This window comes from Phyllobates terribilis, unplaced genomic scaffold (genome assembly GCF_046119375.1).
Source record: "Phyllobates terribilis strain yellow unplaced genomic scaffold, ASM4611937v1 Scaffold_2__4_contigs__length_985480577, whole genome shotgun sequence".
NCBI lineage: Eukaryota > Metazoa > Chordata > Amphibia > Anura > Dendrobatidae > Phyllobates > Phyllobates terribilis.
The window spans coordinates 207,616,519-208,193,234 of NW_027362762.1; positions in this window are offsets into that span (position 1 = coordinate 207,616,519).

Below are 576,716 nucleotides of genomic sequence, written 5' to 3' on the forward strand. Positions count from 1 at the left end.
CGGCCAGTCCGCTCCTGCCCGTGCCACCTCCGTGTCGCCGGGTTTGTGCCAGAGCCGCGGTGAACCCTGACGGCCAGCCCCCCTCTCCCAATACTGGTGCCTGTCCGCTGGTGGGTTGAGCGAGCCCCCCTGTGGTGGAGGCAGCTCTAAGCTTTTTAATTTAAATTGTCTCTCTAATTTGAATGAATACACTTTAAATCCATTTACAAGGATCTATTGGAGGGCAAGTCTCATGCCAGCAGCCGCGGTAATTCCAGCTCCAGTAGCGTCCACTAAAGCTGCTGCAGTTAAAAAGCTTTTATAAGGATCGAGCTCGGCTGTCCACCGCAAGGCATCCTACTGCCAGTCCCAGCCCCTATGCCTTGGGGTGCCTCCTGATGCTCTTCACTAAGTATCCCATGGTCCCGAAGCATTTCCTTTGAAAAAATTAAGTGTCTAAACTACAGGTGGTGCAGCTTGCTTAACAGCCGGGATAATCCGCTGACTAGCAGACACTGCTACTAGGCACAAAGTATTTCCTGGGCTAGATGCAGTTAAAAATTTGTAATTAGATACTCTCGTTGGATGCTGAGAAAGCATTCCATAGAGTCTCCTGGCACGCCATATATGATTCTCTTAAAAAGCTTGGGGTAGGGGTCTAGGGGACCCTTTTATAGCCAAAATCACGGCCCTGTATCGCAATACGTCATCTAGGCTGAAGATAAATGGAACTGTAGCACCCTGAGGGCTCGGTTGCTACAGACGTATTGCACCTCACCCAGAGGTGTGATATCTCACTCTCAGGTAAGGATGGAGTGTGGATCAGGACCCGACACCTGCATGCATTACACCACATTGCCGTGGGGCAGGGCGACCAATATGCCCCTGAGATGGGCACGACAGTCCCTGTCCCTGGCTGGAGTGGGGGGAGGGAACACTGAGGAAGGGGAACCCTGTAGTGCAGGAGCAGGGAGGAAGCAGTTCCTGGGTGCATTGAGAAGGGAGTATAAAAGGTGGGCACCATCTTAGTTCAGTGCAGAGAAGTCTGAGCAGAAGTGGCAGGGAGCAGGGGCTCTGCATGAGCTCTGCTCCGGAGGCGGGCCTAGTAACAGAGGCCCAGGCCTGGAAGAGGGAGAAGGAAGGAAGAGGAGCGGAGAAGGCTCCAGGAACGAGGAATGAAGGGATCCCAGGGGTGCGGACGGGCGAGTCGCCACCGCACGCCCGAATCCACCTGCGTGGAGGGGTCAGGCCAAAGGGGGAGAACGGTCCCCGAACTAGTGGAGGCAGGAAACGACCCTCAGCTAGAAACCGGAGGCTCTGACATTTTATGTGGCGCAGCCCCTCGCTACACCCGCTAGGAAGGCACCACATAGGGTCAGGGAAACTGGCGCCAAGTTTACCAAGAGGAGGCCCGAGTCAGCCGGACAGAAGTGTTGGTAAGAAAGGCCAGACAAAGGACACACAAAGGGGGTCCTGTGAAGTGCTCCAAAGTTATCTGGGAGTTGTCTGAGCCCCTCACCTGGTGAGCACAGTACGACGTGGGCAGCCGTTACCTGCAGACGTGGTCTGGATAATAAGAACTGTGAGTAAAGGCCCTGAACTGCATCACTGACTCCGTGTCGTTACTGCTGCTGCCCTGCACCATCACCCCCATCCTCCGCATACACTGCCCTGAGGCTATACTCCTCCCGTGGGGAGTTATGCTACGCTCTGCTGCACCCACAATACCAGCCTCAGCGGTCTGCCCTGTAGCGGCGGTTCACTCTGACCGCAATCCACGGGTGGCGTAGTCGGACATTTAAACATCAAAACCACATAAATAGTTCCGCCACTGGTTTGACCGCCCTGAGCCACGGAACCGGGTCGCCGCCACGAAGACTACAACCACCAGCATCCACCAAAAAGGGTCCGGCTCCGGGTGTCCCAAGGCCCAGGGGGTGCGTCAGAACATTTTCATCACCTTTCACAATCACCAATGGGACAAGGCAGTGATGTCCTCTGTCCCCTCTCTTATACATCCTAGTGACGGAGCACCTGCTCTCATCAATTCGCCATAACCCCAATATTAGGTGGATTGAGGTGGGAGGCACCGAGTACAAGTGCTCTCTATTTGCTGATGATGTCCTAGTATATATCACTCAATCACATATATCCATCCATGCTGTTATGGCTGAAATAGATCACTTTGTTACATGGTAAAATTTTAAAATCAATGCAGCGAAGTCTGAGGCCCTCGATGTCTCCCTCCCCAAATCCATATAGGATTCCATCCAGTCCAACTTTCCCTTTGCCTGGCCCTCACAGGGTATCAAATACTTAGGAATTCCTATTCATAGAGACCTCTCCCATCTATGTTATCTTAATTTTGGGCCCTTTATTGAACAACTCCATACAGACCACGGTTGGCAAGTTAGAACTGTAAGATTCACTACGTGAACCACTGGTGTTTTGTGGAAAAGCACATGTACACTGCGTTCCAAATTATTATGCAAAAAGTGTTTAGGAGTGATAAGGGAAGAATTTGTTTGTTTGTCAGTTAAACTCATTGATGGTGATGTGTGTCAGGGCTCTTTATATCACTGTAAGCAATTGCAGACACCTGTGCTAATTAGTTTGGCAGGTGTGTCCAATGAAAGGCAAGACTACTTAAGAAGGCTCTCTCACATTATTAAGCAGCCTACATTTTCTGCCAAAATGGGAAAGAAAAAGGATGTGTCGGCTGCTGAGAAGCAACAAATTGTGGAGTGTTTAGGTCAAGGCATGACTACAATCAACATTGTGCGATGATCAGGATGAAGTGTCTTGGCAATCAAGAAGTATGTAGCTGATTCACAGTACACACGTGTGCGTGCTGATAAGGGCAAATTGAGGACTCTTTCCTACAGGAAATTACGTCAGGTTGAAAGAGCAGCGGCAAAAAAGCCTTGTCATAGCAGCAGACAAGTTTTTGAAGCTGCTTGTGCCTCCAACGTCCCCCGAACAACAAGATGCAGGGTCCTTCAGAGGTTTGCAGCTGTGCATGCGCCATCCTGTCGACCTCCTCTATCCACTTCACACAAGCAGAAACGGCTCCAGTGGGCCAAACATTACATGAAGACTGATTTCAAAACTGTTTTGTTCACGGATGAGTGCCGTGCAGCGCTCGATGGTCCAGATGGATGGAGTGGAGGATGGCTGGTTGATGGACACCCCACGCAAACACGGCTACAGCGCCAACAAGGAGGAGGTGGAGTAATGTTTTGGGCTGGAATCATGGGGAGAGAGATTGTCGGCCCCTTTAGGATCCCTGAAGGCGCTAAAGATGAACTCCATAATGTATGTGGATTTTCTCAAACAGCACTTCCTGCCATGGTTCAAGAAGAAGAACCGTGTATTTCACAGCAAGATCATTTTTCTGCATGATAATGCACCATCTCATGCTGCACATAAAACATCTGCATCTCTGGCTGATATGGGCATAAAAGGGGACAAACTTATGGTGTGACCCCCATGCTCCCCTGACCTCTACCCCATTCAGAACCTTTGGAGCATCATTAAAAGGAGTGTCTATGATGGCGGGAGGCAGTTCACATCTAAGCAACAGCTCTGGGAGGGTATTCTGTCCTCATGCAAAACAATTGAAGCAGAAACCATCCAAAACCTGACAAATTCAATGGACGAGAGAGTTCAGAAGCTCCTTTCGAACAAGGGGTCCTATGTGAAAATGTAACATCACCTAGAATAAAGTTTTGAGTTGAAAACTGTTTGATTTCAGTTTCTAACAACCTGCTAATGCTTATAATTTCAAAAATGACCATTTTTTTGGTCTTTATCAAAATGAAAAGGTTGATCGAAAAGTTTGGGGGATCTAAGAGTGTGGCAACCCAGTAGTCATGATTACTTCGAATTCTGACAATATGAGGGTCATGCTGCAGGTAGTGCAGCAAGAAGGCACTTATGTGCCTTGCGCATCTCGGAGCCCCAAAATTATTTTCCGGGCTAGATGCAGCTAAAAATTATTTTTAATTTTAAATCTGGTGAAGCTTTAGTATAGATGGCCTAATAGGATCAGTGCTGCACACTGCTACAAAGCCCAAATTATTTTCCAGTCAAGATACAGATAAACATGATTAGTAATTTGAAAGCTTAAAACGGTTGGTAGGGTGATTTTAACCAATCATCAAGCTTTTACTCTCCCCAGGATGACACAGGGGTAGAAAAGTCGTTTCGGATCCATGATTTGTTCATCTTTATGAACGTGAGTCTGTCTACATTATCAGTGGAGAGCCGCGTGCGCTTATCTGTCAGCACACCACCAGCAGCGCTGAACACACGTTCAGACAGAACGCTGGCTGCGGGGCATGACAAGATCTCCAAGGCGTAAGTGGCTAGCTCCGGCCATTTATCCAGATTGGAAGCCCAAAAAGAGCAAGGGTCCAGTGACACAGTCGTGGCTTCAATGTTTACTTGGAGATACTCCTGTACCATCGTCTCTAGGCGTTGACTATGTGTCAGACTTCTTGTCTCCTGTGGCCTTGCAAAGGATGGGCTAAAAAAGTGGTGAAATGATTCCGAAAAATTGATGTTACCAGCAGATACTGTGGTTCTGTTACGGTTTGAGTGCTGAACACTTGACGGTCCCACGGTTGGCAAGTTGGAACTGTGAGATTCAGTACGTGCACCACTGGTATTTTGTGGAAAAGCACATGTAAGATTCTGCAACAGTCTCTGCTGATACTCCTGCATGCGTGCATCCCTTTCTATGGCAGGAATAATTTCTGCAAATTTACTTTTGTACCGGGGATCTAACAGTGTGGCAACCCAGTAGTCAGGATTATTTCTAATTCTCACAATTGGAGGGTCATGTTGCAGGTAGTGCAGCAAGAAGGCACTCATGTGTGTTGCGCATCCAGGAGCACCAAGTCCCTGTTGTGTTGGTGGCGAGGTAACAATCATGCTTCCTTCCTCTGTCCTCTCCCCCCAACCTCGCACAACAGAAATGTGATCAAGGTCTCCCTCATCTGATGAGTCTTCCATCAGTTCGTCCTCCACTTCTTCCTGGGCTCCTGCACCTTCCTCACTAGTTTGGCTGCTACCATGCGCCCTGGTAAAACCATCTCCCCCACCCTCACATGCCTGCCGCCTTGGTGCTGCCGACCGTCTGGACCTTGCAGATGTTAGCCCTTCCGCATACAACTCCTCCTCCTCTACTTCCTCCACCTCCTCTTGTGCCACCACCTGACTCCGAATTCTGTTTAACATGTGCTCCAGCATGTAAATCACCGGAATAGTCATGCTGATAATGGCATCGTCAGCACTAAACATCTTCGTCGCCATTTCAAAACTGTGCAGAAGGGTGCATAGGTCCCTGATCTGAGACCACTCCTCCAGCGTGATTTGCCCCACCTCTGAATCTCGTTGGCCCAGGCTATACGTCAGAACGTATTGCACCAGGGCTTGTCGGTGCTGCCACAGTCGCTGCAACATGTGCAGAGTTGAATTCCACCGGGTAGGCACATCGCATTTTAGCCGGTGAAGTGGCAGGCCCAACGACTTCTGTAGAGATGTAAGTCGCTGAGCTGCGGGATGCGAACGGCGGAAGTGAGCACACAGCGACCGTGCCCTCTGCAGAAGGCCATCTAGTCTGGGATAGTGGGCTAAAAATTGCTGGACAACCAGGTTCAACACGTGAGCCATACAAGGCACGTGTGTGACATTGCCCCGGCGAAGGGCCGCACCCAGGTTTGCAGCATTGTCGCACACGGCCTTCCCTGGTTTCAGGTCCAGTGGAGACAACCATTCATGAAATTGGTTCTCCAGAGCTGACCACAACTCCTCAGCTGTGTGACTCACATTTCCCAGACATTTCAATGTAAAAACCGCCTGATGACGTTGAGCCCTACTGCCAGCATAGTAAGGAGGTGTGCAGGATCCCTTCTGCGCAGTTAGAAAGCTTGTGGCATGACCAGACAGGCTTTGGGTGCAGGTGGAAGACCGAGAGGAGGTTGAGGAGGCAGAAGCAGTGGAGGAACTTTGACATAAAGAGGATTGACGCACAACTCGTGGGGACGGCAAGACTTGGACAGCAGCCCCTTGTCCTGCTGTCACCATAGTTACCCAGTGCCCAGTCAGCGACATGTAACGCCCCTGTCCATGCCTACTCGTCCAAGTGTCTGTGGTGAAATGCACCCTGTCACACACAGAGTTTCTCAAAGAAGCGGTGATGTTATGTGCGACATGCTGGTGGAGCGCAGGCACACCTTTCTTTGAGAAGTAGTGCCGACTGGGCATCTGGTACTGGGGCACTGCGACGGACATAAGGTCTCGAAAATCCTCTGTGTCCACCAGGCGGAAAGGCAGCATTTCTGTAGCCAAGAGCTTGCAGATGGTGAAATTCAACCTCTTAGCTTTCTCATGGCTAGGAGGAAATGGTCTTTTACTTGTCCACATCTGAGGGACCGAGGGCTGGCTATTGTGCTTAGACGGGGTTGATAAGGGTGTCCCCGGCAAACTGCCGGTCTGTGAGGAAGATGCAGGCGGACATGTTAGGTTGCCTTGATCCAAAGGTGGTGCTATCGATGTCGGACAGCGCTCAACACCAGCTGGTGTTACCACCTCCAAAGAAAATGATGACCTGCCAATCACGCTGGCTGTTGCGGGTAAAGAGGTGGCAGGTCTGCGCCCCAAAACAGGTGTGACTGCTGTCCCCCCAGTCACAGAGGATGAAGAGGCCGCGGATGCACAAGATATGGCAGACGGTGGTTGGCCCGGCCGGCTAGGCCGCATTGTAGCACACTGAGCTTCCCACTGCAACTTATGCTTCATGTCCATGTGCCGGTTCATGCATGAAGTACTCAAACTATGTATTTTTTGGCCTCTACTTAGCTTTTGCTGACAAATGTTACAGATAACACGAGTTGGGTCATCTTTATCGATCTGAAAAAATGCCCAGGCTATGCAAGGCTTAGCACCCATGTGACCTGAAGAGCCACCACGACTTGTGGTGAGAGGCAGAGTTGTGTTTGAGGATGCAGTTGTTGACGTGCTTCCAGTACTACGTCTCTGTCCAGGAAGGCGCAACCTGACCTCGTCGTCACTAGCATCTTCCTCCACCTCCTCTGCTGACCTCATCTCTTGGCTGACTGTGGGTTGACAGTAAGTGGGATCTCCGACCTCATCATCATCACCCTGTGCGTTATCACACCCGTCGTCCTCAGAGCCAACCTGTTCCTGCCCTGACAAAAAACTAAAGTTGTCGCTCCAATCAGGTATTTGAGTCTTATCATCATCTTCCTCATTGTCTCCACCAACAGGAGTTACAGTTTGGGAATGAGGGTCTACATTATGGTCAGAACCTTCTGCGTCTGGTCCTGGATCCGACTCATAAAGATTCTGGGCATCAGTGCAGATCATTTCCTCGTCTGGATTCACAGAAGCGCTGGAGTCGACCTCTGATTCCCAGGCTATAGTATGAGTAAACAGCTCTGCAGACTCAACCATCTGTTCTACCTCATACTCAGACGGGCAGCTGGAGATTTGGGAGCTGTGAGGAAGCAAGTGCGATTTGGGTGACACCTTTGAGGACTGGAGTATTTGTGATGTTGAAGTTGATGTGGAGGGGAGCCCACTTAAAGGAGCACTTGATATCCATTGAAGCACCTGCTGTTTTTGTGCCTCATCTGGAATTTGTAGCGATTGGCGTGGCCGTAAGAAAGGGATCTTATCACATTGTCCGCTAAAAGAAGTAGACATTTTAGTTTGGCTGGAAGATGGTCTTTCTTCTGAAGATGTTACTGTTGCTTTAACACCTACCCCACGGACACAACCTTTTTTCCCCTTCCCAACACGCCTATTCCCCTTTCCACCAGCAGCAGGCCTTTTTCCACTCATTTTGGTGGTTAACTAATTCACAACTCTGGAGTTGTTTGCACAAAAAAACAATGGATGGTAACCGAGCAGAGCTGAGTGGCCAAACTGTGGTATTAGGCCAAAACTATTGGCTGGGTTAGATGCAGAAAAAAATTATTTTGAATTTGCAACCTGATGGAGGTCAGTATAGATGGATTAATAGAACAAGACCCACACACAGCTAGAAGCCCAATATTTTTTCAGAGGTAGATGCAGGAAAAAAATATATTCAGTTTGCAACCTGATGGAGGTCAGTATAGATGGACTAATACAACAAGTCCCACACACAGCTAGAAGCCCAAATATTTTTTCAGAGGTACTGTAGATGCAGATAAAAATTAGTTTTAATTTGCAACCTGATGGAGGTCAGTATAGATGGACTAATAGAGAAAGTCCGACACACTACTAGAAGGCCAAATATTTTTTCAGAGCTAGATGCAGAAAAAAATTATATTCAGTTTGCAACCTGATGGAGGTCAGTATAGATGGACTAATAGAGAAAGTCCGACACACTACTAGAAGGCCAAATATTTTTTCAGAGCTAGATGCAGAAAAAAAATATATTCAGTTTGCAACCTGATGGAGGTCAGTATAGATGGATTAATAGAACAAGACCCACACACAGCTAGAAGCCCAATATTTTTTCAGAGGTAGATGCAGGAAAAAAATATATTCAGTTTGCAACCTGATGGAGGTCAGTATAGATGGACTAATACAACAAGTCCCACACACAGGTAGAAGCCCAAATATTTTTTCAGAGGTACTGTAGATGCAGATAAATATTAGTTTTAATTTGCAACCTGATGGAGGTCAGTATAGATGGACTAATAGAATGATGCTATGCCCAAAAGATTTTACTTCACTAGGTGCAGTAAAAAAATTGGTATTCTATACACAGGTGGTATATCTTGCAATACAGATAGGCTACTCCACTGACTAACACACTCTGCAATAGGCCAAAAAGGATTAGCTTTGCTAGATTCAGCCAAATGCTGTGAAAAAAACTTGCACAGCACTGGCACAGACCTGCCTGGCAAAAACTGATAGGAACTGATGTAACCTAGTCCTGAAAAGGACTCCAATTACAATTAGTCTTTACTCCCACAACCTATCTATTTAAGAGCACAGACCTCCCTGATAAAAGTCGTAGGAAATGCTGTAACCTAGTCCTTAAAAGGACTGCAATCACAACTATTCCCTACTCCCAAGCTATCTGTATATTTGTGCGAAAATTGGCTTGAAATTAACAAGGTATAGCGCACACAGCAACAGCGGTGCCGTCTAACACGCAGCTGCAGCAGTGAGAAAATGGTGGCGACGGGGAAAATGGCTTGGTCTTATAGGGCAAGGACATGTGACATGCACTGCCAATGACACATGCCCTTGCTTGTGTGAAAAAAAGCACTTCGCTCCGTGTGTGCGCTGCTGATAGACTGACAGATTGCACCTCCCCACTGCAAATGCGGGAAAGAGAAAAAAAAATGGAGATCTTCATTGTTCCTGCAGAGATCCATCCCCTGCCCCTCCCCCCACCCCGCTGTACACTCAAACTGCGTATTAACATTAATTTTCATCATTACTGAGAAAAAATCCAGTTATGATTTTGGTGCACGAACAGTTATCGAACATAACCTCGAACAGCCGAATTTTTCTCAAATTGTTCGTGTTCGCCGAACGGCTCGAACACCGCCCAAAACAGCTCGAATTTGAGATTGGCGAACAGTTCGAGTAGAACAACGCTCATCTCTACTCTCCATTACAAAAAAAATGTTTTAAAAGAAAAAAGTTTCTCCTTACCTTGCCACGATCCAGCAGCGCCTGGCTTACCCATCATCCGAGGCACGGTCGCCGGCATGAAGGGGGGAGGCACAGGGTCGGTAACAACACACTGTAGGCCAGAACTGAGTTCTCTTCTGCCTGTGTCCCCTCTTCTATTAAGGACTGAGAGTGGGGTGTATTGTGTGATGGAGGATTTTCTTTACTTACTGTTACATTGTCCATGGGATTGGAACCGACTTCAAATAAGATAGGAGATCGTAGATCTGGATTAACAAACTCACTTTTACTGTGCAATTCTTCTACACACGGCTGCAGCATACAGATTAACACATGGTCTTTTGTTAGTGAAGTACTCTTGGTTATGTGCCTTTCCAGTGTTCGTCCCCATCCTGTCCTGAGACCCACGATCTTCTACTTCTTCTGCGACCCAGCTGAGATTCTCCCCATGAGGGATACAGAGGCCTGCTTCTCAGTACCTCTTGTAGGCTTTTAGCCCAGGACTGTGCTGGCATCCAGATCAAGCATTAAACGTGTCCTCTGTTCAAAAAACTTGCGCTGATAAAACACTTTCTCCACAGCTGTATCTGTTTTGCTGGAACCTGTCTTCCTGTCTGTACAGCCTTCCTTCTGCACTCCACTCTCTTGTATAGGACCTGCACCGGTCCTGTTCTATAAGGGTTGTGGACCCAAAACTAGGGTGGAGAGCTAACTAACTGCCTGAAAATAACATATAACATAACACATTTAACCCACTTGTTGCCATGGTGTCTTCATCAGCCCACCACTCTTTTTCACAAGAACCCTAGGGATAAATCACACAACTTATAACTACACAGCACACACATTCAACATATTATTTTAACTCTGTCAACCCACTTTTTGCCATGGTGTCTTCATCAGCCCGCCACCCTCCTTCGGGCGCATGATAGTGACGTCATATGCCAATGACATGCGTGCTGATGTCAGCTGCTGGCCTGTGATTGGCTGGCCGCTGTTAACTATTGCCATGCGGGAAGCTTCGATAGATTTCAAGCGAACTGAAACGGCAGTTACCCTGCTGGTGCCCGGGGAGAAAATGAATGGGGGCCCGACTGGGCCCCTCTGCCTGCCAGGCCCCATACGCCAGTAAGGGCAGTAATGCCCTGTTGGCGGCCCTGGAAATGTTATGATGGTCACACAATGGTTAAGAATAATTTATCATGCTACGTGGTGGGAACCAGGATATATACAGGTGCATCTAACTAAATTAGAATATCATCAAAAAGTTAATTTATTTCAGTTCTTCAATACAAAAAGTGAAACTCATATATTATATAGAGTCATTACAAACAGAGTGATCTATTTCAAGTGTTTATTTCTGTTAATAATTGTGGAGACTACTGAAACAGACTAAGGACCTTTTTAAATGCTTAGGAAGGCTTTGCGGGTGTTTGTTAATTATTTTAAATTACTGAGATAATGACTTTTGTGTTTTCATTGGCTGTAAGCCATAATCATCAACATTAACAGAAATAAACACTTGAAATAGATCACTGTTTGTAATGACTCTATATAAGTTTCACTTTTTGTATTGAAGAACTGAAATAAATTAACTTTTTGATGATATTCTAATTTATTGAGAAGCACCTGTATATGTTAATCTTTTCACTTATTCATTTATCAAATTTATCCTGTTTTTTTTAACCCTTTCTTTATTTTTTCTGTGTTTTCATTTTTTTCTTTCTCCTCCTTCTTCCCCCCTTTCTTTCTTTGGCTCCATTGTCCATTTCTTTCCCCATGTCTCTATGTACTCCGCTTTATATTCCATGTGACCATACACCTATCATTTTATTTCTTTTGTCACACCACATCTCTTAATATGTTTGTTTTTTCCTTTGTTTTCTTTTGTCTTCAATTATACTCTTTTTTTTTTTTCTTTTTCTCGATTTTTACTTTTCTCTTTTACTTATATATGACTCCCCCTTTTTATGTCTTGTTTCATCATGGTATTACATTTGATTTGTTTTCATTATTCTCTCCTTTTTTTGTTTTTCTTTATTTTTTTATTTTTCAATAAATCATGTGTGGTACACAGAGATCACTGTGAGTCTGCAGAACGGTGACATTACTAAGAAGAGGGGAAGAACAGCGCTGGATACGGGACAGAGCAGCGCTAGGTAGGGCTGCATTTGGAGTATCTGCTGCCCTAGGCACTGTCAGTGGTCGCCGCCCCCGTCACGTCCCCCCCACGTCGTGCCCCCCTCACATCCAATATCTTCCCCCCCCGTCTCGGTCGTTTCCCCAAGTTTCATGTAGCTCCCCCCCCCCCATTCCATGTAGCACATATAAAAGATTGGGGTGGGGGGGGAGCAGTCCACACAGACCACAGGACTGCAGCATTGCATATGGGGGTGGGGAGGGATGGGAGAGGCCCACACAGACCACAGGGCTGCAGCATTGCATATGGGGGTGGGGGGATGGGAGCGGCCCACACACACCACAGGGCTGCAGCATTGCATATGGGGGTGAGGGGGATGGGAGCGGCCCACACAGACCACAGGGCTGCAGCATTGTATATGGAGGTTGGGGGGGGATGGGAGCGGTCCACACAGACCACAGGGCTGCAGCATTATATATGGAGGTGGGGGGGAAGGGAGCGGCCCACACAGACCACAGGGCTGCAGCATTGTTTATGGGGGGGGGTGGGAGCGGCTCACACAGACCACAGGGCTGCAGCACTGTATATGGGGGTGGGGGGGATGGGAGCGGCCCACACAGAACTGGGCTGCAGCAGGCACTGCAGCATTGCATATGGCCCATGAGCAGACAGCTGTAGATGGTGATAGCACTTTGGCAAGACTTTTGGCTAGGTAATGATAAATGGAGATACATTAGCTTAATTTTATTCAGCAGTCTGAATATGATGGCAGCGTCTGACTATTAGGTTCGATCCAATGTACCAGTTGAAGTTTTTCATTCATACATGAAATTTGTAGACAAGGACCACATTTTAGTGGAAATTGCAAAGGTTAAACAGTCATATATAAAATTCACTAACTTTGCACAAAAATCAGCTAAATTTGTCTCTATGTTACAAAAAAGAAAGGTGAGATAAGGAGCATGATCACCCTGCAAATGTACGTTTACTCGAACATATCAAAGGCAAAAGGTTAAAAAAGGCATATATTAGTGACATAAAGGTAGGCCTGCTCTGTTCTGCTCATAGGTGGCATAAAATTAAAATTCAACCAGACAATTTTAAAGAAGCTCTCCCATATAAAAATATATATATATATATATTATTATATGTGTATATATTCATGTAATGTAGCGTGAGTTTATTAATATACTCACCTACTGCAGATCTCTCCTGTGTCCAGCGCTGTTCTCCTTCGTTTCTAAGTGAAGTCACCGTAATTGCAACTAGCCGGTTCTTTCTATGCTCTTTGCGTGAGCTGGAAGTATCTTTTATAACAAAAGCCTATGGAGCCTTGTTCTGACATTCCATGGACTTACATTGTAAAAGCCACTTCCAGGTCACACAGAGCTCAGTAGAAATAATCAGGGCTGTCCAGGAATTTCAGGGCCCCATACTGTCAGAATTTTTGTGCCCCTTAACACTCCGCCCGGGCTCCGCCTCTACCCTTTTAACCTTCCACAGTCCCACCATCCACTCTTGGATAAACTCCACTGCACCACGTCCTCACCAATCACACATTAACAGTTCCCATCGAACACCATATCACATACATAGCCAGCAGCTTTTGTTTTGACCAAAAGATTTTTTAAGCCTGCCAACCACGACAAGGTAGACTCTTTTGGCAGGGCCCTACACTACTCTAACCTATTTAACATATCTCTTTTTAGCTATATTTTAATTTATTTTTCTTTAAGGAAATGTGTCACATACATTTTTTAAACTAATTGAAACCAGATTGTGATTATTTTTTTTTATAATCTGTATTTCTGATTGCAGATTATTGCATTCTGTTTCCTGTACATTTATGGAAGCTGCTCTCTTTCATGTTTTGAGATATGGACATTGAACATATGCATGTATATATATCACAAGACATTAAGTGCCTTTTAATAATCTCACAAACGCATTGGTTAACAATAACCAGAGAGTAGTGAATGCCCTTAGCATAAAAGCTTTGTAACACATTCCCACTATATATTTTGGTAACTAAATCTATTTTTCATAAGAGTCATTTAGTTAAATCCTTTGGTCAATTATGTAAACTGCAAAATTATCAGTTAACTACAGTGTTGTTATGCACCTGGTGTGCGGTGTCCCTAATATGTTGCCCCTGGGGCCCGGTGAGCAGAAGCAAAAAGGGGATGGGCCTGGACTGCCAGCGTATCAGAACTCCCCCACTTTGCTTGTGCTCACTGGGCCCCATATACTAGTAAGGGCAATAATGCCTTGATGGCGGCCCTGTTCCTGCCTCTCGTGAAATGACACTTGTTGACAGCCCATACTACATGAAGTATGCAGCTAGTCTGCATAGATCATGGGATGACAGACATCCATTGCTGGCTACCTTATAGTTGCCATTTCATGTAAGCATTCATTCAATCTTTATGAAAGCATACATACAGATATATTAATTATTGTCTATCTAATAGGATGATGACAGCTGTCCAGATATGCACTAACTAAGTTCCTGCCTATCGTGAAATGACCTCCGTTGACAGCCCATAGTTCATGAAGTATGCAGCTAGTCTGCATAGATCATGGGATGACGACAACTGTCCAGACCTGCATCCCACCACAAGAACCACCCTGGAGAATGAAATAATTTTAAGTTCTCAAACTGTTGGGGTGCAGCTGTGGGACCCTACTTTCAAAGATGATGTCCTCCACCCAAGTCTCAAAAGGCTGAAAGGGTCTTCAGGAGAAGTTGGTAGTCGAGCTAGTCTAGGCTATTAGATGGTCACCTCTGTAGCTGTACTGTCATCCTTCCTATGGTTCCAATCAGGGGCAGACGTGTTATTGGTGCAACTTGTGTGACTGCACACGGACCAAGAGGTAAGGGGGCCCATTCTACCTCCAAAGCGATGGAATTGTGCATTATGATGATCTATTGGGCTGCAAAGGGCTCATATATTGTACTTGCACAGGGGCACTCTTCTGTCTGTGTCCACCAGTGGCTCCAATGTAAAACTAATTTTCTGCAATGAGAAACACATCACATTAATAATTTCCAGGCAATCAAGATCAATACAATCAATCCTATCACTACCACTATGGGCTTTAGCAAAGTTGAGAGTATATTGTTTAACCAAACTCAGATAGACCCCATCCCTCCTTGGATATATCTCTAGCTTTTTGTTGCAGCTCCTTTATCTTATCCATGTTTCTCTCAATTGAATCATATGCATCTTCAATCTATGAGCAGCATTCCTCACCCATAACAGCACAAGTTCCACCTTCAATTGCTAACAGGTAGTCAAGAGCCATTCTGTTCTTTAGGGCAACCTTCCACATGCGGTGACATCACAAGCTAATGGGGCCGAAACCAAGAGCCAAAACATTCGGTGACATCACAAGTAGAAGCTAATGGGGGCGAAACCAAGAACCAAAACACTCGGTGACATCACAAGTAGAAGCTAATGGGGGCGAAACCAAGAACCAAAACATTCGGTGACATCACAAGTAGTAGCATATGGGGGCGGAACCAACAACCATAACATTCCGTGACATCACAAGTGGTAGCTTATGGGGCCAGAACCAACAACCATAACATTCCGTGACATCATATGAAGCATGAAAACCAGAGCAAATAGGTATAGGAGGTCCTAAACAAGTAAACAAAAGCAAGAAATAAATCCTAATAAATATTCTTTATTATAATACTCGTTAAAATTTGGAAAATTTAACAACTAGTATAAACTTACAAAAACGTGAAGATATATCAAGCAGGATGACTGGTATTAAATTCTAAAGTCCCTCATAGAACCATGTGTTCACCCCTACCTATAGCGGAGGTTGGCACCCTAAACTATAAGCGATATGGCGCCCCCGCTCACTGTAGACTAACCCTATTGGTCCCTATATGACCCTATTCTTCAATTGAGCACCAACCAAATATCAAAAGACACCTTAAACACTAAAATATCCCAATAGTGCTACTACACCAGGTATGCCCATATATATGTAGGATAATACAATAAAAGATGCCTAACAAAGATATCAAACAGGGTGAGGGAGTATTAAATATATTTTCTCTCTAAAGTCCCTACTAGGACACCATTTTCACCCCTAATTAACGAGGAGGATGGCGTCCCCCGCTCTCTGTAGACTGACCCTATGACTGACCCTATTAGTCCCTATATAACCCTATTCTAAAATTGAGCACCAACCAAATATCAAAAACATCTTAAACATTGAAATACCCCAGTAATGCAGTAATGCCAAATATACACATATGTGTATGCAGATTATAAAACCATGAACAACATCTAAATATACTCCAGATACAATAATCCTAATGCATGCCCAATTTTTAAGTAAAAAACCTAGAGAATTAGACTCAATCCCTCTAATAAACAATGGTCATAACAGCTCTTCATAGGATACAATATCCCCAAAATATCACTTGATGTGCAATGACATTCATAGAAAATATCTACTTATCGGAATACTGCATATGAACCAAGTTCCGATACGTTTCCCCCTTCTCTATTTTAGGGGTTCATCAGGTGATAGTGGTAAGATGCAATGGTGCCTGCAGTAGAGGACCAAATAAAACGCTAGGGATATTGTATCCTATGAAGAGCTATTATGACCATTGTTTATTAGAGGGATTGAGTCATTCCATGACCTTACAAGTGTTGGCTGTTACTGTCGGCTTCCATTGAAGTGCATTGCCCAATATACTGGAGATCAAACAATATGAATCCAACCAATGTGGGGAATATTTGAATAGTTTCACTCTATATGGAGCTAATATGTACAGTTGTGCTCAAAAGTTTACATTGTTATGTTCTGCTACCAGAGCTAAGGAAAGAGAGGAGATCTGTCCCTACGATAGAACTCAGCTTGATCCCTACGATGTAACAGGGAACCTGATCCTGCGATCAGACCTGCTAAAGTCCTCAGCTAGTCTGTACGGAGACCTATAGATGTGGGGAAGGAATCCCTACAAGTACTAGGGACTGGGAGCAAAATGGACACCTCCTAACAGAAATAGTAGCAGACAGACGAACAAACAATATATATAGAACACAGAGATCCGGAGACCAAGCAAACTAACAGAGTTAGATACTGAGCACAGGCTAGCTAAAGTGTAGTAATACAATGAAGTCCAGCAAAGCCAGAAGGGCGGAGCAGGACTAAATAGGCCAAACAAGGTCATGTGACCAGCAATAGAAAAAACCTAAGAGCAAGGTTCTAACAGTACCCCCTCTTCTAAGAGGATCCTCCGGATCCCCTAGGACCAGGCTTATCAGGAAATCTCCTGTGAAACGCTCTGATAAGTCTGGACGCAGAAACATCATCCGACCTCACCCATGAGTTATCCTCGGGTCCGAAACCTTTCCAGGCCACGAGATACTGCAAACTACCTCTATACCGTCTAGAATTAAGGATGCGAGAAATTTCATATTCCCCGTCCTCCACCACCGGAGGAACAGAGGCAGAGGCGTCACCATCCGACACAACAGCTTTTTTTAACAGAGAGACATGAAACACCGGATTAATTCTCCAGGAGGTAGGAACCTCCAACCTAACAGCAGATTGATTGACAACCTGAAGCACCTTAAAGGGCCCTACAAACTTGGGACCCAATTTCTTAGAAGGAATCCTCAACCCCAGATTCCTAGAGGACAACCAAACCATGTCACCAACAGCGAACAAAACCTCCTGTCGTTTCCTATCAAAGTAATCTTTAGATTTTCTGTTAGCCTGCTGAAGATTACTACGCACATCCGTCCAAACTCTCTCCAAATTGCCGGAAAAATTCTCCTCCTCAGGCACGGCAGATACCAACTTGGAGAACGACCCAAACAACGGATGTCTCCCAGAACAACAAAAAAAAGGCGAACAACCAGCAGAAGAAGATGTATGATTGTTCAGAGCAAATTCAGCAAGTGGCAGAAACTCAGACCACCCCTCTTGATTGTCTGTCACAAAACAACGCAAGAACTGCTCAACATCCTGGTTTTTCCTTTCTGTCTGGCCATTAGATTCAGGATGATATCCGGATGAGAACGACAAATGAACTCCTAACCTGTCACAAAAGGCGCGCCAAAAACGAGCCACGAACTGAGGTCCCCTATCAGAAACAATGTCAGTAGGAACGCCATGTAGTCTGACTATTTCTTTGACAAAGGCCTTAGCGAGAGTCTTAGCGCAGGGCAGTTTGACGAAGGGAACCAAGTGACACATCTTGCTAAAACGGTCCACGACCACCCAGATGACAGTGAAACCCTCAGAGGGGGGAAGGTCAGTTATAAAGTCCATAGCCAAATGTGTCCAAGGAGCACTGGGAACCTCCAGAGGGCAAAGCAACCCCGCAGCAGGAGTATGTGAGGACTTAGATCTAGCACATATAGTACATTGACGCACCCACTTAATGACTTCCTTCTGCCATCCAGGCCACCAAAAACTGCGACCCACCAGTCTCTTGGTCTCAGAGATTCCAGGATGACCTGCCAACCGAGATTCGTGACACTCAACAAACAAATCTCTCCTAAAGGTCCCAGGCACAAACAACCTCCCATGGGGAGTGTTAGATGGGGCATTCTCCTGTGCTTTAAGAATCTCATCTTCCAAAACGGAGTCCAAAGCAGCTATCACAACACCTTCTTGTAAAATGTTCTCCTCTTTCTCAGCACAGACTATGGGAGAAAAGCTGCGAGACAAGGCATCCGCCTTAACATTCTTAGTACCTGGGATGTAAGTAACGGAAAAATTAAACCGCGAGAAAAACAGTGCCCACCTAGCCTGACGGGCATTCAGGCGCTTGGCAGCATCAAGATATATCAGATTTTTATGATCCGTAAAAACCTGAACGGGAAATTCAGCACCTTCCAAGAGGTGGCGCCAGTGTTCAAATGCGAGTTTAATAGCCAATAATTCCCGATTACCCATATCGTAATTCAGTTCAGTCTCCGAATTTTTTTTTGAAAAAAAGGCACAGGGATGTACTCCATCCCCGTTATCCTGAGATAATACTGCGCCAACCCCCACAGAGGAAGCATCAACCTCAACCAAAAACGGCTTAGTCACATCAGGCTGCATAAGAATGGGAGCAGAGGTGAACCTCTCCTTGAGATACACAAAAGCTTCAATGGCCTCAGCCGTCCACTGAACCGCATCAGCACCCTTCCTGGTGAGATCGGTCAGAGGTTTGACAATAATAGAAAAATTTTTAATGAATTTTCTATCATAATTGGCGAAACCCAAAAACCTCTGTATCGATTTCAAACCAATAGGCCTAGGCCATTCCTGCACAGCTTGAACTTTCACCGGGTCCATCTCAAAACCTTCGCTGGAGATAATGTAGCCCAAAAAACTAATTCTCTGTACAGCGAACTCACATTTCTCCAGCTTAGCAAAAAGCGAATTGTCAACCAATAACTGCAATACCTCACGTACGCTCCGCCAATGAGACTCCAGATCCGGCGAATAAATCAAAATGTCATCCAAATACACAACCACATTTTTGCCGATCAAAGGTCTAAGGATGTCATTAATAAGATTCTGAAAAAATGCAGGAGCATTAGTAAGACCAAAAGGCATAACCAAATTCTCAAAATGACCCACAGGAGTGTTAAAAGCAGTCTTCCATTCGTCACCCTCCTTCATGCGCAACAGATTGTATGCCCCCCGAAGGTCAATTTTAGAGAACCACTTGGCCCCCACTAGCTGGTTAAACAGATCAGGAATCAATGGCAGTGGGTAAGGATTGCGTACAGTAATTTTGTTAATCTCACGAAAATCCAGACAAGGACGTAAACCGCCGTCCTTTTTTTTTTACAAAAAAAAATCCTACCGCCACAGGAGACTTAGAAGGCCTAATGTGACCGGCGGCCAAACTTGTCTGTATGTATTCCTCCAAAGCCTTTCTCTCAGGAATAGTAAGGTTAAATAAACGACTTTTAGGAAGAGTCGCTCCAGGGACAAATTCAATAGTACAATCATAGTCTCTATGGGGAGGCAAAACCTGCGATTCCTTCTCAGAAAAAACTCTCCAAAAATCCTGAATAGGTACAGGCAATTCTCCCCTATCCACAGCTGCAACACGCCCGTTACAACACTTGTCATAACATTTATGGCTCCAGGATTTAATTTCATTGGTAGACCAATCCAGTACAGGATTGTGCAATTTTAACCAGGGCAATCCCAACACCACCGGAGAAGGCAAGTTATTCAAAACTACCAAATCCAAATTCTCATGGTGAACACCATTAATAGTGAGGGGAAATTCACAGACCTTGAGAGTAACATTCTTCAAAGGGGAACCATCCACAGAAACCACAGCAATGGGGGATGACAAAGGTTCGGGTTTTAAATTGAGTTTTTTCAAGAATCCCCCATCAATTACATTCAGAGTAGACCCACAATCGACAAACACCCGAAATTCCATTAATTTTTCCTGAGCAATAGTGGAAGCAGCTAAAAATACACCCTTGGAATTTAAACAGGCAATACGGGCATGACTGACCATTTTTTTTTCTTTCTTCATACGAAGCACACAGTTTTTAATGAAATGACCAGAATTTCCGCAATAGAAACACAAACCTTCAGAAAATCTGCGGTCCTTTTCTTGAGAGCGAGGTGCCATCGCTCCAATTTCCATCGGCTCTCCACTGTCAGTACACACATTCACATGACTAGAAACTGACATAGCAGAGGATTTGCTCTCATTAACCCTTGCACGCAGTCTCCTATCCACCCGTATAGCTAATTGCATAGCCTGTTGCAAATCTTCAGTTGTGGGATAAGCAATTAGAAGGTCTTTAACCCTTTCACTAAGCCCTGCCAGAAACAGACTCTTCAGAGCAGAATCGTTCCACCCAATTTGAGTAGACCACCTACGGAAATGAGTACAATATTTTTCCACATTACCTGATCCCTGTCTCAAACATCTCAACTCAGTCTCAGCAGATGAGATACGGTCAGGATCATCATATAATAGCCCCAAAGCAGAAAAAAAACTATCCACTGATCTAAAGCATGTATCACTAGGTTGCAAAGAAAAGGCCCACTACTGAGGCTCTTTGCGCAAAAGTGACATTATGAACCCTATGCGCTGGGATTCATCCCCAGAGGACCTGGGTCTCAAACGAAAATACAATAAGCAAGCATTTTTAAATGAAAAAAATTCTTGGTGTTCACCAAAAAATAAATCAGGCAAACGTACCTTAGGCTCCAAGAAATGTGCTCCAGGACAGTTACTCACGTGCTGACGGAGCTCAGTCACCTCCAGAGAGAGTCCCTGCAGGCGTTTAGCCAAATCCAGAACCGACACCATGATGGAACAGAAAAATCTTTCCTTAGAGAATTTGCAGGCTGTACTTACTGTTATGTTCTGCTACCAGAGCTAAGGAAAGAGAGGAGATCTGTCCCTACGATAGAACTCAGCTTGATCCCTATGAAGTAACAGGGAACCTGATCCTGCGATCAGACCTGCTAAAGTCCTCAGCTAGTCTGTACGGAGACCTATAGATGTGGGGAAGGAATCCCTACAAGTACTAGGGACTGGGAGCAAAATGGACACCTCCTAACAGAAATAGTAGCAGACAGACGAACAAACAATATATATAGAACACAGAGATCCGGAGACCAAGCAAACTAACAGAGTTAGATACTGAGCACAGGCTAGCTAAAGTGTAGTAATACAATGAAGTCCAGCAAAGCCAGAAGGGCGGAGCAGGACTAAATAGGCCAAACAAGGTCATGTGACCAGCAATAGAAAAAACCTAAGAGCAAGGTTCTAACATACATACCCCGGCAGAAGTTTCTTGGTCTTGTTTCAGAGAATATGAATGATAACCCAAAAAATTTCTCCACTCATGGTTATTGGTTGGGTGAAGACATTTATTGTCAAACTACTGTGTTTTCACTTTTTAAATCTTAATGACAACCAAAAACATCCAAATGACCCTGATCAAAAGTTCAAATACCCCAGTTCTTAATACCGTGCATTGCCCCGTCTAACATCAATGACAGCTTGAATTCTTTTGTGGTAGTTGTGGATGAGGTTCTCTATTTTCTCAGATGGTAAAGCTGCCCCATTCTTCTTGGTAAAATGCCTCCAGGTCCTGTAAATTCCTGGGCTGTCTAGCATGAACTGCGCGCTTGAGATCTCCCCAGAGTGGCTCAATGATGTGAGGTCAGGAGACTGAGATGGCCACTCCAGAACCTTCACTTTGTTCTGCTGTAGCCAATGACAGGTCGACTTGGCCTTGAGTTTTGGATCGTTGTCATATTGGAACGTCCAACTACATCCCATGCGCAGCTTCCGGGCTGATGACTGCAAATTCGCCTCCATTTGCTGAAAATGTGCTGCATTCATATTTCCTTCAGCTTTTACCAAGTTTCCTGTGCCTTTGTAGCTCACACATTCCCAAAACATCTGCGATTCACCTCCGTGTTTTACAGAAGGAATGGTATTCCTTTCATCATAGGCCTTGTTGACCTCTCTCCAAATGTAACGTTTATGGTTGTGTCTCATCACTCCAAATTACCTTGTTCCAGAAGTTTTGAGGCTTGTCTCCGTGCTGTTTGGCGTATTTGTAAGCGAGATAATTTGTGGCATTTGCGCAGTAAATACTGGCGACTTGACCATGCAGCCCATTTTTCTGCATAAAACCATTGACAATTCTTTTGCTTACCCCATGACTCACAATCCAGAAATGTCAGTGGCTGGATGAAAGATGCAAGAGTCTGTATGGATCCCAGAAACTCACTCAGCTTTTATGCACACACACTGATTACACGCAAACAGGTCACAGGTGAGAATGTTACATTTAGTAGCCATTTCAACCCATTTGTGTCAAATTCTGTGCATGTTATCAGGCCAAAATCCCAGGGTATGTGAACTTTTGATCAGGGTCATTTGTTTTTGGTTGTCATTAAGATTTAAAAAGAGAAAACTCAGTAGTTTGACAATAAATGGCTTCACCCAACCAATAACCATGAGTGGAAAAAAAGTTTTTTGTTATTATTCATATTCTCTGAAACAAGGCCAAGAAAGCAAAAATTCTGCTGGGGTATGTAAACTTTTGAGCACAACTGTATATACATTGGTGTGGTACAAGGATTTCCCAATATTGGTTGGATTTATAATTTTGATCTGGACTATATATTACTATATGGCTCAATTACACCTGACAATTACATAATTATCTCCAGATTACATGTGTTCTCTTTACAGGATATAACTTTAATCTCCCAGATGTGGATGATTCTAAAGCAATACATGGCCCAAAAATCGAGAAGTCGTCATGTTCCAGTTATGGCTGAGGGGATTTTCTCAATTAGAACTATTCTATGGATCTGATGAGCAAGAAAGTCAGAAAATAATAAAATGTGATGGATAATCGGTAAATCATTGTCATTTCTGTACTTGGAGATAAATCCTGTCACAGCCTATATATCCCTTTACTATTGGAAGAAGTGCTGTAAAACATGGGCATCACCTAATCTGAGGAGTTCACTATTTGTTTTGGGCTTGCTTGTATTATATAGAATAAAGACTCCTTAATGAATAAAAAATAAATGAGAAATAGATGATAGAAGAGAATGAAGGACACAACAAGGTGTGACATAGAGCCGACTTACCTCTCTCCACGATCTGCAAGCCTCAAATGGAATGTTGGCTCTGCAGCTCCTACTATAATGTGTGTGATGTCATAATGATGTCATAATGCAAGGGGGTGGAGCCAGAAACCGCAACATTCCGTGACATCATCAGCAGGAGCAGCAGCTGTTATTTAAATGGATCAGACCAGGCCATGAAATCAATTCATTACCATATAGATTAAATAGACTCTAATATACACCTTGGCCTCTGAAACCTTTTACAAAATGCCACAATGTCACTATTGCCATACAATGTAATTCCGGAGTAGTTTCTACTAATTTGAATAGTGATAAATCCACAATAATAACCCATATATCCCAGTAATACAGCAGATTAGATTATATGGATGGTTGGATGGGGAGGTGGATATACTACTGTAGATTAAATGGCCAGTAAATAGGAGAGGACACTATAGACAATGTTACTATATACCAGGGATGGGCAATTAATTTTCCCGAGGGGCTACATCGTTGTGGGGGGCTGAACCAATAGGCGGAAACAAATTCTTCTCAATATTAATATTAACATATGAATTACAATTATTATTTTATATTAATAATAATTGTATCACTTAACATTAAGCAGTTTGTTGTACTGTCATCTATTACATAGGTACTGTTGTCAGGGATGCCACCAGGAATTAGTGCCGCTCTGCACAGTAACAGGATCCCCATCCTCACTGAAACCAGAATCCTCAAAAATAAAATATATAACAGCAGTAATAATATCCCTTAATTAGCCCCTACAATAATAATGTCCCACATCCTGGCCCCATGTCTCCATCCTGCCCCCATGTCTCCATTTGTCTCCATCCTGCCCCTATTGTCTCCATCCTGCCCCCATTGTCTCCATCTGTCTCCATTCTGCCCCCAATGTCTCCATTCTGCCCCATGTCTCCAACTTGCCTCCAATGTCTTCATCCAGCCCCCATGCCTTTCCATCAAGCCCCCATGTCTCTCCATCCAGACCCCATGTCTCTCCGTTGATCCCTTATGTCTCTCTGTTGTGTCCCCATGCCTCTCTGTTGTGTCCCCATGTCTCTCCATTACAAAAAAAATGTTTTAAAAGAAAAAAGTTTCTCCTTACCTTGCCACGATCCAGCAGCGCCTGGCTTACCCATCATCCGAGGCACGGTCGCCGGCATGAAGGGGGGAGGCACAGGGTCAGTAACAACACACTGTAGGCCAGAACTGAGTTCTCTTCTGCCTGTGTCCCCTCTTCTATTAAGGACTGAGAGTGGGGTGTATTGTGTGATGGAGGATTTTCTTTACTTACTGTTACATTGTTCATGGGATTGGAACCGACTTCAAATAAGATAGGAGATCGTAGATCTGGATTAACAAACTCACTTTTACTGTGCAATTCTTCTACACACGGCTGCAGCATACAGATTAACACAAGGTCTTTTGTTAGTGAAGTACTCTTGGTTATGTGCCTTTCCAGTGTTCGTCCCCATCCTGTCCTGAGACCCACGATCTTCCACTTCTTCTGCGACCCAGCTGAGATTCTCCCCATGAGGGATACAGAGGCCTGCTTCTCAGTACCTCTTGTAGGCTTTTAGCCCAGGACTGTGCTGGCATCCAGATCAAGCATTAAACGTGTCCTCTGTTCAGAAAACTTGCGCTGATAAAACACTTTCTCCACCGCTGTATTTGCTTGCTGGAACCTGTCTTCCTGTCTGTACAGCCTTCCTTCTGCACTCCACTCTCTTGTATAGGACCTGCACCGGTCCTGTTCTATAAGGGTTGTGGACCCAAAACTAGGGTGGCCAGCTAACTAACTGCCTGAAAATAACATATAACATAACACATTTAACCCACTTGTTGCCATGGTGTCTTCATCAGCCCGCCACTCTTTTTCACAAGAACAATATATTGACCCTAGGGATAAATCACACAACTTATAACTACACAGCACAAACATTCAACATATTATTTTAACTCTGTCAACCCACTTTTTGCCATGGTGTCTTCATCAGCCCGCCACCCTCCTTCGGGCGCATCATAGTGACGTCATATGCAAATGCTGATGTCAGCTGCTGGCCTGTGATTGACTGGCCGCTGTTAACTATTGCCATGCGGGAAGCTTCGATAGATTTCAAGCGAACTGAAACGGCAGTTACCCTGCTGGTGCCCGGGGAGAAAATGAATGGGGGCCCGACTGGGCCCCTCTGCCTGCCAGGCCCCATACGCCAGTAAGGGCAGTAATGCCCTGTTGGCGGCCCTGGAAATGTTATGATGGTCACACAATGGTTAAGAATAATTTATCATGCTACGTGGTGGGAACCAGGATATATACAGGTGCATCTAACTAAATTAGAATATCATCAAAAAGTTAATTTATTTCAGTTCTTCAATACAAAAAGTGAAACTCATATATTATATAGAGTCATTACAAACAGAGTGATCTATTTCAAGTGTTTATTTCTGTTAATAATTGTGGAGACTACTGAAACAGACTAAGGACCTTTTTAAATGCTTAGGAAGGCTTTGCAGGTGTTTGTTAATTATTTTAAATTACTGAGATAATGACTTTTGTGTTTTCATTGGCTGTAAGCCATAATCATCAACATTAACAGAAATAAACACTTGAAATAGATCACTGTTTGTGATGACTCTATATAAGTTTCACTTTTTGTATTGAAGAACTGAAATAAATTAACTTTTTGATGATATTCTAATTTATTGAGAAGCACCTGTATATGTTAATCTTTTCACTTATTCATTTATCAAATTTTTATTGTTTTTTTAACCCTTTCTTTATTTTTTCTGTGTTTTCATTTTTTTCTTTCTCCTCCTTCTTCCCCCCTTTCTTTCTTTGGCTCCATTGTCCTTTTCTTTCCCCATGTCTCTATGTACTCCGCTTTATATTCCATGTGACCATACACCTATCATTTTATTTCTTTTGTCACACCACATCTCTTAATATGTTTGTTTTTTCCTTTGTTTTCTTTTGTTTTCAATTATACTCTTTTTTTTTTTTTCTTTTTCTCGTTTTTTTCTTTTCTCTTTTACTTATATATGACTCCCCCTTTTTATGTCTTGTTTCATCATGGTATTACATTTGATTTGTTTTCATTATTCTCTCCTTTTTTTGTTTTTCTTTATTTTTTTATTTTTCAATAAATCATGTGTGGTACACAGAGATCACTGTGAGTCTGCAGAACGGTGACATTACTAAGAAGAGGGGAAGAACAGCGCTGGACACGGGAGAGAGCAGCGCTAGGTAGGGCCGTATTTGGAGTATCTGCTGCCCTAGGCACTGTCAGTGGTCGCCCCCCCCGTCACGTCCCCCCCCAAGTCGTGCCCCCCTCACATCCAATATCTTCTCCCCCCGTCTCGGTCGTTTCCCCAAGTTTCATGTAGCTCCCCCCCCCCATTCCATGTAGCACATATAAAAGATTGGGGTGGGGGGGGAGCGGCCCACACAGACCACAGGACTGCAGCATTGCATATGGGGGTGGGGAGGGATGGGAGAGGCCCACACAGACCACAGGGCTGCAGCATTGCATATGGGGGTGGGGGGATGGGAGCGGCCCACACAGACCACAGGGCTGCAGCATTGCATATGGGGGTGGGGGGGATGGGAGCAGCCCACACAGACCACAGGGCTGCAGCATTGTATATGGAGGTTGGGGGGGGATTGGAGCGGTCCACACAGACCACAGGGCTGCAACATTGCATATGGGGGTGGGGAGGGATGGGAGAGGCCCACACAGACCACAGGGCTGCAGCATTGCATATGGGGGTGGGGGGATGGGAGCGGCCCACACAGACCACAGGGCTGCAGCATTGCCTATGGGGGTGGGGGGGATGGGAGCGGCCCACACAGACCACAGGTATGCAGCATTGTATATGGAGGTTGGGGGGGGGATTGGAGCGGTCCACACAGACCACAGGGCTGCAGCATTATATATGGAGGTGGGGGGGAAGGGAGCGGCCCACACAGACCACACGGCTGCAGCACTGTATATGGGGGGGGTGGGAGCGGCCCACACAGACGACAGGGCTGCAGCACTGTATATGGGGGTGGGGGGGATGGGAGCGGCCCACACAGAATTGGGCTGCAGCAGGCACTGCAGCATTGCATATGGCCCATCAGCAGACAGCTGTAGATGGTGATAGCACTTTGGCAAGACTTTTGGCTAGGTAATGATAAATGGAGAAACATTAGCTTAATTTTATTCAGCAGTCTGAATATGATGGCATCGTCTGACTATTAGGTTCGATCCAATGTACCAGTTGAAGTTTTTCATTCATACATGAAATTTGTAGACAAGGACCACATTTTAGTGGAAATTGCAAAGGTTAAACAGTCATATATAAAATTCACTAACTTTGCACAAAAATCAGCTAAATTTGTCTCTATGTTCCAAAAAAGAAAGGTGAGATAAGGAGCATGATCACCCTGCAAATGTACGTTTACTCGAACATATCAAAGGCAAAAGGTTAAAAACGGCATATATTAGTGACATAAAGGTAGGCCTGCTCTGTTCTGCTCATAGGTGGCATAAAATTAAAATTCAAACAGACAATTTTAAAGAAGCTCTCCCATATAAAAATATATATATATATATATATTATTAAATGTGTGTATATATTCATGTAATGTAGTGTGTTTATTAATATACTCACCTACTGCAGATCTCTCCTGTGTCCAGCGCTGTTCTCCTTCGTTTCTAAGTGAAGTCACCGTAATTGCTACTAGCCGGTTCTTTCTATGCTCTTTGCGTGAGCTGGAAATGTCTTTTATAACAAAAGCCTATGGAGTCTTGTTCTGACATTCCATGGACTTACATTGTAAAAGCCACTTCCAGGTCACACAGAGCTCAGTAGAAATAATCAGGGCTGTCCAGGAATTTCAGGGCCCCATACTGTCAGAATTTTTGGGCCCCTTAACACTCCGCCCGGGCTCCGCCTCTACCCTTTTAACCTTCCACAGTCCCACCATCCACTCTTGGATAAACTCCACTGCACCACGTCCTCACCAATCACACATTAACAGTTCCCATCGAACACCATATCACATACATAGCCAGCAGCTTTTGTTTTGACCAAAAGATTTTTTAAGCCTGCCAACCACGACAAGGTAGACTTTTTTGGCAGGGCACTACACTACTCTAACCTATTTAACATATCTCTTTTTAGCTATATTTTAATTTATTTTTCTTTAAGGAAATGTGTCACATACATTTTTTAAACTAATTGAAACCAGATTGTGATCATTTTTTTTTTATAATCTGTATTTCTGATTGCAGATTATTGTATTCTGTTTCCTGTACATTTATGGAAGCTGCTCTCTTTCATGTTTTGAGATATGGACATTGAACATATGCATGTATATATATCACAAGACATTAAGTACCTTTTAATAATCTCACAAACGCATTGGTTAACAATAACCAGAGAGTAGTGAATGCCCTTAACATAAAAGCTTCGTAACACATTCCCACTATATATTTTGGTAACTAAATCTATTTTTCATAAGAGTCATTTAGTTAAATCCTTTGGTCAATTATGTAAACTGCAAAATTATCAATTAACTACAGTGTTGTTATGCACCTGGTGTGCGGTGGCCCTAATCTGTTGCCCCTGGGGCCCGGTGAGCAGAAGCAAAAAAGGGATGGGCCTGGACTGCCAGCATATCAGAACTCCCCCGCTTTGCTTGTGCTCACTGGGCCCCATATACTAGTAAGGGCAATAATGCCTTGATGGCGGCCCTGTTCCTGCCTATCGTGAAATGACACTTGTTGACAGCCCATACTACATGAAGTATGCAGCTAGTCTGCATAAATCATGGGATGACAGACATCCATTGCTGGCTACCTTATAGTTGCCATTTCATGTAAGCATTCATTCAATCTTTATGAAAGCATACATACAGATATATTAATTATTGTCTATCTAATAGGATGATGACAGCTGTCCAGATATGCACTAACTAAGTTCCTGCCTATCGTGAAATGACCTCCGTTGACAGCCCATAGTTCATGAAGTTTGCAGCTAGTCTGCATAGATCATGGGATGACGACAACTGTCCAGACCTGCATCCCACCACAAGAACCACCCTGGAGAATGAAATAATTTTCAGTTCTCAAACTGTTGGGGTGCAGCTGTGGGACCCTACTTTCAAAGATGATGTCCTCCACCCAAGTCTCAAAAGGCTGAAAGGGTCTTCAGGAGAAGTGGGTAGTCGAGCTAGTCTAGGCTATCAGACGGTCACCTCTGTAGCTGTACTGTCATCCTTCCTATGGTTCCAATCAGGGGCAGACGTGTTATTGGTGCAACTTGTGTGACTGCACACGGACCAAGAGGTAAGGGGGCCCATTCTACCTCCAAAGCGATGGAATTGTGCATTATGATGATCTATTGGGCTGCAAAGGGCTCATATATTGTACTTGCACAGGGGCACTCTTCTGTCTGTGTCCACCAGTGGCTCCAATGTAAAACTAATTTTCTGCAATGAGAAACACATCACATTAATAATTTCCAGGCAATCAAGATCAATACAATCAATCCTATCACTACCACTATGGGCTTTAGCAAAGTTGAGAGTATATTGTTTAACCAAACTCAGATAGACCCCATCCCTCCTTGGATATATCTCTAGCTTTTTGTTGCAGCTCCTTTATCTTATCAATGTTTCTCTCAATTGAATCATGTGCATCTTCAATCTATGAGCAGCATTCCTCACCCATAACAGCACAAGTTCCACCTTCAATTGCTAACAGGTAGTCAAGAGCCATTCTGTTCTTTAGGGCAACCTTCCACATTCGGTGACATCACAAGCTAATGGGGCCGAAACCAAGAGCCAAAACATTCGGTGACATCACAAGTAGAAGCTAATGGGGGCGAAACCAAGAACCAAAACACTCGGTGACATCACAAGTAGAAGCTAATGGGGGCGAAACCAAGAACCAAAACATTCGGTGACATCACAAGTAGTAGCATATGGGGGCGGAACCAACAACCATAACATTCCGTGACATCACAAGTGGTAGCTTATGGGGCCAGAACCAACAACCATAACATTCCGTGACATCATATGAAGCATGAAAACCAGAGCAAATAGGTATAGGAGGTCCTAAACAAGTAAACAAAAGCAAGAAAAAAATCCTAAAAAATATTCTTTATTATAATACTCGTTAAAATTTGGAAAATTTAACAACTAGTATAAACTTACAAAAACCTGAAGATATATCAAGCAGGATGACGGGTATTAAATTCTAAAGTCCCTCATAGAACCATGTGTTCACCCCTACCTATAGCGGAGGTTGGCACCCTAAACTATAAAAGATATAGCGCCCCCGCTCACTGTAGACTAACCCTATTGGTCCCTATATGACCTTATTCTTCAATTGAGCACCAACCAAATATCAAAAGACACCTTAAACACTAAAATATCCCAATAGTGCTACTACACCAGGTATGCCCATATATATGTAGGATAATACAATAAAAGATGCCTAACAAAGATATCAAACAGGGTGAGGGAGTATTAAATATATTTTCTCTCTAAAGTCCCTACTAGGACACCATTTTCACCCCTACTTAACGAGGAGGATGGAGTCCCCCGCTCTCTGTAGACTGACCCTATGACTGACCCTATTAGTCCCTATATAACCCTATTCTAAAATTGAGCACCAACCAAATATCAAAAACATCTTAAACATTGAAATACCCCAGTAATGCAGTAATGCCAAATATACACATATGTGTATGCAGATTATAAAACCATGAACAACATCTAAATATACTCCAGATACAATAATCCTAATGCATGCCCAATTTTTAAGTAAAAAACCTAGAGAATTAGACTCAATCCCTCTAATAAACAATGGTCATAACAGCTCTTCATAGGATACAATATCCCCAAAATATCACTTGATGTGCAATGACATTCATAGAAAATATCTACTTATCGGAATACTGCATATGAACCAAGTCCCGATACGTTTCCCCCTTCTCTATTTTAGGGGTTCATCAGGGGATAGTGGTAAGATGCAATGGTGCCTGCAGTAGAGGACCAAATAAAACGCTAGGGATATTGTATCCTATGAAGAGCTGTAGCATACCTGGCGGCGTTCTTGCATGGTGTTCCATCTCTCATCATGCAAGATCGCAAACTTCATCTCCCGCCCAGCTTCCTGGTCTGGCTTCTTTCCTTGTGCTCTGCTCTGCTCCACTTTGGCTGCATAGGGCGACGCCCGCTGAACTTCCTGTTTCTTGTACCTGCTGCGGACACGCCCCTGTTGCACCTTCAGCCTATTGCTGTCCATCTTTGGGTATTTATACCACCTTCTTCCTCAAGATGGCGCCTGAGCATTGTTTCTTGTCAGTTGGCTTTTTGTCTCTGACATGCCAGGTCCTATCCTGTTTTCCTGCCTGTTTTCCAGTTCTGTGTCTGAACTGTGGTCTGTTCTTGTGAACACACTTCTTGCCTGTTCTTTCGCCTTCTAGGGGCCGTATTCCTAGATCTGCCTGTCTGTGCCTTGCGGTATCTGTTCCCGTCTGAACAGAGTCCTGTTTGTGTCCCTGCCTTGCGGTATCTGTTCCCGTCTGAACAGAGTCCTGTTTGTGTTCCTGCCTTGCGGTATCTGTTCCCGTCTGAACAGAGTCCTGTTTGTGTTCCTGCCTTGCTGTCTCTATTCCCGTTCCTCTGTTCCCTGTTGTCTGTGCCTCGTTTCTACTTTAACCTTGTCTCCCTTTTCCCTCTATGTCTGTTTTCTGCGTCTTTCTGCAGAGTCTGAACCCGCTCCTAAATTCCTTCTCGTCGTCTCTGTACCTCTGTTGTGAATTTAGTGTACGCTCGCTACTTCTATGTAAGTACTGTGCGTGCTTCTGGTTCTGCCTTTCCTTCTCCGTCTGTTCTTTGTGAACAGAGTCCTATCCCCTTGCCTGGTTTACCGCTCTGCGGTGTCCGCTCTGCTCCTGCTTAGCTTGCCGCTCTTGCAGTTTCTGCTCTGCTCCTGCCTTGTTTACCGCTCTGCGGTGTCCGCTCTGCTCCTGCTTAGCTTGCCGCTCTTGCGGTTTCTGCTCTGCTCCTGCCTTGCTTACTGCTCTGCGGTGTCCGCTCTGCTCCTGCTTAGCTTGCCGCTCTTGCGGTTTCTGCTCTGCTCCTGCCTTGTTTACCGCTCTGCGGTGTCCGCTCTGCTCCTGCTTAGCTTGCCGCTCTTGCGGTTTCTACTCTGCTCCTGCCTTGTTTACCGCTCTGCGGTGTCCGCTCTGCTCCTGCTTAGCTTGCCGCTCTTGCGGTTTCTGCTCTGCTCCTGCCTTGTTTACCGCTCTGCGGTGTCCGCTCTGCTCCTGCTTAGCTTGCCGCTCTTGCGGTTTTCACTCTGCTCTTGCCTTGCTTGCCGCTCCTGCGGTTTCTGCTCTGCTCTTATCTTGCTTACTGCTTCTGCGGTTTCCGCCCTGCCCTGCTTCTGCCCGCTGCTCCGGCAGTCCTGTCCTGCCCTGCTTGTGCTCGCTGCTCCTGCAGCACCGTCCTGCTCTGTTCTTGCCCACCGCTTCGGGCGTTCCCTCTCTGCTGTGGTTGTCTACCGCATCTGCGGTTCTGTGACCCAGTCTGTACTGGGTCTTAACCTCTCTGTGCTCCAGCCCGTCCTTTCGGCCAGTACCTCCCTGCCTGCATACTCGCCTGTATCCACCCATCTGCATACCTGCCGTGTTTGCTTACATCCACCAGTCTGTGCCAGCCTAACCTGCCTGTTCCAGTAATCCCAGTGTGGGTCAACCCCCTTGTCCGGAGTTTGACCTGGAGTAGAACCTGGTCCCTCTGCCCGGTTTCTCCCTGGTGCACTGGCGTCGTATGCCGTCGTGCCACCTTGGTCGGATCGGCCAGATACTTAGTCACGCCCCTCCAGGCACTCTCCGGTCCATGGTCCAGTGGAACCACAACACCCGCACACGCCAGTCAGTCCGGGCGTGTGCATAACAGCATGCTCAGGCCATGGTTCCCGTTGAGCCCCACGGCCTTCGCTCTCTGAGACGTTTTCCAGCTAATACGTGCATTAAAAATAAATAAATAATTTTTTTTTTTTTTTTTGTCTAGCTGAGTTCCAGGCTAATTTCGCACCCGTCCAGATGGAGCTTTCTGCACCCGTTCCTGTGGATCCGCCCCAGTACTATGGGGATCCAAAACAAAGTCGTGCATTTGTGGAGCAATGCATGCTGCACTTCAAGTTCTACCCTCTTTCTTTTCCTTCTGATTGGTCTAAAGTGGCATTTATAATTGACTACCTAGCGGGGGATGCCTTGAAGTGGGTCACCCCCCTATGGGAAGCTTGGGATCCTATCGTCCTTGACCTGCAGGCCTTCCTGGTGGCCTTCCTAATGGTCTTCGATGACCCCAACCCTGGAGTCCCTGCTGAAGCTGCACCTGCTCCCGCGGATCCACCACGGTACTACGGGGATCCAAAACAATGCCGTGCGTTTGTGTGGCAATGCTTGCTGCAGTTCCGGTTCTATGCTAATGCTTATTCTTCTGATCGGGTTAAGGTGGGATTTATAATGTCCAACCTAGTGGGTGATGCCTTGGAATGGATCAACCCCCTATGGGAAGCACAGGATCCTATCGTTCTTGACCTACAGGCCTTTCTGGTGGCCTTCCTTTTGGCTTTCGATGATCCTAACCCTGAAGCCCCTGCTGAAGCTTCACTTCCCTGTATCCCGGAGCAGCCCCGACGGGTAATGTGCATAGGTAGCGCACAAGTTCTCCTGCCCGAAAAGACTGTTGCTTGCCCTGAATCCACTCAGGATGACTACACTCTCCGGAATACTGCTCCCAACCTCAAGAGGCAGTCCAGACGTGCTAGACGCAGAGGCAAGCCGTCACGCCAGGGTCTGTCCTCCCTGAGACCTCCTGACCCCAACCTTGAAGTCCCTACTGAAGCTTCATCTTCCTGTATCCCGGAGAAGCCCCAGCGGGTGATGTGCGTGGGTGGTGCACCAGTTCTCCAGCCAGAAGAGACTGCTACCCATCCAGAGTCCACACAGGAGAGCTTCCTGCACCTGGCATCAGATTCTACACCCACTTTAACCAGTGTGCATGTCCAAGGATGCTCCGAAGCTGTGTTTACCTCCGAGTCTGTACACCTCTACTACCTGGCGGAGGACCCCTTGTTGCCTCCTGAATCCTCCGGGATACCACTCGATGACAATTGGAGAGAGACTTCCCTACACCCGGTACCCGATACTTCGTCCGCTCAGTCCTGTGGGCCTGACAATGGGTGCCTCAAAGTGGTAGTTACTCCCGAGTCTCTACACCCCTCTGACCAGGCGGAGGACCTCCAGTTGTCTCCAGAACCCTTTGGGGTGCTACCTGGTAGCGAAAGGACAGAGACTCTCCTATTCTCTGTACCTGATACCTCGCCCGCTTCTTCCAGTGAGTCCGACCTAGTGTACTCCGAAGCAGAGGTTACCCCCGAGTCTCTACACCCCTCCGACCAGGCGGAGGACCTCCAGTCGTCTCCTGAACCCTCCGGGGTGCTACCTGATAGCGAATGGACAGAGACTCTCCTTTACTCGGTACCTGATACCTCGCCCGCTTCTTCCAGTGAGTCTGACCTTGTGTACTCCAAAGCAGAGGTTACCCTCGAGTCTCGGTATCCCTCCAACCTGGCGGAGGACCCCCAGTTGTTTCCTTAATCCTCCGGGGTACCACCACATAACAAAGAGGCAGTGTCTTCTCTACACCTTGTACCTGATACTTTGCCCATTTCATCCTGTGAGCTTGACAAGATGTACCCCGAAGCAGAGGCTACCCCCGAGTCTCTGCACCCCTCCAACCCGGCAGAGGACCTCCAGTTGTCTCCTGAACTTTTTGGGGTGCTGCCTAAAAATAAATGTAGAGAGACTTTTTTGTGTGCTGTTTCTGGTACTTCACCCGTTTCATCTGTTGCTGAAGATGGCTGGATGGGAAGTCGCATCCTAGCCATCCAGATTATGAGACCAGTTTTGTCTCCTCCTGTGGACAATAGAAGTAATCTCCTTGAAGAGAGGGATTGGCCCCCAAATTCCCTGCGGAAGATCCTTGCAGGCCTGAAGAAGAGGGGGCGTAAGGGGGGGGGGTACTGTAGCATACCTGGCGGCGTTCTTGCATGGTGTTCCATCTCTCATCATGCAAGATCGCAAACTTCATCTCCCGCCCAGCTTCCTGGTCTGGCTTCTTTCCTTGTGCTCTGCTCTGCTCCACTTTGGCTGCATAGGGCGACGCCCGCTGAACTTCCTGTTTCTTGTACCTGCTGCAGACACGCCCCTGTTGCACCTTCAGCCTATTGCTGTCCATCTTTGGGTATTTATACCACCTTCTTCCTCAAGATGGCGCCTGAGCATTGTTTCTTGTCAGTTGGCTTTTTGTCTCTGACATGCCAGGTCCTATCCTGTTTTCCTGCCTGTTTTCCAGTTCTGTGTCTGAACTGTGGTCTGTTCTTGTGAACACGCTTCTTGCCTGTTCTTTAGCCTTCTAGGGGCCGTATTCCTAGATCTGCCTGTCTGTGCCTTGCGGTATCTGTTCCCGTCTGAACAGAGTCCTGTTTGTGTCCCTGCCTTGCGGTATCTGTTCCCGTCTGAACAGAGTCCTGTTTGTGTTCCTGCCTTGCGGTATCTGTTCCCGTCTGAACAGAGTCCTGTTTGTGTTCCTGCCTTGCTGTCTCTATTCCCGTTCCTCTGTTCCCTGTTGTCTGTGCCTCGTTTCTACTTTAACCTTGTCTCCCTTTTCCCTCTATGTCTGTTTTCTGCGTCTTTCTGCAGAGTCTGAACCTGCTCCTAAATTCCTTCTCGTCGTCTCTGTACCTCTGTTGTGAATTTAGTGTACGCTCGCTACTTCTATGTAAGTACTGTGCGTGCTTCTGGTTCTGCCTTTCCTTCTCCATCTGTTCTTTGTGAACAGAGTCCTATCCCCTTGCCTGGTTTACCGCTCTGCGGTGTCCGCTCTGCTCCTGCTTAGCTTGCCGCTCTTGCGGTTTCTGCTCTGCTCCTGCCTTGTTTACCGCTCTGCGGTGTCCGCTCTGCTCCTGCTTAGCTTGCCGCTCTTGCGGTTTCTGCTCTGCTCCTGCCTTGTTTACTGCTCTGCGGTGTCCGCTCTGCTCCTGCTTAGCTTGCCGCTCTTGCGGTTTCTGCTCTGCTCCTGCCTTGTTTACCGCTCTGCGGTGTCCGCTCTGCTCCTGCTTAGCTTGCCGCTCTTGCGGTTTCTACTCTGCTCCTGCCTTGTTTACCGCTCTGCGGTGTCCGCTCTGCTCCTGCTTAGCTTGCCGCTCTTGCGGTTTCTGCTCTGCTCCTGCCTTGTTTACCGCTCTGCGGTGTCCGCTCTGCTCCTGCTTAGCTTGCCGCTCTTGCGGTTTTCACTCTGCTCTTGCCTTGCTTGCCGCTCCTGCGGTTTCTGCTCTGCTCTTATCTTGCTTACTGCTTCTGCGGTTTCCGCCCTGCCCTGCTTCTGCCCGCTGCTCCGGCAGTCCTGTCCTGCCCTGCTTTTGCTCGCTGCTCCTGCAGCCCCGTCCTGCTCTGTTCTTGCCCACCGCTTCGGGCGTTCCCTCTCTGCTGTGGTTGTCTACCGCATCTGCGGTTCTGTGACCCAGTCTGTACTGGGTCTTAACCTCTCTGTGCTCCAGCCCGTCCTTTCGGCCAGTACCTCCCTGCCTGCATACTCGCCTGTATCCACCCATCTGCATACCTGCCGTGTTTGCTTACATCCACCAGTCTGTGCCAGCCTAACCTGCCTGTTCCAGTAATCCCAGTGTGGGTCAACCCCCGTGTCCGGAGTTTGACCTGGAGTAGCACCTGGTCCCTCTGCCCGGTTTCTCCCTGGTGCACTGGCGTCGTATGCCGTCGTGCCACCTTGGTCGGATCGGCCAGATACTTAGTCACGCCCCTCCAGGCACTCTCCGGTCCATGGTCCAGTGGAACCACAACACCCGCACACGCCAGTCAGTCCGGGCGTGTGCATAACAAGAGCTATTATGACCATTGTTTATTAGAGGGATTGAGTCATTCCATGACCTTACAAGTGTTGGCTGTTACTGTCGGCTTCCATTGAAATGCATTGCCCAATATACTGGAGATCAAACAATATGAATCCAACCAATGTGGGGAATATTTGAATAGTTTCACTCTATATGGAGCTAATATGTACAGTTGTGCTCAAAAGTTTACATACCCCGGCAGAAGTTTCTTGGTCTTGTTTCAGAGAATATGAATGATAACCAAAAAAATTTCTCCACTCATGGTTATTGGTTGGGTGAAGACATTTATTGTCAAACTACTGTGTTTTCACTTTTTAAATCTTAATGACAACCAAAAACATCCAAATGACCCTGATCAAAAGTTCAAATACCCCAGTTCTTAATACCGTGCATTGCCCCGTCTAACATCAATGACAGCTTGAATTCTTTTGTGGTAGTTGTGGATGAGGTTCTCTATTTTCTCAGATGGTAAAGCTGCCCCATTCTTCTTGGTAAAAAGCCTCCAGATCCTGTAAATTCCTGGGCTGTCTAGCATGAACTGCGCGCTTGAGATCTCCCCAGAGTGGCTCAATGATGTGAGGTCAGGAGACTGAGATGGCCACTCCAGAACCTTCACTTTGTTCTGCTGTAGCCAATGACAGGTCGACTTGGCCTTGAGTTTTGGATCGTTGTCATATTGGAACGTCCAACTACATCCCATGCGCAGCTTCTGGGCTGATGACTGCAAATTCGCCTCCATTTACTGAAAATGTGCTGCATTCATATTTCCTTCAGCTTTTACCAAGTTTCCTGTGCCTTTGTAGCTCACACATTCCCAAAACATCTGCGATTCACCTCCGTGTTTTACAGAAGGAATGGTATTCCTTTCATCATAGGCCTTGTTGACCTCTCTCCAAATGTAACGTTTATGGTTGTGTCCAAAAAGTTACATTTTGTCTCATCACTCCAAATTACCTTGTTCCAGAAGTTTTGAGGCTTGTCTCCGTGCTGTTTGGCGTATTTGTAGGCGAGATAATTTGTGGCATTTGCGCAGTAAATACTGGCGACTTGACCATGCAGCCCATTTTTCTGCATAGAGCCATTGACAATTCTTTTGCTTACCCCATGACTCACAATCCAGAAATGTCAGTGGCTGGATGAAAGATGCAAGAGTCTGTATGGATCCCAGAAACTCACTCAGCTTTTATGCACACACACTGATTACAGGCAAACAGGTCACAGGTGAGAATGTTACATTTAGTAGCCATTTCAACCCATTTGTGTCAAATTCTGTGCATGTTATCAGGCCAAAATCCCAGGGTATGTGAACTTTTGATCAGGGTCATTTGTTTTTGGTTGTCATTAAGATTTAAAAAGAGAAAACACAGTAGTTTGACAATAAATGGCTTCACCCAACCAATAACCATGAGTGGAAAAAAAGTTTTTTGTTATTATTCATATTCTCTGAAACAAGGCCAAGAAAGCGAAAATTCTGCTGGGGTATGTAAACTTTTGAGCACAACTGTATATACATTGGTGTGGTACAAGGATTTCCCAATATTGGTTGGATTTATAATTTTGATCTGGACTATATATTACTATATGGCTCAATAACACCTGACAATTACATAATTATCTCCAGATTACATGTGTTCTCTTTACAGGATATAACTTTAATCTCCCAGATTTGGATGATTCTAAAGCAATACATGGCCCAAAAATCGAGAAGTTGTCATGTTCCAGTTATGGCTGAGGGGATTTTCTCAATTAGAACTATTCTATGGATCTGATGAGCAAGAAAGTCAGAAAATAATAAAATGTGATGGATAATCGGTAAATCATTGTCATTTCTGTACTTGGAGATAAATCCTGTCACAGCCTATATATCCCTTTACTATTGGAAGAAGTGCTGTAAAACATGGGCATCACCTAATCTGAGGAGTTCACTATTTGTTTTGGGCTTGCTTGTATTATATAGAATAAAGACTCCTTAATGAATAAAAAATAAATGAGAAATAGATGATAGAAGAGAATGAAGGACACAACAAGGTGTGACATAGAGCCGACTTACCTCTCTCCATGATCTGCAAGCCTCAAATGGAATGTTGGCTCTGCAGCTCCTACTATAATGTGTGTGATGTCATAATGATGTCATAATGCAAGGGGGTGGAGCCAGAAACCGCAACATTCCGTGACATCATCAGCAGGAGCAGCTGTTATTTAAATGGATCAGACCAGGCCATGAAATCAATTCATTACCATATAGATTAAATAGACTCTAATATACACCTTGGCCTCTGAAACCTTTTACAAAATGCCACAATGTCACTATTGCCATACAATGTAATTCCGGAGTAGTTTCTACTAATTTGAATAGTGATAAATCCACAATAATAACAAATATATCCCAGTAATACAGCAGATTAGATTATATGGATGGTTGGATGGGGAGGTGGATATACTACTGTAGATTAAATGGCCAGTAAATAGGAGAGGACACTATAGACAATGTTACTATATACCAGGGATGGGCAATTAATTTTCCCGAGGGGCTACATCGTTGTGGGGGGCTGAACCAATAGGCGGAAACAAATTCTTCTCAATATTAATATTAACATATGAATTACAATTATTATTTTATATTAATAATAATTGTATCACTTAACATTAAGCAGTTTGTTGTACTGTCATCTATTACATAGGTACTGTTGTCAGGGATGCCACCAGGAATTAGTGCCGCTCTGCACAGTAACAGGATCCCCATCCTCACTGAAACCAGAATCCTCAAAAATAAAATACATAACAGCAGTAATAATATCCCTTAATTAGCCCCTACAATAATAATGTCCCACATCCTGGCCCCATGTCTCCATCCTGCCCCCATGTCTCCATTTGTCTCCATCCTGCCCCTATTGTCTCCATCCTGCCCCCATTGTCTCCATCTGTCTCCATTCTGCCCCCAATGTCTCCATTCTGCCCCATGTCTCCAACTTGCCTCCAATGTCTTCATCCAGCCCCCATGCCTTTCCATCAAGCCCCCATGTCTCTCCATCCAGACCCCATGTCTCTCCCTTGATCCCTTATGTCTCTCTGTTGTGCCCCCATGCCTCTCTGTTGTGTCCCCATGTCTCTCCATTACAAAAAAAAATGTTTTAAAAGAAAAAAGTTTCTCCTTACCTTGCCACGATCCAGCAGCGCCTGGCTTACCCATCATCCGAGGCACGGTCGCCGGCATGAAGGGGGGAGGCACAGGTTCGGTAACAACACACTGTAGGCCAGAACTGAGTTCTCTTCTGCCTGTGTCCCCTCTTCTATTAAGGACTGAGAGTGGGGTGTATTGTGTGATGGAGGATTTTCTTTACTTACTGTTACATTGTCCATGGGATTGGAACCGACTTCAAATAAGATAGGAGATCGTAGATCTGGATTAACAAACTCACTTTTACTGTGCAATTCTTCTACACACGGCTGCAGCATACAGATTAACACATGGTCTTTTGTTAGTGAAGTACTCTTGGTTATGTGCCTTTCCAGTGTTCGTCCCCATCCTGTCCTGAGACCCACGATCTTCCACTTCTTCTGCGACCCAGCTGAGATTCTCCCCATGAGGGATACAGAGGCCTGCTTCTCAGTACCTCTTGTAGGCTTTTAGTCCAGGACTGTGCTGGCATCCAGATCAAGCATTAAACGTGTCCTCTGTTCAGAAAACTTACGCTGATAAAACACTTTCTCCACCGCTGTATCTGCTTGCTGGAACCTGTCTTCCTGTCTGTACAGCCTTCCTTCTGCACTCCACTCTCTTGTATAGGACCTGCACCGGTCCTGTTCTATAAGGGTTGTGGATCCAAAACTAGGGTGGCCAGCTAACTAACTGTCTGAAAATAACATATAACATAACACATTTAACCAACTTGTTGCCATGGTGTCTTCATCAGCCCGCCACTCTTTTTCACAAGAACAATATATTGACCCTAGGGATAAATCACACAACTTATAACTACACAGTACACACATTCAACATATTATTTTAACTCTGTCAACCCACTTTTTGCCATGGTGTCTTCATCAGCCCGCCACCCTCCTTCGGGCGCATGATAGTGACGTCATATGCAAATGCTGATGTCAGCTGCTGGCCTGTGATTGGCTGGCCGCTGTTAACTATTGCCATGCGGGAAGCTTCGATAGATTTCAAGCGAACTGAAACGGCAGTTACCCTGCTGGTGCCCGGGGAGAAAATGAATGGGGGCCCGACTGGGCCCCTCTGCCTGCCAGGCCCCATATGCCTGTAAGGGCAGTAATGCCCTGTTGGAGGCCCTGGAAATGTTATGATGGTCACACAATGGTTAAGAATAATTTATCATGCTACGTGGTGGGAACCAGGATATATACAGGTGCATCTAACTAAATTAGAATATCATCAAAAAGTTAATTTATTTCAGTTCTTCAATACAAAAAGTGAAACTCATATATTATATAGAGTCATTACAAACAGAGTGATCTATTTCAAGTGTTTATTTCTGTTAATAATTGTGGAGAATACTGAAACAGACTAAGGACCTTTTTAAATGCTTAGGAAGGCTTTGCAGGTGTTTGTTAATTATTTTAAATTACTGAGATAATGACTTTTGTGTTTTCATTGGCTGTAAGCCATAATCATCAACATTAACAGAAATAAACACTTGAAATAGATTACTGTTTGTAATGACTCTATATAAGTTTCACTTTTTGTATTGAAGAACTGAAATAAATTAACTTTTTGATGATATTCTAATTTATTGAGAAGCACCTCTATATGTTAATCTTTTCACTTTTCATTTATCAAATTTTTCCTGTTTTTTTAACCTTTTCTTTATTTTTTCTGTGTTTTCATTTTTTCTTTCTCCTCCTTCTTCCCCCCTTTCTTTCTTTGGCTCCATTGTCCTTTTCTTTCCCCATGTCTCTATGTACTCCGCTTTATATTCCATGTGACCATACACCTATCATTTTATTTCTTTTGTCACACCACATCTCTTAATATGTTTGTTTTTTCCTTTGTTTTCTTTTGTCTTCAATTATACTCTTTTTTTTTTTTTCTTTTTCTCGTTTTTTTCTTTTCTCTTTTACTTATATATGACTCCCCCTTTTTATGTCTTGTTTCATCATGGTATTACATTTGATTTGTTTTCATTATTCTCTCCTTTTTTTGTTTTTCTTTATTTTTTTATTTTTCAATAAATCATGTGTGGTACACAGAGATCACTGTGAGTCTGCAGAACGGTGACATTACTAAGAAGAGGGGAAGAACAGCGCTGGACACGGGAGAGAGCAGCGCTAGGTAGGGCCGTATTTGGAGTATCTGCTGCCCTAGGCACTGTCAGTGGTCGCCCCCCCATCACGTCCCCCCCCACGTCGTGCCCCCCTCGCATCCAATATCTCCCCCCCCCGTCTCGGTCGTTTCCCCAAGTTTCATGTAGCTTCCCCCCCCCCCATTCCATGTAGCACATATAAAAGATTGGGGGGGGGGAGCGGCCCACACAGACCACAGGACTGCAGCATTGCATATGGGGGTGGGGAGGGATGGGAGAGGCCCACACAGACCACAGGGCTGCAGCATTGCATATGGGGGTGGGGGGATGGGAGCGGCCCACACAGACCACAGGGCTGCAGCATTGCATATGGGGGTGGGGGGGATGGGAGCGGCCCACACAGACCACAGGGCTGCAGCATTGTATATGGAGGTTGGGGGGGGGTGGGAGCGGTCCACACAGACCACAGGGCTGCACCATTATATATGGAGGTGGGGGGGAAGGGAGCGGCCCACACAGACCACAGGGCTGCAGCATTGTATATGGGGGGGGTGGGAGCGGCCCACACAGACCACAGGGCTGCAGCACTGTATATGGGGGTGGGGGGATGGAAGCGGCCCACACAGAACTGGGCTGCAGCAGGCACTGCAGCATTGCATATGGCCCATCAGCAGACAGCTGTAGATGGTGATAGCACTTTGGCAAGACTTTTGGCTAGGTAATGATAAATGGAGATACATTAGCTTAATTTTATTCAGCAGTCTGAATATGATGGCAGCGTCTGACTATTAGGTTCGATCCAATGTACCAGTTGAAGTTTTTCATTCATACATGAAATTTGTAGACAAGGACCACATTTTAGTGGAAATTGCAAAGGTTAAACAGTCATATATAAAATTCACTAACTTTGCACAAAAATCAGCTAAATTTGTCTCTATGTTCCAAAAAAGAAAGGTGAGATAAGGAGCATGATCACCCTGCAAATGTACGTTTACTCGAACATATCAAAGGCAAAAGGTTAAAAAAGGCATATATTAGTGACATAAAGGTAGGCCTGCTCTGTTCTGCTCATAGGTGGCATAAAATTAAAATTCAAACAGACAATTTTAAAGAAGCTCTCCCATATAAAATATATATATATATATATATATATATATATATATATATATATATAATGTAGTGTGAGTTTATTAATATACTCACCTACTGCAGATCTCTCCTGTGTCCAGCGCTGTTCTCCTTCGTTTCTAAGTGAAGTCACCGTAATTGCAACTAGCCGGTTCTTTCTATGCTCTTTGCGTGAGCTGGAAGTATCTTTCATAACAAAAGCCTATGGAGCCTTGTTCTGACATTCCATGGACTTACATTGTAAAAGCCACTTCCAGGTCACACAGAGCTCAGTAGAAATAATCAGGGCTGTCCAGGAATTTCAGGGCCCCATACTGTCAGAATTTTTGGGCCCCTTAACACTCCGCCCGGGCTCCGCCTCTACCCTTTTAACCTTCCACAGTCCCACCATCCACTCTTGGATAAACTCCACTGCACCACGTCCTCACCAATCACACATTAACAGTTCCCATCGAACACCATATCACATACATAGCCAGCAGCTTTTGTTTTGACCAAAAGATTTTTTAAGCCTGCCAACCACGACAAGGTAGACTCTTTTGGCAGGGCCCTACACTACTCTAACCTATTTAACATATCTCTTTTTAGCTATATTTTAATTTATTTTTCTTTAAGGAAATGTGTCACATACATTTTTTAAACTAATTGAAACCAGATTGTGATCATTTTTTTTTATAATCTGTATTTCTGATTGCAGATTATTGTATTCTGTTTCCTGTACATTTATGGAAGCTGCTCTCTTTCATGTTTTGAGATATGGACATTGAACATATGCATGTATATATATCACAAGACATTAAGCGCCTTTTAATAATCTCACAAACGCATTGTTTAACAATAACCAGAGAGTAGTGAATGCCCTTAACATAAAAGCTTCGTAACACATTCCCACTATATATTTTGGTAACTAAATCTATTTTTCATAAGAGTCATTTAGTTAAATCCTTTGGTCAATTATGTAAACTGCAAAATTATCAGCTAACTACAGTGTTGTTATGCACCTGGTGTGCGGTGGCCCTAATCTGTTGCCCCTGGGGCCCGGTGAGCAGAAGCAAAAAGGGGATGGGCCTGGACTGCCAGCGTATCAGAACTCCCCCGCTTTGCTTGTGTTCACTGGGCCCCATATACTAGTAAGGGCAATAATGCCTTGATGGCGGCTCTGTTCCTGCCTATCGTGAAATGACACTTGTTGACAGCCCATACTACATGAAGTATGCAGCTAGTCTGCATAGATCATGGGATGACAGACATCGATTGCTGGCTACCTTATAGTTGCCATTTCATGTAAGCATTCATTCAATCTTTATGAAAGCATACATACAGATATATTAATTATTGTCTATCTAATAGGATGATGACGGCTGTCCAGATATGCACTAACTAAGTTCCTGCCTATCGTGAAATGACCTCCGTTGACAGCCCATAGTTCATGAAGTATGCAGCTAGTCTGCATAGATCATGGGATGACGACAACTGTCCAGACCTGCATCCCACCACAAGAACCACCCTGGAGAATGAAATAATTTTAAGTTCTCAAACTGTTGGGGTGCAGCTGTGGGACCCTACTTTCAAAGATGATGTCCTCCACCCAAGTCTCAAAAGGCTGAAAGGGTCTTCAGGAGAAGTGGGTAGTCGAGCTAGTCTAGGCTATCAGACGGTCACCTCTGTAGCTGTACTGTCATCCTTCCTATGGTTCCAATCAGGGGCAGACGTGTTATTGGTGCAACTTGTGTGACTGCACACGGACCAAGAGGTAAGGGGGCCCATTCTACCTCCAAAGCGATGGAATTGTGCATTATGATGATCTATTGGGCTGCAAAGGGCTCATATATTGTACTTGCACAGGGGCACTCTTCTGTCTGTGTCCACCAGTGGCTCCAATGTAAAACTAATTTTCTGCAATGAGAAACACATCACATTAATAATTTCCAGGCAATCAAGATCAATACAATCAATCCTATCACTACCACTATGGGCTTTAGCAAAGTTGAGAGTATATTGTTTAACCAAACTCAGATAGACCCCATCCCTCCTTGGATATATCTCTAGCTTTTTGTTGCAGCTCCTTTATCTTATCCATGTTTCTCTCAATTGAATCATGTGCATCTTCAATCTATGAGCAGCATTCCTCACCCATAACAGCACAAGTTCCACCTTCAATTGCTAACAGGTAGTCAAGAGCCATTCTGTTCTTTAGGGCAACCTTCCACATTCGGTGACATCACATGCTAATGGGGCCGAAACCAAGAGCCAAAACATTCGGTGACATCACAAGTAGAAGCTAATGGGGGCGAAACCAAGAACCAAAACACTCGGTGACATCACAAGTAGAAGCTAATGGAGGCGAAACCAAGAACCAAAACATTCGGTGACATCACAAGTAGTAGCATATGGGGGCGGAACCAACAACCATAACATTCCGTGACATCACAAGTGGTAGCGTATGGGGCCAGAACCAACAACCATAACATTCCGTGACATCATATGAAGCATGAAAACCAGAGCAAATAGGTATAGGAGGTCCTAAACAAGTAAACAAAAGCAAGAAATAAATCCTAAAAAATATTCTTTATTATAATACTCGTTAAAATTTGGAAAATTTAACAACTAGTATAAACTTACAAAAACCTGAAGATATATCAAGCAGGATGATGGGTATTAAATTCTAAAGTCCCTCATAGAACCATGTGTTCACCCCTACCTATAGCGGAGGTTGGCACCCTAAACTATAAGCGATATGGCGCCCCCGCTCACTGTAGACTAACCCTATTGGTCCCTATATGACCCTATTCTTCAATTGAGCACCAACCAAATATTAAAAGACACCTTAAACACTAAAATATCCCAATAGTGCTACTACACCAGGTATGCCCATATATATGTAGGATAATACAATAAAAGATGCCTAACAAAGATATCAAACAGGGTGAGGGAGTATTAAATATATTTTCTCTCTAAAGTCCCTACTAGGACACCATTTTCACCCCTACTTAACGAGGAGGATGGCGTCCCCCGCTCTCTGTAGACTGACCCTATGACTGACCCTATTAGTCCCTATAAAACCCTATTCTAAAATTGAGCACCAACCAAATATCAAAAACATCTTAAACATTGAAATACCCCAGTAATGCAGTAATGCCAAATATACACATATGTGTATGCAGATTATAAAACCATGAACAACATCTAAATATACTCCAGATACAATAATCCTAATGCATGCCCAATTTTTAAGTAAAAAACCTAGAGAATTAGACTCAATCCCTCTAATAAACAACGGTCATAACAGCTCTTCATAGGATACAATATCCCCAAAATATCACTTGATGTGCAATGACATTCATAGAAAATATCTACTTATCGGAATACTGCATATGAACCAAGTCCCGATACGTTTCCCCCTTCTCTATTTTAGGGGTTCATCAGGGGATAGTGGTAAGATGCAATGGTGCCTGCAGTAGAGGACCAAATAAAACGCTAGGGATATTGTATCCTATGAAGAGCTATTATGACCATTGTTTATTAGAGGGATTGAGTCATTCCATGACCTTACAAGTGTTGGCTGTTACTGTCGGCTTCCATTGAAGTGCATTGCCCAATATACTGGAGATCAAACAATATGAATCCAACCAATGTGGGGAATATTTGAATAGTTTCACTCTATATGGAGCTAATATGTACAGTTGTGCTCAAAAGTTTACATACCCCGGCAGAAGTTTCTTGGTCTTGTTTCAGAGAATATGAATGATAACCAAAAAAATTTCTCCACTCATGGTTATTGGTTGGGTGAAGACATTTATTGTCAAACTACTGTGTTTTCACTTTTTAAATCTTAATGACAACCAAAAACATCCAAATGACCCTGATCAAAAGTTCAAATACCCCAGTTCTTAATACCGTGCATTGCCCCATCTAACATCAATGACAGCTTGAATTCTTTTGTGGTAGTTGTGGATGAGGTTCTCTATTTTCTCAGATGGTAAAGCTGCCCCATTCTTCTTGGTAAAAAGCCTCCAGATCCTGTAATTTCCTGGGCTGTCTAGCATGATCTGCGCTCTTGCGATCTCCCCAGAGTGGCTCAATGATGTGAGGTCAGGAGACTGAGATGGCCACTCCAGAACCTTCACTTTGTTCTGCTGTAGCCAATGACTGGTCGACTTGGCCTTGAGTTTTGGATCGTTGTCATATTGGAACGTCCAACTACATCCCATGAGCAGCTTCCGGGCTGATGACTGCAAATTCGCCTCCATTTGCTGAAAATGTGCTGCATTCATATTTCCTTCAGCTTTTACCAAGTTTCCTGTGCCTTTGTAGCTCACACATTCCCAAAACATCTGCGATTCACCTCCGTGTTTTACAGAAGGAATGGTATTCCTTTCATCATAGGCCTTGTTGACCTCTCTCCAAATGTAACGTTTATGGTTGTGTATCATCACTCCAAATTACCTTGTCCAGAAGTTTTCAGGCTTGTCTCCGTGCTGTTTGGCGTATTTGTAGGCGAGATAATTTGTGGCATTTGCGCAGTAAATACTGGCGACTTGACCATGCAGCCCATTTTTCTGCATAGAGAAATAGACAATTCTTTTGCTTACCCCATGACTCACAATCCAGAAATGTCAGTGGCTGGATGAAAGATGCAAGAGTCTGTATGGATCCCAGAAACTCACTCAGCTTTTATGCACACACACTGATTACAGGCAAACAGGTCACAGGTGAGAATGTTACATTTAGTAGCCATTTCAACCCATTTGTGTCAAATTCTGTGCATGTTATCAGGCCAAAATCCCAGGGTATGTGAACTTTTGATCAGGGTCATTTGTTTTTGGTTGTCATTAAGATTTAAAAAGAGAAAACACAGTAGTTTGACAATAAATGGCTTCACCCAACCAATAACCATGAGTGGAAAAAAAGTTTTTTGTTATTATTCATATTCTCTGAAACAAGGCCAAGAAAGCGAAAATTCTGCTGGGGTATGTAAACTTTTGAGCACAACTGTATATACATTGGTGTGGTACAAGGATTTCCCAATATTGGTTGGATTTATAATTTTGATCTGGACTATATATTACTATATGGCTCAATAACACCTGACAATTACATAATTATCTCCAGATTACATGTGTTCTCTTTACAGGATATAACTTTAATCTCCCAGATTTGGATGATTCTAAAGCAATACATGGCCCAAAAATCGAGAAGTCGTCATGTTCCAGTTATGGCTGAGGGGATTTTCTCAATTAGAACTATTCTATGGATCTGATGAGCAAGAAAGTCAGAAAATAATAAAATGTGATGGATAATCGGTAAATCATTGTCATTTCTGTACTTGGAGATAAATCCTGTCACAGCCTATATATCCCTTTACTATTGGAAGAAGTGCTGTAAAACGTGGGCATCACCTAATCTGAGGAGTTCACTATTTGTTTTGGGCTTGCTTGTATTATATAGAATAAAGACTCCTTAATGAATAAAAAATAAATGAGAAATAGATGATAGAAGAGAATGAAGGACACAACAAGGTGTGACATAGAGCCGACTTACCTCTCTCCACGATCTGCAAGCCTCAAATGGAATGTTGGCTCTGCAGCTCCTACTATAATGTGTGTGATGTCATAATGATGTCATAATGCAAGGGGGTGGAGCCAGAAACCGCAACATTCCGTGACATCATCAGCAGGAGCAGCAGCTGTTATTTAAATGGATCAGACCAGGCCATGAAATCAATTCATTACCATATAGATTAAATAGACTCTAATATACACCTTGGCCTCTGAAACCTTTTACAAAATGCCACAATGTCACTATTGCCATACAATGTAATTCCGGAGTAGTTTCTACTAATTTGAATAGTGATAAATCCACAATAATAACCCATATATCCCAGTAATACAGATTAGATTATATGGATGGTTGGATGGGGAGGTGGATATACTACTGTAGATTAAATGGCCAGTAAATAGGAGAGGACACTATAGACAATGTTACTATATACGAGGGATGGGCAATTAATTTTCCCGAGGGGCTACATCGTTGTGGGGGGCTGAACCAATAGGCGGAAACAAATTCTTCTCAATATTAATATTAACATATGAATTACAATTATTATTTTATATTAATAATAATTGTATCACTTAACATTAAGCAGTTTGTTGTACTGTCATCTATTACATAGGTACTGTTGTCAGGGATGCCACCAGGAATTAGTGCCGCTCTGCACAGTAACAGGATCCCCATCCTCACTGAAACCAGAATCCTCAAAAATAAAATACATAACAGCAGTAATAATATCCCTTAATTAGCCCCTACAATAATAATGTCCCACATCCTGGCCCCATGTCTCCATCCTGCCCCCATGTCTCCATTTGTCTCCATCCTGCCCCTATTGTCTCCATCCTGCCCCCATTGTCTCCATCTGTCTCCATTCTGCCCCCAATGTCTCCATTCTGCCCCATGTCTCCAACTTGCCTCCAATGTCTTCATCCAGCCCCCATGCCTTTCCATCAAGCCCCCATGTCTCTCCATCCAGACCCCATGTCTCCCCGTTGATCCCTTATGTCTCTCTGTTGTGCCCCCATGCCTCTCTGTTGTGTCCCCATGTCTCTCCATTACAAAAAAAATGTTCTAAAAGAAAAAAGTTTCTCCTTACCTTGCCACGATCCAGCAGCGCCTGGCTTACCAATCATCCGAGGCACGGTCGCCGGCATGAAGGGGGGAGGCACAGGGTCGGTAGCAACACACTGTAGGCCAGAACTGAGTTCTCTTCTGCCTGTGTCCCCTTTTCTATTAAGGACTGAGAGTGGGGTGTATTGTGTGATGGAGGATTTTCTTTACTTACATTGTCCATGGGATTGGAACCGACTTCAAATAAGATAGGAGATCGTAGATCTGGATTAACAAACTCACTTTTACTGTGCAATTCTTCTACACACGGCTGCAGCATACAGATTAACACAAGGTCTTTTGTTAGTGAACTACTCTTGGTTATGTGCCTTTCCAGTGTTCGTCCCCATCCTATCCTGAGACCCACGATCTTCCACTTCTTCTGCGACCCAGCTGAGATTCTCCCCATGAGGGATACAGAGGCCTGCTTCTCAGTACCTCTTGTAGGCTTTTAGCCCAGGACTGTGCTGGCATCCAGATCAAGCATTAAACGTGTCCTCTGTTCAGAAAACTTGCGCTGATAAAACACTTTCTCCACCGCTGTATCTGCTTGCTGGAACCTGTCTTCCTGTCTGTACAGCCTTCCTTCTGCACTCCACTCTCTTGTATAGGACCTGCACCGGTCCTGTTCTATAACGGTTGTGGACCCAAAACTAGGGTGGCCAGCTAACTAACTGCCTGAAAATAACATAAACACATTTAACCCACTTGTTGCCATGGTGTTTTCATCAGCCCGCCACTCTTTTTCACAAGAACAATATATTGACCCTAGGGATAAATCACACAAGTTATAACTACACAGCACACACATTCAACATATTATTTTAACTCTGTCAACCCACTTTTTGCCATGGTGTCTTCATCAGCCCGCCACCCTCCTTCGGGCGCATGATAGTGACGTCATATGCCAATGACATGCGTGCTGATGTCAGCTGCTGGCCTGTGATTGGCTGGCCGCTGTTAACTATTGCCATGTGGGAAGCTTCGATAGATTTCAAGTGAACTGAAACGGCAGTTACCCTGCTGGTGCCCGGGGAGAAAATGAATGGGGGCCCGACTGGGCCCCTCTGCCTGCCAGGCCCCATACGCCAGTAAGGGCAGTAATGCCCTGTTGGCAGCCCTGGAAATGTTATGATGGTCACACAATGGTTAAGAATAATTTATCATGCTACGTGGTGGGAACCAGGATATATACAGGTGCATCTAACTAAATTAGAATATCATCAAAAAGTTAATTTATTTCAGTTCTTCAATACAAAAAGTGAAACTCATATATTATATAGAGTCATTACAAACAGAGTGATCTATTTCAAGTGTTTATTTCTGTTAATAATTGTGGAGACTACTGAAACAGACTAAGGACCTTATTAAATGCTTAGGAAGGCTTTGCAGGTGTTTGTTAATTATTTTAAATTACTGAGATAATGACTTTTGTGTTTTCATTGGCTGTAAGCCATAATCATCAACATTAACAGAAATAAACACTTGAAATAGATCACTGTTTGTAATGACTCTATATAAGTTTCACTTTTTGTATTGAAGAACTGAAATAAATTAACTTTTTGATGATATTCTAATTTATTGAGAAGCACCTGTATATGTTAATCTTTTCACTTATTCATTTATCAAATTTTTACTGTTTTTTTAACCCTTTCTTTATTTTTTCTGTGTTTTCATTTTTTTCTTTCTCCTCCTTCTTCCCCCCTTTCTTTCTTTGGCTCCATTGTCCTTTTCTTTCCCCATGTCTCTATGTACTCAGCTTTATATTCCATGTGACCATACACCTATCATTTTATTTCTTTTGTCACACCACATCTCTTAATATGTTTGTTTTTTCCTTTGTTTTCTTTTGTCTTCAATTATACTCTTTTTTTTTTTTTTCTTTTTCTCGTTTTTTTCTTTTCGCTTTTACTTATATATGACTCCCCCTTTTTATGTCTTGTTTCATCATGGTATTACATTTGATTTGTTTTCATTATTCTCTCCTTTTTTTGTTTTTCTTTATTTTTCAATAAATCATGTGTGGTACACAGAGATCACTGTGAGTCTGCAGAACGGTGACATTACTAAGAAGAGGGGAAGAACAGCGCTGGACATGGGAGACAGCAGCGCTAGGTAGGGCCGTATTTGGAGTATCTGCTGCCCTAGGCACTGTCAGTGGTCGCCCCCCCCGTCACGTCCCCCCCCACGTCGTGCCCCCCTCGCATCCAATATCTCCCCCCCCCCGTCTCGGCCGTTTCCCCAAGTTTCATGTAGCCCCCCCCCCCCCATTCCATGTAGCACATATAAAAGATTGGGGGGGGGGGAGCGGCCCACACAGACCACAGGACTGCAGCATTGCATATGGGGGTGGGGAGGGATGGGAGAGGCCCACACAGACCACAGGGCTGCAGCATTGCATATGGGGGTGGGGGGATGGGAGCGGCCCACACAGACCACAGGGCTGCAGCATTGCATATGGGGGTGGGGGGGATGGGAGCGGCCCACACAGACCACAGGGCTGCAGCATTGTATATGGAGGTTGGCGGGGGATGGGAGCGGCCCACACAGACCACAGGGCTGCAGCATTATATATGGAGGTTGGGGGGAAGGGAGCGGCCCACACAGACCACAGGGCTGCAGCATTGTATATGGGGGTGTGGGGGGGGTGGGAGCGGCCCACACAGACCACAGGTCTGCAGCACTGTATATGGGGGTGGGGGGGATGGGAGCGGCCCACACAGAACTGGGCTGCAGCAGGCACTGCAGCATTGCATATGGCCCATATGCAATGCTGCAGCGCCTGATGCAGCCCATGTCTGGGATTCAGACCCCACTGTGTCCCTCCCTGCTGCAGCCTGCCATCATGTCTGACCTGTGACAGCAGTCACAGACTAGTCAGATTCCTCAGAGTCTGAGACTAGTCAGAGACACAGGCAGTCTGGGCTCTGTCAGGCTGGCACTGCTGCTCGCTGGCTGTACTGTCTGTGCACAGCACAGAACACAGTACCGGCGGCAGCTGCTGACTGCGCCTAAACTATGATCCCATCGCCCGCCTCGCCGCCTGCCATCATCAATTATGCTGCAGAGCAGACTGTCTGCAGAAGCAGCAGCTCCTCAGCCAGCATCATGCACCGGCACCACGGCCCGGGTGGCAGTGCCGGCGCAATGGCTCATCACAACAGGACACAATTACCGGTGCTGCCTGCTGAGATGAGCCGCCACCAGCGATGTGCTGCCCGGGCCTCCGCGGGAACTTCAAGTGCACGGGCTCCTCCTCTTCTTTCCAGATAGCAGCAGAGCAGACTAGAGGTGAGGTGGGTGGGCGTGACCGGAGGGCGAGAGGGCGCGATTTTTTTTAGGCTGTGTGCCCACTATGCATTTTTTAAGCAATTCCACTGCAGAAACGCTTAAACGTTTGGTAGAAGGTCTGCCATGTTCCCCAATGATAATCCGCATGTGCTGTGCACATGCTGCAGAAATTTCCGCTGCGGATTATCATTGTGGAAAAATCCACAGCACTACCAATTATTTTGCGGAAGCTCGGCGTTTTCGCCGCCATTGACTTGCATTGGAACGCATGTAATCCGCATCACTGCCTCTGTACATGCAGAATCCATGCGTTTCAATGTGCGGATGGTACCCGGGTTTGGAGAAGAGGAGACTCTCCTCCAGACCCGGGTACCATAGTACCTGTAAGAAAAAAGAATAAAATAAAAAATAAATATCATAATTACCTTCTGATGGCCCCCGGTGTCTTTATCCGATGCGTCCTCGCTTGCTGGCAGCTCACGAAGGTCTGAAAAGGATCTGCAGCGACGTCATTTAGTCATGTGACGGGTCACGCGACCACTGACGTTGGCAAGCCATCAGAAGGTAATTATATATTTATTTTTTATTTTTTACCTTTCTTTTACGGTCACACTATATAAATCCATGCCGGTTGCATAGATTTATATAGTGTGACCAGGTTGTCAAGCACTTTCCAAGTGATGCTAAAATCGCTTGTCAACCCACATGCGGAATTGCAAGTGAAGAACGCTTCACATCTGCATTTCCATGGCATGAAAAACGCATGTAAAATCCGCATGCGTTTTGTTCTGCCAGGGAGATGCAGAAACGCTCAAAAAAATTCCGAAGCATTTCTGCATCGTGGGCACATAGACTTACATTAATTGTATGACTCAATATTGAGCACACGTAGCCATCTATACACGGCGGGAGGCCACACGGCGCCACCTATACACGGCGAGAGGCCGCACGGCGGCATCTATACACAGCGGGAGGCCGCACGGTGCCATCTACATACAGCAGGAGGCCACATGTAGCCATTTATACACAGCAGGAAGCCGCACGGCGCCATCTACACACAGCAGGGGGCCACATGTAGCCATCTATACACAGCAGGAGGCCGCACAGCGCCATCTATACACAGCAGGAGGCCGCACAGCGCCATCTATACACAGCAGGAGGCCGCACAGCGCCATCTATACACAGCAGGAGGCCGCATGGCGCCCCCTCAGAGACAGCGGGAGGTTGCACGCAGTCACGTACACACAAACATATACAGACATATACATACACGCATACACACATTTGAAACACAAAAATACATAAAACAGACATCACACAATGATATCTGCCTGCACACACACACACTCAATCACACATACACACACTCAAGCACACATACACACACTCACTCTCACACATACACACTCTCTCATACACTCACTCTCTCATACACACACACACTCTCACACACACAGACTCACCATCCCCCGGCTCGGCTCCAGTCCTCTCCGGAGCAGCACGGCAGGCAGGGCACGCACTGCGTGACGTCACAGCTAGGAGACACGGCCGCGCACAGGGCCGTGTCTCCTAGCAGTGACGCAGCCGGGCCAGCACACAGGGAAGTTAACTGCTGCAGTGCTGGCCTGGCCTGAGAAGAAGCAGCGGCCGTGCGCCGCTGCTGGGGGAGCGGTCCGGGGGCCCCCCTCCACTGTCTGCCAGTATGTGCCGCAGCGCCGCACATATAATGAGGGCAATCCGGCCATAGACACCTCGGATTGCCCTCATTACAATCCGCCTATGGGCGCAATGACCGGGGGGGTGGAGCCACCCGGCCGGCTCGGGGCACGAACCAAAAAAAAAAAACTACAAGAAAAAAAACACACGCTCAGGCGCCTCCCTCCCCGAATTCTGGCACCCTAGGCACGTGGATACAAGTGCCTAAGGGCAAATACGGCCCTGTCTGTAGATATTAATCAAGACCCTAATCTTTGGAAGGGGATGGCCCAACATATTTCTGAAGGTGCCCAAATGGTTATTGGGCAACAATTTACCAGTGATGTTCCTCAAAATGCAAGGAGAGGAAGGTTGCAAAAAAGTGCAGCGTGTATTACAAAAGAGGAATACGAAGGGACATCAATTGGCAGTCCCACACATGCGCCTAAAAAACTAGCCTGTGCATAAGAGACTGTTTCAAAATGCACTCAGCCATGGATTGCTAAATGTATTTCTGATTTACTTAATTTAATGGGCCACTTTATTATACCCTGATGTAGCCTTAACAACTTACATAAGCCACAACATTGTAAATTCAAATATCTGTAAAACCCTTTAAAAATATTTCTCAATACAACCCTAGATCAATTCTAAAGTGGGGTCACTTTTGGGGGATTTTTCCTGTTTTGGCATGTCAGGGGCTCTACATATGTGACATGATGTTTGCTATTTTTTCCAGCCAAATTTGTGCTCCAATTTTCATTTCCTTCTCAGCCCACTCCCCACGACATAAGGTGTATCAGCATACTTGGGAGATTTTAGAGAAACAAATTATGCAGTCTTCTTTCTCATGTTATCCTTGTAAAATAGGAAAATTTGGGACTAAGCCAACATTTTTGGGAAGTAAGCATAATTTTTCATTTTCACGGTCCACTGTTATAAAATTTTATGAGGCACATGTGAATTCAAGATGCTCACTACACCTCTAGATGCATTCTTTGAGTGGTGTAATTTCCAAAATAGTGGAAATTGAGGGGGGATTCTGCTGTTTTGGCACCCTGGGGGCTCTGTAGATGTGACATGACATCCACAATCTATTCTAACCAAATTTGTGATCCAAAATTAAAATAGTACTCCTTCCCTTTCAAGCCCTGCTGTGGGCCAAAACCGTAGTTTCCCATCACATATGGGGTATCGGCATACTCAGGAGAAATTTTACAACAAATTGTGGGGTCCATTTTTTCCTGCTACCCTTGTAAAAATGAAAAAATTGGGATAAAAGCAACATTTTTGTTGGAAAAATGAAAATTTTCATTTTCACTGTCTGTTATAAAATTCCATGAAATACCAATAAGTTTAAGATACTTTCCACACATCTAAATAAATTCCTTGACTTTGGGTTTAGTTTCCAAATGGTGTGACTTGTGGGAGATTTCTGCTGTTTTGGTATAACAGGGGCTCTGCAAATGCAACATGGAGTCTCTTCCAGTCAAATTTGCACTCTAAATATCATAAAGCACTCCTTCCCTTCAGAGCCCTGCCGTGTGCCTAAACAGTAATTTCACAGTGGTTAGTGAGTATCATGTATGGTGGAACTGAAAACCTGTCATTGGAGATTTGGTCTGAATCAGGGGTGAACATATAATTGGTGTAACCCATGCAACCACACAGGAACCCAAAAGGTAAAAAAGGTAAGCGGGCCCACTTCTACCTCCAAAAAAGGTTAAATTGTGCCTTATGATGAACTATTGGGCTTGAAAGGGCCCATATATTGTTCTTGCACACGGGTCCTCTCCTGTCTCTGTCCACCAATGGTCTGATTAAGAGCATAGTATTCTCAAAGAGATGATCTTTTGAAGAGGTTTTTTGTATCTTTTCTGTGAAACTGTTACATTGTCTCAAATCTCCATTAGTGGAGATAGAAACCATATTCTGATTCCATATTGAGTGACTGTGCAATTTAGAGGGGTCTTTTCTGAAAGGTAATAAACAGATACTGCAAAGTAAAGAATATGTCAGCTGGATATAAGATCTGTATTTGCTTTGAGGCAGCATTGCTGCTGCTGAGAGCTGTGGAAAGGGTGAAGAAAATCTTGATGAAGCAAAAGTAACAATACGACAGTTGTAGCAGTAGGGTGGGAAATATTGGGTTGCATAATATTGCAAGTAGTACGTGACTTAAGATCTGACATAGTATATTCAAGACTGACGGTTCAGCAGACAGCTGTAGATGGTGATAGCACTTTGGCAAGACTTTGGGCTAGGTAATGATAAATGGAGATACATTAGCTTAATTTTATTCAGCACTCTGAATATGATGGCAGCGTCTGACTATTAGGTTCGATCCAATGTACCAGTTGAAGTTTTTCATTCATACATGAAATTTGTAGACAAGGACCACATTTTAGTGGAAATTGCAAAGGTTAAACAGTCATATATAAAATTCACTAACTTTGCACAAAAATCAGCTAAATTTGTCTCTATGTTCCAAAAAAGAAAGGTGAGATAAGGAGCATGATCACCCTGCAAATGTACGTTTACTCGAACATATCAAAGGCAAAAGGTTAAAAAAGGCATATATTAGTGACATAAAGGTAGGCCTGCTCTGTTCTGCTCATAGGTGGCATAAAATTAAAATTCAAACAGACAATTTTAAAGAAGCTCTCCCATATAAAAAAAAAAATATATATATATATATATATATTATTAAATGTGTGTATATATTCATGTAATGTAGTGTGAGTTTATTAATATACTCACCTACTGCAGATCTCTCCTGTGTCCAGCGCTGTTCTCCTTCGTTTCTAAGTGAAGTCACCGTAATTGCAACTAGCCGGTTCTTTCTATGCTCTTTGCGTGAGCTGGAAGTATCTTTTATAACAAAAGCCTATGGAGCCTTATTCTGACATTCCATGGACTTACATTGTAAAAGCCACTTCCAGGTCACACAGAGCTCAGTAGAAATAATCAGGGCTGTCCAGGAATTTCAGGGCCCCATACTGTCAGAATTTTTGGGCCCCTTAACACTCCGCCCGGGCTCCGCCTCTACCCTTTTAACCTTCCACAGTCCCACTATCCACTCTTGGATAAACTCCACTGCACCACGTCCTCACCAATCACGCATTAACAGTTCCCATCGAACACCATATCACATACATAGCCAGCAGCTTTTGTTTTGACCAAAAGATTTTTTAAGCCTGCCAACCACGACAAGGTAGACTCTTTTGGCAGGGCCCTACACTACTCTAACCTATTTAACATATCTCTTTTTAGTTATATTTTAATTTATTTTTCTTTAAGGAAATGTGTCACATACATTTTTTAAACTAATTGAAACCAGATTGTGATCATTTTTTTTTATAATCTATATTTCTGATTGCAGATTATTGTATTCTGTTTCCTGTACATTTATGGAAGCTGCTCTCTTTCATGTTTTGAGATATTGACATTGGGCATATGCATGTATATATATCACAAGACATTAAGTGCCTTTTAATAATCTCACAAACGCATTGGTTAACAATAACCAGAGAGTAGTGAATGCCCTTAACATAAAAGCTTCGTAACATATTCCCACTATATATTTTGGTAACTAAATCTATTTTTCATAAGAGTCATTTAGTTAAATCCTTTGGTCAATTATGTAAACTGCAAAATTATCATCTAACTACAGTGTTGTTATGCACCTGGTGTGCGGTGGCCCTAATCTGTTGCCCCTGGGGCCCGGTGAGCAGAAGCAAAAAGGGGATGGGCCTGGACTGCCAGCGTATCAGAACTCCCCCGCTTTGCTTGTGCTCACTGGGCCCCATATACTAGTAAGGGCAATAATGCCTTGATGGCGGCCCTGTTCCTGCCTATCGTGAAATGACACTTGTTGACAGCCCATACTACATTAAGTATGCAGCTAGTCTGCATAGATCATGGGATGACAGACATCCATTGCTGGCTACCTTATAGTTGCCATTTCATGTAAGCATTCATTCAATCTTTATGAAAGCATACATACAGATATATTAATTATTGTCTATCTAATAGGATGATGACAGCTGTCCAGATATGCACTAACTAAGTTCCTGCCTATCGTGAAATGACCTCCGTTGACAGCCCATAGTTCATGAAGTATGCAGCTAGTCTGCATAGATCATGGTATGACGACAACTGTCCAGACCTGCATCCCACCACAAGAACCACCCTGGAGAATGAAATAATTTTCAGTTCTCAAACTGTTGGGGTGCAGCTGTGGGACCCTACTTTCAAAGATGATGTCCTCCACCCAAGTCTCAAAAGGCTGAAAGGGTCTTCAGGAGAAGTGGGTAGTCGAGCTAGTCTAGGCTATCAGACGGTCACCTCTGTAGCTGTACTGTCATCCTTCCTATGGTTCCAATCAGGGGCAGACGTGTTATTGGTGCAACTTGTGTGACTGCACACGGACCAAGAGGTAAGGGGGCCCATTCTACCTCCAAAGCGATGGAATTGTGCATTATGATGATCTATTGGGCTGCAAAGGGCTCATATATTGTACTTGCACAGGGGCACTCTTCTGTCTGTGTCCACCAGTGGCTCCAATGTAAAACTAATTTTCTGCAATGAGAAACACATCACATTAATAATTTCCAGGCAATCAAGATCAATACAATCAATCCTATCACTACCACTATGGGCTTTAGCAAAGTTGAGAGTATATTGTTTAACCAAACTCAGATAGACCCCATCTCTCCTTGGATATATCTCTAGCTTTTGGTTGCAGCTCCTTTATCTTATCCATATTTCTCTCAATTGAATCATGTGCATCTTCAATCTATGAGCAGCATTCCTCACCCATAACAGCACAAGTTCCACCTTCAATTGCTAACAGGTAGTCAAGAGCCATTCTGTTCTTTAGGGCAACCTTCCACATTCGGTGACATCACAAGCTAATGGGGCCGAAACCAAGAGCCAAAACATTCGGTGACATCACAAGTAGAAGCTAATGGGGGCGAAACCAAGAACCAAAACACTCGGTGACATCACAAGTAGAAGCTAATGGGGGCGAAACCAAGAACCAAAACATTCGTTGACATCACAAGTAGTAGCATATGGGGGCGGAACCAACAACCATAACATTCCGTGACATCACAAGTGGTAGCTTATGGGGCCAGAACCAACAACCATAACATTCCGTGACATCATATGAAGCATGAAAACCAGAGCAAATAGGTATTGGAGGTCCTAAACAAGTAAACAAAAGCAAGAAATAAATCCTAAAAAATATTCTTTATTATAATACTCGTTAAAATTTGGAAAATTTAACAACTAGTATAAACTTACAAAAACCTGAAGATATATCAAGCAGGATGACGGGTATTAAATTCTAAAGTCCCTCATAGAACCATGTGTTCACCCCTACCTATAGCGGAGGTTGGCACCCTAAACTATAAGCGATATGGCGCCCCCGCTCACTGTAGACTAACCCTATTGGTCCCTATATGACCTTATTCTTCAATTGAGCACCAACCAAATATCAAAAGACACCTTAAACACTAAAATATCCCAATAGTGCTACTACACCAGGTATGCCCATATATATGTAGGATAATACAATAAAAGATGCCTAACAAAGATATCAAACAGGGTGAGGGAGTATTAAATATATTTTCTCTCTAAAGTCCCTACTAGGACACCATTTTCACCCCTACTTAACGAGGAGGATGGCGTCCCCCGCTCTCTGTAGACTGACCCTATGACTGACCCTATTAGTCCCTATATAACCCTATTCTAAAATTGAGCACCAACCAAATATCAAAAACATCTTAAACATTGAAATACCCCAGTAATGCAGTAATGCCAAATATACACATATGTGTATGCAGATTATAAAACCATGAACAACATCTAAATATACTCCAGATACAATAATCCTAATGCATGCCCAATTTTTAAGTAAAAAACCTAGAGAATTAGACTCAATCCCTCTAATAAACAATGGTCATAACAGCTCTTCATAGGATACAATATCCCCAAAATATCACTTGATGTGCAATGACATTCATAGAAAATATCTACTTATCGGAATACTGCATATGAACCAAGTCCCGATACGTTTCCCCCTTCTCTATTTTAGGGGTTCATCAGGGGATAGTGGTAAGATGCAATGGTGCCTGCAGTAGAGGACCAAATAAAACGCTAGGGATATTGTATCCTATGAAGAGCTATTATGACCATTGTTTATTAGAGGGATTGAGTCATTCCATGACCTTACAAGTGTTGGCTGTTACTGTCGGCTTCCATTGAAGTGCATTGCCCAATATACTGGAGATCAAACAATATGAATCCAACCAATGTGGGGAATATTTGAATAGCTTCACTCTATATGGAGCTAATATGTACAGTTGTGCTCAAAAGTTTACATACCCCGGCAGAAGATTCTTGGTCTTGTTTCAGAGAATATGAATGATAACCAAAAAAAATTCTCCACTCATGGTTATTGGTTGGGTGAAGACATTTATTGTCAAACTACTGTGTTTTCACTTTTTAAATCTTAATGACAACCAAAAACATCCAAATGACCCTGATCAAAAGTTCAAATACCCCAGTTCTTAATACCGTGCATTGCCCCATCTAACATCAATGACAGCTTGAATTCTTTTGTGGTAGTTGTGGATGAGGTTCTCTATTTTCTCAGATGGTAAAGCTGCCCCATTCTTCTTGGTAAAAAGCCTCCAGATCCTGTAAATTCCTGGGCTGTCTAGCATGAACTGCGCGCTTGAGATCTCCCCAGAATGGCTCAATGATGTGAGGTCAGGAGACTGAGATGGCCACTCCAGAACCTTCACTTTGTTCTGCTGTAGCCAATGACAGGTCAACTTGGCCTTGAGTTTTGGATCGTTGTCATATTGGAACGTCCAACTACATCCCATGCGCAGCTTCCGGGCTGATGACTGCAAATTCGCCTCCATTTGCTGAAAATGTGCTGCATTCATATTTCCTTCAGCTTTTACCAAGTTTAATGTGCCTTTGTAGCTCACACATTCCCAAAACATCTGCGATTCACCTCCGTGTTTTACAGAAGGAATGGTATTCCTTTCATCATAGGCCTTGTTGACCTCTCTCCAAATGTAACGTTTATGGTTGTGTCCAAAAAGTTAAATTTTGGTCTCATCACTCCAAATTACCTTGTTCCAGAAGTTTTGAGGCTTGTCTCCGTGCTGTTTGGCGTATTTGTAGGCGAGATAATTTGTGGCATTTGCGCAGTAAATACTGGCGACTTGATCATGCAGCCCATTTTTCTGCATAGAGCCATTGACAATTCTTTTGCTTACCCCATGACTCACAATCCAGAAATCTCAGTGGCTGGATGAAAGATGCAATAGTCTGTATGGATCCCAGAAACTCACTCAGCTTTTATGCACACACACTGATTACAGGCAAACAGGTCACAGGTGAGAATGTTACATTTAGTAGCCATTTCAACCCATTTGTGTCAAATTCTGTGCATGTTATCAGGCCAAAATCCCAGGGTATGTGAACTTTTGATCAGGGTCATTTGTTTTTGGTTGTCATTAAGATTTAAAAAGAGAAAACACAGTAGTTTGACAATAAATGGCTTCACCCAACCAATAACCATGAGTGGAAAAAAAGTTTTTTGTTATTATTCATATTCTCTGAAACAAGGCCAAGAAAGCGAAAATTCTGCTGGGGTATGTAAACTTTTGAGATCAACTGTATATACATTGGTGTGGTACAAGGATTTCCCAATATTGGTTGGATTTATAATTTTGATCTGGACTATATATTACTATATGGCTCAATAACACCTGACAATTACATAATTATCTCCAGATTACATGTGTTCTCTTTACAGGATATAACTTTAATCTCCCAGATTTGGATGATTCTAAAGCAATACATGGCCCAAAAATCGAGAAGGCGTCATGTTCCAGTTATGGCTGAGGGGATTTTCTCAATTAGAACTATTCTATGGATCTGATGAGCAAGAAAGTCAGAAAATAATAAAATGTGATGGATAATCGGTAAATCATTGTCATTTCTGTACTTGGAGATAAATCCTGTCACAGCCTATATATCCCTTTACTATTGGAAGAAGTGCTGTAAAACATGGGCATCACCTAATCTGAGGAGTTCACTATTTGTTTTGGGCTTGCTTGTATTATATAGAATAAACACTCCTTAATGAATAAAAAATAAATGAGAAATAGAAGATATAAGAGAATGAAGGAAACAACAAGGTGTGACATAGAGCCGACTTACCTCTCTCCACGATCTGCAAGCCTCAAATGGAATGTTGGCTCTGCAGCTCCTACTATAATGTGTGTGATGTCATAATGATGTCATAATGCAAGGGGGTGGAGCCAGAAACCGCAACATTCCGTGACATCATCAGCAGGAGCAGCAGCTGTTATTTAAATGGATCAGACCAGGCCATGAAATCAATTCATTACCATATAGATTAAATAGACTCTAATATACACCTTGGCCTCTGAAACCTTTTACAAAATGCCACAATGTCACTATTGCCATACAATGTAATTCCGGAGTAGTTTCTACTAATTTGAATAGTGATAAATCCACAATAATAACCCATATATCCCAGTAATACAGCAGATTAGATTATATGGATGGTTGGATGGGGAGGTGGATATACTACTGTAGATTAAATGGCCAGTAAATAGGAGAGGACACTATAGACAATGTTACTATATACCAGGGATGGGCAGTTAATTTTCCCGAGGGGCTACATCGTTGTGGGGGGCTGAACCAATAGGCGGAAACAAATTCTTCTCAATATTAATATTAACATATGAATTACAATTATTATTTTATATTAATAATAATTGTATCACTTAACATTAAGCAGTTTGTTGTACTGTCATCTATTACATAGGTACTGTTGTCAGGGATGCCACCAGGAATTAGTGCCGCTCTCTGCACAGTAACAGGATCCCCATCCTCACTGAAACCAGAATCCTCAAAAATAAAATACATAACAGCAGTAATAATATCCCTTAATTAGCCCCTACAATAATAATGTCCCACATCCTGGCCCCATGTCTCCATCCTGCCCCCATGTCTCCATTTGTCTCCATCCTGCCCCTATTGTCTCCATCCTGCCCCCATTGTCTCCATCTGTCTCCATTCTGCCCCCAATGTCTCCATTCTGCCCCATGTCTCCAACTTGCCTCCAATGTCTTCATCCAGCCCCCATGCCTTTCCATCAAACCCCCATGTCTCTCCATCCAGACCCCATGTCTCTCCGTTGATCCCTTATGTCTCTCTGTTGTGCCCCCATGCCTCTCTGTTGTGTCCCCATGTCTCTCCATTACAAAAAAAATGTTTTAAAAGAAAAAAGTTTCTCCTTACCTTGCCACGATCCAGCAGCGCCTGGCTTACCCATCATCCGAGGCACGGTCGCCGGCATGAAGGGGGGAGGCACAGGGTCGGTAACAACACACTGTAGCCCAGAACTGAGTTCTCTTCTGCCTGTGTCCCCTCTTCTATTAAGGACTGAGAGTGGGGTGTATTGTGTGATGGAGGATTTTCTTTACTTACTGTTACATTGTCCATGGGATTGGAACCGACTTCAAATAAGATAGGAGATCGTAGATCTGGATTAACAAACTCACTTTTACTGTGCAATTCTTCTACACACGGCTGCAGCATACAGATTAACACATGGTCTTTTCTTAGTGAAGTACTCTTGGTTATGTGCCTTTCCAGTGTTCGTCCCCATCCTGTCCTGAGACCCACGATCTTCCACTTCTTCTGCGACCCAGCTGAGATTCTCCCCATGAGGGATACAGAGGCCTGCTTCTCAGTACCTATTGTAGGCTTTTAGCCCAGGACTGTGCTGGCATCCAGATCAAGCATTAAACGTGTCCTCTGTTCAGAAAACTTGCGCTGATAAAACACTTTCTCCACCGCTGTATCTGCTTGCTGGAACCTGTCTTCCTGTCTGAACAGCCTTCCTTCTGCACTCCACTCTCTTGTATAGGACCTGCACCGGTCCTGTTCTATAAGGGTTGTGGACCCAAAACTAGGGTGGCCAGCTAACTAACTGCCTGAAAATAACATATAACATAACACATTTAACCCACTTGTTGCCATGGTGTCTTCATCAGCCCGCCACTCTTTTTCACAAGAACAATATATTGACCCTAGGGATAAATCACACAACTTATAACTACACAGCACACACATTCAACATATTATTTTAACTCTGTCAACCCACTTTTTGCCATGGTGTCTTCATCAGCCCGCCACCCTCCTTCGGGCGCATGATAGTGACGTCATATGCCAATGACATGCGTGCTGATGTCAGCTGCTGGCCTGTGATTGGCTGGCCGCTGTTAACTATTGCCATGCGGGAAGCTTCGATAGATTTCAAGCGAACTGAAACGGCAGTTACCCTGCTGGTGCCCGGGGAGAAAATGAATGGGGGCCCGACTGGGCCCCTCTGCCTGCCAGGCCCCATACGCCAGTAAGGGCAGTAATGCCCTGTTGGCGGCCCTGGAAATGTTATGATGGTCACACAATGGTTAAGAATAATTTATCATGCTACGTGGTGGGAACCAGGATTTATACAGGTGCATCTAACTAAATTAGAATATCATCAAAAAGTTAATTTATTTCAGTTCTTCAATACAAAAAGTGAAACTCATATATTATATAGAGTCAATACAAACAGAGTGATCTATTTCAAGTGTTTATTTCTGTTAATAATTGTGGAGACTACTGAAACAGACTAAGGACCTTTTTAAATGCTTAGGAAGGCTTTGCAGGTGTTTGTTAATTATTTTAAATTACTGAGATAATGACTTTTGTGTTTTCATTGGCTGTAAGCCATAATCATCAACATTAACAGAAATAAACACTTGAAATAGATCACTGTTTGTAATGACTCTATATAAGTTTAACTTTTTGTATTGAAGAACTGAAATAAATTAACTTTTTGATGATATTCTAATTTATTGAGAAGCACCTGTATATGTTAATCTTTTCACTTATTCATTTATCAAATTTTTCCTGTTTTTTTAACCCTTTCTTTATTTTTTCTGTGTTTTCATTTTTTTCTTTCTCCTCATTCTTCCCCCCTTTCTTTCTTTGGCTCCATTGTCCTTTTCTTTCCCCATGTCTCTATGTACTCCGCTTTATATTCCATGTGACCATACACCTATCATTTTATTTCTTTTGTCACACCACATCTCTTAATATGTTTGTTTTTTCCTTTGTTTTCTTTTGTCTTCAATTATACTCTTTTTTTTTTTTTCTATTTCTCGTTTTTTTCTTTTCTCTTTTACTTATATATGACTCCCCCTTTTTATGTCTTGTTTCATCATGGTATTACATTTGATTTGTTTTCATTATTCTCTCCTTTTTTTGTTTTTCTTTATTTTTTTATTTTTCAATAAATCATGTGTGGTACACAGAGATCACTGTGAGTCTGCAGAACGGTGACATTACTAAGAAGAGGGGAAGAACAGCGCTGGACACGGGAGAGAGCAGCGCTAGGTAGGGCCGTGTTTGGAGTATCTGCTGCCCTAGGCACTGTCAGTGGTCGCCCCCCCCCCGTCATGTCCCCCCCCACGTGGTGCCCCCCTCGCATCCAATATCTCCCCCCCCCCATCTCGGCCGTTTCCCCAAGTTTCAAGTAGCTCCCCCCCCCCCATTCCATGTAGCACATATAAAAGATTGGGTTGGGGGGGGAGCAGCCCACACAGACCACAGGACTGCAGCATTGCATATGGGGGTGGGGAGGGATGGGAGAGGCCCACACAGACCACAGGGCTGCAGCATTGCATATGGGGATGGGGGGATGGGAGCGGCCCACACAGACCACAGGGCTGCAGCATTGTATATGGAGGTTGGGGGGGGATGGGAGCGGTCCACACAGACCACAGGGCTGCAGCATTATACATGGAGGTGGGGGGGAAGGGAGCGGCCCACACAGACCACAGGGCTGCAGCATTGCATATGGGGGTGGGGGGATGGGAGCGGCCTACACAGACCACAGGGCTGCAGCATTGCATATGGGGGTGGGGGGGATGGGAGCGGTCCACACAGACCACAGGGCTGCAGCATTGTATATGGAGGTGGGGGGGAAGGGAGCGGCCCACACAGACCACAGGGCTGCAGCATTGTATATGGGGGGGGGTGGGAGCGGCCCACACAGAACACAGGGCTGCAGCACTGTATATAGGGGTGGGGGGGATGGGAGCGGCCCACACAGAACTGGGCTGCAGCAGGCACTGCAGCATTGCATATGGCCCATCAGCAGACAGCTGTAGATGGTGATAGCACTTTGGCAAGACTTTTGGCTAGGTAATGATAAATGGAGATACATTAGCTTAATTTTATTCAGCAGTCTGAATATGATGGCAGCGTCTGACTATTAGGTTCGATCCAATGTACCAGTTGAAGTTTTTCATTCATACATGAAATTTGTAGACAAGGACCACATTTTAGTGGAAATTGCAAAGGTTAAACAGTCATATATAAAATTCACTAACTGCACAGAAATCAGCTAAATTTGTCTCTATGTTCCAAAAAAGAAAGGTGAGATAAGGAGCATGATCACCCTGCAAATGTACGTTTACTCGAACATATCAAAGGCAAAAGGTTAAAAAAGGCATATATTAGTGACATAAAGGTAGGCCTGCTCTGTTCTGCTCATAGGTGGCATAAAATTAAAATTCAAACAGACAATTTTAAAGAAGCTCTCCCATATAAAATATATATATATATATATATATATTATTAAATGTGTGTATATATTCATGTAATGTAGTGTGAGTTTATTAATATACTCACCTACTGCAGATCTCTCCTGTGTCCAGCGCTGTTCTCCTTCGTTTCTAAGTGAAGTCACCGTAATTGCAACTAGCCGGTTCTTTCTATGCTCTTTGCGTGAGCTGGAAGTATCTTTTATAACAAAAGCCTATGGAGCCTTGTTCTGACATTCCATGGACTTACATTGTAAAAGCCACTTCCAGGTCACACAGAGCTCAGTAGAAATAATCAGGGCTGTCCAGGAATTTCAGGGCCCCATACTATCAGAATTTTTGGGCCCCTTAACACTCCGCCCGGGCTCCGCCTCTACCCTTTTAACCTTCCACAGTCCCACCATCCACTCTTGGATAAACTCCACTGCACCACGTCCTCACCAATCACACATTAACAGTTCCCATCGAACACCATATCACATACATAGCCAGCAGCTTTTGTTTTGACCAAAAGATTTTTTAAGCCTGCCAACCACGACAAGGTAGACTCTTTTGGCAGGGCCCTACACTACTCTAACCTATTTAACATATCTCTTTTTAGCTATATTTTAATTTATTTTTCTTTAAGGAAATGTGTCACATACATTTTTTAAACTAATTGAAACCAGATTGTGATCATTTTTTTTTATAATCTGTATTTCTAATTGCAGATTATTGTATTCTGTTTCCTGTACATTTATGGAAGCTGCTCTCTTTCATGTTTTGAGATATTGACATTGGGCATATGCATGTATATATATCACAAGACATTAAGTGCCTTTTAATAATCTCACAAACGCATTGGTTAACAATAACCAGAGAGTAGTGAATGCCCTTAACATAAAAGCTTCGTAACACATTCCCGCTATATATTTTGGTAACTAAATCTATTTTTCATAAGAGTCATTTAGTTAAATCCTTTGGTCAATTATGTAAACTGCAAAATTATCAGCTAACTACAGTGTTGTTATGCACCTGGTGTGCGGTGGCCCTAATCTGTTGCCCCTGGGGCCCGGTGAGCAGAAGCAAAAAGGGGATGGGCCTGGACTGCCAGCGTATCAGAACTAGTGTTGAGCCACCCCCGTAGTGTTCGAGTTCGGTTCGGTTTGTCGAACACCCGTGTGTTCGCCGAACTGTTCGTCGAACTGTTCGTCGAACACCTTCGAACACCGTTAAAACCAATGGCAGGCAAACAAAAACACATAGAAACACATAGAAAACACCTTCAAAGGTGTCCAAAAGCTGACAAACTGCTCAGAAGACACAACTAACACATGGAAAAGTGACAAGTACATATAGTCATGCGAAAAGAAAAGAGGTGGAGGAGTAAAAGGAGGGGGAGACACAGATATAGGCATGTCATGCCCTTCTAAAATCCAAAAAGTGAGAAGCCGAGACGGCCAGTCCGCTCCTGCCCGTGCCACCTCCGTGTCGCCGGGTTTGTGCCAGAGCCGCGGTGAACCCTGACGGCCAGCCCCCCTCTCCCAATACTGGTGCCTGTCCGCTGGTGGGTCGAGAGAGCCCCCCTGTGGTGGAGGCAGCTCTAAGCTTTTTAATTTAAATTGTCCCTCTAATTTGAATGAATACACTTTAAATCCATTTACAAGGATCTATTGGAGGGCAAGTCTCATGCCAGCAGCCGCGTAATTCCAGCTCCAGTAGCGTCCACTAAAGCTGCTGCAGTTAAAAAGCTTTTATAAGGATCGAGCTCGGCTGTCCACCGCAAGGCATCCTAGTGCCAGTCCCAGCCCCTATGCCTTGGGGTGCCTCCTGATGCTCTTCACTAAGTATCCCGTGGTCCCGAAGCATTTCCTTTGAAAAAATTAAGTGTCCAAACTACAGGTGGTGTAGCTTGCTTAACAGCCGGGATAATCCGCTGACTAGCAGACACTGCTACTAGGCACAAAGTATTTCCTGGGCTAGATGCAGTTAAAAATTTGTAAGTAGATACTCTCGTTGGATGCTGAGAAAGCATTCCATAGAGTCTCCTGGCACGCCATATATGATTCTCTTAAAAAGCTTGGGGTAGGGGTCTAGGGGACCCTTTTATAGCCAAAATCACGGCCCTGTATCACAATACGTCACCTAGGCTGAAGATAAATGGAACTGTAGCACCGAGGGCTCGGTTGCTACAGACGTATTGCACCTCACCCAGAGGTGTGATATCTCACTCTCAGATAAGGATGGAGTGTGGATCAGGACCCGACACCTGCATGCATTACACCACATTGCCGTGGGGAAGGGCGACCAATATGCCCCTGAGATGGGCACGACAGTCCCTGTCCCTGGCTGGAGTGGGGGGAGGGAACACTGAGGAAGGGGAACCCTGCAGTGCAGGAGCAGGGAAGAAGCAGTTCCTGGGTGCAATGAGAAGGGAGTATAAAAGGTGGGCACCATCTTAGTTCAGTGCAGAGAAGTCTGAGCAGAAGTGGCAGGGAGCAGGGGCTCTGCATGAGCTCTGCTCCGGAGGCGGGCCTAGTAACAGAGGCCCAGGCCTGCAAGAGGGAAAAGGAAGGAAGAGGAGCGGAGAAGGCTCCAGGAACGAGGAATGAAGGGATCCCAGGGGTGCGGACGGGCGAGTCGCCACCGCACGCCCGAATCCACCTGCGTGGAGGGGTCAGGCCAAAGGGGGAGACCGGTCCCCGAACTAGTGGAGGCAGGAAACAACCCTCAGCTAGAAACCGGAGGCTCTGACATTTTATGTGGCGCAGCCCCTTGCTCCACCCGCTAGGAAGGCACCACATAGGGTCAGGGAAACTGGCGCCAAGTTTACCAAGAGGAGGCCCGAGGCAGCCGGACAGAAGTGTTGGTAAGAAAGGCCAGACAAAGGACACACAAAGGGGGTCCTGTGAAGCGCTCCAAAGTTATCTGGGAGTTGTCTGAGCCCCTCACCTGGTGAGCACAGTACGACGTGGGCAGCCGTTACCTGCAGACGTGGTCTGGATAATAAGAACTGTGAGTAAAGGCCCTGAACTGCATCACTGACTCCGTGTCGTTACTGCTGCTGCCCTGCACCATCACCCCCATCCTCCGCATACACTGCCCTGAGGCTATACTCCTCCCGTGGGGAGTTATGCTACGCTCTGCTGCACCCACAACACCAGCCTTAGCGGTCTGCCCTGTAGCGGCGGTTCACTCTGACCGCAATCCACGGGTGGCGTAGTCGGACATTTAAACATCAAAACCACATAAATAGTTCCGCCACTGGTTTGACCGCCCTGAGCCACGGAACCGGATCGCCGCCACGAAGACTACAACCAACAGCATCCACCAAAAAGGGTCCGGCTCCGGGTGTCCCAAGGCCCAGGGGGTGCGTCAGAACATTTTCATCACCTTTCACAATCACCAATGGGACAAGGCAGGGATGTCCTCTGTCCCCTCTCTTATACATCCTAGTGACGGAGCACCTGCTCTCATCAATTCGCCATAACCCCAATATTAGGTGGATTGAGGTGGGAGGCACCGAGTACAAGTGCTCTCTATTTGCTGATGATGTCCTAGTATATATCACTCAATCACATATATCCATCCCTGCTGTTATGGCTGAAATAGATCACTTTGTTACATGGTAAAATTTTAAAATCAATGCAGCGAAGTCTGAGGCCCTCGATGTCTCCCTCCCTAAATCCATATAGGATTCCATCCAGTCCAACTTTCCCTTTGCCTGGCCCTCACAGGGTATCAAATACTTAGGAATTCCTATTCATAGAGACCTCTCCCATCTATGTTATCTTAATTTTGGGCCCTTTATTGAACAATTCCATACAGACCACGGTTGGCAAGTTAGAACTGTAAGATTCACTACGTGAACCACTGGTGTTTTGTGGAAAAGCACATGTACACCGCGTTCCAAATTATTATGCAAAAAGTGTTTAGGAGTGATAAGGGAAGAATTTGTTTGTTTGTCAGTTAAACTCATTGATGGTGATGTGTGTCAGGGCTCTTTATATCACTGTAAGCAATTGCAGACACCTGTGCTAATTAGTTTGGCAGGTGTGTCCAATGAAAGGCAAGACTACTTAAGAAGGTTCTCTCACATTATTAAGCAGCCTACATTTTCTGCCAAAATGGGAAAGAAAAAGGATGTGTCGGCTGCTGAGAAGCAACAAATTGTGGAGTGTTTAGGTCTAGGCATGACTACAATCAACATTGTGCGATGATCAGGATGAAGTGTCTTGGCAATCAAGAAGTATGTAGCTGATTCACAGTACACACATGTGCGTGCTGATAAGGGCAAATTGAGGACTCTTTCCTACAGGCAATTACGTCAGGTTGAAAGAGCAGCGGCAAAAAAGCCTTGTCATAGCAGCAGACAAGTTTTTGAAGCTGCTTGTGCCTCCAACGTCCCCCGAACAACAAGATGCAGGGTCCTTCAGAGGTTTGCAGCTGTGCATACGCCATCCTGTCGACCTCCTCTATCCACTTCACACAAGCAGAAACGGCTCCAGTGGGCCAAACATTACATGAAGACTGATTTCAAAACTGTTTTGTTCACGGATGAGTGCCGTGCAGCGCTCGATGGTCCAGATGAATGGAGTGGAGGATGGCTGGTTGATGGACACCCCACGCAAACACAGCTACAGCGCCAACAAGGAGGAGGTGGAGTAATGTTTTGGGCTGGAATCATGGGGAGAGAGATTGTCGGCCCCTTTAGGATCCCTGAAGGCGCTAAAGATGAACTCCATAATGCATGTGGATTTTCTCAAACAGCACTTCCTGCCATGGTTCAAGAAGAAGAACCGTGTATTTCACAGCAAGATCATTTTTCTGCATGATAATGCACCATCTCATGCTGCACATAAAACATCTGCATCTCTGGCTGATATGGGCATAAAAGGGGACAAACTTATGGTGTGACCCCCATGCTCCCCTGACCTCTACCCCATTCAGAACCTTTGGAGCATCATTAAAAGGAGTGTCTATGATGGCGGGAGGCAGTTCACATCTAAGCAACAGCTCTGGGAGGGTATTCTGTCCTCATGCAAAACAATTGAAGCAGAAACCATCCAAAACCTGACAAATTCAATGGACGAGAGAGTTCAGAAGCTCCTTTAGAACAAGGGGTCCTATGTGAAAATGTAACATCACCTAGAATAAAGTTTTGAGTTGAAAACTGTTTGATTTCAGTTTCTAACAACCTGCTAATGCTTATAATTTCAAAAATGACCATTTTTTTGGTCTTTATTAAAATGAAAAGGTTGATCGAAAAGTTTGGGGGATCTAAGAGTGTGGCAACCCAGTAGTCATGATTACTTCGAATTCTGACAATATGAGGGTCATGCTGCAGGTAGTGCAGCAAGAAGGCACTTATGTGTCTTGCGCATCTCGGAGCCCCAAAATTATTTTCCGGGCTAGATGCAGCTAAAAATTATTTTTAATTTTAAATCTGGTGAAGCTTATTATAGATGGCCTAATAGGATCAGTGCTGCACACTGCTACAAAGCCCAAATTATTTTCCAGTCAAGATACAGATAAACATGATTAGTAATTTGAAAGCTTAAAACGGTTGGTAGGGTGATTTTAACCAATCATCAAGCTTTTACTCTCCCCAGGATGACACAGGGGTAGAAAAGTCGTTTCGGATCCATGATTTGTTCATCTTAATGAACGTGAGTCTGTCTACATTATCAGTGGAGAGCCACGTGCGCTTATCTGTCAACACACCACCAGCAGCGCTGAACACACGTTCAGACAGAACGCTGGCTGCGGGGCATGACAAGATCTCCAAGGCGTAAGTGGCTAGCTCCGGCCATTTATCCAGATTGGAAGCCCAAAAAGAGCAAGGGTCCAGTGACACAGTCGTGGCTTCAATGTTTACTTGGAGATACTCCTGTACCATCGTCTCTAGGCGTTGACTATGTGTCAGACTTCTTGTCTCCTGTGGCCTTGCAAAGGATGGGCTAAAAAAGTGGTGAAATGATTGCGCAAAATTGATGTTACCAGCAGATACTGTGGTTCTGTTACGGTTTGAGTGCTGAACACTTGACGGTCCCACGGTTGGCAAGTTGGAACTGTGAGATTCACTACGTGCACCACTGGTATTTTGTGGAAAAGCACATGTAAGATTCTGCAACAGTCTCTGCTGATACTCCTGCATGCGTGCATCCCTTTCTATGGCAGGAATAATTTCTGCAAATTTACTTTTGTACCGGGGATCTAACAGTGTGGCAACCCAGTAGTCAGGATTATTTCTAATTCTCACAATTCGAGGGTCATGTTGCAGGTAGTGCAGCAAGAAGGCACTCATGTGTGTTGCGCATCCAGGAGCACCAAGTCCCTGTTGTGTTGGTGGCGAGGTAACAATCATGCTTCCTTCCTCTGTCCTCTCCCCCCAACCTCGCACAACAGAAATGTGATCAAGGTCTCCCTCATCTGATGAGTCTTCCATCAGTTCGTCCTCCACTTCTTCCTGGGCTCCTGCACCTTCCTCACTAGTTTGGCTGCTACCATGCGCCCTGGTAAAATCATCTCCCCCACCCTCACATGCCTGCCGCCCTGGTGCTGCCGACCGTCTGGACCTTGCAGATGTTAGCCCTTCCGCATACAACTCCTCCTCCTCTACTTCCTCCACCTCCTCTTGTGCCACCACCTGACTCCGAATTCTGTTTAACATGTGCTCCAGCATGTAAATCACCGGAATAGTCATGCTGATAATGGCATCGTCAGCACTAAACATCTTCGTCGCCATTTCAAAACTGTGCAGAAGGGTGCATAGGTCCCTGATCTGAGACCACTCCTCCAGCGTGATTTGCCCCACCTCTGAATCTCGTTGGCCCAGGCTATACGTCAGAACGTATTGCACCAGGGCTTGTCGGTGCTGCCACAGTCGCTGCAACATGTGCAGAGTTGAATTCCACCGGGTAGGCACATCGCATTTTAGCCGGTGAAGTGGCAGGCCCAACGACTTCTGTAGAGATGTAAGTCGCTGAGCTGCGGGATGCGAACGGCGGAAGTGAGCACACAGCGACCGTGCCCTCTGCAGAAGGCCATCTAGTCTGGGATAGTGGGCTAAAAATTGCTGGACAACCAGGTTCAACACGTGAGCCATACAAGGCACGTGTGTGACATTGCCCCGGCGAAGGGCCGCACCCAGGTTTGCAGCATTGTCGCACACGGCCTTCCCTGGTTTCAGGTCCAGTGGAGACAACCATTCATGAAATTGGTTCTCCAGAGCTGACCACAACTCCTCAGCTGTGTGACTCACATTTCCCAGACATTTCAATGTAAAAACCGCCTGATGACGTTGAGCCCTACTGCCAGCATAGTAAGGAGGTGTGCAGGATCCCTTCTGCGCAGTTAGAAAGCTTGTGGCATGACCAGACAGGCTTTGGGTGCAGGTGGAAGTCCGAGAGGAGGTTGAGGAGGCAGAAGCAGTGGAGGAAAAATGACATAAAGAGGATTGACGCACAACTCGTGGGGACGGCAAGACTTGGACAGCAGCCCCTTGTCCTGCTGTCACCATAGTTACCCAGTGCCCAGTCAGCGACATATAACGCCCCTGTCCATGCCTACTCGTCCAAGTGTCTGTGGTGAAATGCACCCTGTCACACACAGAGTTTCTCAAAGAAGCGGTGATGTTGTGTGCGACATGCTGGTGGAGCGCAGGCACACCTTTCTTTGAGAAGTAGTGCCGACTGGGCATCTGGTACTGGGGCACTGCGACGGACATAAGGTCTCGAAAATCCTCTGTGTCCACCAGGCGGAAAGGCAGCATTTCTGTAGCCAAGAGCTTGCAGATGGTGAAATTCAACCTCTTAGCTTTCTCATGGCTAGGAGGAAATGGTCTTTTACTTGTCCACATCTGAGGGACCGAGGGCTGGCTATTGTGCTTAGACGGGGTTGATAAGGGTGTCCCCGGCAAACTGCCGGTCTGTGAGGAAGATGCAGGCGGACATGTTAGGTTGCCTTGATCCAAAGGTGGTGCTATCGATGTCGGACAGCGCTCAAGACCAGCTGGTGTTACCACCTCCAAAGAAAATGATGACCTGCCAATCACGCTGGCTGTTGCGGGTAAAGAGGTGGCAGGTCTGCGCCCCAAAACAGGTGTGACTGCTGTCCCCCCAGTCACAGAGGATGAAGAGGCCGCGGATGCACAAGATATGGCAGACGGTGGTTGGCCCGGCCGGCTAGACCGCATTGTAGCACACTGAGCTTCCCACTGCAATTTATGCTTCATGTCCATGTGCCGGTTCATGCATGAAGTACTCAAACTATGTATTTTTTGGCCTCTACTTAGCTTTTGCTGACAAATGTTACAGATAACACGAGTTGGGTCATCTTTATCGATCTGAAAAAATGCCCAGGCTATGCAAGGCTTAGCACCCATGCGACCTGAAGAGCCACCACGACTTGTGGTGAGAGGCAGAGTTGTGTTTGAGGATGCAGTTGTTGACGTGCTTCCAGTACTACGTCTCTGTCCAGGAAGGCGCAACCTGACCTCGTCGTCACTAGCATCTTCCTCCACCTCCTCTGCTGACCTCATCTCTTGGCTGACTGTGGGTTGACAGTAAGTGGGATCACCGACCTCATCATCATCACCCTGTGCGTTATCACACCCGTCGTCCTCAGAGCCAACCTGTTCCTGCCCTGACAAAAAACTAAAGTTGTCGCTCCAATCAGGTATTTGAGTCTTATCATCGTCTTCCTCATTGTCTCCACCAACAGGAGTTACAGTTTGGGAATGAGGGTCTACATTATGGTCAGAACCTTCTGCGTCTGGTCCTGGATCCGACTCATAAAGATTCTGGGCATCAGTGCAGATCATTTCCTCGTCTGGATTCACAGAAGCGCTGGAGTCGACCTCTGATTCCCAGGCTATAGTATGAGTAAACAGCTCTGCAGACTCAACCATCTGTTCTACCTCATACTCAGACGGGCAGCTGGAGATTTGGGAGCTGTGAGGAAGCAAGTGCGATTTGGGTGACACCTTTGAGGACTGGAGTATTTGTGATGTTGAAGTTGATGTGGAGGAGAGCCCACTTAAAGAAGCACTTGATATCCGTTGAAGCACCTGCTGTTTTTGTGCCTCATCTGGAATTTGTAGCGATTGGCGTGGCCGTAAGAAAGGGATCTTATCACATTGTCCGCTAAAAGAAGTAGACATTTTAGTTTGGCTGGAAGATGGTCTTTCTTCTGCACCTACCCCACGGACACAACCTTTTTTCCCCTTCCCAACACGCCTATTCCCCTTTCCACCAGCAGCAGGCCTTTTTCCACTCATTTTGGTGGTTAACTAATTCACAACTCTGGAGTTGTTTGCACAAAAAAACAATGGATGGTAACCGAGCAGAGCTGAGTGGCCAAACTGTGGTATTAGGCCAAAACTATTGGCTGGGTTAGATGCAGAAAAAAATTATTTTTAATTTGCAACCTGATGGAGGTCAGTATAGATGGACTAATAGACCAAGTCCCACACACCGCTAGAAGCCCAAATATTTTTTCAGAGCTAGATGCAGAAAATTTTTTTATTCAATTTGCAACCTGATGGAGGTCAGTATAGATGGACTAATAGACCAAGTCCCACACACTGCTAGAAGCCCAAATATTTTTTCAGAGCTAGATGCAGAAAAAAATTATTTTTAATTTGCAACCTGATGGAGGTCAGTATAGATGGACTAATAGACCAAGTCCCACACACTGCTAGAAGCCCAAATATTTTTTCAGAGCTAGATGCAGAAAAAAATTATTTTTAATTTGCAACCTGATGGAGGTCAGTATAGATGGACTAATAGAACAAGTCCCACACGCTGCTAGAAGCCCAAATATTTTTTCAGAGATAAATGAAGAAAAAAATTATTTTTAATTTGCAACCTGATGGAGGTCAGTATAGATGGACTAATAGACCAAGTCCCACACACTGCTAGAAGCCCAAATATTTTTTCAGAGCTAGATGCAGAAAAAAATTATTTTTAATTTGCAACCTGATGGAGGTCAGTATAGATGGACTAATAGACCAAGTCCCACACACCGCTAGAAGCCCAAATATTTTTTCAGAGCTAGATGCAGAAAAAAATTATATTCAATTTGCAACCTGCTGGAGGTCAGTATAGAAGGACTAATAGAACAAGTCCCACACACTGCTAGAAGCCCAAATATTTTTTCAGAGCTAAATGAAGAAAAAAATTATTTTTAATTTGCAACCTGATGGAGGTCAGTATAGATGGACTAATAGACCAAGTCCCACACACTGCTAGAAGCCCAAATATTTTTTCAGAGCTAGATGCAGAAAAAAATTATATTCAGTTTGCAACCTGATGGAGGTCAGTATAGATGGACTAATAGAATGATGCTATGCCCAAAAGATTTTACTTCACTAGGTGCAGTAAAAAAATTGGTATTCTATACACAGGTGGTATATCTTGCAACACAGATAGGCTACTCCACTGACTAACACACTCTGCAATAGGCCAAAAAGGATTAGCTTTGCTAGATTCAGCCAAATGCTGTGAAAAAAACTTGCACAGCACTGGCACAGACCTGCCTGGCAATAACTGATAGGAACTGATGTAACCTAGTCCTGAAAAGGACTCCAATTACAATTAGTCTTTACTCCCACAATCTATCTATTTAAGAGCACAGACCTGCCTGATAAAAGTCGTAGGAAATGCTGTAACCTAGTCCTTAAAAGGACTGCAATCACAACTATTCCATACTCCCAAGCTATCTGTATATTTGTGCGAAAATTGGCTGGAAATTAACAAGGTATAGCGCACACAGCAACAGCGGTGCCGTCTAACACGCAGCTGCAGCAGTGAGAAAATGGTGGCGACGGGGAAAATGGCTTGGTCTTATAGGGCAAGGACATGTGACATACACTGCCAATCACACATGCCCTTGCTTGTGTGAAAAAAAGCACTTCGCTCCGTGTGTGCGCTGCTGATAGGCTGACAGATTGCACCTCCCCACTGCAAATGCGGGAAAGAGAAAAAAAAATGGAGATCTTCATTATTCCTGCAGAGATCCATCCCCTGCCCCTCCCCCCGCCCCGCTGTACACTCAAACTGCGTATTAACATTAATTTTCATCATTACTGAGAAAAAATCCAGTTATGATTTTGGTGCACGAACAGTTATCGAACATAACCTCGAACAGCCGAATTTTTCTCAAATTGTTCGTGTTCGCCGACCGGCTCGAACACCGCCCAAAACAGCTCGAATTTGAGATTGGCGAACAGTTCGAGTAGAACAACGCTCATCTCTAATCAGAACTCCCCCGCTTTGCTTGTGCTCACTGGGCCCCATATACTAGTAAGGGCAATAATGCCTTGATGGCGGCCCTGTTCCTGCCTATCGTGAAATGACACTTGTTGACAGCCCATACTACATGAAGTATGCAGCTAGTCTGCATAGATCATGGGATGACAGACATCCATTGCTGGCTACCTTATACTTGCCATTTCATGTAAGCATTCATTCAATCTTTATGAAAGCATACATACAGATATATTAATTATTGTCTATCTAATAGGATGATGACAGCTGTCCAGATATGCACTAACTAAGTTCCTGCCTGTCGTGAAATGACCTCCGTTGACAGCCCATAGTTCATGAAGTATGCAGCTAGTTTGCATAGATCATGGGATGAAGACAACTGTCCAGACCTGCATCCCACCACAAGAACCACCCTGGAGAATGAAATAATTTTCAGTTCTCAAACTGTTGGGGTGCAACTGTGGGACCCTACTTTCAAAGATGATGTCCTCCACCCAAGTCTCAAAAGGCTGAAAGGGTCTTCAGGAGAAGTGGGTAGTCGAGCTAGTCTAGGCTATCAGACGGTCACCTCTGTAGCTGTACTGTCATCCTTCCTATGGTTCCAATCAGGGGCAGACGTGTTATTGGTGCAACTTGTGTGACTGCACACGGACCAAGAGGTAAGGGGGCCCATTCTACCTCCAAATCGATGGAATTGTGCATTATGATGATCTATTTGGCTGCAAAGGGCTCATATATTGTACTTGCACAGGGGCACTCTTCTGTCTGTGTCCACCAGTGGCTCCAATGTAAAACTAATTTTCTGCAATGAGAAACACATCACATTAATAATTTCCAGGCAATCAAGATCAATACAATCAATCCTATCACTACCACTATGGGCTTTAGCAAAGTTGAGAGTATATTGTTTAACCAAACTCAGATAGACCCCATCCCTCCTTGGATATATCTCTAGCTTTTTGTTGCAGCTCCTTTATCTTATCCATGTTTCTCTCAATTGAATCATGTGCATCTTCAATCTATGAGCAGCATTCCTCACCCATAACAGCACAAGTTCCACCTTCAATTGCTAACAGGTAGTCAAGAGCCATTCTGTTCTTTAGGGCAACCTTCCACATTCGGTGACATCACAAGCTAATGGGGCCGAAACCAAGAGCAAAAAGATTCGGTGACATCACAAGTAGAAGCTAATGGGGGCGAAACCAAGAACCAAAACACTCGGTGACATCACAAGTAGAAGCTAATGGGGGCGAAACCAAGAACCAAAACATTCGGTGACATCACAAGTAGTAGCATATGGGGGCGGAACCAACAACCATAACATTCCGTGACATCACAAGTGGTAGCTTATGGGGCCAGAACCAACAACCATAACATTCCGTGACATCATATGAAGCATGAAAACCAGAGCAAATAGGTATAGGAGGTCCTAAACAAGTAAACAAAAGCAAGAAATAAATCCTAAAAAATATTCTTTATTATAATACTCGTTAAAATTTGGAAAATTTAACAACTAGTATAAACTTACAAAAACCTGAAGATATATCAAGCAGGATGACGGGTATTAAATTCTAAAGTCCCTCATAGAACCATGTGTTCACCCCTACCTATAGCGGAAGTTGGCACCCTAAACTATAAGCGATATGGCGCCCCCGCTCACTGTAGACTAACCCTATTGGTCCCTATATGACCCTATTCTTCAATTGAGCACCAACCAAATATCAAAAGACACCTTAAACACTAAAATATCCCAATAGTGCTACTACACCAGGTATGCCCATATATATGTAGGATAATACAATAAAAGATGCCTAACAAAGATATCAAACAGGGTGAGGGAGTATTAAATATATTTTCTCTCTAAAGTCCCTACTAGGACACCATTTTCACCCCTACTTAACGAGGAGGATGGCGTCCCCCGCTCTCTGTAGACTGACCCTATGACTGACCCTATTAGTACCTATATAACCCTATTCTAAAATTGAGCACCAACCAAATATCAAAAACATCTTAAACATTGAAATACCCCAGTAATGCAGTAATGCCAAATATACACATATGTGTATGCAGATTATAAAACCATGAACAACATCTAAATATACTCCAGATACAATAATCCTAATGCATGCCCAATTTTTAAGTAAAAAACCTAGAGAATTAGACTCAATCCCTCTAATAAACAATGGTCATTACAGCTCTTCATAGGATACAATATCCCCAAAATATCACTTGATGTGCAATGACATTCATAGAAAATATCTACTTATCGGAATACTGCATATGAACCAAGTCCCGATACGTTTCCCCCTTCTCTATTTTAGGGGTTCATCAGGGGATAGTGGTAAGATGCAATGGTGCCTGCAGTAGAGGACCAAATAAAACGCTAGGGATATTGTATCCTATGAAGAGCTATTATGACCATTGTTTATTAGAGGGATTGAGTCATTCCATGACCTTACAAGTGTTGGCTGTTACTGTCGGCTTCCATTGAAGTGCATTGCCCAATATACTGGAGATCAAACAATATGAATCCAACCAATGTGGGGAATATTTGAATAGTTTCACTCTATATGGAGCTAATATGTACAGTTGTGCTCAAAAGTTTACATACCCCGGCAGAAGTTTCTTGGTCTTGTTTCAGAGAATATGAATGATAACCAAAAAAATTTCTCCACTCATGGTTATTGGTTGGGTGAAGACATTTATTGTCAAACTACTGTGTTTTCACTTTTTAAATCTTAATGACAACCAAAAACATCCAAATGACCCTGATCAAAAGTTCAAATACCCCAGTTCTTAATACCGTGCATTGCCCCATCTAACATCAATGACAGCTTGAATTCTTTTGTGGTAGTTGTGGATGAGGTTCTCTATTTTCTCAGATGGTAAAGCTGCCCCATTCTTCTTGGTAAAAAGCCTCCAGATCCTGTAAATTCCTGGGCTGTCTAGCATGAACTGCGCGCTTGAGATCTCCCCAGAGTGGCTCAATGATGTGAGGTCAGGAGACTGAGATGGCCACTCCAGAACCTTCACTTTGTTCTGCTGTAGCCAATGACAGGTCGACTTGGCCTTGAGTTTTGGATCGTTGTCATATTGGAACGTCCAACTACATCCCATGCGCAGCTTCCGGGCTGATGTCTGCAAATTCGCCTCCATTTGCTGAAAATGTGCTGCATTCATATTTCCTTCAGCTTTTACCAAGTTTCCTGTGCCTTTGTAGCTCACACATTCCCAAAACATCTGCGATTCACCTCCGTGTTTTACAGAAGGAATTGTATTCCTTTCATCATAGGCCTTGTTGACCTCTCTCCAAATGTAACGTTTATGGTTGTTTCTCATCACTCCAAATTACCTTGTTCCAGAAGTTTTGAGGCTTGTCTCCGTGCTGTTTGGCGTATTTGTAGGCGAGATAATTTGTGGCATTTGCGCAGTAAATACTGGCGACTTGACCATGCAGCCCATTTTTCTGCATAGAGCCATTGACAATTCTTTTGCTTACCCCATGACTCACAATCCAGAAATGTCAGTGGCTGGATGAAAGATGCAAGAGTCTGTATGGATCCCAGAAACTCACTCAGCTTTTATGCACACACACTGATTACAGGCAAACAGGTCACAGGTGAGAATGTTACATTTAGTAGCCATTTCAACCCATTTGTGTCAAATTCTGTGCATGTTATCAGGCCAAAATCCCAGGGTATGTGAACTTTTGATCAGGGTCATTTGTTTTTGGTTGTCATTAAGATTTAAAAAGAGAAAACACAGTAGTTTGACAATAAATGGCTTCACCCAACCAATAACCATGAGTGGAAAAAAAGTTTTTTGTTATTATTCATATTCTCTGAAACAAGGCCAAGAAAGCGAAAATTCTGCTGGGGTATGTAAACTTTTGAGCACAACTGTATATACATTGGTGTGGTACAAGGATTTCCCAATATTGGTTGGATTTATAATTTTGATCTGGACTATATATTACTATATGGCTCAATAACACCTGACAATTACATAATTATCTCCAGATTACATGTGTTCTCTTTACAGGATATAACTTTAATCTCCCAGATTTGGATGATTCTAAAGCAATACATGGCCCAAAAATCGAGAAGTCGTCATGTTCCAGTTATGGCTGAGGGGATTTTCTCAATTAGAACTATTCTATGGATCTGATGAGCAAGAAAGTCAGAAAATAATAAAATGTGATGGATAATCGGTAAATCATTGTCATTTCTGTACTTGGAGATAAATCCTGTCACAGCCTATATATCCCTTTACTATTGGAAGAAGTGCTGTAAAACATGGGCATCACCTAATCTGAGGAGTTCACTATTTGTTTTGGGCTTGCTTGTATTATATAGAATAAAGACTCCTTAATGAATAAAAAATAAATGACAAATAGATGATAGAAGAGAATGAAGGGCACAACAAGGTGTGACATAGAGACGACTTACCTCTCTCCACGATCTGCAAGCCTCAAATGGAATGTTGGCTCTGCAGCTCCTACTTTAATGTGTGTGATGTCATAATGATGTCATAATGCAAGGGGGTGGAGCCAGAAACCGCAACATTCCGTGACATCATCAGCAGGAGCAGCAGCTGTTATTTAAATGGATCAGACCAGGCCATGAAATCAATTCATTACCATATAGATTAAATAGACTCTAATATACACCTTGGCCTCTGAAACCTTTTACAAAATGCCACAATGTCACTATTGCCATACAATGTAATTCCGGAGTAGTTTCTACTAATTTGAATAGTGATAAATCCACAATAATAACCCATATATCCCAGTAATACAGATTAGATTATATGGATGGTTGGATGGGGAGGTGGATATACTACTGTAGATTAAATGGCCAGTAAATAGGAGAGGACACTATAGACAATGTTACTATATACCAGGGATGGGCAATTAATTTTCCCGAGGGGCTACATCGTTGTGGGGGGCTGAACCAATAGGCGGAAACAAATTCTTCACAATATTAATATTAACACATGAATTACAATTATTATTTTATATTAATAATAATTGTATCACTTAACATTAAGCAGTTTGTTGTACTGTCATCTATTACACAGGTACTGTTGTCAGGGATGCCACCAGGAATTAGTGCCGCTCTGCACAGTAACAGGATCCCCATCCTCACTGAAACCAGAATCCTCAAAAATAAAATACATAACAGCAGTAATAATATCCCTTAATTAGCCCCTACAATAATAATGTCCCACATCCTGGCCCCATGTCTCCATCCTGCCCCCATGTCTCCATTTGTCTCCATCCTGCCCCTATTGTCTCCATCCTGCCCCCATTGTCTCCATCTGTCTCCATTCTGCCCCCAATGTCTCCATTCTGCCCCATGTCTCCAACTTGCCTCCAATGTCTTCATCCAGCCCCCATGCCTTTCCATCAAGCCCCCATGTCTCTCCATCCAGACCCCATGTCTCTCCGTTGATCCCTTATGTCTCTCTGTTGTGCCCCCATGCCTCTCTGTTGTGTCCCCATGTCTCTCCATTACAAAAAAAATGTTTTAAAAGAAAAAAGTTTCTCCTTACCTTGCCACGATCCAGCAGCGCCTGGCTTACCAATCATCCGAGGCACGGTCGCCGGCATGAAGGGGGGAGGCACAGGGTCGGTAACAACACACTGTAGGCCAGAACTGAGTTCTCTTCTGCCTGTGTCCCCTCTTCTATTAAGGACTGAGAGTGGGGTGTATTGTGTGATGGAGGATTTTTTTACTTACTGTTACATTGTCCATGGGATTGGAACCGACTTCAAATAAGATAGGAGATCGTAGATCTGGATTAACAAACTCACTTTTACTGTGCAATTCTTCTACACACGGCTGCAGCATACAGATTAACACATGGTCTTTTGTTAGTGAAGTACTCTTGGTTATGTGCCTTTCCAGTGTTCGTCCCCATCCTGTCCTGAGACCCACGATCTTCCACTTCTTCTGCGACCCAGCTGAGATTCTCCCCATGAGGGATACAGAGGCCTGCTTCTCAGTACCTCTTGTAGGCTTTTAGCCCAGGACTGTGCTGGCATCCAGATCAAGCATTAAACGTGTCCTCTGTTCAGAAAACTTGCGCTGATAAAACACTTTCTCCACCGCTGTATCTGCTTGCTGGAACCTGTCTTCCTGTCTGTACAGCCTTCCTTCTGCACTCCACTCTCTTGTATAGGACCTGCACCGGTCCTGTTCTATAAGGGTTGTGGACCCAAAACTAGGGTGGCCAGCTAACTAACTGCCTGAAAATAACATATAACATAACACATTTAACCCACTTGTTGCCATGGTGTCTTCATCAGCCCACCACTCTTTTTCACAAGAACAATATATTCAACCTAGGGATAAATCACACAACTTATAACTACACAGCACACACATTCAACATATTATTTTAACTCTGTCAACCCACTTTTTGCCATGGTGTCTTCATCAGCCCGCCACCCTCCTTCGGGCGCATGATAGTGACGTCATATGCCAATGACATGCGTGCTGATGTCAGCTGCTGGCCTGTGATTGGCTGGCCGCTGTTAACTATTGCCATGCGGGAAGCTTCGATAGATTTCAAGCGAACTGAAACGGCAGTTACCCTGCTGGTGCCCGGGGAGAAAATGAATGGGGGCCCGACTGGGCCCCTCTGCCTGCCAGGCCCCATACGCCAGTAAGGGCAGTAATGCCCTGTTGGCGGCCCTGGAAATGTTATGATGGTCACACAATGGTTAAGAATAATTTATCATGCTACGTGGTGGGAACCAGGATATATACAGGTGCATCTAACTAAATTAGTATATCATCAAAAAGTTAATTTATTTCAGTTCTTCAATACAAAAAGTGAAACTCATATATTATATAGAGTCATTACAAACAGAGTGATCTATTTCAAGTGTTTATTTCTGTTAATAATTGTGGAGACTACTGAAACAGACTAAGGACCTTTTTAAATGCTTAGGAAGGCTTTGCAGGTGTTTGTTAATTATTTTAAATTACTGAGATAATGACTTTTGTGTTTTCATTGGCTGTAAGCCATAATCATCAACATTAACAGAAATAAACACTTGAAATAGATCACTGTTTGTAATGACTCTATATAAGTTTCACTTTTTGTATTGAAGAACTGAATTAAATTAACTTTTTGATGATATTCTAATTTATTGAGAAGCACCTCTATATGTTAATCTTTTCACTTATTCATTTATCAAATTTTTCCTGTTTTTTTAACCCTTTCTTTATTTTTTCTGTGTTTTCATTTTTTTCTTTCTCCTCCTTCTTCCCCCCTTTCTTTCTTTGGCTCCATTGTCCTTTTCTTTCCCCATGTCTCTATGTACTCCGCTTTATATTCCATGTGACCATACACCTATCATTTTATTTCTTTTGTTACACCACATCTCTTAATATGTTTGTTTTTTCCTTTGTTTTCTTTTGTCTTCAATTATACTCTTTTTTTTTTTTTCCTTTTCTCTTTTACTTATATATGACTCCCCCTTTTTATGTCTTGTTTCATCATGGTATTACATTTGATTTGTTTTCATTATTCTCTCCTTTTTTTGTTTTTCTTTATTTTTTTATTTTTCAATAAATCATGTGTGGTACACAGAGATCACTGTGAGTCTGCAGAACGGTGACATTACTAAGAAGAGGGGAAGAACAGCGCTGGACATGGGAGAGAGCAGCGCTAGGTAGGGCCGTATTTGGAGTATCTGCTGCCCTAGGCACTGTAAGTGGTCGCCCCCCCCGTCACGTCCCCCCCACGTCGTGCCCCCCTCACATCCAATATCTCCCCCCCCGTCTCGGCCGTTTCCCCAAGTTTCATGTAGCTTCTCCCCCCCCATTCCATGTAGCACATATAAAAGATTGGGGGGGGGAGCGGCCCACACAGACCACAGGACTGCAGCATTGCATATGGGGGTGGGGAGGGATGGGAGAGGCCCACACAGACCACAGGGCTGCAGCATTGCATATGGGGGTGGGGGGATGGGAGCGGCCCACACAGACCACAGGGCTGCAGCATTGCATATGGGGGTGGGGGGGATGGGAGCGGCCCACACAGACCACAGGGCTGCAGCATTGTATATGGAGGTTGGCGGGGGATGGGAGCGGCCCACACAGACCACAGGGCTGCAGCATTATACATGGAGGTGGGGGGGAAGGGAGCGGCCCACACAGACCACAGGGCTGCAGCATTGTATGTGGGGGTGGGGGGGTGGGAGCGGCCCACAAAGACCACAGGGCTGCAGCACTGTATATGGGGGTGGGGGGGATGGGAGCGGCCCACACAGAACTGGGCTGCAGCAGGCGCTGCAGCATTGCATATGGCCCATATGCAATGCTGCAGCGCCTGATGCAGCCCATGTCTGGGATTCAGACCCCACTGTGTCCCTCCCTGCTGCAGCCTGCCATCATGTCTGACCAGTGACAACAGTCACAGACTAGTCAGATTCCTCAGAGTCTGAGACTAGTCAGAGACTCAGGCAGTCTGGGCTCTGTCAGGCTGTCACTGCTGCTCGCTGGCTGTACTGTCTGTGCACAGCACAGAACACAGTACCGGCGGCAGCTGCTGACTGCGCCTAAACTATGATCCCACCGCCCGCCTCGCCGCCTGCCATGATCAATTATGCTGCAGAGCAGACTGTCTGCAGAAGCAGCAGCTCCTCAGCCAGCATCATGCACCGGCACCACGGCCCGGGTGGCAGTGCCGGCGCAATGGCTCATCACAACAGGACACAATTACCGGTGCTGCCTGCTGAGATGAGCCGCCGCCAGCGATGTGCTGCCCGGGCCTCCGCAGGAACTTCAAGTGCACGGGCTCCTCCTCTTCTTTCCAGATAGCAGCAGAGCAGACTAGAGAGGTGAGGTGGGTGGGCGTGACCGGAGGGCGAGAGGGCGCGATATTTTTTAGGCTGTGTGCCCACTATGCATTTTTTAAGCAATTCCACTGCAGAAACGCTTAAACGTTTGGTAGAAGGTCTGCCATGTTCCCCAATGATAATCTGCATGTGCTGTGCACATGCTGCAGAAATTTCCGCTGCGGATTATCATTGTGGAAAAATCCACAGCACTACCAATTATTTTGCGGAAGCTCGGCGTTTTCGCCGCCATTGACTTGCATTGGAACGCTTGTAATCCGCATCACTGCCTCTGTACATGCAGAATCCATGCGTTTCAATGTGCGCATGGTACCCGGGTTTGGAGAAGAGGAGACTCTCCTCCAGACCCGGGTACCATAGTACCTGTAAGAAAAAAGAATAAAATAAAAAATAAATATCATAATTACCTTCTGATGGCCCCCGGTGTCTTTATCCGATGCGTCCTGGCTTGCTGGCAGCTCACGAAGGTCTGAAAAGGATCTGCAGCGACGTCATTTAGTCATGTGACGGGTCACGCGACCACTGACGTTGGCAGGCCATCAGAAGGTAATTATATATTTATTTTTTATTTTTTACCATTCTTTTACGGTCACACTATATAAATCCATGCCGGTTGCATAGATTTATATAGTGTGACCAGGTTTTCAAGCAGTTTCCAAGTGATGCTAAAATCGCTTGTCAACCCACATGCGGAACTGCAAGTGAAGAACGCTTCACATCTGCATTTCCATGGCATGAAAAACGCATGTAAAATCCGCATGCGTTTTGTTCTGCCAGGGAGATGCAGAAACGCTCAAAAAAATTCCGAAGCATTTCTGCATCGTGGGCACATAGCCTTACATTAATTGTATGACTCAATATTGAGCACACGTAGCCATCTATACACGGCGGGAGGCCGCACGGCGCCACCTATACACGGCGAGAGGCCGCACGGCGGCATCTATGCACAGCGGGAGGCCACACGGCGCCATCTACACACAGCAGGGGGCCACATGTAGCCATCTATACACAGCAGGAGGCCGCACAGCGCCATCTATACACAGCAGGAGGCCGCACAGCGCCATCTATACACAGCAGGAGGCCGCATGGCGCCCCCTCAGAGACAGCGGGAGGTTGCACGCAGTCACGTACACACAAACATATACAGACATATACATACGCGCATACACACATTTGAAACACAAAAATACATAAAACAGACATCACACAATGATATCTGCCTGCACACACACACACACACACTCAATCACACATACACACACACTCAATCACACATACACACACTCACTCTCACACATACACACTCTCTCATACACTCACTCTCTCATACACACACACACTCTCACACACACAGACTCATCATCCCCCGACTCGGCTCCAGTCCTCTCCGGAGCAGCACGGCAGGCAGGGCACGCACTGCGTGACGTCACAGCTAGGAGACACGGCCGCGCACAGGGCCGTGTCTCCTAGCAGTGACACAGCCGGGCCAGCACACAGGGAAGTTAACTGCTGCAGTGCTGGCCTGGCCTGAGAAGAAGCAGCGGCCGTGCGCCGCTGCTGGGGGAGCGGTCCGGGGGCCCCCCTCCACTGTCTGCCAGTATGTGCCGCAGCGCCGCACATATAATGAGGGCAATCCGGCCATAGACACCTCGGATTGCCCTCATTACAATCCGCCTATGGGCTCAATGACCGGGGGGGCGGAGCCACCCGGCCGGCTCGGGGCACGAACCAAAAAAAAAAAAACTACAAGAAAAAAAACACACGCTCAGGCACCTCCCTCCCCGAATTCCGGCACCCTAGGCACGTGGACACAAGTGCCTAAGGGCAAATACGGCCCTGTTTGTAGATAGTAATCAAGACCCTAATCTTTGGAAGGGGATGGCCCAACATATTTCTGAAGGTGCCCAAATGGTTATTGGGCAACAATTTACCAGTGATGTTCCTCAAAATGCAAGGAGAGGAAGGTTGCAAAAAAGTGCAGCGTGTATTACAAAAGAGGAATACGAAGGGACATCAATTGGCAGTCCCACACATGTGCCTAAAAAACTAGCCTGTGCATAAGAGACTGTTTCAAAATGCACTCAGCCATGGATTGCTAAATGTATTTCTGATTTACTTAATTTAATGGGCCACTTTATTATACCCTGATGTAGCCTTAACAACTTACATAAGCCACAACATTATAAATTCAAATATCTGTAAAACCCTTTAAAAATATTTCTCAATACAACCCTAGATCAATTCTAAAGTGGGGTCACTTTTGGGGGATTTTTCCTGTTTTGGCATGTCAGGGGCTCTACATATGTGACATGATGTTTGCTATTTTTTCCAGCCAAATTTGTGCTCCAATTTTCATTTCCTTCTCAGCCCACTCCCCACGACCTAAGGTGTATCAGCATACTTGGGAGATTTTAGAGAAACAAATTATGCAGTCTTCTTTCTCATGTTATCCTTGTAAAATAGGAAAATTTGGGACTAAGCCAACATTTTTGGGAAGTAAGCATAATTTTTAATTTTCACGGTCCACTGTTATAAAATTTTATGAGGCACATGTGAATTCAAGATGCTCACTACACCTCTAGATGCATTCTTTGAGTGGTGTAATTTCCAATGGAAATTGAGGGGGGATTCTGCTGTTTTGGCACCCTGGGGGCTCTGTAGATGTGACATGACATCCACAATCTATTCTAACCAAATTTGTGATCCAAAATTAAAATAGTACTCCTTCCCTTTTAAGCCCTGCTGTGGGCCAAAACCGTAGTTTCCCATCACATATGGGGTATCGGCATACTCAGGAGAAATTTTACAACAAATTGTGGGGTCCATTTTTTCCTGCTACCCTTGTAAAAATGAAAAAATTGGGATAAAACCAACATTTTTGTTGGAAAAATGAAAATTTTCATTTTCACTGTCTGTTATAAAATTCCATGAAATACCAATAAGTTTAAGATACTTTCCACACATCTAAATAAATTCCTTGACTTTGGGTTTAGTTTCCAAATGGTGTGACTTGTGGGAGATTTCTGCTGTTTTGGTATAACAGGGGCTCTGCAAATGCAACATGGAGTCTCTTCCAGTCAAATTTGCACTCTAAATATCATAAAGCACTCCTTCCCTTCAGAGCCCTGCCGTGTGCCTAAACAGTAATTTCACAGTGGTTAGTGAGTATCATGTATGGTGGAACTGAAAACCTGTCATTGGAGATTTGGTCTGAATCAGGGGTGAACATATAATTGGTGTAACCCATGCAACCACACAGGAACCCAAAAGGTAAAAAAGGTAAGCGGGCCCACTTCTACCTCCAAAAAAGGTTAAATTGTGCCTTATGATGAACTATTGGGCTTGAAAGGGCCCATATATTGTTCTTGCACACGGGTCCTCTCCTGTCTCTGTCCACCAATGGTCTGATTAAGAGCATAGTATTCTCAAAGAGATGATCTTTTGAAGAGGTTTTTTGTATCTTTTCTGTGAAACTGTTACATTGTCTCAAATCTCCATTAGTGGAGATAGAAACCATATTCCGATTCCATATTGAGTGACTGTGCAATTTAGAGGGGTCTTTTCTGAAAGGTAATAAACAGATACTGCAAAGTAAAGAATATGTCAGCTGGATATAAGATCTGTATTTGCTTTGAGGCAGCATTGCTGCTGCTGAGAGCTGTGGAAAGGGTGAAGAAAATCTTGATGAAGCAAAAGTAACACTACGACAGTTGTAGCAGTAGGGTGGGAAATATTGGGTTGCATAATATTGCAGGTAGTACGTGACTTAATATCTGACATAGTATAGTCAAGACTGACGGTTCAGCAGACAGCTGTAGATGGTGATAGCACTTTGGCAAGACTTTGGGCTAGGTAATGATAAATGGAGATACATTAGCTTAATTTTATTCAGCAGTCTGAATATGATGGCAGCGTCTGACTATTAGGTTCGATCCAATGTACCAGTTGAAGTTTTTCATTCATACATGAAATTTGTAGACAAGGACCACATTTTAGTGGAAATTGCAAAGGTTAAACAGTCATATCTAAATTCACTATCTTTGCACAAAAATCAGCTAAATTTGTCTCTATGTTCCAAAAAAGAAAGGTGAGATAAGGAGCATGATCACCGTGCAAATGTACGTTTACTCGAACATATCAAAGGCAAAAGGTTAAAAAAGGCATATATTAGTGACATAAAGGTAGGCCTGCTCTGTTCTGCTCAAAGGTGGCATAAAATTAAAATTCAAACAGACAATTTTAAAGAAGCTCTAACATATAAAAAAAAAATATATATATTACTAAATGTGTGTATATATTCATGTAATGTAGTGTGAGTTTATTAATATACTCACCTACTGCAGATCTCTCCTGTGTCCAGCGCTGTTCTCCTTCGTTTCTAAGTGAAGTCACCGTAATTGCAACTAGCCGGTTCTTTCTATGCTCTTTGCGTGAGCTGGAAGTATCTTTTATAACAAAAGCCTATGGAGCCTTGTTCTGACCTTCCATGGACTTACATTGTAAAAGCCACTTCCAGGTCCCACAGAGCTCAGTAGAAATAATCAGGGCTGTCCAGGAATTTCAGGGCCCCATACTGTCAGAATTTTTGGGCCCCTTAACACTCCGCCCGGGCTCCGCCTCTACCCTTTTAACCTTCCACAGTCCCACCATCCACTCTTGGATAAACTCCACTGCACCATGTCCTCACCAATCACACATTAACAGTTCCCATCGAACACCATATCACATACATAGCCAGCAGCTTTTGTTTTGACCAAAAGATTTTTTAAGCCTGCCAACCACGACAAGGTAGACTCTTTTGGCAGGGCCCTACACTACTCTAACCTATTTAACATATCTCTTTTTAGCTATATTTTAATTTATTTTTCTTTAAGGAAATGTGTCACATACATTTTTTAAACTAATTGAAACCAGATTGTGATCATTTTTTTTTATAATCTGTATTTCTGATTGCAGATTATTGTATTCTGTTTCCTGTACATTTATGGAAGCTGCTCTCTTTCATGCTTTGAGATATTGACATTGGGCATATGCATGTATATATATCACAAGATATTAAGTGCCTTTTAATAATCTCACAAACGCATTGGTTAACAATAACCAGAGAGTAGTGAATGCCCTTAACATAAAAGCTTCGTAACACATTCCCACTATATATTTTGGTAACTGAATCTATTTTTCATAAGAGTCATTTAGTTAAATCCTTTGGTCAATTATGTAAACTGCAAAATTATCATCTAACTACAGTGTTGTTATGCACCTGGTGTGCGGTGGCCCTAATCTGTTGCCCCTGGGGCCCGGTGAGCAGAAGCAAAAAGGGGATGGGCCTGGACTGCCAGCGTATCAGAACTCCCCCGCTTTGCTTGTGCTTACTGGGCCCCATATACTAGTAAGGGCAATAATGCCTTGATGGCGGCCCTGTTCCTGCCTATCGTGAAATGACACTTGTTGACAGCCCATACTACATGAAGTATGCAGCTAGTCTGCATAGATCATGGGATGACAGACATCCATTGCTGGCTACCTTATAGTTGCCATTTCATGTAAGCATTCATTCAGTCTTTATGAAAGCATACATACAGATATATTAATTATTGTCTATCTAATAGGATGATGACAGATGTCCAGATATGCACTAACTAAGTTCCTGCCTATCGTGAAATGACCTCCGTTGACAGCCCATAGTTCATGAAGTATGCAGCTAGTCTGCATAGATCATGGGATGACGACAACTGTCCAGACCTGCATCCCACCACAAGAACCACCCTGGAGAATGAAATAATTCTCAGTTCTCAAACTGTTGGGGTGCAGCTGTGGGACCCTACTTTCAAAGATGATGTCCTCCACCCAAGTCTCAAAAGGCTGAAAGGGTCTTCAGGAGAAGTGGGTAGTTGAGCTAGTCTAGGCTATCAGACGGTCACCTCTGTAGCTGTACTGTCATCCTTCCTATGGTTCCAATCAGGGGCAGACGTGTTATTGGTGCAACTTGTGTGACTGCACATGGACCAAGAGGTAAGGGGGCCCATTCTACCTCCAAAGCGAAGGAATTGTGCATTATGATGATCTATTGGGCTGCAAAGGGCTCATATATTGTACTTGCACAGGGGCACTCTTCTGTCTGTGTCCACCAGTGGCTCCAATGTAAAACTAATTTCCTGCAATGAGAAACACATCACATTAATAATTTCCAGGCAATCAAGATCAATACAATCAATCCTATCACTACCACTATGGGCTTTAGCAAAGTTGAGAGTATATTGTTTAACCAAACTCAGATAGACCCCATCCCTCCTTGGATATATCTCTAGCTTTTTGTTGCAGCTCCTTTATCTTATCCATGTTTCTCTCAATTGAATCATGTGCATCTTCAATCTATGAGCAGCATTCCTCACCCATAACAGCACAAGTTCCACCTTCAATTGCTAACAGGTAGTCAAGAGCCATTCTGTTCTTTAGGGCAACCTTCCACATTCGGTGACATCACAAACTAATGGGGCCGAATCCAAGAGCCAAAACATTCGGTGACATCACAAGTAGAAGCTAATGGGGGCGAAACCAAGAACCAAAACACTCGGTGACATCACAAGTAGAAGCTAATGGGGGCGAAACCAAGACAAAACATTCGGTGACATCACAAGTAGTAGCATATGGGGGCGGAATCAACAACCATAACATTCCGTGACAACACAAGTAGTAGCTTATGGGGGCAGAACCAACAACCATAGCATTCCGTGACATCATATGAAGCATGAAAACCAGAGCAAATAGGTATAGGAGGTCCTAAACAAGTAAACAAAAGCAAGAAATAAATCCTAAAAAATATTCTTTATTATAATACTCGTTAAAATTTGGAAAATTTAACAACTAGTATAAACTTACAAAAACCTGAAGATATATCAAGCAGGATGACGGGTATTAAATTCTAAAGTCCCTCATAGAACCATGTGTTCACCCCTACCTATCGCGGAGGTTGGCACCCTAAACTATAAGCGATATGGCGCCCCCGCTCACTGTAGACTAACCCTTTTGGTCCCTATATGACCCTATTCTTCAATTGAGCACCAACCAAATATCAAAAGACACCTTAAACACTAAAATATCCCAATAGTGCTACTACACCAGGTATGCCCATATATATGTAGGATAATACAATAAAAGATGCCTAACAAAGATATCAAACAGGGTGAGGGAGTATTAAATATATTTTCTCTCTAAAGTCCCTACTAGGACACCATTTCCACCCCTACTTAACGAGGAGGATGGCGTCCCCCGCTCTCTGTAGACTGACCCTATGACTGACCCTATTAGTCCCTATATAACCCTATTCTAAGATTGTGCACCAACCAAATATCAAAAACATCTTAAACATTGAAATACCCCAGTAATGCTGTAATGCCAAATATACACATATGTGTATGCAGATTATAAAACCATGAACAACATCTAAATATACTCCAGATACAATAATCCTAATGCATGCCCAATTTTTAAGTAAAAAACCTAGAGAATTAGACTCAATCCCTCTAATAAACAATGGTCATAACAGCTCTTCATAGGATACAATGTCCCCAAAATATCACTTGATGTGCAATGACATTCATAGAAAATATCTACTTATCGGAATACTGCATATGAACCAAGTCCCGATACGTTTCCCCCTTCTCTATTTTAGGTGTTCATCAGGGTATAGTGGTAAGATGCAATGGTGCCTGCAGTAGAGGACCAAATAAAACGCTAGGGATATTGTATCCTATGAAGAGCTATTATGACCATCGTTTATTAGAGGGATTGAGTAATTCCATGACCTTACAAGTGTTGGCTGTTACTGTCGGCTTCCATTGAAGTGCATTGCCCAATATACTGGAGATCAAACAATATGAATCCAACCAATGTGGGGAATATTTGAATAGTTTCACTCTATATGGAGCTAATATGTACAGTTGTGCTCAAAAGTTTACATACCCCGGCAGAAGTTTCTTGGTCTTGTTTCAGAGAATATGAATGATAACCAAAAAAATTTCTCCACTCATGGTTATTGGTTGGGTGAAGACATTTATTGTCAAACTACTGTGTTTTCACTTTTTAAATCTTAATGACAACCAAAAACATCCAAATAACTCTGAACAAAAGTTCAAATACCCCAGTTCTTAACACCGTGCATTGACCCGTCTAACATCAATGACAGCTTGAATTCTTTTGTGGTAATTGTGGATGAGGTTCTCTATTTTCTCAGATGGTAAAGCTGCCCCATTCTTCTTGGTAAAAAGCCTCCAGATCCTGTAAATTCCTGGGCTGTCTAGCATGAACTGCGCGCTTGAGATCTCCCCAGAGTGGCTCAATGATGTGAGGTCAGGAGACTGAGATGGCCACTCCAGAACCTTCACTTTGTTCTGCTGTAGCCAATGACAGGTCGACTTGGCCTTGAGTTTTGGATCGTTGTCATATTGGAACGTCCAACTACATCCCATGCGCAGCTTCCGGGCTGATGACTGCAAATTCGCCTCCATTTGCTGAAAATGTGCTGCATTCATATTTCCTTCAGCTTTTACCAAGTTTCCTGTGCCTTTGTAGCTCACACATCCCCAAAACATCTGCGATTCACCTCTGTGTTTTACAGAAGGAATGGTATTCCTTTCATCATAGGCCTTGTTGACCTCTCTCCAAATGTAACGTTTATGGTTGTGTCCAAAAAGTTAAATTTTGGTCTCATCACTCCAAATTACCTTGTTCCAGAAGTTTTGAGGCTTGTCTCTGTGCTGTTTGGCGTATTTGTAGGCGAGATAATTTGTGGCATTTGCACAGTAAATACTGGCGACTTGACCATGCAGCCCATTTTTCTGCATAGAGCCATTGACAATTCTTTTGCTTACCCCATGACTCACAATCCAGAAATGTCAGTGGCTGGATGAAAGATGCAAGAGTCTGTATGGATCCCAGAAACTCACTCAGCTTTTATGCACACACACTGATTACAGGCAAACAGGTCACAGGTGAGAATGTTACATTTAGAAGCCATTTCAACCCATTTGTGTCAAATTCTGTGCATGTTATCAGGCCAAAATCCCAGGGTATGTGAACTTTTGATCAGGGTCATTTGTTTTTGGTTGTCATTAAGATTTAAAAAGAGAAAACACAGTAGTTTGACAATAAATGGCTTCACCCAACCAATAACCATGAGTGGAAAAAAAGTTTTTTGTTATTATTCATATTCTCTGAAACAAGGCCAAGAAAGCGAAAATTCTGCTGGGGTATGTAAACTTTTGAGCACAACTGTATATACATTGGTGTGGTACAAGGATTTCCCAATATTGGTTGGATTTATAATTTTGATCTGGACTATATATTACTATATGGCTCAATAACACCTGACAATTACATAATTATCTCCAGGTTACATGTGTTCTCTTTACAGGATATAACTTTAATCTCCCAGATTTGGATGATTCTAAAGCAATACATGGCCCAAAAATCGAGAAGTCGTCATGTTCCAGTTATGGCTGAGGGGATTTTCTCAATTAGAACTATTCTATGGATCTGATGAGCAAGAAAGTCAGAAAATAATAAAATGTGATGGATAATCGGTAAATCATTGTCATTTCTGTACTTGGAGATAAATCCTGTCACAGCCTATATATCCCTTTACTATTGGAAGAAGTGCTGTAAAACATGGGCATCACCTAATCTGAGGAGTTCACTATTTGTTTTGGGCTTGCTTGTATTATATAGAATAAAGACTCCTTAATGAATAAAAAATAAATGAGAAATAGATGATAGAAGAGAATGAAGGACACAACAAGGTGTGACATAGAGCCGACTGACCTCTCTCCACGATCTGCAAGCCTCAAATGGAATGTTGGCTCTGCAGCTCCTACTATAATGTGTGTGATGTCATAATGATGTCATAATGCAAGGGGGTGGAGCCAGAAACCGCAACATTCCGTGACATCATCAGCAGGAGCAGCAGCTGTTATTTAAATGGATCAGACCAGGCCATGAAATCAATTCATTACCATATAGATTAAATAAACTCTAATATACACCTTGGATTAAATGGCAAGTAAATAGGAGAGGACACTATAGACAATGTTACTATATACCAGGGATGGGCAATTAATTTTCCCGAGGGGCTACATAATTGTGGGGGGCTGAACCAATAGGCGGAAACAAATTCTTCTCAATATTAATATTAACATATGAATTACAATTATTATTTTATATTAATAATAATTGTATCACTTAACATTAAGCAGTTTGTTGTACTGTCATCTATTACATTGGTACTGTTGTCAGGGATGCCACCAGGAATTAGTGCCGCTCTGCACAGTAACAGGATCCCCATCCTCACTGAAACCAGAATCCTCAAAAATAAAATACATAACAGCAGTAATAATATCCCTTAATTAGCCCCTACAATAAAAATGTCCCACATCCTGGCCCCATGTCTCCATCCTGCCCCCATGTCTCCATTTGTCTCCATCCTGCCCCTATTGTCTCCATCCTGCCCCCATTGTCTCCATCTGTCTCCATTCTGCCCCCAATGTCGCCATTCTGCCCCATGTCTCCAACTTGCCTCCAATGTCTTCATCCAGTCCGCATGCCTTTCCATCAAGCCCCCATGTCTCTCCATCCAGACCCCATGTCTCTCCGTTGATCCCTTATGTCTCTCTGTTGTGCCCCCATGCCTCTCTGTTGTGTCCCCATGTCTCTCCATTACAAAAAAAATGTTATAAAAAAAAAAAAGTTTCTCCTTACCTTGCCACGATCCAGCAGCGCCTGGCTTACCCATCATCCGAGGCACGGTCGCCGGCATGAAGGGGGAGGCACAAGGTCGGTAACAACACACTGTAGGCCAGAACTGAGTTCTCTTCTGCCTGTGTCCCCTCTTCTATTAAGGACTGAGAGTGGGGTGTATTGTGTGATGGAGGATTTTCTTTACTTACTGTTACATTGTCCATGGGATTGGAACCGACTTCAAATAAGATAGGAGATCGTAGATCTGGATTAACAAACTCACTTTTACTGTACAATTCTTCTACACACGGCTGCAGCATACAGATTAACACATGGTCTTTTGTTAGTGAAGTACTCTTGGTTATGTGCCTTTCCAGTGTTCGTCCCCATCCTGTCCTGAGACCCATGAACTTCCACTTCTTCTGCGACCCAGCTGAGATTCTCCCCATGAGGGATACAGAGGCCTGCTTCTCAGTACCTCTTGTAGGCTTTTAGCTCAGGACTGTGCTGGCATCCAGATCAAGCATTAAACGTGTCCTCTGTTCAGAAAACTTGCGCTGATAAAACACTTTCTCCACCGCTGTATCTGCTTGCTGGAACCTGTCTTCCTGTCTGTACAGCCTTCCTTCTGCACTCCACTCTCTTGTATAGGACCTGCACCGGTCCTCTTCTATAAGAGTTGTGGACCCAAAACTAGGGTGGCCAGCTAACTAACTGCCTGAAAATAACATAAACACATTTAACCCACTTGTTGCCATGGTGTCTTCATCAGCCCGCCACTCTTTTTCACAAGAACAATATATTGACCCTAGGGATAAATCACACAACTTATAACTACACAGCACACACATTCAACATATTATTTTAACTCTGTCAACCCACTTTTTGCCATGGTGTCTTCATCAGCCCGCCACCCTCCTTCGGGCGCATGATAGTGACGTCATATGCCAATGACATGCGTGCTGATGTCAGCTGCTGGCCTGTGATTGGCTGGCCGCTGTTAACTATTGCCATGCGGGAAGCTTCGATAGATTTCAAGCGAACTGAAACGGCAGTTACCCTGCTGGTGCCCGGGGAGAAAATGAATGGGGGCCTGACTGGGCCCCTCTGCCTGCCAGGCCCCATACGCCAGTAAGGGCAGTAATGCCCTGTTGGCGGCCCTGGAATTGTTATGATGGTCACATAATGGTTAAGAATAATTTATCATGCTACGTGGTGGGAACCAGGATATATACAGGTGCATCTAACTAAATTAGAATATCATCAAAAAGTTAATTTATTTCAGTTCTTCAATACAAAAAGTGAAACTCATATATTATATAGAGTCATTACAAACAGAGTGATCTATTTCAAGTGTTTATTTCTGTTAATAATTGTGGAGACTACTGAAACAGACTAAGGACCTTTTTAAATGCTTAGGAAGGCTTTGCAGGTGTTTGTTAATTATTTTAAATTACTGATATAATGACTTTTGTGTTTTCATTGGCTGTAAGCCATAATCATCAACATTAACAGAAATAAACACTTGAAATAGATCACTGTTTGTAATGACTCTATATAAGTTTCACTTGTTGTATTGAAGAACTGAAATAAATTAACTTTTTGATGATATTCTAATTTATTGAGAAGCACCTGTATATGTTAATCTTTTCACTTATTCATTTATCAAATTTTTCCTGTTTTTTTAACCCTTTCTTTATTTTTTCTGTGTTTTCATTTTTTTCTTTCTCCTCCTTCTTCCCCCCTTTCTTTCTTTGGCTCCATTGTCCTTTTCTTTCCCCATGTCTCTATGTACTCCGCTTTATATTCCATGTGACCATACACCTATCATTTTATTTCTTTTGTCACACCACATCTCTTAATATGTTTGTTTTTTCCTTTGTTTTCTATTGTCTTCAATTATACTCTTTTTTTTTTTCTTTTTCTGTTTTTTTCTTTTCTCTTTTACTTATATATGACTCCCCCTTTTTATGTCTTGTTTTATAATGGTATTACATTTGATTTGTTTTCATTATTCTCTCCTTTTTTTGTTTTTCTTTATTTTTTTATTTTTCAATAAATCATGTGTGGTACACAGAGATCACTGTGAGTCTGCAGAACGGTGACATTACTAAGAAGAGGGGAAGAACAGCGCTGGACACGGGAGAGAGCAGCCCTAGGTAGGGCCATATTTGGAGTATCTGCTGCCCTAGGCACTGTCAGTGTTCGCCCCCCCCGTCACGTCCCCCCCCCCACGTCGTGCCCCCCTCGCATCCAATATCTCTCCCCCCCCCCCCGTCTCGGTCGTTTCCCCAAGTTTCATGTAGCTTCCCCCCCCCCATTCCATGTAGCACATATAAAAGATTGGGGTGGGGGGGGAGCGGCCCACACAGACCACAGGACTTCAGCATTGCATATGGGGGTGGGGAGGGATGGGAGAGGCCCACACAGACCACAGGGCTGCAGCATTGCATATGGGGGTGGTCAGGGATGGGAGAGGCCCACACAGACCACAGGGCTGCAGCATTGCATATGGGGGTGGGGGGATGGGAGCGGCCCACGCAGACCACAGGGCTGCAGCATTGCATATGGGGGTGGGGGGGATGGGAGCGGCCCACACAGACCACAGGGCTGCAGCATTGTATATGGTGGTTGGGGGGGGATTGGTGCGGTCCACACAGACCACAGGGCTGCAGCATTATATATGGAGGTGGGGGGGAAGGGAGCGGCCCACACAGACCACAGGGCTGCAGCATTGTATATGGGGGGGGTGGGAGCGGCCCACACAGAGCACAGGGCTGCAGCACTGTATATGGGGGTGGGGGGGATGGGAGCGGCCCACACAGAACTGGGCTGCAGCAGTCACTGCAGCATTGCATATGGCCCATCAGCAGACAGCTGTAGATGGTGTTAGCACTTTGGCAAGACTTTTGGCTAGGTAATGATAAATGGAGATACATTAGCTTAATTTTATTCAACAGTCTGAATATGATGGCAGCGTCTGACTATTAGGTTCGATCCAATGTACCAGTTGAAGTTTTTCATTCATACATGAAATTTGTAGACAAGGACCACATTTTAGTGGAAATTGCAAAGGTTAAACAGTCATATATAAAATTCACTAACTTTGCACAAAAATCAGCTAAATTTGTCTCTATGTTCCAAAAAAGAAAGGTGAGATAAGGAGCATGATCACCCTGCAAATGTACGTTTACTCGAACATATCAAAGGCAAAAGGTTAAAAAAGGCATATATTAGTGACATAAAGGTAGTCCTGCTCTGTTCTGCTCATAGGTGGCATAAAATTAAAATTCAAACAGACAATTTTAAAGAAGCTCTCCCATATAAAAATATATATATATATATATATATATAGATAGATAGATATATATATATATATTATTAAATGTGTGTATATATTCATGTAATGTAGTGTGAGTTTATTAATATACTCACCTACTGCAGATCTCTCCTGTGTCCAGCGCTGTTCTCCTTCGTTTCTAAGTGAAGTCACCGTAATTGCAACTAGCCGGTTCTTTCTATGCTCTTTGCGTGAGCTGGAAGTATCTTTTATAACAAAAGCCTATGGAGCCTTGTTCTGACATTCCATGGACTTACATTGTAAAAGCCACTTCCATGTCACACAGAGCTCAGTAGAAATAATCAGGGCTGTCCAGGAATTTCAGGGCCCAATACTGTCAGAATTTTTGGGCCCCTTAACACTCCGCCCGGGCTCCGCCTCTACCCTTTTAACCTTCCACAGTCCCACCATCCACTCTTGGATAAACTCCACTGCACCACGTCCTCACCAATCACACATTAACAGTTCCCATCGAACACCATATCACATACATAGCCAGCAGCTTTTGTTTTGACCAAAAGATTTTTTAAGCCTGCCAACCACGACAAGGTAGACTCTTTGGCAGGGCCCTACACTACTCTAACCTATTTAACATATCTCTTTTTAGCTATATTTTAATTTATTTTTCTTTAAGGAAATGTGTCACATACATTTTTTAAACTAATTGAAACCAGATTGTGATCATTTTTTTTTATAATCTGTATTTCTGATTGCAGATTATTGTATTCTGTTTCCTGTACATTTTTGGAAGCTGCTCTCTTTCATGTTTTGAGATATTGACATTGGGCATATGCATGTATATATATCACAAGACATTAAGTGCCTTTTAATAATCTCACAAACGCATTGTTTAACAATAACCAGAGAGTAGTGAATGCCCTTAACATAAAAGCTTCGTAACACATTCCCACTATATATTTTGGTAACTTAATCTATTTTTCATAAGAGTCATTTAGTTAAATCCTTTGGTCAATTATGTAAACTGCAAAATTATCAGCTAACTACAGTGTTGTTATGCACCTGGTGTGCGGTGGCCCTAATCTGTTGCCCCTGGGGCCCGGTGAGCAGAAGCAAAAAGGGGATGGGCCTGGACTGCCAGTCTATCAGAACTCCCCCGCTTTGCTTGTGCTCACTGGGCCCCATATACTAGTAAGGGCAATAATGCCTTGATGGCGGCCCTGTTCCTGCCTATCGTGAAATGACACTTGTTGACAGCCCATACTACATGAAGTATGCAGCTAGTCTGCATAGATCATGGGATGACAGACATCCATTGCTGGCTACCTTATAGTTGCCATTTCATGTAAGCATTCATTCAATCTTTATGAAAGCATACATACAGATATATTAATTATTGTCTATCTAATAGGATGATGACAGCTGTCCAGATATGCACTAACTAAGTTCCTGCCTATCGTGAAATGACCTCCGTTGACAGCCCATAGTTCATGAAGTATTCAGCTAGTCTGCATAGATCATGGGATGACGACAACTGTCCAGACCTGCATCCCACCACAAGAACCACCCTGGAGAATGAAATAATTTTCAGTTCTCAAACTGTTGGGGTGCAGCTGTGGGACCCTACTTTCAAAGATGATGTCCTCCACCCAAGTCTCAAAAGGCTGAAAGGGTCTTCAGGAGAAGTGGGTAGTCGAGCTAGTCTAGGCTATCAGACGGTCACCTCTGTAGCTGTACTGTCATCCTTCCTATGGTTCCAATCAGGGGCAGACGTGTTATTGATGCAACTTGTGTGACTGCACACGGACCAAGAGGTAAGGGGGCCCATTCTACCTCCAAAGCGATGGAATTGTGCATTATGATGATCTATTGGGCTGCAAAGGGCTCATATATTGTACTTGCACAGGGGCACTCTTCTGTCTGTGTCCACCAGTGGCTCCAATGTAAAACAAATTTTCTGCAATGAGAAACACATCACATTAATAATTTCCAGGCAATCAAGATCAATACAATCAATCCTATCACTACCACTATGGGCTTTAGCAAAGTTGAGAGTATATTGTTTAACCAAACTCAGATAGACCCCATCCCTCCTTGGATATATCTCTAGCTTTTTGTTGCAGCTCCTTTATCTTATCCATGTTTCTCTCAATTGAATCATGTGCATCTTCAATCTATGAGCAGCATTCCTCACCCATAACAGCACAAGTTCCACCTTCAATTGCTAACAGGTAGTCAAGAGCCATTCTGTTCTTTAGGGCAACCTTCCACATTCGGTGAGATCACAAGCTAATGGGGCCGAAACCAAGAGCCAAAACATTCGGTGACATCACAAGTAGAAGCTAATGGGGGCGAAACCAAGAACCAAAACACTCGGTGACATCACAAGTAGAAGCTAATGGGGGCGAAACCAAGAACCAAAACATTCGGTGACATCACAAGTAGTAGCATATGGGGGCGGAACCAACAACCATAACATTCCGTGACATCACAAGTGGTAGCTTATGGGGCCAGAACCAACAACCATAACATTCCGTGACATCATATGAAGCATGAAAACCAGAGCAAATAGGTATAGGAGGTCCTAAACAAGTAAACAAAAGCAAGAAATAAATCCTAAAAAACATTCTTTATTATAATACTCGTTAAAATTTGGAAAATGTAACAACTAGTATAAACTTACAAAAACCTGAAGATATATCAAGCAGGATGACGGGTATTAAATTCTAAAGTCCCTCATAGAACCATGTGTTCACCCCTACCTATAGCGGAGGTTGGCACCCTAAACTATAAGCGATATGGCGCCCCCGCTCACTGTAGACTAACCCTATTGGTCCCTATATGACCCTATTCTTCAATTGAGCACCAACCAAATATCAAAAGACACCTTAAACACTAAAATATCCCAATAGTGCTACTACACCAGGTATGCCCATATATATGTAGGATAATACAATAAAAGATGCCTAACAAAGATATCAAACAGGGTGAGGGAGTATTAAATATATTTTCTCTCTAAAGTCCCTACTAGGACACCATTTTCACCCCTACTTAACGAGGAGGATGGCGTCCCCCGCTCTCTGTAGACTGACCCTATGACTGACCCTATTAGTCCCTATATAACCCTATTCTAAAATTGAGCACCAACCAAATATCAAAAACATCTTAAACATTGAAATACCCCAGTAATGCAGTAATGCCAAATATACACATATGTGTATGCAGATTATAAAACCATGAACAACATCTAAATATACTCCAGATACAATAATCCTAATGCATGCCCAATTTTTAAGTAAAAAACCTAGAGAATTAGACTCAATCCCTCTAATAAACAATGGTCATAACAGCTCTTCATAGGATAAAATATCCCCAAAATATCACTTGATGTGCAATGACATTCATAGAAAATATCTACTTATCGGAATACTGCATATGAACCAAGTCCCGATACGTTTCCCCCTTCTCTATTTTAGGGGTTCATCAGGGGATAGTGGTAAGATGCAATGGTGCCTGCAGTAGAGGACCAAATAAAATGCTAGGGATATTGTATCCTATGAAGAGCTATTATGACCATTGTTTATTAGAGGGATTGAGTCATTCCATGACCTTACAAGTGTTGGCTGTTACTGTCGGCTTCCATTGAAGTGCATTGCCCAATATACTGGAGATCAAACAATATGAATCCAACCAATGTGGGGAATATTTGAATAGTTTCTCTCTATATGGAGCTAATATGTACAGTTGTGCTCAAAAGTTTACATACCCCGGCAGAAGTTTCTTGGTCTTGTTTCAGAGAATATGAATGATAACCAAAAAAATTTCTCCACTCATGGTTATTGGTTGGGTGAAGACATTTATTGTCAAACTACTGTGTTTTCACTTTTTAAATCTTAATGACAACCAAAAACATTCAAATGACCCTGATCAAAAGTTCAAATACCCCAGTTCTTAATACCGTGCATTTCCCCGTCTAACATCAATGACAGCTTGAATTCTTTTGTGGTAGTTGTGGATGAGGTTCTCTATTTTCTCAGATGGTAAAGCTGCCCCATTCTTCTTGGTAAAAAGCCTCCAGATCCTGTAAATTCCTGGGCTGTCTAGCATGAACTGTGCGCTTGAGATCTCCCCAGAGTGGCTCAATGATGTGAGGTCAGGAGACTGAGATGGCCACTCCAGAACCTTCACTTTGTTCTGCTGTAGCCAATGACAGGTCGACTTGGCCTTGAGTTTTGGATCGTTGTCATATTGGAACGTCCAACTACATCCCATGCGCAGCTTCCGGGCTGATGACTGCAAATTCGCCTCCATTTGCTGAAAATGTGCTGCATTCATATTTCCTTCAGCTTTTACCAAGTTTCCTGTGCCTTTGTAGCTCACACATTCCCAAAACATCTGCGATTCACCTCCGTGTTTTACAGAAGGAATGGTATTCCTTTCATCATAGGCCTTGTTGACCTCTCTCCAAATGTAACGTTTATGGTTGTGTCTCATCACTCCAAATTACCTTGTTCCAGAAGTTTTGAGGCTTGTCTCCGTGCTGTTTGGCGTATTTGTAGGCGAGATAATTTGTGGCATTTGCGCAGTAAATACTGGCGACTTGACCATGCAGCCCATTTTTCTGCATAGAGCCATTGACAATTCTTTTGCTTACCCCATGACTCACAATCCAGAAATGTCAGTGGCTGGATGAAAGATGCAAGAGTCTGTATGGATCCCAGAAACTCACTCAGCTTTTATGCACACACACTGATTACAGGCAAACAGGTCACAGGTGAGAATGTTACATTTAGTAGCCATTTCAACCCATTTGTGTCAAATTCTGTGCATGTTATCAGGCCAAAATCCCAGGGTATGTGAACTTTTGATCAGGGTCATTTGTTTTTGGTTGTCATTAAGATTTAAAAAGAGAAAACACAGTAGTTTGACAATAAATGGCTTCACCCAACCAATAACCATGAGTGGAAAAAAAGTTTTTTGTTATTATTCATATTCTCTGAAACAAGGCCAAGAAAGCGAAAATTCTGCTGGGGTATGTAAACTTTTGAGCACAACTGTATATACATTGGTGTGGTACAAGGATTTCCCAATATTGGTTGGATTTATAATTTTGATCTGGACTATATATTACTATATGGCTCAATAACACCTGACAATTACATAATTATCTCCAGATTACATGTGTTCTCTTTACAGGATATAACTTTAATCTCCCAGATTTGGATGATTCTAAAGCAATACATGGCCCAAAAATCGAGAAGTCGTCATGTTCCAGTTATGGCTGAGGGGATTTTCTCAATTAGAACTATTCTATGGATCTGATGAGCAAGAAAGTCAGAAAATAATAAAATGTGATGGATAATCGGTAAATCATTGTCATTTCTGTACTTGGAGATAAATCCTGTCACAGCCTATATATCCCTTTACTATTGGAAGAAGTGCTGTAAAACATGGGCATCACCTAATCTGAGGAGTTCACTATTTGTTTTGGGCTTGCTTGTATTATATAGAATAAAGACTCCTTAATGAATAAAAAATAAATGAGAAATAGATGATAGAAGAGAATGAAGGACACAACAAGGTGTGACATAGAGTCGACTTACCTCTCTCCACGATCTGCAAGCCTCAAATGGAATGTTGGCTCTGCAGCTCCTACTATAATGTGTGTGATGTCATAATGATGTCATAATGCAAGGGGGTGGAGCCAGAAACCGCAACATTCCGTGACATCATCAGCAGGAGCAGCAGCTGTTATTTAAATGGATCAGACCAGGCCATGAAATCAATTCATTACCATATAGATTAAATAGACTCTAATATACACCTTGGCCTCTGAAACCTTTTACAAAATGCCACAATGTCACTATTGCCATACAATGTAATTCCGGAGTAGTTTCTACTAATTTGAATAGTGATAAATCCACAATAATAACCCATATATCCCAGTAATACAGATTAGATTATATGGATGATTGGATGGGGAGGTGGATATACTACTGTAGATTAAATGGCCAGTAAATAGGAGAGGACACTATAGACAATGTTACTATATACCAGGGATGGGCAATTAATTTTCCCGAGGGGCTACATCGTTGTGGGGGGCTGAACCAATAGGCGGAAACAAATTCTTCTCAATATTAATATTAACATATGAATTACAATTATTATTTTATATTAATAATAATTGTATCACTTAACATTAAGCAGTTTGTTGTACTGTCATCTATTACATAGGTACTGTTGTCAGGGATGCCACCAGGAATTAGTGCCGCTCTGCACAGTAACAGGATCCCCATCCTCACTGAAACCAGAATCCTCAAAAATAAAATACATAACAGCAGTAATAATATCCCTTAATTAGCCCCTACAATAATAATGTCCCACATCCTGGCCCCATGTCTCCATCCTGCCCCCATGTCTCCATTTGTCTCCATCCTGCCCCTATTGTCTCCATCCTGCCCCCATTGTCTCCATCTGTCTCCATTCTGCCCCCAATGTCTCCATTCTGCCCCATGTCTCCAACTTGCCTCCAATGTCTTCATCCAGCCCCCATGCCTTTCCATCAAGCCTCCATGTCTCTCCATCCAGACCCCATGTCTCTCCGTTGATCCCTTATGTCTCTCTGTTGTGCCCCCATGCCTCTCTGTTGTGTCCCCATGTCTCTCCATTACAAAAAAAATGTTTTAAAAGAAAAAAGTTTCTCCTTACCTTGCCACGATCCAGCAGCGCCTGGCTTACCCATCATCCGAGGCACGGTCGCCGTCATGAAGGGGGTAGGCACAGGGTCGGTAACAACACACTGTAGGCTGTAACGGGTCTGGGAGGTGGAACCTCTGAGCTACTATACAAGGGGGCGGTCCTTGTAAGGGAGCGGGTGGCGACCAGGGTAGACGGGCAGGCAGTCACAGCAGGTGACTGGGACAGTCTCTGAATGAACGGACAGGAGGTCACGGCAAGTGACCGGGGCAGTCTCTGGATGAACGGGCAGGAGGTCACGGCAAGTGACCGGGGCAGTCTCTGGATGAACGGGCAGGAGGTCACGGCAAGTGACCGGGGCAGTCTCTGGATGAACGGGCAGGAGGTCACGGCAAGTGACCGGGGCAGTCTCTGGATGAACGGGCAGGATGTCACGGCAAGTGACCGGGGCAGGCTCTGGGTAAAGGGTTGGTACGACCTGTGGCGGCTGGTGGTAGACGTGAGCTCCCAGGTGAGCAGGCGAGAGTCTCTGGATAAACGGGTGGTCACAGCATGTGACGGCGGAGCCTCCAGGAAGACCAACAGACAGGCGGCAGATGAGCGCTCCCAGGTGAGCGGGCAGAAGTCTCTGGACAGGCGGGTGGTCACAGCATGTGACGGCAGAGCCTCCAGGTAGGCTAGCAGACAGGCAGCAGATGAGCGCTCCCAGGTGAGTGGGCAAGCTGGTCCATAGACAGACTGACAAGAGTTGGAAGGCAGACCGTCGGACCTCAGGCAAGCAGGCAGGTAGTTGATGTGCGCTCCCAGGTGAGCGGGCAAGCTGGTCCTTAGACAGACTGACAGGAGTAGTAAGGCAGACCGTCGGACCTCAGGCTAGCAGGCAGGTAGCAGGAATATCAGGCAGGAAACAGACAGCAAACTGGCAGGACTCTGGCAGGAATCAGGCAGTTAACTGGCAACGGGACCTGAGGGCTGAAGCAGAGTAGTGAACAGTGCAACAACATTGCTCGGGCACCTCCATTTTGGAGGAGGTGCCTTATATATGGTGAAGTCCTCCGGCCATTGGCCGGGGACTCCTTAGGACGGCGCGCGCGGCCCCTTTAAGAGGGAGGAAGCGCGCGCGCCCTAAGCACAGTGGCCGGGAAGGAGTGCGCGCTGCCAGCAGAGCGGGAGGAGGACGCCGTGCTAGGAGCAGAGAGGTGAGGGGAACAGCGTCCCTGCCTAGCAGAGGGCAGGGACGCCGACGCTACAGTACCCCCCCCTTTAGGCCCCCCCTTTTTTAGGCCAGACAGAAATTTAGCTAGAATGAGAGGGGCATGGATGTTCTCCCGGGGCGCCCACGTTCTCTCCTCAGGACCAAACCCCTTCCAATCTACTAGAAAAAAGGTCTTTCCTCTTACCCTTTTGGTGGCAAGAATGTTCTCTACCTCAAACTCGGCCTCAGCAGAAACCGGAGCAGGAGGCGTACCTGTAGACTTGGAAAAAGAGTTAAGTACCACAGGTTTGAGGAGAGATACATGGAAGGAGTTAGGGATCCGTAAGTTGGCCGGGAGTTTCAATTTATAGGCCACCGGGTAGATCTGACTGATGACCTCCAGAGGACCGATGAACCGAGGCCCTAACTTATAGGAAGGAATCTTGAGCCGGACATACTTGGACAAGAGCCAGACCTTATCCCCTGGACAGAATTGAGGAGGATCCAGACGTTTTTTGTCGGCATGTCTTTTCATACGCTCGGATGACAGAAGGAGTGCGGACCGGGTACTTTCCCATGTGGAGGAAAATTTGTTAACAAGAGATTCCGCAGCCGGATTGTCCACCGAGGTGGAGACGGGAAACGGGATCCGAGGATGCTGACCGAAGACTGCAAAAAACGGGGATTTGGAGGAAGATTCGCTCTCGTGATTGTTGTACGAGAATTCGGCCCATGGCAGGAGATCCACCCAGTCAGAATGGTGGGCATTAACGAAGTGCCGGAGGTAACAGGTCAGGATCTGATTGATCCGCTCCACTTGACCATTAGACTGTGGATGGTAAGCGGAGGAGAAGTCCAGGGTGACGTCTAGCAATTTACAAGTGGCTCTCCAGAAACGAGAAGTGAACTGTACCCCACGATCCGACACGATGTGACGGGGCAGGCCATGAAGACGGAAGATGTGGCGGATAAAGTCTTTAGCCAGCTCGGGTGCAGACGGGAGGCCTGGCACGGGAATGAAGTGAGCCATCTTGGAAAAGCGGTCAGCGACCACCCAAATGACCGTACAACCGGCAGAGACGGGAAGATCAGTTATGAAGTCCATTGCTATATGCTGCCAGGGGGCAGCAGGTACTGGCAGAGGAAGAAGGCGACCGGCTGGCGGGTGTCTCGGAACTTTGTTGCGGGCACAGGACACACAGGCAGAAACAAAGTCTATTACATCCTTGCGCAGGTTAGGCCACCAGTAGTGCCGGGAAATAAGCTGTAGGGTCTTTTTCTGACCGGCGTGGCCAGCTAGTTTAGACGAATGACCCCAGTGTAGGATCTTCTCCCGATCAGGTACCGATACGAACGTCTTACCGGGAGGGAGACGATTTAGACTCACGGGAGCCACCTGCATTACTCTGGCGGGATCGATGATATGTTTAGGTTCTTCCTCGAGATCAGATACCAGAAAGGATCGGGACAAGGCGTCTGCTTTGATGTTCTTGTCAGCCGGGCGAAAATGTAGAACAAAATCAAAGCGAGCAAAAAACAAGGACCACCGGGCTTGGCGCGGATTAAGTCTCTGGGCATGCTGGAGATAAGCCAAGTTCTTGTGGTCAGTGTAAATTATTACCAGATGAAGAGCCCCCTCGAGTAGGTAACGCCACTCCTCCAATGCCAGCTTGATGGCCAATAACTCTCGGTCTCCTATGGAATAATTGCGCTCAGAAGAGGAGAAGAGTTTGGAGAAGAAGCCGCAAGTTACCATCCTCCCGGAAGAAGATTTTTGAGTAAGTACAGCTCCGGCTCCAGAGGAGGAGGCGTCAACCTCCAGAAAGAACTGCTTGTTGCCGTCCGGACGATGCAGCACCGGGGCGGAAGAGAAGGCCTGTTTTAAGGAAAGAAAGGCCTCCTCTGCTTCGGGCGGCCACTCTTTGGGATTAGTACCCTTTCGGGTGAGCGCGGAAATTGGGGCAGTCCGGGAAGAGAAGTGCGGTATGAAGAGGCGGTAGTAGTTGGCGAAGCCCAGGAACCGCTGAATGGCCTTCAACCCCTCTGGTCGGGGCCATTTCTCGATGGCAGACAATTTCTCTGGATCCATTCGTAGGCCGGTCTGAGAAATAATGTAGCCCAAAAACGGAAGCGAGGTCTGCTCAAAGAGGCACTTCTCATATTTAGCGAAGAGGTGGTTCTGCCTGAGCCTGAGCAGGACCTGACGAACGTCCCTCCGGTGAGTCTGGAGATCCGGAGAGAAGACCAAGATGTCGTCCAGGTACACCACAACGCAGGAGTAGAGAAGGTCCCGGAAGATGTCATTGACCAACTCTTGAAAGACGGCAGGAGCGTTACAGAGACCAAAGGGCATTACCAGATATTCATAGTGGCCGTCCCGGGTGTTGAATGCAGTCTTCCATTCATCCCCTTGACGGATACGGACCAGGTTGTACGCCCCACGGAGGTCCAGTTTGGTGAAGACTCTAGCCCCCCTCAGGCGATCAAATAATTCTGGAATGAGCGGAAGGGGGTACTTATTCTTCACCGTGATCTGGTTAAGGCCTCTATAGTCTATACAGGGACGGAGAGAGCCGTCCTTCTTTTTTACGAAGAAGAAACCTGCTCCCGCCGGGGAGGTAGAATTCCGGATGAATCCCCTGGCCAAATTCTCCTCAATATATTCGGACATCGACCGGGTCTAAGCAGCGGACAATGGGTAAATACGCCCACGGGGAGGAGTAGTACCGGGTAACAGGTCGATAGGACAGTCGTATGGTCTATGAGGGGGTAATGTCTCTGCCTCTTTTTTATTAAAGACATCAGCAAATGACCAATAGGGAATCGGAAGTCCAGGTAGATTAGTTGGGGTAGGAGAAGGACGAACGGGATGTACAGGAACCAAACAAGTCTTATGACAGTCCTGTCCCCAGCGAAGGACTTCTCCGGTCTGCCAGTCAAGCACGGGTGCATGTCTCTGGAGCCAAGGTAGACCTAGTAAGAGGGCGTGAGAGAGTCCAGGCAGAACATGAAAAGAGATGTTCTCAGAATGCAGCATTCCCACCTGCAGAGTTACGGATTCGGTGATGAGTTGGATGGGACGTGGTAAGAGGCCCCCATCCACAGCAGCGACAGATAATGGTACAGCCAGAGGTTTGGTGGGAATGCGGTATTTTTCTACCAGGGACTGTGAGATAAGATTCCCGGCCGCTCCAGAGTCAAGTTGGGCTAGTTCGAAATAACGATTCTCCCCGCAGATAATAGAGACTGACAGTAGCAGAGATGGAGAGGATTTATTCTTGTCTAGGTTGACCTCTCTGAGCGAACCTAGACACAGGCGTTTCCCGACCTCTCCGGGCAGGTACGGATCCGGTGCTCCTTACTGCCACAGTAGAAGCAGCTCCCTTCGGCACGGCGTAAGTCCTGACGGGTTTTGACCATCTTGGTCTGGTCGACCTGCATAGGCTCAGGAGAGTGTACGTGGGGAGAGACGGATTTCTGAAAAGTAGGAGCTAGACGTGGAAACCTCCTCTCACGGGTGACCTCTTTGGCACGCTCCTGGAACCGTAGGTCAATCCGGGTGGCAAGAGTTATTAGGTCATCGATAGTGGTAGGAATGTCCCGACCGGCAAGTTCGTCTTTAATACATCCGGACAGACCCTCCCAGAAGACGGATACCAGAGCGTCGTTATCCCAGGCCAGCTCCGAGGCAAGGGTACGGAACCGTATGGCATATTGGCCCACGGTGAGACTTCCCTGACGAAGGCGTAGCAGAGATGATGCGGATGAGGTCTTCCGTCCGGGTTCGTCGAAGACTTTCCGGAAAGCCGTGAGAAAGGCAGGCAAGTCGGACACCAGGGGGTCTCCTCTCTCCCATAGAGGATTTAGCCAGGCCAGGGCCTCCCCGGTGAGATGGGACATGATGAAGGCAATTTTGGCCCGGTCGGAGTTAAACTGGTGGGACAGAAGTTCAAAGTGCAAGGTGCACTGATTTATGAAGCCCCGAGCCTGGGCGGAGTCGCCTCCGAAGCGAGGAGGTGCAGAAAGCCGGGGTCCGGGGTAGGATACCATGGTATTGGTGGGCAGCTGAGCTGCCGGGTTGCGAGTCATGGCACTGGCGGTGGTTGCTGGTGGAGCAGTCAGAGTGTCCAGGTGAGTATTGACATTCCGCAGGTGACCCAGGATGGACTCCTGTTGGGACCTCTGACGGGACAGTTCATGACAGAGGTCCGAGAGCGAGGGAGCTTGGGTGCCACCGGGTTCCAGGGCCCGAGCAAACTGTAACGGGTCTGGGAGGCGGAACCTCTGAGCTACTATACAAGGGGGCGGTCATTGTAAGGGAGCGGGTGGCGACCAGGGTAGACGGGCAGGCAGTCACAGCAGGTGACCGGGACAGTCTCTGAATGAACGGACAGGAGGTCACGGCAAGTGACCGGGGCAGTCTCTGGATGAACGGGCAGGAGGTCACGGCAAGTGACCGGGGCAGTCTCTGGATGAACGGGCAGGAGGTCACGGCAAGTGACCGGGGCAGTCTCTGGATGAACGGGCAGGAGGTCACGGCAAGTGACCGGGGCAGTCTCTGGATGAACGGGCAGGAGGTCACGGCAAGTGACCGGGGCAGTCTCTGGGTAAAGGGTTGGTACGACCTGTGGCGGCTGATGGTAGACGTGAGCTCCCAGGTGAACAGGCGAGAGTCTCTGGATAAACGGGTGGTCACAGCATGTGACGGCGGAGCCTCCAGGAAGACCAACAGACAGGCAGCAGATGAGCGCTCCCAGGTGAGCGGGCAGAAGTCTCTGGACAGGCGGGTGGTCACAGCACGTGACGGCAGAGCCTCCAGGTAGGCTAGCAGACAGGCAGCAGATGAGCGCTCCCAGGTGAGCGGGCAGGAGTCACTGGACAGGCAGGTGGTCACAGCACGTGACGGCAGAGCCTCCAGGTAGGCTAGCAGGCAGGTAGCAGATGTGCGCTCCCAGGTGAGCGGGCAAGCTGGTCCATAGACAGACTGACAAGAGTTGGAAGGCAGACCGCCGGACCTCAGGCAAGCAGGCAGGTAGTTGATGTGCGCTCCCAGGTGAGCGGGCAAGCTGGTCCTTAGACAGACTGACAGGAGTAGTAATGCAGACCGTCGGACCTCAGGCTAGCAGGCAGGTAGCAGGAATATCAGGCAGGAAACAGACAGCAAACTGGCAGGACTCTGGCAGGAATCAGGCAGGTAACTGGCAACGGGACCTGAGGGCTGAAGCAGAGTACTGAACAGTGCAACAACATTGCTCGGGCACCTCCATTTTGGAGGAGGTGCCTTATATTTGGTGAAGTCCTCCGGCCATTGGCCGGGGACTCCTTAGGACGGCGCTCGCGGCCCCTTTAAGAGGGAGGAAGCGCGCGCGCGCCCTAAGCACAGTGGCCGGGAAGGAGCGCGCGCTGCCAGCAGAGCGGGAGGAGGACGCCGGGCTAGGAGCAGAGAGGTGAGGGGAACAGCGTCCCTGCCTAGCAGAGGGCAGGGACGCCGACGCTACATAGGCCAGAACTGAGTTCTCTTCTGCCTGTGTCCCCTCTTCTATTAAGGACTGAGAGTGGGGTGTATTGTGTGATGGAGGATTTTCTTTACTTACTGTTACATTGTCCATGAGATTGGAACCGACTTCAAATAAGATAGGAGATCGTAGATCTGGATTAACAAACTCACTTTTACTGTGCAATTCTTCTACACACGGCTGCAGCATACAGATTAACACATGGTCTTTTGTTAGTGAAGTACTCTTGGTTATGTGCCTTTCCAGTGTTCGTCCCCATCCTGTCCTGAGACCCACGATCTTCCACTTCTTCTGAGACCCAGCTGAGATTCTCCCCATGAGGGATACAGAGGCCTGCTTCTCAGTACCTCTTGTAGGCTTTTAGCCCAGGACTGTGCTGGCATCCAGATCAAGCATTAAACGTGTCCTCTGTTCAGAAAACTTGCGCTGATAAAACACTTTCTCCACCGCTGTATCTGCTTGCTGGAACCTGTCTTCCTGTCTGTACAGCCTTCCTTCTGCACTCCACTCTCTTGTATAGGACCTGCACCGGTCCTGTTCTATAAGGGTTGTGGACCCAAAACTAGGGTGGCCAGCTAACTAACTGCCTGAAAATAACATATAACATAACACATTTAGCCCACTTGTTGCCATGGTGTCTTCATCAGCCCGCCACTCTTTTTCACAAGAACAATATATTGACCCTAGGGATAAATCACACAACTTATAACTACACAGCACACACATTCAACATATTATTTTAACTCTGTCAACCCACTTTTTGCCATGGTGTCTTCATCAGCCCGCCAGCCTCCTTCGGGCGCATGATAGTGACGTCATATGCCAATGACATGCGTGCTGATGTCAGCTGCTGGCCTGTGATTGGCTGGCCGCTGTTAACTATTGCCATGCGGGAAGCTTCGATAGATTTCAAGCGAACTGAAACGGCAGTTACCCTGCTGGTGCCCGGGGAGAAAATGAATGGGGGCCCGACTGGGCCCCCCTGCCTGCCAGGCCCCATACGCCAGTAAGGGCAGTAATGCCCTGTTGGCGGCCCTGGAAATGTTATGATGGTCACACAATGGTTAACAATAATTTATCATGCTACGTGGTGGGAACCAGGATATATACAGGTGCATCTAACTAAATTTGAATATCATCAAAAAGTTAATTTATTTCAGTTCTTCAATACAAAAAGTGAAACTCATATATTATATAGAGTCATTACAAACAGAGTGATCTATTTCAAGTGTTTATTTCTGTTAACCACTTCGCGCCAGAGCCTGTTTTTGCCTTCGTGACCAGGCCAATTTTTTCAATTCTGACCACTGCCAGTTTATGAAGTAATTACCCTGGAACGCTTCAACGTATTCCCCTGATTCTGAGTTTGTTTTTTCGTGACATATTGTACTTCATGATAGTGGTAAAATTTCTTCGATATCACTTGCGTTTATTTGTGAAAAAATCGGAAATTTGGCAAAAATTTTGAAAATTTTGCAATTTTCAAACTTTGAATTTTCATGCCCTTAAATCAGAGAGATATGTCACACAAAGTAGTTAATAAATAACATTTCCCACATGTCTACTTTACATCAGCACAATTTTGGAACCCAAATTTTTTTTTGTTAGGGAGCTATAAGGGTTAAAAGTTGACCAGCGATTTCTCATTTTTCCAACAAAATTTACAAAAACATTTTTTTAGGGACCACATCATATTTGAAGTCACTTTGAGGGGTCTTTATGACAGAAAATACCCAAAAGTGACACCATTCTAAAAACTGCACCCCTCAAGGTGCTCAAAACCACATTCAAGAACTTTATTAACCCTTCAGGTGCTTCACAGGAATTTTTGGAATGTGGAAGAAAAAAATTAACATTTAACTTTTTTCACAAAAATGTTACTTTAGACCCAATTTTTTTATTTTCACAGGGGTAACATGAAAAAATGGACCCCAAATTTTTTTGTGCAATTTCTCTTGAGCGTGCTGATACCCCATATGTGAGGGATAACCACTGTTTGGGTGCACGGCAGGGTTCGGAAGGGAAGGAGCGCCATTAGACTTTTTGAATGTAAAATTTGTCTGAATAATTAGCGGACGCCATGTTGCGTTTGGAGAGCTCCTGATGTGCCTAAACAGTGGAAACCCCCCACAAGTGACACCATTTTGGAAACTAGACCCCTTAGGGAACTTATCTAGATGTGTGGTGAGCACCTTGAACCCCAAGGTGCTTCACAGAAGTTTATAATATTGAGCTGTAAAAATAAAATTTTCACATTTTTCCCACAAAACCGTTTTTCATCCCTTAATTTTGCATTATCATAAGGGTAATAGGATAAATTGCACCATGAAATTTGTTATGCAATTTCTCCTGAACACGCTGATACCCCATATGTGGAGGCAAATTACTGTTTGGGCACATGGCAGGGTTTGAAAGGGAAGGAGCGCCATTTGACTTTTTGAATGTAAAATTTGTTTGAATAATTAGCGGACGCCATGTCACATTTGGGGAGCCCCTAATGTGCCTAAACAGTGGAAACCCCCCACAAGTGCCACCATTTTGGAAACTAGACCCCTTAGGGAACTTATCTAGATGTGTGGTGAGCACCTTGCACCCCCAGCTGCTTCACAGAAGTTTATAATATTGAGCCGTAAAAATAAAATTTTCACATTTTTCCCTCAAAAAATGTTTTTCATTCCCTAATTTTGTATTATCATAAGGGTAACAGGATAAATTGCACCATGAAATTTGTTGTGCAATTTCTCCTGAACACGCCGATACCCCATATGTGGAGGCAAATTACTGTTTGGGCACATGGCAGGGTTTGAAAGGGAAGGAGCGCCATTTGACTTTTTGAATGTAAAATTTGTTTGAATAATTAGCGGACGCCATGTCACATTTGGGGAGCCCCTAATGTGCCTAAACAGTGGAAACCCCCCACAAGTGCCACCATTTTGGAAACTAGACCCCTTAGGGAACTTATCTAGATGTGTGGTGAGCACCTTGCACCCCCAGCTGCTTCACAGAAGTTTATAATATTGAGCCGTAAAAATAAAATTTTCACATTTTTCCCTCAAAAAATGTTTTTCATTCCCTAATTTTGTATTATCATAAGGGTAACAGGATAAATTGCACCATGAAATTTGTTGTGCAATTTCTCCTGAACACGCCGATACCCCATATGTGGAGGCAAATTACTGTTTGGGCACATGGCAGGGTTTGAAAGGGAAGGAGCGCCATTTGACTTTTTGAATGTAAAATTTGTTTGAATAATTAGCGGACGCCATGTCACATTTGGGGAGCCCCTAATGTGCCTAAACAGTGGAAACCCCCCACAAGTACCACCATTTTGGAAACTATACCCCTTAGGGAACTTATCTAGATGTGTGGTGAGCACCTTGCACCCCCAGCTGCTTCACAGAAGTTTATAATATTGAGCCGTAAAAATAAAATTTTCACATTTTTCCCATAAAAAATGTTTTTCATTCCCTAATTTTGCATTATCATAAGGGTAACAGGATAAATTGCACCATGAAATTTGTTGTACAATTTCTCCTGAGTACGCCGATACCCCATATGTGGGGGAAAACCACTGCTTTGGTGTACGGCAGGGTTCGGAAGAGAAAGAAGCGCTATGTTGGCTGGGATAGGCAGCAGACACCATGTCACATTTGAAGAGTCGCTGACATGCCAAAACAGCAGAAACCCCCACAAGTGACCCCATTTTGTAAACTACACCTCTCAAGGAATTCATCTAGGGAAGTAGTGAGCATTTTTTAATTTTTAAATTTATACCATTGGGCAGTGAAAAAAGCATAATTATATTTTTACCACAAAAAAATGTTTTACCCTCAGATTTTACATTTTCACACAGGGCAATGGGTAAAAATGGTGCCGAAATGTGTCACACAATTTCTTCTAAAAGTGTCAATACCCCATATGTGGCTGTATCGTACCACTTAGCCATACGGTGAGATTTGAGGGGGAAGGAGCGCTATTTGACAATTGGAGAACAAATTATTGTAGAATAGGCATTTGGATTTGGGAGCACAAAATTTTCTGAATTTCTTTTGGGGGGCAAGGACCATTTTGCTTTTCCAGAGCCTTTCTGCTACCAGTAACTTGGAAGTCCCTTATATTTTTAACAGATGACGGACCTGAGTGGGGACTAGCTTTTTTTGAGGACTGAGTTGAAGCTTTTATTGAGAACATTTTACGTAACATTTATCCGGCGCTCTAGGCTGAGCACTTACATCGGGGTTTCCATCTAATTTTCCAAGTGATGTAATTCAGATGAAACCCCTGCAGGATCCATTCACTGTAATGAGGCAGCAGAGTTACTTTGGACTCCGTCTGGCCTCTGTTTAGTGGTGTCCTTTTTTTCAGAAGTGCACAAAACTGTGGCCAACCGCACTTTTATGCACGCCTAAAACAAATGACACCGTGGGATCCCAGGCTAGACGGCATCCACAGTGGCCTATATCTGCCTCATTACAGGGAATCTTCCATCATGGGTTCTGGCTGAATCACGTATTTCAGAGATTTACATGGAAACTCTGGTGTAAGTGCTCAGCGCAGAGCACAGGATAAATGTGAGCAGAGCCTTACTGGGATCTTTGGGAGACATAATAAACAAATCAGTAGCAGGTGAATAATATTTGTTTTATTTATTTTTTATGCCGTTCCTAGTGTGATATAACTGATTAGATTACTTTATTCTTCGGGTCGGTGCGATTACAGAGATACCAGATTTATATCGGGTTTTTATGACTGACAGCTGTCACACACTAAAATACGCTTTTTTTGCAAAATCTAGTTTTTGCATCACCATATTTTGAGAGCTATAATTTTTCCATATTTCGGCCGATAGAGTCATGTGACGGCTTGTTTTTTGCGGGACGAGTTGAAATTTTTATTGGAACCATTTTTGCGCACGTGACATTTTTTGATCGCTTTCTATTCCGTTTTTTGGGAGGTAAAGTTAACAAAAACAAACACTTCAGGAATTGTTTTTTGAGGTTTTTTTTATGCCGTTCTGCATGTGGTAAAAGTGATCAGGCAGCGTTATTCTTCGGGTCAGTACGTTTACAGCGATACTACACTTACTGTATTTTTTTTATGTTTTGGCGCTTTTACACAATAAAACAATTTTATAGAAAAAAAAATATTTTTTTTGCATTGCTTTATTCTGAGCGCTATAACTTTTTTATTTTTTGGCTGATGGAGCTGTATGGCGGCTTTTTTTTGTGGAACAAGATGACGTTTTCAGTGGTACCATTTTTATTTCTATTCTGCTTTTTGATCGCATTTTTTTCCACTTTTTGTTTGGCGATATGATGAAAAAGCATATTTTTTTGCTCCGTTTTTTATTTATTTTTATTACGGTGTGCACAGAAGGAGTTAATTAGTGTGACAGTTTTATAGCTCGGGTTGTTTCGGACGCGGCGATACCAAATATGTGTACTTTTTTTGGTTTTGTAATAATTTACGGATTTATTGGTTTAATATTTTATTTATTTATTTTTATTTATTTTGTGATTTTTTTTTTTAATAGTTTAAAAACTTTTTTTTTACTTTTTTTTACATTTTTACTTAGTCCCTGTATGGGACATTAATTTTTATTTTTCTGATCACTGATCTCATGTAATGTAATACACATATATTACATTATATGAGATCTTCACTGACTGTTTCAGTCAGAGTCTCCTGTCTGACTTCAGCTACATACAGGCTGAAGTCAGACAGGAAGGACACCATATATGGCAGAGCTGGAGGCGGTCATGTGACCTCCAGCTGCCATAGCAACCCCAGGTCCTCAAACGAAACGGAGGTCTTCGGAGGTAAGTAAGACGACCCCCTCTCTTCCTGCTGTCTCCTATATGCCGCGATCACTATAGATCACAGCATATAGAAGACAGCAAAGGGTTAACATCACTGGGACCTGATCTAATCAGGTCCCGATGATGTACCCTGTCAGAGCTAACGCTCTGCACCGGAATCGCAGTGCTTGCAGGACCCTGGGGGTCCTGAGCACTGCGAGACCACCCACCGTTTTTAAACGTCGGCACTGCACAGAGCCCGGCAAGCGCTGACGTTTATCTACAGTGGGCGGTCGGGAACCAGTTAATAATTGTGGAGACTACTGAAACAGACTAAGGACCTTTTTAAATGCTTAGGAAGGCTTTGCAGGTGTTTGTTAATTATTTTAAGTTACTGAGATAATGACTTTTGTGTTTTCATTGGCTGTAAGCCATAATCATCAACATTAACAGAAATAAACACTTGAAATAGATCACTGTTTGTAATGACTCTATATAAGTTTCACTTTTTGTATTGAAGAACTGAAATAAATTAACTTTTTGATGATATTCTAATTTATTGAGAAGCACCTGTATATGTTAATCTTTTCACTTATTCATTTATCAAATTTTTCCTGTTTTTTTAACCCTTTCTTTATTTTTTCTGTGTTTTCATTTTTTTCTTTCTCCTCCTTCTTCCCCCCTTTCTTTCTTTGGCTCCATTGTCCTTTTCTTTCCCCATGTCTCTATGTACTCCGCTTTATATTCCATGTGACCATACACCTATCATTTTATTTCTTTTGTCACACCACATCTCTTAATATGTTTGTTTTTTCCTTTGTTTTCTTTTGTCTTCAATTATACTCTTTTTTTTTTTTTCTTTTTCTCGTTTTTTCTTTTCTCTTTTACTTATATATGACTCCCCCTTTTTATGTCTTGTTTCATCATGGTATTACATTTGATTTGTTTTCATTATTGTCTCCTTTTTTTGTTTTTCTTTATTTTTTTATTTTTCAATAGATCATGTGTGGTACACAGAGATCACTGTGAGTCTGCAGAACGGTGACATTACTAAGAAGAGGGGAAGAACAGCGCTGGACACGGGAGAGAGCAGCGCTAGGTAGGGCCGTATTTGGAGTATCTGCTGCCCTAGGCACTGTCAGTGGTCACCCCCCCCCCCCGTCACATCCCCCCCCACGTGGTGCACCCCTCGCATCCAATATCTTCCCCCCCTGTCTCGGCCGTTTCCCAAAGTTTCATGTAGCTTCCCCCCCCCATTCCATGTAGCACATATAAAAGATTAGGGTGGGGGGGGAGCGGCCCACACAGACCACAGGACTGCAGCATTGCATATGGGGGTGGGGAGGGATGGGAGAGGCCCACACAGACCACAGGGCTGCAGCATTGCATATGGGGGTGGGGGGATGGGAGCAGCCCACACAGACCACAGGACTGCAGCATTGCATATGGGGGTGGGGAGGGATGGGAGAGGCCCACACAGACCACAGGGCTGCAGCATTGCATATGGGGGTGGGGGGGATGGGAGCGGCCCACACAGACCACAGGGCTGCAGCATTGTATATGGAGGTTGGGGGGGGATGGGAGCGGTCCACACAGACCACAGGGCTGTAGCATTATACATGGAGGTGGGGGGGAAGGGAGCGGCCCACACAGACCACAGGGCTGCAGCACTGTATATGGGGGTGGGGGGGATGGGAGCGGCCCACACAGAACTGGGCTGCAGCAGGCACTGAAGCATTGCATATGGCCCATCAGCAGACAGCTGTAGATGGTGATAGCACTTTGGCAAGACTTTTGGCTAGGTAATGATAAATGGAGATACATTAGCTTAATTTTATTCAGCAGTCTGAATATGATGGCAACGTCTGACTATTAGGTTCGATCCAATGTACCAGTTGAAGTTTTTCATTCATACATGAAATTTGTAGACAAGGACCACATTTTAGTGGAAATTGCAAAGGTTAAACAGTTATATATAAAATTCACTATCTTTGCACAAAAATCAGCTAAATTTGTCTCTATGTTCCAAAAAAGAAAGGTGAGATAAGGAGCATGATCACCCTGCAAATGTACGTTTACTCGAACATATCAAAGGCAAAAGGTTAAAAAAGGCATATATTAGTGACATAAAGGTAGGCCTGCTCTGTTCTGCTCATAGGTGGCATAAAATTAAAATTCAAACAGACAATTTTAAAGAAGCTCTTCCATATAAAAAAAAAAAAAAAATAATATATATATATATTATTAAATGTGTGTATATATTCATGTAATGTAGTGTGAGTTTATTAATATACTCACCTACTGCAGATCTCTTCTGTGTCCAGCGCTGTTCTCCTTCGTTTCTAAGTGAAGTCACCGTAATTGCAACTAGCCGGTTCTTTCTATGCTCTTTGCGTGAGCTGGAAGTATCTTTATAACAAAAGCCTATGGAGCCTTGTTCTGACATTCCATGGACTTACATTGTAAAAGCCACTTCCAGGTCACACAGAGCTCAGTAGAAATAATCAGGGCTGTCCAGGAATTTCAGGGCCCCATACTGTCAGAATTTTTGGGCCCCTTAACACTCCGCCCGGGCTCCGCCTCTACCCTTTTAACCTTCCACAGTCCCACCATCCACTCTTGGATAAACTCCACTGCACCACGTCCTCACCAATCACACATTAACAGTTCCCATCGAACACCATATCACATACATAGCCAGCAGCTTTTGTTTTGACCAAAAGATTTTTTAAGCCTGCCAACCACGACAAGGTAGACTCTTTTGGCAGGGCCCTACACTACTCTAACCTATTTAACATATCTCTTTTTAGCTATATTTTAATTTATTTTTCTTTAAAGAAATGTTTCACATACATTTTTTAAACTAATTGAAACCAGATTGTGATCATTTTTTTTTATAATCTATATTTCTGATTGCAGATTATTGTATTCTGTTTCCTGTACATTTATGGAAGCTGCTCTCTTTCATGTTTTGAGATATTGACATTGGGCATATGCATGTATATATATCACAAGACATTAAGTGCCTTTTAATAATCTCACAAACGCATTGGTTAACAATAACCAGAGAGTAGTGAATGCCCTTAACATAAAAGCTTCGTAACACATTCCCACTATATATTTTGGTAACTAAATCTATTTTTCATAAGAGTCATTTAGTTAAATCCTTTGGTCAATTATGTAAACTGCAAAATTATCATCTAACTACAGTGTTGTTATGCACCTGGTGTGTGGTGGCCCTAATCTGTTGCCCCTGGGGCCCGGTGAGCAGAAGCAAAAAGGGGATGGGCCTGGACTGCCAGCGTATCAGAACTCCCCCGCTTTGCTTGTGCTCACTGGGCCCCATATACTAGTAAGGGCAATAATGCCTTGATGGCGGCCCTGTTCCTGCCTATCGTGAAATGACACTTGTTGACAGCCCATACTACATTACGTATGCAGCTAGTCTGCATAGATCATGGGATGACAGACATCCATTGCTGGCTACCTTTTAGTTGCCATTTCATGTAAGCATTCATTCAATCTTTATGAAAGCATACATACAGATATATTAATTATTGTCTATCTAATAGGATGATGACAGCTGTCCAGATATGCACTAAGTTCCTGCCTATCGTGAAATGACCTCCGTTGACAGCCCATAGTTCATGAAGTATGCAGCTAGTCTGCATAGATCATGGGATGACGACAACTGTCCAGACCTGCATCCCACCACAAGAACCACCCTGGAGAATGAAATAATTTTCAGTTCTCAAACTGTTGGGGTGCAGCTGTGGGACCCTACTTTCAAAGATGATGTCCTCCACCCAAGTCTCAAAAGGGTGAAAGGGTCTTCAGGAGAAGTGGGTAGTCGAGCTAGTCTAGGCTATCAGACGGTCACCTCTGTAGCTGTACTGTCATCCTTCCTATGGTTCCAATCAGGGGCAGACGTGTTATTGGTGCAACTTGTGTGACTGCACACGGACCAAGAGGTAAGGGGGCCCATTCTACCTCCAAAGCGATGGAATTGTGCATTATGATGATCTATTGGGCTGCAAAGGGCTCATATATTGTACTTGCACAGGGGCACTCTTCTGTCTGTGTCCACCAGTGGCTCCAATGTAAAACTAATTTTCTGCAATGAGAAACACATCACATTAATAATTTCCAGGCAATCAAGATCAATACAATCAATCCTATCACTACCACTATGGGCTTTAGCAAAGTTGAGAGTATATTGTTTAACCAAACTCAGATAGACCCCATCCCTCCTTGGATATATCTCTAGCTTTTTGTTGCAGCTCCTTTATCTTATCCATGTTTCTCTCAATTGAATCATGTGCATCTTCAATCTATGAGCAGCATTCCTCACCCATAACAGCACAAGTTCCACCTTCAATTGCTAACAGGTAGTCAAGAGCCATTCTGTTCTTTAGGGCAACCTTCCACATTCGGTGACATCACAAGCTAATGGGGCCGAAACCAAGAGCCAAAACATTCGGTGACATCACAAGTAGAAGCTAATGGGGGCGAAACCAAGAACCAAAACACTCGGTGACATCACAAGTAGAAGCTAATGGGGGCGAAACCAAGAACCAAAACATTCGTTGACATCACAAGTAGTAGCATATGGGGGCGGAACCAACAACCATAACATTCCGTGACATCACAAGTGGTAGCTTATGGGGCCAGAACCAACAACCATAACATTCCGTGACATCATATGAAGCATGAAAACCAGAGCAAATAGGTATAGGAGGTCCTAAACAAGTAAACAAAAGCAAGAAATAAATCCTAAAAAATATTCTTTATTATAATACTCGTTAAAATTTGGAAAATTTAACAACTAGTATAAACTTACAAAAACCTGAAGATATATCAAGCAGGATGACGGGTATTAAATAGAGATGAGCGGTGTTCGACTAGAACTGTTCGCCAATCTCAAATTCGAGCTGTTTTGGGCGGTGTTCGAGTTGTTCGACGAACCCGAACGATTTGCAAAAAATTCGGCTGTTCGAGGTTATGTTCGATAACTGTTCGTGCACCAAAAGCGTGTCCTGCATGTCTGGCGCTATTTAGAGCACCAATCATGCAGGGATTGTCTGCCACTCACTGTAATGCCACAGCCATGGTGGTTGTGGCATTACAGTGATTGCCCAAATCGATGGGAACTGTGCTCACAGTGAAACACGAAAAGCCGGCAATTCAGCAGCGGCATACACCGGTACCCGACAATTTAGAACCGAAAGAATAGAGCTTCACACATAGATTAGATAGATATAAACATGTCAGTCACATATATATGAAGTACAGTGAAAGTGCTGATTACTGTACTTGTCATTTAGCGTAAAGGATTTATCAAAAAAAATAATAGTGTTTTCATGCACCGTCTCTTTAAAAAAGCCGGCCGGCAATTCAGCAGCGGTACCCGACAATTTATAACAGACAGAATAGAGCTTCACACATAGATTAGATAGATAGAAACATGTCAGTCACATATATATGAAGTACAGTGACAGTGTTGATTACTGTACTTGTCATTTAGTGTAAAGGATTTATTAAAAAAAATAATAGTGTTTTCATGCACCGTCTCTTTAAGAAAGCCGGCCGGCAATTCAGCATCTGTACCCGACAATTTATAACAGACAGAATAGAGCTTCACACATAGATTAGATAGATAGAAACATGTCAGTCACATATATATGAAGTACAGTGATAGTGTTGGTTACTGTACTTGTCATTTAGTATTAAAATAAAGGATTTATTATTAAAAAAATTGGCGTGGGGTTCCCCTTAATTTTAGGCTCTAGCGGAGGTTAAGCAGACAGCTGGGGCAGATTTTTGAAGCCTGGGAAGGGGGTAATACCCACGGAGCTTCCCAGGCTACTAATATCAGCCCCCAGCTGAATACATAGCCTTTACTAGCTATTAAAATGGGGGACCCCCCCAAAAAAATGACGTGGGGTCCCCCCTAATTTAATAGCTAGCAAAGGCTAGGCAGACAGCTGGGGGCTGATATTAATAGCCCAGGAAGGGAGCCATGAATATTGGCCCCCTCCCAGGCTAGAAACACCAGCCGTCAGCCGCCCCAGAAATGGCGCATTCATAGGATGTGCCAATTCTGGCACTTAGCCTCGCTCTTCCACGCTGCCCTGTAGCGGTGGCAGTGGGGTAATAGGGCTGGGGTTGATGTCAGCTTATAATGACAGCTGACATCAAGCCCAGGTTAGTAATGGAGAGGCGTCTATAAGACACCCCCATTACTAACCCCATAGTCAAAGTTAAAAAAAACACAAACACCCAGAATAAAGTCCTTTAATTGAAATAAAGACACAATTCTTTATTGTTCTAAATTAAACCATACTTACCATCACACCCATTCCAGCTGAAGCCAACGATCTCCTGTAATAAAAATAAAATAATAAAGCAACCTCATCCTTACCTTTTCATGGTTCCCACGACAGCTTCAGCTCTGCTACATCGAGATGACAGGCTGGACCGCAGCAGAACGCCGCCATCCAGCCTGTCATCCCGCAGACACTGAGAAGAGCAGGCTTGCTTGCGCTCCACATTGTCTCTCTGTGACGGCATAAAGATGAGCCGAGGTCATGTCCAATGAACTCGGCTCACCTCATGCACGTCACTTACAGCGTGGGAGAATTCTCACGCTGAAGCGCTGAGTGCAGGAGAATTTTCCCACGCTGTCAGTGAGGTGCATGAGGTGAGCTGAGTTCATTGGACATGAGCTCACCTCATGCACGTCACTGACAGCGTGGGAGAATTCTCCTGCACTCAGCACTTCAGCGTGAGAATTTTCCCACGCTGTCAGTGACGTGCATGAGGCGAGCCGAGTTCATTGGACATGACCTCGGCTCATCTGGATGCCGTGACAGCGAGACACTGAGGAGCGCAAGCATGCCTGCTCTTCTCAGTGTCTGCGGCATGACAGGCTGGATGGCAGCGTTCTGCTGCGGTCCAGCCTGTCATCTCGATGTAGCAGAGCTGAAGCTGTCGTGGGAACCATGGAAAGGTAAGGATGAGGTTGGTTTATTATTTTTCTTTTATTGCAGGAGATCGTGCAGGAGGTGAGCTGAGTTCATTGGACATGAGCTCACCTCATGCACGTCACTGACAGCGTGGGAGAATTCTCCTGCACTCAGCGCTTCAGCGTGAGAATTTTCCCACGCTGTCAGTGACGTACATGAGGTGCGCCGAGTTCATTGGACATGAACTCGTCTCATCTTTATGCCGTCACAGCCAGACACTGCAGAGCGCAAGCATGCCTGCGCTTCTCAGTGTCTGCGGGATGACAGGCTGGATGGCGGCGTTCTGCTGCGGTCCAGCCTGTCATCTCGATGTAGCAGAGCTGAAGCTGTCGTGGGAACCATGGAAAGGTAAGGATGAGGTTGCTTTATTATTTTTCTTTTATTGCAGGAGATCGTTGGCTTCAGCTGGAATGTGTGTGATGGTAAGTATGGTTTAATTTAGAACAATAAAGGATTGTGTCTTTATTTCAATTAAAGGACTTTATTCTGGGTGTTTGTGTTTTCTTTTAACTTTGACTATGGGGTTAGTAATGGGGGTGTCATATAGACGCCTCTCCATTACTAACCTGGGCTTGATGTCAGCTGGCATTATAAGCTGACATCAACCCCAGCCCTATTACCCCCTGCCACCGCTACAGGGCAGCGTGGAAGAGCGAGGCTAAGTGCCAGAATTGGCGCATCCTATGAATGCGCCATTTCTGGGGCGGCTGACGGCTGGTGTTTCTAGCCTGGGAGGGGGCCAATATTCATGGCTCCCTTCCTGGGCTATTAATATCAGCCCCCAGCTGTCTGCCTAGCCTTTGCTAGCTATTAAATTAGGGGGGACCCCACGTCATTTTTTGGGGGGAGTCCCCCATTTTAATAGCTAGTAAAGGCTATGTATTCAGCTGGGGGCTCATATTAGTAGCCTGGGAAGCTCCGTGGGTATTACCCCCTTCCCAGGCTTCAAACATCTGCCCCAGCTGTCTGCTTAACCTCAGCTAGAGACTAAAATTAAGGGGAACCCCACGCCAATTTTTTTTAATAATAAATCCTTTATTTTAATGCTAAATGACAAGTACAGTAACCAACACTATCACTGTACTTCATATATATGTGACTGACATGTTTCTATCTATCTAATCTATGTGTGAAGCTCTATTCTGTCTGTTGTAAATTGTCGGGTACAGATGCTGAATTGCCGGCCGGCTTTTTTAAAGAGACGGTGCATGAAAACACTATTATTTTTTTTAATAAATCCTTTACACTAAATGACAAGTACAGTAAGCAACATTGTCACTGTACTTCATATATATGTGACTGACATGTTTCTATCTATCTAATCTATGTGTGAAGCTCTATTCTGTCTGTTATAAATTGTCGGGTACAGATGCTGAATTGCCGGCCGGCTTTTTTAAAGAGACGGTGCATGAAAACACTATTATATTTTTTAATAAATCCTTTACGCTAAATGACAAGTACAGTAAGCAACACTGTCACTGTACTTCATATATATGTGACTGACATGTTTCTATCTATCTAATCTATGTGTGAGGCTCTATTCCTTCTTGTCTAAATTGTCGGGTACCGGTGTATGCCGCTGCTGAATTGCCGGCCGGCTTTTTTAAAGAAAGCGTCTTCTGAGCAGTTTGTCAGCTTTTGGACACCTTTGAAGGTGTTTTCTATATGTTTCTATGTGTTTTTGTTTGCCTGCCATTGGTTTTAACGGTGTTCGACGGTGTTCTAAGGTCTTCGACGAACAGTTCGACGAACAGTTCCTCGAACATCCCGGTGTTCGACGAACCGAACCGAACCCGAACACTACGGGGGTGGCTCAACACTAGTATTAAATTCTAAAGTCCCTCATAGAACCATGTGTTCACCGCTACCTATAGCGGAGGTTGGCACCCTAAACTATAAGCGATATGGCGCACCCGCTCACTGTAGACTAACCCTATTGGTCCCTATATGACCTTATTCTTCAATTGAGCACCAACCAAATATCAAAAGACACCTTAAACACTAAAATATCCCAATAGTGCTACTACACCAGGTATGCCCATATATATGTAGGATAATACAATAAAAGATGCCTAACAAAGATATCAAACAGGGTGAGGGAGTATTAAATATATTTTCTCTCTAAAGTCCCTACTAGGACACCATTTTCACCCCTACTTAACGAGGAGGATGGCGTCCCCCGCTCTCTGTAGACTGACCCTATGACTGACCCTATTAGTCCCTATATAACCCTATTCTAAAATTGAGCACCAACCAAATATCAAAAACATCTTAAACATTGAAATACCCCAGCAATGCAGTAATGCCAAATATACACATATGTGTATGCAGATTATAAAACCATGAACAACATCTAAATATACTCCAGATACAATAATCCTAATGCATGCCCAATTTTTAAGTAAAAAACCTAGAGAATTAGACTCAATCCCTCTAATAAACAATGGTCATAACAGCTCTTCATAGGATACAATATCCCCAAAATATCACTTGATGTGCAATGACATTCATAGAAAATATCTACTTATCGGTATACTGCATATGAACCAAGTCCCGATACGTTTCCCCCTTCTCTATTTTAGGGGTTCATCAGGGGATAGTGGTAAGATGCAATGGTGCCTGCAGTAGAGGACCAAATAAAACGCTAGGGATATTGTATCCTATGAAGAGCTATTATGACCATTGTTTATTAGAGGGATTGAGTCATTCCATGACCTTACAAGTGTTGGCTGTTACTGTCGGCTTCCATTGAAGTGCATTGCCCAATATACTGGAGATCAAACAATATGAATCCAACCAATTTGGGGAATATTTGAATAGTTTCACTCTATATGGAGCTAATATGTACAGTTGTGCTCAAAAGTTTACATACCCCGGCAGAAGTTTCTTGGTCTTGTTTCAGAGAATATGAATGATAACCAAAAAAATTTCTCCACTCATGGTTATTGGTTGGGTGAAGACATTTATTGTCAAACTACTGTGTTTTCACTTTTTAAATCTTAATGACAACCAAAAACATCCAAATGACCCTGATCAAAAGTTCAAATACCCCAGTTCATAATACCGTGCATTGCCCCGTCTAACATCAATGACAGCTTGAATTCTTTTGTGGTAGTTGTGGATGAGGTTCTCTATTTTCTCAGATGGTAAAGCTGCCCCATTCTTCTTGGTAAAAAGCCTCCAGATCCTGTAAATTCCTGGGCTGTCTAGCATGAACTGCGCGCTTGAGATCTCCCCAGAGTGGCTCAATGATGTGAGGTCAGGAGACTGAGATGGCCACTCCAGAACCTTCACTTTGTTCTGCTGTAGCCAATGACAGGTCGACTTGGCCTTGAGTTTTGGATCGTTTTCATATTGGAACGTCCAACTACATCCCATGCCCAGCTTCCGGGCTGATGACTGCAAATTCGCCTCCATTTGCTGAAAATGAGCTGCATTCATATTTCCTTCAGCTTTTACCAAGTTTCCTGTGCCTTTGTAGCTCACACATTCCCAAAACATCTGCGATTCACCTCCGTGTTTTACAGAAGGAATGGTATTCCTTTCATCATAGGCCTTGTTGACCTCTCTCCAAATGTAACGTTTATGGTTGTGTCCAAAAAGTTAAATTTTGGTCTCATCACTCCAAATTACCTTGTTCCAGAAGTTTTGAGGCTTGTCTCCGTGCTGTTTGGCGTATTTGTAGGCGAGATAATTTGTGGCATTTGCGCAGTAAATACTGGCGACTTGACCATGCAGCCCATTTTTCTGCATAGAGCCATTGACAATTCTTTTGCTTACCCCATGACTCACAATCCAGAAATGTCAGTGGCTGGATGAAAGATGCAAGAGTCTGTATGGATCCCAGAAACTCACTCAGCTTTTATGCACACACACTGATTACAGGCAAACAGGTCACAGGTGAGAATGTTACATTTAGTAGCCATTTCAACCCATTTATGTCAAATTCTGTGCATGTTATCAGGCCAAAATCCCAGGGTATGTGAACTTTTGATCTGGGTCATTTGTTTTTGGTTGTCATTAAGATTTAAAAAGAGAAAACACAGTAGTTTGACAATAAATGGCTTCACCCAACCAATAACCATGAGTGGAAAAAAAGTTTTTTGTTATTATTCATATTCTCTGAAACAAGGCCAAGAAAGCGAAAATTCTGCTGGGGTATGTAAACTTTTGAGCACAACTGTATATACATTGGTGTGGTACAAGGATTTCCCAATATTGGTTGGATTTATAATTTTGATCTGGACTATATATTACTATATGGCTCAATAACACCTGACAATTACATAATTATCTCCAGATTACATGTGTTCTCTTTACAGGATATAACTTTAATCTCCCAGATTTGGATGATTCTAAAGCAATACATGGCCCAAAAATCGAGAAGTGGTCATGTTCCAGTTATGGCTGAGGGGATTTTCTCAATTAGAACTATTCTATGGATCTGATGAGCAAGAAAGTCAGAAAATAATAAAATGTGATGGATAATCGGTAAATCATTGTCATTTCTGTACTTGGAGATAAATCCTGTCACAGCCTATATATCCCTTTACTATTGGAAGAAGTGCTGTAAAACATGGGCATCACCTAATCTGAGGAGTTCACTATTTGTTTTGGGCTTGCTTGTATTATATAGAATAAAGACTCCTTAATGAATAAAAAATAAATGAGAAATAGATGATAGAAGAGAATGAAGGACACAACAAGGTGTGACATAGAGCCGACTTACCTCTCTCCACGATCTGCAAGCCTCAAATGGAATGTTGGCTCTGCAGCTCCTACTATAATGTGTGTGATGTCATAATGATGTCATAATGCAAGGGGGTGGAGCCAGAAACCGCAACATTCCGTGACATCATAAGCAGGAGCAGCAGCTGTTATTTAAATGGATCAGACCAGGCCATGAAATCAATTCATTACCATATAGATTAAATAGACTCTAATATACACCTTGGCCTCTGAAACCTTTTACAAAATGCCACAATGTCACTATTGCCATACAATGTAATTCCGGAGTAGTTTCTACTAATTTGAATAGTGATAAATCCACAATAATAACCCATATATCCCAGTAATACAGCAGATTAGATTATATGGATGGTTGGATGGGGAGGTGGATATACTACTGTAGATTAAATGGCCAGTAAATAGGAGAGGACACTATAGACAATGTTACTATATACCAGGGATGGGCAATTAATTTTCCCGAGGGGCTACATCGTTGTGGGGGGCTGAACCAATAGGCGGAAACAAATTCTTCTCAATATTAATATTAACATATGAATTACAATTATTATTTTATATTAATAATAATTGTATCACTTAACATTAAGCAGTTTGTTGTACTGTCATCTATTACATAGGTACTGTTGTCAGGGATGCCACCAGGAATTAGTGCCGCTCTGCACAGTAACAGGATCCCCATCCTCACTGAAACCAGGATCCTCAAAAATAAAATACATAACAGCAGTAATAATATCCCTTAATTAGCCCCTACAATAATAATGTCCCACATCCTGGCCCCATGTCTCCATCCTGCCCCCATGTCTCCATTTGTCTCCATCCTGCCCCTATTGTCTCCATCCTGCCCCCATTGTCTCCATCTGTCTCCATTCTGCCCCCAATGTCTCCATTCTGCCCCATGTCTCCAACTTGCCTCCAATGTCTTCATCCAGCCCCCATGCCTTTCCATCAAGCCCCCATGTCTCTCCATCCAGACCCCATGTCTCTCCGTTGATCCCTTATGTCTCTCTGTTGTGCCCCCATGCCTCTCTGTTGTGTCCCCATTACAAAAAAAATGTTTTAAAAGAAAAAAGTTTCTCCTTACCTTGCCACGATCCAGCAGCGCCTGGCTTACCCATCATCCGAGGCACGGTCGCCGGCATGAAGGGGGGAGGCACAGGGTCGGTAACAACACACTGTAGGCCAGAACTGAGTTCTCTTCTGCCTGTGTCCCCTCTTCTATTAAGGACTGAGAGTGGGGTGTATTGTGTGATGGAGGATTTTCTTTACTTACTGTTACATTGTCCATGGGATTGGAACCGACTTCAAATAAGATAGGAAATCGTAGATCTGGATTAACAAACTCACTTTTACTGTGCAATTCTTCTACACACGGCTGCAGCATACAGATTAACACATGGTCTTTTGTTAGTGAAGTACTCTTGGTTATGTGCCTTTCCAGTGTTCGTCCCCATCTTGTCCTGAGACCCACGATCTTCCACTTCTTCTGCGACCCAGCTGAGATTCTCCCCATGAGGGATACAGAGGCCTGCTTCTCAGTACCTCTTGTAGGCTTTTAGCCCAGGACTGTGCTGGCATCCAGATCAAGCATTAAACGTGTCCTCTGTTCAGAAAACTTGCGCAGATAAAACACTTTTTCCACCGCTGTATCTGCTTGCTGGAACCTGTCTTCCTGTCTGTACAGCCTTCCTTCTGCACTCCACTCTCTTGTATAGGACCTGCATCGGTCCTGTTCTATAAGGGTTGTGGACCCAAAACCAGGGTGGCCAGCTAACTAACTGCCTGAAAATAACATATAACATAACACATTTAACCCACTTGTTGCCATGGTGTCTTCATCAGCCCGCCACTCTTTTTCACAAGAACAATATATTGACCCTAGGGATAAATCACACAACTTATAACTACACAGCACACACATTCAACATATTATTTTAACTCTGTCAACCCACCTTTTGCCATGGTGTCTTCATCAGCCCGCCACCCTCCTTCGGGCGCATGATAGTGACGTCATATGCCAATGACATGCGTGCTGATGTCAGCTGCTGGCCTGTGATTGGCTGGCCGCTGTTAACTATTGCCATGCGGGAAGCTTCGATAGATTTCAAGCGAACTGAAACGGCAGTTACCCTGCTGGTGCCCGGGGAGAAAATGAATGGGGGCCCGACTGGGCCCCTCTGCCTGCCAGGCCCCATACGCCAGTAAGGGCAGTAATGCCCTGTTGGCGGCCCTGGAAATGTTATGATGGTCACACAATGGTTAAGAATAATTTATCATGCTACGTGGTGGGAACCAGGATATATACAGGTGCATCTAACTAAATTAGAATATCATCAAAAAGTTAATTTATTTCAGTTCTTCAATACAAAAAGTGAAACTCATATATTATATAGAGTCATTACAAACAGAGTGATCTATTTCAAGTGTTTATTTCTGTTAATAATTGTGGAGACTACTGAAACAGACTAAGGACCTTTTTAAATGCTTAGGAAGGCTTTGCAGGTGTTTGTTAATTATTTTAAATTACTGAGATAATGACTTTTGTGTTTTCATTGGCTGTAAGCCATAATCATCAACATTAACAGAAATAAACACTTGAAATAGATCAATGTTTGTAATGACTCTATATAAGTTTCACTTTTTGTATTGAAGAACTGAAATAAATTAACTTTTTGATGATATTCTAATTTATTGAGAAGCACCTGTATATGTTAATCTTTTCACTTATTCATTTATCAAATTTTTCCTGTTTTTTTAACCCTTTCTTTATTTTTTCTGTGTTTTCATTTTTTTCTTTCTCCTCCTTCTTCCCCCCTTTCTTTCTTTGGCTCCATTGTCCTTTTCTTTCCCCATGTCTCTATGTACTCCGCTTTATATTCCATGTGACCATACACCTATCATTTTATTTCTTTTGTCACACCACATCTCTTAATATGTTTGTTTTTTCCTTTGTTTTCTTTTGTCTTCAATTATACTCTTTTTTTTTTTTCTTTTTCTCGTTTTTTTTCTTTTTTCTTTTACTTATATATGACTCCCCCTTTTTATGTCTTGTTTCATCATGGTATTACATTTGATTTGTTTTCATTATTCTCTCCTTTTTTTGTTTTTCTTTATTTTTTTATTTTTCAATAAATCATGTGTGGTACACAGAGATCACTGTAAGTCTGCAGAACGGTGACATTACTAAGAAGAGGGGAAGAACAGCGCTGGACACGGGAGAGAGCAGCGCTAGGTAGGGCCGTATTTGGAGTATCTGCTGCCCTAGGAACTGTCAGTGGTCGCCCCCCCCGTCACGTCCCCCCCCACGTGGTGCCCCCCTCGCATCCAATATCTCCCACCCCCCATCTCGGCCGTTTCCCCAAGTTTCATGTAGCTCCCCCCCCCCCATTCCATGTAGCACATATAAAAGATTGGGTTGGGGGGGGGGCAGCCCACACAGACCACAGGACTGCAGCATTGCATATGGGGGTGGGGAGGGATGGGAGAGGCCCACACAGACCACAGGGCTGCAGCATTGCATATGGGGGTGGGGGGATGGGAGCGGCCCACACAGAACACAGGGCTGCAGCATTGCATATGGGGGTTGGGGGGGTGGGAGCGGTCCACACAGACCACAGGGCTGCAGCATTGTAAATGGAGGTGGGGGGGGAGGGAGCGGCCCACACAGACCACAGGGCTGCAGCATTGTATATGGGGGGGGTGGGAGCGGCCCACACAGACCACAGGGCTGCAGCATTGTAAATGGAGGTGGGGGGGGAGGGAGCGGCCCACACAGACCACAGGACTGCAGCATTGCATATGGGGGTGGGGAGGGATGGGAGAGGCCCACACAGACCACAGGGCTGCAGCATTGCATATGGGGGTGGGGGGATGGGAGCGGCCCACACAGACCACAGGGCTGCAGCATTGCATATGGGGGTGGGGGGTTGGGAGCGGCCCACACAGACCACAGGGCTGCAGCATTGTATATGGAGGTTGGGGGGGGATGGGAGCGGTCCACACAGACCACAGGGCTGCAACATTGTATATGGAGGTTGGGGGGGGATGGGAGCGGTCCACACAGACCACAGGGCTGCAGCATTATATATGGAGGTGGGGGGGAAGGGAGCGGCCCACACAGACCACAGGGCTGCAGCATTGTATATGGGGGGGGGTGGGAGCGGCCCACACAGACCACAGGGCTGCAGCACTGTATATGGGGGTGGGGGGGATGGGAGCGGCCCACACAGAACTGCGCTGCAGCAGGCACTGCAGCATTGCATATGGCCCTTCAGCAGACAGCTGTAGATGGTGATAGCACTTTGGCAAGACTTTTGGCTAGGTAATGATAAATGGAGATACATTAGCTTAATTTTATTCAACAGTCTGAATATGATGGCAGCGTCTGACTATTAGGTTCGATCGAATGTACCAGTTGAAGTTTTTCATTCATACATGAAATTTGTAGACAAGGACCACATTTTAGTGGAAATTGCAAAGGTTAAACAGTCATATATAAAATTCACTAACTTTGCACAAAAATCAGCTAAATTTGTCTCTATGTTCCAAAAAAGAAAGGTGAGATAAGGAGCATGATCACCCTGCAAATGTACGTTTACTCGAACATATCAAAGGCAAAAGGTTAAAAAAGGCATATATTAGTGACATAAAGGTAGGCCTGCTCTGTTCTGCTCATAGGTGGCATAAAATTAAAATTCAAACAGACAATTTTAAAGAAGCTCTCCCATATAAAAAAAAAATATATATATATATATATATATATATATATATATAATGTAGTGTGAGTTTATTAATATACTCACCTACTGCAGATCTCTCCTGTGTCCAGCGCTGTTCTCCTTCATTTCTAAGTGAAGTCACCGTAATTGCAACTAGCCGGTTCTTTCTATGCTCTTTGCGTGAGCTGGAAGTATCTTTTATAACAAAAGCCTATGGAGCCTTGTTCTGACATTCCATGGACTTATATTGTAAAAGCCACTTCCAGGTCACACAGAGCTCAGTAGAAATAATCAGGGCTGTCCAGGAATTTCAGGGCCCCATACTGTCAGAATTTTTGGGCCCCTTAACACTCCGCCCGGGCTCCGCCTCTACCCTTTTAACCTTCCACAGTCCCACCATCCACTCTTGGATAAACTCCACTGCACCACGTCCTCACCAATCACACATTAACAGTTCCCATCGAACACCATATCACATACATAGCCAGCAGCTTTTGTTTTGACCAAAAGATTTTTTAAGCCTGCCAACCACGACAAGGTAGACTCTTTTGGCAGGGCCCTACACTACTCTAACCTATTTAACATATCTCTTTTTAGCTATATTTTAATTTATTTTTCTTTAAGGAAATGTGTCACATACATTTTTTAAACTAATTGAAACCAGATTGTGATCATTTTTTTTTATAATCTGTATTTCTGATTGCAGATTATTGTATTCTGTTTCCTGTACATTTATGGAAGCTGCTCTCTTTCATGTTTTGAGATATGGACATTGAACATATGCATGTATATATATCACAAGACATTAAGTGCCTTTTAATAATCTCACAAACGCATTGTTTAACAATAACCAGAGAGTAGTGAATGCCCTTAACATAAAAGCTTCGTAACACATTCCCACTATATATTTTGGTAACTAAATCTATTTTTCATAAGAGTCATTTAGTTAAATCCTTTGGTCAATTATGTAAACTGCAAAATTATCAGCTAACTACAGTGTTGTTATGCACCTGGTGTGCGGTGGCCCTAATCTGTTGCCCCTGGGGCCCGGTGAGCAGAAGCAAAAAGGGGATGGGCCTGGACTGCCAGCGTATCAGAACTCCCCCGCTTTGCTTGTGCTCACTGGGCCCCATATACTAGTAAGGGCAATAATGCCTTGATGGCGGCCCTGTTCCTGCCTATCGTGAAATGACACTTGTTGACAGCCCATACTACATGAAGTATGCAGCTAGTCTGCATAGATCATGGGATGACAGACATCCATTGCTGGCTACCTTATAGTTGCCATTTCATGTAAGCATTCATTCAATCTTTATGAAAGCATACATACAGATATATTAATTATTGTCTATCTAATAGGATGATGACAGCTGTCCAGATATGCACTAACTAAGTTCCTGCCTATCGTGAAATGACCTCCGTTGACAGCCCATAGTTCATGAAGTATTCAGCTAGTCTGCATAGATCATGGAATGACGACAACTGTCCAGACCTGCATCCCACCACAAGAACCACCCTGGAGAATGAAATAATTTTCAGTTCTCAAACTGTTGGGGTGCAGCTGTGGGACCCTACTTTCAAAGATGATGTCCTCCACCCAAGTCTCAAAAGGCTGAAAGGGTCTTCAGGAGAAGTGGGTAGTCGAGCTAGTCTAGGCTATCAGACGGTCACCTCTGTAGCTGTACTGTCATCCTTCCTATGGTTCCAATCAGGGGCAGACGTGTTATTGGTGCAACTTGTGTGACTGCACACGGACCAAGAGGTAAGGGGGCCCATTCTACCTCCAAAGCGATGGAATTGTGCATTATGATGATCTATTGGGCTGCAAAGGGCTCATATATTGTACTTGCACAGGGGCACTCTTCTGTCTGTGTCCACCAGTGGCTCCAATGTAAAACTAATTTTCTGCAATAAGAAACACATCACATTAATAATTTCCAGGCAATCAAGATCAATACAATCAATCCTATCACTACCACTATGGGCTTTAGCAAAGTTGAGAGTATATTGTTTAACCAAACTCAGATAGACCCCATCCCTCCTTGGATATATCTCTAGCTTTTTGTTGCAGCTCCTTTATCTTATCCATGTTTCTCTCAATTGAATCATGTGCATCTTCAATCTATGAGCAGCATTCCTCACCCATAACAGCACAAGTTCCACCTTCAATTGCTAACAGGTAGTCAAGAGCCATTCTGTTCTTTAGGGCAACCTTCCACATTCGGTGACATCACAAGCTAATGGGGCCGAAACCAAGAGCCAAAACATTCGGTGACATCACAAATAGAAGCTAATGGGGGCGAAACCAAGAACCAAAACACTCGGTGACATCACAAGTAGAAGCTAATGGGGGCGAAACCAAGAACCAAAACATTCGGTGACATCACAAGTAGTAGCATATGGGGGCGGAACCAACAACCATAACATTCCGTGACATCACAAGTGGTAGCTTATGGGGCCAGAACCAACAACCATAACATTCCGTGACATCATATGAAGCATGAAAACCAGAGCAAATAGGTATAGGAGGTCCTAAACAAGTAAACAAAAGCAAGAAATAAATCCTAAAAAATATTCTTTATTATAATACTCGTTAAAATTTGGAAAATTTAACAACTAGTATAAACTTACAAAAACCTGAAGATATATCAAGCAGGATGACGGGTATTAAATTCTAAAGTCCCTCATAGAACCATGTGTTCACCCCTACCTATCGCGGAGGTTGGCACCCTAAACTATAAGCGATATGGCGCCCCCGCTCACTGTAGACTAACCCTATTGGTCCCTGTATGACCCTATTCTTCAATTGAGCACCAACCAAATATCAAAAGACACCTTAAACACTAAAATAACCCAATAGTGCTACTACACCAGGTATGCCCATATATATGTAGGATAATACAATAAAAGATGCCTAACAAAGATATCAAACAGGGTGAGGGAGTATTAAATATATTTTCTCTCTAAAGTCCCTACTAGGACACCATTTTCACCCCTACTTAACGAGGAGGATGGCGTCCCCCGCTCTCTGTAGACTGACCCTATGACTGACCCTATTAGTCCCTATATAACCCTATTCTAAAATTGAGCACCAACCAAATATCAAAAACATCTTAAACATTGAAATACCCCAGTAATGCAGTAATGCCAAATATACACATATGTGTATGCAGATTATAAAACCATGAACAACATCTAAATATACTCCAGATACAATAATCCTAATGCATGCCCAATTTTTAAGTAAAAAACCTAGAGAATTAGACTCAATCCCTCTAATAAACAATGGTCATAACAGCTCTTCATAGGATACAATATCCCCAAAATATCACTTGATGTGCAATGACATTCATAGAAAATATCTACTTATCGGAATACTGCATATGAACCAAGTCCCGATACGTTTCCCCCTTCTCTATTTTAGGGGTTCATCAGGGGATAGTGGTAAGATGCAATGGTGCCTGCAGTAGAGGACCAAATAAAACGCTAGGGATATTGTATCCTATGAAGAGCTATTATGACCATTGTTTATTAGAGGGATTGAGTCATTCCATGACCTTACAAGTGTTGGCTGTTACTGTCGGCTTCCATTGAAGTGCATTGCCCAATATACTGGAGATCAAACAATATGAATCCAACCAATGTGGGGAATATTTGAATAGTTTCACTCTATATGGAGCTAATATGTACAGTTGTGCTCAAAAGTTTACATACCCCGGCAGAAGTTTATTGGTCTTGTTTCAGAGAATATGAATGATAACCAAAAAAATTTCTCCACTCATGGTTATTGGTTGGGTGAAAACATTTATTGTCAAACTACTGTGTTTTCACTTTTTAAATCTTAATGACAACCAAAAACATCCAAATGACCCTGATCAAAAGTTCAAATACCCCAGTTCTTAATACCGTGCATTGCCCCGTCTAACATCAATGACAGCTTGAATTCTTTTGTGGTAGTTGTGGATGAGGTTCTCTATTTTCTCAGATGGTAAAGCTGCCCCATTCTTCTTGGTAAAAAGCCTCCAGATCCTGTAAATTCCTGGGCTGTCTAGCATGAACTGTGCGCTTGAGATCTCCCCAGAGTGGCTCAATGATGTGAGGTCAGGAGACTGAGATGGCCACTCCAGAACCTTCACTTTGTTCTGCTGTAGCCAATGACAGGTCGACTTGGCCTTGAGTTTTGGATCGTTGTCATATTGGAACGTCCAACTACATCCCATGCGCAGCTTCTGGGCTGATGACTGCAAATTCGCCTCCATTTGCTGAAAATGTGCTGCATTCTTATTTCCTTCAGCTTTTACCAAGTTTCCTGTGCCTTTGTAGCTCACACATTCCCAAAACATCTGCGATTCACCTCCGTGTTTTACAGAAGGAATGGTATTCCTTTCATCATAGGCCTTGTTGACCTCTCTCCAAATGTAACGTTTATGGTTGTGTCCAAAAAGTTACATTTTGGTCTCATCACTCCAAATTACCTTGTTCCAGAAGTTTTGAGGCTTGTCTCCGTGCTGTTTGGCGTATTTGTAGGTGAGATAATTTGTGGCATTTGCGCAGTAAATACTGGCGACTTGACCATGCAGCCCATTTTTTTGCATAGAGCCATTGATAATTCTTTTGCTTACCCCATGACTCACAATCCAGAAATGTCAGTGGCTGGATGAAAGATGCAAGAGTCTGTATGGATCCCAGAAACTCACTCAGCTTTTATGTACACACACTGATTACAGGCAAACAGGTCACAGGTGAGAATGTTACATTTAGTAGCCATTTCAACCCATTTGTGTCAAATTCTGTGCATGTTATCAGGCCAAAATCCCAGGGTATGTGAACTTTTGATCAGGGTCATTTGTTTTTGGTTGTCATTAAGATTTAAAAAGAGAAAACACAGTAGTTTGACAATAAATGGCTTCACCCAACCAATAACCATGAGTGGAAAAAAAGTTTTTTGTTATTATTCATATTCTCTGAAACAAGGCCAAGAAAGCGAAAATTCTGCTGGGGTATGTAAACTTTTGAGCACAACTGTATATACATTGGTGTGGTACAAGGATTTCCCAATATTGGTTGGATTTATAATTTTGATCTGGACTATATATTACTATATGGCTCAATAACACCTGACAATTACATAATTATCTCCAGATTACATGTGTTCTCTTTACAGGATATAACTTTAATCTCCCAGATTTGGATGATTCTAAAGCAATACATGGCCCAAAAATCGAGAAGTCGTCATGTTCCAGTTATGGCTGAGGGGATTTTCTCAATTAGAACTATTCTATGGATCTGATGAGCAAGAAAGTCAGAAAATAATAAAATGTGATGGATAATCGGTAAATCATTGTCATTTCTGTACTTGGAGATAAATCCTGTCACAGCCTATATATCCCTTTACTATTGGAAGAAGTGCTGTAAAACATGGGCATCACCTAATCTGAGGAGTTCACTATTTGTTTTGGGCTTGCTTGTATTATATAGAATAAAGACTCCTTAATGAATAAAAAATAAATGAGAAATAGATGATAGAAGAGAATGAAGGACACAACAAGGTGTGACATAGAGCCGACTTACCTCTCTCCACGATCTGCAAGCCTCAAATGGAATGTTGGCTCTGCAGCTCCTACTATAATGTGTGTGATGTCATAATGATGTCATAATGCAAGGGGGTGGAGCCAGAAACCGCAGCATTCCGTGACATCATCAGCAGGAGCAGCTGTTATTTAAATGGATCAGACCAGGCCATGAAATCAATTCATTACCATATAGATTAAATAGACTCTAATATACACCTTGGCCTCTGAAACCTTTTACAAAATGCCACAATGTCACTATTGCCATACAATGTAATTCCGGAGTAGTTTCTACTAATTTGAATAGTGATAAATCCACAATAATAACCCATATATCCCAGTAATACAGCAGATTAGATTATATGGATGGTTGGATGGGGGGGTGGATATACTACTGTAGATTAAATGGCCAGTAAATAGGAGAGGACACTATAGACAATGTTACTATATACCAGGGATGGGCAATTAATTTTCCCGAGGGGCTACATCGTTGTGGGGGGCTGAACCAATAGGCGGAAACAAATTCTTCTCAATATTAATATTAACATATGAATTACAATTATTATTTTATATTAATAATAATTGTATCACTTAACATTAAGCAGTTTGTTGTACTGTCATCTATTACATAGGTACTGTTGTCAAGGATGCCACCAGGAATTAGTGCCGCTCTGCACAGTAACAGGATCCCCATCCTCACTGAAACCAGAATCCTCAAAAATAAAATACATAACAGCAGTAATAATATCCCTTAATTAGCCCCTACAATAATAATGTCCCACATCCTGGCCCCATGTCTCCATCCTGCCCCCATGTCTCCATTTGTCTCCATCCTGCCCCTATTGTCTCCATCCTGCCCCCATTGTCTCCATCTGTCTCCATTCTGCCCCCAATGTCTCCATTCTGCCCCATGTCTCCAACTTGCCTCCAATGTCTTCATCCAGCCCCCATGCCTTTCCATCAAGCCCCCATGTCTCTCCATCCAGACCCCATGTCTCTCCTTTGATCCCTTATGTCTCTCTGTTGTGCCCCCATGCCTCTCTGTTGTGTCCCCATGTCTCTCCATTACAAAAAAAATGTTTTAAAAGAAAAAAGTTTCTCCTTACCTTGCCACGATCCAGCAGCGCCTGGCTTACCCATCATCCGAGGCACGGTCGCCGGCATGAAAAGGGGGAGGCACAGGGTCGGTAACAACACACTGTAGGCCAGAACTGAGTTCTCTTCTGCCTGTGTCCCCTCTTCTATTAAGGACTGAGAGTGGGGTGTATTGTGTGATGGAGGATTTTCTTTACTTACTGTTACATTGTCCATGGGATTGGAACCGACTTCAAATAAGATAGGAGATCGTAGATCTGGATTAACAAACTCACTTTTACTGTGCAATTCTTCTACACACGGCTTTTACCCCAGGACTGTGCTGGCATCCAGATCAAGCTTTAAACGTGTCCTCTGTTCAGAAACACTTTCTCCACCGCTGTATCTGCTTGCTGGAACCTGTCTTCCTGTCTGTACAGCCTTCCTTCTGCACTCCACTCTCTTGTATAGGACCTGCACCGGTCCTGTTCTATAAGGGTTGTGGACCCAAAACTAGGGTGGCCAGCTAACTAACTGCCTGAAAATAACATATAACATAACACATTTAACCCACTTGTTGCCATGGTGTCTTCATCAGCCCGCCACTCTTTTTCACAAGAACAATATATTGACCCTAGGGATAAATCACACAACTTATAACTAAACAGCACACACATTCAACATATTATTTTAACTCTGTCAACCCACTTTTTGCCATGGTGTCTTCATCAGCCCGCCACCCTCCTTCGGGCGCATGATAGTGACGTCATATGCCAATGACATGCGTGCTGATGTCAGCTGCTGGCCTGTGATTGGCTGGCCGCTGTTAACTATTGCCATGCGGGAAGCTTCGATAGATTTCAAGCGAACTGAAACGGCAGTTACCCTGCTGGTGCCCGGGGAGAAAATGAATGGGGGCCCGACTGGGCCCCTCTGCCTGCCAGGCCCCATACGCCAGTAAGGGCAGTAATGCCCTGTTGGCGGCCCTGGAAATGTTATGATGGTCACACAATGGTTAAGAATAATTTATCATGCTACGTGGTGGGAAACAGGATATATACAGGTGCATCTAACTAAATTAGAATATCATCAAAAAGTTAATTTATTTCAGTTCTTCAATACAAAAAGTGAAACTCATGTATTATATAGAGTCATTACAAACAGAGTGATCTATTTCAAGTGTTTATTTCTGTTAATAATTGTGGAGACTACTGAAACAGACTAAGGACCTTTTTAAATGCTTAGGAATGCTTTGCAGGTGTTTGTTAATTATTTTAAATTACTGAGATAATGACTTTTGTGTTTTCATTGGCTGTAAGCCATAATCATCAACATTAACAGAAATAAACACTTGAAATAGATCACTGTTTGTAATGACTCTATATAAGTTTCACTTTTTGTATTGAAGAACTGAAATAAATTAACTTTTTGATGATATTCTAATTTATTGAGAAGCACCTGTATATGTTAATCTTTTCACTTATTCATTTATCAAATTTTTCCTGTTTTTTTAACCCTTTCTTTATTTTTTCTGTGTTTTCATTTTTCTCTTTCTCCTCCTTCTTCCCCCCTTTCTTTCTTTGGCTCCATTGTCCTTTTCTTTCCCCATGTCTCTATGTACTCCGCTTTATATTCCATGTGACCATACACCTATCATTTTATTTCTTTTGTCACACCACATCTCTTAATATGTTTGTTTTTTCCTTTGTTTTCTTTTGTCTTCAATTATACTCTTTTTTTTTTTTCTTTTTCTCGTTTTTTTTCTTTTCTCTTTTACTTATATATGACTCCCCCTTTTTATGTCTTGTTTCATCATGGTATTACATTTGATTTGTTTTCATTATTCTCTCCTTTTTTTGTTTTTCTTTATTTTTTTATTTTTCAATAAATCATGTGTGGTACACAGAGATCACTGTGAGTCTGCAGAACGGTGACATTACTAAGAAGAGGGGAAGAACAGCGCTGGACACGGGAGAGAGCAGCGCTAGGTAGGGCCGTATTTGGAGTATCTGCTGCACTAGGCACTGTCAGTGGTCGTCCCCCCGGTCACGTCCCCCCCACGTCGTGCCCCCCTCGCATCCAATATCTTCCCCCCCCCCGTCTCGGTCGTTTCCCCAAGTTTCATGTAGCTTCCCCCCCCACTCCATGTAGCACATATAAAAGATTGGGGTGGGGGGGGGAGCAGCCCACACAGACCACAGGACTGCAGCATTGCATATGGGGGTGGGGAGGGATGGGAGAGGCCCACACAGACCACAGGGCTGCAGCATTGCATATGGGGGTGGGGGGATGGGAGCGGCCCACACAGACCACAGGGCTGCAGCATTGCATATGGGGGTGGGGGGGATGGGAGCGGCCCACACAGACCACAGGGCTGCAGCATTGTATATGGAGGTTGGGGGGGGATGGGAGCGGCCCACACAGACCACAGGGCTGCAGCATTGTATATGGGGGGGGGGGAGCGGCCCACACAGACCACAGGGCTGCAGCACTGTATATGGGGGTGGGGGGATGGGAGCGGCCCACACAGAACTGGGCTGCAGCAGGCACTGCAGCATTGCATATGGCCCATCAGCAGACAGCTGTAGATGGTGATAGCACTTTGGCAAGACTTTTGGCTAGGTAATGATAAATGGAGATACATTAGCTTAATTTTATTCAGCAGTCTGATTATAATGGCAACGTCTGACTATTAGGTTCGATCCAATGTACCAGTTGAAGTTTTTCATTCATACATGAAATTTGTAGACAAGGACCACATTTTAGTGGAAATTGCAAAGGTTAAACAGTCATATATAAAATTCACTAACTTTGCACAAAAATCAGCTAAATTTGTCTCTATGTTCCAAAAAAGAAAGGTGAGATAAGGAGCATGATCACCCTGCAAATGTACGTTTACTCGAACATATCAAAGGCAAAAGGTTAAAAAAGGCATATATTAGTGACATAAAGGTAGGCCTGCTCTGTTCTGCTCATAGGTGGCATAAAATTAAAATTCAAACAGACAATTTTAAAGAAGCTCTCCCATATAAAAAATATATACCGTATATATATATATATATTATTAAATGTGTGTATATATTCATGTAATGTAGTGTGAGTTTATTAATATACTCACCTACTGCAGATCTCTCCTGTGTCCAGCGCTGTTCTCCTTCGTTTCTAAGTGAAGTCACCGTAATTGCAACTAGCCGGTTCTTTCTATGCTCTTTGCGTGAGCTGGAAGTATCTTTTATAACAAAAGCCTATGGAGCCTTGTTCTGACATTCCATGGACTTACATTGTAAAAGCCACTTCCAGGTCACACAGAGCTCAGTAGAAATAATCAGGGCTGTCCAGGAATTTCAGGGCCCCATACTGTCAGAATTTTTGGGCCCCTTAACACTCCGCCCGGGCTCCGCCTCTACCCTTTTAACCTTCCACAGTCCCACCATCCACTCTTGGATAAACTCCACTGCACCACGTCCTCACCAATCACACATTAACAGTTCCCATCGAACACCATATCACATACATAGCCAGCAGCTTTTGTTTTGACCAAAAGATTTTTTAAGCCTGCCAACCACGACAAGGTAGACTCTTTTGGCAGGGCCCTACACTACTCTAACCTATTTAACATATCTCTTTTTAGCTATATTTTAATTTATTTTTCTTTAAGGAAATGTGTCACATACATTTTATAAACTAATTGAAACCAGATTGTGATCATTTTTTTTTATAATCTGTATTTCTGATTGCAGATTATTGTATTCTGTTTCCTGTACATTTATGGAAGCTGCTCTCTTTCATGTTTTGAGATATGGACATTGAACATATGCATGTATATATATCACTAGACATTAAGTGCCTTTTAATAATCTCACAAAAACATTGTTTAACAATAAACAGAGAGTAGTGAATGCCCTTAACATAAAAGCTTCGTAACACATTCCCACTATATATTTTGGTAACTAAATCTATTTTTCATAAGAGTCATTTAGTTAAATCCTTTGGTCAATTATGTAAACTGCAAAATTATCAGCTAACTACAGTGTTGTTATGCACCTGGTGTGCGGTGGCCCTAATCTGTTGCCCCTGGGGCCCGGTGAGCAGAAGCAAAAAGGGGATGGGCCTGGACTGCCAGCGTATCAAAACTCCCCCGCTTTGCTTGTGCTCACTGGGCCCCATATACTAGTAAGGGCAATAATGCCTTGATGGCGGCCCTGTTCCTGCCTATCGTGAAATGACACTTGTTGACAGCCCATACTACATGAAGTATGCAGCTAGTCTGCATAGATCATGGGATGACAGACATCCATTGCTGGCTACCTTATAGTTGCCATTTCATGTAAGCATTCATTCAATCTTTATGAAAGCATACATACAGATATATTTATTATTGTCTATCTAATAGGATGATGACAGCTGTCCAGCTATGCACTAACTAAGTTCCTGCCTATCGTGAAATGACCTCCGTTGACAACCCATAGTTCATGAAGTATGCAGCTAGTCTGCATAGATCATGGGATGACGACAACTGTCCAGACCTGCATCCCACCACAAGAACCAACCTGGAGAATGAAATAATTTTAAGTTCTCAAACTGTTGGGGTGCAGCTGTGGGACCCTACTTTCAAAGATGATGTCCTCCACCCAAGTCTCAAAAGGCTGAAAGGGTCTTCAGGAGAAGTGGGTAGTCGAGCTAGTCTAGGCTATCAGACGGTCACCTCTGTAGCTGTACTGTCATCCTTCCTATGGTTCCAATCAGGGGCAGACGTGTTATTGGTGCAACTTGTGTGACTGCACACGGGACCAAGAGGTAAGGGGGCCCATTCTACCTCCAAAGCGATGGAATTGTGCATTATGATGATCTATTGGGCTGCAAAGGGCTCATATATTGTACTTGCACAGGGGCACTCTTCTGTCTGTGTCCACCAGTGGCTCCAATGTAAAACTAATTTTCTGCAATGAGAAACACATCACATTAATAATTTCCAGGCAATCAAGATCAATACAATCAATCCTATCACTACCACTATGGGCTTTAGCAAAGTTGAGAGTATATTGTTTAACCAAACTCAGATAGACCCCATCCCTCCTTGGATATATCTCTAGCTTTTTGTTGCAGCTCCTTTATCTTATCCATGTTTCTCTCAATTGAATCATGTGCATCTTCAATCTATGAGCAGCATTCCTCACCCATAACAGCACAAGTTCCACCTTCAATTGCTAACAGGTAGTCAAGAGCCATTCTGTTCTTTAGGGCAACCTTCCACATTCGGTGACATCACAAGCTAATGGGGCCGAAACCAAGAGCCAAAACATTCGGTGACATCACAAGTAGAAGCTAATGGGGGCGAAACCAAGAAGCAAAACACTCGGTGACATCACAAGTAGAAGCTAATGGGGGTGAAACCAAGAACCAAAACATTCGGTGACATCACAAGTAGTAGCATGTGGGGGCGGAACCAACAACCATAACATTCCGTGGCATCACAAGTGGTAGCTTATGGGGCCAGAACCATGCAATGACATTCATAGAAAATATCTACTTATGGAATACTGCATATGAACCAAGTCCCGATACGTTTCCCCCTTCTCTATTTTAGGGGTTCATCAGGGGATAGTGGTAAGATGCAATGGTGCCTGCAGTAGAGGACCAAATAAAACGCTAGGGATATTGTATCCTATGAAGAGCTATTATGACCATTGTTTATTAGAGGGATTGAGTCATTCCATGACCTTACAAGTGTTGGCTGTTACTGTCGGCTTCCATTGAAGTGCATTACCCAATATACTGGAGATCAAACAATATGAATCCAACCAATGTGGGGAATATTTGAATAGTTTCACTCTATATGGAGCTAATATGTACAGTTGTGCTCAAAAGTTTACATACCCCGGCAGAAGTTTCTTGGTCTTGTTTCAGAGAATATGAATGATAACCAAAAAAATTTCTCCACTCATGGTTATTGGTTGGGTGAAGACATTTATTGTCAAACTACTGTGTTTTCACTTTTTAAATCTTAATGACAACCAAAAACATCCAAATGACCCTGATCAAAAGTTCAAATACCCCAGTTCTTAATACCGTGCATTGCCCCGTCTAACATCAATGACAGCTTGAATTCTTTTGTGGTAGTTGTGGATGAGGTTCTCTATTTTCTCAGATGGTAAAGCTGCCCCATTCTTCTTGGTAAAAAGCCTCCAGATCCTGTAAATTCCTGGGCTGTCTAGCATGAACTGCGCGCTTGAGATCTCCCCAGAGTGGCTCAATGATGTGAGGTCAGGAGACTGAGATGGCCACTCCAGAACCTTCACTTTGTTCTGCTGTAGCCAATGACAGGTCGACTTGGCCTTGAGTTTTGGATCGTTGTCATATTGGAACGTCCAACTACATCCCATGCGCAGCTTCCGGGCTGATGACTGCAAATTCGCCTCCATTTGCTGAAAATGTGCTGCATTCATATTTCCTTCAGCTTTTACCAAGTTTCCTGTGCCTTTGTAGCTCACACATTCCCAAAACATCTGCGATTCACCTCCGTGTTTTACAGAAGGAATGGTATTCCTTTCATCATAGGCCTTGTTGACCTCTCTCCAAATGTAACGTTTATGGTTGTGTCTCATCACTCCAAATTACCTTGTTCCAGAAGTTTTGAGGCTTGTCTCCGTGCTGTTTGGCGTATTTGTAGGCGAGATAATTTGTGGCATTTGCGCAGTAAATACTGGCGACTTGACCATGCAGCCCATTTTTCTGCATAGAGCCATTGACAATTCTTTTGCTTACCCCATGACTCACAATCCAGAAATGTCAGTGGCTGGATGAAAGATGCAAGAGTCTGTATGGATCCCAGAAACTCACTCAGCTTTTATGAACACACACTGATTACAGGCAAACAGGTCACAGGTGAGAATGTTACATTTAGTAGCCATTTCAACCCATTTGTGACAAATTCTGTGCATGTTATCAGGCCAAAATCCCAGGGTATGTGAACTTTTGATCAGGGTCATTTGTTTTTGGTTGTCATTAAGATTTAAAAAGAGAAAACACAGTAGTTTGACAATAAATGGCTTCACCCAACCAATAACCATGAGTGGAAAAAAAGTTTTTTGTTATTATTCATATTCTCTGAAACAAGGCCAAGAAAGCGAAAATTCTGCTGGGGTATGTAAACTTTTGAGCACAACTATATATACATTGGTGTGGTACAATGATTTCCCAATATTGGTTGGATTTATAATTTTGATCTGGACTATATATTACTATATGGCTCAATAGCACCTGACAATTACATAATTATCTCCAGATTACATGTGTTCTCTTTACAGGATATAACTTTAATCTCCCAGATTTGTATGATTCTAAAGCAATACATGGCCCAAAAATCGAGAAGTCGTCATGTTCCAGTTATGGCTGAGGGGATTTTCTCAATTAGAACTATTCTATGGATCTGATGAGTAGAGATGAGCGGTGTTCGACTAGAACTGTTCGCCAATCTCAAATTCGAGCTGTTTTGGGCGGTGTTCGAGTTGTTCGACGAACCCGAACGATTTGCAAAAAATTCGGCTGTTCGAGGTTATGTTCGATAACTGTTCGTGCACCAAAAGCGTGTCCTGCATGTCTGGCGCTATTTAGAGCACCAATCATGCAGGGATTGTCTGCCACTCACTGTAATGCCACAGCCATGGTGGTTGTGGCATTACAGTGATTGCCCAAATCGATGGGAACAGTGCCAACAGTGAAACATGAAAAGCCGGCAATTCAGCAGCGGCATACACCTGTACCCGACAATTTAGAACCGAAAGAATAGAGCTTCACACATAGATTAGATAGATATAAACATGTCAGCCACATATATACGAAGTACAGTGAAAGTGCTGCTTACTGTACTTGTCATTTAGCGTAAAAGATTTATCAAAAAAAATAATAGTGTTTTCATGCACCGTCTCTTTAAAAAAGCCGGCCGGCAATTCAGCATCTGTACCCGACAATTTATAACAGACAGAATAGAGCTTCACACATAGATTAGATAGATAGAAACATGTCAGTCACATATATATGAAGTACAATGACAGTGTTGCTTACTGTACTTGTCATTTAGCGTAAAGGATTTATCAAAAAAAATAATAGTGTTTTCATGCACTGTCTCTTTAAAAAAGCCGGCCGGCAATTCAGCATCTGTACCCGACAATTTATAACAGACAGAATAGAGCTTCACACATAGATTAGATAGATAGAAACATGTCAGTCACATATATATGAAGTACAGTGATAGTGTTGGTTACTGTACTTGTCATTTAGTATTAAAATAAAGGATTTATTATTAAAAAAATTGGCGTGGGGTTCCCCTTAATTTTAGGCTCTAGCGGAGGTTAAGCAGACGGCTGGGGCAGATGTTTGAAGCCTGGGAAGGGGGTAATACCCACGGAGCTTCCCAGGCTACTAATATCAGCCCCCAGCTGAATACATAGCCTTTACTAGCTATTAAAATGGGGGACCCCCCAAAAAAAATGACGTGGGGTCCCCCCTAATTTAATAGCTAGCAAAGGCTAGGCAGACAGCTGGGGGCTGATATTAATAGCCCAGGAAGGGAGCCATGAATATTGGCCCCCTCCCAGGCTAGAAACACCAGCCGTCCGCCGCCCCAGAAATGGCGCATTCATAGGATGCGCCAATTCTGGCACTTAGCCTCGCTCTTCCACGCTGCCCTGGTGTGGTGGCAGGGGGTAATAGGGTTGGGGTTGATGTCAGCTTATAATGCCAGCTGACATCAAGCCCAGGTTAGTAATGGAGAGGCGTCTATAAGACACCCCCATTACTAACCCCATAGTCAAAGTTAAAAAAAACACAAACACCCAGAATAAAGTCCTTTAATTGAAATAAAGACACAATCCTTTATTGTTCTAAATTAAACCATACTTACCATCACGCCCATTCCAGCTGAAGCCAACGATCTCCTGCAATAAAAGAAAAATAATAAAGCAACCTCATCCTTACCTTTCCATGGTTCCCACGACAGCTTCAGCTCTGCTACATCGAGATGACAGGCTGGACCGCAGCAGAACGCTGCCATCCAGCCTCTCATCCCGCAGACACTGAGAAGCGCAGGCTTGCTTGCGCTGCTCAGCGTCTCTCTGTGACGACATCCAGATGAGCCGAGTTCATGTCCAATGAACTCAGCTCACCTCATGCACGTCACTGACAGCGTGGGAAAATTCTCACGCTGAAGCGGTGAGTGCAGGAGAATTCTCCCACGCTGTCAGTGACTTGCATAAGGTGAGCTCATGTCCAATGAACTCAGCTCACCTCCTGCACGTCACTGACAGCGTGGGAGAATTCTCCTGCACTCAGCGCTTCAGCGTGAGAATTCTCCCACGCTGAAGCGCTGAGTGCAGGAGAATTTTCCCACGCTGTCAGTGACGTGCATGAGGTGAGCCGAGTTCATTGGACATTAACTCGGCTCATCTGGATGCCCTCACAGAGAGACACTGTGGAGCGCAAGCAAGCCTGCGCTTCTCAGTGTCTGCGGGATGACAGGCTGGATGGCAGCGTTCTGCTGCGGTCCAGCCTGTCATCTCGATGTAGCAGAGCTGAAGCTGTCGTGGGAACCATGGAAAGGTAAGGATGATGTTGCTTTATTATTTTTCTTTTATTTCAGGAGATCGTTGGCTTCAGCTGGAATGGGCGTGATGGTAAGTATGGTTTAATTTAGAACAATAAAGAATTGTGTGTTTATTTCAATTAAAGGACTTTTTTCTGGGTGTTGTGTTTTTTTTAAATACTTTACTAGAAATTCATGGTGGTCATGTCTAATATTGGCGTGACCCCATGAATTTCGGGCTTAGGGCCAGCTGATAATGCCAAGCTGGCCCTAACCCCTTTATTACCCAGTGAGCCACCGCATCAGGGCCCTGGATGAGTTGGGTACAGCGCCAGAAGATGGCGCTTCTATGAACGCGCCATTTTCCGGGGTGGCTGCGGACTGCAATTTGCAGCGGGGGTGGCCCAGAAAGCTTGGGCCTCCCTGCGCTGCGGATTCCAGCCCCCAGCTGCCTAGTTGTACCTGGCTGGACACAAAAACAGGGCGAGGCCCCACGTCAATTTTCTTTAAATTATTTCATGAAATAATTAAGAAAAAAAGGGCTTCCCTATATTGTTGTGTCCGGCCAGGTACAAATAGGCAGCTGGTGGTTGGGGGCAGCCCGTTCCTGCCTGCTGTACCTGGCTGGACACAAATATAGTGCGAAGCCCCACGTCAATTTTTTTTAAATTATTTCATGAATTTCCTGAAATAATTTAAAAAAATTGAAGTGGGGCTTCGCACTATATTTGTGTCCAGCCAGGTACAGCAGGCAGGAACGGGCTGCCCCCATCCACCAGCTGCCTATTTGTACCTGGCCGGACACAACAATATAGGGAAGCCCTTTTTTTCTTAATTATTTCATGAATTTCATGAAATAATTAAAAAAAAAGTACGTGGGGCTTCGCCCTATTTTTGTGTCCAGCCAGGTACAACTAGGCAGCTGGGGGCTGGAATCCGCAGCGCAGGGAGGCCCAAGCTTTCTGGGCCCCCCCCCCCGCTACAAATTGCAGTCCGCAGCCACCCTGGAAAATGGCGCGTTCATAGAAGCGCCATCTTCTGGCGCTGTACCCAACTCATCCAGGGCCCTGGTGCGGTGGCTCACTGGGTAATAAAGGGGTTAGGGCCAGCTTGGTATTATCAGCTGGCCCCAAGCCCAAAATTCATGGGGTCACGCCAGTATTAGACATGACCGCCATGAATTTCTAGTAAAGTATTTAAAAAAAACACAACACCCAGAATAAAGTCCTTTAATTGAAATAAAGACACAATTCTTTATTGTTCTAAATTAAACCATACTTACCATCACACCCATTCCAGCTGAAGCCAACGATCTCCTGCAATAAAAGAAAAATAATAAACCAACCTCATCCTTACCTTTCCATGGTTCCCACGACAGCTTCAGCTCTGCTACATCGAGATAACAGGCTGGACCGCAGCAGAACGCTGCCATCCAGTCTGTCATCCCGCAGACACTGAGAAGCGCAGGCATGCTTGCGCTCCTCACTGTCTCGCTGTGACGGCATCCAGATGAGCCGAGGTCATGTCCAATGAACTCGGCTCACCTCATGCACGTCACTGACAGCGTGGGAAAATTCTCACGCTGAAGTGCTGAGTGCAGGAGAATTCTCCCACGCTGTCAGTGATGTGCATGAGGTGAGCTCATGTCCAATGAACTCAGCTCACCTCCTGCACGTCACTGACAGCGTGGGAAAATTCTCCTGCAATCAGCGCTTCAGCGTGAGAATTTTCCCACGCTGTCAGTGACGTGCATGAGGTGAGCCGAGTTCATTTGACATGAACTCGGCTCCTCTGGATGTCGTCACAGAGAGACGCTGAGCAGCGCAAGCAAGCCTGCGCTTCTCAGTGTCTGCGGGATGACAGGCTGGATGGCAGCGTTCTGCTGCGGTCCAGCCTGTCATCTCGATGTAGCAGAGCTGAAGCTGTCGTGGGAACCATGGAAAGGTAAGGATGAGGTTGCTTTATTATTTTTCTTTTATTGCAGGAGATCGTTGGCTTCAGCTGGAATGGGCGTGATGGTAAGTATGGTTTAATTTAGAACAATAAAGGATTGTGTCTTTATTTCAATTAAAGGACTTTATTCTGGGTGTTTGTGTTTTTTTTAACTTTGACTATGGGGTTAGTAATGGGGGTGTCTTATAGACGCCTCTCCATTACTAACCTGGGCTTGATGTCAGCTGGCATTATAAGCTGACATCAACCCCAACCCTATTACCCCCTGCCACCGCACCAGGGCAGCGTGGAAGAGCGAGGCTAAGTGCCAGAATTGGCGCATCCTATGAATGCGCCATTTCTGGGGCGGCTGACGGCTGGTGTTTCTAGCCTGGGAGGGGGCCAATATTCATGGCTCCCTTCCTGGGCTATTAATATCAGCCCCCAGCTGTCTGCCTAGCCTTTGCTAGCTATTAAATTAGGGGGGACCCCACGTCATTTTTTTGGGGGGGTCCCCCATTTTAATAGCTAGTAAAGGCTATGTATTCAGCTGGGGGCTGATATTAGTAGCCTGGGAAGCTCCGTGGGTATTACCCCCTTCCCAGGCTTCAAACATCTGCCCCAGCCGTCTGCTTAACCTCCGCTAGAGCCTAAAATTAAGGGGAACCCCACGCCAATTTTTTTAATAATAAATCCTTTATTTTAATACTAAATGACAAGTACAGTAACCAACACTATCACTGTACTTCATATATATGTGACTGACATGTTTCTATCTATCTAATCTATGTGTGATGCTCTATCTTTCTGTTCTAAATTGTCGGGTACCGCTGCTGAATTGCCGGCCGGCTTTTTTAAAGAGACAGTGCATGAAAACACTATTATTTTTTTAAATAAATCCTTTACACTAAATGACAAGTACAGTAATCAACACTGTCACTGTACTTCATATATATGTGACTGACATGTTTCTATCTATCTAATCTATGTGTGAAGCTCTATTCTTTCTGTTCTAAATTGTCGGGTACCGCTGCTGAATTGCCGGCCGGCTTTTTTAAAGAGACGGTGCATGAAAACACTAATATTTTTTTTAATAAATCCTTTACACTAAATGACAAGTGCAGTAACCAACACTGTCACTGTACTTCTTATATGTGTGACTGACATGTTTCTATCTATGTAATCTATGTGTGAGGCTCTATTCCTTCTTGTCTAAATTGTCGGGTACCGGTGTATGCCGCTGCTGAATTTGCCGGCCGGCTTTTTTAAAGAGAGTGTCTTCTGAGCAGTTTGTCAGCTTTTGGACACCTTTGCAGGTGTTTTCTATGTGTTTCTATGTGTTTTTGTTTGCCTGCCATTGGTTTTAACGGTGTTCGACGGTGTTCTAAGGTGTTCGACGAACAGTTCAACGAACAGTTCCTCGAACATCCCGGTGTTCGACGAACCGAACCGAACCCGAACACTACGGGGGTGGCTCAACACTACTGATGAGCAAGAAAGTCAGAAAATAATAAAATGTGATGGATAATCGGTAAATCATTGTCATTTCTGTACTTGGAGATAAATCCTGTCACAGCCTATATATCCCTTTACTATTGGAAGAAGTGCTGTAAAACATGGGCATCACCTAATCTGAGGAGTTCACTATTTGTTTTGGGCTTGCTTGTATTATATAGAATAAAGACTCCTTAATGAATAAAAAATAAATGAGAAATAGATGATAGAAGAGAATGAAGGACACAACAAGGTGTGACATAGAGCCGACTTACCTCTCTCCACGTTCTGCAAGCCTCAAATGGAATGTTGGCTCTGCAGCTCCTACTATAATGTGTGTGATGTCATAATGATGTCATAATGCAAGGGGGTGGAGCCAGAAACCGCAACATTCCGTGACATCATCAGCAGGAGCAGCAGCTGTTATTTAAATGGATCAGACCAGGCCATGAAATCAATTCATTACCATATAGATTAAATAGACTCTAATATACACCTTGGCCTCTGAAACCTTTTACAAAATGCCACAATGTCACTATTGCCATACAATGTAATTCCGGAGTAGTTTCTACTAATTTGAATAGTGATAAATCCACAATAATAACCCATATATCCCAGTAATACAGCAGATTAGATTATATGGATGGTTGGATGGGGAGGTGGATATACTACTGTAGATTAAATGGCCAGTAAATAGGAGAGGACACTATAGACAATGTTACTATATACCAGGGATGGGCAATTAATTTTCCCGAGGGGCTACATCGTTGTGGGGGGCTGAACCAATAGGCGGAAACAAATTCTTCTCAATATTAATATTAACATATGAATTACAATTATTATTTTATATTAATAATAATTCTATCACTTAACATTAAGCAGTTTGTTGTACTGTCATCTATTACATAGGTACTGTTGTCAGGGATGCCACCAGGAATTAGTGCCGCTCTGCACAGTAACAGGATCCCCATCCTCACTGAAACCAGAATCCTCAAAAATAAAATACATAACAGCAGTAATAATATCCCTTAATTAGCCCCTACAATAATAATGTCCCACATCCTGGCCCCATGTCTCCATCCTGCCCCCATGTCTCCATTTGTCTCCATCCTGCCCCTATTGTCTCCATCCTGCCCCCATTGTCTCCATCTGTCTCCATTCTGCCCCCAATGTCTCCATTCTGCCCCATGTCTCCAACTTGCCTCCAATGTCTTCATCCAGCCCCCATGCCTTTCCATCAAGCCCCCATGTCTCTCCATCCAGACCCCATGTCTCTCCGTTGATCCCTTATGTCTCTCTGTTGTGCCCCCATGCCTCTCTGTTGTGTCCCCATGTCTCTCCATTACAAAAAAAATGTTTTAAAAGAAAAAAGTTTCTCCTTACCTTGCCACGATCCAGCAGCGCCTGGCTTACCCATCATCCGAGGCACGGTCGCCGGCATGAAGGGGGAGGCACAGGGTCGGTAACAACTAGAGATGAGCGTTGTTCGACTAGAACTGTTCGCCAATCTCAAATTCGAGCTGTTTTGGGCGGTGTTCGAGTTGTTCGACGAACCCGAACGATTTGCAAAAAATTCGGCTGTTCGAGGTTATGTTCGATAACTGTTCGTGCACCAAAAGCGTGTCCTGCATGTCTGGTGCTATTTAGAGCACCAATCATGCAGGGATTGTCTGCCACTCACTGTAATGCCACAGCCATGGTGGTTGTGGCATTACAGTGATTGCCCAAATCGATGGGAACAGTGCCAACAGTGAAACATGAAAAGCCGGCAATTCAGCAGCGGCATACACCGGTACCCGACAATTTAGAACCGAAAGAATAGAGCTTCACACATAGATTAGATAGATATAAACATGTCAGCCACATATATACGAAGTACAGTGAAAGTGCTGCTTACTGTACTTGTCATTTAGCGTAAAGGATTTATTAAAAAAAATAATAGTGTTTTCATGCACCGTCTCTTTAAAAAAGCCGGCCGGCAATTCAGCATCTGTACCCAACAATTTAGAATAGAAGGAATAGAGCTTCACACATAAATTAGATAGATAGAAACATGTCAGTCACATATATATGAAGTACAGTGATAGTGTTGGTTACTGTACTTGTCATTTAGTATTAAAATAAAGGATTTATTATTAAAAAAATTGGCGTGGGGTTCCCCTTAATTTTAGGCTCTAGCGGAGGTTAAGCAGACAGCTGGGGCAGATGTTTGAAGTCTGGGAAGGGGGTAATACCCACGGAGCTTCCCAGGCTACTAATATCAGCCCCCAGCTGAATACATAGCCTTTACTAGCTATTAAAATGGGGGACCCCCCCCAAAAAATGACGTGGGGTCCCCCCTAATTTAATAGCTAGCAAAGGCTAGGCAGACAGCTGGGGGCTGATATTAATAGCCCAGGAAGGGAGCCATGAATATTGGCCCCCTCCCAGGCTAGAAACACCAGCCGTCAGCCGCCCCAGAAATGGCGCATTCATAGGATGCGCCAATTCTGGCACTTAGCCTCGCTCTTCCACGCTGCCCTGGTGCGGTGGCAGGGGGTAATAGGGCTGGGGTTGATGTCAGCTTATAATGCCAGCTGACATCAAGCCCAGGTTAGTAATGGAGAGGCGTCTATAAGACACCCCCATTACTAACCCCATAGTCAAAGTTAAAAAAAACACAAACACCCAGAATAAAGTCCTTTAATTGAAATAAAGACACAATTCTTTATTGTTCTAAATTAAACCATACTTACCATCACGCCCATTCCAGCTGAAGCCAACGATCTCCTGTAATAAAAATAAAATAATAAAGCAACCTCATCCTTACCTTTCCATGGTTCCCACGACAGCTTCAGCTCTGCTACATCGAGATGACAGGCTGGACCGCAGCAGAACGCCGCCATCCAGCCTGTCATCCCGCAGACACTGAGAAGCGCAGGCTTGCTTGCGCTCCACATTGTCTCTCTGTGACGGCATAAAGATGAGCCGAGATCATGTCCAATGAACTCGGCTCACCTCATGCACGTCACTGACAGCGTGGGAGAATTCTCACGCTGAAGCGCTGAGTGCAGGAGAATTCTCCCACGCTGTCAGTGAAGTGCATGAGGTGAGCTGAGTTCATTGGACATGAGCTCACCTCATGCACGTCACTGACAGCGTGGGAGAATTCTCCTGCACTCAGCACTTCAGCGTGAGAATTTTCCCACGCTGTCAGTGACGTGCATGAGGTGAGCCGAGTTCATTGTACATGACCTCGGCTCATCTTTATGCCGTCACAGCGAGACACTGAGGAGCGCAAGCATGCCTGCTCTTCTCAGTGTCTGCGGCATGACAGGCTGGATGGCAGCGTTCTGCTGCGGTCCAGCCTGTCATCTCGATGTAGCAGAGCTGAAGCTGTCGTGGGAACCATGGAAAGGTAAGGATGAGGTTGGTTTATTATTTTTCTTTTATTGCAGGAGATCGTTGGCTTCAGCTGGAATGGGCGTGATGGTAAGTATAGTTTAATTTAGAACAATAAAGAATTGTGTGTTTATTTCAATTAAAGGACTTTATTCTGGGTGTTGTGTTTTTTTTAAATACTTTACTAGAAATTCATGGCGGTCATGTCTAATACTGGCGTGACCCCATGAATTTTGGGCTTGGGGCCAGCTGATAATACCAAGCTGGCCCTAACCCCTTTATTACCCAGTGAGCCACCGCACCAGGGCCCTGGATGAGTTGGGTACAGCGCCAGAAGATGGCGCTTCTATGAACGCGCCATTTTCCGGGGTGGCTGCGGACTGCAATTTGCAGCGGGGGGGGCCCAGAAAGCTTGGGCCTCCCTGCGCTGCAGATTCCAGCCCCCAGCTGCCTAGTTGTACCTGGCTGGACACAAAAATAGGGCGAAGCCCCACGTATTTTTTTTTTAATTATTTCATGAAATTCATGAAATAATTAAGAAAAAAAGGCCTTCCCTATATTGTTGTGTCCGTCCAGGTACAAATAGTCAGCTGGTGGTTGGGGGCAGCCCGTTCCTGCCTGCTGTACCTGGCTGGACACAAATATAGTGCGAAGCCCCACTTCAATTTTTTTTAATTAGTTCATGAAATTCATGAAATAATTAAGAAAAAAAGGCCTTCCCTATATTGTTGTGTCCGGCCAGGTACAAATAGGCAGCTGGTGGTTGGGGGCAGCCCATTCCTGCCTGCTGTACCTGGCTGGACACAACAATATAGGGAAGGCCTTTTTTTCTTAATTATTTCATGAATTTCATGAAATAATTAAAAAAAATTGAAGTGGGGCTTCGCACTATATTTGTGTCCAGTCAGGTGCAGCAGGCAGGAACGGGCTGCCCCCAACCACCAGCTGCCTATTTGTACCTGGCCGGACACAACAATATAGGGAAGCCCTTTTTTTCTTAATTATTTCATGAAATAATTTAAAGAAAATTGACGTGGGGCTTCGCCCTGTTTTTGTGTCCAGCCAGGTACAACTATGCAGCTGGGGGCTGGAATCCGCAGCGCAGGGAGGCCCAAGCTTTCTGAGCCACCCCCGCTGCAAATTGCAGTCCTCAGCCACCCCGGAAAATGGCGCGTTCATAGAAGCGCCATCTTCTGGCGCTGTACCCAACTCATCCAGGGCCCTGATGCGGTGGCTCACTGGGTAATAAAGGGGTTAGGGCCAGCTTGGCATTATCAGCTGGCCCTAAGCCCAAAATTCATGGGGTCACGCCAATATTAGACATGACCACCATGAATTTCTAGTAAAGTATTTAAAAAAAACACAACACCCAGAAAAAAGTCCTTTAATTGAAATAAACACACAATTCTTTATTGTTCTAAATTAAACCATACTTACCGTCACGCCCATTCCAGCTGAAGCCAACGATCTCCTGAAATAAAAGAAAAATAATAAAGCAACATCATCCTTACCTTTCCATGGTTCCCATGACAGCTTCAGCTCTGCTACATCGAGATGACAGGCTGGACCGCAGCAGAACGCTGCCATCCAGCCTGTCATCCCGCAGACACTGAGAAGCGCAGGCTTGCTTGCGCTCCACAGTGTCTATCTGTGAGGGCATCCAGAGGAGGCGAGTTAATGTCCAATGAACTCGGCTCACCTCATGCACGACACTGACAGCGTGGGAAAATTCTCCTGCACTCAGCGCTTCAGCGTAGGAGAATTCTCACACTGAAGCGCTGAGTGCAGGAGAATTCTCCCACGCTGTCAGTGACGTGCAGGAGGTGAGCTGAGTTCATTGGACATGAGCTCACCTTATGCACGTCACTGACAGCGTGGGAAAATTCTCCTGCACTCAGCACTTCAGCGTGGGAGAATTCTCACGCTGAAGCGCTGAGTGCAGGAGAATTCTCCCACGCTGTCAGTGACGTGCAGGAGGTGAGCTGAGTTCATTGGACATGAGCTCACCTTATGCACGTCACTGACAGCATGGGAGAATTCTCCTGCACTCAGCGCTTCAGCATGAGAATTTTCCCACGCTGTCAGTGACGTGCATGAGGTGCGCCGAGTTCATTGGACATGAACTCGTCTCATCTTTATGCCGTCACAGCCAGAGACTGCACAGCGCAAGCAAGCCTGCGCTTCTCAGTGTCTGCGGGATGACAGGCTGGATGGCAGCTTTCTGCTGCGGTCCAGCCTGTCATCTCGATGTAGCAGAGCTGAAGCTGTCGTGGGAACCATGGAAAGGTAAGGATGATGTTGCTTTATTATTTTTCTTTTATTGCAGGAGATCATTGGCTTCAGCTGGAATGGGCGTGACGGTAAGTATGGTTTAATTTAGAACAATAAAGGATTGTGTCTTTATTTCAATTAAAGGACTTTATTCTGGGTGTTTGTGTTTTCTTTTAACTTTGACTATGGGGTTAGTAATGGGGGTGTCTTATAGACGCCTCTCCATTACTAACCTGGGCTTGGTGTCAGCTGGCATTATAAGCTGACATCAACCCCAGCCCTATTACCCCCTACCACCGCTACAGGGCAGCGTGGAAGAGCGAGGCTAAGTGCCAGAATTGGCGCATCCTATGAATGCGCCATTTCTGGGGCGGCTGATGGCTGGTGTTTCTAGCCTGGGAGGGGGCCAATATTCATGGCACCCTTCCTGGGCTATTAATATCAGCCCCCAGCTGTCTGCCTAGCCTTTGCTAGCTATTAAATTAGGGGGGACCCCACGTCATTTTTTTGGGGGGGTCCCCCATTTTAATAGCTAGTAAAGGCTATGTATTCAGCTGGGGGCTCATATTAGTAGCCTGGGAAGCTCCGTGGGTATTACCCCCTTCCCAGGCTTCAAACATCTGCCCCAGCTGTCTGCTTAACCTCCGCTAGAGACTAAAATTAAGGGGAACCCCACGCCAATTTTTTTTAATAATAATCCTTTATTTTAATACTAAATGACAAGTACAGTAACCAACACTATCACTGTACTTCATATATATGTGACTGACATGTTTCTATCTATCTAATCTATGTGTGAAGCTCTATTCTGTCTGTTATAAATTGTCGGGTACAGATGCTGAATTGCCGGCCGGCTTTTTAAAGAGACGGTGCATGAAAACACTATTATTTTTTTTAATAAATCCTTTACACTAAATGACAAGTACAGTAAGCAACATTGTCACTGTACTTCATATATATGTGACTGACATGTTTCTATCTATCTAATCTATGAGTGAAGCTCTATTCTGTCTGTTATAAATTGTCGGGTACAGTTGCTGAATTGCCGGCCGGCTTTTTTAAAGAGACAGTGCATGAAAACACTATTATATTTTTTAATAAATCCTTTACACTAAATGACAAGTACAGTAATCAACACTGTCACTGTACTTCATATATATGTGACTGACATATTTCTATCTATCTAATCTATGTGTGAGGCTCTATTCCTTCTTGTCTAAATTGTCGGGTACCGGTGTATGCCGCTGCTGAATTGACGGCCGGCTTTTTTAAAGAGAGTGTCTTCTGAGCAGTTTGTCAGCTTTTGGACACCTTTGAAGGTGTTTTCTATGTGTTTCTATATGTTTTTGTTTGCCTGCCATTGGTTTTAACGGTGTTCGACGGTGTTCTAAGGTGTTCGACGAACAGTTCGACGAACAGTTCCTCGAACATCCCGGTGTTCCACGAACCGAACCGAACCCGAACACTACGGGGGTGGCTCAACACTAGTAACAACACACTGTAGGCCAGAACTGAGTTCTCTTCTGCCTGTGTCCCCTCTTCTATTAAGGACTGAGAGTGGGGTGTATTGTGTGATGGAGGATTTTCTTTACTTACTGTTACATTGTCCATGGGATTGGAACCGACTTCAAATAAGATAGGAGATCGTAGATCTGGATTAACAAACTCACTTTTACTGTGCAATTCTTCTACACACGGCTGCAGCATACAGATTAACACATGGTCTTTTGTTAGTGAAGTACTCTTGGTTATGTGCCTTTCCAGTGTTCGTCCCCATCCTGTCCTGAGACCCATGAACTTCCACTTCTTCTGCGACCCAGCTGAGATTCTCCCCATGAGGGATACAGAGGCCTGCTTCTCAGTACCTCTTGTAGGCTTTTAGCCCAGGACTGTGCTGGCATCCAGATCAAGCATTAAACGTGTCCTCTGTTCAGAAAACTTGCGCTGATAAAACACTTTCTCCACCGCTGTATCTGCTTGCTGGAACCTGTCTTCCTGTCTGTACAGCCTTCCTTCTGCACTCCACTCTCTTGTATAGGGCCTGCACCGGTCCTCTTCTATAAGTGTTGTGGACCCAAAACTAGGGTGGCCAGCTAACTAACTGCCTGAAAATAACATAAACACATTTAACCCACTTGTTGCCATGGTGTCTTCATCAGCCCGCCACTCTTTTTCACAAGAACAATATATTGACCCTAGGGATAAATCACACAACTTATAACTACACAGCACACACATTCAACATATTATTTTAACTCTATCAACCCACTTTTTGCCATGGTGTCTTCATCAGCCCGCCACCCTCCTTCGGGCGCATGATAGTGACGTCATATGCCAATGACATGCGTGCTGATGTCAGCTGCTGGCCTGTGATTGGCTGGCCGCTGTTAACTATTGCCATGCGGGAAGCTTCGATAGATTTCAAGCGAACTGAAACGGCAGTTACCCTGCTGGTGCCCGGGGAGAAAATGAATGGGGGCCCGACTGGGCCCCTCTGCCTGCCAGGCCCCATACGCCAGTAAGGGCATTAATGCCCTGTTGGCGGCCCTGGAAATGTTATGATGGTCACATAATGGTTAAGAATAATTTATCATGCTACGTGGTGGGAACCAGGATATATACAGGTGCATCTAACTAAATTAGAATATCATCAAAAAGTTAATTTATTTCAGTTCTTCAACACAAAAAGTGAAACTCATATATTATATAGAGTCATTACAAACAGAGTGATCTATTTCAATTGTTTATTTCTGTTAATAATTGTGGAGACTACTGAAACAGACTAAGGACCTTTTTAAATGCTTAGGAAGGCTTTGCAGGTGTTTGTTAATTATTTTAAATTACTGAGATAATGACTTTTGTGTTTTCATTGGCTGTAAGCCATAATCATCAACATTAACAGAAATAAACACTTGAAATAGATCACTGTTTGTAATGACTCTATATACCGGTAAGTTTCACTTTTTGTATTGAAGAACTGAAATAAATTAACTTTTTGATGATATTCTAATTTATTGAGAAGCACCTGTATATGTTAATCTTTTCACTTATTCATTTATCAAATTTTTCCTGTTTTTTTAACCCTTTCTTTATTTTTTCTGTGTTTTCATTTTTTTCTTTCTCCTCCTTCTTCCCCCCTTTCTTTCTTTAGCTCCATTGTCCTTTTCTTTCCCCATGTCTCTATGTACTCCGCTTTATATTCCATGTGACCATACACCTATCATTTTATTTCTTTTGTCACACCACATCTCTTAATATGTTTGTTTTTTCCTTTGTTTTCTTTTGTCTTCAATTATACTCTTTTTTTTTTTTCTTTTTCTCGTTTTTTTCTTTTCTCTTTTACTTATATATGACTCCCCCTTTTTATGTCTTGTTTCATCATGGTATTACATTTGATTTGTTTTCATTATTCTCTCCTTTTTTTGTTTTTCTTTATTTTTTTATTTTTCAATAAATCAAGTGTGGTACACAGAGATCACTGTGAGTCTGCAGAACGGTGACATTACTAAGAAGAGGGGAAGAACAGCGCTGGACACGGGAGAGAGCAGCGCTAGGTAGGGCCGTATTTGGAGTATCTGCTGCCCTAGGCACTGTCAGTGGTCGCCCCCCCCGTCACGTCCCCCCCACACGTCGTGCCCCCCTCGCATCCAATATCTCCCCCCCCCCCGTCTCGGTCGTTTCCCCAAGTTTTATGTAGCTTCCCCCCCCCCATTCCATGTAGCATATATAAAAGATTGGGGTGGGGGGGGAGCGGCCCACACAGACCACAGGACTGCAGCATTGCATATGGGGGTGGGGAGGGATGGGAGAGGCCCACACAGACCACAGGGCTGCAGCATTGCATATGGGGGTGGGGGGATGGGAGCGGCCCACGCAGACCACAGGGCTGCAGCATTGCATATGGGGGTGGGGGGGATGGGAGCGGCCCACACAGACCACAGGGCTGCAGCATTGTATATGGAGGTTGGGGGGGGGATTGGTGCGGTCCACACAGACCACAGGGCTGCAGCATTATATATGGAGGTGGGGGGGAAGGGAGCGGCCCACACAGACCACAGGGCTGCAGCATTGTATATGGGGGGGGTGGGAGCGGCCCACACAGACCACAGGGCTGCAGCACTGTATATGGGGGTGGGGGGGATGGGAGCGGCCCACACAGAACTGGGCTGCAGCAGGCACTGCAGCATTGCATTTGGCCCATCAGCAGACAGCTGTAGATGGTGTTAGCACTTTGGCAAGACTTTTGGCTAGCTAATGATAAATGGAGATACATTAGCTTAATTTTATTCAACAGTCTGAATATGATGGCAGCGTCTGACTATTAGGTTCGATCCAATGTACCAGTTGAAGTTTTTCATTCATACATGAAATTTGTAGACAAGGACCACATTTTAGGGGAAATTGCAAAGGTTAAACAGTCATATATAAAATTCACTAACTTTGCACAAAAATCAGCTAAATTTGTCTCTATGTTCCAAAAAAGAAAGGTGAGATAAGGAGCATGATCACCCTGCAAATGTACGTTTACTCGAACATATCAAAGGCAAAAGGTTAAAAAAGGCATATATTAGTGACATAAAGGTAGGCCTGCTCTGTTCTGCTCATAGGTGGCATAAAATTAAAATTCAAACAGACAATTTTAAAGAAGCTCTCCCATTTAAAAAAAAAAAAAAAAATATATATATATATATATATATACAGTGCCTACAAGTAGTATTCAACCCCCTGCAGATTTAGCTGGTTGACACATGCGGAATTAACTTGGCATGGTGACATTTGTACTGTAGATCAGCCTGGAAGTGGGAAATGCACTGCAGCAAATTTTGTTTTTGTTTTTTTTCTTTTTTTTTTTTAAAAACGTTAAAAGTTAATTCAGAGTGTCATTTATTATTCAACCCCTCAAACCACAAGAATTCTGTTTGGTCCCCCTAAAGTATTAAGAAGTAGGTCAGGCACCAAGAATAATGAGCTTCACATGTGTGGATTAAAGATCTCTTTTGCCAGCCTTTTCTGACTATTTAAGACCCTCCCCAAACTTGTGAACAGCACTCAGACATGGTCAACATGGGAAAGACAAAGGAGCATTCCAAGGCCATCAGAGACAAGATCGTGGAGGGTCACAAGGCTGGCAAGGGGTACAAAACCCTTTCCAAGGAGTTGGGCCTACCTGTCTCCACTGTTGGGAGCATCATCCGTAAGTGGAAGGCTTATGGAACTACTGTTAGCCTTCCACGGCCAGGACAGCCATTGAAAGTGTCCTCCCGTGCCGAGGCCAGGCTTGTCCGAAGAGTCAAGGCTAACCCAAGGACAACAAGGAAGGAGTTCCGGGAAGATCTCATGGCAGTGGGGACATTGGTTTCAGTCAATACCATAAGTAACGTACTCCACCACAATGGTCTCCGTTCCAGACGAGCCCGTAAGGTACCTTTACTTTCAAAGCGTCATGTCAAGGCTCATCTACAGTTTGCTCATGATCACTTGGAGGACTCTGAGACAGACTGGTTCAAGGTTCTATGGTCTGATGAGACCAAGATCGAGATCTTTGGTGCCAACCACACATGTGACGTTTGGAGACTGGATGGCACTGTATACGACCCCAAGAATACCATCCCTACAGTCAAGCATGGTGGTGGCAGCATCATGCTGTGGGGCTGTTTCTCTGCCAAGGGGCCTGGCCATCTGGTCCGCATCCATGGGAAGATGGATAGCACGGCCTACCTGGAGATTTTGGCCAAGAACCTCCGCTCCTCCAACAAGGATCTTAAGGTGGGTCGTAATTTCATCTTCCAACAAGACAACGACCCAAAGCACACAGCCAAGAAAACCAAGGCCTGGTTCAAGAGGGAAAAAGACAAGGTGTTGGAGTGGCCTAGTCAGTCTCCTGACCTTAACCCAATTGAAAACTTGTGGAAGGAGCTCAAGAATAAAGTCCACATGAAACACCCAAAGAACCTAGATAACTTGGAGAAGATCTGCATGGAGGAGTGGGCCAAGATAACTCCACAGACCTGTGCCGGCCTGATCAGGTCTTATAAAAGACGATTATTAGCTGTAATTGCAAACAAGGGTTATTCCACAAAATATTAAACATAGGGGTTGAATAATAATTGACCCACACTTTTATGTTTAAAATTTAATAAAATTCAACTGAGCAACATAACTTTTTGGTTTGTAAGATTTATGCTTCTGTTCATAAAACCTACTCTCGTTTGCAGTTTGAAGGCTCTAACTTATTTGCATCTTATCAAACCAGCTAAATCTGCAGGGGGTTGAATACTACTTGTAGGCACTGTATATATATATATATTATTAAATGTGTGTATATATTCATGTAATGTAGTGTGAGTTTATTAATATACTCACCTACTGCAGATCTCTCCTGTGTCCAGCGCTGTTCTCCTTCGTTTCTAAGTGAAGTCACCGTAATTGCAACTAGCCGGTTCTTTCTATGCTCTTTGCGTGAGCTGGAAGTGTCTTTTATAACAAAAGCCTATGGAGCCTTGTTCTGACATTCCATGGACTTACATTGTAAAAGCCACTTCCAGGTCACACAGAGCTCAGTAGAAATAATCAGGGCTGTCCAGGAATTTCAGGGCCCCATACTGTCAGAATTTTTGGGCCCCTTAACACTCCGCCCGGGCTCCGCCTCTACCCTTTTAACCTTCCACAGTCCCACCATCCACTCTTGGATAAACTCCACTGCACCACGTCCTCACCAATCACACATTAACAGTTCCCATCGAACACCAAATCACTAGAGATGAGCGTTGTTCTACTCGAACTGTTCGCCAATCTCAAATTCGAGCTGTTTTGGGCGGTGTTTGAGCCGTTCGGCGAACACGAACAATTTGAGAAAAATTCGGCTGTTCGAGGTTATGTTCGATAACTGTTCGTGCACCAAAATCATAACTGGATTTTTTCTCAGTAATGATGAAAATTAATGTTAATACGCAGTTTGAGTGTACAGCGGGGTGGGGGGAGGGGCAGGGGATGGATCTCTGCAGGAACAATGAAGATCTCTATTTTTTTTTCTCTTTCCCGCATTTGCAGTGGGGAGGTGCAATCTGTCAGCCTATCAGCAGCGCACACACGGAGCGAAGTGCTTTTTTTCACACAAGCAAGGGCATGTGTCATTGGCAGTGTATGTCACATGTCCTTGCCCTATAAGACCAAGCCATTTTCCCCGTCGCCACCATTTTCTCACTGCTGCAGCTGCGTGTTAGACGGCACCGCTGTTGCTGTGTGCGCTATACCTTGTTAATTTCAAGCCAATTTTCGCACAAATATACAGATAGCTTGGGAGTAGGGAATAGTTGTGATTGCAGTCCTTTTAAGGACTAGGTTACAGCATTTCCTACGACTTTTATCAGGGAGGTCTGTGCTCTTAAATAGATAGGTTGTGGGAGTAAAGACTAATTGTAATTGGAGTCCTTTTCAGGACTAGGTTACATCAGTTCCTATTAGTTTTTGCCAGGCAGGTCTGTGCCAGTGCTGTGCAAGTTTTTTTCACAGCATTTGGCTGAATCTAGCAAAGCTAATCCTTTTTGGCCTATTGCAGAGTGTGTTAGTCAGTGGAGTAGCCTATCTGTGTTGCAAGATATACCACCTGTGTATAGAATACCAATTTTTTTACTGCACCTAGTGAAGTAAAATCTTTTGGGCATAGCATCATTCTATTAGTCCATCTATACTGACCTCCATCAGGTTGCAAATTAAAACTAATTTTTATCTGCATCTACAGTACCTCTGAAAAAATATTTGGGCTTCTACCTGTGTGTGGGACTTGTTGTATTAGTCCATCTATACTGACCTCCATCAGGTTGCAAACTGAATATATTTTTTTCCTGCATCCACCTCTGAAAAATATTGGGCTTCTAGCTGTGTGTGGGTCTTGTTCTATTAATGCATCTATACTGACCTCCATCAGGTTGCAAACTGAATATAATTTTTTTCTGCATCTAGCTCTGAAAAAATATTTGGCCTTCTAGTAGTGTGTCGGACTTTCTCTATTAGTCCATCTATACTGACCTCCATCAGGTTGCAAACTGAATATAATTTTTTTCTGCATCTAGCTCTGAAAAAATATTTGGCCTTCTAGTAGTGTGTCGGACTTTCTCTATTAGTCCATCTATACTGACCTCCATCAGGTGGCAAATTAAAACTAATTTTTATCTGCATCTACAGTACCTCTGAAAAAATATTTGGGCTTCTAGCTGTGTGTGGGACATGTTGTATTAGTCCATCTATACTGACCTCCATCAGGTTGCAAACTGAATATATTTTTTTCTGAATCTACCTCTGAAAAAATATTGGGCTTCTAGCTGTGTGTGGGACTTGTTGTATTAGTCCATCTATACTGACCTCCATCAGGTTGCAAACTGAATATATTTTTTTCTGCATCTACCTCTGAAAAAATATTGGGCTTCTAGCTGTGTGTGGGTCTTGTTCTATTAATCCATCTATACTGACCTCCATCAGGTTGCAAACTGAATATAATTTTTTTCTACATCTAGCTCTGAAAAAATATTTGGCCTTCTAGTAGTGTGTCGGACTTTCTCTATTAGTCCATCTATACTGACCTCCATCAGGTTGCAAATTAAAACTAATTTTTATCTGCATCTACAGTACCTCTGAAAAAATATTTGGGCTTCTAGCTGTGTGTGGGACTTGTTGTATTAGTCCATCTATACTGACCTCCATCAGGTTGCAAACTGAATATATTTTTTTCTGCATCTACCTCTGAAAAAATATTGGGCTTCTAGCTGTGTGTGGGACTTGTTGTATTAGTCCATCTATACTGACCTCCATCAGGTTGCAAACTGAATATATTTTTTTCTGCATCTACCTCTGAAAAAATATTGGGCTTCTAGCTGTGTGTGGGTCTTGTTCTATTAATCCATCTATACTGACCTCCATCAGGTTGCAAACTGAATATAATTTTTTTCTGCATCTAGCTCTGAAAAAATATTTGGCCTTCTAGTAGTGCGTCGGACTTTCTCTATTAGTCCATCTATACTGACCTCCATCAGGTTGCAAATTAAAACTAATTTTTATCTGCATCTACAGTACCTCTGAAAAAATATTTGGGCTTCTAGCTGTGTGTGGGACTTGTTGTATTAGTCCATCTATACTGACCTCCATCAGGTTGCAAACTGAATATATTTTTTTCTGCATCTACCTCTGAAAAAATATTGGGCTTCTAGCTGTGTGTGGTTCTTGTTCTATTAATCCATCTATACTGACCTCCATCAGGTTGCAAATTCAAAATAATTTTTTTCTGCATCTAACCCAGCCAATAGTTTTGGCCTAATACCACAGTTTGGCCACTCAGCTCTGCTCGGTTACCATCCATTGTTTTTTTGTGCAAACAACTCCAGAGTTGTGAATTAGTTAACCACCAAAATGAGTGGAAAAAGGCCTGCTGCTGGTGGAAAGGGGAATAGGCGTGTTGGGAAGGGGAAAAAAGGTTGTGTCCGTGGGGTAGGTGTTAAAGCAACAGTAACATCTGCAGAAGAAAGACCATCTTCCAGCCAAACTAAAATGTCTACTTCTTTTAGCGGACAATGTGATAAGATCCCTTTCTTACGGCCACGCCAATCGCTACAAATTCCAGATGAGGCACAAAAACAGCAGGTGCTTCAACGGATATCAAGTGCTCCTTTAAGTGGGCTCTCCTCCACATCAACTTCAACATCACAAATACTCCAGTCCTCAAAGGTGTCACCCAAATCGCACTTGCTTCCTCACAGCTCCCAAATCTCCAGCTGCCCGTCTGAGTATGAGGTAGAACAGATGGTTGAGTCTGCAGAGCTGTTTACTCATACTATAGCCTGGGAATCAGAGGTCGACTCCAGCGCTTCTGTGAATCCAGACGAGGAAATGATCTGCACTGATGCCCAGAATCTTTATGAGTCGGATCCAGGACCAGACGCAGAAGGTTCTGACCATAATGTAGACCCTCATTCCCAAACTGTAACTCCTGTTGGTGGAGACAATGAGGAAGACGATGATAAGACTCAAATACCTGATTGGAGCGACAACTTTAGTTTTTTGTCAGGGCAGGAACAGGTTGGCTCTGAGGACGACGGGTGTGATAACGCACAGGGTGATGATGATGAGGTCGGAGATCCCACTTACTGTCAACCCACAGTCAGCCAAGAGATGAGGTCAGCAGAGGAGGTGGAGGAAGATGCTAGTGACGACGAGGTCAGGTTGCGCCTTCCTGGACAGAGACGTAGTACTGGAAGCACGTCAACAACTGCATCCTCAAACACAACTCTGCCTCTCACCACAAGTCGTGGTGGCTCTTCAGGTCGCATGGGTGCTAAGCCTTGCATAGCCTGGGCATTTTTTCAGATCGATAAAGATGACCCAACTCGTGTTATCTGTAACATTTGTCAGCAAAAGCTAAGTAGAGGCCAAAAAATACATAGTTTGAGTACTTCATGCATGAACCGGCACATGGACATGAAGCTTAAGTTGCAGTGGGAAGCTCAGTGTGCTACAATGCGGTCTAGCCGGCCGGGCCAACCACCGTCTGCCATATCTTGTGCATCCGCGGCCTCTTCATCCTCTGTGACTGGGGGGACAGCAGTCACACCTGTTTTGGGGCGCAGACCTGCCACCTCTTTACCCGCAACAGCCAGCGTGATTGGCAGGTCATCATTTTCTTTGGAGGTGGTAACACCAGCTGGTGTTGAGCGCTGTCCGACATCGATAGCACCACCTTTGGATCAAGGCAACCTAACATGTCCGCCTGCATCTTCCTCACAGACCGGCAGTTTGCCGAGGACACCCTTATCAACCCCGTCTAAGCACAATAGCCAGCCCTCGGTCCCTCAGATGTGGACAAGTAAAAGACCATTTCCTCCTAGCCATGAGAAAGCTAAGAGGTTGAATTTCACCATCTACAAGCTCTTGGCTACAGAAATGCTGCCTTTCCGCCTGGTGGACACAGAGGATTTTCGAGACCTTATGTCCGTCGCAGTGCCCCAGTACCAGATGCCCAGTCGGCACTACTTCTCAAAGAAAGGTGTGCCTGCGCTCCACCAGCATGTCGCACATAACATCACCGCTTCTTTGAGAAACTCTGTGTGTGACAGGGTGCATTTCACCACAGACACTTGGACGAGTAGGCATGGACAGGGGCGTTACATGTCGCTGACTGGGCACTGGGTAACTATGGTGACAGCAGGACAAGGGGCTGCTGTCCAAGTCTTGCCGTCCCCACGAGTTGTGCGTCAATCCTCTTTATGTCAAAGTTCCTCCACTGCTTCTGCCTCCTCAACCTCCTCTCGGTCTTCCACCTGCACCCAAAGCCTGTCTGGTCATGCCACAAGCTTTCTAACTGCGCAGAAGGGATCCTGCACACCTCCTTACTATGCTGGCAGTAGGGCTCAACGTCATCAGGCGGTTTTTACATTGAAATGTCTGGGAAATGTGAGTCACACAGCTGAGGAGTTGTGGTCAGCTCTGGAGAACCAATTTCATGAATGGTTGTCTCCACTGGACCTGAAACCAGGGAAGGCCGTGTGCGACAATGCTGCAAACCTGGGTGCGGCCCTTCGCCGGGGCAATGTCACACACGTGCCTTGTATGGCTCACGTGTTGAACCTGGTTGTCCAGCAATTTTTAGCCCACTATCCCAGACTAGATGGCCTTCTGCAGAGGGCACGGTCGCTGTGTGCTCACTTCCGCCGTTCGCATCCCGCAGCTCAGCGACTTACATCTCTACAGAAGTCGTTGGGCCTGCCACTTCATCGGCTAAAATGCGATGTGCCTACCCGGTGGAATTCAACTCTGCACATGCTGCAGCGACTGTGGCAGCACCGACAAGCCCTGGTGCAATACGTTCTGACGTATAGCCTGGGCCAACGAGATTCAGAGGTGGGGCAAATCATGCTGGAGGAGTGGTCTCAGATCAGGGACCTATGCACCCTTCTGCACAGTTTTGAAATGGCGACGAAGATGTTTAGTGCTGACGATGCCATTATCAGCATGACTATTCCGGTGATTTACATGCTGGAGCACATGTTAAACAGAATTCGGAGTCAGGTGGTGGCACAAGAGGAGGTGGAGGAAGTAGAGGAGGAGGAGTTGTATGCGGAAGGGCTAACATCTGCAAGGTCCAGACGGTCGGCAGCACCAATGCGGCAGGCATGTGAGGGTGGGGGAGATGGTTTTACCAGGGCGCATGGTAGCAGCCAAACTAGTGAGGAAGGTGCAGGAGCCCAGGAAGAAGTGGAGGACGAACTGATTGAAGACTCATCAGATGAGGGAGACCTTGATCACATTTCTGTTGTGCGAGGTTGGGGGGAGAGGACAGAGGAAGGAAGCATGATTGTTACCTCGCCACCAACACAACAGGGACTTGGTGCTCCTGGATGCGCAACACACATGAGTGCCTTCTTGCTGCACTACCTGCAACATGACCCTCGAATTGTGAGAATTAGAAATAATCCTGACTACTGGGTTGCCACACTGTTAGATCCCCGGTACAAAAGTAAATTTGCAGAAATTATTCCTGCCATAGAAAGGGATGCACGCATGCAGGAGTATCAGCAGAGACTGTTGCAGAATCTTACATGTGCTTTTCCACAAAATACCAGTGGTGCACGTAGTGAATCTCACAGTTCCAACTTGCCAACCGTGGGACCGTCAAGTGTTCAGCACTCAAACCGTAACAGAACCACAGTATCTGCTGGTAACATCAATTTTGCGGAATCATTTCACCACTTTTTTAGCCCATCCTTTGCAAGGCCACAGGAGACAAGAAGTCTGACACATAGTCAACGCCTAGAGACGATGGTACAGGAGTATCTCCAAGTAAACATTGAAGCCACGACTGTGTCACTGGACCCTTGCTCTTTTTGGGCTTCCAATCTGGATAAATGGCCGGAGCTAGCCACTTACGCCTTGGAGTTCTTGTCATGCCCCGCAGCCAGCGTTCTGTCTGAACGTGTGTTCAGCGCTGCTGGTGGTGTGCTGACAGATAAGCGCACGCGGCTCTCCACTGATAATGTAGACAGACTCACGTTCATAAAGATGAACAAATCATGGATCCGAAATGACTTTTCTACCCCTGTGTCATCCTGGGGAGAGTAAAAGCTTGATGATTGGTTAAAATCACCCTACCAACCGTTTTAAGCTTTCAAATTACTAATCATGTTTATCTGTATCTTGACTGGAAAATAATTTGGGCTTTGTAGCAGTGTGCAGCACTGATCCTATTAGGCCATCTATACTAAAGCTTCACCAGATTTAAAATTAAAAATAATTTTTAGCTGCATCTAGCCCAGAAAATAATTTTGGGGCTCCGAGATGCGCAAGGCACATAAGTGCCTTCTTGCTGCACTAACTGCAGCATGACCCTCATATTGTCAGAATTCGAAGTAATCATGACTACTGGGTTGCCACACTCTTAGATCCCCCAAACTTTTCGATCAACCTTTTCATTTTAATAAAGACCAAAAAAATGGTCATTTTTGAAATTATAAGCATTAGCAGGTTGTTAGAAACTGAAATCAAACAGTTTTCAACTCAAAACTTTATTCTAGGTGATGTTACATTTTCACATAGGACCCCTTGTTCGAAAGGAGCTTCTGAACTCTCTCGTCCATTGAATTTGTCAGGTTTTGGATGGTTTCTGCTTCAATTGTTTTGCATGAGGACAGAATACCCTCCCAGAGCTGTTGCTTAGATGTGAACTGCCTCCCGCCATCATAGACACTCCTTTTAATGATGCTCCAAAGGTTCTGAATGGGGTAGAGGTCAGGGGAGCATGGGGGTCACACCATAAGTTTGTCCCCTTTTATGCCCATATCAGCCAGAGATGCAGATGTTTTATGTGCAGCATGAGATGGTGCATTATCATGCAGAAAAATGATCTTGCTGTGAAATACACGGTTCTTCTTCTTGAACCATGGCAGGAAGTGCTGTTTGAGAAAATCCACATACATTATGGAGTTCATCTTTAGCGCCTTCAGGGATCCTAAAGGGGCCGACAATCTCTCTCCCCATGATTCCAGCCCAAAACATTACTCCACCTCCTCCTTGTTGGCGCTGTAGCCGTGTTTGCGTGGGGTGTCCATCAACCAGCCATCCTCCACTCCATCCATCTGGACCATCGAGCGCTGCACGGCACTCATCCGTGAACAAAACAGTTTTGAAATCAGTCTTCATGTAATGTTTGGCCCACTGGAGCCGTTTCTGCTTGTGTGAAGTGGATAGAGGAGGTCGACAGGATGGCTCATGCACAGCTGCAAACCTCTGAAGGACCCTGCATCTTGTTGTTCGGGGGACGTTGGAGGCACAAGCAGCTTCAAAAACTTGTCTGCTGCTATGACAAGGCTTTTTTGCCGCTGCTCTTTCAACCTGACGTAATTGCCTGTAGGAAAGAGTCCTCAATTTGCCCTTATCAGCACGCACACGTGTGTACTGTGAATCAGCTACATACTTCTTGATTGCCAAGACACTTCATCCTGATCATTGCACAATGTTGATTGTAGTCATGCCTTGACCTAAACACTCCACAATTTGTTGCTTCTCAGCAGCCGACACATCCTTTTTCTTTCCCATTTTGGCAGAAAATGTAGGCTGCTTAATAATGTGAGAGAACCTTCTTAAGTAGTCTTGCCTTTCATTGGACACACCTGCCAAACTAATTAGCACAGGTGTCTGCAATTGCTTACAGTGATATAAAGAGCCCTGACACACATCACCATCAATGAGTTTAACTGACAAACAAACAAATTCTTCCCTTATCACTCCTAAACACTTTTTGCATAATAATTTGGAACGCAGTGTACATGTGCTTTTCCACAAAACACCAGTGGTTCACGTAGTGAATCTTACAGTTCTAACTTGCCAACCGTGGTCTGTATGGAGTTGTTCAATAAAGGGCCCAAAATTAAGATAACATAGATGGGAGAGGTCTCTATGAATAGGAATTCCTAAGTATTTGATACCCTGTGAGGGCCAGGCAAAGGGAAAGTTGGACTGGATGGAATCCTATATGGATTTGGGGAGGGAGACATCGAGGGCCTCAGACTTCGCTGCATTGATTTTAAAATTTTACCATGTAACAAAGTGATCTATTTCAGCCATAACAGCATGGATGGATATATGTGATTGAGTGATATATACTAGGACATCAGCAAATAGAGAGCACTTGTACTCGGTGCCTCCCACCTCAATCCACCTAATATTGGGGTTATGGCGAATTGATGAGAGCAGGTGCTCCGTCACTAGGATGTATAAGAGAGGGGACAGAGGACATCACTGCCTTGTCCCATTGGTGATTGTGAAAGGTGATGAAAATGTTCTGACGCACCCCCTGGGCCTTGGGACACCCGGAGCCGGACCCTTTTTGGTGGATGCTGGTGGTTGTAGTCTTCGTGGCGGCGACCCGGTTCCGTGGCTCAGGGCGGTCAAACCAGTGGCGGAACTATTTATGTGGTTTTGATGTTTAAATGTCCGACTACGCCACCCGTGGATTGCGGTCAGAGTGAACCGCCGCTACAGGGCAGACCGCTGAGGCTGGTGTTGTGGGTGCAGCAGAGCGTAGCATAACTCCCCACTGGAGGAGTATAGCCTCAGGGCAGTGTATGCGGAGGATGGGGGTGATGGTGCAGGGCAGCAGCAGTAACGACACGGAGTCAGTGATGCAGTTCAGGGCCTTTACTCACAGTTCTTATTATCCAGACCACGTCTGCAGGTAACGGCTGCCCACGTCGTACTGTGCTCACCAGGTGAGGGGCTCAGACAACTCCCAGATAACTTTGGAGCACTTCACAGGACCCCCTTTGTGTGTCCTTTGTCTGGCCTTTCTTACCAACACTTCTGTCCGGCTGCCTCGGGCCGCCTCTTGGTAAACTTGGCGCCAGTTTCCCTGACCCTATGTGGTGCCTTCCTAGCGGGTGTAGCGAGGGGCTGCGCCACATAAAATGTCAGAGCCTCCGGTTTCTAGCTGAGGGTCGTTTCCTGCCTCCACTAGTTCGGGGACCGGTCTCCCCCTTTGGCCTGACCCCTCCACGCAGGTGGATTCGGGCGTGCGGTGGCGACTCGCCCGTCCGCACCCCTGGGATCCCTTCATTCCTCGTTCCTGGAGCCTTCTCCGCTCCTCTTCCTTCCTTCTCCCTCTTCCAGGCCTGGGCCTCTGTTACTAGGCCCGCCTCCGGAGCAGAGCTCATGCAGAGCCCCTGCTCCCTGCCACTTCTGCTCAGACTTCTCTGCACTGAACTAAGATGGTGCCCACCTTTTATACTCCCTTCTCAATGCACCCAGGAACTGCTTCCTCCCTGCTCCTGCACTACAGGGTTCCCCTTCCTCAGTGTTCCCTCCCCCCACTCCAGCCAGGGACAGGGACTGTCGTGCCCATCTCAGGGGCATATTGGTCGCCCTGCCCCACGGCAATGTGGTGTAATGCATGCAGGTGTCGGGTCCTGATCCACACTCCATCCTTACCTGAGAGTGAGATATCACACCTCTGGGTGAGGTGCAATACGTCTGTAGCAACCGAGCCCTCAGGGTGCTACAGTTCCATTTATCTTCAGCCTAGGTGACGTATTGCGATACAGGGCCGTGATTTTGGCTATAAAAGGGTCCCCTAGACCCCTACCCCAAGCTTTTTAAGAGAATCATATATGGTGTGCCAGGAGACTCTATGGAATGCTTTCTCAGCATCCAACGAGAGTATCTAATTACAAATTTTTAACTGCATCTAGCCCAGGAAATACTTTGTGCCTAGTAGCAGTGTCTGCTAGTCAGCGGATTATCCCGGCTGTTAAGCAAGCTGCACCACCTGTAGTTTAGACACTTAATTTTTTCAAAGGAAATGCTTCGGGACCATGGGATACTTAGTGAAGAGCATCAGGAGGCACCCCAAGGCATAGGGGCTGGGACTGCCAGTAGGATGCCTTGCGGTGGACAGCCGAGCTCGATCCTTATAAAAGCTTTTTAACTGCAGCAGCTTTAGTGGACGCTACTGGAGCTGGAATTACCGCGGCTGCTGGCATGAGACTTGCCCTCCAATAGATCCTTGTAAATGGATTTAAAGTGTATTCATTCAAATTAGAGAGACAATTTAAATTAAAAAGCTTAGAGCTGCCTCCACCACAGGGGGGCTCGCTCGACCCACCAGCGGACAGGCACCAGTATTGGGAGAGGGGGGCTGGCCGTCAGGGTTCACCGCGGCTCTGGCACAAACCCGGCGACACGGAGGTGGCACAGGCAGGAGCGGACTGGCCGTGTCGGCTTCTCACTTTTTGGATTTTAGAAGGGCATGACATGCCTATATCTGTGTCTCCCCCTCCTTTTACTCCTCCACCTCTTTTATTTTCGCATGACTATATGTACTTGTCACTTTTCCATGTGTTAGTTATGTCTTCTGAGCAGTTTATCAGCTTTTGGACACCTTTGAAGGTGTTTTCTATGTGTTTCTATGTGTTTTTGTTTGCCTGCCATTGGTTTTAACGGTGTTCGAAGGTGTTCGACGAACAGTTCGACGAACAGTTCGGCGAACACACGGGTGTTCGACGAACTGAACCGAACTCGAACACTACGGGGGTGGCTCAACACTACATATCACATACATAGCCAGCAGCTTTTGTTTTGACCAAAAGATTTTTTAAGCCTGCCAACCACGACAAGGTAGACTCTTTTGGCAGGGCCCTACACTACTCTAACCTATTTAACATATCTCTTTTTAGCTATATTTTAATTTATTTTTCTTTAAGGAAATGTGTCACATACATTTTTTAAACTAATTGAAACCAGATTGTGATCATTTTTTTTTATAATCTGTATTTCTGATTGCAGATTATTGTATTCTGTTTCCTGTACATTTATGGAAGCTGCTCTCTTTCATGTTTTGAGATATGGACATTGAACATATGCATGTATATATATCACAAGACATTAAGTGCCTTTTAATAATCTCACAAACGCATTGGTTAACAATAACCAGAGAGTAGTGAATGCCCTTAACATAAAAGCTTCGTAACACATTCCCACTATATATTTTGGTAACTAAATCTATTTTTCATAAGAGTCATTTAGTTAAATCCTTTGGTCAATTATGTAAACTGCAAAATTATCAGCTAACTACAGTGTTGTTATGCACCTGGTGTGCGGTGGCCCTAATCTGTTGCCCCTGGGGCCCGGTGAGCAGAAGCAAAAAGGGGATGGGCCTGGACTGCCAGTGTATCAGAACTCCCCCGCTTTGCATGTGCTCACTGGGCCCCATATACTAGTAAGGGCAATAATGCCTTGATGGCGGCCCTGTTCCTGCCTATCGTGAAATGACACTTGTTGACAGCCCATACTACATGAAGTATGCAGCTAGTCTGCATAGATCATGGGATGACAGACATCCATTGCTGGCTACCTTATAGTTGCCATTTCATGTAAGCATTCATTCAATCTTTATGAAAGCATACATACAGATATATTAATTATTGTCTATCTAATAGGATGATGACAGCTGTCCAGATATGCACTAACTAAGTTCCTGCCTATCGTGAAATGACCTCCGTTGACAGCCCATAGTTCATGAAGTATGCAGCTAGTCTGCATAGATCATGGGATGACGACAACTGTCCAGACCTGCATCCCACCACAAGAACCACCCTGGAGAATGAAATAATTTTCAGTTCTCAAACTGTTGGGGTGCAGCTGTGGGACCCTACTTTCAAAGATGATGTCCTCCACCCAAGTCTCAAAAGGCTGAAAGGGTCTTCAGGAGAAGTGGGTAGTCGAGCTAGTCTAGGCTATCAGACGGTCACCTCTGTAGCTGTACTGTCATCCTTCCTATGGTTCCAATCAGGGGCAGACGTGTTATTGGTGCAACTTGTGTGACTGCACACGGACCAAGAGGTAAGGGGGCCCATTCTACCTCCAAAGCGATGGAATTGTGCATTATGATGATCTATTGGGCTGCAAAGGGCTCATATATTGTACTTGCACAGGGGCACTCTTCTGTCTGTGTCCACCAGTGGCTCCAATGTAAAACTAATTTTCTGCAATGAGAAACACATCACATTAATAATTTCCAGGCAATCAAGATCAATACAATCAATCCTATCACTACCACTATGGGCTTTAGCAAAGTTGAGAGTATATTGTTTAACCAAACTCAGATAGACCCCATCCCTCCTTGGATATATCTCTAGCTTTTTTTTGCAGCTCCTTTATCTTATCCATGTTTCTCTCAATTGAATCATGTGCATCTTCAATCTATGAGCAGCATTCCTCACCCATAACAGCACAAGTTCCACCTTCAATTGCTAACAGGTAGTCAAGAGCCATTCTGTTCTTTAGGGCAACCTTCCACATTCGGTGACATCACAAGCTAATGGGGCCGAAACCAAGAGCCAAAACATTCGGTGACATCACAAGTAGAAGCTAATGGGGGCGAAACCAAGAACCAAAACACTCGGTGACATCACAAGTAGAAGCTAATGGGGGCGAAACCAAGAACCAAAACATTCAGTGACATCACAAGTAGTAGCATATGGGGGCGGAACCAACAACCATAACATTCCGTGACATCACAAGTGGTAGCTTATGGGGCCAGAACCAACAACCATAACATTCCGTGACATCATATGAAGCATGAAAACCAGAGCAAATAAGTATAGGAGGTCCTAAACAAGTAAACAAAAGCAAGAAATAAATCCTAAAAAATATTCTTTATTATAATACTCGCTAAAATTTGGAAAATTTAACAACTAGTATAAACTTACAAAAACCTGAAGATATATCAAGCAGGATGACGGGTATTAAATTCTAAAGTCCCTCATAGAACCATGTGTTCACCCCTACCTATCGCGGAGGTTGGCACCCTAAACTATAAGCGATATGGCGCCCCCGCTCACTGTAGACTAACCCTATTGGTCCCTATATGACCCTATTCTTCAATTGAGCACCAACCAAATATCAAAAGACACCTTAAACACTAAAATAACCCAATAGTGCTACTACACCAGGTATGCCCATATATATGTAGGATAATACAATAAAAGATGCCTAACAAAGATATCAAACAGGGTGAGGGAGTATTAAATATATTTTCTCTCTAAATTCCCTACTAGGACACCATTTTCACCCCTACTTAACGAGGAGGATGGCGTCCCCCGCTCTCTGTAGACTGACCCTATGACTGACCCTATTAGTCCCTATATAACCCTATTCTAAAATTGAGCACCAACCAAATATCAAAAACATCTTAAACATTGAAATACCCCAGTAATGCAGTAATGCCAAATATACACATATGTGTATGCAGATTATAAAACCATGAACAACATCTAAATATACTCCAGATACAATAATCCTAATGCATGCCCAATTTTTAAGTAAAAAACCTAGAGAATTAGACTCAATCCCTCTAATAAACAATGGTCATAACAGCTCTTCATAGGATACAATATCCCCAAAATATCACTTGATGTGCAATGACATTCATAGAAAATATCTACTTATCGGAATACTACATATGAACCAAGTCCCGATACGTTTCCCCCTTCTCTATTTTAGGGGTTCATCAGGGGATAGTGGTAAGATGCAATGGTGCCTGCAGTAGAGGACCAAATAAAACGCTAGGGATATTGTATCCTATGAAGAGCTATTATGACCATTGTTTATTAGAGGGATTGAGTCATTCCATGACCTTACAAGTGTTGGCTGTTACTGTCGGCTTCCATTGAAGTGCATTGCCCAATATACTGGAGATCAAACAATATGAATCCAACCAATGTGGGGAATATTTGAATAGTTTCACTCTATATGGAGCTAATATGTACAGCTGTGCTCAAAAGTTTACATACCCCGGCAGAAGTTTATTGGTCTTGTTTCAGAGAATATGAATGATAACCAAAAAAATTTCTCCACTCATGGTTATTGGTTGGGTGAAGACATTTATTGTCAAACTACTGTGTTTTCACTTTTTAAATCTTAATGACAACCAAAAACATCCAAATGACCCTGATCAAAAGTTCAAATACCCCAGTTCTTAATACCGTGCATTGCCCCGTCTAACATCAATGACAGCTTGAATTCTTTTGTGGTAGTTGTGGATGAGGTTCTCTATTTTCTCAGATGGTAAAGCTGCCCCATTCTTCTTGGTAAAAAGCCTCCAGATCCTGTAAATTCCTGGGCTGTCTAGCATGAACTGTGCGCTTGAGATCTCCCCAGAGTGGCTCAATGATGTGAGGTCAGGAGACTGAGATGGCCACTCCAGAACCTTCACTTTGTTCTGCTGTAGCCAATGACAGGTCGACTTGGCCTTGAGTTTTGGATCATTGTCATATTGGAACGTCCAACTACATCCCATGCGCAGCTTCCGGGCTGATGACTGCAAATTCGCCTCCATTTGCTGAAAATGTGCTGCATTCATATTTCCTTCAGCTTTTACCAAGTTTCCTGTGCCTTTGTAGCTCACACATTCCCAAAACATCTGCGATTCACCTCCGTGTTTTACAGAAGGAATGGTATTCCTTTCATCATAGGCCTTGTTGACCTCTCTCCAAATGTAACGTTTATGGTTGTGTCTCATCACTCCAAATTACCTTGTTCCAGAAGTTTTGAGGCTTGTCTCCGTGCTGTTTGGCGTATTTGTAGGCGAGATAATTTGTGGCATTTGCGCAGTAAATACTGGCGACTTGACCATGCAGCCCATTTTTCTGCATAGAGCCATTGACAATTCTTTTGCTTACCCCATGACTCACAATCCAGAAATGTCAGTGGCTGGATGAAAGATGCAAGAGTCTGTATGGATCCCAGAAACTCACTCAGCTTTTATGCACACACACTGATTACAGGCAAACAGGTCACAGGTGAGAATGTTACATTTAGTAGCCATTTCAACCCATTTGTGTCAAATTCTGTGCATGTTATCAGGCCAAAATCCCAGGGTATGTGAACTTTTGATCAGGGTCATTTGTTTTTGGTTGTCATTAAGATTTAAAAAGAGAAAACACAGTAGTTTGACAATAAATGGCTTCACCCAACCAATAACCATGAGTGGAAAAAAAGTTTTTTGTCATTATTCATATTCTCTGAAACAAGGCCAAGAAAGCGAAAATTCTGCTGGGGTATGTAAACTTTTGAGCACAACTGTATATACATTGGTGTGGTACAAGGATTTCCCAATATTGGTTGGATTTATAATTTTGATCTGGACTATATATTACTATATGGCTCAATAACACCTGACAATTACATAATTATCTCCAGATTACATGTGTTCTCTTTACAGGATATAACTTTAATCTCCCAGATTTGGATGATTCTAAAGCAATACATGGCCCAAAAATCGAGAAGTCGTCATGTTCCAGTTATGGCTGAGGGGATTTTCTCAATTAGAACTATTCTATGGATCTGATGAGCAAGAAAGTCAGAAAATAATAAAATGTGATGGATAATCGGTAAATCATTGTCATTTCTGTACTTGGAGATAAATCCTGTCACAGCCTATATATCCCTTTACTATTGGAAGAAGTGCTGTAAAACATGGGCATCACCTAATCTGAGGAGTTCACTGTTTGTTTTGGGCTTGCTTGTATTATATAGAATAAAGACTCCTTAATAGTGTTGAGCCACCCCCGTAGTGTTCGAGTTCGGTTCGGTTCGTCGAACACCCGTGTGTTCGCCGAACTGTTCGTCGAACTGTTCGCCGAACACCTTCGAACACCGTTAAAACCAATGGCAGGCAAACAAAAACACATAGAAACACATAGAAAACACCTTCAAAGGTGTCCAAAAGCTGACAAACTGCTCAGAAGACACAACTAACACATGGAAAAGTGACAAGTACATATAGTCATGCGAAAAGAAAAGAGGTGGAGGAGTAAAAGGAGAGGGAGACACAAATATAGGCATGTCATGCCCTTCTAAAATCCAAAAAGTGAGAAGCCGACACGTTCAGTCCGCTCCTGCCCGTGCCACCTCCGTGTCGCCGGGTTTGTGCCAGAGCCGCGGTGAACCCTGACGGCCATCCCCCCTCTCCCAATACTGGTGCCTGTCCGCTGGTGGGTCGAGCGAGCCCCCCTGTGGTGGAGGCAGCTCTAAGCTTTTTAATTTAAATTGTCTCTCTAATTTGAATGAATACACTTTAAATCCATTTACAAGGATCTATTGGAGGGCAAGTCTCATGCCAGCAGCCGCGGTAATTCCAGCTCCAGTAGCGTCCACTAAAGCTGCTGCAGTTAAAAAGCTTTTATAAGGATCGAGCTCGGCTGTCCACCGCAAGGCATCCTACTGCCAGTCCCAGCCCCTATGCCTTGGGGTGCCTCCTGATGCTCTTCACTGAGTATCCCATGGTCCCGAAGCATTTCCTTTGAAAAAATTAAGTGTCTAAACTACAGGTGGTGTAGCTTGCTTAACAGCCGGGATAATCCGCTGACTAGCAGACACTGCTACTAGGCACAAAGTATTTCCTGGGCTAGATGCAGTTAAAAATTTGTAATTAGATACTCTCGTTGGATGCTGAGAAAGCATTCCATAGAGTCTCCTGGCACGCCATATATGATTCTCTTAAAAAGCTTGGGGTAGGGGTCTAGGGGACCCTTTTATAGCCAAAATCACGGCCCTGTATCGCAATACGTCACCTAGGCTGAAGATAAATGGAACTGTAGCACCCTGAGGGCTCGGTTGCTACAGACGTATTGCACCTCACCCAGAGGTGTGATATCTCACTCTCAGGTAAGAATGGAGTGTGGATCAGGACCCGACACCTGCATGCATTACACCACATTGCCGTGGGGCAGGGCGACCAATATGCCCCTGAGATGGGCACGACAGTCCCTGTCCCTGGCTGGAGTGGGGGGAGGGAACACTGAGGAAGGGGAACCCTGTAGTGCAGGAGCAGGGAGGAAGCAGTTCCTGGGTGCATTGAGAAGGGAGTATAAAAGGTGGGCACCATCTTAGTTCAGTGCAGAGAAGTCTGAGCAGAAGTGGCAGGGAGCAGGGGCTCTGCATGAGCTCTGCTCCGGAGGCGGGCCTAGTAACAGAGGCCCAGGCCTGGAAGAGGGAGAAGGAAGGAAGAGGAGCGGAGAAGGCTACAGGAACGAGGAATGAAGGGATCCCAGGGGTGCGGACGGGCGAGTCGCCACCGCACGCCCGAATCCACCTGCGTGGAGGGGTCAGGCCAAAGGGGGAGACCGGTCCCCGAACTAGTGGAGGCAGGAAACGACCCTCAGCTAGAAACCGGAGGCTCTGACATTTTATGTGGCGCAGCCCCTCGCTACACCAGCTAGGAAGGCACCACATAGGGTCAGGGAAACTGGCGCCAAGTTTACCAAGAGGAGGCCCGAGGCAGCCGGACAGAAGTGTTGGTAAGAAAGGCCAGACAAAGGACACACAAAGGGGGTCCTGTGAAGTGCTCCAAAGTTATCTGGGAGTTGTCTGAGCCCCTCACCTGGTGAGCACAGTACGACGTGGGCAGCCGTTACCTGCAGACGTGGTCTGGATAATAAGAACTGTGAGTAAAGGCCCTGGACTGCATCACTGACTCCGTGTCGTTACTGCTGCTGCCCTGCACCATCACCCCCATCCTCCGCATACACTGCCCTGAGGCTATACTCCTCCCGTGGGGAGTTATGCTACGCTCTGCTGCACCCACAACACCAGCCTCAGCGGTCTGCCCTGTAGCGGCGGTTCACTCTGACCGCAATCCACGGGTGGCGTAGTCGGACATTTAAACATCAAAACCACATAAATAGTTCCGCCACTGGTTTGACCGCCCTGAGCCACGGAACCGGGTCGCCGCCACGAAGACTACAACCACCAGCATCCACCAAAAAGGGTCCGGCTCCGGGTGTCCCAAGGCCCAGGGGGTGCGTCAGAACATTTTCATCACCTTTCACAATCACCAATGGGACAAGGCAGGGATGTCCTCTGTCCCCTCTCTTATACATCCTAGTGACGGAGCACCTGCTCTCATCAATTCGCCATAACCCCAATATTAGGTGGATTGAGGTGGGAGGCACCGAGTACAAGTGCTCTCTATTTGCTGATGATGTCCTAGTATATATCACTCAATCACATATATCTATCCCTGCTGTTATGGCTGAAATAGATCACTTTGTTACATGGTAAAATTTTAAAATCAATGCAGCGAAGTCTGAGGCCCTCGATGTCTCCCTCCCCAAATCCATATAGGATTCCATCCAGTCCAACTTTCCCTTTGCCTGGCCCTCACAGGGTATCAAATACTTAGGAATTCCTATTCATAGAGACCTCTCCCATCTATGTTATCTTAATTTTGGGCCCTTTATTGAACAATTCCATACAGACCACGGTTGGCAAGTTAGAACTGTAAGATTCACTACGTGAACCACTGGTGTTTTGTGGAAAAGCACATGTACACTGCGTTCCAAATTATTATGCAAAAAGTGTTTAGGAGTGATAAGGGAAGAATTTGTTTGTTTGTCAGTTAAACTCATTGATGGTGATGTGTGTCAGGGCTCTTTATATCACTGTAAGCAATTGCAGACACCTGTGCTAATTAGTTTGGCAGGTGTGTCCAATGAAAGGCAAGACTACTTAAGAAGGCTCTCTCACATTATTAAGCAGCCTACATTTTCTGCCAAAATGGGAAAGAAAAAGGATGTGTCGGCTGCTGAGAAGCAACAAATTGTGGAGTGTTTAGGTCAAGGCATGACTACAATCAACATTGTGCGATGATCAGGATGAAGTGTCTTGGCAATCAAGAAGTATGTAGCTGATTCACAGTACACACTTGTGCGTGCTGATAAGGGCAAATTGAGGACTCTTTCCTACAGGCAATTACGTCAGGTTGAAAGAGCAGCGGCAAAAAAGCCTTGTCATAGCAGCAGACAAGTTTTTGAAGCTGCTTGTGCCTCCAACGTCCCCCGAACAACAAGATGCAGGGTCCTTCAGAGGTTTGCAGCTGTGCATACGCCATCCTGTCGACCTCCTCTATCCACTTCACACAAGCAGAAACGGCTCCAGTGGGCCAAACATTACATGAAGACTGATTTCAAAACTGTTTTGTTCACGGATGAGTGCCGTGCAGCGCTCGATGGTCCAGATGGATGGAGTGGAGGATGGCTGGTTGATGGACACCCCACGCAAACACGGCTACAGCGCCAACAAGGAGGAGGTGGAGTAATGTTTTGGGCTGGAATCATGGGGAGAGAGATTGTCGGCCCCTTTAGGATCCCTGAAGGCGCTAAAGATGAACTCCATAATGTATGTGGATTTTCTCAAACAGCACTTCCTGCCATGGTTCAAGAAGAAGAACCGTGTATTTCACAGCAAGATCATTTTTCTGCATGATAATGCACCATCTCATGCTGCACATAAAACATCTGCATCTCTGGCTGATATGGGCATAAAAGGGGACAAACTTATGGTGTGACCCCCATGCTCCCCTGACCTCTACCCCATTCAGAACCTTTGGAGCATCATTAAAAGGAGTGTCTATGATGGCGGGAGGCAGTTCACATCTAAGCAACAGCTCTGGGAGGGTATTCTGTCCTCATGCAAAACAATTGAAGCAGAAACCATCCAAAACCTGACAAATTCAATGGACGAGAGAGTTCAGAAGCTCCTTTCGAACAAGGGGTCCTATGTGAAAATGTAACATCACCTAGAATAAAGTTTTGAGTTGAAAACTGTTTGATTTCAGTTTCTAACAACCTGCTAATGCTTATAATTTCAAAAATGACCATTTTTTTGGTCTTTATTAAAATGAAAAGGTTGATCGAAAAGTTTGGGGGATCTAAGAGTGTGGCAACCCAGTAGTCATGATTACTTCGAATTCTGACAATATGAGGGTCATGCTGCAGGTAGTGCAGCAAGAAGGCACTTATGTGTCTTGCGCATCTCGGAGCCCCAAAATTATTTTCCGGGCTAGATGCAGCTAAAAATTATTTTTAATTTTAAATCTGGTGGAGCTTATTATAGATGGCCTAATAGGATCAGTGCTGCACACTGCTACAAAGCCCAAATTATTTTCCAGTCAAGATACAGATAAACATGATTAGTAATTTGAAAGCTTAAAACGGTTGGTAGGGTGATTTTAACCAATCATCAAGCTTTTACTCTCCCCAGGATGACACAGGGGTAGAAAAGTCGTTTCGGATCCATGATTTGTTCATCTTTATGAACGTGAGTCTGTCTACATTATCAGTGGAGAGCCGCGTGCGCTTATCTGTCAGCACACCACCAGCAGCGCTGAACACACGTTCAGACAGAACGCTGGCTGCGGGGCATGACAAGATCTCCAAGGCGTAAGTGGCTAGCTCCGGCCATTTATCCAGATTGGAAGCCCAAAAAGAGCAAGGGTCCAGTGACACAGTCGTGGCTTCAATGTTTACTTGGAGATACTCCTGTACCATCGTCTCTAGGCGTTGACTATGTGTCAGACTTCTTGTCTCCTGTGGCCTTGCAAAGGATGGGCTAAAAAAGTGGTGAATTGATTCCGAAAAATTGATGTTACCAGCAGATACTGTGGTTCTGTTACGGTTTGAGTGCTGAACACTTGACGGTCCCACGGTTGGCATGTTGGAACTGTGAGATTCACTACGTGCACCACCGGTGTTTTGTGGAAAAGCACATGTAAGATTCTGCAACAGTCTCTGCTGATACTCCTGCATGCGTGCATCCCTTTCTATGGCAGGAATAATTTTGGCAAATTTACTTTTGTACCGGGGATCTAACAGTGTGGCAACCCAGTAGTCAGGATTATTTCTAATTCTCACATTTCGAGGGTCATGTTGCAGGTAGTGCAGCAAGAAGGCACTCATGTGTGTTGCGCATCCAGGAGCACCAAGTCCCTGTAGTGTTGGTGGCGAGGTAACAATCATGTTTCCTTCCTCTGTCCTCTCCCCCCAACCTCGCACAACAGAAATGTGATCAAGGTCTCCCTCATCTGATGAGTCTTCCATCAGTTCGTCCTCCACTTCTTCCTGGGCTCCTGCACCTTCCTCACTAGTTTGGCTGCTACCATGCGCCCTGGTAAAACCATCTCCCCCACCCTCACATGCCTGCCGCCTTGGTGCTGCCGACCGTCTGGACCTTGCAGATGTTAGCCCTTCCGCATACAACTCCTCCTCCTCTACTTCCTCCACCTCCTCTTGTGCCACCACCTGACTCCGAATTCTGTTTAACATGTGCTCCAGCATGTAAATCACCGGAATAGTCATGCTGATAATGGCATCATCAGCACTAAACATCTTCGTCGCCATTTCAAAACTGTGCAGAAGGGTGCATAGGTACCTGATCTGAGACCACTCCTCCAGCGTGATTTGCCCCACCTCTGAATCTCGTTGGCCCAGGCTATACGTCAGAACGTATTGCACCAGGGCTTGTCGGTGCTGCCACAGTCGCTGCAACATGTGCAGAGTTGAATTCCACCGGGTAGGCACTAGTGTTGAGCCACCCCCGTAGTGTTCGAGTTCGGTTCGGTTCGTCGAACACCCGTGTGTTCGCCGAACTGTTCGTCGAACTGTTCGTCGAACACCTTCGAACACCGTTAAAACCAATGGCAGGCAAACAAAAACACATAGAAACACATAGAAAACACCTTCAAAGGTGTCCAAAAGCTGACAAACTGCTCAGAAGACATAACTAACACATGGAAAAGTGACAAGTACATATAGTCATGCGAAAATAAAAGAGGTGGAGGAGTAAAAGGAGGGGGAGACACAGATATAGGCATGTCATGCCCTTCTAAAATCCAAAAAGTGAGAAGCCGACACGGCCAGTCCGCTCCTGCCCGTGCCACCTCCGTGTCGCCGGGTTTGTGCCAGAGCCGCGGTGAACCCTGACGGCCAGCCCCCCTCTCCCAATACTGGTGCCTGTCCGCTGGTGGGTCGAGCGAGCCCCCCTGTGGTGGAGGCAGCTCTAAGCTTTTTAATTTAAATTGTCTATCTAATTTGAATGAATACACTTTAAATCCATTTACAAGGATCTATTGGAGGGCAAGTCTCATGCCAGCAGCCGCGGTAATTCCAGCTCCAGTAGCGTCCACTAAAGCTGCTGCAGTTAAAAAGCTTTTATAAGGATCGAGCTCGGCTGTCCACCGCAAGGCATCCTACTGGCAGTCCCAGCCCCTATGCCTTGGGGTGCCTCCTGATGCTCTTCACTAAGTATCCCATGGTCCCGAAGCATTTCCTTTGAAAAAATTAAGTGTCTAAACTACAGGTGGTGCAGCTTGCTTAACAGCCGGGATAATCCGCTTACTAGCAGACACTGCTACTAGGCACAAAGTATTTCCTGGGCTAGATGCAGTTAAAAATTTGTAATTAGATACTCTCGTTGGATGCTGAGAAAGCATTCCATAGAGTCTCCTGGCACGCCATATATGATTCTCTTAAAAAGCTTGGGGTAGGGGTCTAGGGGACCCTTTTATAGCCAAAATCACGGCCCTGTATCGCAATACGTCACCTAGGCTGAAGATAAATGGAACTGTAGCACCCTGAGGGCTCGGTTGCTAAAGACGTATTGCACCTCACCCAGAGGTGTGATATCTCACTCTCAGGTAAGGATGGAGTGTGGATCAGGACCCGACACCTGCATGCATTACACCACATTGCCGTGGGGCAGGGCGACCAATATGCCCCTGAGATGGGCACGACAGTCCCTGTCCCTGGCTGGAGTGGGGGGAGGGAACACTGAGGAAGGGGAACCCTGTAGTGCAGGAGCAGGGAGGAAGCAGTTCCTGGGTGCATTGAGAAGGGAGTATAAAAGGTGGGCACCATCTTAGTTCAGTGCAGAGAAGTCTGAGCAGAAGTGGCAGGGAGCAGGGGCTCTGCATGAGCTCTGCTCCGGAGGCGGGCCTAGTAACAGAGGCCCAGGCCTGGAAGAGGGAGAAGGAAGGAAGAGGAGCGGAGAAGGCTCCAGGAACGAGGAATGAAGGGATCCCAGGGGTGCGGACGGGCGAGTCGCCACCGCACGCCCGAATCCACCTGCGTGGAGGGGTCAGGCCAAAGGGGGAGACCGGTCCCCGAACTAGTGGAGGCAGGAAACGACCCTCAGCTAGAAACCGGAGGCTCTGACATTTTATGTGGCGCAGCCCCTCGCTACACCCGCTAGGAAGGCACCACATAGGGTCAGGGAAACTGGCGCCAAGTTTACCAAGAGGAGGCCCGAGGCAGCCGGACAGAAGTGTTGGTAAGAAAGGCCAGACAAAGGACACACAAAGGGGGTCCTGTGAAGTGCTCCAAAGTTATCTGGGAGTTGTCTGAGCCCCTCACCTGGTGAGCACAGTACGACGTGGGCAGCCGTTACCTGCAGACGTGGTCTGGATAATAAGAACTGTGAGTAAAGGCCCTGAACTGCATCACTGACTCCGTGTCGTTACTGCTGCTGCCCTGCACCATCACCCCCATCCTCCGCATACACTGCCCTGAGGCTATACTCCTCCCGTGGGGAGTTATGCTACGCTCTGCTGCACCCACAACACCAGCCTCAGTGGTCTGCCCTGTAGCGGCGGTTCACTCTGACCGCAATCCACGGGTGGCGTAGTCGGACATTTAAACATGAAAACCACATAAATAGTTCCGCCACTGGTTTGACCTCCCTGAGCCACGGAACTGGGTCGCCGCCACGAAGACTACAACCACCAGCATCCACCAAAAAGGGTCCGGCTCCGGGTGTCCCAAGGCCCAGGGGGTGCGTCAGAACATTTTCATCACCTTTCACAATCACCAATGGGACAAGGCAGTGATGTCCTCTGTCCCCTCTCTTATACATCCTAGTGACGGAGCACCTGCTCTCATCAATTCGCCATAACCCCAATATTAGGTGGATTGAGGTGGGAGGCACCGAGTACAAGTGCTCTCTATTTGCTGATGTCCTAGTATATATCACTCAATCACATATATCCATCCATGCTGTTATGGCTGAAATAGATCACTTTGTTACATGGTAAAATTTTAAAATCAATGCAGCGAAGTCTGAGGCCCTCGATGTCTCCCTCCCCAAATCCATATAGGATTCCATCCAGTCCAACTTTCCCTTTGCCTGGCCCTCACAGGGTATCAAATACTTAGGAATTCCTATTCATAGAGACCTCTCCCATCTATGTTATCTTAATTTTGGGCCCTTTATTGAACAACTCCATACAGACCACGGTTGGCAAGTTAGAACTGTAAGATTCACTACGTGAACCACTGGTGTTTTGTGGAAAAGCACATGTACACTGCGTTCCAAATTATTATACAAAAAGTGTTTAGGAGTGATAAGGGAAGAATTTGTTTGCTTGTCAGTTAAACTCATTGATGGTGATGTGTGTCAGGGCTCTTTATATCACTGTAAGCAATTGCAGACACCTGTGCTAATTAGTTTGGCAGGTGTGTCCAATGAAAGGCAAGACTACTTAAGAAGGCTCTCTCACATTATTAAGCAGCCTACATTTTCTGCCAAAATGGGAAAGAAAAAGGATGTGTCGGCTGCTGAGAAGCAACAAATTGTGGAGTGTTTAGGTCAAGGCATGACTACAATCAACATTGTGCGATGATCAGGATGAAGTGTCCTGGCAATCAAGAAGTATGTAGCTGATTCACAGTACACACGTGTGCGTGCTGATAAGGGCAAATTGAGGACTCTTTCCTACAGGCAATTACGTCAGGTTGAAAGAGTAGCGGCAAAAAAGCCTTGTCATAGCAGCAGACAAGTTTTTGAAGCTGCTTGTGCCTCCAACGTCCCCCGAACAACAAGATGCAGGGTCCTTCAGAGGTTTGCAGCTGTGCATGCGCCATCCTGTCGACCTCCTCTATCCACTTCACACAAGCAGAAACGGCTCCAGTGGGCCAAACATTACATGAAGACTGATTTCAAAACTGTTTTGTTCACGGATGAGTGCCGTGCAGTGCTCGATGGTCCAGATGGATGGAGTGGAGGATGGCTGGTTGATGGACACCCCACGCAAACACGGCTACAGCGCCAACAAGGAGGAGGTGGAGTAATGTTTTGGGCTGGAATCATGGGGAGAGAGATTGTCGGCCCCTTTAGGATCCCTGAAGGCGCTAAAGATGAACTCCATAATGTATGTGGATTTTCTCAAACAGCACTTCCTGCCATGGTTCAAGAAGAAGAACCGTGTATTTCACAGCAAGATCATTTTTCTGCATGATAATGCACCATCTCATGCTGCACATAAAACATCTGCATCTCTGGCTGATATGAGCATAAAAGGGGACAAACTTATGGTGTGACCCCCATGCTCCCCTGACCTCTACCCCATTCAGAACCTTTGGAGCATCATTAAAAGGAGTGTCTATGATGGCGGGAGGCAGTTCACATCTAAGCAACAGCTCTGGGAGGGTATTCTGTCCTCATGCAAAATAATTGAAGCAGAAACCATCCAAAACCTGACAAATTCAATGGACGAGAGAGTTCAGAAGCTCCTTTCGAACAAGGGGTCCTATGTGAAAATGTAACATCACCTAGAATAAAGTTTTGAGTTGAAAACTGTTTGATTTCAGTTTCTAACAACCTGCTAATGCTTATAATTTCAAAAATGACCATTTTTTTGGTCTTTATTAAAATGAAAAGGTTGATCGAAAAGTTTGGGGGCTCTAAGAGTGTGGCAACCCAGTAGTCATGATTACTTCGAATTCTGACAATATGAGGGTCATGCTGCAGGTAGTGCAGCAAGAAGGCACTTATGTGCCTTGCGCATCTCGGAGCCCCAAAATTATTTTCCGGGCTAGATGCAGCTAAAAATTATTTTTAATTTTAAATCTGGTGAAGCTTTAGTATAGATGGCCTAATAGGATCAGTGCTGCACACTGCTACAAAGCCCAAATTATTTTCCAGTCAAGATACAGATAAACATGATTAGTAATTTGAAAGCTTAAAACGGTTGGTAGGGTGATTTTAACCAATCATCAAGCTTTTACTCTCCCCAGGATGACACAGGGGTAGAAAAGTCGTTTCGGATCCATGATTTGTTCATCTTTATGAACGTGAGTCTGTCTACATTATCAGTGGAGAGCCGCGTGCGCTTATCTGTCAGCACACCACCAGCAGCGCTGAACACACGTTCAGACAGAACGCTGGCTGCGGGGCATGACAAGATCTCCAAGGCGTAAGTGGCTAGCTCCGGCCATTTATCCAGATTGGAAGCCCAAAAAGAGCAAGGGTCCAGTGACACAGTCGTGGCTTCAATGTTTACTTGGAGATACTCCTGTACCATCGTCTCTAGGCGTTGACTATGTGTCAGACTTCTTGTCTCCTGTGGCCTTGCAAAGGATGGGCTAAAAAAGTGGTGAAATGATTCCGCAAAATTGATGTTACCAGCAGATACTGTGGTTCTGTTACGGTTTGAGTGCTGAACACTTGACGGTCCCACGGTTGGCAAGTTGGAACTGTGAGATTCACTACGTGCACCACTGGTATTTTGTGGAAAAGCACATGTAAGATTCTGCAACAGTCTCTGCTGATACTCCTGCATGCGTGCATCCCTTTCTATGGCAGGAATAATTTCTGCAAATTTACTTTTGTACCGGGGATCTAACAGTGTGGCAACCCAGTAGTCAGGATTATTTCTAATTCTCACAATTCGAGGGTCATGTTGCAGGTAGTGCAGCAAGAAGGCACTCATGTGTGTTGCGCATCCAGGAGCACCAAGTCCCTGTTGTGTTGGTGGCGAGGTAACAATCATGCTTCCTTCCTCTGTCCTCTCCCCCCAACCTCGCACAACAGAAATGTGATCAAGGTCTCCCTCATCTGATGAGTCTTCCATCAGTTCGTCCTCCACTTCTTCCTGGGCTCCTGCACCTTCCTCACTAGTTTGGCTGCTACCATGCGCCCTGGTAAAACCATCTCCCCCACCCTCACATGCCTGCCGCCTTGGTGCTGCCGACCGTCTGGACCTTGCAGATGTTAGCCCTTCCGCATACAACTCCTCCTCCTCTACTTCCTCCACCTCCTCTTGTGCCACCACCTGACTCCGAATTCTGTTTAACATGTGCTCCAGCATGTAAATCACCGGAATAGTCATGCTGATAATGGCATCGTCAGCACTAAACATCTTCGTCGCCATTTCAAAACTGTGCAGAAGGGTGCATAGGTCCCTGATCTGAGACCACTCCTCCAGCGTGATTTGCCCCACCTCTGAATCTCGTTGGCCCAGGCTATACGTCAGAACGTATTGCACCAGGGCTTGTCGGTGCTGCCACAGTCGCTGCAACATGTGCAGAGTTGAATTCCACCGGGTAGGCACATCGCATTTTAGCCGGTGAAGTGGCAGGCCCAACGACTTCTGTAGAGATGTAAGTCGCTGAGCTGCGGGATGCGAACGGCGGAAGTGAGCACACAGCGACCGTGCCCTCTGCAGAAGGCCATCTAGTCTGGGATAGTGGGCTAAAAATTGCTGGACAACCAGGTTCAACACGTGAGCCATACAAGGCACGTGTGTGACATTGCCCCGGCGAAGGGCCGCACCCAGGTTTGCAGCATTGTCGCACACGGCCTTCCCTGGTTTCAGGTCCAGTGGAGACAACCATTCATGAAATTGGTTCTCCAGAGCTGACCACAACTCCTCAGCTGTGTGACTCACATTTCCCAGACATTTCAATGTAAAAACCGCCTGATGACGTTGAGCCCTACTGCCAGCATAGTAAGGAGGTGTGCAGGATCCCTTCTGCGCAGTTAGAAAGCTTGTGGCATGACCAGACAGGCTTTGGGTGCAGGTGGAAGACCGAGAGGAGGTTGAGGAGGCAGAAGCAGTGGAGGAACTTTGACATAAAGAGGATTGACGCACAACTCGTGGGGACGGCAAGACTTGGACAGCAGCCCCTTGTCCTGCTGTCACCATAGTTACCCAGTGCCCAGTCAGCGACATGTAACGCCCCTGTCCATGCCTACTCGTCCAAGTGTCTGTGGTGAAATGCACCCTGTCACACACAGAGTTTCTCAAAGAAGCGGTGATGTTGTGTGCGACATGCTGGTGGAGCGCAGGCACACCTTTCTTTGAGAAGTAGTGCCGACTGGGCATCTGGTACTGGGGCACTGCGACGGACATAAGGTCTCGAAAATCCTCTGTGTCCACCAGGCGGAAAGGCAGCATTTCTGTAGCCAAGAGCTTGCAGATGGTGAAATTCAACCTCTTAGCTTTCTCATGGCTAGGAGGAAATGGTCTTTTACTTGTCCACATCTGAGGGACCGAGGGCTGGCTATTGTGCTTAGACGGGGTTGATAAGGGTGTCCCCGGCAAACTGCCGGTCTGTGAGGAAGATGCAGGCGGACATGTTAGGTTGCCTTGATCCAAAGGTGGTGATATCGATGTCGGACAGCGCTCAACACCAGCTGGTGTTACCACCTCCAAAGAAAATGATGACCTGCCAATCACGCTGGCTGTTGCGGGTAAAGAGGTGGCAGGTCTGCGCCCCAAAACAGGTGTGACTGCTGTCCCCCCAGTCACAGAGGATGAAGAGGCCGCGGATGCACAAGATATGGCAGACGGTGATTGGCCCGGCCGGCTAGGCCGCATTGTAGCACACTGAGCTTCCCACTGCAACTTATGCTTCATGTCCATGTGCCGGTTCATGCATGAAGTACTCAAACTATGTATTTTTTGGCCTCTACTTAGCTTTTGCTGACAAATGTTACAGATAACACGAGTTGGGTCATCTTTATCGATCTAAAAAAATGCCCAGGCTATGCAAGGCTTAGCACCCATGCGACCTGAAGAGCCACCACGACTTGTGGTGAGAAGCAGAGTTGTGTTTGAGGATGCAGTTGTTGACGTGCTTCCAGTACTACGTCTCTGTCCAGGAAGGCGCAACCTGACCTCGTCGTCACTAGCATCTTCCTCCACCTCCTCTGCTGACCTCATCTCTTGGCTGACTGTGGGTTGACAGTAAGTGGGATCTCCGACCTCATCATCATCACCCTGTGCGTTATCACACCCGTCGTCCTCAGAGCCAACCTGTTCCTGCCCTGACAAAAAACTAAAGTTGTCGCTCCAATCAGGTATTTGAGTCTTATCATCGTCTTCCTCATTGTCTCCACCAACAGGAGTTACAGTTTGGGAATGAGGGTCTACATTATGGTCAGAACCTTCTGCGTCTGGTCCTGGATCCGACTCATAAAGATTCTGGGCATCAGTGCAGATCATTTCCTCGTCTGGATTCACAGAAGCGCTGGAGTCGACCTCTGATTCCCAGGCTATAGTATGAGTAAACAGCTCTGCAGACTCAACCATCTGTTCTACCTCACACTCAGACGGGCAGCTGGAGATTTGGGAGCTGTGAGGAAGCAAGTGCGATTTGGGTGACACCTTTGAGGACTGGAGTATTTGTGATGTTGAAGTTGATGTGGAGGAGAGCCCACTTAAAGGAGCACTTGATATCCGTTGAAGCACCTGCTGTTTTTGTGCCTCATCTGGAATTTGTAGCGATTGGCGTGGCCGTAAGAAAGGGATCTTATCACATTGTCCGCTAAAAGAAGTAGACATTTTAGTTTGGCTGGAAGATGGTCTTTCTTCTGCACCTACCCCACAGACACAACCTTTTTTCCCCTTCCCAACACGCCTATTCCCCTTTCCACCAGCAGCAGGCCTTTTTCCACTCATTTTGGTGGTTAACTAATTCACAACTCTGGAGTTGTTTGCACAAAAAAACAATGGATGGTAACCGAGCAGAGCTGAGTGGCCAAACTGTGGTATTAGGCCAAAACTATTGGCTGGGTTAGATGCAGAAAAAAATTATTTTTAATTTGCAACCTGATGGAGGTCAGTATAGATGGACTAATAGACCAAGTCCCACACACCGCTAGAAGCCCAAATATTTTTTCAGAGCTAGATGCAGAAATTTTTTTTATTCAATTTGCAACCTGATGGAGGTCAGTATAGATGGACTAATAGACCAAGTCCCACACACTGCTAGAAGCCCAAATATTTTTTCAGAGCTAGATGCAGAAAAAAATTATTTTTAATTTGCAACCTGATGGAGGTCAGTATAGATGGACTAATAGACCAAGTCCCACACACTGCTAGAAGCCCAAATATTTTTTCAGAGCTAGATGCAGAAAAAAATTATTTTTAATTTGCAACCTGATGCAGGTCAGTATAGATGGACTAATAGACCAAGTCCCACACACTGCTAGAAGCCCAAATATTTTTTCAGAGCTAGATGCAGAAAAAAATTATTTTTAATTTGCAACCTGATGGAGGTCAGTATAGATGGACTAATAGACCAAGTCCCACACACCGCTAGAAGCCCAAGTATTTTTTCAGAGCTAGATGCAGAAAATTTTTTTATTCAATTTGCAACCTGATGGAGGTCAGTATAGATGGACTAATAGACCAAGTCCCACACACTGCTAGAAGCCCAAATATTTTTTCAGAGCTAGATGCAGAAAAAAATTATTTTTAATTTGCAACCTGATGGAGGTCAGTATAGATGGACTAATAGACCAAGTCCCACACACTGCTAGAAGCCCAAATATTTTTTCAGAGCTAGATGCAGAAAAAAATTATTTTTAATTTGCAACCTGATGTAGGTCAGTATAGATGGACTAATAGGCCAAGTCCCACACACTGCTAGAAGCCCAAATATTTTTTCAGAGCTAGATGCAGAAAAAAATTATTTTTAATTTGCAACCTGATGGAGGTCAGTATAGATGGACTAATAGACCAAGTCCCACACACCGCTAGAAGCCCAAATATTTTTTCAGAGCTAGATGCAGAAAAAAATTATTTTTAATTTGCAACCTGATGTAGGTCAGTATAGATGGACTAATAGACCAAGTCCCACACACTGCTAGAAGCCCAAATATTTTTTCAGAGCTAGATGCAGAAAAAAATTATTTTTAATTTGCAACCTGATGGAGGTCAGTATAGATGGACTAATAGACCAAGTCCCACACACCGCTAGAAGCCCAAATATTTTTTCAGAGCTAGATGCAGAAAAAAATTATTTTTAATTTGCAACCTGATGGAGGTCAGTATAGATGGACTAATAGACCAAGTCCCACACACTGCTAGAAGCCCAAATATTTTTTCAGAGCTAGATGCAGAAAAAAATTATTTTTAATTTGCAACCTGATGGAGGTCAGTATAGATGGACTAATAGACCAAGTCCCACACACCGCTAGAAGCCCAAATATTTTTTCAGAGCTAGATGCAGAAATTTTTTTTATTCAATTTGCAACCTGATGGAGGTCAGTATAGATGGACTAATAGACCAAGTCCCACACACTGCTAGAAGCCCAAATATTTTTTCAGAGCTAGATGCAGAAAAAAATTATTTTTAATTTGCAACCTGATGTAGGTCAGTATAGATGGACTAATAGACCAAGTCCCACACACTGCTAGAAGCCCAAATATTTTTTCAGAGCTAGATGCAGAAAAAAATTATTTTTAATTTGCAACCTGATGGAGGTCAGTATAGATGGACTAGTAGACCAAGTCCCACACACCGCTAGAAGCCCAAATATTTTTTCAGAGCTAGATGCAGAAAAAAATTATTTTTAATTTGCAACCTGATGGAGGTCAGTATAGATAGACTAATAGACCAAGTCCCACACACTGCTAGAAGCCCAAATATTTTTTCAGAGCTAGATGCAGAAAAAAAATATTTTTAATTTGCAACCTGATGGAGGTCAGTATAGATGGACTAATAGACCAAGTCCCACACACCGCTAGAAGCCCAAATATTTTTTCAGAGCTAGATGCAGAAAAATTTTTTATTTAATTTGCAACCTGATGGAGGTCAGTATAGATGGACTAATAGACCAAGTCCCACACACTGCTAGAAGCCCAAATATTTTTTCAGAGCTAGATGCAGAAAAAAATTATTTTTAATTTGCAACCTGATGGAGGTCAGTATAGATGGACTAATAGACCAAGTCCCACACACTGCTAGAAGCCCAAATATTTTTTCAGAGCTAGATGCAGAAAAAAATTATTTTTAATTTGCAACCTGATGTAGGTCAGTATAGATGGACTAATAGACCAAGTCCCACACACTGCTAGAAGCCCAAATATTTTTTCAGAGCTAGATGCAGAAAAAAATTATTTTTAATTTGCAACCTGATGGAGGTCAGTATAGATGGACTAATAGACCAAGTCCCACACACCGCTAGAAGCCCCAATATTTTTTCAGAGCTAGATGCAGAAAAAAATTATTTTTAATTTGCAACCTGATGTAGGTCAGTATAGATGGACTAATAGACCAAGTCCCACACACTGCTAGAAGCCCAAATATTTTTTCAGAGCTAGATGCAGAAAAAAATTATTTTTAATTTGCAACCTGATGGAGGTCAGTATAGATGGACTAATAGACCAAGTCCCACACACCGCTAGAAGCCCAAATATTTTTTCAGAGCTAGATGCAGAAAAAAATTATTTTTAATTTGCAACCTGATGGAGGTCAGTATAGATGGACTAATAGACCAAGTCCCACACACTGCTAGAAGCCCAAATATTTTTTCAGAGCTAGATGCAGAAAAAAATTATTTTTAATTTGCAACCTGATGGAGGTCAGTATAGATGGACTAATAGACCAAGTCCCACACACCGCTAGAAGCCCAAATATTTTTTCAGAGCTAGATGCAGAAAAAAATTATTTTTAATTTGCAACCTGATGTAGGTCAGTATAGATGGACTAATAGACCAAGTCCCACACACTGCTAGAAGCCCAAATATTTTTTCAGAGCTAGATGCAGAAAAAAATTATTTTTAATTTGCAACCTGATGGAGGTCAGTATAGATGGACTAATAGACCAAGTCCCACACACCGCTAGAAGCCCAAATATTTTTTCAGAGCTAGATGCAGAAAAAAATTATTTTTAATTTGCAACCTGATGGAGGTCAGTATAGATGGACTAATAGACCAAGTCCCACACACTGCTAGAAGCCCAAATATTTTTTCAGAGCTAGATGCAGAAAAAAATTATTTTTAATTTGCAACCTGATGGAGGTCAGTATAGATGGACTAATAGACCAAGTCCCACACACTGCTAGAAGCCCAAATATTTTTTCAGAGCTAGATGCAGAAAAAAATTATTTTTAATTTGCAACCTGATGGAGGTCAGTATAGATGGACTAATAGACCAAGTCCCACACACCGCTAGAAGCCCAAATATTTTTTCAGAGCTAGATGCAGAAAAAAATTATATTCAGTTTGCAACCTGATGGAGGTCAGTATAGATGGACTAATAGAATGATGCTATGCCCAAAAGATTTTACTTCACTATGTGCAGTAAAAAAATTGGTATTCTATACACAGGTGTTATATCTTGCAACACAGATAGGCTACTCCACTGACTAACACACTCTGCAATAGGCCAAAAAGGATTAGCTTTGCTAGATTCAGCCAAATGCTGTGAAAAAAACTTGCACAGCACTGGCACAGACCTGCCTGGCAAAAACTGATAGGAACTCATGTAACCTAGTCCTGAAAAGGACTCCAATTACAATTAGTCTTTACTCCCACAACCTATCTATTTAAGAGCACAGACCTCCCTGATAAAAGTCGTAGGAAATGCTGTAACCTAGTCCTTAAAGGGACTGCAATCACAACTATTCCCTACTCCCAAGTTATCTGTATATTTGTGCGAAAATTGGCTTGAAATTAACAAGGTATAGCACACACAGCAACAGCGGTGCCGTCTAACACGCAGCTGCAGCAGTGAGAAAATGGTGGCGACGGGGAAAATGGCTTGGTCTTATAGGGCAAGGACATGTGACATACACTGCCAATCACACATGCCCTTGCTTTTGTGAAAAAAAGCACTTCGCTCCGTGTGTGCGCTGCTGATAGGCTGACAGATTGCACCTCCCCACTGCAAATGCGGGAAAGAGAAAAAAAAATGGAGATCTTCATTGTTCCTGCAGAGATCCATCCCCTGCCCCTCCCCCCGCCCCGCTGTACACTCAAACTGCGTATTAACATTAATTTTCATCATTACTGAGAAAAAATCCAGTTATGATTTTGGTGCACGAACAGTTATCGAACATAACCTCGAACAGCCGAATTTTTCTCAAATTGTTCGTGTTCGCCGACCGGCTCGAACACCGCCCAAAACAGCTCGAATTTGAGATTGGCGAACAGTTCGAGTAGAACAACGCTCATCTCTAGTAGGCACATCGCATTTTAGCCGGTGAAGTGGCAGGCCCAACGACTTCTGTAGAGATGTAAGTCGCTGAGCTGCGGGATGCGAACGGCGGAAGTGAGCACACAGCGACCGTGCCCTCTGCAGAAGGCCATCTAGTCTGGGATAGTGGGCTAAAAATTGCTGGACAACCAGGTTCAACACGTGAGCCATACAAGGCACGTGTGTGACATTGCCCCGGCGAAGGGCCGCACCCAGGTTTGCAGCATTGTCGCACACGGCCTTCCCTGGTTTCAGGTCCAGTGGAGACAGCCATTCATGAAATTGGTTCTCCAGAGCTGACCACAACTCCTCAGCTGTGTGACTCACATTTCCCAGACATTTCAAAGTAAAAACCGCCTGATGACGTTGAGCCCTACTGCCAGCATAGTAAGGAGGTGTGCAGGATCCCTTCTGCGCAGTTAGAAAGCTTGTGGCATGACCAGACAGGCTTTGGGTGCAGGTGGAAGACCAAGAGGAGGTTGAGGAGGCAGAAGCAGTGGAGGAACTTTGACATAAAGAGGAATGACGCACAACTCGTGGGGACGGCAAGACTTGGACAGCAGCCCCTTGTCCTGCTGTCACCATAGTTACCCAGTGCCCAGTCAGCGACATGTAACGCCCCTGTCCATGCCTACTCGTCCAAGTGTCTGTGGTGAAATGCACCCTGTCACACACAGAGTTTCTCAAAGAAGCGGTGATGTTGTGTGCGACATGCTGGTGGAGCCCAAGCACACCTTTCTTAGAGAAGTAGTGCCGACTGGGCATCTGGTACTGGGGCACTGCGACGGACATAAGGTCTCGAAAATCCTCTGTGTCCACCAGGCGGAAAGGCAGCATTTCTGTAGCCAAGAGCTTGCAGATGGTGAAATTCAACCTCTTAGCTTTCTCATGGCTAGGAGGAAATGGTCTTTTACTTGTCCACATCTGAGGGACCAAGGGCTGGCTATTGTGCTTAGACGGGGTTGATAAGGGTGTCCCCGGCAAACTGCCGGTCTGTGAGGAAGATGCAGGCGGACATGTTAGGTTGCCTTGATCCAAAGGTGGTGCTATCGATGTCGGACAGCGCTCAACACCAGCTGGTGTTACCACCTCCAAAGAAAATGATGACCTGCCAATCACGCTGGCTGTTGCGGGTAAAGAGGTGGCAGGTCTGCGCCCCAAAACAGGTGTGACTGCTGTCCCCCCAGTCACAGAGGATGAAGAGGCCGCGGATGCACAAGATATGGCAGACGGTGGTTGGCCCGGCCGGCTAGGCCGCATTGTAGCACACTGAGCTTCCCACTGCAACTTATGCTTCATGTCCATGTGCCGGTTCATGCATGAAGTACTCAAACTATGTATTTTTTGGCCTCTACTTAGCTTTTGCTGACAAATGTTACAGATAACACGAGTTGGGTCATCTTTATCGATCTGAAAAAATGCCCAGGCTATGCAAGGCTTAGCACCCATGCGACCTGAAGAGCCACCACGACTTGTGGTGAGAGGCAGAGTTGTGTTTGAGGATGCAGTTGTTGACGTGCTTCCAGTACTACGTCTCTGTCCAGGAAGGCGCAACCTGACCTCGTCGTCACTAGCATCTTCCTCCACCTCCTCTGCTGACCTCATCTCTTGGCTGACTGTGGGTTGACAGTAAGTGGGATCTCCAACCTCATCATCATCACCCTGTGTGTTATCACACCCGTCGTCCTCAGAGCCAACCTGTTCCTGCCCTGACAAAAAACTAAAGTTGTCGCTCCAATCAGGTATTTGAGTCTTATCATCGTCTTCCTCATTGTCTCCACCAACAGGAGTTACAGTTTGGGAATGAGGGTCTACATTATGGTCAGAACCTTCTGCGTCTGGTCCTGGATCCGACTCATAAAGATTCTGGGCATGAGTGCAGATCATTTCCTCGTCTGGATTCACAGAAGCGCTGGAGTCGACCTCTGATTCCCAGGCTATAGTATGAGTAAACAGCTCTGCAGACTCAACCATCTGTTCTACCTCATACTCAGACGGGCAGCTGGAGATTTGGGAGCTGTGAGGAAGCAAGTGCGATTTGGGTGACACCTTTGAGGACTGGAGTATTTGTGATGTTGAAGTTGATGTGGAGGAGAGCCCACTTAAAGGAGCACTTGATATCCGTTGAAGCACCTGCTGTTTTTGTGCCTCATCTGGAATTTGTAGCGATTGGCGTGGCCGTAAGAAAGGGATCTTATCACATTGTCCGCTAAAAGAAGTAGACATTTTAGTTTGGCTGGAAGATGGTCTTTCTTCTGCAGATGTTACTGTTGCTTTAACACCTACCCCACGGACACAACCTTTTTTCCCCTTCCCAACACGCCTATTCCCCTTTCCATCAGCAGCAGGCCTTTTTCCACTCATTTTGGTGGTTAACTAATTCACAACTCTGGAGTTGTTTGCACAAAAAAACAATGGATGGTAACCGAGCAGAGCTGAGTGGCCAAACTGTGGTATTAGGCCAAAACTATTGGCTGGGTTAGATGCAGAAAAAAATTATATTCAATTTGCAAGCTGATGGAGGTCAGTATAGATGGACTAATAGAGAAAGTCCGACACACTGCTAGAAGGCCAAATATTTTTTCAGAGCTAGATGCAGAAAAAAAATAGATTCAGTTTGCAACCTGATGGAGGTCAGTATAGATGGACTAACAGAGAAAGTCCCACACACTGCTAGAAGGCCAAATATTTTTTCAGAGCTAGATGCATACAAAAAAATATTTTGAATTTCCAACCTGATGGAGGTCAGTATAGGTGGACTAATAGAACAAGTCCCACACACTGCTAGAAGGCCAAATATTTTTTCAGAGCTAGATGCAGAAAAAAATTATATTCAGTTTGCAACCTGATGGAGGTCTGTATAGATGGTTTAATAGAACAAGACCCACACACAGCTAGAAGCCCAATATTTTTTCAGAGGTAGATGCAGAAAAAAATATATTCAGTTTGCAACCTGATGGAGGTCAGTATAGATGGACTAATACAACAAGTCCCACACACAGCTAGAAGCCCAATATTTTTTCAGAGGTAGATGCAGAAAAAAATATATTCAGTTTGCAACCTGATGGAGGTCAGTATAGATGGACTAATACAACAAGTCCCACACACAGCTAGAAGCCCAAATATTTTTTCAGAGGTACTGTAGATGCAGATAAAAATTATTTTTAATTTGCAACCTGATGGAGGTCAGTATAGATTGACTAATAGAGAAAGTCCGACACACTGCTAGAAGGCCAAATATTTTTTCAGAGCTAGATGCAGAAAAAAATTAGATTCAGTTTGCAACCTGATGGAGGTCAGTATAGATGGACTAACAGAGAAAGTCCCACACACTGCTAGAAGGCCAAATATTTTTTCAGAGCTAGATGCATACAAAAAATTATTTTGAATTTGCAACCTGATGGAGGTCAGTATAGGTGGACTAATAGAACAAGTCCCACACACTGCTAGAAGGCCAAATATTTTTTCAGAGCTAGATGCAGAAAAAAATTATATTCAGTTTGCAACCTGATGGAGGTCTGTATAGATGGATTAATAGAACAAGACCCACACACAGCTAGAAGCCCAATATTTTTTCAGAGGTAGATGCAGATAAAAATATATTCAGTTTGCAACCTGATGGAGGTCAGTATAGATGGACTAATACAACAAGTCCCACACACAGCTAGAAGCCCAATATTTTTTCAGAGGTAGATGCAGAAAAAAATATATTCAGTTTGCAACCTGATGGAGGTCAGTATAGAAGGACTAATACAACAAGCCCCACACACAGCTAGAAGACCAAATATTTTTTCAGAGGTACTGTAGATGCAGATAAAACTTATTTTTAATTTGCAACCTGATGGAGGTCAGTATAGATGGACTAATAGAGAAAGTCCGACACACTGCTAGAAGGCCAAATATTTTTTCAGAGCTAGATGCAGAAAAAAATTAGATTCAGTTTGCAACCTGATGGAGGTCAGTATAAATGGACTAACAGAGAAAGTCCCATACACTGCTAGAAGGCCAAATATTTTTTCAGAGCTAGATGCATACAAAAAATTATTTTGAATTTGCAACCTGATGGAGGTCAGTATAGGTGGACTAATAGAACAAGTCCCACACACTGCTAGAAGGCCAAATATTTTTTCAGAGCTAGATGCAGAAAAAAATTATATTCAGTTTGCAACCTGATGGACGTCTGTATAGATGGATTAATAGAACAAGACCCACACACAGCTAGAAGCCCAATATTTTTTCAGAGGTAGATGCAGAAAAAAATATATTCAGTTTGCAACCTGATGGAGGTCAGTATAGATGGACTAATACAACAAGTCCCACAAACAGCTAGAAGCCCAAATATTTTTTCAGAGGTACTGTAGATGCAGATAAAAATTATTTTTAATTTGCAACCTGATGGAGGTCAGTATAGATGGACTAATAGAGAAAGTCCGACACACTACTAGAAGGCCAAATATTTTTTCAGAGCTAGATGCAGAAAAAAATTATATTCAGTTTGCAACCTGATGGAGGTCAGTATAGATGGATTAATAGAACAAGACCCACACACAGCTAGAAGCCCAATATTTTTTCAGAGGTAGATGCAGAAAAAAATATATTCAGTTTGCAACCTGATGGAGGTCAGTATAGATGGACTAACAGAGAAAGTCCCACACACTACTAGAAGGCCAAATATTTTTTCAGAGCTAGATGCAGAAAAAAATTATATTCAGTTTGCAACCTGATGGAGGTCTGTATAGATGGATTAATAGAACAAGACCCACACACAGCTAGAAGCCCAATATTTTTTCAGAGGTAGATGCAGAAAAAAATATATTCAGTTTGCAACCTGATGGAGGTCAGTATAGATGGACTAATACAACAAGTCCCACACACAGCTAGAAGCCCAAATATTTTTTCAGAGGTACTGTAGATGCAGATAAAAATTATTTTTAATTTGCAACCTGATGGAGGTCAGTATAGATGGACTAATAGAGAAAGTCCGACACACTACTAGAAGGCCAAATATTTTTTCAGAGCTAGATGCATACAAAAAATTATTTTGAATTTGCAACTTGATGGAGGTCAGTATAGGTGGACTAATAGAACAAGTCCCACAAACTGCTAGAAGGCCAAATATTTTTTCAGAGCTAGATGCAGAAAAAAATTATATTCAGTTTGCAACCTGATGGAGGTCTGTATAGATGGATTAATAGAACAAGACCCACACACAGCTAGAAGCCCAATATTTTTTCAGAGGTAGATGCAGAAAAAAATATATTCAGTTTGCAACCTGATGGAGGTCAGTATAGATGGACTAATACAACAAGTCCCACACACAGCTAGAAGCCCAATATTTTTTCAGGGTAGATGCAGAAAAAAATATATTCAGTTTGCAACCTGATGGAGGTCAGTATAGATGGACTAATACAACAAGTCCCACACACAGCTAGAAGCCCAAATATTTTTTCAGAGGTACTGTAGATGCAGATAAAAATTATTTTTAATTTGCAACCTGATGGAGGTCAGTATAGATGGACTAATAGAGAAAGTCCGACACACTACTAGAAGGCCAAATATTTTTTCAGAGCTAGATGCAGAAAAAAATTATATTCAGTTTGCAACCTGATGGAGGTCAGTATAGATGGATTAATAGAACAAGACCCACACACAGCTATAAGCCAAATTTTTTCAGAGCTAGATGCAGAAAAAAATTAGATTCAGTTTGTAACCTGATGGAGGTCAGTATAGATGGACTAATAGAATGATGCTATGCCCAAAAGATTTTACTTCACTAGGTGCAGTAAAAAATTGGTATTCTATACACAGGTGGTATATCTTGCAACACAGATAGGCTACTCCACTGACTAACACACTCTGCAATAGGCCAAAAAGGATTAGCTTTGCTAGATTCAGCCAAATGCTGTGAAAAAAACTTGCACAGCACTGGCACAGACCTGCCTGGCAAAAACTGATAGGAACTGATGTAACCTAGTCCTGAAAAGGACTCCAATTACAATTAGTTTTTACTCCCACAACCTATCTATTTAAGAGCACAGACCTGCCTGATAAAAGTCGTAGGAAATGCTGTAACCTAGTCCTTAAAAGGACTGCAATCACAACTATTCCCTACTCCCAAGCTATCTGTATATTTGTGCGAAAATTGGCTTGAAATTAACAAGGTATAGCGCACACAGCAACAGCGGTGCCGTCTAACACGCAGCTGCAGCAGTGAGAAAATGGTGGCGACGGGGAAAATGGCTTGGTCTTATAGGGCAAGGACATGTGACATACACTGCCAATGACACATGCCCTTGCTTGTGTGAAAAAAAGCACTTCGCTCCGTGTGTGCGCTGCTGATAGGCTGACAGATTGCACCTCCCCACTGTAAATGTGGGAAAGAGAAAAAAAAATGGAGATCTTCATTGTTCCTGCAGAGATCCATCCCCTGCCCCTCCCCCCACCCCGCTGTACACTCAAACTGCGTATTAACATTAATTTTCATCATTACTGAGAAAAAATCCAGTTATGATTTTGGTGCACGAACAGTTATCGAACATAACCTCGAACAGCCGAATTTTTCTCAAATTGTTCGTGTTCGCCGAACGGCTCGAATTTGAGATTGGCGAACAGTTCGAGTAGAACAACGCTCACCTCTACTCCTTAATGAATAAAAAATAAATGAGAAATAGATGATAGAAGAGAATGAAGGACACAACACGGTGTGACATAGAGCCGACTTACCTCTCTCCACGATCTGCAAGCCTCAAATGGAATGTTGGCTCTGCAGCTCCTACTATAATGTGTGTGATGTCATGATGATGTCATAATGCAAGGGGTGGAGCCAGAAACCGCAACATTCCGTGACATCATCAGCAGGAGCAGCAGCTGTTATTTAAATGGATCAGACCAGGCCATGAAATCAATTCATTACCATATAGATTAAATAGACTCTAATATACACCTTGGCCTCTGAAACCTTTTACAAAATGCCACAATGTCACTATTGCCATACAATGTAATTCCGGAGTAGTTTCTACTAATTTGAATAGTGATAAATCCACAATAATAACCCATATATCCCAGTAATACAGATTAGATTATATGGATGGTTGGATGGGGAGGTGGATATACTACTGTAGATTAAATGGCCAGTAAATAGGAGAGGACACTATAGACAATGTTACTATATACCACGGATGGGCAATTAATTTTCTCGAGGGGCTACATCGTTGTGGGGGGCTGAACCAATAGGCGGAAACAAATTCTTCTCAATATTAATATTAACATATGAATTACAATTATTATTTTATATTAATAATAATTGTATCACTTAACATTAAGCAGTTTGTTGTACTGTCATCTATTACATAGGTACTGTTGTCAGGGATGCCACCAGGAATTAGTGCCGCTCTGCACAGTAACAGGATCCCCATCCTCACTGAAACCAGAATCCTCAAAAATAAAATACATAACAGCAGTAATAATATCCCTTAATTAGCCCCTACAATAATAATGTCCCACATCCTGGCCCCATGTCTCCATCCTGCCCCCATGTCTCCATTTGTCTCCATCCTGCCCCTATTGTCTCCATCCTGCCCCCATTGTCTCCATCTGTCTCCATTCTGCCCCCAATGTCTCCATTCTGCCCCATGTCTCCAACTTGCCTCCAATGTCTTCATCCAGCCCCCATGCCTTTCCATCAAGCCCCCATGTCTCTCCATCCAGACCCCATGTCTCTCCGTTGATCCCTTATGTCTCTCTGTTGTGCCCCCATGCCTCTCTGTTGTGTCCCCATGTCTCTCCATTACAAAAAAAATGTTTTAAAAGAAAAAAGTTTCTCCTTACCTTGCCACGATCCAGCAGCGCCTGGCTTACCCATCATCCGAGGCACGGTCGCCGGCATGAAGGGGGGAGGCACAGGGTCGGTAACAACACACTGTAGGCCAGAACTGAGTTCTCTTCTGCCTGTGTCCCCTCTTCTATTAAGGACTGAGAGTGGGGTGTATTGTGTGATGGAGGATTTTCTTTACTTACTGTTACATTGTCCATGGGATTGGAACCGACTTCAAATAAGATAGGAGATCGTAGATCTGGATTAACAAACTCACTTTTACTGTGCAATTCTTCTACACACGGCTGCAGCATACAGATTAACACATGGTCTTTTGTTAGTGAAGTACTCTTGGTTATGTGCCTTTCCAGTGTTCGTCCCCATCCTGTCCTGAGACCCACGATCTTCCACTTCTTCTGCGACCCAGCTGAGATTCTCCCCATGAGGGATACAGAGGCATGCTTCTCAGTACCTCTTGTAGGCTTTTAGCCCAGGACTGTGCTGGCATCCAGATCAAGCATTAAACGTGTCCTCTGTTCAGAAAACTTGCGCTGATAAAACACTTTCTCCACCGCAGTATCTGCTTGCTGGAACCTGTCTTCCTGTCTGTACAGCCTTCCTTCTGCACTCCACTCTCTTGTATAGGACCTGCACCGGTCCTGTTCTATAAGGGTTGTGGACCCAAAACTAGGGTGGCCAGCTAACTAACTGCCTGAAAATAACATATAACATAACACATTTAACCCACTTGTTGCCATGGTGTCTTCATCAGCCCGCCACTCTTTTTCACAAGAACAATGTATTGACCCTAGGGATATATCACACAACTTATAACTACACAGCACACACATTCAACATATTATTTTAACTCTGTCAACCCACTTTTTGCCATGGTGTCTTCATCAGCCCGCCACCCTCCTTCGGGCGCATGATAGTGACGTCATATGCCAATGACATGCGTGCTGATGTCAGCTGCTGGCCTGTGATTGGCTGGCCGCTGTTAACTATTGCCATGCGGGAAGCTTCGATTTATTTCAAGCGAACTGAAACGGCAGTTACCCTGCTGGTGCCCGGGGAGAAAATGAATGGGGGCCCGACTGGGCCCCTCTGCCTGCCAGGCCCCATACGCCAGTAAGGGCAGTAATGCCCTGTTGGCGGCCCTGGAAATGTTATGATGGTCACACAATGGTTAAGAATAATTTATCATGCTACGTGGTGCATCTAACTAAATTAGAATATCATCAAAAAGTTAATTTATTTCAGTTCTTCAATACAAAAAGTGAAACTCATATATTATATAGAGTCATTACAAACAGAGTGATCTATTTCAAGTGTTTATTTCTGTTAATAATTGTGGAGACTACTGAAACAGACTAAGGACCTTTTTAAATGCTTAGGAAGGCTTTGCAGGTGTTTGTTAATTATTTTAAATTACTGAGATAATGACTTTTGTGTTTTCATTGGCTGTAAGCCATAATCATCAACATTAACAGAAATAAACACTTGAAATAGATCACTGTTTGTAATGACTCTATATAAGTTTCACTTTTTGTATTGAAGAACTGAAATAAATTAACTTTTTGATGATAATCTAATTTATTGAGAAGCACCTGTATATGTTAATCTTTTCACTTATTCATTTATCAAATTTTTCCTGTTTTTTTAACCCTTTCTTTATTTTTTCTGTGTTTTCAATTTTTTCTTTCTCCTCCTTCTTCCCCCCTTTCTTTCTTTGGCTCCATTGTCCTTTTCTTTCCCCATGTCTCTATGTACCCCGCTTTATATTCAATGTGACCATACACCTATCATTTTATTTCTTTTGTCACACCACATCTCTTAATATGTTTGTTTTTTCCTTTGTTTTCTTTTGTCTTCAATTATACTCTTTTTTTTTTTTTTCTTTTTCTCGTTTTTTTCTTTTCTCTTTTACTTATATATGACTCCCCCTTTTTATGTCTTGTTTCATCATGGTATTACATTTGATTTGTTTTCATTATTCTCTCCTTTTTTTGTTTTTCTTTATTTTTTTAGTTTTCAATAAATCATGTGTGGTACACAGAGATCACTGTGAGTCTGCAGAACGGTGACATTACTAAGAAGAGGGGAAGAACAGCGCTGGACACGGGAGAGAGCAGCGCTAGGTAGGGCCGTATTTGGAGTATCTGCTGCCCTAGGCACTGTCAGTGGTCGCCCCCCCGTCACGTTCCCCCCCCCACGTCGTGCCCCCCTCGCATCCAATATCTTCCCCCCCCGTCTCGGCCGTTTCCCCAAGTTTCATGTAGCCCCCCCCCCCATTCCATGAAGCACATATAAAAGATTGGGGTGGGGGGGGAGCGGCCCCCACAGACCACAGGACTGCAGCATTGCATATGGGGGTGGGGAGGGATGGGAGAGGCCCACACAGACCACAGGGCTGCAGCATTGCATATGGGGGTGGGGGAATGGGAGCGGCCCACACAGACCACAGGGCTGCAGCATTGCATATGGGGGTGGGGGGGATGGGAGCGGCCCACACAGACCACAGGGCTGCAGCATTGTATATGGAGGTTGGGGGGGGATGGGAGCGGTCCACACAGACCACAGGGCTGCACCATTATATATCGAGGTGGGGGGGAAGGGAGCGGCCCACACAGACCACAGGGCTGCAGCATTGTATATGGGGTGGGGGGGTGGGAGCGGCCCACACAGACCACAGGGCTGCAGCACTGTATATGGGGGTGGGGGGGGTGGGAGCGGCCCACACAGAACTGGGCTGCAGCAGGCACTGCAGCATTGCATATGGCCCATCAGCAGACAGCTGTAGATGGTGATAGCACTTTGGCAAGACTTTTGGCTAGGTAATGATAAATGGAGATACATTAGCTTAATTTTATTCAGCAGTCGGAATATGATGGCAGCGTCCTGACTATTAGGTTCGATCCAATGTACCAGTTGAAGTTTTTCATTCATACATGAAATTTGTAGACAAGGACCACATTTTAGTGGAAATTGCAAAGGTTAAACAGTCATATATAAAATTCACTAACTTTGCACAAAAATCAGCTATATTTGTCTCTATGTTCCAAAAAAGAAAGGTGAGATAAGGAGCATGATCACCCTGCAAATGTACGTTTACTCGTACATATCAAAGGCAAAAGGTTAAAAAAGGCATATATTAGTGACATAAAGGTAGGCCTGCTCTGTTCTGCTCATAGGTGGCATAAAATTAAAATTCAAACAGACAATTTTAAAGAAGCTCTCCCATATAAAAAAAAAAATATATATGTATATATATATATATATATATTATTAAATGTGTGTATATATTCATGTAATGTAGTGTGAGTTTATTAATATACTCACCTACTGCAGATCTCTCCTGTGTCCAGCGCTGTTCTCCTTCGTTTCTAAGTGAAGTCACCGTAATTGCAACTAGCCGGTTCTTTCTATGCTCTTTGCGTGAGCTGGAAGTATCTTTTATAACAAAAGCCTATGGAGCCTTGTTCTGACATTCCATGGACTTACATTGTAAAAGCCACTTCCAGGTCACACAGAGCTCAGTAGAAATAATCAGGGCTGTCCAGGAATTTCAGGGCCCCATACTGTCAGAATTTTTGGGCCCCTTAACACTCCGCCCGGGCTCCGCCTCTACCCTTTTAACCTTCCACAGTCCCACCATCCACTCTTGGATAAACTCCACTGCACCACGTCCTCACCAATCACACATTAACAGTTCCCATCGAACACCATATCACATACATAGCCAGCAGCTTTTGTTTTGACCAAAAGATTTTTTAAGCCTGCCAACCACGACAAGGTAGACTCTTTTGGCAGGGCCCTACACTACTCTAACCTATTTAACATATCTCTTTTTAGCTATATTTTAATTTATTTTTCTTTAAGGAAATGTGTCACATACATTTTTTAAACTAATTGAAACCAGATTGTGATCATTTTTTTTTATAATCTGTATTTCTGATTGCAGATTATTGTATTCTGTTTCCTGTATATTTATGGAAGCTGATCTCTTTCATGTTTTGAGATATTGACATTGGGCATATGCATGTATATATATCACAAGACATTAAGTGCCTTTTAATAATCTCACAAACGCATTGTTTAACAATAACCAGAGAGTAGTGAATGCCCTTAACATAAAAGCTTCATAACACATTCCCACTATATATTTTGGTAACTAAATCTATTTTTCATAAGAGTCATTTAGTTAAATCTTTTGGTCAATTATGTAAACTGCAAAATTATCAGCTAACTACAGTGTTGTTATGCACCTGGTGTGCGGTGGCCCTAATCTGTTGCCCCTGGGGCCCGGTGAGCAGAAGCAAAAAGGGGATGGGCCTGGACTGCCAGCGTATCAGAACTCCCCCGCTTTGCTTGTGCTCACTGGGCCCCATATACTAGTAAGGGCAATAATGCCTTGATGGCGGCCCTGTTCCTGCCTATCGTGAAATGACACTTGTTGACAGCTCATACTACATGAAGTATGCAGCTAGTCTGCATAGATCATGGGATGACAGACATCCATTGCTGGCTACCTTATAGTTGCCATTTCATGTAAGCATTCATTCAGTCTTTATGAAAGCATACATACAGATATATTAATTATTGTCTATCTAATAGGATGATGACAGCTGTCCAGATATGCACTAACTAAGTTCCTGCCTATCGTGAAATGACCTCCGTTGACAGCCCTTAGTTCATGAAGTATTCAGCTAGTCTGCATAGATCATGGGATGACGACAACTGTCCAGACCTGCATCCCACCACAAGAACCACCCTGGAGAATGAAATAATTTTCAGTTCTCAAACTGTTGGGGTGCAGCTGTGGGACCCTACTTTCAAAGATGATGTCCTCCACCCAAGTCTCAAAAGGCTGAAAGGGTCTTCAGGAGAAGTGGGTAGTCGAGCTAGTCTAGGCTATCAGACGGTCACCTCTGTAGCTGTACTGTCATCCTTCCTATGGTTCCAATCAGGGGCAGACGTGTTATTGGTGCAACTTGTGTGACTGCACACGGACCAAGAGGTAAGGGGGCCCATTCTACCTCCAAAGCGATGGAATTGTGCATTATGATGATCTATTGGGCTGCAAAGGGCTCATATATTGTACTTGCACAGGGGCACTCTTCTGTCTGTGTCCACCAGTGGCTCCAATGTAAAACTAATTTTCTGCAATGAGAAACACATCACATTAATAATTTCCAGGCAATCAAGATCAATACAATCAATCCTATCACTACCAGTATGGGCTTTAGCAAAGTTGAGAGTATATTGTTTAACCAAACTCAGATAGACCCCATCCCTCCTTGGATATATCTCTAGCTTTTTGTTGCAGCTCCTTTATCTTATCCATGTTTCTCTCAATTGAATCATGTGCATCTTCAATCTATGAGCAGCATTCCTCACCCATAACAGCACAAGTTCCACCTTCAATTGCTAACAGGTAGTCAAGAGCCATTCTGTTCTTTAGGGCAACCTTCCACATTCGGTGACATCACAAGCTAATGGGGCCGAAACCAAGAGCCAAAACATTCGGTGACATCACAAGTAGAAGCTAATGGGGGCGAAACCAAGAACCAAAACACTCGGTGACATCACAAGTAGAAGCTAATGGGGGCGAAACCAAGAACCAAAACATTCGGTGACATCACAAGTAGTAGCATATGGGGGCGGAACCAACAACCATAACATTCCGTGACATCATATGAAGCATGAAAACCAGAGCAAATAGGTATAGGAGGTCCTAAACAAGTAAACAAAAGCAAGAAATAAATCCTAAAAAATATTCTTTATTATAATACTCGTTAAAATTTGGAAAATTTAACAACTAGTATAAACTTACAAAAACCTGAAGATATATCAAGCAGGATGACGGGTATTAAATTCTAAAGTCCCTCATAGAACCATGTGTTCACCCCTACCTATAGCGGAGGTTGGCACCCTAAACTATAAGCGATATGGCGCCCCCGCTCACTGTAGACTAACCCTATTGGTCCCTATATGACCCTATTCTTCAATTGAGCACCAACCAAATATCAAAAGACACCTTAAACACTAAAATATCCCAATAGTGCTACTACACCAGGTATGCCCATATATATGTAGGATAATACAATAAAAGATGCCTAACAAAGATATCAAACAGGGTGAGGGAGTATTAAATATATTTTCTCTCTAAAGTCCCTACTAGGACACCATTTTCACCCCTACTTAACGAGGAGGATGGCGTCCCCCGCTCTCTGTAGACTGACCCTATGACTGACCCTATTAGTCCCTATATAACCCTATTCTAAAATTGAGCACCAACCAAATATCAAAAACATCTTAAACATTGAAATACCCCAGTAATGCAGTAATGCCAAATATACACATATGTGTATGCAGATTATAAAACCATGAACAACATCTAAATATACTCCAGATACAATAATCCTAATGCATGCCCAATTTTTAAGTAAAAAACCTAGAGAATTAGACTCAATCCCTCTAATAAACAATGGTCATAACAGCTCTTCATAGGATACAATATCCCCAAAATATCACTTGATGTGCAATGACATTCATAGAAAATATCTACTTATCGGAATACTGCATATGAACCAAGTCCCGATACGTTTCCCCCTTCTCTATTTTAGGGGTTCATCAGTGGATAGTGGTAAGATGCAATGGTGCCTGCAGTAGAGGACCAAATAAAACGCTAGGGATATTGTATCCTATGAAGAGCTATTATGACCATTGTTTATTAGAGGGATTGAGTCATTCCATGACCTTACAAGTGTTGGCTGTTACTGTCGGCTTCCATTGAAGTGCATTGCCCAATATACTGGAAATCAAACAATATGAATCCAACCAATGTGGGGAATATTTGAATAGTTTCACTCTATATGGAGCTAATATGTACAGTTGTGCTCAAAAGTTTACATACCCCGGCAGAAGTTTCTTGGTCTTGTTTCAGAGAATATGAATGATAACCAAAAAAATTTCTCCACTCATGGTTATTGGTTGGGTGAAGACATTTATTGTCAAACTACTGTGTTTTCACTTTTTAAATCTTAATGACAACCAAAAACATCCAAATGACCCTGATCAAAAGTTCAAATACCCCAGTTCTTAATACCGTGCATTGCCCCGTCTAACATCAATGACAGCTTGAATTCTTTTGTGGTAGTTGTGGATGAGGTTCTCTATTTTCTCAGATGGTAAAGCTGCCCCATTCTTCTTGGTAAAAAGCCTCCAGATCCTGTAAATTCCTGGGCTGTCTAGCATGAACTGTGCGCTTGAGATCTCCCCAGAGTGGCTCAATGATGTGAGGTCAGGAGACTGAGATGGCCACTCCAGAACCTTCACTTTGTTCTTCTGTAGCCAATGACAGGTCGACTTGGCCTTGAGTTTTGGATCGTTGTCATATTGGAACGTCCAACTACATCCCATGCGCAGCTTCCGGGCTGATGACTGCAAATTCGCCTCCATTTGCTGAAAATGTGCTGCATTCATATTTCCTTCAGCTTTTACCAAGTTTCCTGTGCCTTTGTAGCTCACACATTCCCAAAACATCTGCGATTCACCTCCGTGTTTTACAGAAGGAATGGTATTCCTTTCATCATAGGCCTTGTTGACCTCTCTCCAAATGTAACGTTTATGGTTGTGTCTCATCACTCCAAATTACCTTGTTCCAGAAGTTTTGAGGCTTGTCTCCGTGCTGTTTGGCGTATTTGTAGGCGAGATAATTTGTGGCATTTGCGCAGTAAATACTGGCGACTTGACCATGCAGCCCATTTTTCTGCATAGAGCCATTGACAATTCTTTTGCTTACCCCATGACTCACAATCCAGAAATGTCAGTGGCTGGATGAAAGATGCAAGAGTCTGTATGGATCCCAGAAACTCACTCAGCTTTTATGTACACACACTGATTACAGGCAAACAGGTCACAGGTGAGAATGTTACATTTAGTAGCCATTTCAACCCATTTGTGTCAAATTCTGTGCATGTTATCAGGCCAAAATCCCAGGGTATGTGAACTTTTGATCAGGGTCATTTGTTTTTGGTTGTCATTAAGATTTAAAAAGAGAAAACACAGTAGTTTGACAATAAATGGCTTCACCCAACCAATAACCATGAGTGGAAAAAAAGTTTTTTGTTATTATTCATATTCTCTGAAACAAGGCCAAGAAAGCGAAAATTCTGCTGGGGTATGTAAACTTTTGAGCACAACTGTATATACATTGGTGTGGTACAAGGATTTCCCAATATTGGTTGGATTTATAATTTTGATCTGGACTATATATTACTATATGGCTCAATAACACCTGACAATTACATAATTATCTCCAGATTACATGTGTTCTCTTTACAGGATATAACTTTAATCTCCCAGATTTGGATGATTCTAAAGCAATACATGGCCCAAAAATCGAGAAGTCGTCATGTTCCAGTTATGGCTGAGGGGATTTTCTCAATTAGAACTATTCTATGGATCTGATGAGCAAGAAAGTCAGAAAATAATAAAATGTGATGGATAATCGGTAAATCATTGTCATTTCTGTACTTGGAGATAAATCCTGTCACAGCCTATATATCCCTTTACTATTGGAAGAAGTGCTGTAAAACATGGGCATCACCTAATCTGAGGAGTTCACTATTTGTTTTGGGCTTGCTTGTATTATATAGAATAAAGACTCCTTAATGAATAAAAAATAAATGAGAAATAGATGATAGAAGAGAATGAAGGACACAACAAGGTGTGACATAGAGCCGACTTACCTCTCTCCACGATCTGCAAGCCTCAAATGGAATGTTGGCTCTGCAGCTCCCACTATAATGTGTGTGATGTCATAATGATGTCATAATGAAAGGGGGTGGAGCCAGAAACCGCAACATTCCGTGACATCATCAGCAGGAGCAGCAGCTGTTATTTAAATGGATCAGACCAGGCCATGAAATCAATTCATTACCATATAGATTAAATAGACTCTAATATACACCTTGGCCTCTGAAACCTTTTACAAAATGCCACAATGTCACTATTGCCATACAATGTAATTCCGGAGTAGTTTCTACTAATTTGAATAGTGATAAATCCACAATAATAACCCATATATCCCAGTAATACAGCAGATTAGATTATATGGATGGTTGGATGGGGAGGTGGATATACTACTGTAGATTAAATGGCCAGTAAATAGGAGAGGACACTATAGACAATGTTACTATATACCAGGGATGGGCAATTAATTTTCCCGAGGGGCTACATCGTTGTGGGGGGCTGAACCAATAGGCGGAAACAAATTCTTCTCAATATTAATATTAACATATGAATTACAATTATTATTTTATATTAATAATAATTGTATCACTTAACATTAAGCAGTTTGTTGTACTGTCATCTATTACATAGGTACTGTTGTCAGGGATGCCACCAGGAATTAGTGCCGCTCTGCACAGTAACAGGATCCCCATCCTCACTGAAACCAGAATCCTCAAAAATAAAATACATAACAGCAGTAATAATATCCCTTAATTAGCCCCTACTATAATAATGTCCCACATCCTGGCCCCATGTCTCCATCCTGCCCCCATGTCTCCATTTGTCTCCATCCTGCCCCTATTGTCTCCATCCTGCCCCCATTGTCTCCATCTGTCTCCATTCTGCCCCCAATGTCTCCATTCTGCCCCATGTCTCCAACTTGCCTCCAATGTCTTCATCCAGCCCCCATGCCTTTCCATCAAGCCCCCATGTCTCTCCATCCAGACCCCATGTCTCTCCGTTGATCCCTTATGTCTCTCTGTTGTGCCCCCATGCCTCTCTGTTGTGTCCCCATGTCTCTCCATTACAAAAAAAATGTTTTAAAAGAAAAAAGTTTCTCCTTACCTTGCCACGATCCAGCAGCGCCTGGCTTACCCATCATCCGAGGCACGGTCGCCGGCATGAAGGGGGAGGCACAGGGTTGGTAACAACACACTGTAGGCCAGAACTGAGTTCTCTTCTGCCTGTGTCCCCTCTTCTATTAAGGACTGAGAGTGGGGTGTATTGTGTGATGGAGGATTTTCTTTACTTACTGTTACATTGTCCATGGGATTGGAACCGACTTCAAATAAGATAGGAGATCGTAGATCTGGATTAACAAACTCACTTTTACTGTGCAATTCTTCTACACACGGCTGCAGCATACAGATTAACACATGGTCTTTTGTTAGTGAAGTACTCTTGGTTATGTGCCTTTCCAGTGTTCGTCCCCATCCTGTCATGAGACCCATGAATTCCACTTCTTCTGCGACCCAGCTGAGATTATCCCCATGAGGGATACAGAGGCCTGCTTCTCAGTACCTCTTGTAGGCTTTTAGCCCAGGACTGTGCTGGCATCCAGATCAAGCATTAAACGTGTCCTCTGTTCAGAAAACTTGCGCTGATAAAACACTTTCTCCACCGCTGTATCTGCTTGCTGGAACCTGTCTTCCTGTCTGTACAGCCTTCCTTCTGCACTCCACTCTCTTGTATAGGACCTGCACCGGCCTCTTCTATAAGTGTTGTGGACCCAAAACTAGGGTGGCCAGCTAACTAACTGCCTGAAAATAACATAAACACATTTAACCCACTTGTTGCCATGGTGTCTTCATCAGCCCGCCACTCTTTTTCACAAGAACAATATATTGACCCTAGGGATAAATCACACAACTTATAACTACACAGCACACACATTCAACATATTATTTTAACTCTGTCAACCCACTTTTTGCCATGGTGTCTTCATCAGCCCGCCACCCTCCTTCGGGCGCATGATAGTGACGTCATATGCCAATGACATGCGTGCTGATGTCAGCTGCTGGCCTGTGATTGGCTGGCCGCTGTTAACTATTGCCATGCGGGAAGCTTCGATAGATTTCAAGCGAACTGAAACGGCAGTTACCCTGCTGGTACCCGGGGAGAAAATGAATGGGGGCCCGACTGGGCCCCTCTGCCTGCCAGGCCCCATACGCCAGTAAGGGCAGTAATGCCCTGTTGGCGGCCCTGGAAATGTTATGATGGTCACACAATGGTTAAGAATAATTTATCATGCTACGTGGTGGGAACCAGGATATATACAGGTGCATCTAACTAAATTAGAATATCATCAAAAAGTTAATTTATTTCAGTTCTTCAATACAAAAAGTGAAACTCATATATTATATAGAGTCATTACAAACAGAGTGATCTATTTCAAGTGTTTATTTCTGTTAATAATTGTGGAGACTACTGAAACAGACTAAGGACCTTTTTAAATGCTTAGGAAGGCTTTGCAGGTGTTTGTTAATTATTTTAAATTACTGAGATAATGACTTTTGTGTTTTCATTGGCTGTAAGCCATAATCATCAACATTAACAGAAATAAACACTTGAAATAGATTACTGTTTGTAATGACTCTATATAAGTTTCACTTTTTGTATTGAAGAACTGAAATAAATTAACTTTTTGATGATATTCTAATTTATTGAGAAGCACCTGTATATGTTAATCTTTTCACTTATTCATTTATCAAATTTTTCCTGTTTTTTTAACCCTTTCTTTATTTTTTCTGTGTTTTCATTTTTTTCTTTCTCCTCCTTCTTCCCCCCTTTCTTTCTTTGGCTCCATTGTCCTTTTCTTTCCCCATGTCTCTATGTACTCCGCTTTATATTCCATGTGACCATACACCTATCATTTTATTTCTTTTGTCACACCACATCTCTTAATATGTTTGTTTTTTCCTTTGTTTTCTTTTGTCTTCAATTATACTCTTTTTTTTTTTTTCGTTTTCTCGTTTTTTTCTTTTCTCTTTTACTTATATATGACTCCCCCTTTTTATGTCTTGTTTCATCATGGTATTACATTTGATTTGTTTTCATTATTCTCTCCTTTTTTTGTTTTTCTTTATTTTTTTATTTTTCAATAAATCATGTGTGGTACACAGAGATCACTGTGAGTCTGCAGAACGGTGACATTACTAAGAAGAGGGGAAGAACAGCGCTGGACACGGGAGAGAGCAGCGCTAGGTAGGGCCGTATTTGGAGTATCTGCTGCCCTAGGCACTGTCAGTGGTCGCGCCCCCCGTCACGTCCCCCCCCACGTCGTGCCCCCCTCGCATCCAATATCTCCCCCCCCCGTCTCGGCCGTTTCCCCAAGTTTCATGTAGCTTCTCCCTCCCCATTCCATGTAGCACATATAAAAGATTGGGGTGGGGGGGGGAGCGGCCCACACAGACCACAGGACTGCAGCATTGCATATGGGGGTGGGGAGGGATGGGAGAGGCCCACACAGACCACAGGGCTGCAGCATTGCATATGGGGGTGGGGGGGATGGGAGCGGCCCACACAGACCACAGGGCTGCAGCATTGTATATGGAGGTTGGCGGGGGATGGGAGCGGCCCACACAGACCACAGGGCTGCAGCATTATATATGGAGGTGGGGGGGAAGGGAGCGGCCCACACAGACCACAGGGCTGCAGCATTGTATATGGCGGTGTGGGGGGGTGGGAGCGGCCCACACAGACCAAAGGCTGCAGCACTGTATATGGGGGTGGGGGGGATGGGAGCGGCCCACACAGAACTGGGCTGCAGCAGGCACTGCAGCATTGCATATGGCCCATATGCAATGCTGCAGCGCCTGATGCAGCCCATGTCTGGGATTCAGACCCCACTGTGTCCCTCCCTGCTGCAGCCTGCCATCATGTCTGACCAGTGACAACAGTCACAGACTAGTCAGATTCCTCAGAGTCTGAGACTAGTCAGAGACTCAGGCAGTCTGGGCTCTGTCAGGCTGGCACTGCTGCTCGCTTAAACGTTTGGTAGAAGGTCTGCCATGTTCCCCAATGATAATCCGCATGTGCTGTGCACATGCTGCAGAAATTTCCGCTGCGGATTATCATTGTGGAAAAATCCACAGCACTACCAATTATTTTGCGGAAGCTCGGCGTTTTCGCCGTCATTGACTTGCATTGGAACGCATGTAATCCGCATCACTGCCTCTGTACATGCAGAATCCATGCGTTTCAATGTGCGGATGGTACCCGGGTTTGGAGAAGAGGAGACTCTCCTCCAGACCCGGGTACCATAGTACCTGTAAGAAAAAAGAATAAAATAAAAAATAAATATCATAATTACCTTCTGATGGCCCCCGGTGTCTTTATCCGATGCGTCCTGGCTTGCTGGCAGCTCACGAAGGTCTGAAAAGGATCTGCAGCGACGTCATTTAGTCATGTGACGGGTCACGCGACCACTGACGTTGGCAGGCCATCAGAAGGTAATTATATATTTATTTTTTATTTTTTACCATTCTTTTACGGTCACACTATATAAATCCATGCCGGTTGCATAGATTTATATAGTGTGACCAGGTTGTCAAGCACTTTCCAAGTGATGCTAAAATCGCTTGTCAACCCACATGCGGAATTGCAAGTGAAGAACGCTTCACATCTGCATTTCCATGGCATGAAAAACGCATGTAAAATCCGCATGCGTTTTGTTCTGCCAGGGAGATGCAGAAACGCTCAAAAAAATTCCGAAGCATTTCTGCATCGTGGGCACATAGACTTACATTAATTGTATGACTCAATATTGAGCACACGTAGCCATCTATACACGGCGGGAGGCCGCACGGCGCCACCTATACACGGCGAGAGGCCGCACGGCGGCATCTATACACAGCGGGAGGCCACACGGCGCCATCTACACACAGCAGGAGGCCACATGTAGCCATTTATACACAGCAGGAAGCCGCACGGCGCCATCTACACACAGCAGGGGGCCACATGTAGCCATCTATACACAGCAGGAGGCCGCACAGCGCCATCTATACACAGCAGGAGGCCGCACAGCGCCATCTATACACAGCAGGAGGCCGCACAGCGCCATCTATACACAGCAGGAGGCCGCATGGTGCCCCCTCAGAGACAGTGGGAGGTTGCACGCAGTCACGTACACACAAACATATACAGACATATACATACACGCATACACACATTTGAAACACAAAAATACATAAAACAGACATCACACAATGATATCTGCCTGCACACACACACACACACACACACACACTCAATCACACATACACACACACTCAATCACACATACACACACTCACTCTCACACATACACACTCTCTCATACACTCACTCTCTCATACACACACACACTCTCACACACACAGACTCACCATCCCCCGGCTCGGCTCCAGTCCTCTCCGGAGCAGCACGGCAGGCAGGGCACGCACTGCGTGACGTCACAGCTAGGAGACACGGCCGCGCACAGGGCCGTGTCTCCTAGCAGTGACGCAGCCGGGCTAGCACACAGGGAAGTTAACTGCTGCAGTGCTGGCCTGGCCTGAGAAGAAGCAGCGGCCGTGCGCCGCTGCTGGGGGAGCGGTCCGGGGGCCCCCCTCCACTGTCTGCCAGTATGTGCCGCAGCGCCGCACATATAATGAGGGCAATCCGGCCATAGACACCTCGGATTGCCCTCATTACAATCCGCCTATGGGCGCAATGACAGGGGGGGGGGGGAGCCACCCGGCCGGCTCGGGGCACGAACCAAAAAAAATAAACTACAAGAAAAAAAAACACACGCTCAGGCGCCTCCCTCCCCGAATTCCGGCACCCTAGGCACGTGGATACAAGTGCCTAAGGGCAAATACGGCCCTGTCTGTAGATAGTAATCAAGACCCTAATCTTTGGAAGGGGATGGCCCAACATATTTCTGAAGGTGCCCAAATGGTTATTGGGCAACAATTTACCAGTGATGTTCCTCAAAATGCAAGGAGAGGAAGGTTGCAAAAAAGTGCAGCGTGTATTACAAAAGAGGAATACGAAGGGACATCAATTGGCAGTCCCACACATGCGCCTAAAAAACTAGCCTGTGCATAAGAGACTGTTTCAAAATGCACTCAGCCATGGATTGCTAAATGTATTTCTGATTTACTTAATTTAATGGGCCACTTTATTATACCCTGATGTAGCCTTAACAACTTACATAAGCCACAACATTATAAATTCAAATATCTGTAAAACCCTTTAAAAATATTTCTCAATACAACCCTAGATCAATTCTAAAGTGGGGTCACTTTTGGGGGATTTTTCCTGTTTTGGCATGTCAGGGGCTCTACATATGTGACATGATGTTTGCTATTTTTTCCAGCCAAATTTGTGCTCCAATTTTTATTTCCTTCTCAGCCCACTCCCCACGACATAAGGTGTATCAGCATACTTGGGAGATTTTAGAGAAACAAATTATGCAGTCTTCTTTCTCATGTTATCCTTGTAAAATAGGAAAATTTGTGACTAAGCCAACATTTTTGGGAAGTAAGCATAATTTTTCATTTTCACGGTCCACTGTTATAAAATTTTATGAGGCACATGTGAATTCAAGATGCTCACTACACCTCTAGATGCATTCTTTGAGTGGTGTAATTTCCAAAATAGTGGAAATTGAGGGGGGATTCTGCTGTTTTGGCACCCTGGGGGCTCTGTAGATGTGACATGACATCCACAATCTATTCTAACCAAATTTGTGATCCAAAATTAAAATAGTACTCCTTCCCTGCTGTGGGCCAAAACCGTAGTTTCCCATCACATATGGGGTATCGGCATACTCAGGAGAAATTTTACAACAAATTGTGGGGTCCATTTTTTCCTGCTACCCTTGTAAAAATGAAAAAATTGGGATAAAAGCAACATTTTTGTTGGAAAAATGAAAATTTTCATTTTCACTGTCTGTTATAAAATTCCATGAAATACCAATAAGTTTAAGATACTTTTCACACATCTAAATAAATTCCTTGACTTTGGGTTTAGTTTCCAAATGGTGTGACTTGTGGGAGATTTCTGCTGTTTTGGTATAACAGGGGCTCTGCAAATGCAACATGGAGTCTCTTCCAGTCAAATTTGCACTCTAAATATCATAAAGCACTCCTTCCCTTCAGAGCCCTGCCGTGTGCCTAAACAGTAATTTCACAGTGGTTAGTGAGTATCATGTATGGTGGAACTGAAAACCTGTCATTGGAGATTTGGTCTGAATCAGGGGTGAACATATAATTGGTGTAACCCATGCAACCACACAGGAACCCAAAAGGTAAAAAAGGTAAGCGGGCCCACTTCTACCTCCAAAAAAGGTTAAATTGTGCCTTATGATGAACTATTGGGCTTGAAAGGGCCCATATATTGTTCTTGCACACGGGTCCTCTCCTGTCTCTGTCCACCAATGGTCTGATTAAGAGCATAGTATTCTCAAAGAGATGATCTTTTGAAGAGGTTTTTTGTATCTTTTCTGTGAAACTGTTACATTGTCTCAAATCTCCATTAGTGGAGATAGAAACCATATTCCGATTCCATATTGAGTGACTGTGCAATTTAGAGGGGTCTTTTCTGAAAGGTAATAAACAGATACTGCAAAGTAAAGAATATGTCAGCTGGATATTAGATCTGTATTTGCTTTGAGGCAGCATGGCTGGTGCTGAGAGCTGTGGAAAGGGTGAAGAAAATCTTGATGAAGCAAAAGTAACACTACGACAGTTGTAGCAGTAGGGTGGGAAATATTGGGTTGCATAATATTGCAGGTAGTACGTGACTTCAGATCTGACATAGTATAGTCAAGAATGACGGTTCAGCAGACAGCTGTAGATGGTGATAGCACTTTGGCAAGACTTTGGGCTAGGTAATGATAAATGGAGATACATTAGCTTAATTTTATTCAGCAGTCTGAATATGATGGCAGCGTCTGACTATTAGGTTCGATCCAATGTACCAGTTGAAGTTTTTCATTCATACATGAAATTTGTAGACAAGGACCACATTTTAGTGGAAATTGCAAAGGTTAAACAGTCATATATAAAATTCACTATCTTTGCACAAAAATCAGCTAAATTTGTCTCTATGTTCCAAAAAAGAAAGGTGAGATAAGGAGCATGATCACCCTGCAAATGTACGTTTACTCGAACATATCAAAGGCAAAAGGTTAAAAAAGGCATATATTAGTGACATAAAGGTAGGCCTGCTCTGTTCTGCTCATAGGTGGCATAAAATTAAAATTCAAACAGACAATTTTAAAGAAGCTCTCCCATATAAAAAAAATATATATATATTACTAAATGTGTGTATATATTCATGTAATGTAGTGTGAGTTTATTAATATACTCACCTACTGCAGATCTCTCCTGTGTCCAGCGCTGTTCTCCTTCGTTTCTAAGTGAAGTCACCGTAATTGCAACTAGACGGTTCTTTCTATGCTCTTTGCGTGAGCTGGAAGTATATTTTATAACAAAAGCCTATGGAGCCTTGTTCTGACATTCCATGGACTTACATTGTAAAAGCCACTTCCAGGTCACACAGAGCTAAGTAGAAATAATCAGGGCTGTCCAGGAATTTCAGGGCCCCATACTGTCAGAATTTTCAGGCCCCTTAACACTGCACCCGGGCTCCGCCTCTACCCTTTTAACCTTCCACAGTCCCACCATCCACTCTTGGATAAACTCCACTGCACCACGTCCTCACCAATCACACATTAACAGTTCCCATCGAACACCATATCACATACATAGCCAGCAGCTTTTGTTTTGACCAAAAGATTTTATAAGCCTGCCAACCACGACAAGGTAGACTCTTTTGGCAGGGCCCTACACTACTCTAACCTATTTAACATATCTCTTTTTAGCTATATTTTAATTTATTTTTCTTTAAGGAAATGTGTCACATACATTTTTTAAACTAATTGAAACCAGATTGTGATCATTTTTTTTTATAATCTGTATTTCTGATTGCAGATTATTGTATTCTGTTTCCTGTACATTTATGGAAGCTGCTCTCTTTCATGTTTTGAGATATTGACATTGGGCATATGCATGTATATATATCACAAGACATTAAGTGCCTTTTAATAATCTCACAAACGCATTGGTTAACAATAACCAGAGAGTAGTGAATGCCCTTAACATAAAAGCTTCGTAACACATTCCCACTATATATTTTGGTAACTAAATCAATTTTTCATAAGAGTCATTTAGTTAAATCCTTTGGTCAATTACGTAAACTGCAAAATTATCAGCTAACTACAGTGTTGTTATGCACCTGGTGTGCGGTGGCCCTAATCTGCTGCCCCTGGGGTCCGGTGAGCAGAAGCAAAAAGGGGATGGGCCTGGACTGCCAGCGTGTCAGTACTCCCCCACTTTGCTTGTGCTCACTGGGCCCCATATACTAGTAAGGGCAATAATGCCTTGATGGCGGCCCTGTTCCTGCCTATCGTGAAATGACACTTGTTGACAGCCCATACTACATGAAGTATGCAGCTAGTCTGCATAGATCATGGGATGACAGACATCCATTGCTGGCTACCTTATAGTTGCCATTTCATGTAAGCATTCATTCCATCTTTATGAAAGCATACATACAGATATATTAATTATTGTCTATCTAATAGGATGATGACAGCTGTCCAGATATGCACTAACTAAGTTCCTGCCTATCGTGAAATGACCTCCGTTGACATCCCATAGTTCATGAAGTATGCAGCTAGTCTGCATAGATCATGGGATGACGACAACTGTCCAGACCTGCATCCCACCACAAGAACCAACCTGGAGAATGAAATAATTCTCAGTTCTCAAACTGTTGGGGTGCAGCTGTGGGACCCTACTTTCAAAGATGAAGTCCTCCACCCAAGTCTCAAAAGGCTGAAAGGGTCTTCAGGAGAAGTGGGTAGTCGAGCTAGTCTAGGCTATCAGACGGTCACCTCTGTAGCTGTACTGTCATCCTTCCTATGGTTCCAATCAGGGGCAGACGTGTTATTGGTGCAACTTGTGTGACTGCACACGGACCAAGAGGTAAGGGGGCCCATTCTACCTCCAAAGCGAAGGAATTGTGCATTATGATGATCTATTGGGCTGCAAAGGGCTCATATATTGTACTTGCACAGGGGCACTCTTCTGTCTGTGTCCACCAGTGGCTCCAATGTAAAACTAATTTCCTGCAATGAGAAACACATCACATTAATAATTTCCAGGCAATCAAGATCAATACAATCAATCCTATCACTACCACTATGGGCTTTAGCAAAGTTGAGAGTATATTGTTTAACCAAACTCAGATAGACCCCATCCCTCCTTGGATATATCTCTAGCTTTTTGTTGCAGCTCCTTTATCTTATCCATGTTTCTCTCAATTGAATCATGTGCATCTTCAATCTATGAGCAGCATTCCTCACCCATAACAGCACAAGTTCCACCTTCAATTGCTAACAGGTAGTCAAGAGCCATTCTGTTCTTTAGGACAACCTTCCACATTCGGTGACATCACAAGCTAATGGGGCCGAAACCAAGAGCCAAAACATTCGGTGACATCACAAGTAGAAGCTAGTGGGGGCAAAACCAAGAACCAAAACACTTGGTGACATCACAAATAGAAGCTAATGGGGGCGAAACCAAGAACCAAAACATTCGGTGACATCACAAGTAGTAGCATATGGGGGCGGAACCAACAACCATAACATTCCGTGACATCACAAGTGGTAGCTTATGGGGCCAGAACCAACAACCATAACATTCCGTGACATCATATGAAGCATGAAAACCAGAGCAAATAGGTATAGGAGGTCCTAAACAAGTAAACAAAAGCAAGAAATAAATCCTAAAAAATATTCTTTATTATAATACTCGTTAAAATTTGGAAAATTTAACAACTAGTATAAACTTACAAAAACCTGAAGATATATCAAGCAGGATGACGGGTATTAAATTCTAAAGTCCCTCATAGAACCATGTGTTCACCCCTACCTATAGCGGAGGTTGGCACCCTAAACTATAAGCGATATGGCGCCCCCGCTCACTGTAGACTAACCCTATTGGCCCCTATATGACCCTATTCTTCAATTGAGCACCAACCAAATATCAAAAGACACCTTAAACACTAAAATATCCCAATAGTGCTACTACACCAGGTATGCCCATATATATGTAGGATAATACAATAAAAGATGCCTAACAAAGATATCAAACAGGGTGAGGGAGTATTAAATATATTTTCTCTCTAAAGTCCCTACTAGGACACCATTTTCACCCCTACTTAACGAGGAGGATGGCGTCCCCCGCTCTCTGTAGACTGACCCTATGACTGACCCTATTAGTCCCTATATAACCCTATTCTAAAATTGAGCACCAACCAAATATCAAAAACATCTTAAACATTGAAATACCCCAGTAATGCAGTAATGCCAAATATACACATATGTGTATGCAGATTTTAAAACCATGAACAACATCTAAATATACTCCAGATACAATAATCCTAATGCATGCCCAATTTTTAAGTAAAAAACCTAGAGAATTAGACTCAATCCCTCTAATAAACAACGGTCATAACAGCTCTTCATAGGATACAATATCCCCAAAATATCACTTGATGTGCAATGACATTCATAGAAAATATCTACTTATCGGAATACTGCATATGAACCAAGTCCCGATACGTTTCCCCCTTCTCTATTTTAGGGGTTCATCAGTGGATAGTGGTAAGATGCAATGGTGCCTGCAGTAGAGGACCAAATATAACGCTAGGGATATTGTATCCTATGAAGAGCTATTATGACCATTGTTTATTAGAGGGATTGAGTCATTCCATGACCTTACAAGTGTTGGCTGTTACTGTCGGCTTCCATTGAAGTGCATTGCCCAATATACTGGAGATCAAACAATATGAATCCAACCAATGTGGGGAATATTTGAATAGTTTCACTCTATATGGAGCTAATATGTACAGTTGTGCTCAAAAGTTTACATACCCCGGCAGAAGTTTCTTGGTCTTGTTTCAGAGAATATGAATGATAACCAAAAAAATTTCTCCACTCATGGTTATTGGTTGGGTGAAGACATTTATTGTCAAACTACTGTGTTTTCACTTTTTAAATCTTAATGACAACCAAAAACATCCAAATGACCCTGATCAAAAGTTCAAATACCCCAGTTCTTAATACCGTGCATTGCCCCGTCTAACATCAATGACAGCTTGAATTCTTTTGTGGTAGTTGTGGATGAGGTTCTCTATTTTCTCAGATGGTAAAGCTGCCCCATTCTTCTTGGTAAAAAGCCTCCAGATCCTGTAAATTCCTGGGCTGTCTAGCGTGAACTGCGCGCTTGCGATCTCCCCAGAGTGGCTCAATGATGTGAGGTCAGGAGACTGAGATGGCCACTCCAGAACCTTCACTTTGTTCTGCTGTAGCCAATGACAGGTCGACTTGGCCTTGAGTTTTGGATCGTTGTCATATTGGAACGTCCAACTACATCCCATGAGCAGCTTCCGGGCTGATGACTGCAAATTCGCCTCCATTTGCTGAAAATGTGCTGCATTCATATTTCCTTCAGCTTTTACCAAGTTTCCTGTGCCTTTGTAGCTCACACATTCCCAAAACATCTGCAATTCACCTCCGTGTTTTACAGAAGGAATGGTATTCCTTTCATCATAGGACTTGTTGACCTCTCTCCAAATGTAACGTTTATGGTTGTGTCTCATCACTCCAAATTACCTTGTTCCAGAAGTTTTGAGGCTTGTCTCCGTGCTGTTTGGCGTATTTGTAGGCGAGATAATTTGTGGCATTTGCGCAGTAAATACTGGCGACTTGACCATGCAGCCCATTTTTCTGCATAGAGCCATTGACAATTCTTTTGCTTACCCCATGACTCACAATCCAGAAATGTCAGTGGCTGGATGAAAGATGCAAGAGTCTGTATGGATCCCAGAAACTCACTCAGCTTTTATGCACACACACTGATTACAGGCAAACAGGTCACAGGTGAGAATGTTACATTTAGTAGCCATTTCAACCCATTTGTGTCAAATTCTGTGCATGTTATCAGGCCAAAATCCCAGGGTATGTGAACTTTTGATCAGGGTCATTTGTTTTTGGTTGTCATTAAGATTTAAAAAGAGAAAACACAGTAGTTTGACAATAAATGGCTTCACCCAACCAATAACCATGAGTGGAAAAAAAGTTTTTTGTTATTATTCATATTCTCTGAAACAAGGCCAAGAAAGTGAAAATTCTGCTGGGGTATGTAAACTTTTGAGCACAACTGTATATACATTGGTGTGGTACAAGGATTTCCCAATATTGGTTGGATTTATAATTTTGATCTGGACTATATATTACTATATGGCTCAATAACACCTGACAATTACATAATTATCTCCAGATTACATGTGTTCTCTTTACAGGATATAACTTTAATCTCCCAGATTTGGATGATTCTAAAGCAATACATGGCTCAAAAATCGAGAAGTCGTCATGTTCCAGTTATGGCTGAGGGGATTTTCTCAATTAGAACTATTCTATGGATCTGATGAGCAAGAAAGTCAGAAAATAATAAAATGTGATGGATAATCGGTAAATCATTGTCATTTCTGTACTTGGAGATAAATCCTGTCACAGCCTATATATCCCTCTACTATTGGAAGAAGTGCTGTAAAACATGGGCATCACCTAATCTGAGGAGTTCACTATTTGTTTTGGGCTTGCTTGTATTATATAGAATAAAGACTCCTTAATGAATAAAAAATAAATGAGAAATAGATGATAGAAGAGTATGAAGGACACAACAAGGTGTGACATAGAGCCGACTTACCTCTCTCCACGATCTGCAACCTCAAATGGAATGTTGGCTCTGCAGCTCCTACTATAATGTGTGTGATGTCATAATGATGTCATAATGCAAGGGGGTGGAGCCAGAAACCGCAACATTCCGTGACATCATCAGCAGGAGCAGCAGCTGTTATTTAAATGGATCAGACCAGGCCATGAAATCAATTCATTACCATATAGATTAAATAGACTCTAATATACACCTTGGCCTCTGAAACCTTTTACAAAATGCCACAATGTCACTATTGCCATACAATGTAATTCCGGAGTAGTTTCTACTAATTTGAATAGTGATAAATCCACAATAATAACCCATATATCCCAGTAATACAGATTAGATTATATGGATGGTTGGATGGGGAGGTGGATATACTACTGTAGATTAAATGGCCAGTAAATAGGAGAGGACACTATAGACAATGTTACTATATACCAGGGATGGGCAATTAATTTTCCCGAGGGGCTACATCGTTGTGGGGGGCTGAACCAATAGGCGGAAACAAATTCTTCTCAATATTAATATTAACATATGAATTACAATTATTATTTTATATTAATAATAATTGTATCACTTAACATTAAGCAGTTTGTTGTACTGTCATCTATTACATAGGTACTGTTGTCAGGGATGCCACCAGGAATTAGTGCCGCTCTGCACAGTAACAGGATCCCCATCCTCACTGAAACCAGAATCCTCAAAAATAAAATACATAACAGCAGTAATAATATCCCTTAATTAGCCCCTACAATAATAATGTCCCACATCCTGGCCCCATGTCTCCATCCTGCCCCCATGTCTCCATTTGTCTCCATCCTGCCCCCAATGTATCCATTCTGCCCCATGTTTCCAACTTGCCTCCAATGTCTTCATCCAGCCCCCATGCCTTTCCATCAAGCCCCCATGTCTCTCCATCCTGACCCCATGTCTCTCCGTTGATCCCTTATGTCTCTCTGTTGTGCCCTCATGCCTCTCTGTTGTGTCCCCATGTCTCTCCATTACAAAAAAAATGTTTTAAAAGAAAAAAGTTTCTCCTTACCTTGCCACGATCCAGCAGCGCCTGGCTTACCCATCATCCGAGGCACGGTCGCCGGCATGAAGGGGGGAGGCACAGGGTCGGTAACAACACACTGTAGGCCAGAACTGAGTTCTCTTCTGCCTGTGTCCCCTCTTCTATTAAGGACTGAGAGTGGGGTGTATTGTGTGATGGAGGATTTTCTTTACTTACTGTTACATTGTCCATGGGAGTGGAACCGACTTCAAATATGATAGGAGATCGTAGATCTGGATTAACAAACTCACTTTTACTGTGCAATTCTTCTACACACGGCTGCAGCATACAGATTAACACATGGTCTTTTGTTATTGAAGTACTCTTGGTTATATGCCTTTCCAGTGTTCGTCCCCATCCCGTCCTGAGACCCACCATCTTCCACTTCTTCTGCGACCCAGCTGAGATTCTCCCCATGAGGGATACAGAGGCCTGCTTCTCAGTACCTCTTGTAGGCTTTTAGCCCAGGACTGTGCTGGCATCCAGATCAAGCATTAAACGTGTCCTCTGTTCAGAAAACTTACGCTGATAAAACACTTTCTCCACCGCTGTATCTGCTTGCTGGAACCTGTCTTCCTGTCTGTACAGCCTTCCTTCTGCACTCCACTCTCTTGTATAGGACCTGCACCGGTCCTGTTCTATAAGGGTTGTGGACCCAAAACTAGGGTGGCCAGCTAACTAACTGCCTAAAAATAACATATAACATAACACATTTAACCCACTTGTTGCCATGGTGTCTTCATCAGCCCGCCACTCTTTTTCACATGAACAATATATTGACCCTAGGGATAAATCACACAACTTATAACTACACAGCACACACATTCAACATATTATTTTAACTCTGTCAACCCACTTTTTGCCATGGTGTCTTCATCAGCCCACCACCCTCCTTCGGGCGCATGATAGTGACGTCATATGCCAATGACATGCGTGCTGATGTCAGCTGCTGGCCTGTGATTGGCTGGCCGCTGTTAACTATTGCCATGCGGGAAGCTTCGATAGATTTCAAGCGAACTGAAACGGCAGTTACCCTGCTGGTGCCCGGGGAGAAAATGAATGGGGGCCCGACCGGGCCCCTCTGCCTGCCAGGCCCCATACGCCAGTAAGGGCAGTAATGCCCTTTTGGCGGCCCTGGAAATGTTATGATGGTCACACAATGGTTAAGAATAACTTATCATGCTACGTGGTGGGAACCAGGATATATACAGGTGCATCTAACTAAATTAGAATATCATCAAAAAGTTAATTTATTTCAGCTCTTCAATACAAAAAGTGAAACTCATATATTATATAGAGTCATTACAAACAGAGTGATCTATTTCAAGTGTTTATTTCTGTTAATAATTGTGGAGACTACTGAAACAGACTAAGGACCTTTTTAAATGCTTAGGAAGGCTTTGCAGGTGTTTGTTAATTATTTTAAATTACTAAGATAATGACTTTTGTGTTTTCATTGGCTGTAAGCCATAATCATCAACATTAACAGAAATAAACACTTGAAATAGATCACTGTTTGTAATGACTCTATATAAGTTTCACTTTTTGTATTGAAGAACTGAAATAAATTAACTTTTTGATGATATTCTAATTTATTGAGAAGCACCTGTATATGTTAATCTTTTCACTTATTCATTTATCAAATTTTTCCTGTTTTTTTAACCCTTTCTTTATTTTTTCTGTGTTTTCATGTTTTTCTTTCTCCTCCTTCTTCCCCCCTTTCTTTCTTTGGCTCCATTGTCCTTTTCTTTCCCCATGTCTCTATGTACTCCGCTTTATATTCCATGTGACCATACACCTATCATTTTATTTCTTTTGTCACACCACATCTCTTAATATGTTTGTTTTTTCCTTTGTTTTCTTTTGTCTTCAATTATACTCTTTTTTTTTTTTCTTTTTCTCGTTTTTTCTTTTCTCTTTTACTTATATATGACTCCCCCTTTTTATGTCTTGTTTCATCATGGTATTACATTTGATTTGTTTTCATTATTCTCTCCTTTTTTTGTTTTTCTTTATTTTTTTATTTTTCAATAAATCATGTGTGGTACACAGAGATCACTGTGAGTCTGCAGAACGGTGACATTACTAAGAAGAGGGGAAGAACAGCGCTGGACACGGGAGAGAGCAGCGCTAGGTAGGGCCGTATTTGGAGTATCTGCTGCCCTAGGCACTGTCAGTGGTCGCCCCCCCCCGTCACGTCCCCCCCACGTCGTGCCCCCCTCGCATCCAATATCTTCCCCCCCCGTCTCGGCCGTTTCCCCAAGTTTCATGTAGCTTTCCCCCCCCCATTCCATGTAGCACATATAAAAGATTGGGGTGGGGGGGGAGCGGCCCACACAGACCACAGGACTGCAGCATTACATATGGGGGTCGGGAGGGATGGGAGAGGCCCACACAGACCGCAGGGCTGCAGCATTGCATATGGGGGTGGGGGGATGGGAGCGGCCCACACAGACCACAGGGCTTCAGCATTGTATATGGGGGGGGTGGGAGCGGCCCACACAGACCACAGGGCTGCATCACTGTATATGGGGGTGGGGGGGATGGGAGCGGCCCACACAGAACTGGGCTGCAGCAGGCACTGCAGCATTGCATATGGCCCATCAGCAGACAGCTGTAGATGGTGATAGCACTTTGGCAAGACTTTTGGCTAGGTAATGATAAATGGAGATACATTAGCTTAATTTTATTCAGAAGTCTGAATATGATGGCAGCGTCTGACTATTAGGTTTGATCCAATGTACCAGTTGAAGTTTTTCATTCATACATGAAATTTGTAGACAAGGACCACATTTTAGTGGAAATTGCAAAGGTTAAACAGTCATATATAAAATTCACTAACTTTGCACAAAAATCAGCTAAATTTGTCTCTATGTTCCAAAAAAGAAAGGTGAGATAAGGAGCATGATCACCCTGCAAATGTACGTTTACTCGAACATATCAAAGGCAAAAGGTTAAAAAAGGCATATATTAGTGACATAAAGGTAGGCCTGCTCTGTTCTGCTCATAGGTGGCATAAAATTAAAATTCAAACAGACAATTTTAAAGAAGCTCTCCCATATAATATATATATATATATATATATATATATATATATATATATATATATATTATTAAATGTGTGTATATATTCATGTAATGTAGTGTGAGTTTATTAATATACTCACCTACTGCAGATCTCTCCTGTGTCCAGCGCTGTTCTCCTTCGTTTCTAAGTGAAGTCACCGTAATTGCAACTAGCCGGTTCTTTCTATGCTCTTTGCGTGAGCTGGAAGTATCTTTATAACAAAAGCCTATGGAGCCTTGTTCTGACATTCCATGGACTTACATTGTAAAAGCCACCTCCAGGTCACACAGAGCTCAGTAGAAATAATCAGGGCTGTCCAGGAATTTCAGGGCCCCATACTGTCAGAATTTTTGGGCCCCTTAACACTCCGCCCGGGCTCCGCCTCTACCCTTTTAACCTTCCACAGTCCCACCATCCACTCTTGGATAAACTCCACTGCACCACGTCCTCACCAATCACACATTAACAGTTCCCATCGAACACCATATCACATACATAGCCAGCAGCTTTTGTTTTGACTAGAGATGAGCGTTGTTCTACTCGAACTGTTCGCCAATCTCAAATTCGAGCTGTTTTGGGCGGTGTTCGAGCCGGTCGGCGAACACGAACAATTTGAGAAAAATTCGGCTGTTCGAGGTTATGTTCGATAACTGTTCGTGCACCAAAATCAGAACTGGATTTTTTCTCAGTAATGATGAAAATTAATGTTAATACGCAGTTTGAGTGTACAGCGGGGCGGGGGGAGGGGCAGGGGATGGATCTCTGCAGGAACAATGAAGATCTCCATTTTTTTTTCTCTTTCCCGCATTTGCAGTGGGGAGGTGCAATCTGTCAGCCTATCAGCAGCGCACACACGGAGCGAAATGCTTTTTTTCACACAAGCAAGGGCATGTGTCATTGGCAGTGTATGTCACATGTCCTTGCCCTATAAGACCAAGCCATTTTCCCCGTCGCCACCATTTTCTCACTGCTGCAGCTGCGTGTTAGACGGCACCGCTGTTGCTGTGTGCGCTATACCTTGTTAATTTCAAGCCAATTTTCGCACAAATATACAGATAGCTTGGGAGTAGAGAATAGTTGTGATTGCAGTCCTTTTAAGGACTAGGTTACAGCATTTCCTACGACTTTTATCAGGCAGGTCTGTGCTCTTAAATAGATAGATTGTGGGAGTAAAGACTAATTGTAATTGGAGTCCTTTTCAGGACTAGGTTACATCAGTTCCTATCAGTTTTTGCCAGGCAGGTCTGTGCCAGTGCTGTGCAAGTTTTTTTCACAGCATTTGGCTGAATCTAGCAAAGCTAATACTTTTTGGCCTATTGCAGAGTGTGTTAGTCAGTGGAGTAGCCTATCTGTGTTGCAAGATATACCACCTGTGTATAGAATACCAATTTTTTTACTGCGCCTAGTGAAGTAAAATCTTTTGGGCATAGCATCATTCTATTAGTCCATCTATACTGACCTCCATCAGGTTGCAAACTGAATATAATTTTTTTCTGCATCTAGCTCTGAAAAAATATTTGGGCTTCTAGCAGTGTGTGGGACTTGGTCTATTAGTCCATCTATACTGACCTCCATCAGGTTGCAAATTAAAAATAATTTTTTTCTTCATTTATCTCTGAAAAAATATTTGGGCTTCTAGCAGCGTGTGGGACTTGTTCTATTAGTCCATCTATACTGACCTCTATCAGGTTGCAAATTAAAAATAATTTTTTTCTGCATCTAGCTCTGAAAAAATATTTGGGCTTCTAGCAGTGTGTGGGACTTGGTCTATTAGTCCATCTATACTGACCTCCATCAGGTTGCAAATTAAAAATAATTTTTTTCTGCATCTAGCTCTGAAAAAATATTTGGGCTTCTAGCAGTGTGTGGGACTTGGTCTATTAGTCCATCTATACTGACCTCCATCAGGTTGCAAATTGAATAAAAAAATTTTCTGCATCTAGCTCTGAAAAAATATTTGGGCTTCTAGCGGTGTGTGGGACTTGGTCTATTAGTCCATCTATACTGACCTCCATCAGGTTGCAAATTAAAAATAATTTTTTTCTGCATCTAGCTCTGAAAAAATATTTGGGCTTCTAGCGATGTGTGGGACTTGGTCTATTAGTCCATCTATACTGACCTCCATCAGGTTGCAAATTAAAAATAATTTTTTTCTGCATCTAGCTCTGAAAAAATATTTGGGCTTCTAGCAGTGTGTGGGACTTGGTCTATTAGTCCATCTATACTGACCTCCATCAGGTTGCAAATTGAATACAAAAATTTTCTGCATCTAGCTCTGAAAAAATATTTGGGCTTCTAGCGGTGTGTGGGACTTGGTCTATTAGTCCATCTATACTGACCTCCATCAGGTTGCAAATTAAAAATAATTTTTTTCTGCATCTAACCCAGCCAATAGTTTTGGCCTAATACCACAGTTTGGCCACTCAGCTCTGCTCGGTTACCATCCATTGTTTTTTTGTGCAAACAACTCCAGAGTTGTGAATTAGTTAACCACCAAAATGAGTGGAAAAAGGCCTGCTGCTGGTGGAAAGGGGAATAGGCGTGTTGGGAAGGGGAAAAAAGGTTGTGTCCGTGGGGTAGGTGCAGAAGAAAGACCATCTTACAGCCAAACTAAAATGTCTACTTCTTTTAGCGGACAATGTGATAAGATCTCTTTCTTACGGCCACGCCAATCGCTACAAATTCCAGATGAGGCACAAAAACAGCAGGTGCTTCAACGGATATCAAGTGCTCCTTTAAGTGGGCTCTCCTCCACATCAACTTCAACATCACAAATACTCCAGTCCTCAAAGGTGTCACCCAAATCACACTTGCTTCCTCACAGCTCCCAAATCTCCAGCTGCCCGTCTGAGTATGAGGTAGAACAGATGGTTGAGTCTGCAGAGCTGTTTACTCATACTATAGCCTGGGAATCAGAGGTCGACTCCAGCGCTTCTGTGAATCCAGACGAGGAAATGATCTGCACTGATGCCCAGAATCTTTATGAGTCGGATCCAGGACCAGACGCAGAAGGTTCTGACCATAATGTAGACCCTCATTCCCAAACTGTAACTCCTGTTGGTGGAGACAATGAGGAAGACGATGATAAGACTCAAATACCTGATCGGAGCGACAACTTTAGTTTTTTGTCAGGGCAGGAACAGGTTGGCTCTGAGGACGACGGGTGTGATAACGCACAGGGTGATGATGATGAGGTCGGAGATCCCACTTACTGTCAACCCACAGTCAGCCAAGAGATGAGGTCAGCAGAGGAGGTGGAGGAAGATGCTAGTGACGACGAGGTCAGGTTGCGCCTTCCTGGACAGAGACGTAGTACTGGAAGCACGTCAACAACTGCATCCTCAAACACAACTCTGCCTCTCACCACAAGTCGTGGTGGCTCTTCAGGTCGCATGGGTGCTAAGCCTTGCATAGCCTGGGCATTTTTTCAGATCGATAAAGATGACCCAACTCGTGTTATCTGTAACATTTGTCAGCAAAAGCTAAGTAGAGGCCAAAAAATACATAGTTTGAGTACTTCATGCATGAACCGGCACATGGACATGAAGCATAAGTTGCAGTGGGAAGCTCAGTGTGCTACAATGCGGTCTAGCCGGCCGGGCCAACCACCGTCTGCCATATCTTGTGCATCCGCGGCCTCTTCATCCTCTGTGACTGGGGGGACAGCAGTCACATCTGTTTTGGGGCGCAGACCTGCCACCTCTTTACCCGCAACAGCCAGCATGATTGGCAGGTCATCATTTTCTTTGGAGGTGGTAACACCAGCTGGTCTTGAGCGCTGTCCGACATCGATAGCACCACCTTTGGATCAAGGCAACCTATCATGTCCGCCTGCATCTTCCTCACAGACCGGCAGTTTGCCGGGGACACCCTTATCAACCCCGTCTAAGCACAATAGCCAGCCCTCGGTCCCTCAGATGTGGACAAGTAAAAGACCATTTCCTCCTAGCCATGAGAAAGCTAAGAGGTTGAATTTCACCATCTGCAAGCTCTTGGCTACAGAAATGCTGCCTTTCCGCCTGGTGGACACAGAGGATTTTCGAGACCTTATGTCCGTCGCAGTGCCCCAGTACCAGATGCCCAGTCGGCACTACTTCTCAAAGAAAGGTGTGCCTGCGCTCCACCAGCATGTCGCACACAACATCACCGCTTCTTTGAGAAACTCTGTGTGTGACAGGGTGCATTTCACCACAGACACTTGGACGAGTAGGCATGGACAGGGGCGTTACATGTAGTGTTGAGCCACCCCCGTAGTGTTCGAGTTCGGTTCGGTTCGTCGAACACCCGTGTGTTCGCCGAACTGTTCGTCGAACTGTTCGTCGAACACCTTCGAACACCGTTAAAACCAATGGCAGGCAAACAAAAACACATAGAAACACATAGAAAACACCTTCAAAGGTGTCCAAAAGCTGACAAACTGCTCAGAAGACACAACTAACACATGGAAAAGTGACAAGTACATATAGTCATGCGAAAAGAAAAGAGGTGGAGGAGTAAAAGGAGGGGGAGACACAGACATAGGCATGTCATGCCCTTCTAAAATCCAAAAAGTGAGAAGCCGAGACGGCCAGTCCGCTCCTGCCCGTGCCACCTCCGTGTCGCCGGGTTTGTGCCAGAGCCGCGGTGAACCCTGACGGCCAGCCCCCCTCTCCCAATACTGGTGCCTGTCCGCTGGTGGGTCGAGAGAGCCCCCCTGTGGTGGAGGCAGCTCTAAGCTTTTTAATTTAAATTGTCCCTCTAATTTGAATGAATACACTTTAAATCCATTTACAAGGATCTATTGGAGGGCAAGTCTCATGCCAGCAGCCGCGTAATTCCAGCTCCAGTAGCGTCCACTAAAGCTGCTGCAGTTAAAAAGCTTTTATAAGGATCGAGCTCGGCTGTCCACCGCAAGGCATCCTAGTGCCAGTCCCAGCCCCTATGCCTTGGGGTGCCTCCTGATGCTCTTCACTAAGTATCCCGTGGTCCCGAAGCATTTCCTTTGAAAAAATTAAGTGTCCAAACTACAGGTGGTGTAGCTTGCTTAACAGCCGGGATAATCCGCTGACTAGCAGACACTGCTACTAGGCACAAAGTATTTCCTGGGCTAGATGCAGTTAAAAATTTGTAAGTAGATACTCTCGTTGGATGCTGAGAAAGCATTCCATAGAGTCTCCTGGCACGCCATATATGATTCTCTTAAAAAGCTTGGGGTAGGGGTCTAGGGGACCCTTTTATAGCCAAAATCACGGCCCTGTATCACAATACGTCACCTAGGCTGAAGATAAATGGAACTGTAGCACCGAGGGCTCGGTTGCTACAGACTTATTGCACCTCACCCAGAGGTGTGATATCTCACTCTCAGATAAGGATGGAGTGTGGATCAGGACCCGACACCTGCATGCATTACACCACATTGCCGTGGGGCAGGGCGACCAATATGCCCCTGAGATGGGCACGACAGTCCCTGTCCCTGGCTGGAGTGGGGGGAGGGAACACTGAGGAAGGGGAACCCTGCAGTGCAGGAGCAGGGAGGAAGCAGTTCCTGGGTGCATTGAGAAGGGAGTATAAAAGGTGGGCACCATCTTAGTTCAGTGCAGAGAAGTCTGAGCAGAAGTGGCAGGTAGCAGGGGCTCTGCATGAGCTCTGCTCCGGAGGCGGGCCTAGTAACAGAGGCCCAGGCCTGCAAGAGGGAGAAGGAAGGAAGAGGAGCGGAGAAGGCTCCAGGAACGAGGAATGAAGGGATCCCAGGGGTGCGGACGGGCGAGTCGCCACCGCACGCCCGAATCCACCTGCGTGGAGGGGTCAGGCCAAAGGGGGAGACCGGTCCCCGAACTAGTGGAGGCAGGAAACGACCCTCAGCTAGAAACCGGAGGCTCTGACATTTTATGTGGCGCAGCCCCTTGCTCCACCCGCTAGGAAGGCACCACATAGGGTCAGGGAAACTGGCGCCAAGTTTACCAAGAGGAGGCCCGAGGCAGCCGGACAGAAGTGTTGGTAAGAAAGGCCAGACAAAGGACACACAAAGGGGGTCCTGTGAAGCGCTCCAAAGTTATCTGGGAGTTGTCTGAGCCCCTCACCTGGTGAGCACAGTACGACGTGGGCAGCCGTTACCTGCAGACGTGGTCTGGATAATAAGAACTGTGAGTAAAGGCCCTGAACTGCATCACTGACTCCGTGTCGTTACTGCTGCTGCCCTGCACCATCACCCCCATCCTCCGCATACACTGCCCTGAGGCTATACTCCTCCCGTAGGGAGTTATGCTACGCTCTGCTGCACCCACAACACCAGCCTTAGCGGTCTGCCCTGTAGCGGCGGTTCACTCTGACCGCAATCCACGGGTGGCGTAGTCGGACATTTAAACATCAAAACCACATAAATAGTTCCGCCACTGGTTTGACCGCCCTGAGCCACGGAACCGGATCGCCGCCACGAAGACTACAACCACCAGCATCCACCAAAAAGGGTCCGGCTCCGGGTGTCCCTAGGCCCAGGGGGTGCGTCAGAACATTTTCATCACCTTTCACAATTACCAATGGGACAAGGCAGGGATGTCCTCTGTCCCCTCTCTTATACATCCTAGTGACGGAGCACCTGCTCTCATCAATTCGCCATAACCCCAATATTAGGTGGATTGAGGTGGGAGGCACCGAGTACAAGTGCTCTCTATTTGCTGATGATGTCCTAGTATATATCACTCAATCACATATATCCATCCCTGCTGTTATGGCTGAAATAGATCACTTTGTTACATGGTAAAATTTTAAAATCAATGCAGCGAAGTCTGAGGCCCTCGATGTCTCCCTCCCTAAATCCATATAGGATTCCATCCAGTCCAACTTTCCCTTTGCCTGGCCCTCACAGGGTATCAAATACTTAGGAATTCCTATTCATAGAGACCTCTCCCATCTATGTTATCTTAATTTTGGGCCCTTTATTGAACAATTCCATACAGACCACGGTTGGCAAGTTAGAACTGTAAGATTCACTACGTGAACCACTGGTGTTTTGTGGAAAAGCACATGTACACCGCGTTCCAAATTATTATGCAAAAAGTGTTTAGGAGTGATAAGGGAAGAATTTGTTTGTTTGTCAGTTAAACTCATTGATGGTGATGTGTGTCAGGGCTCTTTATATCACTGTAAGCAATTGCAGACACCTGTGCTAATTAGTTTGGCAGGTGTGTCCAATGAAAGGCAAGACTACTTAAGAAGGCTCTCTCACATTATTAAGCAGCCTACATTTTCTGCCAAAATGGGAAAGAAAAAGGATGTGTCGGCTGCTGAGAAGCAACAAATTGTGGAGTGTTTAGGTCAAGGCATGACTACAATCAACATTGTGCGATGATCAGGATGAAGTGTCTTGGCAATCAAGAAGTATGTAGCTGATTCACAGTACACACGTGTGAGTGCTGATAAGGGCAAATTGAGGACTCTTTCCTACAGGCAATTACGTCAGGTTGAAAGAGCAGCGGCAAAAAAGCCTTGTCATAGCAGCAGACAAGTTTTTGAAGCTGCTTGTGCCTCCAACGTCCCCCGAACAACAAGATGCAGGGTCCTTCAGAGGTTTGCAGCTGTGCATACGCCATCCTGTCGACCTCCTCTATCCACTTCACACAAGCAGAAACGGCTCCAGTGGGCCAAACATTACATGAAGACTGATTTCAAAACTGTTTTGTTCACGGATGAGTGCCGTGCAGCGCTCGATGGTCCAGATGAATGGAGTGGAGGATGGCTGGTTGATGGACACCCCATGCAAACACGGCTACAGCGCCAACAAGGAGGAGGTGGAGTAATGTTTTGGGCTGGAATCATGGGGAGAGAGATTGTCGGCCCCTTTAGGATCCCTGAAGGCGCTAAAGATGAACTCCATAATGTATGTGGATTTTCTCAAACAGCACTTCCTGCCATGGTTCAAGAAGAAGAACCGTGTATTTCACAGCAAGATCATTTTTCTGCATGATAATGCACCATCTCATGCTGCACATAAAACATCTGCATCTCTGGCTGATATGGGCATAAAAGGGGACAAACTTATGGTGTGACCCCCATGCTCCCCTGACCTCTACCCCATTCAGAACCTTTGGAGCATCATTAAAAGGAGTGTCTATGATGGCGGGAGGCAGTTCACATCTAAGCAACAGCTCTGGGAGGGTATTCTGTCCTCATGCAAAACAATTGAAGCAGAAACCATCCAAAACCTGACAAATTCAATGGACGAGAGAGTTCAGAAGCTCCTTTCGAACAAGGGGTCCTATGTGAAAATGTAACATCACCTAGAATAAAGTTTTGAGTTGAAAATTGTTTGATTTCAGTTTCTAACAACCTGCTAATGCTTATAATTTCAAAAATGACCATTTTTTTGGTCTTTATTAAAATGAAAAGGTTGATCGAAAAGTTTGGGGGATCTAAGAGTGTGGCAACCCAGTAGTCATGATTACTTCGAATTCTGACAATATGAGGGTCATGCTGCAGGTAGTGCAGCAAGAAGGCACTTATGTGTCTTGCGCATCTCGGAGCCCCAAAATTATTTTCCGGGCTAGATGCAGCTAAAAATTATTTTTAATTTTAAATCTGGTGAAGCTTATTATAGATGGCCTAATAGGATCAGTGCTGCACACTGCTACAAAGCCCAAATTATTTTCCAGTCAAGATACAGATAAACATGATTAGTAATTTGAAAGCTTAAAACGGTTGGTAGGGTGATTTTAACCAATCATAAAGCTTTTACTCTCCCCAGGATGACACAGGGGTAGAAAAGTCGTTTCGGATCCATGATTTGTTCATCTTTATGAACGTGAGTCTGTCTACATTATCAGTGGAGAGCCGCGTGCGCTTATCTGTCAGCACACCACCAGCAGCGCTGAACACACGTTCAGACAGAACGCTGGCTGCGGGGCATGACAAGATCTCCAAGGCGTAAGTGGCTAGCTCCGGCCATTTATCCAGATTGGAAGCCCAAAAAGAGCAAGGGTCCAGTGACACAATCGTGGCTTCAATGTTTACTTGGAGATACTCCTGTACCATCGTCTCTAGGCCTTGACTATGTGTAGCAGGGGCCTCTACAGCTGGCTTCCTCAATAAAAAAGAAAAATCCTTTTTAGACATTAAAAAATTCAAAGTCCCTTATTTTTATTTTTTACCCAAAATTCATAAAGATAAATTTAATCCCCCTGGACGTCCTATTATTTCTGGTATTAATTCTATCACATCCAACTTATCCCACTATATTGATCTTTTTTTACAGAAGTACGTTTTATCCCTAGATTCTCATTTAAAGGATTCCACACATTTAATTAGACTATTGAGAGAATTACCCCCTCTTCCAGGCTGTCTTCTTATTACACTCGATATAAGCTCTCTTTATTCCAATATCACACATGTATTGGGTTTACAGGCAATTAAAAAATTCCTAGATGAGGACCCTAACTTACAAGATCCTCAAAAAAACTTTTTATTGATGGGTATAACTTTCATTCTTGAGAACAATGTATTTTCTTTTGAGGGGGTGATGTATCGGCAGCTGAGGGGCTGCGCGATGGGGACGAGGTTTGCCCCCAGTTATGCAAATCTATATATGGGGGCATTCGAGTCTATCCACATCGCGCAATCCCTCGGCGCCGATAAATCCATCGTTATGTACCGCCGCTTTATAGACGATCTGTTTATTATATGGAGGGGAAATACTGTGGAGGCTGCCAAATTTATTGATGAATTAAACTCTAACGACTGGGGTCTTTCCTTTACCTCTACCATATCTGAGAGTAATATTCAATATCTTGACCTTCAGATAAATATAGACAATTCGGGTAAAATATCCACATCTACCCACTTTAAGGAAGTGGATGTAAATAGCTATCTTGAATTTGACAGTGGCCATCTACCCAGCTGGATTAGAAATATTCCATACGGTCAATATTGGCGTGTCAGAAAAAATTGTACACATGATTCGGATTTTTTTCTGGAATCTAAGGTTTTACAAAAACGTTTTAGAGCTAAGGGATACCCCCGGAAATTATTAGAGGATGCTTTCTCCAAAACTAGATCCCTATCACAGAACCTGTGTATCAACAAATCCAAGAATACTAGCCAAGAGCCATACAGCGATTTCAGTTTAAATCTGATTACTACCTATGGTAAACCTACGCAAGTGTTATCCAGTTTATTAAAAAAATACTGGTTCATTTTAAGTAATGATCCAATATTAACTGGTCATTTACCGGAATTTCCTCATGTCATATATCGGAGGAGTAAAAATCTAGGAAACTATATAGCCCCTAGCAATACAACAATTGGTAGAAGACCGAACCATTCAGTTCCTATTAGCAATAATGGATGTTATAAATGTAATGTCCCTAAATGCTTATGCTGTCAATCCATTGATAACGGAGCCAAAACATTCGTCTCTGCGGTCACTGGAGAGATATATCCCATTCGCTTTAGACTTACATGTCAGTCCTCATATGTGATCTATCTGCTCCAGTGCACCTGCGGCCTGCAATACATTGGCCGCACTATCCAGGAAATGCACTCCAGATTAAATAAACATCGCCAAAATATTAGAAACGGCTTTCCCCTACATAGTGTTTCTAATCATTTCTTAAAAGAACATCAAAAAAATCCTAATAACCTAAAACTAACTATCATTGATCATATAGTTGATACACACCCTGATAGACTAAATCGTCTCATTACACGTGAAAATTATTGGATTTTCAAAATGGGAACCTTGTCTCCTGAAGGTTTGAACCTTAATATAGAGAAGACAACTTTTTAAATAATTGTTTTCATATTTTAGCAAATTTATTATATATATCTTTTATATGGAGGAGGAGGGGGGAGGAGAGAGAGAAGGAGGGAAGAGGGGAAAGGAGAGAGGGAGGGGAGGAGGGAGGAGAGAGAGAGAAGGGAGAAAAAATTTAAAGAAAAAATTTTTATTTTTTTTTTATTTTTGTTTTTTTTTTTTGAAAAATTTTTTTTTTTTTTTTATTTTTTTTTTATTAATTTTTTTTTTTTTTTTTTTTTTTGGATTTTTTTTTTTTTTTTTTCTTTTTTTTTTCTCTTTCCTTTCTTCGTCTACTTTTCCTAATTATAATGATAGAAACTGATTGTAATTTTATACTTTATATTTATGCATTGTTTTATGTTGTATGTAAAAATTATTATTATTTTTTTATATAATCTAAAATATAGGGTGGTAGATGACAATATATCCTATGAAGTATTAAGATTATAGGATTCACAAGTTGTTGTTTTTTTACAGCGAATCCTTTTTATAAGAACCCTATATGCTTCATTAGGCATTATTTTATAACAATCCTTTTTACTCTATTGAGCATATATGAACTCAAGGGGTTAATATAGAGGTATTACTCTGTATCTGGCCCCGCCCCTTTTAAGTAATTGTATACCTAGTCAAATGTATATAAGGATCAATTGTTTGCTGCTTGTCACACCTGATGAAGGTGGCTGTGTCCACCGAAACGCGTTGTGTGTATATTAATAAATCAGTCCTTTTAATATTTTTGCCCTGTTATTGGCGCTCTGGTACCGCTATTCATATCCATTTATTGACTATGTGTCAGACTTCTTGTCTCCTGTGGCCTTGCAAAGGATGGGCTAAAAAAGTGGTGAAATGATTCCGCAAAATTGATGTTACCAGCAGATACTGTGGTTCTGTTACGGTTTGAGTGCTGAACACTTGACGGTCCCACGGTTGGCAAGTTGGAACTGTGAGATTCACTACGTGCACCACTGGTATTTTGTGGAAAAGCACATGTAAGATTCTGCAACAGTCTCTGCTGATACTCCTGCATGCGTGCATCCCTTTCTATGGCAGGAATAATTTCTGCAAATTTACTTTTGTACCGGGGATCTAACAGTGTGGCAACCCAGTAGTCAGGATTATTTCTAATTCTCACAATTCGAGGGTCATGTTGCAGGTAGTGCAGCAAGAAGGCACTCATGTGTGTTGCGCATCCAGGAGCACCAAGTCCCTGTTGTGTTGGTGGCGAGGTAACAATCATGCTTCCTTCCTCTGTCCTCTCCCCCCAACCTCGCACAACAGAAATGTGATCAAGGTCTCCCTCATCTGATGAGTCTTCCATCAGTTCGTCCTCCACTTCTTCCTGGGCTCCTGCACCTTCCTCACTAGTTTGGCTGCTACCATGCGCCCTGGTAAAATCATCTCCCCCACCCTCACATGCCTGCTGCCCTGGTGCTGCCGACCGTCTGGACCTTGCAGATGTTAGCCCTTCCGCATACAACTCCTCCTCCTCTACTTCCTCCACCTCCTCTTGTGCCACCACCTGACTCCGAATTCTGTTTAACATGTGCTCCAGCATGTAAATCACCGGAATAGTCATGCTGATAATGGCATCGTCAGCACTAAACATCTTCGTCGCCATTTCAAAACTGTGCAGAAGGGTGCATAGGTCCCTGATCTGAGACCACTCCTCCAGCGTGATTTGCCCCACCTCTGAATCTCGTTGGCCCAGGCTATACGTCAGAACGTATTGCACCAGGGCTTGTCGGTGCTGCCACAGTCGCTGCAACATGTGCAGAGTTGAATTCCACCGGGTAGGCACATCGCATTTTAGCCGGTGAAGTGGCAGGCCCAACGACTTCTGTAGAGATGTAAGTCGCTGAGCTGCGGGATGCGAACGGCGGAAGTGAGCACACAGCGACCGTGCCCTCTGCAGAAGGCCATCTAGTCTGGGATAGTGGGCTAAAAATTGCTGGACAACCAGGTTCAACACGTGAGCCATACAAGGCACGTGTGTGACATTGCCCCGGCGAAGGGCCGCACCCAGGTTTGCAGCATTGTCGCACACGGCCTTCCCTGGTTTCAGGTCCAGTGGAGACAACCATTCATGAAATTGGTTCTCCAGAGCTGACCACAACTCCTCAGCTGTGTGACTCACATTTCCCAGACATTTCAATGTAAAAACCGCCTGATGACGTTGAGCCCTACTGCCAGCATAGTAAGGAGGTGTGCAGGATCCCTTCTGCGCAGTTAGAAAGCTTGTGGCATGACCAGACAGGCTTTGGGTGCAGGTGGAAGACCGAGAGGAGGTTGAGGAGGCAGAAGCAGTGGAGGAAAAATGACATAAAGAGGATTGACGCACAACTCGTGGGGACGGCAAGACTTGGACAGCAGCCCCTTGTCCTGCTGTCACCATAGTTACCCAGTGCCCAGTCAGCGACATGTAACGCCCCTGTCCATGCCTACTCGTCCAAGTGTCTGTGGTGAAATGCACCCTGTCACACACAGAGTTTCTCAAAGAAGCGGTGATGTTGTGTGCGACATGCTGGTGGAGCGCAGGCACACCTTTCTTTGAGAAGTAGTGCCGACTGGGCATCTGGTACTGGGGCACTGCGACGGACATAAGGTCTCGAAAATCCTCTGTGTCCACCAGGCGGAAAGGCAGCATTTCTGTAGCCAAGAGCTTGCAGATGGTGAAATTCAACCTCTTAGCTTTCTCATGGCTAGGAGGAAATGGTCTTTTACTTGTCCACATCTGAGGGACCGAGGGCTGGCTATTGTGCTTAGACGGGGTTGATAAGGGTGTCCCCGGCAAACTGCCGGTCTGTGAGGAAGATGCAGGCGGACATGTTAGGTTGCCTTGATCCAAAGGTGGTGCTATCGATGTCGGACAGCGCTCAAGACCAGCTGGTGTTACCACCTCCAAAGAAAATGATGACCTGCCAATCACGCTGGCTGTTGCGGGTAAAGAGGTGGCAGGTCTGCGCCCCAAAACAGGTGTGACTGCTGTCCCCCCAGTCACAGAGGATGAAGAGGCCGCGGATGCACAAGATATGGCAGACGGTGGTTGGCCCGGCCGGCTAGACCGCATTGTAGCACACTGAGCTTCCCACTGCAACTTATGCTTCATGTCCATGTGCCGGTTCATGCATGAAGTACTCAAACTATGTATTTTTTGGCCTCTACTTAGCTTTTGCTGACAAATGTTACAGATAACACGAGTTGGGTCATCTTTATCGATCTGAAAAAATGCCCAGGCTATGCAAGGCTTAGCACCCATGCGACCTGAAGAGCCACCACGACTTGTGGTGAGAGGCAGAGTTGTGTTTGAGGATGCAGTTGTTGACGTGCTTCCAGTACTACGTCTCTGTCCAGGAAGGCGCAACCTGACCTCGTCGTCACTAGCATCTTCCTCCACCTCCTCTGCTGACCTCATCTCTTGGCTGACTGTGGGTTGACAGTAAGTGGGATCTCCGACCTCATCATCATCACCCTGTGCGTTATCACACCCGTCGTCCTCAGAGCCAACCTGTTCCTGCCCTGACAAAAAACTAAAGTTGTCGCTCCAATCAGGTATTTGAGTCTTATCATCGTCTTCCTCATTGTCTCCACCAACAGGAGTTACAGTTTGGGAATGAGGGTCTACATTATGGTCAGAACCTTCTGCGTCTGGTCCTGGATCCGACTCATAAAGATTCTGGGCATCAGTGCAGATCATTTCCTCATCTGGATTCACAGAAGCGCTGGAGTCGACCTCTGATTCCCAGGCTATAGTATGAGTAAACAGCTCTGCAGACTCAACCATCTGTTCTACCTCATACTCAGACGGGCAGCTGGAGATTTGGGAGCTGTGAGGAAGCAAGTGCGATTTGGGTGACACCTTTGAGGACTGGAGTATTTGTGATGTTGAAGTTGATGTGGAGGAGAGCCCACTTAAAGGAGCACTTGATATCCGTTGAAGCACCTGCTGTTTTTGTGCCTCATCTGGAAATTGTAGCGATTGGCGTGGCCGTAAGAAAGGGATCTTATCACATTGTCCGCTAAAAGAAGTAGACATTTTAGTTTGGCTGGAAGATGGTCTTTCTTCTGCACCTACCCCACGGACACAACCTTTTTTCCCCTTCCCAACACGCCTATTCCCCTTTCCACCAGCAGCAGGCCTTTTTCCACTCATTTTGGTGGTTAACTAATTCACAACTCTGGAGTTGTTTGCACAAAAAAACAATGGATGGTAACCGAGCAGAGCTGAGTGGCCAAACTGTGGTATTAGGCCAAAACTATTGGCTGGGTTAGATGCAGAAAAAAATTATTTTTAATTTGCAACCTGATGGAGGTCAGTATAGATGGACTAATAGACCAAGTCCCACACACCGCTAGAAGCCCAAATATTTTTTCAGAGCTAGATGCAGAAAATTTTTTTATTCAATTTGCAACCTGATGGAGGTCAGTATAGATGGACTAATAGACCAAGTCCCACACACTGCTAGAAGCCCAAATATTTTTTCAGAGCTAGATGCAGAAAAAAATTATTTTTAATTTGCAACCTGATGGAGGTCAGTATAGATGGACTAATAGACCAAGTCCCACACACCGCTAGAAGCCCAAATATTTTTTCAGAGCTAGATGCAGAAAAAAATTATTTTTAATTTGCAACCTGATGGAGGTCAGTATAGATGGACTAATAGACCAAGTCCCACACACCGCTAGAAGCCCAAATATTTTTTCAGAGCTAGATGCAGAAAAAAATTATATTCAATTTGCAACCTGCTGGGCGTCAGTATAGAAGGACTAATAGAACAAGTCCCACACACTGCTAGAAGCCCAAATATTTTTTCAGAGCTAAATGAAGAAAAAAATTATTTTTAATTTGCAACCTGATGGAGGTCAGTATAGATGGACTAATAGACCAAGTCCCACACACTGCTAGAAGCCCAAATATTTTTTCAGAGCTAGATGCAGAAAAAAATTATTTTTAATTTGCAACCTGATGGAGGTCAGTATAGATGGACTAATAGACCAAGTCCCACACACCGCTAGAAGCCCAAATATTTTTTCAGAGCTAGATGCAGAAAAAAATTATATTCAATTTGCAACCTGCTGGAGGTCAGTATAGAAGGACTAATAGAACAAGTCCCACACACTGCTAGAAGCCCAAATATTTTTTCAGAGCTAAATGAAGAAAAAAATTATTTTTAATTTGCAACCTGATGGAGGTCAGTATAGATGGACTAATAGACCAAGTCCCACACACTGCTAGAAGCCCAAATATTTTTTCAGAGCTAGATGCAGAAAAAAATTATATTCAGTTTGCAACCTGATGGAGGTCAGTATAGATGGACTAATAGAATGATGCTATGCCCAAAAGATTTTACTTCACTAGGTGCAGTAAAAAAATTGGTATTCTATACACAGGTGGTATATCTTGCAACACAGATAGGCTACTCCACTGACTAACACACTCTGCAATAGGCCAAAAAGTATTAGCTTTGCTAGATTCAGCCAAATGCTGTGAAAAAAACTTGCACAGCACTGGCACAGACCTGCCTGGCAAAAACTGATAGGAACTGATGTAACCTAGTCCTGAAAAGGACTCCAATTACAATTAGTCTTTACTCCCACAATCTATCTATTTAAGAGCACAGACCTGCCTGATAAAAGTCGTAGGAAATGCTGTAACCTAGTCCTTAAAAGGACTGCAATCACAACTATTCCCTACTCCCAAGCTATCTGTATATTTGTGCGAAAATTGGCTTGAAATTAACAAGGTATAGCGCACACAGCAACAGCGGTGCCGTCTAACACGCAGCTGCAGCAGTGAGAAAATGGTGGTGACGGGGAAAATGGCTTGGTCTTATAGGGCAAGGACATGTGACATACACTGCCAATCACACATGCCCTTGCTTGTGTGAAAAAAAGCACTTCGCTCCGTGTGTGCGCTGCTGATAGGCTGACAGATTGCACCTCCCCACTGCAAATGCGGGAAAGAGAAAAAAAAATGGAGATTTTCATTGTTCCTGCAGAGATCCATCCCCTGCCCCTCCCCCCGCCCCGCTGTACACTCAAACTGCGTATTAACATTAATTTTCATCATTACTGAGAAAAAATCCAGTTATGATTTTGGTGCACGAACAGTTATCGAACATAACCTCGAACAGCCGAATTTTTCTCAAATTGTTCGTGTTCGCCGACCGGCTCGAACACCGCCCAAAACAGCTCGAATTTGAGATTGGCGAACAGTTCGAGTAGAACAACGCTCATCTCTAGCAATGACATTCATAGAAAATATCTACTTATCGGAATACTGCATATGAACCAAGTCCCGATACGTTTCCCCCTTCTCTATTTTAGGGGTTCATCAGGGAATAGTGGTAAGATGCAATGGTGCCTGGAGTAGAGGACCAAATAAAACGCTAGGGATATTGTATCCTATGAAGAGCTATTATGACCATTGTTTATTAGAGGGATTGAGTCATTCCATGACCTTACAAGTGTTGGCTGTTACTGTCGGCTTCCATTGAAATGCATTGCCCAATATACTGGAGATCAAACAATATGAATCCAACCAATGTGGGGAATATTTGAATAGTTTCACTCTATATGGAGCTAATATGTACAGTTGTGCTCAAAAGTTTACATACCCCGGCAGAAGTTTCTTGGTCTTGTTTCAGAGAATATGAATGATAACCAAAAAAATTTCTCCACTCATGGTTATTGGTTGGGTGAAGACATTTATTGTCAAACTACTGTGTTTTCACTTTTTAAATCTTAATGACAACCAAAAACATCCAAATGACCCTGATCAAAAGTTCAAATACCCCAGTTCTTAATACCGTGCATTGCCCCGTCTAACATCAATGACAGCTTGAATTCTTTTGTGGTAGTTGTGGATGAGGTTCTCTATTTTCTCAGATGGTAAAGCTGCCCCATTCTTCTTGGTAAAAAGCCTCCAGATCCTGTAAATTCCTGGGCTGTCTAGCATGAACTGCGCGCTTGAGATCTCCCCAGAGTGGCTCAATGATGTGAGGTCAGGAGACTGAGATGGCCACTCCAGAACCTTCACTTTGTTCTGCTGTAGCCAATGACAGGTCGACTTGGCCTTGAGTTTTGGATCGTTGTCATATTGGAACGTCCAACTACATCCCATGCGCAGCTTCCGGGCTGATGACTGCAAATTCGCCTCCATTTGCTGAAAATGTGCTGCATTCATATTTCCTTCAGCTTTTACCAAGTTTCCTGTGCCTTTGTAGCTCACACATTCCCAAAACATCTGCGATTCACCTCCGTGTTTTACAGAAGGAATGGTATTCCTTTCATAATAGGCCTTGTTGACCTCTCTCCAAATGTAACGTTTATGGTTGTGTCCAAAAAGTTAAATTTTGGTCTCATCACTCCAAATTACCTTGTTCCAGAAGTTTTGAGGCTTGTCTCCGTGCTGTTTGGCGTATTTGTAGACGAGATAATTTGTGGCATTTGCGCAGTAAATACTAGCGACTTGACCATGCAGCCCATTTTTCTGCATAGAGCCATTGACAATTCTTTTGCTTACCCCATGACTCACAATCCAGAAATGTCAGTGGCTGGATGAAAGATGCAAGAGTCTGTATGGATCCCAGAAACTCACTCAGCTTTTATGCACACACACTGATTACAGGCAAACAGGTCACAGGTGAGAATGTTACATTTAGTAGCCATTTCAACCCATTTGTGTCAAATTCTGTGCATGTTATCAGGCCAAAGTCCCAGGGTATGTGAACTTTTGATCAGGGTCATTTGTTTTTGGTTGTCATTAAGATTTAAAAAGAGAAAACACAGTAGTTTGACAATAAATGGCTTCACCCAACCAATAACCATGAGTGGAAAAAAAGTTTTTTGTTATTATTCATATTCTCTGAAACAAGGCCAAGAAAGCGACAATTCTGCTGGGGTATGTAAACTTTTGAGCACAACTGTATATACATTGGTGTGGTACAAGGATTTCCCAATATTGGTTGGATTTATAATTTTGATCTGGACTATATATTACTATATGGCTCAATAACACCTGACAATTACATAATTATCTCCAGATTACTTGTGTTCTCTTTACAGGATATAACTTTAATCTCCCAGATTTGGATGATTCTAAAGCAATACATGGCCCAAAAATCGAGAAGTCGTCATGTTCCAGTTATGGCTGAGGGGATTTTCTCAATTAGAACTATTCTATGGATCTGATGAGCAAGAAAGTCAGAAAATAATAAAATGTGATAGATAATCGGTAAATCATTGTCATTTCTGTACTTGGAGATAAATCCTGTCACAGCCTATATATCCCTTTACTATTGGAAGAAGTGCTGTAAAACATGGGCATCACCTAATCTGAGGAGTTCACTATTTGTTTTGGGCTTGCTTGTATTATATAGAATAAAGACTCCTTAATGAATAAAAAATAAATGAGAAATAGATGATAGAAGAGAATGAAGGACACAACAAGGTGTGACATAGAGCCGACTTACCTCTCTCCACGATCTGCAAGCCTCAAATGGAATGTTGGCTCTGCAGCTCCTACTATAATGTGTGTGATGTCATAATGATGTCATAATGCAAGGGGGTGGAGCCAGAAACCGCAACATTCCGTGACATCATCAGCAGGAGCGGCAGCTGTTATTTAAATGGATCAGACCAGGCCATGAAATCAATTCATTACCATATAGATTAAATAGACTCTAATATACACCTTGGCCTCTGAAACCTTTTACAAAATGCCACAATGTCACTATTGCCATACAATGTAATTCCGGAGTAGTTTCTACTAATTTGAATAGTGATAAATCCACAATAATAACCCATATATCCCAGTAATACAGCAGATTAGATTATATGGATGGTTGGATGGGGAGGTGGATATACTACTGTAGATTAAATGGCCAGTAAATAGGAGAGGACACTATAGACAATGTTACTATATACCAGGGATGGGCAATTAATTTTCCCGAGGGGCTACATCGTTGTGGGGGCTGAACCAATAGGCGGAAACAAATTCTTCTCAATATTAATATTAACATATGAATTACAATTATTATTTTATATTAATAATAATTGTATCACTTAACATTAAGCAGTTTGTTGTACTGTCATCTATTACATAGGTACTGTTGTCAGGGATGCCACCAGGAATTAGTGCCGCTCTGCACAGTAACAGGATCCCCATCCTCACTGAAACCAGAATCCTCAAAAATAAAATACATAACAGCAGTAATAATATCCCTTAATTAGCCCCTACAATAATAATGTCCCACATCCTGGCCCCATGTCTCCATCCTGCCCCCATGTCTCCATTTGTCTCCATCCTGCCCCTATTGTCTCCATCCTGCCCCCATTGTCTCCATCTGTCTCCATTCTGCCCCCAATGTCTCCATTCTGCCCCATGTCTCCAACTTGCCTCCAATGTCTTCATCCAGCCCCCATGCCTTTCCATCAAGCCCCCATGTCTCTCCATCCAGACCCCATGTCTCTCCGTTGATCCCTTATGTCTCTCTGTTGTGCCCCCATGCCTCTCTGTTGTGTCCCCATGTCTCTCCATTACAAAAAAAATATTTTAAAAGAAAAAAGTTTCTCCTTACCTTGCCACGATCCAGCAGCGCCTGGCTTACCCATCATCCGAGGCACGGTCGCCGGCATGAAGGGGGGAGGCACAGGGTCGGTAACAACACACTGTAGGCCAGAACTGAGTTCTCTTCTGCCTGTGTCCCCTCTTCTATTAAGGACTGAGAGTGGGGTGTATTGTGTGATGGAGGATTTTCTTTACTTACTGTTACATTGTCCATGAGATTGGAACCGACTTCAAATAAGATAGGAGATCGTAGATCTGGATTAACAAACTCACTTTTACTGTGCAATTTTTCTACACACGGCTGCAGCATACAGATTAACACATGGTCTTTTGTTAGTGAAGTACTCTTGGTTATGTGCCTTTCCAGTGTTCGTCCCCATCCTGTCCTGAGACCCACGATCTTCCACTTCTTCTGCGACCCAGCTGAGATTCTCCCCATGAGGGATACAGAGGCCTGCTTCTCAGTACCTCTTGTAGGCTTTTAGCCCAGGACTGTGCTGGCATCCAGATCAAGCATTAAACGTGTCCTCTGTTCAGAAAACTTGCGCTGATAAAACACTTTCTCCACCGCTGTATCTGCTTGCTGGAACCTGTCTTCCTGTCTGTACAGCCTTCCTTCTGCACTCCACTCTCTTGTATAGGACCTGCACCGGTCCTGTTCTATAAGGGTTGTGGACCCAAAACTAGGGTGGCCAGCTAACTAACTGCCTAAAAATAACATATAACATAACACATTTAACCCACTTGTTGCCATGGTGTCTTCATCAGCCCGCCACTCTTTTTCACAAGAACAATATATTGACCCTAGGGATAAATCACACAACTTATAACTACACAGCACACACATTCAACATATTATTTTAACTCTGTCAACCCACTTTTTGCCATGGTGTCTTCATCAGCCCGCCACCCTCCTTCGGGCGCATGATAGTGACGTCATATGCCAATGACATGCGTGCTGATGTCAGCTGCTGGCCTGTGATTGGCTGGCCGCTGTTAACTATTGCCATGCGGGAAGCTTCGATAGATTTCAAGCGAACTGAAACGGCAGTTACCCTGCTGGTGCCCGGGGAGAAAATGAATGGGGGCCCGACTGGGCCCCTCTGCCTGCCAGGCCCCATACGCCAGTAAGGGCAGTAATGCCCTGTTGGCGGCCCTGGAAATGTTATGATGGTCACACAATGGTTAAGAATAATTTATCATGCTACGTGGTGGGAACCAGGATATATACAGGTGCATCTAACTAAATTAGAATATCATCAAAAAGTTAATTTATTTCAGTTCTTCAATACAAAAAGTGAAACTCATATATTATATAGAGTCATTACAAACAGAGTGATCTATTTCAAGTGTTTATTTCTGTTAATAATTGTGGAGACTACTGAAACAGACTAAGGACCTTTATAAATGCTTAGGAAGGCTTTGCAGGTGTTTGTTAATTATTTTAAATTACTGAGATAATGACTTTTGTGTTTTCATTGGCTGTAAGCCATAATCATCAACATTAACAGAAATAAACACTTGAAATAGATCACTGTTTGTAATGACTCTATATAAGTTTCACTTTTTGTATTGAAGAACTGAAATAAATTAACTTTTTGATGATATTCTAATTTATTGAGAAGCACCTGTATATGTTAATCTTTTCACTTATTCATTTATCAAATTTTTCCTGTTTTTTTAACCCTTTCTTTATTTTTTCTGTGTTTTCATTTTTTTCTTTCTCCTCCTTCTTCCCCCCTTTCTTTCTTTGGCTCCATTGTCCTTTTCTTTCCCCATGTCTCTATGTACTCCGCTTTATATTCCATGTGACCATACACGTATCATTTTATTTCTTTTGTCACACCACATCTCTTAATATGTTTGTTTTTTCCTTTGTTTTCTTTTGTCTTCAATTATACTCTTTTTTTTTTTTTCTATTTCTCGTTTTTTTCTTTTCTCTTTTACTTGTATATGACTCCCCCTTTTTATGTCTTGTTTCATCATGGTATTACATTTGATTTGTTTTCATTATTCTCTCCTTTTTTTGTTTTTCTTTATTTTTTTATTTTTCAATAAATCATGTGTGGTACACAGAGATCACTGTGAGTCTGCAGAACGGTGACATTACTAAGAAGAGGGGAAGAACAGCGCTGGACACGGGAGAGAGCAGCGCTAGGTAGGGCCGTATTTGGAGTATCTGCTGCCCTAGGCACTGTCAGTGGTCGCCCCCCCCCCCCCGTGACGTCCCCCCTCACGTGGTGCCCCCCTCGCATCCAATATCTTCCCCCCCCGTCTCGGCCGTTTCCCCAAGTTTCATGTAGCTCCCCTCCCCCATTCCATGTAGCACATATAAAAGATTGGGGTGGGGGGGAGCAGCCCACACAGACAACAGGACTGCAGCATTGCATATGGGTGTGGGGAGGGATGGGAGAGGCCCACACAGACCACAGGGCTGCAGCATTGCATATGGGGGTGGGGGGATGGGAGCGGCCCACACAGACCACAGGGCTGCAGCATTGCATATGGGGGTGGGGGGGATGGGAGCGGCCCACACAGACCACAGAGCTGCAGCATTGTATATGAAGGTTGGGGGGGGATGGGAGCGGTCCACACAGACCACAGGGCTGCAGCATTATACATGGAGGTGGGGGGGAAGGGAGCGGCCCACACAGACCACAGGGCTGCAGCATTGTATATGGGGGGGGGTGGGAGCGGCCCACACAGACCACAGGGCTGCAGCACTGTATATGGGGGTGGGGGGGATGGGAGCGGCCCACACAGAACTAGGCTGCAGCAGGCACTGCAGCATTGCATATGGCCCATCAGCAGACAGCTGTAGATGGTGATAGCACTTTGGCAAGACTTTTGGCTAGGTAATGATAAATGGAGATACATTAGCTTAATTTTATTCAGCAGTCTGAATATGATGGCAGCGTCTGACTATTAGGTTCGATCCAATGTACCAGTTGAAGTTTTTCATTCATACATGAAATTTGTAGACAAGGACCACATTTTAGTGGAAATTGCAAAGGTTAAACAGTCATATATAAAATTCACTAACTTTGCACAAAAATCAGCTAAATTTGTCTCTATGTTCCAAAAAAGAAAGGTGAGATAAGGAGCATGATCACCCTGCAAATGTACGTTTACTCGAACATATCAAAGGCAAAAGGTTAAAAAAGGTATATATTAGTGACATAAAGGTAGGCCTGCTCTGTTCTGCTCATAGGTGGCATAAAATTAAAATTCAAACAGACAATTTTAAAGAAGCTCTCCCATATAAAAAAAAAAAAATATATATATATATATTATTAAATGTGTGTATATATTCATGTAATGTAGTGTGAGTTTATTAATATACTCACCTACTGCAGATCTCTCCTGTGTCCAGCGCTGTTCTCCTTCGTTTCTAAGTGAAGTCACCGTAATTGCAACTAGCCGGTTCTTTCTATGCTCTTTGCGTGAGCTGGAAGTATCTTTTATAACAAAAGCCTATGGAGCCTTGTTCTGACATTCCATGGACTTACATTGTAAAAGCCACTTCCAGGTCACACAGAGCTCAGTAGAAATAATCAGGGCTGTCCAGGAATTTCAGGGCCCCATACTGTCAGAATTTTTGGGCCCCTTAACACTCCGCCCGGGCTCCGCCTCTACCCTTTTAACCTTCCACAGTCCCACCATCCACTCTTGGATAAACTCCTCTGCACCACGTCCTCACCAATCACACATTAACAGTTCCCATCGAATACCATATCACATACATAGCCAGCAGCTTTTGTTTTGACCAAAAGATTTTTTAAGCCTGCCAACCACGACAAGGTAGACTCTTTTGGCAGGGCCCTACACTACTGTAACCTATTTAACATATCTCTTTTTAGCTATATTTTAATTTATTTTTCTTTAAGGAAATGTGTCACATACATTTTTTAAACTAATTGAAACCAGATTGTGATCATTTTTTTTATAATCTGTATTTCTGATTGCAGATTATTGTATTCTGTTTCCTGTACATTTATGGAAGCTGCTCTCTTTCATGTTTTGAGATATGGACATTGAACATATGCATGTATATATATCACAAGACATTAAGTGCCTTTTAATAATCTCACAAACGCATTGTTTAACAATAACCAGAGAGTAGTGAATGCCCTTAACATAAAAGCTTCGTAACACATTCCCACTATATATTTTGGTAACTAAATCTATTTTTCATAAGAGTCATTTAGTTAAATCCTTTGGTCAATTATGTAAACTGCAAAATTATCAGCTAACTACAGTGTTGTTATGCACCTGGTGTGCGGTGGCCCTAATCTGTTGCCCCTGGGGCCCAGTAAGCAGAAGCAAAAAGGGGATGGGCCTGGACTGCCAGCGTATCAGAACTCCCCCGCTTTGCTTGTGCTCACTAGCTTGTGCTAGTCTAGGCTATCAGACGGTCACCTCTGTAGCTGTACTGTCATCCTTCCTATGGTTCCAATCAGGGGCAGACGTGTTATTGGTGCAACCTGTGTGACTGCACACGGGACCAAGAGGTAAGGGGGCCCATTCTACCTCCAAAGCGATGGAATTGTGCATCATGATGATCTATTGGGCTGCAAAGGGCTCTTATATTGTACTTGCACAGGGGCACTCTTCTGTCTGTGTCCACCAGTGGCTCCAATGTAAAACTAATTTTCTGCAATGAGAAACACATCACATTAATAATTTCCAGGCAATCAAGATCAATACAATCAATCCTATCACTACCACTATGGGCTTTAGCAAAGTTGAGAGTATATTGTTTAACCAAACTCAGATAGACCCCATCCCTCCTTGGATATATCTCTAGCTTTTTGTTGCAGCTCCTTTATCTTATCCATGTTTCTCTCAATTGAATCATGTGCATCTTCAATCTATGAGCAGCATTCCTCACCCATAACAGCACAAGTTCCACCTTCAATTGCTAACAGGTAGTCAAGAGCCATTCTGTTCTTTAGGGCAACCTTCCACATTCGGTGACATCACAAGCTAATGGGGCCGAAACCAAGAGCCAAAACATTCGGTGACATCACAAGTAGAAGCTAATGGGGGTGAAACCAAGAACGAAAACACTCGCTGACATCACAAGTAGAAGCTAATGGGGGCGAAACCAAGAACCAAAACATTCGGTGACATCACAAGTAGTAGCATATGGGGGCGGAACCAACAACCATAACATTCCGTGACATCACAAGTGGTAGCTTATGGGGCCAGAACCATGCAATGACATTCATAGAAAATATCTACTTATCGGAATACTGCATATGAACCAAGTCCCGATACGTTTCCCCCTTCTCTATTTTAGGGGTTCATCAGGGGAGAGTGGTAAGATACAATGGTGCCTGCAGTTGAGAACCAAATAAAACGCTAGGGATATTGTATCCTATGAAGAGCTATTATGACCATTGTTTATTAGAGGGATTGAGTCATTCCATGACCTTACAAGTGTTGGCTGTTACTGTCGGCTTCCATTGAAGTGCATTGCCCAATATACTGGAGATCAAACAATATGAATCCAACCAATGTGGGGAATATTTGAATAGTTTCACTCTATATGGAGCTAATATGTACAGTTGTGCTCAAAAGTTTACATACCCCGGCAGAAGTTTCTTGGTCTTGTTTCAGAGAATATGAATGATAACCAAAAAAATTTCTCCACTCATGGTTATTGGTTGGGTGAAGACATTTATTGTCAAACTACTGTGTTTTCACTTTTTAAATCTTAATGACAACCAAAAACATCCAAATGACCCTGATCAAAAGTTCAAATACCCCAGTTCTTAATACCGTGCATTGCCCCGTCTAACATCAATGACAGCTTGAATTCTTTTGTGGTAGTTGTGGATGAGGTTCTCTATTTTCTCAGATGGTAAAGCTGCCCCATTCTTCTTGGTAAAAAGCCTCCAGATCCTGTAAATTCCTGGGCTGTCTAGCATGAACTGCGCGCTTGAGATCTCCCCAGAGTGGCTCAATGATGTGAGGTCAGGAGACTGAGATGGCCACTCCAGAACCTTCACTTTGCTCTGCTGTAGCCAATGACAGGTCGACTTGGCCTTGAGTTTTGGATCGTTGTCATATTGGAACGTCCAACTACATCCCATGCGCAGCTTCCGGGCTGATGACTGCAAATTCGCCTCCATTTGCTGAAAATGTGCTGCATTCATATTTCCTTCAGCTTTTACCAAGTTTCCTGTGCCTTTGTAGCTCACACATTCCCAAAACATCTGCGATTCACCTCCGTGTTTTACAGAAGGAATGGTATTCCTTTCATCATAGGCCTTGTTGACCTCTCTCCAAATGTAACGTTTATGGTTGTGTCTCATCACTCCAAATTACCTTGTTCCAGAAGTTTTGAGGCTTGTCTCCGTGCTGTTTGGCGTATTTGTAGGCGAGATAATTTGTGGCATTTGCGCAGTAAATACTGGCGACTTGACCATGCAGCCCATTTTTCTGCATAGAGCCATTGACAATTCTTTTGCTTACCCCATGACTCACAATCCAGAAATGTCAGTGGCTGGATGAAAGATGCAAGAGTCTGTATGGATCCCAGAAACTCACTCCGCTTTTATGCACACACACTGATTACAGGCAAACAGGTCACAGGTGAGAATGTTACATTTAGTAGCCATTTCAACCCATTTGTGTCAAATTCTGTGCATGTCATCAGGCCAAAATCCCAGGGTAAGTGAACTTTTGATCAGGGTCATTTGTTTTTGGTTGTCATTAAGATTTAAAAAGAGAAAACACAGTAGTTTGACAATAAATGGCTTCACCCAACCAATAACCATGAGTGGAAAAAAAGTTTTTTGTTATTATTCATATTCTCTGAAACAAGGCCAAGAAAGCGAAAATTCTGCTGGGGTATGTAAGCTTTTGAGCCCAACTGTATATACATTGGTGTGGTACAAGGATTTCCCAATATTGGTTGGATTTATAATTTTGATCTGGACTATATATTACTATATGGCTCAATAACACCTGACAATTACATAATTATCTCCAGATTACATGTGTTCTCTTTACAGGATATAACTTTAATCTCCCAGATTTGGATGATTCTAAAGCAATACATGGCCCAAAAATCGAGAAGTCGTCATGTTCCAGTTATGGCTGAGGGGATTTTCTCAATTAGAACTATTCTATGGATCTGATGAGCAAGAAAGTCAGAAAATAATAAAATGTGATGGATAATCGGTAAATCATTGTCATTTCTGTACTTGGAGATAAATCCTGTCACAGCCTATATATCCCTTTACTATTGGAAGAAGTGCTGTAAAACATGGGCATCACCTAATCTGAGGAGTTCACTATTTGTTTTGGGCTTGCTTGTATTATATAGAATAAAGACTCCTTAATGAATAAAAAATAAATGAGAAATAGATGATAGAAGAGAATGAAGGACACAACAAGGTGTGACATAGAGCCGACTTACCTCTCTCCACGATCTGGAAGCCTCAAATGGAATGTTGGCTCTGCAGCTCCTACTATAATGTGTGTGATGTCATAATGATGTCATAATGCAAGGGGGTGGAGCCAGAAACCGCAACATTCCGTGACATCATCAGCAGGAGCAGCAGCTGTTATTTAAATGGATCAGACCAGGCCATGAAATCAATTCATTACCATATAGATTAAATAGACTCTAATATACACCTTGGCCTCTGAAACCTTTTACAAAATGCCACAATGTCACTATTGCCATACAATGTAATTCCGGAGTAGTTTCTACTAATTTGAATAGTGATAAATCCACAATAATAACCCATATATCCCAGTAATACAGCAGATTAGATTATATGGATGGTTGGATGGGGAGGTGGATATACTACTGTAGATTAAATGGCCAGTAAATAGGAGAGGACACTATAGACAATGTTACTATATACCAGGGATGGGCAATTAATTTTCCCGAGGGGCTACATCGTTGTGGGGGGCTGAACCAATAGGCGGAAACAAATTCTTCTCAATATTAATATTAACATATGAATTACAATTATTATTTTATATTAATAATAATTGTATCACTTAACATTAAGCAGTTTGTTGTACTGTCATCTATTACATAGGTACTGTTGTCAGGGATGCCACCAGGAATTAGTGCCGCTCTGCACAGTAACAGGATCCCCATCCTCACTGAAACCAGAATCCTCAAAAATAAAATACATAACAGCAGTAATAATATCCCTTAATTAGCCCCTACAATAATAATGTCCCACATCCTGGCCCCATGTCTCCATCCTGCCCCCATGTCTCCATTTGTCTCCATCCTGCCCCTATTGTCTCCATCCTGCCCCCATTGTCTCCATCTGTCTCCATTCTGCCCCCAATGTCTCCATTCTGCCCCATGTCTCCAACTTGCCTCCAATGTCTTCATCCAGCCCCCATGCCTTTCCATCAAGCCCCCATGTCTCTCCATCCAGACCCCATGTCTCTCCGTTGATCCCTTATGTCTCTCTGTTGTGCCCCCATGCCTCTCTGTTGTGTCCCCATGTCTCTCCATTACAAAAAAAATGTTTTAAAAGAAAAAAGTTTCTCCTTACCTTGCCACGATCCAGCAGCGCCTGGCTTACCCATCATCCGAGGCACGGTCGCCGGCATGAAGGGGGGAGGCACAGGGTCGGTAACAACACACTGTAGGCCAGAACTGAGTTCTCTTCTGCCTGTGTCCCCTCTTCTATTAAGGACTGAGAGTGGGGTGTATTGTGTGATGGAGGATTTTCTTTACTTACTGTTACATTGTCCATGGGATTGGAACCGACTTCAAATAAGATAGGAGATCGTAGATCTGGATTAACAAACTCACTTTTACTGTGCAATTCTTCTACACACGGCTGCAGCATACAGATTAACACAAGGTCTTTTGTTAGTGAAGTACTCTTGGTTATGTGCCTTTCCAGTGTTCGTCCCCATCCTGTCCTGAGACCCACGATCTTCCACTTCTTCTGCGACCCAGCTGAGATTCTCCCCATGAGGGATACAGAGGCCTGCTTCTCAGTACCTCTTGTAGGCTTTTAGCCCAGGACTGTGCTGGCATCCAGATCAAGCATTAAACGTGTCCTCTGTTCAGAAAACTTGCGCTGATAAAACAGTTTCTCCACCGCTGTATCTGCTTGCTGGAACCTGTCTTCCTGTCTGCACAGCCTTCCTTCTGCACTCCACTCTCTTGTATAGGACCTGCACCGGTCCTGTTCTATAAGGGTTGTGGACCCAAAACTAGGGTGGCCAGCTAACTAACTGCCTGAAAATAACATATAACATAACACATTTAACCCACTTGTTGCCATGGTGTCTTCATCAGCCCGCCACTCTTTTTCACAAGAACAATATATTGACCCTAGGGATAAATCACACAACTTATAACTACACAGCACACACATTCAACATATTATTTTAACTCTGTCAACCCACTTTTTGCCATGGTGTCTTCATCAGCCCGCCACCCTCCTTCGGGCGCATGATAGTGACGTCATATGCAAATGCTGATGTCAGCTGCTGGCCTGTGATTGGCTGGCCGCTGTTAACTATTGCCATGCGGGAAGCTTCGATAGATTTCAAGCGAACTGAAACGGCAGTTACCCTGCTGGTGCCCGGGGAGAAAATGAATGGGGGCCCGACTGGGCCCCTCTGCCTGTCAGGCCCCATACGCCAGTAAGGGCAGTAATGCCCTGTTGGCGGCCCTGGAAATGTTATGATGGTCACACAATGGTTAAGAATAATTTATCATGCTACGTGGTGGGAACCAGGATATATACAGGTGCATCTAACTAAATTAGAATATCATCAAAAAGTTAATTTATTTCAGTTCTTCAATACAAAAAGTGAAACTCATATATTATATAGAGTCATTACAAACAGAGTGATCTATTTCAAGTGTTTATTTCTGTTAATAATTGTGGAGACTACTGAAACAGACTAAGGACCTTTTTAAATGCTTAGGAAGGCTTTGCAGGTGTTTGTTAATTATTTTAAATTACTGAGATAATGACTTTTGTGTTTTCATTGGCTGTAAGCCATAATCATCAACATTAACAGAAATAAACACTTGAAATAGATCACTGTTTGTAATGACTCTATATAAGTTTCACTTTTTGTATTGAAGAACTGAAATAAATTAACTTTTTGATGATATTCTAATTTATTGAGAAGCACCTGTATATGTTAATCTTTTCACTTATTCATTTATCAAATTTTTCCTGTTTTTTTAACCCTTTCTTTATTTTTTCTGTGTTTTCATTTTTTTCTTTCTCCTCCTTCTTCCCCCCTTTCTTTCTTTAGCTCCATTGTCCTTTTCTTTCCCCATGTCTCTATGTACTCCGCTTTATATTCCATGTGACCATACACCTATCATTTTATTTCTTTTGTCACACCACATCTCTTAATATGTTTGTTTTTTCCTTTGTTTTCTTTTGTCTTCAATTATACTCTTTTTTTTTTTTTCTTTTTCTCGATTTTTTTCTTTTCTCTTTTACTTATATATGACTCCCCCTTTTTATGTCTTGTTTCATCATGGTATTACATTTGATTTGTTTTCATTATTCTCTCCATTTTTTGTTTTTCTTTATTTTTTTATTTTTCAATAAATCATGTGTGGTACACAGAGATCACTGTGAGTCTGCAGAACGGTGACATTACTAAGAAGAGGGGAAGAACAGCGCTGGACACGGGAGAGAGCAGCGCTAGGTAGGGCCGCATTTGGAGTATCTGCTGCCCTAGGCACTGTCAGTGGTCGCCCCCCCCGTCACGCCCCCCCCACGTCGTGCCCCCCTCACATCCAATATCTTCCCCACCCGTCTCGTTCGTTTCCCCAAGTTTCATGTAGCTTCCCCCCCCCCATTCCATGTAGCACATATAAAAGATTGGGGTGGGGGGGAGCGGCCCACACAGACCACAGGACTGCAGCATTGCATATGGGGGTGGGGAGGGATGGGAGAGGCCCACACAGACCACAGGGCTGCAGCATTGCATATGGGGGTGGGGGGATGGGAGCGGCCCACACAGACCACAGGGCTGCAGCATTGCATATGGGGGTGGGGGGGATGGGAGCGGCCCACACAGACCACAGGGCTGCAGCATTGTATATGGAGGTTGGGGGGGGGATTGGAGCGGTCCACACAGACCACAGGGCTGCAGCATTATATATGGAGGTGGGGGGAAGGGAGCGGCCCACACAGACCACAGGGCTGCAGCATTGTATATGGGGGGGTGGGAGCGGCCCACACCGACCACAGGGCTGCAGCACTGTATATGGGGGTGGGGCGGATGGGAGCGGCCCACACAGACTGGGCTGCAGCAGGCACTGCAGCATTGCATATGGCCCATCAGCAGACAGCTGTAGATGGTGATAGCACTTTGGCAAGACTTTTGGCTAGGTAATGATAAATGGAGATACATTAGCTTAATTTTATTCAGCAGTCTGAATATGATGGCAGTGTGGCACCCCAGGGGTCTGGTTTCCACAGTAACAGCAATGTTATGTCTGAGAGCAGGTGGGAGGTCTCTTGGTCAGGGATCCTGTGCATGCCACACCTCCTGCCCAGTCCTGGGAGGGGAAGAACTTCCCCTATATAAACCTAGGGCTGGGGCAGGGTTAGTGAGTAGAGAAGAAGTAGAGACAGAGAAGAGAAGCAGATATAGGAAAAGAACATCAGGAGCTCTGTGGGAGCAGTGCTATAAGGAGTCAGGGGCTGGCAGCTGCAGAGCTCGCCCTGACTGAGAAGCTATCACCGGACCCGGAGTCCGAGGCTGTGGGGACTAATCTTTACCCAGCAGCATAAACCGCCCGGCAGGGGATTTCAGGTCCTCTGGCCAAGAAACCCGAAGGCACGGTCACACGCGTGGGACCAGCACCGCCGTCGTGGAGCGGACGCCACTAGAAGGCCCCGAGTCACCGGCCATACGGGTGAGCACCACACGGTACACTCAGGGACGTGGGCTACTTATACCCGCCTCTAGCAAGGTAGCCAGAAGAGTACAGTCAGTTTGGGAGGCCTACAACTCCGCCTGGCCAGGGGAGATCCCATCTGCTCAAGGACTGACCAGGCCCCGATCGCTAGCCAGTACTCCGGGAGGGTCTATCTTTATCACCAGTAAAGACCCTGAATTACACCGCATCGTCTCTGAGTGATTCCTGCTACCCCATCATCCACGTCGGGTGCCCTGAGGCCATACCCCTCCCGTTGGGGGTGATACTATCACGCTGCACAATCCTACCACCGGCCTCAGCGGTCTGCCCTGCAGCGGCAGCTCCTTCGCTGCATTCAACGGGTGGCGTAGTCGTCCAACATCTACCGCTAATACAGCGCCACTTAGTCTGACTCCCTGGGCACGGACCGGGTCACCGCCACGAGACTACAACCCTCAACAGATCCGGCTCCGGGTAAGCTCCCGCGTGCCCAACGCTGCGCGACACAGGCCCAGGGGTGCGTCAACTTTTGGCGTAGTCGGCAGGATCTCGTGCCCGCAACCACCGGGTACTGCGTGCCTGAAAAAGACTGTTCAAACTTACCAGTGGTGAAGATTCCCGCCATCCGGCACCATCTTCTGTCTTCTTCCCGCCATCCGCGAAGTTTTCCCGCCATCCGGCGCCATCTTCTGCCTTCTTCCCGCCATCTTGAAGACGCCGCGCGAGAAGAAGAGGGGCGTGGACTCCGAAAGCGCGCGAGAACTGAAGCCCCGCCTCACGTCCGGACGTTGCGTAAGGTCCTGGAAGGAGCCCAGCAGACGCCGACATTACAGGAGCGCGACAGAAGGTCCTCAACCGTGACGATCCACTGCGGAGCCGCGGCCTACGGAAGAGGATCATCGCAAGGTAGGCCACGGTCCACTAGGGGGGAGAAGGATGTCGGATACGGAGGAGAGCTTCACCGCTTCAACCCCCGCCAGCGCCACCGCTGTTGCGGTCATGCCTTTCACCATGCCCTATATCCCGGGGGCAGCCTGGCTACCCCAGTACTCAGGGGAGTCACATACCCTGCATGACTTTAGAGAAAAGCTGGATAGCCTCTTCCAGGTGTATCCCCTCACAGAGGAGCAAAAAGTGAGCATCCTGGTGGCCCAATTAACCGGGGCAGCCCAAAGGGAGGTAAAGTCCTGGCCACCTGGGAGGAGGACTGTCGCAGAGATACTAACCCGGCTGAGGGACACCTTTGATACCCGCACCTCAGCCGAGATCAAGCTTAGATTCTACGGGTGCAAACAGCGGGCACATGAGAGTATAAGGGACTATGCCCTGAACCTACAAGAGGCCCTGAGAGCCATTAAGCAGACCGACCCTGACGGCGTGGGAGACGAGGACAGGCTGTTGACTGAACAATTTATAGAGGGTTTATATTGCAATGCCCACTGAACCCTGTTGCGGGCAATGGCCTTACAGGACCCTCATCTGGGATTTGCACAGTTCAAGGACAGAGCCATCCGGGTGCTCCGAGAACCGGCACCAGGTGGCGTTGTGACCCACAGACGCCCCACTACCACTTACCACCAGGAGGCGGCACCCTTGTCGGCAGGGCCTGTGGGAGCTGATGCGCAGGCTTTGAACAATGACCCGGCTCCAGACCTGCACCATCAGGTCCAAGAGCTAGCTAAAAGCGTTGCCGCGCTAACCCGAACTGTGCAGTCTTTACAGGTTTCCACTCCAGGGAAGATCCAGCTGGCATCCGGACCGGAGGACATCCCGTGGCGTCGACCAAGGAGGACCCCACCGGCCAGAGGAAGACCCAGCGACCGATACAACGAGGACGGACAACCCATCTGCCGCCGCTGCAATCAACCCGGACATATGGCAAGGTACTGTCCTTTAAACTGGCACAACCTGGGGTAGAGGGCCAAACCCCAGGAAAAAGATCATCAGGCCCATCGAACTGGCGCGACAAATATGTGGGAGGACGTCCAGTCTTGCCCGTGGTACTGGATGGCATCCCCATGAGTGCCCTACTGGACACCGGGTCACAGGTTACCACTATCCCGTACGTGCTCTTCAAGCAGTACTGGAATGACTCGGATATTACCCGCTACCCTGACGACGACTTGAGTATCATCGCCAGCAATGGTCAGCCCGTGCCACAGATTGGATTTAAAGAGGTGACCATTAAAATCGGTAGAGTCGAACTGGCAGCACAGGGACTGATCATTGTAGACATTGACAAACACGAGAGTCACTCAAAGATAACTCTAGGAACTAATGTAATTGAAAATTGTCTTGCAGAGGTGATTTTCTTTTTACAACAGGTTGCCAAGAACGCCAGCTCCGGCCAGCAGCGAGTGCTCCAGAAAGAGATCCGGGCACTGATGCGACGGCAACAGATAGAACTCTCCGGTGGTGAGATTGGTAGCGTAAGAATGTGTGACCCTTTCCCTATTGCCATGCCCCCAAAAAGTGAAATGATGATTTGGTGCCGGGCAGCTATTGGTCTGAGAGGTAGAGATTACCAGGCAATGGTAGAACCAGTTTACTCAGACAGTAGGCCCACCATTTTGACAGCACGGGGGGTGGTCAATGTACGCCATGGGAGGGTGCCCGTTCGCATAATAAATATCGGGAAGAGGGAAGTGTACCTGCCCCGGTATGCCACGCTAGCCAAATTGTATACCATCAATCAAAATTCCATACAGTCCGTAGAACCCTTGCCTCCATCTTCCCCGGAGGAAGGTAACGGCTCTAAGGAAACAATGGAGGACTGATGTCAGCAACTACATTTGGGTACTGACTCCACTCCCTCACACCAGAAACAGGGAGTCTATCGGGTGGTTCAAGAGTACGAGAGAGTGTTTAGTAAACACCCGTTAGACTTCGGGCGAGTCAAGGGGGTAGAACACCACATCCCCACGGGAGACCATCTTCCTATAAAAGAGAGGTATCGACCCGTACCCCCTGCACACTACCAACACGCCAAGGGGATGCTTAGGGACATGAAGGAGGCTGGGGTGATCAGGGATAGCTGTAGCCCCTGGGCAGCTCCACTAGTCTTAGTCAAAAAGAAAGACAACACCATGAGGATGTGTGTAGATTACCGGAAAATTAACCGTATCACACACAAGGATGCGTACCCCTTACCAAGGATAGAGGAGTCTTTGGCTGCTTTAAGATCTGCTAACTTCTTCTCTACCTTGGATCTCACTAGCGGGTACTGGCAGGTTCCTGTAGCAGAGGCGGACCGGGAGAAGACCGCATTCACCACCCCGATGGGACTTAGCGAGTTTACCTGTATGCCGTTCGGACTCTGCAACGCACCGGGAACCTTCCAACGATTAATGGAGTGCTGTCTGGGCCACAGAAACTTCGAGACGGTCCTGTTGTACCTGGACGATGTCATCGTATATTCCAAGACTTATGAGGACCACCTGAAACACCTGGCGGAAGTGTTCGAAGCTCTGGCAAGCTACGGCTTAAAGGTAAAACCCTCCAAGTGTCACCTCTTGAAACCAAAGGTGCAGTACCTGGGACATGTGGTGAGCGCTGACGGAGTGGCTCCCGACCGTGATAAGATCACCGCAATTAAGGAATGGCCAAGTCCCTCCAGTGTAAAGGAAGTGCGGCAGTTCCTCGGGTTGGTAGGCTATTACCGCAGATTCATCCCCGGTTTCACCAAAAAGGCAGCTCCTATGCAGGACCTCCTGATAGGCCAGTCCCGGAAGGCCAAGAACCAGAAGCCGCCCTTCAAATGGGAGAAGTTAGAAGAAGAGTCCTTCCGCCAGCTGAAGATGGCCCTCACGGGGGATGAAATCCTGGCGTACCCTGATTACAGCCAGCCCTTTATCCTCTACACCGACGCAAGTAACATCGGGCTAGGAGCCGTACTGTCCCTGATCCAGCAGGGGAAAGAACGAGTAATCGCTTACGCTAGCCGAAAACTGCGATCCACCGAAAGAAACCCTGAGAATTACAGCTCATTTAAGCTAGAGTTCCTGGCAGTGGTGTGGGCAGTCACCGAACGCTTTAAGCACTACCTCGCTTCTTCCCGGTTCACCGTGTACACGGATAACAACCCGCTGACACACCTGGACACGGCAAGACTCGGTGCCCTAGAGCAGAGATGGATGGCCCGTCTGTCCAACTACGAGTTCACAATCAAATACCGGGCAGGACGCTCCAATACCAACGCGGACGCCCTGTCCAGGATGCCAAACCTACCGGACGTAGGAGAAGATCCAGAGGGACTGGAAGAAGTCGAACTCCCCGCGTTCCACCGTCATGGGACTATCCAGTATTCCCATCGGGTAAGGAGTAAGCAAGCCGCTACGTTTAACCCCTTGCCTCACTACAACTGGGAGGAAACGCAAGACAGTGACCCTGCCGTCCGGCTGGTGAAGGAGATGCTGACTCAGCCAGAGGCTCGCCTTGACCCAGATGCTCCGGAGGAAGCCAAGCAACTGTGGGCTGAGAAGAGTCGACTGTTCCTTTACAAGGGGAAGTTGTGCCGCAGAATGGTTAACTCCCGGACGCATGAACTAATCTGGCAAGTAGTGGTGCCACGGAGAGACGCAGCCATGGTGATGGAAGCATACCACGACGGGGCTGGACACTTCGGATGGAAGAAGCTGGAGTTCCTGCTGCGTGGGCGGTTCCACTGGGTAGGCATGAGGGGAACCATCGAGAGGTGGTGCAGAGACTGTGGCCCGTGCAACCTAAGAAGGAAGGACCGTGCCAGCCAGAAGACTCCCCTGCAGTCCATCGTCACCCGGCAGCCGTTGGAACTGGTAGCCTTGGATCATGTAAAACTGACCCCAAGCAGAAGTGGCTACGTCTACGCGTTAACCATTGTGGATCATTACTCCCGGTTCTTGGTTGTCGTCCCCGTTAAGGACTTAACGGCTCAAACAGCAGCTAGAGCCTTCCAGCAGCACTTCTGCCACCCACACGGGTACCCGGACCAAGCGCTGATGGACCAGGGACCTGCCTTTGAAGCGGAGGTCTTCCAGGAATTCTGCAATCTGTATGGCTGCCGGAAGATAAGGACGACACCCTATCATCCGCAAACTAATGGACTTTGTGAGAAAATGAACCAGGTGGTAATGGATCTCCTGAAAACGTTGCCCCTGGAAGAACGCAGTCTGTGGCCTGAGAAGCTGCCCGATCTGGTGGACCTATACAACCACATCCCGGTAGGTTCCACCAACTGTACCCCGGCTTACCTAATGAGGGCGAGACCTGGTAAGTTACCTGTTGACCTGGAAATGGGAGTCCTGACACCCGAGGACACTTCACCAGAGGCAGACTGGGACACAGAGAGGCAGCAGCAGTACCGGAAAGTACAGGAGAGCGTGGAGCGAAGTCTCTGTCAGGCTAGGGAAAGACAAGAGAAAACTTACAACCAGTATGCTCCCGCTGTTCCCCTGGTACCCGGAGAGCAGGTCTTGAAGAGGAAAAGACGGCTCCACAAGTTGGACGACCAGTGGGAGAAGGACCCGTACACCGTACTGCCCTCAAGCCACGAGAACCCGAAAGTCTGTACCATCAGTAAAGACGGAGGGGAGACCATAGCCATTGTATCCCGGGATCACCTGAAGAAGTGTCCTGAACAGCTACGGAACCCTGAAGAGGAACAAGAAGACCATCGACCCGTAGAGGAAAGGGAAGATATGGTTAGTACTGTGCTCGGAGACTTCCTTTGGTCCTGGACTCAAGTCAATGGTGCAGTTGTGGTACCCGTCCTCACGTTCCTCCAACCAGCATCCCAAGTGCCTACGGAGCAACAGATAGAGCTGGAAGAGCAGCCGGTCCAGGAGGCAGAAGACTCCACACAAGCAGAACAGGAGGATCAACCCTCTGCTTATAGTGAGCCTGCCGTACCCCTAGTGAGCCAAAGAGCCGGTAGACAGCTGCCCAGTTTACCCTTGACAGCTCCTACACCCTGTAGTTCAGGGCTAGACAGTCAGCTCCGTAGGTCCACTAGGGCCACTAGAGGCCAGTTACCCGCACGTTGGAGGATTTGAAGTGTATAAACTGTTTTATTTGTGGTTACCTGTTTTTCTTGTTGCTTGTGTATAATTATGTGTTTCTAGTTATTTATAGGAGTCCTTGGTGGATTTACCGGGAATCCTTGTACATGGTTGGAGTGTAACCTAGGAATGGACTAAAGACTGTTAAGGACTCGGGGCAGGACAGACCCCTACCTGGTTACGTCTCCCTGTTTTGGTGAAATGGACACCTTGCTTTTCTTCAAAAACTGCACCCGGTTGCGGACACGCCGTAACCATCTTTATGTGTTTTTCTTATTGTATTATTATTGTTTATACCTTGTTATGTTTTTCTAAAAATATGTTTAGTCCCGGAGTACTAAATTTCACTAGGGGGGAATGTGGCACCCCAGGGGTCTGGTTTCCACAGTAACAGCAATGTTATGTCTGAGAGCAAGTGGGAGGTCTCTTGGTCAGGGATCCTGTGCATGCCACACCTCCTGCCCAGTCCTGGGAGGGGAAGAACTTCCCCTATATAAACCTAGGGCTGAGGCAGGGTTAGTGAGTAGAGAAGAAGTAGAGACAGAGAAGAGAAGCAGATATAGGAAAAGAACATCAGGAGCTCTGTGGGAGCAGTGCTATAAGGAGTCAGGGGCTGGCAGCTGCAGAGCTCGCCCTGACTGAGAAGCTATCACCGGACCCGGAGTCCGAGGCTGTGGGGACTAATCTTTACCCAGCAGCAGAAACCGCCCGGCAGGGGATTTCAGGTCCTCTGGCCAAGAAACCCGAAGGCACGGTCACACGCGTGGGACCAGCACCGCCGTCGTGGAGCGGACGCCACTAGAAGGCCCCGAGTCACCGGCCATACGGGTGAGCACCACACGGTACACTCAGGGACGTGGGCTACTTATACCCGCCTCTAGCAAGGTAGCCAGAAGAGTACAGTCAGTTTGGGAGGCCTACAACTCCGCCTGGCCAGGGGAGATCCCATCTGCTCAAGGACTGACCAAGCCCCGATCGCTAGCCAGTACTCCGGGAGGGTCTATCTTTATCACCAGTAAAGACCCTGAATTACACCGCATCGTCTCTGAGTGATTCCTGCTACCCCATCATCCACGTCGGCTGCCCTGAGGCCATACCCCTCCCGTTGGGGGTGATACTATCACGCTGCACAATCCTACCACCGGCCTCAGCGGTCTGCCCTGCAGCGGCAGCTCCTTCGCTGCATTCAACGGGTGGCGTAGTCGTCCAACATCTACCGCTAATACAGCGCCACTTAGTCTGACTCCCTGGGCACGGACCGGGTCACCGCCACGAGACTACAACCCTCAACAGATCAGGCTCCGGGTAAGCTCCCGCGTGCGCAATGCTGCGCGACACAGACCCAGGGGTGCGTCAGCAGCGTCTGACTATTAGGTTCGATCCAATGTACCAGTTGAAGTTTTTCCTTCATACATGAAATTTGTAGACAAGGACCACATTTTAGTGGAAATTGCAAAGGTTAAACAGTCATATATAAAATTCACTAACTTTGCACAAAAATCAGCTAAATTTGTCTCTATGTTCCAAAAAAGAAAGGTGAGATAAGGAGCATGATCACCCTGCAAATGTACGTTTACTCGAACATATCAAAGGCAAAAGGTTAAAAAAGGCATATATTAGTGACATAAAGGTAGGCCTGCTCTGTTCTGCTCATAGGTGGCATAAAATTAAAATTCAAACAGACAATTTTAAAGAAGCTCTCCCATATAAAAAAAAAAATATATATATATATATATATATATATATATATATATATATATATATATATATATATATTACTAAATGTGTGTATATATTCATGTAATGTAGTGTGAGTTTATTAATATACTCACCTACTGCATATCTCTCCAGTGTCCAGCGCTGTTCTCCTTCGTTTCTAAGTGAAGTCACCGTAATTGTAACTAGCCGGTTCTTTCTATGCTCTTTGCGTGAGCTGGAAGTATCTTTTATAACAAAAGCCTATGGAGCCTTGTTCTGACATTCCATGGACTTACATTGTAAAATCCACTTCCAGGTCACACATAGCTCAGTAGAAATAATCAGGGCTGTCCAGGAATTTCAGGGCCCCATACTGTCAGAATTTTTGGGCCCCTTAACACTCCGCCCGGGCTCCGCCTCTACCCTTTTAACCTTCCACAGTCCCACCATCCACTCTTGGATAAACTCCACTGCACCACGTCCTCACACATTAACAGTTCCCATCGAACACCATATCACATACATAGCCAGCAGCTTTTGTTTTGACCAAAAGATTTTTTAAGCCTGCCAACCACGACAAGGTAGACTCTTTTGGCAGGGCCCTACACTACTCTAACCTATTTAACATATCTCTTTTTAGCTATATTTTAATTTATTTTTCTTTAAGGAAATGTGTCACATACATTTTTTAAACTAATTGAAACCAGATTGTGATCATTTTTTTTTATAATCTGTATTTCTGATTGCAGATTATTGTATTCTGTTTCCTGTACATTTATGGAAGCTGCTCTCTTTCATGTTTTGAGATATGGACATTGAACATATGCATGTATATATATCACAAGACATTAAGTGCCTTTTAATAATCTCACAAACGCATTGTTTAACAATAACCAGAGAGTAGTGAATGCCCTTAACATAAAAGCTTCGTAACACATTCCCACTATATATTTTGGTAACTAAATCTATTTTTCATAAGAGTCATTTAGTTAAATCCTCTGGTCAATTATGTAAACTGCAAAATTATCAGCTAACTACAGTGTTGTTATGCACCTGGTGTGCGGTGGCCCTAATCTGTTGCCCCTGGGGCCCGGTGAGCAGAAGCAAAAAGGGGATGGGCCTGGACTGCCAGCGTATCAGAACTCCTCCCGCTTTGCTTGTGCTCACTGGGCCCCATATACTAGTAAGGGCAATAATGCCTTGATGGCGGCCCTGTTCCTGCCTATCGTGAAATGACACTTGTTGACAGCCCATACTACATGAAGTATGCAGCTAGTCTGCATAGATCATGGGATGACAGACATCCATTGCTGGCTACCTTATAGTTGCCATTTCATGTAAGCATTCATTCTATCTTTATGAAAGCATACATACAGATATATTAATTATTGTCTATCTAATAGGATGATGACAGCTGTCCAGATATGCACTAAGTTCCTGCCTATCGTGAAATGACCTCCGTTGACAGCCCATAGTTCATGAAGTATGCAGCTAGTCTGCATAGATCATGGGATGACGACAACTGTCCAGACCTGCATCCCACCACAAGAACCACCCTGGAGAATGAAATAATTTTCAGTTCTCAAACTGTTGGGGTGCAGCTGTGGGACCCTACTTTCAAAGATGATGTCCTCCACCCAAGTCTCAAAAGGCTGAAAGGGTCTTCAGGAGAAGTGGGTAGTCGAGCTAGTCTAGGCTATCAGACGGTCACCTCTGTAGCTGTACTGTCATCCTTCCTATGGTTCCAATCAGGGGCAGACGTGTTATTGGTGCAACTTGTGTGACTGCACACGGACCAAGAGTTAAGGGGGCCCATTCTACCTCCAAAGCGATGGAATTGTGCATTATGATGATCTATTGGGCTGCAAAGGGCTCATATATTGTACTTGCACAGGGGCACTCTTCTGTCTGTGTCCACCAGTGGCTCCAATGTAAAACTAATTTTCTGCAATGAGAAACACATCACATTAATAATTTCCAGGCAATCAAGATCAATACAATCAATCCTATCACTATCACTATGGGCTTTAGCAAAGTTGAGAGTATATTGTTTAACCAAACTCAGATAGACCCCATCCCTCCTTGGATATATCTCTAGCTTTTTGTTGCAGCTCCTTTATCTTATCCATGTTTCTCTCAATTGAATCATGTGCATCTTCAATCTATGAGCAGCATTCCTCACCCATAACAGCACAAGTTCCACCTTCAATTGCTAACAGGTAGTCAAGAGCCATTCTGTTCTTTAGGGCAACCTTCCACATTCGGTGACATCACAAGTTAATGGGGCCAAAACCAAGAGCCAAAACATTCGGTGACATCACAAGTAGAAGCTAATGGGGGCGAAACCAAGAACCAAAACACTCGGTGACATCACAAGTAGAAGCTAATGGGGGCGAAACCAAGAACCAAAACATTCGGTGACATCACAAGTGGTAGCTTATGGGGCCAGAACCAACAACCATAACATTCCGTGACATCATATGAAGCATGAAAAACAGAGCAAATAGGTATAGGAGGTCCTAAACAAGTAAACAAAAGCAAGAAATAAATCCTAAAAAATATTCTTTATTATAATACTCGTTAAAATTTGGAAAATTTAACAACTAGTATAAACTTACAAAAACCTGAAGATATATCAAGCAGGATGACGGGTATTAAATTCTAAAGTCCCTCATAGAACCATGTGTTCACCCCTACCTATCGCGGAGGTTGGCACCCTAAACTATAAGCGATATGGCGCCCCCGCTCACTGTAGACTAACCCTATTGGTCCCTATATGACCCTATTCTTCAATTGAGCACCAACCAAATATCAAAAGACACCTTAAACACTAAAATATCCCAATAGTGCTACTACACCAGGTATGCCCATATATATGTAGGATAATACAATAAAAGATGCCTAACAAAGATATCAAACAGGGTGAGGGAGTATTAAATATACAGTGCCTACAAGTAGTATTCAACCCCCTGCAGATTTAGCTGGTTTGATAAGATGCAAATAAGTTAGAGCCTTCAAACTGCAAACGAGAGTAGGTTTTATGAACAGAAGCATAAATCTTACAAACCAAAAAGTTATGTTGCTCAGTTGAATTTTATTAAATTTTAAACATAAAAGTGTGGGTCAATTATTATACAACCCCTATGTTTAATATTTTGTGGAATAACCCTTGTTTGCAATTACAGCTAATAATCGTCTTTTATAAGACCTGATCAGGCAGGCACAGGTCTGTGGAGTTATCTTGGCCCACTCCTCCATGCAGATCTTCTCCAAGTTATCTAGGTTCTTTGGGTGTCTCATGTGGACTTTATTCTTGAGCTCCTTCCACAAGTTTTCAATTGGGTTAAGGTCAGGAGACTGACTAGGCCACTCCAACACCTTGACTTTTTCCCTATTGAACCAGGCCTTGGTTTTCTTGGCTGTGTGCTTTGGGTTGTTGTCTTGTTGGAAGATGAAATTACGACCCATCTTAAGATCCTTGATGGAGGAGCGGAGGTTCTTGGCCAAAATCTCCAGGTAGGCCGTGCTATCCATCTTCCCATGGATGCGGACCAGATGGCCAGGCCCCTTGGCAGAGAAACAGCCCCACAGCATGATGCTGCCACCACCATGCTTGACTGTAGGGATGGTATTCTTGGGGTCGTATGCAGTGCCATCCAGTCTCCAAACGTCACGTGTGTGGTTGGCACCAAAGATCTCGATCTTGGTCTCATCAGACCATAGAACCTTGAACCAGTCTGTCTCAGCGTCCTCCAAGTGATCATGAGCAAACTGTAGACGAGCCTTGACATGACGCTTTGAAAGTAAAGGTACCTTACGGGCTCGTCTGGAACGGAGACCATTGCGGTGGAGTACGTTACTTATGGTATTGACTGAAACCAATGTCCCCACTGCCATGAGATCTTCCCGGAGCTCCTTCCTTGTTGTCCTTGGGTTAGCCTTGACTCTTCGGACAAGCCTGGCCTCGGCACGGGAGGACACTTTCAAAGGCTGTCTTGGCTGTGGAAGGCTAACAGTAGTTCCATAAGCCTTCCACTTACGGATGATGCTCCAAACAGTGGAGACAGGTAGGCCCAACTCCTTGGAAAGGGTTTTGTACCCCTTGCCAGCCTTGTGACCCTCCACGATCTTGTCTCTGATGGCCTTGGAATGCTCCTTTGTCTTTCCCATGTTGACCATGTCTGAGTGCTGTTCACAAGTTTGGGGAGGGTCTTAAGTAGTCAGAAAAGGCTGGCAAAAGAGATCTTTAATCCACACATGTGAAGCTCATTATTCTTGGTGCCTGAACTACTTCTTAATACTTTAGGGGGACCAAACAGAATTCTTGTGGTTTGAGGGGTTGAATAATAAATGACACTCTGAATTAACTTTTTACGTTTTAAAAAAACAAACAAAAAAAAAAACAAAAACAAAATTTGCTGCAGTGCATTTCCCACTTCCAGGCTGATCTACAGTACAAATGTCACAATGCCAAGTTAATTCCTCATGTGTCAACCAGCTAAATCTGCAGGGGGTTGAATACTACTTGTAGGCACTGTATTTTCACCCCTACTTAACGAGGAGGATGGCGTCCCCCGCTCTCTGTAGACTGACCCTATGACTGACCCTATTAGTCCCTATATAACCCTATTCTAAGATTGTGCACCAACCAAATATCAAAAACATCTTAAACATTGAAATACCCCAGTAATGCAGTAATGCCAAATATACACATATGTGTATGCAGATTATAAAACCATGAACAACATCTAAATATACTCCAGATACAATAATCCTAATGCATGCCCAATTTTTAAGTAATAAACCTAGAGAATTAGACTCAATCCCTCTAATAAACAATGGTCATAACAGCTCTTCATAGGATACAATATCCCCAAAATATCACTTGATGTGCAATGACATTCATAGAAAATATCTACTTATCGGAATACTGCATATGAACCAAGTCCCGATACGTTTCCCCCTTCTCTATTTTAGGGGTTCATCAGGGGATAGTGGTAAGATGCAATGGTGCCTGCAGTAGAGGACCAAATAAAATGCTAGGGATATTGTATCCTATGAAGAGCTATTATGACCATCGTTTATTAGAGGGATTGAGTCATTCCATGACCTTACAAGTGTTGGCTGTTACTGTCGGCTTCCATTGAAGTGCATTGCCCAATATACTGGAGATCAAACAATATGAATCCAACCAATGTGGGGAATATTTGAATAGTTTCACTCTATATGGAGCTAATATGTACAGTTGTGCTCAAAAGTTTACATACCCCGGCAGAAGTTTCTTGGTCTTGTTTCAGAGAATATGAATGATAACCAAAAAAATTTCTCCACTCATGGTTATTGGTTGGGTGAAGATATTTATTGTCAAATTACTGTGTTTTCACTTTTTAAATCTTAATGACAACCAAAAACATCCAAATGACCCTGATCAAAAGTTCAAATACCCCAGTTCTTAATAACGTGCATTGCCCCGTCTAACATCAATGACAGCTTGAATTCTTTTGTGGTAGTTGTGGATGAGGTTCTCTATTTTCTCAGATGGTAAAGCTGCCCCATTCTTTTTGGTAAAAAGCCTCCAGATCCTGTAAATTCCTGGGCTGTCTAGCATGAACTGCGCGCTTGAGATCTCCCCAGAGTGGCTCAATGATGTGAGGTCAGGAGACTCAGATGGCCACTCCAGAACCTTCACTTTGTTCTGCTGTAGCCAATGACAGGTCGACTTGGCCTTGAGTTTTGGATCGTTGTTATATTGGAACGTCCAACTACATCCCATGCGCAGCTTCCGGGCTGATGACTGCAAATTCGCCTCCATTTGCTGAAAATGTGCTGCATTCATATTTCCTTCAGCTTTTACCAAGTTTCCTGTGCCTTTGTAGCTCACACATTCCCAAAACATCTGCGATTCACCTCCGTGTTTTACAGAAGGAATGGTATTCCTTTCATCATAGGCCTTGTTGACCTCTCTCCAAATGTAACGTTTATGGTTGTGTCCAAAAAGTTACATTTTGGTCTCATCACTCCAAATTACCTTGTTCCAGAAGTTTTGAGGCTTGTCTCCGTGCTGTTTGGCGTATTTGTAGGCGAGATAATTTGTGGCATTTGCGCAGTAAATACTGGCGACTTGACCATGCAGCCCATTTTTCTGCATAGAGCCATTGACAATTCTTTTGCTTACCCCATGACTCACAATCCAGAAATGTCAGTGGCTGGATGAAAGATGCAAGAGTCTGTATGGATCCCAGAAACTCACTCAGCTTTTATGCACACACACTGATTACAGGCAAACAGGTCACAGGTGAGAATGTTACATTTAGTAGCCATTTCAACCCATTTGTGTCAAATTCTGTGCATGTTATCAGGCCAAAATCCCAGGGTATGTGAACTTTTGATCAGGGTCATTTGTTTTTGGTTGTCATTAAGATTTAAAAAGAGAAAACACAGTAGTTTGACAATAAATGGCTTCACCCAACCAATAACCATGAGTGGAAAAAAAGGTTTTTGTTATTATTCATATTCTCTGAAACAAGGCCAAGAAAGCGAAAATTCTGCTGGGATATGTAAACTTTTGAGCACAACTGTATATACATTGGTGTGGTACAAGGATTTCCCAATATTGGTTGGATTTATAATTTTGATCTGGACTATATATTACTATATGGCTCAATAACACCTGACAATTACATAATTATCTCCAGATTACATGTGTTCTCTTTACAGGATATAACTTTAATCTCCCAGATTTGGATGATTCTAAAGCAATACATGGCCCAAAAATCGAGAAGTCGTCATGTTCCAGTTATGGCTGAGGGGATTTTCTCAATTAGAACTATTCTATGGATCTGATGAGCAAGAAAGTCAGAAAATAATAAAATGTGATGGATAATCGGTAAATCATTGTCATTTCTGTACTTGGAGATAAATCCTGTCACAGCCTATATATCCCTTTACTATTGGAAGAAGTGCTGTAAAACATGGGCATCACCTAATCTGAGGAGTTCACTATTTGTTTTGGGCTTGCTTGTATTATATAGAATAAAGACTCCTTAATGAATAAAAAATAAATGAGAAATAGATGATAGAAGAGAATGAAGGACACAACAAGGTGTGACATAGAGCCGACTTACCTCTCTCCACGATCTGCAAGCCTCAAATGGAATGTTGGCTCTGCAGCTCCTACTATAATGTGTGTGATGTCATAATGATGTCATAATGCAAGGGGGTGGAGCCAGAAACCGCAACATTCCGTGACATCATCAGCAGGAGCAGCAGCTGTTATTTAAATGGATCAGACCAGGCCATGAAATCAATTCATTACCATATAGATTAAATAGACTCTAATATACACCTTGGCCTCTGAAACCTTTTTCAAAATGCCACAATGTCACTATTGCCATACAATGTAATTCCGGAGTAGTTTCTACTAATTTGAATAGTGATAAATCCACAATAATAACCCATATATCCCAGTAATACAGATTAGATTATATGGATGGTTGGATGGGGAGGTGGATATACTACTGTAGATTAAATGGCCAGTAAATAGGAGAGGACACTATAGACAATGTTACTATATACCAGGGATGGGCAATTAATTTTCCCGAGGGGCTACATCGTTGTGGGGGGCTGAACCAATAGGCGGAAACAAATTCTTCTCAATATTAATATTAACATATGAATTACAATTATTATTTTATATTAATAATAATTGTATCACTTAACATTAAGCAGTTTGTTGTACTGTCATCTATTACATAGGTACTGTTGTCAGGGATGCCACAAGGAATTAGTGCCGCTCTGCACAGTAACAGGATCCCCATCCTCACTGAAACCAGAATCCTCAAAAATAAAATACATAACAGCAGTAATAATATCCCTTAATTAGCCCCTACAATAATAATGTCCCACATCCTGGCCCCATGTCTCCATCCTGCCCCCATGTCTCCATTTGTCTCCATCCTGCCCCTATTGTCTCCATCCTGCCCCCATTGTCTCCATCTGTCTCCATTCTGCCCCCAATGTCTCCATTCTGCCCCATGTCTCCAACTTGCCTCCAATGTCTTCATCCAGCCCCCATGCCTTTCCATCAAGCCCCCATGTCTCTCCATCCAGACCCCATGTCTCTCCGTTGATCCCTTATGTCTCTCTGTTGTGCCCCCATGCCTCTCTGTTGTGTCCCCATGTCTCTCCATTACAAAAAAAATGTTTTAAAAGAAAAAAGTTTCTCCTTACCTTGCCACGATCCAGCAGCGCCTGGCTTACCCATCATCCGAGGCACAGTCGCCGGCATGAAGGGGGGAGGCACAGGGTCGGTAACAACACACTGTAGGCCAGAACTGAGTTCTCTTCTGCCTGTGTCCCCTCTTCTATTAAGGACTGAGAGTGGGGTGTATTGTGTGATGGAGGATTTTCTTTACTTACTGTTACATTGTCCATGGGATTGGAACCGACTTCAAATAAGATAGGAGATCGTAGATCTGGATTAACAAACTCACTTTTACTGTGCAATTCTTCTACACACGGCTGCAGCATACAGATTAACACATGGTCATTTGTTAGTGAAGTACTCTTGGTTATGTGCCTTTCCAGTGTTCGTCCCCATCCTGTCCTGAGACCCACGATCTTCCACTTCTTCTGCGACCCAGCTGAGATTCTCCCCATGAGGGATACAGAGGCCTGCTTCTCAGTACCTCTTGTAGGCTTTTAGCCAAGGACTGTGCTGGCATCCAGATCAAGCATTAAACGTGTCCTCTGTTCAGAAAACTTACGCTGATAAAACACTTTCTCCACCGCTGTATCTGCTTGCTGGAACCTGTCTTCCTGTCTGTATAGCCTTCCTTCTGCACTCCACTCTCTTGTATAGGACCTGCACCGGTCCTGTTCTATAAGGGTTGTGGATCCAAAACTAGGGTGGCCAGCTAACTAACTGCCTGAAAATAACATATAACATAACACATTTAACCCACTTGTTGCCATGGTGTCTTCATCAGCCCGCCACTCTTTTTCACAAGAACAATATATTGACCCTAGGGATAAATCACACAAGTTATAACTACACAGCACACACATTCAACATATTATTTTAACTCTGTCAACCCACTTTTTGCCATGGTGTCTTCATCAGCCCGCCACCCTCCTTCGGGCGCATGATAGTGACGTCATATGCCAATGACATGCGTGCTGATGTCAGCTGCTGGCCTGTGATTGGCTGGCCGCTGTTAACTATTGCCATGCGGGAAGCTTCGATAGATTTCAAGCGAACTGAAACGGCAGTTACCCTGCTGGTGCCTGGGGAGAAAATGAATGGGGGCCCGACTGGGCCCCTCTGCCTGCCAGGCCCCATACGCCAGTAAGGGCAGTAATGCCCTGTTGGCGGCCCTGGAAATGTTATGATGGTCACACAATGGTTAAGAATAATTTATCATGCTACGTGGTGGGAACCAGGATATATACAGGTGCATCTAACTAAATTAGAATATCATCAAAAAGTTAATTTATTTCAGTTCTTCAATACAAAAAGTGAAACTCCTATATTATATAGAGTCATTACAAACAGAGTGATCTATTTCAAGTGTTTATTTCTGTTAATAATTGTGGAGACTACTGAAACAGACTAAGGACCTTTTTAAATGCTTAGGAAGGCTTTGCAGGTGTTTGTTAATTATTTTAAATTACTGAGATAATGACTTTTGTGTTTTCATTGGCTGTAAGCCATAATCATCAACATTAGCAGAAATAAACACTTGAAATAGATCACTGTTTGTAATGACTCTATATAAGTTTCACTTTTTGTATTGAAGAACTGAAATAAATTAACTTTTTGATGATATTCTAATTTATTGAGAAGCACCTGTATATGTTAATCTTTTCACTTATTCATTTATCAAATTTTTCCTGTTTTTTTAACCCTTTCTTTATTTTTTCTGTGTTTTCATTTTTTTCTTTCTCCTCCTTCTTCCTCCCTTTCTTTCTTTGGCTCCATTGTCCTTTTCTTTCCCCATGTCTCTATGTACTCAGCTTTATATTCCATGTGACCATACACCTATCATTTTATTTCTTTTGTCACACCACATCTCTTAATATGTTTGTTTTTTCCTTTGTTTTCTTTTGTCTTCAATTATACTCTTTTTTTTTTTTTCTTTTTCTCGTTTTTTTCTTTTCTCTTTTACTTATATATGACTCCCCCTTTTTATGTCTTGTTTCATCATGGTATTACATTTGATTTGTTTTCATTATTCTCTCCTTTTTTTGTTTTTCTTTATTTTTTTATTTTTCAATAAATCATGTGTGGTACACAGAGATCACTGTGAGTCTGCAGAACGGTGACATTACTAAGAAGAGGGGAAGAACAGCGCTGGACACGGGAGAGAGCAGCGCTAGGTAGGGCCGTATTTGGAGTATCTGCTGCCCTAGGCACTGTCAGTGGTCGCCCCCCCCGTCACGTCCCCCCCCACGTCGTGCCCCCCTCGCATCCAATATCTCCCCCCCCCCCCGTCTCGGCCGTTTCCCCAAGTTTCATGTAGCTTCTCCCTCCCCATTCCATGTAGCACATATAAAAGATTGGGGTGGGGGGGGGCGGCCCACACAGACCACAGGACTGCAGCATTGCATATGGGGGTGGGGAGGGATGGGAGAGGCCCACACAGACCACAGGGCTGCAGCATTGCATATGGGGGTGGGGGGATGGGAGCGGCCCACACAGACCACAGGGCTGCAGCATTGCATATGGGGGTGGGGGGGATGGGAGCGGACCACACATACCACAGGGCTGCAGCATTGTATATGGAGGTTGGCGGGGGATGGGAGCGGCCCACACAGACCGCAGGGCTGCAGCATTATATATGGAGGTGTGGGGGAAGGGAGCGGCCCACACAGACCACAGGGCTGCAGCATTGTATATGGGGGTGTGGGGGGGGGTGGGAGCGGCCCACACAGACCACAGGGCTGCAGCACTGTATATGGGGGTGGGGGGGATGGGAGCGGCCCACACAGAACTGGGCTGCAGCAGGCACTGCAGCATTGCATATGGCCCATATGCAATGCTGCAGCGCCTGATGCAGCCCATGTTTGGGATTCAGACCCCACTGTGTCCCTCCCTGCTGCAGCCTGCCATCATGTCTGACCAGTGACAACAGTCACAGACTAGTCAGATTCCTCAGAGTCTGAGACTAGTCAGAGACTCAGGCAGTCTGGGCTCTGTCAGGCTGGCACTGCTGCTCGCTGGCTGTACTGTCTGTGCACAGCACAGAACACAGTACCGGCGGCAGCTGCTGACTGCGCCTAAACTATGATCCCACCGCCCGCCTCGCCGCCTGCCATCATCAATTATGCTGCAGAGCAGACTGTCTGCAGAAGCAGCAGCTCCTCAGCCAGCATCATGCACCGGCACCACGGCCCGGGTGGCAGTGCCGGCGCAATGGCTCATCACAACAGGACACAATTACCGGTGCTGCCTGCTGAGATGAGCCGCCGCCAGCGATGTGCTGCCCGGGCCTCCGCGGGAACTTCAAGTGCACGGGCTCCTCCTCTTCTTTCCAGATAGCAGCAGAGCAGACTAGAGAGGTGAGGTGGCTGGGCGTGACCGGAGGGCGAGAGGGCGTGATTTTTTTTAGGCTGTGTGCCCACTATGCATTTTTTAAGCAATTCCACTGCAGAAACGCTTAAACGTTTGGTAGAAGGTCTGCCATGTTCCCCAATGATAATCCGCATGTGCTGTGCTGCAGAAATTTCCGCTGCGGATTATCATTGTGGAAAAATCCACAGCACTACCAATTATTTTGCGGAAGCTCGGCGTTTTCGCCGCCATTGACTTGCATTGGAACGCATGTAATCCGCATCACTGCCTCTGTACATGCAGAATCCATGCGTTTCAATGTGCGGATGGTACCCGGGTTTGGAGAAGAGGAGACTCTCCTCCAGACCCGGGTACCATAGTACCTGTAAGAAAAAAGAATAAAATAAAAAATAAATATCATAATTACCTTCTGATGGCCCCCGGTGTCTTTATCCGATGCGTCCTGGCTTGCTAGCAGCTCACGAAGGTCTGAAAAGGATCTGCAGTGACGTCATTTAGTCATGTGACGGGTCACGCGACCACTGACGTTGGCAGGCCATCAGAAGGTAATTATATATTTATTTTTTATTTTTTACCATTCTTTTACGGTCACACTATATAAATCCATGCCGGTTGCATAGATTTATATAGTGTGACCAGGTTGTCAAGCACTTTCCAAGTGATGCTAAAATCGCTTGTCAACCCACATGCGGAATTGCAAGTGAAGAACGCTTCACATCTGCATTTCCATGGCATGAAAAACGCATGTAAAATCCGCATGCGTTTTGTTCTGCCAGGGAGATGCAGAAACGCTCAAAAAAATTCTGAAGCATTTCTGCATCGTGGGCACATAGACTTACATTAATTGTATGACTCAATATTGAGCACACGTAGCCATCTATACACGGCGGGAGGCCGCACGGCGCCACCTATACACGGCGAGAGGCCGCACGGCGGCATCTATACACAGCGGGAGGCCACACGGCGCCATCTACACACAGCAGGAGGCCACATGTAGCCATTTATACACAGCAGGAATCCGCACGGCGCCATCTACACACAGCAGGGGGCCACATGTAGCCATCTATACACAGCAGGAGGCCGCACAGCGCCATCTATACACAGCAGGAGGCCGCACAGTGCCATCTATACACAGCAGGAGGCCGCACAGCGCCATCTATACACAGCAGGAGGCCGCATGGCGCCCCCTCAGAGACAGCGGGAGGTTGCACGCAGTCACGTACACACAAACATATACAGACATATACATACACGCATACACACATTTGAAACACAAAAATACATAAAACAGACATCACACAATGATATCTGCCTGCACACACACACACACTCAATCACACATACACACACACTAAATCACACATACACACACTCACTCTCACACATACACACTCTCTCATACACTCACTCTCTCATACACACACACACTCTCACACACACAGACTCACCATCCCCCGGCTCGGCTCCAGTCCTCTCCGGAGCAGCGCGGCAGGCACGGCACGCACTGCGTGACGTCACAGCTAGGAGACACGGCCGCGCACAGGGCCGTGTCTCCTAGCAGTGACGCAGCCGGGCCAGCACACAGGGAAGTTAACTGCTGCAGTGCTGGCCTGGCCTGAGAAGAAGCAGCGGCCGAGCGCCGCTGCTGGGGGAGCGGTCCGGGGGCCCCCCTCCACTGTCTGCCAGTATGTGCCGCAGCGCCGCACATATAATGAGGGCAATCCGGCCATAGACACCTCGGATTGCCCTCATTACAATCCGCCTATGGGCGCAATGACCGGGGGGGCGGAGCCACCCGGCCGGCTCGGGGCACGAACCAAAAAAAAAAACTACAAGAAAAAAAACACACGCTCAGGCGCCTCCCTCCCCGAATTCCGGCACCCTAGGCACGTGGATACAAGTGCCTAAGGGCAAATACGGCCCTGTCTGTAGATAGTAATCAAGACCCTAATCTTTGGAAGGGGATGGCCCAACATATTTCTGAAGGTGCCCAAATGGTTATTGGGCAACAATTTACCAGTGATGTTCCTCAAAATGCAAGGAGAGGAAGGTTGCAAAAAAGTGCAGCGTGTATTACAAAAGAGGAATACGAAGGGACATCAATTGGCAGTCCCACACATGCGCCTAAAAAACTAGCCTGTGCATAAGAGACTGTTTCAAAATGCACTCAGCCATGGATTGCTAAATGTATTTCTGATTTACTTAATTTAATGGGCCACTTTATTATACCCTGATGTAGCCTTAACAACTTACATAAGCCACAACATTATAAATTCAAATATCTGTAAAACCCTTTAAAAATATTTCTCAATACAACCCTAGATCAATTCTAAAGTGGGGTCACTTTTGGGGGATTTTTCCTGTTTTGGCATGTCAGGGGCTCTACATATGTGACATGATGTTTGCTATTTTTTCCAGCCAAATTTGTGCTCCAATTTTCATTTCCTTCTCAGCCCACTCCCCACGACATAAGGTGTATCAGCATACTTGGGAGATTTTAGAGAAACAAATTATGCAGTCTTCTTTCTCATGTTATCCTTGTAAAATAGGAAAATTTGGGACTAAGCCAACATTTTTGGGAAGTAAGCATAATTTTTCATTTTCACGGTCCACTGTTATAAAATTTTATGAGGCACATGTGAATTCATGATGCTCACTACACCTCTAGATGCATTCTTTGAGTGGTGTAATTTCCAAAATAGTGGAAATTGAGGGGGGATTCTGCTGTTTTGGCACCCTGGGGGCTCTGTAGATGTGACATGACATCCACAATCTATTCTAACCAAATTTGTGATCCAAAATTAAAATAGTACTCCTTCCCTTTCAAGCCCTGCTGTGGGCCAAAACCGTAGTTTCCCATCACATATGGGGTATCGGCATACTCAGGAGAAATTTTACAACAAATTGTGGGGTCCATTTTTTCCTGCTACCCTTGTAAAAATGAAAAAATTGGGATAAAAGCAACATTTTTGTTGGAAAAATGAAAATTTTCATTTTCACTGTCTGTTATAAAATTCCATGAAATACCAATAAGTTTAAGATACTTTCCACACATCTAAATAAATTCCTTGACTTTGGGTTTAGTTTCCAAATGGTGTGACTTGTGGGAGATTTCTGCTGTTTTGGTATAACAGGGGCTCTGCAAATGCAACATGGAGTCTCTTCCAGTCAAATTTGCACTCTAAATATCATAAAGCACTCCTTCCCTTCAGAGCCCTGCCGTGTGCCTAAACAGTAATTTCACAGTGGTTAGTGAGTATCATGTATGGTGGAACTGAAAACCTGTCATTGGAGATTTGGTCTGAATCAGGGGTGAACATATAATTGGTGTAACCCATGCAACCACACAGGAACCCAAAAGGTAAAAAAGGTAAGCGGGCCCACTTCTACCTCCAAAAAAGGTTAAATTGTGCCTTATGATGAACTATTGGGCTTGAAAGGGCCCATATATTGTTCTTGCACACGGGTCCTCTCCTGTCTCTGTCCACCAATGGTCTGATTAAGAGCATAGTATTCTCAAAGAGATGATCTTTTGAAGAGGTTTTTTGTATCTTTTCTGTGAAACTGTTACATTGTCTCAAATCTCCATTAGTGGAGATAGAAACCATATTCCGATTCCATATTGAGTGACTGTGCAATTTAGAGGGGTCTTTTCTGAAAGGTAATAAACAGATACTGCAAAGTAAAGAATATGTCAGCTGGATATAAGATCTGTATTTGCTTTGAGGCAGCATGGCTGGTGCTGAGAGCTGTGGAAAGGGTGAAGAAAATCTTGATGAAGCAAAAGTAACACTACGACAGTTGTAGCAGTAGGGTGGGAAATATTGGGTTGCATAATATTGCAGGTAGTACGTGACTTAAGATCTGACATAGTATAGTCAAGACTGACGGTTCAGCAGACAGCTGTAGATGGTGATAGCACTTTGGCAAGACTTTGGGCTAGGTAATGATAAATGGAGATACATTAGCTTAATTTTATTCAGCAGTCTGAATATGATGGCAGCGTCTGACTATTAGGTTCGATCCAATGTACCAGTTGAAGTTTTTCATTCATACATGAAATTTGTAGACAAGGACCACATTTTAGTGGAAATTGCAAAGGTTAAACAGTCATATATAAAATTCACTATCTTTGCACAAAAAGCAGCTAAATTTGTCTCTATGTTCCAAAAAAGAAAGGTGAGATAAGGAGCATGATCACCCTGCAAATGTACGTTTACTCGAACATATCAAAGGCAAAAGGTTAAAAAAGGCATATATTAGTGACATAAAGGTAGGCCTGCTCTGTTCTGCTCATAGGTGGCATAAAATTAAAATTCAAACAGACAATTTTAAAGAAGCTCTCCCATATAAAATATATATATATATATATATATATATATATATATATATATAAAATGTAGTGTGAGTTTATTAATATACTCACCTACTGCAGATCTCTCCTGTGTCCAGCGCTGTTCTAAGTGAAGTCACCGTAATTGCAACTAGACGGTTCTTTCTATGCTCTTTGCGTGAGCTGGAAGTATCTTTTATAACAAAAGCCTATGGAGCCTTGTTCTGACATTCCATGGACTTACATTGTAAAAGCCACTTCCAGGTCACACAGAGCTAAGTAGAAATAATCAGGGCTGTCCAGGAATTTCAGGGCCCCATACTGTCAGAATTTTCGGGCCCCTTAACACTCCACCCGGGCTAGGCCTCTACCCTTTTAACCTTCCACAGTCCCACCATCCACTCTTGGATAAACTCCACTGCACCACGTCCTCACCAATCACACAATAACAGTTCCCATCGAACACCATATCACATACATAGCCAGCAGCTTTTGTTTTGACCAAAAGATTTTTTAAGCCTGCCAACCACGACAAGGTAGACTCTTTTGGCAGGGCCCTACACTACTCTAACCTATTTAACATATCTCTTTTTAGCTATATTTTAATTTATTTTTCTTTAAGGAAATGTGTCACATACATTTTTTAAACTAATTGAAACCAGATTGTGATAATTTTTTTTTAAAATCTGTATTTCTGATTGCAGATTATTGTATTCTGTTTCCTGTACATTTATGGAAGCTGCTCTCTTTCATGTTTTGAGATATTTACATTGGGCATATGCATGTATATATATCACAAGACATTAAGTGCCTTTTAATAATCTCACAAACGCATTGGTTAACAATAACCAGAGAGTAGTGAATGCCCTTAACATAAAAGCTTCGTAACACATTCCCACTATATATTTTGGTAACTAAATCTATTTTTCATAAGAGTCATTTAGTTAAATCCTTTGGTCAATTATGTAAACTGCAAAATTATCAGCTAACTACAGTGTTGTTATGCACCTGGTGTGCGGTGGCCCTAATCTGTTGCCCCTGGGGCCCGGTGAGCAGAAGCAAAAAGGGGATGGGCCTGGACTGCCAGCGTGTCAGAACTCCCCCGCTTTGCTTGTGCTCACTGGGCCCCATATACTAGTAAGGGCAATAATGCCTTGATGGCGGCCCTGTTCCTGCCTATCGTGAAATGAAACTTGTTGACAGCCCATACTACATGAAGTATGCAGCTAGTCTGCATAGATCATGGGATGACAGACATCCATTGCTGGCTACCTTATAGTTGCCATTTCATGTAAGCATTCATTCAATCTTTTTGAAAGCATACATACAGATATATTAATTATTGTCTATCTAATAGGATGATGACAGTTGTCCAGATATGCACTAACTAAGTTCCTGCCTATCGTGAAATGACCTCCGTTGACAGCCCATAGTTCATGAAGTATGCAGCTAGTCTGCATAGATCATGGGATGATGACAACTGTCCAGACCTGCATCCCACCACAAGAACCACCCTGGAGAATGAAATAATTCTCAGTTCTCAAACTGTTGGGGTGCAGCTGTGGGACCCTACTTTCAAAGATGATGTCCTCCACCCAAGTCTCAAAAGGCTGAAAGGGTCTTCAGGAGAAGTGGGTAGTCGAGCTAGTCTAGGCTATCAGACGGTCACCTCTGTAGCTGTACTGTCATCCTTCCTATGGTTCCAATCAGGGGCAGACGTGTTATTGGTGCAACTTGTGTGACTGCACACGGACCAAGAGGTAAGGGGGCCCATTCTACCTCCAAAGCGAAGGAATTGTGCATTATGATGATCGATTGGGCTGCAAAGGGCTCATATATTGTACTTGCACAGGGGCACTCTTCTGTCTGTGTCCACCAGTGGCTCCAATGTAAAACTAATTTCCTGCAATGAGAAACACATCACATTAATAATTTCCAGGCAATCAAGATCAATACAATCAATCCTATCACTACCACTATGGGCTTTAGCAAAGTTGAGAGTATATTGTTTAACCAAACTCAGATAGACCCCATCCCTCCTTGGATATATCTCTAGCTTTTTGTTGCAGCTCCTTTATCTTATCCATGTTTCTCTCAATTGAATCATGTGCATCTTCAATCTATGAGCAGCATTCCTCACCCATTTGGATGTTTTTGGCTGTCATTAAGATTTAAAAAGAGAAAACACAGTAGTTTGACAATAAATGGCTTCACCCAACCAATAACCATGAGTGGAAAAAAATTTTTTGTTATTATTCATATTCTCTGAAACAAGGCCAAGAAAGCGAAAATTCTGCTGGGGTATGTAAACTTTTGAGCACAACTGTATATACATTGGTGTGGTACAAGGATTTCCCAATATTGGTTGGATTTATAATTTTGATCTGGACTATATATTACTATATGGCTCAATAACACCTGACAATTACATAATTATCTCCAGATTACATGTGTTCTCTTTACAGGATATAACTTTAATCTCCCAGATTTGGATGATTCTAAAGCAATACATGGCCCAAAAATCGAGAAGTCGTCATGTTCCAGTTATGGCTGAGGGGATTTTCTCAATTAGAACTATTCTATGGATCTGATGAGCAAGAAAGTCAGAAAATAATAAAATGTGATGGATAATCGGTAAATCATTGTCATTTCTGTATTTGGAGATAAATCCTGTCACAGCCTATATATCCCTCTACTATTGGAACAAATGCTGTAAAACTTGGACATCACCTAATCTGAAGAGTTCACTATTTGTTTTGGGCTTGCTTGTATTATATAGAATAAAGACTCCTTAATGAATAAAAAATAAATGAGAAATAGATGATAGAAGAGAATGAAGGACACAACAAGGTGTGTCATAGAGCCGACTTACCTCTCTCCACGATCTGCAAGCCTCAAATGGAATGTTGGCTCTGCAGCTCCTACTATAATGTGTGTGATGTCATAATGATGTCATAATGCAAGGGGGTGGAGCCAGAAACCGCAACATTCCGTGACATCATCAGCAGGAGCAGCAGCTGTTATTTAAATGGACCAGACCAGGCCATGAAATCAATTCATTACCATATAGATTAAATAGACTCTAATATACACCTTGGCCTCTGAAACCTTTTACAAAATGCCACAATGTCACTATTGCCACACAATGTAATTCCAGAGTAGTTTCTACTAATTTGAATAGTGATAAATCCACAATAATAACCCATATATCCCAGTAATACAGATTAGATTATATGGATGGTTGGATGGGGAGGTGGATATACTACTGTAGATTAAATGGCCAGTAAATAGGATAGGACACTATAGACAATGTTACTATATACCAGGGATGGGCAATTAATTTTCCAGAGGGGCTACATCGTTGTGGGGGGCTGAACCAATAGGCGGAAACAAATTCTTCTCAATATTAATATTAACATATGAATTACAATTATTATTTTATATTAATAATAATTGTATCACTTAACATTAAGCAGTTTGTTGTACTGTCATCTATTATATAGGTACTGTTGTCAGGGATGCCACCAGGAATTAGTGCCGCTCTGCACAGTAACAGGATCCCCATCCTCACTGAAAACAGAATCCTCAAAAATAAAATACATAACAGCAGTAATAATATCCCTTAATTAGCCCCTACAATAATAATGTCCCACATCCTGGCCCCATGTCTCCATCCTGCCCCCATGTCTCCATTTGTCTCCATCCTGCCCCTATTGTCTCCATCCTGCCCCCATTGTCTCCATCTGTCTCCATTCTGCCCCCAATGTCTCCATTCTGCCCCATGTTTCCAACTTGCCTCCAATGTCTTCATCCAGCCCCCATGCCTTTCCATCAAGCCCCCATGTCTCTCCATCCTGACCCCATGTCTCTCCGTTGATCCCTTATGTCTCTCTGTTGTGCCCCCATGCCTCTCTGTTGTGTCCCCATGCCTCTCCACTACAAAAAAAATGTTTTAAAAGAATAAAGTTTCTCCTTACCTTGCCACGATCCAGCAGCGCCTGGCTTACCCATCATCCGAGGCACGGTCGCCGGCATGAAGGGGGGAGGCACAGGGTCGGTAACAACACACTGTAGGCCAGAACTGAGTTCTCTTCTGCCTGTGTCCCCTCTTCTATTAAGGACTGAGAGTGGGGTGTATTGTGTGATGGAGGATTTTCTTTACTTACTGTTACATTGTCCATGGGATTGGAACCGACTTCAAATAAGATAGGAGATCGTAGATCTGGATTAACAAACTCACTTTTACTGTGCAATTCTTCTACACACGGCTGCAGCATACAGATTAACACATGGTCTTTTGTTATTGAAGTACTCTTGGTTATATGCCTTTCCAGTGTTCGTCCCCATCCCGTCCTGAGACGCACCATCTTCCACTTCTTCTGCGACCCAGCTGAGATTCTCCCCATGAGGGATACAGAGGCCTGCTTCTCAGTACCTCTTGTAGGCTTTTAGCCCAGGACTGTGCTGGCATCCAGATCAAGCATTAAACGTGTCCTCTGTTCAGAAAACTTGCGCTGATAAAACACTTTCTCCACCGCTGTATCTGCTTGCTGGAACCTGTCTTCCTGTCTGTACAGCCTTCCTTCTGCACTCCACTCTCTTGTATAGGACCTGCACCGGTCCTGTTCTATAAGGGTTGTGGACCCAAAACTAGGGTGGCCAGCTAACTAACTGCCTAAAAATAACATATAACATAACACATTTAACCCACTTGTTGCCATGGTGTCTTCATCAGCCCGCCACTCTTTTTCACATGAACAATATATTGACCCTAGGGATAAATCACACAACTTATAACTGCACAGCACACACATTCAACATATTATTTTAACTCTGTCAACCCACTTTTTGCCATGGTGTCTTCATCAGCCCGCCACCCTCCTTCGGGCGCATGATAGTGACGTCATATGCCAATGACATGCGTGCTGATGTCAGCTGCTGGCCTGTGATTGGCTGGCCGCTGTTAACTATTGCCATGTGGGAAGCTTCGATAGATTTCAAGCAAACTGAAACGGCAGTTACCCTGCTGGTGCCCGGGGAGAAAATGAATGGGGGCCCGACTGGGCCCCTCTGCCTGCCAGGCCCCATACGCCAGTAAGGGCAGTAATGCCCTGTTGGCGGCCCTGGAAATGTTATGATGGTCACACAATGGTTAAGAATAATTTATCATGCTACGTGGTGGGAACCAGGATATATACAGGTGCATCTAACTAAATTAGAATATCATCAAAAAGTTAATTTATTTCAGTTCTTCAATACAAAAAGTGAAACTCATATATTATATAGAGTCATTACAAACAGAGTGATCTATTTCAAGTGTTTATTTCTGTTAATAATTGTGGAGACTACTGAAACAGACTAAGGACCTTTTTAAATGCTTAGGAAGGCTTTGCAGTTGTTTGTTAATTATTTTAAATTACTGAGATAATGACTTTTGTGTTTTCATTGGCTGTAAGCCATAATCATCAACATTAACAGAAATAAACACTTGAAATAGATCACTGTTTGTAATGACTCTATATACCGGTAAGTTTCACTTTTTGTATTGAAGAACTGAAATAAATTAACTTTTTGATGATATTCTAATTTATTGAGAAGCACCTGTATATGTTAATCTTTTCACTTATTCATTTATCAAATTTTTCCTGTTTTTTTAACCCTTTCTTTATTTTTTCTGTGTTTTCATTTTTTTCTTTCTCCTCCTTCTTCCCCCCTTTCTTTCTTTGGCTCCATTGTCCTTTTCTTTCCCCATGTCTCTATGTACTCAGCTTTATATTCCATGTGACCATACACCTATCATTTTATTTCTTTTGTCACACCACATCTCTTAATATGTTTGTTTTTTCCTTTGTTTTCTTTTGTCTTCAATTATACTCTTTTTTTTTTTTTCTTTTTCTCGTTTTTTTCTTTTCTCTTTTACTTATATATGACTCCCCGTTTTTATGTCTTGTTTCATCATGGTATTACATTTGATTTGTTTTCATTATTCTCTCCTTTTTTTGTTTTTCTTTATTTTTTTATTTTTCAATAAATCATGTGTGGTACACAGAGATCACTGTGAGTCTGCAGAACGGTGACATTACTAAGAAGAGGGGAAGAACAGCGCTGGACACGGGAGAGAGCAGCGCTAGGTAGGGCCGTATTTGGAGTATCTGCTGCCCTAGGCACTGTCAGTGGTCGTCCCCCCCGTCACGTCCCCCCCACGTCGTGCCCCCCTCGCATCCAATATCTCCCCCCCCCGTCTCGGCCGTTTCCCCAAGTTTCATGTAGCTTCCCCCCCCATTCCAGGTAGCACATATAAAAGATTGGGGTGGGGGGGGAGCGGCCCACACAGACCACAGGACTGCAGCATTGCATATGGAGGTTGGGGGGGGATGGGAGCGGTCCACACAGACCACAGGGCTGCAACATTGCATATGGGAGTGGGGGGGATGGGAGCGGCCCACACAGACCACAGGGCTGCAGCATTGTATATGGAGGTTGGGGGGGGATGGGAGCGGTCCACACAGACCACAGGGCTGCAGCATTATATATGGAGGTGGGGGGAAGGGAGCGGCCCACACAGACCACAGGGCTGCAGCATTGCATATGGGGGTGGGGGGGATGGGAGCGGCCCACACAGACCACAGGACTGCAGCATTGCATATGGGGGTGGGGGGGGTGGGAGTGGCCCACACAGACCACAGGGCTGCAGCATTGTATATGGAGGTTGGGGGGGGATGGGAGCGGTCCACACAGACCACAGGGCTGCAGCATTATATATGGAGGTGGGGGGGAAGGGAGCGGCCCACACAGACCACAGGGCTGCAGCATTCTATATGGGGGGGGTGGGAGCGGCCCACACAGACCACAGGGCTGCAGCACTGTATATGGGGGTGGGGGGGATGGGAGCAGCCCACACAGAACTGGGCTGCAGCAGGCACTGCAGCATTGCATATGGCCCATCAGCAGACAGCTGTAGATGGTGATAGCACTTTGGCAAGACTTTTGGCTAGGTAATGATAAATGGAGATACATTAGCTTAATTTTATTCAACAGTCTGAATATGATGGCAGCGTCTGACTATTAGGTTCGATCCAATGTACCAGTTGAAGTTTTTCATTCATACATGAAATTTGTAGACAAGGACCACATTTTAGTGGAAATTGCAAAGGTTAAACAGTCATATATAAAATTCACTAACTTTGCACAAAAATCAGCTAAATTTGTCTCTATGTTCCAAAAAAGAAAGGTGAGATAAGGAGCATTAGCACCCTGCAAATGTACGTTTACTCGAACATATCAAAGGCAAAAGGTTAAAAAAGGCATATATTAGTGACATAAAGGTAGGCCTGCTCTGTTCTGCTCATAGGTGGCATAAAATTAAAATTCAAACAGACAATTTTAAAGAAGCTCTCCCATATAAAATATATATATATATAAAATGTAGTGTGAGTTTATTAATATACTCACCTACTGCAGATCTCTCCTGTGTCCAGCGCTGTTCTCCTTCATTTCTAAGTGAAGTCACCGTAATTGCAACTAGCCGGTTCTTTCTATGCTCTTTGCGTGAGCTGGAAGTATCTTTTATAACAAAAGCCTATGGAGCCTTGTTCTGACATTCCATGGACTTACATTGTAAAAGCCACTTCCAGGTCACACAGAGCTCAGTAGAAATAATCAGGGCTGTCCAGGAATTTCAGGGCCCCATACTGTCAGAATTTTTGGGCCCCTTAACACTCCGCCCGGGCTCCGCCTCTACCCATTTAACCTTCCACAGTCCCACCATCCACTCTTGGCTAAACTCCACTGCACCACGTCTTCACCAATCACACATTAACAGTTCCCATCGAACACCATATCACATACATAGCCAGCAGCTTTTGTTTTGACCAAAAGATTTTTTAAGCCTGCCAACCACGACAAGGTAGACTCTTTTGGCAGGGCCCTACACTACTCTAACCTATTTAACATATCTCTTTTTAGCTATATTTTAATTTATTTTTCTTTAAGGAAATGTGTCACATACATTTTTTAAACTAATTGAAACCAGATTGTGATCATTTTTTTTATAATCTGTATTTCTGATTGCAGATTATTGTATTCTGTTTCCTGTACATTTATGGAAGTTGCTCTCTTTCATGTTTTGAGAGATGGACATTGAATATATGCATGTATATATATCACAAGACATTAAGTGCCTTTTAATAATCTCACAAACGCATTGGATAACAATAACCAGAGAGTAGTGAATGCCCTTAACATAAAAGCTTCGTAACACATTCCCACTATATATTTTGGTAACTAAATCTATTTTTCATAAGAGTCATTTAGTTAAATCCTTTGGTCAATTATGTAAACTGCAAAATTATCAGCTAACTACAGTGTTGTTATGCACCTGGTGTGCGGTGGCCCTAATCTGTTGCCCCTGGGGGCCGGTGAGCAGAAGCAAAAAGGGGATGGGCCTGGACTGCCAGCGTATCAGAACTCCCCCGCTTTGCTTGTGCTCACTGGGCCCCATATACTAGTAAGGGCAATAATGCCTTGATGGCGGCCCTGTTCCTGCCTATCGTGAAATGACACTTGTTGACAGCCCATACTACATGAAGTATGCAGCTAGTCTGCATAGATCATGGGATGACAGACATCCATTGCTGGCTACCTTATAGTTGCCATTTCATGTAAGCATTCATTCAATCTTTATGAAAGCATACATACAGATATATTAATTATTGTCTATCTAATAGGATGATGACAGCTGTCCAGATATGCACTAACTAAGTTCCTGCCTATCGTGAAATGACCTCCATTGACAGCCCATAGTTCATGAAGTATGCAGCTAGTCTGCATAGATCATGGGATGATGACAACTGTCCAGACCTGCATCCCACCACAAGAACCACCCTGGAGAATGAAATAATTTTCAGTTCTCAAACTGTTGGGGTGCAGCTGTGGACCCTACTTTCAAAGATGATGTCCTCCACCCAAGTTTCAAAAGGCTGAAAGGGTCTTCAGGAGAAGTGGGTAGTCGAGCTAGTCTAGGCTATCAGACGGTCACCTCTGTAGCTGTACTGTCATCCTTCCTATGGTTCCATTCAGGGGCAGACGTGTTATTGGTGCAACTTGTGTGACTGCACATGGACCAAGAGGTAAGGGGGCCCATTTTACCTCCAAAGGGATGGAATTGTGCATTATGATGATCTATTGGGCTGCAAAGGGCTCATATATTGTACTTGCACAGGAGCACTCTTCTGTCTGTGTCCACCAGTGGCTCCAATGTAAAACTAATTTTCTGCAATGAGAAACACATCACATTAATAATTTCCAGGCAATCAAGATCAATACAATCAATCCTATCACTGCCACTATGGGCTTTAGCAAAGTTGAGAGTATATTGTTTAACCAAACTCAGATAGACCCCATCCCTCCTTGGATATATCTCTAGCTTTTTGTTGCAGCTCCTTTATCTTATCCATGTTTCTCTCAATTGAATCATGTGCATCTTCAATCTATGAGCAGCATTCCTCACCCATAACAGCACAAGTTCCACCTTCAATTGCTAACAGGTATTCAAGAGCCATTCTGTTCTTTAGGGCAACCTTCCACATTCGGTGACATCACAAGCTAATGGGGCCGAAACCAAGAGCCAAAACATTCGGTGACATCACAAGTAGAAGCTAATGGGGGCGAAACCAAGAACCAAAACACTCGGTGACATCACAAGTAGAAGCTAATGGGGGCGAAACCAAGAACCAAAACATTCGGTGACATCACAAGTAGTAGCATATGGGGGCGGAACCAACAACCATAACATTCCGTGACATCACAAGTGGTAGCTTATGGGGCCAGAACCAACAACCATAACATTCCGTGACATCATATGAAGCATGAAAACCAGAGCAAATAGGTATAGGAGGTCCTAAACAAGTAAACAAAAGCAAGAAATAAATCCTAAAAAATATTCTTTATTATAATACTCGTTAAAATTTGGAAAATTTAACAACTAGTATAAACTTACAAAAACCTGAAGATATATCAAGCAGGATGACGGGTATTAAATTCTAAAGTCCCTCATAGAACCATGTGTTCACCCCTACCTATAGCGGAAGTTGGCACCCTAAACTATAAGCGATATGGCGCCCCCGCTCACTGTAGACTAACCCTATTGGTCCCTATATGACCCTATTCTTCAATTGAGCACCAACCAAATATCAAAAGACACCTTAAACACTAAAATATCCCAATAGTGCTACTACACCAGGTATGCCCATATATATGTAGGATAATACAATAAAAGATGCCTAACAAAGATATCAAACAGGGTGAGGGAGTATTAAATATATTTTCTCTCTAAAGTCCCTACTAGGACACCATTTTCACCCCTACTTAACGAGGAGGATGGCGTCCCCCGCTCTCTGTAGACTGACCCTATGACTGACCCTATTAGTCCCTATATAACCCTATTCTAAAATTGAGCACCAACCAAATATCAAAAACATCTTAAACATTGAAATACCCCAATAATGCAGTAATGCCAAATATACACATATGTGTATGCAGATTATAAAACCATGAACAACATCTAAATATACTCCAGATACAATAATCCTAATGCATGCCCAATTTTTAAGTAAAAAACCTAGAGAATTAGACTCAATCCCTCTAATAAACAATGGTCATAACAGCTCTTCATAGGATACAATATCCCCAAAATATCACTTGATGTGCAATGACATTCATAGAAAATATCTACTTATCGGAATACTGCATATGAACCAAGTCCCGATACGTTTCCCCCTTCTCTATTTTAGGGGTTCATCAGGGGATAGTGGTAAGATGCAATGGTGCCTGCAGTAGAGGACCAAATAAAACGCTAGGGATATTGTATCCTATGAAGAGCTATTATGACCATTGTTTATTAGAGGGATTGAGTCATTCCATGACCTTACAAGTGTTGGCTGTTACTGTCGGCTTCCATTGAAGTGCATTGCCCAATATACTGGAGATCAAACAATATGAATCCAACCAATGTGGGGAATATTTGAATAGTTTCACTCTATATGGAGCTAATATGTACAGTTGTGCTCAAAAGTTTACATACCCCGGCAGAAGTTTCTTGGTCTTGTTTCAGAGAATATGAATGATAACCAAAAAAATTTCTCCACTCATGGTTATTGATTGGGTGAAGACATTTATTGTCAAACTACTGTGTTTTCACTTTTTAAATCTTAATGACAACCAAAAACATCCAAATGACCCTGATCAAAAGTTCAAATACCCCAGTTCTTAATACCGTGCATTGCCCCGTCTAACATCAATGACAGCTTGAATTCTTTTGTGGTAGTTGTGGATGAGGTTCTCTATTTTCTCAGATGGTAAAGCTGCCCCATTCTTCTTGGTAAAAAGCCTCCAGATCCTGTAAATTCCTGGGCTGTCTAGCATGAACTGCGCGCTTGAGATCTCCCCAGAGTGCCACGATCCAGCAGCGCCTGGCTTACCCATCATCCGAGGCACAGTCGCCGGCATGAAGGGGGGAGGCACAGGGTCGGTAACAACACACTGTAGGCCAGAACTGAGTTCTCTTCTGCCTGTGTCCCCTCTTCTATTAAGGACTGAGAGTGGGGTGTATTGTGTGATGGAGGATTTTCTTTACTTACTGTTACATTGTCCATGGGATTGGAACCGACTTCAAATAAGATAGGAGATCGTAGATCTGGATTAACAAACTCACTTTTACTGTGCAATTCTTCTACACACGGCTGCAGCATACAGATTAACACATGGTCATTTGTTAGTGAAGTACTCTTGGTTATGTGCCTTTCCAGTGTTCGTCCCCATCCTGTCCTGAGACCCACGATCTTCCACTTCTTCTGCGACCCAGCTGAGATTCTCCCCATGAGGGATACAGAGGCCTGCTTCTCAGTACCTCTTGTAGGCTTTTAGCCCAGGACTGTGCTGGCATCCAGATCAAACATTAAACGTGTCCTCTGTTCAGAAAACTTACGCTGATAAAACACTTTCTCCACCGCTGTATCTGCTTGCTGGAACCTGTCTTCCTGTCTGTATAGCCTTCCTTCTGCACTCCACTCTCTTGTATAGGACCTGCACCGGTCCTGTTCTATAAGGGTTGTGGATCCAAAACTATGGTGGCCAGCTAACTAACTGCCTGAAAATAACATATAACATAACACATTTAACCCACTTGTTGCCATGGTGTCTTCATCAGCCCGCCACTCTTTTTCACAAGAACAATATATTGACCCTAGGGATAAATCACACAAGTTATAACTACACAGCACACACATTCAACATATTATTTTAACTCTGTCAACCCACTTTTTGCCATGGTGTCTTCATCAGCCCGCCACCCTCCTTCGGGCGCATGATAGTGACGTCATATGCCAATGACATGCGTGCTGATGTCAGCTGCTGGCCTGTGATTGGCTGGCCGCTGTTAACTATTGCCATGCGGGAAGCTTCGATAGATTTCAAGCGAACTGAAACGGCAGTTACCCTGCTGGTGCCTGGGGAGAAAATGAATGGGGGCCCGACTGGGCCCCTCTGCCTGCCAGGCCCCATACGCCAGTAAGGGCAGTAATGCCCTGTTGGCGGCCCTGGAAATGTTATGATGGTCACACAATGGTTAAGAATAATTTATCATGCTACGTGGTGGGAACCAGGATATATACAGGTGCATCTAACTAAATTAGAATATCATCAAAAAGTTAATTTATTTCAGTTCTTCAATACAAAAAGTGAAACTCATATATTATATAGAGTCATTACAAACAGAGTGATCTATTTCAAGTGTTTATTTCTGTTAATAATTGTGGAGACTACTGAAACAGACTAAGGACCTTTTTAAATGCTTAGGAAGGCTTTGCAGGTGTTTGTTAATTATTTTAAATTACTGAGATAATGACTTTTGTGTTTTCATTGGCTGTAAGCCATAATCATCAACATTAACAGAAATAAACACTTGAAATAGATCACTGTTTGTAATGACTCTATATAAGTTTCACTTTTTGTATTGAAGAACTGAAATAAATTAACTTTTTGATGATATTCTAATTTATTGAGAAGCACCTGTATATGTTAATCTTTTCACTTATTCATTTATCAAATTTTTCCTGTTTTTTTAACCCTTTCTTTATTTTTTCTGTGTTTTCATTTTTTTCTTTCTCCTCCTTCTTCCTCCCTTTCTTTCTTTGGCTCCATTGTCCTTTTCTTTCCCCATGTCTCTATGTACTCAGCTTTATATTCCATGTGACCATACACCTATCATTTTATTTCTTTTGTCACACCACATCTCTTAATATGTTTGTTTTTTTCCTTTGTTTTCTTTTGTCTTCAATTATACTCTTTTTTTTTTTTTCTTTTTCTCGTTTTTTTCTTTTCTCTTTTACTTATATATGACTCCCCTTTTTATGTCTTGTTTCATCATGGTATTACATTTGATTTGTTTTCATTATTCTCTCCTTTTTTTGTTTTTCTTTATTTTTTTATTTTTCAATAAATCATGTGTGGTACACAGAGATCACTGTGAGTCTGCAGAACGGTGACATTACTAAGAAGAGGGGAAGAACAGCGCTGGACACGGGAGAGAGCAGCGCTAGGTAGGGCCGTATTTGGAGTATCTGCTGCCCTAGGCACTGTCAGTGGTCGCCCCCCCCGTCACGTCCCCCCCCACGTCGTGCCCCCCTCGCATCCAATATCTCCCCCCCCCCCCCGTCTCGGCCGTTTCCCCAAGTTTCATGTAGCTTCTCCCTCCCCATTCCATGTAGCACATATAAAAGATTGGGGTGGGGGGGGCGGCCCACACAGACCACAGGACTGCAGCATTGCATATGGGGGTGGGGAGGGATGGGAGAGGCCCACACAGACCACAGGGCTGCAGCATTGCATATGGGGGTGGGGGGATGGGAGCGGCCCACACAGACCACAGGGCTGCAGCATTGCATATGGGGGTGGGGGGGATGGGAGCGGACCACACATACCACAGGGCTGCAGCATTGTATATGGAGGTTGGCGGGGGATGGGAGCGGCCCACACAGACCACAGGGCTGCAGCATTATATATGGAGGTGTGGGGGAAGGGAGCGGCCCACACAGACCACAGGGCTGCAGCATTGTATATGGGGGTGTGGGGGGGGGGTGGGAGCGGCCCACACAGACCACAGGGCTGCAGCACTGTATATGGGGGTGGGGGGGATGGGAGCGGCCCACACAGAACTGGGCTGCAGCAGGCACTGCAGCATTGCATATGGCCCATATGCAATGCTGCAGCGCCTGATGCAGCCCATGTTTGGGATTCAGACCCCACTGTGTCCCTCCCTGCTGCAGCCTGCCATCATGTCTGACCAGTGACAACAGTCACAGACTAGTCAGATTCCTCAGAGTCTGAGACTAGTCAGAGACTCAGGCAGTCTGGGCTCTGTCAGGCTGGCACTGCTGCTCGCTGGCTGTACTGTCTGTGCACAGCACAGAACACAGTACCGGCGGCAGCTGCTGACTGCGCCTAAACTATGATCCCACCGCCCGCCTCGCCGCCTGCCATCATCAATTATGCTGCAGAGCAGACTGTCTGCAGAAGCAGCAGCTCCTCAGCCAGCATCATGCACCGGCACCACGGCCCGGGTGGCAGTGCCGGCGCAATGGCTCATCACAACAGGACACAATTACCGGTGCTGCCTGCTGAGATGAGCCGCCGCCAGCGATGTGCTGCCCGGGCCTCCGCGGGAACTTCAAGTGCACGGGCTCCTCCTCTTCTTTCCAGATAGCAGCAGAGCAGACTAGAGAGGTGAGGTGGCTGGGCGTGACCGGAGGGCGAGAGGGCGTGATTTTTTTTAGGCTGTGTGCCCACTATGCATTTTTTAAGCAATTCCACTGCAGAAACGCTTAAACGTTTGGTAGAAGGTCTGCCATGTTCCCCAATGATAATCCGCATGTGCTGTGCTGCAGAAATTTCCGCTGCGGATTATCATTGTGGAAAAATCCACAGCACTACCAATTATTTTGCGGAAGCTCGGCGTTTTCGCCGCCATTGACTTGCATTGGAACGCATGTAATCCGCATCACTGCCTCTGTACATGCAGAATCCATGCGTTTCAATGTGCGGATGGTACCCGGGTTTGGAGAAGAGGAGACTCTCCTCCAGACCCGGGTACCATAGTACCTGTAAGAAAAAAGAATAAAATAAAAAATAAATATCATAATTACCTTCTGATGGCCCCCGGTGTCTTTATCCGATGCGTCCTGGCTTGCTAGCAGCTCACGAAGGTCTGAAAAGGATCTGCAGTGACGTCATTTAGTCATGTGACGGGTCACGCGACCACTGACGTTGGCAGGCCATCAGAAGGTAATTATATATTTATTTTTTATTTTTTACCATTCTTTTACGGTCACACTATATAAATCCATGCCGGTTGCATAGATTTATATAGTGTGACCAGGTTGTCAAGCACTTTCCAAGTGATGCTAAAATCGCTTGTCAACCCACATGCGGAATTGCAAGTGAAGAACGCTTCACATCTGCATTTCCATGGCATGAAAAACGCATGTAAAATCCGCATGCGTTTTGTTCTGCCAGGGAGATGCAGAAACGCTCAAAAAAATTCTGAAGCATTTCTGCATCGTGGGCACATAGACTTACATTAATTGTATGACTCAATATTGAGCACACGTAGCCATCTATACACGGCGGGAGGCCGCACGGCGCCACCTATACACGGCGAGAGGCCGCACGGCGGCATCTATACACAGCGGGAGGCCACACGGCGCCATCTACACACAGCAGGAGGCCACATGTAGCCATTTATACACAGCAGGAATCCGCACGGCGCCATCTACACACAGCAGGGGGCCACATGTAGCCATCTATACACAGCAGGAGGCCGCACAGCGCCATCTATACACAGCAGGAGGCCGCACAGTGCCATCTATACACAGCAGGAGGCCGCACAGCGCCATCTATACACAGCAGGAGGCCGCATGGCGCCCCCTCAGAGACAGCGGGAGGTTGCACGCAGTCACGTACACACAAACATATACAGACATATACATACACGCATACACACATTTGAAACACAAAAATACATAAAACAGACATCACACAATGATATCTGCCTGCACACACACACACACTCAATCACACATACACACACACTAAATCACACATACACACACTCACTCTCACACATACACACTCTCTCATACACTCACTCTCTCATACACACACACACTCTCACACACACAGACTCACCATCCCCCGGCTCGGCTCCAGTCCTCTCCGGAGCAGCGCGGCAGGCATGGCACGCACTGCGTGACGTCACAGCTAGGAGACACGGCCGCGCACAGGGCCGTGTCTCCTAGCAGTGACGCAGCCGGGCCAGCACACAGGGAAGTTAACTGCTGCAGTGCTGGCCTGGCCTGAGAAGAAGCAGCGGCCGAGCGCCGCTGCTGGGGGAGCGGTCCGGGGGCCCCCCTCCACTGTCTGCCAGTATGTGCCGCAGCGCCGCACATATAATGAGGGCAATCCGGCCATAGACACCTCGGATTGCCCTCATTACAATCCGCCTATGGGCGCAATGACCGGGGGGGCGGAGCCACCCGGCCGGCTCGGGGCACGAACCAAAAAAAAAAACTACAAGAAAAAAAACACACGCTCAGGCGCCTCCCTCCCCGAATTCCGGCACCCTAGGCACGTGGATACAAGTGCCTAAGGGCAAATACGGCCCTGTCTGTAGATAGTAATCAAGACCCTAATCTTTGGAAGGGGATGGCCCAACATATTTCTGAAGGTGCCCAAATGGTTATTGGGCAACAATTTACCAGTGATGTTCCTCAAAATGCAAGGAGAGGAAGGTTGCAAAAAAGTGCAGCGTGTATTACAAAAGAGGAATACGAAGGGACATCAATTGGCAGTCCCACACATGCGCCTAAAAAACTAGCCTGTGCATAAGAGACTGTTTCAAAATGCACTCAGCCATGGATTGCTAAATGTATTTCTGATTTACTTAATTTAATGGGCCACTTTATTATACCCTGATGTAGCCTTAACAACTTACATAAGCCACAACATTATAAATTCAAATATCTGTAAAACCCTTTAAAAATATTTCTCAATACAACCCTAGATCAATTCTAAAGTGGGGTCACTTTTGGGGGATTTTTCCTGTTTTGGCATGTCAGGGGCTCTACATATGTGACATGATGTTTGCTATTTTTTCCAGCCAAATTTGTGCTCCAATTTTCATTTCCTTCTCAGCCCACTCCCCACGACATAAGGTGTATCAGCATACTTGGGAGATTTTAGAGAAACAAATTATGCAGTCTTCTTTCTCATGTTATCCTTGTAAAATAGGAAAATTTGGGACTAAGCCAACATTTTTGGGAAGTAAGCATAATTTTTCATTTTCACGGTCCACTGTTATAAAATTTTATGAGGCACATGTGAATTCATGATGCTCACTACACCTCTAGATGCATTCTTTGAGTGGTGTAATTTCCAAAATAGTGGAAATTGAGGGGGGATTCTGCTGTTTTGGCACCCTGGGGGCTCTGTAGATGTGACATGACATCCACAATCTATTCTAACCAAATTTGTGATCCAAAATTAAAATAGTACTCCTTCCCTGCTGTGGGCCAAAACCGTAGTTTCCCATCACATATGGGGTATCGGCATACTCAGGAGAAATTTTACAACAAATTGTGGGGTCCATTTTTTCCTGCTACCCTTGTAAAAATGAAAAAATTGGGATAAAAGCAACATTTTTGTTGGAAAAATGAAAATTTTCATTTTCACTGTCTGTTATAAAATTCCATGAAATACCAATAAGTTTAAGATACTTTCCACACATCTAAATAAATTCCTTGACTTTGGGTTTAGTTTCCAAATGGTGTGACTTGTGGGAGATTTCTGCTGTTTTGGTATAACAGGGGCTCTGCAAATGCAACATGGAGTCTCTTCCAGTCAAATTTGCACTCTAAATATCATAAAGCACTCCTTCCCTTCAGAGCCCTGCCGTGTGCCTAAACAGTAATTTCACAGTGGTTAGTGAGTATCATGTATGGTGGAACTGAAAACCTGTCATTGGAGATTTGGTCTGAATCAGGGGTGAACATATAATTGGTGTAACCCATGCAACCACACAGGAACCCAAAAGGTAAAAAAGGTAAGCGGGCCCACTTCTACCTCCAAAAAAGGTTAAATTGTGCCTTATGATGAACTATTGGGCTTGAAAGGGCCCATATATTGTTCTTGCACACGGGTCCTCTCCTGTCTCTGTCCACCAATGGTCTGATTAAGAGCATAGTATTCTCAAAGAGATGATCTTTTGAAGAGGTTTTTTGTATCTTTTCTGTGAAACTGTTACATTGTCTCAAATCTCCATTAGTGGAGATAGAAACCATATTCCGATTCCATATTGAGTGACTGTGCAATTTAGAGGGGTCTTTTCTGAAAGGTAATAAACAGATACTGCAAAGTAAAGAATATGTCAGCTGGATATAAGATCTGTATTTGCTTTGAGGCAGCATTGCTGCTGCTGAGAGCTGTGGAAAGGGTGAAGAAAATCTTGATGAAGCAAAAGTAACACTACGACAGTTGTAGCAGTAGGGTGGGAAATATTGGGTTGCATAATATTGCAGGTAGTACGTGACTTAAGATCTGACATAGTATAGTCAAGACTGACGGTTCAGCAGACAGCTGTAGATGGTGATAGCACTTTGGCAAGACTTTGGGCTAGGTAATGATAAATGGAGATACATTAGCTTAATTTTATTCAGCAGTCTGAATATGATGGCAGCGTCTGACTATTAGGTTCGATCCAATGTACCAGTTGAAGTTTTTCATTCATACATGAAATTTGTAGACAAGGACCACATTTTAGTGGAAATTGCAAAGGTTAAACAGTCATATATAAAATTCACTATCTTTGCACAAAAAGCAGCTAAATTTGTCTCTATGTTCCAAAAAAGAAAGGTGAGATAAGGAGCATGATCACCCTGCAAATGTACGTTTACTCGAACATATCAAAGGCAAAAGGTTAAAAAAGGCATATATTAGTGACATAAAGGTAGGCCTGCTCTGTTCTGCTCATAGGTGGCATAAAATTAAAATTCAAACAGACAATTTTAAAGAAGCTCTCCCATATAAAATATATATATATATATATATATATATATATATATATATATATAAAATGTAGTGTGAGTTTATTAATATACTCACCTACTGCAGATCTCTCCTGTGTCCAGCGCTGTTCTAAGTGAAGTCACCGTAATTGCAACTAGACGGTTCTTTCTATGCTCTTTGCGTGAGCTGGAAGTATCTTTTATAACAAAAGCCTATGGAGCCTTGTTCTGACATTCCATGGACTTACATTGTAAAAGCCACTTCCAGGTCACACAGAGCTAAGTAGAAATAATCAGGGCTGTCCAGGAATTTCAGGGCCCCATACTGTCAGAATTTTCGGGCCCCTTAACACTCCACCCGGGCTAGGCCTCTACCCTTTTAACCTTCCACAGTCCCACCATCCACTCTTGGATAAACTCCACTGCACCACGTCCTCACCAATCACACAATAACAGTTCCCATCGAACACCATATCACATACATAGCCAGCAGCTTTTGTTTTGACCAAAAGATTTTTTAAGCCTGCCAACCACGACAAGGTAGACTCTTTTGGCAGGGCCCTACACTACTCTAACCTATTTAACATATCTCTTTTTAGCTATATTTTAATTTATTTTTCTTTAAGGAAATGTGTCACATACATTTTTTAAACTAATTGAAACCAGATTGTGATAATTTTTTTTTATAATCTGTATTTCTGAGTGCAGATTATTGTATTCTGTTTCCTGTACATTTATGGAAGCTGCTCTCTTTCATGTTTTGAGATATTTACATTGGGCATATGCATGTATATATATCACAAGACATTAAGTGCCTTTTAATAATCTCACAAACGCATTGGTTAACAATAACCAGAGAGTAGTGAATGCCCTTAACATAAAAGCTTCGTAACACATTCCCACTATATATTTTGGTAACTAAATCTATTTTTCATAAGAGTCATTTAGTTAAATCCTTTGGTCAATTATGTAAACTGCAAAATTATCAGCTAACTACAGTGTTGTTATGCACCTGGTGTGCGGTGGCCCTAATCTGTTGCCCCTGGGGCCCGGTGAGCAGAAGCAAAAAGGGGATGGGCCTGGACTGCCAGCGTGTCAGAACTCCCCCGCTTTGCTTGTGCTCACTGGGCCCCATATACTAGTAAGGGCAATAATGCCTTGATGGCGGCCCTGTTCCTGCCTATCGTGAAATGAAACTTGTTGACAGCCCATACTACATGAAGTATGCAGCTAGTCTGCATAGATCATGGGATGACAGACATCCATTGCTGGCTACCTTATAGTTGCCATTTCATGTAAGCATTCATTCAATCTTTTTGAAAGCATACATACAGATATATTAATTATTGTCTATCTAATAGGATGATGACAGTTGTCCAGATATGCACTAACTAAGTTCCTGCCTATCGTGAAATGACCTCCGTTGACAGCCCATAGTTCATGAAGTATGCAGCTAGTCTGCATAGATCATGGGATGATGACAACTGTCCAGACCTGCATCCCACCACAAGAACCACCCTGGAGAATGAAATAATTCTCAGTTCTCAAACTGTTGGGGTGCAGCTGTGGGACCCTACTTTCAAAGATGATGTCCTCCACCCAAGTCTCAAAAGGCTGAAAGGGTCTTCAGGAGAAGTGGGTAGTCGAGCTAGTCTAGGCTATCAGACGGTCACCTCTGTAGCTGTACTGTCATCCTTCCTATGGTTCCAATCAGGGGCAGACGTGTTATTGGTGCAACTTGTGTGACTGCACACGGACCAAGAGGTAAGGGGGCCCATTCTACCTCCAAAGCGAAGGAATTGTGCATTATGATGATCGATTGGGCTGCAAAGGGCTCATATATTGTACTTGCACAGGGGCACTCTTCTGTCTGTGTCCACCAGTGGCTCCAATGTAAAACTAATTTCCTGCAATGAGAAACACATCACATTAATAATTTCCAGGCAATCAAGATCAATACAATCAATCCTATCACTACCACTATGGGCTTTAGCAAAGTTGAGAGTATATTGTTTAACCAAACTCAGATAGACCCCATCCCTCCTTGGATATATCTCTAGCTTTTTGTTGCAGCTCCTTTATCTTATCCATGTTTCTCTCAATTGAATCATGTGCATCTTCAATCTATGAGCAGCATTCCTCACCCATTTGGATGTTTTTGGCTGTCATTAAGATTTAAAAAGAGAAAACACAGTAGTTTGACAATAAATGGCTTCACCCAACCAATAACCATGAGTGGAAAAAAAGTTTTTTGTTATTATTCATATTCTCTGAAACAAGGCCAAGAAAGCGAAAATTCTGCTGGGGTATGTAAACTTTTGAGCACAACTGTATATACATTGGTGTGGTACAAGGATTTCCCAATATTGGTTGGATTTATAATTTTGATCTGGACTATATATTACTATATGGCTCAATAACACCTGACAATTACATAATTATCTCCAGATTACATGTGTTCTCTTTACAGGATATAACTTTAATCTCCCAGATTTGGATGATTCTAAAGCAATACATGGCCCAAAAATCGAGAAGTCGTCATGTTCCAGTTATGGCTGAGGGGATTTTCTCAATTAGAACTATTCTATGGATCTGATGAGCAAGAAAGTCAGAAAATAATAAAATGTGATGGATAATCGGTAAATCATTGTCATTTCTGTATTTGGAGATAAATCCTGTCACAGCCTATATATCCCTCTACTATTGGAACAAATGCTGTAAAACTTGGACATCACCTAATCTGAAGAGTTCACTATTTGTTTTGGGCTTGCTTGTATTATATAGAATAAAGACTCCTTAATGAATAAAAAATAAATGAGAAATAGATGATAGAAGAGAATGAAGGACACAACAAGGTGTGTCATAGAGCCGACTTACCTCTCTCCACGATCTGCAAGCCTCAAATGGAATGTTGGCTCTGCAGCTCCTACTATAATGTGTGTGATGTCATAATGATGTCATAATGCAAGGGGGTGGAGCCAGAAACCGCAACATTCCGTGACATCATCAGCAGGAGCAGCAGCTGTTATTTAAATGGACCAGACCAGGCCATGAAATCAATTCATTACCATATAGATTAAATAGACTCTAATATACACCTTGGCCTCTGAAACCTTTTACAAAATGCCACAATGTCACTATTGCCATACAATGTAATTCCGGAGTAGTTTCTACTAATTTGAATAGTGATAAATCCACAATAATAACCCATATATCCCAGTAATACAGATTAGATTATATGGATGGTTGGATGGGGAGGTGGATATACTACTGTAGATTAAATGGCCAGTAAATAGGATAGGACACTATAGACAATGTTACTATATACCAGGGATGGGCAATTAATTTTCCAGAGGGGCTACATCGTTGTGGGGGGCTGAACCAATAGGCGGAAACAAATTCTTCTCAATATTAATATTAACATATGAATTACAATTATTATTTTATATTAATAATAATTGTATCACTTAACATTAAGCAGTTTGTTGTACTGTCATCTATTATATAGGTACTGTTGTCAGGGATGCCACCAGGAATTAGTGCCGCTCTGCACAGTAACAGGATCCCCATCCTCACTGAAACCAGAATCCTCAAAAATAAAATACATAACAGCAGTAATAATATCCCTTAATTAGCCCCTACAATAATAATGTCCCACATCCTGGCCCCATGTCTCCATCCTGCCCCCATGTCTCCATTTGTCTCCATCCTGCCCCTATTGTCTCCATCCTGCCCCCATTGTCTCCATCTGTCTCCATTCTGCCCCCAATGTCTCCATTCTGCCCCATGTTTCCAACTTGCCTCCAATGTCTTCATCCAGCCCCCATGCCTTTCCATCAAGCCCCCATGTCTCTCCATCCTGACCCCATGTCTCTCCGTTGATCCCTTATGTCTCTCTGTTGTGCCCCCATGCCTCTCTGTTGTGTCCCCATGCCTCTCCACTACAAAAAAAATGTTTTAAAAGAATAAAGTTTCTCCTTACCTTGCCACGATCCAGCAGCGCCTGGCTTACCCATCATCCGAGGCACGGTCGCCGGCATGAAGGGGGGAGGCACAGGGTCGGTAACAACACACTGTAGGCCAGAACTGAGTTCTCTTCTGCCTGTGTCCCCTCTTCTATTAAGGACTGAGAGTGGGGTGTATTGTGTGATGGAGGATTTTCTTTACTTACTGTTACATTGTCCATGGGATTGGAACCGACTTCAAATAAGATAGGAGATCGTAGATCTGGATTAACAAACTCACTTTTACTGTGCAATTCTTCTACACACGGCTGCAGCATACAGATTAACACATGGTCTTTTGTTATTGAAGTACTCTTGGTTATATGCCTTTCCAGTGTTCGTCCCCATCCCGTCCTGAGACGCACCATCTTCCACTTCTTCTGCGACCCAGCTGAGATTCTCCCCATGAGGGATACAGAGGCCTGCTTCTCAGTACCTCTTGTAGGCTTTTAGCCCAGGACTGAGCTGGCATCCAGATCAAGCATTAAACGTGTCCTCTGTTCAGAAAACTTGCGCTGATAAAACACTTTCTCCACCGCTGTATCTGCTTGCTGGAACCTGTCTTCCTGTCTGTACAGCCTTCCTTCTGCACTCCACTCTCTTGTATAGGACCTGCACCGGTCCTGTTCTATAAGGGTTGTGGACCCAAAACTAGGGTGGCCAGCTAACTAACTGCCTAAAAATAACATATAACATAACACATTTAACCCACTTGTTGCCATGGTGTCTTCATCAGCCCGCCACTCTTTTTCACATGAACAATATATTGACCCTAGGGATAAATCACACAACTTATAACTGCACAGCACACACATTCAACATATTATTTTAACTCTGTCAACCCACTTTTTGCCATGGTGTCTTCATCAGCCCGCCACCCTCCTTCGGGCGCATGATAGTGACGTCATATGCCAATGACATGCGTGCTGATGTCAGCTGCTGGCCTGTGATTGGCTGGCCGCTGTTAACTATTGCCATGTGGGAAGCTTCGATAGATTTCAAGCAAACTGAAACGGCAGTTACCCTGCTGGTGCCCGGGGAGAAAATGAATGGGGGCCCGACTGGGCCCCTCTGCCTGCCAGGCCCCATACGCCAGTAAGGGCAGTAATGCCCTGTTGGCGGCCCTGGAAATGTTATGATGGTCACACAATGGTTAAGAATAATTTATCATGCTACGTGGTGGGAACCAGGATATATACAGGTGCATCTAACTAAATTAGAATATCATCAAAAAGTTAATTTATTTCAGTTCTTCAATACAAAAAGTGAAACTCATATATTATATAGAGTCATTACAAACAGAGTGATCTATTTCAAGTGTTTATTTCTGTTAATAATTGTGGAGACTACTGAAACAGACTAAGGACCTTTTTAAATGCTTAGGAAGGCTTTGCAGTTGTTTGTTAATTATTTTAAATTACTGAGATAATGACTTTTGTGTTTTCATTGGCTGTAAGCCATAATCATCAACATTAACAGAAATAAACACTTGAAATAGATCACTGTTTGTAATGACTCTATATACCGGTAAGTTTCACTTTTTGTATTGAAGAACTGAAATAAATTAACTTTTTGATGATATTCTAATTTATTGAGAAGCACCTGTATATGTTAATCTTTTCACTTATTCATTTATCAAATTTTTCCTGTTTTTTTAACCCTTTCTTTATTTTTTCTGTGTTTTCATTTTTTTCTTTCTCCTCCTTCTTCCCCCCTTTCTTTCTTTGGCTCCATTGTCCTTTTCTTTCCCCATGTCTCTATGTACTCAGCTTTATATTCCATGTGACCATACACCTATCATTTTATTTCTTTGGTCACACCACATCTCTTAATATGTTTGTTTTTTCCTTTGTTTTCTTTTGTCTTCAATTATACTCTTTTTTTTTTTTTTCTTTTTCTCGTTTTTTTCTTTTCTCTTTTACTTATATATGACTCCCCCTTTTTATGTCTTGTTTCATCATGGTATTACATTTGATTTGTTTTCATTATTCTCTCCTTTTTTTGTTTTTCTTTATTTTTTTATTTTTCAATAAATCATGTGTGGTACACAGAGATCACTGTGAGTCTGCAGAACGGTGACATTACTAAGAAGAGGGGAAGAACAGCGCTGGACACGGGAGAGAGCAGCGCTAGGTAGGGCCGTATTTGGAGTATCTGCTGCCCTAGGCACTGTCAGTGGTCGTCCCCCCCGTCACGTCCCCCCCACGTCGTGCCCCCCTCGCATCCAATATCTCCCCCCCCCGTCTCGGCCGTTTCCCCAAGTTTCATGTAGCTTCCCCCCCCATTCCAGGTAGCACATATAAAAGATTGGGGTGGGGGGGGAGCAGCCCACACAGACCACAGGACTGCAGCATTGCATATGGGGGTGGGGAGGGATGGGAGAGGCCCACACAGACCACAGGGCTGCAGCATTGTATATGGAGGTTGGGGGGGGATGGGAGCGGTCCACACAGACCACAGGGCTGCAACATTGCATATGGGAGTGGGGGGGATGGGAGCGGACCACACAGACCACAGGGCTGCAGCATTGTATATGGAGGTTGGGGGGGGATGGGAGCGGTCCACACAGACCACAGGGCTGCAGCATTATATATGGAGGTGGGGGGGAAGGGAGCGGCCCACACAGACCACAGGGCTGCAGCATTGCATATGGGGGTGGGGGGGATGGGAGCGGCCCACACAGACCACAGGACTGCAGCATTGCATATGGGGGTGGGGGGGGTGGGAGTGGCCCACACAGACCACAGGGCTGCAGCATTGTATATGGAGGTTGGGGGGGGATGGGAGCGGTCCACACAGACCACAGGGCTGCAGCATTATATATGGAGGTGGGGGGGAAGGGAGCGGCCCACACAGACCACAGGGCTGCAGCATTGTATATGGGGGGGGGTGGGAGCGGCCCACACAGACCACAGGGCTGCAGCACTGTATATGGGGGTGGGGGGGATGGGAGCGGCCCACACAGAACTGGGCTGCAGCAGGCACTGCAGCATTGCATATGGCCCATCAGCAGACAGCTGTAGATGGTGATAGCACTTTGGCAAGACTTTTGGCTAGGTAATGATAAATGGAGATACATTAGCTTAATTTTATTCAACAGTCTGAATATGATGGCAGCGTCTGACTATTAGGTTCGATCCAATGTACCAGTTGAAGTTTTTCATTCATACATGAAATTTGTAGACAAGGACCACATTTTAGTGGAAATTGCAAAGGTTAAACAGTCATATATAAAATTCACTAACTTTGCACAAAAATCAGCTAAATTTGTCTCTATGTTCCAAAAAAGAAAGGTGAGATAAGGAGCATTAGCACCCTGCAAATGTACGTTTACTCGAACATATCAAAGGCAAACGGTTAAAAAAGGCATATATTAGTGACATAAAGGTAGGCCTGCTCTGTTCTGCTCATAGGTGGCATAAAATTAAAATTCAAACAGACAATTTTAAAGAAGCTCTCCCATATAAAATATATATATATATATATATATATATATATATATATATAAAATGTAGTGTGAGTTTATTAATATACTCACCTACTGCAGATCTCTCCTGTGTCCAGCGCTGTTCTCCTTCATTTCTAAGTGAAGTCACCGTAATTGCAACTAGCCGGTTCTTTCTATGCTCTTTGCGTGAGCTGGAAGTATCTTTTATAACAAAAGCCTATGGAGCCTTGTTCTGACATTCCATGGACTTACATTGTAAAAGCCACTTCCAGGTCACACAGAGCTCAGTAGAAATAATCAGGGCTGTCCAGGAATTTCAGGGCCCCATACTGTCAGAATTTTTGGGCCCCTTAACACTCCGCCCGGGCTCCGCCTCTACCCATTTAACCTTCCACAGTCCCACCATCCACTCTTGGCTAAACTCCACTGCACCACGTCCTCACCAATCACACATTAACAGTTCCCATCGAACACCATATCACATACATAGCCAGCAGCTTTTGTTTTGACCAAAAGATTTTTTAAGCCTGCCAACCACGACAAGGTAGACTCTTTTGGCAGGGCCCTACACTACTCTAACCTATTTAACATATCTCTTTTTAGCTATATTTTAATTTATTTTTCTTTAAGGAAATGTGTCACATACATTTTTTAAACTAATTGAAACCAGATTGTGATCATTTTTTTTATAATCTGTATTTCTGATTGCAGATTATTGTATTCTGTTTCCTGTACATTTATGGAAGTTGCTCTCTTTCATGTTTTGAGAGATGGACATTGAATATATGCATGTATATATATCACAAGACATTAAGTGCCTTTTAATAATCTCACAAACGCATTGGATAACAATAACCAGAGAGTAGTGAATGCCCTTAACATAAAAGCTTCGTAACACATTCCCACTATATATTTTGGTAACTAAATCTATTTTTCATAAGAGTCATTTAGTTAAATCCTTTGGTCAATTATGTAAACTGCAAAATTATCAGCTAACTACAGTGTTGTTATGCACCTGGTGTGCGGTGGCCCTAATCTGTTGCCCCTGGGGGCCGGTGAGCAGAAGCAAAAAGGGGATGGGCCTGGACTGCCAGCGTATCAGAACTCCCCCGCTTTGCTTGTGCTCACTGGGCCCCATATACTAGTAAGGGCAATAATGCCTTGATGGCGGCACTGTTCCTGCCTATCGTGAAATGACACTTGTTGACAGCCCATACTACATGAAGTATGCAGCTAGTCTGCATAGATCATGGGATGACAGACATCCATTGCTGGCTACCTTATAGTTGCCATTTCATGTAAGCATTCATTCAATCTTTATGAAAGCATACATACAGATATATTAATTATTGTCTATCTAATAGGATGATGACAGCTGTCCAGATATGCACTAACTAAGTTCCTGCCTATCGTGAAATGACCTCCATTGACAGCCCATAGTTCATGAAGTATGCAGCTAGTCTGCATAGATCATGGGATGATGACAACTGTCCAGACCTGCATCCCACCACAAGAACCACCCTGGAGAATGAAATAATTTTCAGTTCTCAAACTGTTGGGGTGCAGCTGTGGACCCTACTTTCAAAGATGATGTCCTCCACCCAAGTTTCAAAAGGCTGAAAGGGTCTTCAGGAGAAGTGGGTAGTCGAGCTAGTCTAGGCTATCAGACGGTCACCTCTGTAGCTGTACTGTCATCCTTCCTATGGTTCCATTCAGGGGCAGACGTGTTATTGGTGCAACTTGTGTGACTGCACATGGACCAAGAGGTAAGGGGGCCCATTCTACCTCCAAAGGGATGGAATTGTGCATTATGATGATCTATTGGGCTGCAAAGGGCTCATATATTGTACTTGCACAGGGGCACTCTTCTGTCTGTGTCCACCAGTGGCTCCAATGTAAAACTAATTTTCTGCAATGAGAAACACATCACATTAATAATTTCCAGGCAATCAAGATCAATACAATCAATCCTATCACTGCCACTATGGGCTTTAGCAAAGTTGAGAGTATATTGTTTAACCAAACTCAGATAGACCCCATCCCTCCTTGGATATATCTCTAGCTTTTTGTTGCAGCTCCTTTATCTTATCCATGTTTCTCTCAATTGAATCATGTGCATCTTCAATCTATGAGCAGCATTCCTCACCCATAACAGCACAAGTTCCACCTTCAATTGCTAACAGGTATTCAAGAGCCATTCTGTTCTTTAGGGCAACCTTCCACATTCGGTGACATCATAAGCTAATGGGGCCGAAACCAAGAGCCAAAACATTCGGTGACATCACAAGTAGAAGCTAATGGGGGCGAAACCAAGAACCAAAACACTCGGTGACATCACAAGTAGAAGCTAATGGGGGCGAAACCAAGAACCAAAACATTCGGTGACATCACAAGTAGTAGCATATGGGGGCGGAACCAACAACCATAACATTCCGTGACATCACAAGTGGTAGCTTATGGGGCCAGAACCAACAACCATAACATTCCGTGACATCATATGAAGCATGAAAACCAGAGCAAATAGGTATAGGAGGTCCTAAACAAGTAAACAAAAGCAAGAAATAAATCCTAAAAAATATTCTTTATTATAATACTCGTTAAAATTTGGAAAATTTAACAACTAGTATAAACTTACAAAAACCTGAAGATATATCAAGCAGGATGACGGGTATTAAATTCTAAAGTCCCTCATAGAACCATGTGTTCACCCCTACCTATAGCGGAAGTTGGCACCCTAAACTATAAGCGATATGGCGCCCCCGCTCACTGTAGACTAACCCTATTGGTCCCTATATGACCCTATTCTTCAATTGAGCACCAACCAAATATCAAAAGACACCTTAAACACTAAAATATCCCAATAGTGCTACTACACCAGGTATGCCCATATATATGTAGGATAATACAATAAAAGATGCCTAACAAAGATATCAAACAGGGTGAGGGAGTATTAAATATATTTTCTCTCTAAAGTCCCTACTAGGACACCATTTTCACCCCTACTTAACGAGGAGGATGGCGTCCCCCGCTCTCTGTAGACTGACCCTATGACTGACCCTATTAGTCCCTATATAACCCTATTCTAAAATTGAGCACCAACCAAATATCAAAAACATCTTAAACATTGAAATACCCCAATAATGCAGTAATGCCAAATATACACATATGTGTATGCAGATTATAAAACCATGAACAACATCTAAATATACTCCAGATACAATAATCCTAATGCATGCCCAATTTTTAAGTAAAAAACCTAGAGAATTAGACTCAATCCCTCTAATAAACAATGGTCATAACAGCTCTTCATAGGATACAATATCCCCAAAATATCACTTGATGTGCAATGACATTCATAGAAAATATCTACTTATCGGAATACTGCATATGAACCAAGTCCCGATACGTTTCCCCCTTCTCTATTTTAGGGGTTCATCAGGGGATAGTGGTAAGATGCAATGGTGCCTGCAGTAGAGGACCAAATAAAACGCTAGGGATATTGTATCCTATGAAGAGCTATTATGACCATTGTTTATTAGAGGGATTGAGTCATTCCATGACCTTACAAGTGTTGGCTGTTACTGTCGGCTTCCATTGAAGTGCATTGCCCAATATACTGGAGATCAAACAATATGAATCCAACCAATGTGGGGAATATTTGAATAGTTTCACTCTATATGGAGCTAATATGTACAGTTGTGCTCAAAAGTTTACATACCCCGGCAGAAGTTTCTTGGTCTTGTTTCAGAGAATATGAATGATAACCAAAAAAATTTCTCCACTCATGGTTATTGATTGGGTGAAGACATTTATTGTCAAACTACTGTGTTTTCACTTTTTAAATCTTAATGACAACCAAAAACATCCAAATGACCATGATCAAAAGTTCAAATACCCCAGTTCTTAATACCGTGCATTGCCCCGTCTAACATCAATGACAGCTTGAATTCTTTTGTGGTAGTTGTGGATGAGGTTCTCTATTTTCTCAGATGGTAAAGCTGCCCCATTCTTCTTGGTAAAAAGCCTCCAGATCCTGTAAATTCCTGGGCTGTCTAGCATGAACTGCGCGCTTGAGATCTCCCCAGAGTGGCTCAATGATGTGAGGTCAGGAGACTGAGATGGCCACTCCAGAACCTTCACTTTGTTCTGCTGTAACCAATGACAGGTCGACTTGGCCTTGAGTTTTGGATCGTTGTCATATTGGAACGTCCAACTACATCCCATGCGCAGCTTCCGGGCTGATGACTGCAAATTCGCCTCCATTTGCTGAAAATGTGCTGCATTCATATTTCCTTCAGCTTTTACCAAGTTTCCTGTGCCTTTGTAGCTCACACATTCCCAAAACATCTGCGATTCACCTCCGTGTTTTACAGAAGGATAGGTATTCCTTTCATCATAGGCCTTGTTGACCTCTCTCCAAATGTAACGTTTATGGTTGTGTCTCATCACTCCAAATTACCTTGTTCCAGAAGTTTTGAGGCTTGTCTAAGTGCTGTTTGGCGTATTTGTAGGCGAGATAATTTGTGGCATTTGCGCAGTAAATACTGGCGACTTGACCATGCAGCCCATTTTTCTGCATAGAGCCATTGACAATTCTTTTGCTTACCCCATGACTCACAATCCAGAAATGTCAGTGGCTGGATGAAAGATGCAAGAGTCTGTATGGATCCCAGAAACTCACTCAGCTTTTATGCACACACACTGATTACAGGCAAACAGGTCACAGGTGAGAATGTTACATTTAGTAGCCATTTCAACCCATTTGTGTCAAATTCTGTGCATGTTATCAGGCCAAAATCCCAGGGTATGTGAACTTTTGATCAGGGTCATTTGTTTTTGGTTGTCATTAAGATTTAAAAAGAGAAAACACAGTAGTTTGACAATAAATGGCTTCACCCAACCAATAACCATGAGTGGAAAAAAAGTTTTTTGTTATTCTTCATATTCTCTGAAACAAGGCCAAGAAAGCGAAAATTCTGCTGGGGTATGTAAACTTTTGAGCACAACTGTATATACATTGGTGTGGTACAAGGATTTCCCAATATTGGTTGGATTTATAATTTTGATCTGGACTATATATTACTATATGGCTCAATAACACCTGACAATTACATAATTATCTCCAGATTACATGTGTTCTCTTTACAGGATATAACTTTAATCTCCCAGATTTGGATGATTCTAAAGCAATACATGGCCCAAAAATCGAGAAGTCGTCATGTTCCAGTTATGGCTGAGGGGATTTTCTCAATTAGAACTATTCTATGGATCTGATGAGCAAGAAAGTCAGAAAATAATAAAATGTGATGGATAATCGGTAAATCATTGTCATTTCTGTACTTGGAGATAAATCCTGTCACAGCCTATATATCCCTTTACTATTGGAAGAAGCGCTGTAAAACATGGGCATCACCTAATCTGAGGAGTTCACTATTTGTTTTGGGCTTGCTTGTATTATATAGAATAAAGACTCCTTAATGAATAAAAAATAAATGAGAAATAGATGATAGAAGAGAATGAAGGACACAACAAGGTGTGACATAGAGCCGACTTACCTCTCTCCACGATCTGCAAGCCTCAAATGGAATGTTGGCTCTGCAGCTCCTACTATAATGTGTGTGATGTCATAATGATGTCATAATGCAAGGGGGTGGAGCCAGAAACCGCAACATTCCGTGACATCATCAGCAGGAGCAGCAGCTGTTATTTAAATGGATCAGACCAGGCCATGAAATCAATTCATTACCATATAGATTAAATAGACTCTAATATACACCTTGGCCTCTGAAACATTTTACAAAATGCCACAATGTCACTATTGCCATACAATGTAATTCCGGAGTAGTTTCTACTAATTTGAATAGTGATAAATCCACAATAATAACCCATATATCCCAGATTAGATTATATGGATGATTGGATGGGGAGGTGGATATACTACTGTAGATTAAATGGCCAGTAAATAGGAGAGGACACTATAGACAATGTTACTATATACCAGGGATGGGCAATTAATTTTCCCGAGGGGCTACATCGTTGTGGGGGCTGAACCAATAGGCGGAAACAAATTCTTCTCAATATTAATATTAACATATGAATTACAATTATTATTTTATATTAATAATAATTGTATCACTTAACATTAAGCAGTTTGTTGTACTGTCATCTATTATATAGGTTGTCAGGGATGCCACCAGGAATTAGTGCCGCTCTGCACAGTAACAGGATCCCCATCCTCACTGAAACCAGAATCCTCAAAAATAAAATACATAACAGCAGTAATAATATCCCTTAATTAGCCCCTACAATAATAATGTCCCACATCCTGGCCCCATGTCTCCATCCTGTCCCCATGTCTCCATTTGTCTCCATCCTGCCCCTATTGTCTCCATCCTGCCCCCATTGTCTCCATCTGTCTCCATTCTGCCCCCAATGTCTCCATTCTGCCCCATGTCTCCAACTTGCCTCCAATGTCTTCATCCAGCCCCCATGCCTTTCCATCAAGCCCCCATGTCTCTCCATCCAGACCCCATGTCTCTCCGTTGATCCCTTATGTCTCTCTGTTGTGCCCCCATGCCTCTCTGTTGTGTCCCCATGTCTCTCCATTACAAAAAAAATGTTTTAAAAGAAAAAAGTTTCTCCTTACCTTGCCACGATCCAGCAGCGCCTGGCTTACCCATCATCCGAGGCACGGTCGCCGGCATGAAGGGGGGAGGCACAGGGTCGGTAACAACACACTGTAGGCCAGAACTGAGTTCTCTTCTGCCTGTGTCCCCTCTTCTATTAAGGACTGAGAGTGGGGTGTATTGTGTGATGGAGGATTTTCTTTACTTACTGTTACATTGTCCATGGGATTGGAACCGACTTCAAATAAGATAGGAGATCGTAGATCTGGATTAACAAACTCACTTTTACTGTGCAATTCTTCTACACACGGCTGCAGCATACAGATTAACACATGGTCTTTTGTTAGTGAAGTACTCTTGGTTATGTGCCTTTCCAGTGTTCGTCCCCATCCTGTCCTGAGACCCACCATCTTCCACTTCTTCTGCGACCCAGCTGAGATTCTCCCCATGAGGGATACAGAGGCCTGCTTCTCAGTACCTCTTGTAGGCTTTTAGCCCAGGACTGTGCTGGCATCCAGATCAAGCATTAAACGTGTCCTCTGTTCAGAAAACTTACGCTGATAAAACACTTTCTCCACCGCTGTATCTGCTTGCTGGAACCTGTCTTCCTGTCTGTACAGCCTTCCTTCTGCACTCCACTCTCTTGTATAGGACCTGCACCGGTCCTGTTCTATAAGGGTTGTGGATCCAAAACTAGGGTGGCCAGCTAACTAACTGCCTGAAAATAACATATAACATAACACATTTAACCCACTTGTTGCCATGGTGTCTTCATCAGCCCGCCACTCTTTTTCACAAGAACAATATATTGACCCTAGGGATAAATCACACAACTTATTACTACACAGCACACACATTCAACATATTATTTTAACTCTGTCAACCCACTTTTTGCCATGGTGTCTTCATCAGCCCGTCACCCTCCTTCGGGCGCATGATAGTGACGTCATATGCCAATGACATGCGTGCTGATGTCAGCTGCTGGCCTGAGATTGGCTGGCCGCTGTTAACTATTGCCATGCGGGAAGCTTCGATAGATTTCAAGCAAACTGAAACGGCAGTTACCCTGCTGGTGCCCGGGGAGAAAATGAATGGGGGCCCGACCGGGCCCCTCTGCCTGCCAGGCCCCATACGCCAGTAAGGGCAGTAATGCCCTGTTGGCGGCCCTGGAAATGTTATGATGGTCACACAATGGTTAAGAATAACTTATCATGCTACGTGGTGGGAACCAGGATATATACAGGTGCATCTAACTAAATTAGAATATCATCAAAAAGTTAATTTATTTCAGTTCTTCAATACAAAAAGTGAAACTCCTATATTATATAGAGTCATTACAAACAGAGTGATCTATTTCAAGTGTTTATTTCTGTTAATAATTGTGGAGACTACTGAAATAGACTAAGGACCTTTTTAAATGCTTAGGAAGGCTTTGTAGGTGTTTGTTAATTATTTTAAATTACTGAGATAATGACTTTTGTGTTTTCATTGGCTGTAAGCCATAATCATCAACATTAACAGAAATAAACACTTGAAATAGATCACTGTTTGTAATGCCTCTATATAAGTTTCACTTTTTGTATTGAAGAACTGAAATAAATTAACTTTTTGATGATATTCTAATTTATTGAGAAGCACCTGTATATGTTAATCTTTTCACTTATTCATTTATCAAATTTTTCCTGTTTTTTTAACCCTTTCTTTATTTTTTCTGTGTTTTCATTTTTTTCTTTCTCCTCCTTCTTCCCCCCTTTCTTTCTTTGGCTCCATTGTCCTTTTCTTTCCCCATGTCTCTATGTACTCCGCTTTATATTCCATGTGACCATACACCTATCATTTTATTTCTTTTGTCACACCACATCTCTTAATATGTTTGTTTTTTCCTTTGTTTTCTTTTGTCTTCAATTATACTCTTTTTTTTTTTTCTTTTTCTCGTTTTTTTCTTTTCTCTTTTACTTATATATGACTCCCCCTTTTTATGTCTTGTTTCATCATGGTATTACATTTGATTTGTTTTCATTATTCTCTCCTTTTTTTGTTTTTCTTTATTTTTTTATTTTTCAATAAATCATGTGTGGTACACAGAGATCACTGTGAGTCTGCAGAACGGTGACATTACTAAGAAGAGGGGAAGAACAGCGCTGGACACGGGAGATAGCAGCGCTAGGTAGGGCCGTATTTGGAGTATCTGCTGCCCTAGGCACTGTCAGTGGTCGCCCCACCCTGTCACGTCCCCCCGTCACGTCGTGCCCCCCTCGCATCCAATATCTCCCCCCCCCCGTCTCGGTCGTTTCCCCAAGTTTCATGTAGCTTCCCCTCCCCCATTCCATGTAGCACATATAAAAGATTGGGGTGGGGGGGGAGCGGCCCACACAGACCACAGGACTGCAGCATTGCATATGGGGGTGGGGAGGGATGGGAGAGGCCCACACAGACCACAGGGCTGCAGCATTGCATATGGGGGTGGGGAGGGATGGGAGAGGCCCACACAGACCACAGGGCTGCAGCATTGCATATGGGGGTGGGGGGATGGGAGCGGCCCACACAGATCACAGGGCTGCAGCATTGCATATAGGGGTGGGGGAGATGGGAGCGGCCCACAAAGACCACAGGGCTGCAGCATTGTATATGGAGGTTGGGGGGGGATGGGAGCGGTCCACACAGACCACAGGGCTGCAGCATTATATATGGAGGTGGGGGGGAAGGGAGCGGCCCACACAGACCACAGGGCTGCAGCATTGTATATGGGGGGGGGGTGGGAGCGGCCCACACAGACCACAGGGCTGCAGCACTGTATATGGGGGTGGGGGGGGTGGGAGCGGCCCACACAGAACTGGGCTGCAGCAGGCACTGCAGCATTGCATATGGCCCATCAGCAGACAGCTGTAGATGGTGATAGCACTTTGGCAAGACTTTTGGCTAGGTAATGATAAATGGAGATACATTAGCTTAATTTTATTCAGCAGTCTGAATATGATGGCAGCGTCTGACTATTAGGTTCGATCCAATGTACCAGTTGAAGTTTTTCATTCATACATGAAATTTGTAGACAAGGACCACATTTTAGTGGAAATTGCAAAGGTTAAACAGTCATATATAAAATTCACTAACTTTGCACAAAAATCAGCTAAATTTGTCTCTATGTTCCAAAAAAGAAAGGTGAGATAAGGAGCATGATCACCCTGCAAATGTACGTTTACTCGAACATATCAAAGGCAAAAGGTTAAAAAAGGCATATATTAGTGACATAAAGGTAGGCCTGCTCTGTTCTGCTCATAGGTGGCATAAAATTAAAATTCAAACAGACAATTTTAAAGAAGCTCTCCCATATAAAAAAAAAATATATATATATATATATATATATATTATTAAATGTGTGTATATATTCATGTAATGTAGTGTGAGTTTATTAATATACTCACCTACTGCAGATCTCTCCTGTGTCCAGCGCTGTTCTCCTTCGTTTCTAAGTCACCGTAATTGCAACTAGCCGGTTCTTTCTATGCTCTTTGCGTGAGCTGGAAGTATCTTTTATAACAAAAGCCTATGGAGCCTTGTTCTGACATTCCATGGACTTACATTGTAAAAGCCACTTCCAGGTCACACAGAGCTCAGTAGAAATAATCAGGGCTGTCCAGGAATTTCAGGGCCCCATACTGTCAGAATTTTTGGGCCCCTTAACACTCCGCCCGGGCTCCGCCTCTACCCTTTTAACCTTCCACAGTCCCACCATCCACTCTTGGATAAACTCCACTGCACCACGTCCTCACCAATCACACATTAACAGTTCCCATCGAGCACCATATCACATACATAGCCAGCAGCTTTTGTTTTGACCAAAAGATTTTTTAAGCCTGCCAACCACGACAAGGTAGACTCTTTTGGCAGGGCCCTACACTACTCTAACCTATTTAACATATCTCTTTTTAGCTATATTTTAATTTATTTTTCTTTAAGGAAATGTGTGACCTACATTTTTTAAACTAATTGAAACCAGATTGTGATCATTCTTTTTTATAATCTGTATTTCTGATTGCAGATTATTGTATTCTGTTTCCTGTACATTTATGGAAGCTGCTCTCTTTCATGTTTTGAGATATGGACATTGAACATATGCATGTATATATATCACAAGACATTAAGTGCCTTTTAATAATCTCACAAACGCATTGGTTAACAATAACCAGAGAGTAGTGAATGCCCTTAACATAAAAGCTTCGTAACACATTCCCACTATATATTTTGGTAACTAAATCTATTTTTCATAAGAGTCATTTAGTTAAATCCTTTGGTCAATTATGTAAACTGCAAAATTATCAGCTAACTACAGTGTTGTTATGCACCTGGTGTGCAGTGGCCCTAATCTGTTGTCCCTGGGGCCCGGTGAGCAGAAGCAAAAAGGGGATGGGCCTGGACTGCCAGCGTATCAGAACGCCCCCGCTTTGCTTGTGCTCACTGGGCCCCATATACTAGTAAGGGCAATAATGCCTTGATGGCGGCCCTGTTCCTGCCTATCGTGAAATGACACTTGTTGACAGCCCATACTACATGAAGTATGCAGCTAGTCTGCATAGATCATGGGATGACAGACATCCATTGCTGGCTACCTTATAGTTGCCATTTCATGTAAGCATTCATTCGATCTTTATGAAAGCATACATACAGATATATTAATTATTATCTATCTAATAGGATGATGACAGCTGTCCAGATATGCACTAACTAAGTTCCTGCCTATCGTGAAATGACCTCCATTGACAGCCCATAGTTCATGAAGCATGCAGCTAGTCTGCATAGATCATGGGATGACGACAACTGTCCAGACCTGCATCCCACCACAAGAACCACCTAGGAGAATGAAATAATTTTCAGTTCTCAAACTGTTGGGGTGCAGCTATGGGACCCTACTTTCAAAGATGATGTCCTCCACCCAAGTCTCAAAAGGCTGAAAGGGTCTTCAGGAGAAGTGGGTAGTCGAGCTAGTCTAGGCTATCAGACGGTCACCTCTGTAGCTGTACTGTTATCCTTCCTATGGTTCCAATCAGGGGCAGACGTGTTATTGGTGCAACTTGTGTGACTGCACATGTACCAAGAGGTAAGTGGGCCCATTCTACCTCCAAAGCGATGGAATTGTGCATTATGATGATCTATTGGGCTGTAAAGGGCTCATATATTGCACTTGCACAGGGGCACTCTTCTGTCTGTGTCCACCAGTGGCTCCAATGTAAAACTAATTTTCTGCAATGAGAAACACATCACATTAATAATTTCCAGGCAATCAAGATCAATACAATCAATCCTATCACTACCACTATGGGCTTTAGCAAAGTTGAGAGTATATTGTTTAACCAAACTCAGATAGACCCCATCCCTCCTTGGATATATCTCTAGCTTTTTGTTGCAGCTCCTTTATCTTAACCATGTTTCTCTCAATTGAATCATGTGCATCTTCAATCTATGAGCAGCATTCCTCACCCATAACAGCACAAGTTCCACCTTCAATTGCTAACAGGTAGTCAAGAGCCATTCTGTTCTTTAGGGCAACCTTCCACATTCGGTGACATCACAAGCTAATGGGGCCGAAACCAAGAGCCAAAACATTCGGTGACATCACAAGTAGAAGCTAATGGGGGCGAAACCAAGAACCAAAACACTCGGTGACATCACAAGTAGAAGCTAATGGGGGCGCAACCAAGAACCAAAACATTCGGTGACATCACAAGTAGTAGCATATGGGGGCGGAACCAACAACCATAACATTCCGTGACATCACAAGTGGTAGCTTATGGGGCCAGAACCAACAACCATAACATTCCGTGACATCATATGAAGCATGAAAACCAGAGCAAATAGGTATAGCAGGTCCTAAACAAGTAAACAAAAGCAAGAAATAAATCCTAAAAAATATTCTTTATTATAATACTCGTTAAAATTTGGAAAATTTAACAACTAGTATAAACTTACAAAAACCTGAAGATATATCAAGCAGGATGACGGGTATTAAATTCTAAAGTCCCTCATAGAACCATGTGTTCACCCCTACCTATAGCGGAGGTTGGCACCCTAAACTGTAAGCGATATGGCGCCCCCGCTCACTGTAGACTAACCCTATTGGTCCCTATATGACCCTATTCTTCAATTGAGCACCAACCAAATATCAAAAGACACCTTAAACACTAAAATATCCCAATAGTGCTACTACACCAGGTATGCCCATATATATGTAGGATAATACAATAAAAGATGCCTAACAAAGATATCAAACAGGGTGAGGGAGTATTAAATATATTTTCTCTCTAAAGTCCCTACTAGGACACCATTTTCACCCCTACTTAACGAGGAGTATGGCGTCCCCCGCTCTCTGTAGACTGACCCTATGACTGACCCTATTAGTCCCTATATAACCCTATTCTAAAATTGAGCACCAACCAAATATCAAAAACATCTTAAACATTGAAATACCCCAGTAATGCAGTAATGCCAAATGTACACATATGTGTATGCAGATTATAAAACCATGAACAACATCTAAATATACTCCAGATACAATAATCCTAATGCATGCCCAATTTTTAAGTAAAAAACCTAGAGAATTAGACTCAATCCCTCTAATAAACAATGGTCATAACAGCTCTTCATAGGATACAATATCCCCAAAATATCACTTGATGTGCAATGACATTCATAGAAAATATCTACTTATCAGAATACTGCATATGAACCAAGTCCCGATACGTTTCCCCCTTCTCTATTTTAGGGGTTCATCAGGGGATAGTGGTAAGATGCAATGGTGCCTGCAGTAGAGGACCAAATAAAACGCTAGGGATATTGTATCCTATGAAGAGCTATTATGACCATTGTTTATTAGAGGGATTGAGTCATTCCATGACCTTACAAGTGTTGGCTGTTACTGTCGGCTTCCATTGAAGTGCATTACCCAATATACTGGAGATCAAACAATATGAATCCAACCAATGTGGGGAATATTTGAATAGTTTCACACAATATGGAGCTAATATGTACAGTTGTGCTCAAAAGTTTACATACCCCGGCAGAAGTTTCTTGGTCTTGTTTCAGAGAATATGAATGATAACCAAAAAAATTTCTCCACTCATGGTTATTGGTTGGGTGAAGACATTTATTGTTAAACTACTGTGTTTTCACTTTTTAAATCTTAATGACAACCAAAAACATCCAAATGACCCCAGTTCTTAATACCGTGCATTGCCCCGTCTAACATCAATGACAGCTTGAATTCTTTTGTGGTAGTTGTGGATGAGGTTCTCTATTTTCTCAGATGGTAAAGCTGCCCCATTCTTCTTGGTAAAAAGCCTCCAGATCCTGTAAATTCCTGGGCTGTCTAGCATGAACTGCGCGCTTGAGATCTCCCCAGAGTGGCTCAATGATGTGAGGTCAGGAGACTGAGATGGCCCCTCCAGAACCTTCACTTTGTTCTGCTGTAGCCAATGACAGGTCGACTTGGCCTTGAGTTTTGGATCGTTGTCATATTGGAACGTCCAACTACATCCCATGCGCAGCTTCCGGGCTGATGACTGCAAATTCGCCTCCATTTGCTGAAAATGTGCTGCATTCATATTTCCTTCAGCTTTTACCAAGTTTTCTGTGTCTTTGTAGCTCACACATTCCCAAAACATCTGCGATTCACCTCCGTGTTTTACAGAAGGAATGGTATTCCTTTCATCATAGGCCTTGTTGACCTCTCTCCAAATGTAACGTTTATGGTTGTGTCTCATCACTCCAAATTACCTTGTTCCAGAAGTTTTGAGGCTTGTCTCCGTGCTGTTTGGCGTATTTGTAGGCGAGATAATTTGTGGCATTTGCGCAGTAAATACTGGCGACTTGACCATGCAGCCCATTTTTCTGCATAGAGCCATTGACAATTCTTTTGCTTACCCCATGACTCACAATCCAGAAATGTCAGTGGCTGGATGAAAGATGCAAGAGACTGTATGGATCCCAGAAACTCACTCAGCTTTTATGCACACACACTGATTACAGGCAAACAGGTCACAGGTGAGAATGTTACATTTAGTAGCCATTTCAACCCATTTGTGTCAAATTCTGTGCATGTTATCAGGCCAAAATCCCAGGGTATGTGAACTTTTGATCAGGGTCATTTGTTTTTGGTTGTCATTAAGTTTTAAAAAGAGAAAACACAGTAGTTTGACAATAAATGGCTTCACCCAACCAATAACCATGAGTGGAAAAAAAGTTTTTTGTTATTATTCATATTCTCTGAAACAAGGCCAAGAAAGCGAAAATTCTGCTGGGGTTTGTAAACTTTTGAGCACAACTATATATACATTGGTGTGGTACAAGGATTTCCCAATATTGGTTGGATTTATAATTTTGATCTGGACTATATATTACTATATGGCTCAATAACACCTGACAATTACATAATTATCTCCAGATTACATGTGTTCTCTTTACAGGATATAACTTTAATCTCCCAGATTTGGATGATTCTAAAGCAATACATGGCCCAAAAATCGAGAAGTCGTCATGTTCCAGTTATGGCTGAGGGGATTTTCTCAATTAGAACTATTCTATGGATCTGATGAGCAAGAAAGTCAGAAAATAATAAAATGTGATGGATAATCGGTAAATCATTGTCATTTCTGTACTTGGAGATAAATCCTGTCACAGCCTATATATCCCTTTACTATTGGAAGAAGTGCTGTAAAACATGGGCATCACCTAATCTGAGGAGTTCACTATTTGTTTTGGGCTTGCTTGTATTATATAGAATAAAGACTCCTTAATGAATAAAAAATAAATGAGAAATAGATGATAGAAGAGAATGAAGGACACAACAAGGTGTGACATAAAGCCGACTTACCTCTCTCCACGATCTGGAAGCCTCAAATGGAATGTTGGCTCTGCAGCTCCTACTATAATGTGTGTGATGTCATAATGATGTCATAATGCAAGGGGGTGGAGCCAGAAACCGCAACATTCCGTGACATCATCAGCAGGAGGAGCAGCTGTTATTTAAATGGATCAGACCAGGCCATGAAATCAATTCATTACCATATAGATTAAATAGACTCTAATATACACCTTGGCCTCTGAAACCTTTTACAAAATGCCACAATGTCACTATTGCCATACAATGTAATTCCGGAGTAGTTTCTACTAATTTGAATAGTGATAAATCCACAATAATAACCCATATATCCCAGTAATACAGATTAGATTATATGGATGGTTGGATGGGGAGGTGGATATACTACTGTAGATTAAATGGCCATTAAATAGGAGAGGACACTATAGACAATGTTACTATATACCAGGGATGGGCAATTAATTTTCCCGAGGGGCTACATCGTTGTGGGGGGCTGAACCAATAGGCGGAAACAAATTCTTCTCAATATTAATATTAACATATGAATTACAATTACTATTTTATATTAATAATAATTGTATCACTTAACATTAAGCAGTTTGTTGTACTGTCATCTATTACATAGGTACTGTTGTCAGGGATGCCACCAGGAATTAGTGCCGCTCTGCACAGTAACAGGATCCCCATTCTCACTGAAACCAGAATCCTCAAAAATAAAATACATAACAGCAGTAATAATATCCCTTAATTAGCCCCTACAATAATAATGTCCCACATCCTGGCCCCATGTCTCCATCCTGCCCCCATGTCTCGATTTGTCTCCATCCTGCCCCTATTGTCTCCAACCTGCCCCCATTGTCTCCATCTGTCTCCATTCTGCCCCCAATGTCTCCATTCTGCCCCATGTCTCCAACTTGCCTCCAATGTCTTCATCCAGCCCCCATGCCTTTCCATCAAGCCCCCATGTCTCTCCATCCAGACCCCATGTCTCTCCGTTGATCCCTTATGTCTCTCTGTTGTGCCCCCATGCCTCTCTGTTGTGTCCCCATGTCTCTCCATTACAAAAAAAATGTTTTAAAAGAAAAAATTTTCTCCTTACCTTGCCACGATCCAGCAGCGCCTGGCTTACCCATCATCCGAGGCACGGTCGCCGGCATGAAGGGTGGAGGCACAGGGTCGGTAACAACACACTGTAGGCCAGAACTGAGTTCTCTTCTGCCTGTGTCCCCTCTTCTATTAAGGACTGAGAGTGGGGTGTATTGTGTGATGGAGGATTTTCTTTACTTACTGTTACATTGTCCATGGGATTGGAACCGACTTCAAATAAGATAGGAGATCGTAGATCTGGATTAACAAACTCACTTTTACTGTGCAATTCTTCTACACACGGCTGCAGCATACAGATTAACACATGGTCTTTTGTTAGTGAAGTACTCTTGGTTATGTGCCTTTCCAGTGTTCGTCCCCATCCTGTCCTGAGACCCACGATCTTCCACTTCTTCTGCGACCCAGCTGAGATTCTCCCCATGAGGGATACAGAGGCCTGCTTCTCAGTACCTCTTGTAGGCTTTTAGCCCAGGACTGTGCTGGCATCCAGATCAAGCATTAAACGTGTCCTCTGTTCAGAAAACTTGCGCTGATAAAACACTTTCTCCACCGCTGTATCTGCTTGCTGGAACCTGTCTTCCTGTCTGTACAGCCTTCCTTCTGCACTCCACTCTCTTGTATAGGACCTGCACCGGTCCTGTTCTATAAGGGTTGTGGACCCAAAACTAGGGTGGCCAGCTAACTAACTGCCTGAAAATAACATATAACATAACACATTTAACCCACTTGTTGCCCGCCACTCTTTTTCACAAGAACAATATATTGACCCTAGGGATAAATCACACAACTTATAACTACACAGCACACACATTCAACATATTATTTTAACTCTGTCAACCCACTTTTTGCCATGGTGTCTTCATCAGCCCGCCACCCTCCTTCGGGCGCATGATAGTGACGTCATATGCCAATGACATGCGTGCTGATGTCAGCTGCTGGCCTGTGATTGGCTGGCCGCTGTTAACTATTGCCATGCGGGAAGCTTCGACAGATTTCAAGCGAACTGAAACGGCAGTTACCCTGCTGGTGCCCGGGGAGAAAATGAATGGGGGCCCGACTGGGCCCCTCTGCCTGCCAGGCCCCATACGCCAGTAAGGGCAGTAATGCCCTGTTGGCGGCCCTGGAAATGTTATGATGGTCACACAATGGTTAAGAATAATTTATCATGCTACGTGGTGGGAATCAGGATATATACAGGTGCATCTAACTAAATTAGAATATCATCAAAAAGTTAATTTATTTCAGTTCTTCAATACAAAAAGTGAAACTCATATATTATATAGAGTCATTACAAACAGAGTGATCTATTTCAATTGTTTATTTCTGTTAATAATTGTGGAGACTACTGAAATAGACTAAGGACCTTTTTAAATGCTTAGGAAGGCTTTGTAGGTGTTTGTTAATTATTTTAAATTACTGAGATAATGACTTTTGTGTTTTCATTGGCTGTAAGCCATAATCATCAACATTAACAGAAATAAACACTTGAAATAGATCACTGTTTGTAATGACTCTATATAAGTTTCACTTTTTGTATTGAAGAACTGAAATAAATTAACTTTTTGATGATATTCTAATTTATCGAGAAGCACCTGTATATGTTAATCTTTTCACTTATTCATTTATCAAATTTTTCCTGTTTTTTTAACCCTTTCTTTATTTTTTCTGTGTTTTCATTTTTTTCTTTCTCCTCCTTCTTCCCCCCTTTCTTTCTTTGGCTCCATTGTCCTTTTCTTTCCCCATGTCTCTATGTACTCCGCTTTATATTCCATGTGACCATACACCTATCATTTTATTTCTTTTGTCACACCACATCTCGTAATATGTTTGTTTTTTCCTTTGTTTTCTTTTGTCTTCAATTATACTCTTTTTTTTTTTTCTTTTTCTCGTTTTTTTCTTTTCTCTTTTACTTATATATGACTCCCCCTTTTTATGTCTTGTTTCATCATGGTATTACATTTGATTTGTTTTCATTATTCTCTCCTTTTTTTGTTTTTCTTTATTTTTTAATTTTTCAATAAATCATGTGTGGTACACAGAGATCACTGTGAGTCTGCAGAACGGTGACATTACTAAGAAGAGGGGAAGAACAGCGCTGGACACGGGAGAGAGCAGCGCTAGGTAGGGCCGTATTTGGAGTATCTGCTGCCCTAGGCACTGTCAGTGGTCGCCCCCCCCCGTCACGTCCCACCCCACGTGGTGCCCCCCTCGCATCCAATATCTCCCCCCCCCGTTTCGGCCGTTTCCCCAAGTTTCATGTAGCTGACCCCCCCCATTCCATGTAGCACATATAAAAGATTGGGTTGGGGGGGGAGCAGCCCACACAGACCACAGGACTGCAGCATTGCATATGGGGGTGGGGAGGGATGGGAGAGGCCCACACAGGCCACAGGGCTGCAGCATTGCATATGGGGTTGGGTTGATGGGAGCGGTCCACACAGACCACAGGGCTGCAGCATTGCATATGGGGGTGGGGGGGATGGGAGCGGCCCACACAGACCACAGGGCTGCAGCATTGTATATGGAGGTTGGGGGGGGATTGGAGCGGTCCACACAGACCACAGGGCTGCAGCATTATATATGGAGGTGGGGGGGAAGGGAGCGGCCCACACAGACCACAGGGCTGCAGCATTTTATATGGGGGGGGGGGTGGGAGCGGCCCACACAGACCACAGGGCTGCAGCACTGTATATGGGGGTGGGGGGGATGGGAGCGGCCCACACAGAACTGGGCTGCAGCAGGCACTGCAGCATTGCATATGGCCCATCAGCAGACAGCTGTAGATGGTGATAGCACTTTGGCAAGACTTTTGGCTAGGTAATGATAAATGGAGATACATTAGCTTAATTTTATTCAGCAGTTTGAATATGATGGCAGCGTCTGACTATTAGGTTCGATCCAATGTACCAGTTGAAGTTTTTCATTCATACATGAAATTTGTAGACAAGGACCACATTTTAGTGGAAATTGCAAAGGTTAAACACTCATATATAAAATTCACTAACTTTGCACAAAAATCAGCTAAATTTGTCTCTATGTTCCAAAAAAGAAAGGTGAGATAAGGAGCATGATCACCCTGCAAATGTACGTTTACTCGAACATATCAAAGGCAAAAGGTTAAAAAAGGCATATATTAGTAACATAAAGGTAGGCCTGCTCTGTTCTGCTCATAGGTGGCATAAAATTAAAATTCAAACAGACAATTTTAAAGAAGCTCTCCCATATAAAAATATATATATATATATATATATATATATATATATATATATATATATTATTAAATGTGTGTATATATTCATGTAATGTAGTGTGAGTTTATTAATATACTCACCTACTGCAGATCTCTCCTGTGTCCAGCGCTGTTCTCCTTCGTTTCTAAGTGAAGTCACCGTAATTGCAACTAGCCGGTTCTTTCTATGCTCTTTGCGTGAGCTGGAAGTATCTTTTATAACAAAAGCCTATGGAGCCTTGTTCTGACATTCCATGGACTTACATTGTAAAAGCCACTTCCAGGTCACACAGAGCTCAGTAGAAATAATCAGGGCTGTCCAGGAATTTCAGGGCCCCATACTGTCAGAATTTTTGGGCCCCTTAACACTCCGCCCGGGCTCCGCCTCTACCCTTTTAACCTTCCACAGTCCCACCATCCACTCTTGGATAAACTCCACTGCACCACGTCCTCACCAATCACACATTAACAGTTCCCATCGAACACCATATCACATACATAGCCAGCAGCTTTTGTTTTGACCAAAAGATTTTTTAAGCCTGCCAACTAGTGTTGAGCCACCCCCGTAGTGTTCGGGTTCGGTTCGGTTCGTCGAACACCGGGATGTTCGAGGAACTGTTCGTCGAACTGTTCGTTGAACACCTTAGAACACCGTCGAACACCGTTAAAACCAATGGCAGGCAAACAAAAACACATAGAAACACATAGAAAACACCTTCAAAGGTGTCCAAAAGCTGACAACCTGCTCAGAAGACGCTTTCTTTAAAAAAGCCGGCCGGCAATTCAGCAGTGGCATACACCGGTACCCGACAATTTAGACAAGAAGGACTAGAGCCTCACACATAGATTAGATAGATAGAAACATGTCAGTCACATATATATGAAGTACAGTGACAGTGTTGCTTACTGTACTTGTCATTTAGTGTAAAGGATTTATTAAAAAATATAATAGTGTTTTAATGCACTGTCTCTTTAAAAAAGCCGGCCGGCAATTCAGCATCTGTACCCGACAATTTATAACAGACAGAATAGAGCTTCACACATAGATTAGATAGATAGAAACATGTCAGTCACATATATATGAAGTACAGTGACAATGTGGCTTACTGTACTTGTCATTTAGTGTAAAGGATTTATTAAAAAAAATAATAGTGTTTTCATGCACCGTCTCTTTAAAAAAGCCGGCCGGCAATTCAGCATCTGTACCCGACAAATTATAACAGACAGAATAGAGCTTCACACATCGATTAGATAGATAGAAACATGTCAGTCACATATATAAGAAGTACAGTGATAGTGTTGGTTACTGTACTTGTCATTTAGAATTAAAATAAAGGATTTATTATTAAAAAAAATTGGCGTGGGGTTCCCCTTAATTTTAGTCTCTAGCGGAGGTTAAGCAGACAGCTGGGGCAGATGTTTGAAGCCTGGGAAGGGGGTAATACCCACGGAGCTTCCCAGGCTACTAATATGAGCCCCCAGCTGAATACATTGCCTTTACTAGCTATTAAAATGGGGGACCCCCCCAAAAAAATGACGAGGGGTCCCCCCTAATTTAATAGCTAGCAAAGGCTAGGCAGACAGCTGGGGGCTGATATTAATAGCCCAGGAAGGGAGCCATGAATATTGGCCCCCTCCCAGGCTAGAAACACCAGCCGTCAGCCGCCCCAGAAATGGCGCATTCATAGGATGCGCCAATTCTGGCACTTAGCCTCACTCTTCCACACTGCCCTGTAGCGGTGGCAGGGGGTAATAGGGCTGGGGTTGATGTCAGCTTATAATGCCAGCTGACATCAAGCCCAGGTTAGTAATGGAGAGGCGTCTATAAGACACCCCCATTACTAACCCCATAGTCAAAGTTAAAAGAAAACACAAACACCCAGAATAAAGTCCTTTAATTGAAATAAAGACACAATCCTTTATTGTTCTAAATTAAACCATACTTACCATCACGCCCATTCCAGCTGAAGCCAACGATCTCCTGCAATAAAAGAAAAATAATAAAGCAACCTCATCCTTACCTTTCCATGGTTCCCATGACAGCTTCAGCTCTGCTACATCGAGATGACAGGCTGGACCGCAGCAGAACGCTGCCATCCAGCCTGTCATCCTGCAGACACTGAGAAGCGCAGGCATGCTTGCGCTCCACATTGTCTCTCTGTGATGGCATAAAGATGAGACGAGTTCATGTCCAATGAACTCGGCGCACCTCATGCACGTCACTGACAGCGTGGGAAAATTCTCCTGCACTCAGCGCTTCAGCGTGAGAATTCTCCCACGCTGAAGCGCTGAGTGCAGGAGAATTTTCCCACGCTGTCAGTGATGTGCATAAGGTGAGCTCATGTCCAATGAACTCAGCTCACCTCCTGCACGTCACTGACAGCGTGGGAGAATTCTCCTGCACTCAGCGCTTCAGTGTGAGAATTCTCCCACGCTGAAGCGCTGAGTGCAGGAGAATTTTCCCACGCTGTCAGTGACGTGCATGAGGTGAGCCGAGTTCATTGGACATTAACTCGGCTCATCTGGATGCCCTCACAGAGAGACACTGTGGAGCGCAAGCAAGCCTGCGCTTCTCAGTGTCTGCGGGATGACAGGCTGGATGGCAGCGTTCTGCTGCGGTCCAGCCTGTCATCTCGATGTAGCAGAGCTGAAGCTGTCATGGGAACCATGGAAAGGTAAGGATGATGTTGCTTTATTATTTTTCTTTTATTTCAGGAGATCGTTGGCTTCAGCTGGAATGGGCGTGACGGTAAGTATGGTTTAATTTAGAACAATAAAGAATTGTGTGTTTATTTCAATTAAAGGACTTTTTTCTGGGTGTTGTGTTTTTTTTAAATACTTTACTAGAAATTCTTGGTGGTCATGTCTAATATTGGCGTGACCCCATGAATTTTGGGCTTAGGGCCAGCTGATAATGCCATGCTGGCCCTAACCCCTTTATTACCCAGTGAGCCACCGCATCAGGGCCCTGGATGAGTTGGGTACAGCGCCAGAAGATGGCGCTTCTATGAACGCGCCATTTTCCGGGGTGGCTGCGGACTGCAATTTGCAGCGGGGGTGGCCCAGAAAGCTTGGGCCTGCCTGCGCTGCGGATTCCAGCCCCCAGCTGCCTAGTTGTACCTGGCTGGACACAAAAACAGGGCGAAGCCCCACGTCAATTTTCTTTAAATTATTTCATGAAATAATTAAGAAAAAAAGGGCTTCCCTATATTGTTGTGTCCGGCCAGGTACAAATAGGCAGCTGGTGGTTGGGGGCAGCCCGTTCCTGCCTGCTGCACCTGACTGGACACAAATATAGTGCGAAGCCCCACGTCAATTTTTTTTAAATTATTTCATGAATTTCCTGAAATAATTTAAAAAAATTGAAGTGGGGCTTCGCACTATATTTGTGTCCAGCCAGGTACAGCAGGCAGGAATGGGCTGCCCCCAACCACCAGCTGCCTATTTGTACCTGGCCGGACACAACAATATAGGGAAGGCCTTTTTTTCTTAATTATTTCATGAATTTCATGAAATAATTAAAAAAAATTGAAGTGGGGCTTCGCACTATATTTGTGTCCAGCCAGGTACAGCAGGCAGGAACGGGCTGCCCCCAACCACCAGCTGACTATTTGTACCTGGCCGGACACAACAATATAGGGAAGGCCTTTTTTTCTTAATTATTTCATGAATTTCATGAAATAATTAAAAAAAAAAATACGTGGGGCTTCGCCCTATTTTTGTGTCCAGCCAGGTACAACTAGGCAGCTGGGGGCTGGAATCTGCAGCGCAGGGAGGCCCAAGCTTTCTGGGCCCCCCCCGCTGCAAATTGCAGTCCGCAGCCACCCCGGAAAATGGCGCGTTCATAGAAGCGCCATCTTCTGGCGCTGTACCCAACTCATCCAGGGCCCTGGTGCGGTGGCTCACTGGGTAATAAAGGGGTTAGGGCCAGCTTTGTATTATCAGCTGGCCCCAAGCCCAAAATTCATGGGGTCACGCCAGTATTAGACATGACCGCCATGAATTTCTTGTAAAGTATTTAAAAAAAACACAACACCCAGAATAAAGTCCTTTAATTGAAATAAACACACAATTCTTTATTGTTCTAAATTAAACTATACTTACCATCACGCCCATTCCAGCTGAAGCCAACGAACTCCTGCAATAAAAGAAAAATAATAAACCAACCTCATCCTTACCTTTCCATGGTTCCCACGACAGCTTCAGCTCTGCTACATCGAGATGACAGGCTGGACCGCAGCAGAACGCTGCCATCCAGCCTGTCATGCCGCAGACACTGAGAAGAGCAGGCATGCTTGCGCTCCTCAGTGTCTCGCTGTGACGGCATCCAGATGAGCCGAGGTCATGTCCAATGAACTCGGCTCACCTCATGCACGTCACTGACAGCGTGGGAAAATTCTCACGCTGAAGTGCTGAGTGCAGGAGAATTCTCCCACGCTGTCAGTGACGTGCATGAGGTGAGCTCATGTCCAATGAACTCAGCTCACCTCATGCACCTCACTGACAGCGTGGGAAAATTCTCCTGCACTCTGCGCTTCAGCGTGAGAATTTTCCCACGCTGTCAGTGACGTGCATGAGGTGAGCCGAGTTCATTGGACATGACCTCGGCTCATCTTTATGCCGTCACAGAGAGACAATGTGGAGCGCAAGCAAGCCTGCTCTTCTCAGTGTCTGCGGGATGACAGGCTGGATGGCGGCGTTCTGCTGCGGTCCAGCCTGTCATCTCGATGTAGCAGAGCTGAAGCTGTCGTGGGAACCATGGAAAGGTAAGGATGAGGTTGCTTTATTATTTTATTTTTATTACAGGAGATCGTTGGCTTCAGCTGGAATGGGCGTGACGGTAAGTATGGTTTAATTTAGAACAATAAAGAATTGTGTGTTTATTTCAATTAAAGGACTTTATTCTGGGTGTTTGTGTTTTTTTTAACTTTGACTATGGGGTTAGTAATGGGGGTGTCTTATAGACGCCTCTCCATTTCTAACCTGGGCTTGATGTCAGCTGGCATTATAAGCTGACATCAACCCCAGCCCTATTACCCCCTGCCACCGCACCAGGGCAGCGTGGAAGAGCGAGGCTAAGTGCCAGAATTGGCGCATCCTATGAATGCGCCATTTCTGGGGCGGCTGACGGCTGGTGTTTCTAGCCTGGGAGGGGGCCAATATTCATGGCTCCCTTCCTGGGCTATTAATATCAGCCCCCAGCTGTCTGCCTAGCCTTTGCTAGCTATTAAATTAGGGGGGACCCCACGTCATTTTTTTGGGGGGGTCCCCCATTTTAATAGCTAGTAAAGGCTATGTATTCAGCTGGGGGCTGATATTAGTAGCCTGGGAAGCTCCGTGGGTATTACCCCCTTCCCAGGCTTCAAACATCTGCCCCAGCTGTCTGCTTAACCTCCGCTAGAGCCTAAAATTAAGGGGAACCCCACGCCAATTTTTTTAATAATAAATCCTTTATTTTAATACTAAATGACAAGTACAGTAACCAACACTATCACTGTACTTCATATATATGTGACTGACATGTTTCTATCTATCTAATCTATGTGTGAAGCTCTATTCTGTCTGTTATAAATTGTCGGGTACAGATGCTGAATTGCCGGCCGGCTTTCTTAAAGAGACGGTGCATGAAAACACTATTATTTTTTTAAATAAATCCTTTACACTAAATGACAAGTACAGTAAGCAACACTGTCACTGTACTTCATATATATGTGACTGACATGTTTCTATCTATCTAATCTATGTGTGATTCTCTATTCCTTCTATTCTAAATTGTTGGGTACAGATGCTTAATTGCCGGCCGGCTTTTTTAAAGAGACGGTTCATGAAAACACTATTATTTTTTTTGATAAATCCTTTACACTAAATGACAAGTACAGTAATCAACACTGTCACTGTACTTCATATATATGTGACTGACATGTTTCTATCTATCTAATCTATGTGTGATTCTCTATTCCTTCTATTCTAAATTGTCGGGTACCGCTGCTGAATTGCCGGCCGGCTTTTTTAAAGAGACGGTGCATGAAAACACTATTATTTTTTTTGATAAATCCTTTACGCTAAATGACAAGTAGAGTAAGCAGCACTTTCACTGTACTTCGTATATATGTGGCTGACATGTTTCTATCTATCTAATCTATGTGTGAAGCTCTATTCTTTCGGTTCTAAATTGTCGGGTACCGGTGTATGACGCTGCTGAATTGCCGGCTTTTCATGTTTCACTGTTCCCATCGATTTGGGCAATCACTGTAATGCCACAACCACCATGGCTTTGGCATTACAGTGAGTGGCAGACAATCCCTGCATGATTGGTGCTCTAAATAGCACCAGAGATGCAGGACACGCTTTTGGTGCACGAACAGTTTTCGAACATAACCTCGAACAGCCGAATTTTTTGCAAATCGTTCGGGTTCGTCGAACAACTCGAACACCGCCCAAAACAGCTCGAATTTGAGATTGGCGAACAGTTCTAGTCGAACACCGCTCATCTCTACTGCCAACCACGACAAGGTAGACTCTTTTGGCAGGGACCTACACTACTCTAACCTATTTAACATATCTCTTTTTAGCTATACTTTAATTTATTTTTCTTTAAGGAAATGTGTCACATACATTTTTTAAACTAATTGAAACCAGATTGTGATCATTTTTTTTTATAATCTGTATTTCTGATTGCAGATTATTGTATTCTGTTTCCTGTACATTTATGGAAGCTGCTCTCTTTCATGTTTTGAGATATGGACATTGAACATATGCATGTATATATATCACAAGACATTAAGTGCCTTTTAATAATCTCACAAACGCATTGTTTAACAATAACCAGAGAGTAGTGAATGCCCTTAACATAAAAGCTTCGTAACACATTCCCACTATATATTTTGGTAACTAAATCTATTTTTCATAAGAGTCATTTAGTTAAATCCTTTTGTCAATTATGTAAACTGCAAAATTATCAGCTAACTACAGTGTTGTTATGCACCTGGTGTGCGGTGGCCCTAATCTGTTGCCCCTGGGGCCCGGTGAGCAGAAGCAAAAAGGGGATGGGCCTGGACTGCCAGCGTATCAGAACTCCCCCGCTTTGCTTGTGCTCACTGGGCCCATATACTAGTAAGGGCAATAATGCCTTGATGGCGGCCCTGTTCCTGCCTATCGTGAAATGACACTTGTTGACAGCCCATACTACATGAAGTATGCAGCTAGTCTGCATAGATCATGGGATGACAGACATCCATTGCTGGCTACCTTATAGTTGCCATTTCATGTAAGCATTCATTCAATCTCTATGAAAGCATACATACAGATATATTAATTATTGTCTATATAATAGGATGATGACAGCTGTCCAGATATGCACTAACTAAGTTCCTGCCTATCGTGAAATGACCTCCGTTGACAGCCCATAGTTCATGAAGTATGCAGCTAGTCTGCATAGATCATGGGATGACGACAACTGTCCAGACCTGCATCCCACCACAAGAACCACCCTGGAGAATGAAATAATTCTCAGTTCTCAAACTGTTGGGGTGCAGCTGTGGGACCCTACTTTCAAAGATGATGTCCTCCACCCAAGTCTCAAAAGGCTGAAAGGGTCTTCAGGAGAAGTGGGTAGTCGAGCTAGTCTAGGCTATCAGACTGTCACCTCTGTAGCTGTACTGTCATCCTTCCTATGGTTTCAATCAGGGGCAGACGTGTTATTGGTGCAACTTGTGTGACTGCACACGGACCAAGAGGTAAGGGGGCCCATTCTACCTCCAAAGCGAAGGAATTGTGCATTATGATGATCTATTGGGCTGCAAAGGGCTCATATATTGTACTTGCACAGGGGCACTCTTCTGTCTGTGTCCACCAGTGGCTCCAATGTAAAACTAATTTCCTGCAATGAGAAACACATCACATTAATAATTTCCAGGCAATCAAGATCAATACAATCAATCCTATCACTACCACTATGGGCTTTAGCAAAGTTGAGATTATATTGTTTAACCAAACTCAGATAGACCCCATCCCTCCTTGGATATATCTCTAGCTTTTTGATGCAGCTCCTTTATCTTATCCATGTTTCTCTCAATTGAATCATGTGCATCTTCAATCTATGAGCAGCATTCCTCACCCATAACAGCACAAGTTCCACCTTCAATTGCTAACAGGTAGTCAAGAGCCATTCTGTTCTTTAGGGCAACCTTCCACATTCGGTGACATCACAAGCTAATGGGGCCGAATCCAAGAGCCAAAACATTCGGTGACATCACAAGTAGAAGCTAATGGGAGCGAAACCAAGAACCAAAACACTCGGTGACATCACAAGTAGAAGCTAATGGGGGCGAAACCAAGAACCAAAACATTCGGTGACATCACAAGTAGTAGCATTTGGGGGCGGAACCAACAACCATAACATTCCGTGACAACACAAGTAGTAGCTTATGGGAGCAGAACCAACAACCATAACATTCCGTGACATCATATGAAGCATGAAAACCAGAGCAAATAGGTATAGGAGGTCCTAAACAAGTAAACAAAAGCAAGAAATAAATCCTAAAAAATATTCTTTATTATAATACTCGTTAAAATTTGGAAAATTTAACAACTAGTATAAACTTACAAAAACCTGAAGATATATCAAGCAGGATGACGGGTATTAAATTCTAAAGTCCCTCATAGAACCATGTGTTCACCCCTACCTATCGCGGAGGTTGGCACCCTAAACTATAAGCGATATGGCGCCCCCGCTCACTGTAGACTAATCCTATTGGTCCGTATATGACCCTATTCTTCAATTGAGCACCAACCAAATATCAAAAGACACCTTAAACACTAAAATATCCCAATAGTGCTACTACACCAGGTATGCCCATATATATGTAGGATAATACAATAAAAGATGCCTAACAAAGATATCAAACAGGGTGAGGGAGTATCAAATATATTTTCTCTCTAAAGTCCCTACTAGGACACCATTTTCACCCCTACTTAACGAGGAGGATGGCGTCCCCCGCTCTCTGTAGACTGACCCTATGACTGACCCTATTAGTCCCTATATAGCCCTATTCTAAGATTGTGCACCAACCAAATATCAAAAACATCTTAAACATTGAAATACCCCAGTAATGCTGTAATGCCAAATATACACATATGTATATGCAGATTATAAAACCATGAACAACATCTAAATATACTCCAGATACAATAATTCTAATGCATGACCAATTTTTAAGTAAAAAACCTAGAGAATTAGACTCAATCCCTCTAATAAACAATGGTCATAACAGCTCTTCATAGGATACAATATCCCCAAAATATCACTTGATGTGCAATGACATTCATAGAAAATATCTACTTATCGGAATACTGCATATGAACCAAGTCCCGATACGTTTCCCCCTTCTCTATTTTAGGGGTTCATCAGGGGATAGTGGTAAGATGCAATGGTGCCTGCAGTAGAGGACCAAATAAAACGCTAGGGATATTGTATCCTATGAAGAGCTATTATGACCATCGTTTATTAGAGGGATTGAGTCATTCCATGACCTTACAAGTGTTGGCTGTTACTGTCGGCTTCCATTGAAGTGCATTGCCCAATATACTGGAGATCAAACAATATGAATCCAACCAATGTGGGGAATATTTGAATAGTTTCACTCTATATGGAGCTAATATGTACAGTTGTGCTCAAAAGTTTACATACCCCGGCAGAAGTTTCTTGGTCTTGTTTCAGAGAATATGAATTATAACCAAAAAAATTTCTCCACTCATGGTTATTGGTTGGGTGAAGACATTTATTGTCAAACTACTGTGTTTTCACTTTTTAAATCTTAATGACAAACCAAAAACATCCAAATAACCCTGATCAAAAGTTCAAATACCCCAGTTCTTAACACCATGCATTGCCCCGTCTAACATCAATGACAGCTTGAATTCTTTTGTGGTAGTTGTGGATGAGGTTCTCTATTTTCTCAGATGGTAAAGCTGCCCCATTCTTCTTGGTAAAAAGCCTCCAGATCCTGTAAATTCCTGGGCTGTCTAGCATGAACTGCGCGCTTGAGATCTCCCCAGAGTGGCTCAATGATGTGAGGTCAGGAGACTGAGATGGCCACTCCAGAACCTTCACTTTGTTCTGCTGTAGCCAATGACAGGTCGACTTGGCCTTGTGTTTTGGATCGTTGTCATATTGGAACGTCCAACTGCATCCCATGCGCAGCTTCCGGGCTGATGACTGCAAATTCGCCTCCATTTGCTGAAAATGTGCTGCATTCATATTTCCTTCAGCTTTTACCAAGTTTCCTGTGCCTTTGTAGCTCACACATCCCCAAAACATCTGCGATTCACCTCCGTGTTTTACAGAAGGAATGGTATTCCTTTCATCATAGGCCTTGTTGACCTCTCCAAATGTAACGTTTATGGTTGAGTCCAAAAAGTTAAATTTTGGTCTCATCACTCCAAATTACCTTGTTCCAGAAGTTTTGAGGCTTGTCTCCGTGCTGTTTGGCGTATTTGTAGGCGAGATAATTTGTGGCATTTGCGCAGTAAATACTGGCGACTTGACCATGCAGCCCATTTTTCTGCATAGAGCCATTGACAATTCTTTTGCTTACCCCATGACTCACAATCCAGAAATGTCAATGGCTGGATGAAAGATGCAAGAGTCTGTATGGATCCCAGAAACTCACTCAGCTTTTATGCACACACACTGATTACAGGCAAACAGGTCACAGGTGAGAATGTTACATTTAGTAGCCATTTCAACCCATTTGTGTCAAATTCTGTGCATGTTATCAGGCCAAAATCCCAGGGTATGTGAACTTTTGATCAGGGTCATTTGTTTTTGGTTGTCATTAAGATTTAAAAAGAGAAAACACAGTAGTTTGACAATAAATGGCTTCACCCAACCAATAACCATGAGTGGAAAAAAAGTTTTTTGTTATTATTCATATTCTCTGAAACAAGGCCAAGAAAGCGAAAATTCTGCTGGGGTATGTAAACTTTTGAGCACAACTGTATATACATTGGTGTGGTACAAGGATTTCCCAATATTGGTTGGATTTATAATTTTGATCTGGACTATATATTACTATATGGCTCAATAACACCTGACAATTACATAATTATCTCCAGATTACATGTGTTCTCTTTACAGGATATAACTTTAATCTCCCAGATTTGGATGATTCTAAAGCAATACATGGCCCAAAAATCGAGAAGTCGTCATGTTCCAGTTATGGCTGAGGGGATTTTCTCAATTAGAACTATTCTATGGATCTGATGAGCAAGAAAGTCAGAAAATAATAAAATGTGATGGATAATCGGTAAATCACTGTCATTTCTGTACTTGGAGATAAATCCTGTCACAGCCTATATATCCCTCTACTATTGGAAGAAATGCTGTAAAACTTGGACATCACCTAATCTGAAGAGTTCACTATTTGTTTTGGGCTTGCTTGTATTATATAGAATAAAGACTCCTTAATGAATAAAAAATAAATGAGAAATAGATGATAGAAGAGAATGAAGGACACAACAAGGTGTGACATAGAGCCGACTTACCTCTCTCCACGATCTGCAAGCCTCAAATGGAATGTTGGCTCTGCAGCTCCTACGATAATGTGTGTGATGTCATAATGATGTCATAATGCAAGGGGGTGGAGCCAGAAACCGCAACATTCCGTGACATCATCAGCAGGAGCAGCAGCTGTTATTTAAATGGACCAGACCAGGCCATGAAATCAATTCATTACCATATAGATTAAATAGACTCTAATATACACCTTTGCCTCTGAAACCTTTTACAAAATGCCACAATGTCACTATTGCCACACAATGTAATTCCGGAGTAGTTTCTACTAATTTGAATAGTGATAAATCCACAATAATAACCCATATATCCCAGTAATACAGATTAGATTATATGGATGGTTGGATGGGGAGGTGGATATACTACTGTAGATTAAATGGCCAGTAAATAGGATAGGACACTATAGACAATGTTACTATATACCAGGGATGGGCAATTAATTTTCCAGAGGGGCTACATCGTTGTGGGGGGCTGAACCAATAGGCGGAAACAAATTCTTCTCAATATTAATATTAACATATGAATTACAATTATTATTTTATATTAATAATAATTGTATCACTTAACATTAAGCAGTTTGTTGTACTGTCATCTATTACATAGGTACTGTTGTCAGGGATGCCACCAGGAATTAGTGCCGCTCTGCACAGTAACAGGATCCCCATCCTCACTGAAACCAGAATCCTCAAAAATAAAATACATAACAGCAGTAATAATATCCCTTAATTAGCCCCTACAATAATAATGTCCCACATCCTGGCCCCATGTCTCCATCCTGCCCCCATGTCTCCATTTGTCTCCATCCTGCCCCTATTGTCTCCATCCTGCCCCCATTGTCTCCATCTGTCTTCATTCTGTCCCCAATGTCTCCATTCTTCCCCATGTTTCCAACTTGCCTCCAATGTCTTCATCCAGCCCCCATGCCTTTCCATCAAGCCCCCATGTCTCTCCATCCTGACCCCATGTCTCTCCGTTGATCCCTTATGTCTCTCTGTTGTGCCCCCATGCCTCTCTGTTGTGTCCCCATGCCTTTCCATTACAAAAAAAATGTTTTAAAAGAATAAAGTTTCTCCTTACCTTGCCACGATCCAGCAGCGCCTGGCTTACCCATCATCCGAGGCACGGTCGCCGGCATGAAGGGGGGAGGCACAGGGTCGGTAACAACACACTGTAGGCCAGAACTGAGTTCTCTTCTGCCTGTGTCCCCTCTTCTATTAAGGACTGAGAGTGGGGTGTATTGTGTGATGGAGGATTTTCTTTACTTACTGTTACATTGTCCATGGGAGTGGAACCGACTTCAAATAAGATAGGAGATCGTAGATCTGGATTAACAAACTCACTTTTACTGTGCAATTCTTCTACACATGGCTGCAGCATACAGATTAACACATGGTCTTTTGTTATTGAAGTACTCTTGGTTATATGCCTTTCCAGTGTTCGTCCCCATCCCGTCCTGAGACCCACCATCTTCCACTTCTTCTGCGACCCAGCTGAGATTCTCCCCATGAGGGATACAGAGGCCTGCTTCTCAGTACCTCTTGAAGGCTTTTAGCCCAGGACTGAGCTGGCATCCAGATCAAGCATTAAACGTGTCCTCTGTTCAGAAAACTTGCGCTGATAAAACACTTTCTCCACCGCTGTATCTGCTTGCTGGAACCTGTCTTCCTGTCTGTACAGCCTTCCTTCTGCACTCCACTCTCTTGTATAGGACCTGCACCGGTCCTGTTCTATAAGGGTTGTGGACCCAAAACTAGGGTGGCCAGCTAACTAACTGCCTGAAAATAACATATAACATAACACATTTAACCCACTTGTTGCCATGGTGTCTTCATCAGCCCCCCACTCTTTTTCACATGAACAATATATTGACCCTAGGGATAAATCACACAACTTATAACTACACAGCACACACATTCAACATATTATTTTAACTCTGTCAACCCACTTTTTGCCATGGTGTCTTCATCAGCCCGCCACCCTCCTTCGGGCACATGATAGTGACGTCATATGCCAATGACATGCGTGCTGATGTCAGCTGCTGGCCTGTGATTGGCTGGCCACTGTTAACTATTGCCATGTGGGAAGCTTCGATAGATTTCAAGCAAACTGAAACGGCAGTTACCCTGCTGGTGCCCGGGGAGAAAATGAATGGGGGCCCGACTGGGCCCCTCTGCCTGCCAGGCCCCATACGCCAGTAAGGGCAGTAATGCCCTGTTGGCGGCCCTGGAAATGTTATGATGGTCACACAATGGTTAAGAATAATTTATCATGCTACGTGGTGGGAACCAGGATATATACAGGTGCATCTAACTAAATTAGAATATCATCAAAAAGTTAATTTATTTCAGTTCTTCAATACAGAAAGTGAAACTCATATATTATATAGAGTCATTACAAACAGAGTGATCTATTTCAAGTGTTTATTTCTGTTAATAATTGTGGAGACTACTGAAACAGACTAAGGACCTTTTTAAATGCTTAGGAAGGCTTTGCAGGTGTTTGTTAATTATTTTAAATTACTGAGATAATGACTTTTGTGTTTTCATTGGCTGTAAGCCATAATCATCAACATTAACAGAAATAAACACTTGAAATAGATCACTGTTTGTAATGACTCTATATACCGGTAAGTTTCACTTTTTGTATTGAAGAACTGAAATAAATTAACTTTTTGATGATATTCTAATTTATTGAGAAGCACCTGTATATGTTAATCTTTTCACTTATTCATTTATCAAATTTTTCCTGTTTTTTTAACCCTTTCTTTATTTTTTCTGTGTTTTCATTTTTTTCTTTCTCCTCCTTCTTCCCCCCTTTCTTTCTTTGGCTCCATTGTCCTTTTCTTTCCCCATGTCTCTATGTACTCCGCTTTATATGCCATGTGACCATACACCTATCATTTTATTTCTTTTGTCACACCACATCTCTTAATATGTTTGTTTTTTCCTTTGTTTTCTTTTGTCTTCAATTATACTCTTTTTTTTTTTTTTCTTTTTCTCGTTTTTTTCTTTTCTCTTTTACTTATATATGACTCCCCTTTTTATGTCTTGTTTCATCATGGTATTACATTTGATTTGTTTTCATTATTCTCTCCTTTTTTTGTTTTTCTTTATTTTTTTATTTTTCAATAAATCATGTGTGGTACACAGAGATCACTGTGAGTCTGCAGAACGGTGACATTACTAAGAAGAGGGGAAGAACAGCGCTGGACACGGGAGAGAGCAGCGCTAGGTAGGGCCGTATTTGGAGTATCTGCTGCCCTAGGCACTGTCAGTGGTCGTCCCTCCCATCACTTCCCTCCCACGTCGTGCCCCCCTCGCATCCAATATCCCCCCCCCCCGTCTCGGCCGTTTCCCCAAGTTTCATGTAGCTTCCCCCCCCCCATTGCATGTAGCACATATAAAAGATTGGGGTGGGGGGGAGCGGCCCACACAGACCACTGGACTGCAGCATTGCATATGGGGGTGGGGAGGGATGGGAGAGGCCCACACAGACCACAGGGCTGCAGCATTGCATATGGGGGTGGGGGGAAGGGAGCGGCCCACACAGACCACAGGGCTGCAGCATTGCATATGGGGGTGGGGGGGTGGGAGCGGCCCACACAGACCACAGGGCTGCAGCATTGTATATGGAGGTTGGGGGGGGATGGGAGCGGTCCACACAGACCACAGGGCTGCAACATTGCATATGGGAGTGGGGGGGATGGGAGCGGCCCACACAGACCACAGGGCTGCAGCATTATATATGGAGGTTGGGGGGGGATGGGAGCGGTCCACACAGACCACAGGGCTGCAACATTATATATGGAGGTGGGGGGGAAGGGAGCGGCCCACACAGACCACAGGGCTGCAGCATTGCATATGGGGGTGGGGGGGATGGGAGCGGCCCACACAGACCACAGGGCTGCAGCATTGTATATGGAGGTTGGGGGGGATGGGAGCGGTCCACACAGACCACAGGGCTGCAGCATTATATATGGAGGTGGGGGGGAAGGGAGCAGCCCACACAGACCACAGGGCTGCAGCATTGTATATGGGGGGGGTGGGAGCGGCCCACACAGACCACAGGGCTGCAGCACTGTATATGGGGGTGGGGGGGTGGGAGCGGCCCACACAGAACTGGGCTGCAGCAGGCACTGCAGCATTGCATATGGCCCATCAGCAGACAGCTGTAGATGGTGATAGCACTTTGGCAAGACTTTTGGCTAGGTAATGATAAATGGAGATACATTAGCTTAATTTTATTCAACAGTCTGAATATGATGGCAGCGTCTGACTATTAGGTTCGATCCAATGTACCAGTTGAAGTTTTTCATTCATACATGAAATTTGTAGACAAGGACCACAATTTAGTGGAAATTGCAAAGGTTAAACAGTCATATATAAAATTCACTAACTTTGCACAAAAATCAGCTAAATTTGTCTATATGTTCCAAAAAAGAAAGGTGAGATAAGGAGCATGATCACCCTGCAAATGTACGTTTACTCGAACATATCAAAGGCAAAAGGTTAAAAAAGGCATATATTAGTGACATAAAGGTAGGCCTGCTCTGTTCTGCTCATAGGTGGCATAAAATTAAAATTCAAACAGACAATTTTAAAGAAGCTCTCCCATATAAAATATATATATATATATATATATATATATATAATGTAGTGTGAGTTTATTAATATACTCACCTACTGCAGATCTCTACTGTCAGAATTTTTGGGCCCCTTAACACTCCGCCCGGGCTCCGCCTCTACCCTTTTAACCTTCCACAGTCCCACCATCCACTCTTGGATAAACTCCACTGCACCACGTCCTCACCAATCACACATTAACAGTTCCCATCGAACACCATATCACATATATAGCCAGCAGCTTTTGTTTTGACCAAAAGATTTTTTAAGCCTGCCAACCACGACAAGGTAGACTCTTTTGGCAGGGCCCTACACTACTCTAACCTATTTAACATATCTCTTTTTAGCTATATTTTAATTTATTTTTCTTTAAGGAAATGTGTCACATACATTTTTTAAACTAATTGAAACCAGATTGTGATCATTTTTTTTTATAATCTGTATTTCTGATTGCAGATTATTGTATTCTGTTTCCTGTACATTTATGGAAGCTGCTCTCTTTCATGTTTTGAGATATGGACATTGAACATATGCATGTATATATATCACAAGACATTTAGGGCCTTTTAATAATCTCACAAACGCATTGGTTAACAATAACCAGAGAGTAGTGAATGCCCTTAACATAAAAGCTTCGTAACACATTCCCACTATATATTTTGGTAACTAAATCTATTTTTCATAAGAGTCATTTAGTTAAATTCTTTGGTCAAATATGTAAACTGCAAAATTATCAGCTAACTACAGTGTTGTTATGCACCTGGTGTGCGGTGGCCCTAATCTGTTGCCCCTGGGGCCCGGTGAGCAGAAGCAAAAAGGGGATGGGCCTGGACTGCCAGCGTATCAGAACTCCCCCGCTTTGCTTGTGCTCACTGGGCCCCATATACTAGTAAGGGCAATAATGCCTTGATGGCGGCCCTGTTCCTGCCTATCGTGAAATGACACTTGTTGACAGCCCATACTACATGAAGTATGCAGCTAGTCTGCATAGATCATGGGATGACAGACATCCATTGCTGGCTACCTTATAGTTGCCATTTCATGTAAGCATTCATTCAATCTTTATGAAAGCATACATACAGATATATTAATTATTGTCTATCTAATAGGATGATGACAGCTGTCCAGATATGCACTAAGTTCTTGCCTATCGTGAAATGACCTCCGTTGACAGCCCATAGTTCATGAAGTATGCAGCTAGTCTGCATAGATCATGGGATGACGACAACTGTCCAGACCTGCATCCCACCACAAGAACCACCCTGGAGAATGAAATAATTTTCAGTTCTCAAACTGTTGGGGTGCAGCTGTGGGACCCTACTTTCAAAGATGATGTCCTCCACCCAAGTCTCAAAAGGCTGAAAGGGTCTTCAGGAGAAGTGGGTAGTCGAGCTAGTCTAGGCTATCAGACGGTCACCTCTGTAGCTGTACTGTCATCCTTCCTATGGTTCCAATCAGGGGCAGACGTGTTATTGGTGCAACTTGTGTGACTGCACTTGGACCAAGAGGTAAGGGGGCCCATTCTACCTCCAAAGCGATGGAATTGTGCATTATGATGATCTATTGGGCTGCAAAGGGCTCATATATTGTACTTGCACAGGGGCACTCTTCTGTCTGTGTCCACCAGTGGCTCCAATGTAAAACTAATTTTCTGCAATGAGAAACACATCACATTAATAATTTCCAGGCAATCAAGATCAATACAATCAATCCTATCACTACCACTATGGGCTTTAGCAAAGTTGAGAGTATATTGTTTAACCAAACTCAGATAGACCCCATCCCTCCTTGGATATATCTCTAGCTTTTTGTTGCAGCTCCTTTATCTTATCCATGTTTCTCTCAATTGAATCATGTGCATCTTCAATCTATGAGCAGCATTCCTCACCCATAACAGCACAAGTTCCACCTTCAATTGCTAACAGGTAGTCAAGAGCCATTCTGTTCTTTAGGGCAACCTTCCACATTCGGTGACATCACAAGCTAATGGGGCCGAAACCAAGAGCCAAAACATTCGGTGACATCACAAGTAGAAGCTAATGGGGGCGAAACCAAGAACCAAAACACTCGGTGACATCACAAGTAGAAGCTAATGGGGGCGAAACCAAGAACCAAAACATTCGGTGACATCACAAGTAGTAGCATATGGGGGCGGAACCAACAACCATAACATTCCGTGACATCACAAGTGGTAGCTTATGGGGCCAGAACCAACAACCATAACATTCCGTGACATCATATGAAGCATGAAAACCAGAGCAAATAGGTATAGGAGGTCCTAAACAAGTAAACAAAAGCAAGAAATAAATCCTAAAAAATATTCTTTATTATAATACTCGTTAAAATTTGGAAAATTTAACAACTAGTATAAACTTACAAAAACCTGAAGATATATCAAGCAGGATGACGGGTATTAAATTCTAAAGTCCCTCATAGAACCATGTGTTCACCCCTACCTATAGCGGAAGTTGACACCCTAAACTATAAGCGATATGGCGCCCCCGCTCACTGTAGACTAACCCTATTGGTCCGTATATGACCCTATTCTTCAATTGAGCACCAACCAAATATCAAAAGACACCTTAAACACTAAAATATCCCAATAGTGCTACTACACCAGGTATGCCCATATATATGTAGGATAATACAATAAAAGATGCCTAACAAAGATATCAAACAGGGTGAGGGAGTATGAAATATATTTTCTCTCTAAAGTCCCTACTAGGACACCATTTTCACCCCTACTTAACGAGGAGGATGGCGTCCCCCGCTCTCTGTAGACTGACCCTATGACTGACCCTATTAGTCCCTATATAACCCTATTCTAAAATTGAGCACCAACCAAATATCAAAAACATCTTAAACATTGAAATACCCCAATAATGCAGTAATGCCAAATATACACATATGTGTATGCAGATTATAAAACCATGAACAACATCTAAATATACTCCAGATACAATAATCCTAATGCATGCCCAATTTTTAAGTAAAAAACCTAGAGAATTAGACTCAATCCCTCTAATAAACAATGTGTAACATACCTGGCGGCGTCCTTGCATGGTGGTCCATCTCCCACTGTGCAAGAGCGCGCACTTGATCTCCAGTCCAGAATGTTTCTCTGGCTTCCCTCCATGCTGTCTGTTTGTGTCTGCTTCTGCTGCTTAAGGGTGGCGCCCGGTCACTTCCTGCTTTTTGTACCTGCTGTGGGTCACACCCCTTGTGCGTCCTCAGCCTATTGCTGTCTGTCACCTGGTATATAGCTCAGCTGCTCCCATCTATCCCTGCCTGAGCATAATGTTTCTTTCAGTGTGTGCTTGCACTCTGAAGGTGCCAGGTCCCGTTCTTTGTCTCCTGCTTTGCGGTATCTGTTCCCGTGTCTGAACTGAGTCCTGTCTGCCTCCTGCCTTGCGGTTTCAGTTCCCGTGTCTGAACTGAGTCCTGTCTATGTCTCCTGCCTTGCGGTATCAGTTCCCGTGTCTGAACTGAGTCCTGTCTGTGTTCTCTTGTCTGCCTATCCTGGAGGCTGTATTTCCAGGCCTGTCTGAACACGCTCCTAGCCTGTTCCTCCCGCCTTCTAGGGGCCGATTATCTAGACCCGCTCCGGTATCTTGTCTGTCCTGTCTGAACACGCTCCTAGCCTGTTCCTCCCGCCTTCTAGGGGCCGATTACCTAGACCCGCTCCGGTATCTTGTCTGTCCTGTCTGAACACGCTCCTAGCCTGTTCCTCCTGCCTTCTAGGGGCCGATTACCTAGACCCGCTCCTGTATCTTGTCTGTCCTGTCTGAACACGCTCCTTGCCTGTTCATCCTGCCTCTCTGAGGGCCGTATTCCCAGACCCGCTCCTGTATTCCGCTGCAGTGTCGTTCTCCTCCATACACTCAGTTCCAGTCTGAACTCTCTCCTATCCTTTACCTGTTTTGCCTCTATGTCCGTTCCCTTCCTTTTTCTGCAGAGTCTGAACTCGTACCTAACTCCTACTTGTTGTCTCTGTACTCCCGTTTGTGAGTTTGTGGTCCACTCGCTACTTCACTGCAAGTACCCTGTGGGTATCTGGCTCAGCCTTTCCCTTCCTGTCTGTTCCGTGTGAACAGAGCCCTGTCCCCCCTGCTCAGCCTTGCCTGCTCTGACTCCTTTGCTCACCGCTCCGGCGGTTCTAGCCTGCTCTGACTCCTTTGCTCACCGCTCCGGCGGTTCTAGCCTGCTCTGACTCCTTTGCTCACCGCTCCGGCGGTTCTAGCCTGCTCTGACTCCTTTGCTTACCGCTCCGGCGGTTCTAGCCTGCTCTGACTCCTTTGCTCGCTGCTCCGGCAGCCTTGCTCCGCTCTGACCCTTTTGCTCACTGCTCCGGCAGTCTCGCTCCGCTCTTATCCTTTTGCTCACTGCTCCGGCAGTCTTGCTCCACTCTTGCTCACCGCTCCAGGCGGTCTCGTCTTGCTCCACTCTTGCTCACTGCTCCGGCAGTCTCGCTCAGCTCTGACCCTTTGCTCACCGCTCCTGGCGGCCTTGTCCTGCTCTACTCTTGCTCACCGCTCCAGGCGGCTTTGTCCTGCCCTGTTCTCGCTCACCTCTCTGGGCGGCCTCACTCTGCTGTGTTTGTCCGCCACATCTGTGGTTCTGTTCCTGAGTCCCAGTGTGTACTGGGTCCTATCCCGCCAGTGTCCCTACCTGCTAGTGCCTCCCTGTCTGCACTCTAGCTGTGCTTGCCTGTACCCCTCTGCCTGTATTGTTCCTGAGTCCCAGTGTGTACTGGGTCCTATCCCGCCTGTGTTCCTACCTGCTAGTGCCTCCCTGTCTGCACTCTAGCTGTGCTTGCCTGTACCCCCCTGCCTGCATACCCGCCTGCCTGCATACCAGTTGTGCCTGCCTATACCCACCAGTCTGTGTGCCAGCCTACCAGTCTGTTCCTGTATTCCCCTGTGTGGGTCAACAGCCGTGTCCGGGGTCTGTCCTGGGGTAGCACCTGGTCTCTCTGCTCGGTTCCTCCTTGGTGCACTGGCGTCGTATGCCGTCGTGCCACCTTGGTCGGATCGGGCAGATACTTAGTTACGCCCCTCCAGGCACTCTCCGGTTCATGGCACAGTGGAATCACTACATAAACACGCACACGCCAGTCAGTCCGGGCGTGTGCATAACACAATGGTCATAACAGCTCTTCATAGGATACAATATCCCCAAAATATCACTTGATGTGCAATGACATTCATAGAAAATATCTACTTATCGGAATACTGCATATGAACCAAGTCCCGATACGTTTCCCCCTTCTCTATTTTAGGGGTTCATCAGGGGATAGTGGTAAGATGCAATGGTGCCTGCAGTAGAGGACCAAATAAAACGCTAGGGATATTGTATCTTATGAAGAGCTATTATGACCATTGTTTATTAGAGGGATTGAGTCATTCCATGACCTTACAAGTGTTGGCTGTTACTGTCGGCTTCCATTGAAGTGCATTGCCCAATATACTGGAGATCAAACAATATGAATCCAACCAATGTGGGGAATATTTGAATAGTTTCACTCTATATGGAGCTAATATGTACAGTTGTGCTCAAAAGTTTACATACCCCGGCAGAAGTTTCTTGGTCTTGTTTCAGAGAATATGAATGATAACCAAAAAAATTTCTCCACTCATGGTTATTGGTTGGGTGAAGATATTTATTGTCAAACTACTGTGTTTTCACTTTTTAAATCTTAATGACAACCAAAAACATCCAAATGACCCTGATCAAAAGTTCAAATACCCCAGTTCTTAATACCGTGCATTGCCCCGTCTAACATCAATGACAGCTTGAATTCTTTTGTGGTAGTTGTGGATGAGGTTCTCTATTTTCTCAGATGGTAAAGCTGCCCCATTCTTCTTGGTAAAAAGCCTCCAGATCCTGTAAATTCCTGGGCTGTCTAGCATGAACTGCGCGCTTGAGATCTCCCCAGAGTGGCTCAATGATGTGAGGTCAGGAGACTGAGATGGCCACTCCAGAACCTTCACTTTGTTCTGCTGTAGCCAATGACAGGTCGACTTGGCCTTGAGTTTTGGATCGTTGTCATATTGGAACGTCCAACTACATCCCATGCGCAGCTTCCGGGCTGATGACTGCAAATTCACCTCCATTTGCTGAAAATGTGCTGCATTCATATTTCCTTCAGCTTTTACCAAGTTTCCTGTGCCTTTGTAGCTCACACATTCCCAAAACATCTGCTATTCACCTCCGTGTTTTACAGAAGGAATGGTATTCCTTTCATCATAGGCCTTGTTGACCTCTCTCCAAATGTAACGTTTATGGTTGTGTCTCATCACTCCAAATTACCTTGTTCCAGAAGTTTTGAGGCTTGTCTCCGTGCTGTTTGGCGTATTTGTAGGCGAGATAATTTGTGGCATTTGCGCAGTAAATACTGGCGACTTGACCATGCAGCCCATTTTTCTGCATAGAGCCATTGACAATTCTTTTGCTTACCCCATGACTCACAATCCAGAAATGTCAGTGGCTGGATGAAAGATGCAAGAGTCTGTATGGATCCCAGAAACTCACTCAGCTTTTATGCACACACACTGATTACAGGCAAACAGGTCACAGGTGAGAATGTTACATTTAGTAGCCATTTCAACCCATTTGTGTCAAATTCTGTGCATGTTATCAGGCCAAAATCCCAGGGTATGTGAACTTTTGATCAGGGTCATTTGTTTTTGGTTGTCATTAAGATTTAAAAAGAGAAAACACAGTAGTTTGACAATAAATGGCTTCACCCAACCAATAACCATGAGTGGAAAAAAAGTTTTTTGTTATTATTCATATTCTCTGAAACAAGGCCAAGAAAGCGAAAATTCTGCTGGGGTATGTAAACTTTTGAGCACAACTGTATATACATTGGTGTGGTACAAGGATTTCCCAATATTGGTTGGATTTATAATTTTGATCTGGACTATATATTACTATATGGCTCAATAACACCTGACAATTACATAATTATCTCCAGATTACATGTGTTCTCTTTACAGGATATAACTTTAATCTCCCAGATTTGGATGATTCTAAAGCAATACATGGCCCAAAAATCGAGAAGTCGTCATGCTCCAGTTATGGCTCAGGGGATTTTCTCAATTAGAACTATTCTATGGATCTGATGAGCAAGAAAGTCAGAAAATAATAAAATGTGATGGATAATCGGTAAATCATTGTCATTTCTGTACTTGGAGATAAATCCTGTCACAGCCTATACAGTGCCTACAAGTAGTATTCAACCCCCTGCTGATTTAGCTGGTTTGATAAGATGCAAATAAGTTAGAGCCTTCAAACTGCAAACGAGAGTAGGTTTTATGAACAGAAGCATAAATCTTACAAACCAAAAAGTTATGTTGCTCAGTTGAATTTTATTAAATTTTAAACATAAAAGTGTGGGTCAATTATTATACAACCCCTATGTTTAATATTTTGTGGAATAACCCTTGTTTGCAATTATAGCTAATAATCGTCTTTTATAAGACCTGATCAGGCCGGCACAGGTCTGTGGAGTTATCTTGGCCCACTCCTCCATGTAGATCTTCTCCAAGTTATCTAGGTTCTTTGGGTGTCTCATGTGGACTTTATTCTTGAGCTCCTTCCACAAGTTTTCAATTGGGTTAAGGTCAGGAGACTGACTAGGCCACTCCAACACCTTGACTTTTTCCCTATTGAACCAGGCCTTGGTTTTCTTGGCTGTGTGCTTTGGGTCGTTGTCTTGTTGGAAGATGAAATTACGACCCATCTTAAGATCCTTGATGGAGGAGCGGAGGTTCTTGGCCAAAATCTCCAGGTAGGCCGTGCTATCCATCTCATCTCCCATGGATGCGGACCAGATGGCCAGGCCCCTTGGCAGAGAAACAGCCCCACAGCATGATGCTGCCACCACCATACTTGACTGTAGGGATGGTATTCTTGGGGTCGTATGCAGTGCCATCCAGTCTCCAAACATCACGTGTGTGGTTGGCACCAAAGATCTCGATCTTGGTCTCATCAGACCATAGAACCTTGAACCAGTCTGTCTCAGAGTCCTCCAAGTGATCATGAGCAAACTGTAGACGAGCCTTGACATGACGCTTTGAAAGTAAAGGTACCTTACGGGCTCGTCTGGAACGGAGACCATTGCGGTGGAGTACGTTACTTATGGTATTGACTGAAACCAATGTCCCCACTGCCATGAGATCTTCCCGGAGCTCCTTCCTTGTTGTCCTTGGGTTAGCCTTGACTCTTCGGACAAGCCTGGCCTCGGCACGGGAGGACACTTTCAAAGGCTGTCCTGGCCGTGGAAGGCTAACAGTAGTTCCATAAGCCTTCCACTTACGGATGATGCTCCCAACAGTGGAGACAGGTAGGCCCAACTCCTTGGAAAGGGTTTTGTACCCCTTGCCAGCCTTGTGACCCTCCACGATCTTGTCTCTGATGGCCTTGGAATGCTCCTTTGTCTTTCCCATGTTGACCATGTCTGAGTGCTGTTCACAAGTTTGGGGAGGGTCTTAAATAGTCTGAAAAGGCTGGCAAAAGAGATCTTTAATCCACACATGTGAAGCTCATTATTCTTGGTGCCTGAACTACTTCTTAATACTTTAGGAGGACCAAACAGAATTCTTGTGGTTTGAGGGATTGAATAATAAATGACACTCTGAATTAACTTTTTACGTTTTAAAAAAAAAAAAAAAAAAAAATTTGCTGCAGTGCATTTCCCACTTCCAGGCTGATCTACAGTACAAATGTCACAATGCCAAGTTAATTCCGCATGTGTCAACCAGCTAAATCCGCAGGGGGTTGAATACTACTTGTAGGCACTGTATATCCCTTTACTATTGGAAGAAGTGCTGTAAAACATGGGCATCACCTAATCTGAGGAGTTCACTATTTGTTTTGGGTTTGCTTGTATTATATAGAATAAAGACTCCTTAATGAATAAAAAATAAATGAGAAATAGATGATAGAAGAGAATGAAGGACACAACAAGGTGTGACATAGAGCCGACTTACCTCTCTCCACGATCTGCAAGCCTCAAATGGAATGTTGGCTCTGCAGCTCCTACTATAATGTGTGTGATGTCATAATGATGTCATAATGCAAGGGGGTGGAGCCAGAAACCGCAACATTCCGTGACATCATCAGCAGGAGCAGCAGCTGTTATTTAAATGGATCAGACCAGGCAATGAAATCAATTCATTACCATATAGATTAAATAGACTCTAATATACACCTTGGATTAAATGGCCAGTAAATAGGAGAGGACACTATAGACAATGTTACTATATACCAGGGATGGGCAATTAATTTTCCCGAGGGGCTACATCGTTGTGGGGGGCTGAACCAATAGGCGGAAACAAATTCTTCTCAATATTAATATTAACATATGAATTACAATTATTATTTTATATTAATAATAATTGTATCACTTAACATTAAGCAGTTTGTTGTACTGTCATCTATTACATAGGTACTGTTGTCAGGGATGCCACCAGGAATGAGTGCCGCTCTGCACAGTAACAGGATCCCCATCCTCACTGAAACCAGAATCTCAAAAATAAAATACATAACAGCAGTAATAACATCCCTTAATTAGCCCCTACAATAATAATGTCCCACATCCTGGCCCCATGTCTCCATCCTGCCCCCATGTCTCCATTTGTCTCCATCCTGCCCCTATTGTCTCCATCCTGCCCCCATTGTCTCCATCTGTCTCCATTCTGCCCCCAATGTCTCCATTCTGCCCCATGTCTCCAACTTGCCTCCAATGTCTTCATCCAGTCCCCATGCCTTTCCATCAAGCCCCCATGTCTCTCCATCCAGATTCCATGTCTCTCCGTTGATCCCTTATGTCTCTCTGTTGTGCCCCCATGCCTCTCTGTTGTGTCCCCATGTCTCTCCATTACAAAAAAAATGTTTTAAAAGAAAAAAGTTTCTCCTTATCTTGCCACGATCCAGCAGCGCCTGGCTTACCCATCATCCGAGGCACGGTCGCCTGCATGAAGGGGGAGGCACAGGGTCGGTAACAACACACTGTAGGCCAGAACTGAGTTCTCTTCTGCCTGTGTCCCCTCTTCTATTAAGGACTGAGAGTGGGGTGTATTGTGTGATGGAGGATTTTCTTTACTTACTGTTACATTGTCCATGGGATTGGAACCGACTTCAAATAAGATAGGAGATCGTAGATCTGGATTAACAAACTCACTTTTACTGTGCAATTCTTCTACACACGGCTGCAGCATACAGATTAACACATGGTCTTTTGTTAGTGAAGTACTCTTGGTTATGTGCCTTTCCAGTGTTCGTCCCCATCCTGTCCTGAGACCCATGAACTTCTACTTCTTCTGCGACCCAGCTGAGATTCTCCCCATGAGGGATACAGAGGCCTGCTTCTCAGTACCTCTTGTAGGCTTTTAGCCCAGGACTGTGCTGGCATCCAGATCAAGCATCAAACGTGTCCTCTGTTCAGAAAACTTGCGCTGATAAAACACTTTCTCCACCGCTGTATCTGCTTGCTGGAACCTGTCTTCCTGTCTGTACAGCCTTCCTTCTGCACTCCACTCTCTTGTATAGGACCTGCACCGGTCCTCTTCTATAAGTGTTGTGGACCCAAAATTAGGGTGGCCAGCTAACTAACTGCCTGAAAATAACATAAACACATTTAACCCACTTGTTGCCATGGTGTCTTCATCAGCCCGCCACTCTTTTTCACAAGAACAATATATTGACCCTAGGGATAAATCACACAACTTATAACTACACAGCACACACATTCAACATATTATTTTAACTCTGTCAACCCACTTTTTGCCATGGTGTCTTCATCAGCCCGCCACCCTCCTTCGGGCGCATGATAGGGACGTCATATGCCAATGACATGCGTGCTGATGTCAGCTGCTGGCCTATGATTGGCTAGCCGCTGTTAACTATTGCCATGCGGGAAGCTTCGATAGATTTCAAGCAAACTGAAATGGCAGTTACCCTGCTGGTGCCCGGGGAGAAAATGAATGGGGGCCCGACTGGGCCCCTCTGCCTGCCAGGCCCCATACGCCAGTAAGGGCAGTAATGCCCTGTTGGCGGCCCTGGAAATGTTATGATCGTCACATAATGGTTAAGAATAATTTATCATGCTACGTGGTGGAAACCAGGATATATACAGGTGCATCTAACTAAATTAGAATATCATCAAAAAGTTAATTTATTTCAGTTCTTCAATACAAAAAGTGAAACTCATATATTATATAGAGTCATTACAAACAGAGTGAACTATTTCAAGTGTTTATTTCTGTTAATAATTGTGGAGACTATTGAAACAGACTAAGGACCTTTTTAAATGCTTAGGAAGGCTTTGCAGGTGTTTGTTAATTATTTTAAATTACTGAGATAATGACTTTTGTGTTTTCATTGGCTGTAAGCCATAATCATCAACATTAACAGAAATAAACACTTGAAATAGATCACTGTTTGTAATGACTCTATATAAGTTTCACTTTTTGTATTGAAGAACTGAAATAAATTAACTTTTTGATGATATTCTAATTTATTGAGAAGCACCTGTATATGTTAATCTTTTCACTTATTCATTTATCAAATTTTTCCTGTTTTTTTAACCCTTTCTTTATTTTTTCTGTGTTTTCATTTTTTCTTTCTCCTCCTTCTTCCCCCCTTTCTTTCTTTGGCTCCATTGTCCTTTTCTTTCCCCATGTCTCTATGTACTCCGCTTTATATTCCATGTGACCATACACCTATCATTTTATTTCTTTTGGCACACCACATCTCTTAATATGTTTGTTTTTTCCTTTGTTTTCTTTTGTCTTCAATTATACTCTTTTTTTTTTTTCTTTTTCTCGTTTTTTTCTTTTCTCTTTTACTTATATATGACTCCCCCTTTTTATGTCTTGTTTCATCATGGTATTACATTTGATTTGTTTTCATTATTCTCTCCTTTTTTTGTTTTTCTTTATTTTTTTATTTTTCAATAAATCATGTGTGGTACACAGAGATCACTGTGAGTCTGCAGAACGGTGACATTACTAAGAAGAGGGGAAGAACAGCGCTGGACACGGGAGAGAGCAGCGCTAGGTAGGGCCGTATTTGGAGTATCTGCTGCCCTAGGCACTGTCAGTGGTCGCCCCCCCCGTCACGTCCCCCCCCCCACGTCGTGCCCCCCTCGCATCCAATATCTCCCCCCCCGTCTCGGCCGTTTCCCCAAGTTTCATGTAGCTTCCCCCCCCCCATTCCATGTAGCACATATAAAAGATAGGGGTGGGGGGGGAGCGGCCCACACAGACCACAGGACTGCAGCATTGCATATGGGGGTGGGGAGGGATGGGAGAGGCCCACACAGACCACAGGGCTGCAGCATTGCATATGGGGGTGGGGAGATGGGAGCGGCCCACGCAGACCACAGGGCTGCAGCATTGCATATGGGGGTGGGGGGGATGGGAGCGGCCCACACAGACCACAGGGCTGCAGCATTGTATATGGAGGTTGGGGGGGGGATTGGTGCGGTCCACACAGACCACAGGGCTGCAGCATTATATATGGAGGTGGGGGGGAAGGGAGCGGCCCACACAGACCACAGGGCTACAGCATTGTATATGGGGGGGGGGGGGGGAGCGGCCCACACAGACCACAGGGCTGCAGCACTGTATATGGGGGTGGGGGGGATGGGAGCGGCCCACACAGAACTGGGCTGCAGGAGGCACTGCAGCATTGCATATGGCCCATCAGCAGACAGCTGTAGATGGTGTTAGCACTTTGGCAAGACTTTTGGCTAGGTAATGATAAATGGAGATACATTAGCTTAATTTTATTCAACAGTCTGAATATGATGGCAGCGTCTGACTATTAGGTTCGATCCAATGTACCAGTTGAAGTTTTTCATTCATACATGAAATTTGTAGACAAGGACCACAATTTAGTGGAAATTGCAAAGGTTAAACAGTCATATATAAAATTCACTAACTTTGCACAAAAATCAGCTAAATTTGTCTCTATGTTCCAAAAAAGAAAGGTGAGATAAGGAGCATGATCACCCTGCAAATGTACGTTTACTCGAACATATCAAAGGCAAAAGGTTAAAAAAGGCATATATTAGTGACATAAAGGTAGGCCTGCTCTGTTCTGCTCATAGGTGGCATAAAATGAAAATTCAAACAGACAATTTTAAAGAAGATCTCCCATATAAAAAAAAATAAATATATATATATATATATGTATATAGATATATATAGATATATATATATATTATTAAATGTGTGTATATATTCATGTAATGTAGTGTGAGTTTATTAATATACTCACCTACTGCAGATCTCTCCTTTGTCCAGCGCTGTTCTCCTTCGTTTCTAAGTGAAGTCACCGTAATTGCAACTAGCCGGTTCTTTCTATGCTCTTTGCGTGAGCTGGAAGTATCTTTTATAACAAAAGCCTATGGAGCCTTGTTCTGACATTCCATGGACTTACATTGTAAAAGCCACTTCCAGGTCACACAGAGCTCAGTAGAAATAATCAGGGCTGTCCAGGAATTTCAGGGCCCCATACTGTCAGAATTTTTGGGCCCCTTAACACTCCGCCCGGGCTCCGCCTCTACCCTTTTAACCTTCCACAGTCCCACCATCCACTCTTGGATAAACTCCACTGCACCACGTCCTCACCAATCACACATTAACAGTTCCCATCGAACACCATATCACATACATAGCCAGCAGCTTTTGTTTTGACCAAAACATTTTTTAAAGCCTGCCAACCACGACAAGGTAGACTCTTTTGGCAGGGCCCTACACTACTCTAACCTATTTAACATATCTCTTTTTAGCTATATTTTAATTTATTTTTCTTTAAGGAAATGTGTCACATACATTTTTTAAACTAATTGAAACCAGATTGTGATCATTTTTTTTTATAATCTGTATTTCTGATTGCAGATTATTGTATTCTGTTTCCTGTACATTTATGGAAGCTGCTCTCTTTCATGTTTTGAGATATTGACATTGGGCATATGCATGTATATATATCACAAGACATTAAGTGCCTTTTAATAATCTCACAAACGCATTGTTTAACAATAACCAGAGAGTAGTGAATGCCCTTAACATAAAAGCTTCGTAACACATTCCCACTATATATTTTGGTAACTAAATCTATTTTTCATAAGAGTCATTTAGTTAAATCCTTTGGTCAATTATGTAAACTGCAAAATTATCAGCTAACTACAGTGTTGTTATGCACCTGGTGTGCGGTGGCCCTAATCTGTTGCCCCTGGGGCCCGGTGAGCAGAAGCAAAAAGGGGATGGGCCTGGACTGCCAGCGTGTCAGAACTCCCCCGCTTTGCTTGTGCTCACTGGGCCCCATATACTAGTAAGGGCAATAATGCCTTGATGGCGGCCCTGTTCCTGCCTATCGTGAAATGACACTTGTTGACAGCCCATACTACATGAAGTATGCAGCTAGTCTGCATAGATCATGGGATGACAGACATCCATTGCTGGCTACCTTATAGTTGCCATTTCATGTAAGCATTCATTCAATCTTTATGAAAGCATACATACAGATATATTAATTATTGTCTATCTAATAGGATGATGACAGCTGTCCAGATATGCACTAACTAAGTTCCTGCCTATCGTGAAATGACCTCCGTTGACAGCCCATAGTTCATGAAGTATTCAGCTAGTCTGCATAGATCATGGGATGACGACAACTGTCCAGACCTGCATCCCACCACAAGAACCACCCTGGAGAATGAAATAATTTTCAGTTCTCAAACTGTTGGGGTGCAGCTGTGGGACCCTACTTTCAAAGATGATGTCCTCCACCCAAGTCTCAAAAGGCTGAAAGGGTCTTCAGTAGAAGTGGGTAGTCGAGCTAGTCTAGGCTATCAGACGGTCACCTCTGTAGCTGTACTGTCATCCTTCCTATGGTTCCAATCAGGGGCAGACGTGTTATTGGTGCAACTTGTGTGACTGTACACGGGACCAAGAGGTAAGGGGGCCCATTCTACCTCCAAAGCGTTGGAATTGTGCATTATGATGATCTATTGGGCTGCAAAGGGCTCATATATTGTACTTGCACTGGGGCACTCTTCTGTCTGTGTCCACCAGTGGCTCCAATGTAAAACTAATATTCTGCAATGAGAAACACATCACATTAATAATTTCCAGGCAATCAAGATCAATACAATCAATCCTATCACTACCACTATGGGCTTTAGCAAAGTTGAGAGTATATTGTTTAACCAAACTCAGATAGACCCCATCCCTCCTTGGATATATCTCTAGCTTTTTGTTGCAGCTCCTTTATCTTATCCATGTTTCTCTCAATTGAATCATGTGCATCTTCAATCTATGAGCAGCATTCCTCACCCATAACAGCACAAGTTTCACCTTCAATTGCTAACAGGTAGTCAAGAGCCATTCTGTTCTTTAGGGCAACCTTCCACATTCGGTGACATCACAAGCTAATGGGGCCGAAACCAAGAGCCAAAACATTCGGTGACATCACAAGTAGAAGCTAATGGGGGCGAAACCAAGAACCAAAACACTCGGTGACATCACAAGTAGAAGCTAATGGGGGCGAAACCAAGAACCAAAACATTCGGTGACATCACAAGTAGTAGTATATGGGGGCGGAACCAACAACCATAACATTCCGTGACATCACAAGTGGTAGCTTATGGGGCCAGAACCAACAACCATAACATTCCGTGACATCATATGAAGCATGAAAACCAGAGCAAATAGGTATAGGAGGTCCTAAACAAGTAAACAAAAGCAAGAAATAAAACCTAAAAAATATTCTTTATTATAATACTCGTTAAAATTTGGAAAATGTAACAACTAGTATAAACTTACAAAAACCTGAAGATATATCAAGCAGGATGACGGGTATTAAATTCTAAAGTCCCTCATAGAACCATGTGTTCACCCCTACCTATAGCGGAGGTTGGCACCCTAAACTATAAGCGATATGGCGCCCCCGCTCACTGTAGACTAACCCTATTGGTCCCTATATGACCCTATTCTTCAATTGAGCACCAACCAAATATCAAAAGACACCTTAAACACTAAAATATCCCAATAGTGCTACTACACCAGGTATGCCCATATATATGTAGGATAATACAATAAAAGATGCCTAACAAAGATATCAAACAGGGTGAGGGAGTATTAAATATATTTTCTCTCTAAAGTCCCTACTAGGACACCATTTTCACCCCTACTTAACGAGGAGGATGGCGTCCCCCGCTCTCTGTAGACTGACCCTATGACTGACCCTATTAGTCCCTATATAACCCTATTCTAAAATTGAGCACCAACCAAATATCAAAAATATCTTAAACATTGAAATACCCCAGTAATGCAGTAATGCCAAATATACACATATGTGTATGCAGATTATAAAACCATGAACAACATCTAAATATACTCCAGATACAATAATCCTAATGCATGCCCAATTTTTAAGTAAAAAACCTAGAGAATTAGACTCAATCCCTCTAATAAACAATGGTCATAACAGCTCTTCATAGGATACAATATCCCCAAAATATCACTTGATGTGCAATGACATTCATAGAAAATATCTACTTATCGGAATACTGCATATGAACCAAGTCCCGATACGTTTCCCCCTTCTCTATTTTAGGGGTTCATCAGGGGATAGTGGTAAGATGCAATGGTGCCTGCAGTAGAGGACCAAATAAAATGCTAGGGATATTGTATCCTATGAAGAGCTATTATGACCATTGTTTATTAGAGGGATTGAGTCATTCCATGACCTTACAAGTGTTGGCTGTTACTGTCGGCTTCCATTGAAGTGCATTGCCCAATATACTGGAGATCAAACAATATGAATCCAACCAATGTGGGGAATATTTGAATAGTTTCACTCTATATGGAGCTAATATGTACAGTTGTGCTCAAAAGTTTACATACCCCGGCAGATGTTTCTTGGTCTTGTTTCAGAGAATATGAATGATAACCAAAAAAATTTCTCCACTCATGGTTATTGGTTGGGTGAAGACATTTATTGTCAAACTACTGTGTTTTCACTTTTTAAATCTTAATGACAACCAAAAACATCCAAATGACCCTGATCAAAAGTTCAAATACCCCAGTTCTTAATACCGTGCATTGCCCCGTCTAACATCAATGACAGCTTGAATTCTTTTGTGGTAGTTGTGGATGAGGTTCTCTATTTTCTCAGATGGTAAAGCTGCCCCATTCTTCTTCGTAAAAAGCCTCCAGATCCTGTAAATTCCTGGGCTGTCTAGCATGAACTGTGCGCTTGAGATCTCCCCAGAGTGGCTCAATGATGTGAGGTCAGGAGACTGAGATGGCCACTCCAGAACCTTCACTTTGTTCTGCTGTAGCCAATGACAGGTCGACTTGGCCTTGAGTTTTGGATCGTTGTCATATTGGAACGTCCAACTACATCCCATGCGCAGCTTCCGGGCTGATGACTGCAAATTTGCCTCCATTTGCTGAAAATGTGCTGCATTCATATTTCCTTCAGCTTTTACCAAGTTTCCTGTGCCTTTGTAGCTCACACATTCCCAAAACATCTGCGATTCACCTCCGTGTTTTACAGAAGGAATGGTATTCCTTTCATCATAGGCCTTGTTGACCTCTGTCCAAATGTAACGTTTATGGTTGTGTCTCATCACTCCAAATTACCTTGTTCCAGAAGTTTTGAGGCTTGTCTCCGTGCTGTTTGGCGTATTTGTAGGCGAGATAATTTGTGGCATTTGCGCAGTAAATACTGGCGACTTGACCATGCAGCCCATTTTTCTGCATAGAGCCATTGACAATTCTTTTGCTTACCCCATGACTCACAATCCAGAAATGTCAGTCTCTGGATGAAAGATGCAAGAGTCTGTATGGATCCCAGAAACTCACTCAGCTTTTATGCACACACACTGATTACAGGCAAACAGGTCACAGGTGAGAATGTTACATTTAGTAGCCATTTCAACCCATTTGTGTCAAATTCTGTGCATGTTATCAGGCCAAAATCCCAGGGTATGTGAACTTTTGATCAGGGTCATTTGTTTTTGGTTGTCATTAAGATTTAAAAAGAGAAAACACAGTAGTTTGACAATAAATGGCTTCACCCAACCAATAACCATGAGTGGAAAAAAAGTTTTTTGTTATTATTCATATTCTCTGAAACAAGGCCAAGAAAGCGAAAATTCTGCTGGGGTATGTAAACTTTTGAGCACAACTGTATATACATTGGTGTGGTACAAGGATTTCCCAATATTGGTTGGATTTATAATTTTGATCTGGACTATATATTACTATATGGCTCAATAACACCTGACAATTACATAATTATCTCCAGATTACATGTGTTCTCTTTACAGGATATAACTTTAATCTCCCAGATTTGGATGATTCTAAAGCAATACATGGCCCAAAAATCGAGAAGTCGTCATGTTCCAGTTATGGCTGAGGGGATTTTCTCAATTAGAACTATTCTATGGATCTGATGAGCAAGAAAGTCAGAAAATAATAAAATGTGATGGATAATCGGTAAATCATTGTCATTTCTGTACTTGGAGATAAATCCTGTCACAGCCTATATATCCCTTTACTATTGGAAGAAGTGCTGTAAAACATGGGCATCACCTAATCTGAGGAGTTCACTATTTGTTTTGGGCTTGCTTGTATTATATAGAATAAAGACTCCTTAATGAATAAAAAATAAATGAGAAATAGATGATGGAAGAGAATGAAGGACACAACAAGGTGTGACATAGAGCCGACTTACCTCTCTCCACGATCTGCAAGCCTCAAATGGAATGTTGGCTCTGCAGCTCCTACTATAATGTGTGTGATGTCATAATGATGTCATAATGCAAGGGGGTGGAGCCAGAAACCGCGACATTCCGTGACATCATCAGCAGGAGCAGCAGCTGTTATTTAAATGGATCAGACCAGGCCATGAAATCAATTCATTACCATATAGATTAAATAGACTCTAATATACACCTTGGCCTCTGAAACCTTTTACAAAATGCCACAATGTCACTATTGCCATACAATGTAATTCCGGAGTAGTTTCTACTAATTTGAATAGTGATAAATCCACAATAATAACCCATATATCCCAGTAATACAGATTAGATTATATGGATGGTTGGATGGGGAGGTGGATATACTACTGTAGATTAAATGGCCAGTAAATAGGAGAGGACACTATAGACAATGTTACTATATACCAGGGATGGGCAATTAATTTTCCCGAGGGGCTACATCGTTGTTGGGGGCTGAACCAATAGGCGGAAACAAATTCTTCTCAATATTAATATTAACATATGAATTACAATTATTATTTTATATTAATAATAATTGTATCACTTAACATTAAGCAGTTTGTTGTACTGTCATCTATTACATAGGTACTGTTGTCAGGGATGCCACCAGGAATTAGTGCCGCTCTGCACAGTAACAGGATCCCCATCTTCACTGAAACCAGAATCCTCAAAAATAAAATACATAACAGCAGTAATAATATCCCTTAATTAGCCCCTACAATAATAATGTCCCACATCCTGGCCCCATGTCTCCATCCTGCCCCCATGTCTCCATTTGTCTCCATCCTGCCCCTATTGTCTCCATCCTGCCCCCATTGTCTCCATCTGTCTCCATTTTGCCCCCAATGTCTCCATTCTGCCCCATGTCTCCAACTTGCCTCCAATGTCTTCATCCAGCCCCCATGCCTTTCCATCAAGCCCCCATGTCTCTCCATCCAGACCCCATGTCTCTCCGTTGATCCCTTATGTCTCTCTGTTGTGCCCCCATGCCTCTCTGTTGTGTCCCCATGTCTCTCCATTACAAAAAATATGTTTTAAAAGAAAAAAGTTTCTCCTTACCTTACCACGATCCAGCAGCGCCTGGCTTACCCATCATCCGAGGCACGGTCGCCGGCATGAAGGGGGGAGGCACAGGGTCGGTAACAACACACTGTAGGCCAGAACTGAGTTCTCTTCTGCCTGTGTCCCCTCTTCTATTAAGGACTGAGAGTGGGGTGTATTGTGTGATGGACGATTTTCTTTACTTACTGTTACATTGTCCATGGGATTGGAACCGATTTCAAATAAGATAGGAGATCGTAGATCTGGATTAACAAACTCACTTTTACTGTGCAATTCTTCTACACACGGCTGCAGCATACAGATTAACACATGGTCTTTTGTTAGTGAAGTACTCTTGGTTATGTGCCTTTCCAGTGTTCGTCCCCATCCTGTCCTGAGACCCATGAACTTCCACTTCTTCTGCGACCCAGCTGAGATTCTCCCCATGAGGGATACAGAGGCCTGCTTCTCAGTACCTCTTGTAGGCTTTTAGCCCAGGACTGTGCTGGCATCCAGATCAAGCATTAAACGTGTCCTCTGTTCAGAAAACTTACGCTGATAAAACACTTTCTCCACCGCTGTATCTGCTTGCTGGAACCTGTCTTCCTGTCTGTACAGCCTTCCTTCTGCACTCCACTCTCTTGTATAGGACCTGCACTGGTCCTGTTCTATAAGGGTTGTGGATCCAAAACTAGGGTGGCCAGCTAACTAACTGTCTGAAAATAACATATAACATAACACATTTAACCCACTTGTTGCCATGGTGTCTTCATCAGCCCGCCACTCTTTTTCACAAGAACAATATATTGACCCTAGGGATAAATCACACAACTTATAACTACACAGCACACACATTCAACATATTATTTTAACTCTGTCAACCCACTTTTTGCCATGGTGTCTTCATCAGCCCGCCACCCTCCTTCGGGCGCATGATAGTGACGTCATATGCCAATGACATGCGTGCTGATGTCAGCTGCTGGCCTGTGATTGGCTGGCCGCTGTTAACTATTGCCATGCGGGAAGCTTCGATAGATTTCAAGCGAACTGAAACGACCGTTACCCTGCTGGTGCCCGGGGAGAAAATGAATGGGGGCCCGACTGGGCCCCTCTGCCTGCCAGGCCCCATACGCCAGTAAGGGCAGTAATGCCCTGTTGGCGGCCCTGGAAATGTTATGATGGTCACACAATGGTTAAGAATAATTTATCATGCTACGTGGTGGGAACCAGGATATATACAGGTGCATCTAACTAAATTAGAATATCATCAAAAAGTTAATTTATTTCAGTTCTTCAATACAAAAAGTGAAACTCATATATTATATAGAGTCATTACAAACAGAGTGATCTATTTCAAGTGTTTATTTCTGTTAATAATTGTGGAGACTACTGAAACAGACTAAGGACCTTTTTAAATGCTTAGGAAGGCTTTGTAGGTGTTTGTTAATTATTTTAAATTACTGAGATAATGACTTTTGTGTTTTCATTGGCTGTAAGCCATAATCATCAACATTAACAGAAATAAACACTTGAAATAGATCACTGTTTGTAATGACTCTATATAAGTTTCACTTTTTGTATTGAAGAACTGAAATAAATTAACTTTTTGATGATATTTTAATTTATTGAGAAGCACCTGTATATGTTAATCTTTTCACTTATTCATTTATCAAATTTTTCCTGTTTTTTAAACCCTTTCTTTATTTTTTCTGTGTTTTTATTTTTTTTCTTTCTCCTCCTTCTTCCCCCCTTTCTTTCTTTAGCTCCATTGTCCTTTTCTTTCCTCATGTCTCTATGTACTCCGCTTTATATTCCATGTGACCATACACCTATCATTTTATTTCTTTTGTCACACCACATCTCTTAATATGTTTGTTTTTTCCTTTGTTTTCTTTTGTCTTCAATTATACTCTTTTTTTTTTTTTCTTTTTCTCGTTTTTTTCTTTTCTCTTTTACTTATATATGACTCCCCCTTTTTATGTCTTGTTTCATCATGGTATTACATTTGATTTGTTTTCATTATTCTCTCCTTTTTTTGTTTTTCTTTATTTTTTTATTTTTCAATAAATCATGTGTGGTACACAGAGATCACTGTGAGTCTGCAGAACGGTGACATTACTAAGAAGAGGGGAAGAACAGCGCTGGACACGGGAGAGAGCAGCGCTAGGTAGGGCCGTATTTGGAGTATCTGCTGCCCTAGGCACTGTCAGTGGTCGCCCCCCCCGTTACGTCCCCCCCCACGTCGTGCCCCCCTCGCATCCAATATCTCCCCCCCCCCCGTCTCGGTCGTTTCCCCAAGTTTCATGTAGCTTCCCCCCCCCCATTCCATGTAGCACATATAAAAGATTGGGGTGGGGGGGAGCGGCCCACACAGACCACAGGACTGCAGCATTGCATATGGGGGTGGGGAGGGATGGGAGAGGCCCACACAGACCACAGAGCTGCAGCATTGCATATGGGGGTGGGGGGATGGGAGCGGCCCACACAGACCACAGGGCTGCAGCATTGCATATGGGGGTGGGGGGATGGGAGCGGCCCACACAGACCACAGGGCTGCAGCATTGTATATGGAGGTTGGGGGGGGATGGGAGCGGTCCACACAGACCACAGGGCTGCAGCATTATATATGGAGGTGGGGGTGAAGGGCACGGCCCACACAGACCACAGGGCTGCAGCATTGTATATGGGGGGGGGTGGGAGCGGCCCACACAGACCACAGGGCTGCAGCACTGTATATTGGGGGTGGGGGGATGGGAGCGGCCCACACAGAACTGGGCTGCAGCAGGCACTACAGCATTGCATATGGCCCATCAGCAGACAGCTGTAGATGGTGATAGCACTTTGGCAAGACTTTTGGCTAGGTAATGATAAATGGAGATACATTAGCTTAATTTTATTCAGCAGTCTGAATATGATGGCAGAGTCTGACTATTAGGTTCGATCCAATGTACCAGTTGAAGTTTTTCATTCATACATGAAATTTGTAGACAAGGACCACATTTTAGTGGAAATTGCAAAGGTTAAACAGTCATATATAAAATTCACTAACTTTGCACAAAAATCAGCTAAATTTGTCTCTATGTTCCAAAAAAGAAAGGTGAGATAAGGAGCATGATCACCCTGCAAATGTACGTTTACTCGAACATATCAAAGGCAAAAGGTTAAAAAAGGCATATATTAGTGACATAAAGGTAGGCCTGCTCTGTTCTGCTCATAGGTGGCATAAAATTAAAATTCAAACAGACAATTTTAAAGAAGCTCTCCCATATAAAAAAATATATATATATATATATATATATATATATATATATATATATATATATATAATGTAGTGTGAGTTTATTAATATACTCACCTACTGCAGATCTCTCCTGTGTCCAGCGCTGTTCTCCTTCGTTTCTAAGTGAAGTCACCGTAATTGCAACTAGCCGGTTCTTTCTATGCTCTTTGCGTGAGCTGGAAGTATCTTTTATAACAAAAGCCTATGGAGCCTTGTTCTGACATTCCATGGACTTACATTGTAAAAGCCACTTCCAGGTCACACAGAGCTCAGTAGAAATAATCAGGGCTGTCCAGGAATTTCAGGGCCCCATACTGTCAGAATTTTTGGGCCCCTTAACACTCCGCCCGGGCTCCGCCTCTACCCTTTTAACCTTCCACAGTCCCACCATCCACTCTTGGATAAACTCCACTGCACCACGTCCTCACCAATCACACATTAACAGTTCCCATCGAACACCATATCACATACATAGCCAGCAGCTTTTGTTTTGACCAAAAGATTTTTTAAGCCTGCCAACCACGACAAGGTAGACTCTTTTGGCAGGGCCCTACACTCCTCTAACCTATTTAACATATCTCTTTTTAGCTATATTTTAATTTATTTTTCTTTAAGGAAATGTGTCACATACATTTTTTAAACTAATTGAAACCAGATTGTGATCATTTTTTTTTATAATCTGTATTTCTGATTGCAGATTATTGTATTCTGTTTCCTGTACATTTATGGAAGCTGCTCTCTTTCATGTTTTGAGATATGGACATTGAACATATGCATGTATATATATCACAAGACATTAAGTGCCTTTTAATAATCTCACAAACGCATTGTTTAACAATAAACAGAGAGTAGTGAATGCCCTTAACATAAAAGCTTCGTAACACATTCCCACTATATATTTTGGTAACTAAATCTATTTTTCATAAGAGTCATTTAGTTAAATCCTTTGGTCAATTATGTAAACTGCAAAATTATCAGCTAACTACAGTGTTGTTATGCACCTGGTGTGCGGTGGCCCTAATCTGTTGCCCCTGGGGCCCGGTGAGCAGAAGCAAAAAGAGAATGGGCCTGAACTGCCAGCGTATCAGAACTCCCCCGCTTTGCTTGTGCTCACTGGGCCCCATATACTAGTAAGGGCAATAATGCCTTGATGGCGGCCCTGTTCCTGCCTATCGTGAAATGACACTTGTTGACAGCCCATACTACATGAAGTATGCAGCTAGTCTGCATAGATCATGGGATGACAGACATCCATTGCTGGCTACCTTATAGTTGCCATTTCATGTAAGCATTCATTCAATCTTTATGAAAGCATACATACAGATATATTAATTATTGTCTATCTAATAGGATGATGACAGCTGTCCAGATATGCACTAACTAAGTTCCTGCCTATCGTGAAATGACCTCCGTTGACAGCCCATAGTTCATGAAGTATGCAGCTAGTCTGCATAGATCATGGGATGACGACAACTGTCCAGACCTGCATCCCACCACAAGAACCACCCTGGAGAATGAAATAATTTTAAGTTCTCAAACTGTTGGGGTGCAGCTGTGGGACCCTACTTTCAAAGATGATGTCCTCCACCCAAGTCTCAAAAGGCTGAAAGGGTCTTCAGGAGAAGTGGGTAGTCGAGCTAGTCTAGGCTATCAGACGGTCACCTCTGTAGCTGTACTGTCATCCTTCCTATGGTTCCAATCAGGGGCAGACGTGTTATTGGTGCAACTTGTGTGACTGCACACGGACCAAGAGGTAAGGGGGCCCATTCTACCTCCAAAGCGATGGAATTGTGCATTATGATGATCTATTGGGCTGCAAAGGGCTCATATATTGTAATTGCACAGGGGCACTCTTCTGTCTGTGTCCACCAGTGGCTCCAATGTAAAACTAATTTTCTGCAATGAGAAACACATCACATTAATAATTTCCATTCAATCAAGATCAATACAATCAATCCTATCACTACCACTATGGGCTTTAGCAAAGTTGAGGGTATATTGTTTAACCAAACTCAGATAGACCCCATCCCTCCTTGGATATATCTCTAGCTTTTTGTTGCAGCTCCTTTATCTTATCCATGTTTCTCTCAATTGAATCATGTGCATCTTCAATCTATGAGCAGCATTCCTCACCCATAACAGCACAAGTTCCACCTTCAATTGCTAACAGGTAGTCAAGAGCCATTCTGTTCTTTAGGGCAACCTTCCACATTCGGTGACATCACAAGCTAATGGGGCCAAAAACAAGAGCCAAAACATTCGGTGACATCACAAGTAGAAGCTAATGGGGGCGAAACCAAGAACCAAAACATTCGGTGACATCACAAGTAGTAGCATATGGGGGCGGAACCAACAACCATAACATTCCGTGACATCACAAGTGGTAGCTTATGGGGCCAGAACCAACAACCATAACATTCCGTGACATCATATGAAGCATGAAAACCAGAGCAAATAGGTATAGGAGGTCCTAAACAAGTAAACAAAAGCAAGAAATAAATCCTAAAAAATATTCTTTATTATAATACTCGTTAAAATTTGGAAAATTTAACAACTAGTATAAACTTACAAAAACCTGAAGATATATCAAGCAGGATGACGGGTATTAAATTCTAAAGTCCCTCATAGAACCATGTGTTCACCCCTACCTATAGCGGAGGTTGGCACCCTAAACTATAAGCGATATGGCGCCCCCGCTCACTGTAGACTAACCCTATTGGTCCCTATATGACCCTATTCTTCAATTGAGCACCAACCAAATATCAAAAGACACCTTAAACACTAAAATATCCCAATTGTGCTACTACACCAGGTATGCCCATATATATGTAGGATAATACAATAAAAGATGCCTAACAAAGATATCAAACAGGGTGAGGGAGTATTAAATATATTTTCTCTCTAAAGTCCCTACTAGGACACCATTTTCACCCCTACTTAACGAGGAGGATGGCGTCCCCCGCTCTCTGTAGACTGACCCTATGACTGACCCTATTAGTCCCTATATAACCCTATTCTAAAATTGAGCACCAACCAAATATCAAAAACATCTTAAACATTGAAATACCCCAGTAATGCAGTAATGCCAAATATACACATATGTGTATGTGACGCGCCCCCTGGGCCATGTTGTTAGGGATACCCGAAGCCGGATCAGATGGGGGTTGTAGTCTCCGAGTGGCTGTGACCCGGTCCGTGCCCAGGGTGTCAAACTCAGTGTGCGGCAGTCCTTGCAGATGTTCTTAGTGTCGACTACGCCACCCGTTGATTTGCGGTCAAAAGGCCGCCGCTGCAGGATGGTCCGCTGAGGCTGGTGGTGTGTGTGCAGCTGTGGTAGTATAACCCCCAACGGGAGGGGTATAGCCTCAGGGGGTCAGACGTGGAGGATGGTGGTTGTGAAGGTGCAGCAAGGAGACTCAGAGGCATGAAATGCAGTTTCAGGGTTTTTACTCACTGGTGTTGCTTGGGTCACTCTGTACAGCAGTGACCACCCAAGCCGTGCTGCGTCCACCAGGTGCGGGACTCGGTCAACTCCCGGGCAATTCTGGAGCGTGGTCCTGAGCTCCTTTCTGACTCTCCCCTCCTCTGGCCGTTCCCACCAGGGATCCACTTATGTCCAGCTCCCTCGGGTCTCTTGTTGGTCAAGCCTCCTCTGGGCTCCCTGAACCTATGATTGGTGTGCCTTTCTAGTGGATTTGGTGAGGGTCGTGGCAGATCCTGCCCACAACCTCCGGTTCCTGGCTAAGGTTTGCTTTGGCCTCCGCCAGCTTGGGATCCGGTACCCTTTTGCCGACCCTTCACCCTTTTGTCCTTATTCTGGGATCTTGGGGTCCCCTCTCGTCCTGCGCCTCTGGGTCCCTCTTCCTTCTCCTCTCCTGGAGTTACTGCTGACTCACAGACTGACTGACTGACTGACTGACTGACCCTGTCCTAAGATGGTGCCCACCTTATATACTCCCTCTATGTGTGAGCTCAGGTGACCAGCACCCAATGAGCTCCTACATTTACCCAGACTACTCCCCCTATCTGCCCCTACACTACTGGGATGTTCCACCCCCCTCCCACTCCAGCCAGGGACAGACGCTGTCGTACCTGCACATAAACTGGTGGGAGTACCGTCGTTCTGTCCCCCGGAAATGGGATGTATGTAGTGCATGCAGCCTACTAGCTCAGTTCCACACTCCATCCTTACCCGGGAGTGGAATACCACACCTCTGGCTTGAGGTGTAATACCCCTGTAGCAGTCGAATCCTCGGGGTGCTACATATGCAGATTATAAAACCATGAACAACATCTAAATATACTCCAGATACAATAATCCTAATGCATGCCCAATTTTTAAGTAAAAAACCTAGAGAATTAGACTCAATCCCTCTAATAAACAATGGTCATAACAGCTCTTCATAGGATACAATATCCCCAAAATATCACTTGATGTGCAATGACATTCATAGAAAATATCTACTTATCGGAATACTGCATATGAACCAAGTCCCGATACGTTTCCCCCTTCTCTATTTTAGGGGTTCATCAGGGGATAGTGGTAAGATGCAATGGTGCCTGCAGTAGAGGACCAAATAAAACGCTAGGGATATTGTATCCTATGAAGAGCTATTATGACCATTGTTTATTAGAGGGATTGAGTCATTCCATGACCTTACAAGTGTTGGCTGTTACTGTCGGCTTCCATTGAAGTGCATTGCCCAATATACTGGAGATCAAACAATATGAATCCAACCAATGTGGGGAATATTTGAATAGTTTCACTCTATATGGAGCTAATATGTACAGTTGTGCTCAAAAGTTTACATACCCCGGCAGAAATTTCTTGGTCTTGTTTCAGAGAATATGAATGATAACCAAAAAAATTTCTCCACTCATGGTTATTGGTTGGGTGAAGACATTTATTGTCAAACTACTGTGTTTTCACTTTTTAAATCTTAATGACAACCAAAAACATCCAAATGACCCTGATCAAAAGTTCAAATACCCCAGTTCTTAATACCGTGCATTGCCCCGTCTAACATCAATGACAGCTTGAATTCTTTTGTGGTAGTTGTGGATGAGGTTCTCTATTTTCTCAGATGGTAAAGCTGCCCCATTCTTCTTGGTAAAAAGCCTCCAGATCCTGTAAATTCCTTGGCTGTCTAGCATGAACTGCGCGCTTGAGATCTCCCCAGAGTGGCTCAATGATGTGAGGTCAGGAGACTGAGATGGCCACTCCAGAACCTTCACTTTGTTCTGCTGTAGCCAATGACAGGTCGACTTGGCCTTGAGTTTTGGATCGTTGTCATATTGGAACGTCCAACTACATCCCATGAGCAGCTTCCGGGCTGATGACTGCAAATTCGCCTCCATTTGCTGAAAATGTGCTGCATTCATATTTCCTTCAGCTTTTACCAAGTTTCCTGTGCCTTTGTAGCTCACACATTCCCAAAACATCTGCGATTCACCTCCGTGTTTTACAGAAGGAATGGTATTCCTTTCATCATAGGCCTTGTTGACCTCTCTCCAAATGTAACGTTTATGGTTGTGTCTCATCACTCCAAATTACCTTGTTCCAGAAGTTTTGAGGCTTGTCTCCGTGCTGTTTGGCGTATTTGTAGGTGACGCGCCCCCTGGGACATATTCCTTTTTGAGGGGAATACCCGGCACCGGATCAGATGGGGGGTTGTAGTCTCCGAGCGGCTGTGACCCGGTCCCGTGCCCAGGGCGTCAAGCTCAGGGTTATGTGGCAGTCTTTACTGATGTTATTAAAGTTCGTTGTGTCGACTACGCCACCCGTTGTGATGCGGTCACTGTGGCCGCCGCTGCAGCAGGGTCCGCTGAGGCTGATGGTGAATGCGCAGCTTGGTGGGATAACCCCCAACGGGAGGGGTATAGCCTCAGAGGGGACAGGCGCAGAGGATGGGGGTTGTGGTGGTACGGTGCAGCCGGTAATGATGACAGACTCGGGTAGTGCAGTTAAGGGTCTTTACTTACTGCAGATGTTCCTGGTCACTCTAGCTCCAAGTGACCTCCCGAGCCGTGCTGCGTCCACCAGGTCCTGGATCCGGCCAACCCCCAAACAAGTCCGGAGCGTGGCCCTGAGCTCTCCCTCTGTCCTTTCTTCAGCCGTCCCCACCAGTGATTCACCTAAATCCAGCTCCCTCGGGCCTTCTGTTGGGCAACCTTTGGCCTCAGGTTCCCTGACCCTCCATGTGGTGTGCCTTCAGGGTGAATGTAGTGGGTGACCGTGACAGACACTGCCCACGGTCTCCGGTCTCTGGCTGGGGAATGTCTTTACCCCCACCAGCTTGGGTTCCGGTACCCTTCTGCTGACTCCTCACCCGGTGTTCTTATTTGGGTTCTTGGGTCCCTTCTTTGTCCCCCCTCTGGGTCTTTCTTCACTCCACTCTCTCTCTTCAGGGCCTCTCTTTCTTTCAGCTGCTCCTCTGCCAGCTTCCGCTCCTCCTCATCTGACAGGCTCCTCTGCGTCTGACTTGTCCTCTGCAGCTTACTGACTTACTCTCTGCGTCTGACCCTGATCCTAGTTGGTGCCCTCCTTATATATCCCTCTATGTGTGAGCTCAGGTGACCAGCACCCAATGAGCTCCTATCACTACCCAGACTGCTCCCCCTATCTGCCCCTACACTACATGGGATGTTCCTCCCCCCTCCCACTCCAGCCAGGAACAGGCTCGGTCGCACCTGCACATTTCTAAGTGGGAGTGCCGTCGGCCTGCTCCTCTGGAATGGGATGTATGTAGTGCATGCAGTCTATCTGAGCTCAGTTCCACACTCCTTCCTTACCCGGGAGTGGAATATCACACCTCTGGGTTGAGGTGCAATACCCCTGTAGCAGCCGAATCCTCAGGGTGCTACATTCCCCCCTGGTAAACCACAGCACGTCCTCGGGCTGCAAAGACAAAAACACCAAAACATACAAATTTTTATAAACATATAAAACATTATATAAAACAGTAGATATATTTATATAAATAACATTCTCGTCGTCTCTTTCTTTCTTCCTCCTCTGGTCACCGTGTAACTCGTGACCAGGTAAAGTGCGACAGTCTTTTGAAAAGCAGTTCCTTATAAAACCAGTAGGGGGCGCCTTAGGAAGCGCAACTATTTACAGGAAAATTTGGCCGTTCTCAGTCCCCGGCCAGGTAAGGGAAAGGGATGGCTGCTCACAGTCCTCAGCCTGGTTTGGGTAGGGGACACACAGATTAAACTGTTCACTGGTCCCAACGGGGACTAAACTTTAAAGCAGCCACGGTTACTTGTGTACCCCAACAGGTAACTATATACAGTCCTTTGTACTATTTCAGTCATAGTACCTTCTAGCCTTGAACCCGTCCGGGTCTTCTGGCTCCTCCTCCCTACACCGCAACTCCTCCTCTGTCAGGCGATGCACGTGGAGGGCGTAAGGTCCCTTGGCACACTTGTGCCGGGTGAACGTTACCTCGTCACCGACGTAGAGGTCACGGCCTTTGTGACCCTCTGGCAGGTGAGACTCGACATCCCGTCGGGTAACGAAGACGTCACCCATGGTGTTCTGGTCCTTTATGAAGCCCCACCCATGCTGCGCATTAAACTTTATTACCGTCCCGATGGTACGGGGACGATCTGCTGCACGGGGGTCCCTTCTGGTCCGACTCTTTTGCTCCGCGCTGCGGGTCTGGGCCCATTGCTCTCTGGCCCGCCTCTCCTCCCGCTCTCTCTTGAACTCTGCCAGCTGTTGACGGCAACACTCGGTACGCTCTGCTGCAGCTGCCCGAGTCTCTCCGGTGAACCCCATCAAATCTTCTCCCGTGGGGTCCCACACGAACTGGGCTTCCTCGAGTGGAGGCGAGACCCGAGTCACGGGCTTTGGAGCCGGGATCAGGGGCTCACACAAGGGCCCTAGTCTTTGCTGCCGCTCTAGCTCAGGGTACCCTTCGGGCCAGATGAAGGGCCGCCCGTCCGGCCATGTGAGCTGGCCGAAGAGGTCCTCCCCCAGGTGTGGCACCCTTGGTATTGCGGGCGCGGGCGCGGTGGTGATGGCGCCCGGGCTGCCCAGGCCTTGCGGCCAGGCCTGGGGCACCTGGAAGGTGAAGGGCACCGTAAGGACGGCGGCGCCCTGGGTTACCTGGCCTTGCGACCAGGCCGGAGGCTCCGCGGAGGTAGATGGCTCTGCTTTGGATGCGGCGCCCGGAAACGCTAGGCCCTGTGACCAGGCCGGAGGCTCTTCTTCCTGCGCCACGCTCCGGGTCACGACGCGTGACGTCACCGGGGTCGCGACGGCGGCTTCCGGTCGGGGCCTAGTCGGTGGCGGTGTCATGGCGGTCTCGGGTACGGCAGGGGGACTTTCGGGCTCTGCGACGGGGAGCTGGGGCAGGTGGGTGGTCTTCCGGTATGGGGTATAGGCGTCCCCCTTACCTGCTGCCATACGTCTTGCTCCCTCTTCTGCGCCGTCTCCGGCCTTGGGTCCTCCCGCGTCATCCGCAGAGGTAGTCGGTGTCTTCTTCCAAGGGAGCGGGTTCCGTGAACGGATTCCAGCTTGCTGGGCCATCTCCCGGCCCCACTCCGCCAGGATCTCCCTCTGCACTCGGGCCATCCTTCCCGCGAGGCCCTCCAGGGCACTCCGCGCGCACTCCCGATCTCGGGGAAGCTGCGCCAGGATCTCCGCTAAGCCTAGCGGGGTTGTTGACTCCAGCAGGCTCCTGACCATCGGGTCGGTGCTGCTCTGCTCTGCTTCCGGCAGGCTCCTGGCCAGCGGGCCGGTGCTGCTCTGCTGCCGCTCCATTCCCGGGTCTACTCTTCCTCTTCTCGACCCCGGGTGCTCTCGCTCTGGACACCTCGCCTCCGGGTGCGCTCGTTCTAGACTCCTCCAAGCGACACCCATCTTTTCTCTTTTCTTTCGTCTCCTCCCACTTCGAGGGCGGTCCCGGGGCAACTCGGTGACTGTCAGCTCCAGGGGTAGTTCTTTCACGCTGACAGACACCTCCAGCATCACAGTCTCTGTTGGTGGGGGCGGTTTCCACTTTTGGCGCCATTTTCTGTCCTGGCCCACGATGGGAGGTGGCCTCTTGCCCTCCTTTGGCACGCCCATAATGGCGTCCGCTGCTCTTCCAAGGCGGGAAATCTGCGGTTTTGGCGGGAATCGCTTCCCAGTGGCGGGAAACTCTGCAGATGGCGGGAACAAGCTGGAAATGGCGGACAATCGGCGGGAAACGACTGGTGATGGAGTCCGATGGCGTGGACCCTCCGGAACCGGCAGGAGTCTTCTTTCTGAGGTAAACTTGCACTTTTCTTCAGGCACGCAGTACCCGGGTGTTGCGGGCACGTAATCCTGCCGACTACGCCAAAGTTGACGCGCCCCCTGGGACATATTCCTTTTTGAGGGGAATACCCGGCACCGGATCAGATGGGGGGTTGTAGTCTCCGAGCGGCTGTGACCCGGTCCCGTGCCCAGGGCGTCAAGCTCAGGGTTATGTGGCAGTCTTTACTGATGTTATTAAAGTTCGTTGTGTCGACTACGCCACCCGTTGTGATGCGGTCACTGTGGCCGCCGCTGCAGCAGGGTCCGCTGAGGCTGATGGTGAATGCGCAGCTTGGTGGGATAACCCCCAACGGGAGGGGTATAGCCTCAGAGGGGACAGGCGCAGAGGATGGGGGTTGTGGTGGTACGGTGCAGCCGGTAATGATGACAGACTCGGGTAGTGCAGTTAAGGGTCTTTACTTACTGCAGATGTTCCTGGTCACTCTAGCTCCAAGTGACCTCCCGAGCCGTGCTGCGTCCACCAGGTCCTGGATCCGGCCAACCCCCAAACAAGTCCGGAGCGTGGCCCTGAGCTCTCCCTCTGTCCTTTCTTCAGCCGTCCCCACCAGTGATTCACCTAAATCCAGCTCCCTCGGGCCTTCTGTTGGGCAACCTTTGGCCTCAGGTTCCCTGACCCTCCATGTGGTGTGCCTTCAGGGTGAATGTAGTGGGTGACCGTGACAGACACTGCCCACGGTCTCCGGTCTCTGGCTGGGGAATGTCTTTACCCCCACCAGCTTGGGTTCCGGTACCCTTCTGCTGACTCCTCACCCGGTGTTCTTATTTGGGTTCTTGGGTCCCTTCTTTGTCCCCCCTCTGGGTCTTTCTTCACTCCACTCTCTCTCTTCAGGGCCTCTCTTTCTTTCAGCTGCTCCTCTGCCAGCTTCCGCTCCTCCTCATCTGACAGGCTCCTCTGCGTCTGACTTGTCCTCTGCAGCTTACTGACTTACTCTCTGCGTCTGACCCTGATCCTAGTTGGTGCCCTCCTTATATATCCCTCTATGTGTGAGCTCAGGTGACCAGCACCCAATGAGCTCCTATCACTACCCAGACTGCTCCCCCTATCTGCCCCTACACTACATGGGATGTTCCTCCCCCCTCCCACTCCAGCCAGGAACAGGCTCGGTCGCACCTGCACATTTCTAAGTGGGAGTGCCGTCGGCCTGCTCCTCTGGAATGGGATGTATGTAGTGCATGCAGTCTATCTGAGCTCAGTTCCACACTCCTTCCTTACCCGGGAGTGGAATATCACACCTCTGGGTTGAGGTGCAATACCCCTGTAGCAGCCGAATCCTCAGGGTGCTACATAGGCGAGATAATTTGTGGCATTTGCGCAGTAAATACTGGCGACTTGACCATGCAGCCCATTTTTCTGCATAGAGCCATTGACAATTCTTTTGCTTACCCCATGACTCACAATCCAGAAATGTCAGTGGCTGGATGAAAGATGCAAGAGTCTGTATGGATCCCAGAAACTCACTCAGCTTTTATGCACACACACTGATTACAGGCAAACAGGTCACAGGTGAGAATGTTACATTTAGTAGCCATTTCAACCCATTTGTGTCAAATTCTGTGCATGTTATCAGGCCAAAATCCCAGGGTATGTGAACTTTTGATCAGGGTCATTTGTTTTTGGTTGTCATTAAGATTTAAAAAGAGAAAACACAGTAGTTTGACAATAAATGGCTTCACCCAACCAATAACCATGAGTGGAAAAAAAGTTTTTTGTTATTATTCATATTCTCTGAAACAAGGCCAAGAAAGCGAAAATTCTGCTGGGGTATGTAAACTTTTGAGCACAACTGTATATACATTGGTGTGGTACAAGGATTTCCCAATATTGGTTGGATTTATAATTTTGATCTGGACTATATATTACTATATGGCTCAATAACACCTGACAATTACATAATTATCTCCAGATTACATGTGTTCTCTTTACAGGATATAACTTTAATCTCCCAGATTTGGATGATTCTAAAGCAATACATGGCCCAAAAATCGAGAAGTCGTCATGTTCCAGTTATGGCTGAGGGGATTTTCTCAATTAGAACTATTCTATGGATCTGATGAGCAAGAAAGTCAGAAAATAATAAAATGTGATGGATAATCGGTAAATCATTGTCATTTCTGTACTTGGAGATAAATCCTGTCACAGCCTATATATCCCTTTACTATTGGAAGAAGTGCTGTAAAACATGGGCATCACCTAATCTGAGGAGTTCACTATTTGTTTTGGGCTTGCTTGTATTATATAGAATAAAGACTCCTTAATGAATAAAAAATAAATGAGAAATAGATGATGGAAGAGAATGAAGGACACAACAAGGTGTGACATAGAGCCGACTTACCTCTCTCCACGATCTGCAAGCCTCAAATGGAATGTTGGCTCTGCAGCTCCTACTATAATGTGTGTGATGTCATAATGATGTCATAATGCAAGGGGGTGGAGCCAGAAACCGCAACATTCCGTGACATCATCAGCAGGAGCAGCAGCTGTTATTTAAATGGATCAGACCAGGCCATGAAATCAATTCATTACCATATAGATTAAATAGACTCTAATATACACCTTGGCCTCTGAAACCTTTTACAAAATGCCACAATGTCACTATTGCCATACAATGTAATTCCGGAGTAGTTTCTACTAATTTGAATAGTGATAAATCCACAATAATAACCCATATATCCCAGTAACACAGCAGATTAGATTATATGGATGGTTGGATGGGGAGGTGGATATACTACTGTAGATTAAATAGCCAGTAAATAGGAGAGGACACTATAGACAATGTTACTATATACCAGGGATGGGCAATTAATTTTCCCGAGGGGCTACATCGTTGTGGGGGGCTGAACCAATAGGCGGAAACAAATTCTTCTCAATATTAATATTAACATATGAATTACAATTATTATTTTATATTAATAATAATTGTATCACTTAACATTAAGCAGTTTGTTGTACTGTCATCTATTACATAGGTACTGTTGTCAGGGATGCCACCAGGAATTAGTGCCGCTCTGCACAGTAACAGGATCCCCATCCTCACTGAAACCAGAATCCTCAAAAATAAAATACATAACAGCAGTAATAATATCCCTTAATTAGCCCCTACAATAATAATGTCCCACATCCTGGCCCCATGTCTCCATCCTGCCCCCATGTCTCCATTTGTCTCCATCCTGCCCCTATTGTCTCCATCCTGCCCCCATTGTCTCCATCTGTCTCCATTCTGCCCCCAATGTCTCCATTCTGCCCCATGTCTCCAACTTGCCTCCAATGTCTTCATCCAGCCCCCATGCCTTTCCATCAAGCCCCCATGTCTCTCCATCCAGACCCCATGTCTCTCCGTTGATCCCTTATGTCTCTCTGTTGTGCCCCCATGCCTCTCTGTTGTGTCCCCATGTCTCTCCATTACAAAAAAAATGTTCTAAAAGAAAAAAGTTTCTCCTTACCTTGCCACGATCCAGCAGCGCCTGGCTTACCCATCATCCGAGGCACGGTCGCTGGCATGAAGGGGGGAGGCACAGGGTCAGTAGCAACACACTGTAGGCCAGAACTGAGTTCTCTTCTGCCTGTGTCCCCTTTTCTATTAAGGACTGAGAGTGGGGTGTATTGTGTGATGGAGGATTTTCTTTACTTACTGTTACATTGTCCATGGGATTGGAACCGACTCCAAATGAGATAGGAGATCGTAGATCTGGATTAACAAACTCACTTTTACTGTGCAATTCTTCTACACACGGCTGCAGCATACAGATTAACACACGGTCTTTTGTTAGTGAAGTACTCTTGGTTATGTGCCTTTCCAGTGTTCGTCCTCATCCTGTCCTGAGACCCACGATCTTCCACTTCTTCTGCGACCCAGCTGCGATTCTCCCCATGAGAGATACAGAGGCCTGCTTCTCAGTACCTCTTGTAGGCTTTTAGCCCAGGACTGTGCTGGCATCCAGATCAAGCATTAAACGTGTCCTCTGTTCAGAAAACTTGCGCTGATAAAACACTTTCTCCACCGCTGTATCTGCTTGCTGGAACCTGTCTTCCTGTCTGTACAGCCTTCCTTCTGCACTCCACTCTCTTGTATAGGACCTGCACCGGTCCTGTTCTATAAGGGTTGTGGACCCAAAACTAGGGTGGCCAGCTAACTAACTGCCTGAAAATAACATAAACACATTTAACCCACTTGTTGCCATGGTGTCTTCATCAGCCCGCCACTCTTTTTCACAAGAACAATATATTGACCCTAGGGATAAATCACACAAGTTATAACTACACAGCACACACATTCAACATATTATTTTAACTCTGTCAACCCACTCTTTGCCATGGTGTCTTCATCAGCCCGCCACCCTCCTTCGGGCGCATGATAGTGACGTCATATGCCAATGACATGCGTGCTGATGTCAGCTGCTGGCCTGTGATTGGCTGGCCGCTGTTAACTATTGCCATGCGGGAAGCTTCGATAGATTTCAAGCGAACTGAAACGGCAGTTACCCTGCTGGTGCCCGGGGAGAAAATGAATGGGGGCCCGGGCCCCTCTGCCTGCCAGGCCCCATACGCCAGTAAGGGCAGTAATGCCCTGTTGGCGGCACTGGAAATGTTATGATGGTCACACAATGGTTAAGAATAATTTATCATGCTACGTGGTGGGAACCAGGATATATACAGGTGCATCTAACTAAATTAGAATATCATCAAAAAGTTAATTTATTTCAGTTCTTCAATACAAAAAGTGAAACTCATATATTATATAGAGTCATTACAAACAGAGTGATCTATTTCAAGTGTTTATTTCTGTTAATAATTGTGGAAACTACTGAAACAGACTAAGGACCTTTTTAAATGCTTAGGAAGGCTTTGCAGGTGTTTGTTAATTATTTTAAATTACTGAGATAATGACTTTTGTGTTTTCATTGGCTGTAAGCCATAATCATCAACATTAACAGAAATAAACACTTGAAATAGATCACTGTTTGTAATGACTCTATATAAGTTTCACTTTTTGTATTGAAGAACTGAAATAAATTAACTTTTTGATGATATTCTAATTTATTGAGAAGCACCTGTATATGTTAATCTTTTCACTTATTCATTTATCAAATTTTTCCTGTTTTTTTAACCCTTTCTTTATTTTTTCTGTGTTTTCATTTTTTTCTTTCTCCTCCTTCTTCCCCCCTTTCTTTCTTTGGCTCCATTGTCCTTTTCTTTCCCCATGTCTCTATGTACTCAGCTTTATATTCCATGTGACCATACACCTATCATTTTATTTCTTTTGTCACACCACATCTCTTAATATGTTTGTTTTTTCCTTTGTTTTCTTTTGTCTTCAATTATACTCTTTTTTTTTTTTCTTTTTCTCGTTTTTTTCTTTTCTCTTTTACTTATATATGACTCCCCCTTTTTATGTCTTGTTTCATCATGGTATTACATTTGATTTGTTTTCATTATTCTCTCCTTTTTTTGTTTTTCTTTATTTTTTTATTTTTCAATAAATCATGTGTGGTACACAGAGATCACTGTGAGTCTGCAGAACGGTGACATTACTAAGAAGAGGGGAAGAACAGCGCTGGACATGGGAGAGAGCAGCGCTAGGTAGGGTCGTATTTGGAGTATCTGCTGCCCTAGGCACTGTCAGTGGTCGCCCCCCCGTCACGTCCCCCCCCACGTCGTGCTCCTCTCGCATCCAATATCTCCCCCGTCTCGGCCGTTTCCCCAAGTTTCATGTAGCTTCTCCCTCCCCATTCCATGTAGCACATATAAAAGATTGGGGTGGGGGGGGGGAGCGGCCCACACAGACCACAGGTCTGCAGCATTGCATATGGGGGTGGGGAGGGATGGAAGAGGCCCACACAGACCACAGGGCTGCAGCATTGCATATGGGGGTGGGGGGATGGGAGCGGCCCACACAGACCACAGGGCTGCAGCATTGCATATGGGGGTGGGGGGGATGGGAGCGGCCCACACAGACCACAGGGCTGCAGCATTGTATATGGAGGTTGGCGGGGGATGGGAGCGGCCCACACAGACCACAGGGCTGCAGCATTATATATGGAGGTGGGGGGGAAGGGAGCGGCCCACACAGACCACAGGGCTGCAGCATTGTATATGGGGGTGTGGGGGGGGGTGGGAGCGGCCCACACAGACCACAGGGCTGCAGCACTGTATATGGGGGTGGGGGGGATTGGAGCGGCCCACACAGAACTGGGCTGCAGCAGGCACTGCAGCATTGCATATGGCCCATATGCAATGCTGCAGCGCCTGATGCAGCCCATGTTTGGGATTCAGACCCCACTGTGTCCCTCCCTGCTGCAGCCTGCCATCATGTCTGACCAGTGACAACAGTCACAGACTAGTCAGATTCCTCAGAGTCTGAGACTAGTCAGAGACTCAGGCAGTCTGGGCTCTGACAGGCTGGCACTGCTGCTCGCTGGCTGTACTGTCTGTGCACAGCACAGAACAAAGTACCGGCGGCAGCTGCTGACTGCGCCTAAACTATGATCCCACCGCCCGCCTCGCCGCCTGCCATCATCAATTATGCTGCAGAGCAGACTGTCTGCAGAAGCAGCAGCTCCTCAGCCAGCATCATGCACCGGCACCACGGCCCGGGTGGCAGTGCCGGCGCAATGGCTCATCACAACAGGACACAATTACCGGTGCTGCCTGCTGAGATGAGCCTCCGCCAGCGATGTGCTGCCCGGGCCTCCGCGGGAACTTCAAGTGCACGGGCTCCTCCTCTTCTTTCCAGATAGCAGCAGAGCAGACTAGAGAGGTGAGGTGGGTGGGCGTGACCGGAGGGCGAGAGGGCGCGATTTTTTTTAGGCTGTGTGCCCACTATGCATTTTTTAAGCAATTCCACTGCAGAAACGCTTAAACGTTTGGTAGAAGGTCTGCCATGTTCCCCAATGATAATCCGCATGTGCTGTGCACATGCTGCAGAAATTTCCGCTGCGGATTATCATTGTGGAAAAATCCACAGCACTACCAATTATTTTGCGGAAGCTCGGCGTTTTCGCCGCCATTGACTTGCATTGGAACGCATGTAATCCGCATCACTGCCTCTGTACATGCAGAATCCATGCGTTTCAATGTGCGGATGGTACCCGGGTTTGGAGAAGAGGAGACTCTCCTCCAGACCCGGGTACCATAGTACCTGTAAGAAAAAAGAATAAAATAAAAAATAAATATCATAATTACCTTCTGATGGCCCCCGGTGTCTTTATCCGATGCGTCCTGGCTTGCTGGCAGCTCACGAAGGTCTGAAAAGGATCTGCAGCGACGTCATTTAGTCATGTGATGGGTCACGCGACCACTGACGTTGGCAGGCCATCAGAAGGTAATTATATATTTATTTTTTATTTTTTACCATTCTTTTACGGTCACACTATATAAATCCATGCCGGTTGCATAGATTTATATAGTGTGACCAGGTTGTCAAGCACTTTCCAAGTGATGCTAAAATCGCTTGTCAACCCACATGCGGAATTGCAAGTGAAGAACTCTTCACATCTGCATTTCCATGGCATGAAAAACGCATGTAAAATGCGCATGCGTTTTGTTCTGCCAGGGAGATGCAGAAACGCTCAAAAAAATTCCGAAGCATTTCTGCATCGTGGGCACATAGACTTACATTAATTGTATGACTCAATATTGAGCACACGTAGCCATCTATACACGGCGGGAGGCCGCACGGCGCCACCTATACACGGCGAGAGGCCACACGGCGGCATCTATACACAGCGGGAGGCCACACGGCGCCATCTACACACAGCAGGAGGCCACATGTAGCCATTTATACACAGCAGGAAGCCGCACGGCGCCATCTACACACAGCAGGGGGCTACATGTAGCCATTTATACACAGCAGGAGGCCGCACAGCGCCATCTATACACAGCAGGAGGCCGCACAGCGCCATCTATACACAGCAGGAGGCCGCATGGCGCCCCCTCAGAGACAGCGGGAGGTTGCACGCAGTCACGTACACACAAACATATCCAGACATATACATACACGCATACACACATTTGAAACACAAAAATACATAAAACAGACATCACACAATGATATCTGCCTGCACACACACACACTCAATCACACATACACACACACTCAAGCACACATACACACACTCACTCTCACACATACACACTCTCTCATACACTCACTCTCTCATACACACACACACTCTCACACACACAGACTCACCATCCCCCGGCTCGGCTCCAGTCCTCTCCGGAGCAGCACGGCAGGCAGGGCACGCACTGCGTGACGTCACAGCTAGGAGACACGGCCGCGCACAGGGCCGTGTCTCCTAGCAGTGACGCAGCCGGGCCAGCACACAGGGAAGTTAACTGCTGCAGTGCTGGCCTGGCCTGAGAAGAAGCAGCGGCCGTGCGCCGCTGCTGGGGGAGCGGTCCGGGGGCCCCCCTCCACTGTCTGCCAGTATGTGCCGCAGCGCCGCACATATAATGAGGGCAATCCGGCCATAGACACCTCGGATTGCCCTCATTACAATCCGCCTATGGGCGCAATGACCGGGGGGGGCAGAGCCACCCGGCCGACTCGGGGCACGAACCAAAAAAAAAAAACTACAAGAAAAAAAACACACGCTCAGGCGCCTCCCTCCCCGAATTCCGGCACCCTAGGCACGTGGATACAAGTGCCTAAGGGCAAATACGGCCCTGTCTGTAGATAGTAATCATGACTCTAATCTTTGGAAGGGGATGGCCCAACATATTTCTGAAGGTGCCCAAATGGTTATTGGGCAACAATTTACCAGTGATGTTCCTCAAAATGCAAGGAGAGGAAGGTTGCAAAAAAGTGCAGCGTGTATTACAAAAGAGGAATACGAAGGGACATCAATTGGCAGTCCCACACATGCGCCTAAAAAACCAGCCTGTGCATAAGAGATTGTTTCAAAATGCACTCAGCCATGGATTGCTAAATGTATTTCTGATTTACTTAATTTAATGGGCCACTTTATTATACCCTGATGTAGCCTTAACAACTTACATAAGCCACAACATTATAAATTCAAATATCTGTAAAACCCTTTAAAAATATTTCTCAATACAACCCTAGATCAATTCTAAAGTGGGGTCACTTTTGGGGGATTTTTCCTGTTTTGGCATGTCAGGGGCTCTACATATCTGACATGATGTTTGCTATTTTTTCCAGCCAAATTTGTGCTCCAATTTTCATTTCCTTCTCAGCCCACTCCCCACGACATAAGGTGTATCAGCATACTTGGGAGATTTTAGAGAAACAAATTATGCAGTCTTCTTTCTCATGTTATCCTTGTAAAATAGGAAAATTTGGGACTAAGCCAACATTTTTGGGAAGTAAGCATAATTTTTCATTTTCACGGTCCACTGTTATAAAATTTTATGAGGCACATGTGAATTCACTACACCTCTAGATGCATTCTTTGAGTGGTGTAATTTCCAAAATAGTGGAAATTGAGGGGGGATTCTGCTGTTTTGGCACCCTGGGGGCTCTGTAGATGTGACATGACATCCACAATCTATTCTAACCAAATTTGTGATCCAAAATTAAAATAGCACTCCTTCCCTTTCAAGCCCTGCTGTGGGCCAAAACCGTAGTTTCCCATCACATATGGGGTATCGGCATACTCAGGAGAAATTTTACAACAAATTGTGGGGTCCATTTTTTCCTGCTACCCTTGTAAAAATGAAAAAATTGGGATAAAAGCAACATTTTTGTTGGAAAAATGAAAATTTTCATTTTCACTGTCTGTTATAAAATTCCATGAAATACCAATAAGTTTAAGATACTTTCAACACATCTAAATAAATTCCTTGACTTTGGGTTTAGTTTCCAAATGGTGTGACTTGTGGGAGATTTCTGCTGTTTTGGTATAACAGGGGCTCTGCAAATGCAACATGGAGTCTCTTCCAGTCAAATTTGCACTCTAAATATCATAATGCACTCCTTCCCTTCAGAGCCCTGCCGTGTGCCTAAACAGTAATTTCACAGTGGTTAGTGAGTATCATGTATGGTGGAACTGAAAACCTGTCATTGGAGATTTGGTCTGAATCAGGGGTGAACATATAATTGGTGTAACCCATGCAACCACACAGGAACCCAAAAGGTAAAAAAGGTAAGCGGGCCCACTTCTACCTCCAAAAAAGGTTAAATTGTGCCTTATGATGAACTATTGGGCTTGAAAGGGCCCATATATTGTTCTTGCACACGGGTCCTCTCCTGTCTCTGTCCACCAATGGTCTGATTAAGAGCATAGTATTCTCAAAGAGATGATCTTTTGAAGAGGTTTTTTGTATCTTTTCTGTGAAACTGTTACATTGTCTCAAATCTCCATTAGTGGAGATAGAAACCATATTCCGATTCCATATTGAGTGACTGTGCAATTTAGAGGGGTCTTTTCTGAAAGGTAATAAACAGATACTGCAAAGTAAAGAATATGTCAGCTGGATATAAGATCTGTGTTTGCTTTGAGGCAGCATTGCTGCTGCTGAGAGCTGTGGAAAGGGTGAAGAAAATCTTGATGAAGCAAAAGTAACACTACGACAGTTGTAGCAGTAGGGTGGGAAATATTGGGTTGCATAATATTGTAGGTAGTACGTGACTTAAGATCTGACATAGTATAGTCAAGACAGACGGTTCAGCAGACAGCTGTAAATGGTGATAGCACTTTGGCAAGACTTTGGGCTAGGTAATGATAAATGGAGATACATTAGCTTAATTTTATTCAGCAGTCTGAATATGATGGCAGCGTCTGACTATTAGGTTCGATCCAATGTACCAGTTGAAGTTTTTCATTCATACATGAAATTTGTAGACAAGGACCACATTTTAGTGGAAATTGCAAAGGTTAAACAGTCATATATAAAATTCACTAACTGCACAAAAATCAGCTAAATTTGTCTCTATGTTCCAAAAAAGAAAGGTGAGATAAGGAGCATGATCACCCTGCAAATGTACGTTTACTCGAACATATCAAAGGCAAAAGGTTAAAAAAGGCATATATTAGTGACATAAAGGTAGGCCTGCTCTGTTCTGCTCATAGGTGGCATAAAATTAAAATTCAAACAGACAATTTTAAAGAAGCTCTCCCATATAAAAAAAAAATATATATATTACTAAATGTGTGTATATATTCATGTAATGTAGTGTGAGTTTATTAATATACTCACCTACTGCAGATCTCTCCTGTGTCCAGCGCTGTTCTCCTTCGTTTCTAAGTGAAGTCACCGTATTTGCAACTAGACGGTTCTTTCTATGCTCTTTTCGTGAGCTGGAAGTATCTTTTATAACAGAAGCCTATGGAGCCTTGTTCTGACATTCCATGGACTTACATTGTAAAAGCCACTTCCAGGTCACACAGAGCTAAGTAGAAATAATCAGGGCTGTCCAGGAATTTCAGGGCCCCATACTGTCAGAATTTTCGGGCCCCTTAACACTCCACCCGGGCTAGGCCTCTACCCTTTTAACCTTCCACAGTCCCACCATCCACTCTTGGATAAACTCCACTGCACCACGTCCTCACCAATCACACATTAACAGTTCCCATCGAACACCATATCACATACATAGCCAGCAGCTTTTGTTTTGACCAAAAGATTTTTTAAGCCTGCCAACCACGACAAGGTAGACTCTTTTGGCAGGGCCCTACACTACTCTAACCTATTTAACATATCTCTTTTTAGCTATATTTTAATTTATTTTTCTTTAAGGAAATGTGTCACATACATTTTTTAAACTAATTGAAACCAGATTGTGATCATTTTTTTTTATAATCTGTATTTCTGATTGCAGATTATTGTATTCTGTTTCCTGTACATTTATGGAAGCTGCTCTCTTTCATGTTTTGAAATATTGACATTGGGCATATGCATGTATATATATCACAAGACATTAAGTGCCTTTTAATAATCTCACAAACGCATTGGTTAACAATAACCAGAGAGTAGTGAATGCCCTTAACATAAAAGCTTCGTAACACATTCCCACTATATATTTTGGTAACTAAATCAATTTTTCATAAGAGTCATTTAGTTAAATCCTTTGGTCAATTATGTAAACTGCAAAATTATCAGCTAACTACAGTGTTGTTATGCACCTGGTGTGCGGTGGCCCTAATCTGTTGCCCCTGGGGCCCGGTGAGCAGAAGCAAAAAGGGGATGGGCCTGGACTGCCAGCGTGTCAGAACTCCCCCGCTTTGCTTGTGCTCACTGGGCCCCATATACTAGTAAGGGCAATAATGCCGTGATGGTGGCCCTGTTCCTGCCTATCGTGAAATGACACTTGTTGACAGCCCATACTACATGAAGTATGCAGCTAGTCTGCATAGATCATGGGATGACAGACATCCATTGCTGGCTACCTTATAGTTGCCATTTCATGTAAGCATTCATTCAATCTTTATGAAAGCATACATACAGATATATTAATTATTGTCTATCTAATAGGATGATGACAGCTGTCCAGATATGCACTAACTAAGTTCCTGCCTATCGTGAAATGACCTCCGTTGACAGCCCATAGTTCATGAAGTATGCAGCTAGTCTGCATAGATCATGGGATGACGACAACTGTCCAGACCTGCATCCCACCACAAGAACCACCCTGGAGAATGAAATAATTCTCAGTTCTCAAACTGTTGGGGTGCAGCTGTGGGACCCTACTTTCAAAGATGATGTCCTCCACCCAAGTCTCAAAAGGCTGAAAGGGTCTTCAGGAGAAGTGGGTAGTCGAGCTAGTCTAGGCTATCAGACGGTCACCTCTGTAGCTGTACTGTCATCCTTCCTATGGTTCCAATCAGGGGCAGACGTGTTATTGGTGCAACTTGTGTGACTGCACACGGACCAAGAGGTAAGGGGGCCCATTCTACCTCCAAAGCGAAGGAATTGTGCATTATGATGATCTATTGGGCTGCAAAGGGCTCATATATTGTACTTGCACAGGGGCACTCTTCTGTCTGTGTCCACCAGTGGCTCCAATGTAAAACTAATTTCCTGCAATGAGAAACACATCACATTAATAATTTCCAGGCAATCAAGATCAATACAATCAATCCTATCACTACCACTATGGGCTTTAGCAAAGTTGAGAGTATATTGTTTAACCAAACTCAGATAGACCCCATCCCTCCTTGGATATATCTCTAGCTTTTTGTTGCAGCTCCTTTATCTTATCCATGTTTCTCTCAATTGAATCATGTGCATCTTCAATCTATGAGCAGCATTCCTCACCCATAACAGCACAAGTTCCACCTTCAATTGCTAACAGGTAGTCAAGAGCCATTCTGTTCTTTAGGGCAACCTTCCACATTCGGTGACATCATAAACTAATGGGGCCGAATCCAAGAGCCAAAACATTCGGTGACATCACAAGTAGAAGCTAATGGTGGCGAAACCAAGAACCAAAACACTCTGTGACATCACAAGTAGAAGCTAATGGGGGCGAAACCAAGAACCAAAACATTCGGTGACATCACAAGTAGTAGCATATGGGGGCGGAACCAACAACCATAACATTCCGTGACAACACAAGTAGTAGCTTATGGGGGCAAAACCAACAACCATAACATTCCGTGACATCATATGAAGCATGAAAAACAGAGCAAATAGGTATAGGAGGTCCTAAACAAGTAAACAAAAGCAAGAAATAAATCCTAAAAAATATTCTTTATTATAATACTCGTTAAAATTTGGAAAATTGAACAACTAGTATAAACTTACAAAAACCTGAAGATATATCAAGCAGGTTGACGGGTATTAAATTCTAAAGTCCCTCATAGAACCATGTGTTCACCCCTACCTATCGCGGAGGTTGGCACCCTAAACTATAAGCTATATGGCGCCCCCGCTCACTGTAGACTAACCCTATTGGTCCCCATATGACCCTATTCTTCAATTGAGCACCAACCAAATATCAAAAGACACCTTAAACACTAAAATATCCCAATAGTGCTACTACACCAGGTATGCCCATATATATGTAGGATAATACAATAAAAGATGCCTAACAAAGATATCAAACAGGGTGAGGGAGTATTAAATATATTTTCTCTCTAAAGTCCCTACTAGGACACCATTTTCACCCCTACTTAACGAGGAGGATGGCGTCGCCCGCTCTCTGTAGACTGACCCTATGACTGACCCTATTAGTCCCTATATAACCCTATTTGTGCGCCAACCAAATATCAAAAACATCTTAAACATTGAAATACCCCAGTAATGCTGTAATGCCAAATATACACATATGTGTATGCAGATTATAAAACCATGAACAACATCTAAATATACTCCAGATACACTAATCCTAATGCATGCCCAATTTTTAAGTAAAAAACCTAGAGAATTAGACTCAATTACTCTAATAAACAATGGTCATAACAGCTCTTCATAGGATACAATATCCCCAAAATATCACTTGATGTGCAATGACATTCATAGAAAATATCTACTTATCGGAATACTGCATATGAACCAAGTCCCGATACGTTTCCCCCTTCTCTATTTTAGGGGTTCATCAGGGGATAGTGGTAAGATGCAATGGTGCCTGCAGTAGAGGACCAAATAAAACGCTAGGGATATTGTATCCTATGAAGAGCTACTATGACCACTGTTTATTAGAGGGATTGAGTCATTCCATGACCTTACAAGTGTTGGCTGTTACTGTCGGCTTCCATTGAAGTGCATTGCCCAATATACTGGAGATCAAACAATATGAATCCAACCAATGTGGGGAATATTTGAATAGTTTCACTCTATATGGAGCTAATATGTACAGTTGTGCTCAAAAGTTTACATACCCCGGCAGAAGTTTCTTGGTCTTGTTTCAGAGAATATGAATGATAACCAAAAAAATTTCTCCACTCATGGTTATTGGTTGGGTGAAGACATTTATTGTCAAACTACTGTGTTTTCACTTTTTAAATCTTAATGACAGCCAAAAACATCCAAATAATTCTGATCAAAAGTTCAAATACCCCAGTTCTTAACACCGTGCATTGACCCGTCTAACATCAATGACAGCTTGAATTCTTTTGTGGTAGTTGTGGATGAGGTTCTCTATTTTCTCAGATGGTAAAGCTGCCCCATTCTTCTTGGTAAAAAGCCTCCAGATCCTGTAAATTCCTTGGCTGTCTAGCATGAACTGCGCGCTTGAGATCTCCCCAGAGTAGCTCAATGATGTGAGGTCAGGAGACTGAGATGGCCACTCCAGAACCTTCACTTTGTTCTGCTGTAGCCAATGACAGGTCGACTTGGCCTTGTGTTTTCGATCGTTGTCATATTGGAACGTCCAACTGCATCCCATGCGCAGCTTCCGGGCTGATGACTGCAAATTCGCCTCCATTTGCTGAAAATGTGCTGCATACATATTTCCTTCAGCTTTTACCAAGTTTCCTGTGCCTTTGTAGCTCACACATCCCCAAAACATCTGCGATTCACCTCTGTGTTTTACAGAAGGAATGGTATTCCTTTCATCATAGGCCTTGCTGACCTCTCTCCAAATGTAACGTTTATGGTTGTGTCCAAAAAGTTAAATTTTGGTCTCATCACTCCAAATTACCTTGTTCCAGAAGTTTTGAGGCTTGTCTCCGTGCTGTTTGGCGTATTTGTAGGCGAGATAATTTGTGGCATTTGCGCAGTAAATACTGGCGACTTGACCATGCAGCCCATTTTTCTGCATAGAGCCATTGACAATTCTTTTGCTTACCCCATGACTCACAATCCAGAAATGTCAGTGGCTGGATGAAAGATGCAAGAGTCTGTATGGATCCCAGAAACTCACTCAGCTTTTATGCACACACACTGATTACAGGCAAACAGGTCACAGGTGAGAATGTTACATTTAGTAGCCATTTCAACCCATTTGTGTCAAATTCTGTGCATGTTATCAGGCCAAAATCCCAGGGTATGTGAACTTTTGATCAGGGTCATTTGTTTTTGGTTGTCATTAAGATTTAAAAAGAGAAAACACAGTAGTTTGACAATAAATGGCTTTACCCAACCAATAACCATGAGTGGAAAAAAAGTTTTTTGTTATTATTCATATTCTCTGAAACAAGGCCAAGAAAGCGAAAATTCTGCTGGGGTATGTAAACTTTTGAGCACAACTGTATATACATTGGTGTGGTACAAGGATTTCCCAATATTGGTTGGATTTATAATTTTGATCAGGACTATATATTACTATATGGCTCAATAACACCTGACAATTACATAATTATCTCCAGATTACATGTGTTCTCTTTACAGGATATAACTTTAATCTCCCAGATTTGGATGATTCTAAAGCAATACATGGCCCAAAAATCGAGAAGTCGTCATGTTCCAGTTATGGCTGAGGGGATTTTCTCAATTAGAACTATTCTATGGATCTGATGAGCAAGAAAGTCAGAAAATAATAAAATGTGATGGATAATCGGTAAATCATTGTCATTTCTGTACTTGGAGATAAATCCTGTCACAGCCTATATATCCCTTTACTATTGGAAGAAGTGCTGTAAAACATGGGCATCACCTAATCTGAGGAGTTCACTATTTGTTTTGGGCTTGCTTGTATTATATAGAATAAAGACTCCTTAATGAATAAAAAATAAATGAGTAACAGATGATAGAAGAGAATGAAGGACACAACAAGGTGTGACATAGAGCCGACTTACCTCTCTCCACGATCTGCAAGCCTCAAATGGAATGTTGGCTCTGCAGCTCCTACTATAATGTGTGTGATGTCATAATGATGTCATAATGCAAGGGGGTGGAGCCAGAAACCGCAACATTCCGTGACATCATCAGCAGGAGCAGCAGCTGTTATTTAAATGGATCAGACCAGGCCATGAAATCAATTCATTACCATATAGATTAAATAGACTCTAATATACACCTTGGCCTCTGAAACCTTTTACAAAATGCCACAATGTCACTATTGCCATACAATGTAATTCCGGAGTAGTTTCTACTAATTTGAATAGTGATAAATCCACAATAATAACCCATATATCCCAGTAATACAGCAGATTAGATTATATGGATGGTTGGATGGGGAGGTGGATATACTACTGTAGATTAAATGGCCAGTAAATAGGAGAGGACACTATAGACAATGTTACTATATACCAGGGATGGGCAATTAATTTTCCCGAGGGGCTACATCGTTGTGGGGGGCTGAACCAATAGGCGGAAACAAATTCTTCTCAATATTAATATTAACATATGAATTACAATTATTATTTTATATTAATAATAATTGTATCACTTAACATTAAGCAGTTTGTTGTACTGTCATCTATTACATAGGTACTGTTGTCAGGGATGCCACCAGGAATTAGTGCCGCTCTGCACAGTAACAGGATCCCCATCCTCACTGAAACCAGAATCCTCAAAAATAAAATACATAACAGCAGTAATAATATCCCTTAATTAGCCCCTACAATAATAATGTCCCACATCCTGGCCCCATGTCTCCATCCTGCCCCCATGTCTCCATTTGTCTCCATCCTGCCCCTATTGTCTCCATCCTGCCCCCATTGTCTCCATCTGTCTCCATTCTGCCCCCAATGTCTCCATTCTGCCCCATGTCTCCAACTTGCCTCCAATGTCTTCATCCAGCACCCATGCCTTTCCATCAAGCCCCCATATCTCTCCATCCAGACCCCATGTCTCTCTGTTGATCCCTTATGTCTCTCTGTTGTGTCCCCATGCCTCTCTGTTGTGTCCCCATGTCTCTCCATTACAAAAAAAATGTTTTAAAAGAAAAAAGTTTCTCCTTACCTTGCCACGATCCAGCAGCGCCTGGCTTACCTATCATCCGAGGCACGGTCGCCGGCATGAAGGGGGAGGCACAGGGTCGGTAACAACACACTGTAGGCCAGAACTGAGTTCTCTTCTGCCTGTGTCCCCTCTTCTATTAAGGACTGAGAGTGGGGTGTATTGTGTGATGGAGGATTTTCTTTACTTACTGTTACATTGTCCATGGGATTGGAACCGACTTCAAATAAGATAGGAGATCGTAGATCTGGATTAACAAACTCACTTTTACTGTGCAATTCTTCTACACACGGCTGCAGCATACAGATTAACACATGGTCTTTTGTTAGTGAAGTACTCTTGGTTATGTGCCTTTCCAGTGTTCGTCCCCATCCTGTCCTGAGACCCACGATCTTCCACTTCTTCTGCGACCCAGCTGAGATTCTCCCCATGAGGGATACAGAGGCCTGCTTCTCAGTACCTCTTGTAGGCTTTTAGCCCAGGACTGTGCTGGCATCCAGATCAAGCATTGAACGTGTCCTCTGTTCAGAAAACTTGCGCTGATAAAACACTTTCTCCACCGCTGTATCTGCTTGCTGGAACCTGTCTTCCTGTCTGTACAGCCTTCCTTCTGCACTCCACTCCCTTGTATAGGACCTGCACCGGTCCTGTTCTATAAGGGTTGTGGACCCAAAACTAGGGTGGCCAGATAACTAACTGCCTGAAAATAACATAACATAACACATTTAACCCACTTGTTGCAATGGTGTCTTCATCAGCCCGCCACTCTTTTTCACAAGAACAATATATTGACCCTAGGGATAAATCACACAACTTATAACTACACAGCACACACATTCAACATATTATTTTAACTCTGTCAACCCACTTTTTGCCATGGTGTCTTCATCAGCCCGCCACCCTCCTTCGGGCGCATGATAGTGACATCATATGCCAATGACATGCGTGCTGATGTCAGATGCTGGCCTGTGATTGGCTGGCCGCTGTTAACTATTGCCATGCGGGAAGCTTCGATAGATTTCAAGCGAACTGAAACGGCAGTTACCCTGCTGGTGCCCGGGGAGAAAATGAATGGGGGCCCGACTGGGCCCCTCTGCCTGCCAGGCCCCATACGCCAGTAAGGGCAGTAATGCCCTGTTGGCGGCCCTGGAAATGTTATGATGGTCACACAATGGTTAAGAATAATTTATCATGCTACGTGGTGGGAATCAGGATATATACAGGTGCATCTAACTAAATTATAATATCATCAAAAAGTTAATTTATTTCAGTTCTTCAATACAAAAAGTGAAACTCATATATTATATAGAGTCATTACAAACAGAGTGATCTATTTCAAGTGTTTATTTCTGTTAATAATTGTGAAGACTACTGAAACAGACTAAGGACCTTTTTAAATGCTTAGGAAGGCTTTGCAGGTGTTTGTTAATTATTTTAAATTACTGAGATAATGACTTTTGTGTTTTCATTGGCTATAAGCCATAATCATCAACATTAACAGAAATAAACACTTGAAATAGATCACTGTTTGTAATGACTCTATATAAGTTTCACTTTTTGTATTGAAGAGCTGAAATAAATTAACTTTTTGATGATATTCTAATTTATTGAGAAGCACCTGTATATGTTAATCTTTTCACTTATTCATTTATCAAATTTTTCCTGTTTTTTTAACCCTTTCTTTATTTTTTCTGTGTTTTCATTTTTTTCTTTCTCCTCCTTCTTCCCCCCTTTCTTTCTTTGGCTCCATTGTCCTTTTCTTTCCCCATGTCTCTATGTACTCCGCTTTATATTCCATGTGACCATACACCTATCATTTTATTTCTTTTGTCACACCACATCTCTTAATATGTTTGTTTTTTCCTTTGTTTTCTTTTGTCTTCAATTATACTCTTTTTTGTTTTTCTTTTTCTCGTTTTTTTCTTTTCTCTTTTACTTATATATGACTCCCCGTTTTTATGTCTTGTTTCATCATGGTATTACATTTGATTTGTTTTCATTATTCTCTCCTTTTTTTGTTTTTCTTTATTTTTTTATTTTTCAATAAATCATGTGTGCTACACAGAGATCACTGTGAGTCTGCAGAACGGTGACATTACTAAGAAGAGGGGAAGAACAGCGCTGGATACGGGAGAGAACAGCGCTAGGTAGGGCCGTATTTGGAGTATCTGCTGCCCTAGGCACTGTCAGTGGTCGCCCTCCCCAGTCACGTCCCCCCCACGTGGTGCCCCCCTCGCATCCAATATCTTCCCCCCCCGTCTCGGTCGTTTCCCCAAGTTTCATGTAGCTTCCCCCCCCCCCACTCCATGTAGCACATATAAAAGATTGGGGTGGGGGGGGGGGCGGCCCACACAGACCACAGGACTGCAGCATTGCATATGGGGGTGGGGAGGGATGGGAGAGGCCCACACAGACCACAGGGCTGCAGCATTGCATATGGGGGTGGGGGGATGGGAGCGCCCACACAGACCACAGGGCTGCAGCATTGCATATGGGGGTGGAGGGGATGGGAGCGGCCCACACAGACCACAGGGCTGCAGCATTGTATATGGAGGTTGGGGGGGGGGTGGGAGCGGTCCACACAGACCACAGGGCTGCAGCATTATATATGGTGGCAGCGTCTGACTATTAGGTTCGATCCAATGTACCAGTTGAAGTTTTTCATTCATACATGAAATTTGTAGACAAGGACCACATTTTAGTGGAAATTGCAAAGGTTAAACAGTCATATATAAAATTCACTAACTTTGCACAAAAATCAGCTAAATTTGTCTCTATGTTCCAAAAAAGAAAGGTGAGATAAGGAGCATGATCACCCTGCAAATGTACGTTTACTCGAACATATCAAAGGCAAAAGGTTAAAAAAGGCATATATTAGTGACATAAAGGTAGGCCTGCTCTGTTCTGCTCATAGGTGGCATAAAATTAAAATTCAAACAGACAATTTTAAAGAAGCTCTCCCATATAAAAAAAAAAAAATATATATATATATATATATATATATATTATTAAATGTGTGTATATATTCATGTAATGTAGTGTGAGTTTATTAATATACTCACCTACTGCAGATCTCTCCTGTGTTCAGCGCTGTTCTCCTTCGTTTCTAAGTGAAGTCACCGTAATTGCAACTAGCCGGTTCTTTCTATGCTCTTTGCGTGAGCTGGAAGTATCTTTTATAACAAAAGCCTATGGAGCCTTGTTCTGACATTCCATGGACTTACATTGTAAAAGCCACTTCCAGGTCACACAGAGCTCAGTAGAAATAATCAGAGCTGTCCAGGAATTTCAGGGCCCCATACTGTCAGAATTTTTGGGCCCCTTAACACTCCGCCCGGGCTCCGCCTCTACCCTTTTAACCTTCCACAGTCCCACCATCCACTCTTGGATAAACTCCACTGCACCACGTCCTCACCAATCACACATTAACAGTTCCCATCGAACACCATATCACATACATAGCCAGTAGTGTTGAGCCACCCCCGTAGTGCTCGAGTTCGGTTCGGTTCGTCGAACACCCGTGTGTTCGCCGAACTGTTCGTCGAACTGTTCGTCGAACACCTTCGAACACCGTTAAAACCAATGGCAGGCAAACAAAAACACATAGAAACACATAGAAAACACCTTCAAAGGTGTCCAAAAGCTGACAAACTGCTCAGAAGACACAACTAACACATGGAAAAGTGACAAGTACATATAGTCATGCGAAAATAAAAGAGGTGGAGGAGTAAAAGGAGGGGGAGACACAGATATAGGCATGTCATGCCCTTCTAAAATCCAAAAAGTGAGAAGCAGACACGGCCAGTCCGCTCCTGCCCGTGCCACCTCCGTGTCGCCGGGTTTGTGCCAGAGCCGCGGTGAACCCTGATGGCCAGCCCCCCTCTCCCAATACTGGTGCCTGTCCGCTGGTGGGTCGAGCGAGCCCCCCTGTGGTGGAGGCAGCTCTAAGCTTTTTAATTTAAATTGTCTCTCTAATTTGAATGAATACACTTTAAATCCATTTACAAGGATCTATTGGAGGGCAAGTCTCATGCCAGCAGCTGCGTAATTCCAGCTCCAGTAGCGTCCACTAAAGCTGCTGCAGTTAAAAAGCTTTTATAAGGATCGAGCTCGGCTGTCCACCGCAAGGTATCCTACTGCCAGTCCCAGCCCCTATGCCTTGGGGTGCCTCCTGATGCTCTTCACTGAGTATCCCATGGTCCCGAAGCATTTCCTTTGAAAAAATTAAGTGTCTAAACTACAGGTGGTGTAGCTTGCTTAACAGCCGGGATAATCCGCTGACTAGCAGACACTGCTACTAGGCACAAAGTATTTCCTGGGCTAGATGCAGTTAAAAATTTGTAATTAGATACTCTCGTTGGATGCTGAGAAAGCATTCCATAGAGTCTCCTGGCACGCCATATATGATTCTCTTAAAAAGCTTGGGGTAGGGGTCTAGGGGACCCTTTTATAGCCAAAATCACGGCCCTGTATCGCAATACGTCACCTAGGCTGAAGATAAATGGAACTGTAGCACCCTGAGGGCTCGGTTGCTACAGACGTATTGCACCTCACCCAGAGGTGTGATATCTCACTCTCAGGTAAGGATGGAGTGTGGATCAGGACCCGACACCTGCATGCATTACACCACATTGCCGTGGGGCAGGGCGACCAATATGCCCCTGAGATGGGCACGACAGTCCCTGTCCCTGGCTGGAGTGGGGGGAGGGAACACTGAGGAAGGGGAACCCTGTAGTGCAGGAGCAGGGAGGAAGCAGTTCCTGGGTGCATTGAGAAGGGAGTATAAAAGGTGGGCACCATCTTAGTTCAGTGCAGAGAAGTCTGAGCAGAAGTGGCAGGGAGCAGGGGCTCTGCATGAGCTCTGCTCCGGAGGCGGGCCTAGTAACAGAGGCCCAGGCCTGGAAGAGGGAGAAGGAAGGAAGAGGAGCGGAGAAGTCTCCAGGAACAAGGAATGAAGGGATCCCAGGGGTGCGGACGGGCGAGTCGCCACCGCACGCCCGAATCCACCTGCGTGGAGGGGTCAGGCCAAAGGGGGAGACCGGTCCCCGAACTAGTGGAGGCAGGAAACGACCCTCAGCTAGAAACCGGAGGCTCTGACATTTTATGTGGCGCAGCCCCTCGCTACACCCGCTAGGAAGGCACCACATAGGGTCAGGGAAACTGGCGCCAAGTTTACCAAGAGGAGGCCCGAGGCAGCCGGACAGAAGTGTTGGTAAGAAAGGCCAGACAAAGGACACACAAAGGGGGTCCTGTGAAGTGCTCCAAAGTTATCTGGGATTTGTCTGAGCCCCTCACCTGGTGAGCACAGTACGACGTGGGCAGTCGTTACCTGCAGACGTGGTCTGGATAATAAGAACTGTGAGTAAAGGCCCTGGACTGCATCACTGACTCCGTGTCGTTACTGCTGCTGCCCTGCACCATCACCCCCATCCTCCGCATACACTGCCCTGAGGCTATACTCCTCCCGTGGGGAGTTATGCTACGCTCTGCTGCACCCACAACACCAGCTTCAGCGGTCTGCCCTGTAGCGGCGGTTCACTCTGACCGCAATCCACGGGTGGCGTAGTCGGACATTTAAACATCAAAACCACATAAATAGTTCCGCCACTGGTTTGACCGCCCTGAGCCACGGAACCGGGTCGCCGCCACGAAGACTACAACCACCAGCATCCACCAAAAAGGGTCCGGCTCCGGGTGTCCCAAGGCCCAGGGGGTGCGTCAGAACATTTTCATCACCTTTCACAATCACCAATGGGACAAGGCAGGGATGTCCTCTGTCCCCTCTCTTATACATCCTAGTGACGGAGCATCTGCTCTCATCAATTCGCCATAACCCCAATATTAGGTGGATTGAGGTGGGAGGCACCGAGTACAAGTGCTCTCTATTTGCTGATGATGTCCTAGTATATATCACTCAATCACATATATCCATCCATGCTGTTATGGCTGAAATAGATCACTTTGTTACATGGTAAAATTTTAAAATCAATGCAGCGAAGTCTGAGGCCCTCGATGTCTCCCTCCCCAAATCCATATAGGATTCCATCCAGTCCAACTTTCCCTTTGCCTGGCCCTCACAGGGTATCAAATACTTAGGAATTCCTATTCATAGAGACCTCTCCCATCTATGTTATCTTAATTTTGGGCCCTTTATTGAACAATTCCATACAGACCACGGTTGGCAAGTTAGAACTGTAAGATTCACTACGTGAACCGCTGGTGTTTTGTGGAAAAGCACATGTACACCGCGTTCCAAATTATTATGCAAAAAGTGTTTAGGAGTGATAAGGGAAGAATTTGTTTGTTTGTCAGTTAAACTCATTGATGGTGATGTGTGTCAGGGCTCTTTATATCACTGTAAGCAATTGCAGACACCTGTGCTAATTAGTTTGGCAGGTGTGTCCAATGAAAGGCAAGACTACTTAAGAAGGCTCTCTCACATTATTAAGCAGCCTACATTTTCTGCCAAAATGGGAAAGAAAAAGGATGTGTCGGCTGCTGAGAAGCAACAAATTGTGGAGTGTTTAGGTCAAGGCATGACTACAATCAACATTGTGCGATGATCAGGATGAAGTGTCTTGGCAATCAAGAAGTATGTAGCTGATTCACAGTACACACGTGTGCGTGCTGATAAGGGCAAATTGAGGACTCTTTCCTACAGGCAATTACGTCAGGTTGAAAGAGCAGCGGCAAAAAAGCCTTGTCATAGCAGCAGACAAGTTTTTGAAGCTGCTTGTGCCTCCAACGTCCCCCGAACAACAAGATGCAGGGTCCTTCAGAGGTTTGCAGCTGTGCATACGCCATCCTGTTGACCTCCTCTATCCACTTCACACAAGCAGAAACGGCTCCAGTGGGCCAAACATTACATGAAGACTGATTTCAAAACTGTTTTGTTCACGGATGAGTGCCGTGCAGCGCTCGATGGTCCAGATGGATGGAGTGGAGGATGGCTGGTTGATGGACACCCCACGCAAACACGGCTACAGCGCCAACAAGGAGGAGGTGGAGTAATGTTTTGGGCTGGAATCATGGGGAGAGAGATTGTCGGCCCCTTTAGGATCCCTGAAGGCGCTAAAGATGAACTCCATAATGTATGTGGATTTTCTCAAACAGCACTTCCTGCCATGGTTCAAGAAGAAGAACCGTGTATTTCACAGCAAGATCATTTTTCTGCATGATAATGCACCATCTCATGCTGCACATAAAACATCTGCATCTCTGGCTGATATGGGCATAAAAGGGGACAAACTTATGGTGTGACCCCCATGCTCCCCTGACCTCTACCCCATTCAGAACCTTTGGAGCATCATTAAAAGGAGTGTCTATGATGGCGGGAGGCAGTTCACATCTAAGCAACAGCTCTGGGAGGGTATTCGGTCCTCATGCAAAACAATTGAAGCAGAAACCATCCAAAACCTGACAAATTCAATGGACGAGAGAGTTCAGAAGCTCCTTTCGAACAAGGGGTCCTATGTGAAAATGTAACATCACCTAGAATAAAGTTTTGAGTTGAAAACTGTTTGATTTCAGTTTCTAACAACCTGCTAATGCTTATAATTTCAAAAATGACCATTTTTTTGGTCTTTATTAAAATGAAAAGGTTGATCGAAAAGTTTGGGGGATCTAAGAGTGTGGCAACCCAGTAGTCATGATTACTTCGAATTCTGACAATATGAGGGTCATGCTGCAGGTAGTGCAGCAAGAAGGCACTTATGTGTCTTGCGCATCTCGGAGCCCCAAAATTATTTTCCGGGCTAGATGCAGCTAAAAATTATTTTTAATTTTAAATCTGGTGGAGCTTATTATAGATGGCCTAATAGGATCAGTGCTGCACACTGCTACAAAGCCCAAATTATTTTCCAGTCAAGATACAGATAAACATGATTAGTAATTTGAAAGCTTAAAATGTTTGGTAGGGTGATTTTAACCAATCATCAAGCTTTTACTCTCCCCAGGATGACACAGGGGTAGAAAAGTCGTTTCGGATCCATGATTTGTTCATCTTTATGAACGTGAGTCTGTCTACATTATCAGTGGAGAGCCGCGTGCGCTTATCTGTCAGCACACCACCAGCAGCGCTGAACACACGTTCAGACAGAACGCTGGCTGCGGGGCATGACAAGATCTCCAAGGCGTAAGTGGCTAGCTCCGGCCATTTATCCAGATTGGAAGCCCAAAAAGAGCAAGGGTCCAGTGACACAGTCGTGGCTTCAATGTTTACTTGGAGATACTCCTGTACCATCGTCTCTAGGCGTTGACTATGTGTCAGACTTCTTGTCTCCTGTGGCCTTGCAAAGGATGGGCTAAAAAAGTGGTGAAATGATTCCGCAAAATTGATGTTACCAGCAGATACTGTGGTTCTGTTACGGTTTGAGTGCTGAACACTTGACGGTCCCACGGTTGGCAAGTTGGAACTGTGAGATTCACTACGTGCACCACTGGTATTTTGTGGAAAAGCACATGTAAGATTCTGCAACAGTCTCTGCTGATACTCCTGCATGCGTGCATCCCTTTCTATAGCAGGAATAATTTCTGCAAATTTACTTTTGTACCGGGGATCTAACAGTGTGGCAACCCAGTAGTCAGGATTATTTCTAATTCTCACAATTCGAGGGTCATGTTGCAGGTAGTGCAGCAAGAAGGCACTCATGTGTGTTGCGCATCCAGGAGCACCAAGTCCCTGTTGTGTTGGTGGCGAGGTAACAATCATGATTCCTTCCTCTGTCCTCTCCCCCCAACCTCGCACAACAGAAATGTGATCAAGGTCTCCCTCATCTGATGAGTCTTCCATCAGTTCGTCCTCCACTTCTTCCTGGGCTCCTGCACCTTCCTCACTAGTTTGGCTGCTACCATGCGCCCTGGTAAAACCATCTCCCCCACCCTCACATGCCTGCCGCCTTGGTGCTGCCGACCTTCTGGACCTTGCAGATGTTAGCCCTTCCGCATACAACTCCTCCTCCTCTACTTCCTCCACCTCCTCTTGTGCCACCACCTGACTCCGAATTCTGTTTAACATGTGCTCCAGCATGTAAATCACCGGAATAGTCATGCTGATAATGGCATCGTCAGCACTAAACATCTTCGTCGCCATTTCAAAACTGTGCAGAAGGGTGCATAGGTCCCTGATCTGAGACCACTCCTCCAGCGTGATTTGCCCCACCTCTGAATCTCGTTGGCCCAGGCTATACGTCAGAACGTATTGCACCAGGGCTTGTCGGTGCTGCCACAGTCGCTGCAACATGTGCAGAGTTGAATTCCACCGGGTAGGCACATCGCATTTTAGCCGGTGAAGTGGCAGGCCCAACGACTTCTGTAGAGATGTAAGTCGCTGAGCTGCGGGATGCGAACGGCGGAAGTGAGCACACAGCGACCGTGCCCTCTGCAGAAGGCCATCTAGTCTGGGATAGTGGGCTAAAAATTGCTGGACAACCAGGTTCAACACGTGAGCCATACAAGGCACATGTGTGACATTGCCCCGGCGAAGGGCCGCACCCAGGTTTGCAGCATTGTCGCACACGGCCTTCCCTGGTTTCAGGTCCAGTGGAGACAACCATTCATGAAATTGGTTCTCCAGAGCTGACCACAACTCCTCAGCTGTGTGACTCACATTTCCCAGACATTTCAATATAAAAACCGCCTGATGACGTTGAGCCCTACTGCCAGCATAGTAAGGAGGTGTGCAGGATCCCTTCTGCGCAGTTAGAAAGCTTGTGGCATGACCAGACAGGCTTTGGGTGCAGGTGGAAGACCGAGAGGAGGTTGAGGAGGCAGAAACAGTGGAGGAACTTTGACATAAAGAGGATTGACGCACAACTCGTGGGGACGGCAAGACTTGGACAGCAGCCCCTTGTCCTGCTGTCACCATAGTTACCCAGTGCCCAGTCAGCGACATGTAACGCCCCTGTCCATGCCTACTCGTCCAAGTGTCTGTGGTGAAATGCACCCTGTCACACACAGAGTTTCTCAAAGAAGCGGTGATGTTGTGTGCGACATGCTGGTGGAGCGCAGGCACACCTTTCTTTGAGAAGTAGTGCCGACTGGGCATCTGGTACTGGGGCACTGCGACGGACATAAGGTCTCGAAAATCCTCTGTGTCCACCAGGCGGAAAGGCAGCATTTCTGTAGCCAAGAGCTTGCAGATGGTGAAATTCAACCTCTAAGCTTTCTCATGGCTAGGAGGAAATGGTCTTTTACTTGTCCACATCTGAGGGACCGAGGGCTGGCTATTGTGCTTAGACGGGGTTGATAAGGGTGTCCCCGGCAAACTGCCGGTCTGTGAGGAAGATGCAGGCGGACATGTTAGGTTGCCTTCATCCAAAGGTGGTGCTATCGATGTCGGACAGCGCTCAACACCAGCTGGTGTTACCACCTCCAAAGAAAATGATGACCTGCCAATCACGCTGGCTGTTGCGGGTAAAGAGGTGGCAGGTCTGCGCCCCCAAACAGGTGTGACTGCTGTCCCCCCAGTCACAGAGGATGAAGAGGCCGCGGATGCACAAGATATGGCAGACGGTGGTTGGCCCGGCCGGCTAGGCCGCATTGTAGCACACTGAGCTTCCCACTGCAACTTATGCTTCATGTCCATGTGCCGGTTCATGCATGAAGTACTCAAACTATGTATTTTTTGGCCTCTACTTAGCTTTTGCTGACAAATGTTACAGATAACACAAGTTGGGTCATCTTTATCGATCTGAAAAAATGCCCAGGCTATGCAAGGCTTAGCACCCATGCGACCTGAAGAGCCACCACGACTTGTGGTGAGAGGCAGAGTTGTGTTTGAGGATGCAGTTGTTGACGTGCTTCCAGTACTACGTCTCTGTCCAGGAAGGCGCAACCTGACCTCGTCGTCACTAGCATCTTCCTCCACCTCCTCTGCTGACCTCATCTCTTGGCTGACTGTGGGTTGACAGCAAGTGGGATCTCCGACCTCATCATCATCACCCTGTGCGTTATCACACCCGTCGTCCTCAGAGCCAACCTGTTCCTGCCCTGACAAAAAACTAAAGTTGTCGCTCCAATCAGGTATTTGAGTCTTATCATCGTCTTCCTCATTGTCTCCACCAACAGGAGTTACAGTTTGGGAATGAGGGTCTACATTATGGTCAGAACCTTCTGCGTCTGGTCCTGGATCCGACTCATAAAGATTCTGGGCATCAGTGCAGATCATTTCCTCGTCTGGATTCACAGAAGCGCTGGAGTCGACCTCTGATTCCCAGGCTATAGTATGAGTAAACAGCTCTGCAGACTCAACCATCTGTTCTACCTCATACTCAGACGGGCAGCTGGAGATTTGGGAGCTGTGAGGAAGCAAGTGCGATTTGGGTGACACCTTTGAGGACTGGAGTTTTTGTGATGTTGAAGTTGATGTGGAGGAGAGCCCACTTAAAGGAGCACTTGATATCCGTTGAAGCACCTGCTGTTTTTGTGCCTCATCTGTAATTTGTATCGATTGGCGTGGCCGTAAGAAAGGGATCTTATCACATTGTCCGCTAAAAGAAGTAGACATTTTAGTTTGGCTGGAAGATGGTCTTTCTTCTGCAGATGTTACTGTTGCTTTAACACCTACCCCACGGACACAACCTTTTTTCCCCTTCCCAACACGCCTATTCCCCTTTCCACCAGCAGCAGGCCTTTTTCCACTCATTTTGGTGGTTAACTAATTCACAACTCTGGAGTTGTTTGCACAAAAAAACAATGAATGGTAACCGAGCAGAGCTGAGTGGCCAAAGTGTGGTATTAGGCCAAAACTATTGGCTGGGTTAGATGCAGAAAAAAATTATTTTGAATTTGCAACCTGATGGAGGTCAGTATAGATGGACTAATAGAGAAAGTCCGACACACTACTAGAAGGCCAAATATTTTTTCAGAGGTAGATGCAGAAAAAAATATATTCAGTTTGCAACCTGATGGAGGTCAGTATAGATGGACTAATACAACAAGTCCCGCACACAGCTAGAAGCCCAAATATTTTTTCAGAGGTACTGTAGATGCAGATAAAAATTATTTTTAATTTGCAACCTGATGGAGGTCAGTATAGATGGACTAATAGAGAAAGTCCGACACACTACTAGAAGGCCCAATATTTTTTCAGAGGTAGATGCAGAAAAAACTATATTCAGTTTGCAACCTGATGGAGGTCAGTATAGATGGACTAATAGAGAAAGTCCGACACACTACTAGAAGGCCAAATATTTTTTCAGAGCTAGATGCAGAAAAAAATTATATTCAGTTTGCAACCTGATGGAGGTCAGTATAGATGGACTAATAGAGAAAGTCCGACACACTACTAGAAGGCCAAATATTTTTTCAGAGGTAGATGCAGAAAAAAATATATTCAGTTTGCAACCTGATGGAGGTCAGTATAGATGGATTAATAGAACAAGACCCACACACAGCTAGAAGCCCAATATTTTTTCAGAGGTAGATGCAGAAAAAACTATATTCAGTTTGCAACCTGATGGAGGTCAGTATAGATGGACTAATAGAACAAGTCCCACACACTGCTAGAAGCCCAAATATTTTTTCAGAGGTACTGTAGATGCAGATAAAAATTAGTTTTAATTTGCAACCTGATGGAGGTCAGTATAGATGGACTAATAGAGAAAGTCCGACAGACTACTAGAAGGCCCAATATTTTTTCAGAGCTAGATGCAGAAAAAAATTATATTCAGTTTGCAACCTGATGGAGGTCAGTATAGATGGACTAATAGAGAAAGTCCGACACACTACTAGAAGGCCAAATATTTTTTCAGAGGTAGATGCAGAAAAAAATATATTCAGTTTGCAACCTGATGGAGGTCAGTATAGATGGATTAATAGAACAAGACCCACACACAGCTAGAAGCCCAATATTTTTTCAGAGGTAGATGCAGAAAAAACTATATTCAGTTTGCAACCTGATGGAGGTCAGTATAGATGGACTAATAGAACAAGTCCCACACACTGCTAGAAGCCCAAATATTTTTTCAGAGGTACTGTAGATGCAGATAAAAATTAGTTTTAATTTGCCACCGTGATGGAGGTCAGTATAGATGGACTAATAGAGAAAGTCCGACACACTACTAGAAGGCAAAATATTTTTTCAGAGGTAGATGCAGAAAAAACTATATTCAGTTTGCAACCTGATGGAGGTCAGTATAGATGGACTAATAGAACAAGTCCCACACACTGCTAGAAGCCCAAATATTTTTTCAGAGGTACTGTAGATGCAGATAAAAATTAGTTTTAATTTGCAACCTGATGGAGGTCAGTATAGATGGACTAATAGAGAAAGTCTGACACACTACTAGAAGGCCAAATATTTTTTCAGAGGTAGATGCAGAAAAAAATATATTCAGTTTGCAACCTGATGGAGGTCAGTATAGATGGATTAATAGAACAAGACCCACACACAGCTAGAAGCCCAATATTTTTTCAGAGGTAGATGCAGAAAAAACTATATTCAGTTTGCAACCTGATGGAGGTCAGTATAGATGGACTAATAGAACAAGTCCCACACACTGCTAGAAGCCCAAATATTTTTTCAGAGGTACTGTAGATGCAGATAAAAATTAGTTTTAATTTGCAACCTGATGGAGGTCAGTATAGATGGACTAATAGAGAAAGTCCAACACACAACTAGAAGGCCAAATATTTTTTCAGAGGTAGATGCAGAAAAAAATATATTCAGTTTGCAACCTGATGGAGGTCAGTATAGATGGTTTAATAGAACAAGACCCACACACAGCTAGAAGCCCAATATTTTTTCAGAGGTAGATGCAGAAAAAACTATATTCAGTTTGCAACCTGATGGAGGTCAGTATAGATGGACTAATAGAACAAGTCCCACACACTGCTAGAAGCCCAAATATTTTTTCAGAGGTACTGTAGATGCAGATAAAAATTAGTTTTAATTTGCAACCTGATGGAGGTCAGTATAGATGGACTAATAGAGAAAGTCCGACACACTACTAGAAGGCCAAATATTTTTTCAGAGCTAGATGCAGAAAAAAATTATATTCAGTTTGCAACCTGATGGAGGTCAGTATAGATGGACTAATAGAGAAAGTCCGACACACTACTAGAAGGCCAAATATTTTTTCAGAGGTAGATGCAGAAAAAAATATATTCAGTTTGCAACCTGATGGAGGTCAGTATAGATGGATTAATAGAACAAGACCCACACACAGCTAGAAGCCCAATATTTTTTCAGAGGTAGATGCAGAAAAAACTATATTCAGTTTGCAACCTGATGGAGGTCAGTATAGATGGACTAATAGAACAAGTCCCACACACTGCTAGAAGCCCAAATATTTTTTCAGAGGTACTGTAAATGCAGATAAAAATTAGTTTTAATTTGCAACCTGATGGAGGTCAGTATAGATGGACTAATAGAGAAAGTTCGACAGACTACTAGAAGGCCCAATATTTTTTCAGAGCTAGATGCAGAAAAAAATTATATTCAGTTTGCAACCTGATGGAGGTCAGTATAGATGGACTAATAGAGAAAGTCCGACACACTACTAGAAGGCCAAATATTTTTTCAGAGGTAGATGCAGAAAAAAATATATTCAGTTTGCAACCTGATGGATGTCAGTATAGATGGATTAATAGAACACGACCCACACACAGCTAGAAGCCCAATATTTTTTCAGAGGTAGATGCAGAAAAAACTATATTCAGTTTGCAACCTGATGGAGGTCAGTATAGATGGACTAATAGAACAAGTCCCACACACTGCTAGAAGCCCAAATATTTTTTCAGAGGTACTGTAGATGCAGATAAAAATTAGTTTTAATTTGCCACCGTGATGGAGGTCAGTATAGATGGACTAATAGAGAAAGTCCGACACACTACTAGAAGGCCAAATATTTTTTCAGAGGTAGATGCAGAAAAAAATATATTCAGTTTGCAACCTGATGGAGGTCAGTATAGATGGATTAATAGAACAAGACCCACACACAGCTAGAAGCCCAATATTTTTTCAGAGGTAGATGCAGAAAAAACTATATTCAGTTTGCAACCTGATAGAGGTCAGTATAGATGGACTAATAGAACAAGTCCCACACACTGCTAGAAGCCCAAATATTTTTTCAGAGGTACTGTAGATGCAGATAAAAATTAGTTTTAATTTGCCACCGTGATGGAGGTCAGTATAGATGGACTAATAGAGAAAGTCCGACACACTACTAGAAGGCCAAATATTTTTTCAGAGGTAGATGCAGAAAAAAATATATTCAGTTTGCAACCTGATGGAGGTCAGTATAGATGGATTAATAGAACAAGACCCACACACAGCTAGAAGCCCAATATTTTTTCAGAGGTAGATGCAGAAAAAACTATATTCAGTTTGCAACCTGATGGAGGTCAGTATAGATGGACTAATAGAACAAGTCCCACACACTGCTAGAAGCCCAAATATTTTTTCAGAGGTACTGTAGATGCAGATAAAAATTAGTTTTAATTTGCAACCTGATGGAGGTCAGTATAGATGGACTAATAGAGAAAGTCCGACACACTACTAGAAGGCCAAATATTTTTTCAGAGGTAGATGCGGAAAAAAATATATTCAGTTTGCAACCTGATGGAGGTCAGTATAGATGGATTAATAGAACAAGACCCACACACAGCTAGAAGCCCAATATTTTTTCAGAGGTAGATGCAGAAAAAACTATATTCAGTTTGCAACCTGATGGAGGTCAGTATAGATGGACTAATAGAACAAGTCCCACACACTGCTAGAAGCCCAAATATTTTTTCAGAGGTACTGTAGATGCAGATAAAAATTAGTTTTAATTTGCAACCTGATGGAGGTCAGTATAGATGGACTAATAGAGAAAGTCCGACACACTACTAGAAGGCCAAATATTTTTTCAGAGGTAGATGCAGAAAAAAATATATTCAGTTTGCAACCTGATGGAGGTCAGTATAGATGGATTAATAGAACAAGACCCACACACAGCTAGAAGCCCAATATTTTTTCAGAGGTAGATGCAGAAAAAAATATATTCAGTTTGCAACCTGATGGAGGTCAGTATAGATGGACTAATAGAACAAGTCCCACACACTGCTAGATGCCCAAATATTTTTTCAGAGGTACTGTAGATGCAGATAAAAATTAGTTTTAATTTGCAACCTGATGGAGGTCAGTATAGATGGACTAATAGAATGATGCTATGCCCAAAAGATTTTACTTCACTAGGTGCAGTAAAAAAATTGGTATTCTATACACAGGTGGTATATCTTGCAACACAGATAGGCTACTCCACTGACTAACACACTCTGCAATAGGCCAAAAAGGATTAGCTTTGCTAGATTCAGCGAAATGCTGTGAAAAAAACTTGCACAGCACTGGCACAGACCTGCCTGGCAAAAACTGATAGGAACTCATGTAACCTAGTCCTGAAAAGGACTGCAATTACAATTAGTCTTTACTCCCACAACCGATCTATTTAAGAGCACAGACCTCCCTGATAAAAGTCGTAGGAAATGCTGTAACCTAGTCCTTAAAAGGACTGCAATCACAACTATTCCCTACTCCCAAGCTATCTGTATATTTGTGCGAAAATTGGCTTGAAATTAACAAGGTATAGCGCACACAGCAACAGCGGTGCCGTCTAACACGCAGCTGCAGCAGTGAGAAAATGGTGGCGACGGGGAAAATGGCTTGGTCTTATAGGGCAAGGACATGTGACATACACTGCCAATGACACATGCCCTTGCTTGTGTGAAAAAAAGCACTTCGCTCCGTGTGTGCGCTGCTGATAGGCTGACAGATTGCACCTCCCCACTGTAAATGCGGGAAAGAGAAAAAAAAATGGAGATCTTCATTGTTCCTGCAGAGATCCATCCCCTGCCCCTCCCCCCACCCCGCTGTGCACTCAAACTGCGCATTAACATTAATTTTCATCATTACTGAGAAAAAATCCAGTTATGATTTTGGTGCACGAACAGTTATCGAACATAACCTTGAACAGCCGAATTTTTCTCAAATTGTTCGTGTTCGCCGAACGGCTCGAACACCGCCCAAAACAGCTCGAATTTGAGATTGGTGAACAGTTCGAGTAGAATAACGCTCATCTCTAATAGCCAGCAGCTTTTGTTTTGACCAAAAGATTTTTTAAGCCTGCCAACCACGACAAGGTAGACTCTTTTGGCAGGGCCCTACACTACTCTAACCTATTTAACATATCTCTTTTTAGCTATATTTTAATTTATTTTTCTTTAAGGAAATGTGTCACATACATTTTTTAAACTAATTGAAACCAGATTGTGATCATTTATTTTTATAATCTGTATTTCTGATTGCAGATTATTGTATTCTGTTTCCTGTACATTTATGGAAGCTGCTCTCTTTCATGTTTTGAGATATGGACATTGAACATATGCATGTATATATATCACAAGACATTAAGTGCCTTTTAATAATCTCACAAACGCATTGGTTAACAATAACCAGAGAGTAGTGAATGCCCTTAACATAAAAGCTTCGTAACACATTCCCACTATATATTTTGGTAACTAAATCTATTTTTCATAAGAGTCATTTAGTTAAATCCTTTGGTCAATTATGTAAACTGCAAAATTATCAGCTAACTACAGTGTTGTTATGCACCTGGTGTGCGGTGGCCCTAATCTGTTGCCCCTGGGGCCCGGTGAGCAGAAGCAAAAAGGGGATGGGCCTGGACTGCCAGCGTATCAGAACTCCCCCGCTTTGCTTGTGCTCACTGGGCCCCATATACTAGTAAGGGCAATAATGCCTTGATGGCGGCCCTGTTCCTGCCTATCGTGAAATGACACTTGTTGACAGCCCATACTACATGAAGTATGCAGCTAGTCTGCATAGATCATGGGATGACAGACATCCATTGCTGGCTACCTTATAGTTGCCATTTCATGTAAGCATTCATTCAATCTTTATGAAATCATACATACAGATATATTAATTATTGTCTATCTAATAGGATGATGACAGCTGTCCAGATATGCACTAACTAAGTTCCTGCCTATCGTGAAATGACCTCCGTTGACAGCCCATAGTTCATGAAGTATGCAGCTAGTCTGCATAGATCATGGGATGACGACAACTGTCCAGACCTGCATCCCACCACAAGAACCACCCTGGAGAATGAAATAATTTTAAGTTCTCAAACTGTTGGGGTGCAGCTGTGGGACCCTACTTTCAAAGATGATGTCCTCCACCCAAGTCTCAAAGGGTGAAAGGGTCTTCAGGAGAAGTGGGTAGTCGAGCTAGTCTAGGCTATCAGACGGTCACCTCTGTAGCTGTACTGTCATCCTTCCTATGGTTCCAATCAGGGGCAGACGTGTTATTGGTGCAACTTGTGTGACTGCACACGGGATCAAGAGGTAAGGGGGCCCATTCTACCTCCAAAGCGATGGAATTGTGCATTATGATGATCTATTGGGCTGCAAAGGGCTCATATATTGTACTTGCACAGGGGCACTCTTCTGTCTGTGTCCACCAGTGGCTCCAATGTAAAACTAATTTTCTGCAATGAGAAACACATCACATTAATAATTTCCAGGCAATCAAGATCAATACAATCAATCCTATCACTACCACTATGGGCTTTAGCAAAGTTGAGAGTATATTGTTTAACCAAACTCAGATAGACCCCATCCCTCCTTGGATATATCTCTAGCTTTTTGTTGCAGCTCCTTTATCTTATCCATGTTTCTCTCAATTGAATCATGTGCATCTTCAATCTATGAGCAGCATTCCTCACCCATAACAGCACAAGTTCCACCTTCAATTGCTAACAGGTAGTCAAGAGCCATTCTGTTCTATAGGGCAACCTTCCACATTCGGTGACATCACAAGCTAATGGGGCCAAAACCAAGAGCCAAAACATTCGGTGACATCACAAGTAGAAGCTCATGGGGGCGAAACCAAGAACCAAAACACTCGGTGACATCACAAGTAGAAGCTAATGGGGGCGAAACAAAGAACCAAAACATTCGGTGACATCACAAGTAGTAGCATATGGGGGCGGAACCAACAACCATAACATTCCGTGACATCACAAGTGGTAGCTTATGGGGCCAGAACCATGCAATGACATTCATAGAAAATATCTACTTATCGGAATACTGCATATGAACCAAGTCCCGATACGTTTCCCCCTTCTCTATTTTAGGGGTTCATCAGGGGATAGTGGTAAGATGCAATGGTGCCTGCAGTAGAGGACCAAATAAAACGCTAGGGATATTGTATCCTATGAAGAGCTATTATGACCATTGTTTATTAGAATGATTGAGTCATTCCATGACCTTACAAGTGTTGGCTGTTACTGTCGGCTTCCATTGAAGTGCATTGCCCAATATACTGGAGATCAAACAGTATGAATCCAACCAATGTGGGGAATATTTGAATAGTTTCACTCTATATGGAGCTAATATGTACAGTTGTGCTCAAAAGTTTACATACCCCGGCAGAAGTTTCTTGGTCTTGTTTCAGAGAATATGAATGATAACCAAAAAAATTTCTCCACTCATGGTTATTGGTTGGGTGAAGACATTTATTGTCAAACTACTGTGTTTTCATTTTTTAAATCTTAATGACAACCAAAAACATCCAAATGACCCTGATCAAAAGTTCAAATACCCCAGTTCTTAATACCGTGCATAGCCCCGTCTAACATCAATGACAGCTTGAATTCTTTTGTGGTAGTTGTGGATGAGGTTCTCTATTTTTTCAGATGGTAAAGCTGCCCCATTCTTCTTGGTAAAAAGCCTCCAGATCTTGTAAATTCCTGGGCTGTCTAGCATGAACTGCGCGCTTGAGATCTCCCCAGAGTGGCTCAATGATGTGAGGTCAGGAGACTGAGATGGCCACTCCAGAACCTTCACTTTGTTCTGCTGTAGCCAATGACAGGTCGACTTGGCCTTGAGTTTTGGATCGTTGTCATATTGGAACGTCCAACTACATCCCATGCGCAGCTTCCGGGCTGATGACTGCAAATTCGCCTCCATTTGCTGAAAATGTGCTGCATTCATATTTCCTTCAGCTTTTACCAAGTTTCCTGTGCCTTTGTAGCTCACACATTCCCAAAACATCTGCGATTCACCTCCGTGTTTTACAGAAGGAATGGTATTCCTTTCATCATAGGCCTTGTTGACCTCTCTCCAAATGTAACGTTTATGGTTGTGTCTCATCACTCCAAATTACCTTGTTCCAGAAGTTTTGAGGCTTGTCTCCGTGCTGTTTGGCGTATTTGTAGGCGAGATAATTTGTGGCATTTGCGCAGTAAATACTGGCGACTTGACCATGCAGCCCATTTTTCTGCATAGAGCCATTGACAATTCTTTTGCTTACCCCATGACTCACAATCCAGAAATGTCAGTGGCTGGATGAAAGATGCAAGAGTCTGTATGGATCCCAGAAACTCACTCAGCTTTTATGCACACACACTGATTACAGGCAAACAGGTCACAGGTGAGAATGTTACATTTAGTAGCCATTTCAACCCATTTGTGTCAAATTCTGTGCATGTTATCAGTAGTGTTGAGCCACCCCCGTAGTGTTCGAGTTCGGTTCGGTTCGTCGAACACCCGTGTGTTCGCCGAACTGTTCGTCGAACTGTTCGTCGAACACCTTCGAACACCGTTAAAACCAATGGCAGGCAAACAAAAACACATAGAAACACATAGAAAACACCTTCAAATGTGTCCAAAAGCTGACAAACTGCTCAGAAGACACAACTAACACATGGAAAAGTGACAAGTACATATAGTCATGCGAAAAGAAAAGAGGTGGAGGAGTAAAAGGAGGGGGAGACACAGATATAGGCATGTCATGCCCTTCTAAAATCCAAAAAGTGAGAAGCCGAGACGGCCAGTCCGCTCCTGCCCGTGCCACCTCCGTGTCGCCGGGTTTGTGCCAGAGCCGCTCTGAACCCTGACGGCCAGCCCCCCTCTCCCAATACTGGTGCCTGTCCGCTGGTGGGTCGAGAGAGCCCCCCTGTGGTGGAGGCAGCTCTAAGCTTTTTAATTTAAATTGTCCCTCTAATTTGAATGAATACACTTTAAATCCATTTACAAGGATCTATTGGAGGGCAAGTCTCATGCCAGCAGCCGCGTAATTCCAGCTCCAGTAGCGTCCACTAAAGCTGCTGCAGTTAAAAGCTTTTATAAGGATCGAGCTCGGCTGTCCAGCGCAAGGCATCCTAGTGCCAGTCCCAGCCCCTATGCCTTGGGGTGCCTCCTGATGCTCTTCACTGAGTATCCCGTGGTCCCGAAGCATTTCCTTTGAAAAAATTAAGTGTCCAAACTACAGGTGGTGTAGCTTGCTTAACAGCCGGGATAATCCGCTGACTAGCAGACACTGCTACTAGGCACAAAGTATTTCCTGGGCTAGATGCAGTTAAAAATTTGTAAGTAGATACTCTCGTTGGATGCTGAGAAAGCATTCCATAGAGTCTCCTGGCACGCCATATATGATTCTCTTAAAAAGCTTGGGGTAGGGGTCTAGGGGACCCTTTCATAGCCAAAATCACGGCCCTGTATCACAATACGTCACCTAGGCTGAAGATAAATGGAACTGTAGCACCGAGGGCTCGGTTGCTACAGACGTATTGCACCTCACCCAGAGGTGTGATATCTCACTCTCAGATAAGGATGGAGTGTGGATCAGGACCCGACACCTGCATGCATTACACCACATTGCCGTGGGGCAGGGCGACCAAGATGCCCCTGAGATGGGCACGACAGTCCCTGTCCCTGGCTGGAGTGGGGGGAGGGAACACTGAGGAAGGGGAACCCTGCAGTGCAGGAGCAGAGAGGAAGCAGTTCCTGGGTGCATTGAGAAGGGAGTATAAAAGGTGGGCACCATCTTAGTTCAGTGCAGAGAAGTCTGAGCAGAAGTGGCAGGGAGCAGGGGCTCTGCATGAGCTCTGCTCCGGAGGCGGGCCTAGTAACAGAGGCCCAGGCCTGCAAGAGGGAGAAGGAAGGAAGAGGAGCGGAGAAGGCTCCAGGAACGAGGAATGAAGGGATCCCAGGGGTGCGGACGGGCGAGTCGCCACCGCACGCCCGAATCCACCTGCGTGGAGGGGTCAGGCCAAAGGGGGAGACCGGTCCCCGAACTAGTGGAGGCAGGAAACGACCCTCAGCTAGAAACCGGAGGCTCTGACATTTTATGTGGCGCAGCCCCTTGCTCCATCCGCTAGGAAGGCACCACATAGGGTCAGGGAAACTGGCGCCAAGTTTACCAAGAGGAGGCCCGAGGCAGCCGGACAGAAGTGTTTGTAAGAAAGGCCAGACAAAGGACACACAAAGGGGGTCCTGTGAAGCGCTCCAAAGTTATCTGGGAGTTGTCTGAGCCCCTCACCTGGTGAGCACAGTACGACGTGGGCAGCCGTTACGTGCAGACGTGGTCTGGATAATAAGAACTGTGAGAAAAGGCCCTGAACTGCATCACTGACTCCGTGTCGTTACTGCTGCTGCCCTGCACCATCACCCCCATCCTCCGCATACACTGCCCTGAGGCTATACTCCTCCCGTGGGGAGTTATGCTACGCTCTGCTGCACCCACAACACCAGCCTTAGCGGTCTGCCCTGTAGCGGCGGTTCACTCTGACCGCAATCCACGGGTGGCGTAGTCGGACATTTAAACATGAAAACCACATAAATAGTTCCGCCACTGGTTTGACCGCCCTGAGCCACGGAACCGGATCGCCGCCACGAAGACTACAACCACCAGCATCCACCAAAAAGGGTCCTGCTCCGGGTGTCCCAAGGCCCAGGGGGTGCGTCAGAACATTTTCATCACCTTTCACAATCACCAATGGGACAAGGCAGGGATGTCCTCTGTCCCCTCTCTTATACATCCTAGTGACGGAGCACCTGCTCTCATCAATTCGCCATAACCCCAATATTAGGTGGATTGAGGTGGGAGGCACCGAGTACAAGTGCTCTCTATTTGCTGATGATGTCCTAGTATATATCACTCAATCACATATATCCATCCCTGCTGTTATGGCTGAAATAGATCACTTTGTTACATGGTAAAATTTTAAAATCAATGCAGCGAAGTCTGAGGCCCTCGATGTCTCCCTCCCTAAATCCATATAGGATTCCATCCAGTCCAACTTTCCCTTTGCCTGGCCCTCACAGGGTATCAAATACTTAGGAATTCCTATTCATAGAGACCTCTCCCATCTATGTTATCTTAATTTTGGGCCCTTTATTGAACAATTCCATACAGACCACGGTTGGCAAGTTAGAACTGTAAGATTCACTACGTGAACCACTGGTGTTTTGTGGAAAAGCACATGTACACCGCGTTCCAAATTATTATGCAAAAAGTGTTTAGGAGTGATAAGGGAAGAATTTGTTTGTTTGTCAGTTAAACTCATTGATGGTGATGTGTGTCAGGGCTCTTTATATCACTGTAAGCAATTGCAGACACCTGTGCTAATTAGTTTGGCAGGTGTGTCCAATGAAAGGCAAGACTACTTAAGAAGGCTCTCTCATATTATTAAGCAGCCTACATTTTCTGCCAAAATGGGAAAGAAAAAGGATGTGTCGGCTGCTGAGAAGCAACAAATTGTGGAGTGTTTAGGTCAAGGCATGACTACAATCAACATTGTGCGATGATCAGGATGAAGTGTCTTGGCAATCAAGAAGTATGTAGCTGATTCACAGTACACACGTGTGCGTGCTGATAAGGGCAAATTGAGGACTCTTTCCTACAGGCAATTACGTCAGGTTGAAAGAGCAGCGGCAAAAAAGCCTTGTCATAGCAGCAGACAAGTTTTTGAAGCTGCTTGTGCCTCCAACGTCCCCCGAACAACAAGATGCAGGGTCCTTCAGAGGTTTGCAGCTGTGCATACGCCATCCTGTCGACCTCCTCTATCCACTTCACACAAGCAGAAACGGCTCCAGTGGGCCAAACATTACATGAAGACTGATTTCAAAACTGTTTTGTTCACGGATGAGTGCCGTGCAGCGCTCGATGGTCCAGATGAATGGAGTGGAGGATGGCTGGTTGATGGACACCCCACGCAAACACGGCTACAGCGCCAACAAGGAGGAGGTGGAGTAATGTTTTGGGCTGGAATCATGGGGAGAGAGATTGTCGGCCCCTTTAGGATCCCTGAAGGCGCTAAAGATGAACTCCATAATGTATGTGGATTTTCTCAAACAGCACTTCCTGCCATGGTTCAAGAAGAAGAACCGTGTATTTCACAGCAAGATCATTTTTCTGCATGATAATGCACCATCTCATGCTGCACATAAAACATCTGCATCTCTGGCTGATATGGGCATAAAAGGGGACAAACTTATGGTGTGACCCCCATGCTCCCCTGACCTCTACCCCATTCAGAACCTTTGGAGCATCATTAAAAGGAGTGTCTATGATGGCGGGAGGCAGTTCACATCTAAGCAACAGCTCTGGGAGGGTATTCTGTCCTCATGCAAAACAATTGAAGCAGAAACCATCCAAAACCTGACAAATTCAATGGACAAGAGAGTTCAGAAGCTCCTTTCGAACAAGGGGTCCTATGTGAAAATGTAACATCACCTAGAATAAAGTTTTGAGTTGAAAACTGTTTGATTTCAGTTTCTAACAACCTGCTAATGCTTATAATTTCAAAAATGACCATTTTTTTGGTCTTTATTAAAATGAAAAGGTTGATCGAAAAGTTTGGGGGATCTAAGAGTGTGGCAACCCAGTAGTCATGATTACTTCGAATTCTGACAATATGAGGGTCATGCTGCAGGTAGTGCAGCAAGAAGGCACTTATGTGTCTTGCGCATCTCGGAGCCCCAAAATTATTTTCCGGGCTAGATGCAGCTAAAAATTATTTTTAATTTTAAATCTGGTGAAGCTTATTATAGATGGCCTAATAGGATCAGTGCTGCACACTGCTACAAAGCCCAAATTATTTTCCAGTCAAGATACAGATAAACATGATTAGTAATTTGAAAGCTTAAAACGGTTGGTAGGGTGATTTTAACCAATCATCAAGCTTTTACTCTCCCCAGGATGACACAGGGGTAGAAAAGTCGTTTCGGATCCATGATTTGTTCATCTTTATGAACGTGAGTCTGTCTACATTATCAGTGGTGAGCCGCGTGCGCTTATCTGTCAGCACACCACCAGCAGCGCTGAACACACGTTCAGACAGAACGCTGGCTGCGGGGCATGACAAGATCTCCAAGGCGTAAGTGGCTAGCTCCGGCCATTTATCCAGATTGGAAGCCCAAAAAGAGCAAGGGTCCAGTGACACAGTCGTGGCTTCAATGTTTACTTGGAGATACTCCTGTACCATCGTCTCTAGGCGTTGACTATGTGTCAGACTTCTTGTCTCCTGTGGCCTTGCAAAGGATGGGCTAAAAAAGTGGTGAAATGATTCCGCAAAATTGATGTTACCAGCAGATACTGTGGTTCTGTTACGGTTTTAGTGCTAAACACTTGACGGTCCCACGGTTGGCAAGTTGGAACTGTGAGATTCACTACGTGCACCACTGGTATTTTGTGGAAAAGCACATGTAAGATTCTGCAACAGTCTCTGCTGATACTCCTGCATGCGTGCATCCCTTTCTATGGCAGGAATAATTTCTGCAAATTTACTTTTGTACCGGGGATCTACCAGTGTGGCAACCCAGTAGTCAGGATTATTTCTAATTCTCACAATTCGAGGGTCATGTTGCAGGTAGTGCAGCAAGAAGGCACTCATGTGTGTTGCGCATCCAGGAGCACCAAGTCCCTGTTGTGTTGGTGGCGAGGTAACAATCATGATTCCTTCCTCTGTCCTCTCCCCCCAACCTCGCACAACAGAAATGTGATCAAGGTCTCCCTCATCTGATGAGTCTTCCATCAGTTCGTCCTCCACTTCTTCCTGGGCTCCTGCACCTTCCTCACTAGTTTGGCTGCTACCATGCGCCCTGGTAAAATCATCTCCCCCACCCTCACATGCCTGCCGCCTTGGTGCTGCCGACCGTCTGGACCTTGCAGATGTTAGCCCTTCCGCATACAACTCCTCCTCCTCTACTTCCTCCACCTCCTCTTGTGCCACCACCTGACTCCGAATTCTGTTTAACATGTGCTCCAGCATGTAAATCACCGGAATAGTCATGCTGATAATGGCATCGTCAGCACTAAACATCTTCGTCGCCATTTCAAAACTGTGCAGAAGGGTGCATAGGTCCCTGATCTGAGACCACTCCTCCAGCGTGATTTGCCCCACCTCTGAATCTCGTTGGCCCAGGCTATACGTCAGAACGTATTGCACCAGGGCTTGTCGGTGCTGCCACAGTCGCTGCAACATGTGCAGAGTTGAATTCCACCGGGTAGGCACATCGCATTTTAGCCGGTGAAGTGGCAGGCCCAACGACTTCTGTAGAGATGTAAGTCGCTGAGCTGCGGGATGCGAACGGCGGAAGTGAGCACACAGCGACCGTGCCCTCTGCAGAAGGCCATCTAGTCTGGGATAGTGGGCTAAAAATTGCTGGACAACCAGATTCAACACGTGAGCCATACAAGGCACGTGTGTGACATTGCCCCGGCGAAGGGCCGCACCCAGGTTTGCAGCATTGTCGCACACGGCCTTCCCTGGTTTCAGGTCCAGTGGAGACAACCATTCATGAAATTGGTTCTCCAGAGCTGACCACAACTCCTCAGCTGTGTGACTCACATTTCCCAGACATTTCAATGTAAAAACCGCCTGATGATGTTGAGCCCTACTGCCAGCATAGTAAGGAGGTGTGCAGGATCCCTTCTGCGCAGTTAGAAAGCTTGTGGCATGACCAGACAGGCTTTGGGTGCAGGTGGAAGACCGAGAGGAGGTTGAGGAGGCAGAAGCAGTGGAGGAACTTTGACATAAAGAGGATTGACGCACAACTCGTGGGGACGGCAAGACTTGGACAGCAGCCCCTTGTCCTGCTGTCACCATAGTTACCCAGTGCCCAGTCAGCGACATGTAACGCCCCTGTCCATGCCTACTCGTCCAAGTGTCTGTGGTGAAATGCACCCTGTCACACACAGAGTTTCTCAAAGAAGCGGTGATGTTGTGTGCGACATGCTGGTGGAGCGCAGGCACACCTTTCTTTGAGAAGTAGTGCCGACTGGGCATCTGGTACTGGGGCACTGCGACGGACATAAGGTCTCGAAAATCCTCTGTGTCCACCAGGCGGAAAGGCAGCATTTCTGTAGCCAAGAGCTTGCAGATGGTGAAATTCAACCTCTTAGCTTTCTCATGGCTAGGAGGAAATGGTCTTTTACTTGTCCACATCTGAGGGACCGAGGGCTGGCTATTGTGCTTAGACGGGGTTGATAAGGGTGTCCCCGGCAAACTGCCGGTCTGTGAGGAAGATGCAGGCGGACATGTTAGGTTGCCTTGATCCAAAGGTGGTGCTATCGATGTCGGACAGCGCTCAAGACCAGCTGGTGTTACCACCTCCAAAGAAAATGATGACCTGCCAATCACGCTGGCTGTTGCGGGTAAAGAGGTGGCAGGTCTGCGCCCCAAAACAGGTGTGACTGCTGTCCCCCCAGTCACAGAGGATGAAGAGGCCGCGGATGCACAAGATATGGCAGACGGTGGTTGGCCCGGCCGGCTAGGCCGCATTGTAGCACACTGAGCTTCCCACTGCAACTTATGCTTCATGTCCATGTGCCGGTTCATGCATGAAGTACTCAAACTATGTATTTTTTGGCCTCTACTTAGCTTTTGCTGACAAATGTTACAGATAACACGAGTTGGGTCATCTTTATCGATCTGAAAAAATGCCCAGGCTATGCAAGGCTTAGCACCCATGCGACCTGAAGAGCCACCACGACTTGTGGTGAGAGGCAGAGTTGTGTTTGAGGATGCAGTTGTTGACGTGCTTCCAGTACTACGTCTCTGTCCAGGAAGGCGCAACCTGACCTCGTCGTCACTAGCATCTTCCTCCACCTCCTCTGCTGACCTCATCTCTTGGCTGACTGTGGGTTGACAGTAAGTGGGATCTCCGACCTCATCATCATCACCCTGTGCGTTATCACACCCGTCGTCCTCAGAGCCAACCTGTTCCTGCCCTGACAAAAAACTAAAGTTGTCGCTCCAATCAGGTATTTGAGTCTTATCATCGTCTTCCTCATTGTCTCCACCAACAGGAGTTACAGTTTGGGAATGAGGGTCTACATTATGGTCAGAACCTTCTGCGTCTGGTCCTGGATCCGACTCATAAAGATTCTGGGCATCAGTGCAGATCATTTCCTCGTCTGGATTCACAGAAGCGCTGGAGTCGACCTCTGATTCCCAGGCTATAGTATGAGTAAACAGCTCTGCAGACTCAACCATCTGTTCTACCTCATACTGTAACGGGTCCGGGAGGCGGAACCTCTGAGCTACTATACAAGGGGGCGGCCCTTGTAAGGGAGCGGGTGGCAGTCTCTGGGTGAACGGACAGGGAGTTACGGCAAGTGATCAGGGCAGTCTCTGGGTAAGGGGTAGGAACGACCTGTGATGGCAGAGCCTCCGGGTAGGCTAGCAGGCAGATGGTAGATGTGTGCTCCCAGGTGAGCAAGCGAGAGTCTCTGGAATAGCAGGTGGTCACGGCACGTGACGGCGGAACCTCCGGGCTGGCAGGCAGGTAGGTAACGGAGAAGCGCTCCCAGGTGAGCGGGCAAGAGTCACTGGAATAGCTGGTGGTCACCGCACGTGACAACGGGACCTCCGGGCTGGCAAGCAGGCAGGTAACGGAGATGCGCTCCCAGGTGAGCGGGCAGGAGTCTCTGAGATAGCTGGTGGTCACAGCACGTGACAACGGAGCCTCCGGGCTGGCAAGCAGGCAGATAACGGAGAAGCGCTCCCAGGTGAGCGGGCAAGCTGGTCCATAGACAGACTGACCGGAGTAGTAAGGCAGACCGTCGGACCTCAGGCAAGCAGGCAGGTAGCTGATATGCGCTCCCAGGTGAGCGGGCAGGCTGGTCCTTTAGACAGACTGACAGGAGTAGTAAGGCAGACCGTCGGACCTCAGACTGGCAGACAGGTAACAAGTATTCAGGCAGGAATCAGGCAGGTAACTGGCAGGTAACTAGCAGGAAACTGGCAGGTAACTGGCAACGGGACCTGAGGGCTGAAGCACAGGTGAGACACAGGTGCAAACAACATTGCTCGGGCACCTCCATTTTGGAGGAGGTGCCTTATATATGATGAAGTCCTCCGGCCATTGGCCGGGGACTCTTTAGGGCGGCGCGCGCGGCCCCTTTAAGAGGAGGGGAGCGCGCGCGCGCGCGCCCTAAGCACAGGGGCCGGGAAGGAGTGCGCGCTGAGAGCAGAGCAGGAGGAGGACGCCGGGACGGAGCGCGCGCTGACAGCAGAGCGGGGGGAAGATGCCGGGCACGGAGCAGAGCGGTGAGGGGAGCAGCGTCCCTGCCTAGCAGAGGGCAGGGACGCCGGCACTACAGTACCCCCCCCTTTAGGCCCCCCCTTTTTTAGGCCAGACAGAAATTTAGCAAGGATGAGAGGGGCATGGATGTTCTCCCGGGGCTCCCACGTTCTCTCCTCAGGACCAAACCCCTTCCAATCTACCAGAAAAAAGGTCTTTCCTCTTACCCTTTTGGTGGCAAGAATGTTCTCTACCTCAAACTCGTCCTCAGCAGAAACCGGAGCAGGAGGCGTACCTGTAGACTTGGAAAAAGAGTTAAGCACCACAGGTTTGAGGAGAGACACATGGAAGGAGTTAGGGATCCGTAAGTTGGCCGGGAGTTTCAATTTATAGGCCACCGGATTGATCTGACTGATGACCTCCAGTGGGCCGATGAACCGAGGCCCTAACTTATAGGAAGGGATCTTGAGCCGGACATATTTGGACGAGAGCCAGACTTTATCCCCAGGGCGGAATTGAGGAGGGTCCAGACGTTTTTTGTCAGCGTGTCTTTTCATACGCTCGGAAGACAGAAGGAGTGCGGACCGGGTACTCTCCCATATGGAGGAAAATTTGTTAACAAGAGATTCCGCAGCCGGATTGTCCGCCGAGGTGGAGACGGGAAACGGGATCCGAGGATGCTGACCGTAGACTACAAAAAACGGGGATTTGGAGGAAGACTCGCTCTCGTGATTGTTGTACGAGAATTCGGCCCATGGCAGGAGATCCACCCAGTCAGAATGGTGGGCATTAACGAAGTGCCGAAGGTAACTGGTCAGGTTCTGATTGATCCGCTCCACTTGACCATTAGACTGTGGGTGGTAAGCGGAGGAGAAGTCCAGGGTGACGTCCAGCAATTTACAAGTGGCTCTCCAGAAACGGGAAGTGAACTGTACCCCACGATCCGACACGATGTGACGGGGCAGGCCATGAAGACGGAAGATGTGGCGGATAAAGTCTTTAGCCAGCTCGGGTGCAGACGGAAGACCTGGCAGTGGAATGAAGTGAGCCATCTTGGAGAAGCGGTCAGCGACCACCCAAATGACCGTACAACCGGCAGAGACGGGCAGATCAGTAATGAAGTCCATCGCTATATGCTGCCAGGGGGCAGCAGGTACTGGCAGAGGTAGGAGGCGGCCGGCCGGCAGGTGTCTCGGAACTTTGTTGCGGGCGCAGGACACACAGGCAGAAACAAAGTCTATTACATCCTTGTGCAGGTTAGGCCACCAGTAGTGCCGGGTAATAAGCTGGAGGGTCTTTTTCTGACCGGCGTGGCCAGCTAGTTTAGACGAATGACCCCAGTGTAGGATCTTCTCCCGATCAGGTACTGGTACGAACGTCTTACCAGGAGGAAGACGATTTAGACTCACGGGAGCCACCTGCATTACTCTGGCGGGATCGATGATATGTTTCAGATCCTCCTCGAGATCAGACACCAGAAAGGACCGAGACAAGGCGTCCGCCTTGACGTTTTTGTCAGCCGGGCGAAAATGAAGGACAAAATCAAAACGAGCAAAAAACAAGGACCACCGGGCTTGGCGCGGGTTAAGTCTCTGGGCATGCTGGAGGTAAGCCAAGTTCTTGTGGTCAGTGTAAATTATTACCGGGTGAAGAGCCCCCTCGAGCAGGTAACGCCACTCCTCCAATGCCAGTTTGATGGCCAATAACTCTCGGTCTCCTATGGAATAGTTGCGCTCAGAGGAGGAGAAGAGTTTAGAGAAGAAGCCACAAGTTACCATCCTCCCGGAAGATGATTTTTGAGTAAGTACCGCTCCGGCTCCAGAGGAGGAGGCGTCAACTTCCAGGAAGAACTGCTTGTTGCCATCTGGGCGATGCAGCACCGGGGCGGAAGAGAAGGCCTGTTTAAGGGAAAGAAAGGCCTCCTCTGCTTCGGGTGGCCACTCTTTGGGATTAGTACCTTTACGGGTGAGCGCAGAAATTGGGGCCGTCCGGGAAGAGAAGTGTGGTATGAAGAGGCGGTAGTAGTTGGCGAAGCCCAGGAATCGCTGAATGGCCTTCAACCCCTCCGGTCGGGGCCATTTCTCGATGGCAGACAGTTTCTCAGGATCCATTTGTAGGCCGGTCTGAGAGATAATGTAGCCCAGAAACGGAAGCGAGGTCTGCTCAAAGAGGCACTTCTCAAATTTAGCGTAGAGATGGTTCTGCCTTAGCCTGAGCAGGACCTGACGAACGTCCCTCCGGTGAGTCTGGAGATCCGGAGAGAAGACCAAGATGTCGTCCAGGTACACCACTACGCAGGAGTAGAGAAGGTCCCGGAAGATGTCATTGACCAACTCTTGAAAGACGGCAGGAGCGTTACAGAGACCAAAGGGCATTACCAGGTATTCATAGTGGCCGTCCCGGGTGTTGAATGCCGTCTTCCATTCATCCCCCTGACGAATACGAACCAGGTTGTACGCCCCACGAAGGTCCAATTTGGTGAAGATCCTAGCCCTCCTCAGACGATCAAATAATTCTGGAATGAGCGGAAGGGGGTACTTATTCTTCACCGTGATCAGGTTTAGGCCTCTATAGTCTATACAGGGACGGAGAGAGCCGTCCTTCTTTTTGACGAAAAAGAAGCCTGCTCCCGCCGGGGAGGTAGATTTCCGGATGAATCCTCTGGCCAGATTTTCCTCAATATATTCGGACATTGACCGGGTCTCAGCAGCGGATAAAGGATAGATACGCCCACGGGGAGGAGTAGTACCGGGTAGCAGATCGATGGGACAGTCGTATGGTCTATGTGGTGGTAATGTCTCTGCCTCCTTTTTATTAAAGACATCTGCATAAGACCAATAAGGAATCGGAAGTCCAGGTAGATTAGCTGGGGTAGGAGAGGGACGGACGGGATGGACGGGAACCAGGCAGGTTTTATGACAGTCTTGTCCCCAGCGAAGGACCTCTCCGGTTTGCCAGTCTAGCACGGGTGCATGTCTCTGGAGCCAGGGCAGACCTAGCAAGAGGGCGTGAGAGAGTCCAGGCAGAACATGAAAGGAGATACTTTCAGAATGCAGCATTCCCACCTGCAGGGTAATGGATTCGGTGATGAGTTGAATGGGGCGAGGTAAGAGGCCCCCATCCACGGCAGCGACAGACAAGGGTACAGCCAGAGGTTTGGTGGGGATGCGGTATTTCTCAACCAGGGACTGTGAAATAAGGTTCCCGGCTGCTCCAGAGTCAAGTTGGGCTAGTTCGAAATAACGGTTCTCCCCGTAGATGATCGAAACTGACAACAGCAGGGATGGAGAGGATTTATTCTTGTCTAGGTGGACCTCTCTGAGCGAACCTAGACACAGGCGTTTCCCGACCTCTCCGGGCAGGCACGGATCCGGTGCTCCTTACTGCCACAGTAGAAGCAGCTCCCCTCGGCACGGCGTGAGTCCTGACGGGTTTTGACCATCTTGGTCTGGTCGACCTGCATAGGCTCAGGAGAGTGTACCTGGGGAGAGATGGAGGGAATGACGGGTTTCTGGAAAGTAGGAGCTAAACGTGGAATCCTTCTCTCACGGGTGACCTCTTTGGCACGCTCCTGGAACCGTAGGTCAATCCGGGTGGCAAGGGTTATTAGATCATCGAGAGAGGTAGGAATGTCCCGACCAGCAAGTTCATCTTTAATACGACCGGACAGACCCTCCCAGAAGACGGATACCAGAGCGTCGTTATCCCAAGCCAGCTCCGAGGCAAGGGTGCGGAACCGTATGGCATATTGGCCCACGGTGAGACCCTCCTGACGGAGGCGTAGCAGAGAGGATGCGGATGAGGTCTTCCGTCCGGGTTCGTCGAAGACTTTCCGGAAAGCCGAGAGAAAAGCAGGCAAGTTGGACACCAGGGGGTCTCCTCTCTCCCATAGAGGATTTAGCCAGGCCAGGGCCTCCCCGGTGAGATGGGACATGATAAAGGCAATTTTGGCCCGGTCGGAATTAAACTGATGGGACAAAAGTTCAAAGTGCAGGGTGCACTGATTTATGAAGCCCCGAGCCTGGACGGAGTCGCCTCCGAAGCGAGGAGGTGCAGACAGCCGGGGACCGGGATAGGTTACCATGGTATTAGTGGGTAGCGGAGCTGCCGGGTTGCGAGTCATGGTACTGGCAGTGGCTGCAGGTGGTGCAATCAGAGTGTCCAGGCGAGTATTGACATTCCGCAGGTGACCCAGGATGGACTCCTGTTGGGACCTTTGACGGGACAGTTCATGACACAGGTCCGTGAGCGAGGGAGCTTGGGTGCCACCGGGTTCCATGGCCCGAGCAAACTGTAACGGGTCCGGGAGGCGGAACCTCTGAGCTACTATACAAGGGGGCGGCCCTTGTAAGGGAGCGGGTGGCAGTCTCTGGGTGAACGGACAGGGAGTTACGGCAAGTGATCAGGGCAGTCTCTGGGTAAGGGGTAGGAACGACCTGTGATGGCAGAGCCTCCGGGTAGGCTAGCAGGCAGATGGTAGATGTGTGCTCCCAGGTGAGCAAGCGAGAGTCTCTGGAATAGCAGGTGGTCACGGCACGTGACGGCGGAACCTCCGGGCTGGCAGGCAGGTAGGTAACGGAGAAGCGCTCCCAGGTGAGCGGGCAAGAGTCACTGGAATAGCTGGTGGTCACCGCACGTGACAACGGGACCTCCGGGCTGGCAAGCAGGCAGGTAACGGAGATGCGCTCCCAGGTGAGCGGGCAGGAGTCTCTGAGATAGCTGGTGGTCACAGCACGTGACAACGGAGCCTCCGGGCTGGCAAGCAGGCAGATAACGGAGAAGCGCTCCCAGGTGAGCGGGCAAGCTGGTCCATAGACAGACTGACCGGAGTAGTAAGGCAGACCGTCGGACCTCAGGCAAGCAGGCAGGTAGCTGATATGCGCTCCCAGGTGAGCGGGCAGGCTGGTCCTTTAGACAGACTGACAGGAGTAGTAAGGCAGACCGTCGGACCTCAGACTGGCAGACAGGTAACAAGTATTCAGGCAGGAATCAGGCAGGTAACTGGCAGGTAACTAGCAGGAAACTGGCAGGTAACTGGCAACGGGACCTGAGGGCTGAAGCACAGGTGAGACACAGGTGCAAACAACATTGCTCGGGCACCTCCATTTTGGAGGAGGTGCCTTATATATGATGAAGTCCTCCGGCCATTGGCCGGGGACTCTTTAGGGCGGCGCGCGCGGCCCCTTTAAGAGGAGGGGAGCGCGCGCGCGCGCGCCCTAAGCACAGGGGCCGGGAAGGAGCGCGCGCTGAGAGCAGAGCAGGAGGAGGACGCCGGGACGGAGCGCGCGCTGACAGCAGAGCGGGGGGAAGATGCCGGGCACGGAGCAGAGCGGTGAGGGGAGCAGCGTCCCTGCCTAGCAGAGGGCAGGGACGCCGGCACTACACATACTCAGACGGGCAGCTGGAGATTTGGGAGCTGTGAGGAAGCAAGTGCGATTTGGGTGACACCTTTGAGGACTGGAGTATTTGTGATGTTGAAGTTGATGTGGAGGAGAGCCCACTTAAAGGAGCACTTGATATCCGTTGAAGCACCTGCTGTTTTTGTGCCTCATCTGGAATTTGTAGCGATTGGCGTGGCCGTAAGAAAGGGATCTTATCACATTGTCCGCTAAAAGAAGTAGACATTTTAGTTTGGCTGGAAGATGGTCTTTCTTCTGCACCTACCCCACGGACACAACCTTTTTTCCCCTTCCCAACACGCCTATTCCCCTTTCCACCAGCAGCAGGCCTTTTTCCACTCATTTTGGTGGTTAACTAATTCACAACTCTGGAGTTGTTTGCACAAAAAAACAATGGATGGTAACCGAGCAGAGCTGAGTGGCCAAACTGTGGTATTAGGCCAAAACTATTGGCTGGGTTAGATGCAGAAAAAAATTATTTTTAATTTGCAACCTGATGGAGGTCAGTATAGATGGACTAATAGAACAAGTCCCACACGCTGCTAGAAGCCCAAATATTTTTTCAGAGATAAATGAAGAAAAAAATTATTTTTAATTTGCAACCTGATGGAGGTCAGTATAGATGGACTAATAGACCAAGTCCCACACACTGCTAGAAGCCCAAATATTTTTTCAGAGCTAGATGCAGAAAAAAATTATTTTTAATTTGCAACCTGATGGAGGTCAGTATAGATGGACTAATAGACCAAGTCCCACACACCGCTAGAAGCCCAAATATTTTTTCAGAGCTAGATGCAGAAAATTTTTTTATTCAATTTGCAACCTGATGGAGGTCAGTATAGATGGACTAATAGACCAAGTCCCACACACTGCTAGAAGCCCAAATATTTTTTCAGAGCTAGATGCAGAAAAAAATTATTTTTAATTTGCAACCTGATGGAGGTCAGTATAGATGGACTAATAGACCAAGTCCCACACACTGCTAGAAGCCCAAATATTTTTTCAGAGCTAGATGCAGAAAAAAATTATTTTTAATTTGCAACCTGATGGAGGTCAGTATAGATGGACTAATAGAACAAGTCCCACACGCTGCTAGAAGCCCAAATATTTTTTCAGAGATAAATGAAGAAAAAAATTATTTTTAATTTGCAACCTGATGGAGGTCAGTATAGATGGACTAATAGAATGATGCTATGCCCAAAAGATTTTACTTCACTAGGTGCAGTAAAAAAATTGGTATTCTATACACAGGTGGTATATCTTGCAACACAGATAGGCTACTCCACTGACTAACACACTCTGCAATAGGCCAAAAAGGATTAGCTTTGCTAGATTCAGCCAAATGCTGTGAAAAAAACTTGCACAGCACTGGCACAGACCTGCCTGGCAAAAACTGATAGGAACTGATGTAACCTAGTCCTGAAAAGGACTCCAATTACAATTAGTCTTTACTCCCACAATCTATCTATTTAAGAGCACAGACCTGCTTGATAAAAGTCGTAGGAAATGCTGTAACCTAGTCCTTAAAAGGACTGCAATCACAACTATTCCCTACTCCCAAGCTATCTGTAGATTTGTGCGAAAATTGGCTTGAAATTAACAAGGTATAGCGCACACAGCAACAGCGGTGCCGTCTAACACGCAGCTGCAGCAGTGAGAAAATGGTGGCGACGGGGAAAATGGCTTGGTCTTATAGGGCAAGGACATGTGACATACACTGCCAATCACACATGCCCTTGCTTGTGTGAAAAAAAGCACTTCGCTCCGTGTGTGCGCTGCTGATAGGCTGACAGATTGCACCTCCCCACTGCAAATGCGGGAAAGAGAAAAAAAAATGGAGATCTTCATTGTTCCTGCAGAGATCCATCCCCTGCCCCTCCTCCCGCCCCGCTGTACACTCAAACTGCGTATTAACATTAATTTTCATCATTACTGAGAAAAAATCCAGTTATGATTTTGGTGCACGAACAGTTATCGAACATAACCTCGAACAGCCGAATTTTTCTCAAATTGTTCGTGTTCGCCGACCGGCTCGAACACCGCCCAAAACAGCTCGAATTTGAGATTGTTTGAGAAAGTTTTTTGTTATTATTCATATTCTCTGAAACAAGGCCAAGAAAGCGAAAATTCTGCTGGGGTTTGTAAACTTTTGAGCACAACTGTATATACATTGGTGTGGTACAAGGATTTCCCAATATTGGTTGGATTTATAATTTTGATCTGGACTATATATTACTATATGGCTCAATAACACCTGACAATAACATAATTATCTCCAGATTACATGTGTTCTCTTTACACTATATAACTTTAATCTCCCAGATTTGGATGATTCTAAAGCAATACATGGCCCAAAAATCGAGAAGTCGTCATGTTCCAGTTAAGGCTGAGGGGATTTTCTCAATTAGAACTATTCTATGGATCTGATGAGCAAGAAAGTCAGAAAATAATAAAATGTGATGGATAATCGGTAAATCATTGTCATTTCTGTACTTGGAGATAAATCCTGTCACAGCCTATATATCCCTTTACTATTGGAAGAAGTGCTGTAAAACATGGGCATCACCTAATCTGAGGAGTTCACTATTTGTTTTGGGCTTGCTTGTATTATATAGAATAAAGACTCCTTAATGAATAAAAAATAAATGAGAAATAGATGATAGAAGAGAATGAAGGACACAACAAGGTGTGACATAGAGCCGACTTACCTCTCTCCACGATCTGGAAGCCTCAAATGGAATGTTGGCTCTGCAGCTCCTACTATAATGTGTGTGATGTCATAATGATGTCATAATGCAAGGGGGTGGAGCCAGAAACCACAACATTCCGTGACATCATCAGCAGGAGCAGCAGCTGTTATTTAAATGGATCAGACCAGGCTATGAAATCAATTCATTACCATATAGATTTAATAGACTCTAATATACACCTTGGCCTCTGAAACCTTTTACAAAATGCCACAATGTCACTATTGCCATACAATGTAATTCCGGAGTAGTTTCTACTAATTTGAATAGTGATAAATCCACAATAATAACCCATATATCCCAGTAATACAGATTAGATTATATGGATGGTTGGATGGGGAGGTGGATATACTACTGTAGATTAAATGGCCAGTAAATAGGAGAGGACACTATAGACAATGTTACTATATACCAGGGATGGGCAATTAATTTTCCCGAGGGGCTACATCGTTGTGGGGGGCTGAACCAATAGGCGGAAACAAATTCTTCTCAATATTAATATTAACATATGAATTACAATTATTATTTTATATTAATAATAATTGTATCACTTAACATTAAGCAGTTTGTTGTACTGTCATCTATTACATAGGTACTGTTGTCAGGGATGCCACTAGGAATTAGTGCCGCTCTGCACAGTAACAGGATCCCCATCCTCACTGAAACCAGAATCCTCAAAAATAAAATACATAACAGCAGTAATAATATCCCTTAATTAGCCCCTACAATAATAATGTCCCACATCCTGGCCCCATGTCTCCTTCCTGCCCCCATGTCTCCATTTGTCTCCATCCTGCCCCTATTGTCTCCATCCTGCCCCCATTGTCTCCATCTGTCTCCATTCTGCCCCCAATGTCTCCATTCTGCCCCATGTCTCCAACTTGCCTCCAATGTCTTCATCCAGCCCCCATGCCTTTCCATCAAGCCCCCATGTCTCTCCATCCAGACCCCATGTCTCTCCGTTGATCCCTTATGTCTCTCTGTTGTGCCCCCATGCCTCTCTGTTGTGTCCCCATGTCTCTCCATTACAAAAAAAATGTTTTAAAAGAAAAAAGTTTCTCCTTACCTTGCCACGATCCAGCAGCGCCTGGCTTACCCATCATCCGAGGCACGGTCGCCGGCATGAAGGGGGGAGGCACAGGGTCGGTAACAACACACTGTAGGCCAGAACTGAGTTCTCTTCTGCCTGTGTCCCCTCTTCTATTAAGGACTGAGAGTGGGGTGTATTGTGTGATGGAGGATTTTCTTTACTTACTGTTACATTGTCCATGGGATTGGAACCGACTTCAAATAAGATAGGAGATCGTAGATCTGGATTAACAAGCTCACTTTTACTGTGCAATTCTTCTACATACGGCTGCAGCATACAGATTAACACATGGTCTTTTGTTAGTGAAGTACTCTTGGTTATGTGCCTTTCCAGTGTTCGTCCCCATCCTGTCCTGAGACCCACGATCTTCCACTTCTTCTGCGACCCAGCTGAGATTCTCCCCATGAGGGATACAGAGGCCTGCTTCTCAGTACCTCTTGTAGGCTTTTAGCCCAGGACTGTGCTGGCATCCAGATCAAGCATTAAACGTGTCCTCTGTTCAGAAACTTGCGCTGATAAAACACTTTCTCCACCGCTGTATCTGCTTGCTGGAACCTGTCTTCCTGTCTGTACAGCCTTCCTTCTGCACTCCACTCTCTTGTATAGGACCTGCACCGGTCCTGTTCTATAAGGGTTGTGGACCCAAAACTAGGGTGGCCAGCTAACTAACTGCCTGAAAATAACATATAACATAACACATTTAACCCACTTGTTGCCATGGTGTCTTCATCAGCCCGCCACTCTTTTTCACAAGAACAATATATTGACCCTAGGGATAAATCACACAACTTATAACTACACAGCACACACATTCAACATATTATTTTAACTCTGTCAACCCACTTTTTGCCATGGTGTCTTCATCAGCCCGCCACCCTCCTTCGGGCGCATGATAGTGACGTCATATGCCAATGACATGCGTGCTGATGTCAGCTGCTGGCCTGTGATTGGCTGGCCGCTGTTAACTATTGCCATGCGGGAAGCTTCGATAGATTTCAAGCGAACTGAAACGGCAGTTACCCTGCTGGTGCCCGGGGAGAAAATAAATGGGGACCCGACTGGGCCCCTCTGCCTGCCAGGCCCCATATGCCAGTAAGGGCAGTAATGCCCTGTTGGCGGCCCTGGAAATGTTATGATGGTCACACAATGGTTAAGAATAATTTATCATGCTACGTGGTGGGAACCAGGATATATACAGGTGCATCTAATTAAATTAGAATATCATCAAAAAGTTAATTTATTTCAGTTCTTCAATACAAAAAGTGAAACTCATATATTATATAGAGTCATTACAAACAGAGTGATCTATTTCAAGTGTTTATTTCTGTTAATAATTGTGGAGAATACTGAAACAGACTAAGGACCTTTTTAAATGCTTAGGAAGGCTTTGCAGTTGTTTTTTAATTATTTTAAAGTACTGAGATAATGACTTTTGTGTTTTCATTGGCTGTAAGCCATAATCATCACACATTAACAGAAATAAACACTTGAAATAGATCACTGTTTGTAATGACTCTATATAAGTTTCACTTTTTGTATTGAAGAACTGAAATAAATTAACTTTTTGATGATATTCTAATTTATTGAGAAGCACCTGTATATGTTAATCTTTTCACTTATTCATTTATCAAATTTTTCCTGTTTTTTTAACCCTTTCTTTATTTTTCTGTGTTTTCATTTTTTTCTTTCTCCTCCTTCTTCCCCCCTTTCTTTCTTTGGCTCCATTGTCCTTTTCTTTCCCCATGTCTCTATGTACTCCGCTTTATATTTCATGTGACCATACACCTATCATTTTATTTCTTTTGTCACACCACATCTCTTAATATGTTTGTTTTTTCCTTTGTTTTCTTTTGTCTTCAATTATACTCTTTTTTTTTTTCTTTTTCTCGTTTTTTTCTTTTCTCTTTTACTTATATATGACTCCCCCTTTTTATGTCTTGTTTCATCAGGGTATTACATTTGATTTGTTTTCATTATTCTCTCCTTTTTTAGTTTTTCTTTATTTTTTTATTTTTCAATAAATCATGTGTGGTACACAGAGATCACTGTGAGTCTGCAGAACGGTGACATTACTAAGAAGAGGGGAAGAACAGCGCTGGACACGGGAGAGAGCAGCGCTAGGTAGGGCCGTATTTGGAGTATCTGCTGCCCTAGGCACTGTCAGTGGTCGCCCCCCCCCCCGTCACGCCCCCCCCCCACGTGGTGCCCCCCTCGCATCCAATATCTCCCCCCCCCCGTTTTGGCCGTTTCCCCAAGTTTCATGTAGCCCCCTCCCCCCCCATTCCATGTAGCACATATAAAAGATTGGGTTGGGGGGGGAGCAGCCCACACAGACCACAGGACTGCAGCATTGCATATGGGGGTGGGGAGGGATGGGAGAGGCCCACACAGACCACAGGGCTGCAGCATTGCATATGGGGGTGGGGAGGGATGGGAGCGGCCCACACAGACCACAGGGCTGCAGCATTGCATATGGGGGTGGGGGGGATGGGAGCGGCCCACACAGACCACAGGGCTGCAGCATTGTATATGGAGGTTGGGGGGGGGTGGGAGCGGTCCACACAGACCACAGGGCTGCAGCATTATACATGGAGGTGGGGGGGGAAGGGAGCGGCCCACACAGACCACAGGGCTGCAGCATTGTATATGGGGGGGGGTGGGAGCGGCCCACACAGACCACAGGGCTGCAGCACTGTATATGGGGGTGGGGGGATGGGAGCGGCCCACACAGAACTGGGCTGCAGCAGGCACTGCAGCATTGCATATGGCCCATCAGCAGACAGCTGTAGATGGTGATAGCACTTTGGCAAGACTTTTGGCTAGGTAATGATAAATGAAGATACATTAGCTTAATTTTATTCAGCAGTCTGAATATGATGGCATCGTCTGACTATTAGGTTCGATCCAATGTACCAGTTGAAGTTTTTCATTCATACATGAAATTTGTAGACAAGGACCACATTTTAGTGGAAATTGCAAAGTTTAAACAGTCATATATAAAAGTCACTAACTTTGCACAAAAATCAGCTAAATTTGTCTCTATGTTCCAAAAAAGAAAGGTGAGATAAGGAGCATGATCACCCTGCAAATGTACGTTTACTCGAACATATCAAAGGCAAAAGGTTGAAAAAGGCATATATTAGTGACATAAAGGTAGGCCTGCTCTGTTCTGCTCATAGGTGGCATAAAATTAAAATTCAAACAGACAATTTTAAAGAAGCTCTCCCATATAAATATATATATATATATATATATATATAATTAAATGTGTGTATATATTCATGTAATGTAGTGTGAATTTATTAATATACTCACCTACTGCAGATCTCTCCTGTGTCCAGCGCTGTTCTCCTTCGTTTCTAAGTGAAGTCACCGTAATTGCAACTAGCCGGTTCTTTCTATGCTCTTTGCGTGAGCTGGAAGTATCTTTTATAACAAAAGCCTATGGAGCCTTGTTCTGACATTCCATGGACTTACATTGTAAAAGCCACTTCCAGGTCACACAGAGCTCAGTAGAAATAATCAGGGCTGTCCAGGAATTTCAGGGCCCCATACTGTCAGAATTTTTGGGCCCCTTAACACTCCGCCCGGGCTCCGCCTCTACCCTTTTAACCTTCCACAGTCCTACCATCCACTCTTGGATAAACTCCACTGCACCACGTCCTCACCAATAACACATTAACAGTTCCCATTGAACACCATATCACATACATAGCCAGCAGCTTTTGTTTTGACCAAAAGATTTTTTAAGCCTGCCAACCACGACAAGGTAGACTCTTTTGGCAGGGCCCTACACTACTCTAACCTATTTAACATATCTCTTTTTAGCTATATTTTAATTTATTTTTCTTTAAGGAAATGTGTCACATACATTTTTTAAACTAATTGAAACCAGATTGTGATCATTTTTTTTTATAATCTGTATTTCTGATTGCAGATTATTGTATTCTGTTTCCTGTACATTTATGGAAGCTGCTCTCTTTCATGCTTTGAGATATGGACATTGAACATATGCATGTATATATATCACAAGACATTAAGTGCCTTTTAATAATCTCACAAACGCATTGTTTAACAATAACCAGAGAGTAGTGAATGCCCTTAACATAAAAGCTTCGTAACACATTCCCACTATATATTTTGGTAACTAAATCTATTTTTCATAAGAGTCATTTAGTTAAATCCTTTGGTCAATTATGTAAACTGCAAAATTATCAGCTAACTACAGTGTTGTTATGCACCTGGTGTGCGGTGGCACTAATCTGTTGCCCCTGGGGCCCGGTGAGCAGAAGCAAAAAGGGGATGGGCCTGGACTGCCAGCGTATCAGAACTCGCCCGCTTTGCTTGTGCTCACTGGGCCCCATATACTAGTAAGGGCAATAATGCCTTGATGGTGGCCCTGTTCCTGCCTATCGTGAAATGACACTTGTTGACAGCCCATACTACATGAAGTATGCAGCTAGTCTGCATAGATCATGGGATGACAGACATCCATTGCTGGCTACCTTATAGTTGCCATTTCATGTATGCATTCATTCAATCTTTATGAAAGCATACATACAGATATATTAATTATTGTCTATCTAATAGGATGATGACAGCTGTCCAGATATGCACTAACTAAGTTCCTGCCTATCGTGAAATGACCTCCGTTGACAGCCCATAGTTCATGAAGTATGCAGCTAGTCTGCATAGATCATGGGATGACGACAACTGTCCAGACCTGCATCCCACCACAAGAACCACCCTGGAGAATGAAATAATTTTCAGTTCTCAAACTGTTGGGGTGCAGCTGTGGGACCCTACTTTCAAAGATGATGTCCTCCACCCAAGTCTCAAAAGGCTGAAAGGGTCTTCAGGAGAAGTGGGTAGTCGAGCTAGTCTAGGCTATCAGACGGTCACCTCTGTAGCTGTACTGTCATCCTTTCTATGGTTCCAATTTTGGGGCAGACGTGTTATTGGTGCAACTTGTGTGACTGCACACGGACCAAGAGGTAAGGGGGCCCATTCTACCTCCAAAGCGATGGAATTGTGCATTATGATGATCTATTGGGCTGCAAAGGGCTCATATATTGTACTTGCACAGGGGCACTCTTCTGTCTGTGTCCACCAGTGGCTCCAATGTAAAACTAATTTTCTGCAATGAGAAACACATCACATTAATAATTTCCAGGCAATCAAGATCAATACAATCAATCCTATCACTACCACTATGGGCTTTAGCAAAGTTGAGAGTATATTGTTTAACCAAACTCAGATAGACCCCATCCCTCCTTGGATATATCTCTAGCTTTTTGTTGCAGCTCCTTTATCTTATCCATGTTTCTCTCAATTGAATCATGTGCATCTTCAATCTATGAGCAGCATTCCTCACCCATAACAGCACAAGTTCCACCTTCAATTGCTAACAGGTAGTCAAGAACCATTCTGTTCTTTAGGGCAACCTTCCACATTCGGTGACATCACAAGCTAATGGGGCCGAAACCAAGAGCCAAAACATTCGGTGACATCACAAGTAGAAGCTAATGGGGGCGAAACCAAGAACCAAAACACTCGGTGACATCACAAGTAGAAGCTAATGGGGGCGAAACCAAGAACCAAAACATTCGGTGACATCACAAGTAGTAGCATATAGGGGCGGAACCAACAACCATAACATTCCGTGACATCACAAGTGGTAGCTTATGGGGCCAGAACCAACAACCATAACATTCCGTGACATCATATGAAGCATGAAAACCAGAGCATATAGGTGTAGGAGGTCCTAAACAAGTAAACAAAAGCAAGAAATAAATCCTAAAAAATATTCTTTATTATAATACTCGTTAAAATTTGGAAAATTTAACAACTAGTATAAACTTACAAAAACCTGAAGATATATCAAGCAGGATGACGGGTATTAAATTCTAAAGTCCCTCATAGAACCATGTGTTCACCCCTACCTATAGCGGAGATTGGCACCCTAAACTATAAGCGATATGGCGTCCCCGCTCACTGTAGACTAACCCTATTGGTCCCTATATGACCCTATTCTTCAAATGAGCACCAACCAAATATCAAAGGACACCTTAAACACTAAAATATCCCAATAGTGCTACTACACCAGGTATGCCCATATATATGTAGGATAATACAATAAAAGATGCCTAACAAAGATATCAAACAGGGTGAGGGAGTATTAAATATATTTTCTCTCTAAAGTCCCTACTAGGACACCATTTTCACCCCTACTTAATGAGGAGGATGGCGTCCCCCGCTCTCTGTAGACTGACCCTATGACTGACCCTATTAGTCCCTATATAACCCTATGCTAAAATTGAGCACCAACCAAATATCAAAAACATCTTAAACATTGAAATACCCCAGTAATGCAGTAATGCCAAATATACATGACGCGCCCCTGGGCCTGTGTCGCGCTGCGTTGCGCACGCGGGAGCTTACCCGGAGCCGGATCTGTTGAGGGTTGTAGTCTCGTGGCGGTGATCCGGTCCGTGCCCAGGGAGTCAGACTAAGTGGCGCTGTTTTAGCGGTAGATGTTGGACGACTACGCCACCCGTTGAGTGCAGCCAGGGAGCTGCTGCTGCAGGGCACACCGCTGAGGCTGGTGGTAGGATTGTGCAGCGTGATAGTATAACCCCCAACGGGAGGGGTATGGCCTCAGGGCAGCCGACGTGGATGATGGGGGTAGCAGGAACCACTCGGAGACGGTACTGTGTAGTTCAGGGTCTTTACTGGTCACAAAGATAGACCCTCCCGGAGTACTGGCTAGCGATTGGGGCCTGGTCAGTCCTTGAGCAGATGGGATCTCCCCTGGCCAGGCGGAGTTGTAGGCCTCCCAAACTAACGATACTCTTCTGGCTACCTTGCTAGAGGCAGGTATAAGTAGCCCACGTCCCTGAGTGTACCGTGTGGTGCTCACCCGTATGGCCGGTGACTCGGGGCCTTCGGGTTTCTGGGCCTGAGGACCTCCAATCCCCTGCCGGTCGGTTTCTGCTGCTGGATAGGAGTTAGTCCCCACAGCCTCGGACTCCGGGTCCGGTGATCACTTCTCAGTCAGGGCGAGCTCTGCAGCTGCCAGCCCCTGACTCCTTGTAACACTGCTCCCACAGAGCTCCTGTTGTTTTGTTCCTATATTTGCTTCTTTCCTCTGCTTCTTCTCTACTCACTCACCCTGCCTCAGCCCTAGGTTTATATAGGGGAAGTTCTTCCCCTCCCAGGACTGGGCAGGAGGTGTGGCATGCATAGGATCCCTGATCAAGAGACCTCCCACCTGCTCTCAGACATAACATTGCTGTTACTGTGGAAAACCAGACCCCTGGGGTGCCACATTCCCCCCTAGTGAAATTTAGTACTCCGGGACTAAACATATTTTAGAAAAACATAACAAGATATAACAATAACACTAAAGAAACACATAAAGGTGGTCACGGCATGTCCGTAACCGGGTGCAGTCTTTGAAGAAAGCAAGGTGTCCATTTCACCAAAACAGGGAGACGTAACCAGGTAGGGGTCTGTCCTGCCCCGAGTCCTTAACAGTCTTTAGTCCGTCCTGGGTTACGCTCCAACTATGTACAAAGGATTCCCGGTAAATCCACCAAGGACTCCTAAAAATAACTAGAAACACATAATTATACACAAGCAACAATAAACAGGTAACCACAAATAAAACAATTTATACACTTCAAATCCTCCAACGTGCGGGTAACTGGCCCCTAGTGGCCCTAGTGGACCTACGGAGCTGACTGTCTGGCCCTGAACTACAGGGTGTAGGAGCTGTTAAGGGTAAACTGGGCAGCGGTCTACGGGCCCTTTGGCTCACTAGGGATATGGCAGGCTCACTGCAAGCAGAGGGTTGATCCTCCTGGTCTGCTGGTGTGGGGTCTTCTGCCTCCTGGACCGGCTGTTCTTCCAGCTCTACCTGTTGCTCCGTAGGTGCTTGGGATGCTGGTTGGAGGAAGGTGAGTACAGGTACCACAACTGCACCATTGACTTGAGTCCAAGACCGAGGGAAGTCTCCGAGCACAGTATTAACCATGTCTTCCCTTTCCTCTACGGGTCGAGGGTCTTCTTGTTCCTCTTCAGGGTTCCGTAGCTGTTCGGGACACTTCTTCAGGTGATCCCGGGATACAATGGTTGTGGTTTCCCCTCCGTCTTTACTGATGGTACAGACCTTTGGGTTGTCGTGGCTTGAGGGCAGTACGGTGTACGGGTCCTTCTCCCACTGGTCGTCCAACTTGTGGAGCCGTCTTTTTCTCTTCAAGACCTGCTCTCCGGGTACCAGGGGAACAGCGGGAGCATACTGGTTGTAAGTTTTCTCTTGTCTTTCCCTAGCCTGACAGAGACTTCGCTCCACGCTCTCCTGTACTCTCCGGTACTGCTGCTGCCTCTCTGTGTCCCAGTCTGCTTCTGGTGAAGTGTCCTCAGGTGTCAGGACTCCCATTTCCAGGTCAACAGGTAACTTACCAGGTCTCGCCCTCATTAGGTAAGCCGGGGTACAGTTGGTGGAACCTACCGGGATGTGGTTGTATAGGTCCACCAGATCGGGCAGCTTCTCAGGCCACAGACTGCGTTCTTCCAGGGGCAACGTTTTCAGAAGATCCATTACCACCTGGTTCATTTTCTCACAAAGTCCATTAGTTTGCGGATGATAGGGTGTCGTCCTTATCTTCCGGCAGCCATACAGAGTGCAGAATTCTTGGAAGACCTCCGCTTCAAAGGCAGGTCCCTGGTCTGTCAACACTTGGTCCGGGTACCCGTGTGGACGGCAGAAATGCTGCTGGAAGGCTCTCGCTGCTGTTCGAGCTGTTAAGTCCTTGACGGGGACGACAACCAAGAACCGGGAGTAGTGATCCACGATGGTTAGTGCGTAGACGTAGCCACTTCTGCTTGGGGTCAGTTTTACATGATCCAAGGCTACCAGTTCCAACGGCTGCCGGGTGACGATGGACTGCAGGGGAGTCTTCTGGCTGGCACGGTCCTTCCTTCTTAGGTTGCACGGGCCACAGTCTCTGCACCACCTCTCGATGGTTCCCCTCATGCCTACCCAGTGGAACCGCTCGCGCAGCAGGAACTCCAGCTTCTTCCATCCGAAGTGTCCAGCCCCGTCGTGGTATGCCTCCATCACCATGGCTGCATCTCTTCGTGGCACCACTACTTGCCAGATTAGTTCATGCGTCCGGGAGTTAACCATTCTGCGGCACAACTTCCCCTTATAAAGGAACAGTCGACTCTTCTCAGCCCACAGTTGCTTGGCTTCCTCCGGAGCGTCTGGGTCAAGGTGAGCCTCTGGCCGAGTCAGCATCTCCTTCACCAGTCGGACGGCAGGGTCACTGTCTTGCGTTTCCTCCCAGTTGCAGTGAGGCAAGGGGTTAAACGTAGCGGCTTGCTTACTCCTTACCCGGTGGGAATACTGGATAGTCCCATGCCGGTGGAACGCAGGGAGTTCGACTTCTTCCTGTCCCTCTGGATCTTCTCCTACGTCCGGTAGGTTTGGCATCCTGGACAGGGCGTCCGCGTTGGTATTGGAGCGTCCTGCCCGGTATTTGATTGTGAACTCGTAGTTGGACAGACGGGCCATCCATCTCTGCTCTAGGGCACCGAGTCTTGCTGTGTCCAGGTGTGTCAACGGGTTGTTATCCGTGTACACGACGAACCGGGAAGAAGCGAGGTAGTGCTTAAAGCGTTCGGTGACTGCCCACACCACTGCCAGGAACTCTAGCTTAAATGAGCTGTAATTCTCAGGGTTTCTCTCGGTGGGTCGCAGTTTTCGGCTGGCGTAAGCGATTACTCGTTCTTTCCCCTGCTGGATCTGGGACAGCACGGCTCCTAGCCCGATGTTACTTGCGTCGGTGTAGAGGATAAAGGGCTGGCTGTAATCTGGGTACGCCAGGATTTCATCCCCCGTGAGGGCCATCTTCAGCTGGCGGAAGGACTCCTCTTCCAACTTCTCCCATCTGAAGGGCGGCTTCTGGTTCTTGGCCTTCCGGGACTGGCCTATCAGGAGGTCCTGCATAGGAGCTGCCTTTTTGGTGAAACCGGGGATGAACCTGCGGTAGTAGCCTACCAACCCGAGGAACTGCCGCACTTCCTTTACACTGGAGGGACTTGGCCATTCCTTAATTGCGGTGATCTTATCAGGGTCGGGAGCCACTCCGTCAGCGCTCACCACGTGTCCCAGGTACTGCACCTTTGGTTTCAGGAGGTGACACTTGGAGGGTTTCACCTTTAGGCCGTAGCTTGCCAGAGCTTCGAACACTTCCGCCAGGTGTTTCAGGTGGTCCTCATAAGTCTTAGAATATACGATGACATCGTCCAGGTACAACAGGACCGTCTCGAAGTTTCTATGGCCCAGACAGCACTCCATTAATCGTTGGAAGGTTCCTGGTGCGTTGCAGAGTCCGAACGGCATGTAGGTAAACTCGCTAAGTCCCATCGGGGTGGTGAATGCGGTCTTCTCCCGGTCCGCCTCTGCTACAGGAACCTGCCAGTACCCACTAGTGAGATCCAAGGTAGAGAAGAAGTTAGCAGATCTTAAAGCAGCCAAAGACTCCTCTATCCTTGGTAAGGGGTACGCATCCTTGTGTGTGATACGGTTGATTTTCCGGTAATCTACACACATCCTCATGGTGTTGTCTTTCTTTTTGACTAAGACTAGTGGAGCTGCCCAGGGGCTACAGCTATCCCTGATCACCCCAGCCTCCTTCATGTCTCTAAGCATCCCCTTGGCGTGTTGGTAGTGTGCAGGGGGTACGGGTCGATACCTCTCTTTTATGGGAGGATGGTCTCCCGTGGGGATGCGGTGTTCTACCCCCTTGACTCGCCCGAAGTCTAACGGGTGTTTACTAAACACTCTCTCGTACTCTTGAACCACCCGATAGACTCCCTGTTTCTGATGTGAGGGAGTGGAGTCAGTACCCAAATGTAGTTGCTGACACCAGTCCTCCATTGTTTTCTTAGAGCCGTTACCTTCCTCCGGGTGAGATGGAGGCAAGGGTTCCACAGATTGTATAGCATTTTGGTTAATGGTATATAATTTGGCTAGCGTGGCATACCGGGGCAGGTACACTTCCCTCATCCCGATATTGATTATGCGAACGGGCACCCTCCCATGGCGTACATTAACCACCCCCCGTGCTGTCAAGATGGTGGGCCTACTGTCTGAGTAAACTGGTTCTACCATTGCCTGGTAATCTCTACCTCTCAGACCAATAGCTGCCCGGCACCAAATCATCATTTCACTTTTTGGGGGCATGGCAATAGGGAAAGGGTCACACATTCTCACGCTACCAATCTCACCGCCGGAGAGTTCCACCTGTTGCCGTCGCATCAGTGCCCGGATCTCTTTTTGGAGCACTCGCTGCTCGCCGGAGCTGGCGTTCTTGGCAACCTGCTGTAAAAGGAAAATCACCTCTGCAAGACAATTTTCAATTACATTAGTTCCTAGAGTTATCTTTGGGTGACTCTCGTGTTTGTCAATGTCTACAATGATCAGTCCCTGTGCTGCCAGTTCAACTCTACCAATTTTAATGGTCACCTCTTTAAATCCGATCTGTGGCATGGGCTGACCATTGCTGGCGATGATACTCAAGTCGTCGTCAGGGTAGCGGGTAATATCCGAGTCATTCCAGTACTGCTTGAAGAGCACGTACGGGATGGTGGTGACCTGTGACCCGGTGTCCAGTAGGGCACTCATAGGAATGCCATCCAGTACCACAGGCAAGACTGGACGTCCTCCCACATATTTGTCGCGCCAGTTTGATGGGCCTGATGATCTTTTTCCTAGGGGTTGGCCCTCTACCCTAGGTTGTGCCAGTTTAAAGGACAGTACCTTGCCATATGTCCGGGTTGATTACAGCGGCGGCAGATGGGTCGTCCGTCCTCGTTGTATCGGTCGCTGGGTCTTCCTCTGGCCGGTGGGGTCCTCCTTGGTCGACGCCACGGGATGTCCTCCAGTCCGGATGCCAGCTGGATCTTCCCTGGAGTGGAAACCTGTAAAGACTGCACAGTTCGGGTTAGCGCAGCAACGCTTTTAGCTAGCTCTTGGACCTGATGGTGCAGGTCTGGAGCCGAGTCATTGTTCAAAGCCTGCGCATTAGCTCCCACAGGCCCTGCCGACAAGGGCGCCGCCTCCTGGTGGTAGGTGGTAGTGGGGCGTCTGTGGGTCACAACGCCACCTGGTGCCGGTTCTCGGAGCACCCGGATGGCTCTGTCCTTGAACTGTGCAAATCCCAGATGAGGGTCCTGTAAGGCCATTGCCCGCAACTGGGTTCGGTGGGCATTGCAATATAAACCCTCTATAAATTGTTCAGTTAACAGCCTGTCCTCGTCTCCCACGCCGTCAGGGTCGGTCTGCTTAATGGCTCTCAGGGCCTCTTGTAGGTTCAGGGCATAGTCCCTTATACTCTCATGTGCCCGCTGTTTGCACCCGTAGAATCTAAGCTTGATCTCGGCTGAGGTGCGGGTATCAAAGGTGTCCCTCAGCCGGGTTAGTATCCCTGCGACAGTCCTCCCCCCAGGTGGCCAGGACTTTACCTCTCTTTGGGCTGCCCCGGTTAATTGGGCCACCAGGATGCTTACTTTTTGCTCTTCTGTGAGGGGGTACACCTGGAAGAGGCTATCCAGTTTTTCTCTAAAGTCATGCAGGGTATGTGACTCCCCTGAGTACTGGGGTAGCCAGGCTGCCCCCGGTATATAGGGCATGGTGAAAGGCATGACCGCAACAGCGGTGGCGCTGGCGGGGGTTGGAGCGGTGAAGCTCTCCTCCGTATCCGACATCCTTCTCCCCCCTAGTGGACCGTGGCCTACCTTGCGATGATCCTCTTCCGTAGGCCGCGGCTCCGCAGTGGATCGTCAGGGTTGAGGACCTTCCGTCGCGCTCCTGTGACGTCAGCGTCTGCTGGGCTCCTTCCAGGACCTTACGCAACGTCCGGACGTGAGGCGGGGCTTCAGTTCTCGCGCGTTTTCGGAGTCCACGCCCCTCTTCTTCCCGCGCGGCGTCCTCAAGATGGCGTCCAATGGCGGGAAAACTCCACGGATGGCGGGAAGAAGGCCGAAGATGGCGCCGGATGGCGGGAATCTTCACCACGGGTAAGTTTTAAAAGTCTCTTTTTCAGGCACGCAGTACCCGGTGGTTGCGGGCACGAAATCCTGCCGACTACGCCAAAAGTTGACGCGCCCCTGGGCCTGTGTCGCGCTGCGTTGCGCACGCGGGAGCTTACCCGGAGCCGGATCTGTTGAGGGTTGTAGTCTCGTGGCGGTGATCCGGTCCGTGCCCAGGGAGTCAGACTAAGTGGCGCTGTTTTAGCGGTAGATGTTGGATGACTACGCCACCCGTTGAGTGCAGCCAGGGAGCTGCTGCTGCAGGGCAGACCGCTGAGGCCGGTGGTAGGATTGTGCAGCGTGATAGTATAACCCCCAACGGGAGGGGTATGACCTCAGGGCAGCCGACGTGGATGATGGGGGTAGCAGGAACCACTCGGAGACGGTACTGTGTAGTTCAGGGTCTTTACTGGTCACAAAGATAGACCCTCCCGGAGTACTGGCTAGCGATTGGGGCCTGGTCAGTCCTTGAGCAGATGGGATCTCCCCTGGCCAGGCGGAGTTGTAGGCCTCCCAAACTAACGATACTCTTCTGGCTACCTTGCTAGAGGCAGGTATAAGTAGCCCACGTCCCTGAGTGTACCGTGTGGTGCTCACCCGTATGGCCGGTGACTCGGGGCCTTCGGGTTTCTGGGCCAGAGGACCTGCAATCCCCTGCCGGTCGGTTTCTGCTGCTGGATAGGAGTTAGTCCCCACAGCCTCGGACTCCGGGTCCGGTGATCACTTCTCAGTCAGGGCGAGCTCTGCAGCTGCCAGCCCCTGACTCCTTGTAACACTGCTCCCACAGAGCTCCTGTTGTTTTGTTCCTATATTTGCTTCTTTCCTCTGCTTCTTCTCTACTCACTCACCCTGCCTCAGCCCTAGGTTTATATAGGGGAAGTTCTTCCCCTCCCAGGACTGGGCAGGAGGTGTGGCATGCATAGGATCCCTGACCAAGAGACCTCCCACCTGCTCTCAGACATAACATTGCTGTTACTGTGGAAAACCAGACCCCTGGGGTGCCACATACACATATGTGTATGCAGATTATAAAACCATGAACAACATCTAAATATACTCCAGATACAATAATCCTAATGCATGCCCAATTTTTAAGTAAAAAACCTAGAGAATTAGACTCAATCCCTCTAATAAACAATGGTCATAACAGCTCTTCATAGGATACAATATCCCCAAAATATCACTTGATGTGCAATGACATTCATAGAAAATATCTACTTATCGGAATACTGCATATGAACCAAGTCCCGATACGTTTCCCCCTTCTCTATTTTAGGGGTTCATCAGGGGTTAGTGGTAAGATGCAATGGTGCCTGCAGTAGAGGACCAAATAAAACGCTAGGGTTATTGTATCCTATGAAGAGCTATTATGACCATTGTTTATTAGAGGGATTGAGTCATTCCATGACCTTACAAGTGTTGGCTGTTACTGTCGGCTTCCATTGAAGTGCATTGCCCAATATACTGGAGATCAAACAATATGAATCCAACCAATGTGGGGAATATTTGAGTAGATTCACTCTATATGGAGCTAATATGTACAGTTGTGCTCAAAAGTTTACATACCCCGGCAGAAGTTTCTTGGTCTTGTTTCAGAGAATATGAATGATAACCAAAATAATTTCTCCACTCATGGTTATTGGTTGGGTGAAGACATTTATTGTCAAACTACTGTGTTTTCACTTTTTAAATCTTAATGACAACCAAAAACATCCAAATGACCCTGATCAAAAGTTCAAATACCCCAGTTCTTAATACCGTGCATTGCCCCGTCTAACATCAATGACAGCTTGAATTCTTTTGTGGTAGTTGTGGATGAGGTTCTCTATTTTCTCAGATGGTAAAGCTGCCCCATTCTTCTTGGTAAAAAGCCTCCAGATCCTGTAAATTCCTGGGCTGTCTAGCATGAACTGTGCCCTTGAGATCTCCCCAGAGTGGCTCAATGATGTGAGGTCAGGAGACTGAGATGGCCACTCCAGAACCTTCACTTTGTTCTGCTGTAGCCAATGACAGGTCGACTGGGCCTTGAGTTTTGGATCGTTGTCATATTGGAACGTCCAACTACATCCCATGCGCAGCTTCCGGGCTGATGACTGCAAATTCGCCTCCATTTGCTGAAAATGTGCTGCATTCATATTTCCTTCAGCTTTTACCAAGTTTCCTGTGCCTTTGTAGCTCACACATTCCCAAAACATCTGCGATTCACCTCCGTGTTTTACAGAAGGAATGGTATTCCTTTCATCATAGGCCTTGTTGACCTCTCTCCAAATGTAACGTTTATGGTTGTGTCTCATCACTCCAAATTACCTTGTTCCAGAAGTTTTGAGGCTTGTCTCCGTGCTGTTTGGCGTATTTGTAGGTCAGATAATTTGTGGCATTTGCGCAGTAAATACTGGCGACTTGACCATGCAGCCCATTTTTCTGCATAGAGCCATTGACAATTCTTTTGCTTACCCCATGACTCACAATCCAGAAATGTCAGTGGCTGGATGAAAGATGCAAGAGTCTGTATGGATCCCAGAAACTCACTCAGCTTTTATGCACACACACTGATTACAGGCAAACAGGTCACAGGTGAGAATGTTACATTTAGTAGCCATTTCAACCCATTTGTGTCAAATTCTGTGCATGTTATCAGGCCAAAATCCCAGGGTATGTGAACTTTTGATCAGGGTCATTTGTTTTTGGTTGTCATTAAGATTTAAAAAGAGAAAACACAGTAGTTTGACAATAAATGGCTTCACCCAACCAATAACCATGAGTGGAAAAAAAGTTTTTTGTTATTATTCATATTCTCTGAAACAAGGCCAAGAAAGCGAAAATTCTGCTGGGGTATGTAAACTTTTGAGCACAACTGTATATACATTGGTGTGGTACAAGGATTTCCCAATATTGGTTGGATTTATAATTTTGATCTGGACTATATATTACTATATGGCTCAATAACACCTGACAATTACATAATTATCTCCAGATTACATGTGTTCTCTTTACAGGATATAACTTTAATCTCCCAGATTTGGATGATTCTAAAGCAATACATGGCCCAAAAATCGAGAAGTCGTCATGTTCCAGTTATGGCTGAGGGGATTTTCTCAATTAGAACTATTCTATGGATCTGATGAGCAAGAAAGTCAGAAAATAATAAAATGTGATGGATAATCGGTAAATCATTGTCATTTCTGTACTTGGAGATAAATCCTGTCACAGCCTATATATCCCTTTACTATTTGAAGAAGTGCTGTAAAACATGGGCATCACCTAATCTGAGGAGTTCACTATTTGTTTTGGGCTTGCTTGTATTATATAGAATAAAGACTCCTTAATGAATAAAAAATAAATGAGAAATAGATGAAAGAAGAGAATGAAGGACACAACAAGGTGTGATATAGAGCCGACTTACCTCTCTCCACGATCTGCAAGCCTCAAATGGAATGTTGGCTCTGCAGCTCCTACTATAATGTGTGTGATGTCATAATGATGTCATAATGCAAGGGGGTGGAGCCAGAAACCGCAACATTCCGTGACATCATCAGCAGGAGCAGAAGCTGTTATTTAAATGGATCAGACCAGGCCATGAAATCAATTCATTACCATATAGATTAAATAGACTCTAATATAGACCTTGGCCTCTGAAACCTTTTGCAAAATGCCACAATGTCACTATTGCCATACAATGTAATTCCGGAGTAGTTTCTACTAATTTGAATAGTGATAAATCCACAATAATAACCCATATATCCCAGTAATACAGCAGATTAGATTATATGGATGGTTGGATGGGGAGGTGGATATACTACTGTAGATTAAATGGCCAGTAAATAGGAGAGGACACTATAGACAATGATACTATATACCAGGGATGGGCAATTAATTTTCCCGAGGGGCTACATCGTTGTGGGGGGCTGAACCAATAGGCGGAAACAAATTCTTCTCAATATTAATATTAACATATGAATTACAATTATTATTTTAAATTAATAATAATTGTATCACTTAACATTAAGCAGTTTGTTGTACTGTCATCTATTACATAGGTACTGTTGTCAGGGATGCCACCAGGAATTAGTGCCGCTCTGCACAGTAACAGGATCCCCATCCTCACTGAAACCAGAATCCTCAAAAATAAAATACATAACAGCAGTAATAATATCCCTTAATTAGCCCCTACAATAATAATGTCCCACATCCTGGCCCCATGTCTCCATCCTGCCCCCATGTCTCCATTTGTCTCCATCCTGCCCCTATTGTCTCCATCCTGCCCCTATTGTCTCCATCTGTCTCCATTCTGCCCCCAAAGTCTCCATTCTGCCCCATGTATCCAACTTGCCTCCAATGTCTTCATCCAGCCCCCATGCCTTTCCATCAAGCCCCCATGTCTCTCCATCCAGACCCCATGTCTCTCTGTTGATCCCTTATGTCTCTCTGTTGTGCCCCCATGCCTCTCTGTTGTGTCCCCATGTCTCTCCATTACAAAAAAAATGTTTTAAAAGAAAAAAGTTTCTCCTTACCTTGCCACGATCCAGCAGCGCCTGGCTTACCCATCATCCGAGGCACGGTCGCCAGCATGAAGGGGGGAGGCACAGGGTCGGTAACAACACACTGTAGGCCAGAACTGAGTTCTCTTCTGCCTGTGTCCCCTCTTCTATTAAGGACTGAGAGTGGGGTGTATTGTGTGATGGAGGATTTTCTTTACTTACTGTTACATTGTCCATGGGATTGGAACCGACTTCAAATAAGATAGGAGATCGTAGATCTGGATTAACAAACTCACTTTTACTGTGCAATTCTTCTACACACGGCTGCAGCATACAGATTAACACATGGTCTTTTGTTAGTGAAGTACTCTTGGTTATGTGCCTTTCCATTGTTCGTCCCCATCCTGTCCTGAGACCCACGATCTTCCACTTCTTCTGCGACCCAGCTGAGATTCTCCCCATGAGGGATACAGAGGCCTGCTTCTCAGTACCTCTTGTAGGCTTTTAGCCCAGGACTGTGCTGGCATCCAGATCAAGCATTAAACGTGTCCTCTGTTCAGAAAACTTGCGCTGATAAAACACTTTCTCCACCGCTGTATCTGCTTGCTGGAACCTGTCTTCCTGTCTGTACAGCCTTCCTTCTGCACTCCACTCTCTTGTATAGGACCTGCACCGGTCCTGTTCTATAAGGGTTGTGGACCCAAAACTAGGGTGGCCAGCTAACTAACTGCCTGAAAATAACATATAACATAACACATTTAACCCACTTGTTGCCATGGTGTCTTCATCAGCCCGCCACTCTTTTTCACAAGAACAATATATTGACCCTAGGGATAAATCACACAACTTATAACTACACAGCACACACATTCAACATATTATTTTAACTCTGTCAACCCACTTTTTGCCATGGTGTCTTCATCAGCCCGCCACCCTCATTCGGGCTCATCATAGTGACGTCATATGCCAATGACATGCGTGCTGATGTCAGCTGCTGGCCTGTGATTGGCTGGCCGCTGTTAACTATTGCCATGCGGGAAGCTTCGATAGATTTCAAGCGAACTGAAACGGCAGTTACCCTGCTGGTGCCCGGGGAGAAAATGAATGGGGGCCCGACTGGGCCCCTCTGCCTGCCAGGCCCCATACGCCAGTAAGGGCAGTAATGCCCTGTTGGCGGCCCTGGAAATGTTATGATGGTCACACAATGGTTAAGAATAATTTATCATGCTACGTGGTGGGAACCAGGATATATACAGGTGCATCTAACTAAATTAGAATATCATCAAAAAGTTAATTTATTTCAGTTCTTCAATACAAAAAGTGAAACTCATATATTATATAGAGTCATTACTAACAGAGTGATCTATTTCAAGTGTTTATTTCTGTTAATAATTGTGGAGACTACTGAAACAGACTAAGGACCTTTTTAAATGCTTAGGAAGGCTTTGCAGGTGTTTGTTAATTATTTTAAATTACTGAGATAATGACTTTTGTGTTTTCATTGGCTGTAAGCCATAATCATCAACATTAACAGAAATAAACACTTGAAATAGATCACTGTTTGTAATGACTCTATATAAGTTTCACTTTTTGTATTGAAGAACTGAAATAAATTAACTTTTTGATGATATTCTAATTTATTGAGAAGCACCTGTATATGTTAATCTTTTCACTTATTCATTTATCAAATTTTTCCTGTTTTTTTAACCCTTTCTTTATTTTTTCTGTGTTTTCATTTTTTTCTTTCTCCTCCTTCTTCCCCCCTTTCTTTCTTTGGCTCCATTGTCCTTTTCTTTCCCCATGTCTCTATGTACTCCGCTTTATATTCCATGTGACCATACACCTATCATTTTATTTCTTTTGTCACACCACATCTCTTAATATGTTTGTTTTTTCCTTTGTTTTCTTTTGTCTTCAATTATACTCTTTTTTTTTTTTCTTTTTCTCGTTTTTTTCTTTTCTCTTTTACTTATATATGACTCCCCCTTTTTATGTCTTGTTTCATCATGGTATTACATTTGATTTGTTTTCATTATTCTCTCCTTTTTTTGTTTTTCTTTATTTTTTTATTTTTCAATAAATCATGTGTGGTACACAGAGATCACTGTGAGTCTGCAGAACGGTGACATTACTAAGAAGAGGGGAAGAACAGTGCTGGACACGGGAGAGAGCAGCGCTAGATAGGGCCGTATTTGGAGTATCTGCTGCCCTAGGCACTGTCAGTGGTCGCCCCCCCCGTCACGTCCCCCACCCACGTCGTGCCCCCCTCGCATCCAATATCTTCCCCCCCCTTCTCGGTCGTTTCCCCAAGTTTCATGTAGCTTCCCCCTCCCCCCATTCCATGTAGCACATATAAAAGATTGGGGTGGGGGGGGAGCGGCCCACACAGACCACAGGACTGCAGCATTGCATATGGGGGTGGGGAGGGATGGGAGAGGCCCACACAGACCACAGGGCTGCAGCATTGCATATGGGGGTGGGGGGATGGGAGCGCCCACACAGACCACAGGGCTGCAGCATTGCATATGGGGGTGGGGGGGATGGGAGCGGCCCACAAAGACCACAGGGCTGCAGCATTGTATATGGAGGTTGGGGGGGGTGGGAGCGGTCCACACAGACCACAGGGCTGCAGAATTATATATGGAGGTGGGGGGGAAGGGAGCGGCCCACACAGACCACAGGGCTGCAGCATTGTATATGGGGGGGGGGGGGTGGGAGCGGCCCACACAGACCACAGGGCTGCAGCACTGTATATATGGGGGTGGGGGGGATGGGAGCGGCCCACACAGAACTGGGCTGCAGCAGGCACTGCAGCATTGCATATGGCCCATCAGCAGACAGCTGTAGATGGTGATAGCACTTTGGCAAGACTTTTGGCTAGGTAATGATAAATGGAGATACATTAGCTTAATTTTATTCAGCAGTCTGAATATGATGGCAGCGTCTGACTATTAGGTTCGATCCAATGTACCAGTTGAAGTTTTTCATTCATACATGAAATTTGTAGACAAGGACCACATTTTAGTGGAAATTGCAAAGGTTAAACAGTCATATATAAAATTCACTAACTTTGCACAAAATTCAGCTAAATTTGTCTCTATGTTCCAAAAAAGAAAGGTGAGATAAGGAGCATGATCACCCTGCAAATGTACGTTTACTCGAACATATCAAAGGCAAAAGGTTAAAAAAGGCATATATTAGTGACATAAAGGTAGGCCTGCTCTGTTCTGCTCATAGGTGGCATAAAATTAAAATTCAAACAGACAATTTTAAAGAAGCTCTCCCATAGAAAAAAAAAATAAATATATATATATATATATATATATATATTATTAAATGTGTGTATATATTCATGTAATGTAGTGTGAGTTTATTAATATACTCACCTACTGCAGATATCTCCTGTGTCCAGCGCTGTTCTCCTTCGTTTCTAAGTGAAGTCACCGTAATTGCAACTAGCCGGTTCTTTCTATGCTCTTTGCGTGAGCTGGAAGTATCTTTTATAACAAAAGCCTATGGAGCCTTGTTCTGACATTCCATGGACTTACATTGTAAAAGCCACTTCCGGGTCACACAGAGCTCAGTAGAAATAATCAGGGCTGTCCAGGAATTTCAGGGCCCCATACTGTCAGAATTTTTGGGCCCCTTAACACTCCGCCCGGGCTCCGCCTCTACCCTTTTAACCTTCCACAGTCCCACCATCCACTCTTGGATAAACTCCACTGCACCACGTCCTCACCAATCACACATTAACAGTTCCCATCGAACACCATATCACATACATAGCCAGCAGCTTTTGTTTTGACCAAAAGATTTTTTAAGCCTGCCAACCACGACAAGGTAGACTCTTTTGGCAGGGCCCTATACTACTCTAACCTATTTAACATATCTCTTTTTAGCTATATTTTAATTTATTTTTCTTTAAGGAAATGTGTCACATACATTTTTTAAACTAATTGAAACCAGATTGTGATCATTTTTTTTATAATCTGTATTTCTGATTGCAGATTATTGTATTCTGTTTCATGTACATTTATGGAAGCTGCTCTCTTTCATGTTTTGAGATATGGACATTGAACATATGCATGTATATATATCACAAGACATTAAGTGCCTTTTAATAATCTCAAAAACGCATTGTTTAACAATAACCAGAGAGGAGTGAATGCCCTTAACATAAAAGCTTCGTAACACATTCCCACTATATATTTTGGTAACTAAATCTATTTTTCATAAGAGTCATTTAGTTAAATCCTTTGGTCAATTATGTAAACTGCAAAATTATCAGCTAACTACAGTGTTGTTATGCACCTGGTGTGCGGTGGCCCTAATCTGTTGCCCCTGGGGCCCGGTGAGCAGAAGCAAAAAGGGGATGGGCCTGGACTGCCAGCGTATCAGAACTCCCCCGCTTTGCTTGTGCTCACTGGGCCCCATATACTAGTAAGGGCAATAATGCCTTGATGGCGGCCCTGTTTCTGCCTATCGTGAAATGACACTTGTTGACAGCCCATACTACATGAAGTATGCAGCTAGTCTGCATAGATCATGGGATGACAGACATCCATTGCTGGCTACCTTATAGTTGCCATTTCATGTAAGCATTCATTCAATCTTTATGAAAGCATACATACAGATATATTAATTATTGTCTATCTAATAGGATGATGACAGCTGTCCAGCTATGCACTAACTAAGTTCCTGCCTATTGTGAAATGACCTCCGTTGACAGCCCATAGTTCATGAAGTATGCAGCTAGTCTGCATAGATCATGGGATGACGACAACTGTCCAGACCTGCATCCCACCACAAGAACCACCCTGGAGAATGAAATAATTTTAAGTTCTCAAACTGTTGGGGTGCAGCTGTAGGACCCTAATTTCAAAGATGATGTCCTCCACCCAAGTCTCAAAAGGCTGAAAGGGTCTTCAGGAGAAGTGGGTAGTCGAGCTAGTCTAGGCTATCAGACGGTCACCTCTGTAGCTGTACTGTCATCCTTCCTATGGTTCCAATCAAGGGCAGACGTGTTATTGGTGCAACTTGTGTGACTGCACACGGGACCAAGAGGTAAGGGGGCCCATTCTACCTCCAAAGCGATGGAATTGTGCATTATGATGATCTATTGGGCTGCAAAGGGCTCATATATTGTACTTGCACAGGGGCACTCTTCTGTCTGTGTCCACCAGTGGCTCCAATGTAAAACTAATTTTCTGCAATGAGAAACACATCACATTAATAATTTCCAGGCAATCAAGATCAATACAATCAATCCTATCACTACCACTATGGGCTTTAGCAAAGTTGAGAGTATATTGTTTAACCAAACTCAGATAGACCCCATCCCTCCTTGGATATATCTCTAGCTTTTTGTTGCAGCTCCTTTATCTTATCCATGTTTCTCTCAATTGAATCATGTGCATCTTCAATCTATGAGCAGCATTCCTCACCCATAACAGCACAAGTTCCACCTTCAATTGCTAACAGGTAGTCAAGAGCCATTCTGTTCTTTAGGGCAACCTTCCACATTCGGTGACATCACAAGCTAATGGGGCCGAAACCAAGAGCCAAAACATTCGGTGACATCACAAGTAGAAGCTAATGGGGGCGAAACCAAGAACCAAAACACTCGGTGACATCACAAGTAGAAGCTAATGGGGGCGAAACCAAGAACCAAAACATTCGGTGACATCACAAGTAGTAGCATATGGGGGCGGAACCAACAACCATAACATTCCGTGACATCACAAGTGGTAGCTTATGGGGCCAGAACCAACAACCATAACATTCCGTGACATCATATGAAGCATGAAAATCAGAGCAAATAGGTATAGGAGGTCCTAAACAAGTAAACAAAAGCAAGAAATAAATCCTAAAAAATATTCTTTATTATAATACTCGTTAAAATTTGGAAAATTTAACACCTAGTATAAACTTACAAAAACCTGAAGATATATCAAGCAGGATGACGGGTATTAAATTCTAAAGTCCCTCATAGAACCATGTGTTCACCCCTACCTATAGCGGAAGTTGGCACCCTAAACTATAAGCGATATGGCGCCCCCGCTCACTGTAGACTAACCCTATTGGTCCCTATATGACCCTATTCTTCAATTGAGCACCAACCAAATATCAAAAGACACCTTAAACACTAAAATATCCCAATAGTGCTACTACACCAGGTATGCCCATATATATGTAGGATAATACAATAAAAGATGCCTAACAAAGATATCAAACAGGGTGAGGGAGTATTAAATATATTTTCTCTCTAAAGTCCCTACTAGGACACCATTTTCACCCCTACTTAACGAGGAGGATGGCGTCCCCCGCTCTCTGTAGACTGACCCTATGACTGACCCTATTAGTCCCTATATAACCCTATTCTAAAATTGAGCACCAACCAAATATCAAAAACATCTTAAACATTGAAATACCCCAATAATGCAGTAATGCCAAATATACACATATGTGTATGCAGATTATAAAACCATGAACAACATCTAAATATACTCCAGATACAATAATCCTAATGCATGCCCAATTTTTAAGTAAAAAACCTAGAGAATTAGACTCAATCCCTCTAATAAACAATGGTCATAACAGCTCTTCATAGGATACAATATCCCCAAAATATCACTTGATGTGCAATGACATTCATAGAAAATATCTACTTATCGGAATACTGCATATGAACCAAGTCCCGATACGTTTCCCCCTTCTCTATTTTAGGGGTTCATCAGGGGATAGTGGTAAGATGCAATGGTGCCTGCAGTAGAGGACCAAATAAAATGCTAGGGATATTGTATCATATGAAGAGCTATTATGACCATTGTTTATTAGAGGGATTGAGTCATTCCATGACCTTACAAGTGTTGGCTGTTACTGTCGGCTTCCATTGAAGTGCATTGCCCAATATACTGGAGATCAAACTATATGAATCCAACCAATGTGGGGAATATTTGAATAGTTTCACTCTATATGGAGCTAATATGTACAGTTGTGCTCAAAAGTTTACATACCCCGGCAGAAGTTTCTTGGTCTTGTTTCAGAGAATATGAATGATAACCAAAAAAATTTCTCCACTCATGGTTATTGGTTGGGTGAAGACATTTATTGTCAAACTACTGTGTTTTCACTTTTTAAATCTTAATGACAACCAAAAACATCCAAATGACCCTGATCAAAAGTTCAAATACCCCAGTTCTTAATATCGTGCATTGCCCCGTCTAACATCAATGACAGCTTGAATTCTTTTGTGGTAGTTGTGGATGAGGTTCTCTATTTTCTCAGATGGTAAAGCTGCCCCATTCTTCTTTGTAAAAAGCCTCCAGATCCTGTAAATTCCTGGGCTGTCTAGCATGAACTGTGCGCTTGAGATCTCCCCAGAGTGGCTCAATGATGTGAGGTCAGGAGACTGAGATGGCCACTCCAGAACCTTCACTTTGTTCTACTGTAGCCAATGACAGGTCGACTTGGCCTTGAGTTTTGGATCGTTGTCATATTGGAACGTCCAACTACATCCCATGCGCAGCTTCCGGGCTGATGACTGCAAATTCGCCTCCATTTGCTGAAAATGTGCTGCATTCATATTTCCTTCAGCTTTTACCAAGTTTCCTGTGCCTTTGTAGCTCACACATTCCCAAAACATCTGCGATTCACCTCCGTGTTTTACAGAAGGAATGGTATTCCTTTCATCATAGGCCTTGTTGACCTCTCTCCAAATGTAACGTTTATGGTTGTGTCTCATCACTCCAAATTACCTTGTTCCAGAAGTTTTGAGGCTTGTCTCCGTGCTGTTTGGCGTATTTGTAGGCGAGATAATTTGTGGCATTTGCGCAGTAAATACTGGCGACTTGACCATGCAGCCCATTTTTCTGCATAGAGCCATTGACAATTCTTTTGCATACCCCATGACTCACAATCCAGAAATGTCAGTGGCTGGATGAAAGATGCAAGAGTCTGTATGGATCCCAGAAACTCACTCAGCTTTTATGCACACACACAGATTACAGGCAAACAGGTCACAGGTGAGAATGTTACATTTAGTAGCCATTTCAACCCATTTGTGTCAAATTCTGTGCATGTTATCAGGCCAAAATCCCAGGGTATGTGAACTTTTGATCAGGGTCATTTGTTTTTGGTTGTCATTAAGATTTAAAAAGAGAAAACACAGTAGTTTGACAATAAATGGCTTCACCCAACCAATAACCATGAGTGGAAAAAAAGTTTTTTGTTATTATTCATATTCTCTGAAACAAGGCCAAGAAAGCGAAAATTCTGCTGGGGTATGTAAACTTTTGAGCACAACTGTATATACATTGGTGTGGTACAAGGATTTCCCAATATTGGTTGGATTTATAATTTTGATCTGGACTATATATTACTATATGGCTCAATAACACCTGACAATTACATAATTATCTCCAGATTACATGTGTTCTCTTTACAGGATATAACTTTAATCTCCCAGATTTGGATGATTCTAAAGCAATACATGGCCCAAAAATCGAGAAGTCGTCATGTTCCAGTTATGGCTGAGGGGATTTTCTCAATTAGAACTATTCTATGGATCTGATGAGCAAGAAAGTCAGAAAATAATAAAATGTGATGGATAATCGGTAAATCATTGTCATTTCTGTACTTGGAGATAAATCCTGTCACAGCCTATATATCCCTTTACTATTGGAAGAAGTGCTGTAAAACATGGGCATCACCTAATCTGAGGAGTTCACTATTTGTTTTGGGCTTGCTTGTATTATATAGAATAAAGACTCCTTAATGAATAAAAAATAAATGAGAAATAAATGATAGAAGAGAATGAAGGACACAACAAGGTGTGACATAGAGCCGACTTACCTCTCTCCACGATCTGCAAGCCTCAAATGGAATGTTGGCTCTGCAGCTCCTACTATAATGTGTGTGATGTCATAATGATGTCATAATGCAAGGGGGTGGAGCCAGAAACCGCAACATTCCGTGACATCATCAGCAGGAGCAGCAGCTGTTATTTAAATGGATCAGACCAGGCCATGAAATCAATTCATTACCATATAGATTAAATAGACTCTAATATACACCTTGGCCTCTGAAACCTTTTACAAAATGCCACAATGTCACTATTGCCATACAATGTAATTCCGGAGTAGTTTCTACTAATTTGAATAGTGATAAATCCACAATAATAACCCATATATCCCAGATTAGATTATATGGATGATTGGATGGGGAGGTGGATATACTACTGTAGATTAAATGGCCAGTAAATAGGAGAGGACACTATAGACAATGTTACTATATACCAGGGATGGGCAATTAATTTTCCCGAGGGGCTACATCGTTGTGGGGGGCTGAACCAATAGGCGGAAACAAATTCTTCTCAATATTAATATTAACATATGAATTACAATTATTATTTTATATTAATAATAATTGTATCACTTAACATTAAGCAGTTTGTTGTACTGTCATCTATTACATAGGTACTGTTGTCAGGGATGCCACCAGGAATTAGTGCCGCTCTGCACAGTAACAGGATCCCCATCCTCACTGAAACCAGAATCCTCAAAAATAAAATACATAACAGCAGTAATAATATCCCTTAATTAGCCCCTACAATAATAATGTCCCACATCCTGGCCCCATGTCTCCATCCTGCCCCCATGTCTCCATTTGTCTCCATCCTGCCCCTATTGTCTCCATCCTGCCCCCATTGTCTCCATCTGTCTCCATTCTGCCCCCAATGTCTCCATTCTGCCCCATGTCTCCAACTTGCCTCCAATGTCTTCATCCAGCCCCCATGCCTTTCCATCAAGCCCCCATGTCTCTCCATCCAGACCCCATGTCTCTCCGTTGATCCCTTATGTCTCTCTGTTGTGCCCCCATGCCTCTCTGTTGTGTCCCCATGTCTCTCCATTACAAAAAAAATGTTTTAAAAGTAAAAAGTTTCTCCTTACCTTGCCACGATCCAGCAGCGCCTGGCTTACCCATCATCCGAGGCACGGTCGCCGGCATGAAGGGGGGAGGCACAGGGTCGGTAACAACACACTGTAGGCCAGAACTGAGTTCTCTTCTGCCTGTGTCCCCTCTTCTATTAAGGACTGAGAGTGGGGTGTATTGTGTGATGGAGGATTTTCTTTACTTACTGTTACATTGTCCATGGGATTGGAACCGACTTCAAATAAGATAGGAGATCGTAGATCTGGATTAACAAACTCACTTTTACTGTGCAATTCTTCTACACACGGCTGCAGCATACAGATTAACACATGGTCTTTTGTTAGTGAAGTACTCTTGGTTATGTGCCTTTCCAGTGTTCGTCCCCATCCTGTCCTGAGACCCACGATCTTCCACTTCTTCTGCGACCCAGCTGAGATTCTCCCCATGAGGGATACAGAGGCCTGCTTCTCAGTACCTCTTGTAGGCTTTTAGCCCAGGACTGTGCTGGCATCCAGATCAAGCATTAAACGTGTCCTCTGTTCAGAAAACTTACGCTGATAAAACACTTTCTCCACCGCTGTATCTGCTTGCTGGAACCTGTCTTCCTGTCTGTACAGCCTTCCTTCTGCACTCCACTCTCTTGTATAGGACCTGCACCGGTCCTGTTCTATAAGGGTTGTGGATCCAAAACTATGGTGGCCAGCTAACTAACTGCCTGAAAATAACATATAACATAACACATTTAACCCACTTGTTGCCATGGTGTCTTCATCAGCCCGCCACTCTTTTTCACAAGAACAATATATTGACCCTAGGGATAAATCACACAACTTATAACTACACAGCACACACATTCAACATATTATTTTAACTCTGTCAACCCACTTTTTGCCATGGTGTCTTCATCAGCCCGCCACCCTCCTTCGGGCGCATGATAGTGACGTCATATGCCAATGACATGCAAGCTGATGTCAGCTGCTGGCCTGTGATTGGCTGGCCGCTGTTAACTATTGCCATGCGGGAAGCTTCGATAGATTTCAAGCGAACTGAAACGGCAGTTACCCTGCTGGTGCCCGGGGAGAAAAAGAATGGGGGCCCGACTGGGCCCCTCTGCCTGCCAGGCCCCATACACCAGTAAGGGCAGTAATGCCCTGTTGGCGGCCCTGGAAATGTTATGATGGTCACACAATGGTTAAGAATAATTTATCATGCTACGTGGTGGGAACCAGCATATATACAGGTGCATCTAACTAAATTAGAATATCATCAAAAAGTTAATTTATTTCAGTTCTTCAATACAAAAAGTGAAACTCATATATTATATAGAGTCATTACAAACAGAGTGATCTATTTCAAGTGTTTATTTCTGTTAATAATTGTGGAGACTACTGAAATAGACTAAGGACCTTTTTAAATGCTTAGGAAGGCTTTGTAGGTGTTTGTTAATTATTTTAAATTACTGAGATAATGACTTTTGTGTTTTCATTGGCTGTAAGCCATAATCATCAACATTAACAGAAATAAACACTTGAAATAGATCACTGTTTGTAATGACTCTATATAAGTTTCACTTTTTGTATTGAAGAACTGAAATAAATTAACTTTTTGATGATATTCTAATTTATTGAGAAGCACCTGTATATGTTAATCTTTTCACTTATTCATTTATCAAATTTTTCCTGTATTTTTAACCCTTTCTTTATTTTTTCTGTGTTTTCATTTTTTTCTTTCTCCTCCTTCTTCCCCCCTTTCTTTCTTTGGCTCCATTGTCCTTTTCTTTCCCCATGTCTCTATGTACTCCGCTTTATATTCCATGTGACCATACACCTATCATTTTATTTTTTTTGTCACACCACATCTCTTAATATGTTTGTTTTTTCCTTTGTTTTCTTTTGTCTTCAATTATACTCTTTTTTTTTTTTCTTTTTCTCGTTTTTTTCTTTTCTCTTTTACTTATATATGACTCCCCCTTTTTATGTCTTGTTTCATCATGGTATTACATTTGATTTGTTTTCATTATTCTCTCCTTTTTTTGTTTTTCTTTATTTTTTTATTTTTCAATAAATCATGTGTGGTACACAGAGATCACTGTGAGTCTGCAGAACGGTGACATTACTAAGAAGAGGGGAAGAACAGCGCTGGACACGGGAGAGAGCAGCGCTAGATAGGGCCGTATTTGGAGTATCTGCTGCCCTAGGCACTGTCAGTGGTCGCCCCCCCCCGTCACGCCCCCCCCCCACGTCGTGCCCCCCTCGCATCCAATATCTTCCCCCCCGTCTCGGTCGTTTCCCCAAGTTTCATGTAGCTTCCCCCCCCCCATTCCATGTAGCACATATAAAAGATTGGGGTGGGGGGGGAGCGGCCCACACAGACCACAGGACTGCAGCATTGCATATGGGGGTGGGGAGGGATGGGAGAGGCCCACACAGACCACAGGGCTGCAGCATTGCATATGGGGGTGGGGGGATAGGAGCGGCCCACACAGACCACAGGACTGCAGCATTGCATATGGGGGTGGGGAGGGATGGAAGAGGCCCACACAGACCACAGGGCTGCAGCATTGCATATGGGGGTGGGGGGATGGGAGCGGCCCACACAGACCACAGGGCTGCAGCATTGCATATGGGGGTGGGGGGGATGGGAGCGGCCCACACAGACCACAGGGCTGCAGCATTGTATATGGAGGTTGGGGGGGGATGGGAGCGGTCCACACAGACCACAGGGCTGCAGCATTATATATGGAGGTGGGGGGGAAGTGAGGGGCCCACACAGACCACAGGGCTGCAGCATTATATATGGAGGTTGGGGGGGGAGGGAGCGGCCCACACAGACCACAGTGCTGCAGCATTGTATATGGGGGGGGGGAGCGGCCCACACACACCACAGGGCTGCAACACTGTATATGGTGGTGGGGGGGATGGGAGCGGCCCACACAGAACTGGGCTGCAGCAGGCACTGCAGCATTGCATATGGCCCATCAGCAGACAGCTGTAGATGGTGATAGCACTTTGGCAAGACTTTTGGCTAGGTAATGATAAATGGAGATACATTAGCTTAATTTTATTCAGCAGTCTGAATATGATGGCAGAGTCTGACTATTAGGTTCGATCCAATGTACCAGTTGAAGTTTTTCATTCATACATGAAATTTGTAGACAAGGACCACATTTTAGTGGAAATTGCAAAGGTTAAACAGTCATATATAAAATTCACTAACTTTGCACAAAAATCAGCTAAATTTGTCTCTATGTTCCAAAAAAGAAAGGTGAGATAAGGAGCATGATCACCCTGCAAATGTATGTTTACTCGAACATATCAAAGGCAAAAGGTTAAAAAAGGCATATATTAGTGACATAAAGGTAGGCCTGCTCTGTTCTGCTCATAGGTGGCATAAAATTAAAATTCAAACAGACAATTTTAAAGAAGCTCTCCCATAGAAAAAAAAAAAAATATATATATATATATATTATTAAATGTGTGTATATATTCATGTAATGTAGTGTGAGTTTATTAATATACTCACCTACTGCAGATCTCTCCTGTGTCCAGCGCTGTTCTCCTTCGTTTCTAAGTGAAGTCACCGTAATTGCAACTAGCCGGTTCTTTCTATGCTCTTTGCGTGAGCTGGAAGTATCTTTTATAACAAAAGCCTATGGAGCCTTGTTCTGACATTCCATGGACTTACATAGTAAAATCCACTTCCAGGTCACACAGAGCTCAGTAGAAATAATCAGGGCTGTCCAGGAATTTCAGGGCCCATACTGTCAGAATTTTTGGGCCCCTTAACACTCCGCCCGGGCTCCGCCTCTACCCTTTTAACCTTCCACAGTCCCACCATCCACTCTTGGATAAACTCCACTGCACCACGTCCTCACCAATCACACATTAACAGTTCCCATCGAACACCATATCACATACATAGCCAGCAGCTTTTGTTTTGACGAAAAGATTTTTTAAGCCTGCCAACCACGACAAGGTAGACTCTTTTGGCAGGGCCCTACACTACTCTAACCTATTTAACATATCTCTTTTTAGCTATATTTTAATTTATTTTTCTTTAAGGAAATGTGTCACATACATTTTTTAAACTAATTGAAACCAGATTGTGATCATTTTTTTTATAATCTGTATTTCTGATTGCAGATTATTGTATTCTGTTTCCTGTACATTTATGGAAGCTGCTCTCTTTCATGTTTTGAGAAATGGACATTGAACATATGCATGTGACGCGCCCCCTGAGCCAGTGCTGTTTGGGGATTACCCGGAGCCGGATCTGATGGGGGTTGTAGTCTCCGAGTGGCGGCGACCCGGTCCGTGCCCAGGGTGTCAAACTCAGTGTGTGGCAGTCTTTACAGATGTTATTAGTTGTTCTTAGTGTCGACTACGCCACCCGTTGATTTGCGGTCAAAAGGCCGCCGCTGCAGCAGGGTCCGCTGAGGCTGGTGGTATATGTGCAGCTGTGGTAGTATAACCCCCAACGGGAGGGGTATAGCCTCAGGGGGTCAGGTGTAGAGGATGGTGGTAGTGGTGGTGCAGTGTGGATGGTAAGAAGACTCAGAGTCGGGCTGTGCAGTTCAGGGTTTTTACTTACTGCTGTTCTGTTGGTCACTCTGGCCTTGAGTGACCGCCCGAGCCGTGCTGCGTCCACCAGATCCTGGACTCGGCCAACCCCCAAGCAATTCTGGAGCGTGGTCCTGAGCTCCCTTTCTGACTGTCCTCTCTACTGGCCGTTCCCACCAGGGGTCCACTTATGTCCGGCTCCCTCGGGTCTCCTGTTGGGTGAACCTTCTTTGGCTTCCCTGACCCTATGCTCGGTGTGCCTTCTTAGTGGACTTGGTGAGGGGCTGCTCCACATGTAATGTCGCAGCCTCCGGTTCTTAGTTGAGGGTAGTTTCTCTCCTCCACTAATTTGGGATCCGGTTCCCTTGCGTGCCAACCCTTCACCCTTTTGGTTGTATACTGGGTTCTTGGGGTTCCTTCTTCTCCCCCTCTGGGTCCTTCTCTTCTCCTCTCTCTCTTCTCTCTGCAGGCGCTCCTGGACCTCTCTCAGGACTGACTGACCCTCTACAGAAGACTGACTGACCCTGATCTAAGATGGTGCCCACCTTATATACTCCCTCTATGTGTGAGCTCAGGTGACCAGCACCCAATGAGCTCCTACCCTTACCCAGACTGCTCCCCCTATCTGCCCCTACACTACTGGGATGTTCCACCCCCCTCCCACTCCAGCCAGGGACAGACACTGTCGTACCTGCACATATACTGGTGGGAGTACCGTCGGTCTGTCCCCCGGAAATGGGATGTATGTAGTGTATGCAGCTATCTGAGCTCAGTCCCACACTCCATCCTTACCCGGGAGTGGAATACCACACCTCTGGCTTGAGGTGTAATACCCCTGTAGCAACCGATTCCTCAGGATGCTACATTCCCCCCTGGTAAATCACAGCACGTCCTCGGGCTGTAAGAGAATAAAACATCCATAAACATACAATTTTTTTCATAACAACATAAACATATAAAACATTATATATATATTTCTACAGCATAAAACTTTTTCATAATAAACATTCTTGTAAACTTTCTTGTTCCTCCGGCCACGGTGCAACTTGTGACCGGGTAAAGTGCGACAGTCTCTTGTAGATTAACACAGCTTTCCTATAAAACCAGTAGGGGGCGCCTTAAAAAGCGCAACTATATACAAGGGGAAATATGGCCGCTCTCAGTCCTCGGCCAGGTATTAGGAAAGGAATGACCGCTCTCAGTCCTCGGTCAGTGGGAATAGGGACACACGGGTTTCAGTTCAATTTGCTGGTCCCAACGGGGACTATATTTTAACTAGCAGCAGTAACAGTTCTTATACCCTGACGGGTAACTATGTACAGTCTCTTTACCGTACTTTAATGACGGCGTACTCCTGCTCCTCCTTCACACCGTAGCTCCTCCTCCGTCAGCCGGTGTACATGGAGGGCATAGGGTCCTTTGGCACACTTGTGCCGGGTGAACGTGACCTCGTCCCCTACATATAGGTCACGACCTCTGTGTCCCTCCGGCAGATGGGACTCCACGTCTCTTCTGGTCACAAAGACGTCGCCGGGGGTGTGGTGATCCCTAATGAAGCCCCACCCGTGCTGCAATTGAAACTTAATCACAGTCCCGGTGGTACGGGGACCATGAGCTGCACGGGGGTCTCTCCTGGTCCTGCTCTTCTGCCCTGCGCTCTGTTCCTGCAGCCGCTGCTCCCGGACCCGCCTCTCTCTCCGTTCTTGCTCGAAGACTGCCAACTGCTGGCGGCAGCACTCCACACCCTCCGCTGCGGCTGCCCGAGTTTCCTGAGTGAACCCCATGAGGTCTCCTCCGGTGGGGTCCCACTCGAACTGCGCTTCTTCCAGCGGGAGCGGGGTCCTCTTAACGGGCTTCGGAGCCGGAATCAGGGGCTCGCACAGGGGCCTTGCTTTTTGGAGTTCCAGTTGGTAGTACTCCGGTGGCCATCTAAAGGGCTGCCCATCCGGGCACGTATGCTGGGCAGATAGGTCTTCACCCAGGTGTGGCGCTGTGGATGTTGAGGGCGCGGTGGTGGTAGCGGCGCCCGGGTTCGCCAGGCCTTGCGACCAGGCCTGGGGTACCCTGAACGTAAAGGGCACCGTGAAGACGGCGGCGCCCGGGGTTACTTGGCCCAGCGACCAGGCCGGTGGTGTTTCCTGCTTTGCCGCGCTCAGGGTTGAGGCGCGTGACGTCACAGGGGTCGCGGCCGTGGCTTCTGCTTGAGGCCTTGTCTGGAGCGGTGACGATGCAGCGACGGGCACGGCAGGGGGAATTTCGGGCTCTGCGACGGGGAGCTGGGGCAGGTACGCGGTTTCTCGGCTCGGGGTAGTGACGTTCCCTTTACCTGCCTCCATCTGTTCAGCTCCCTCTTCGGTGCCGTCTCCGGCCTTCACTCCTCCTGCACCATCCTCAGAGGCGGTCTGTCTCCTCGTCTCGGGTGGCGTGCTTCGCTGGCGGGTTCTTGCCTGCAGGGCCATCTCTCGGCTCCACTCCGTCAGCGTCTCTCGCTGCACCTGGGCCATCCTCCATGCGAGGCGCTCCAGCGCGGTCTGCGCACACTCCCGGTCTCGGGGGAGCTGTGCCAGGATCTCCACTAAGCCTAGTGGGGTTGTTGCTTGCAGCAGGCTCCTGACCACAGGGTCGGTGCTGCCTGACTCTCCTTCCATCTCCGGGTACGACTTCTCCGGAGTCCTCTCCAGACTTCTTGTCTCCGGGTGCGCTCTCTCCAGACTCCTCCAGGCTGCACCCATCTTCGCTCTCTTGTTCTGTCTCCGCCCACATTGAAGGTGGTCCCGGGGCAACTTTGTGATTGTCAGTTCCAGGGGCAGTTCTCTCACGCTGATGAACATCTCTAGCATCACAGTCTCCGTTGGTGGGGGCGGTTTCCGCTTTTGGCGCCATTCCTTTACCTGGCCCACGATGGGAGGTGACCTCTTGCCACCCTCTGGCACGCCCATAATGGCGTCCGCTCTTCCAAGGCGGGAAATTTTCTGGAAATGGCGGGAATCATCTCCCAGTGGCGGGAAACTCCGTGGATGGCGGGAAAAAGCTGCAGATGGCGGGCAACCGGCGGGAAACGATCCGTGATGGCGTCCCATGGCGGGGACCCTCTGGAACCGGCGGGAGACTTCTTCTTGAGGTAAATTTGAACTTTTCTTCAGGCACGCAGTACCCGGTGGTTGCGGGCATGAAATCCTGCCGACTACGCCAAAGTTGACGCGCCCCCTGGGCCAGTGCTGTTTGGGGATTACCCGGAGCCGGATCTGATGGGGGTTGTAGTCTCCGAGTGGCGGCGACCCGGTCCGTGCCCATGGTGTCAAACTCAGTGTGTGGCAGTCTTTACAGATGTTATTAGTTGTTCTTAGTGTCGACTATGCCACTCGTTGATTTGCGGTCAAAAGGCCGCCGCTGCAGCAGGGTCCGCTGAGGCTGGTGGTATATGTGCAGCTGTGGTAGTATAACCCCCAACGGGAGGGGTATAGCCTCAGGGGGTCAGGTGTAGAGGATGGTGGTAGTGGTGGTGCAGTGTGGATGGTAAGAAGACTCAGAGTCGGGCTGTGCAGTTCAGGGTTTTTACTTACTGCTGTTCTGTTGGTCACTCTGGCCTTGAGTGACCGCCCGAGCCGTGCTGCGTCCACCAGGTCCTGGACTCGGCCAACCCCCAAGCAATTCTGGAGCGTGGTCCTGAGCTCCCTTTCTGACTGTCCTCTCTACTGGCCGTTCCCACCAGGGGTCCACTTATGTCCGGCTCCCTCGGGTCTCCTGTTGGGTGAACCTTCTTTGGCTTCCCTGACCCTATGCTCGGTGTGCCTTCTTAGTGGACTTGGTGAGGGGCTGCTCCACATGTAATGTCGCAGCCTCCGGTTCTTAGTTGAGGGTAGTTTCTCTCCTCCACTAATTTGGGATCCGGTTCCCTTGCATGCCAACCCTTCACCCTTTTGGTTGTATACTGGGTTCTTGGGGTTCCTTCTTCTCCCCCTCTGGGTCCTTCTCTTCTCCTCTCTCTCTTCTCTCTGCAGGCGCTCCTGGACCTCTCTCAGGACTGACTGACCCTCTACAGAAGACTGACTGACCCTGATCTAAGATGGTGCCCACCTTATATACTCCCTCTATGTGTGAGCTCAGGTGACCAGCACCCAATGAGCTTCTAGCCTTACCCAGACTGCTCCCCCTATCTGCCCCTACACTACTGGGATGTTCCACCCCCCTCCCACTCCAGCCAGGGACAGACACTGTCGTACCTGCACATATACTGGTGGGAGTACCGTCGGTCTGTCCCCCGGAAATGGGATGTATGTAGTGTATGCAGCTATCTGAGCTCAGTCCCACACTCCATCCTTACCCGGGAGTGGAATACCACACCTCTGCCTTGAGGTGTAATACCCCTGTAGCAGCCGAGTCCTCAGGGTGCTACATTCCCCCCTGGTAAATCACAGCACGTCCTCGGGCTGTAAGAGAATAAAACATCCATAAACATACAATTTTTTTCATAACAACATAAACATATAAAACATTATATATATATTTCTGCAGCATAAAACTTTTTCATAATAAACATTCTTGTAAACTTTCTTGTTCCTCCGGCCACGGTGCAACTTGTGACCGGGTAAAGTGCGACAGTCTCTTGTAGATTAACACAGCTTTCCTATAAAACCAGTAGGGGGCGCCTTAAAAAGCGCAACTATATACAAGGGGAAATATGGCCGCTCTCAGTCCTCGGCCAGGTATTAGGAAAGGAATGACCGCTCTCAGTCCTCGGTCAGTGGGAATAGGGACACACGGGTTTCAGTTCAATTTGCTGGTCCCAACGGGGACTATATTTTAACTAGCAGCAGTAACAGTTCTTATACCCTGACGGGTAACTATGTACAGTCTCTTTACCGTACTTTAATGACGGCGTACTCCTGCTCCTCCTTCACACCGTAGCTCCTCCTCCGTCAGCCGGTGTACATGGAGGGCGTAGGGTCCTTTGGCACACTTGTGCCGGGTGAACGTGACCTCGTCCCCTACATATAGGTCACGACCTCTGTGTCCCTCCGGCAGATGGGACTCCACGTCTCTTCTGGTCACAAAGACGTCGCCGGGGGTGTGGTGATCCCTGATGAAGCCCCACCCGTGCTGCAATTGAAACTTAATCACAGTCCCGGTGGTACGGGGACCATGAGCTGCACGGGGGTCTCTCCTGGTCCTGCTCTTCTGCCCTGCGCTCTGTTCCTGCAGCCGCTGCTCACGGACCCGCCTCTCTCTCCGTTCTTGCTCGAAGACTGCCAACTGCTGGCTGCAGCACTCCACACGCTCCGCTGCGGCTGCCCGAGTTTCCTGAGTGAACCCCATGAGGTCTCCTCCGGTGGGGTCCCACTCGAACTGCGCTTCTTCCAGCGGGAGCGGGGTCCTCTTAACGGGCTTCGGAGCCGGAATCAGGGGCTCGCACAGGGGCCTTGCTTTTTGGAGTTCCAGTTGGTAGTACTCCGGTGGCCATCTAAAGGGCTGCCCATCCGGGCACGTATGCTGGGCAGATAGGTCTTCACCCAGGTGTGGCGCTGTGGATGTTGAGGGCGAGGTGGTGGTAGCGGCGCCCGGGTTCGCCAGGCCTTGCGACCAGGCCTGGGGTACCCTGAACGTAAAGGGCACCGTGAAGACGGCGGCGCCCGGGGTTACTTGGCCCAGCGACCAGGCCGGTGGTGTTTCCTTCTTTGCCGCGCTCAGGGTTGAGGCGCGTGACGTCACAGGGGTCGCGGCCGCGGCTTCTGCTTGAGGCCTTGTCTGGAGCGGTGACGATGCAGCGACGGGCACGGCAGGGGGAATTTCGGGCTCTGCGACAGGGAGCTGGGGCAGGCACGCGGTTTCTCGGCTCGGGGTAGTGACGTTCCCTTTACCTGTCTCCATCTGTTCAGCTCCCTCTTCGGCGCCGTCTCCGGCCTTCACTCCTCCTGCACCATCCTCAGAGGCGGTCTGTCTCCTCGTCTCGGGTGGCGTGCTTCGCTGGCGGGTTCTTGCCTGCAGGGCCATCTCTCGGCTCCACTCCGTCAGCGTCTCTCGCTGCACCTGGGCCATCCTCCATGCGAGGCGCTCCAGCGCGGTCTGCGCACACTCCCGGTCTCGGGGGAGCTGTGCCAGGATCTCCACTAAGCCTAGTGGGGTTGTTGCTTGCAGCAGGCTCCTGACCACAGGGTCGGTGCTGCCTGACTCTCCTTCCATCTCCGGGTACGACTTCTCCGGAGTCCTCTCCAGACTTCTTGTCTCCAGGTGCGCTCTCTCCAGACTTCTCCAGGCTGCACCCATCTTCGCTCTCTTGTTCTGTCTCCGCCCACATTGAAGGTGGTCCCGGGGCAACTTTGTGATTGTCAGTTCCAGGGGCAGTTCTCTCACGCTGATGGACATCTCTAGCATCACAGTCTCCGTTGGTGGGGGCGGTTTCCGCTTTTGGCACCATTCCTTTACCTGGCCCACGATGGGAGGTGACCTCTTGCCACCCTCTGGCACGCCCATAATGGCGTCCGCTCTTCCAAGGCGGGAAATTTTCTGGAAATGGCGGGAATCATCTCCCAGTGGCGGGAAACTCCGTGGATGGCGGGAAAAAGCTGCAGATGGCAGGCAACCGGCGGGAAACGATCCGTGATGGCGTCCCATGGCGGGGACCCTCTGGAACCGGCGGGAGACTTCTTCTTGAGGTAAATTTGAACTTTTCTTCAGGCACGCAGTACCCGGTGGTTGCGGGCATGAAATCCTGCCGACTACGCCAAAGTTGACGCGCCCCCTGGGCCAGTGCTGTTTGGGGATTACCCGGAGCCGGATCTGATGGGGGTTGTAGTCTCCGAGTGGCGGCGACCCGGTCCGTGCCCATGGTGTCAAACTCAGTGTGTGGCAGTCTTTACAGATGTTATTAGTTGTTCTTAGTGTCGACTATGCCACTCGTTGATTTGCGGTCAAAAGGCCGCCGCTGCAGCAGGGTCCGCTGAGGCTGGTGGTATATGTGCAGCTGTGGTAGTATAACCCCCAACGGGAGGGGTATAGCCTCAGGGGGTCAGGTGTAGAGGATGGTGGTAGTGGTGGTGCAGTGTGGATGGTAAGAAGACTCAGAGTCGGGCTGTGCAGTTCAGGGTTTTTACTTACTGCTGTTCTGTTGGTCACTCTGGCCTTGAGTGACCGCCCGAGCCGTGCTGCGTCCACCAGGTCCTGGACTCGGCCAACCCCCAAGCAATTCTGGAGCGTGGTCCTGAGCTCCCTTTCTGACTGTCCTCTCTACTGGCCGTTCCCACCAGGGGTCCACTTATGTCCGGCTCCCTCGGGTCTCCTGTTGGGTGAACCTTCTTTGGCTTCCCTGACCCTATGCGCGGTGTGCCTTCTTAGTGGACTTGGTGAGGGGCTGCTCCACATGTAATGTCGCAGCCTCCGGTTCTTAGTTGAGGGTAGATTCTCTCCTCCACTAATTTGGGATCCGGTTCCCTTGCGTGCCAACCCTTCACCCTTTTGGTTGTATACTGGGTTCTTGGGGTTCCTTCTTCTCCCCCTCTGGGTCCTTCTCTTCTCCTCTCTCTCTTCTCTCTGCAGGCGCTCCTGGACCTCTCTCAGGACTGACTGACCCTCTACAGAAGACTGACTGAACCTGATCTAAGATGGTGCCCACCTTATATACTCCCTCTATGTGTGAGCTCAGGTGACCAGCACCCAATGAGCTCCTAGCCTTACCCAGACTGCTCCCCCTATCTGCCCCTACACTACTGGGATGTTCCACCCCCCTCCCACTCCAGCCAGGGACAGACACTGTCGTACCTGCACATATACTGGTGGGAGTACCGTCGGTCTGTCCCCCGGAAATGGGATGTATGTAGTGTATGCAGCTATCTGAGCTCAGTCCCACACTCCATCCTTACCCGGGAGTGGAATACCACACCTCTGGCTTGAGGTGTAATACCCCTGTAGCAGCCGAGTCCTCAGGGTGCTACACATGTATATATATCACAAGACATTAAGTGCCTTTTAATAATCTCACAAACGCATTGTTTAACAATAACCAGAGAGTAGTGAATGCCCTTAACATAAAAGCTTCGTAACACATTCCCACTATATATTTTGGTAACTAAATCTATTTTTCATAAGAGTCATTTAGTTAAATCCTTTGGTCAATTATGTAAACTGCAAAATTATCAGCTAACTACAGTGTTGTTATGCACCTGGTGTGCGGTGGCCCTAATCTGTTGCCCCTGGGGCCCGGTGAGCAGAAGCAAAAAGGGGGTGGGCCTGGACTGCCAGCGTATCAGAATTCCCCCGCTTTGCTTGTGCTCACTGGGCCCCATATACTAGTAAGGGCAATAATGCCTTGATGGCGGCCCTGTTCCTGCCTATCATGAAATGACACTTGTTGACAGCCCATACTACATGAAGTATGCAGCTAGTCTGCATAGATCATGGGATGACAGACATCCATTGCTGGCTACCTTATAGTTGCCATTTCATGTAAGCATTCATTCAATCTTTATGAAAGCATACATACAGATATATTAATTATTGTCTATCTAATAGGATGATGACAGCTGTCCAGATATGCACTAACTAAGTTCCTGCCTATCGTGAAATGACCTCCGTTGACAGCCCATAGTTCATGAAGTATGCAGCTAGTCTGCATAGATCATGGGATGACGACAACTGTCCAGACCTGCATCCCACCACAAGAACCACCCTGGAGAATGAAATAATTTTCAGTTCTCAAACTGTTGGGGTGCAGCTGTGGGACCCTACTTTCAAAGATGATGTCCTCCACCCAAGTCTCAAAAGGCTGAAAGGGTCTTCAGGAGAAGTGGGTAGTCGAGCTAGTCTAGGCTATCAGACGGTCACCTCTGTAGCTGTACTGTCATCCTTCCTATGGTTCCAATCAGGGGCAGACGTGTTATTGGTGCAACTTGTGTGACTGCACACGGACCAAGAGGTAAGGGGGCCCATTCTACCTCCAAAGCGATGGAATTGTGCGTTATGATGATCTATTGGGCTGCAAAGGGCTCATATATTGTACTTGCACAGGGGCACTCTTCTGTCTGTGTCCACCAGTGGCTCCAATGTAAAACTAATTTTCTGCAATGAGAAACACATCACATTAATAATTTCCAGGCAATCAAGATCAATACAATCAATCCTATCACTACCACTATGGGCTTTAGCAAAGTTGAGAGTATATTGTTTAACCAAACTCAGATAGACCCCATCCCTCCTTGGATATATCTCTAGCTTTTTGTTGCAGCTCCTTTATCTTATCCATGTTTCTCTCAATTGAATCATGTGCATCTTCAATCTATGAGCAGCATTCCTCACCCATAACAGCACAAGTTCCACCTTCAATTGCTAACAGGTAGTCAAGAGCCATTCTGTTCTTTAGGGCAACCTTCCACATTCGGTGACATCACAAGCTAATGGGGCCAAAACCAAGAGCCAAAACATTCGGTGACATCACAAGTAGAAGCTAATGGGGGCGAAACCAAGAACCAAAACACTCGGTGACATCACAAGTAGAAGCTAATGGGGGCGAAACCAAGAACCAAAACATTCGGTGACATCACAAGTAGTAGCGTATGGGGGCGGAACCAACAACCATAACATTCCGTGACATCACAAGTGGTAGCTTATGGGGCCAGAACCAACAACCATAACATTCCGTGACATCATATGAAGCATGAAAACCAGAGCAAATAGGTATAGGAGGTCCTAAACAAGTAAACAAAAGCAAGAAATAAATCCTAAAAAATATTCTTTATTATAATACTCGTTAAAATTTGGAAAATTTAACAACTAGTATAAACTTACAAAAACCTGAAGATATATCAAGCAGGATGACGGGTATTAAATTCTAAAGTCCCTCATAGAACCATGTGTTCACCCCTACCTATAGCGGAGGTTGGCACCCTAAACTATAAGCGATATGGCGCCCCCGCTCACTGTAGACTAACCCTATTGGTCCCTATATGACCCTATTCTTCAATTGAGCACCAACCAAATATCAAAAGACACCTTAAACACTAAAATATCCCAATAGTGCTACTACACCAGGTATGTCCATATACAGTGCCTACAAGTAGTATTCAACCCCCTGCAGATTTAGCTGGTTTGATAAGATGCAAATAAGTTAGAGCCTTCAAACTGCAAACGAGAGTAGGTTTTATGAACAGAAGCATAAATCTTACAAACCAAAAAGTTATGTTGCTCAGTTGAATTTTATTAAATTTTAAACATAAAAGTGTGGGTCAATTATTATACAACCCCTATGTTTAATATTTTGTGGAATAACCCTTGTTTGCAATTACAGCTAATAATCGTCTTTTATAAGACCTGATCAGGCCGGCACAGGTCTGTGGAGTTATCTTGGCCCACTCCTCCATGAAGATCTTCTCCAAGTTATCTAGGTTCATTGGGTGTCTCATGTGGACTTTATTTTTGAGCTCCTTCCACAAGTTTTCAATTGGGTTAAGGTCAGGAGACTGACTTGGCCACTCCAACACCTTGACTTTTTCCCTCTTGAACCAGGCCTTGGTTTTCTTGGCTGTGTGCTTTGGGTCGTTGTCTTGTTGGAAGATGAAATTACGACCCATCTTAAGATCCTTGATGGAGGAGCGGAGGTTCTTGGCCAAAATCTCCAGGTAGGCCGTGCTATCCATCTTCCCATGGATGCGGACCAGATGGCCAGGCCCCTTGGCTGAGAAACAGCCCCACAGCATGATGCTGCCACCACCATGCTTGACTGTAGGGATGGTATTCTTGGGGTCGTATGCAGTGCCATCCAGTCTCCAAACGTCACGTGTGTGGTTGGCACCAAAGATCTCGATCTTGGTCTCATCAGACCATAGAACCTTGAACCAGTCTGTCTCAGAGTCCTCCAAGTGATCATGAGCAAACTGTAGACGAGCCTTGACATGACGCTTTGAAAGTAAAGGTACCTTACGGGCTCGTCTGGAACGGAGACCATTGCGGTGGAGTACGTTACTTATGGTATTGACTGAAACCAATGTCCCACTGCCATGAGATCTTCCCGGAGCTCCTTCCTTGTTGTCCTTGGGTTAGCCTTGACTCTTCGGACAAGCCTGGCCTCGGCACGGGAGGACACTTTCAAAGGCTGTCCTGGCCGTGGAAGGCTAACAGTAGTTCCATAAGCCTTCCACTTACGGATGATGCTCCCAACAGTGGAGACAGGTAGGCCCAACTCCTTGGAAAGGGTTTTGTACCCCTTGCCAGCCTTGTGACCCTCCACGATCTTGTCTCTGATGGCCTTGGAATGCTCCTTTGCCTTTCCCATGTTGACCATGTCTGAGTGCTGTTCACAAGTTTGGGGAGGGTCTTAAATAGTCAGAAAAGGCTGGCAAAAGAGATCTTTAATCCACACATGTGAAGCTCATTATTCTTGGTGCCTGAACTACTTCTTAATACTTTAGGGGGACCAAACAGAATTCTTGTGGTTTGAGGGGTTGAATAATAAATGACACTCTGAATTAACTTTTAACGTTTTAAAAACAAAAAAAAAAAAAAAGTTGCTGCAGTGCATTTCCCACTTCCAGGCTGATCTACAGTACAAATGTCACAATGCCAAGTTAATTCCGCATGTGTCAACCAGCTAAATCTGCAGGGGGTTGAATACTACCTGTAGGCACTGTATATGTAGGATAATACAATAAAAGATGCCTAACAAAGATATCAAACAGGGTGAGGGAGTATTAAATATATTTTCTCTCTAAAGTCCCTACTAGAACACCATTTTCACCCCTACTTAACGAGGAGGATGGCGTCCCCCGCTCTCTGTAGACTGACCCTATGATTGACCCTATTAGTCCCTATATAACCCTATTCTAAAATTGAGCACCAACCAAATATCAAAAACATCTTAAACATTGAAATACCCCAGTAATGCAGTAATGCCAAATATACACATATGTGTATGCAGATTATAAAACCATGAACAACATCTAAATATACTCCAGATACAATAATCCTAATGCATGCCCAATTTTTAAGTAAAAAACCTAGAGAATTAGACTCAATCCCTCTAATAAACAATGGTCATAACAGCTCTTCATAGGATACAATATCCCCAAAATATCACTTGATGTGCAATGACATTCATAGAAAATATCTACTTATCGGAATACTGCATATGAACCAAGTCCCGATACGTTTCCCCCTTCTCTATTTTAGGGGTTCATCAGGGGATAGTGGTAAGATGCAATGGTGCCTGCAGTAGAGGACCAAATAAAACGCTAGGGATATTGTATCCTATGAAGAGCTATTATGACCATTGTTTATTAGAGGGATTGAGTCATTCCATGACCTTACAAGTGTTGGCTGTTACTGTCGGCTTCCATTGAAGTGCATTGCCCAATATACTGGAGATCAAACAATATGAATCCAACCAATGTGGGGAATATTTGAATAGTTTCACTCTATATGGAGCTAATATGTTCAGTTGTGCTCAAAAGTTTACATACCCCGGCAGAAGTTTCTTGGTCTTGTTTCAGAGAATATGAATGATAACCAAAAAAATTTCTCCACTCATGGTTATTGGTTGGGTGAAGACATTTATTGTCAAACTACTGTGTTTTCACTTTTTAAATCTTAATGACAACCAAAAACATCCAAATGACCCTGATCAAAAGTTCAAATACCCCAGTTCTTAATACCGTGCATTGCCCCGTCTAACATCAATGACAGCTTGAATTCTTTTGTGGTAGTTGTGGATGAGGTTCTCTATTTTCTCAGATGGTAAAGCTGCCCCATTCTTCTTGGTAAAAAGCCTCCAGATCCTGTAAATTCCTGGGCTGTCTAGCATGAACTGCGCGCTTGAGATCTCCCCAGAGTGGCTCAATGATGTGAGGTCAGGAGACTGAGATGGCCACTCCAGAACCTTCACTTTGTTCTGCTGTAGCCAATGACAGGTCGACTTGGCCTTGAGTTTTGGATCGTTGTCATATTGGAACGTCCAACTACATCCCATGAGCAGCTTCCGGGCTGATGACTGCAAATTCGCCTCCATTTGCTGAAAATGTGCTGCATTCATATTTCCTTCAGCTTTTACCAAGTTTCCTGTGCCTTTGTAGCTCACACATTCCCAAAACATCTGCGATTCACCTCCGTGTTTTACAGAAGGAATAGTATTCCTTTCATCATAGGCCTTGTTGACCTCTCTCCAAATGTAACGTTTATGGTTGTGTCTCATCACTCCAAATTACCTTGTTCCAGAAGTTTTGAGGCTTGTCTCCGTGCTGTTTGGCGTATTTGTAGGCGAGATAATTTGTGGCATTTGCGCAGTAAATACTGGCGACTTGACCATGCAGCCCATTTTTCTGCATAGAGCCATTGACAATTCTTTTGCTTACCCCATGACTCACAATCCAGAAATGTCAGTGGCTGGATGAAAGATGCAAGAGTCTGTATGGATCCCAGAAACTCACTCAGCTTTTATGCACACACACTGATTACAGGCAAACAGGTCACAGGTGAGAATGTTACATTTAGTAGCCATTTCAACCCATTTGTGTCAAATTCTGTGCATGTTATCAGGCCAAAATCCAAGGGTACGTGAACTTTTGATCAGGGTCATTTGTTTTTGGTTGTCATTAAGATTTAAAAAGAGAAAACACAGTAGTTTGACAATAAATGGCTTCACCCAACCAATAACCATGAGTGGAAAAAAAGTTTTTTGTTATTATTCATATTCTCTGAAACAAGGCCAAGAAAGCGAAAATTCCCCAACGTTCATGTAGCTTCCCCCCCCCCATTCCATGTAGCCCATATAAAAGATTGGGGTGGGTGGGGAGCGGCCCACACAGACCACAGGACTGCAGCATTGCATATGGGGGTGGGGAGGGATGGGAGAGGCCCACACAGACCACAGGGCTGCAGCATTGCATATGGGGGTGGGGGGATGGGAGCAGCCCACACAGACCACAGGGCTGCAGCATTGCATATGGGGGTGGGGGGGATGGGAGCGGCCAACACAGACCACAGGGCTGCAGCACTGTATATGAGGGTGGAGGGGATGGGAGCAGCCCACACAGAACTGGGCTGCAGCAGGCACTGCAGCATTGCATATGGCCCATCAGCAGACAGCTGTAGATGGTGATAGCACTTTGGCAAGACTTTTGGCTAGGTAATGATAAATGGAGATACATTAGCTTAATTTTATTCAGCAGTCTGAATATGATGGCAGCGTCTGACTATTAGGTTCGATCCAATGTACCAGTTGAAGTTTTTCATTCATACATGAAATTTGTAGACAAGGACCACATTTTAGTGGAAATTGCAAAGGTTAAACAGTCATATATAAAATTCACTAACTTTGCACAAAAATCAGCTAAATTTGTCTCTATGTTCCAAAAAAGAAAGGTGAGATAAGGAGCATGATCACCCTGCAAATGTACGTTTACTCGAACATATCAAAGGCAAAAGGTTAAAAAAGGCATATATTAGTGACATAAAGGTAGGCCTGCTCTGTTCTGCTCATAGGTGGCATAAAATTAAAATTCAAACAGACAATTTTAAAGAAGCTCTCCCATATAAAAAAAAATATATATATATACATATATATATATATATATATATATATATATATATAATGTAGTGTGAGTTTATTAATATACTCACCTACTGCAGATCTCTCCTGTGTCCAGCGCTGTTCTCCTTCGTTTCTAAGTGAAGTCACCGTAATTGCAACTAGCCGGTTCTTTCTACGCTCTTTGCGTGAGCTGGAAGTATCTTTTATAACAAAAGCCTATGGAGCCTTGTTCTGACATTCCATGGACTTACTTACATTGTAAAAGCCACTTCCAGGTCACACAGAGCTCAGTAGAAATAATCAGGGCTGTCCAGGAATTTCAGGGCCCCATACTGTCAGAATTTTTGGGCCCCTTAACACTCCGCCCGGGCTCCGCCTCTACCCTTTTAACCTTCCACAGTCCCACCATCCACTCTTGGATAAACTCCACTGCACCACGTCCTCACCAATCACACATTAACAGTTCCCATCGAACACCATATCACATACATAGCCAGCAGCTTTTGTTTTGACCAAAAGATTTTTTAAGCCTGCCAACCACGACAAGGTAGACTCTTTTGGCAGGGCCCTACACTACTCTTACTTATTTAACATATCTCTTTTTAGCTATATTTTAATTTATTTTTCTTTAAGGAAATGTGTCACATACATTTTTTAAACTAATTGAAACCAGATTGTGATCATTTTTTTTTATAATCTGTATTTCTGATTGCAGATTATTGTATTCTGTTTCCTGTACATTTATGGAAGCTGCTCTCTTTCATGTTTTGAGATATTGACATTGGGCATATGCATGTATATATATCACAAGACATTAAGTGCCTTTTAATAATCTCACAAACGCATTGGTTAACAATAACCAGAGAGTAGTGAATGCCCTTAACATAAAAGCTTCTTAACACATTCCCACTATATATTTTGGTAACTAAATCTATTTTTCATAAGAGTCATTTAGTTAAATCCTTTGGTCAATTATGTAAACTGCAAAATTATCAGCTAACTACAGTGTTGTTATGCACCTGGTGTGCGGTGGCCCTAATCTGTTGCCCCTGGGGCCCGGTGAGCAGAAGCAAAAAGGGGATGGGCCTGGACTGCCAGCGTATCAGAACTCCCCCGCTTTGCTTGTGCTCACTGGGCCCCATATACTAGTAAGGGCAATAATGCCTTGATGGCGGCCCTGTTCCTGCCTATCGTGAAATGACACTTGTTGACAGCCCATACTACATGAAGTATGCAGCTAGTCTGCATAGATCATGGGATGACAGACATCCATTGTTGGCTACCTTATAGTTGCCATTTCATGTAAGCATTCATTCAATCTTTATGAAAGCATACATACAGATATATTAATTATTGTCTATCTAATAGGATGATGACAGCTGTCCAGATATGCACTAACTAAGTTCCTGCCTATCGTGAAATGACCTCCGTTGACAGCCCATAGTTCATGAAGTATGCAGCTAGTCTGCATAGATCATGGGATGACGACAACTGTCCAGACCTGCATCCCACCACAAGAACCACCCTGGAGAATGAAATAATTTTCAGTTCTCAAACTGTTGGGGTGCAGCTGTGGGACCCTACTTTCAAAGATGATGTCCTCCACCCAAGTCTCAAAAGGCTGAAAGGGTCTTCAGGAGAAGTGGGTAGTCGAGCTAGTCTAGGCTATCAGACGGTCACCTCTGTAGCTGTACTGTCATCCTTCCTATGGTTCCAATCAGGGGCAGACGTGTTATTGGTGCAACTTGTGTGACTGCACACGGACCAAGAGGTAAGGGGGCCCATTCTACCTCCAAAGCGATGGAATTGTGCATTATGATGATCTATTGGGCTGCAAAGGGCTCATATATTGTACTTGCACAGGGGCACTCTTCTGTCTGTGTCCACCAGTGGCTCCAATGTAAAACTAATTTTCTGCAATGAGAAACACATCACATTAATAATTTCCAGGCAATCAAGATCAATACAATCAATCCTATCACTACCACTATGGGCTTTAGCAAAGTTGAGAGTATATTGTTTAACCAAACTCAGATAGACCCCATCCCTCCTTGGATATATCTCTAGCTTTTTGTTGCAGCTCCTTTATCTTATCCATGTTTCTCTCAATTGAATCATGTGCATCTTCAATCTATGAGCAGCATTCCTCACCCATAACTGCACAAGTTCCACCTTCAATTGCTAACAGGTAGTCAAGAGCCATTCTGTTCTTTAGGGCAACCTTCCACATTCGGTGACATCACAAGCTAATGGGGCCGAAACCAAGAGCCAAAACATTCGGTGACATCACAAGTAGAAGCTAATGGGGGCGAAACCAAGAACCAAAACACTCGGTGACATCACAAGTAGAAGCTAATGGGGGCGAAACCAAGAACCAAAACAATCGGTGACATCACAAGTAGTAGCATATGGGGGCGGAACCAACAACCATAACATTCCGTGACATCACAAGTGGTAGCTTATGGGGCCAGAACCAACAACCATAACATTCCGAGACATCATATGAAGCATGAAAACCAGAGCAAATACGTATAGGAGGTCCTAAACAAGTAAACAAAAGCAAGAAATAAATCCTAAAAAATATTCTTTATTATAATACTCGTTAAAATTTGGAAAATTTAACAACTAGTATAAACTTACAAAAACCTGAAGATATATCAAGCAGGATGACGGGTATTAAATTCTAAAGTCCCTCATAGAACCATGTGTTCACCCCTACCTATAGCGGAGGTTGGCACCCTAAACTATAAGCGATATGGCGCCCCCGCTCACTGTAGACTAACCCTATTGGTCCCTATATGACCCTATTCTTCAATTGAGCATCAAACAAATATCAAAAGACACCTTAAACACTAAAATATCCCAATAGTGCTACTACACCAGGTATGCCCATATATATGTAGGATAATACAATAAAAGATGCCTAACAAAGATATCAAACAGGGTGAGGGAGTATTAAATATATTTTCTCTCTAAAGTCCCTACTAGGACATCATTTTCACCCCTACTTAACGAGGAGGATGGCGTCCCCCGCTCTCTGTAGACTGACCCTATGACTGACCCTATTAGTCCCTATATAACCCTATTCTAAAATTGAGCACCAACCAAATATCAAAAACATCTTAAACATTGAAATACCCCAGTAACGCAGTAATGCCAAATATACACATATGTGTATGCAGATTATAAAACCATGAACAACATGTAAATATACTCCAGATACAATAATCCTAATGCATGCCCAATTTTTAAGTAAAAAACCTAGAGAATTAGACTCAATCCCTCTAATAAACAATGGTCATAACAGCTCTTCATAGGATACAATATCCCCAAAATATCACTTGATGTGCAATGACATTCATAGAAAATATCTACTTATCGGAATACTGCATATGAACCAAGTCCCGATACGTTTCCCCCTTCTCTATTTTAGGGGTTCATCAGGGGATAGTGGTAAGATGCAATGGTGCCTGCAGTAGAGGACCAAATAAAACGCTAGGGATATTGTATCCTATGAAGAGCTATTATGACCATTGTTTATTAGAGGGATTGAGTCATTCCATGACCTTACAAGTGTTGGCTGTTACTGTCGGCTTCCATTGAAGTGCATTGCCCAATATACTGGAGATCAAACAATATGAATCCAACCAATGTGGGGAATATTTGAATAGTTTCACTCTATATGGAGCTAATATGTACAGTTGTGCTCAAAAGTTTACATACCCCGGCAGAAGTTTCTTGGTCTTGTTTCAGAGAATATGAATGATAACCAAAAAAATTTCTCCACTCATGGTTATTGGTTGGGTGAAGACATTTATTGTCAAACTACTGTGTTTTCACTTTTTAAAACTTAATGACAACCAAAAACATCCAAATGACCCTGATCAAAAGTTCAAATACCCCAGTTCTTAATACCGTGCATTGCCCCGTCTAACATCAATGACAGCTTGAATTCTTTTGTGGTAGTTGTGGATGAGGTTCTCTATTTTCTCAGATGGTAAAGCTGCCCCATTCTTCTTGGTAAAAAGCCTCCAGATCCTGCAAATTCCTGGGCTGTCTAGCATGAACTGTGCGCTTGAGATCTCCCCAGAGTAGCTCAATGATGTGAGGTCAGGAGACTGAGATGGCCACTCCAGAACCTTCACTTTGTTCTGCTGTAGCCAATGACAGGTCGACTTGGCCTTGAGTTTTGGATCGTTGTCATATTGGAATGTCCAACTACATCCCATACGCAGCTTCCAGGCTGATGACTGCAAATTCGCCTCCATTTGCTGAAAATGTGCTGCATTCATATTTCCTTCAGCTTTTACCAAGTTTCCTGTGCCTTTGTAGCTCACACATTCCCAAAACATCTGCGATTCACCTCCGTGTTTTACAGAAGGAATGGTATTCCTTTCATCATAGGCCTTGTTGACCTCTCTCCAAATGTAACGTTTATGGTTGTGTCTCATCACTCCAAATTACCTTGTTCCAGAAGTTTTGAGGCTTGTTTCCGTGCTGTTTGGCGTATTTGTAGGCGAGATAATTTGTGGCATTTGCGCAGTAAATACTGGCGACTTGACCATGCAGCCCATTTTTCTGCATAGAGCCATTGACAATTCTTTTGCTTACCCCATGACTCACAATCCAGAAATGTCAGTGGCTGGATGAAAGATGCAAGAGTCTGTATGGATCCCAGAAACTCACTCAGCTTTTATGCACACACACTGATTACAGGCAAACAGGTCACAGGTGAGAATGTTACATTTAGTAGCCATTTCAACCCATTTGTGTTAAATTCTGTGCATGTTATCAGGCCAAAATTCCAGGGTATGTGAACTTTTGATCAGGGTCATTTGTTTTTGGTTGTCATTAAGATTTAAAAAGAGAAAACACAGTAGTTTGACAATAAATGGCTTCACCCAAACAATAACCATGAGTGGAAAAAAAGTTTTTTGTTATTATTCATATTCTCTGAAACAAGGCCAAGAAAGCGAAAATTCTGCTGGGGTATGTAAACTTTTGAGCACAACTGTATATACATTGGTGTGGTACAAGGATTTCCCAATATTGGTTGGATTTATAATTTTGATCTGGACTATATATTACTATATGGCTCAATAACACCTGACAATTACATAATTATCTCCAGATTACATGTGTTCTCTTTACAGGATATAACTTTAATCTCCCAGATTTGGATGATTCTAAAGCAATACATGGCCCAAAAATCGAGAAGTCGGCATGTTCCAGTTATGGCTGAGGGAATTTTCTCAATTAGAACTATTCTATGGATCTGATGAGCAAGAAAGTCAGAAAATAATAAAATGTGATGGATAATCGGTAAATCATTGTCATTTCTGTACTTGGAGATAAATCCTGTCACAGCCTATATATCCCTTTACTATTGGAAGAAGTGCTGTAAAACATGGGCATCACCTAATCTGAGGAGTTCACTATTTGTTTTGGGCTTGCTTGTATTATATAGAATAAAGACTCCTTAATGAATAAAAAATAAATGAGAAATAGATGATAGAAGAGAATGAAGGACACAACAAGGTGTGACATAGAGCCGACTTACCTCTCTCCACGATCTGCAAGCCTCAAAAGGAATGTTGGCTCTGCAGCTCCTACTATAATGTGTGTGATGTCATAATGATGTCATAATGCAAGGGGGTGGAGCCAGAAACCGCAACATTCCGTGACATCATCAGCAGGAGCAGCAGCTGTTATTTAAATGGATCAGACCAGGCCATGAAATCAATTCATTACCATATAGATTAAATAGACTCTAATATACACCTTGGCCTCTGAAACCTTTTACAAAATGCCACAATGTCACTATTGCCATACAATGTAATTCCGGAGTAGTTTCTACTAATTTGAATAGTGATAAATCCACAATAATAACCCATATATCCCAGTAATACAGATTAGATTATATGGATGGTTGGATGGGGAGGTGGATATACTACTGTAGATTAAATGGCCAGTAAATAGGAGAGGACACTATTGTGTCATCTATTACATAGGTACTGTTGTCAGGGATGCCACCAGGAATTAGTGCCGCTCTGCACAGTAACAGGATCCCCATCCTCACTGAAACCAGAATCCTCAAAAATAAAATACATAACAGCAGTAATAATATCCCTTAATTAGCCCCTACAATAATAATGTCCCACATCCTGGCCCCATGTCTCCATCCTGCCCCCATGTCTCCATTTGTCTCCATCCTGCCCCTATTGTCTCCATCCTGCCCCCATTGTCTCCATCTGTCTCCATTCTGCCCCCAATGTCTCCATTCTGCCCCATGTCTCCAACTTGCCTCCAATGTCTTCATCCAGCCCCCATGCCTTTCCATCAAGCCCCCATGTCTCTCCATCCAGACCCCATGTCTCTCCGTTGATCCCTTATGTCTCTCTGTTGTGCCCTCATGCCTCTCTGTTCTGTCCCCATGTCTCTCCATTACAAAAAAAATGTTTTAAAAGAAAAAAGTTTCTCCTTACCTTGCCACGATCCAGCAGCGCCTGGCTTACCAATCATCCGAGGCACGGTCGCCGGCATGAAGGGGGGAGGCACAGGGTCGGTAACAACACACTGTAGGCCAGAACTGAGTTCTCTTCTGCCTGTGTCCCCTCTTCTATTAAGGACTGAGAGTGGGGTGTATTGTGTGATGGAGGATTTTCTTTACTTACTGTTACATTGTCCATGGGATTGGAACCGACTTCAAATAAAATAGGAGATCGTAGATCTGGATTAACAAACTCACTTTTACTGTGCAATTCTTCTACACACGGCTGCAGCATACAGATTAACACAACGTCTTTTGTTAGTGAAGTACTCTTGGTTATGTGCCTTTCCAGTGTTCGTCCCCATCCTGTCCTGAGACCCACGATCTTCCACTTCTTCTGCGACCCAGCTGAGATTCTCCCCATGAGGGATACAGAGGCCTGCTTCTCAGTACCTCTTGTAGGCTTTTAGCTCAGGACTGTGCTGGCATCCAGATCAAGCATTAAACGTGTCCTCTGTTCAGAAAACTTGCGCTGATAAAACACTTTCTCCACCGCTGTATCTGCTTGCTGGAACCTGTCTTCCTGTCTGTACAGCCTTCCTTCTGCACTCCACTCTCTTGTATAGGACCTGCACCGGTCCTGTTCTATAAGGGTTGTGGACCCAAAACTAGGGTGGCCAGCTAACTAACTGCATGAAAATAACATATAACATAACACATTTAACCCACTTGTTGCCATGGTGTCTTCATCAGCCCGCCACTCTTTTTCACAAGAACAATATATTGACCCTAGGGATAAATCACACAACTTATAACTACACAGCACACACATTCAACATATTATTTTAACTCTGTCAACCCACTTTTTGCCATGGTGTCTTCATCAGCCCGCCACCCTCCTTCGGGCGCATGATAGTGACGTCATATGCCAATGACATGCGTGCTTATGTCAGCTGCTGGCCTGTGATTGGCTGGCCGCTGTTAACTATTGCCATGCGGGAAGCTTCGATAGATTTCAAGCGAACTGAAACGGCAGTTACCCTGCTGATGCCCGGGGAGAAAATGAATGGGGGCCCGACCGGGCCCCTCTGCCTGCCAGGCCCCATACGCCAGTAAGGGCAGTAATGCCCTGTTGGCGGCCCTGGAAATGTTATGATGGTCACACAATGGTTAAGAATAATTTATCATGCTACGTGGTGGGAACCAGGATATATACAGGTGCATCTAACTAAATTAGAATATCATCAAAAAGTTAATTTATTTCAGTTCTTCAATACAAAAAGTGAAACTCATATATTATATAGAGTCATTACAAACAGAGTGATCTATTTCAAGTGTTTATTTCTGTTAATAATTGTGGAGACTACTGAAACAGACTAAGGACCTTTTTAAATGCTTAGGAAGGCTTTGCAGGTGTTTGTTAATTATTTTAAATTACTGAGATAATGACTTTTGTGTTTTCATTGGCTGTAAGCCATAATCATCAACATTAACAGAAATAAACACTTGAAATAGATCACTGTTTGTAATGACTCTATATAAGTTTCATTTTTTGTATTGAAGAACTGAAATAAATTAACTTTTTGATGATATTCTAATTTATTGAGAAGCACCTGTATATATTAATCTTTTCACTTATTCATTTATCAAATTTTTCCTGTTTTTTTAACCCTTTCTTTATTTTTTCTGTGTTTTCATTTTTTTCTTTCTCCTCCTTCTTCCCCCCTTTCTTTCTTTGGCTCCATTGTCCTTTTCTTTCCCCATGTCTCTATGTACTCCGCTTTATATTCCATGTGACCATACACCTATCATTTTATTTCTTTTGTCACACCACATCTCGTAATATGTTTGTTTTTTCCTTTGTTTTCTTTTGTCTTCAATTATACTTTTTTTTTTTTCTTTTTCTCGTTTTTTTCTTTTCTCTTTTACTTATATATGACTCCCCCTTTTTATGTCTTGTTTCATCATGATATTACATTTGATTTGTTTTCATTATTCTCTCCTTTTTTTGTTTTTCTTTATTTTTTTATTTTTCAATAAATCATGTGTGGTACACAGAGATCACTGTGAGTCTGCAGAACGGTGACATTACTAAGAAGAGGGGAAGAACAGCGCTGGACACGGGAAAGAGCAGCGTTAGGTAGGGCCGTATTTGGAGTATCTGCTGCCCTAGGCACTGTCAGTGGTCACCCCCCTGTCACGTCCCCCTCCACGTCGTGCCCCCCTCGCATCCAATATCCCCCCCCCCCGTCTCGGCCGTTTCCCCAAGTTTCATGTACCTTCCCCCCCCCCATTCCATGTAGCACATATAAAAGATTGGGGTAGGGGGGGAGCGGCCCACACAGACCACAGGACTGCAGCATTGCATATGGGGGTGGGGAGGGATGGGAGAGGCCCACACAGACCACAGGGCTGCAGCATTGCATATGGGGGTGGGGGGATGGGAGCAGCCCACACAGACCACAGGGCTGCAGCATTGCATATGGGGGTGGGGGGGATGGGAGCGGCCCACACAGACCACAGGGCTGCAGCATTGTATATGGGGGGGGTGGGAGCGGCCCACACAGACCACAGGGCTGCAGCACTGTATATGGGGGTGGGGGGGATGGGAGCGGCCCACACAGAACTGGGCTGCAGCAGGCACTGCAGCATTGCATATGGCCCATCAACAGACAGCTGTAGATGGTGATAGTGACTCGACCCCTGGGCCGTAGGGCACGCGGATCCGGGCGATAGGGAGACGTTGGGGGTAGTAGTGGCGGCCCGGTCCCGCGGCTCAGGGTGGTCAGACCAATGGTAGTCTGCTACGCACTTTAGGTAATGTCCGACTACGCCACCCGTGGATTGTGGTTATTAGGAACCGCCGATGCAAGGCAGTACACCGGATCTGATGATGGGTGCAGCTGAGGTGATGAGACGTGGGAAGAGTGCGGCCCCAGGGCAGTGTAGTGCATGGTGGGTGTGATGGTAGTGCGAGTCCCGGTGCTAATAGTGCTGGAGGCGCGAATGAGCACACAGACGACAAGTTACAGTCCAGGGTCTTTACTCACAGTTCGTTTGTTCCAGGTCACTTCGGCCAGCAGTGACCGCCCGAGCCGTGCTGCGTCCACCAGGTGAGGGACTCGGTCAACTCCCAGACAGTTCAGGAGCATGGCACAGGACCCCCTTTTATCCTTTCTCTGGCCTGCCTCACCAGTGACCCACTTTTGTCCAGCTGCCGCGGACCTGTGCGGTTAAACGTGGGCCCCGTTCTCCGCTGTCCTATATGGTGCCTTCCTAGCAGGTTTGATGAGGTGTCGCACCAATATATGATCACGACGACCGGTCTTTGGCTGAGGGTAGTTTCTCCTCCACCAACTTGGGATCCGGTACCCTTAATCTGCCTGACCCTTCACCCTGGATTCTCGTGGGTTCTTAGTGTCCCTTCCACCTTCTTGTTCCTGAGCCCTTCTGTTTCTCTCTCTCTCCTTCTTTCCTGTTCTGTCTTCTCCTCCTTCCCTTGGCCTCTTCTCCAGGCCCACTTCTCCTTCTCCTCTCAGGCTCCGGCCTCTTCTCTAGGCCTGCCTCTGGAGCAGCACTCAGCCTGAGCTGCTGCTCCCTGTCAGCTTTCCTCTCCTCACAGACTGAACCTAGATCTAAGATGGTGCCCACCTTTTATACCTCCCTCTGACCATGAGCCCAGGTGACCAGCAACCAATGAGCTCCTTCCTACGCTCAGGAACCAACCCCTATCTGCCCCTACAGCACTGGGTGTTCCACCCCTCCCTCCCCACTCCAGCAGGGACATGGTCGGTCGTGCCTGCACTTCTGTCTAGTGGGAGCACCGTTGAGCTGTCCCTCGGAAATGGGATGTGTGTTGCATGCAGCTAACTGAGCCCTGGTCCATACTCCATCCTTACCTGGGAGTGGAATATCACACCTCTGGCAGAGGTGCAATACCCCTGTAGCGGCCGAACCCTCGGGGCGCTACATTCCCCCCTGGTAAAGCACAGCACGCCCTCGGGCTGGAAAAGAGCAAAAACAGTTATTTACAGGACATGCAAAACTTTTTCAATAACTTTTTACATTTAGAAACGGACGACATTGTTCAACTCCCTTTATGGGACACACTTTTCTTTTCTTGTCACACTATTATGAAACTCATACTAATACTTCTGGAACTCTTTTGCATAAAACATTATAGAAAACTTTCACATTACTATTTAGCAGCATATAAAATCTAAAACATTTTTAATTAAAGCACATTCTTGGATTCTTGGCTACGGTGTAACTCGCGATCAGGTGCTCTTTCTTTTTTAAAGGTGCAACAGTCCATTTTAACTTTGAGGTAGACGTTGCGGTTCTTGTATAAAACCAGTAGGGGGCGCTTTAAGAAGCGCAACTATATACATGGGATTGGCCATTCCCAGTCCTCGGCCGGTGGGGATAGGGGAATGGCTGCTCACAGTCCTCAGCCTGTTAGGGGAAGAGGGATGGCTGCTCTCAGTCCTCAGCCAGGCTACTTAGGGGATAGGGGATAACGTTCACACAGTTCTATATCAGTCCCAACGGGGACCACACTTCAATTGGAAACAGTCCCACACAGTTCTTTTGCACCCTTACGGGTAACTATTTACAATGCCACTTGACCGTTCACTGGTAACGGTGTCTTTGTGACGCTCCTTCTTCCTCCTCATACGGATCTTCAGGCCCGTCCGGGCCCTCCTGGTACTCGGCGTCCGAGTAGTGTTGTTCCTCCTCCTCTACTACTCGGCGGACGTGTAGGGCGTACCATCCCTTCACGCCTTGGTGTCGGGTGTAAGACACCACATCGCCTGGGAATAGATCCCGCCCACGATGGCCTTCCGGTAGGTGACTCTCCACTAGTGTTGAGCCACCCCCGTAGTGTTCGAGTTCGGTTCGGTTCGTCGAACACCCGTGTGTTCGCCGAACTGTTCGTCGAACTGTTCGTCGAACACCTTCGAACACCGTTAAAACCAATGGCAGGCAAACAAAAACACATAGAAACACATAGAAAACACCTTCAAAGGTGTCCAAAAGCTGACAAACTGCTCAGAAGACATAACTAACACATGGAAAAGTGACAAGTACATATAGTCATGCGAAAATAAAAGAGGTGGAGGAGTAAAAGGAGGGGGAGACACAGATATAGGCATGTCATGCCCTTCTAAAATCCAAAAAGTGAGAAGTCGACACGGCCAGTCCGCTCCTGCCCGTGCCACCTCCGTGTCGCCGGGTTTGTGCCAGAGCCGCGGTGAACCCTGACGGCCAGCCCCCCTCTCCCAATACTGGTGCCTGTCCGCTGGTGGGTCGAGCGAGCCCCCCTGTGGTGGAGGCAGCTCTAAGCTTTTTAATTTAAATTGTCTCTCTAATTTGAATGAATACACTTTAAATCCATTTACAAGGATCTATTGGAGGGCAAGTCTCATGCCAGCAGCCGCGGTAATTCCAGCTCCAGTAGCGTCCACTAAAGCTGCTGCAGTTAAAAAGCTTTTATAAGGATCAAGCTCGGCTGTCCACCGCAAGGCATCCTACTGCCAGTCCCAGCCCCTATGCCTTGGGGTGCCTCCTGATGCTCTTCTCTAAGTATCCCATGGTCCCGAAGCATTTCCTTTGAAAAAATTAAGTGTCTAAACTACAGGTGGTGCAGCTTGCTTAACAGCCGGGATAATCTGCTGACTAGCAGACACTGCTACTAGGCACAAAGTATTTCCTGGGCTAGATGCAGTTAAAAATTTGTAATTAGATACTCTCGTTGGATGCTGAGAAAGCATTCCATAGAGTCTCCTGGCACGCCATATATGATTCTCTTAAAAAGCTTGGGGTAGGGGTCTAGGGGACCCTTTTATAGCCAAAATCACGGCCCTGTATCGCAATACGTCACCTAGGCTGAAGATAAATGGAACTGTAGCACCCTGAGGGCTCGGTTGCTACAGACGTATTGCACCTCACCCAGAGGTGTGATATCTCACTCTCAGGTAAGGATGGAGTGTGGATCAGGACCCGACACCTGCATGCATTACACCACATTGCCGTGGGGCAGGGCGACCAATATGCCCCTGAGATGGGCACGACAGTCCCTGTCCCTGGCTGGAGTGGGGGGAGGGAACACTGAGGAAGGGGAACCCTGTAGTGCAGGAGCAGGGAGGAAGCAGTTCCTGGGTGCATTGAGAAGGGAGTATAAAAGGTGGGCACCATCTTAGTTCAGTGCAGAGAAGTCTGAGCAGAAGTAGCAGGGAGCAGGCGCTCTGCATGAGCTCTGCTCCGGAGGCGGGCCTAGTAACAGAGGCGCAGGCCTGGAAGAGGGAGAAGGAAGGAAGAGGAGCGGAGAAGGCTCCAGGAACGAGGAATGAAGGGATCCCAGGGGTGCGGACGGGCGAGTCGCCACCGCACGCCCGAATCCACCTGCGTGGAGGGGTCAGGCCAAAGGGGGAGACCGGTCCCCGAACTAGTGGAGACAGGAAACGACCCTCAGCTAGAAACCGGAGGCTCTCACATTTTATGTGGCGCAGCCCCTCGCTACACCCGCTAGGAAGGCACCACATAGGGTCAGGGAAACTGGCGCCAAGTTTACCAAGAGGAGGCCCGAGGCAGCCGGACAGAAGTGTTGGTAAGAAAGGCCAGACAAAGGACACACAAAGGGGGTCCTGTGAAGTGCTCCAAAGTTATCTGGGAGTTGTCTGAGCCCCTCACCTGGTGAGCACAGTACGACGTGGGCAGCCGTTACCTGCAGACGTGGTCTGGATAATAAGAACTGTGAGTAAAGGCCCTGAACTGCATCACTGACTCCGTGTCGTTACTGCTGCTGCCCTGCACCATCACCCCCATCCTCCGCATACACTGCCCTGAGGCTATACTCCTCCCGTGGGGAGTTATGCTACGCTCTGCTGCACCCACAACACCAGCCTCAGCGGTCTGCCCTGTAGCGGCGGTTCACTCTGACCGCAATCCACGGGTGGCGTAGTCGGACATTTAAACATCAAAACCACATAAATAGTTCCGCCACTGGTTTGACCGCCCTGAGCCACGGAACCGGGTCGCCGCCACGAAGACTACAACCACCAGCATCCACCAAAAAGGGTCCGGCTCTGGGTGTCCCAAGGCCCAGGGGGTGCGTCAGAACATTTTCATCACCTTTCACAATCACCAATGGGACAAGGCAGTGATGTCCTCTGTCCCCTCTCTTATACATCCTAGTGACGGAGCACCTGCTCTCATCAATTCGCCATACCCCAATATTAGGTGGATTGAGGTGGGAGGCACCGAGTACAAGTGCTCTCTATTTGCTGATGATGTCCTAGTATATATCACTCAATCACATATATCCATCCATGCTGTTATGGCTGAAATAGATCACTTTGTTACATGGTAAAATTTTAAAATCAATGCAGCGAAGTCTGAGGCCCTCGATGTCTCCCTCCCCAAATCCATATAGGATTCCATCCAGTCCAACTTTCCCTTTGCCTGGCCCTCACAGGGTATCAAATACTTAGGAATTCCTATTCATAGAGACCTCTCCCATCTATGTTATCTTAATTTTGGGCCCTTTATTGAACAACTCCATACAGACCACGGTTGGCAAGTTAGAACTGTAAGATTCACTACGTGAACCACTGGTGTTTTGTGGAAAAGCACATGTACACTGCATTCCAAATTATTATGCAAAAAGTGTTTAGGAGTGATAAGGGAAGAATTTGTTTGTTTGTCAGTTAAACTCATTGATGGTGATGTGTGTCAGGGCTCTTTATATCACTGTAAGCAATTGCAGACACCTGTGCTAATTAGTTTGGCAGGTGTGTCCAATGAAAGGCAAGACTACTTAAGAAGGCTCTCTCACATTATTAAGCAGCCTACATTTTCTGCCAAAATGGGAAAGAAAAAGGATGTGTCGGCTGCTGAGAAGCAACAAATTGTGGAGTGTTTAGGTCAAGGCATGACTACAATCAACATTGTGCGATGATCAGGATGAAGTGTCTTGGCAATCAAGAAGTATGTAGCTGATTCACAGTACACACGTGTGCGTGCTGATAAGGGCAAATTGAGGACTCTTTCCTACAGGCAATTACGTCAGGTTGAAAGAGCAGCGGCAAAAAAGCCTTGTCATAGCAGCAGACAAGTTTTTGAAGCTGCTTGTGCCTCCAACGTCCCCCGAACAACAAGATGCAGGGTCCTTCAGAGGTTTGCAGCTGTGCATGCGCCATCCTGTCTACCTCCTCTATCCACTTCACACAAGCAGAAACGGCTCCAGTGGGCCAAACATTACATGAAGACTGATTTCAAAACTGTTTTGTTCACGGATGAGTGCCGTGCAGCACTCGATGGTCCAGATGGATGGAGTGGAGGATGGCTGGTTGATGGACACCCCACGCAAACACGGCTACAGCGCCAACAAGGAGGAGGTGGAGTAATGTTTTGGGCTGGAATCATGGGGAGAGAGATTGTCGGCCCCTTTAGGATCCCTGAAGGCGCTAAAGATGAACTCCATAATGTATGTGGATTTTCTCAAACAGCACTTCCTGCCATGGTTCAAGAAGAAGAACCGTGTATTTCACAGCAAGATCATTTTTCTGCATGATAATGCACCATCTCATGCTGCACATAAAACATCTGCATCTCTGGCTGATATGGGCATAAAAGGGGACAAACTTATGGTGTGACCCCCATGCTCCCCTGACCTCTACCCCATTCAGAACCTTTGGAGCATCATTAAAAGGAGTGTCTATGATGGCGGGAGGCAGTTCACATCTAAGCAACAGCTCTGGGAGGGTATTCTGTCCTCATGCAAAACAATTGAAGCAGAAACCATCCAAAACCTGACAAATTCAATGGACGAGAGAGTTCAGAAGCTCCTTTCGAACAAGGGGTCCTATGTGAAAATGTAACATCACCTAGAATAAAGTTTTGAGTTGAAAACTGTTTGATTTCAGTTTCTAACAACCTGCTAATGCTTATAATTTCAAAAATGACCATTTTTTTGGTCTTTATTAAAATGAAAAGGTTGATCGAAAAGTTTGGGGGATCTAAGAGTGTGGCAACCCAGTAGTCATGATTACTTCGAATTCTGACAATATGAGGGTCATGCTGCAGGTAGTGCAGCAAGAAGGCACTTATGTGCCTTGCGCATCTCGGAGCCCCAAAATTATTTTCCGGGCTAGATGCAGCTAAAAATTATTTTTCATTTTAAATCTGGTGAAGCTTTAGTATAGATGGCCTAATAGGATCAGTGCTGCACACTGCTACAAAGCCCAAATTATTTTCCAGTCAAGATACAGATAAACATGATTAGTAATTTGAAAGCTTAAAACGGTTGGTAGGGTGATTTTAACCAATCATCAAGCTTTTACTCTCCCCAGGATGACACAGGGGTAGAAAAGTCATTTCGGATCCATGATTTGTTCATCTTTATGAACGTGAGTCTGTCTACATTATCAGTGGAGAGCCGCGTGCGCTTATCTGTCAGCACACCACCAGCAGCGCTGAACACACGTTCAGACAGAACGCTGGCTGCGGGGCATGACAAGATCTCCAAGGCGTAAGTGGCTAGCTCCGGCCATTTATCCAGATTGGAAGCCCAAAAAGAGCAAGGGTCCAGTGACACAGTCGTGGCTTCAATGTTTACTTGGAGATACTCCTGTACCATCGTCTTTAGGCGTTGACTATGTGTCAGACTTCTTGTCTCCTGTGGCCTTGCAAAGGATGGGCTAAAAAAGTGGTGAAATGATTCCGCAAAATTGATGTTACCAGCAGATACTGTGGTTCTGTTACGGTTTGAGTGCTGAACACTTGACGGTCCCACGGTTGGCAAGTTGGAACTGTGAGATTCACTACGTGCACCACTGGTATTTTGTGGAAAAGCACATGTAAGATTCTGCAACAGTCTCTGCTGATACTCCTGCATGCGTGCATCCCTTTCTATGGCAGGAATAATTTCTGCAAATTTAATTTTGTACCGGGGATCTAACAGTGTGGCAACCCAGTAGTCAGGATTATTTCTAATTCTCACAATTCGAGGGTCATGTTGCAGGTAGTGCAGCAAGAAGGCACTCATGTGTGTTGCGCATCCAGGAGCACCAAGTCCCTGTTGTGTTGGTGGCGAGGTAACAATCATGCTTCCTTCCTCTGTCCTCTCCCCCAACCTCGCACAACAGAAATGTGATCAAGGTCTCCCTCATCTGATGAGTCTTCCATCAGTTCGTCCTCCACTTCTTCCTGGGCTCCTGCACCTTCCTCACTAGTTTGGCTGCTACCATGCGCCCTGGTAAAACCATCTCCCCCACCCTCACATGCCTGCCGCCTTGGTGCTGCCGACCGTCTGGACCTTGCAGATGTTAGCCCTTCCGCATACAACTCCTCCTCCTCTACTTCCTCCACCTCCTCTTGTGCCACCACCTGACTCCGAATTCTGTTTAACATGTGCTCCAGCATGTAAATCACCGGAATAGTCATGCTGATAATGGCATCGTCAGCACTAAACATCTTCGTCGCCATTTCAAAACTGTGCAGAAGGGTGCATAGGTCCCTGATCTGAGACCACTCCTCCAGCGTGATTTGCCCCACCTCTGAATCTCGTTGGCCCAGGCTATACGTCAGAACGTATTGCACCAGGGCTTGTCGGTGCTGCCACAGTCGCTGCAACATGTGCAGAGTTGAATTCCACCGGGTAGGCACATCGCATTTTAGCCGGTGAAGTGGCAGGCCCAACGACTTCTGTAGAGATGTAAGTCGCTGAGCTGCGGGATGCGAACGGCGGAAGTGAGCACACAGCGACCGTGCCCTCTGCAGAAGGCCATCTAGTCTGGGATAGTGGGCTAAAAATTGCTGGACAACCAGGTTCAACACGTGAGCCATACAAGGCACGTGTGTGACATTGCCCCGGCGAAGGGCCGCACCCAGGTTTGCAGCATTGTCGCACACGGCCTTCCCTGGTTTCAGGTCCAGTGGAGACAATCATTCATGAAATTGGTTCTCCAGAGCTGACCACAACTCCTCAGCTGTGTGACTCACATTTCCCAGACATTTCAATGTAAAAACCGCCTGATGACGTTGAGCCCTACTGCCAGCATAGTAAGGAGGTGTGCAGGATCCCTTCTGCGCAGTTAGAAAGCTTGTGGCATGACCAGACAGGCTTTGGGTGCAGGTGGAAGACCGAGAGGAGGTTGAGGAGGCAGAAGCAGTGGAGGAACTTTGACATAAAGAGGATTGACGCACAACTCGTGGGGACGGCAAGACTTGGACAGCAGCCCCTTGTCCTGCTGTCACCATAGTTACCCAGTGCCCAGTCAGCGACATGTAACGCCCCTGTCCATGCCTACTCGTCCAATTGTCTGTGGTGAAATGCACCCTGTCACACACAGAGTTTCTCAAAGAAGCGGTGATGTTATGTGCGACATGCTGGTGGAGCGCAGGCACACCTTTCTTTGAGAAGTAGTGCCGACTGGGCATCTGGTACTGGGGCACTGCGACGGACATAAGGTCTCGAAAATCCTCTGTGTCCACCAGGCGGAAAGGCAGCATTTCTGTAGCCAAGAGCTTGCAGATGGTGAAATTCAACCTCTTAGCTTTCTCATGGCTAGGAGGAAATGGTCTTTTACTTGTCCACATCTGAGGGACCGAGGGCTGGCTATTGTGCTTAGACGGGGTTGATAAGGGTGTCCCCGGCAAACTGCCGGTCTGTGAGGAAGATGCAGGCGGACATGTTAGGTTGCCTTGATCCAAAGGTGGTGCTATCGATGTCGGACAGCGCTCAACACCAGCTGGTGTTACCACCTCCAAAGAAAATGATGACCTGCCAATCACGCTGGCTGTTGCGGGTAAAGAGGTGGCAGGTCTGCGCCCCAAAACAGGTGTGACTGCTGTCCCCCCAGTCACAGAGGATGAAGAGGCCGCGGATGCACAAGATATGGCAGACGGTGGTTGGCCCGGCCGGCTAGGCCGCATTGTAGCACACTGAGCTTCCCACTGCAACTTATGCTTCATGTCCATGTGCCGGTTCATGCATGAAGTACTCAAACTATGTATTTTTTGGCCTCTACTTAGCTTTTGCTGACAAATGTTACAGATAACACGAGTTGGGTCATCTTTATCGATCTGAAAAAATGCCCAGGCTATGCAAGGCTTAGCACCCATGCGACCTGAAGAGCCACCACGACTTGTGGTGAGAGGCAGAGTTGTATTTGAGGATGCAGTTGTTGACGTGCTTCCAGTACTACGTCTCTGTCCAGGAAGGCGCAACCTGACCTCGTCGTCACTAGCATCTTCCTCCACCTCCTCTGCTGACCTCATCTCTTGGCTGACTGTGGGTTGACAGTAAGTGGGATCTCCGACCTCATCATCATCACCCTGTGCGTTATCACACCCGTCGTCCTCAGAGCCAACCTGTTCCTGCCCTGACAAAAAACTAAAGTTGTCGCTCCAATCAGGTATTTGAGTCTTATCATCGTCTTCCTCATTGTCTCCACCAACAGGAGTTACAGTTTGGGAATGAGGGTCTACATTATGGTCAGAACCTTCTGCGTCTGGTCCTGGATCCGACTCATAAAGATTCTGGGCATCAGTGCAGATCATTTCCTCGTCTGGATTCACAGAAGCGCTGGAGTCGACCTCTGATTCCCAGGCTATAGTATGAGTAAACAGCTCTGCAGACTCAACCATCTGTTCTACCTCATACTCAGACGGGCAGCTGGAGATTTGGGAGCGTGAGGAAGCAAGTGCGATTTGGGTGACACCTTTGAGGACTGGAGTATTTGTGATGTTGAAGTTGATGTGGAGGAGAGCCCACTTAAAGGAGCACTTGATATCCGTTGAAGCACCTGCTGTTTTTGTGCCTCATCTGGAATTTGTAGCAATTGGCGTGGCTGTAAGAAAGGGATCTTATCACATTGTCCGCTAAAAGAAGTAGACATTTTAGTTTGGCTGGAAGATGGTCTTTCTTCTGCAGATGTTACTGTTGCTTTAACACCTACCCCACGGACACAACCTTTTTTCCCCTTCCCAACACGCCTATTCCCCTTTCCACCAGCAGCAGGCCTTTTTCCACTCATTTTGGTGGTTAACTAATTCACAACTCTGGAGTTGTTTGCACAAAAAAACAATGGATGGTAACCGAGCAGAGCTGAGTGGCCAAACTGTGGTATTAGGCCAAAACTATTGGCTGGGTTAGATGCAGAAAAAAATTATTTTGAATTTGCAACCTGATGGAGGTCAGTATAGATGGATTAATAGAACAAGACCCACACACAGCTAGAAGCCCAATATTTTTTCAGAGGTAGATGCAGGAAAAAAATATATTCAGTTTGCAACCTGATGGAGGTCAGTATAGATGGACTAATACAACAAGTCCCACACACAGCTAGAAGCCCAATATTTTTTCAGAGGTAGATGCAGAAAAAAATATATTCAGTTTGCAACCTGATGGAGGTCAGTATAGATGGACTAATACAACAAGTCCCACACACAGCTAGAAGCCCAAATATTTTTTCAGAGGTACTGTAGATGCAGATAAAAATTAGTTTTAATTTGCAACCTGATGGAGGTCAGTATAGATGGACTAATAGAGAAAGTCCGACACACTACTAGAAGGCCAAATATTTTTTCAGAGCTAGATGCAGAAAAAAATTATATTCAGTTTGCAACCTGATGGAGGTCAGTATAGATGGACTAATAGAGAAAGTCCGACACACTACTAGAAGGCCAAATATTTTTTCAGAGCTAGATGCAGAAAAAAATTATATTCAGTTTGCAACCTGATGGAGGTCAGTATAGATGGATTAATAGAACAAGACCCACACACAGCTAGAAGCCCAATATTTTTTCAGAGGTAGATGCAGGAAAAAAATATATTCAGTTTGCAACCTGATGGAGGTCAGTATAGATGGACTAATACAACAAGTCCCACACACAGGTAGAAGCCCAAATATTTTTTCAGAGGTACTGTAGATGCAGATAAAAATTAGTTTTAATTTGCAACCTGATGGAGGTCAGTATAGATGGACTAATAGAATGATGCTATGCCCAAAAGATTTTACTACACTAGGTGCAGTAAAAAAATTGGTATTCTATACACAGGTGGTATATCTTGCAACACAGATAGGCTACTCCACTGACTAACACACTCTGCAATAGGCCAAAAAGGATTAGCTTTGCTAGATTCAGCCAAATGCTGTGAAAAAAACTTGCACAGCACTGGCACAGACCTGCCTGGCAAAAACTGATAGGAACTGATGTAACCTAGTCCTGAAAAGGACTCCAATTACAATTAGTCTTTACTCCCACAACCTATCTATTTAAGAGCACAGACCTCCCTGATAAAAGTCGTAGGAAATGCTGTAACCTAGTCCTTAAAAGGACTGCAATCACAACTATTCCCTACTCCCAAGCTATCTGTAGATTTGTGCGAAAATTGGCTTGAAATTAACAAGGTATAGCGCACACAGCAACAGCGGTGCCGTCTAACACGCAGCTGCAGCAGTGAGAAAATGGTGGCGACGGGGAAAATGGCTTGGTCTTATAGGGCAAGGACATGTGACATACACTGCCAATGACACATGCCCTTGCTTGTGTGAAAAAAAGCACTTCGCTCCGTGTGTGCGCTGCTGATAGGCTGACAGATTGCACCTCCCCACTGCAAATGCGGGAAAGAGAAAAAAAAATGGAGATCTTCATTGTTCCTGCAGAGATCCATCCCCTGCCCCTCCCCCTACCCCGCTGTACACTCAAACTGCGTATTAACATTAATTTTCATCATTACTGAGAAAAAATCCAGTTATGATTTTGGTGCACGAACAGTTAACGAACATAACCTCGAACAGCCGAATTTTTCTCAAATTGTTCGTGTTCGCCGAACGGATCGAAAACCGCCCAAAACAGCTCGAATTTGAGATTGGCGAACAGTTCGAGTAGAACAACGCTCATCTCTACTCTCCACATCTCTCCTTGTCACAAACACGTTGCTGATGGTCTCAGGGTCTCGGATGAAACCGCAGCCATGTTCCATGTGAAATTTTATGACAGTCCCGGTGACTCGGGGACCGCGGGCAGTTCGGGGATCTCGCCGGGCCTTCATCTTCTGCTCCGCACATTGGGCCTGCAGCTTTCCCTGTTTCATGCGCCGCTCCCGCTGCTCCCTCTCGAACACCTCCAGTTGTTGGCGGCAGTACTCCCGTTGACGGGCAGCGTCCGGGGGACCTAGGCCTTTCGACCGGGCCTGCGATTGTGGTCTGCTGATCACGCCCGGGGTCAGAGAGCACGGCGTGGGGCGGGGCTCGCTGGCGGTATCGATGGCCTGGGAACCGGTTGGTAGCGGTGGAGGCACGGTCTCGATGGCAGGTTCAGGTACGTTGGGCTCCGCAACAGGGTGCAGGGGCAGGTCGGCGGCCCCAGGGTTCGGGGTAGGGGCGTCTCCGTTACCTGCCTCTGCTGTGGCGGCCTCCTCCGCGGCGTCGTCCTCGGCCTCCGCTCTGCTTTCACTGCTGTCGGTGACTGGTGTGCCGCTGGATGTCGACGGCGCCTCCTGCTGCAGGATCACGGCCCGCCGGGCCATTTCTTCTTTCCACCCGGCGATCACGTCCCGCTGCGCCCGGACCATCCTCCGGTCCAGCTCCTCCAGCGCAGCCCGCACATACTCGGGGTCTTCCTTGGGGAGGTGTGCTAGCAGCTCCGTGAAGCTGCATGGGGATGCGGCCTGCAGCAGGCCACACGCCAGGGCGCTGGTTCCTGTCTCTACCTTCGGGTGCGGTCTGGTGTGACTGATCCAGACCACCCCCTGCCCCGCAGTTTTCTTCTCTTTCCGCCCCCAGAGGGGGTGGTCCTGGGGCATTCTGCTGACAGTCACTCTTAGGGGCAGTCCCCCCATGTTGATGGACATCTCCACTGCTGCATTCATGGCTGGTGGGGGCGGGCTCCTTCTTTGGCGCCATTCTGGGACCTGGCCCACGATGGGAGGTAGCTTCCTGCTGTCTTTTGGCGCGCACATAATGGCGTCCGCTCTGCCAGGGCGGGAAAAACGGATGAAGATGGCGGGAAACGATCCAAGATGGCATCTGATGGCGGGAATCGGCTCCGGATGGCGGGAAACGACTCCGGACGGCGGGAAACTTCTTTTTAAGGTACATGTGCAATTTTCTTCAGGCACGCAATACCCGTTTGTGGCGGGTTGGTAATGATCCTGCCGACTATGCCAAAGCTGACTCGCCCCCTGGGCCGTAGGGCACGCTGATCGGGGCGATAGGGAGACGTTGGGGGTAGTAGTGGCGGCCCGGTCCCGCGGCTCAGGGTGGTCAGACCAATGGTAGTCTGCTACGCACTTTAGGTAATGTCCGACTACGCCACCCATGGATTGCGGTTATTAGGAACCGCCGCTGCAAGGCAGTCCGCCGGGGCTGATGATGGGTGCAGCTGAGTTGATGAGACTCCCCACGGGAAGAGTGCGGCCCCAGGGCAGTGTAGTGGATGGTGGGTGTGATGGTAGTGCGAGTCCCGGTGCTAATAGTGCTGGAGGCGCGAATGAGCACACAGACGACAAGTTACAGTAGAGGGTCTTTACTCACAGTTCGTTTGTTCCAGGTCACTTCGGCCAGCAGTGACCGCACGAGCCGTGCTGCGTCCACCAGGTGAGGGACTCGGTGAACTCCCAGACAGTTCAGGAGCATGGCACAGGACCCCCTTTTATCCTTTCTCTGGCCTGCCTCACCAGTGACCCACTTTTGTCCAGCTGCCGCGGACCTGTGCGGTTAAACGTGGGTCCCGTTCTCCGCTGTCCTATATGGTGCCTTCCTAGCAGGTTTGATGAGGTGTTGCACCAATATATGATCACGACGACCGGTCTTTGGCTGAGGGTAGTTTCTCCTCCACCAACTTGGGATCCGGTACCCTTAATCTGCCTGACCCTTCACCCTGGATTCTCGTGGGTTCTTAGGGTCCCTTCCACCTTCTTGTTCCTGAGCCCTTCTGTTTCTCTCTCTCTCCTTCTTTCCTGTTCTGTCTTCTCCTCCTTCCCTTGGCCTCTTCTCCAGGCCCACTTCTCCTTCTCCTCTCAGGCTCCGGCCTCTTCTCTAGGCCTGCCTTTGGAGCAGCACTCAGCCTGAGCTGCTGCTCCCTGTCAGCTTTCCTCTCCTCACAGACTGAACCTAGATCTAAGATGGTGCCCACCTTTTATACCTCCCTCTGACCATGAGCCCAGGTGACCAGCAACCAATGAGCTCCTTCCTACGCTCAGGAACCAACCCCTATCTGCCCCTACAGCACTGGGTGTTCCACCCCTCCCTCCCCACTCCAGCAGGGACATGGTCGGTCGTGCCTGCACTTCTGTCTAGTGGGAGCACCGTTGAGCTGTCCCTCGGAAATGGGATGTGTGTTGCATGCAGCTAACTGAGCCCTGGTCCATACGCCATCCTTACCTGGGAGTGGAATATCACACCTCTGGCAGAGGTGCAATACCCCTGTAGCGGCCGAACCCTTGGGGCGCTACAATAGCACTTTGGCAAGACTTTTGGCTAGGTAATGATAAATGGAGATACATTAGCTTAATTTTATTCAGCAGTCTGAATATGATGGCAGCGTCTGACTATTAGGTTCGATCCAATGTACCAGTTGAAGTTTTTCATTCATACATGAAATTTGTAGACAAGGAGCACATTTTAGTGGAAATTGCAAAGGTTAAACAGTCATATATAAAATTCACTAACTTTGCACAAAAATCAGCTAAATTTGTCTCTATGTTCCAAAAAAGAAAGGTGAGATAAGGAGCATGATCACCCTGCAAATGTACGTTTACTCGAACATATCAAAGGCAAAAGGTTAAAAAAGGCATATATTAGTGACATAAAGGTAGGCCTGCTCTGTTCTGCTCATAGGTGGCATAAAATTAAAATTCAAACAGACAATTTTAAAGAAGCTCTCCCATATAAAAAAAATAATAATAAATATATATATATATATTATTAAATATGTGTATATATTCATGTAATGTAGTGTGAGTTTATTAATATACTCACCTACTGCAGATCTCTCCTGTGTCCAGCGCTGTTCTCCTTCGTTTCTAAGTGAAGTCACCGTAATTGCAACTAGCCGGTTCTTTCTATGCTCTTTGCGTGAGCTGGAAGTATCTTTTATAACAAAAGCCTATGGAGCCTTGTTCTGACATTCCATGGACTTACATTGTAAAAGCCACTTCCAGGTCACACAGAGCTCAGTAGAAATAATCAGGGCTGTCCAGGAATTTCAGGGCCCCATACTGTCAGAATTTTTGGGCCCCTTAACACTCCGCCCAGGCTCCGCCTCTACCCTTTTAACCTTCCACAGTCCCACCATCCACTCTTGGATAAACTCCACTGCACCACGTCCTCACCAATCACACATTAACAGTTCCCATCGAACACCATATCACATACATAGCCAGCAGCTTTTGTTTTGACCAAAAGATTTTTTAAGCCTGCCAACCACGACAAGGTAGACTCTTTTGGCAGGGCCCTACACTACTCTAACCTATTTAACATATCTCTTTTTAGCTATATTTTAATTTATTTTTCTTTAAGGAAATGTGTCACATACATTTTTTAAACTAATTGAAACCAGATTGTGATCATTTTTTTTTATAATCTGTATTTCTGATTGCAGATTATTGCATTCTGTTTCCTGTACATTTATGGAAGCTGCTCTCTTTCATGTTTTGAGATATGGACATTGAACATATGCATGTATATATATCACAAGACATTAAGTGCCTTTTAATAATCTCACAATCGCATTGTTTAACAATAACCAGAGAGTAGTGAATGCCCTTAACATAAAAGCTTCGTAACACATTCCCACTATATATTTTGGTAACTAAATCTATTTTTCATAAGAGTCATTTAGTTAAATCCTTTGGTCAATTATGTAAACTGCAAAATTATCAGCTAACTACAGTGTTGTTATGCACCTGGTGTGCGGTGGCCCTAATCTGTTGCCCCTGGGGCCCGGTGAGCAGAAGCAAAAAGGGGATGGGCCTGGACTGCCAGCGTATCAGAACTCCCCCGCTTTGCTTGTGCTCACTGGGCCCCATATACTAGTAAGGGCAATAATGCCTTGATGGCGGCCCTGTTCCTGCCTATCGTGAAATGACACTTGTTGACAGCCCATACTACATGAAGTATGCAGCTAGTCTGCATAGATTATGGGATGACAGACATCCATTGCTGGCTACCTTATAGTTGCCATTTCATGTAAGCATTCATTCAATCTTTATGAAAGCATACATACAGATATATTAATTATTGTCTATCTAATAGGATGATGACAGCTGTCCAGATATGCACTAACTAAGTTCCTGCCTATCGTGAAATAACCTCCGTTGACAGCCCATAGTTCATGAAGTATGCAGCTAGTCTGCATAGATCATGGGATGACGACAACTGTCCAGACCTGCATCCCACCACAAGAACCACCCTGGAGAATGAAATAATTTTCAGTTCTCAAACTGTTGGGGTGCAGCTGTGGGACCCTACTTTCAAAGATGATGTCCTCCACCCAAGTCTCAAAAGGCTGAAAGGGTCTTCAGGAGAAGTGGGTAGTCGAGCTAGTCTAGGCTATTAGACGGTCACCTCTGTAGCTGTACTGTCATCCTTCCTATGGTTCCAATCAGGGGCAGACGTGTTATTGGTGCAACTTGTGTGTCTGCACACGGACCAAGAGGTAAGGGGGCCCATTCTACCTCCAAAGCGATGGAATTGTGCATTATGATGATCTATTGGGCTGCAAAGGGCTCATATATTGTACTTGCACAGGGGCACTCTTCTGTCTGTGTCCACCAGTGGCTCCAATGTAAAACTAATTTTCTGCAATGAGAAACACATCACATTAATAATTTCCAGGCAATCAAGATCAATACAATCAATCCTATCACTACCACTATGGGCTTTAGCAAAGTTGAGAGTATATTGTTTAACCAAACTCAGATAGACCCCATCCCTCCTTGGATATATCTCTAGCTTTTTGTTGCAGCTCCTTTATCTTATCCATGTTTCTCTCAATTGAATCATGTGCATCTTCAATCTATGAGCAGCATTCCTCACCCATAACAGCACAAGTTCCACCTTCAATTGCTAACAGGTAGTCAAGAGCCATTCTGTTCTTTAGGGCAACCTTCCACATTCGGTGACATCACAAGCTAATGGGGCCGAAACCAAGAGCCAAAACATTCGGTGACATCACAAGTAGAAGCTAATGGGGGCGAAACCAATAACCAAAACACTCGGTGACATCACAAGTAGAAGCTAATGGGGGCGAAACCAAGAACCAAAACATTCGGTGACATCACAAGTAGTAGCATATGGGGGCGGTACCAACAACCATAACATTCCGTGACATCACAAGTGGTAGCTTATGGGGCCAGAACCAACAACCATAACATTCCGTGACATCATATGAAGCATGAAAACCAGAGCAAATACGTATAGGAGGTCCTAAACAAGTAAACAAAAGCAAGAAATAAATCCTAAAAAATATTCTTTATTATAATACTCGTTAAAATTTGGAAAATTTAACAACTAGTATAAACTTACAAAAACCTGAAGATATATCAAGCAGGATGACGGGTATTAAATTCTAAAGTCCCTCATAGAACCATGTGTTCACCCCTACCTATAGCGGAGGTTGGCACCCTAAACTATAAGCGATATGGCGCCCCCGTTCACTGTAGACTAACCCTATTGGTCCCTATATGACCCTATTCTTCAATTGAGCACCAACCAAATATCAAAATACACCTTAAACACTAAAATATCCCAATAGTGCTACTACACCAGGTATGCCCATATATATGTAGGATAATACAATAAAAGATGCCTAACAAAGATATCAAACAGGGTGAGGGAGTATTAAATATATTTTCTCTATTTTTCCCTATTAGTCCCTATATAACCCTATTCTAAAATTGAGCACCAACCAAATATCAAAAACATCTTAAACATTGAAATACCCCAGTAATGCAGTAATGCCAAATATACACATATGTGTATGCAGATTATAAAACCATGAACAACATCTAAATATACTCCAGATACAATAATCCTAATGCATGCCCAATTTTTAAGTAAAAAACCTAGAGAATTAGACTCAATCCCTCTAATAAACTATGGTCATAACAGCTCTTCATAAGATACAATATCCCCAAAATATCACTTGATGTGCAATGACATTCATAGAAAATATCTACTTATCGGAATACCGCATATAAACCAAGTCCTGATACGTTTCCCCCTTCTCTATTTTAGGGGTTCATCAGGGGATAGTGGTAAGATGCAATGGTGCCTGCAGTAGAGGACCAAATAAAACGCTAGGGATATTGTATCCTATGAAGAGCTATTATGACCATTGTTTATTAGAGGGATTGAGTCATTCCATGACCTTACAAGTGTTGGCTGTTACTGTCGGCTTCCATTGAAGTACATTGCCCAATACACTGGAGATCAAACAATATGAATCCAACCAATGTGGGGAATATTTGAATAGTTTCACTCTATATGGAGCTAATATGTACAGTTGTGCTCAAAAGTTTACATACCCCGGCAGAAGTTTCTTGGTCTTGTTTCAGAGAATATGAATGATAACCAAAAAAATTTCTCCACTCATGGTTATTGGTTGGGTGAAGACATTTATTGTCAAACTACTGTGTTTTCACTTTTTAAATCTTAATGACAACCAAAAACATCCAAATGACCCTGATCAAAAGTTCAAATACCCCAGTTCTTAATACCGTGCATTGCCCCGTCTAACAGCAATGACAGCTTGAATTCTTTTGTGGTAGTTGTGGATGATGTTCTCTATTTTCTCAGATGGTAAAGCTGCCCCATTCTTCTTGGTAAAAAGCCTCCAGATCCTGTAAATTCCTGGGCTGTCTAGCATGAACTGTGCGCTTGAGATCTCCCCAGAGAGGCTCAATGATGTGAGGTCAGGAGACTGAGATGGCCACTCCAGAACCTTCACTTTGTTCTGCTGTAGCCAATGACAGGTCGACTTGGCCTTGAGTTTTGGATCGTTGTCATATTGGAACGTCCAACTACATCCCATGCGCAGCTTCCGGGCTGATGACTGCAAATTTGCCTCCATTTGCTGAAAATGTGCTGCATTCATATTTCCTTCAGCTTTTACCAAGTTTCCTGTGCCTTTGTAGCTCACACATTCCCAAAACATCTGCGATTCACCTCCGTGTTTTACAGAAGGAATGGTATTCCTTTCATCATAGGCCTTGTTGACCTCTCTCCAAATGTAACGTTTATGGTTGTGTCTCATCACTCCAAATTACCTTGTTCCAGAAGTTTTGAGGCTTGTCTCCGTGCTGTTTGGCGTATTTGTAGGCGAGATAATTTGTGGCATTTGCGCAGTAAATACTGGCGACTTGACCATGCAGCCCATTTTTCTGCATAGAGCCATTGACAATTCTTTTGCTTACCCCATGACTCACAATCCAGAAATGTCAGTGGCTGGATGAAAGATGCAAGAGTCTGTATGGATCCCAGAAACTCACTCAGCTTTTATGCACACACACTGATTACAGGCAAACAGGTCACAGGTGAGAATGTTACATTTAGTAGCCATTTCAACCCATTTGTGTCAAATTCTGTGCATGTTATCAGGCCAAAATCCCAGGGTATGTGAACTTTTGATCAGGGTCATTTGTTTTTGGTTGTCATTAAGATTTAAAAAGAGAAAACACAGTAGTTTGACAATAAATGGCTTCACCCAACCAATAACCATGAGTGGAAAAAAAGTTTTTTGTTATTATTCATATTCTCTGAAACAAGGCCAAGAAAGCGAAAATTCTGCTGGGGTATGTAAACTTTTGAGCACAACTGTATATACATTGGTGTGGTACAAGGATTTCCCAATATTGGTTGGATTTATAATTTTGATCTGGACTATATATTACTATATGGCTCAATAACACCTGACAATTACATAATTATCTCCAGATTACATGTGTTCTCTTTACAGGATATAACTTTAATCTCCCAGATTTGGATGATTCTAAAGCAATACATGGCCCAAAAATCGAGAAGTCGTCATGCTCCAGTTATGGCTGAGGGGATTTTCTCAATTAGAACTATTCTATGGATCTGATGAGCAAGAAAGTCAGAAAATAATAAAATGTGATGGATAATCGGTAAATCATTGTCATTTCTGTACTTGGAGATAAATCCTGTCACAGCCTATATATCCCTTTACTATTGGAAGAAGTGCTGTAAAACATGGGCATCACCTAATCTGAGGAGTTCACTATTTGTTTTGGGCTTGCTTGTATTATATAGAATAAAGACTCCTTAATGAATAAAAAATAAATGAGAAATAGATGATAGAAGAGAATGAAGGACACAACAAGGTGTGACATAGAGCCGACTTACCTCTCTCCACGATCTGCAAGCCTCAAATGGAATGTTGGCTCTGCAGCTCCTACTATAATGTGTGTGATGTCATAATGATGTCATAATGCAAGGGGGTGGAGCCAGAAACCGCAACATTCCGTGACATCATCAGCAGGAGCAGCAGCTGTTATTTAAATGGATCAGACCAGGCCATGCAATCAATTCATTACCATATAGATTAAATAGACTCTAATATACACCTTTGCCTCTGAAACCTTTTACAAAATGCCACAATGTCACTATTGCCATACAATGTAATTCCGGAGTAGTTTCTACTAATTTGAATAGTGATAAATCCACAATAATAACCCATATATCCCAGTAATACAGCAGATTAGATTATATGGATGGTTGGATGGGGAGGTGGATATACTACTGTAGATTAAATGGCCAGTAAATAGGAGAGGACACTATAGACAATGTTACTATATACCAGGGATGGGCAATTAATTTTCCCGAGGGGCTACATCGTTGTGGGGGGCTGAACCAATAGGCGGAAACAAATTCTTCTCAATATTAATATTAACATATGAATTACAATTATTATTTTATATTAATAATAATTGTATCACTTAACATTAAGCAGTTTGTTGTACTGTCATCTATTACATAGGTACTGTTGTCAGGGATGCCACCAGGAATTAGTGCCGCTCTGCACAGTAACAGGATCCCCATCCTCACTGAAACCAGAATCCTCAAAAATAAAATACATAACAGCAGTAATAATATCCCTTAATTAGCCCCTACAATAATAATGTCCCACATCCTGGCCCCATGTCTCCATCCTGCCCCCATGTCTCCATTTGTCTCCATCCTGCCCCTATTGTCTCCATCCTGCCCCCATTGTCTCCATCTGTCTCCATTCTGCCCCCAATGTCTCCATTCTGCCCCATGTCTCCAACTTGCCTCCAATGTCTTCATCCTGCCCCCATGCCTTTCCATCAAGCCCCCATGTCTCTCCATCCAGACCCCATGTCTCTCCGTTGATCCCTTATGTCTCTCTGTTGTGCCCCCATGCCTCTCTGTTGTGTCCCCATGTCTCTCCATTACAAAAAAAATGTTTTAAAAGAAAAAAGTTTCTCCTTACCTTGCCACGATCCAGCAGCGCCTGGCTTACCCATCATCCGAGGCACGGTCGCCGGCATGAAGGGGGAGGCACAGGGTCGGTAACAACACACTGTAGGCCAGAACTGAGTTCTCTTCTGCCTGTGTCCCCTCTTCTATTAAGGACTGAGAGTGGGGTGTATTGTGTGATGGAGGATTTTCTTTACTTACTGTTACATTGTCCATGGGATTGGAACCGACTTCAAATAAGATAGGAGATCGTAGATCTGGATTAACAAACTCACTTTTACTGTGCAATTCTTCTACACACGGCTGCAGCATACAGATTAACACATGGTCTTTTGTTAGTGAAGTACTCTTGGTTATGTGCCTTTCCAGTGTTCGTCCCCATCCTGTCCTGAGACCCACGATCTTCCACTTCTTCTGCGACCCAGCTGAGATTCTCCCCATGAGGGATACAGAGGCCTGCTTCTCAGTACCTCTTGTAGGCTTTTAGCCCAGGACTGTGCTGGCATCCAGATCAAGCATTAAACGTGTCCTCTGTTCAGAAAACTTGCGCTGATAAAACACTTTCTCCACCGCTGTATCTGCTTGCTGGAACCTGTCTTCCTGTCTGTACAGCCTTCCTTCTGCACTCCACTCTCTTGTATAGGACCTGCACCGGTCCTGTTCTATAAGGGTTGTGGACCCAAAACTAGGGTGGCCAGCTAACTAACTGCCTGAAAATAACATATAACATAACACATTTAACCCACTTGTTGCCATGGTGTCTTCATCAGCCCGCCACTCTTTTTCACAAGAACAATATATTGACCCTAGGGATAAATCACACAACTTATAACTACACAGCACACACATTCAACATATTATTTTAACTCTGTCAACCCACTTTTTGCCATGGTGTCTTCATCAGCCCGCCACCCTCCTTCGGGCGCATGATAGTGACGTCATATGCCAATGACATGCGTGCTGATGTCAGCTGCTGGCCTGTGATTGGCTGGCCGCTGTTAACTATTGCCATGCAGGAAGCTTCGATAGATTTCAAGCGAACTGAAACGGCAGTTACCCTGCTGGTGCCCGGGGAGAAAATGAATGGGGGCCCGACTGGGCCCCTCTGCCTGCCAGGCCCCATACGCCAGTAAGGGCAGTAATGCCCTGTTGGCGGCCCTGGAAATGTTATGATGGTCACACAATGGTTAAGAATAATTTATCATGCTACGTGGTGGGAACGAGGATATATACAGGTGCATCTAACTAAATTAGAATATCATCAAAAAGTTAATTTATTTCAGTTCTTCAATACAAAAAGTGAAACTCATATATTATATAGAGTCATTACAAACAGAGTGATCCAATACAAAAAGTGAAACTCATATATTATATAGAGTCATTACAAACAGAGTGATCCATTTCAAGTTTTTATTTCTGTTAATAATTGTGGAGACTACTGAAACAGACTAAGGACCTTTTTAAATGCTTAGGAAGGCTTTGCAGGTGTTTGTTAATTATTTTAAATTACTGAGATAATGACTTTTGTGTTTTCATTGGCTGTAAGCCATAATCATCAACATTAACAGAAATAAACACTTGTAATAGATCACTGTTTGTAATGACTCTATATAAGTTTCACTTTTTGTATTGAAGAACTGAAATAAATTAACTTTTTGATGATATTCTAATTTATTGAGAAGCACCTGTATATGTTAATGTTTTCACTTATTCATTTATCAAATTTTTCCTGTTTTTTTTAACCCTTTCTTTATTTTTTCTATGTTTTCTTTTTTTTCTTTCTCCTCCTTCTTCCCCCCTTTCTTTCTTTGGCTCCATTGTCCTTTTCTTTCCCCATGTCTCTATGTACTCCGCTTTATATTCCATGTGACCATACACCTATCATTTTATTTCTTTTGTCACACCACATCTCTTAATATGTTTGTTTTTTCCTTTGTTTTCTTTTGTCTTCAATTATACTCTTTTTTTTTTTTCTTTTTCTCGTTTTTTTCTTTTCTCTTTTACTTATATATGACTCCCCTTTTTATGTCTTGTTTCATCATGGTATTACATTTGATTTGTTTTCATTATTCTCTCCTTTTTTTGTTTTTCTTTATTTTTTTATTTTTCAATAAATCATGTGTGGTACACAGAGATCACTGTGAGTCTGCAGAACGGTGACATTACTAAGAAGAGGGGAAGAACAGCGCTGGACACGGGAGAGAGCAGCGCTAGGTAGGGCCGTATTTGGAGTATCTGCTGCCCTAGGCACTGTCAGTGGTCGTCCACCCCGTCACGTCCCCCCCACGTCATGCCCCCCTCGCATCCAATATCTTCCCCCCCCGTCTCGGCCGTTTCCCCAAGTTTCATGTAGCTTCCCCAACCCCATTCCATGTAGCACATATAAAAGATTGGGGTGGGGGGGAGCGGCCCACACAGACCACAGGACTGCAGCATTGCATATGGGGGTGGGGAGGGATGGGAGAGGCCCACACAGACCACAGGGCTGCAGCATTGCATATGGGGGTGGGGGGATGGGAGCGGCCCACACAGACCACAGGGCTGCAGCATTGCATATGGGGGTGGGGGGGATGGGAGCGGCCCACACAGACCACATGGCTGCAGCATTGTTTATGGAGGTTGGGGGGGGATGGGAGCGGTCCACACAGACCACAGGGCTGCAGCATTATATATGGAGGTGAGGGGGAAGGGAGCGACCCACACAGACCACAGGGCTGCAGCATTATATATGGAGGTGAGGGGGAAGGGAGAGGCCCACACAGACCACAGGGCTGCAGCATTGCATATGGGGGTGGGGGGATGGGAGCGGCCCACACAGACCACAGGGCTGCAGCATTGCATATGGGGGTGGGGGGGATGGGAGCGGCCCACACAGACCACAGGGCTGCAGCATTGTTTATGGAGGTTGGGGGGGGATGGGAGCGGTCCACACAGACCACAGGGCTGCAGCATTATATATGGAGGCGGGGGGGAAGGGAGCGGCCCACACAGACCACAGGGCTGCAGCATTGTATATGGGGCGGGGTGGGAGCGGCCCACACAGACCACAGGGCTGCAGCACTGTATATGGGGGAGGGGGGGATGGAAGCGGCCCACACAGAACTGGGCTGCAGCAGGCACTGCAGCATTGCATATGGCCCATCAGCAGACAGCTGTAGATGGTGATAGCACTTTGGCAAGACTTTTGGCTAGGTAATGATAAATGGAGATACATTAGCTTAATTTTATTCAACAGTCTGAATATGATGGCAGCGTCTGACTATTAGGTTCGATCCAATGTACCAGTTGAAGTTTTTCATTCATACATGAAATTTGTAGACAAGGACCACATTTTAGTGGAAATTGCAAAGGTTAAACAGTCATATATAAAATTCACTAACTTTGCACAAAAATCAGCTAAATTTGTCTCTATGTTCCAAAAAAGAAAGGTGAGATAAGGAGCATGATCACCCTGCAAATGTACGTTTACTCGAACATATCAAAGGCAAAAGGTTAAAAAAGGCATATATTAGTAACATAAAGGTAGGCCTGCTCTGTTCTGCTCATAGGTGGCATAAAATTAAAATTCAAACAGACAATTTTAAAGAAGCTCTCCCATATAAAAAAAAAAATATATATATATATATATATTATTAAATGTGTGTATATATTCATGTAATGTAGTGTGAGTTTATTAATATACTCACCTACTGCAGATCTCTCCTGTGTCCAGCGCTGTTCTCCTTCGTTTCTAAGTGAAGTCACCGTAATTGCAACTAGCCGCTTCTTTCTATGCTCGTTGCGTGAGCTGGAAGTATCTTTTATAACAAAAGCCTATGGAGCCTTGTTCTGACATTTCATGGACTTACATTGTAAAAGCCACTTCCAGGTCACACAGAGCTCAGTAGAAATAATCAGGGCTGTCCAGGAATTTCAGGGCCCCATACTGTCAGAATTTTTGGGCCCCTTAACACTCCGCCCGGGCTCCGCCTCTACCCTTTTAACCTTCCACAATCCCACCATCCACTCTTGGATAAACTCCACTGCACCACGTCCTCACCAATCACACATTAACAGTTCGCATCGAACACCATATCACATACATAGCCAGCAGCTTTTGTTTTGACCAAAAGATTTTTTAAGCCTGCCAACCACGACAAGGTAGACTCTTTTGGCAGGGCCCTACACTACTCTAACCTATTTAACATATCTCTTTTTAGCTATATTTTAATTTATTTTTCTTTAAGGAAATGTGTCACATACATTTTTTAAACTAATTGAAACCAGATTGTGATCATTTTTTTTTATAATCTGTATTTCTGATTGCAGATTATTGTATTCTGTTTTCTGTACATTTATGGAAGCTGCTCTCTTTCATGTTTTGAGATATGGACATTGAACATATGTGTGACACCCCAGGGGTCTGGTTGCCACAGTGATAGAGATATTACGTCTGAGAGCAGGTGGGAGGTCCTTTGGTCAGGGATCCTGTGCATGCCACACCTCCTGCCCAGTCTTGGGAGGGGAAGGACTTCCCCTATATAAACCCGGGGCTGAGGCAGAGTTAGTGAGAAAGAAGACAGAACAAGAGTAGAGAAGAGAAGCAGCATAGCAAGAAACATCAGGAGCTCTGTGGGGAGCAGTGTTACAACGAGTCAGGGGCTGGCAGCTACAGAGCTCGCCCTGACTGAGAAGATTTCTTACCGGACCCGGAGTCCGAGGCTGTGGGGACTAACTCCTACCCAGCAGCAGAAACCGTCCGGCAGAGGATTTCAGGTCCTCTGGCCCAGAAGCCCGAAGGCACGGTCACACGCGTGGGACCAGCACCGCCATCGTGGAGCGGAAGCCATTAGAAGGCCCCGAGTCACCGGCCATACGGGTGAGCACCACACGGTACACTCAGGGACGTGGGCTACTTATTCCCGCCTCTAGCAAGGTAGCCAGAAGAGTACAGTTAGTTGGGAAGGCCTACAACTCCGCCTGGCCAGGGGAGATCCCATCTGCTCAAGGACTGACCAGGCCCCTATCACTAGCAAGTACTCCGGGAGGGTCTATCTTTGTCATCAGTAAAGACCCTGAACTACACCGCACCGTCTCTGAGTGGTTCCTGCTACCCCCATCATCCACGTCGGCTGCCCTGAGGCCATACCCCTCCCGTTGGGGGTTATACCATCCACGCTGCACCATCCTTCCACTGGCCTCAGCGGTCTGCCCTGCAGCGGCAGCTCCATAGCTGCATTCAACGGGTGGCGTAGTCACCAACCATCTACTGCTAGTACATCGCCGCTCAGTTTGACTCCCTGGGCACGGACCGGGTCGCCGCCACGAGACTACAACCCTCAAGAGATCCGGCTCCGGGTAAGCTCCCGCGTGCGCAACGCAGCGCGACACAGGCCCAGGGGCGCGTCAACTTTGGCGTAGTCGGCAGGATCTCGTGCCCGCAACCACCGGGTACTGCGTGCCTGAAAAGCAAAGACTGTTCAAACTTACCAGTGGTGAAGATTCCCGCTATCCGTGGAGGTTTCCCGCCATCCGGCGCCATCTTCTACCTTCTTCCCGCCATCCGCGAAGTTTTCCCGCCATCCGGCGCCATCTTCGACCTTCTTCCCGCCATCCGTGGAGTTTTCCCGCCATTGGACGCCATCTTGAGGACGCCGCGCGGGAAGAAGAGGGGCGTGGACTCCGAAAGCGCGCGAGAACTGAAGCCCCGCCTCACGTCCGGACGTTGCGTAAGGTCCTGGAAGGAGCCCAGCAGACGCCGACGTCACCGGAGCGCGACGGAAGGTCCTCAACCCTGACGATCCACTGCGGAGCCGCGGCCTACGGAACAGGATCATCGCAAGGTAGGCCACGGTCCACTAGGGGGGAGGAAGATGTCGGATACGGAGGAGAGCTTCACTGCCTCAACCCCCGCCAGCGCCACCGCTGCTGCAGTTATGCCCTTCACCATGCCCTATATCCCGGGAGCAGCTTGGCTACCCCAGTACTCAGGGGAGTCACATACCCTGCATGACTTTAGAGAAAAGCTGGATAGCCTCTTCCAGGTGTACCCCCTCACAGAAGAGCAAAAAGTGAGCATCCTGGTGGCCCAACTAACTGGGGCAGCCAAAAGGGAAGTAAAATCCTGGCCACCTGGGAGGAAGACTGTCGCAGGGATACTAACCCGGCTGAAGGACACCTTTGATACCCGCACCTCAGCCGAGATTAAGCTTAGATTCTACGGGTGCAAGCAGCGAGCGCATGAGAGTATAAGGGACTATGCACTAAACCTACAAGAGGCCCTGAGGGCCATAAAGCAGACCGACCCTGATGGGGTGGGAAACGAGGACAGGCTGTTGACTGAACAATTTATAGAGGGTTTATATTGCAATGCCCACCGAACCCAGTTGCGGGCAATGGCCTTACAGGATCCCCATCTGGACTTTGCACAGTTCAAGGACAGAGCCATCCGGGTGCTCCGAGAACCGGCACCGGGTGGCGTTGTGACCCACAGGCGCCCAGCTATCACTTACCACCAGGAGGCGGCGCCCTTGTCGGCAGGGCCTGTGGGAGCTGATGCGCAGGCTTTGGACAATGACCCGGCTCCAGACCTACGCCATCAGGTCCAAGAGCTAGCTAAGAGCGTTGCTGCGCTAACCCGAACTGTGCAGTCTTTACAGGTTTCCACCCCAGGGAAGATCCAGCTGGCATCCGGACCGGAGGACATCCCGTGGCGTCGACCAAGGAGGACCCCACCGGCCAGAGGAAGACCCAGTGACCGATACAGCGAGGACGGACGACCCATCTGCCGCCGCTGCAATCAACCCGGACATATGGAAAGGTACTGTTCTTTAAACGGGCACAACCTGGGGTAGAGGGCCAACCCCCAGGAAAAAGATCACCAGGCCCATCGAACTGGCGCGACAGATATGTGGGAGGACGTCCAGTCTTGCCTGTGGTACTGGATGGCATTCCCATGAGTGCCCTACTGGACACCGGGTCACAGGTCACCACTATCCCGTACGTGCTCTTTAAGCAGTACTGGAATGACTCGGATATTACCCGCTACCCTGACGACGACTTGAGTATCATCGCCAGCAATGGCCAGCCCGTGCCACAGATCGGATTTAAAGAGGTGACCATCAAAATCGGTAGAGTCGAACTGGCAGCACAGGGACTGATCATTGTAGACATTGACAAACATGAGAGCCACCCAAAAATAACTCTAGGAACTAATGTAATTGAGAATTGTCTTGCAGAGGTGATTTTCCTTCTACATCAGGTTGCCAAGAACGCCAGCTCCGGCGAGCAGCGAGTGCTCCAGAAAGAGATCCGGGCACTGATGCGACGGCAACAGGTGGAACTCTCCGGCGGTGAGATTGGTAGCGTAAGAATGTGTGACCCTTTCCCTATTGCCATGCCCCCAAAAAGCGAAATGATGATTTGGTGCCGGGCAGCTATTGGTCTGAGAGGTAGAGATTACCAGGCAATGGTAGAACCAGTTTACTCAGACAGTAGGCCCACCATTTTGACAGCACGGGGGGTGGTCAATGTACGCCATGGGAGGGTGCCCGTTCGCATAATCAATATCGGGGAGAGGGAAGTGTACCTGCCCCGGTGTGCCACGCTAGCAAAATTATATACCATCAACCAAAACTCTATACAGTCTGTGGAACCCTTGCCTCCATCTCACCCGGAGGAAGGTAACGGCTCTAAGAAAGTAATGGAGGATTGGTGTCAGCAACTACACTTGGGAACTGACTCCACTCCCTCCCACCAGAAACAGGGAGTCTACCGGGTGGTTCAAGAGTATGAGAGAGTGTTTAGTAAACACCCGTTAGACTTCGGGCGAGTCAAGGGGGTAGAACACCGCATCCCCACGGGAGATCATCCTCCCATAAAAGAGAGGTATCGACCCGTACCCCCTGCACATTACCAACACGCCAAGGGGATGCTTAGAGACATGAAGGAGGCTGGGGTAATCCGGGATAGCTGTAGCCCATGGGCAGCCCCGCTAGTTTTAGTCAAAAAGAAAGACAACACCATGAGGATGTGTGTAGATTACCGGAAAATCAACCGTATCACACACAAGGATGCGTACCCCTTACCAAGGATAGAGGAGTCATTGGCTGCTTTAAGATCTGCTAACTTCTTCTCTACCTTGGATCTCACTAGCGGGTACTGGCAGGTTCCTGTAGCAGAGGCGGACCGGGAGAAGACCGCATTCACCACCCCGATGGGACTTAGTGAGTTCACCTGCATGCCGTTCGGACTCTGCAACGCCCCAGGAACCTTCCAACGATTAATGGAGTGCTGTCTGGGCCACAGAAACTTCGAGACCGTCCTGTTGTACCTGGACGATGTCATCGTATACTCCAAAACTTATGAGGACCACCTGAAACACCTGGCGGAGGTGTTCGAAGCTCTGGCGAGTTACGGCCTAAAGGTGAAACCCTCCAAGTGTCACCTCCTGAAACCAAAGGTGCAGTACCTGGGACACGTGGTGAGCGCTGACGGAGTGGCTCCCGACCCCGATAAGATCACCGCAATTAAGGGATGGCCAAGCCCCTCCAGCGTAAAAGAAGTGCGGCAGTTCCTCGGGTTGGTAGGCTACTACCGAAGGTTTATTCCCGGTTTCACCAAAAAGGCAGCGCCTATGCAGGACCTCCTGATAGGCCAGTCCCGGAAGGCCAAGAACCAGAAGCCGCCCTTCAAATGGGAAGAGCTAGAAGAAGAGTCCTTCCGCCAGCTGAAGATGGCCCTCACGGGGGATGAAATCTTGGCGTACCCGGATTATAGCCAGCCCTTCATCCTCTACACCGACGCCAGTAACATCGGGCTAGGAGCCGTACTGTCCCAGATCCAGCAGGGGAAAGAACGAGTAATCGCCTACGCCAGCCGAAAACTGCGACCCACCGAAAGGAACCCCGAGAATTATAGCTCATTTAAGCTAGAGTTCCTGGCCGTGGTATGGGCAGTCACTGAGCGCTTTAAGCATTACCTTGCTTCTTCCCGGTTCACCGTGTACACGGATAACAACCCGTTGACACACCTGGACACGGCAAGACTCGGTGCCCTGGAGCAGAGGTGGATGGCCCGTCTGTCCAACTACGAGTTCATAATCAAATACCGGGCAGGGCGCTCCAATACTAACGCGGACGCCCTGTCCAGGATGCCCAACCTGCCGGACGAAGGAGAAGATCCGGAGGGACTGGAAGAAATTGAACTCCCTGCGTTCCACCGTCATGGGATTATCCAGTATTCCCACCGGGTAAGGAGTAAGCAGGCTGCTACGTTGAACCCCTTACCTCACTACAACTGGGCGGAAACGCAAGACAGCGACCCTGCCGTCCGACTGGTGAAGGAGATGCTGACTCGGCCGGAGGCTCGCCTTGAACCAGACGCTCCGGAGGAAGCCAAACAACTATGGGCAGAGAAGAGTCGACTGTTCCTTTACAAAGGGAAGTTGTGCCGCAGAATGGTTAACTCCCGGACGCATGAATTACTCTGGCAAGTAGTGGTGCCACGAAGAGACGCAGCCATGGTGATGGAGGCATACCACGATGGAGCTGGACACTTCGGGTGGAAGAAGCTGGAGTTCCTGCTGCGCGAGCGATTCCACTGGGTAGGCATGAGGGGAACCATTGAGAAGTGGTGCAGAGACTGTGGCCCGTGCAACCTGAGAAGGAAGGACCGCGCCAGCCAGAAGACTCCCCTGCAGTCCATCGTCACCCGGCAACCGTTGGAACTGGTAGCCTTGGATCATGTAATACTGACCCCAAGCAGAAGTGGCTACGTCTACGCGTTAACCATCGTGGATCATTACTCCCGGTTTCTGGTTGTCGTCCCCGTCAAGGACTTAACGGCTCAAACAGCAGCTAGAGCCTTCCAGCAGCACTTTTGCCGTCCACACGGGTACCCGGACCAAGTGCTGACGGACCAGGGACCTGCCTTTGAAGCGGAGGTCTTCCAGGAATTCTGCAATCTGTATGGCTGCCGGAAGATAAGGACGACACCCTACCATCCGCAGACTAATGGACTTTGTGAAAAAATGAACCAGGTGGTAATGGATCTTCTAAAAACATTGCCCCTGGAAGAACGCAGTCTGTGGCCTGAAAAGTTGCCCGATCTGGTGGACCTATACAACCACATCCCGGTAGGTTCCACCAACTGTACCCCGGCTTACCTAATGAGGGCAAGACCTGGTAAGTTACCTGTTGACCTGGAAATGGGAGTCCTGACACCCGAGGACACTTCACCAGAAACAGACTGGGACACAGAGAGGCAGCAGCAGTACCGGAGAGTACAGGAGAGCGTGGAGCGAAGTCTCTGTCAGGCTAGGGAAAGACAAGAGAAAACTTACAACCAGTATGCTCCCGCTGTTCCCCTGGTACCCGGAGAGCAGGTCTTGAAGAGGAAGAGACGGCTCCACAAGTTGGACGACCAGTGGGAGAAGGACCCGTACACCGTACTGCCCTCAAGCCACGAAAACCCGAAGGTCTGTACCATCAGTAAAGACGGAGGGGAAACCACAGCCATTGTATCCCGGGACCACCTGAAGAAGTGTCCCGAACAACTGAGGAACCCTGAAGAGGAACAAGAAGACCATCGACCCGTAGAGGAAAGGGAAGATATGGTTAGTACCGTGCTCGGGGACTTCCCTCGGTCTTGGACTCAAGTCAATGGTGCAGTTGTGGTACCCGTACTCACCTTCCTCCAACCATCATCCCAAGAACCTACGGAGCAATCGGTAGAGCTGGAAGAACAGCCGGTCCAGGAGGCAGAAGACTCTACACAAGCAGACCCGGAAAATCAACCCTCTGCTTATAGTGAGCCTGCCATACCCCTAGTGAGCCAGAGGGCCCATGGACAGCTGCCCAGTTTACCCTTGGCAGCTCCTACACCCTGTAGTTCAGGGCCAGACAGTCAGCTCCGTAGGTCCACTAGGGCCACTAGAGGCCAGCTACCCGCACGTTGGAGGATCTAAATGTTTAAGCTATCTTATAATGTTTACTTGTTTATAGTTGCTTGTGTATAATTTTGTGTTTCTAGTTCTTTTTAAGAGTCCTTGGTGGATTTACCGGGAATCCTTGTACATAGTTGGAGCGTAACCCAGGATGGACTAAAGACTGTTAAGGACTCGGGGCAGGACAGGCCCCTACCTGGTTACGTCTCCCTGTTTTGGTGAAATGGACACCTTGCTTTTCAAAACTGCACCCGGTTGCGGACACGCCGTAACCATCTTATGTGTTTTTCTTATTGTATTGTTATTGTTATACCTTGTTATGTTTTTCTAAAAAAATATGTTTAGTCCCGGAGTACTAAATTTCACTAGGGGGGAATGTGACACCCCAGGGGTCTGGTTGCCACAGTGATAGAGATATTACGTCTGAGAGCAGGTGGGAGGTCCTTTGGTCAGGGATCCTGTGCATGCCACACCTCCTGCCCAGTCTTGGGAGGGGAAGGACTTCCCCTATATAAACCCGGGGCTGAGGCAGAGTTAGTGAGAAAGAAGACAGAACAAGAGTAGAGAAGAGAAGCAGCATAGCAAGAAACATCAGGAGCTCTGTGGGGAGCAGTGTTACAACGAGTCAGGGGCTGGCAGCTACAGAGCTCGCCCTGACTGAGAAGATTTCTTACCGGACCCGGAGTCCGAGGCTGTGGGGACTAACTCCTACCCAGCAGCAGAAACCGTCCGGCAGAGGATTTCAGGTCCTCTGGCCCAGAAGCCCGAAGGCACGGTCACACGCGTGGGACCAGCACCGCCATCGTGGAGCGGAAGCCATTAGAAGGCCCCGAGTCACCGGCCATACGGGTGAGCACCACACGGTACACTCAGGGACGTGGGCTACTTATTCCCGCCTCTAGCAAGGTAGCCAGAAGAGTACAGTTAGTTGGGAAGGCCTACAACTCCGCCTGGCCAGGGGAGATCCCATCTGCTCAAGGACTGACCAGGCCCCTATCACTAGCAAGTACTCCGGGAGGGTCTATCTTTGTCACCAGTAAAGACCCTGAACTACACCGCACCGTCTCTGAGTGGTTCCTGCTACCCCCATCATCCACGTCGGCTGCCCTGAGGCCATACCCCTCCCGTTGGGGGTTATACCATCCACGCTGCACCATCCTTCCACTGGCCTCAGCGGTCTGCCCTGCAGCGGCAGCTCCATAGCTGCATTCAACGGGTGGCGTAGTCACCAACCATCTACTGCTAGTACATCGCCGCTCAGTTTGACTCCCTGGGCACGGACCGGGTCGCCGCCACGAGACTACAACCCTCAAGAGATCCGGCTCCGGGTAAGCTCCCGCGTGCGCAGCGCAGCGCGACACAGGCCCAGGGGCGCGTCATATGCATGTATATATATCACAAGACATTAAGTGCCTTTTAATAATCTCACAAACGCATTGGTTAACAATAACCAGAGAGTAGTGAATGCCCTTAACATAAAAGCTTCGTAACACATTCCCACTATATATTTTGGTAACTAAATCTATTTTTCATAAGAGTCATTTAGTTAAATCCTTTGGTCAATTATGTAAACTGCAAAATTATCAGCTAACTACAGTGTTGTTATGCACCTGGTGTGCGGTGGCCCTAATCTGTTGCCCCTGGGGCCCGGTGAGCAGAAGCAAAAAGGGGATGGGCCTGGACTGCCAGCGTATCAGAACTCCCCCGCTTTGCTCACTGGGCCCCATATACTAGTAAGGGCAATAATGCCTTGATGGCGGCCCTGTTCCTGCCTATCGTGAAATGACACTTGTTGACAGCCCATACTACATGAAGTATGCAGCTAGTCTGCATAGATCATGGGATGACAGACATCCATTGCTGGCTACCTTATAGTTGCCATTTCATGTAAGCATTCATTCAATCTTTATGAAAGCATACATACAGATATATTAATTATTGTCTATCTAATAGGATGATGACAGCTGTCCAGATATGCACTAAGTTCCTGCCTATCGTGAAATGACCTCCGTTGACAGCCCATAGTTCATGAAGTATGCAGCTAGTCTGCATAGATCATGGGATGACGACAACTGTCCAGACCTGCATCCCACCACAAGAACCACCCTGGAGAATGAAATAATTTTCAGTTCTCAAACTGTTGGGGTGCAGCTGTGGGACCCTACTTTCAAAGATGATGTCCTCCACCCAAGTCTCAAAAGGCTGAAAGGGTCTTCAGGAGAAGTGGGTAGTCGAGCTAGTCTAGGCTATCAGACGGTCACCTCTGTAGCTGTACTGTCATCCTTCCTATGGTTCCAATCAGGGGCAGACGTGTTATTGGTGCAACTTGTGTGACTGCACACGGACCAAGAGGTAAGGGGGCCCATTCTACCTCCAAAGCAATGGAATTGTGCATTATGATGATCTATTGGGCTGCAAAGGGCTCATATATTGTACTTGCACAGGGGCACTCTTCTGTCTGTGTCCACCAGTGGCTCCAATGTAAAACTAATTTTCTGCAATGAGAAACACATCACATTAATAATTTCCAGGCAATCAAGATCAATACAATCAATCCTATCACTACCACTATGGGCTTTAGCAAAGTTGAGAGTATATTGTTTAACCAAACTCAGATAGACCCCATCCCTCCTTGGATATATCTCTAGCTTTTTGTTGCAGCTCCTTTATCTTATCCATGTTTCTCTCAATTGAATCATGTGCATCTTCAATCTATGAGCAGCATTCCTCACCCATAACAGCACAAGTTCCACCTTCAATTGCTAACAGGTAGTCAAGAGCCATTCTGTTCTTTAGGGCAACCTTCCACATTCGGTGACATCACAAGCTAATGGGGCCGAAACCAAGAGCCAAAACATTCGGTGACATCACAAGTAGAAGCTAATGGGGGCGAAACCAAGAACCAAAACACTCGGTGACATCACAAGTAGAAGCTAATGGGGGCGAAACCAAGAACCAAAACATTCGGTGACATCACAAGTAGTAGCATATGGGGGCGGAACCAACAACCATAACATTCCGTGACATCACAAGTGGTAGCTTATGGGGCCAGAACCAACAACTATAACATTCCGTGACATCATATGAAGCATGAAAACCAGAGCAAATAGGTATAGGAGGTCCTAAACAAGTAAACAAAAGCAAGAAATAAATCCTAAAAAATATTCTTTATTATAATAATCGTTAAAATTTGGAAAATTTAACAACTAGTATAAACTTACAAAAACCTGAAGATATATCAAGCAGGATGACGGGTATTAAATTCTAAAGTCCCTCATAGAACCATGTGTTCACCCCTACCTATAGCGGAGGTTGGCACCCTAAACTATAAGCGATATGGCGCCCCCCGCTCACTGTAGACTAACCCTATTGGTCCCTATATGACCCTATTCTTCAATTGAGCACCAACCAAATATCAAAAGACACCTTAAACACTAAAATATCCCAATAGTGCTACTACACCAGGTATGCCCATATATATGTAGGATAATACAATAAAAGATGCCTAACAAAGATATCAAACAGGGTGAGGGAGTATTAAATATATTTTCTCTCTAAAGTCCCTACTAGGACACCATTTTCACCCCTACTTAACGAGGAGGATGGCGTCCCCCGCTCTCTGTAGACTGACCCTATGACTGACCCTATTAGTCCCTATATAACCCTATTCTAAAATTGAGCACCAACCAAATATCAAAAACATCTTAAACATTGAAATACCCCAGTAATGCAGTAATGCCAAATATACACATATGTGTATGCAGATTATAAAACCATGAACAACATCTAAATATACTCCAGATACAATAATCCTAATGCATGCCCAATTTTTAAGTAAAAAACCTAGAGAATTAGATTCAATCCCTCTAATAAACAATGGTCATAACAGCTCTTCATAGGATACAATATCCCCAAAATATCACTTGATGTGCAATGACATTCATAGAAAATATCTACTTATCGGAATACTGCATATGAACCAAGTCCCGATACGTTTCCCCCTTCTCTATTTTAGGGTTCATCAGGGGATAGTGGTAAGATGCAATGGTGCCTGCAGTAGAGGACCAAATAAAACGCTAGGGATATTGTATCCTATGAAGAGCTATTATGACCATTGTTTATTAGAGGGATTGAGTCATTCCATGACCTTACAAGTGTTGGCTGTTACTGTCGGCTTCCATTGAAGTGCATTGCCCAATATACTGGAGATTAAACAATATGAATCCAACCAATGGGGGGAATATTTGAATAGTTTCACTCTATATGGAGCTAATATGTACAGTTGTGCTCAAAAGTTTACATACCCCGGCAGAAGTTTCTTGGTCTTGTTTCAGAGAATATGAATGATAACTAGTGTTGAGCATTCCGATACTGTAATATCGGGTATCGGCCGATATTCGCGGTATCGGAATTCCGATACTTAATTCCGATACTTTTACAATATCGGATACCAGAATCGGAAGTTCCCATAATGCCTGCGCTCTGCAGTGTCTGTGAAGGATGACAAGTTGGATGGCAGCGCGATCCAGCCTGTCATCAGAATGCCATCCCAGCGGGGGAGAATTCTCCTGATTGTTTAAAAGCCGGCGCGCGGTAAAAAGCCGCCGGCTTTTAAACAATCACACAGCCCCATACTGCTTCCCCGCAGCCTCCCACCCCGATCCTCCGCTCCCCTCGCCACCTCCCATCCCGATCGTAAGTTAGGACCGGGCGGGGAGCGCAGCACCAAGGAGCGGGGAGTGAAGGACCCGGGCGGGGAAGCCGGCAGTGAAAAGACTTCACCGCCGGCTTTCCCGTTCTGTGCTGCGCTTTCCCGCCGGTTATTTCAAATGAACAGCTGAGGTATCAGGTGATGCCGATCAGCTGTTCATTTGAAGTCGCCGCGTTGCCCTCAGAGGGTTCATGTGAGTTCATGCTTGACTGCATGAACTCACATGAACTTTCCCACGGCCGCACAGGTCAGCCTCACCTCCCAGACCCGTCATGATTAGTGTGTGTGCGGGGTGTGTGTGCGGGGTGTGTGTGCGGGTGTGCGCGGTGTCTGTGCGATGTGTGCGGGTGTGTGCGGTGTCTGTGCGGGTGTGTGCGTGCAGGCAGACATAGGCCGATGTGACACTACTACTCCCATCGGCCTATGTCTGTCCCCCGTCCACTCCTGCCAGCAGGATCAGTTCGATGGGAGCAGTAGTTCCCATCAGCCTGATCCTGCTATTTAAATTGCCCTACTGTGTCCCCAATAAATGTTAAATACACGTCATTGGTGGCCAGTGGTTACCTACAATAAATTAGTTCATACATTACCTGTCCCCGCCGATCGCCACCTAAAATAAAGTAAAAAATAAAAAACTACACCTATACTCACCTAGATACCTAATTCCCCGAAGCCATCGATCTCCTGTAATAAAATATAAAATAATAAACCACAACCTTATCCTTACCCCTCCGTAGCAGTCCACGAGTGTCCCACGAAGATCTCCAGTTCAGAGCAGCCACATAGAATGTGACCGCTCTGAACCGCTGCCGCCGCTAGAATGACGGGGCCGTAAGGGTTCACCGGAGTTCAGGCAGCGCTGCTCCGGTTAGCTCCTTTACGGCCCTGCTGTATCGTGAGAAATTCCCACGGTACAGCAGTGCCATAAAGGAGGTCTCCGGAGCTGCGCTGCCTGAATGCACTCCGGTGACCTCAGTCAGTGGCTCCCGCTGCCGGGAGCGGACGTGTTCCCGGCAGCGTGAGCTTACAGCAGCCATGCACAGCTGTCACCATCTCCAGATGTGACAGCTGTGCATGGGAGATCAACGCAGGAACGTGGACAGGTAACTATTATTTTTAGTAAACTAAGAATTAAATAAAATTGTGTGTTTTATTTCAAATAAATTATTTTTTTCTGGGTGTAGTGTGTTTTTTCTTTTTAACACTTTGTAGGTTAGTAATGGGGGTGTCTTATAGACGCCCATCATTACTAACCTGGGCTTCATGGCAGCTGGCGCTGACATGAACCCCACCACTATTACCCCCTGCCACCGCACCAGGGCAGCGTGGAAGAGCGAGGCTAAGTGCCAGAGTTGGCGCATCCTATGGATGCGCCATTTCTGGGGCGGCTGACGACTGGTGTTTCTAGCCTGGGAGGGGGCCAATATTCATGGCACCCTTCCTGGGCTATTAATATCAGCCCCCAGCTGTCTGCCTAGCCTTTGCTAGCTATTAAAATAGGGGGGACCCCACGTCATTTTTTTGGGGGGGGTCCCCCATTTTAATAGCTAGTAAAGGCTAGGTATTCAGCTGGGGGCTGATATTAGTAGCCTGGGAAGCTCCGTGGGTATTACCCCCTTCCCAGGCTTCAAACATTTGCCCCAGCTGTCTGCTTAACCTCCGCTAGAGCCTAAAATTAAGGGGAATCCCACGCCAATTTTTTTTTAAATAAATCCTTTATTTTAACACTAAATGACAGGTACAGTAATCAACACTGTCACTGTACTTCATATATATGTGACTGACATGTTTCTATCTATCTAATCTATGTGTGATTCTCTATTCTTTCTATTCTAAATTGTCGGGTACAGATGCTGAATTGCCGGCCGGCTTTCTTAAAGAGACGGTGCATGAAAACACTATTATTTTTTAAAATAAATCCTTTACACTAAATGACAAGTACAGTAAGCAACACTGTCACTGTACTTCATATATATGTGACTGACATGTTTCTATCTATCTAATCTATGTGTGACGCTCTATTCTTTCTGTTATAAATTGTCGGGTACCGCTGCTGAATTGCCGGCCGGCTTTTTTAAAGAGACGGTGCACGAAAACACTAATATTTTTTTTAATAAATCCTTTACACTAAATGACAAGTACAGTAAGCAACACTGTCACTGTACTTCATATATATGTGACTGACATGTTTCTATCTATCTAATCTATGTGTGAAGCTCTATTCTGTCTGTTATAAACTGTCGGGTACAGATGCTGAATTGCCGGCCGGCTTTTTTAAAGAGACGGTGCACGAAAACACTAATATTTTTTTTAATAAATACTTTACACTAAATGACAAGTTCTGTAAGCAACACTGTCACTGTACTTCTTATATATGTGACTGACATGTTTCTATCTATCTAATCTATGTGTGAAGCTCTATTCTGTCTGTTATAAATTGTCGGGTACCGCTGCTGAATTGCCGGCCGGCTTTTATAAAGAGACGGTGCACGAAAACACTAATATTTTTTTTAATAAATCCTTTACACTAAATGACAAGTACAGTAAGCAACACTGTCACTGTACTTCATATATATGTGACTGACATGTTTCTATCTATCTAATCTATGTGTGAAGCTCTATTCTTTCTGTTGGAAATTGTCGGGTACCGGTGTATGCCTCTGATGAATTGCCGGCTTTTCATGTCATTCTACATTATTCTTAGTTGTTTTACTTCATGTAGAATTAACCTACAAGGAAAGAAAGGGTTTATTTTCATTCCGATATTTGTGTCCCATTGACTTGCATTGGTTTCCGGTATCGGAATCGGCGATATCCGATACTTTTTGGGTATCGGCCCGATCCAATCCGATACGATATTTCCTGATATCGGAAGGTATCGCTCAACACTAATGATAACCAAAAAAATTTCTCCACTCATGGTTATTGGTTGGGTGAAGACATTTATTGTCAAACTACTGTGTTTTCACTTTTTAAATCTTAATGACAGCCAAAAACATCCAAATGACCCTGATCAAAAGTTCAAATACCCCAGTTCTTAATACCGTGCATTGCCCCGTCTAACATCAATGACAGCTTGAATTTTTTTGTGGTAGTTGTGGATGAGGTTCTCTATTTTCTCAGATGGTAAAGCTGCCCCATTCTTCTTGGTAAAAAGCCTCCAGATCCTGTAAATTCCTGGGCTGTCTAGCATGAACTGCGCGCTTGAGATCTCCCCAGAGTGGCTCAATGATGTGAGGTCAGGAGACTGAGATGGCCACTCCAGAACCTTCACTTTGTTCTGCTGTAGCCAATGACAGGTCGACTTGGCCTTGAGTTTTGGATCGTTGTCATATTGGAACGTCCAACTACATCCTATGCGCAGCTTCTGGGCAGATGACTGCAAATTCGCCTCCATTTGCTGAAAATGTGCTGCATTCATATTTCCTTCAGCTTTTACCAAGTTTCCTGTGCCTTTGTAGCTCACACATTCCCAAAACATCTGCGATTCACCTCCGTGTTTTACAGAAGGAATAGTATTCCTTTCATCATAGGCCTTGTTGACCTCTCTCCAAATGTAACGTTTATGGTTGTGTCTCATCACTCCAAATTACCTTGTTCCAGAAGTTTTGAGGCTTGTGTCCGTGCTGTTTGGCGTATTTGTAGGCGAGATAATTTGTGGCATTTGCGCAGTAAATACTGGCGACTTGACCATGCAGCCCATTTTTCTGCATAGAGCCATTGACAATTCTTTTGCTTACCCCATGACTCACAATCCAGAAATGTCAGTGGCTGGATGAAAGATGCAAGAGTCTGTATGGATCCCAGAAACTCACTCAGCTTTTATGCACACACACTGATTACAGGCAAACAGGTCACAGGTGAGAATGTTACATTTACTAGCCATTTCAACCCATTTGTGTCAAATTCTGTGCATGTTATCAGGCCAAAATCCCAGGGTATGTGAACCTTTGATCAGGGTCATTTGTTTTTGGTTGTCATTAAGATTTAAAAAGAGAAAACACAGTAGTTTGACAATAAATGGCTTCACCCAACCAATAACCATGAGTGGAAAAAAAGTTTTTTGTTATTATTCATATTCTCTGAAACAAGGCCAAGAAAGCGAAAATTCTGCTGGGGTATGTAAACTTTTGAGCACAACTGTATATACATTGGTGTGGTACAAGGATTTCCCAATATTGGTTGGATTTATAATTTTGATCTGGACTATATATTACTATATGGCTCAATAACACCTGACAATTACATAATTATCTCCAGATTACATGTGTTCTCTTTACAGGATATAACTTTAATCTCCCAGATTTGGATGATTCTAAAGCAATACATGGCCCAAAAATCGAGAAGTCGTCATGTTCCAGTTATGGCTGAGGGGATTTTCTCAATTAGAATTATTCTATGGATCTGATGAGCAAGAAAGTCAGAAAATAATAAAATGTGATGGATAATCGGTAAATCATTGTCATTTCTGTACTTGGAGATAAATCCTGTCACAGCCTATATATCCCTTTACTATTGGAAGAAGTGCTGTAAAACATGGGCATCACCTAATCTGAGGAGTTCACTATTTGTTTTGGGCTTGCTTGTATTATATAGAATAAAGACTCCTTAATGAATAAAAAATAAATGAGAAATAGATGATAGAAGAGAATGAAGGACACAACAAGGTGTGACAGAGAGCCGACTTACCTCTCTCCACGATCTGCAAGCCTCAAATGGAATGTTGGCTCTGCAGCTCCTACTATAATGTGTGTGATGTCATAATGATGTCATAATGCAAGGGGGTGGAGCCAGAAACCGCAACATTCCGTGACATCATCAGCAGGAGCAGCTGTTATTTAAATGGATCAGACCAGGCCATGAAATCAATTCATTACCATATAGATTAAATAGACTCTAATATACACCTTGGCCTCTGAAACCTTTTACAAAATGCCACAATGTCACTATTGCCATACAATGTAATTCCGGAGTAGTTTCTACTAATTTGAATAGTGATAAATCCACAATAATAACCCATATATCCCAGTAATACAGCAGATTAGATTATATGGATGGTTGGATGGGGAGGTGGATATACTACTGTAGATTAAATGGGCAGTAAATAGGAGAGGACACTATAGACAATGTTACTATATACCAGGGATGTGCAATTAATTTTCCCGAGGGGCTACATCGTTGTGGGGGGCTGAACCAATAGGCAGAAACAAATTCTTCTCAATATTAATATTAACATATGAATTACAATTATTATTTTATATTAATAATAATTGTATCACTTAACATTAAGCAGTTTGTTGTACTGTCATCTATTGCATAGGTACTGTTGTCAAGGATGCCACCAGGAATTAGTGCCGCTCTGCACAGTAACAGGATCCCCATCCTCACTGAAACCAGAATCCTCAAAAATAAAATACATAACAGCAGTAATAATATCCCTTAATTAGCCCCTACAATAATAATGTCCCACATCCTGGCCCCATGTCTCCATCCTGCCCCCATGTCTCCATTTGTCTCCATCCTGCCCCTATTGTCTCCATCCTGCCCCCATTGTCTCCATCTGTCTCCATTCTGCCCCCAATGTCTCCATTCTGCCCCATGTCTCCAACTTGCCTCCAATGTCTTCATCCAGCCCCCATGCCTTTCCATCAAGCCCCCATGTCTCTCCATCCAGACCCCATGTCTCTCCGTTGATCCCTTATGTCTCTCTGTTGTGCCCCCATGCCTCTCTGTTGTGTCCCCATGTCTCTCCATTACAAAAAAAATGTTTTAAAAGAAAAAAGTTTCTCCTTACCTTGCCACGATCCAGCAGCGCCTGGCTTACCCATCATCCGAGGCACGGTCGCCGGCATGAAGGGGGCAGGCACAGGGTCGGTAACAACACACTGTAGGCCAGAACTGAGTTCTCTTCTGCCTGTGTCCCCTCTTCTATTAAGGACTGAGAGTGGGGTGTATTGTGTGATGGAGGATTTTCTTTACTTACTGTTACATTGTCCATGGGATTGGAACCGACTTCAAATAAGATAGGAGATCGTAGATCTGGATTAACAAACTCACTTTTACTGTGCAATTCTTCTACACACGGCTGCAGCATACAGATTAACACATGGTCTTTTGTTAGTGAAGTACTCTTGGTTATGTGCCTTTCCAGTGTTCGTCCCCATCCTGTCCTGAGACCCACGATCTTCCACTTCTTCTGCGACCCAGCTGAGATTCTCCCCATGAGGGATACAGAGGCCTGCTTCTCAGTACCTCGTGTAGGCTTTTAGCCCAGGACTGTGCTGGCATCCAGATCAAGCATTAAACGTGTCCTCTGTTCAGAAAACTTGCACTGATAAAACACTTTCTCCACCACTGTATCTGCTTGCTGGAACCTGTCTTCCTGTCTGTACAGCCTTCCTTCTGCACTCCACTCTCTTGTATAGGACCTGCACCGGTCCTGTTCTATAAGGGTTGTGGACCCAAAACTAGGGTGGCCAGCTAACTAACTATCTGAAAATAACATATAACATAACACATTTAACCCACTTGTTGCCATGGTGTCTTCATCAGCCCGCCACTCTTTTTCACAAGAACAATATATTGACCCTAGGGATAAATCACACAACTTATAACTACACAGCACACACATTCAACATATTATTTTAACTCTGTCAACCCACTTTTTGCCATGGTGTCTTCATCAGCCCGCCACCCTCCTTCGGGCGCATGATAGTGACGTCATATGCCAATGACATGCGTGCTGATGTCAGCTGCTGGCCTGTGATTGGCTGGCCGCTGTTAACTATTGCCATGCGGGAAGCTTCGATAGATTTCAAGCGAACTGAAACGGCAGTTACCCTGCTGGTGCCCGGGGAGAAAATGAATGGGGGCCCGACTGGGCCCCTCTGCCTGCCAGGCCCCATATGCCAGTAAGGGCAGTAATGCCCTGTTGGCGGCCCTGGAAATGTTATGATGGTCACACAATGGTTAAGAATAATTTATCATGCTACGTGGTGGGAACCAGGATATATACAGGTGCATCTAACTAAATTAGAATATCATCAAAAAGTTAATTTATTTCAGTTCTTCAATACAAAAAGTGAAACTCATATATTATATAGAGTCATTACAAACAGAGTGATCTATTTCAAGTGTTTATTTCTGTTAATAATTGTGGAGACTACTGAAACAGACTAAGGACCTTTTTAAATGCTTAGGAAGGCTTTGCAGGTGTTTGTTAATTATTTTAAATTACTGAGATAATGACTTTTGTGTATTCATTGGCTGTAAGCCATAATCATCAACATTAACAGAAATAAACACTTGAAATAGATCACTGTTTGTAATGACTCTATATAAGTTTCACTTTTTGTATTGAAGAACTGAAATAAATTAACTTTTTGATGATATTCTAATTTATTGAGAAGCACCTGTATATGTTAATCTTTTCACTTATTCTTTTATCAAATTTTTCCTGTTTTTTTAACCCTTTCTTTATTTTTTCTGTGTTTTCATTTTTTTCTTTCTCCTCCTTCTTCCCCCCTTTCTTTCTTTGGCTCCATTGTCCTTTTCTTTCCCCATGTCTCTATGTACTCCGCTTTATATTCCATGTGACCATACACCTATCATTTTATTTCTTTTGTCACACCACATCTCTTAATATGTTTGTTTTTTCCTTTGTTTTCTTTTGTCTTCAATTATACTCTTTTTTTTTTTTTCTTTTTTCTCGTTTTTTTCTTTTCTCTTTACTTATATATGACTCCCCCTTTTTATGTCTTGTTTCATCATGGTATTACATTTGATTTGTTTTCATTATTCTCTCCTTTTTTTGTTTTTCTTTATTTTTTTATTTTTCAATAAATCATGTGTGGTACACAGAGATCACTGTGAGTCTGCAGAACGGTGACATTACTAAGAAGAGGGGAAGAACAGCGCTGGACACGGGAGAGAGCAGCGCTAGGTAGGGCCGTATTTGGAGTATCTGCTGCCCTAGGCACTGTCAGTGGTCGCCCCCCCCCGTCACGTCCCCCCCCACGGGGTGCCCCCCTCGCATCCAATATCTCCCCCCCCCCGTCTCGGCCGTTTCCCCAAATTTCATGTAGCTCCCCCCCCCCATTCCATGTAGCACATATAAAAGATTGGGTTGGGGGGGAGCAGCCCACACAGACCACAGGACTGCAGCATTGCATATGGGGGTGGGGAGGGATGGGAGAGGCCCACACAGACCACAGGGCTGCAGCATTGCATATGGGGGTGGGGGGATGGGAGCGGCCCACACAGACCACAGGGCTGCAGCATTGCATATGGGGGTGGGGGGGATGGGAGCGGCCCACACAGACCACAGGGCTGCAGCATTGTATATGGAGGTTGGGGGGGGATGGGAGCGGTCCACACAGACCACAAGGCTGCAGCATTATGCATGGAGGTGGGGGGGAAGGGAGAGGCCCACACAGACCACAGGGCTGCAGCATTATATATGGAGGTGGGGGGGAAAGGAGCGGCCCACACAGACCACAGGGCTGCAGCATTGTATATGGGGGGGTGGGAGCGGCCCACACAGACCACAGGGCTGCAGCACTGTATATGGGGGTGGGGGGGATGGGAGCGGCCCACACAGAACTGGGCTAAAGCAGGCACTGCAGCATTGCATATGGCCCATCAGCAGACAGCTGTAGATGGTGACAGCACTTTGGCAAGACTTTTGGCTAGGTAATGATAAATGGAGATACATTAGCTTAATTTTATTCAGCAGTCTGAATATGATGGCAGCGTCTGACTATTAGGTTCGATCCAATGTACCAGTTGAAGTTTTTCATTCATACATGAAATTTGTAGACAAGGACCACATTTTAGTGGAAATTGCAAAGGTTAAACAGTCATATATAAAATTCACTAACTTTGCACAAAAATCAGCTAAATTTGTCTCTATGTTCCAAAAAAGAAAGGTGAGATAAGGAGCATGATCACCCTGCAAATGTATGTTTACTCGAACATATCAAAGGCAAAAGGTTAAAAAAGGCATATATTAGTGACATAAAGGTAGGCCTGCTCTGTTCTGCTCATAGGTGGCATAAAATTAAAATTCAAACAGACAATTTTAAAGAAGCTCTCCCATATAAAAAAAAAAATATATATATATATATATAAATATATATATTATTAAATGTGTGTATATATTCATGTAATGTAGTTTGAGTTTATTAATATACTCACCTACTGCAGATCTCTCCTGTGTCCAGCGCTGTTCTCCTTCGTTTCTAAGTGAAGTCACCGTAATTGCAACTAGCCGGTTCTTTCTATGCTCTTTGCGTGAGCTGGAAGTATCTTTTATAACAAAAGCCTATGGAGCCTTGTTCTGACATTCCATGGACTTACATTGTAAAAGCCACTTCCAGGTCACACAGAGCTCAGTAGAAATAATCAGGGCTGTCCAGGAATTTCAGGGCCCCATACTGTCAGAATTTTTGGGCCCCTTAACACTCCGCCCGGGCTCCGCCTCTACCCTTTTAACCTTCCACAGTCCCACCATCCACTCTTGGATAAACTCCACTGCACCACGTCCTCACCAATCACACATTAACAGTTCCCATGGAACACCATATCACATACATAGCCAGCAGCTTTTGTTTTGACCAAAAGATTTTTTAAGCCTGCCAACCACGACAAGGTAGACTCTTTTGGCAGGGCCCTACACTACTCTAACCTATTTAACATATCTCTTTTAAGCTATATTTTAATTTATTTTTCTTTAAGGAAATGTGTCACATACATTTTTTAAACTAATTGAAACCAGATTGTGATCATTTTTTTTTATAATCTGTATTTCTGATTGCAGATTATTGTATTCTGTTTCCTGTACATTTATGGAAGCTGCTCTCTTTCATGTTTTGAGATATTGACATTGGGCATATGCATGTATATATATCACAAGACATTAAGTGCCTTTTAATAATCTCACAAACGCATTGGTTAACAATAACCAGAGAGTAGTGAATGCCCTTAACATAAAAGCTTCGTAACACATTCCCACTATATATTTTGGTAACTAAATCTATTTTTCATAAGAGTCATTTAGTTAAATCCTTTGGTCAATTATGTAAACTGCAAAATTCTACAGCTAACTACAGTGTTGTTATGCACCTGGTGTGCGGTGGCCCTAATCTGTTGCCCCTGGGGCCCGGTGAGCAGAAGCAAAACGGGGATGGGCCTGGACTGCCAGCGTATCAGAACTCCCCCGCTTTGCTTGTGCTCACTGGGCCCCATATACTAGTAAGGGCAATAATGCCTTGATGGCGGCCCTGTTCCTGCCTATCGTGAAATGACACTTGTTGACAGCCCATTCTACATGAAGTATGCAGCTAGTCTGCATAGATCATGGGATGACAGACATCCATTGCTGGCTACCTTATAGTTGCCATTTCATGTAAGCATTCATTCAATCTTTATGAAAGCATACATACAGATATATTAATTATTGTCTATCTAATAGGATGATGACAGCTGTCCAGATATGCACTAACTAAGTTCCTGCCTATCGTGAAATGACCTCCGTTGACAGCCCATAGTTCATGAAGTATGCAGCTAGTCTGCATAGATCATGGGATGACGACAACTGTCCAGACCTGCATCCCACCACAAGAGCCACCCTGGAGAATGAAATAATTTTCAGTTCTCAAACTGTTGGGGTGCAGCTGTGGGACCCTACTTTCAAAGATGATGTCCTCCACCCAAGTCTCAAAAGGCTGAAAGGGTCTTCAGGAGAAGTGGGTAGTCGAGCTAGTCTAGGCTATCAGACGGTCACCTCTGTAGCTGTACTGTCATCCTTCCTATGGTTCCAATCAGGGGCAGACGTGTTATTGGTGCAACTTGTGTGACTGCACACGGACCAAGAGGTAAGGGGGCCCATTCCACCTCCAAAGCGATGGAATTGTGCATTATGATGATCTATTGGGCTGCAAAGGGCTCATATATTGTACTTGCACAGGGGCACTCTTCTGTCTGTGTCCACCAGTGGCTCCAATGTAAAACTAATTTTCTGCAATGAGAAACACATCACATTAATAATTTCCAGGCAATCAAGATCAATACAATCAATCCTATCACTACCACTATGGGCTTTAGCAAAGTTGAGAGTATATTGTTTAACCAAACTCAGATAGACCCCATCCCTCCTTGGATATATCTCTAGCTTTTTGTTGCAGCTCCTTTATCTTATCCATGTTTCTCTCAATTGAATCATGTGCATCTTCAATCTATGAGAAGCATTCCTCACCCATAACAGCACAAGTTCCACCTTCAATTGCTAACAGGTAGTCAAGAGCCATTCTGTTCTTTAGGGCAACCTTCCACATTCGGTGACATCACAAGCTAATGGGGCCGAAACCAAGAGCCAAAACATTCGGTGACATCACAAGTAGAAGCTAATGGGGGCGAAACCAAGAACCAAAACACTCGGTGACATCACAAGTAGAAGCTAATGGGGGCGAAACCAAGAACCAAATCATTCGGTGACATCACAAGTAGTAGCATATAGGGGCGGAACCAACAACCATAATGATTCCGTGACATCACAAGTGGTAGCTTATGGGGCCAGAACCAACAACCATAACATTCCGTGACATCATATGAAGCATGAAAACCAGAGCAAATAGGTATAGGAGGTCCTAAACAAGTAAACAAAAGCAAGAAATAAATCCTAAAAAATATTCTTTATTATAATACTCGTTAAAATTTGGAAAATTTAACAACTAGTATAAACTTACAAAAACCTGAAGATATATCAAGCAGGATGACGGGTATTAAATTCTAAAGTCCCTCATAGAACCATGTGTTCACCCCTACCTATAGCGGAGGTTGGCACCCTAAACTATAAGCGATATGGCATCCCTGCTCACTGTAGACTAACCCTATTGGTCCCTATATGACCCTATTCTTCAATTGAGCACCAACCAAATATCAAAGGACACCTTAAACACTAAAATATCCCAATAGTGCTACTACACCAGGTATGCCCATATATATGTAGGATAATACAATAAAAGATGCCTAACAAAGATATCAAACAGGGTGAGGGAGTATTAAATATATTTTCTCTCTAAAGTCCCTACTAGGACACCATTTCCACCCCTACTTAATGAGGAGGATGGCGTCCCCCGCTCTCTGTAGACTGACCCTATGACTGACCCTATTAGTCCCTATATAACCCTATTCTAAAATTGAGCACCAACCAAATATCAAAAACATCTTAAACATTGAAATACCCCAGTAATGCAGTAATGCCAAATATACACATATGTGTATGCAGATTATAAAACCATGAACAACATCTAAATATACTCCAGATACAATAATCCTAATGCATGCCCAATTTTTAAGTAAAAAACCTAGAGAATTAGACTCAATCCCTCTAATAAGCAATGGTCATAACAGCTCTTCATAGGATACAATATCCCCAAAATATCACTTGATGTGCAATGACATTCATAGAAAATATCTACTTATCGGAATACTGCATATGAACCAAGTCCCGATACGTTTCCCCCTTCTCTATTTTAGGGGTTCATCAGGGGATAGTGGTAAGATGCAATGGTGCCTGCAGTAGAGGACCAAATAAAACGCTAGGGATATTGTATCCTATGAAGAGCTATTATGACCATTGTTTATTAGAGGGATTGAGTCATTCCATGACCTTACAAGTGTTGGCTGTTACTGTCGGCTTCCATTGAAGTGCATTGCCCAATATACTGGAGATCAAACAATATGAATCCAACCAATGTGGGGAAAATTTGAATAGTTTCACTCTATATGGAGCTAATATGTACAGTTGTGCTCAAAAGTTTACATACCCCGGCAGAAGTTTCTTGGTCTTGTTTCAGAGAATATGAATGATAACCAAAAAAATTTCTCCACTCATGGTTATTGGTTGGGTGAAGACATTTATTGTCAAACTACTGTGTTTTCACTTTTTAAATCTTAATGACAACCAAAAACATCCAAATGACCCTGATCAAAAGTTCAAATACCCCAGTTCTTAATACCGTGCATTGCCCCGTCTAACATCAATGACAGCTTGAATTCTTTTGTGGTAGTTGTGGATGAGGTTCTCTATTTTCTCAGATGGTAAAGCTGCCCCATTCTTCTTGGTAAAAAGCCTCCAGATCCTGTAAATTCCTGGGCTGTCTAGCATGAACTGTGCGCTTGAGATCTCCCCAGAGTAGCTCAATGATGTGAGGTCAGGAGACTGAGATGGCCACTCCAGAACCTTCACTTTGTTCTGCTGTAGCCAATGACAGGTCGACTTGGCCTTGAGTTTTGGATCGTTGTCATATTGGAACGTCCAACTACATCCCATGCGCAGCTTCCGGGCTGATGACTGCAAATTCGCCTCCATTTGCTGAAAATGTGCTGCATTCATATTTCCTTCAGCTTTTACCAAGTTTCCTGTGCCTTTGTAGCTCACACATTCCCAAAACATCTGCGATTCACCTCCGTGTTTTACAGAAGGAATGGTATTCCTTTCATCATAGGCCTTGTTGACTTCTCTCCAAATGTAACGTTTATGGTTGTGTCTCATCACTCCAAATTACCTTGTTCCAGAAGTTTTGAGGCTTGTCTCCGTGCTGTTTGGCGTATTTGTAGGCGAGACAATTTGTGGCATTTGCGCAGTAAATACTGGCGACTTGACCATGCAGCCCATTTTTCTGCATAGAGCCATTGACAATTCTTTTGCTTACCCCATGACTCACAATCCAGAAATGTCAGTGGCTGGATGAAAGATGCAAGAGTCTGTATGGATCCCAGAAACTCACTCAGCTTTTATGCACACACACTGATTACAGGCAAACAGGTCACAGGTGAGAATGTTACATTTAGTAGCCATTTCAACCCATTTGTGTCAAATTCTGTGCATGTTATCAGGCCAAAATCCCAGGGTATGTGAACTTTTGATCAGGGTCATTTGTTTTTGGTTGTCATTAAGATTTAAAAAGAGAAAACACAGTAGTTTGACAATAAATGGCTTCACCCAACCAATAACCATGAGTGGAAAAAAAGTTTTTTGTTATTATTCATATTCTCTGAAACAAGGCCAAGAAAGCGAAAATTCTGCTGGGGTATGTAAACTTTTGAGCACAACTGTATATACATTGGTGTGGTACAAGGATTTCCCAATATTGGTTGGATTTATAATTTTGATCTGGACTATATATTACTATATGGCTCAATAACACCTGACAATTACATAATTATCTCCAGATTACATGTGTTCTCTTTACAGGATATAACTTTAATCTCCCAGATTTGGATGATTCTAAAGCAATACATGGCCCAAAAATCGAGAAGTCGTCATGTTCCAGTTATGGCTGAGGGGATTTTCTCAATTAGAACTATTCTATGGATCTGATGAGCAAGAAAGTCAGAAAATAATAAAATGTGATGGATAATCGGTAAATCATTGTCATTTCTGTACTTGGAGATAAATCCTGTCACAGCCTATATATCCCTTTACTATTGGAAGAAGTGCTGTAAAACATGGGCATCACCTAATCTGAGGAGTTCACTATTTGTTTTGGGCTTGCTTGTATTATATAGAATAAAGACTCCTTAATGAATAAAAAATAAATGAGAAATAGATGATAGAAGAGAATGAAGGACACAACACGGTGTGACATAGAGCCGACTTACCTATCTCCACGATCTGCAAGCCTCAAATGGAATGTTGGCTCTGCAGCTCCTACTATAATGTGTGTGATGTCATAATGATGTCATAATGCAAGGCGGTGGAGCCAGAAACCGCAACATTCCGTGACATCATCAGCAGGAGCAGCAGCTGTTATTTAAATGGATCAGACCAGGCCATGAAATCAATTCATTACCATATAGAATAAATAGACTCTAATATACACCTTGGCCTCTGAAACCTTTTACAAAATGCCAAAATGTCACTATTGCCATACAATGTAATTCCGGAGTAGTTTCTACTAATTTGAATAGTGATAAATCCACAATAATAACCCATATATCCCAGTAATACAGATTAGATTATATGGATGGTTGGATGGGGAGGTGGATATACTACTGTAGATTAAATGGCCAGTAAATAGGAGAGGACACTATAGACAATGTTACTATATACCAGGGATGGGCAATTAATTTTCCCGAGGGGCTACATCGTTGTGGGGGGCTGAACCAATAGGCGGAAACAAATTCTTCTCAATATTAATATTAACATATGAATTACAATTATTATTTTATATTAATAATAATTGTATCACTTAACATTAAGCAGTTTGTTGTACTGTCATCTATTACATAGGTACTGTTGTCAGGGATGCCACCAGGAATTAGTGCCGCTCTGCACAGTAACAGGATCCCCATCCTCACTGAAACCAGAATCCTCAAAAATAAAATACATAACAGCAGTAATAATATCCCTTAATTAGCCCCTACAATAATAATGTCCCACATCCTGGCCCCATGTCTCCATCCTGCCCCCATGTCTCCATTTGTCTCCATCCTGCCCCTATTGTCTCCATCCTGCCCCCATTGTCTCCATCTGTCTCCATTCTACCCCCAATGTCTCCATTCTGCCCCATGTCTCCAACTTGCCTCCAATGTCTTCATCCAGTCCCCATGCCTTTCCATCAAGCCCCCATGTCTCTCCATCCAGACCCCATGTCTCTCCGTTGATCCCTTATGTCTCTCTGTTGTGCCCCCATGCCTCTCTGTTGTGTCCCCATGTCTCTCCATTACAAAAAAAATGTTTTAAAAGAAAAAAGTTTCTCCTTACCTTGCCACGATCCAGCAGCGCCTGGCTTACCCATCATCCGAGGCACGGTCGCCGGCATGAAGGGGGAGGCACAGGGTCGGTAACAACACACTGTAGGCCAGAACTGAGTTCTCTTCTGCCTGTGTCCCCTCTTCTATTAAGGACTGAGAGTGGGGTGTATTGTGTGATGGAGGATTTTCTTTACTTACTGTTACATTGTCCATGGGATTGGAACCGACTTCAAATAAGATAGGAGATCGTAGATCTGGATTAACAAACTCACTTTTACAGTGCAATTCTTCTACACACGGCTGCAGCATACAGATTAACACATGGTCTTTTGTTAGTGAAGTACTCTTGGTTATGTGCCTTTCCAGTGTTCGTCCCCATCCTGTCCTGAGACCCATGAACTTCCACTTCTTCTGCGACCCAGCTGAGATTCTCCCCATGAGGGACACAGAGGCCTGCTTCTCAGTACCTCTTGTAGGCTTTTAGCCCAGGACTGTGCTGGCATCCAGATCAAGCATTAAACGTGTCCTCTGTTCAGAAAACTTGCGCTGATAAAACACTTTCTCCACCGCTGTATCTGCTTGCTGGAACCTGTCTTCCTGTCTGTACAGCCTTCCTTCTGCACTCCACTCTCTTGTATAGGACTTGCACCGGTCCTCTTCTATCAGTGTTGTGGACCCAAAACTAGGGTGGCCAGCTAACTAACTGCCTGAAAATAACATAAAAACATTTAACCCACTTGTTGCCATGGTGTCTTCATCAGCCCGCCACTCTTTTTCACAAGAACAATATATTGACCCTAGGGATAAATCACACAACTTATAACTACACAGCACACACATTCAACATATTATTTTAACTCTGTCAACCCACTTTTTGCCATGGTGTCTTCATCAGCCCGCCACCCTCCTTCGGGCGCATGATAGTGACGTCATATGCCAATGACATGCGTGCTGATGTCAGCTGCTGGCCTGTGATTGGCTGGCCGCTGTTAACTATTGCCATGCGGGAAGCTTCGATAGATTTCAAGCGAACTGAAACGGCAGTTACCCTGCTGGTGCCCGGGGAGAAAATGAATGGGGGCCCGACTGGGCCCCTCTGCCTGCCAGGCCCCATACGCCAGTAAGGGCAGTAATGCCCTGTTGGCGGCCCTGGAAATGTTATGATGGTCACACAATGGTTAAGAATAATTTATCATGCTACGTGGTGGGAACCAGGATATATACAGGTGCATCTAACTAAATTAGAATATCATCAAAAAGTTAATTTATTTCAGTTCTTCAATACAAAAAGTGAAACTCATATATTATATAGAGTCATTACAATCAGAGTGATCTATTTCAAGTGTTTATTTCTGTTAATAATTGTGGAGACTACTGAAACAGACTAAGGACCTTTTTAAATGCTTAGGAAGGCTTTGCAGGTGTTTGTTAATTATTTTAAATTACTGAGATAATGACTTTTGTGTTTTCATTGGCTGTAAGCCATAATCATCAACATTAACAAAAATAAACACTTGAAATAGATCACTGTTTGTAATGACTCTATATAAGTTTCACTTTTTGTATTGAAGAACTGAAATAAATTAACTTTTTGATGATATTCTAATTTATTGAGAAGCACCTGTATATGTTAATCTTTTCACTTATTCATTTATCAAATTTTTCCTGTTTTTTTAACCCTTTCTTTATTTTTTCTGTGTTTTCATTTTTTTCTTTCTCCTCCTTCTTCCCCCCTTTCTTTCTTTGGCTCCATTGTCCTTTTCTTTCCCCATGTCTCTATGTACTCCGCTTTATATTCCATGTGACCATACACCTATCATTTTATTTCTTTTGTCACACCACATCTCTTAATATGTTTGTTTTTTCCTTTGTTTTCTTTTGTCTTCAATTATACTCTTTTTTTTTTTTCTTTTTCTCGTTTTTTCTTTTCTCTTTTACTTATATATGACTCCCCCTTTTTATGTCTTGTTTCATCATGGTATTACATTTGATTTGTTTTCATTATTCTCTCCTTTTTTTGTTTTTCTTTATTTTTTTATTTTTCAATAAATCATGTGTGGTACACAGAGATCACTATGAGTCTGCAGAACGGTGACATTACTAAGAAGAGGGGAAGAACAGCGCTGGACACGGGAGAGAGCAGCGCTAGGTAGGGCCGTATTTGGAGTATCTGCTGCCCTAGGCACTGTCAGTGGTCGCCCCCCCCCGTCACGTTCCCCCCCCATGTCGTGCCCCCCTCGCATCCAATATCTCCCCCCCCCCCGTCTCGGTCGTTTCCCCAAGTTTCATGTAGCTCCCCCCCCCCATTCCATGTAGCACATATAAAAGATTGGGGTGGGGGGGGAGCGGCCCACACAGACCACAGGACTGCAGCATTGCATATGGGGGTGGGGAGGGATGGGAGAGGCCCACACAGACCACAGGGCTGCAGCATTGCATATGGGGGTGGGGGGATGGGAGCGGCCCACGCAGACCACAGGGCTGCAGCATTGCATATGTGGGTGGGGGGGATGGGAGCGGCCCACACAGACCACAGGTCTGCAGCATTGTATATGGAGGTTGCGGGGGGATTGGTGCGGTCCACATAGACCACAGGGCTGCAGCATTATATATGGAGGTGATGGGGAAGGGAGCGGCCCACACAGACCACAGGGCTGCAGCATTGTATATGGGGGGGGGTGGGAGCGGCCCACACAGACCACAGGGCTGCAGCACTGTATATGGGGGTGGGGGGGATGGGAGCGGCCCACACAGAACTGGGCTGCAGCAGGCACTGCAGCATTGCATATGGCCCATCAGCAGACAGCTGTAGATGGTGTTAGCACTTTGGCAAGACTTTTGGCTAGGTAATGATAAATGGAGATACATTAGCTTAATTTTATTCAACAGTCTGAATATGATGGCAGCGTCTGACTATTAGGTTCGATCCAATGTACCAGTTGAAGTTTTTCATTCATACATGAAATTTGTAGACAAGGACCACATTTTAGTGGAAATTGCAAAGGTTAAACAGTCATATATAAAATTCACTAACTTTGCACAAAAATCAGCTAAATTTGTCTCTATGTTCCAAAAAAGAAAGGTGAGATAAGGAGCATGATCACCCTGCAAATGTACGTTTACTCGAACATATCAAAGGCAAAAGGTTAAAAAAGGCATATATTAGTGACATAAAGGTAGGCCTGCTCTGTTCTGCTCATAGGTGGCATAAAATTAAAATTCAAACAGACAATTTTAAAGAAGCTCTCCCATATAAAAAAAAAAAAAAATATATATATATATATATATATATATAGATATATATATATATATATATAGATATATAGATATATATATATTATTAAATGTGTGTATATATTCATGTAATGTAGTGTGAGTTTATTAATATACTCACCTACTGCAGATCTCTCCTGTGTCCAGCGCTGTGCTCCTTCGTTTCTAAGTGAAGTCACCGTAATTGCAACTAGCCGGTTCTTTCTATGCTCTTTGCGTGAGCTAGAAGTGTCTTTTATAACAAAAGCCTATGGAGCCTTGTTCTGACATTCCATGGACTTACATTGTAAAAGCCACTTCCAGGTCACACAGAGCTCAGTAGAAATAATCAGGGCTGTCCAGGAATTTCAGGACCCCATACTGTCAGAATTTTTGGGCCCCTTAACACTCCGCTCGGGCTCCGCCTCTACCCTTTTAACCTTCCACAGTCCCACCATCCACTCTTGGATAATCTCCACTGCACCACGTCTTCACCAATCACACATTAACAGTTCCCATCGAACACCATATCACATACATAGCCAGCAGCTTTTGTTTTGACCAAAAGATTTTTTAAGCCTGCCAACCACGACAAGGTAGACTCTTTTGCCAGGGCCCTACACTACTCTAACCTATTTAACATATCTCTTTTTAGCTATATTTTAATTTATTTTTCTTGTGTCACATACATTTTTTAAACTAATTGAAACCAGATTGTGATCATTTTTTTTTATAATCTGTATTTCTGATTGCAGATTATTGTATTCTGTTTCCTGTACATTTATGGAAGCTGCTCTCTTTCATGTTTTGAGATATGGACATTGAACATATGCATGTATATATATCACAAGACATTAAGTGCCTTTTAATAATCTCACAAACGCATTGGTTAACAATAACCAGAGAGTAGTGAATGCCCTTAACTAGTGTTGAGCGATACCTTCCGATATCAGGAAATATCGTATCGGATTGGATCGGGCCGATACCCAAAAAGTATCGGATATCGCCGATTCCGATACCGGAAACCAATGCAAGTCAATGGGACACAAATATCGGAATGAAAATAAACCCTTTCTTTCCTTGTAGGTTAATTCTACATGAAGTAAAACAACTAAGAATATATATATGAAGTACAGTGACAGTGTTGCTTACTGTACTTGTCATTTAGTGTAAAGGATTTATTAAAAAAAATATTAGTGTTTTCGTGCACCGTCTCTTTAAAAAAGCCGGCCGGCAATTCAGCAGCGGTACCCGACAATTTATAACAGACAGAATAGAGCTTCACACATAGATTAGATAGATAGAAACATGTCAGCCACATATATAAGAAGTACAGTGACAGTGTTGCTTACTGTACTTGTCATTTAGTGTAAAGGATTTATTTAAAAAAATAATAGTGTTTTCATGCACCGTCTCTTTAAGAAAGCCGGCCGGCAATTCAGCATCTGTACCCGACAATTTAGAATAGAAAGAATAGAGAATCACACATAGATTAGATAGATAGAAACATGTCAGTCACATATATATGAAGTACAGTGACAGTGTTGATTACTGTACTTGTCATTTAGTGTTAAAATAAAGGATTTATTTAAAAAAAAATTGGCGTGGGGTTCCCCTTAATTTTAATCTCTAGCGGAGGTTAAGCAGACAGCTGGGGCAAATGTTTGAAGCCTGGGAAGGGGGTAATACCCATGGAGCTTCCCAGGCTACTAATATCAGCCCCCAGCTGAATACCTAGCCTGTACTAGCTATTAAAATGGGGGAACCCCCCAAAAAAAATAACGTGGGGTCCCCCCTAATTTAATAGCTAGCACAGGCTAGGCAGACAGCTGGGGGCTGATATTAATAGCCCAGGAAGGGTGCCATGAATATTGGCCCCCTCCCAGGCTAGAAACACCAGCCGTCAGCCGCCCCAGAAATGGCGCATTCATAGGATGCGCCAATTCTGGCACTTAGCCTCGCTCTTCCACGCTGCCCTGGTGCGGTGGCAGGGGGTAATAGGGTTGGGGTTGATGTCAGCTTATAATGCCAGCTGACATCAAGCCCAGGTTAGTAATGGAGAGGCGTCTATAAGACACCCCCATTACTAACCCCATAGTCAAAGTTAAAAGAAAACACAAACACCCAGAATAAAGTCCTTTAATTGAAATAAAGACACAATTCTTTATTGTTCTAAATTAAACCATACTTACCATCACGCCCATTCCAGCTGAAGCCAACGATCTCCTGCAATAAAAGTAAAATAATAAAGCAACCTCATCCTTACCTTTCCATGGTTCCCACGACAGCTTCAGCTCTGCTACATCGAGATGACAGGCTGGACCGCAGCAGAACGCTGCCATCCAGCCTGTCATCCCGCAGACACTGAGAAGCGCAGGCATGCTTGCGCTCCTCAGTGTCTCTCTGTGACGTCATCCAGATGAGCCGAGTTCATGTCCAATGAACTCAGCTCACCTCATGCACGTCACTGACAGCGTGGGAAAATTCTCCTGCACTCAGCGCTTCAGCGTGAGAATTCTCCCACGCTGTCAGTGACATACATGAGGTGAGGTCATGTCCAATGAACTCAGCTCACCTCATGCACGTCACTGACAGCGTGGGAAAATTCTCACGCTGAAGTGCTGAGTGCATGAGAATTTTCCCACGCTGTCAGTGACGTACATGAGGTGAGCTGAGTTCATTGGACATGACCTCGGCTCATCTGGATGCCGTCACAGCCAGACACTGAGGAGTGGAAGTATGCCTGCGCTTCTCAGTGTCTGCGGGATGACAGGATGGATGGCAGCGTTCTGCTGCGGTCCAGCCTGTCATCTCGATGTAGCAGAGCTGAAGCTGTCGTGGGAGCCATGGAAAGGTAAGGATGATGTTGATTTATTATTTTACTTTTATTGCAGGAGATCGTTGGCTTCAGCTGGAATGGGCGTGATGGTAAGTATGGTTTAATTTAGAACAATAAAGAATTGTGTGTTTATTTCAATTAAAGGACTTTTTTCTGGGTGTTGTGTTTTTTTAAATACTTTACTAGAAATTCATGGTGGTCATGTCTAATATTGGCGTGACCCCATGAATTTCGGGCTTAGGGCCAGCTGATAATGCCAAGCTGGCCTTAACCCCTTTATTACCCAGTGAGCCACCGCACCAGGGCCCTGGATGAGTTGGGTACAGCGCCAGAAGATGGCGCTTCTATGAACGCGCCATTTTCTGGGGCGGCTGCGGACTGCAATTTGCAGCGGGGGTGGCCCAGAAAGCTTGGGTCTCCCTGCGCTGCGGATTCCAGCCCCCAGCTGCCTAGTTGTATCTGGCTGGGCACAAAAATAGGGCGAAGCCCCACATCAATTTTTTTTTAATTATTTCATGAAATAATTTTTTTAAAAAAGGGCTTCCCTATATTGTTGTGTCCGGCCAGATACAAATAGGCAGCTGGTGGTTGGGGGCAGCCTGTTCCTGCCTGCTATACCTGGCTGGACACAAATATAGGGCGAAGCCCCACGTCAATTTTTTTTTAAATAAATCCTTTATTTTAACACTAAATGACATTTGAGGAGTTAATAAAGATGCAGTCCCTAAATTATTATTTATTTTTTAATTAATTTTTCCCAAAACTTTTGACGTGGGCTTCGCCATATTTTTGTATGCCAGCCAGGTACAGCATCCAGCTTCTATGAACGCGCCATTTTCCGGGGTGGCTGCGGACTGCAATTTTCAGCGGGGGGGGGGGGGGGGCAGAAAGCTTGGGCCTCCCTGCGCTGCAGATTCCATCCCCCAGCTGTCTAGTTGTACCTGGCTGGACACAAAAATAGGGAGAAGCTTCACGTATTTTTTTTTTTTAATTATTTCATGAAATTCATGAAATAATTAAGAAAAAAAGGGCTTCCCTATATTGTTGTGTCCAACCAGGTACAAATAGGCAGCTGGTGGTTGGGGGCAGCCCGTTCCTGCCTGCTGTACCTGGCTGGACACAAATATAGTGCGAAGCCCCACGTCAATTTTTTTTAAATCATTTCAGGAAATTCATGAAATAATTAAAAAAAATTGATGTGGGGCTTCGCCCTATATTTGTGTCCAGTCAGGTACAGCAGGCAGGAACGGGCTGCCCCCAACCACCAGCTGCCTATTTGTACCTAGCCGGACACAACAATATAGGGAAGCCCTTTTTTTCTTAATTATTCCATGAATTTCATGAATTTAAAAAAAAAAAACGTGGAGCTTCGCCCTATTTTTGTGTCCAGCCAGGTACAACTAGGCAGCTGGGGGCTGGAATCTGCAGCGCAGGGAGGCCCAAGCTTTCTGGGCCCCACCCGCTGCAAATTGCAGTCCGCAGCCGCCCCGGAAAATGGCGCGTTCATAGAAGCGCCATCTTCTGGCGCTGTACCCAACTCATCCAGGGCCCTGGTGCGGTGGCTCACTGGGTAATAAAGGGGTTAAGGCCAGCTTGGCATTATCAGCTGGCCCTAAGCCCAAAATTCATGGGGTCACGCCAATATTAGACATGACCACCATGAATTTCTAGTAAAGTATTTAAAAAAAACACAAACACCCAGAAAAAAGTCCTTTAATTGAAATAAACACACAATTCTTTATTGTTCTAAATTAAACCATACTTACCATCACGCCCATTCCAGCTGAAGCCAACGATCTCCTGCAATAAAAGAAAAATAATAAAGCAACCTCATCCTTACCTTTCCATGGCTTCCACGACGGCTCCAGCTCTGCTACATCGAGATGACAGGCTGGACCGCAGCAGAACGCTGCCATCCAGCCTGTCATCCCGCAGACACTGAGAAGCGCAGGCATACTTCCACTCCTCAGTGTCTGGCTGTGACGGCATCCAGATGAGCCGACAATGAACTCGGCTCACCTCATGTACGTCACTGACAGCGTGGGAGAATTCTCCTGTACTCAGCGCTTCAGCGTGAGAATTTTCCCACGCTGTCAGTGACGTGCATGAGGTGAGGTCATGTCCAATGAACTCGGCGCACCTCATGCACGTCACTGACAGCGTGGGAAAATTCTCACGCTGAAGCGCTGAGTGCAGGAGAATTTTCCCACGCTGTCAGTGACGTGCATGAGGTGAGCTGAGTTCATTGGACATGACCTCGGCTCATCTGGATGCCGTCACAGCGAGACACTGAGGAGCGCAAGCATGCCTGCGCTTCTCAGTGTCTGCGGGATGACAGGCTGGATGGCAGCGTTCTGCTGCGGTCCAGCCTGTCATCTCGATGTAGCAGAGCTGAAGCTGTCCTGGGAACCATGGAAAGGTAAGGATGAGGTTGCTTTATTATTTTACTTTTATTGCAGGAGATCGTTGGCTTCAGCTGGAATGGGCGTGACTGTAAGTATGGTTTAATTTAGAACAATAAAGAATTGTGTCTTTATTTCAATTAAAGGACTTTTTTCTGGGTGTTTGTGTTTTTTTTAAATACTTTACTAGAAATTCATGGTGGTCATGTCTAATATTGGCGTGACCCCATGAATTTCGGGCTTAGGGCCAGCTGATAATGCCAAGCTGGCCTTAACCCCTTTATTACCCAGTGAGCCACCGCACCAGGGCCCTGGATGAGTTGGGTACAGCGCCAGAAGATGGCGCTTCTATGAACGCGCCATTTTCCGGGGCGGCTGCGGACTGCAATTTGCAGCGGGTGGGGCCCAGAAAGCTTGGGCCTCCCTGCGCTGCGGATTCCAGCCCCCAGCTGCCTTGTTGTACCTGGCTGGACACAAAAATAGGGCGAAGCCCCACGTATTTTTTTTTTTAATTATTTCATGAAATTCATGGAATAATTAAGAAAAAAAGGGCTTCCCTATATTGTTGTGTCCGGCTAGGTACAAATAGGCAGCTGGTGGTTGGGGGCAGCCCGTTCCTGCCTGCTGTACCTGACTGGACACAAATATAGGGCAAAGCCCCATATAATTTTTTTTAAATTATTTCATGAATTTCCTGAAATAATTAAAAAAAAATTGACGTGGGGCTTTGCACTATATTTGGGTCCAGCCAGGTACAGCAGGCAGGAACGGGCTGCCCCCAACCACCAGCTGCCTATTTGTACCTGGTTGGACACAACAATATAGGGAAGCCCTTTTTTTCTTAATTATTCCATGAATTTCATGAAATAATTAAAAAAAAAAAAACGTGGAGCTTCTCCCTATTTTTGTGTCCAGCCAGGTACAACTAGGCAGCTGGGGGATGGAATCTGCAGCGCAGGGAGGCCCAAGCTTTCTGCCCCCCGCTGAAAATTGCAGTCCGCAGCCGCCCCGGAAAATGGCGCGTTCATAGAAGCTGGATGCTGTACCTGGCTGGCATACAAAAATATGGCGAAGCCCACGTCAAAAGTTTTGGGAAAAATTAATTAAAAAATAAATAATAATTTAGGGACTGCATCTTTATTAACTCCTCAAATGTCATTTAGTGTTAAAATAATGGATTTATTTTAAAAAAAAATGGCGTGGGATCCCCCATAATTTTAGTCTCTAGCGGAGGTTAAGCAGACGGCTGGGGCAGATGTTTGAAGCCTGGGAAGGGGGTAAAACCCACGGAGCTTCCCAGGCTACTAATATCAGCCCCCAGCTGAATACCTAGCCTTTACTAGCTATTAAAATGGGGGACCCCCCCAAAAAAAATGACGTGGGGTCCCCCGTATTTTAATAGCTAGCAAAGGCTAGGCAGACAGCTGGGGGCTGATATTAATAGCCCAGGAAGGGTGCCATGAATATTGGCCCCCTCCCAGGCTAGAAACACCAGTCGTCAGCCGCCCCAGAAATGGCGCATCCATAGGATGCGCCAACTCTGGCACTTAGCCTCGCTCTTCCACGCTGCCCTGGTGCGGTGGCAGGGGGTAATAGTGGTGGGGTTCATGTCAGCGCCAGCTGCCATGAAGCCCAGGTTAGTAATGATGGGCGTCTATAAGACACCCCCATTACTAACCTACAAAGTGTTAAAAAGAAAAAACACACTACACCCAGAAAAAAATAATTTATTTGAAATAAAACACACAATTTTATTTAATTCTTAGTTTACTAAAAATAATAGTTACCTGTCCACGTTCCTGCGCTGATCTCCCATGCACAGCTGTCACATCTGTAGATGGTGACAGCTGTGCATGGCTGCTGTAAGCTCACGCTGCCGGGAACACGTCCGCTCCCGGCAGCGGGAGCCACTGACTGAGGTCACCGGAGTGCATTCAGGCAGCGCAGCTCCGGAGACCTCCTTTACGGCACTGCTGTACCGTGGGAATTTCTCATGATACAGCAGGGCCGTAAAGGAGCTAACCGGAGCAGCGCTGCCTGAACTCCGGTGAACCCTTACGGCCCCGTCATTCTAGCGGCGGCAGCGGTTCAGAGCGGTCACATTCTATGTGGCTGCTCTGAACTGGAGATCTTCGTGGGACATTCGTGGACTGCTACGGAGGGGTAAGGATAAGGTTGTGGTTTATTATTTTATATTTTATTACAGGAGATCGATGGCTTCGGGGAATTAGGTGTCTAGGTGAGTATAGGTGTAGTTTTTTATTTTTTACTTTATTTTAGGTGGCGATCGGCGGGGACAGGTAATGTATGAACTAATTTCTTTTAGGTAACCACTGGCCACCAATGACATGTATTTAACATTTATTGGGGACACAGTAGGGCAATTTAAATAGCAGGATCAGTCTGATGGGAACTACTGCTCCCATCGAGCTGATCCTGCTGGCAGGAGTGGACGGGGGACAGACATAGGCCGATGGGAGTAGTAGTGTCACATCGGCCTATGTCTGCCTGCACGCACACACCCGCACACACACCGCACAGACACCGCGCACACCCGCACAAACATCGCGCACACACCCCGCACACACACCCCGCACACACACTAATCATGACGGTCTGATCGTCTGGGAGGTGAGGCTGACCTGTGCGGCCGTGGGAAAGTTCATGTGAGTTCATGCAGTCAAGCATGAACTCACATGAACCATCTGAGGGCACCGCGGCGACTTCAAATGAACAGCTGATCGGCATCAGCTGATACCTCAGCTGTTCATTTGAAATAACCGGGGGGAAAGCGCAGCACAGAACGGGAAAGCCGGCGGTGAAGTCTTTTCACTGCCGGTTTCCCCGCCCGGGTCCTTCACTCCCCGCTCCTTGGAGCTGCGCTCCCCGCCCGGTCCTAACTTACGATCGGGATGGGAGGTGGCGAGGGGAGCGGAGGATCGGGGTGGGAGGCTGCGGGGAAGCAGTATGGGGCTGTGTGATTGTTTAAAAGCCAGCGGCTTTATACCGCCCGCCGGCTTTTAAACAATCAGGAGAATTCTCCCCCGCTGGGATGGCATTCTGATGACAGGCTGGATCGCGCTGCCATCCAACTTGTCATCCTTCACAGACACTGCAGAGCGCAGGCATTATGGGAACTTCCGATTCCGGTATCCGATATTGTAAAAGTATCGGAATTAAGTATCGGAATTCCGATACCGCGAATATCGGCCGATACCCGATATTACAGTATCGGAATGCTCAACACTACCCTTAACATAAAAGCTTCGTAACACATTCCCACTATATATTTTGGTAACTAAATCTATTTTTCATAAGAGTCATTTAGTTAAATCCTTTGGTCAATTATGTAAACTGTAAAATTATCAGCTAACTACAGTGTTGTTATGCACCTGGTGTGCGGTGGCCCTAATCTGTTGCCCCTGGGGCCCGGTGAGCAGAAGCAAAAAGGGGATGGGCCTGGACTGCCAGCGTATCAGAACTCCCCCGCTTTGCTTGTGCTCACTGGGCCCCATATACTAGTATGGGCAATAATGCCTTGATGGCGGCCCTGTTCCTGCCTATCGTGAAATTACACTTGTTGACAGCCCATACTACATGAAGTATGCAGCTAGTCTGCATAGATCATGGGATGACAGACTTCCATTGCTGGCTACCTTATAGTTGCCATTTCATGTAAGCATTCATTCAATCTTTATGAAAGCATACATACAGATATATTAATTATTGTCTATCTAATAGGATGATGACAGCTGTCCAGATATGCACTAACTAAGTTCCTGCCTATCGTGAAATGACCTCCGTTGACAGCCCATAGTTCATGAAGTATGCAGCTAGTCTGCATAGATCATGGGATGACGACAACTGTCCAGACCTGCATCCCACCACAAGAACCACCCTGGAGAATGAAATAATTTTCAGTTCTCAAACTGTTGGGGTGCAGCTGTGGGACCCTACTTTCAAAGATGATGTCCTCCACCCAAGTCTCAAAAGGCTGAAAGGGTCTTCAGGAGAAGTGGGTAGTCGAGCTAGTCTAGGCTATCAGACGGTCACCTCTGTAGCTGTACTGTCATCCTTCCTATGGTTCCAATCAGGGGCAGACGTGTTATTGGTGCAACTTGTGTGACTGCACACGGACCAAGAGGTAAGGGGGCCCATTCTACCTCCAAAGCGATGGAATTGTGCATTATGATGATCTATTGGGCTGCAAAGGGCTCATATATTGTACTTGCACAGGGGCACTCTTCTGTCTGTGTCCACCAGTGGCTCCAATGTAAAACTAATTTTCTGCAATGAGAAACACATCACATTAATAATTTCCAGGCAATCAAGATCAATACAATCAATCATATCACTACCACTATGGGCTTTAGCAAAGTTGAGAGTATATTGTTTAACCAAACTCAGATAGACCCCATCCCTCCTTGGATATATCTCTAGCTTTTTGTTGCAGCTCCTTTATCTTATCCATGTTTCTCTCAATTGAATCATGTGCATCTACAATCTATGAGCAGCATTCCTCACCCATAACAGCACAAGTTCCACCTTCAATTGCTAACAGGTAGTCAAGAGCCATTCTGTTCTTTAGGGCAACCTTCCACATTCGGTGACATCACAAGCTAATGGGGCCGAAACCAAGATCCAAAACATTCGGTGACATCACAAGTAGAAGCTAATGGGGGCGAAACCAAGAACCAAAACACTCGGTGACATCACAAGTAGAAGCTAATGGGGGCGAAACCAAGAACCAAAACATTCAGTGACATCACAAGTAGTAGCATATGGGGGCGGAACCAACAACCATAACATTCCGTGACATCACAAGTGGTAGCTTATGGGGCCAGAACCAACAACCATAACATTCCGTGACATCATATGAAGCATGAAAACCAGAGCAAATAGGTATAGGAGGTCCTAAACAAGTAAACAAAAGCAAGAAATAAATCCTAAAAAATATTCTTTATTATAATACTCGTTAAAATTTGGAAAATTTAACAACTAGTATAAACTTACAAAAACCTGAAGATATATCAAGCAGGATGACGGGTATTAAATTCTAAAGTCCCTCATAGAACCATGTGTTCACCCCTACCTATCGCGGAGGTTGGCACCCTAAACTATAAGCGATATGGCGCCCCCGCTCACTGTAGACTAACCCTATTGGTCCCTATATGACCCTATTCTTCAATTGAGCACCAACCAAATATCAAAAGACACCTTAAACACTAAAATAACCCAATAGTGCTACTACACCAGGTATGCCCATATATATGTAGGATAATACAATAAAAGATGCCTAACAAAGATATCAAACAGGGTGAGGGAGTATTAAATATATTTTCTCTCTAAAGTCCCTACTAGGACACCATTTTCACCCCTACTTAACGAGGATGATGGCGTCCCCCGCTCTCTGTAGACTGACCCTATGACTGACCCTATTAGTCCCTATATAACCCTATTCTAAAATTGAGCACCAACCAAATATCAAAAACATCTTAAACATTGAAATACCCCAGTAATGCAGTAATGCCAAATATACACATATGTGTATGCAGATTATAAAACCATGAACAACATCTAAATATACTCCAGATACAATAATCCTAATCTTAATGACAACCAAAAACATCCAAATGACCCTGATCAAAAGTTCAAATACCCCAGTTCTTAATACCGTGCATTGCCCCGTCTAACATCAATGACAGCTTGAATTCTTTTGTGGTAGTTGTGGATGAGGTTCTCTATTTTCTCAGATGGTAAAGCTGCCCCATTCTTCTTGGTAAAAAGCCTCCAGATCCTGTAAATTCCTGGGCTGTCTAGCATGAACTGTGCGCTTGAGATCTCCCCAGAGTGGCTCAATGATGTGAGGTCAGGAGACTGAGAGGCCACTCCAGAACCTTCACTTTGTTCTGCTGTAGCCAATGACAGGTCGACTTGGCCTTGAGTTTTGGATCGTTGTCATATTGGAACGTCCAACTACATCCCATGCGCAGCTTCCGGGCTGATGACTGCAAATTCGCCTCCATTTGCTGAAAATGTGCTGCATTCATATTTCCTTCAGCTTTTACCAAGTTTCCTGTGCCTTTGTAGCTCACACATTCCCAAAACATCTGCGATTCACCTCTGTGTTTTACAGAAGGAATGGTATTCCTTTCATCATAGGCCTTGTTGACCTCTCTCCAAATGTAATGTTTATGGTTGTGTCTCATCACTCCAAATTACCTTTTCCAGAAGTTTTGAGGCTTGTCTCCGTGCTGTTTGGCGTATTTGTAGGCGAGATAATTTGTGGCATTTGCGCAGTAAATACTGGCGACTTGACCATGCAGCCCATTTTTCTGCATAGAGCCATTGACAATTCTTTTGCTTACCCCATGACTCACAATCCAGAAATGTCAGTGGCTGGATGAAAGATGCAAGAGTCTGTATGGATCCCAGAAACTCACTCAGCTTTTATGCACACACACTGATTACAGACAAACAGGTCACAGGTGAGAATGTTACATTTAGTAGCCATTTCAACCCATTTGTGTCAAATTCTGTGCATGTTATCAGGCCAAAATCCCAGGGTATGTGAACTTTTGATCAGGGTCATTTGTTTTTGGTTGTCATTAAGATTTAAAAAGAGAAAACACAGTAGTTTGACAATAAATGGCTTCACCCAACCAATAACCATGAGTGGAAAAAAAGTTTTTTGTTATTATTCATATTCTCTGAAACAAGGCCAAGAAAGCGAAAATTCTGCTGGGGTATGTAAACTTTTGAGCACAACTGTATATACATTGGTGTGGTACAAGGATTTCCCAATATTGGTTGGATTTATAATTTTGATCTGGACTATATATTACTATATGGCTCAATAACACCTGACAATTACATAAATTACATCTGTTCTCTTTACAGGATATAACTTTAATCTCCCAGATTTGGATGATTCTAAAGCAATACATGGCCCAAAAATCGAGAAGTCGTCATGTTCCAGTTATGGCTGAGGGGATTTTCTCAATTAGAACTATTCTATGGATCTGATGAGCAAGAAAGTCAGAAAATAATAAAATGTGATGGATAATCGGTAAATCATTGTCATTTCTGTACTTGGAGATAAATCCTGTCACAGCCTATATATCCCTTTACTATTGGAAGAAGTGCTGTAAAACATGGGCATCACCTAATCTGAGGAGTTCACTATTTGTTTTGGGCTTGCTTGTATTATATAGAATAAAGACTCCTTAATGAATAAAAAATAAATGAGAAATAGATGATAGAAGAGAATGAAGGACACAACAAGGTGTGACATAGAGCCGACTTACCTCTCTCCACGATCTGCAAGCCTCAAATGGAATGTTGGCTCTGCAGCTCCTACTATAATGTGTGTGATGTCATAATGATGTCATAATGCAAGGGGGTGGAGCCAGAAACCGCAACATTCCGTGACATCATCAGCAGGAGCAGCAGCTGTTATTTAAATGGATCAGACCAGGCCATGAAATCAATTCATTACCATATAGATTAAATAGACTCTAATATACACCTTGGCCTCTGAAACCTTTTACAAAATGCCACAATGTCACTATTGCCATACAATGTAATTCCGGAGTAGTTTCTACTAATTTGAATAGTGATAAATCCACAATAATAACCCATATATCCCAGTAATACAGCAGATTAGATTATATGGATGGTTGGATGGGGAGGTGGATATACTACTGTAGATTAAATGGCCAGTAAATAGGAGAGGACACTATAGACAATGTTACTATATACCAGGGATGGGCAATTAATTTTCCCGAGGGGCTACATCGTTGTGGGGGGCTGAACCAATAGGCGGAAACAAATTCTTCTCAATATTAATATTAACATATGAATTACAATTATTATTTTATATTAATAATAATTGTATCACTTAACATTAAGCAGTTTGTTGTACTGTCATCTATTACATAGGTACTGTTGTCAGGGATGCCACCAGGAATTAGTGCCGCTCTGCACAGTAACAGGATCCCCATCCTCACTGAAACCAGAATCCTCAAAAATAAAATACATAACAGCAGTAATAATATCCCTTAATTAGCCCCTACAATAATAATGTCCCACATCCTGCCCCCATGTCTCCATTTGTCTCCATCCTGCCCCTATTGTCTCCATCCTGCCCCCATTGTCTCCATCTGTCTCCATTCTGCCCCCAATGTCTCCATTCTGCCCCATGTCTCCAACTTGCCTCCAATGTCTTCATCCAGCCCCCATGCCTTTCCATCAAGCCCCCATGTCTCTCCATCCAGACCCCATGTCTCTCCGTTGATCCCTTATGTCTCTCTGTTGTGCCCCCATGCCTCTCTGTTGTGTCCCCATGTCTCTCCATTACAAAAAAAATGTTTTAAAAGAAAAAAGTTTCTCCTTACCTTGCCACGATCCAGCAGCGCCTGACTTACCCTTCATCCGAGGCACGGTCGCCGGCATGAAGGGGGGAGGCACAGGGTCGGTAACAACACACTGTAGGCCAGAACTGAGTTCTCTTCTGCCTGTGTCCCCTCTTCTATTAAGGACTGAGAGTGGGGTGTATTGTGTGATGGAGGATTTTCTTTACTTACTGTTACATTGTCCATGGGATTGGAACCGACTTCAAATAAGATAGGAGATCGTAGATCTGGATTAACAAACTCACTTTTACTGTGCAATTCTTCTACACACGGCTGCAGCATACAGATTAACACATGGTCTTTTGTTAGTGAAGTACTCTTGGTTATGTGCCTTTCCAGTGTTCGTCCCCATCCTGTCCTGAGACCCACGATCTTCCACTTCTTCTGCGACCCAGCTGAGATTCTCCCCATGAGGGATACAGAGGCCTGCTTCTCAGTACCTCTTGTAGGCTTTTAGCCCAGGACTGTGCTGGCATCCAGATCAAGCATTAAACGTGTCCTCTGTTCAGAAAACTGATAAAACACTTTCTCCACCGCTGTATCTGCTTGCTGGAACCTGTCTTCCTGTCTGTACAGCCTTCCTTCTGCACTCCACTCTCTTGTATAGGACCTGCACCGGTCCTGTTCTATAAGGGTTGTGGACCCAAAACTAGGGTGGCCAGCTAACTAACTGCCTGAAAATAACATATAACATAACACATTTAACCCACTTGTTGCCATGGTGTCTTCATCAGCCTGCCACTCTTTTTCACAAGAACAATATATTGACCCTAGGGATAAATCACACAACTTATAACTACACAGCACACACATTCAACATATTATTTTAACTCTGTCAACCCACTTTTTGCCATGGTGTCTTCATCAGCCCGCCACCCTCCTTCGGACGCATGATAGTGACGTCATATGCCAATGACATGCGTGCTGATGTCAGCTGCTGGCCTGTGATTGGCTCACCGCTGTTAACTATTGCCATGCGGGAAGCTTCGATAGATTTCAAGCGAACTGAAACGGCCGTTACCCTGCTGGTGCCCGGGGAGAAAATGAATGGGGGCCCGACTGGGCCCCTCTGCCTGCCAGGCCCCATACGCCAGTAAGGGCAGTAATGCCCTGTTGGCGGCCCTGGAAATGTTATGATGGTCACATAATGGTTAAGAATAATTTATCATGCTACGTGGTGGGAACCAGGATATATACAGGTGCATCTAACTAAATTAGAATATCATCAAAAAGTTAATTTATTTCAGTTCTTCAATACAAAAAGTGAAACTCATATATTATATAGAGTCATTACAAACAGAGTGATCTATTTCAAGTGTTTATTTCTGTTAATAATTGTGGAGACTACTGAAATAGACTAAGGACCTTTTTAAATGCTTAGGAAGGCTTTGTAGGTGTTTGTTAATTATTTTAAATTACTGAGATAATGACTTTTGTGTTTTCATTGGCTGTAAGCCATAATCATCAACATTAACAGAAATAAACACTTGAAATAGATCACTGTTTGTAATGACTCTATATAAGTTTCACTTTTTGTATTGAAGAACTGAAATAAATTAACTTTTTGATGATATTCCAATTTATTGAGAAGCACCTGTATATGTTAATCTTTTCACTTATTCATTTATCAAATTTTGCCTGTTTTTTTAACCCTTTCTTTATTTTTTCTGTGTTTTTATTTTTTTTCTTTCTCCTCCTTCTTCCCCCCTTTCTTTCTTTGGCTCCATTGTCCTTTTCTTTCCCCATGTCTCTATGTACTCCGCTTTATATTCCATGTGACCATACACCTATCATTTTATTTCTTTTGTCACACCACATCTCTTAATATGTTTGTTTTTTCCTTTGTTTTCTTTTGTCTTCAATTATACTCTTTTTTTTTTTTTCTTTTTCTCGTTTTTTTCTTTTCTCTTTTACTTATGTATGACTCCCCCTTTTTATGTCTTGTTTCATCATGGTATTACATTTGATTTGTTTTCATTATTCTCTCCTTTTTTTGTTTTTCTTTATTTTTTTATTTTTCAATAAATCATGTGTGGTACACAGAGATCACTGTGAGTCTGCAGAACGGTGACATTACTAAGAAGAGGGGAAGAACAGCGCTGGACACGGGAGAGAGCAGCGCTAGGTAGGGCCGTATTTGGAGTATCTGCTGCCCTAGGCACTGTCAGTGGTCGCCCCCCCCCGTCACGTCCCCCCCACGTCGTGCCCCCCTCGCATCCAATATCTTCCCCCCCCGTCTCGGTCGTTTCCCCAAGTTTCATGTAGCTCCCCCCCCCCCCATTCCATGTAGCACATATAAAAGATTGGGGTGGGGGGGGGGCGGCCCACACAGACCACAGGACTGCAGCATTGCATATGGGGGTGGGGAGGGATGGGAGAGGCCCACACAGACCACAGAGCTGCAGCATTGCATATGGGGGTGGGGATGGGAGCGGCCCACACAGACCACAGGGCTGCAGCATTGCATATGGGGGTGGGGGGGATGGGAGCGGCCCACACAGACCACAGGGCTGCAGCATTGTATATGGAGGTTGGGGGGGGATGGGAGCGGTCCACACAGACCACAGGGCTGCAGCATTATATATGGAGGTGGGGGTGAAGGGCGCGGCCCACACAGACCACAGGGCTGCAGCATTGTATATGGGGTGGGGTGGGAGCGGCCCACACAGACCACAGAGCTGCAGCACTGTATATGGGGGTGGGGGGGATGGGAGCGGCCCACACAGAACTGGGCTGCAGCAGGCACTGCAGCATTGCATATGGCCCATCAGCAGACAGCTGTAGATGGTGATAGCACTTTGGCAAGACTTTTGGCTAGGTAATGATAAATGGAGATACATTAGCTTAATTTTATTCAGCAGTCTGAATATGATGGCAGAGTCTGACTATTAGGCTCGATCCAATGTACCAGTTGAAGTTTTTCATTCATACATGAAATTTGTAGACAAGGACCACATTTTAGTGGAAATTGCAAAGGTCAAACAGTCATATATAAAATTCACTAACTTTGCACAAAAATCAGCTAAATTTGTCTCTATGTTCCAAAAAAGAAAGGTGAGATAAGGAGCATGATCACCCTGCAAATGTACGTTTACTCGAACATATCAAAGGCAAAAGGTTAAAAAAGGCATATATTAGTGACATAAAGGTAGGCCTGCTCTGTTCTGCTCATAGGTGGCATAAAATTAAAATTCAAACAGACAATTTTAAAGAAGCTCTCCCATATAAAAAAATATATATATATATATATATATATATATATATATTATTAAATGTGTGTATATATTCATGTAATGTAGTGTGAGTTTATTAATATACTCACCTACTGCAGATCTCTCCTGTGTCCAGCGCTGTTCTCCTTCGTTTCTAAGTGAAGTCACCGTAATTGCAACTAGCCGATTCTTTCTATGCTCTTTGCGTGAGCTGGAAGTATCTTTTATAACAAAAGCCTATGGAGCCTTGTTCTGACATTCCATGGACTTACATTGTAAAAGCCACTTCCAGGTCACACAGAGCTCAGTAGAAATAATCAGGGCTGTCCAGGAATTTCAGGGCCCCATACTGTCAGAATTTTTGGGCCCCTTAACATTCCGCCCGGGCTCCGCCTCTACCCTTTTAACCTTCCACAGTCCCACCATCCACTCTTGGATAAACTCCACTGCACCACGTCCTCACCAATCACACATTAACAGTTCCCATCGAACACCATATCACATACATAGCCAGCAGCTTTTGTTTTGACCAAAAGATTTTTTAAGCCTGCCAACCACGACAAGGTAGACTCTTTTGGCAGGGCCCTACACTACTCTAACCTATTTAACATATCTCTTTTTAGCTATATTTTAATTTATTTTTCTTTAAGGAAATGTGTCACATACATTTTTTAAACTAATTGAAACCAGATTGTGATCATTTTTTTTTATAATCTGTATTTCTGATTGCAGATTATTGTATTCTGTTTCCTGTACATTTATGGAAGCTGCTCTCTTTCATGTTTTGAGATATGGACATTGAACATATGCATGTATATATATCACAAGACATTAAGTGCCTTTTAATAATCTCACAAACGCATTGTTTAACAATAACCAGAGAGTAGTGAATGCCCTTAACATAAAAGCTTCGTAACACATTCCCACTATATATTTTGGTAACTAAATCTATTTTTCATAAGAGTCATTTAGTTAAATCCTTTGGTCAATTATGTAAACTGCAAAATTATCAGCTAACTACAGTGTTTTTATGCACCTGGTGTGCGGTGGCCCTAATCTGTTGCCCCTGGGGCCCGGTGAGCAGAAGCAAAAAGGGGATGGGCCTGGACTGCCAGCGTATCAGAACTCCCCCGCTTTGCTTGTGCTCACTGGGCCCCATATACTAGTAAGGGCAATAATGCCTTGATGGCGGCCCTGTTCCTGCCTATCGTGAAATGACACTTGTTGACAGCCCATACTACATGAAGTATGCAGCTAGTCTGCATAGATCATGGGATGACAGACATCCATTGCTGGCTACCTTATAGTTGCCATTTCATGTAAGCATTCATTCAATCTTTATGAAAGCATACATACAGATATATTAATTATTGTCTATCTAATAGGATGATGACAGCTGTCCAGATATGCACTAACTAAGTTCCTGCCTATCGTGAAATGACCTCCGTTGACAGCCCATAGTTCATGAAGTATGCAGCTAGTCTGCATAGATCATGGGATGACGACAACTGTCCAGACCTGCATCCCACCACAAGAACCACCCTGGAGAATGAAATAATTT